Genomic DNA, 439,419 nt, shown 5'->3' with positions numbered 1-439,419 from the left:
TGGCTGTCTGCCACCCACTTAGCTCCATGCCCCAAACACCAGGGAAATAGAAATCATCTTAAAAATGTATATTGTTGCTTCATGCCAAGAGTTTTCAAGTCAGCCTGAGAAAGAGATGTACAGAGACAGTAGACCTAAATACAGACTTGGTGGAACTACTCCACCCAGTAAGCACTTATGAAGCACCTGCTGGATACACATGCTGCCCTTCTGAACAGAGCACCTAGAACTTTCCCTGAGTTACTTTCTATTGACAAGTTAGAACCAATTGTTTATGAAGTAGAAATGAGGGAAGATATAAATGATGGGGGTAACACAAAATTATTTTTATAATAAAAAGAAGTAGCTGCCAGCTGGCAGAACGAAGAGGAGGATGGGAAAATGAGTAAAATGAATCATTTTCAGGAAAAAAAAAAAAACCACCTATGACTAATGGTTGTGACATGCTTTTGTCAACTGTAATCCTGAAATTCAAGGAAACAAATGGTAATCTTGACCATCACATAGAGGCAGGAAATCAAATGTATTTTTGGTCAAATCAGACTTGGGGGAAGTCGGTTGGTCCATGTGGTTTCTCATGTAGGTGCAGCTGTGCCTGTCTGTGGCTTTCCTCACAGAGGAAGTGAGAGGCACAATGAGCTGTGTTCACACTGGACTTAAAAAGGCCTGTTCCTAGAGAAGGCAAAATCCACAGCCTGATCACAGACTGTCAATGCTGGTGCCCACCGCCCCCTCCTGCAGGGAGAGACAACTGCCCATGGCCCTGCTGAGGGAAACCCACCTGGACCACCCCTTACCCACAGGTGGCCCTGCTCTGTACCTTGTGGCCCCATCCCCTGGCCATCACGCATTGAACCGGGAGTATGCACCTGACCCTAGACCAGCCAGCCAGCCTGGCACCGGAGCTCTGCCCAGAGAGGGAAAATCTGAGTCAGCTGCATGGATTCCCAGTGAAACTCAGAACTGCTCAAACACCCAATTACCCACTAGATGAACAAATGGTTTCTCAACAAAGTGAATGTACATAGGGCAAAACTTCTTTAAAAAAGTTTTAGCAGTATGAAATGTTGCATAAAAAGGCTCTGATTTAAAATAAATGCTGATATGACATGAAGATCTATTGAGTAGGATTGCTGTGGAGGCCTTTGGTCTTTTACTGCCATGTCTTCCTCCTTGTGTTGATTGCCTATTCATAACAAATCTTAGTGGCTTAAAGCAATCGTGAACATGATTAACTCACGCAGCTTCCATGAGTCAGGAATCTGGGAGTGGCTTAGCTGGGTTGTTCTAGCTCAAGGTCTCATGAGGCTGCAGTCAAGATGTGAGCTGGAGCTGTGGTCAGCTGGAGGCTTCACTGGAGGTGGAGAACGTTATCAACAACTGTGTTCCCCAAAAAGATGCGTTGAAGTCTTAACCCCCATACATCATAATGTGATCTTATTTGGAAATAGGGTCTTTGTAGATGTGATTAATTAAGATGAGATCACACTTAAATAGGGTGGCCCCTTAATCCAATGTGACCCGTGTCCTTATAAGGAGAAGATATAGACACACAGGGAGAAGACAGCCATGTGACAACAGAGGCATAGTGGAGGGATGCATCCATGAGCCAAGGAACACCAAGGATTACTGAGAAACATCAGAAGCTAGCGGAGTCAAGGAAGGATTCTCCCCTACAGGTCTCAGGAGGAGCATGGCCCTGCTAACACCTTGATATTGGACTTTTAGCCTCCAGAACTATGAGGTAGTAAATTTCTAGGTTTTAAACCACCCATTTGGTGGTACTTTTTTATGGCAGCTCTAGAAAACTACTACCCATCAGTTTGGTGCAGCCACATGGCTGGCTGCTGGCAGGAGGCTCAGTTGCTCAACACAGGGTCCTTTCTGTAGGGCTATTTGGCTGTCCAAAGTGGCAGCTGGCTTCCCATGGAGCAAGTGATCCAAGGGAGACCAAGGTAGAAGCCACAGTGTCTATTATGACCCATGCTCAGAAGTCACACTTCTATCATTCCATACTATCTTCTTGGCTTACCCAGATCAGCCTTGCTCATTGAAGGAGGGGACAGGACACAGGCCAGGAGGTGAGGATACTGGGCACCATCTCGGAGCTGGTTACCAAACCCCTCAGTCCAAATCCTGCTTCTCTTTTTTCTCGCCTCCCTGAAGTTCATACCCTACACAACCTGCCCCCTGCCTGTGCTGAGCCCCACGCTGACCCCGCACTATGAATCCAGCTCCCTGATTCCGCCATGGCCAAATTCTCTCAATTCCCTGATATGCTGAGCACAATGTGGCCTTAGCAATGTTGTCTTTGCTAAAATGCCTCTTTTGATGGGGAAACTCCTCCATCCTTGAAGGTCCACTCCATGACAAGCACTTTGTGAATCTTCTTCCACCGAATTGACTTTTCCTGTTCCCAGAGCCCTTCCCCATCGGGCCGTAATACTTATCCAGGTCCTCTCTGCCAGGATGTGAGCTGCACGAGAGTATCTGCCCTGTAGTGAGTGACAGCTTTGTGCTGGATGTGGCACATAAATGGCTCCCTTAACTTTCTCCATGAGCCTTAAAGAAGGCTTGATATGGCCATCTTGTAGATAAGGAAAACTGACAGAGATGCTAGTGAACTGCCCATGTGCTAATTAGAGCTGGTGCTGGAATCTGCATCTTCTTCACCGTGACTATGGAGATGCCATCTGAGAACACAGTCCATGTGCTACTAATCTTTGTGTCTATGGCTCCTGGCACCCCTCTGTGGTTTTTAAAATCTGGGCTCAATACATGGTTGCTGAATGAATGAGTGAATGAATGAATGACTGAGCAGTCACCAAGCATGCTTATTTCATTTAGACAGGCTGAAACAACAAAAGAACAACAATTTTTTTCTCTTTTGAAAGTTTTCTAGCATTGAAGTAAAAATCTAACAAAGTTAAAAATAAAATTACCAGTAGATCAATGAGCTGCTAGAAGTCATGTATGTGTAACTCTTTCACGCATTTTTTTTTTTTTTTTTTTTGGTTTGAGCAAAAATTATCATTTATTGACTTATGTAACTAAAGAGTCTACAGAGTAGATCTCTTCAGGCATGGCTGGATTCAGGAGCTGAAACACTCTGTGAACAGCGTCTGTGTGTGTATGGGTGTACGTAGTATGTCTACGTACTTGGCATTCTTTATCAGCTTCCTTCCCAGACAGACTCCCCGTATAGTGGTAATGATAATGGCCACCACAGCCCGAGGCGTCATCTGATGCTTTAGCAACCCCTAAGGAAAGAGCTTCTCTTTTCACAAAGTCCCAGAACTGAGCCTTCCTGGCTCTGCCTTGGGCCACATGCCCAATCACTGTTCAGAGGGCCATGATATTCTTATTGGCCTGTTGGCCAGCAGCGAATCCCAGGCCCACCTGGAGAGTGAGGGATCATGGGCATGGCTCTGACAAGACACAGGAAGTGGGCAGGGCTGGATCCCCAAAGGAATGCTGAGGCAGGGTGGTGGGTGGGATATGCTTGGGCAGAAACAGTAGATGTCCACCAGGCCTGCTTCCTCTGAGCATAAATTTCTCTCTGACACTAGTTACATGCTGTTGCAGTCAGGGTCATAGCAGGAAGGAGACTGCACACCCCATTAACACAGAGGAGTAATAACAGAACAATTTACACAGGTGTGGGCAGGGGTTATAGGGAAGCCTGCAAAGGGCAGTCCAATATTCAGGGGCTAGCAATAGCAGGAGCCATTAGCCTCCCAGGCCTGAAGGTATGAAGGGCTCAAGTGGTTACAGAATCAGGGGAGGGAAGGAAGCTATATGGAGAGAGCAGCCCGGCAGGAGCTGCAGCCTTTAGAAGGGAGATCCAGGCAGACTACAGTGATCTTACACAGAAGGAGGCCAGGCAAGAAGTACCATGTCTTTTCTCTCTTCTGCTACCCTTTCATCACCTGCTGCTGCTTCCTATTGGTTGGACCCAACAGCAAGGCAGAGAACAAGAAAGAGCAGCTGGTGCTGTCTGCAGAAGTCAGTGCTACGGTCACACAACAGGATGGAGAAGGGGGGAGTGTGTAGGGAGGAAACTGCAGCACATGATGCTCCCAACACATTCTGGGAGCTTATGAACAAGTTCATTTGAGAGAGGGAGTCAGGGAAGAGACAGCCCTGTGGACAAACAGGTTTCTTAATGAGCATACCATGGTAGCCAGTCTTAACATAGCTCCCACTGATCCCTATGGACACTCTTGTGTGGTGCCTTCCCACATTGTTCCATGGTTGTTCTATGTGACCACTAGAACATGGCAGACACAATGTCCTGTTATTTTCTGAGATTAGATATCAAAGATCCTGTGGCTTCTGTCTTGGTTGCCTACCTTCCATGTTGGATCACTTGCTCGGGGGAAAGCCAGCTACCATGTCTCACGGAGCCTTATGGAAGGCCCATTTAGCAAGAAACTGAAGCCTCCTGTCGCTAGCCCCATAAGTGAGCTGTGTTACAAGTGGATCCTCCAGCCCCAGTCCAGCCTTTAGATAACTGCCACCCTGGCCAATGTCTTGACTACAACTTTCTGAGAGACTCTCAGCCAAAACAACCTAGCTACGCCACTCTCGAATTGCTAACCCTCAGAAACCTTCAGATAAATGTTTGTTGTTTCAGGGGTACCTGGGTGGCTCAGTCAGCTAAGCATCTGACTTCAGCTCAGGTCATATCTCACAGCTCGTGACTTTGAGCCTTGGGTCAGGCTCTGTGCTAACAGCTCAGAGCCTGGAGCCTGCTTCAGATTCTGTGTCTCTCTCTCTCTGCCCTTCCCCCACTCATGCTCGCTCTCGCTCTCTCTCTCTCTCTCAAAAATAAATAAACATTAAAAAGAAAGAAAATTAGGGGCACCTGGGTGGCTCAGTCGGTTGAGCATCCGACTTTGGCTCAGGTCATGATCTCAGAGTCTGTGAGTTCGAGCCCCGCATCAGGCTCTGTGCTGACAGCTCAGAGCTTGGAGCCTGCTTCAGATTCTATGTCTCCCTCTCTCTCTGCCCCTTCCCTGCTCACGTTCTGTCTCTCTCTGTCTCAAAAATAAATACCATTTTAAAAAATTAAAAAAAAAGAAAATTTAAAAAAATGTTGTTTTAAGCCTCTAAATTTGGGGGTAATTTTTTACGCAACGATAATGAATGCAGTAATCTTCCTGACAGCACCTCAATCCCCTGCCAAAATTCCAATGCATCTGATGCTCCATCTTCCAGCTGTCCTGACTACTGCCCCTTTACAGGTCTCTCTCCCACTATATATGATACAAGTGCTACTAGTAGTTATTATCTGCTGGACTAGCTCAGAAATAACCTTTCTTTTCTCATGGTTTTGAAGAGTGAAGTGCACCTGGGCAATATTCTCAAATGGAGGGAGAAAACCACAAAGAGGGGCCCACAATGAGCAGATGTTGGCTGCTTTGAAATTGGAAGCTCTAGAAGAGGCATTCTGAGAGTGGCCAGGAAAATCTTCCTGTCTTCAGAATTACTTAACCCTCCGCCCCCCTCCCCGCCCCCGCCCTGTTCCCCCAGCCTGGCATCATACAGACAGTGGTTCTCAAAGGGTGGTCCCAACCCAGCAGCACTAGCGTCACCTGGGAACTTGTTAGGAACACAAATTCTTGGGCTCTGGGGACAGGTCCCATCAATCTGTATTTAATAAGCTTTCAGGTGATCCTAATCAAGTGTGAGACCATTACTCCAGTGCTGTGCATTTTTCAAAGCATGTGTGCACACCTTAGTAATCAGCTCCCCATATCAGTTCTCTGAAAGGGGCAAGTTAAAGAAGAGAGAACTGAGGCTTGGATGGGAAGTGCCTTGCCCAAGGTTAAACCAGTATCCTAGCATCAGAGCTAGAGCCTGGAATCCCCACCCCAGGACCAAGGCATAGCTAGTTTCCAAATGACCAGTTCAGAACACTCTTCTCTCCTATCCTCATGCTAGTTTTCAACCCATTATTCCCCTTTCTGTGGGACTTTGTCACCCAAATACATTACTCTACTTTTCTTTGATCAAAGACAAATCAGTGTGGGGAAAATATGATCTATAGTTAAGGAATTGCCTTGCATCAGGTTGTGTGTAACTTTGAAAGTTCACAAAAGGCTTCATGGGAATGCAGAAATCTTATGGAAACTATCTGCAGATATTTTTTAAAATTTTTTAACGTTTATTCACTTTTGAGAAACAGAGAGAGACAGAGTGTGAGTGGGGGAGGGGAAGAGAATGAGGGAGACACAGAACCCAAACCAGGCTCCAGCACAGAGCCCGACGTGGGGCTCGAACTCACAAACTGCGAGATCATGACCCGAGCCAAAGTTGGACGCATAACCAACTGAGCCATTCAGGAGCCCCAATCTGCAGATATTTTCAGTATGATCCCTTTATTCAGTTCCAATGGAAGGAAACTGGCATGGAATGCTTTTGAAATCTTTTAATCTGGTGCTTCAACATTTTGAATAAAATATATAAGATGGTTGCTTGTTTTTATGCTTACTGGACATGCCTGTACTAAACCTTCCATGCAAGTCAGATGATTGGTTTTATCAATACTTTCAGTGTTTAAAATTTCTGATATATTACCACCTGATTTGGCAGAATGAAATTCTTGATGCTGTGCCCTTTAACTTCAAGACTTGTTTTGTAGTTTATCTTATGAGTCCCGAGTTTATTGCCATAGGGTCCTGATGTGATAACTAAAGATACTACTACACTGAAAGTAAAGACACTGCCCTTCTCATTTCCACACTCTAAATATTCCTACAGAACCTGTAAATGGTCAGCATTTACATTTTCTCTGAGTACTGGAATGTTGAAAGTGGTATCTATTGATCTCAAAGAATTGTAGGGTTCCTAAAATGATTCCTGAATAATCAAATAAAGATAAAATTATATACAGTGTGATTTTAAGATAAGATATATTTGGGGATTCTAAGTCTTTAAAAATTATCGACTCAATTATGAATATCTTGCAGCTCATAAAATCAGGTGTGAAAATTAAGTGTTAGCTGCACATAAAATACTGTGTTAGAAATTGTACAGTTTGTAAACACATAAGAAAAGACTATTACCTTTAGAGAGAGCTTACCACCTAAGGCTCATTTAAACATGGGATTTACGCATGTGCGCGCGCACACACACACACACACACACACACACACCCCAAAAGAAATCAGTAAAGCATATTGTGGTAATTTATTTTCCAAAAATGGCTGCAACATTTCCAGTGCTGCTTGTTCCTCCAAAACTTTGCCATTCCCCATCATGAGATCTATGCTCCTTCCCTTGACCCTGGGCAGGACTTCATAACTGCCTCCATGAATGTAGTGTGGCAGATGTGACACAGTGTGGCAGACATGACTTCCAAATCGAGGTCGTGAATGACTTATATGGCTCCTGTCTGGTTCTTTCTTGGGGATTTCACTCTTGGCACCTAACCACACTCCAAGGAAATGAAGGCCGCATGGGGAGATTCATGTGGAGAGAAATTGAGGTCCTCAACTCTCAGCCCCAGTTGGGTTCCCATATGACAGCAGAGCCAGCTTCTCAACCATCAGATCCCACAGCCCACAGATAACAGCCCCAGCGTGCCAAGCAGAGGTTGGCTTCCTCCACCTTGCACTGACCAAGTTGCAGATTCATAAGCAAAATGAGTGGTTATTTTAAGCCGTTACATTTTGAAGTGGTTTGTTACCTATGACAGTCAGAATGATTTAAATCAACCATAGAAGTTTGTCAAACTTCAGGTTATGCAGGCCCTGGTAGGCCATGACAGGAGTTTGAGTTTATATGGGAAGCAGTTAGAGGGTATTAAGCAGGGGAATGGCACGGTCAATTAAGTGATTCCTCTGGCTGCTGATGAGGTTTTCAGAAACCCCACTCCTTCCTGAGACAGTCACAGTTCATGACCACCCATGAGGACTCACCAAGAAGCTCTGAAAAATAGTTTAAAATTTATAATAAATTAACTAGTAATTGAAGGGAAAAAGTAATTATTTGGGATTATCCATTTTAAGTTTGATATTTTCTAATATAATCCTGCATCAGTTTTTAGAAGACTACTGAATATGTCAAAACAAACGGAGAAAAAGAACCCCTGTATTCACAGATAACAGACAGGCATTTGTTTTCAGTAAAATACACATCATCAAAGAATGGCTGCAGTCCAAATTTTTCAGCCACCATTGAAAAAAAACAAAAACAAAAACAAAAAACCAAAACCAAAAAAAAAAACAACCCAAACCTAAAAAACAAAGAAGGATGTGTCCTCTGAATCATAATGTGCTGAGTACTGGCGGGGGGGGGGGGGGGGGGGGGGGGGGGGGGGTGTGTGTGTGGAGTGAATCATCATACAGTGAGTGTGAAATGTATAAGGATAATTAGTGGGTTGATGGAATATAGAGACAAAAAGATACAATAAGAGCCACTATTTTGGCATTACAAATGAATCTGAAAAGGGTGAAGATTTTCATTGTTTTGCGACTAGTATACCAAAATTGGCTCCTACATTCCACAGGCCCTGATAACATTCTGTTTCAGACCTTTCCTAGGGACATGGACACTGTCTGTTGAATGTGTAAAATGGATGTGTCACAAAATAGATTTGTTCCTGCAAGGTAGCACAACAAAAATATAAATAAACCAAGAAATAAAATAGTATTTTTAAAGTTCTGGCTTAAGAGTGCAGAGGCAGGCCTAGCTTCCTCCTAACTTGCTGTGTGACCTGGAGCGCCTTCTCTCCCTTTTCCAAGCCTAAGGTCCCATCCGTAAAAGGGGGTTAAACTCATTGATTTCAGTTCAAACACCCTTGGAGACTCTTCCCTGTGTCCTTTCTAGGAGTAAATAAGGACATAAACAGCATCCACATATGACAGGAACTCTTGTATTTTGTAAAACAACTAAAATGAGGACTTAATTTGTAACATGAGTCATCGTTTCCCTAGGCTAGAGACTACCCACTCCTTCCAACTCATTCATTTGTTTAGTGTTTAGATTTTCATAATCAGTGTTGTGATTACTGCTAAGTAACAGAACTACCCCGAAATGTAATGACTTGAAATAACCATTTCAATTTGCTCATGGCTTTGTGTGTCAGGAATCTGGGAAGGACTCAGGTGTGTAGCAGCCAGTCTCTCTCAAGCTGGAATGGTTTAGGGCTGGCAACCCCACTTTCAAGATAGTTCCCCCACTCACATGCCTGGCACACTGATGGGGGCAGCTGGCAGGCTCTGCTGGGTCTCTCCATGTGGTCCTCCAGCGTGGTGGTCTCAAAATAGACTTCTAACAGGACATCTGTTAGAAAAGACAGGAAGGGGGAGTTTCAGTTTCTGAAGGCTGGGGCAGTGGCTCTTCTACCATATCCTATTGGTAAAGTTGCTACAGAGCCCATCTGCATTCAAGGGGAAGAAACATAGACACAACCCATTGGTGGGAAGAATGTAAAACAATCTGTGACATTCTAAATCTACCTCAAAGGAGACTGCAATATTGATAGTTTTTATTTATTATTATTGGGCATAGTGACTCAATTAATCTTTCCAATAACTCTATGAGACAGAGATCTATATTACCTGAATTTCACAGAAGAGGAAACAAAGACATTAAGGTTAAACCACAGGCTCAAGCCCACTCAGTTGTAGGAGCCAGGTTTTGAAACCAGGCAGTGTGTGCATGGTAAATCAATGAATTAACTAGGCTCTTTCTTATCACAACTTCATGTAATCATTAACATCAGTAATGAAGCATATTGCAAGCACTATGCAAGAGTATGGACTTTCTATATTTCAAATAAACACCCCTTCTCAGGTGTGGGTGGTCCCAGCTGCCTTTTTGGTATGAGTTTATGGATCCAGAAGATGGTGCCTGTGGGTGAGGGGTTGAGCAAAGGCACCTTCTGCAGGAATCTTTAGTACCCTTAATTGAAATCTATTGGCCATAGATGAATGGGTTTATTTCTAGACTCTTAATTCTATTCCACTGATCTCTAGATATGTCTGTCATTAAGCTAAAGCAAGTACCACATTGTCCTGATAACTGTAGTTTTGTTGTAAGTTTTGAAATTAGGAAGTGTGAGTCTTCTTTGTTCTTACTAAAATTGTTTTGGTATTATGAGTCCTTTGCCCTCCTGTATGAATTTTAGGGTCAGCTTGCCAGTATCTGCCAAAAAGACAATGGAATTTTCACAGGGATTGCATTCATGTGATAGATCAATTTAGGGAATGTTGCTATTCTAACATTAAGTCTTCCAATTCATGAATACAGGATGTCTTTCCATTTATTTAGGTATTCTTTACTTTCTTTCAGCGAGGTTTTATATTTTTTGGGTACAACTCTTATACCTCTTTTGTTAAATTTATTTCCAAGTATTCTTTACTTTTGTGGATGCTATTATAAATGGAATTTTCATTTCATTTTTGGATTGTTCATTGCCAAGTGTATAAAAATGCAATTGATTTTTAAAAATGTTTTATTTTTCTGAGAGGGCACGAGCAGGGGAGGGGCAGAGGTGGGGGACAGAAAATCTGAAACAGGCTCTGTGCTGACAGGGCGAGAGCAGCAAGCCTGATGTGGGGCTGAACACATGAACCACAAGATTATGACTTGAGCCAAAGTCAGACACTCAACTGACTGAGACACCCAGGTGCCCCCAAACACGACTGATTTTTGTATCCAGCAATCTTGCCAAATTTATCAGCAGTAACACTTTTTTGGTGGACTCCTTAGGACTTTCTATATACAAGATCATGTAACCTACAAATAGTTTAACTTCCTTTTCCATGTGGGTATCTTTTTTTTTTCCTAATTGCTCTGGCCTGAACCTCTAGTCCAATGTTCAATACATGTCATGAGAGTGGACATCTTGGTCTTGTTCCTGATCTTAGATGGTAAGTTTTCAGTTGTTCATCATGAAGTATGATATTGGCTGTGGGTTTTTCATAGATGCTCTTTATCAGGTAAGTTTTCCCTATTCTTCTGTTGTTACCATTGAGAAGTTGAATTTTTGTCAAATGATTTTTTCCATCAATAGAGACAATCTAGTGCCTCCTCGCCTTTATTGTATTGATAACATATTATGTACTTCATTGACTTAGTTTTGTATGTTGAAACTACCTGGCATTCCTTGGATAAATCCCACTTGGTCAAGGTGTATAATTATTTCTTATGGATTGATGGATTCTATTTGATAGTATTTTGTGTGTGATTTTTACATCTGTATTCGTAAGAGATATCCCTGGTGTACAATGCTTTCTAGATAGTGATGGGTTCAGTTTGATAGGATTTTGTTAAGGATTTTTTACATCTATCATCAGAAAGGATATCGGTCCGTGGTGTTCTTTTCTTGTGATACTTTGGTTTGATTTGGTATCAGGTTAAAATCAACCACATAGAGTGAGCTGGGAAGTGTTCCTTCCACTCCTTTAAGAAAAAAAAAGTTTTTGAAAGAAAGATTGGTAATTCTTTATATGTTTTGCAGAACTCACCACTGAAGTCTTCTGGTTCTAAGCTTCTCTTTTTGAAATATTTTGTTACTAATTCGACGTCTTTACTTGCTATGGTCTACTCAGATTTTCTGTTATCTTCCTGAAACCGTTTTGATAATTTGTCTTTCTAAAAATGTGTCCATTTTGTCTAGGTTAGCAAATGTGTTGGTATGTAATAATTTGTGTTATTTATTCTTTTATAATTCTGTTTATTTTTATGAAGTCAGTAGAATGCCCCCTCTTCATTCCTGACTTCAGTGAGTATTTTTTTCTTCTTGGTCATTCTAACCACAGATTTATCCACTGTGTTGATCTTTTCAAAGGAACAATTTTGTTTTGTTGGTTTTTCTCTAATGTGTTTTGAATCTCTACTTTATTTCGGCTATAATATATTTATTATTTCCTTTCTTCTGCTTGCTTTGGGTTTAGTCTGCACTTCTTTTTTCTAGTTTTTTTTAAGGTCAAAGATTAGGTTACAGAATTGAGACCTTTCTTTCTTTTTACTGTTTACAGCTAGATTTCCCTCTAAGCACTGCTTTCACTGCATCTCATAAGTTTTGGAATGTGGTACTTTTGTTTTCATTTATCTCAGATATTTTCTAATTTATTTCTTGACCCATTAGTTATTTAGGAGTACAGTCACTACCAGCCCTTTTGGTTGCTGTTTACATGGTTGTTTATTTTATCATCTTCTTACTTTCAACTTGTGTCACTGAATGTAAAGCGTGTCTCTTCTAGGCCGCGTATAATTGATATCTTATATTCATTCTATTAATCTCTATCTTGTAATTATAGAGTTTAATCTACTTACATTTAATATAATTACTGATAAGGTAAAATTTACATCTGCTGTTTGTTTTCTATCTGCCATATCTTTTTTATTTCTCTAGTCCTCCATTCCTGGCTTATTTTGTGTTAGATATTTTCTAGGGTACCATTTTAATTCTCATTGTCATTTCTTCTATATTTTATAGTTATTTTCTCAGTGTTTGTCCTGGGGATTACAATTAACACCTTAATTTGTATCAATCTAGTTCAGATTAATAAAACGAAATTTCAATGCTATACAAAATCTTTTCTCCTATGTAGCTCTATTTCCTGTACCTTTGTGCTGTCATAAATTACATTTTTATGCACACATGGTCCTTATCAATGTAATTTGTAATTGCAGCTTTTATTTTTTATTTATTTTTAAATATTTATTTCTGAGAGAGAGAAAGAGCACAAGCAGGGGAGGGGCGAAGAGAGAGAGGGAGACACAGAATCTGAAACAGGCTCCAGGCTCCGAGCTGTCAGCACAGAGCCCAATGTGGGGCTCGAACCCACAAACCATGAGATCATGACCTGAGCTAAAGTCAGATGCTTAACCGACTGAGCCACCCAGGCACCCCATGCAGCTGTCTTTTAAATCAGACAGGAGTAAAAAAGAGTTACAGAAATACATTTACATATTGTCCTTTAAATTTACTTTGCTGTTACCTTTACTGCTGCTCTTTATTTCTTCATGTGCATTTGAGTTATTGTCTAATGTTCTCTCGTCAGTCTGAAGGACTCCCTTTAGTATTTCTTGTAGGGCAGGTCTGCTAGTGACAAGTTCTCTCAGTTTTGGTTATTCTGAGAATGTCTTAATTTGTCCTTCATTTTTGAAGGGTAATTGTCCTGGATAAAGAATTCTTGATTGATATCATTTTTCTTTCAGCACCTTGAATAGGTCAAACCTACTACCTTCTGATCTCCACTGGACTCTGATGAGAAACTAGCTGTCAATTTTATTTAGGATTCCTTGTACATGGTGATAGTTGTTTCTTTCTGCTTTGAAGGTTCTTTTTTGTCTTTTGATAGTTTGCTTATAACGTGCGTACATTAGATCTCTTTGAATTTATTCTCTTTGGTGTTGAACTTTTTTTTTTTTTTTTTTAAAGATTTTATTTATTTAGAGTGTGTGTGTGAGCAGGGGAGGGGGAGGGGAAGAGGAAGAGGGAGAGAGAGAATCTTAAGCAGGCTCCATGCCCAGTGTAGGGCCGACATGGGGTTCAACCTCACAACCATGAGATCATGACCTGAGCTGAAATCAACAGTTGGAAGCTTAAATGACTGATCCACCCAGTCACCCTGGTGTTGAGGGTTTTTTTGTTTGTTTTGTTTTTGGTTTTGAAGTTTATTTATTTTGAGAGAGAGAGTGTGAGTGGCGAAGGGGCAGAGAGAGGGGAGAGAGATGGAGAGAATCTCAAGCAGGCTCCATGCTCAACATGGAGCCCGATGCGGGGCTGGATCCCATGAACCATGGGATCATGACCTGAGCTGAAATCAAGAGTCAGATGTTTAACTGAGTCACCCAGGCAGCCCCTGATGTTGAGCTTTTTGAATTCGTACATTAACATTTTTCAAACTTGGTCAGTTTTCAGTCATAGGTCTTCAAATATTCTTTCTGTCCCCCTTTCTCTTCTCCTTCCAGGCTTTCCCTTATGTGTATGCTGGTATGTCTGATTATGTCACACAGGTCTCTCTGTGAGCCTCTCCCACCTCCAACATACATTCCTTAGGCTGGCTACTCACAATGGACATATTTTCAAGCTCACTGATTTTTTCTTCTGCCTACTGAAATCTAACATTGAGACCCTCTATTTCAGCTATTTATTGTACTTTCCAAATCAAAGGTTTCCATTTGCTTTTTAAAATATAATTTCTAAATAATTTATTGATATCTTTATTTAGTGAGGCATTCAAAAATACTTTCATTTAATTTTTTAGACATGGCTTCCTTTAGCTCCTTGAACATAATTTAAGGTCTTTGTCTGGTAAGCCCTATGTCCTTGAAGAAGGACAGTTTCTACTGATTGTTTTTCCTGTGTATGGGCCATACATAGCTTTTGTACGTATCAAAACCTTTTGTTGAAAATTAGACATTTTAAATAATATAACACAGTTCTGGAAATCAGATTCATCTCCCTCCCCAGATTTGCTGTCATTGCTACTTGTTACAGAATTCTGAATGAATAGAATAACAAATTCTGTAAAGTCTGCATATTTTGCCATGTGTGGTCAATGAAATTTTTTACTCAGCTTAGCAGCTGGCTAATGATTAGACATTTCCTCAAACCCCCATAACAACAACAACATAAAATTTCCCAGTTTTTGCCAAGGGGCTGCGTGTGTATGTGTTAAGGTATGCCTTCCTAACAGCCTAGCAGTTGAAAACTAGCTTCCACTTGTTTGCACAGCCTCAAAATTAGCCACAGGTGAGAGCTTAGGGTGGCCTTAGGTCTTTCACAGGTGGCAACAGCCCCGTGTGTGCATATAACATTGTAGATTCCTAGAACTATGTAAGAGCTTTTCAAAGCTCCTGTGGATATCGATTCCCTCGGCTTTTCCTTTTCAACTCTTTGGTTAGTCTATTTGCTTGACTCAGCTCTTATCAATCACCTAAGGCAAGTGCAACATTAAGAGTCTTGCCTATAAATGTTTTTAACAAACACCCCTCCAATGAGAGTACTTTTTACACTGGGTCCACTCTGAGTTAGTTCAACTACAGACAGCCTTATAAATGAGGTATTCCAGGAAACCATCAGGCAGGCCAAACAATGGCATCTCTTTGGGAATGAGGCTTCAAAAGAGCTCTAGCTTTGTTTTGTTCTCTCTGGTGACTAATAGACTGCATTGGGAATGTGGACTGTTAGCCATCTGCTACTGCAGGGCTGGAATGAGGAATGGCATTAGAGCAAGTTAAAATGTCACAACGGTCACTGTTCTTACAGGTCCTTCCTCTGCCATTTTCACTGACATCAGTTAGTAAAAGCTATTTGACCACTTAGTGTCTAATCCTATTAGTTGCCTAACTGCAGGCAATTGACAGACTTCTTCCCATGCCTACACATTTATTGCTACCTAGAGGTGGACTGAGACAAATGCCTTCAACAGAATCTCCTATCCCTTGAATTCTCCTCATTCACATTTTCTCAGATTTCAGCATTTCTTACCATGAATGTCAGAACCACAAGCTACTTTTCTCTCCTGTGTGCTGGGTCCTGTCATCTTTGTGGCAGACATAAGGGCTCAAAAGCAGGTTATACAAGAAGCAGGACATGTAAAAAACTTACCTATCAACATAAAAAATGCACTTTGATTATTTCTACTAGGTCTGAGACAGTGTTACTCATAGCACCCGCTATTATTTTGGGTGCCAGAAATGAACTTCCCATTTTGGTGGTGGTGGTGGGGGGGGAGGGGGGTGGCCAACTATCACATTAGCATAGAGTTCAAGTTTGAGAGCTTAGTGCTAACCTGTCCAACCTTAAGCATTGTGCCATCTTCATTTTTAGTTGGAAGGTGAAGCAAGTTACATGCCATGGACTGGGGAAGGTTGACCCAGCAGGCATCTAAGAAACACTTTCAATCAACCCAGATCAAATGATAATCGATCCCTAGGTTGACCTATGACATGCTTTTGGGTCAGTTAGCCTCAGCAGAATCCCCTGGTTTACTTTTGTGGATTAGCTCACCCTCTCAATCTATCCTTTCCTGCTTTTATTATTTTGTTACTTCAACATTCTTCCACTTTCTCAGCAAAATCTGTGTCTCACATCAGAATTTTTGTGTAATCCCCTGGTGCACAAATGGCAAAGCATTCTTTATCCTCAAGGACCTCTCCCTCCTATCCAGTTATTCTCACAAATCCTTCTTTACAGAGTAATCACGTTCTGTCATCTTTCTTGACTGTCTCCCCAACTAAAACATGAGCTTCTTGATGGCAGTGACCTCACCAGGTTTATTATTGTATCCCTGGTACTGCTCCAGTATTTAAACAGTATTTGTCACAGTATATGTACTTAAGAAGTGTTTGCTAAAGGGCTAAATAGGCCTTAAAAGTAAAAATGTGGGGCGCCTGGGTGGCTCAGTCAGTTCAATGTCTGACTTTGGCTCAGGTCATGATCTCATGAGTTCATGAGCTCATGAGTTCGTCAGTTTGAGCCCCACGTCGGGCTCTGTCCTGACAGCTCAGAGCCTGGAGCCTGCTTCGGATTCTGTGTCTCCCTCTCTCTCTGCCCCTCCCCCATTCACACTCTGTCTCTCTCAAAAATAAACAAATATTAAAAAAAAAGTGAAAATGCAGTTTTTCTTAAAGTTTAGAGAATGGTAAAGAAAAGAAAATATTTTAAGATTAAACTACTGGCTTTTCTAATTAAGGAAATAGCACTTGAGCCTGTATTTCAGTCCTAATTTAAGAGAGAAGACCACTAAAAGTCTTAAGTGCAAGAGAGTAAAATAACCGTAAAGAAATGAGAACACAAAAAAGAAAAATGAAGTGGAGAAATGGAGACTTACACAAGTGCTGGAGAGGGTGAGATGGAGAAATGATCTAGATAGAGTGGAGCACTTTATACACTAGTTTTTGTTTTTTTTTTTTTGCCTTAAAAGTAAGTCACTTAGCCAAGCTTTACTTTCTATCTTCCATTAGACTGGGCTCTGGTTTGAAAGGGATGGTCACAGTTAAGATCCAAAAGGGGACTGGTACTACATTCTTCTGGAGTTTTAGGTAGGCAAAGAGTTGACTTCTCCACCTCTGGAAATGGGCAAATCCAACACCTAACCGATCAGTTCTGCACTGTCAAAAACTTTACAATTCAAAATAAAGTTTTGCTACCCAGTTTTATATCTGAACCACCTATACCACCAGAAGGGGGACCACAAGAAAGGAAGGATCCAGAAAACAAAAGACTACCAAGAATGCCCATGGACAAATTGCAAACAATGACAGACTGGTTGACTCATCATTTCAGGGCTAAGTGAATTGTGGGAACTGAACTCAAACTATCCCTCCCCAGTGGGCAGAGCCAAATGGCCCCATTCCACTGAGGCTGGGGTTGGCCATGTGACTTGCTCTGGCCAGTGGAGTATTAGCACATGTGACGCATGCAGAAGCATAAACTGTGTTTGTGTGATTAGGCTTGCCTTCTTGTGCTTTTGTCATCATCACTGAGAACTTCTGGACAACTTCTGCAGTCTAGTCCAAGTCCGAAGAACACAGATGGAGCAGACCCGAGCTCAACTCATGGCAAGCAGTCAAGCTCAGCCAGATCTCCAGCTTGAAGCAGTCATCCAGCCAAGCCTGTCAGCCAACCTGCAAAAGCATGAGTGAGAACGATTATTTTAAGTTGAGCAGATTTGGAGCAGCAATAGCAACTGAAACCTAAGTACGTATCATTCTCTTAGACTCATCGCAAGGGCAAATCTTGTTCCCTTTTCCTTCCCTGCAACATGCCCAGAACCTAGCAGTTTCTGTACAGAGCAGATGTTCAAAAAACATCTGTTGTGGTCACATTTATGTTTCTTCTAAAACTGGGGACGGAGGAGAATAACACTGAAAGGAACTTACATAATTGAGTTGTCAGGAATGTGGTCCAACTTGAAAATCACCGATTTCAGCAAAGACCAGAAAGCATGTTAGAGATCATTAGTTGGATAAGAGCACAGACAATGGAAATGACTGCTGGGATTTAAATTTAGGCTTCAGGAATTACTGGCCAGGCAATTCTGGGGAAAAGTCACTTCACCTCTCTGCCTCATTCCTCACCTGTTAAATGGTACTATTAATAGTACCTACCTCATAGGATAGTTCGTGGATTAAGAGATGTACTTCAGTTTCTTACAACCTCGCCTCGTACATGACAAACACTGTACAGGCATTTTGACAGCATAAGATGATTTTGAGCAAGGTTATTAAAGTCCTTTTTGCCTGCTCCTCCAGTCACCTATTTATATCTATTTGTTCTCACTTTTGTAGCTCATCTCCGTGCATGTGTATAATTAGCTCTTTTGTAGGTCTGCACGGTCTTTTTGTGCTCTGGAGTGCTAAGTGCTAACACCTATTCCATCCTCTCCCTTTCACCAGCCATTTTACAAACTACTGATTTTGCTCTTCTCACCTAGGCTAATATTTGCCCCTCTCCACCTGCCCAAAATATAGCTGTTCCTCCATGTCCAGTCTCAAGGTCATCTCTCCCAGAAAGCCTGTTTTGATCTTCCTTTTGTTCTCTGACCTCCCCTAGCAGTTCATCTCAATTATACTTTGGTCCTTTCTATTTTCAGGTATATGTCTTTCCATGATGAGATGAGAACTCCTAGAGGATACCACCACGCCTTCTAGGTTCACTTTCTGCCCATCCCCACCCTCAAGTATATATATGGCAGGCAAGCAATAAATGTTTGTTGAGTGAATATTTGAAAAACCCCATTAGGCTCATCTAAATTCTAAAACAGCTTTTGTGAGAAGTCAAGTTTTTAAAGAAGGGTAAGAACTAGTCAGAATACTAATTAGCCATTAAAAGATAAAGAAGTTTGAAAAAAAAAAGTTTGCACGTAAAAATGAAAGACACTTGATTTATTGCATTAAAAAACTTTATTTCATTTAAAAGGTCCAATATAAGCCAAATTAAACCCCAAATTGACAGCTACACTTAGAGATCTCCTGAACTAAATGGCACTGTTTGAGATGAGTGTCTTGTTAAAGGAAGTCATTTGCTATTACCACCATTTCCCCCAAAGTTGTTCTAGAGCAGAAGCTGGTTTTACTATAATACACATCAGATATTTCAGATGTCATCTTCCATGCAGAAGTTAAAAAAGCAAACAGGCTCTTCTATTCTGTATGAGGATAAAAACCACTTCAGAGCAGGGCCTGAATGCTTTTAACATACAAGGTGTAACTGTAAAGGAACTTACTGTGGCCCTGTGTTCATTCACTGAAGCTGTCCGTGTATGTACTCCAACCATACTAGTGCTGCTCAAATCCTATTTGGACCAGTAGCTTGGGATTTCCCCTCATTAGGTTCAGACCAAAGAAATGGCTGATCAGCTGGGGACAGACTATCACAAAATGCGATCACAAAGCAAGGAAACGAATTTCCTAGTGGGCAAGCAATTGAAATAACCACCTCACAAACAATTTCAGTAGTGGCATCATTTACATAAAGTGATGCAAGATCTAAGTTTGGTGTGTGTGAGGAGAAATTAAAAACAGCTTGTTACTTTATAGCTACACCTTGGATTTCATTAGATGGGTAAATCTAACAGTGTGTTTAATGAGTCCTTCTGGAAATCACTTCAGCAGGTAAGTCAAACAGCCTGTAAAAGAGAAGACATGGCAGAGGGCGTAAGATTCATCCTTCCAACGTTCTCAGCGTTCTCTTGGAGGACAGACCCGGGCACAAGGACAGAAGTTACCGGGAGGGAGGCTTCAACTCCATCTAAGGAAGACCTTTCTAACAGTTAGAGCTGCTCAACAACTGAATGGACTGCTTGGTGAGGTAGAGTCACTGGAAGTGTTCAAGGTGGAAAGATCACCCTTGTAGAAGGGACTCCTGCATTTTGTTAAGAGGTTAGACTGGATGAACCTCAGGTCTCTTTCAATTCTGAGATTCTAGAAAATTCCCTCAGGGAATTCAGAAGAGAATTCCTAAAAGGAAAGAGAAAGCACACATATGTATACTTTTAGAATCCTCTTGAGTTTTTTTTTCATTTTTTTCAAAAGGTACAATAGAAAATGTAGTCCACTGTCTTTAAAATGCCTATTCACCTTCCTACCACTAACAATTAGGAAGGGTCCATTATGACTTCTTTATATTATAAAGAAAAGATGGAGGATTACATTTATAATTTCTGTAAATATTTTAGAAAAAAAATGCTTAAAATCTAGTAGTCAATGCCCTAGAAACTTTATAGATTTTTAGGTAATATGCACAGATACAAATACATTATTCATTAAATACAACTCACATCTGTGTTTTATTATACTCTAAAATATACAGGTATCTTGATGTACTGAAAGAGTGCAAGTAAATACAGTATTCAAGCAGTCACTATTTCTATGTACATGCTCATTAATTCTTCAAAAACCCCACAAAATTATCAAATAGATCAAAATACTGTTCTGTGTTTTCACACTTTATATTCAGAAAAACCAGCTGATAATTTACAATGTCATAAAGTTTCCAGTTGCACAATACAAAAAGGATAAAATGAAATTGGGTATCATTCTGTGAAAATTTATGGAACTTCACCCAGATCTGTAACACCCCCTACATACGTGAAATCATTCTTACTGGGAAAGTGACAGTTACAGTAAAAGCAGAACCATATAAATGGTTATTTAAAAACCTAAACATCAGCCTTTCTGTTATTTGAAAGGCAGTCTTCCATTTCGGCAGGCAACTGCTTCCTTCCCCAAGTAGTAGCATGTTTAAATCTGAATAGGACCCAATACAGAAATGCCTTCCAAGAGACCTGATGATGTTAACGTATCAATAACAAGGGATTTTCTTTTGATTATTCACCAAACAGTGAAAACAAAAATCCCCCAATCCATTGTGGAGGCACAAAAGTAACATAAGAGACAAAGCTGTACCATCCAAAGTAGTGAGGTTTAAAACTCCATTTCCCAGGACCATATAGCTGCAATAGGGTGAAAATAATCTACTTTTCTGATTTCACGAAATTTTCTTCTTCTAAGAAATTCTTTACATTTTGAAACAAAAATAGTTCAATTTTAAACCTAAACCATTCAAAAGTGGGCAACAACAGCCCGACTCCAATCTATCTCATGTCAACATCACCAGTATTTTCACCCTGACTGCACTCAGTCAGCTGGTTTTTAATTCTAATATTATAAAAGTTGGAATTTTTAAATTTTTATGTAAAAGAAAAAAATGTAAAAATACATCTGCTTTCTCTCATGGTTTAATACAGTATTCGAAGGCTTTCAGATGTTTTCTTAAAAAAAAAATCAACGTTTAAAACCAAATCTCAGCTTCATTTTCAGAAATATTAAAGTTTGGTTTAGATAATGTCTCATTTCACCTATTCCAGTTTCCACAAAATGGCATTCTATTAAAAAACTTTTAAGTTACTTGGTCCTTTGGCAATTTGCTGTGCACATAATGCCTACTATACCAAACTTTTATTGCCCTTTAATTTAGTTGTAGTTTTATTGGTAAATTTTTAATCTAGTGTCCTTATCTCTTCTTTTAGAATAGTGTTGCTTGTGTAAGCAGATTAGGGTGCACAGTGTCCCAAATTATTCCTGGCACTGCAAAACCAAATTAAACAACTCCACAAAGTAACTTGACATCAAAGGGTTTTTCTCTGGTCAAGTCTATTTCAAGATTCTAGAAGTTCCTTTTGCAAAACTTGCCTTTAAAACTCTTCTTCCTAATGTATCACATTTCTCATACTTGCTCACTCTGTGATCTCTCCTTTTAGGTTGAATTTTTACGTGAATAAGAAAGTGCCTTTTTCCTGAAAAAGCACTATCTGAAGCGTTAGCGTCAGAACTCCTCACTTAGACCTCTGGCTCAGCCTCTTAGTAGGTCTCGGAATCAGAGTCATTGAGCTCGTCCACATCGGTGTATAAGTACTCCTGTTCCCCGCCAATGTTGTTGAAACTGCAATAGGAGCTAGGTTCATTCCTCATGATGGGCAAGGCTTCAAAGCTGACTGTTTTTGAGGTGTTGGTATAACGGTTAATGGCATTGAATGTCAGGGATGATAAAGGGCTACTTGATGAGACAGGCATCATGGTGGCCAAAATGAGAGCCAGGCAATCAGCCACATCCTTATTGGGAGCACAGGCCAAAGCTGGGGTATAGCCTAGAATTAAAGATAAAATTTAAATAATTAGACATCCTGAGACCCACTGCATGGATATAAGGAAATAAGCTCAAATGGCCTTCAATTTCAGACATGTTTTAAATTACCTGGTTTATAATGAACTGTTTAATTAAAACGATTTAGAAAATTTCCACTCAGTAGAAAAGAGGAAAGTCATAGAAATCTAGTATGAGAGGAGACCTTAGTTATGTTACAGAAGAGGAAAGAAACTGAGGCCCGGAGATGGTGATTGCTTCAAGATCCCAAAACTTAAACCATATCCACCTGAGTTCACAGAAGATACTGAGCTAGAATTTAAAAACAAAAACAAAAACAAAAACAAAAACAAAAACAAAAACACCTCAGACTGATAAAGCTTCCTTCAGAATGCCGGAAGAATCTTAATCATTAATTTATAGTTACTTAAGAGTTTACATGCTGAGAAACCTAAAAGTATACACATTCATGAATGAGGCACTGAGCAGGCGCCCAAAGATGGGTATTGAATGAAAGACAGTTGGCTATCGATCAACTTTTTGGTAAACTTTATTATTATTATTTTTAATGTATTTATTTTGAGAGAAAGAGAGAGAAAATCCCAAGCAGACCCTATGCTGTCAGTGTGGAGCCCTACCTAGGGCTTGAACCCATGAACTGAGATCATGACCTAAGTCAAAACCAAGAGCTGGATGCTTAGCTGACTGAGCTAACCAGGCGCCCCAAAACAGGTAAACTTTAAAAACTCCTAAGCCAAAACAAATGTTTTGCTTTCAACTGTTTCTTTCGTTAGAAGACTGACTAAGCTTAGCCTTAAGGCACGCAAAGTATCAACAAACTGAGTAAGTAAACATTTGGTACCCCGGCTGGTACAAGACCCTGAGGATGAAGTGAAAGAGAAGATGGGGAGAGCACACAATATGATGCTCAGTTTAGATCACCCCATATGGAACTTTAGCAGCAAATGTCTTAAAGTTTTAATATACAGCTTCATTTTTGTTGCACATTTGGACACAGTTTTCCCTATTACTATATACACTCATGTTTTAGCTTTCACACTCATATATGTACAAGGTGACCCTTGAACAATGTGGTGGGAAGCTAGGGGCATTGACCCCTGCGTAGTTCAAAATCTGTAACTTTTAAAAAAAATTTTGAGAGAGAGCAAGAACACGAGGGAGGGGAAGAGAGAGGGAGAGAGAGAATTCCAAGCAGGCTCTGCGCTGTCAATGCAGAGCCTGACGCGGGGCTGGGAACTCATGAACTGTGAGATCATGACCTGAGCCGAAATCAAGAGTCGGACACTTAACCAACTGAGCCACCCATGTACCCTGAAAATTTGTGTGTAACTTTTGACATCCCAAAACGTAACTCTGAATAGTCTACTGTTGACTGGAAGCCTTACCAATAACACATAACAGTTAATCAACACATATTTTGTATGTTATATGTACTATAAACTGTATTTTTATAAGAAAGTAAGCTAGAGAAAAAAGTCCTAAGAAAATACATTTATAGTACTATAAAAAAATCCATGTTATTAAATGACACGTGGTTCAAACCTATGTTGTTCAAGGGCCAGCTGTATATATTTTGTAAACTCGTATTTGTTTATTTTTATTTTTTTTTATTAAAAAAAATTTTTTTTAACATTTATTCACTTTTGAGAGAAAGAGACAGAGCACAAGTGGGGGAGGGGCAGAAAGAGAGGGAGACGCAGGATGAGAAGCAGGCTCCAGGCTCTGAGCTGTCAGCACAGAGCCCGATACGGGGCTTGAACTCACGAGCTGTGAGATCATGACCTGAGCCGAAGTCGGACGCCTAACCGACTGAGCCACCCAGGCACCCCTCGTATTTGCTTTTTAAATAGCTAAATGATTTATAAAAAAACATTCATGTAACCACCATCCAGACTAAGAAAGAATATTCTCAGCATACCAGGAGACCCCATGTTCCTTACTAATCACTACCCTTTTTCTTTTTCACAGAGGTAACCACTATCCTGATTTGGTAATAAACACCTGATGTGGTAATAAACATGGCTATGCTTTCCTTTCTAGTTGTATTCATAAACACTATAGTTTAGACTTTTTTTGAACTTAATATAAATGGAATCACACAGTATATATTAGTTTATACCTTGATTCTTTTGCTTAACATTATGTCTGTGAGATTTATCCATGGTATTGTATATAGTATATACCATTTTCACTGTTATACATTCCACTATTGTGATTATACCATGGTTTAGTTATCCATTCTAACTACCGGCAGTTGGTGGTTTCCAGATCTCCTATATATTTTTATCCATGCTGTATTAGCCTTCAGGAAAAAAAAGTTGTTTTTTCCCCTTCATAAATCTTCCCTTTGTCAAGGGCTGAAGGGAACAGCTGGTGCCCCTACAAGCTTGGCAGGAGTGACTGAAGCGTGTGCATTTTCAAATTAGAAAAAAAAAAAAATTTTTTTTTAAATACTTATTTATTTTTGAGAGAGACAGAGTGTGAGCGGGGGAGGGGCAGAGGGAGAGGGAGACACAGTATCCAAAGCAGGCTCCAGGCTCTGAGCTGTCAGCAAGGAGCCTGATGCGGGGCTTGAACCACAAACTATGAGATTATGACCTGAGTCAAAGTTGCAAGCTTAACTGACTAAGCCACCCAGGCACCCCACATGTGCATTTTAAAATTAAACCCTGTTTACTCAAAATCTGTAGGAGAGTGCTTCAATGCCCATAGTTCTTTCAAGGGCTCTGCTGAAAGTCTGAAGGTACCTATTGTATTGTAGTCAGAGCGACCCATTAGATAGGCCATGATCCCTTGGATGAGTAGGGATTGGGGGAGAAGAGCATCTCAGGAGTGTTTTATAGCTGGAATATGATGAAAACCAGGCTCCTCTCATCTGCATGGAGTTGATATGGTCAGCTAAAGACAAAAGTAAGAGAAGTAAACTGCCTGAGGACGAGGGTCTAATTTATCCCATGCAAGTATAAAACATTGCGCTTCCTCCAGAAAATCCATGGAAACATATTGCTATGACATATCAACTTTGGACCATGATTACTATTTCACATTGCAAAGTGTGTTAGAAGATACCCAGGTGGTCACAGGTGACCTTCATTATTATGTTATATTATCCCCTGTATTTCTTTATAAGGAAAAAATATATATAAAATCTTCAAAATGATCAACAAAGATTTGAATGTTAGCTATTGATTCAGAGTCTCACAATGTGGCCAAACATATACGGTTAGCATTTTAGGCTCCTCATTTTAAACTATATATAGTAGCTATATTTCCAGAAATGTAATTTACTGATAATGAAAATTTATTTTAAAGCTATGTAAGTCTGGGGTGCCTGGGTGGCTCAGTCGGTTGAGCATCCGACTTCGGCTCAGGTCATGATCTCATGCCTTGTGGGTTCGTGCCCAGGCTCTGTACTGACAGCTCAGAGCCTGGAGCCTGCTTCGGATTCTGTGTCCCTGTCTTGCTCTGCTCCTCTCCTGTTTGTGCTCTGTCTCTCTCTGTCTCTGTCTCTCTCAAGAATAAATTAACATAAAGAAAAAAAAAAAAGCTATGTAGGTCTGAATTTATAGGTGAGAGCATTCACTTCTTTGGATTTCACAACTACATACACTTACGATTCCCACATCTCTATGTCCAATCTAGATCTTTCTTTTGGGCTCCAGATCCCTATGTCCCATTATCCACTTGGGAGTCTAGCTCTAGCTCTTCCTCCTACTTTCTAATCTTAAACAACAGCACTTCCATCCACACAGCACTCGAAGGTAGGTGGTGTGAGACCTCTTCCCTCACACAGTCCCTGTGAGTCCCATCATAAGATCTCTAGAAACAGTTACATTTTTTCATCTCCAGTGCTTCTACCATAATTCTGGTCACTACCTTATCTCAACTATAAATGTTAATTTGTTTTCCCATTCTAATCTAGCAGACTAACTGCTAATTTCCTAGTGCACAGATCCTTTTTGCCACTTGATCTAAGAGACTCTGGTGTAACTCCAATAGTTAGTGTCTTCTGTTAGATTTTTAAACACGTCACTCTCTCCCTACTTTTTTTACTTGTCCTTTGGATTTTGGCTTATAAGTTGCTTTTTGGGGATGCCTTTCCTGATCCTGCAAGAGTCTAAAGATTCTCTTATGTGTTTGCAATGCATTTTAAGTTTATTCCAAATGAACCACTTCCAGGGCACTCTAACAGCCTGTTTATACTCCATTCAAGGAAGTAGACGGTCTTATTCTACATCGTTATCTTCAGAATTGAGTACAGTGCCTGGCACAATCACTCACCCAACAAATAATCACTATATCCAGGCACTCACCTCAGCACTCAGAATGTAACAACGTATGCAAATGATATAGATTCCCTGTCCCCATGGAGCTTATCTTATGTTCATTCTAGTGGGGAGACACACAGTCAACATAATAAAAAAGTAAGTCATATACAATATATTAGAAGATAAGCTCTATGGAAAAAAGGAAGAGGAAAGAATAGAGCATGTTTAACAAGGACTAAGCATGCTATGGTAGCTGTCTATAGCAGGTTGCAGTACAGATGGGGTTCAGGATAGGCTTCAATGAGAAGATAAAACTTGAGTAAAGATTTGAAACAGGTGAGGGACTTAGTCAAAGACTGAGTGGGGACAGAGTGTTCCAGGCAGAGAAAATAGCCAGAACAAAGATCACAATGCGTGTACACTCCTGGTGTGCAGAGGGGCTGGCATGGCAGAATGGAGTGAGAGAAGGAAGAGCAGGAGATGAGGTCAGAGAGATAATATGGCCACGGACTAATCATGTAGGGCCTTGTAGATCATTATAAGTGAAGACTCTCACATTAAAAGGATCCAGGCCAGGGCGGTAAGAATAGAGAGAAAAAAGTGGGCCTTTTTTGGAGGTAGATCAATAGTATATGAAGGACACTACACTAGGTGAGAGAGAGAGAGAAGTCAAGGATGACTCCAGGTTTTTGTCCTGAGCATCTATAAGGATGAGAACTGTCATCGACTAAGATCAGGTGGCTGTGGGGAGAAGGGGCTTGGCAGGGAAAAGGAGAATCAGTTAACTTCTGAGCAGGTTAGGCTTGAGCTGTTTATTAGACATCCATACAGTACTGTCAATTAGGCAGCTGGATCTGCAAATGGATCATATCTCCCCAGAGATTATGAGAGGTCTGGGCTACAGATACAAATCCAGAAATTCTCAGCATGTAGGTAGTATCCAGAACCAAATGACTGGAGGTAGATACGGAAAGGAAAAAGAACCAAGGACTGAGTCCTAGAGCCCTCCAATATTAAGAAACTGGGCACAAGAGGGAGAAACTTCACAAAAGAAATTGAGAAGGAGTAGCTAGTAACATATGACAAACCCCAAGGAAGTATGAAGTCCTGAAAGCCAAGTAAAGAAGAGTTTTAAGAAAAAAGTATATACCTGAAATTAACATTAATATTGCATGTTAGTTATGCCTCAATATAAAATAAAATAAAAAATTAAAAATTTTGGTTCCACTGAATCTGGTTATTTAATCCAACCATCAAAATACCAAATTACAAACCCTCACCTGGTTATTAATTCAAGGAACCATGTATTTGTGGATGAAGGCAGACTGGGTTCACCTAAAGAAGGATACCATAATCTCTTTTTTTTTTTTTTTAACACTTATTTATTTTTGAGAGAGTATGAGTGGGAGAGGGGCAGAGAGAGAGAGAGAGAGAGAGACAGAGAGGGAAACAGAATCCGAAGCAGACTTCAGGCTCTGACCTGTCAGCACAGAGCCCAATGCGGGGCTCAAACCCACAAACCATGAGATCAAGACCTGAGCCAAAGTCAGACACTAAACTGAGCCACCCAGGCACCCCTGTAATCTCCCTCTTACCCTGACCTAAAGTAATCTGTACCTATTTATCCATGTAACTTTGTGTGCAGTATATAAAGGGAAATATGGAGACTCTTTGGATTATTTGCCACAGACACTTGCTATGGCAGATTGCAACCTTCACATCCCCAGTTAGTCCCTTATTCCTGTCTATTTTTAATTCCCTATTAAAACCCTTATTCCTATAAAAAAAAAAAAAAAAAGAAAAGAAAAGAAAAGAAAAAGAGAAAGGCATAATCAGTTATGCCAAACTCTGATGTCACTGGTGATCTTGAGACAGTTTAGCGGTGTGGTAGGGGCAAAGGTCTGACCGGAGGGCCCATAGGAGAGAATGAAAGAGGAGAAGAAATGGGGATAGCAGAAAGCCAACACTTGAGTAATTCTGCTGCAAAGAGGAAGAGAAATATGGCAGTAGCTGCAGAAGTAAATTAAAGGAAGATTTTTTAAGATGAGGGAAATAATGTTTATATACTGATGGGAATAATCTAGGAAGACTCCTACAAAAGGTCCTTATTGCAGGACACAAAGTGAAGAATTGCTAAAGTGATAGTCTCAAGTAGGCAAAAGGGGATAGGATCTGATGAGTTAGTAGGAAGATTAACTTTAGGGCCTTGGTAAGTATTTGTTGACAGAACAAATTCTTTGAATACTAAGATGAACAAGGTGGTAACACTAAACCAAAGTTAGTGAAATTCCGAAGTTCATCTGTTAGACAGACTTTTCTTATTTTTCTTGCCCTTATTCCCTTTGCCACAAAGTACTATTCAATATTAATTTCAGCTGTTCTCTGTGACCAATAAAAAATATCCACATTTACTTTACTTCAAATATGGATCAAAAGATAAGAGCTTCTAGTAAAATACAGTTTAAGGAAAGAAAATACAGAACCTACTTACCATTTTCATCTACTGCAAGCACACTTGCTCCTTTCCCCAAAAGTTCCTGAACCACCATCGTTAGCCCATTTCGGGCAGCAACATGCAGAGGTCTAGAGGAAAAAATGTATATATGTACACACAAATAGGTACAAGGCCTTGCATGTGCATGCACGCACATTCTCCCTCTCTCCCTCCCTCCCTCCCTCTCTCTCTCTCTCTCTCTCTCTCAATCCTGGTTGTTGAGGAGCACTTTTGCGAAGTTATGATGACCCAGAGATACAAAATTGAGGCACCTAGTAATAACAGCAATAAAGATGGTAATGGGGGACAAAAAATCAGCATGCAGAGTACACTGTCAAATCTTGCCAATGTGCATAACACTGGGCCTCACCAGCAATTCACTTTTACCAATACCTCTTGTTTCCTTCTAAGACTCAATGTTTAAAAAGATTTTACTAACTAAACTGCATTCTTAAGTGGTTGTTTTGAGAAATGACGTTGGCAAATGCATATAATAGAATATACAATAAAAGTCGTAAATTGCAATAGCACAAATTCCAATAGGCTTTGAAAGTAATTTACAGGTTCCATGACTAGTTTCTAGAACCTCAAGAGATATGGCTGATATGTGAATGGGAACCAGTGTTATGAATTTTTTGTTGTTGTTTTTTGTTTTTACCAAGACTCAAAGTAGAATAGCAAACAGAAATTAGAAGAGAAACATGGGAGATGTATGTCTAAGACTTAAGCAGTCACTTGAAAGATGGCTGCTCACATTAAGAACTTGATTCTTGCTGAAATCTCTCTAGTTTACAGACACATGTAAAGCTTTTACCTCATTTACTGCTGGTGTCAAATAACATATCATTCTGGTTCATTTCCACAAAACACACAGCATAGTATTACTTTTCTTCATAAAATTATGGGTAATCAGATCAAAAAAAAAAAAATCCACAGTATTTTCCATTATAAAGTTTCAGTCCAAAAACTTTTAAAATAATAAGCCTTTTAATTGTGATGACTTTAGAAATGAATTTTGTCAATTATAAAAATGATACTCTACTTTTTAACTGCTTCTGTGACTGAGACTGATGCCAATAGTCCCATGTTAGAAAAAAATAACTATTAATCATTTTTATAATTCTAGGTCACAAGGTTTATACCAGACATGAAAATACTCACGTTTGCAAGGCTGCATTGGTTGCATTGATGAGGTTTCTATCTGTTATCTTTTCCAGTATTAACAAGGCACTAGTTTCATGACCCTAAAATTATGGCAAATAACTCTTAAAAACTTAGGTATCATTAAAGATAAATTTACAAATACAGTAAACCTCAACTCTAGTCCATACAATATGTACATCACCATATAAATGCCATGAATTTTCTTGGCTAATTATGCCTTAAATATTTGTGTGGAGTAGGCTTAGGGCAGAGGACAAGAATATTTAAGATTGGAGAGATTAAAGGAAGATAATAATTACATTTAGGCTTATACTCCAAAACTTACTTGGCCCACTGGAGACTTTCATATATTAGGGTGACTAATACAATATTTTCTTTTTTTTTCTCAAGAAATCTGATGTCAGTCATTACAGAGGTTAAAGAGGTTACAGATCATTACAGAGGTTCGATCTCTAGCTCTGTTCACTTCAGTGAAATGGAAAAATTTTAAATGCCATTGTTGATATTAACAATGAAAACATATCCTTAAAATGAGTACCTACCTTGCTGCAAGCCAAATGGAGGGCGGTGTTTTTACTGTTATCTTGTAAAGTCAGATCTGCACTAGCACTGCTAACCAGCATCTCTGGGAGGAAAATTGCATCAAATCTTATGTTTATGAATACATATCTTGGATTACTAATAAACTCACTATAGAGAAAGATACAAAGCAAAAATATCCCTCTAGTGAAAGTTTAAGGACCAGAAAAATACTGTAATATACCATGTACACACTATATGGTCACATTACTGTCTAAGGCACAGACACAACAGCAACTAACGTGACAGTTTAGTGCCCTGGATTCATATTCTCCAGTAACTCTACAAAGTAGGCCCCTATTATTTTTCTCAACTTTAAAAATTAAAAAATTGAGGCATAAGGTCATTTAATTGGCAGAGCTAGGACTCACATGCAGTCCATCTAACTCCAGAGTCAGTGTCTTAACCTCTATTCTATACTGCCTTGCCACAGTGGACTGTTCAGTCAGTAAGGGCAAATGAAAACATTGTGGCCCTAGATAAAAATGTGGGCTGAAAGCAGGTTAATAAAGGTTTAAATCTCAGGGGTGGGGAGAAAACTGGCAGATTCAATAGAATCAGAAGGTTTGAGATCCAAGTTTTCCATAAGTTAAACATACATAAGCAACATAGCATTATAATAATAAAAGCCTTAACCGCTTTCTTTACCAACTGTATTTGTCTGTCCATTTTCTGCGGCCATCATGAGAGGTGTTTTCCCAGAAGAGTCCACAGAATTGACTTGAGCATTATGGCTGAGCAGCAGCTGTAAACACTCTACGTGGTCTGTGAAGGCGGCCGCATGGAGAGGGGTTCTGTAATCAAAGAAATGGGAAGACTTCACTAAATCTGTAGGTTGTATACTCTCGAAAAAATTATTCCTGAATTTATGATAAGCAATTTTCAAGGGTTTACATATTAGGCTATAAAATCATTGCGTGGATACAAATAGGTTTAATGGAGCTTACTAATTTCTAACAGAGTAATTTGTATTTCTGATAATGTAAAAGGCCCTTAATCTAACATAACATAAAACTGTTAAAAAAATTACATCATTAAAGAAATAAAGGAAATAAATCCTGACCCAGTATTGCCACCCATTGCAACCACTGGACTTTCCTTCAGTCTTTATTCCTATTTAGAAAGCTGCTAACTTTATTAACGATAACCTCTGGGTAATAAACATACCTTTAAAAAAAGGGAAATCTTTATATTTTAAAGTTTTAGAGAGGAAGACTGGCTAAAAATCATAATAAAAATAAGAAAGTCTTTTATAATGAGAACATAGTTAAGATTTTATAATTAATACTTGCAAATATAAAAATCAGCTTTTAGTTAATAAAGGGTTCTCTACAAATTCTTCCACACTAGTAGTTAAAATTTTTTCCTTTTGCAAATCAAACTATTTCCTACACAATGGAGTTCCTACCTTCCTTTTGAATCTGTGGCGCTCACGATGCTGGCACCTAATGTATCGATTAACATTTCAGCAGCACCTTCGTTGTCATTTATCCTGTGTAAGATAGCACAGTGGTCACTCACAGCGATGGTGCACTTCGTAAATAGTTAAGAACAAATGTGATTCATCTGCCTTTACTTACACGGCACAATGCAAAGGACTGAAAGCATTTCCCTCCATTTTCTGGAAAACTTCCTGTTCTAAAAGGAGTTCTACACATGTCTCATGACCTAAATAAGTAAATGAGAATTGGATATTAAAATCCAAAAAAGATACTGAAGTGCCCACATATACACCCACACATTCCTAACACAGATAAGAAAAAACTTTACATGGATTTAAAATAACCAGAGTTCGGGGCGCCTGGGTGGCGCAGTCGGTTAAACGTCCGACTTCAGCCAGGTCACGATCTCGCGGTCTGTGAGTTCGAGCCCCGCGTCGGGCTCTGGGCTGATGGCTCAGAGCCTGGAGCCTGTTTCAGATTCTGTGTCTCCCTCTCTCTCTGCCCCTCCCCCGTTCATGCTCTGTCTCTCTCTGTCCCAAAAATAAATAAATGTTGAAAAAAAAATTAAAATAACCAGAGTTCAATGAATATGTTAAACATCACATTTCTAGGAGTTTGAAATCCAAAGCACAACCTCAAGACCTGAAATTCAGAAGCTTCTTATAATTTTATAGCAGTTTATTAACTGCTATAAGCAGTAATAAACTGACTCAACAAATGTTTGTTTTATGGGGAAAAAAATTAGTCTCTATCTTTTTCATAGTAACTAGTTCCAGTCATTTTTAAAGTCATATTTCTATAGCATAATAGAACTTTAAAATTAACATATTTATACAGCATAATTAACTTCAAAATTTAAATATTTTCTGATTTTACTAATGAGCTAATGATAAAATCTCAAATACTACAGAAGTGTCTGGAGGGAAAAGTACATGCCCCTATCCCTACCCCCAACTCCAATTCCACTTTCTAGACTGTAACTACTATTATCTTAACAGTTCCAGAAAATTTCTAGGCATATACAACTACATGCACATAAACATGCACTTCTTTTTAAAACTTTTATGTAAATTTTTAATTCTGCAACTTGTTTTTCACTTAATAAATTGTATACATCCTTCCAAAGTAGCATATAAAGAAATTGTATTCTTCAATGTTTGGAAAAACTTCCACAGTATTAAAGTCTATCATAAATGATCTAATTTCTAATTATGTATTTTGACTAGCAAGTTTGTTTTTGTTATAGTACCAACAATACTGTAAATGAAACATTCCAGTACTTAAAAAAAAAAAAAAAAAAAAAACAACGCAAGTAATTTTGTAGGACAATTTCCTAGAAATGATATTGCTGGGCTGAAGGACAAGTATATGGATTACTGCTAGATTTCAGGCTCACACTTTTTAATAGCAACTTTGAAGACAAGGAAAAACCTAAACCTCAGATTTTCTTTACCCAATTTTCAAAGCAGGGTTTTAGTTTTAAAATACCCCAACTGCTGTACTAATTGCTGCCAATGAAAGGTTGCATCCTTTTTTATTTTAAAAAAATATTTATTTTTTTTATTAAAAAATTTTTTTTAATATTTATTTATTTTTGAGAGAAAGAGACAGAGCATGAGGGGGAGAGGGACAGAGAGAGGGAGACACAGAATCCAAAGCAGGCTCCAGGCTCTGAGATGTCAGCACAGAGCCTGACACAGGGCTCAAACTCACGAACCGTGAGATCATGACCTGAGCTGAAGGCAGACGCTCAACCAACTGAGCCACCCAGGCGCCCCAAAATATTTTTTTTATTTTTAAGTAATCTCTACATCCAATGTGGGGCTCGAACTCACAACCCCAAGATCAAGAGTTGCATGCTCTACCGACTGAGCCAGTCAGGCACCCAAGATCTTCCTTTATCTTATTACTGTTTTTACCAGGAAAAGTATGTTTTAGGAAATCTGTAGTTGTTCCATCTTCTGTCAGTTCTTTTCTCTAATCCAGGGATTCCCAACTGGAGCAATTTTGCCTTTCAGGAAACATTTAATCATGTCTAGAGACATTTTTGCTCACCACAACTGAGGATGGGGTAAAGGAGTGCATACAGTGGGAAAGAGGCTACGGATGCTGCTAATCAACACCTTCAATCCACATGTTAGTCCCTCACAACAAAGAGTTATCTGGCCCACAATGCCAATAATGCTGAGGTTGAGAAGGCTTTTATTTAATTTTAATTTTATTTAATTTAAATGTTTTACTTATTTTGAGAGAGAAAGAGAGAGAGAGAGAGAGAGAGAGAGCGAGCGAGCATGGGAGGGGCAGAGAGGAGGAGACAGAGAATCCCAAGCAGGCTCTCCACTGTCAGCCCAGAGCCTGACCTGGGGCTCAAACCCATGAATCGTGAGATCATGACCTGAGTTGAAACCAAGAGTGGGACACTTAACCCACTGAGCCACCCATAGGTGTCCCTATGTTTATTTTTGAGAGTGAGAGAGGGAGCATGAGTGGGGGAGGGGCAGAGAGTGAAGAAGAGAGAGAATCCCAAGCAGCAGTGCCTGCCACTGGGGGGGGGGGGATGTGTGTTGGTGGGGGAGGGATCATAGGGGGCTCAGTATCAGGAACTGTGAGATTCTGACCTGAGTCGAAATCAAGAGTCAGATGCTTAACTGACTGAGCCACCCAGGCACCCAGAGAAGCCTTGCTTTCATTCTCTCCAAATGTCAACTCATTACCAAGAAGTAGCCATGGAAATTTGTCCATTATAGATTTAAGGGTTTCCTATTTTCCTAGATAGCAGTTCTCAAGGTGTGGGTCTGGGGAACCTTGGGGTACCACTGATAACCAGTGTTCTGAACTAGCCTGTAAAGAAATTTGCCACTCTTCTAACTAAAATTCTTTTTTGTTTTGAAAAGAGGTTATTTTTTATAAAAATGTTATTTTATATTATAAAATGTTTTTATAATGTGATTTATATTATAAATGTTTTTTATAAAATGTTATTTATATTAACATTTGATGGATTACTTTAATTAATAAATATTCTTAAATTTCTGTTCTCATTTCCAATATAGTAAATATTAATAGCTCTAACTCCCAGGTCCTGAGACTGAAAGGTTTGAGAATCACTATCTGAGCAGATTGCATACTGCAAAGACAGAGTTCTGGGCTATGGATTATCTCCAGCAATCATATCAAGGTGAAAACTCATCACTTTGTGTCCTTGTTTATGGAAGGATGAGAAAACTGGTCTCTTTATGTTTCAGAGGGATATTCTGAGGATACATAGAGCTTCACAAAAATTTATAAATTTTTAAAAGCAACAAAGGGATAATATAAATACCCTTAAGAGTGTCCTGTGACTGAATGACTACATAAACTGGAAATCTCAAACTCTAAAACTTAGCATGTATAACCAATTCTTTTGTAATACTTTGTCATCATTCCATTTTAATTTTTAGATAAAGGTTGTTTTCTGGTCTACTGGAGTGCATCCAGTTTTGTTTTCAGCTATACAATAATTACTAGCGGAAGTAAAACCATTTTATATATTCTACTCTCAGAACACCAAACTATAAAATAGGCTTTTGGCTATAAATATGGTATTAATTTTAGACTGTCTGTATGGTCTCTTATTGCATATAGCCAATACACATCTAATTCATTCCAGCTCAATTCAGAATTATCACAATTTTGCTACAGTCTGGAAATTAGACACATCTGTTATGATCCTTAAATGGCAACCAGGCATGAAGCTCATGCAAAATTTTGTCTATTTTGTCTCTTGTACACAACATGTTTAGAGTCTAAATTCAGCAGTAATACAGCAGGAACTCACTTTAGGGAAACCATGTTCTTCATAAAGATCTGATAAGAAATGTACTAGACAGCAACTCTCCAAAGGATAGTTACAGCAGTGTATTCACACTAAATACTCTGCCTGAGGACAGATAGCTTACTGTGTGATTTTTCCAATGGTTAATTCTGATATGTTTAAAAAAAAAAATCAAGCAATAAAAGTCTGCTTCAAAACACTTTCATTTCTTAAATAAAATTCACATCCATAAGGTGTATCCCTACTATATTAGATGGTTTTGGTTTTCCTCTACTTGCGAAGATGTCAAGTTACATCATAAAAACAAATCAAATTCCAATGGCAAAATACAGTATCTTTTTTGACTCTGGACTTCAGCCTGAATATTTGGCCACTTCACTCTACTCATTAAATACCAACTTTACTGAGTTAAAAGGGAAAAAGAGAATCTAAAATCCCAAAGGTTTTAATCTTCAACAAAACTGTTCTGGCTAGGGATCTGAGGCAGTAAAAATGAAACTGACTAAACTAAGCTTGTGAATTAGTAATACATTCAACTATTCAAGTTTTGATGGTACCATCAGTACCCAGAGATGATGGATGCCCAACAGCAATCACAGAACAATCCTTAAGAAGAGATCAAAACTTTCTCACAGCAAAAGATTAGAACTCTCAATTCTGGCACAAGGATTAATATGAGCATTCAAATACTGCATCTATAAAATACTTATGAAAACATTTAAACTATAATTTTGCAAGATTCAGGTTTCTCTTCTTTTACCATAACTCAATAACATTATTTGTCAAAATGGCTCCAGTAGGGGGTGCCTGGGTGGCTCAGTAGGTTAAACATCTGACTCTTGGTTTCAGCTCAGGTCATAATCTCACAGTTTGTGAGTTTGAGCCCCACATCAGGCTCTGCACTGACAGTGCAGAGCCTGCTTGGGATTCATTCATTCTCTCTCTCTCTCTCTCTCTCTCTCTCTCTCTCTCTCTCCCTCCCTCCTTCCCTCCCTCCCTATCTCCCCTGCTTGTTCTTTATCTCTCTCAAAATAAGTTAAAAACAAAACAAAAACAAACAAAAACAAAAACCTTAAAATGGCTCCAATGAAGAACCATGAAGCAGCACAGTACAGAAAGAGAGAAACCTAAACTCTCTCATAAAGTAGACAGCTGAATTTTAGAACAGATACTATACTTAACTTTTTTAAGCACGTCAACATTTATATCAAGAGGCAATTTATATTTTCTTAACATTTTGAGGGAAAGTTGTTATGATTACGAACTAGTTTTTTCTAGGTATGCTCCTCACAACTAATAGTAATCTGAATGCTGCAATGAAATTCAAAACAAATAAAAATCTTCATATCCCTGGCTAAGCCCAAAGCCCAAAATTTGACAGAACTGATGTCTGGAATGTATGTCATGTATCTTAGCATTTTATAACATGATCAAATCTGTGGCCCTACACAAGGCAAAAATCATTCTCTCTCAACACGCCTCATTACTTATTTTAGTGATATTTCATAAGCCAAACTCCATTTTGAACATTTATACCTTAAACATAGCTCTATACTTCTCTGAGTGAAGTGAGCTTACCTATAAAAGGAGTATTTGGCTGTGAGCCTCTAGGAAGCTAAAAGTATGTGTGTTCTAACTATGCAGCAAAGTTAACAATAGAAGTTTCTGAAGTTTCTACTTCTGTGATCTGCTAGAATTTTATTCCCTTAAAATGTTGAGCATACATGTTACTATTGCCATAAGGATCTTATCTCGCAATATGCTCTGAAAACATGCACAGATTTCGGTTCAGAATGTGATACAGTTTCATTTTCTCCACCTTTTTTTGCCTAACACAAGTGCACTTAGAAAGTAAAAGAACATAATCAAACTACAAGCATACTATACAAAAGACATCACACATGTTATAAAAGTATGTTAAAAATGCAAAATACCTGTTGAAGCAAAGATTTAGAAAAAATTCAGACTTAATGAAAGCTTATCTCAAAAGATCTTTGACAAACTAATGTCTTGGCTTTAGCATGACAAGGGATAGGAGTAAGCTAGAACTATATAGTAGATGATGTCTATGCTTCCTACCGATCTTACACTTTGCCTTACAAATATTCATGAATATCAGAGTGCTATATACTAGAGTTTCTTGTCTCTACTTGGTGCATTAATGGTACTTAATGTAGATTTGCATGTGTATACTTAACCATTGTAGCAAGCCCAATGAAGTGCTGTATATCCATGATTGTCTGCTATGGCTGGATTTGCATCCACAGATGCTGCTGACTGCAAAAGGGCTCCAAGAACACCAATGTGTCCACAGGCAGCTGATAAGTGTATAGGTGTCCGGCCCCTGCTATCTCGAAATAAGCACTTAGCACCATGTTGAAGTAATGCATCTACACATTCTTCATGGCCTGTAACTGCCTGAAAGAAAAATTATTTGCAGGTAGTTGAATATGTCATCTTGGGTAACATGCCAATTTTTGCTAATTAAAAACTTTTGAAGTCCGTATTTCCCATATTCTACCATCAATCAAAGCATTTATCATTTTTTGAGTAATTCAATATTTTTATTGAAATTTGCCTAAAAGTTTATCTAAAGCATTAACTTTGTCAAAATACACATATTACAAAAAACAGGAACAAAGGAACTTATAAATCAGTGAAAACAAAGTAAAAAGGTGAAAGGTTCAAAGGTGAAAAAGACAAAAATGTGTAAGAAAATAGTTGTGATGAGAAAAAGTAAAATTGACATTAATTCTACTTAGGTCTTAGGTTTTTAAAATTTTGTTCCAACATTATTGTTTCCTGGATTAAGTTGTGTTTTACAGCTGTTTAAAATTCGCACTCAAAAACTATAATACTAAAAGAAAGAGTAAAGACTATCTGGGAGAAATTTAATGAAGAAGAATAAACATAGCCTAGTTCAGTTTTAGGCAAAAGGAGATCCTAAGAAATTTTTGAAAGGCAATGGGAATATTTTTGCTTACCCCTCTATGCAATGCTGTCCTTCCCCATTTATCTTTGGCATCTACATTTGCTCCTTTGTTCAGCAGTGAGTAAACACAGTCCGTGTGCCCGTTGAGAACAGACAGCATCAGAGGTGTCCTGAGCAACAAGAGTAATAATAGGTTCAGCATTACAACTTAAGACTACTCCATGAAAAACAAACTCCTGTTTTCTAAATATGCCTTTTTGTGATACAACTTCTAAAGTATACTTAAAGTGAGAAAACTGTATTTGTTGTTACTCAGTTACATAGTATGACAGACTTTTAGGGTTACAAGTATGAAGATTAACACACATCTTGAAAATAATTTAAAAATTATTAAAACTTACTGTCCATTTCCATCTTGAATGTCGACTGCATTCTGTGGTTCTGCATTTCCTATTAGTAGCCGTAAGCACTCTGAATGACCATTTGTTGCTGTAAAGTGGTATTTTAAAATTTCAGTAATTACAATGATAAAATAGAAAATTTCTATCATAGAGCACATTTTCTGGATATAACTGTGGGATAGTTTCATTGAATTTAATAGTCTAAGAGAAAAATATATAGATACAAAGTTTTATATTGCCTCTGTTGGTGAAACTGACTACAGGTATCAATTCCTCATGGTTAATTATGGCCATAGCCATCCCTCACCATCTGCCCTGGTATTATAACGCTCGTTTTATCTGGTTTTGGTGGTGGCAATGTGGTCAAGGGAATGCCTTCAGCCAAGGGATGAAACCATGATTAGATCAAGTCCATCACAACTCTGTTCTCTGCCAATGACAGCTTCCAAGATAAGTGCTGATCCAGTTCTGACCACTGAGATGCTAAGTCTGAAGGCTTCTGGGAAATATTTTTATCCCTGATAATGACAAGTCCTCCTCCTTTTCCTGATTTCAGAGGTGATACCGTAAAGAAGCAGTAGCCATTCTGTGCCATGACTGCAAAGGCAAGAGAATAATAGAGAGTTCTGATACCACTGCTGAATCAGTCAATCCTGGAACTGACTCTACCTCTGAACATTTTATGTAAGAGGTTAAAACTTTGTCACTTATGCCACCTTTTAGTTGGGTACTATGAGAATTCCAACTGATACATATACAATAAAAGAAAAAATGATCTCTCTAAAGAATGCATTTATATGTCCAAACACATAAAATGGGCAATGGTATAAAGCAGAAATAACCAAAAGAAAATAATAAGCTTTTAAGGTAAATTAAATCCTCTGCAAAATTCAGGTCCTTCCCATAATATCATAAAATCTGAAGTTGAAAGAAATATGTAAGTCACGTAATGATGCAAAAAGGAATATCTGTCACTATTCTTCCTAATTAAAAGATGACAATATTTTTTAATGTTTATTTTTGAGAGAGCAAGCGCACGCGCGCGGGCGCTGGAGTGTAGGAGGGGAAGAGAGAAAGGGAGACAGAATCCAAAGCAGGCTCCAGGCTCTGAGCTGTCAACACAGAGCCTTACATGGGGCTCAAACTCACAGACCACGAAATCATGACCTGAGTCAAAGTCAGATGTTTAAAACAACTGAGCCATCCAAGCGCCTCGAAATGACAAATTAGTGAAAGCAAGCTAGGGGCCTAATATTCTACAGTAACTTCTAACAGCTATATTAAATTCTAATAGCGATTAAGATTTGTGGTAACAACACCACTCCACATCTGTATGCCACACTCAGCCAGCAACTCTCATAGTAATCAATAACAGCTGTCACTGAAGCATCCCACCTGGGGATATGTCGAGGAAATTGTTTGACCCACCATTTCTTTATTTTTTTTAACTGCTATTTATTTATTTATTTGAGAGAGAATAGAATAGAATAGAATAGAATAGAATAGAATAGAATAGAATAGAATAGAATCTTAAGCAAGCTCCATGCTCAGCTCAGAACCCAATTCGGAGCTCGATCCCACAACCCTGGGATCATCACCTGAGCTGAAATCAAGAGTTGGATGCTCAACCAACTGAGCCACCCAGGTGTCCCAGCCCACCGTTTCTTTAAGTGACTCACTTGCACTCAGTACACAGCAGCTACTGAGGAGTTTTTGTGTTTTCTAAGTTCAATATCTAAAATATCAAGCATAGTACCACTGGAGAAAACTGGCTCACTTTCAGAAAAAAAATAAAAGATCACAGTGTTCTCTTCATGACTTATGAGTACAGTACTCCCTAGCAATCTCCTAATTTGAAAGACATGTGTAGAACCAAAGCTTGTGTTTACTGAATAGGTTGGCACCAACAGTAAACTGCAGCTGTTTCACTGGATAGAATTTATAGACTATATGACATTGGTTAGCTACTTCTGAGGGACTGGCTAGTGTCTTGGTTCAATATTTATCTATAAAGAGTGCAAACCACTCCATAAAAGCTTTAAATCAGCTCTTCAAATGATCTGTGCTTACGGCATAATTTTTCAAGTTGCAGAATGATATATAACTTCATTCTTTTTCAGAATAAGATAACAGAAAGTGGCAGCATTTTGACTTAATTCTTACCATATAACAATACACACACATTTATAGGCATTTTATTCCACTTAAAAATTTTTTGTTTTTGAGTCCTGCTTAAATATCTAACAGTTTCTGAAAGGCTGCTCTGGAGCAACAGAGGGTGTTACCTACCTACCTAGTCTTCAAAAAGGCAAGTTTCCTAAAGGACTAGAAGTAAAGTTCAAAACCCATATTAAAATGTGGTTCTTAAAAATCACTCTACAAAAACAGACTAAGTGAAATGTATCTCATCACATAAAGAAGAAAATAGTAAGGTTTTAAGGTAAATTAAATCCTCTGCAAAATTCAGTAGTGGGGGTAAAAAAAAAATACGTGGCTAGGATTCCTTCCAGTGGACCAGTCTTATTTGTTTTATTCTTTTAAGTCTATTTATTTTGAGAGAGAGAGACAGAGAGAGAGTAAGAGAGAGGGAGAATGTGAGAGAGCACAAGCAGGGGAGGGGCAGAAAGAGAAAGAGAGAGAGAAAGAGAAAGAGAAAGAGAAAGAGAAAGAGAGAGAATCCCAAGCAGGTTCTGTGCTGTCAGTGTAAAGCCTGAGGCAGGACTTGATCTTAGGACTGTGAGATCATGACCTGAGCTGAAATCAAGAGTCAGACACTTAACCCACTGAGCCACCCAGGCACCTCCTACCCTTTTTTAAGTTAGTTTTATTTATTTATATATTTATGTATTTAGTTTTTAATTTTTTAAATGCTTTTATTTTTCAAAGAGAAAGAGAAAGAGAGAGAGAGAGAGAGAGAGAGAGAGAGAGAGAGAGAGAGAGGAGAAGGGGTAGAGAGAGGGGGACAGAGGATCTGACACAGGCTCCGCACTGTCAGTAGAGAGCCCAATGCGGGGCTCGAACTCATGAACCCTGAGATCATGATCTGAGCTCAAGTTGGACGTTTAACCTACTGAGCCACCCAGACACCCCTAGTCTTAGTTATTTAAAATGAATACTGACTTGTAGTAATTCCTGTGGAGAGTCAGGAATCTGTATCTGCTAGAGATACACAGCTACCAAGTCCTCACAATGACATGGTTACACAATTTTGCATTCTGACACATTTGCAACATCACAAAATCACACCATGGAGTAGATCTTACATAAAGTAGGTGCTCTATAACTCCTCTGTGAATGCACGTTAAATGTAGTACTCTGGTACAATAAGTCAAAATTGTCAACCGTTAAATGAAAGCACATACTAATCCAAAATAATTTCCATCAAAAAGAAGTAAAAAATATTGTATTGTTTTGTTGATAAAGTACTTCAGAAGTTAGACTATTACATAAATCCAACTTCTAAGGTAGACAATGATTTTTTAAAGCAATTATAATCTTGCTGTTGGCTTTTCCCTGAGAGAAAAATCATTCGACCTTTCAAAGTCAAGATTATTAAAATAATTACCAGGAGTATAACATACGAAAAATTGAAAAAGAAAAGAATATTAGATAGAAAGTGGTAAATAAAATCATGCGTAATATTTGACATACCTGCTGCATGTATAGGTGTTCTCTTCAAAACGTAATCTTTTACTAAAATGGAGGCTCCCTGATTAATGAGTACATCCACACATTCAACATGGCCCTTAAAGGCTGCAAGATCTAAGGGTGTTCTTCCACTACTGTTTCTCACATCAAGATCTAACAAAGACTGTACCAACACTTCCAGTGCTTGGTGGTGACCATGATAGGCCTAGGAATAAATAAAAATATAAATTAAAAAAAATACATATTTAAACTGACTTCTCAGATGTCTTTGAAAACAAAGGAAGTAAACTTGTCTTCACATTATTATTATATTTGAGATAATCCAAAACTTGCATTATTGAGAATCCAGAAAACTTAACTGTAAGTATTTCTAATAACCAAATAGTACAACGTTAGAGTATATGTTAGAGAACAGGTATACTGCAGAAAATAAATGTTCAAATGACAGGTGATTTTATCACTAGTATACAACTTTCTGATTCATAGCATTCAATGAAAGTGTAACACAGATCCAATTAAAACTTTCATCCTAAGTCTGTAATTCCAAAGCCTGTGTTCTTTTTTTCTTCTTTTAAAAGTTTTTTTTTTTTAATGTTTATTTATTTTTGAGAAAGAGACAGAGCATAAGCGGGGGAGGAGGGGCAGAGACAGAGGGAGACAGACACAGAATCCAAAGCAGGTTCCAGGCTCTGAGCTGTCAACACAGAGCCTGACGCAGGGCTCAAACTCACGAACTGTGAGATCATGACCTGAGCTGAAGTCGCACGCTTAACTGACTGAGTCACCCAGGCACCCCTCAAAGCCTGTGTTCTTAATCACAGTTCAGTGCTCCACTTAACTCCCTGATAAAATTTGACTATACTTAAATTATAGAGATGGCCAGTAACTGAAGTTAATACTTAAGTCTTCTGATTTCTCAAATTAAAGTAACTATCCTTACCTCATAACATGCTATATCTAAAAAAATAAACATTTGTTTTAGCACAAAAACAGACAGACTAAATCTGGCTTGAGTAACTGCCATGTGCCAAGTTCTGTCTTAGCTGTACAAAGAGAACACGAAAATTTTTAAAGATTTGTCAGAATGAAGTCCTCTTCTTTATCACAGTTGAGGAAGAAGCTTTCCAGGTAATTCATTTCAAAAACCAACATATCAACTGAACATCTATTACTCTCGTTGGACTAGATGCTGAGCAAGACCTAAAGCAATTAACAAGACCCAGTTCTGGCACAAAAGGAATGCTGTCTCTAGTTCACTCATATTACCACTTTGTAGCTAAAGGACTTTTACAAGTCATTTCTGACACCATTCAGACCTACAGCTTAGCAGTTTGTTATCACAGGTGAACTTTTCACTGGGAACTGAAAAATGTAAAATTGTACCATACTTGAGCTAAATCTGAAAACATCCACTTAGCCAGAAATGGGCCCCACACTGCAGCAAAGGGCTGTAAAGTTATTTCTTGCAGAAAATGTCGGAAAGTACCAGAAAGAGGTAAAGTTGCTCTGGGCCTTACTGGTCTCTTTGATGTTTCTCACTACCTACAGAGTTTCTTGACCACTTTGAAGATTAAAGTAACTGGAGATTATGGAACTCTACCGTCCTAGGATCACATCTAATCTTGTTCTGTAATAACCTGGTCAATGAGATGATGCTATTAACAGAAAGAAATGTGAGGGATACAGCATACGTATAAGACACTAGGAGTGTATAACAAGAAGAGACACAATAAGGATGACAAGAAGCCATGACGAGTTGCCAGACAGCCTCCCGTCAGGATGTCCTTGTATAGGACTGAGACAACGAATTTGTACACACAGTATGTGCAAAGATAAGAACCAAGACCAGTTTCCTTAAGCCTCAAGCTGGTGTGTTTTCACAGCACTAAGGTGTCTTGGATGGGGTGAGTTTGGAAGGGTAAAAAAGCACTTCGAGTCATTTCTGAAAACCTCCTAGGAACAGATATATAATGTGAAAGTGGTGACATAATCACAGTTCACTGAGCCTAATTTACTAAATTTTAACAAAATTGGTTCCATTTCAGCTTAAAACCACTATTTAGCATAGCCATGTTCATATTTTGCACCACTATTCATAATAGCCATGGAGTAAAAACCTAGCAACCCCCCCCCCACCCCAAAACAAAAAACCTATAGTTTCTGAGGTAATGTATTCATAAACTTGGCAAAATGCTTAGTGTGGCACCTAGTAGATGCTCAGGAAGGGACAGTGCTAGTGTAAGAATGGTGGTGATGGAGCAGGAAGAACTGCCTTGCCATCTGCTCAGACTGCATCTCTCGCCACCAACAGTAAAATGGCTGTTTTCCTCCACGCTGGCTTTGCCCTTTCACAGGACTTATTTACTGGGCACGTCTGGGAGAGTACATAGTATTTCCAAAGATCCACAGGGCAAGGAAGCAAGAAGCTGCAGCATGCCTCCCTAGTTATTTAGGAAATGGCACGAAGTACTAGTGGGGAAAAGGGCAAGAAAATTCAATGAACGTGTGTTGGTGTTACGAAATACGCAAGGAGAGTATTATAAAAAATAATAGCATATATAAGAAGAAACAATTAAATGGACCACTGAACTTGTAGTGATCCATTAACTTAAGTATACACCCTCCTTATAAGCATTTTACTATATTTAAAACCAGAAGTCTCCCAAAAAGCCGGTGACTATATCGGAGTCTCCTGACTCTTAGTCTCTTTCTCACCCCCAGCAACTGTTAATGTGCTCTGTTCCAAAAATAGACTCTTCTTGTAGCACAAAAAGAACTAGACTGGGCCCTACTTGAAATTTCCTAAAGTAATTCATTCCCATATTTGATTTAAAGAATTGTTACACTTCGCTAACCTTCTCCTCTTAGGGACTAATCATTAAGAGGAAAAATTCAGAGGTTTCTTTTTTTTATAAGTTTATTTATTTTTGAGGGGGGGGGCACAGAGAGGGAGACAGAGAATCCCAAGCAGGCTCTGCACTGTCATCATGGAGCCAGACACAGTGCTCAATCTCATGAACTGCGAGACAACGACCTGAGCCAAAACCAAGAGTGGACACTTAACTGACTGAACCACCCAGGTGCCCCAAATCCTATAGCATGAGTAACTGAAGGACCAGTGAGCACACACTTAGTGCTCCAAGATCAAAAAGTAAGCAAAAAGTTGTAGAAATACCACAGAAAATACAGTTCTGTTTAGCAAGTTAGAAGCCATTCCTTTAGGGCAGTGTTTTTTTAAATTCACATCACAGGTATATTCTCTCCCTTAGAGTAGGCCTTTGGGGGAAATCCAAAGACCACAATTTTTTTTTTTTTTTTAATAAAACAAAACATAACAAAGTGCACTCAAGAAGTCTCTGAATTTAAAAAAAATTCTTAAGTTTTAATTTCATGATCATCATACATGGACCATCATACATGGGTACTAGTTTACCCATGTAAACTAGTCAAACAAACATATATGAGGTATTTTCAGTAAACCAGCCATCAAGTTGGCTGTGAAGGTAGTACTCACAGCCAAATGTAAAGGGCTTATTGTCGCTCTATTGTCTGAATCACTCAGCATGTCTGTCCCCGAGGTTTCCATTAACTGGGAAGGAAAAGCATTTGAAATGTCAGAAATGGTACTTTTGGATATATTCTAGCAGTTATTCCTGCTCCCTCTCCCCCAAGTTTAAATCAATTTTAGAGTAAAAATTGACACTTGAACCCATTATATTTTAAAATCTTAGTCCATTATATTATGAAAAACTCCACTCAGCAACCTTACACAATAGATCATCATGCATGTGTGGCACAGAATAAGAACTCTGAGGGAGGGCTATAAACTAGCTTGAGGGAAATGCTATTTACTCACCATCAAGTAAGAACCCCCTTCCCATCCCCTGCACATATGATTTCTGTCACTATGTTTGTTCTTAGGAATGTGTCAAACAGGCTTCAGCTCTAGTGAGAGCAAAGAAATAATACTCTGAATAGTAAAGGGGATATTGATTATTACTTACAACATCTAAAGGAGTTTCGCTTGCAATCTGAAATAAAATTTAAAATAAGAATATTTAGCTTAGGAAGTATTCATATATATTAGAGATAAATGTTAACTACAGGTCTATTTATACAAGGCTTCTGTTAAATTCTATTCTTTTTTGTAAAATTTTTTTTTCAATGTTTTTTATTTATTTTTGGGACACAGAGAGACAGAGCATGAACGGGGGAGGGGCAGAGAGAGAGGGAGGCACAGAGTCGGAAACAGGCTCCAGGTTTCGAGCCATCAGCCCAGAGCCTGACGTGGGGCTCGAACTCACGGAACGCGAGATCATGACCTGGCTGAAGTCGGACGCTTAACCGACTGCACCACCCAGGCGCCCCTGTTAAATTCTATTCTGAACTTGTGCTTCCTTTGTCTCCCAAGATTGAGTCTTTTAAATAAACAAGTGTATAACAGACCACAATCTACATTCATGGGTCTAAGATATTAGTCTACAAGATACATAGTAACCTAAGAAAATACCTGTTATTTCTGATAGCACGTTTTAAGTGCTATATTGAATATGTCAACCTGCTTTTTCAATCTTTAATACTCACTCTCTTTGAGGGGAAGCGAAGTTTAATACAATTTATAAGGTAAATCTAAATAAAGAAACCTTTAACTTGAAGCATTTGTTACACACTTCAGAATCTTTTAACTTGTCTTTGATTTGGCAAAATGGGAGTGAATGGTGCATATACTCAAGGATGAGACCATAACTGAAATAAAAAGTTCCTTTGCAGTATTGTCTCCCCTACCAGGAGAGGCTGTAAAAAGAACGGGCTTTTCAGAACTCTAAATATGTGGGAAAAAAGGCCTCCTCTCACAGAAGACATGGTTACAGTTCTTTAGAAATTTCTAGAAAACATTTATTTAAAGGAAGAGAAATGCTACACCAATGTGATGTGGTAATATAAGGGAAGGACATAAGTAGCCCTCTCCAGAGATCTAATTTTCTCCTTTCTTTCCTTTTTTTTTTTTTTTAAATATGAAACTTATTGCCAAATTGGTTTCCATACAACACCCAGTGCTCATCCCAACAGGTGCCCTCCTCAATGCCCATCACCCACTTTCCCCTTCTCTCCTTTCTTTTTGAAAGGGAAAAGGGAATGCGAGATACTGAGGCAAGTATGAATTTAAGAGGTATATAGGTTCTAAAAATATTAAAAAGTGATAGAGTTTGTATCTTGATTCATTTATTCTCATTTTCATATGTTATTAGAATATAAAATCACATTAGTCCTTCCACAAGAATTCAGGGATCTTACCAGCTGAAGACATAGACGGTGACCATAAGCAGCTGAATAATGAACTGCATTGTATCCTTGCTTGTCACGGATCCCTGGATTTGCATCATTTCTTAATAAGTATTCCAGGCACCTATATATAGTAATGACACATTCAAAATTGTAAATCTTGCATTTTACCAAGGATTAAAACAGCCTGCAACTAAAAACTATTTTTTTACAATTACAATTTCTTACAATTCTTTTCTTGAGTAATGTAAAAATCATAAATATATCTACACGACATAAATTTGTCTTTAAATGACATTGACTGTAACTATCGTAAGAACACAAGCAAAATGTTCATAAGAATGAAGAAAATTCATTCAGAGTGAGTATCTCCAGAGTCTGTCAATAAGCTCAGTGTACCTGCGGGCTGTCTTTTACACAGTCACTATGTATGGCACCACCTATTCCACTCAAACAATATCTGACAGGATTAAACTTAGTGGTGGTGAACATCCAATGTTGGCAATATTACTGCTGACGTATCTGGAACACACAGTGAGTGTAAGATCTCATTAGGAAGCTGAAGAAAGGATATAAAAAAAAAATCTCAGGAAAACAAGGTCAGATTTCAATGATCTCGAATCAGAGGACTGAGAAGGGTGTTCTCAGTAGAAAGTGGTATGGTGGTAACAAGAAAGACCTTCCCATGGTAGATTTACTTCGTTTCTGTGCGATTAAAACATGAGAAAAATAATTTTAAAAGGCATCATATGGTTCATGACTTGTTACAATTTTATTACGTGTTATTGTTACTGCAGCAACAAAGAGCACTGAATTAGAAATTAAAAGATCTGTCCATAGAACTTGTTATATACTAGTGATCTTGAGCAAATCAAATAGAAATTTCAACTTTATGGTGAAATGGCCTCTGTTTATTCATTTGACAGATGGGGGGGAGGGCAGAAATCCAACTAAGGAAGCTAAACTCCATTCAGGCTCAAATTCCCAGTTCATAATTATTCATTGATAATTTGTCTAATATTGCAATACTGACTGCAATATTAACTAAATATTAATACAACTACTGGGGGACAATTTATAGTCAAATATTCCTTGTTAAAAATTGAAGTTTCCTTAAGGAGTGCACTTGTCATGATGAACAATGGGTAATGTATGGAATAGTTTAATCACTAAATTGTACACCTGAAATTAATTTAACACTGTATGTTAAATATACACACACACAAAAAAAAACTATGAAAAAATTCGAGTTTCCAAAAGCATACTGAAGTTACACAAAAACAAAACTCTAAAGCAATGTAATTGGTCTTTCAGTAACTATATCATACATACACAAAACTATCATCTATCTCTTATCTATCTATATTATCTATTATCTACCCAGGCTATTCTTTTCAATGCCAACCCTTATTTCTTCAATACTGAATTGCTTAAAATCCTTTCAGTCCCCTAGGAATTACTTGCAGAATCTATATTTATTATACTATCCTCAATGGTAGCAAATGTCTATGCTTTTAAGTGGGATTTTTATAATTATGTACAGCTAAAATTATTAGTCAAACATGGTGAACTGGGTATCACTGTGATTAAAACAAACAAACAAACTCAATCTGACTCTAAGGTAAGAAGACTGGTATTTTTTGGTGTTCATAAATTAGCTCTGAGGAGCCTGTACAAATTGTTCTAGGCAGGGCATAAACTGTATCCAGTTTTCCTAGGTATCCAACTCAGAGGTCAATGCTCACTGGAATGCATAAAAGATCTGCAGGGCTGGAGGACAGTCTCACTGCTTTGCAGGCACAAACATTTCACACAAGGGCATATCTATCTTTAATCAAGTTCTCTAGGTGAGAGAGAGAGAGAGAGAGAGAGAGAGAGAGAGCGAGAGAGCAGAAATAGTTTTCCCGAGACCTGAGTACCAGGAAGATTCTATCCGTGGAACAAACTATTTTAAGATAACTTGCTGATATATGAGTACTGAAAAAAAGATTTATTTAAGGAAGGCAAAACAAGTAGGAAAGTTCATGTTTACTTTCTGAAGTAGGAAAGCACATCTCAAGGCATTATCCATAGTGACTAGTCCAAATATACAGCATTAGTGCAGTGTTGGTGGTATAGTGGTGAGCGTAGCTGCCTTCCAAGCAGTGAATGGTTTCAAATAATTTAAGTGTTATAGATGCAGTAGGTAGTTCTTATCATATTATTTATTATTTTTTACATTCACATTATTCAGATAATTGGTCTCCTGTAACAAAACAAAGGCTAACAGTTGATTCAAAATGATAAAATTCCTTCTACTGGCATGCCTTTTAGATTTTGCTAAGCAATATAAAATTTCTTAACTACTTTGTGAGATGAGCATTACCTTTAACAACTGGAAAAATTACTGTGGCTCACGAAATCAAATCATTTGTTCCAAATCTTTTGGCTAGCATATGGCAAAGCAAGGACTAGACCTTAGGTTTTCTTTTTATCCAGTGCTCCTTTCATGCTACCGAATGCCTTAGCACAGGAATTAATGAATTAGAGTGATACTTTAACCTGGGTGCTTACAAAATACTGAACCACAAATTATGTGATCTCGAATATCTGGACTTCACATTTAATTTGCAAATAAAATGGAGGGGAGAAAGTCTAATTTTTCTTTTTCTGAAATTGTAAATTAGCACACACACTGATTTTATACAAGTCAAAAAAATTAAGATGAATATTCTCTTTAATCTCTCTTTCCCCTAACATAAGCTGTATGCAAAACCTGGAGCAATATTCATGGTGAAACAGCTAAGTAATAAACTGCTCTTACTGTTACATATTTTGTTTCCTTCATTTAATATGTTAGACAAATTAAGTATCATTCCAGTTAAGCACATAATTTAAACCAGAGTACATTTCGAACTCTTCCCCTACCACCCATGAGTCCCATGGCTGGTCAGAGCTCTTGGTAAGACCCACTCAGCCCAGGGCAGGGAATGTGGCATTGTTCCCAGAGGCCCTCCTTCCTCTATTTTCTCCCATTATGGTGTATAATAGTGTCTGTTCTTATCAAAGAAGAAAAAAGAAAAAGATATCAAGCATAGTTTAAAAAATACAGCTATTCTTTACCGGAAGATTAGAGATACTGTTCTATGCATTCAGATATCCTACACCTTATTTGGCCATTTGAGTTAGGTCAGACTATTTCCCCCATTTCACAGACAAAATGGGTAGAGAGATGTGAAGTAACTTGCCCCGAGTCTCACAACAGGTAGCAGAGCCACTATCAAACCCAATGTTGTCTTACATACATTTTCAAAATGAGTTACACAAGCCTGCTGAATATAAAGTCATGTACAAAAGCTAAATGTATTTTCTCTGTACCACAACAAAAGGAAATTTAAAGATAGGTTTATTTTGGCAATAAAAGTATTAAGTACTTGGGAAGAAATCTAAGGATTATAAAGCTTCTACACAAAGAACTGTATGATGCCATTTATATAAAGTTCAAAACAATGATATTAGAAGTCAAAATATACCATTTTTGTGAAAAATGCCAACTATCACCTTAGAAGTGGATCTCAGTGAAATATATATACTCATAAAAACATTTATATACAATTACATGAACACAGAAAAGGCTAAGGAAAGGCACATACCAAGGCTTTAACTTTGATTAGACTATGATGGACATGAAATGATCTACGTACACACACAGAAATATTCAGGTTAATAGTGGTTATCTCAGGAGAACAGGCATGAAGAGGATTTCTTCTTTATGTATAATCAGAAACCACCCCCCCCAATCTTTTCCTTCTCTTATACATACCACATGGGTATGGAGGAGATCCTTAACCATCTTGCTCAAAGACAGCCCTATTTCTCTTCAACTGGCAAAGAGAATTTTATTTATTAATATTTAGTACATTAAATTAATATTTAGTACATGTTTCTTGTGACAGCAACTATGTATTTGAGTCATGACTGTCTATAAAGAATGCAGACACTAGGACAATGGGGGTGACTAAAAGAATGAGTAGAATGAGTCAAGAAAGATTTTACATATTTTTCTAATATTTATTGAAACTGAAGACAGAGGGACATTAAGGCAGAGGAGAGTTATAAATACTTATATCGCTCTTGGATAGCAGAAAACCAATGTCAGGTATCAAAAATTCCAAAATATAAATAACTTTCCCTGGGGGTGCTGATAGGAAATTAGTAAGTCATCATCAAAAAACCAAAGCAACAGACACATATTACTGAATAATAGTAATATGAAACTATGGGATTTTGTGTTTTCTTTTAGAAAATATTTCGTACTTGCTTTGCCAGAATTATATATGAAATCATGCCAGATTCTCTTATTATTCGACCTATACCTGGGAATTAAATGAGCACAACTTAGAAAAATAAATCTTTAATGCTACTATTTAAGCCTCCAAAACAATCACTTATTGAAAGGATGCCTCTGGTATCCTAAAATGGTTACTGTGGCTTATAGCTTCCACAAAGTTCTCAGGGAACAAATCACTGAGTCAATAAATGATGGCATTAAACAGGATCTCTGGGATTCTGATTCTTTAAGGAAACAGAGGCTCTAAGAAACAGTGCTAGATTCTTTTATACCCATGATCTCAGTTTTCCCCACAATTCTAAGAAGTACGTTTCTTTCTAATCTTACAGATGAAGATTTTGCTTGGCAATTACTTGCTCAGGCTCAAAGAGGTATAATATAGAAACTCCAAGATTTAGACTGGGTCTTTTGGACCCCAAAGCTCATGTTCTTTCTATACATTAGGCTGCTTGGTGTAGACACTGAGAATTAAACGTTTAAGCAATAAATATTAGTAGCTATGGCTCTAAACCATTGATATGACATGAGAAAACTAATGACTTAATTCACTTTAGTAGTAGTACACCTCTAAAGAAAAAGTACATTGGCTTAAAATAAAACCACAAATCCTGAACAGTATGGGCTGAACACTGTTGCTCTTTTGATTTTTGTGCAAGAATTAACATTTAATGTAATTTTCTAAGGGCAGGAGAACTTTGGGTAATCTCAATGTGCATGTGTGTGTGTTTATGTGTGTGACCTCTCAGTGGAATTTATGTAGATTCTGCTGAGCAACACCCAATAACCAGTCTGTGGGAGCAGTGGTAAAGGATTATTGGTAGTGATATAGTCATTTTAGGCATAACCTATTTCAAGAAAATCTATAAATTGAATCCTGAAAGTACAAAATTTATAAGTCAGAGGATGATCTATTTTATCCAAATTTACCAAAATACTTTCTTATTTACAAAGTCTTTACCATAGATTTTCTTTCTTTGAAGAGCCACTACCTAAAAACATAGTCAAATAATTTAACTTCTCCCAAAATCTATCTGTACCTAACTATTCTGGGTATATATGAAATTGTACAAAGCGATATACTGTTGTAAACAAAAAGTACATTTTACTAGTGCTTTCAAGATTAGAGTTTTAGCTATAAACCAACATAACAAAGTGCTACTGATAGAAATGGCTTTGATATCAGTTATAAAATTTATAACAAATTAACATTTGTGAATAATACCATCAAATTATGCTTTTTATTTTGAGGGTAAAAAGCAAATAGTAAAAACCAAAGAAATAGTTCTATGTTAAATAAAACTTCCTTGACATATATTTTATAAAATCCTTCACTAAGAATCACTATTTTTTCTTAAGGTTATTTTTGCTCTTAACTGACCCAGACACATGGAGAATACCACAGACTGAAGATCACGGTCTCCAAGGAGGTTATGTTTTTCCAAGAAGGCAATATATATAAGGTACTATAAATAGTTCTGATCAACTTTAGCTGAACATTAATTATAAAAATAATTTACACATCTCTCAATCCTTTGTTCTTATTCAGTCATTCTTGGCCAATATTTAGTTAGCCTATTATCTCATTTACTTATTTAAGTAATATTTAGCAACAACTGCATGTCAGATTCTGCGTTTGGTTACTCCCTTATTGGATACCAATTTATAAGGGTCTCTTACAAATATAAAATCTCAACCTCTGACGGATACTGGTATTCCAATCTCTGCCCCATCTTCTGTTGGCATTGTCCATCTCTCTTCTCTTTCCCTTTCCCTACGATAAACTCAAGGCTGCTGCCTCTGAGAAGTCAGAGGGAAAAAACACAGAGGTGATATTAAGATGTGCTTTTGGCAGAGAGGACGACAAGAGGCCTTTATCTTTCTTCTACCAGACCAGTCAATAAAGCAGGTTGCTGAGTAGAAATAGGTAGTAAACTATGATTTAGGAATAATTATGAAACCAATTTATTTCCTGAACCAGAGACTAAAAAAAAGTACAAAAAGAAAATATAAAATTGCATAAAAAACCAACAGCCATCCACATGGAAGATGCTGGTTTATAGAAACAATCCTTCATTCTCACCACATGATACTTACTTGCCATCTGTGTCTGATGTAGCTGCATAGTGCAGGGGTGTGCATCCTCTTTCATCAAGGTCATTCACACTTGCTCCTGATCCCACAAGAGCAAACAGGCACTGGTAATTGCAGTTGGCAGCAGCATAGTGAAGTGGAGATCTTTTGTGCCCAAGTTAATATCAGAAAAATAAAAGCCAGGGACATATACCAGTAAACAAGAGCTTACTCTTACTTGACCCAGTTACAAATAATGTATTTACAGTGAGCCTGAGATTGATTTCTGCCATATACTAAGTCTTTTGGAGGGCTGGACAGAAAGCCAGTAGAAGAAAGTAAGATGGCAGAGAACCTCTTAAGAATAGGGAATAAAACAGAAACACAGTTAAATTATTTCATGGTCCCCACAGTAACAATTCTAGTCTTTTGAGTATATCACAGACACCTTCAAATTCTGCTCAAAAACTTCAAAACTTTCATTTTAACAAGGCTTTTCTTATACTAATAAAATGTTTTCCAGTACAGAGGTAGAAGAAACTTCTACTCCTGTCTCAGTAGAAGAATAAAGAGAAATATAGAAGCATTTAAAAGAAAGCCCAGTTGTAAAGTATACAGTAAAGGTGCACAGTAATAACAGGATTCTTAAGCAAAAAATGCACATTGTTCACTATTCAGAAGAGTTAGAGTACTGTTTTTAATTTCTAAAGAATGAATATTTATTTGTAGCCATTTTCATCTCAGTTACTGAAATGCAACAGAATGTTACTAAAGTTAGGAGTCCCTAGTCTTTGGATTACAACTCTATGATGATCCCATGACTTTTCACTTAAAAAAAAAAAAAAAAAAAAAAAAAGGAGGGGGAGGAGGAGGAAAAAAAAACACAAAGTGAAGGTAAATACAGTCCAGAGTCTTCATGGTATAATTTCTTCTAAAACATTTACTGAGTGAGATGACAGTAAAACATTATTTTACTTTATTGGAGATAACAATATACTGTAGTAATAGCATTTTAAGAAATACAGTTAACCCTGAATTACTTTCAAGCTTCTAAACTCAGAATATGCTTCCGAGGCCCTCTGCATCTGTAGTAAAAAACTCTTCAAGTACTACAAATTAACTAATACAAGATGGATTACAGTACAATTATAAAAGCAAATTGGCTGTAAAAATATTGCATTGCAAAGCCAAAGTGATTTTTGATTTTGCAGGTCATTAGTTCTTTCTATTAGTAAGCCTATGAGAGCAGTCTATTCCTCAAAGTAATTATGGAGTCAAGTAGTTTTTTTTCTTCTTCTGTGCATTTCTGATTCCCTACCATACATAATTCTGTTTACTTCTGTACTGGCCCATCACATGCACTGACCTACATCCACACATTTCCTTCTGACACACACTCTTTCTTGTCATGTACTTTGATATAATTCTCAAGACACACAACCTTTTTTGCACTGCCACTTTTATTTTTTAAAGTAGGCTTCATGCCCAGCACAGAGCCCCACATGGGGCTCGAACTCACAACCCTGAGATCAAGATCTGAACTGTGAGATTAAGAGTTGGATACTTAACTGGCTGAGCCACCCAGGCACCCCTCCACTTCTGTTTTTTAAACCAATGTGAACTGCCTTCCATCATTTCCTGTATGGCTTTAGCACATGCTGTATCAACTCCTACTCTAAATAACTTCGCAGGTCGTGGTGGATATAAGTACTGCTACCATAAATGCTAGTCACAAAGAGGCCTGGGGCTACACAGTGAGAATAAGGATTAGCTAAAAAGACTACAAAGAGACTGTCACTTCACAGGTGCTTTCCTACCAGTCATATGAAGGGGTATGTGTGGATGTGTTGTTATGTGTGTATGTTTACACGGGAGAACAAAAATTTCATATATATTTATAACCTATTTCCCCATAGGGGAAATGACAATGAAATGACTTATGGGGAAGGAGAAATGTATTACTGAGTTCTGGGTCTTATGAGTTTCTTGAAGGAACTCAGGCACCATGGGGGTTTACATTTTCATGGTATAAATATGGGAGGAGGAGGAATGATACCAAGATATACAGAGGTGCTCATAAGGTAGACCTGGTAGCCTGGGGCTGTGGCAGGGGCCCAAGTGGAAGACAACTGTGAGTAAAAATGAGTATTTAGAAGTTACTGACTTATTTGGGCTTCTCAATCGTGATCACAATGCAAATGATACTGAACTGTTCAGTTAACTCTCAGAAGCCAGTTAGAAGGTCAGGCTAATCATTAAGTAAATAACATTAATTACGTTCTATAGAGGAACTATATCACACCGTACCTCCCAAATTTGTCCTTTTTGTTGAAGTCTGCACCAGTATTCAGCAGAAGGTTTAGGCACTCCAAATTCCTAGATGGGAAAATACAGTTATAAGACTTAATTGTCAATAATTTTAAAATGAAATTGGTAGGTTTAAGTAAGTATCAAAGCATGCTTTCATTCAAGTGAAGGTAAAGTGAATAACATGATTTATATTTTATAAAAATTAAAACATTAAAATTCACCTTATCTAGAATTTTTAAAAGTTAGGTACACACATATTGATCAGCACGTTGATAGGAAATAACAAACGAATCACGTTTAACCTCTATTTAAAAGAAAGTTCACATTTGTAGTTTTCCTGAGAGTTTTTAGGAACCTTTAAAACAAACTTCAAACAACATGCTTTTAATGGAATGGTTTAAATTTAAGTGGTTTTTAATACCAAAATAAATGAAAATGGGCAAAAAAAAAAATTAAACCTGGTAACACAGATAACATTCCAAGATGCTTTCCTTATTTTCTCCTATACTATAATTGCTTAGATGTTTCCTTAGTTAAAATTACAGGGGAGTACATGTGTGGATATTTCTATAATTTCATTTTCAAAAACCAGAACATCAACTTACTACATTACAATAAAAACTGTGACTGCCAAGTGATCAGATACTCATGTTTTCTTTTGTCCCTCTCTGTGGAGGCAAGTAACATGGAAGCTAGGTTTTAACTGGAAGGTTCTTTGGTGACCTTGGAAGAACAAGAGGACCCAGTCATAATAGTTCACAATCCATCTCTGGAACTGAGACTGACCTAGTGGCAGGTTCAGCACACTTGTCATCTGAAACCACTGGGAATTATTAAGGAATTATTATCAGGAATAAAATTCTTATAAATGATGTTTTTGATAAACCATCATGAATTAAATGACTTATTATAGATTTAGGATCTAAACGATCAGAAACATTAGATTAGCAGCATGCTTCAGAGACCAAGAGTTTTAACTGAAGCTTGTTTATTCAAACCAACAGCTTATTTTCCCGGAGTAGTATTTAAAACTTTGTCCAAAATCTTTCAATCTCAAATTTTCTTCTTTCTATATATTAGCCCTGAGTAGAGGTAAGACATACACAAACCATCAACACTTTTTTCCCTAAAATTATGACCAAAAACCCCCAAATACTTTCCCAAAGAACACTAATATTACTCAAAACATCTCTAAATGTTTTGCTGGCTCTCATTTGAAGACATATATTCTTTTCACTTATCCAGAAATAATTTTTCTCTGATAGAAAGCAATAGTTCCTTTTACAGTTTCACTCCATCTCTCCCAATCACAATTTATGACTCAGGTGGAAGATTAAAAAAAAAGCATTTTCTACTATTCTGGACTTTTCTTCTCCCAAACCACTCTTATTACAGTTTGTTTTCTATTTTGAGGCAGCTCAGAACTAATAAAGAGAAACAAAGAGAAGAGAAAAAACTGGCACGACCAACTACCTTCTCCTTTAAAAAGTAAAAATTTTGTTAACATACCCTCCAGCTGCAGCTGCATGTAGACAGGTCCTGCCAAAATCATCTGGGGTATCTATGTCAAATCCTGTAAAAATGGATATATCTTATATAGTATCATAGATATGTTACTTCATACTAAAGTTCTAAGTCAAGAAATGTCAAGTATCATATACACCACAATCTCAAACAAAACTGAATTACAAATAGGCACAAAATTATTGAAAATAGCTTAATAATGTCTAATACTACCAAAACATGCCTCTAGAGGACTGGGAGTTTTAGGACAAGTGCTGGCATACTTGTTTAAAAGCCATAGGATACAATGCTTAGTTGGTTGAGCATCCAATACTTGATTTAGGCTCAGGTCATGATCTCATAGCTCATGATATTGAGCCTCAGGTCAGGCTCTGTGCTGACAGCGTAGAGCCTGCTTGGGATTCTCTCTCTCTCAAAATAAATAAACACTAAAAAAAAGCGCCACAGGATACAATGGAATATTCTTCAACAATAAAACAACAACAACAACAAAGTACTGACACATGTTATAATATGGATGATCCTTGAGAACATTTGGCTAAGTGAAAGAAAAGACCACATCTTGGGTGACCATTTCTATGAACTATCCAGAACAGGCAAATTTATAGAGACGGAATGTAATGATTGCTTAGGGAGAGGCAGGAGGAAATGGGGACTGACTGCTAACAGGAGGATGAGAATGTTCTAAAACCGACTCTAGTGATGGTCACACATCTCTGCGACTATACCAACAAACACTGAACTATATACTTTAAATGGGTGAAATGTATGTTCTGTGAACTATCTCTTAGTAAAGTTGTTTCTAAAAGAAGCCATAGGTGCTCTGCTATCTGTGGACTATTTCTAACACTGAGGAGAAATTTTAGACTTCTCTTTCATAGATAAATGGGTTTGTGAATACTTGTGGAAATACACAAACTTTTAAAGACTTAAAGTAGAATTAACTTAAAAAATTACTAAGAAAAAAGAAGTGTTGTCTCACACAAAATGTTGTCACTGAAACTTTCCCGTAATTCTTTCGGTAATCCTGAGTATTAACATACAAAATATGTTCAACTTCAACACTCTGAGAAACAGACTATCCTTTAAAATCAATGAAATCATATATATTCAGTAATTCTATGCATTTAATAAGGATCATAGTTTTGTAATATTTATAGAAAGCTATAGACCCTGTTTTGTTTCAAAAGGACTATGATTATGGTATTTTAACACAGTAATTAGATATGGTATAAATAATTTCACAAACCTGGGAGATATTATAGAATGGCTATCAGCTCCTAAAAAAGGAGCATGCAAATGAAGATACTCTGTTTCTAGGCATAAAGGGACAATACTACCATCCAAAGAACAGAAACTGCTCTAGAAATATTCTACAACCCATTCCTCCACTAACAGAAAGAAGGAAATCCCTGAAAGATAAAACCTTTCCCAGATCTGAAGAGAAAATTGAATGTTAAAATTAAAGAACCCAACATCTTCTAAGAGGACTTAATAAATGATTCACATCTGGACATATCTATAAGTAATTTTGGGAAAGCAGGATAAAGAGATTAAATTTTGGGGGATTTCGTGGAGACAAAAAAAAAAAAAAAAAAAAAAAAAGAGAATCAGTCTGCAATGGTTCCACTTACCAGAAGAAAGAAGTTTCCTGCAGCAATCTGAAAAACCACTTAAAGCTGCCAAATGGAGGGGGAACATTCCATGTATGCCACGCCTAAAATAAGTAGGACAGTAACCTCAATACAAGAGTAATACAGTCATTTAAATAAGTGACAAAGAAACTAGCTACAGTGAAAAGATAATGAGTCCAAACTTTTACACTTTGAAGAGCAATGTGGCAAAAGGCTAAAGGTGACTGCAGCTTATTTATTATCTAGCAATTTTCCTCCAGGAGTAGGATATTTCAGCCAGGGCATTATTGTCCTGATGAACTTTGTTGGATGTGGGGGGGTGGAGGGTGGGGTGGCGGCTATCCTGTGCGTGCAGGATGTTCAGCAGTGCCCCTGGGCTCTACCCACAGCAGATGCCAGTAACATCCTTCTACCAAATTATGACAACCAAAAATGTCTCCGGACATGGGCCTAGGGTGTGAAATTCAATCCCCCTGCCTCACTCTTATTGAGAATCATTATCACAACACAAAACGTTCAAGAATGTTCACTGTAGTGGGGCGCCTGGGTGGCGCAGTCGGTTAAGCGTCCGACTTCAGCCAGGTCACGATCTCGCGGTCCGCGAGTTCGAGCCCCGCGTCAGGCTCTGGGCTGATGGCTCAGAGCCTGGAGCCTGTTTCCGATTCTGTGTCTCCTTCTCTCTCTGCCCCTCCCCCGTTCATGCTCTGTCTCTCTCTGTCCCAAAAATAAATAAACGTTGAAAAAAAAAATTTTTTTTAAAAAGAATGTTCACTGTAGTAATTGTTGTAGCAATAAAAAATAGGAAGCAACTTATGTTAGCAAATAAGTCGAATGAATAAACTGAATTCTTTATAAATAATTACATTTTATAAAATGAATGAACTAGAGGTATTTGTAGAAATGTGAAGAAAAAGCCTGAATTTTATCTACGTGGCTAAATCAAAAAAGTTGCAAAAAGTGTACAGTGGCATCACAGTTACAGAAAGTTTACAAGGAGGTTTAAAACATGTTAATGAATATATATAAATGTAATAAAATGTAATAAAAATATAAAGGCACACAAAGGAATGATAAACATCAACTTCAGTAGGATATTTACTTTTGCAGAACATGCAAGAGAATCCATCTTTCTAACAACATCTTTTATAGAAACTTTTATAAAACAGACAAAGCGAGCTGTTCCCACCAAATGAGGGGGCAAAAGACCTACAGGTAGTAGTATTTGGATGAAAAGGAAAAGCATTCAGCATATAAACATTTTTAGGTCTTTTATTTACATTTAGATTACAAATAATTAGATCAAAACAATGAAGAGCTCTAACCAAAACTGCTTATTATTCATAATCTAGAATGAACTGGGGTAAAAAAAAAAACATAAAAATACACTATGCTGCCTTACCAAATGAAATCATACTAAACATCTATTCTAGCACATCATCAACACAAAGGGGAAAAAGCTCAAGCAATGAATACCATAGTGGGCACAAAATCCACACTTCTACTTGAAATATCTAGAAAACTACAATTCACTGCCATCTGTGTTTCCCAGTCATCACAGCTATCAACGCTGTGTTAAGTACTTACTTTGCAGTGTCAGCACCACTTGTAATAAGAGTGTTGATTAGCAGCTCATGGCCGTACCTTGCTGCTATGTGCAAAGGGGTGTTTCCATTCTTATCCTCACAGTCGATTACAGCTCCTGCAATAAATAGCATACCATCAGATAGTGGACTAATATTAAGTCGTATCTGTTATTACGTGGAAAGTAACATAAAACACTATTCAAGCATAAACTAATGAATATAGAGATCTAACTAGAGTTCATTCATAGGACATTTATTGGTCCAGGCACTGCAGTTATAGACCTTACACTTAAAACAATTTTGTAAACTAAGCATACGTTTTTGACATTTTAAAATGACAAAAGGGTTCTGGGGTCCAGTAAGTTTGGAAACCACTATATTAAAACAAAAGTAAACATATTTCTTTAGAGCAAGACGTCAGAGCTTTAATGTGCAAACTCCATGTGTCATCAAGATTGCAAGCAATGCTTCAGGAATTATTTGATCATGAAACTACTACTTTTTCTTTGCAGAACCGTAACAGCTATTATTTTGAGCACTACTAACAGTTGCTTGGAACACGGCTTGGCAAACACTAAAGTAATGTACTGAAGAGTTTTTATTTAAAGGTTTAGCTTGGCTAGTGCTACTTCAAATGCAAAAGAATATAAATTCAGAAAATAAATGAAAATCCTAAAAATAGTTCAAAACATTCAAAGGGGGAAAAAAGATACATGCAACAGAGTTTTGTTAACGTGTAATACAAACTGCGATGGAAAGGCAAAGTCTTCTATTCAGCAATGCTTCAAAAAAGCCCACACTAACTGCTGGAGAAATTACATTTATAATTCAGGGGAAACAAAATGAAAATAAATGAAAAACAAATTGTGAAAGATACATATACATGGCATTTTGTACTCTTTATTATTTGATTTTCATAAGATCTGAAATCAAATATTAAAAATATATAGACTGTTACAACAATTCCACAATACCATTCATTTTGTGGATGTTTTTACTACATGTAAGAAAAAAAACAAACAGAAATACTTTTTACCACTCTGGATAATGGTTTGTGATCTGGAGAATCTACCGTGGAGGGCAGTCATGTGCAGTGGGGTTTTCCCATCCTTGCTCTGAAATAATCAAATAAAAGAGATTTAAAATTATTATTACATCTGTCATATGTAATCCTTAGTTTTATTCTGAATGTCCTCTCACATCTTTATTTTATAAAACTATTACTCAAACATTAAGTTTAGTTCAAGCTTATGGAGGCAGAACAGTTCAAGATGTTCAAAATTAGGAACTTTTAATTAATTAATTTTTAAACATTTATTAAAAAAATTTTTTTAAATGTTTATTTGTTTTTGAGACAGAGAGAGACGGAGCATGAACAGGGGAGGGTCAGAGAGAGAGGGAGATACAGAATCCAAGGCAGGCTCCAGGCTCTGAGCTGTCAGCACAGAGCCTGAGGCAGGGCTTGAACTCACGGATGGTGAGATCATGACCTGAGCTGAAGTTGGACGCTTAACTGACTGAGCCACCCAAGTGCCCCTAAACATTTATTTTTGAGAGAGAGCATGTGCACATGAGCGAGCATGTGCAACACGGGGGAGGGACAGAGATGGGGACAGAAGATCTGAAGTGGGCTCTGCACCAACAGAGAGAGACCAACGTGGGGCTCGAACTCCTGAACCATGAAATTATGACCTGACCCAAAGTCAGATGCTCAACTGACTGAGCCATCTAGGTGCCCCAAGAATTTTTTTTTTTTAAAGTACAGATATTATAAAGCACAAATATACAAAAAACCCTCAATACCTACCATTTATAAAAAGCTATGCATGGTAAATATGGTATAATCTTAATATCTTTCCTATTTCATAGGTGGGTAAACTGAAGCACAAGGATGTTAAATGATTCAACCAAGGTCACATAATCAGTAGTGGTACAGCTAGGATGTGTTTCCCACATTTCAAAAATTCACATTGCTACAATTCTTTCATTCTAAGAAATGCTAAATCCCTCCTCAATAAAGAAAAAAATGAATATCTGAATTAACTCCACCACTATAATTCATTTAGAACACTTTATTAATTTGTTCATAATTATTGATAATAAATAGCTTTTTTCTCAAATGTCTTAAATTAATCAGATTGGCTGTGCATGTATGTATTTAATATTCAAGTTCTAAAATTCGAAAGGACTTTGTCAAAACATGCAATATGACTGTTACAAAGGAAAGAAAAATTTTGCAATTCCTAATCCCTCAGCAATACTCAGCATACCTTCTGTGTATGTATGTATGTTTATATATATATATATATTTTTTTCTTCCAAACTGAAATGTGGCAAGTGCCCAAAGTTTACAATAAAACTGTATAATGCAGATCTCCTTAAGAAATGCTCCTGTCATAATAATGGAGTGTTAGACGAACTTCATAATTACTTATATATATTTGATTCCATAATTTTATATTAATTTTTTCAAGCAAACAAGCCATCCAATTGGCAATTTATCTCAAAGAACTTTCAAACCTTTGCAGGCAGTGTGTGCACAGGAGGGAAAACAAAACAAAACAAGCAAGCAAACAAGGTAGGCTCTGGAGTCACAATGACCTGTGCTGAATCCCAGTTCTCCAGTTACCACATCAAGATTTAGGAGAAATTGCCTACCGTCTTGAGCCTTCACTTCTCGACTGACAGTGGACACAAATTACCTCTACCTCATAGGTCTGTGGTACAGAATAAATAGAATAATCTTTGTAAAACACCCATAAACATACCAGTGTCTGTTATGTTTGGTGTTTTTATCAATGTACCAGTTGTTATTCTTTCAACCAGAAAAGAACAAAACAAAAAGTACAAAAGCATTTTAATAAAGGGATTCTAGTTTGTAGTATCTTTTCAAAATGTTCCCTATATAACATATCTTGATTTTTTAAAGTTTCTTTACTTTGAGAGAGAGAGACAGAGTGCGCGAGCAGGGGAGGGACAGAGAGAGAGGGAGAGAGTGAATCCCAAGCAGGCTCCGTGCTGTCAGCACAAGCTTGATGCAGAGCTTGATCTTACAACTGGGAGGATCAGGACCTGAGCCCAAATCAAGAGTTGGATGCTTAACTAAGCCACCTAAGCACCCCAACATATCTTAATTTTGTAATGTTAATTTTTACCTATAGACAGACATGTTTTAACAAAAGAAAAAAAGTAAAAAAAAAAACAAACTAAACTGTAATATATATTTTGAGTGCATAAAATGATGAACTTTGAAATATAGCTAACATTTACATAAATAGTAAGCACTATGTTCCAGGCAGTTTTATTTTTTATTTTTATTTATTTTTAATCTTTATTTATTTTTGAGAGTGAGAGCAGGAAAGGGACAGAGAGAGAGGGAGACACAGAATCTGAAACAGGCTCCAGGCTCTGAGCTGTCAGCACAGAGCCCGATGTGGGGCTCAAACTCACAAAGCAAGAGATCATGACCTGAGCCTAAGTCCAGCACTTAACCAACTGAGCCATCCAGACGCCCCTGTTTCAGGCAGTTTTAAAATATTTCATATACATTAGTCATTTACTTCTCAAAACCCTATGAGTTACATACTACTGACCTGATTTTATAGCCCATGGGGTTAAGAAATGTAACAAGGTCTCATAGCTAGTATGCAGTCCTTTACTATATACTATAAGGCTATAGGTGGCACTGGATTAACATTTTTACTTTCTATATACTTACTGATTATAAAAAGTATTCCAAATATACTAAGAAAAAAATTCAGATTACCAACTGAAAAGTCCACCATAAGCCATGTTAGGAAGGGGGAGGGCACATTTATTTCCCTCTGAATTGGGGAGACAATGGGTAAATTTCTTTTTTAAGTCACCTTAACTAATTTGAGAATCAAATTAGGAGTTTTAAACAAAAAATAAAGATCTACCAACATTCTAAGAGTTGGTTGCACAGGTGACCATAAACAGCAACAATAATAAGTAAGCCACACATACTACTTCCTAGATTTAAGTTTTAAATAAAGTATTTGGGTATTTTATCTGACCAATATTTATTCTTAAGAATAAGGTTAAGTGGGAAGATACACATTTCAGTGATACAACCAACACAGTAGGGCTCATGTAAAGCAAGGTAAAAAAAAAAAAACAGACCTATATTGCTTTTTAAACTCCATTCACTTTATCTCTATGCAGTACTTTGAAAGACAGCCGATTTAAAAACTTATAAATGAATAACTGAATAATTTCAAGCCTAAATTCACATTCCAATTTCTAGTCATCCACAAGTTGATCAGGGACAGAAACACCAAAATGGAGAAAGAGATGACTTGATACAGAGAATATGAGGGCTACACCAAGTAGAACCTTTTATAATGTAAGGCAAGTGTCAAAGCCTTATTAGCTTCTTAATCAAGCAACAATTTGATAGGCACTATATTTGGCAATGATAGGAAACACAGGTGTCTGGAATGAAGATATATTCTTGAATGAATATACATTCTTATTGGTTGAAAGCATATAGCTATCAATAATTTTTATATAATTTCAGATCTGGAAGGTACCTTAGAAGTCATTAACAACATGGGAATTGTGTTCCAATGGAACTTAGCTAGAAGATAGCTGCACAATCGCATTTAAATGGGATGTCGTACATCCCTACGTAAGATTAAGGCAACTTTTATGAAATCTATTTCTTTTTATCTTTTTTAACTTTTATTTATTTATTTTGGGGGGGAGGGACAGAGAGAGGGAGAGAGGGAATCCCAAGCAGGCTCTGTGCTGTCAGTGTGCAGCCCCATGCGGGTTTGATCACATGAACCGTGAGATCATGACCTGAGCCAAAACCAAGAGTCAGATACTGAACTGACTGAGCCACCCAGGTGCCCCTATGAAATCTATTTCTAAACCAACATCATAGGTTGTTGCCTTAAAATCTACTTAACCACCACATCTCAATTGCTTTGCTAAAAAATTCCCTTGTGGTGTATAAAATCCACCATTGGTTTTTTTTCTAAATCAATAAAGAGGTAGCTTCAAATAGGACCACTGGTCTAAGCATTACACTAAGTGAGCCTCATGTAGGACTAATTCTCATTTCTATATTTCAAAAGAAAACAGAGTTAAAACAAATCACAAATAGAGTTAAAACAAGAGTCAGCTACATAGGCAATGACATATGAATCAAGTGATCTATCATCAAATTATATTCAATATTCATGTCTAAATGGCATTGTATAAATAAAAGGCCTAATTTTTACCCCTTAAAGACAGCACAACAGAAACTAAAACATGTGTCACAGCTAATGATATAGGTAAGCCATGATCCTTAATATTTCACACACAAAAGATAATTCAACTATAGTCACTTGATCATAAACAGATCTCACAGAGACTAAAAATATTTGGTTGTGGGGCGCCTGGGTGGCTCAGTCAGTTAAGCATCCGACTTAGGCTCAAGGTCATGATCTCACAGTTTGAGCCCCACTTCGGGCCCTGTGCTGACAGCCCAGAGCCTGGAACCTGCTTCGGATTCTGTGTCTCCCTCTCTCTCTGCCCCTCCCTCACTTGTGCGCAAGCACGTGTGTGCGCGCGCGCTCTCTCTCTCAAAAATAAACAAACATTAAAAAAATTAAAAAAAAATCAGTTGTGATCTTTTGAGGAATGTTAAGACCTAATCTGTATTAAAAAATATTACTAGGCTTTTGAGGAAACAATTAACAAATTTCTTTCCTTCACAAATGTTTAAATATTGTTCTGGTCCCCAATTATCCAAACAGCAGGAATTCTTCAAACCAAAACAAGGAGTTCAAATTTATTATCAAAAATTTTTAGCAATTTTTTAGATGATTAAAAAAAACTTTAGTATGTAATATGACTGAGAACTGGAAACTTGAAACATATATCAGGTATTTTAAATTTAAGCATATAGGGGGCGCCTGGGTGGCTCAGTCAGTTAAGCATCTGACTCTTGACTTGGGCTCAGGTCACGATCTCCAGGTTCATGAGTTCGAGCCCCATGTCCGGCTCTGTGCTGACAGCACGGAGCCTGCTTGGGATTCTCTCTCTCCCTCTTTCCCGGCCCCTCCCCTGCTTGCTCTCTCTCAAAAAATAGAAAAATAAACATTTAAAAAATAAAAATAAAAAAATAAACCTAAGCATATATATAACAGGAGTTCTTTATGATACCTTATATCATATCTTTTCCTTCCTTAAGTATAGTACGCATAAATTTTGTCCTGTAGCTGAGAGGGTAATTTATAGAGCAAAGACCTAATTATATATGGACTTGCTGCTATTGCAGCTGCCAGACAGGAAGTCAGTGGCATCACTAAAGGCTTATCTAAAGTTAAGAGACGTAAGAAAATGGATTCTTTTCTCTACCAGTCTGAAGGACACTGGCTCATCATACCCACAAAAGATGAAATCTTAAGAACTTAAAGTTCTGAAAAACACATTTTAAGGTTCAATGTTTTCACTAATCTGAAACAGTTCAATTTTTTTTTGTGCTTTTCTTTTCTTCATAACACAAGATATGGACTGGCAAATACTCAAATAATGAACTGATGAATTAACACAGAATCAATGAGAATATCTTGGAAAAATCAAAATGATGATTACACATTATAAAGTAGTGATGTTCAAAACTGTGGCTGCATGTGGCTTCTCATAGAATTATATACTGACAGTACATTTATCGGGGCTCCAGAATTCTCACGTATTTCAAAATTCAAATGCTCATTCCTAAAAGTAACTGTAACCAAAAAACAAAAAACCAGCTATTCCTTACATGTAACACATTGATACTGGTCTTTCAATTTTTATAAAATTGACAAAAAAAATTGAAAACAGAAATGTTGAAAGATTACTGTGAACACCCATATACATAGCACCTAAATTCTATCACTAATATTCTACTATAAGCGCATCGTCATATACCAGCGTGTCCACCCTGCCATCCACCCAATTATTTCATGTTTTTCAAAAGTCGCAGATATGTCTAAATAGGTTGGTATGCATATCATTAATTAGGGTTCAACATCAGCTTGGTGTGTTACCTCCTAAGGGAAAATTTATAAGCATTGAAGCACATAAATCTTAAATGTATTATTTCATGAGTTTTGACAAATGCTTATTTATATAATATAAAGCCTGTCAAAATATAGAATATTATCATCACCCCAGAAAGTTCTTCTATGTCCCTTTTTCATCAATCCCTCCTCACAGGGGCAACTGTTTTATTTCCACTACAGAATCTGGAACCCAATATAGATGGAATTTCATCTGTTCTAGAACTTCCTATAAATGGGAATAATATGTATAGTCTTGTGTAAGGCTTTGACTCAGCATATTTTTTTTAATGTTTATTTATTTTTGACAGAGAGAGAGAAACAGAGCATGAGCAGGGGAAGGGCAGAGAGACAGGGAGACAAGAATCCGAAGCGGGCTCCAGGCTCTGAGCTGTCAGCACAGAGTCTGATGTGGGGCTGGAACTCACAAACTGTGAGATCATGACCTGAGACGAAGTCAGACGCTCAACCAACTGAGCCACCCAGGCGCTCTGACTCAGCATAATATTTTTAAGATTCACTTGTGATCTTTTGTCTATCAGTATTTTGCTCCTTTTTATTGCTGAATGGTATTTGTTATCGATATTGTTTTAAACACCCAACTCCTAAATACTATAGTATGGATTCTGATTTTATTTCATACCTTCATATTGACATCAGCCCCATTGCCTACTAGAAGCTCTAAACACAACGCTCCATGTGTTGATGCAGCAGCAAAGTGCAAAGGAGTAAATCCTTTTTCATTCTTTTGATTTACATTAGCACCACAGTCTATAAGTTCATTCACTACAACATCTTGTCCATTATAGCAGGCTACATGAAGAGGTGTATTTCCATAGGCATTTGGTTCATTCATCTATTGGAAGAAAAAAAATCTCAATGTTATGAAGCAGTCTTGCTTCTTGCTTCAAGAATGAAGGTTATTTTAGCACTGTTGTGGTTGCAATCAAATTATTAAAGTGAGAAACAAGGATAAATACACAGATAAGGTTTATAATCATAAAGTTCTTTTAAAATAATGAATATTCACAAAAGCATTTTGGTGTGAAATAGGTTTTGTACATTCAAGGAATATAAGTTATACATACAATGTCTGCTTCATGACAAAATTCAATGATTTCGAGAGAGAGATTTTAGGAAAACGAAAACTAAACGTATTTCTAAAAGCTTTCAAAGTAAGGTACAGTTGTAAGAGTTAAATCTAAGAATCATGACAAATTAATGCAAACTGAAAATTCTGAGATATACTGAATAACATGCATATTTTCAATCTTTTCACTTGAAGTTGTTAATGAAGATTAAGATTTTAAACAATGAGTGGCATCTTTTTCTACTTCATTTTTGCAACAAAGTTGGAGTCTAGATATTTTCCAGCCTTACATGTTGACGCTGTAATAAAATGAATGTGTTCAAACGAATATGCTCAATGTTGAGAAGTAATTCTTGCAGCTCAAGTTTCTTTTTCATTTTGTTTCTAATAAAATAGGTGAATGCTTTATAGTTTTTTTTCATTTTTTTTGTTTTTTAGAGACAGAAAGCATGTGAGATAGAAAGCATGTGAGTGGGGGAGAAGGGCAGAGGGAGAGAGTAAGAATCTTAAGCAGGCTCCACACTCAGCCCAGAGCCTGATGGAGGCTTAATCCCATGACCCTGGGATCATGACTTGAGCTGAAATCAAGAGTTGGATGCTCAACCAACTGAGCCACCCAGGTGCCTCTATATGGCTTTTGTGTAAAGAACCAGACCTTTGTCCAAAGAGATATCTGGCCTTTGCCCTTGTCTTCTGGGAGGGTTAGGGTTAGGGTGGGAGCTGGCTACACTGGATCTTAGAATAGGATTGGCCACAGTCAATAGTGTAAGGGCAGGATCTGACCATGCCACATAAACCAACTGTGTCATTTGAGGAGAAGGGGGAGCTTTGGCGCTCTCTGTTATCAGTGGACTTGGAGACTGAAATCAACCATGTGGGTAATTGATCAATCAACCAATCAATCACACTTACGTAATGGAGCCCCAATAAAATCTCTGAAAACAAAGCTACGGTGAGCTTTCCCGGTTGGCAAATACCATGAGCATATTCTCATATATTGATGCTAGGAGAGTAGGGAGTCCTAACTTCATCAGGAGAGAACAATGGAAGCTTTGTGTTTAGAATACTCCTGGGCCCAGCCCTATGTGTCTGTTCCTTTGGCTGATCTTAATTTGTATCTTTTTGTGTAATAAACCATGGGTATAATAGTTTTCAGTAAATTTTTTGAATCCTAGTGAATTATCAAACCCGAAGGTAGTTCTGGGCAACACTCCAAACTTGTAGTTGGTTGGAAGTAAGCGTGGTCTTGTGTGGAGACTGTGCCCTCTAACTTTGAAGTTGGCCCCAACTTACCACAACTCTATTTTACATTTTCTTTTCTGAAATCTCTGGGAACAGAAACTGAAGGAAGTGAAAAAGGAACACTTAACTTTGGTCAAAGTACCTAGATTTCATCACCAAAAGCTAAGACACATGGAATAGATTCCCCTCAGTCTCCAGAACTTTGAGAGATTGAATCTGTTGTTTTAAGTCCCTTACTTTATGGTAAATTGTTATGGCAGCCCTGGGAAACTAATAAATTACGCAATTGGAGGCCACATGTCACTAAACAGCTCTAAGTCTGACCACTTATTTTGAAGAATGCTCTGTCACCATGGTTTACAAATGTTATTTTACTGTCAATAAAAGAAATTTTAAAAACTGCACTAGAATGGATGTGAAACAGAGCTATAGAACTGCTGAGCTGAAATAAAACTTCTATCTGTTCATACTCTACAGGACCCTACTTAACAACATTAGGATTTTTGCAACTTCTCACAATCCTGACACATTTAGTAACTATTTGCTTGCTTCAGGCAGTGTTTCATATAATCCTTAAATTGAGTCTATTCAGCTCCACAATTCTGCCTTGCATTCTTTGTCCAACCAGACTACCATTTACATTTTATTGTTTTTATAATTGATCTAAAACACCTCCCTCTGAGGCAAACCATAAGACCCTCTTAAATACTGAGAACAAACTGAGGGTTGATGGGGGAGAGGGGAAAGTGGGTGATGGGCATTGAGGAGGGCACCTGTTGGGATGAGCACTGGGTGTTGTATGGAAACCAATTTGACAATAAATTATATTCAATATTAAAAAAATAAATTTTATGTGAAACTAAAAAAAATAATAATAAAAAAAATAAAACACCTCCCTCTGGCAGAGCCTAACCCTCTCTCTCCTTCTAATTTGTTCTTTAAAAAAAAAAAAACTGTTTTCAAGAGAGAAAGAGCTTGAACAGGGGAGGGGCAGAGAGAGGCTGGGGACAGAGGATCTGAAGCAGGCTCCACAATGACAGCAACAAGCCCAACATGGGGCTTGAATTCACAAAACGTGAGATCATGACCTGACCCAAAGTCAGATGCTCAACCAACTGAGCCACCCAGGTGCTCCCTTCTAATTTGCTCTTTTTAATCTATTTTGAACAATCAGATGAGTTTGTCAAAGCTGTACCTAAAATAAATATAGTAAGAGAGGTATATAAGCACAAGTGCTTAAAGGATGGCCTGTGAAAGTGACAGGCATTCTTAGCTATCTCAATTCAGAAATCAAATACATTCTGATAAAGCAGCAACCCTCCTAACCAAACAGATTTATACAGTAAGGAACACTTATAGTTGATGGGCAAGAAGCCTTGAGTTTTCCTGCCTAGCTCTTGCCATTATTTTGTAATGTGAACTGCTACAGTCATTTAATGGGAATACTAGACTAACTACTAAGCAAGTAAGACTAACAGTAGAAACCCAGCCATTTAGGAAAAATAATCCAGGTGTGTCTGATCTGCTCATTTCCATGGCTAAAATGGAGCTACAGGGCTTGAAATATGAAGCAGAAAAACCTGCATCGTCCATTCCCCTTTGGAATGTACTTTACCTCTTAATATACTTTGACTAATCAGATATTAGTGCACGATTATTATGTAAAGAACTATAAATATCTAATTAAAAGACAAATATTATTGTATAAAATTATCTTTTAAGTTTGAAATAAATTCTGCCAACGAGGTAATCACAAACATATAAAATGCCTCCTTCATTTATACTGCTCAATCTATATACCTACATCAACTCCAAGATCCAGAAGGTACTTGACCACGCTGATCATTCCACTAGAGGCTGCTGCATGAAGAGGTGTATAAGACTTCTTATCCTTGCATGTCACTTCAGCTCCATGTGCCACAAGTAATTTCACTACTTCGATGTGACCTGAAAATGTGTTTAAGAGAAAAAAATAAAAGCAGAGGAGCATATGGAAAATATGAAATATAATCGTGGGTATCTTTTAAAAAAAGGTAAAAATGCAAATTAATAAATAATGCATAAGTCACCAGTAAATCAAGTTATAACCAGAGAAAGGATGGAAGAAAAAGAAGTATTCAGATAATTTCAATAAATCTTGACAGCGGTAAGTAATTGAAAACTATTGTATTTAGTATTTTATCCGGTGACAACCTTACAATCTATAACCCTCCGTTTGTCTAGATCTTGATTTCAAGGTTGTTTTAACACATTCGAGTTTTTTTTTTTTTAATGTTATTTACTTTTGTGTGTGTGTGTGTGCGAGAGAGAGAAAGAGAGAGAGAGAGAGCGAGCGAGCGCAAGCGGACGAGAGGCAGAGAGAGGGAGACACAGAATCCAAAGCAGGCTCCAGGCTCCAAGCTGTCAGCACAGAGCCTAATTTGGGGCTAAAACCCACGAATCATGAGATCATAACCTGAACCGAAGTCGGTCACTTAACCAACTAAGCCACCCAGGCACCCCAACACATTCAAGTTTTGAAGTTAGCTTTTTATGTCTGATATAACACATAAGTTTATGTTTCTCTGCCTTAGTGGAATCTTACACTTGAAAATCTGGGAGTGACATGGGCTTGTTTCTTTAAAATGTTACTCTTTAGAACATGTGGTTAAAGACTTCTTCTCCCCTATTACTTCCACCAGATGTCTTTAATCAACTTAGTTTGTTATTCACCTTTGTATCAATTAGGATAGGCTAGGTTATGTGTGCTGTGGTTAAAAATCAGTTCCCAAATCTCAGTGGTGTTTTATTTCTCATCATCACCATGATTGCTCGGCCAGAGGACTCTGCTCAGTCACTCAAGGACCCAGGTTCATATAGCTGACACCACCTTGCATGTGGCCAGCCAGTACCAAAAGGAGGAATAGACTTGAATCAGCAATTAACTGCTCTGGTCCAGAGGTGATGCTGCTATCAATTCACTAGTCAGAACTAGTACCAGGCCCCACCATACCATACAAGGAGGCCAGGAAGGGGGACATGTATCCAGAAAGAAGGAGAACCACTATTCTCTTTTTATATCTCCTTGGTCTTTATCAGGTTAGATTATACAGTGCTTTTTCCTCCTCCCATAATGCTTCCCATCCTTGTGCCTTTGTTCATGGGATTCCTTCATTGCATGGAATGTTCTGCTTGGATGTCTCTTTCCAAGGATTGTTACTAACCCTTGAAGGCCCACATCAGTTCCCATCTTCCCTGATCAACCCCGTTATCTCTCTTCCCTAGAAGCCTTATAAGCCAAAAGCACTACATACCTGTAAATACTATCTAATAAGTATATAATACCTTCTGATGGTTCTTAAACTTGAATCATTATTTATTTAATTGCCTCTAATTACTTTTATGTATTAGCTTCCCAAATATATATTTTCAAAGGCAAAGGTATATTCCACAGGGCTGAGAACAATGTTATAAACAAATAGGCACTCAAATATTTGTTAAATAAATTGTTCATGACACCATTTTTTTATATCCCTTCATAGGGAATGAATATGTAAAGTTAATAACTATAAAAATGAGGCTTTCAAGCATAGGCCCCTCTTCCTTGACAAAATTAGGCCAGGTTATAAGATGCACAAAGAATCAAGTAGATTTAATTGTTTATATGTAAATTACCAACTAAAGTGGATACTTTCAGCTATTTTTGCCCCATCTCAATAAGAAATCTCTACCATATTTTTAGGAAAAAAACCAAAGGAATATCTATCAAATCATTAGGTGCCAAATCAAATGTAATTATCACATAAGAGTATCACCTGGCCCAAAGATCACTCACTACACATTACCTTCTGATCTATGGCTCTAGAAAGATAGCTACTTGCATTTATTGTAACGTGTGAAAATCAGTACCTAGAAGCCTCACACATAAACATAGCTTTTCAACTGGGCAAATGCATATTATTCACTAATACACCAAAAAGAAACAAAGTTCTCTTGATGTTTAAGACTAAAAGGCTCATAATACTAACATACTAGAAAAACTGTTCAAAACCAAAACATCATTCATATAAATGGCACAGAACGTATTAATTGTGCATATAAACTAGTAGATGCCAGGAAGTATGAACTTCTCCTAACATCAATAAAACTGGAAAAGGGGCTACGCATAGGCAAATTTACAATTTTAAAACTGACAAATACTTATTTAAGCACATTTCAGAAATATGGATAAATTCCTTTAACTGAACCACTGAAAATATGAAAAAAAGGGGCCTCTCCACAGCCAGTTTGAGGGTGACTTATTTAAAAGAAAAAAGGGAATTGGGGCGCCTGGGTGGCTCAGTTGGTTAAGCGTCCGACTTCAGCCAGGTCACGATCTCGCGGTCCGTGAGTTCGAGCCCCGCATCGGGCTCTGGGCTGATGGCTCGGAGCCTGGAACCTGCTTCCGATTCTGTGTCTCCCTCTCTCTCTGCCCCTCCCCCATTCATGCTCTGTCTCTCTCTGTCTCAAAAAAATAAATAAACGTTAAAAAAAATTAAATTAAATTAAATTAAAAAAAGAAAAAAGGGAATAAAGTTCCAGAATGAAATAAATGATATTTGTTCTACCTACATTGTGGCCCTGGCCAGAACAAGTACGTGTCCTCCCTGTCAATTTATAGACTTATGCTACCAGGAAGACTAGATTTCATGTAATTTGTCTAGGTGTAGTTTTAGAAAATGGCATTCTTTGGACATGTATAGTATACATGATTTTACTTGAAAAATTCCCTGAATTTTTCTTTTGTTCATGACTGTGTAAAAATAAGGAAAATGAACTGTGATCAGAAATTTGTAAGTCTTTATGAAAAGGAAAGGAAGGAGAAAAAAATACTATTTCATATTCATTCAAATTATGCACTGCTTTAAGAAGAAATTCGGGAATGAGTTGCTAATCAAGGTAATTAATATTTATTCAGTACTTTCTATGTCAAAGTCATCATGGTAAGGTGATTTGAGGTAGAACTTGGCTGAATATTGCTAAAAGTACTGAAAGCAACAGAAAAGATGAGTGTATAAAAGGGATATCAATGGAGGTTCACAGTCAGAGTGAACATAGGGTAGGGAGGGGGATATGATGAACTCTGAACTCTTCGGGGATAGAGATATTGTTGCCAAACACTGACACATAATTCAGTAACAGCATAGGGATAAATGGTAGAGCCTAAGAGAAGAGTAAGGGGAACTTCAACCAGGGGATAGAAGTCCAGGGCAAATAAGAAGTTTGTGAGAAATAAATTATAAGAAGACTACATGTAATTTTAATGTCTCTTTCACAAATACTGACAGATTCTCTGAATATAACCCTAGTAGGGCCAAAGACCTGGACACCGGGCTTGTCTATTAGACCAGTCAATAGCTCCCTACTTTTACATGTTTAGCTCTCTTTAATCCTGAATGCTTAGAACAGCTGAACAGTTTTAGAAACTATGTGTCAACATTCTTCTTCTTCCATGCTGAAAGAGATAGGGAAAGGAGAATTATAAATCCCTGAATGTTTATACTCAAAAATTAAATGAGGCCCAAGAAACACAGAATACCTTTTTTAATCCACAACTGGCCTGAAAAGTGACATTCAGTGCACCAAAGAAAACAAAGCTATCAAAGGAGGGCTCCTGAGATATACACACCCAGCTATTCTGGGAGCTCAATTAGAGGCAACCCACAAAATCTGCTGGCCTTCAATTTCATGAAAACAACTGCTTAGTTAAGTCTTAATTCTTTGGAGGTAAGAGGCCTGATGAATTCTGCTTCATGTTTAAACCCTTTAACATAAGGTGTACCAAATCATTCAGAATAGATGCTCTAAAACTATCTGAAAGGATAAGCTACAGAAGAATATTCAGAAAAGTCCCCAAGACTTAAAATATGAAAAATATACAGGCTGTGAGGAAGGGACTTCCAGATGCTACAGGAGACGGGCTTCTGGATGTTTTACTTTCAAGTTACAGAAGAAAATTGCCCATGATATAACTAGAGGCATGAATCTCTGGTGTGAGAGAAATACCAGAAGCCCAAATGTTCAGCATCTGGCTTTCAAAACAGGGACATCTGACAAGGATATTAACCTTCAAGAACCTTCATTTTTGATCATTCCTTATACTCACACTAAAGGTCAGACTTGCAATTCACTATGGATTCTGCTGCTTTTGGTTTTTTCTACTACAGGCAAAAAATGCTGGACCTTGGGGTTATCTACACAACTGGTTTGAGCTCATTTATTTTCTTCCAGTGTCATATTTTACAATTTTATATAGTTTTAAAAATTAATAATCTTCCATCAAATCTTCCTTTGATTTTTTATTTTTATGTCAGAAACAGGAAAAGACAAAACCAAGAGCAGGGAGTCCTGAGGATAAGCTATGCCTATAAGAAGGGTGGCTAGCTAAATGTCTTTGTAATTAGGTAGTATGCATGGCAAATCAGGGAATGACTCTAGTATTACACATAAGGTGTCAATCCATATGTGATTTTTCTTAAGCCAGAGGAGCCAAAATAGCAGAAGGAGAATTATAACCTTTGGCAGGGAAGAGAAAAAATTCTGAGGCTCCATCGCTACAAAGGGAGGAAGAGTTCTTTCAGTTTTATTTTGAGAAACTTGAAAAATGAATGTCTATATCCAGCTCTTCCTCCCAGAGGTACAACCCCAGCCTTGTAGGACTTGCAAGGTTCGTGGCAGGTTGTACTTCCTCCATACTTAGAGATTTACTTCCACCTGCATGGTTTTAGCACCCACAAGCCTGTTCTTTTGTGCACTTAAAAATATCTTGAGGTAGGCTCAAGATCTGCCTGCACTCTAGCTGTCCAAGTCACCTTAAGAACCAATTAATGTTTCTGTTAGTACTCTGGTTGCCTGGTTTTGGGTAGTCTACCCCAAGACTGTTTTCCCACGAGCTCTGTCAGGTTGTGGGGTGCGATTTTGCAAATCCCAAGATTTTTCAAGAACATATACATGTCACAGCAGAAAAGCCTACACTCTAAGCCTTAGTTTCTTTCTGTGAAATTACTGTTGTAGAAATCAAACACGATGTTGCCTATTCAACCCAGTGGCCCAAAATAATAGGCTTCTTAAAGCATCTTCATAACTTCTATCTTAATATTCCCATGAAAACAAGGATGGATATAAGAATGGGCTTCTAGTAAACCACCAACTAAGATTATGCTTCCCAGACTTGTGTCTAGGATGTCTCTCCCTTTAAAAGTAAACAGAATTATTTTCAAACAGCTTTAAGAAAACTGGACCTGAAATGTCCCCCACTACCAGGCTGGGTCCACTTGGGCAGCAAATTTAGATATAGTGTAACTTCTCACTATCCTTAAAAACAGATGTTATACCAAATGCAAGAACTAAAATGTACAAATTTTCCTGAATACATAATGTCAAAAAATGAAACTTAAAACATACATACCCATATATGCTGCCCAATGAATTGCCCGTCTATCTTTCTTGTCAAAAGCATTAATATTGGCACCTCTAGACAAGAGTAGTTTGACCATCTGTAATAAGAATAAACACAGTTTCATCAAAATTCAGAAGAAGAACTGTTCATGAATATCCCTTATGATGACTACTCATCTCAATCTCTGTGGCACTGAATTTCTGTGTTGTAGACTAAACAGTGAAGACCCTTTAACATAATTCAATAAATAATAGGACAAAATATGAAAAAAAGATTTACAATGCACGTTATTGAAGTCAGGCATCAGTATCTTTTAAAGATGCCCTTTTGTGTCCTGTCCTGGTATTTTATGAACAAAGAAGTACAAATATGGGAAGTCTAAAGGTGGAATATTTAACAACAGGTTTTATTTCTTTTAATAGCCCAAAGTGCTGTTAAGATGTAAAGTGCATTCTTATCCCAGAAATGTCTTAAATTTAATTCAAACACAAACGTAGTATCTATAATACGGTTAGATCCAAAGGTCACTGGGTAGTCTACTTACCTCATGATGTAGTACCTCATAGATTTCTATTCTGTCTAACCATATTTATGATAAGTTTCCCCACAGGAAAGGGCATTCCATGTTCCAAAAAAGGGGACGTATCTTGTGACCTTAACTGCAGTGAAGGCAAGGATTCTTTATGTTGCAAAAACAGAGGAACAGTGAAAACAACACTGCAGCCACTAGCACTCAGGCATGGAATCTTGGGAATGTCACTTTATCTCTGAGTTTCTGTGTCTGCAACAAAAATGAAGGATGGGCAAGCTGGCCTCAAAGGTTTTTTTGTTACTCTGTATTCCCTTCTTTACTAAGTCTTTTATGTACACATAAACCTTACTCTTTACCATGACAATATCTAACATGAAGCAATGATTGTTGTAGAAGATAACTAAATACTGGGGTGCCTGGGTGGCTCAGTCAGCTAAGTGTCCACCTTCAGCTCACATCATGACCTCATGGTTCGTGAGTTCAAGCCCTGCGTCGGGTTCTGTGCTGACAGCTTGGAGCCTGAGCCTGCTTCATATTCTGTGTCTCCCTCTCTCTCTGCCCCTTCCCTGTTTGTGCTTACTCTCTCTCTCTCTCTCTCTCTCTCTCAAAAAAGAAAAAAAGAGAAAGAAAAGAAAAATAAATATTAATTTTCTTAAATTATTTCCTTTCATGGTCTGTTATCAAAGAATTCTTGACTAAACATTGATAATAAATGATAAGAAAATATTTTCTAATCTCTGTTTTCCTTTTTTACTATCTTTCTGGGAGCAAAATGAAACTGCTCTATCTTTCTGGATTATTTTTTCCACAATGCCAGAACATACTTTTCACATTGTGTTTAGCTGGCAGTGCTCTCCTTCATCTTCTGTTGTCCTTTGACCATGAAATTCAAGTGTATAGGGCTATATCTGATACATAAACTTCAAAATTTGAGAATGTTGTATCACAAATTTTATCATGAAAAGAAGTCGAGGGTTTGCTAAAGGCAAAATTAGACAAAAATGAGCAAGACGGATATTTCTGTTTGCTACTACCATGGATTGAGTGGCTAAAAAGGGCAAGTTCATTAATAATTAGACTGGTGAGTGGGAGGATGATGGGAGAGAGAATCACTGTCTAACTGAACACTACCTACCTCACCATGTCCACTAAAAGCTGCATGATGTAATGCGGTCCTCCCCGCTCGATCAGACACGTTTACATTACTTAGAAGAGGTACCAAAGCTTCAGCACACTTTACAGCTTTATTAGCAGCAGCGATGTGTAAAGGGGTTTGCCAATTTTTGTCTCGAGCATTAACATCTGCAGAATGCTTCAAAAGTACCTGCACTGCTTCCTAAAACATATGAAGGTAAAAGTTACAAAAGACAAATGAGTTAACAGTTTTAGAAATTATATATATATATAATATATACATATATTATATATATTAAGGAATCATATATATAATTTATATACTACATATATAAATTATATATATTAAGGAATTAAAATTTCCTAAGGAAATAAAAAGTCTGGCAGAACCTGCTATAAATGAGTCGGATTTATTCAAGAAAATAAAATATTCTGAACTAAAGGCAGTACTACTCAGAGCCATTATAAAATGCAATGAGATAAAACATTGCCCTTTTCTGTTGTCCAATTAAAGGCATACCAACATTAAAATGTGCAAGAAATACTAACAAATATTCTTTAAAAACATTCATCAGTTCTCGTTTTTCTAGATGGCAAGATACAATTAATATATACTTTAAATAGTTTTAAAGAGAATTATTACTTTGACAATAAATACATAAAAATTTAAAACATATTGTCTCCCAAATTAATATACACGTTGTATTTTATAAAAGGAGAAATCACTAGGATCTGGAGAGAAACAGACCAACAGGTAAATAAAGAAACAGATGCTGTGATGCTAACTGGTGAGAAAGTTAACAGGCAATTTAAGAGCTTAGTATCCAAAGGGATTTGTCTTCCAGAAACACAAGGAAAACTTCACAACACATCTATAAATTGGCCTCATGGCTAGATACTAAGGAATCCAGTATGCAATCTACAGTAAGCAATATAGTTAGAACTAAACTTAGCAAGAAGTTTTTCCTTGTAGTAATAATCCTATCTTTGGCAGATGAATGACGAACTATGTATGAAATAAAAAGGCCCAGAACAGAAATCATCTCAGTTCATTTACCAGGTATAACTATTTAAGTCTAGTAATAATGACCCTTGGTTTTCTTAAAAAAAAAAACAAAGTACATGAAAAGTGTTCGAAAGCGTCAAATAACTGTAAGTAGCGAGGAAGACTAAACAAAATACTATCATCTCTGATTCACACATAGCTTTCAAGGCCTTTCAAATAAAAAGTAATCAGAACTGTCTGAAATATGGGAAACAGCATAAATACTTATTAACAGGGCTGACAAAGGCTAGAGAGAGGCCCAGTAACCTATCAATCTGCTAAGGAAGTCAGCCAGTCATATACATGTATATGTGCGTATATATATGTATAGGCCTACTCTAGACCCCACAATTCCACTCGTTATCTGCCCAACAGAAATTTAAAAAGACCCATCCAAGAATGTCTACAGTAGTTTTATTCATAACAGCCACAAACCAGAAATGCAAACAGCCATTAACAGGAAAATGGATAAACTATTGTACATCCATATAATGAAATACTCTTCAGCAATAAAAGGAATGAACATTCAATTCACGTAATATGGAAGACTCTCAAAAATATTAAGTTGGGGGCCCTGGTTGACTCAGTCGGTTAAGTGTCTCTTGGTTTTGGCTTAGGTCATTATCTCAACAGTTCGTGAGATCAAGCCCTGAGTTGGGCTCCGCACTGACAGCACAGAGACTGCTTGAGATTCTCTTTCTCTTTCTGCTCCCCTGCTCTCAAAAAACAAACACCCAAAACCAAAAGACAACCAACAACAACAAAACTTAAAAAAGTATTAAGCTGAACAAAAGAAGTCAAGATACAAGAGTACATACTGTATGGTTCCATTTTTATAAAGCTCTAGAATAAGCAAAATTATTCTATGGTGGAAGAAATCAGAACAGTGGTTGCCTCGGGGACAGGCAAGACTGACTAGAAAGGGACATGAGGTAACTTGCCGGAATGATGGAAATCTTCCATATCTTGATTGGGAAAAAAGGTTACATGAGTGGATACGTGTGTCCAAACCCAAGACTACACGCGTTCATTTACTGTAAATTATACTTCAATGAAAAAAAGGACTATAAAGAAAAGGATACAGACAGGAAGTGGTACAAACACACCATCAGAATTCTCCAACTCAAGAAGGGTATATTGTGATTTGGAGGATAAAACTAACATTATCCTGGGAAATGTTAGTAGATATGTTGATGGATGTACTAGAAAATAATTAAAAACAAAATGAAGAATTTATAATTGGATTAAGTTAGGCAAACAGTGGGAATAAGTGCCAGGCTTCCCTTATTCATTCCCACTCTGGAATTCACAGTGTATACTTCTGAAAAGTATGGAGAATATTTATGTTCCATTAGCAAGAAACAGAAAAATCAAAACTATTTTTTTGTTTTGCTGAAAAGAAAGAATAAATCCAGTTAATGGTAGGTGAGGGTGGGTAAGACGGCACCTAAGAAACACTATAAACATAGTTACCAAGATCCTAGAATCAAGACAGACCAAAGTTTGAACAAGGGGTTCACTGCTATGGACCAAATTGTGTTCCCCCACAATTCATATGTTGAAGCCCTAACACCTCCCAGTGTGACTATATTTGGAGACAGTGTCTTTGGGAGGTAATTGAAGTTAAATGAGATCATAAGGGAGGCAACCTGACCTGATCTGATACTTTAGAAGAAGAGGAAGTGAGAAAGATCCCCCCCGCCCCTTTCTCTTTACCATGTGAAGATACAGTAAGAAGTAGCAGTTTGCAAAGCCCAGAAGATAGCCCTCATTAGAAACTCTGCTGGACCTTGATCTGGGACTTCCAGCCTCCAGACTATGAGAAAACAAATTTCTGTTGTTTATGCCACACAGTCAATAATATTTTGTTATGGCAACCCAAGCTGACTAACGTATCCACCATTTATCATTCACAATAGGATGTCAGATCACAATAGCAGTAATCTTTGAAAATTCAGAAAAAAACAAATCTCTACAGACTGGAGGGAGACATTAAACCAAACCAAACACGTGGATTTCTAGAAATTACAATCAATAAGCCTGTTGTCAGAGCTAGTAAAACTCTAGATCATATTATCAGCACATTATAAGTATTTAGAAAATAATATAGGAATAATAAAAGGTATATACGGTTCCACTAATGATAAATATTACCATAGCAACCTTAATTCCAATTTTTCCATTATTAGAGGCTATGTATGTGTAAGAAATACTCCAGGTGTGCCTTGACTTTAAAAAATCAGCTAAGTAGGGCGCTCGGGTGGCTCAGTCGATTAAGCAACCGACTTTAGCTCAGGTCATGATCTCATGGTCCATGGGTTTGAACTCCGTGTTGGACTCTGTGCTGACAGCTCAGAGCCTGGAGCCTGCTTTAGATTCTGTCTGTCCGTCTGTCTGTCTGTCTGTCTCTCTCTCTCTCTGCTCCTTCCCTTTTCATGCTCTGTATCTCTCTCTCTCTCTCTCTCTCAAAAATAAACAAACATTAAAAAAAATTTTTTTAAGAAAAAACTCAGCTAAATATCCTATGACACAGATTTTAATAAAATTATGACATATGGGGTGATGATAAAAGGTTAAATAATTTTGTCCAAAGAGTATTTATTCATTGCTTGGGGTCCACCTAGAAGAGTTTCTACAGCACTAGCTGTCTGTGGCTCTGCCTTTTTAAAAGCAATTCTTACCATTGATTTGAAGTCAGGCATGGGAAAAAGAAGGGCTAACACATTCGCAAATAAACGTAATAGTGGGAGGGACCGCTAATATCTCATGTGATAATATAAATTTGGGGTCTTGACAGAACTAAGATGTAATTCCTAAAGTTAAAAAAGTAAATGTATATCTTCCAGAGGATTTAGCAGTGTGATGTGGCTTCTTAAAAAAAACAAGGTAAAAAAACCAAAACAAGAACACACAAAAAGCCCTAATACTCAGTAATCAATTTATTCAGAAGAATACTCAGCATTGAGAGAGCTAAATTGTATGCTCCGACTTGAAGAATGGCAGTCACAAATCACCACTGGAGATGAGATGAGTCAGCCAGCCAATACGATGAGGTATGTGGAAGCCATGCCACTGAGGGAGAGTGAGGAGTTTAGGATTTGTAACCCAAAGCAGCCTTTCCCAACCCAGGTAAAGTGCAGGAATTAAGCACTAAGGCATCCTCTTTGTGACGAATTAACTTCTCCACTATGTTCTATGATGGTGTTAGCTTCCAAAGGCCTTGGAGGATTGGCACCCTCTTTAGGGCTTTCTTCTCTGACAGTACTTCAAAAACATAAACCAAAGCTGCCTAAAATTTTGTCTTTTCCATACCCTTCTGTGGCTATATTTCCTTATTCAATGAAATTAAGTACAGCACTCTTTTGCTCTCAGGATGTAGTAGAAAAAATGAAAAGAACATGGGTGCAACTGGTATTCTTGACTAGGTTTCCTACAAAAGAATACTACTACACAGCCCAGTAATTTTTAGGCTGAAAGCATACTCAAGAAACTTATTAAGATCACTGCTTTCTAACCTACAGCTTGCCTGTAAGTTCAGGCTAAGTACATAGTTTTAAAAAATCAGCTGTTAAGTCTTTGGGCAGAACCTGCAACCTTCCTCTAATATTAATTACCTTAAGAATTTCTGGTCTGTTTTACAATCTCTACAAATATGCAAAGTGTCCCTTATGACTTAATTTGGCAAAACTCCATTAATTTTAATAATCATATTCCCAAGGGTCATACTAAAAACTGGATAGGTATGACTAACTTATTAATAGGTCCCAATGACAGTAATGTTTATCTTCCTTAACTGCCTTGTTTACAGAAACTCTTTATAAGAGGGCTAACCACAAACTTAACATTACCAAGGAATTTCAGAATTAAAAATATTTTGGTTAATGTCTTAGTTTTCATGATAATCCCCAGATCTGCCTAAGATCACAGAGCTAGAAAGTGGCAAGTGATATCTGTAGCCAGTTTCTCCAGATCCAAGTTGCACATTCCAGCAGCTACAGCACATCACAGACCCAGATGTGGTAAGATGCGCTCCAGTGCACCACCCACGGTTCTCTCCCTCCCGTTCCTCCCAACTAGGAGGCTACAGCTAACAGACTGCCGCAGTCACGTTGCAGGGTTTGAAATCCCTCCCAGCCGCTCACCCTCTACTTCTCTTCACTTGTTTAATTCTTGTTCTGGGTTCAAGATGTAGTTCATAATGAGAAATACAAAGAAAAGTGAAGAGATAAGAGTTCTTTGGACACAATGCATTTTTAAAATGCACCGAATACATTTTAGAAAGAGTAAAATGACAGAAAAAAGAGGGTCTAGGTTTTCATCCCATTTCTGCTACTCAAAAGTTGAGTGGTTTCTGGCAAATGATGAACTACAATTCCCTCAAAATATCTATCCTACAAGGATGTCATGAGGACTAGAAGTATGAAAAACATAAAAATGAATGTTCTCCAAAAATGTCAGTTATCTTGAAGAGTAAATAGTATAGGGTTACAAATAAGAAGAAGCTGTTCTTCCCCATAAGACACCTAGAATTTTTAGGTTATATATTTAGAACTGGTAAAATGTGAGATCGAGCAATGTTTTTGAAGCTAATTTCAGTGTTTAACCAAACGATACTTCAATGAATCGCTATATACTGCTGAGATTATTTCTTGATTACACTCAGCAGAACCTCTGCAGCCTGTCCAGTAGAGATAAGATTGAGGAGGATTTTATAAGATAACAAATAATTTCTCTTGTAGGACATATACAAGGAGGGTTTTCTATTCTTTGCTATTTCAGACTCTTCAAGAGACCTTAGTCACAAAAGAGAAATGGGGAACACTTAACTTGGTTTGTACAAATTCTAAAGTCAAATAACCAATCTAGGTATTTTCAGTTGCTTTTTCCTACTTGTGAAAACACAGAATTTTAATATGGGCTCACAGGCAGGCCTACTTATAATGTTTTTATATATGATGTATTTACTAAGAGAAATTTCATACCTCACTACAAGATGCAACTGCTCTGTGTAAAGGTGTCAACCATTTGCTGTCTTTGGCATTAACTCTAGCTCCTGTAACAAGAAGAAAAAAATAAATTGAAATATTTTACATAAAATATTTTAAATAAATTTCCTGAAATATTAGTTATATATAGTCCAAATTGGGTAAGTAACAACTGAAAAAGTAGTACTTCATTTTTTTATACTTTCTGCTAATAAATTACCATTAAATCACAAAACAAAATTCTCCAATAAGGTATTAGCTCTTTTTATTAAAAATAAAAGAAACATCCTTTTATATATAGACTAGAAAAGCACCTTTATACAGAGCATATTAAAGTAAAAATAAGATCCCATTTTAAATCGTGTCTTAAAAAAGTCAAATACTTAATAAGAATACTCCTATGTAAAACGCAGACCATTACAAAGTCTTCATTACATTTCTTTACTAAGAATCTATCATGGTATACAGCAATATAATATCAAAATAGTTCTTCAATGAGGATAAAAACTGCATTAGGTATTCCTGTGTAAAATGGATACAATGGCTACCGACTTAAGGAAAAAAAACTGAGAAAGAAATGAATGAACCCACATGTCTTTCTGGGTTACACCTAAAGGTTTAAATAATTACAAAAATATCAACTACGTACAGTTATTTAAAAATCATTGCTGGGGCACCTGGGTGGCTCAGTCGGTTAAGCATCAGACTTGGTTTCAGGTCATGATCTCACAGTTTGTGAGTTCGATCGAGCCCTGTGTCGGGTTCTGTGCTGACAGCTCAGAGCCTGGAGCCTGCTTCAGATTCTGTCTCCTCTCTGCCCCTCCCCTACTCACACACTGTCTCTCTTTCTCTCTCTCAAATATAAATCAACGTTAAAAAAATTACAAAAAGTCACTGGCAATGGATAAAAATTATCCTTAATAGAATATAAATACATTTAGTGAGACCAAAAAAAAAAAAAAAAAAAAAAAAAAAAGGAGGGAAAAATCTATTGGCTATATAAAACCCACTGATTTTGTACCTAAATCCCAACCAAACAGAAGCAGCAACCAAACTGTAGCATTAGTATATATCTAAGTAAAAACACACAGCCCCAGCTCTTAAAAGTGTAGAGGGACTGGCAATAGGTCCTACACTATAAACAATCCTATATTTATATCCAAGATCATTACTAGCTAGTAAGAAAGGCCTTTAGATATCTAGTCCAAACTCCTTATTTTCTAAATGATGAAACACAAGTACGGCGGATAGCTTAACATCAAAGTATAGTAGAACCAAGGCTAAATTCAGATGTCTAATGTTTACACTGTATGTTTTGAGTGTGAGGTTCCAGGGAATAATCAAGTGCAGTGACTCGAAGTTACAGCTCTAATAACTACTAGCTATGGGTTCCTAACTAGCTGTGTGATCCCTCTCAACCTGTTTCTTCATCTATAAAGCAGATCTCCTAATACCTTGTTACAAAGATTAACATGATAAACACACAATACATGTATATTAGAATAGATTTAAAAGTCTTGAATGTGAGAGAAAAATGAAATGAAATGTAAGTGTATAAAACCATCCACAAATGTAAGAAGTTGAAATTCTGAGAGTAGCTAAACTCTGAGCAGTGACAGTGAGGACACTGAAAGAATCAAGAACCAACATGAGAGCTTTTCATGATTGTTCAGTCAGGCTTTGGGCGAAAGACAGGGGCTCAGCAAAATGAAGAACAGCTACAGAGAGTAGTATAATATTCATGTAATAAACATCTGAACAACCATCTGCTAGGCTCTTGGGAGACCAAAATGGTTAAAACACAGACTGCCTGAGTACAATAAAGTCAGCATTTATTTTGTGTAAGATCATCATCAAAAATCATCATGTAGATAGTGCAAACATTTTAAATGTTTACTGGTTAGGAGGTTAGAGTCCTTAAAGACAATAAAGGGGCAATATAGAAGCTAGGCCTCTTCATTCTCCCATTTATCTGGTTGGAATTTCAATTGTTCTCCATTATCCTTGTACCTCTCTCTACAATTTTTTATTTATGTGCATAGTTGAAAGGCAAGAATTGGCCTTAAAGCCTCAAAGGTAGTGACACACTCAGAAAAGACAAGTACTATGGACAAAGGCAGAAAAGAATGAGGCCTGATTATGGACCTTCAGCAAATGGGAAGGGTCAAAAGTCTGGCTGCAGATATTAATTAACAAGGAAATAGAATGTGGCTGTCATGAAAAATGAGAAGAATCTTTATGTGCTGATAAAGATCTGAGAAATAAAAAGTGAAAAAAGCAGTGAGAACTGTTTGAATAATATTCTTTAATTTTATGTAGAAAATGGAAGAGATAAGTATCTACGGAAAAGATAAATATCTATATTCATATTTGCTTTATATGCAGAAGGAAACTCTGGAGGAACACTAAGACATTAATAACAGTGGTTGCCTATACATTTGTGTAGGTGGTGGGGTACAATGAGAACTTTGTGATAGAGGACTGGGGTAGAAAGGCAACTTCACTGTACCACATACCTTTAAATATATATTTAAGATTTTTAAAATAAAATTGAAATATGACTTACTAAAAAAAAAAAAAAAAAAAAAAAAAAAAAAAAAAAAAAAGAAATGTACTGAAGAAGGAATAAAAGGAATGGCCATAAAAAATTCCAAGAATTTGGCTTCAAGTGCTTCAAATTGGAAAGTAACTAGGAAGAAAGTAAAGATAGGTTTGTCTTTCTTTGGAACAGTTATCACATACACAGTTGAAGGACGAAAATCCAATTTTCATGGCCATTTGTCAGCCCAAAGTAAAAGACTCTGCTGGTACCATTTTTCCACTTTAAGTTATGATAATTAAGTAGTCTTTCTTTCTCTTCACTTATTTTTTTTTAATGTTTTTTTAATGTTTATTTAATGTTTCTCTTTGAGAGAGAGAGAGAGGGTGAGAGAGTGGGGGAGAGGCAGAGAGAGAGGGAGACACAGAATCTGAAGCAGGCTCTGAGTTGCCAGCACAGAGCCTGATGTGGAGTGTGAACCTACAAACTGTGAGATCATGACCTGAGCCAGTCTGACTCTTAACTGATTGAGCCACTCGGGTGCCCCATCTCTTCACATTTAATAACAAATTTTATTGTTTTTATTATTTTTTAAATGTTTATTTTTGAGAGAGAGAACGTGAGCGGGGGAGAAGCATAGAGAGGGAGACAGAATTGGAAGCAGGCTCCAGGCTCTGAGCTGTCAGCACAGATCCTGATGCGGGGCTCAAACTCATGAACTGTGAGATCATGACCTGAGAGGCAAATTCGGACACTTAATCGACTGAGCCACCCAGGTGCCCCATAATAACAAATTCAAAGTTAATTTATCAAAAAACATGAGTGACTGTAACAATCCACTGATAGTTTACTGAGGATACAAAATACTACTACTTGTTATTAATGTAACAGGCAACTTGATTAAAAAATCTGGCTTGTTTTTTGTAGATTCTAAAGATAGTTATCTGAAGGAAGATGAGCACCATCGAATTTTAGACATCTGATCATATCTTTTTCAGAAGACACTCATCTTTTGTTTAAACCATATGTTTCTTCTAATAGCATTAATCAAATGTTTTAATTCCTTGGAAATTAAAAGTCAAGTATAAGAGAAATGGTTGAACTACTTCTAAGGACACCAACAGAACAAATATCTCGCCTGCCCACATCCATTAATTAGTATGCGCTTTACATATTAACAGGCAAATACGGCATAGCAATGCACATTATAAGAGCAGCAGTGGGTATAAAATGAAAATGGAGTAACAGCAACAAGCATGGCGGCACACTTCAGATGACCAGGCTCCCAAAAATCATCTTAGGAGAATTGTGAAGGTAACCAGACTTCTGTTCTACACAGACGGCTCCAAAATTAACTATATATTCATAAACACAAACTACAAAGTCATTCCACTAATGGAAAATATATTTCTAGAGTAAAGTTTACTAGTCTAATAGCTGAAAACCAGTCACAATGGCTAACAATGAAGATGGAGACAGAGGAAAAAAGATCATATCAACTTAAAACATAAAACAGCCTTCAAAGAGAGAAAATCAAAATGTAACAGCTCTAGTGACTACACCACATACTCTATACGTGGCAGAGTATAATATTTGTGGTTTCTAACTCACCAAGAAAGAATTAATTCCTTTACTATTTCCTAATCATCAAAACAGAAGAGAATATATAACAGCAGCTCCATCCCTAGTGTTGAAGTTAGGTTACTGGGAGGCCCCTGGGTAAGAGGAAGAACTGCTGAGAAATTGAAGAAAATTAAGATAGGAATTTAAGAATGGTATTACTGACTGACTACTGCAAACCAACATTTACAGAAAATCTCTCAGTGCAAGAAGCACATTTCATTAAATCCAAGACAGTTATGTCCAATAGTATACCAAATACTTTCTTTACGAGACTCCCCCCACCGCCACAAATCCACATATAAGGGAAATCTATGAGCCTTCCCTTAAGATAATAAATAAGCAGCCAGCACATATGCCATGTCAAATATCTGAATTTGGATCCATCTTCCCAGAGTAGAAGTGTGATTAGATTTCTGCAATATTAAAAGCAAAAAAGAAAACAAGCAAACAAAAAACAACTGCAAGGTAACCAAAACAGACTGTATCCATTTGATACCAGAGTTAATGATTATATAGAAAAATTCAGATAACCAGCTTCTCTTTTCATTTCACAGTCTTTTCATTTAATAATTCATATATATAAAAATGTACTCTGACAGTTTATAAAAGAAAAAAAATTAAGGTAAGATTTCCAAGATTAAGCAAATGCCTAGTTCATTTGAAGATAAACAAGAAAATAATTTTTTAAAAATCTGATTTACTTACATCAGTCTATTCTGGGCTCTAGACAACAGTGTAGCTGAAGAGAGGTCTGGACTCATGAAGAGACAGTCAGGGGTTAGTGGAAGGAGCCGGGGAGCAGGAACTGTGATCTAATAATGGCTCTGTAACCAGCAGGCTGTGTGACCTGGGGGGCTGTTCCCCACAACCCAGACCTTCACGTTGTTAATCATAATCCCTGACTCCTATGCCTTGCTGTGTACATGGAGGGTGGGGTAGAGGGCGAGGGAGGATAGGGCCCAGGTTGAAACAACAGAGGCAGCTCCTGTTTCCACAAAGTGGGTTCCACAGGTCAGGAACTCAGATCAGGAGCATCCCACTTGACTCTAGGTCTCAACTCATCTGTTTTTTTCCCCTAATCAGTCAACAAAATGTGCCAATTCTCTGAGCTTTGAAAACTCAGTTATTAGTAAAACAAGGGTTTTGCTAAGTGATCTGTATGATCCATTTCTAGTTACAACATTCTATTCTATTTTGAAACAGGTACCCAGAATGAATTATTTCACACTTATTAAATACCTTGCCCTACCTTAACATTAGGTAGATGAGGTAGCATCTTCATAAACTATACCAGGGTGTCTTCAAATTACAGCCCACAGATTGCCAACCACCTACTGGGTAAATAAAGTTCTACTGCAATACAGCTACACCTATTACAATGTTAACTATGTGGCTTTCACATTAGAGGAGTAGAATTAAAAGTAGTTGCCAGGTGTCTGTCTGGCCCTTTACATAAAAAGTCTATTGACCTCTGAGCTAGGCTAAGTACTTGATAGTAGATATTATTAAAGTTATTTCTATTGTCAAGGTGTTTATAATCATTATAAGTACTCCCACTAATAATATTCTCAAGCTTCTCCTTACAGAGAATAATTCTCTTTGCTACTCCTAAGCTTCAGAGGAGACTGTCCAAATCCAGTGAGCTGGACCAGGAGCCAAACACTTTCATTACTCTTCTCAAACTGGAAATAATGCTTTCCTTTGGCTGCCTACCATAAGCAGTGGTAAAAGCTTCAGATTCTGTTTTCAGGTTGGGAGTGGAATAAGTAAAAAACAATTACATTTCCACTTTTCCACCTGCAATGCTAAAAAACAAACAAACAAACAAACAAACAATCCAAAAGCTGCTGAACTGTATCATTTATGATGGTATTATGGACACCAGATACCGTGGTTGAACTGTGTCCCCTCCACCCTTCCCAAATTCATATGGTGAAGTCCTAAACCCAGCACCTCAGAATGAAAACTTATTTGAAAACAGGGTCTCTACAGAGATAAGTTAAAATGAGGTTATTAAGGTGGGCCCTAATCTGAGTGGTATCCTTTCAAGCAGAAGAAACGTGGACTCAGATATGTACAGACAGAAGACACAAAAAGAAATGGTCATCTACAAGCTATGGAGAGAGGCCTAGAACAGATCCTTCCCTCACAGCCTCATAATAAGTGATGCCACCAAAACCTTGATCTCAGACTTTTAACCTCTAGAATTATGAAAAAATAAATTTCTGCTGTTTAAGTCACTCAACTTGTGGTACTTTTTTATAGCAGCCCTAGCAAACTAATATACCAGCAATGAAGGTTTTCAAGGGCCACATACTTTATGTCTAATTCCTAATACCAAAAACGTAATATTCGTATTTCCTTATTAAGGACTATATTTTCTATAACAGACTAACCAAATGAATTTTTGACTTACCCAACACAGTCATTTACCAGTTAATCACACACTAGAAACAGTCTGAGGTACTGCTAAACCTATAATTTTAAATACAAGCATTAAATGAATAGCCGTCATAAAAGTATATATAGTTTGTAGCCCAGAAAATTTAGTCCTTAAAACAGAAGTTCTTCACTAAAAGTAATTATCTACACAAATTTTGCTAAGTCAGTGGGCAGAGTGGAGGGGGCAGAGTGAAGAGGGGAGCAAGACTACAGCAGAGTAACTTTTGGCCAGTTATTAAATCTAAATACCTTAGTTTCCCTCTCTATAATAATAATACCTTCACAGAGTTAAGAGTGAAAAAGTAAATTTAGAATAGTACTTGAAAGGTAGTAAGAGCACAAAGTTTCCTCTTACTATTTTACCTCAAAAAATAATAACTGTGAAGTTAATTCCACTAGACTCCAGTGTTACTATAGGTTCTACAGAAGGATTTACTTGTTTGATTACACATAACACGTCAAGAATGATACCCCTCATCCAAAAATCTTGGAGGTGCATCATGTATAAATGTATGATTTCCAATGAAGTTAGTTCTGGACTGCAGGCTAAAGAGAGTCCGTAGTTTTGCTCTTAACAAAAAACCTAACCAAAATATAAAAGAGAATATGAGGAAATAACATCCTTAATACAACAAGAAAACAGTTGCACTTGCAAACCAAACTATGAAAATTTCCACCAAATACAGTGAAATCTATACCAAAATGAGGAAGGATACCAAATGAAGCTTCTTTGGATTTGGGGAAGGCCACGGAGTCTTCTAAAAGAATGTGTTTGTGTGTATGTGCATCTGTCCTTTTTTCCCTGCTGTGTCCCAGAACCTCTTTCTAACAATCTTTTAGATGATCTACAGCAGTATGTGGGTAATTCACAGAACTCTAACTTCACAATACAGAAGAACAAAGTGGGGCAGTTCTAAAAGAGGGACCAACCAGGCATCTTTACTATTTTTGACCCAAATGAAGATGGAGGGTAAGAGCCAAACACCAGCAGATGACTACCTAAGGACCTGTGATCTAAGGAGGTAATGACATGAAGTACGCAAAGAACTGAAGGAAGCTCCTCTGCTAGACTGAGAAAACCCATTTAGCGTGAGAGCTACTGGAACAAACCTAACTGATGCTCACTTTTTGCCCCTGCCTACTCTATTTGTTAGCAAATAGCTGTTCCAGAGAGAAGAATATTCTTCAAAGATACGTAAAGATGCAGCATGGGACACTAGGGAAAATATATATGGGAACAGAATACACTGAGCAAACAGTCAATAGGTATATCTGAAAGAAATTATCCCAGGAAAGCAGAGGATGAATCTATAAACTACTCTATACACAACCTCAGAGAAAGTAAGCTCTGAAGAGAGACCTTAAAGAGTTCCAAGACAGAGGAAAAACAATGCAAAGGGATGAGAGCTGGCAGAGATCAAGAAAGAAAGAAGGAAAATAAGACAATCATAGATAAAAGCCTAGAAATTACAGAAGGTAAAATAAACATGATTTAAAACACAGCCAGGAATCTGAACCACAGTCCAAAAACCTACATCAGACCAGGTCACTTCCCTCAAAAACTCTCCTTTGCTTTTCCACGTCACTTTAAGGGCCAAACCAAGTCTTTGCCAAAGCCTATAAGGCCACACATGATCTGGAACCTTGCTACCTCCTCCACTTCTTTTCCTGTTTTTTGCACTTGCCTCCAAACATGCCACCACCTCAGGGTGTCTGGTCTTGTTCTCTCCATTTCCTCTAAATATCTGCATGGTGTACAAGGTTTGCTTCCTCATCTCCTTCATTTATCTGCTCAAATGTCATATAACACTGAATCTTTTCCTAATAACCTAATATAAAACAGGAACTGATCCCCACCCAATATACTATTGCTTTAATCTTCTCATAGCAATTATCACTTACAAGACAAGCTATAGGTATTAACTTCTTACTCCTCCATCAAAACAAACTCCATGAAGGCTGGGACTTCCATCTATTTTATTTACTGCTCTACCCACAGCACCTAGAATAGTGCTTGATACACAGACACGCTCATTAAATATTTGATGCATGAATGAAGGACAATAACCTAAAACTAAAAGGAAAAGATAAAATTACAATCAGAGAAAAGCTCATAGAAAAACATACAGTAGAAAAAATTTACTGACAGAAAAACACAGAAATAAAATATTCAAAGATTCAGTGGACAATAAACATGAAATAAAAATCTAAGTTTTAGGGGCATCTGAGTGGCTCCGTCAGTTAGTCTTGATTTTGGCTCAGGTCATGATCTCACGGTTCGTGAGTTTCAGCCCTGCATTGGGCTCTGCACTGACACTGCAGAGCCTGCTTGGGATTCTGTTTCCCTCTCTGCCCCCACCCCCCTGCTCATTCTCTATCACTCTATCAAAATAAGTAAAAATAAACTTTAAAAAAAAATCTAAATTTCAGAGCTAGAAGTGCATACTGACATTTCCCAGCAAAAATAATCAACAGATTTAGCCTGTGTAAGTTAGTACTGGATTTTAAGGATAAAGAATTGAATCCTACAGGCATCCAGGCAAAAGAGAAGTGACCATAATGGTGGAGGTGGTATTGGGGGCAAGGGGGGTGGGGGGGTGAGGGTGGGGGAGGGGGGGAGAGTGGGGAGATGGAAATGGTCAGCAGAGAAGAGCCTGATCCAAGACTTGCATTTAATGCTAGAAGATACTGAAGTACGGTCTATAAAGTTGAGAGTAGAAAGCATGAATCAAGAATTTTATAAGTAGCCAATCTACCTTTCAGTTAAATAAAAAAGGCAACAGTCCCAAATAAATAAGAATAAATACATAAGAACAGTCCCAAATAAATAAATAAATAAGAATGAGCTCTTATTGAAAATTAAAAAAAAAAAAAAAAAAAAAAGAAATAACAGCAACAACAAAAAAACACCCAGCCCCCAACAACTTGATGATGTCTATACAACCAAGAGATACACAAAAAGAAAAAAAACCTGGGGCTAGAGAAGCAATGGATAAGGACTGGGGGTGCGTGTGAAAACAGTGGGAATTCTGATTACAAAATAGAACGTAAAGTCGTAATTCTTGACAATGAAAAGACAAGAGTGAAACAAATTAGAGAACACGGTTTCCTACTTCCCACCATAGGAAGTCAGAAAACAATCAAAATCCAAACACGAACACGGAAGGACAGGACTATAGGCTGATGTCAACCTTTTTATCTTATTCATTTTTCATTTCAGAGAAATATGTAGCAACAAATAACCTTGTTATCAACACCAAAGTAGTTTTTATAATATAAAATTAATGCATTTACTTTATTGTGTTTTTATTGAAGCATATCATGACTTTGGTATAATGCAAGAGCTAAATGGGGATTGTTTCACATTAATTTTCTTAAGATTATTATTTTTTTTATTTAAATTCAATTTAGTTAACATACACTGTAGTCCTGGCTTCAGGTAGAACCCAGTGATTCATCTCTTACATATGATACCCAGTGCTCATCCCAAAAAGTACCTCTTTAATGCCCATCCCCCCATCATTATGACTATAAAATGTCACTAATTATTGTTATTTTTCATTTTTTAATGTTTGAGAGAGAAAGAGCGCGCGCACGCACACATGAGTGGGGGTGGGGGAGAGAGAGAGGGAGACACAGAATCCAAAGCAGACTCCAGGCTCTGAGCTGTCAGCACATAGCCCGATGTGGGGCTTGAACTCAAAGACCCGAGATCATGACCGGAACCAAAGTCAGACACTTGACTGACTGAGCCACCCAGGCGCCCCAAAATGTCACTAATTATTAATATGAAAGGCAGGAGCAATCTGCCCTGAACTTTCTATGTTAACAGTTTTCACCGCTAACATGAACAGATAAGCCTACTTTTGTTGCCTACTTTCTCCTCTCCATGTATTCCATTCTCTTCTTTGTTTAGAGACTCGATAAGGTCAAACACCTAGTTTCAATTCTAATTTCCTAAGTAAACTTATTAAAAGTTCATTCAATATGATTATAAAGTTGTTTGATGGACACAGAATTTGAAATCGAGGGTATGGAAATCAGAGTCTATCTAACCTGGGCCTCAACAACCACAGCTTTCACACCAAATTTAAGTAGAACTTTTTTTTTTTTTTTTTTTTTTTTTTTTTTTTTTTTTTTTTAAAATTTTTTTTTTTCAACGTTTATTTATTTTTGGGACAGAGAGAGACAGAGCATGAACAGGGGAGGGGCAGAGAGAGAGGGAGACACAGAATCGGAAACAGGCTCCAGGCTCTGAGCTATCAGCCCAGAGCCTGACGCGGGGCTCGAACTCACGGACCGCAAGATCGTGACCTGGCTGAAGTCGGATGCTTAACCGACTGCGCCACCCAGGCGCCCCTAAGTAGAACTTTTAAAGCACCACTACACAAACTTAAAGTCTACTTTTGCAGATTTAAAGTATACTATTTGGAGACTACTGTATTGAGTGATATTTATATTTTTCCTCACAGTTTTATTGCGATATAACTGACTTATTGACAATAAATTTCATATTAAAAAAAGATGTAATTGACTTATATAACAATGTATTAGTTTAAAATATACATGATTTGAAACGTATATTGTGAAAAAATTACAATAAGTTAACATCCATCACCTCAAATAGTTAAAAAAAATTTTTTTTGATGATCTACTCTCCTATAACTTTCAAATATACATTATTGTTTACTATAGTCAACATGCTATAAATTACATCCCCAGAACTTACTTATAACTAGTAGTTCCTACCTTTTGACTGCCTATACTCATTTCCCCCAACCTGGCAACCATCAATTTCTTCTGTTTCAATGAGTTCAGTTTTTTTCAGATTCCACATATAAGTGAGAATATGCATTACTTCTCTTTCTCTAACTTATTTCATTTAGCATAATGTTCTCAAGGTCCATCCATCTTGTTGGATCATTGACAAGTTATCTTTTTTATGGCTGAACAATATTCCAGTGTACACATACACACGATTTCTTTATCCATCCATTGACAGACATGTAGGCTGTTTCCATGTCTTGCTTATTGAGAATAATGCTGCCATTAACACGTGAGTGCAGATATCTCTTCTAGATAGTGATTTCATTTCCTTTGGGTATACACTCAGAAATGGAATTGTTGGATCCTATGGTAGGTAGTTCCATTCTTAATGTTTTGAGGAACCTTCATACTGTTTTCCACGGTAGCTCTACCAATTTACACTCCTACCAACAGTACACAAGGCTTTCCTTTTCTTTACATTCTTGCCAAAACTTTTCACCTCATCTTTTTCATAAAAACCATTCGAATGAGTGTGAGATGATATGTCATTGTGGTTTTGCTTTGCATTTCCCTGATGAATAGTGATGATGAGCATCTTTTCATGTATCTGTCAGCCATATGTAGGTCTCTTTTGGAAAAATGTCTTTCCAGTTCCTTTGCCCAAAATTTAATCAGATTGTTCTGCTATTGATTTGTGTGAATTTTCTATATTTTGGATATCAATCCCTTATGAGATACATAATTTTAAATATTTTCTCCCATTCTGTACATTGCCTTTTCATTTTGTTGGTTTCCTTTGCTGTACTGAATGAAACCTTTTAGTTCACTGTAGTCCCTGCTTGTTATTTCTGCTTTTGGTGTCAAATCCAAAAAAATCACTGCCAAGACTGAGGTCAAAGAACTTACCCCCTACAATTTCTTCTAGGAATTTTATGGTTTCACGTCTTTAACCCATTCTTAGTTGATTTTTGTATATGGTAGGAGACAGTGGTAAGGTTTCATTCTCTGCATGTGACTGTTCAGTGTTCCCAACACCATTTATTGAAAAAACTGCCCTTAACCCATTGCATATTTTTGGCTTTGTCATAAATTATCATATACACATGGATTGAGTTCTGGGCTTTCTTTTTGCTCCACTGATCTATGAGTCTACTTTTATGCCAATACCATACTAGTTTGGTTACTACAGCTTTGTATATAGTTTGAAATCAGAAAATGTGATGCCCTTAGCTTTGTTTTTCTTTTCCAAGACTGTTTGGGTTATTCGGGGTCTTTGTGGTTCCATACAAATTTCAGTACTGTTTTTCCTACTCCTGTTACAATGCCATTGGAATTTTGATAAAGACTGCAAGCATTAAAGCTGTAGATTGCTTTGGGTAGTATAGAGATTTAACAATATTAATTCTTGTAATTCATGAGCATGGAATATCTTTCCATTTATTTTTATCTTCTTCAATTTCTTTCATCAATTACTTATTTGTTTTCAGTATACAAATCTTTTACCTCCTTGATTAAATTTATTCCTACCTATCTTACTCATTTTGATGCACTTTATATCTTTTTGATGGGACTGTTTTCTTAATTTCTCTTTCTGATAGTACATTATCAATCTATAGAAAGAAACACAATGATTTATGTATACTAATTTTGTATCTGGAAACTTTACTGAATTTATTAGTTCTAACAGTTTTTTGGTGAACTGTACAGTTTTCTATATATAATGTCATGTAATCTACAAATAGAGATAGTTTCACTTATTTATTTTCAATTTGGATGTCTTTAATCTCTTTTTCTTGCCTATTTGCTCTGCCTGGGATTTCCAGGATTATGTTGAATCAAAGTGAAGAGAGTGGGTACCTTCATCTTGTTCCTGATTTTAGAGGAAAAATGTTCAGCTTTTCACTGTTGAGTATGATAGTAGTTGTGGGTTTGTCATATATGACCTTCATTAGATTGAACACTATGTTGAGTGTTTTTATCATGAATGGATGATGAATTCTGTCAAATGTTTTTACTGCACTGAGATGATCATGTAATTTTTATCCTTCATTTTGTTAATGTGGTGCTTCTCAATGATTTGCAGATGTTGAACCATTCTTACATTCCTGCAGTAAACCCCACTTGAAAATGGTGTATGATCCTTTTAATGTACTATTGAATTTGATTTACTGATATTGTGTTGAGGATTTCTGCATCTGTGTTCATCAGGAATACTGGCCTATAATTTTCACTTCTCGTAGTATCCTTGTCTGGTTTTGTTATCAGGACAATGCTTGCCTCATAAAAAAAGAAGTCTGGAAGTGTTCCTTCTTCCTTAAAATTTGGTAGAATTTACCAGTGAAGCCATCTGTCTTGACTTTTCTTTGTTAGGAGGTTCTTGACTACAGACTCAATCTCCTTACTAGTAATTGGTCTGTTCAGATTTCCTATTTCTTCATGATGCAATCTTGGTAGGTTGTATGTTTGTACAAATTTATCCATTTTTTCTTGGCTGTCCAATTTGTTGGTATATAACTATTCATTGTCGCTTACGATCCTTCATATATATATATTTTTTAATGTTTATTTTTGAGAGACAGAGTGTGAGCAGGGGAGGGGCAGACAGAGAAGGAGACACAGAATTGGAAGCAGGCTCCAGGCTCCCAGCTGTCAGCACATAGCCTAATGCGGGGCTCAAACTCATGAACCCCAAGATCATGACCTGAGCCGAAGACGGATGCTTAACTGACTGAGTCACCCAGGTGCTCCTGATCCTTTGTTTCTGTGGGATCAGTTGGCATGATTCCTCCTTCTGATCTTATTTAACTTGAGTAACTCTCCTTTCTTCTCGATAAGTCTCATTAACAGTTTGCCTATCTTTTGGGGGGAAAAAAGTTCTTAATTTCATTAATTTTTCTATTGTTTTTAGATTTTCATTTATTTCTACTTTGATCTTTGTTATTTCCTTCCTTCTGGTAACTTCGGGCTTACTTTCTTCTTTCTCTTGTTCTTTGAGGTGAAAAGCCAAGCTGTTTGAGTTCTTTTGCTTTTCTTAATGCAGGCAATTACTGCTATGAACTTTCCTCTTAGAATTGCTTTTGCTACACCTCGTAAGTTTTGGTATATTTTCATTTTCAATTGTCTCAAGATATTTTTTGCTCTTCTATTTCTTTTTTTCACCCATTGGTTGTTCAGTAACATGGCACACCCCTTCTGTATAGTTTTAAAGCCCCCCCCCCACCTTTTTTTGATTCTAGAATTGAGTAAGAATACTCTGTGTACAGTCTATTTTGTTTCAACCTTTGTCTTTCTTGGTTGTGGAAATAAACTCTTGTTTGTATTTCCCCAATAGACAAGTCACTCCTCCAGTTAATCATTTCAGAATGTGAGTGGATTACACAATGGGGAGAGGAGAATTTTTAGGAGATTATATCTAAAAGTCACAAAAAAGGTAATTCCTGATATCAGGAATTTATTTATTTATTTGGCAGGACCAAAATAAAGTTGAGGAAAGAAAAGAAGGAGTGCTTAAAAAATAATAACCCAGGGACTCCTGTGTGGCTCAGTCAGTTAAGTGTCCAACATGGTCTCAGCTCAAGTCATGATCTCACAGTTTGTGACTTCGAGCCCGCATGAGGCTTCTGCACGGACAGTACAGAGCCTGCTTGGGATTTTTCTCTCTTTCCCTCCCCCACTCTCTCTTTCACTCTCAAAATAAATAAATAAACTTAAAAAAATAATAGCCCAAATTTTAATTATCTATGATGTACCAGGAACTTTTTCTAGGTATCTTAATAACATCATCTCATTTGCTTCAAACCTATAAAATTTATATTAGAAATATAAATGATTTATATTTAAAATGTAAATTTTAAAATATATATAAAAATATTAAATCTAAAAATAAATATAAATTTATAAATTCCTTCAGAAGAGGAAGTTAAAGCTGAGAGATTAAATAACCTCCCAAAGTTCACAAAGGTGCTAAGAGGTAGGACTAAGATTTGCACCTAAATCTATCTGGCCACAGAATCTATGCTCTTTATACTATCTGCTGTGCTTCTCCTGGCAACACAGAGCCTGGTAAATTTACTTTTTTTTCATTTGTAAGTAGAAAATGGAGGTTCTGGTTTAGTAGAAACTTAGCCTTGGAATCATTCCAACTCATTTTATTCCAGATCCAAGTAAATTTTTATTTATTTTTCTTAGAGCCTACATGGTTGTCTGAAGAGAAGCAAAGTCTAAGGAAGAGCTTGAGTTGCATCCATAGGAAACAAATCATTTGTCTTCTTTCCTTTTCCACTTACCCTGCACCCCCACATTCCTACCTCATTCCCACCTCTCCCATTCTCACTTCCACGAAAGACCTTGGAAACTGAGACCAAAATGTGAAGAGCCTAAACTTATATTGCTATAACCACACATTCACTCAACAAGTATCCAAAACTATTGTAGGTATTGGGAATAAATATGTTAGAAAACAAAGCTGACTAAATCCATCCTTGCCTTGGAGTTTGTATTCTAGTAAGGAGGGAATGATAGGAAACAAGCAGCAAAATTTTAAAAGAATATCAGATAATAAGTACTAGGAAAAAAGATAACACAAAGGAGAGGGAAAGGATGGTGGCGGTGGTGGCAGTGATCAGGCATCACTTCCCCGAGGGGGTAACATCTGAACAAGGACATAAAAAAAGGTAAGATCACGTGGCTATTTGAGAAAAGACCGTTTGAGGTTAAAGAAGGAGCAGTTCAAAGACCCAGAATGGAAGGCCAGTGGCATTAGAGCAGAATGTGCAAAAGGGAGAGTAGTAGAAACTGAAGGCAAAGGAAATTTGGAGCCAGGAAATAATACAGTTTGAGGTTAATGTAAAAATGTAATTTTTTATCCTGAGAACTATAAATACAACTATATGAACTATTACCCATGAAACTGATAAAACATAGTATTAAAAGTATTTTTCAAAGACAAGCTGAAATAGTTTTTAATAAATGTATGGTGGTTAATTTTATACATTATTTCTATTCAAATTATTCAAAAGAAATTAAGCATCCTCTCAAATGTTTATTATTTTGAAGCTGATATCTGATATTATCATATCATAAGGCTCATCTGACTATATAATACAGAGACAAGGAAGTCAACCTTCTATAGGTAGCTAAAAATCCTTGGTGCATTCACTTTAAAAGCCAGGGATTAAGTCAAACTTTGAGCATTTGAAAAGTTTGTCCTAGGTTAAAAATTAAAAATGGGAAAAAAGAACCCTCCATGTTAAGTCATAACATCTTTGCATTAAAATGTGAAGTAAATAAACAGAATTCTGTGTTAAAATTAGAAACCTAGCAGTATAGTTCTTATCCAAAGTCCTAGACATTAAATTAGCAGGAATTGTACTGTTTGTAGCATACCTATTTCTTAACAAAAAAAGAAACTGTTTCTTGGAAAATGTTTGTAAAGAAAATTCCATATATAAACCTATATCCATCAATTCATATTATTATAGTAGAAACCTTAATTAAGAGGAAATATGATTTTTCTCTTGTACCTCCTCCGTTCTTATCTCTAGTAAATTTAAGCTAGAAACTAGGGAGCTAGCATTCACAGAGGAACAGACATCTTCAAGGAAGTGCATCTGTGATGAAGTTACTCATAAAGAAACTAATAAAAGAATATCATCTGGGAAGCACTGAGTAATGTGTTTGTTGTACACCTGAAACTAATATAACATTGTAGGTTAATTATACTTCAATAAAAAAAGAATATTAGCTGGGTCAATATTTAATTATATTTAATTCTATATAAGCATACAATTTGTTATAAAACCCAGATTTTAAAACTTTCATAAACTTATAAAATGGCAAAAGTCTATTTAGGCTATTGAATTGGGATCTTCATTCAAAAATTCTCTCAGTGGTCTTACTCCCCAAAATTAAATGAATGATACTATTTCTCCAATTGCATTGTGTATATATCGCAATTTGACAACACAAGCACAATTCAAGCACGTGCATCCTTTTCCAACAAATATAATTTATAATAACTTGGCTACAACAAAAATATATCTGAACTCTGAGCTCTGTTTGACGACAGACCGTCTGATCTGTACAATAAAGTACAAGTTCCTAAAATGTATTTTACCGGCCCTCAAAAAGAGTTAGATAGAAGCTACTGACAGATAGACACCTGGCTGCCATCACTTTCAAAATACATCAAATTACTACCACTTCTCAATATCTCCACTACGGCACTTGGTCTGAGCCACATCACCTTCCCCTTGAAGAACTGCAATTGTCTCCCAGTTACTCTATGGTGAATCAGGCCTACTATGAATAGTCGATGTACTGCCTGAGCTTATATACTGCTCATCTCACCCCATAATTCTCACCTACCTTTTTATTTTTCTATAGCAGTTATCATCTTCTAACATGCTATAACATTTATTTACTTGTATTTATAGCCTGTTTTTCCTTATTAGAGTATACACTCCAGAAGGGCAGTAATCTTTGTTTTGCTCTCTGATGTACTCTACGCACTACAGTAGGACCTAGCACGTGACAGAAGGTCAGCTGTAGAATGAACAAGCAAGTTTCAGCTTAGGAAACAAATATAAGGCAATAGTCAACTAGGTTTGATAAACATTAATTATGACAAAAATATGCATCATGTGCTCTTATTATATAGAGCTTTACATACCAGATAAAATAAGCAGTTCAATGATTTCTGCATCTCCAAGATAGGCAGCAGCATGCAGTGGAGTTCTCTTTTCATTGTCCTGTGAGAAGAAGGAAATGTGGAACTTAAGTTTTAATATAAACTTGATTTCAGTGTACTTTAAATGAAGAAGAACCATGAACTACCAACTTACAAGTTCCACAACCCTAGTCTAAGTCAGCAAGTCCCATTAACAAAATATTTCCTTGCTAGGAGAAGAAAGACCTGAAAAAATATTTTGGCCTTAAATATAAAGTACAGCAAAAATAAAACCCAAGGTGAACAGAGCAATAGCTTCTTAGGCTTTCTTTGAATAAAGATGCCTATATGCTGCTGATATACGAACGCAAATTTCTTTTACTTCATCCTATTCCTCCTCAATACATTTCCACAATTTTACATAGTTTGGAATTGTTAACCTAACTAAATAAAACAAACCCTAACAAACCAAAAGTTTTGCCTATCAAAATGTTTCCACAGGTACCCCAGAATATTTCTCTGGGGATTTGAAGTTATCCCTTAAAACAGTCGTAAGGTTTTTCTTAAAATTCCTGCCAATTTTGTTTGTGGCTCTAAAATATATTCCTATCTTTGTAAACATAAAAAAAATACAGTTTTCCATTTTGCACAGCAAAAAAAATAAAGCATCAACAAAAACAAACAGGCAATCTACTGAATGGGAAATGATACTTGTAACTGATCTATCCTATAAGGGGTTAATATCCAAACTATATCAAGAATCTGTATGACTCAACACCAAAACAAACAAACAAACAAACAATCCAATTAAAAAATAGGCAGAGAACCTGAATAGACATTTTTCCAAAGAAGACATGCAGATGCCCACCATACACTTGGAAAGTTGTTCAACATCACTAATCATCAGGGAAATGTAAATTAAAACCACAATGAGATATCACCTGTCAGAATCACCAAAATCAAAAAGACAAGAAATAACAAGTATTGGCAAGGATATGGAGAAAAGGCAACACTTGTGCACTGATAGTGGGAATGCAAATTAATGCAGCCACTGTGGAAAACAGTAAGAAAGTTCCTCAAAAAATTAAAAATAGAATTACCATATGATCCAGCAATTCCACTATTGGATATTTACCTCCAAAAAAGAAAAACACTAATTCCAAAAAATATATGCATCCCTATGTTTACTGCAGCATTACATACAACCATGGAAGCAACACAAGTGTCTATCCATAGATACATGGATAAAGATGTGGCATATATACACAATGGACTACTACTCAGCCATAAAAAAAAAAAAAAGAATAAAATCTTACCACTTGCAATAATGCTAAGTGAAGTAAGTCAGGCAAAGAAAGACAAATATCATATGAATTTATGTGGAATTTATGAAACTGAACAAATGAACCAAGAAAAAAAAGAGACAAAAAAAAAAAAAACCAACATACACACACTCTAACATACACACACTCTAACATACAGAGAACAAACTGGTGGTTGCCAAAGAGGAGATGAGTTGGGGGATGGGTGGAACAGATAAAGGGGACTCAGAGTACACTTATCTTGATAAGCACTGAGAAATGTATAAAACTACTGAACCATTACATTTTACACCTGAAACTAATGTAACAGTGTATTTAATTATACTGTCATTAAAAAATACATAGTCTTCCAAATCTTCCTTCAAGAAGAGAAGCTACAACTAATGCAAGGCGTCATGTACCTCCCCTGCTCAAACACCAATGATCTCCAGTTTCAGAAGCAAGATTGTGGGGTAAAGTGACATTCAGGGATTTTTAATTCATGTTTACACCTCATCTAAAGTTACAAGGGTATTGCTGACTTGGTTGCATCTAAGAAAGCTATTTACATAGAGTTATTTTGAAATTTACACCCAAATTTTTGGATACAGCTTTGTGATAGACTGTTAGTTGTTTTCCATTATTTATTTTCCCTTTTGTCCATGCGAATAAAGTCGTAGCTGGTTATTTACCCATGCAGTAACAGAATATACTCCTAGTCTGCCTTTAGGTTTTGTTACTTAGTGTGGACCAGTATGGTATGTAAGGTGGAAGTAAAGACACAACTTTCAGGTCATCTTTAAAAAAAAAATTTTTTTTTTTTAACGTTTATTTATTTTTGAGACAGAGAGAGACAGAGCATGAACGGGGGAGGGTCAGAGAGAGAGGGAGACACAGAATCTGAAACAGGCTCCAGACTCTGAGCCGTCAGCATGGAGCCCGACGTGGGGCTCGAACTCACGGACTGCGAGATCGTGACCTGAGCCGAAGTTGGACGCTTAACCGACTGAGCCACCCAGGCGCCCCAGGTCATCTTTAATTTAGCAGACAACCACCTTAGAGAAGGACTAATACTTTCCCACTTCCCACAGGCTGGAAGGCAGATGTGAAACTGAGCCAGCTTTGATTCTACAGAGGTTAGGCCAATATACTAGAAGACTATCAAGCAATTAGATGTTGAATGATCTTCTATAGAACAGAGTTGCTCTACAAACCTGGACCACTAACTCTTATACTATTAGGAGAAATAAATTTCCTATTTATTTATCTATTTATTTGAGAGAGCACATGCATGTGGGGGAGAGGGGCAGAGGGAGAAAGAGAATCTTAAGCAGGCTCCATGCTCAGCGCCGAGCCCAACGCAGGGCTTGATCCTACAAACGCTGGGATTGTGACCTGAGCTGCAATCATGAATTGGGAGGTTCGACCAACTGAACCGCCCAGCTGCCCCAATAAATTTCTCACTTAAAGAGGTTTGGTGTCTCTTACCGTATTAGAATATGATAGCTTTCAAAATTTAAGAAAAAGAAAAAGTTTACTTCACAATGCAATAATTTTCTAGTTTGGCAATACCCCAAATACTTTAAGAAAGAATAGTTGGACAATTGAGAATAAATTAGGAAAAAAGTTGCTAGTCAAAAGAGAGATGAAAATAATAATAGGCAGTCCAAAAAAGGTTTAACAGTAGCATATAAAAAGGTATTATAAAAATGTGTGTATTTATCACTTGCTCTTCATTGGCTTTTTCATATAACTTTAATACATTTGTGATACTGCTTTTTATCATTTAGGTATTAACAGATGCTTCAGTAATGGGAGGTTGGTACAGTGGCTATTAAAATTGTTTAGTGATAAGAGCTCATGTCTCTCTAACCACAATTAATTTCCACAAGATCATGTTTTTTATTCCAGTATATACCCCACCAAACAGAATTCTTTGCACAGAAATCACTGAATAGTTGTTGATAACCAACATTAGAGCCACTAAAATCTCAGACTTTATTCAAAGCTGAGTCCTAATTTAGTCATTTTAATAAAAGGATCCTTGGTTTAAGGCTTTTCAGTATTAATCATTAACACAGCAAACTTTCCTAGAGTGTTTAAATATGATCAGACTTACTCAAATTGAGAAACATATCTATTGCAAAGGATAAACCACACACACAGCACACACACAAAGTGAGTCATTTATGTGTGAGAGATGTCTGGAATTCTATGACTCAATGCATTGAATACTATTCATGTATTTTATGACTCATGAACATAGTTTTCCTCTCTACAAATCAAACTAAAGGAAAAAAGGAACACACTGGATAATTTTAAAAGAAATAAATCTACCTATATTTTACTTTACGATAGTTAAGTATTGATAATTACACAATATTTAAGATTTCCCTCTAGCAAAATTTACTAATATGAAAAAATGACTATCCCCTTGTACACGCTAATTCTAGTTCAGGGAATTTTTAGATAAAGATATTCCTATGTATATGCAAACAAAATGATTAAGTATATTTATTGATTATTGTAGGAAGCAAAATGCTGGAAACAATTTAAATGCCCACCAACAGGCGAATGGCGATCTAAAATGAAATACAAGAAGCTCTTAACCAACCTTCATTTAACTGACTCACATGATTAATCGATACTCTGTTTTCCTGTGTAAAACTAATGAGGACTCTGGCACACGGTGTATTTTGACTATTAGGCTACCACTTTTATTCCCACCACTGGGTGTCTATTTATCAAGGATAAGATGTGTTTGTTACCACAAATGTTCGTCCAAATTGCAATCATAACTATGTAATTTAAGTATTATTTAGGCTGATAAAATAGGGGTGGGAAAAGCAAATTGTTTTTATGATCACTAGACTGAATATCACATAAAGACTCAATAAAGGTAAGCTATCAAAAAAAGTGCTACTGAACTGGGTGTGGCTGAGAAATGAATCACTAAGGCAAATAGTCAACAAATGGGCAGTTTTGCCCTAAGTTTGATTATTTTTTTAATGTTTATTTATTTTGAGAAAAAGAGACAGAGAGAGAGAGAGAGAGAGAGAGAGAGAGAGAACGAACAAGCAGGGGAGGAATAGAGAGAGGGAGAGAGAGAATCCCAACCAGGTTCCATGCTGTCAGCGCGGAGCGTAACCTAGGGCTCAATCCCACAAAGAGTGAGATCATGACCTGAGTCAAACTCCAGAGTCAGAAGCTTAACTGACTGAGCCAACCAGGCTCCAAGTTTGATTCTTAAGTGTCTAAATTCTCACACCACTTAAAGAAACCCAAAATGGGTTACAGATAATGCACTGGGGGCAGGGTCTATACAAGGAAGATAACAATGAACAGCAGAATCCACATTGTCAACAAAAAAGCCTCAGCTCAATTAAAAAAAAAAAAAAAAAGATGGCTGTCAAGTAAACATTACAATAAAAAGCCCAAAGATCACTTTTTATAGTTCCCTCTGTCAAACTTATTAACTACCAGTTATAAAAGCTATCAGATGAGAGAACTTCTAGTTGTACATTCATAAAGTGAAATACCATGTAAGGGTTCTACATCCAGTTTCATTGTGTAGGTTTTTTTCCCTCCACACATCTAAGCAAAGCCCCAATACAGAATGGTGTTACCATTCAACTCAGACTAGGGGAGAGCATCAGATCCCATAGGCTAAAGGTTCAGTCTTACAAGACCTCCCCCTGCACTTGAAATGCCAATAGCAAGTCCAGGTTGTGTACCTGTACTTCTTCTAACCAAATGGCTATTAATCAAAGGTTCCCCTGACACCCTCCATGCTACAGTGCTCACAGGGTTCAGTAAACCAGTTTTTCTCACTAGACTGCCAGTTCATTACAAGGACATTAGAAGGTACGAATCAACAGCCAGATGGAAAAGAAACAGAGTGAGATGCTGAACGAAGAACTTTAATCCTGGTAGTGTTTCAGGTCCAGCACAGTGGCAGGTGTAAGGGTTTCTGGTCAACCAACCTGGAAGTTCTCCAAACCCCCTCCTTTGGGACTTTTATGGAGATTTCCTTAGTAGACATGACTGATAAACATCAACACCTGCTGGCAACTAAGCTTAATCCACTCCCCAGAGGCAGTGGTACTGGGAGAAAGGGGGACTGAGAGTCCCCACCCTCTAATCACAAGGTTGGCTCCACTGGCAAGGAGCCCTCATTCTAAGCTTTCCAAAAGTCACTTCATTTACATAAAAAAGACATCTTTCATTGCTCTCTCACAGGAAATTCCAAGGGTTTTTAGGAGCTCACTGACAGAAATGGGAACAGAGACCAAATATATACGTTTTATTATAAATCCTAATATCACACCATGCCCCCAATTTAAAAAAAACAAGCAGACCTCAATGTTCCTTATCAATGGAAAAGTCTTTAAAGCACAGTGTTAAATGAAAAAATGCAGGCTTAGAACAATTGTATGATAAAAGGTTCTACATCCACTTTGGCTTGATTATGCATAAAATATCTTTGGAAGGATACTCAAGAAACTAATAGAGTGATTACCTCTGGGTGAACAGGAATTGGCGGACTAGGGTTTAAAGTGTGAGAAAGAGTTTTCACTATTTGTAGCCTTTGGTATTGTTTGGAGTTATTACCATGTACATGTTTCAAAACGTAAAAAAGGAAAAAATTAAAAATAACATTTATACCAACTGAAAAGCTATTTATTAAAAATCCTAAAAATATTTTAATATCCCAGGCATTTTCACAAGTACCAGGTACACATTACAAAAACAATGTTTCTCAGATATGAAGTCAGTTTTTTAAGAAACCACTGCATCTCAATGTAGTATTCTTAAAATAATCCCAACTAGAATTATTGAATATATACACTAGACTCAAACAACAAATATTAACTTTGATCACATAGATTTGATCACATATTTTGAAGTACACTTTTCTTACAGTTCTTATGTAAATACTCAGAAAAAATATTTTGTGCACATGATTAGGGCAACCAAAACTTAACTGCCCACACTCCCCAAATAAGAACAAACAAAAAATAGCTATAACTCTTACAAACAATAATCCTGAAAGAAGATGGCCTACAATAGATGGGTTAAGAAGATCAGGGGTTGCTAACAATTTGGGGTTAGGCCAATATGCTGAGCTGGTACATACAAAAGAGAGATATGCAAGTGATCGGAACGTGAAGGAGTTCTTCACAGCGATGCAACAGTTCTGTATCTTAAACATGTTGGTAGTTATACAAATCTACACATGTGACAAAATGTCATATGATTATTCATAAAGACAATGCCAAATAAATGAATGCAAAATAAATAAATGAATGCAAAAAAACTGGTGAAATCCAAGAGAAGTCTATTCTGTAATTAGTTGTATTGTACCAATATCAGTTTCCTGGTTTTAATAACGCACAGTATGATGTCACCACATTTGAAGAATCTGGTTGATGGAAAGAAAGGATCTCTCTGTACCACTTCTGCAATTTCTGATGTATCTATAATTTCTTTAAAGTTTTTAAAAAGTATTCAGAAAAATCCTATTATATTTTGGTTTATATGTTGTGTTATAGTGAGCTCCAAAAGGAGTCTATAAAACATAGGCAAGCAAGATTGGACAACCTAGGGAATGAGGCTGTGAGAAAGAAAGGAATCCATGGTAGATCCCAAGCACAGGTCAGGAAAAGGATTGTATCTAAGGGGAAGTATCTTAAGTAAAATCTGGGAACTAAAACTGTACTTGTACATTCTCAATATTTTGTGTAGGAGCTTTTAATATAAAGCAGATTTCAGGATCAGGTTGGAATGAGAGGAAACATATAGGGTAGGAAAACCAAAAAGTGAAAAGTCAGAAATGCTAAAGTGAAAGTGAAACAGAACATTTGTACAAGAAATACTTAGAGACTGTGAGAATTTATCCACTTACATGGATTCAACCACGACTTTCATAGCAAGGACTCAATTCTGTAATTCTGCCCTTGTCCAGTAACTGAAAGTGTTTATATATATTAGCTGTAACCTCTTAAGAATAATAATCCTAAAAATCTCAACAATCAACACTTATCTAGTGCTTACTTTCTGCTAGGACTGCCCCAAGCACTTTACCCTGCAGGGTTAAGGAACCAATGTATTTCCTTATTCTACAGATAGAGAAATCAAGGCACAGGAAGGTTTAAGGAACTTACTCAAGATCATGTGGCAGTGGCAGAATCAACATTCAAACACAGGCAGTTGCGCTCCTAACTTCTTACACAGCCTCTATTTGTAATGTTCCATTATGCACGGGAGCTTTAAGCACCATGGTCTGCTTAAAACTAATAATTCTTCAAAACAATCTGTGGCCTGACTTCACTTTTCTTACCAAATTTTAATCAAAATTTTCTTAGTAATTTTTTTCCCTTTCTCTTTTATCTGTACTATCAGACTGAAACTCCCATGTATAGTAGTCAGCTATTAACTTCCAATGCTGTTTGTGGTCCACAGAGTTCAGCTGAACTTACCTAGGACTTTATCAGATCCAATCTTGTCTTACCCTTTCATAAATAAGTTATAAGGCCTGGCTGTTCTCAAAACTGCACACAAGGAACCTCAGCCTTGGGATATGGTTCTGTAGGGTGCTGGTGGATATCTGTAGCTGCTTCAAATAAAACTCTAGCTTACTCTGGTACATAAGTGGTACTTTGTATACTTATAGCTGTTTGGAACAATCCTTAAATTGTGTTTTATTTACTTTTTTAGTTTTTAAAATTTCATTTTAGGGAGAGACAGAGTACAATCAGGGAGAGGGAGAGGGAGAGGGAGAGGGAGAGGGAGAGGGAGGGAGAGAGGGAGAGGGAGGGAGGGAGGGAGAGAGGGAGAGAGGGAGAGAGGGAGAGAGGGAGAGAGAGAGAATCTTAAGCAGGTTCCACACTCAGTGTGGAGCCTGATGCAGGGCTCAATCCCATGACCTGGGCTGAAATCAGAGTCAGATGCTCAACCGACCAAGCCACCCAGGTGCCCTGATTATGTTTTATTTTTAAATTCACTACTATCCTCCAACTTTATCCTCTCATCCTCAAATCACGTTAGAGATCCAACCAGTTTACCTGCTAACAGATCAAACCTGGAAGGCAATTTCACATTCATTAGCTACCCTGCTCAATCCCTGTAGTGACTGTGACCACCACCAATCATCTCCACTCTACCTCTATAACCTGATATTCAAAAGCCACTAACCTATAGCTGGAACCACAATAGTTAATTTCTATTAACAGAATGAGTAATGGCACATTGTCATCTTTCACCTTTGTTCCCTTTGCCCAGAATGTCTTTCCCCTACCCAAATCCCTTCCAGTCTTCACAGCCCAAGTTCTATCTCCTTTACCAAGGCTTCAAGACCATGTGAGTACACTCAAATCACTCTGTGTTCCCTATTATGACATTGTCATCTGTACCACACAGCTGACATTTTGGTTATTGTTCAATTTTGGGTTTATGTCATGGCTTCATTATTAATAAATATCTAGAGAAAATAAGTTGTCTAATTTTATGCCCATATAGCACTTGACTCAAAGTTATATACCTCATAGGCACTAGAGAGGTTTAAATAAATTAAAATATTAATGAAGAAAATTTGCCATGAATCATGATATTCTAATGTATTATAGGTTGTAGAAGATTTCTATAATTGACTTTGGGGTCCTAGAACAAAGCACATTCTAGAACTGCCTCTAAGAGATGGCTATCCAAATTCCTGGGTACAGACAACTCTTCATAAATGAATTAAAACCCAGTTCTAAGACGTATGCTATCGCTCTTTCCCAAGAAATATTATGAAAACCTCTATGGAAACTTAAAGTTTCAGATTATGACATGAAAAATCATTAGCATTTAGCAGACTAATATAACTTGAAATAAAAAGTGTTTCAACTAAGTACATTATTGTCTTGTTCTCTAATTGCCCTTAATAGTTACTATTTATTTAATACAGGTATTAGATATTACTGGGTGCAAGTGACAGAAATCTAAATTAAACTAGTTTAGGCAAAATGGACTTATTAAAAAGAGTGAAATGCCTCATGGAATTGGGTATCAAACAAACAAAATTTAGGTAAGGAAGGGGCATGGCTAGACCATAAGAACTAAAATCAAGCACTTTACACATTCAGGACCACTTTTTGTCTCTGTTTTTCCATGTATCGGCTTTTTTTCCCCCCTTCACCAACAACACTTTTCCTCATAGTTAAAAAAAAACAAAAACAAAAACAAAACAACAAAAAAAACCAAACATCCATACAGGTCCTGAGATTTACTCTTAGAACTTCAGTAGTCCAAAGAGAAGTCTTTTAATTCCAAATCCTAAAATAGTATTCTGATTGACTCTATTTTGGTTAGATCCTACTCATGTATCAATCAAGTGAGGATAGGTAAAGAAGTTATATTTTATGTACAAAATACAATATCAACATACTGATCACAGTAACTATGTGGAATGGGGAGAGTTTCTCAGAAAATGAGGGCAACCCTACAGATCTTTATTTTGTGGTAGGCATTGCATAAAGCACTTGAAACAGCTGTTTTATTTTGCAAACTTACTGTACAGTTTAACATATTATTTTTAAAGATGAGGAAACTACCTCCAAACTCATGCTTTTCATTAAAATGTTCTATTGACAATTATAATTAACAACTACAACTAAATGTAAGCAGTCCATTCAATCCCTATCTATTCGAAGCTGGACCAGTTGTGGCTTCTCTTGAGAGTCTTTGAAAGCAGCAAAACTGCTCCAAGTAAACTGCTCAGCAATTTGGGCTGGAGGTGGAGTTTCCCCACACCTTAAGCTGGAGGCAGAGTTTCCCCACACCTTAAGGAAGCTGAAATCTAGCTTATTACTTTTAGACACAGGACAGAACTATCACTAACTTATAAATGATGCGTTTCTCTATTCCTTTTCTATAGTCACACAGAAAGGAAAAGGAATAGCTAAGGAACAATCAGGTAATAAAGAATACTACCTTTCTTTTCATCCCTTTAGAAAAGCTGTATTAGCTAGATTGAGATCAGGATTGTATATATTTAAATACTAGAGACGCTGCATAGGTATGTATGTCTAAACTCCTAAATTTCTGAAAATTTAGCAATAATAATTCTACCAGACAATTTACCAATGAACAATGTAATATAATCAGCTATGTTTTAAGTAATATAAATGAATCAGTTAATTCTTCTGGTTAAACTAAAAAACAAAAACATTTCATCTCAAATAACATATCTTACACATGGCAAGGGATTCTTCATAAATCCTAATCTCTTCACTACAACAAAGGTAATCCAATCTTTAAGAAACCCAGAACAATACAATGGATGCTTAATAAATATTTCCTAGCTTGAATTTATCAAACTCATGGTCAAAACTCCTAAGACAGATAAAAATTAAAGTCAAACAGAAGCACAATTCAAAATGTAAAGTAACTGCAAGAGTTTAGTTTTTGACAGTAACAATCACTTTGGATGATAGTAGACAAGGAGATTTTACATGACCCCTCAGTTATTTTACAAAGAACACTGTAATCAACATACTCTAGGGAAGCTAGGGAAGGGGAGTAAGAGATAAGGTAGGAGAAAGAGAGGCAGGAAAAGGGAGAAAATTATTCTCTTAGTTCAATTCTGTATTAATGGGATTTTTAAAGCAGCACTATCAGGACACAAAATTAATGTTTACAATTAGTGCTTTAATTGTATTCTACGTAGCTTTCCAAGTACAGAAAAACACTAACTAAAAATGGTTTAAGGGGCATCTGGGTGGCTCAGACAGTTAAGTGTCCAACTCTTGATTTTGGCTTAGGTCATGATCTCACAGATCTCACAGCACAGACCTGCTTGGGATTCTCTCTCCCTGTCTCTATGCCCCTCCCCAGCTCACACTCTTTCTCTCTCAAAAAAAAATAAGCATTTTTAAAAAATGGTTTAAATATAAGATTTACTCTTATACAGGATAGGGGCAAAACTGGTTGATTTAGCAACTCAAAGACATCATCCAGGTGTAAGAAATTCTACCTTTCTACTTTGCCAACCACAACCACATAACCAATGTATAGGCTCATCCAAGCTAGTTCACCCCAAACAACAGCCAGTAGCAGGGGAAAAAAAGCCATCTCTTCCTCTCTTGTGCTCTTATTTTTTATATTAAAAAAATGTTTTTTTAGTTAACATAATTGTTGGGGCACCTGGGTGGCTCAGTCAGTTAAGCAACCAACTTCGGCTCAGGTCACAATCCACAGTTTGTGAGTTCGAGCCTCGCATCAGGCTCTGTGCTGACAGCTCAGAGCCTGGAGCCTGCTTCAGATTCTGTGTCTCCTCTCTCTGTCCCTCCCGCCTCTCCCCCCCCACCCCCGCCAAATAAATAAACATTAAAGAAATGTTTAAATAAACATGAAAAAAACTATATAAAAAAGAGACAATTGGGGGCGCCTGGGTGGCGCAGTCGGTTAAGCGTCCGACTTCGGCCAGGTCATGATCTCGCGGTCCGTGAGTTCAAGCCCCGCGTCAGGCTCTGGGCTGATGGCTCGGAGCCTGGAGCCTGTTTCCGATTCTGTGTCTCCCTCTCTCTCTGCCCCTCCCCCGTTCATGCTCTGTCTCTCTCTGTCCCAAAAATAAATAAACGCTGAAAAAAAAAATTAAAAAAAAAGAGACAATTGTTTTAGATTCACAGCAAAATGAAGGGAAAGTACAGAGATTTCCAATATACTCCCTACTTCCAGGCGTGCACAGCACCCACCATTATCAACGGCCCCTAATAGAGTGATACATTTGTTACAATGTACAGTGTAGGTGATGGACCTACACTGACACATCATAATCATCCAAAGTTTACCTTGGGTTTCACTCTTGATGATGTAAATTCTATGGGTTTGGACAAATGCATGATGACACTTATCTATCATTATATTATCAGAGTATTTTCACTGCCCTAAAAATCCTCTGTGTTCTACCTGTTCATCTCCATCCCCCACCACCGCTTCATGTTTATACTATCTCCATAACTTGATACTCTGCTGTTAGGTGCATACACATTAAAGTTTGTTATTTCTTCCTGAAGAAATGACACTTTTATTATTATTTAACACCCTTCTTTATCCCTGATAACTTTCCTTGCTCTGAAGTCTATTCTGTCTCAAGTATATATAGCTACTCCTGCCTTCTTTTGATAAGTGCTAGTGTATTTTTCATCATCCATTTACTTTTAATCTATAGATTTCTTTTTATTTAAAGTAGGTTTCTCAAAAACAACATATAATTGGGTCTTGTTTTACGATCCACTAATGACAATCTCTGTCTTTTAACTGGTATACTCAGAGCATTAGTGATACAGATGGATTATTATCTACTATTATTTGCTACATTTTTGTTTGTTTCCCTCATTTTTTGTTCCTGTTTTTATCCTTCACTCTTTTTCTGCATTTTGTGGTTTTAACTGAGCCTGTAGTATGACTCCATTTTCTTTTCTCAGAATATTGGTTATACTTGAAAAATAATTTTTTAATGGTTCCCCTAGAGTTTACAGTAGAAATTCACAACTAATCCAAATCTATTTTCAAATATCACAATACCACTTAATAGTAATACCACTTAATGTCTTATTAATAACAAATTAATCCTAATTCTCCTTCCTGTCCCTTGTATCATTGCTGTCATCCATTTCACTTACAAAGAAGTATAAACAATGAAAAAAATATATATGTACGTATACACACACACACGTTGTATATACGTAGGACATATATATACACATATATAAGCACACATAATACAATGTTACTTTAAACAAGCTTATACATTAGATTAAAAATAAGAAAACTATTTTCATTTTACTTTGACATACTCAATTCTCTTCCTTATGTAAATCTGAGTTTTTGATCTGTATTATTTTCCTTCCATGTAAGAACTTCATTTAACATTTCTTACAAGGCAGGTCTACCAGTAACAAACTTCTTTAATTTTTATTTGCTTAAGAAAATCTTTATTCTCCTTTACCTTTTTATTTCACTTATGTATTCATTCATTCACTCATTCATTTATGAGAGAGAGCTAGTGAGCACAGGGGGAGGGGCAGAGAGAGAGCGAGACATAGAATCCCAAGCAGGCCCCACGCTGTCAGTGCAGAGCCCGACACAGGGCTCAAACCCACAAACCATGAGATCATGACCTGAGCTAAAATCAAGAGTCAGATGCTTAACTGACTGAGCCACCCAGGCACCATTCTCCTTTACCTTTTTAAATATTTCACTCCACTCTCTTCTTGCTTGTATGGTTTCTGAGAAGTTGAATATAAGTCTTATCTTTGTTCTTTTATAGGTACGGTATTTTTTCTCTATCGTTTTCTACAATTTGCAAAATGATACACCTAGCTGTTGTTTGTTGTTGTAGCTGTGTTATTTATATTTATATTGCTTAGTGTTCTCTGAACTTCCTGGATATGTAGCTTAGAGTCTTTAGTTTGGGAAAATTCTCAGTCATGATTGTTTCAAATGTTTATTCTGCTCCTTTTTCTTCCTTTGCCTTTTGGGATTCCTATTACAAGTTGGTTACACCTTTTGTAGTTGTCTCACAGATACTCTGTTATTTTAAGTCTTTATTTTCTTTGCTTTCTCAGTTTATGAGGATTCTATTGTTAGGTCTTCTAGCTCAGAGATTTTTCTTCAGTTATGTCCAGTCCATTTAAGAAGTTCAACAAAAACTTTTTCTTTTTTTATCTTTTACTGTTTTTGATCTCTAGCATTTCCTTTTGGTTCTTTCTTAGGATTTCCATCTCTCTTCAAACTGTGCTTTTTGCCTTTTATATATCTTCTAATTTTTTCTTGATAACCAGACATGATGTACTGGGTAAAAGGAACCACTGTAAATAGGCCTTTCATAATTAATGTGTTGTGAGGTGTGAGGGGAGGGGAAATGTCCTATGATTAGGTTTTTTATTTAGTGAGCTTATACCTCTGGTCTGTGAACTTCACAAGTGTTTCCCAGCCACCCTCCCCCGCCTCCAGGTGGGACAGAATGGCTAGAGGGGGCTGGAGTTGGGTATTTCCTTTCCTCCAGAGTCAGTCAGCCTCTGGTTAACTAGTCTCCCCCAGAGGGCAGGCCTTGTTAAGAACAGAGTGCTCTGGGGGCACCTGCATGGCTCAGTCAGTTGAGCATCCGACTTCAGCTCAGGTCATGATCTCACAGTTTAAGAGTTCAAGCCCCACATCAGGCTTGCTGCTATCAGCGCAGAGCCCACTTCAGATACTCTGTCCCTCTTTCTTTACCCCTCCCTGGTTTGCACTCTTTCAAAAATAAATAAAACATTAAAAAATAAAAAAGGACGGAGTGCTCTATCATATTTCAAAATGCTCCCCACCCCCCCACCCCGGGCCCCTGCTAGAAGCATGAGGGGTTTTCTCTGATATTTACTGTGAGAACCTCATTCGGCTCCTGGAGGTAAACCTTACAATACTGTGGTGGCCTGTGACTGGATTCCCTGGTGTTTTCAACTCTCAGAATTATCCACACTGAACCTTCAGCAATCTGTCAATTAAAGTTCAGTTTTTCCTTCCCAGCACTGATTCCTGAGCAGTTGCTACTCACGAGTCTGCTCTTCAAGCCTCAGCTTTCTATGTTCGTTTGTGTCTATCCGATCTTAGGGGCAGTGGTTTGCCCTGGGTCACAAGAAGGGCTGTTATGGACCCAAGAAGAGCTGTTAAATTTTCAGTCTGTTCAGCTTTGTACTTGTTAGAACAGAGTGGCGACTTCCAAGTTTCTTACATATGGAACTAGAAACCAGAAGTGTCCTTTATGTCTATTTTTAATCAGTGAGGAAACTGCCCCAAAGGCATCCATGTAACTTTCTCTCACTTCTCATTGTCCAGTCTTGTGTCACCTGCTATGCCTACATCAACCACTTGATTATGACACCCTGGAGGTAGGAAGGGGATCATTTTCCAGTGACATGGGGGATCAGATGCCCAAACAAAATCAGAGCTCTGCGCATTAGAGGAAAATGGGAAACAAATGGGCACTAACAAAATAGTCAAAGTTTCTGCCACTTTGTGATTTTTATATAGCCTTTGATGTGTGTAAGAAAAGTAGAACAAGAAAGACACCTAGAGAAAATATTCAAATCAATATTGTTACCACTCACTGAAAAGGGTAACAGAAGAGAAAAGGAACCATTAACTTGATTCTTAACTAAATCTGCTGAAATATCCTCCCGTTCCCCCCAAATTGTTGCGAAATAACCCAGACTTAAGTGATATAATTTAGAAAGCAAATATAATAGTTTAATGAGTTGTCATAGTAATATATTAGGGATAGAAATAGCCTTAGAGAACAAGTTCAATCACCTCATTTTACAAATGAGAAGAACAGGGCTCAGAGAGGCTAAACTACTGAAAGACAGACTAGAGTCTAGTTTGCCTGATTTTACAGATCAAGGTCCTTCTTGCTGTTTACATTCTGGACTCTTCACTTCCTTGGAGTTTAAATAAGTTAACAGCAACAGTGATGTAAGCAATCAGTCATTTTTCATGTGCATGTGTTTATCTCTAAATATCTGAACATATGTTAGATTCTGGAAAATAATGTATTTTTAAAAATCATACCAGTAACAAGGGATTCCTCATCCTTACATAACTGTAGAAGTATGGTCCCACTCTAGAAAATTTTTCCACAATATGGCAATCTTAATATTCTTTTCTACAGCTCTCTATTTGGGTTAGTTACAAGTAGGTGATACTTACAAAGTCTGGGAAAAAGAGTGAGAGATTTTCATTTCTTAGAAAAGAATCAGAACACAGGTGAACCTACCATAAGACAAATCATTTTAGCATAAAAATACCACATTCTTGTCTACAAGACTATACATGCAACTGAAAGATTTATATATTTAAACCAATTACTAACACTTTCAGTTTATGGCTAGTAAACAAGTAAGATACATCTAACAAATAGCTTCACTATTCACACTTCTTGATCAAACTTTTTTTTTTTGATCAAACTATTTAAAAAACTAAATTAGTGCCTTGGAGTGACAGGACATTTCACTCCATTAATAAACAAATACCTGAATGAGGCTACCCAAACATGCCCTCACTCAACTTTAAGTATTAATCTACAGCAGTGGTAACATTTTATACAGTAACAACTTGAAGAAAAATAAATCTAGACTGTCACAAATATATGCACATACACTGTCTATAACCATGATATTTAACTGTTAAATTAAGCATATATTCCAACTTAATAAAGGTAATCTGAATATGCAACACTCATAAATTATACATTTCATAACCTTAAAACTTAATTTAGAGTAGAACTTTAAAATCATGTAAGTTTCAGATTCTACAGCTACTATCAAAGCGGGGGGGAATCTTGAACTTGAAATATACCAGTTATTTATTTCTTTTTTTTTAACTTTTTTTTTATATTATGAAATTTATTGTCAAATTGGTTTCCATACAACACACAGTGCTCATCCCAACAGGTGCCCTCCTCAATACCCATCACCCACCCTCCCCTCCCTCCCACCCCCCATAAACCCTCAGTTTGTTCTCAGTTTTTAGGAGTCTCTTATGTTTTGGCTCCTTCCCTCTCTAACCATTTTTTTTTCTTCCCCTCCCTCATGGTCTTCTGTTAAGTTTCTCAGGATCCACATAGGAGTGAAAACATATGGAGTCTGTCCTTCTCTGTATGACTTATTTCACTTAGCGTTAACACTCTCCAGTTCCATCCATGTTGCTACAAAAGGCCATATTTCATTCTTTCCCATTGCCATGTAGTATTCCATTGTGTACAGAAACCACCATTTCTTTATCCATTCATCAGCTGATGGACATTTAGGCTCTTTCCATAATTTAGCTATTGTTGAGAGTGCTGCAAACTTTTTTTTTTTAATTTATTTTTCAATATATGAAATTTATTGTCAAATTGGTTTCCATACAACACCCAGTGCTCATCCCAAAAGGTGCCCTCCTCAATACCCATCACCCACTCTCCCCTCCCTCCCACCCCCCATCAACCCTCAGTTTGTTCTCACTTTTTAAGAGTCTCTTATGCTTTGGCTCTCTCCCACTCTAACCTCTTTTTTTTTTTTTTCCTTCCCCTCCCCCATGGGTTTCTGTTAAGTTTCTCAGGATCCACATAAAAGTGAAAACATATGGTATCTGTCTTTCTCTGTATGGCTTATTTCACTTAGCATCACACTCTCCAGTTCCATCCATGTTGCTACAAAGGGCCATATTTCGTTCTTTCTCATTGCCATGTAGTACTCCATTGTGTATATAAACCACAATTTCTTTATCCATTCATCAGTTGATGGACATTTAGGCTCTTTCCATAATTTGGCTATTGTTAAAAGTGCTGCTATAAACATTGGGGTACAAGTGCCCCTATGCATGAGTACTCCTGGATCCCTTGGATAAATTCCTAGCAGTGCTATTGCTGGGTCATAGGGTAGGTCTATTTTTATTTTTCTGAGGAACCTCCATACTGTTTTCCAGAGTGGCTGCACCAATTTGCATTCCCACCAACAGTGTAAGAGGGTTCCCGTTTCTCCACATCCTCTCCAGCATCTATAGTCTCCTGATTTGTTCATTTTGGCGACTCTGACTGGCGTGAGAAATATACCAGTTATTTAATGGTGAAAGAGTAAATGTTTTCCTTCTAAGATCAAAAACAAGGCAAGGATGTCTACTCTCATCATTCCTATTCATTCTCATACTGGAAGTCCTAAGTCAGTAAGAATAAAAAGAAGCAAAAGGCATATAGATTGGGAAAGAAAACATAAAACTGTCTCTATTTATAAATGACATATTGTTCATGGAGAAAATCCCAAGAAAATTTATTGTAAAAAATCCAAAAATGAGTTTAGAAAAGTTGCTGAATGCAAGGTCAATATACAACAAGCAAATGTATTTCCACATACTAGCAATTAACTGGAAATTAAAAATGTTAAATACTTTACATTTACAATACAAAAGAATGAAAGAAAGAAGGAAAGAAAGAAAAGCCAGAAAAATGCTTGGGTATAAATCTAATAAAAACTTGCAGGATCCGTATATGTTCACTGTAAGATACTCATTAAAGACTTACAGAAAACCTACATAGAGATAACATGTTCATGAATTAGAAGACTCATTATTGCTAAGATGTCAATTTGATCTATGGATTCAATGTAATCTTGCTCAAAATCTCAGCAGGATTCCTTTTAGATATTAATGATCTAAAATTTACATGGAAAGGCAAAGACACTAGAACAGCCAGAGCAATTTTGAGTGAAAAGAACATAGTTGGGGGGTGGGGGTCTTACACAGTGTGATTTCAAGAATTTCTATGAAGGGGCGCCTGGGTGGCTCAGCTGGTTAAGCGTACAACTTCGGCTAAGGTCATGTTCTTGTGGTTCAGTTCTTGAGTTCAAGCCCCACATCAGGTTCTGTACTGACAGCTCAGAGCCTGGAGCCTGCTTTGGATTCTATCTCCCTCTCTCTCTGCCTCTCCCCCATTCACACTCTGTCTTGCTCTCTCTCAAAAATAAAAATAAACAATTTTAAAAAAAGCTCAAAAGCATTAACCATAAAGGAAAATACTGAAAAATTTGACTACATTAAATTAAGACCTCATGTTCAATGACACAAGAGTGAAAAGTCAAGCTGGACTGGGAGAAGACATCTGCAACATACACAGTTCACAAAAGGTTCATATTCTGCATACATAAAGAAATGTAAATTAATAAGCAAAGAAAGAGAACTCAGAAGAAAAATGGGCAAGAGATTTAATAGGCATTTGATAAAAGAGGCTATGTGAATGTCTAATAAACATAAAAAGGTATTTGACATTGTCATCAAAAAAACCTCAAACTTTGTACAAATAATGAGACACACTAACTACTACCTAACAAATAGAATGGCTACAAAACAAAAAGGATGTAGTCCCAAAATGTGGAGCAAAAAGAAATCTCATACAATTTTCATGGGAGTATAAATTGCTTAATACAGCATTCTCATTTAAGCTGAATGAACGTATGCAGAGCCTATATATCAGAAATTCTGAGTGGGCATATATATCCTAGAGAAACGCATGCTCATGTGCAACAGAGGCACGTTTCTGAATAGGTGCATTATTCATAGTAGGCAAAAAGCTGGAAACAACTATCTATCAACAGCAGAATATGGATAAACTGTGGTGCATGCATTCAGCGGAATATTATGAATAATCTTAGGTTCATATAACACGGGTAAAGTTTTGAAATAAGATAGTGCCATGCAGAAGAACCCCGATCCAAAAGAATATATGTTGCAAGATTCATTTAACTTAAAAATATGCAAAAGTAAATTGTATTGTTTGGAGAGGAAAGATTAAATGGCAAAATTATAAAAGAAAACAGAGAGAGACTATTATACAAGTCATAGTAATGCCTATATTGCAGGATGGGAATAAATACTTCTGATCATAAAGTGGGCACCAAGACAGCTTTTGTAGCAATAGCAACATTGTCTTTCTTGATCTGGGTAGAGGTTACATTTAATAATTCATTATAGTCTACATTTGTTTTACGTATTTTTGAGTATTAAAAGATTTTTAAAAGATTTTTTAAAAGATTAAAAGAAAGAAAAAACACTGGACATGAGTGTTCAATCACTTGTCTAAAATATCAATTAAAATACAACTGAACTAAAAGGAAAAGCATATAAAAACCTGGCAGAAGACACAGGACCTAATATGGTATTTCAGCTTAAGAACAACAGTAGCTTTCTTTGTTGGTTGGGCAAGTTTTGTTCTCTTGAACTAATGTTCAAAATGAAAACGAAAAAAAGTCACCTGAAAATTGAAAAAGAAAACTACTCACCCCTTGCACCCATGCCCTTCCCCCAACCACCAATTTGGGTCTACAAAGGAATTAAGAGTAAAAACAGAAATTATGTTGACAGAAATTTGTGTAAGGCAATCTTAAAAAACCCAAACAAAAAAATTAATGTAATCTAGCTTCTATGTAAACAAAACCCAAAACCCTCACTGTACACATTTATCTTCCAAACTAACGATAAAAACTTGACATAAAGCATTTTATAAATCATATTTTTCTCATATGCAGAGATAAATGTATTCTAAAATAACTTTATTATTAATTTATTGAGCTTGCACAAGAGAACATGATTTAAATCACTGTGGTAAGTAATATTCAAATCATTAGTTCTGTATAAAAACTACCAAAGAAAATAATGGTACATTATTAGTTTAAAATATTTATGTTGTTTACCTGTTTTACACAACAAGTAATTATAATAAGATAAGGAAAAACGTATCTCAAGATGTGTCACTGTAATTTTATGGAAAATGTTTATTCATTTAGTAATTAATCTATTATTAATTAAATCACTCACTTTCATCCTAGGTAATTTAAGATTATGTAATTAAAATATGTTTTCTTTGTGACTACATGATTTGGGTGGGATGGGACAAGTTGTTTCCTTTCCCAAATCTGACTCTGGCTATTACAGGTACTTTGTTGCTGTTTTCTTGTCAAACATTTATTTATTTATTCCATGAAACACTCAAAGTTTAGGTCAGTGGGAAACAATTTTAATCAAAGAATTGTACAATTTCTTCCCACATATTTTGATTTGTAATAGGAAATGACATTGCAACCCATTTTACTAAAATATTACAAAATATTTACAAGAAAATATTAAAATAGGTCAAACACAAAAGGCAAGATGGGGTAAAATAAACTTTTTTCAGAAATCTCTACTCCAGTGCCAATAGCACACAAGAAGAGAATCAAAACAAATAAGTAACAAAGATCCCCTGACCATGTTGCCAAAGAACTGGAGAAGGGAAACAAACGGGATGAAAATGGTGGTAAGAAGGGAATAGATGTTAACAGCCTGGCTTCAATAACCAATCTATTCTGAATGAAATAACTCTCTCCTATATGCAATAAATTCTGAACAAGGCTAAATTTTAGGATATTTCTTGAAATGAAATTTAAAAATACCCTGGCAGCTCTTTCACTAAGTTTAATAGGAGCCTCTTTCCCCATGAACCACTCATGCGAATAGAAACCCATTCTGGCATTAAAAGCTATCACAGCAGGGGCGCCTGGGTGGCTCAGGGGGTTGAGCATCCGACTTCAGCTCAGGTCATGATCTCAGGGTCTGTGGGTTCGAGCCCCGCGTTGGGCTCTGTGCTGACAGCTCAGAGCCTGAAGCCTGTTTGGGATTCTGTGTCTCCCTCACTCTCTGCCCCTCCCCCACTTGTGCTCTGTCTCTCAAAAATAAACATTTTAAAAAATTTTTTAAAAAAAGCTGTCACAGTAGCCCTTCCATTTCTTTCATGAAAGCTTCATAAACATCATCCTTAGTTTGCCCTGAAATGGGAACAGATGGACCAGATTTGGGGGCTGCTTTGGCAAGAGGGACAGCAGAATCATCCTCTGACTTTCTCTGGGGAGCAGCAGCGGTCCCTTTGTTCTCTTAATGTACCCTCATTGCAGTAGGCACAAATCAAGTAATCTCCGCCTAGGGATTGGTGATCCGTGGCTTGGCACTGATGGATGCTGTGGCTTTCTTCTCAATGGTGGCTGCGCTTGTATCATCCGCCTTGGGTTGCTGAATCAAGTTGGGTGGAGCACTTAAAACCCCCGGGTTCAGCAAGGGAGCTGGTGGGAAAAGCCCAGGTGGGGCAGGTCCAAGTACAGGCACCAAAGGTGAGCACATCATGCCAGGACGGGGTGGAGGAATACTTGGAGGTGCAGGGAGAGGTAGCCTTGGTGGGGGTCCCTGAAGAGGAGGGCCAGGAGGCAGACCTGGAAGTGGACCTGAGGGAGGGCCAGGGGGCCAGCCTGGTGGTGGGCCTGGGGGTAAAAGTCGAGGTAAAGGCCCTTGGAGCCCTGGCATTCCAGATGGTCTCAGGAACGGAGGAGCTCCTGGAAGTGGTCCAGAAGGAAGGCCAAGCAGGTGGTCCAGGTGACTGTAAAGGTGGAGCAGGTGGTGGTCCAAAAGGAGGTGGTCCTGACATGGGAGGTGCTTGTATCTGAGAAGGAGGAACAGACTGTGTGGGAGCTTGCTACTATGAAGAGGCGGGAAATATGCCATCAGAAAGAGAGATTCCTCTTTATGCTGTTTTTGTGACTGCTTTTCCGCTTCAGAATCATCAGAATCGCCTTCATCATCATCCTCTGAAATTTCTTCTACTGCTCGTCCCTCCTCTGGGACTTCCTGACCTGCCATTTGAAGCATCATGGCTTGAAGAGGAGTCAGCTCCTTCATGTTCTTTTTCTTCCTTGATTTTCCAGGCATATGTGCAAATCTTACACTCAGACCTGACTTTTTTTCTTCATTGTTGTCTCTTTCATTATCATCACAGTGCACAAATTCAGCCCCTTCACTTTCTCCATCTGACCCATCAGTGTCGCTGTCATCAGTACTGTCATCATGCTTATCTTGATCCATGTCCTCAGAATACCATCATCTTCACTGGTGCTGGAAACATCATCATCATGACCCCGTTGAGCAAGTTCAGGACTATATAAAATGTCTTCATCCCACCTATGAGGGGGAAAGATCTAGAGCAAAGCCTACTTTACAGCCATACATTTGCAAGACTTGAGGAGGTGGTGGACCAGGGGGAGGACCAGGAGGTTTTCTGCCAGGGGGCAAATGTGGAACACCATGTCCAAGAAGAGGAAGTATAGAAACTACCTGCGTTGAAGGTCATAGGCGAGGACTTTTTAAGGATGGAGCGTGGCTGGGCACCAGGAAGTGGAATGTCCTGGATCAGAATGTTGGAAGGAGCATGTGGCATATCTGGCAAGGGAATGCTCTCCACTTCCACATGCTGAGCATTCTTGACAGCATCAAAATATTAGCTAGGTTGAGCTCTCTTCTGTTCATACTCTACTTCTAGCTTTCTCAATTCTTTGTAAATATCCATATTCTCTTCCACAGAGTTGTAGAATACGTTAAAAGTTTTCACGCAGCTTTTTACGCTTATCTTCAGCACCTTCTCATTCAACTGTTTGCTGCACTGGGTTAAGCTCCATTTCATCCAATTTCTCCATGTCCCGAATAATCTGTTTGGGATCCTTCATCCTTAAAACTGCAGCCCGTACCATCATGCACCATTTTTTGTTCTTCTTTAATTCTCTCTTCTGGGCTTCTTTTTGATTATTACAGGTACCTTGGTTTATGCACAATTACCAATATATCAGCTATTTAGATTTGTTCATATGTGGCACTGCTCTGGCAACATGAAGAGTGAACCCCATGTTATCAAAAAGTATACACTTGGCTTATGAGGCAGCTTTTAACAATGACTGGCAGCTTCCAGCATCTCCTCTTCACCTATGAAGTTCCCATCATTTCCTGTGCTGCTTCTGTGCTGTGTGTTCAGCAATTGTGCAAACTTTACTTTTATTTAATGATGATGATTGGGACGTTAATACAATAATATGAAAGCTGCTTTCTAGTTGGTCAGGGAAACTAACACTAAGAACTTTATTAAATGCCTTCCCTAGAACCAACTTCTATTCCTAAGCATTGGGGGCAAGATGGGATTTAGTCCCCTTGACAAAGAACTCGGTAGAATATCCCATCTCACTGTCTCTTTAAAGTCAATGCTCTGACAGATCATCAAGAGAATACTGCAAATGATAAAGTTATTACAGAAGAGTGCCTTTGTCCACATGCATTTCAAGCACACATTTTTTCCTTTCCTCCCTCCTTCTCTCTTCTTTCCTTCCTTTCTTCACTCCCTCCCTCCCTCCCTCCCTTTCTTTCCTTCCTTGCTTGACTCACCCTTCCTATGTCAAAGTGATTTGAATTGTCTAAATAAGTACTGAAGGAGTTGTAAGGCAAAACGACCATGGAAAGAAGCCAGTTTAACTCACTTTGCACTTGGGCAACTAATAGCTGACTGTTCCTACCCACCAAAACCCAAAAACATTCCATACACAAACACAAGCAAGAATACCCACACACAACACAGCCAAACACCTTTAGATCATAAGCTTGTCAAAGTCAGGGACTATGTCTTATTTTTATTCATTCCCTTCTGACACTTTTTAAATGGCTATTATTCACCATAGACTGGGTATAAATACAGGGAATAATTCAAACCAGGTCCCTATATCCAGAGAGTTAAAGGTACTGAACAAGACACAAGTCAGTTAACATGAGTGCTACAAACAAGAAGTTCAGAGTGCTGTGGATATCTATTAGGCTGCCATAATACATCCTGGAAGACCAAGAAAGGTGTTCCAGAAAAAGAGATATATAAGTCTTAATACTGGTTCTCCATTGCTACATAACAAATTACCACAAACTTAGGAGCTTAAGACAGCAGTTATTTATTAATTCACAGTTCTGTAGGGCAGAAGTCCAGGCATGGTATGCTGGGTTCTCTGCTCAGGGATGCTCTTAGAGCTGAAATCAAGGTGTCAGTGAGCAATGTTCTCACCAGGAGACCTAAGGAAGAATCCACCTCTAGGTTCATTTAGGTAAAAATTGAGTTCACTGTGGTTGTTGGACTGAGGTTCCAGTTTTCTCCCTGTCAGCCAGAAGATGCCCTCTGTCTGTTCCTATAGACTGCCAATCCTTACCATGAGGCTCCCCTCCATGTTCAAAGTCAGCAACACAGAACCTGCCTCACATCAAATCCCTTTACTGTCTTTGTTTCTGACTCTAGATACACATTTAATTTTTTTTTAATATTTATTTTTGAAAGAGACAGAGTGTGAGCGGCAGAAGGGAGAGGCAGAGAGAGAAAGGGAGACCTAGAATCCAAAGCAGGCTCCAGGCTCTGAGCTGTCAGCATAGAACCCGATGCAGGACTTGAACCCATGAACTGCGAGATCATGACGTGGGCCAAAGTCAGCTGCTTAACCGACTGAGCCACCCAGGCGCCCCTAGGTCCACATTTAAAGGGTTCATGTAATTAGGTCAGGTCTACTCAGCTAATCTCACCTTCCTAGTCAACTGTGCCAAACGTTATAAAGTAATCACAAGAGTGCTATCCTATCATATTTACAGTACAGAAAATTATACAGGATATGTACATGGAGGGGGAGTAAGATTCTTGTGGGCCATCTTAGGAATTCTGCCTACTATCAGGGGTAACCTAAAGAACAAAGAGAAAATGAAGATGAAGCAAAGATTAAATTGGAGACAACATGGGCACAAGCGATATCCTGAGTCAGGAAAGAGCAGGGAAGAATAGGGGGAAAAAGTATGTATGACTGGACTTGTCTCCCCAGTACCCAGCACAGTAACTGGTACATAATTTTTCAAGGGAATGGACCAACATACCAAGTTATACCAAATTAAGCTAGCAGGTATTTACTAAGACTTTACATACTTAATAGCTATAGGACAAAAGCTAAGAAACTTATTGTAATGTGAAACCACTAGGCAGAATTGAGGGGTGACAAACCAGTGGAGACAACATGGACAGAAAACAAACTGGACATTAAGAAAACTAGGCTCTTATGCTATCTCTGCTAAATATAAGTGACCAAATCAAATAAACTCCAAGACTTTAGTTTTGTCTCATCTTTAATAGAGATGATATAACCACTTAATTTCTAAGATCCCTTTCCAGTGCTACCTATCCTACAAAATGGAAGGCATGGTTCTTGCCCTCAAGCATATTCTATTTAGGAAGTTTAGAATGTAAGTATTAATTCATGTTGTAACCCACACATTGCTCTATCAGTAGTAATATTAAAAAGACAATAGGAAGAATCCTATTTTAAACACTGAATTTATCCTCTTCTATAAATTTAGCAGTAAACAGATATTCCTATGCTAAGATTTACTTGTTCTTCCCAGTAAAAAAAATAAAACACCAAAATTACATATCTTTATTTTATTATTTTTTTTAGGTAGGCTCCATGCCCAACGTGAGGCTTCAACTCACAACCATGAGATCAAGAGTCACATGCTCTACCAAGTGAGCCAGCCAGGTGCTCCCAAAATTACATATCAATACCAGGTCCTATTAAAATAAGGCAAAGTAAGGTAATGCCACAGTTTGGGGAGAATAGGGACTAGAATTCTCAGGACAGAGTAACAAAGAGAGGACGGTACAGCTAGAAAATGCCAGAGATCTTCAGATTATGCACGTGTATACTCAACTAAGTACTGAGCAGCACAAGTGTATAAAAATACTACCCAAGTCTGGTGAAAAGAAGCATCTAAAGCAATTAAAGTAGTGCTTCTCAACCGTTTTCTTCTTATGATCCTAATCCAGGAGGTTTTTGATACTTTATTTTTCCTAACTGCCCTCATGAAATTTTACTACTACTGTGTATCTATCTAATTTCTACAGTTTAATCCTTTGGAAGGCCATAATCATTGTAATATGCAAGATTCTCTCTCTCTCTCTCTCTCTCTCTCTCTCTCTCTCTCTCTCACACACACACACACACACACACAGCAAAAAAATATATTTTGCCAAGTTGGAGGTGATAGCATCACCAGCGAGGATACATGGATTTTGAAGGAATAGTGCCTGGATTGCATACAGGGAAGTAATCTGTTCCCGCCAACCAGGGTGAAAAACTTGTGTTTCCTGGAGCACTGGAGAGAGTACTCAAAAAGAAACTTACCTCAGCAGTACTGGATATTTAACATATTTTGAATTAAATACCATTTATAGTAAGAACAAAATTTATAAAATATAAATTTAACAAAGTATGTAAAAAGGCCATCCACAGTGAAATTACAAAATCTGCTGAGAGAAATTAAAAATGACCTAAATAAATGGAGAGATGGGTGAGAAGACTCAATATTGTTAAGATGTTAATTTTTGCCAACTTCACCTACAGATCAACATAATCCAATTTTCTCCCCAGAGACTGACAAGCTGATTCTAAAATATATATAAAAACACTAAGTACTCACACAATTTTGAAAAAGAAAAAAGTTGATGATTTCAAGACTTATTATAAAATGCTACCATATCACAAGAGTATGGCACTGGCATTAACAACTGACTTAATAAATACACAAAGACAATTCAGTGAAATAGTCTTGTTTTTCCACAAGTATCTAAGAACTGAATATATCTACATATTAAAAAAGTGAACTTTGGCATAGACCTTGCATAATATGCAAATATTAACTCAAAATAGTCTGTAGATCTAAATGTAAAATACAAAACTTCTGGGAGATACAAAGAAAATCTACGTGATGCGGAGATAGAGATCTTTTTAGATACAACACCAAAACCACAATCCATAACAGAATAAATTGATAAACTGGACAACAACAAAATTTAAAACTTCTGCTCTTCAAATACATTCTTAAGAGAATGAAAACACAACCACAGATTGAGTACTTGTATCCAGAACATACAAAGAACTCTCAAAACTCGAGAGCAAGAAAACAATCCAATTAAGGGGGAAAAAAAAAAACAAAGAAACTAGCAAAAACATCTGAAAGACACTTCACCAAAAAGGATATACAGATTGCCAAGAGGCACATGAAAAGATGTTCAATATCACTAGTCATCACAGAAATGTAAATTAAAACTACAATGAGATACACTGTGGGATGGATACACATCTATTAGAATTTTTAAGATTAGAAAAGACTGACCTTACCAAATATTGGTGAGAATGTGGAAAAACTGGCATTCTCATGTCTTGGTGGTGGGAATGTATAATGATACAACCAATTTGGAAACAGCTGGCAATTTCTTAAAAAGTTAAACATATAGATACCTACCATATGGTCTGACCTTTCCACCACTAGACATTTACCCAAGAGAAAGGAAAGCCTATATTCATACAAAGACTTGTACAGAAAGGTTCATCATAGCTTTATTCGTAATAGATGAAAATGGGAAACAACTCAAATGTCCATCGATAGTTAAGTGTATAAACAAATTGTGTTTATAGTTATAATGGAATACTACTCAGCAACAGAAAAGAACTGTTAATACCATGCCACAACATGTGAGATTCAAAATAATTATGCTGAGTGAAAAAATGCCAGACAAAAGGAAGACATATTGTATAATCTCATTTATATAAAGCTCTAGAAAATACAAATTAATCTGTAGTGATACAAAGCAAATCAGAGGTTATGGAGAGGCAAATGGAATCTTCTGGAAGTGATGGAAGCATTAGCTACCTTGATTATGGTGAAGGTTTCATAGGTATATGCATATGTCAAAATTTATGAAACAGTGTAATTTAAATATATGTAATTCATTGTATATCAATTATACCTCACTAAAACCTAAAAAAAAAAAAAAAAAAAAAAAAAGGCTGAGGTACTAGCTGAGACTAACAGACCAATTTAGCTCTGTCTAAAATTTTGGACAGAATTTATGCCATTTTTGTTTTACTACCTAACATATTACTTATATACAGTTATAAGTATAAAAACTCATCAGCATTATTTCAGACTATGCAAGTAAAAGTACCTGATCTCTATTAAAAATATCACAGTTGGGGTACCTGGGTAGCTCAATCAGTTAAGTGTCCGACTCTTGGTTTCAGCTCAGGTCATGATTTCACAGTTCCTGAGTTCAAGCCCCGCGCTGGGCTCTGTACTGACAGTGCGGAGCCTGCTTGGGATTCCCTCTCTCCCTCTCTTTCTGCTCCTTTCTGAGCATGTGTGCACACACTCTCTCTCCCTCTCTCAAAATAAATAAACTTAAAAAAAAACATATCACTGTTTACCCAACATCTATTTATTTATACATGTCCAGTAAAATTGCTTCAAAGAACTAAGAGGACATTTAGTCTATTTGGAAAGATGATAATTTAATAATTTATAATAAATATAAACATTCCAAAAATTTTGCATGTCCACTGAAGCAGAATTTTTGTTTTCTTGGTGAAAAGATCTCAATTTATTTCCAATTAGCAAGATTTAAAATAATCCAAATGCTCTCTAAAAGGGGACTAGTTAAATAAATTACATTATAAACAATGGAAAATGATGTGGCTATAAAGAAAAATGAGAAGTTCTCATTACTAATATGGACTAATATACTATATTCCCAATATATATTCCCCAAATACACTGGAGATGAAAAATGAAAGATGCAGAATGTGTATATGCTAAATAAAAAACAATACATGAATGGAATATAAAAATAAGTCACCATCAGTCTCTAGCTGCAAAAACAGCTAGTTTCATTAGATAATACCTTCTTTGTTTCAGAATCTTCCAAAGCCATTTATAGTCACAATGACAGGATGTAAACTCATTTAAGATCTTGGGGGAAAACTGACCATTGGTAAAGAAAATTTAAAAATCTGAGGCTAGATGCTAGAAGCACTGGCAAGAATAGAGGAGAGGTGCCATCTCTAGGCACCTAGAAACTATAGAGGAATTCTCTCCTGGGTGTTAACTGAGTTGGTTCCTTGCTCTTCTTCACTCCCCCCCTCACTACTCGATGTTCCATGGAAGCCAGCTAGAAGTTGGGTGGGTACACTTGAGAAGGGGTTGAAGGGTTGGTCACAGGTTCCATTACTAATTACTGTAAGTAGCTAAAAAAGACCATGTGCACATGTACAATTTTAGGGCAGAGAGTGCACATGACCTCAAGTAACAGAGTGAAGAGGTTTTAAGAACTTAGAACACCAACAGTGTGGTATACTGACAGCCAGCAGAAGTGACATGTGGCCACAAGAAAGACTGGTTAAAGATTAGAGCATTTCTTGTTAATTTCCAGAAAAGACTAGAGAACACAGTGACGGATGGGGGTGGGTAGAATTCAGGCAACCTGTGTAAACTTAGGGTTTACTACTTTGTGTTAACTGCCAACAATATTATTATAATAATAACGAAAACTAATGATCTGTTTGTATGATGTGTATATATAGATTTGCTGAGCACTTCATCTGACAAAGTAAAATCAACATCATTTCAATGATCCCAGAAAGTACTTTTGAAAGCTTAAAGATGTTAATAATTTGGAAGGCTATTTTGGCAAATCAATCCCAAAATACTTTGAATGACAAAGCTAAATTCAGAAGCTAATAAAATATCCAAGATAGCATTTTCAAAAATACTAAGTTATATGGTAGATATAGGGAAGATCTACTTATTGACTAGCTCTTAAATCAACTCTTTTGTGTTTAAAAAGGGTCACTCATAATCTAAGCATTCCTGTTTTGAATACTGAGAACAGCATTGGCTAAATTATAATTACCTCTAGTTTGGTATTATCTTGAATGACATTTTTATCCAGCCAAACATTAAGACATCAGGGAGGCTTATGTAGTCACTCATTTGCAATGCTAACATTAACAGCACTTGGTATCATGAAAATTAGGAATCCACTTGAATTACAGTTTAAAAGATAGGAGTCCATAGAATCAACCTAACTTTTGGGGGGAAAATCCACTTCTGAACCATTACTGTTTTATGGCACTATTTGACAAAAGAAAAAAACTATTTCTCTCTCTCCAATTTACTTTATTTTCCCAGTTACTATCAAGTCTGACATGGGTTCAAATTCCTGTTCCTGCTATACTTACTGGTCCTGGAGATATTTAACCTTTCTGAATTGTAGTTTTGTTATCTATTAGTGGAATGGAAATGCTAACCTACCAACATTACAAGATTGTTGTATGAACTGAATCATAACATAAAAAGCTTTAGGCATATCACTGTCTCTGAAATAAAATTCTATAATTAACACCAATTTCTATCACTCTGGACACAGGAAAACAATTTCTTTGTGTAGAAATAATTTTCTGACAAAGTCAGACCTTTCCTCTGAAATATGTTATTGATATTTTAGACTAAATTATTTGGACTCTACAATAGGGCATTAAGTTTTACTAAATCCTCGGGAAAGGAAATAATAATAATTATTATTTTGGCTACATATATTTAGAAATACAAACGAAACCTTCTGGGCAAAAGCAGGAGGTCATTCAAGGTCATTCAGAATTTTTAGACCATCTTAAAAAATTTTTTTTAAATGTTTATCTGATTTAATTTTGAGAGGCGTGCAGGGGAGGGGGCAGAGAGAGGCTCCAAAGCAGGTTCTGTGCTAACAGACAGCCTGATGTGGAGCTCAAATTCATGAATGTAAGATCATGACCTGAGTTCTGAGCCCAAGTTGGATGCTTAACCCCTTAATCTACTGAGCCACCCAGGCACACCTTAGAGCATCTTAAATTTGGAGTGGCAAACACCCTGAAAGCCATTATTGTAATCCACACATTTTATAACAAAAGAGAGCCTCAAAGAACTTAAATGGATTTGCTCAAGTAGTATATATAGGCAATAAGGTAAGAAAACAGGAGTACTTAGGTCTAATAATTTAAATTCCAATTGTTCTTTACACTATATATACATACCACTCTGCTTTCATAAATTTTTGACAGTATCACCTTTTTGATTAACAGTGTTTCTTCCATAACCAGGTAACTTATTTTTCTAAAAGTTTGCTACTTCAACTGCTTCTAGGCAATCAAAAATCTTCTATTAGGTTACTACCCAAACAACTATTTCCCCTTTATGCCTTCCTATGAAAATGCAAATTTTCTCCACATATGGAATCCTAATATAACCAGGGATGATAAGCCTCTATTCTTGTCCCAGGGGATGAACCAGGTGAAAAACAATGACTAATCTAAGCAAAACGCTAATCCCATTCTACCTTTGCTGGTGGATTGGTTTAGAGTAAGCCAGTAACCAATCCAATCTCAGGGGGAGTTTGGAGGGGATTTGGAAAAAGATAGTTTTGCTTGATTAAAAATACAAAGAAAAAGGAAACTTACAGGGAGAGTCCCCTTTCCATTTCTTTGGCTGTGTGTCATAAGCACAAAATGCATCAGTCATCTCTACTAGGAGAAGAAAGCTGAAAGCCTCACAGAGCCACTCACCCAGAGCTCTGACGGTACGATCTTAACCAACCAAACTGCCTTGCTCTAGAGTAAATTATTATAAAAGCAATAAACCTGTATTTAGTTAAGCACTCAATTACTTGTGGCCCAAAGCCTCCAAATATGAAACTCCAACATTTTTAAAAATTTATTTGAGAGAGAGAGAGAGAGAGAGAAGAGAGCGCACACGCATGAGCAGGGGAGAAGCAGGGAGAGAGAATCCCAAGCAGGCTCTACCCTGCTAGTGCAGAGTCCGATACAGGACCCAAACTCAGGAACCGTTAGATCATGACCTGAGCCAAAATCAAGAGCTGGACGTTTAAGCAACTGAGCCACCAGAACTCCAGCATTTTCTAGTGAAATCATCTTACCTAAGCCTCTACAACAGAAGACTTCCTTCTCAACCAAATAATACACATGTATTTTAAATTAAGAGTTTTGTTAAAAATCAATTTAGGTATGTTACTAAGAAAAATGCTATTTGGTGATTCACAGTATCCAAAACTTCAGGACATGACTGAAGAAACTAAAATAAATCTAAAAAAATACAATGTTCATTTAACAGTACAGAAACAAATCTGAATTTGTATACCCATTCTAAAAACTGATAAAAACAACTTCAAAAACTGTAAGTTTCAAAGAGATGTTATTCTCAATTACTTATTTAAATAAAATTATTTTTAAAAAAACACCACTGTCACACTGACATAAAACTTATACATACTTTATTACCTATCAACAATCACAGATTTAACTCAGATCACAGATTTAACAAATTGTAAAATTATGACAATACTCTCAACTAAGAGTCACATGAGAAAAGACGTAAAAGCAGCTGTAGAATAACTTGTCAAAAACCCATGAATCACTGAAGACTACTGAAGTCACCCACCCTCAAGAAAAGCCTACTGATTTGGAGTACTAACCTTTTAGTTCTGCCCTAAGTCACAGTAAGGGCACCAGCTAGGAGATGTTAAAAAATGGTGGTTATTATGGAAAGAGCCTAAATGTCCATCAACTCATGAATGGATAAAGAAATTGTGGTTTATATACACAATGGAGTACTACGTGGCAATGAGAAAGAACGAAATATGGCCCTTTGTAGCAACGTGGATGGAACTGGAGAGTGTGATGCTAAGTGAAATAAGCCATACAGAGAAAGACAGACACCATATGGTTTCACTCTCATGTGGATCCTAAGAAACTTAACAGAAACCCATGGGGGAGGGGAAGGGAAAAAAAAAAAAAAGAGGTTAGAGTGGGACAGAACCAAAGCATAAGAGACTCTGAAAAACTGAGAACAAACTGAGGGTTGATGGGGGGTGGGAGGGAGGGGAGGGTGGGTGATGGGTATTGAGGAGGGCACCTTTTGGGATGAGCACTGGGTGTTGTATGGAAACCAATTTGACAATAAATTTCATATATTGAAAAAAAAAAAGAAGTGGTGGTTAAAAGCAAGTAAAGAAAGGAATCTATAAGTAGAGGCTAAAAATCATAAATGTTTGGAGGTGACACACTAATGACACATACACAATAGTTTCCAAGGACATCACAGTAGAATAAACTTATGCTCAAGATGATTCTGAGTAATTTTTAAAAATTTAAAATAATTTGATCAATACAGCAGAAAACAGTGTTGGCTATGAGACTTCATAATGACAGGGAAATTAATCATGGTAAGTAGCATTATAGTCCAAACTTTCTCACCAAGATAAGATTTGTTAGTACTATTAAGAAAACTAGCAAACAAACCCAAAAAACTAGAGTTCAACAGAACAGAAAGCCATTTTTTTCCTTTTCATTAACTCTATACCCCTGTAACTATTTTCTGTCCTAAGAAAAAAATAGACTCTTCAGAACACCCCAATTAGGTAAAGTAACAAGGCACTCCATTTAAAATAAATAAATATATCCTGAATTAGGTGCATGTTTCCAATAAATATAAATTTAAAGGCAATTCATTTAGGAAGGTTTAAAAAAAATGTAGTAATAGCATTTTGATCACTCTAATGTTAGAATGAACCATTTAGCTAAAGATTAAATTTATTTGGATAATCCAACTTTTAAAAGATTAATACTTTTTATATCTACTTAACATTATCACAGTAGTACTGTATGAAAGAATGAAAGAAAGATGAGAGCTTGAGATGACCTTGCAGGCTTTTGCAGAACTACCAATCATTTTAGGTCATCTGTTTTGGTGTTGCTATGGCAACTTTATGAATCATGACCCCCTCACCACAATAATTCAGAGGACTGAATTATGTATGAAGAATGTACTGTCAACATGTTTCCCGTAAAAATATACACATTAATGAATTAGATCTTACTACAGTAAATTATATATCTTTAGCCTCAATTCAGTAAATTAAAGAAACTACTGGCCACTAGAGAAACAGAAAATTATCCATATGCCCAATCTGTATAAAACTGTCTCTCATGTCAATCCTGAATGTCAAATCCACTACGTCTTTCAGTTTGGAGACTTTTCAAACAATATGTCTTTCTTTACTGAGAGGCTCAAACAGATGAGTCTCTGTATAATGCTTACCATACTTATTTACAGAAAACAAATTCGATCTCATAATCAAATCAGATATATTATAAACTTAATAGAAATGTCTTTTAGAGTTCACAAAAAAGAACCCTCATCTAAAATGCATACAAGTATTTAACAGTCAAATGTCACGATGTCTACAACTTACTTTCAAATGGATTCAGCAAAAGAAAAAACCGTATGTGTCTATATATAAAATATGTGTAAATATGAGAGGGAAAGCAAATGTGGCAAAATGTTCTCACTGCTGGATCTACGTGGAGTGTATGTGGGTATTCAGAATATTGTTTCCACTTTTCTGTAAAATATTCCCAAGTAAAAAGCTGTGGAAACAAAGGACCCTTACTGGTTCCTAGTCCTCTTGTGTTAGTTTTTACCCTGAATATACACCCAGTCCCCTTCTTTTGAGGCAATTACTTCAAGACCCTCTGCCCTCATTTAAAACAACTGTTATAGAACTGTTACGTCTTTTTTAACAAAATCATAATTCTAGAAAAGAGTTTTTATAAGTAGATTTAAAGGCCAGTATCAGTGAATTAATTGTTTTACCTGAAAGTTAACATCTTCTTTCTTAAATATTAGTGCTCGAACTTCATCAGGATCTCCATTAAATATAGCTTGCACCAGTGATGGCTAAAATACAAGAGAGTAATGAAAATATTAATCTCACTGCATGGATAATTCTAAAGATATTTCCACATAATTTTTAAACCTAAAATTTTTCTTCTCTTTAGCAACAATAATCAATTTGTTTTTGACATTAACCAATACTTTTATTGAGTCAAATTGTATGAAAGTACAGGATTCCTCCTTGAATAAAAAAAGGCCTAAGTAAAAAAAAAAAATCAATTCAGTATGGCCAAAATTAGGTAGTACAATAAACACAATCAAACCTGAGTAGAAGCCTTTTGTTTATATACATGGTAAAAACAAAGTCTCTTCCAAATACAAGTGTGACATCTCAACATCTACTTGTGGGACATAAGTTGTCAAACAAGCCATTGCCAGGCCACAATGATGCCCATGAAGGCAGGCCTTTTTGAAAAGTTCTGTTTGGGGCATTCAGTAACTTCCATGGGTTAGCATTACTTCTTATACAGATTTAAATCCGAAGAAAGAAAATCTGGCAATTGATGAAAATCACTACTATTCAAAGACCAAAAAATAGCATATACCTGAATAACACAAAGAGGCAAACACGTGCATGTCTAAATATAACAATTTCTTAATCAACAACAGTCTCTTTGATAAGGTATCATATTATACTAGTCAAACAAACCAATTGACAACAGCATTAAAAATAAGGTTAAGGAAGTCTGATTCTTTTTCATATAAAAGTGCTGCATGTAAATACATAAAATTCATTACAGAAAAGGTTGTGCCTCGGTGTTGCTAGCAGTAGTAAACCTTTCCTAAAACATACAGTTCCTCATTCTCATTACATCATTTTTTAAAACCACAAAATGAAAACAGAAACGTGGTTGCCAGAACTACAATTCTCAAATTATTTTTTAAAAAGTCTTTGTAAGAGAGTAATACATAGTAAGGAAAGTCTGAGAATGTTAGCTAAACGTCTGAAGAAGTAAAAACCAAAACTGTGTCCATTTTATACACAAGTAATACTGCATCATATTTACATACCTATACTGCTTTTATTTGGGTTTTTAATAAAACTAGTGGAAGCCACCTTATGTTTATTCTTAAAAGATAAAATTTACCCCATTAGTTCAGTAGAAGATAATAAACATAAACTCTCATATCTTACCAATACACTTCCAGAAGGTGGTGGTGAATGTAGGGATTTATTTTCCTGTGGCAATTTAGAAATGAATGCAGGAGATTCATCTTCTACCTCCTCCAAAACAACAATACACACTCGACTCATTCGCTCTTTTAAAACACTAAATTCCAAGCTATGTGATAAAAGTCACAGTTGGAAGAGCACAAATAGTTTTTCCTCCTCTTCTGTACAACGCTTAGGATCATTCTCTGAACAGCGCAGCTGGTTTTTTAAAGTTAGTAAGTACTATCAGAAAAACTGAAGTTTAAAATTATGACTACATAACATAACTTCCTAAAAACAACAAAATTCTGTTATTTTCTGTTGGGTTACTGTAATACTTAAAAGAAATTTCATATCAACATGTCACTAACTAAAACGGAGTCCAGTACAAGCTCATCTAAAAATATTTTTCCCTTACCAAAATAATCATATTGCTCTCTGTCTCACAGAAATTTACTTGCATAAAAAGATTATTGTTTGGGGTGACAACCCCACACAATACAGAATGAAATGAGAAACAACTACTGTGACAGAGAGGATTATAGCTATACCCACTCTTGCCTGCAAGGTCATATAGTTACCAGTAGCTGACTTGCTTATAATTGGAAAAAAAAAAAAAATCTCACTATTCTGTTTCCACTTCTAATTTGTCTTCATTTCTTCAGCTTCTGGTTTAAAGCAGATACTATCCAGAGGAAAAAAAAAATATCTAGAGCTCAGCATAAATTCTTAAAATGAAGCTCAGAGGTTGACAATTCTTTCTGTGTTTGGGAAAGAAAAAAAACAACAACACTCTGCATTAATAGCAAAGCTGCAGTACATTTACATGCGATGAGTCAGACCCCAAGAGACAATAGGACTCTTGGTGCTAGAATACAGCTTGATTAATCCAGATATCCCATATAAAGAAGAAACACAGATAGCTTTATTCCCATCGATAGCATAAGCAAGGCAGAGCGTTCATTCTTTCTCCATCAGGCAGTTGTCTGTGGCTGCTCCAGCAAAAGGGCACAGCACCAGGCAGAAATAGTGTTAGCAGAGGATCCTAACGGAACAGGCAGGCTGCGAAGGAATTAGAAGGCATTTGAGCTCAAATTACTGCTTCAGGCTTTTCATTTAAAAAAAGAGAGAGAAAAGCCCAGTAGTTTATCATTCCAGTGTTTCCTTTGATCTCCACATGAATACAGCTTCCATTAAATAGTCTTCATTCACAGGAAAAAACAGCAGACTGTGCATCTTCTTTGAGCCAACTACTTTATTCAATCATCTGCTCTGTGCCAATATAGTTTCCTTCCACTGTGAAAACCGCTACAGTTATCCTTTTCAGTAGATTTCAGATGCTTTCCTGTTCCCCAGATGATCTTGCAAAACGGCCACTGATACCTCCAAATAGGTAGGTCCTTAAAAAATATCTACAGAACCTCAGGATCGGCCCCACAGAAGCATTCCAACTGAGCAACAGTCTGAATAGCAAAGACTGCAGAACCGCAGGATGAAATGCCTAGTAATGCTCACATGTTACACTTACCAGAGATCTGAGCTACTGCTCGGGGATGTAACTTCCTCTAGCAGGAGAAAAAAATAGTGCATTTGGACAGCCTTCACAATTAGAAGGTTCATGCCAGTTCTGTGACTAATCCAGATCAAACTGAAAAATTCTATAACTGAAAAATGAGTGCGCTTTTAACATTTTCCACTAAAAGCCACAAGGAAATCTGGTGTACTGCCTCTGCTGACTAACACTGGTTTTAGCAAGTAAACAATTCCAAACAGCTTAAGTGCTTTCGTATGTTACAATATAGCAAATGTTTAACCCTATAAATGACAACTGCAATAAGAATGTCTGCAGTGGACCCATAAAAGAGATGGAGAAATATTTTATGATAACAGAAAAACACAAATCTAAGATTTTATTTTTTTAGCAAGATCATTTTTAATATACCAGATGCATTTATTTTCAAAAATGCAAAAAAGTTTAAGCAAAGAAATTTAAGATTTACAATTTCTGTTGTTGAATTTAATCAATCATGTCATATTTTAAAGGAAAAAACCAAAAATTTCATAATGTAAAAATCCTAGCTCTAAGCTTCTGTGGATCATCTGAATTTCACTGAAGAAATTAAATAATTCCACCTTCCCATCTGGAAATGGAATAAAGCCTTAAATCCGTTAAATAGCGGCATAAAACTATTGTTTAATGCCCTAAGTATTCATTTTCTCTATGTCAAAAAGGCACGAGGTAACATAAAAAAGTCAGATGTTCCTTCCTCTATAAAATTAATTTCCCCAAAGCTACAAGGAAGTGTCAAAAACAACCAATCTATTGTAAGCTTTCCCTTCTTTCTCTATTTATTAAGCATGCGAGTTATTTTCTAACAGAAAAATTACAAATACTATGGTTTCCCTTCAATTTTTGTTCTTTCTCCTATCAACTAGCATTTTTTTTTTTAAATTAAGGAACATAGGGGCGCCTGGGTGGCGCAGTCGGTTGAGCGTCCGACTTCAGCCAGGTCACGATCTCACGGTCCGTGAGTTCGAGCCCCACGTCGGGCTCTGGGCTGATGGCTCAGAGCCTGGAGCCTGTTTCCGATTCTGTGTCTCCCTCTCTCTCTGCCCCTCCCCCGTTCATGCTCTGTCTCTCTCTGTCCCCAAAATAAATAAACGTTGAAAAAAAAAAATTTTTTTTTAAATAAATTAAGGAACATAATAGCTATTTTTGAACATTTACGATGTGCTAATAAGTGTACATTTTCATTTAAAACTCACAATAACCTTGCTATGTTTCCATATAATAGAGGGAAAAAACTGACTCAAAAATTAAGTATTTTATCCAGTCATACAAATTACTAAACTTGTGTCTAATTCCAAACACATGCTCTTTCTAATCTAGTCTGCTTCCACTGAGTGTACGCACTTGTGCACACACCCCCACCCCACTACTCTCTCAAGATCTTCGCAACCTATACTAGATTGTCAAAGTAATCTTAAAAAACAGGTAACCTATAATGGCTATGAAAAGTTAAGGTAAGAAAGAATATACTATTTATTGTCATAATACTCCTAAACAAGTTATTTTTAAATGGGTATTTCAGGGCTAGTGTTACCTCATGTGTTTAAGCTAATTTACTTACCAAAACACAAAAAGAAAAAAAAATCCACATGATATGGATAATATAAGAAATGCCAGAATTTAAGAACAAAAACCATTAAATATCAATCTATTAAAGAACCTGTAATCCTAACATAATTGTACCAAGATACTGAAATATGCTAACAATTTGCAGAGTTGTATTTTAAAGTAAGCAAAATGGTTTTAAGCCAAATTAAAGACATGCAAATATTTTTGCATACAAAATGATGTTAACTATCTCCACATGACTAACTCAAAAATATCATCTTGATATATGAAATATGTAAAAATTAAATCACTGTGGTGACAATATCCTATATTCTGTCTTCAGGGGTTTTTTGCACCCCAAACAAAATCTCTTCTTATACAGACAATTTTAACTCGTTCCAAAGTATTCAATGTGTAAGTTCAGCTACTTAGACTTAAGCAGGTACATCCTCTTTCTTGTTCTAGGTCAACTTCCGTACTTAGGTCTTTCCCAGCCAGAGAACAAGCTCTTCGAAGGCAGAGACTATGTTTACACACATACATACACACACACACACACACACACACACACACACACACACACACACACACACAGTTTCCTTCTACTTTCTCCCACTTGTAAACAATTTCAATGAAATTAATTCTATTATGTCACAAGACTCTGGAATAGAGTGGTAAAATTATAAAGACAACAGGGGATTCATGTGTATATATTAAGAGTGTGTGTATATATATATACACTTACTTTAATCCAAAAACACAAGAGGCATTAAGGTGTAGAAGTTGAGCACCTTAAAATGCAGAAGTTGACAGGATATAAACCAATGATACAGGATGACAGCTAAAATTAAGGCCTCAGGAGGTCAGCCTACCTGGAATTCAAATTCTGATTCCATTATTTATTAGTTGTGTCCTTGGGCAAGCTACTTAAATGCCCTGGGCCTAAATGTCTTTGCACTTATAAAATAAGAATAATAATCTTCAGAGATTTTTACCTAGGAGAAATACAATAATAGCACAGTGATTGAGAATGTAGGCTTTGTAGCCAAACTGCCTGTGTTCTAATCCAGTTTCTGCACTAACAAACCTAACCGTGACCTTGAGCAAGTTACTTAATCTCGGTCTCACTTCAACATCTAATAAAGAACATTAACAGAATCTACTTTGTAGTGTTATTCAGAGTGAAGTTTAAAATAAAATGTAGATAATCTTATTATTATGGATATTTAGGGGAGTAGAATGATTTTCCAAGTGAAGGTAGTGAGGAGAGGACTACTGTCGATTTCTCCCCCTACTGGTGAGATGATTCAGACTAATGTCTAGAGATCTCATTCAGTTGCTAAGTACACTCCCCTCACCCTACCCTTTCCAGGCTTCTGGAGAGACTGCTAGAAGCTTGTCGTAACACTGGAATAACCAAACAAGAATTAAGTAAGCATTACGGAGGGGAGGAAGGAGTAAACTTAGGCAAGAAGTAGGATTATGGGTTTTGCCATTCTTGAACATTCACTGTACTTTACAGTCTAAGGAAAGAGAACTGGCCCATGAGGTGCCTAGCTGGCTCAGTCAGTATAGCACAAGACTCTTGATTTCACAGTGGTGAGTTCAAGTCCCACGTTGCGCATGGAGCCTACTTAAAAAAAAATGTAAAAAAAAAAAAAAAATTCATTAGGGCGCCTGGGTGGCTCAGTCGGTTAAGTGTCCGACTTAGGCTCAAGTCATGATCTCACAGTTCGTGAGTTCGAGCCCCGCATGGGGCTCTGTATTGACAGCTCTGAGCCTGGAGCCTGCTTCTGGTTCTGTCTCTCCCTCTCTCTCTGCCCCTCCCCCACTCGTGCGCTCTGTCTCTTGAAAATGAATAAATGTTCGGGGCGCCTGGGTGGCGCAGTCGGTTAAGCGTCCGACTTCAGCCAGGTCACAATCTCGCGGTCCGTGAGTTCGAGCCCCGCGTCGGGCTCTGGGCTGACGGCTCGGAGCCTGGAGCCTGTTTCCGATTCTGTGTCTCCCTCTCTCTCTGCCCCTCCCCCGTTCATGCTCTCTCTCTCTCTCTCTCTCTCTCTCTCTCTCTCTCTGTCCCAAAAATAAATAAATTAAAATAAATAAATAAATAAATAAATAAATAAAAAAGAAAATGAATAAATGTTAAAAAAAAAAAATTCCTGGCCCATGATATCCAATATAATCAAAGGAAGATGAAAAAACTGAGATAATTGCTGCACTATTTTTTATTATTTAAGTTAACAGCACCATATAGCACTGTTTTAAATCTTCTACTGAATGAGACAGACCCCTAATACAAGGAATTCACATCTTAAAGGAAAAAAAAAACAGGTAAGTAACTATTTAAAACATTAGGAATGTACAAAGTATTTATGATAAAAAATTACTGACAAAGATAGTGCAAACTTAAGTTCAACAATTTTTTTTTCAATTGAACAATGGTAAGGGGATGTGGTTTTTATCTTGAGGCATTTACTTTTTAAGCCATATTAAGTTTTTAATAAGCCAATAAATTACAATTCTGACAACTTCATAATCCTTCCATTCTTTACACTAAAATGTATCCTATCAACAGCTTACTCCTACTCTTCACAGAATCACATAATGGAAAACTGGTTTAAACCTTTGTTTAACAATAAAATATTTTAACATCGCAAAAGATTTTTTTTTTGGTTCCTAATTTTGTTACACCAAAAGTTTTTCGGACACATGAGATTTTTTCTTTCTGCATACAGATTCAATCCAAAGTTATCTTATCTCTTGAAAATCTGTGACCTCCATATTGATTATCATCGAATAGGAATTTTACTCAGGGTGGATAGAGCAGAGCAGGCTAGTGTCTTAGTATTGAAAAATAAAAAGCTTCTGGTGAGAGATGGTAAGAAATGGATTTAAACCATGTTTCAGAAACATTTCTCATAGTTCAAGAATCCTGAACAATCTTCTTAAGCTAGGCCTCATCTGTCCATATATTTTAGAAAAATCCTATGAACAGATTTTAAAAGAAAATGGGGGAGAAGGAGGGGGGAAAAAATCTTAAATAGCTCTTGTTAGGTTATTGGTTAGCTTCCTCAGTATTAGTACAGCCACTGAAAAAATGACATTACATATTCAAAAAACGATGAATTCAAGATCCTTATAATACATGCAAATTAACTCTCTGCATGTAATATATTTACAAACTAGACCACTTTTTAAATGTTTACCCAACCATACTTCCAAAATGGCTGACAACCAATGTTATCCAATGATCTCAAGTGGTTTGACCCCACTGGTATATTATAATGGTATAATGAATTGTTACCCCTTCCATTAATACTATCATATACTGCATATTGTTAACATATATTAATGTTACCTATTATTACTCTGATGTGTTCTACTACGACCTATCTATATTCTGCATCCATTCTTCCCATATTCCATTTGCCCAGAAGACTTAATTTTTAGGTAAGTACAGGGTCTCCTAGAACAATGTCTATACTTCTCAGCCTCCCTTATGGCTAGAAGCCACAAGACAAAGTTGTGACCAGCATTTTAAGTAGAGGTGTTGTGTGGCTTCCAGAAAACTGCCTATTCCTACAAGGACAAATGGTATATCCACCCTGCTTCCTGGAACATGGATGACTCACCACCATCTTAAACCAAATAAGGACCAGAGTCTAGGGTGATGGAACAGTATATTAGAGGGGATCTGGGTCCCTGAGGACTTTGTAGGACAGAACTGCCATAAAAGCCCTAGACTGCCCACTTCCCAACTCTTAATGTTACAAAGAGAAGTTCCACCTTGTATAAGTCTTTGTGATTTTTGAGTCTCTTTACTCAGAGCTGAAACTAACACTAAGTGGTAATCTTCCTCTTCCTCCAATCATCAATCAATGATCCATACTCCAGTACAGTATAGCTACTTAAATTTTCAAAAATTAAAATGGATTATAAACATTAACTGCAACAAACTGAAATAGAAATAACTAACCAGAAAACAGCTCAAAAAACAAATCCACTATATTAATCCGTGGAGGGAGAAGGAAACATATTTATCACAAATATTTTCATTGAATCCTCAATCACGTCTTGTGGATACTATTATCCAATTTATATACGGAAAGTAGAGGCTCAGTAACATCCAGTCAGACAATGACTCATCCATTCATCTGTATTTATTCATCATCTACTATGTGTCAGGCTTTCTGCTAGGCTAAGGAAACAAAATTATGAATAAACAGTCAGTCCTTATTCTAATGGAGCTTACATACAAATAAATATTATATACTGCAAACTGCAATAAACTGTAGAAAGAAAAAATTTCTTGGAAAAAAACTAGGTCCACATGGCTGCAGTAAGCAACTATGAGTAACTATGAGGAGCAGATGTAGTTGGGAGAAACAGTTAAACTCAGATCATACAGAACTTTGTAAGCCAAGTTATAAAGTCTGTATTTCCTAAGTGATTGAAAAGTCATTAGAAATTTTTAAGCTAGGCAGTCATGATGATTTGCTTTAAAAAGATTATGTGGCTTCAGTGTAGAGAACAAATTTGAGGAGAAGAAGGAAGCCAAAGGACTAGTTGAAATAATCCAGGAGACTGTTGAAATAATCCAAAGAGTGGGTAATCTGAACTAGGATGCTGGGCATGTAAATGCAGAGACTGAGATATATTTTAGAAATAGGATTTATAGGACATACTAATAGACCGGATTTAGGGGTGAGGGAGAAGATGGTAACCACAAACAACTCCTAGGTGTTTTATGCAAGCAACTAGTGCTTGCAAGACTTTAAGCAATCTAGGCCTTCTTCAGTTTCCAAAGGTATTAAAATGAGTAATAAGACTTGTTCTATCATATCTAAGGACCCTTCAAGCTCTAAGTCGGTTCCAATCTTAATCCAAAATATGTATCTTAACATCTACTCTCATGATTTGAAAACAAAGTGTTAACAATCCTGAACCTGTCTAAATTCAAAGAGGAGTATAAAAAAGTTCCTAAAGGATGGTAAGATTGGGTTCCATATTACCCAAGATTCAGTACATTGAAATAATCTAAAAAATGTTTGGCAAAAATACCTTAATCTAAAACATTCAAAATTACAATAGCAACTAATTCAACAAATATTTCCTATTAACATTTCCACTCTACTATACACACACCAAGAGATTATGAAATGCCATATATCATCTCCACATTCAAAGACCTTATGCAACCTAATGACTTTTTGGCTATGACACCAAAAGCACAGGCAACAAAGGCAAACAGAAACAAAAGGGACTACATCAAACTAAAAAGCTTCTGCACAGCAAAGGAAACTATCAACAACATAAAAAGACAATCAAGGGAATGGGAGAAAATATCTTATCTGTAACCATATATATCCAATAATAAATTAATATTCAAACTATATAAAGAACGCATACAACTCAATAGCAAAAATATATAAATAACCTTATTTTTTTAAATGGGCAAAAAACCTAAATAAATATTTTTCTAAAGAAGGCCATACAAATGGCCACAGGTACATGAAAGGGCACTCTTGTGTTGATAAGGATGTGGAGAAAAGGGAACCCTTGCACACTGCTGGTTGAATGTAAATTGGTACAACCACCATCAAAAACAGTATGGCACTTCCTCAAAAAGTTAAATATAAAACTACTATCAGATCCTGCAACCTCACTTCTGGGTATACATCCAAAAAAAATGAAACCAGTATCTCAAAGAGACATCTACCCTCCCATGTTCATTGCAACATTATTCACAAAGACAAGATATGGAAACAACCTAAGTGTCTGTCAAAGGATGAATGGATAAAAAAAAAAAAAATGTGTATGTATACACAATGGAGTATTATTCAGCCATAAAAATCAAAGAAATTCTGCCATTTCCTACAACATGGATGAACACAGAGGACATTTATGCTAATAAAATAAGCATAAATAAGCCAGACACAAAAAAACAAATACTGTATGATTCCTCTTACTTGAACTCCTAGAAACAGAGTCGAATGGTGGCTGCCAGGGGCTTGAAGGTAGAGATGGGGAAACTCTGGTCAAAGAGTACAAACTTTCAGTTTTAAGAATAGTAACTTTGGGAGATCTATACATACAGCTACAGTTAGCGATACTGTACTGTATACTTCAAATCTACTGAGAGTATATCTTGTGTTCTTACCACAAAAGAAACAAAAAAGGTAACTATGAGAGGTGACGGATGTATTAATAAACATACTTTTAGCTTGATAGTAGTAACCATTTCACAATGGATATGTATTTCAAATGATCACATTGTACACCTTAAGTAATACAATTTTTACTTGTCAATTATACCTCAGTAAAGTGGGGGGGGGGGACCTTATATAGCCTAAATGAGGTACACAAGAAAAATTAACCAGTACAAGAACACAAGTGATAGTAAAAAGTAGTGTAAAAAGTAGTATATACAGAGACCTAAATATGAAGTATAAGAAAAACCTGCTACTAATTAAGTCATTGGTAAGAGTATAGCATATTAACAATTGTAATTGGTACATAAAGATATCTTCTAATTGTCCATTCTCTTAAAAAAATGATGGTTTTTATGAAACTGTTCATAAACTTCATTGTTGCTACTTTTTCCTGATTTATTGGAAGGGTGCTTTCTCAAACCAACAGTCAACTAGCTAGAATATCTAACCAAAACCTCCTCTTGACGATTACATTTCTAAGAAAATCGTTCAAACCATTTTATTTGTTATTTTATTTAACATTAATACTATTTACAGGGGCTTCTGGGTGGCCCAGTCAGTTAAGCACTGGCTCTTGATTTCAGCTCAGGTCATGATCTCACGGTTGGGGAGATCAAGCCCTGCAATAGGCTCTGTGCTGACAGCTGACAGCACAGACTCTCTGCCTAGGATTCTCTCTCCCTCTCTCTCTGCCCCTCCCCACTAGTGTGCACATTCTCTCTCTCTCTCCCTCCCAATAAATAAATAAATAAATAAACATTAAAAAAAAACTATTTACAATTCCAGACTAATAGTTTAGTTACTCAAAGAGTAGACAAGTGCCAAACAGAAATAAAAAATAAGCCACATACTTTAAAATTTTCTAGTAAATATGTTTTAAAATGGTGAAAGTTAATAATAGCAGTATTTTATGTAATTAAATAGATCCCAAATATTATCATTTCAGCTTGTAATCAATATAGTTATTGGATATTTTACATTTTTTATCACCTTCAAAATTTGTTGCATATTTTATACTTAAAGCATATCTCAATGTGAACATTAAATTTTCATTGGAAATAATAGATCTGTATTTAGAGATCAAAAAATTTACAGTTGAGAATGTAAATACATGTGCCTGAGTTGTTACAATCATATATATATTTTTTAACATTTACTCATTTTTTGAGAGACAGAGCATGAGTGGGGAAAGGGCAGAGAAAGAGAGAGACACAGAATCTGAAGCAGGCTCCAGGCTCTGAGCCGTCAGCCACCCAGGCACCCCACAAACATATTTTTTAAGTTCCAGTAACTAAATCATGTATTCTTAAAATTTAGATTAAACTAAATCAAGAATTCAGTTCCTCAGTTACATTAGCCAGCCATATCTGCCTAGTGACTATCGTATTACACAACACTGGTTTAGACCTATAAAGACTAACTTTTTAAAAGTTTAACTGTTCTAGACAGAAACCTAAAATATGCTACCTACATCACTGTCTTACAGAAAAGAACATCGATTTTTATGATGGCTAGGAGTCAATAATATGAACATACACTGTTATTGTTAGACTGCTTCATAGTAAAATAATCACAACAGCCTTAGTTGACGATTCCTAAATATTTCTGTCATAACTTGAATGGTTCACTAGTTCTCTTTCTTTTCCCCTTTGTTTCTTCCCTAAAAACACATACATCTCTCTAATTTTTCACAGTATTAGCCCTGGCTTGAAGGCAACAACATTATTTTCATATGAAACAAAGTACATGAACTTCTTAGGTCCCATTTTCTTCAGTATTCAAAGGTCTCTTCACATACACTAGGGTTCCATACAGAATTCATAAGTTGAAGTTAACAAAAGTTGACTAGCTATCTGTCAGCACATTACTTCATTTCTTTAGGCACCTTTGTTTTGCTGTTGAAGCAAATGAAATTGATCAAGTTGTTTTCAGTTCTGGCATTTTATAACTTTATGTCCCTTTTCTGATAAGAATAGGTTGATTCATGAAAGGAAGGTACCAAAAGTAGTGGTAGTGACCATGGATTAGATTTCTTCAATAAAATTGGCTCTGAGAAAAGAATAAGTTGGGTAATATTTAACCCAAAAAGGTCTAAGGGGAAAAAAGGCAAAGATCAAGGTAAACACGTAGAAGGCTAAAGAACTTGATTTTCAAAAAAGAACTAACCAATCAAAAGATATGGTATGACTGAATGGATTTTAAAAAACCAAGATCCAGGGCTCCTGGGTGGCTCAAGTTGGTTAAGTGTCCGACTCTTTAATTTCGGCTCAGGTCATGATCTCACAGTTTGTGAGTTTGAGCCCTGTATCAGGCTCTGTGCTGCCAGCTTGGGATTCTGTCTCCCTCTTCCTCTCTTCCTCTTTCTCTCTCTCTCTCTCTCCCTCCCTCCCTCTCCCCCTCCCCATAAATAAATAAACATTAAAAAAAAAGATCCAACTCTATGTGGTCTACAAGAGACTAACTTTAGATTTAAGGGCACATGTAGGCTGAAAGTGAAGGGATGGAAAAGGTATTCCATGTAAATGGTAACAAAAAAAAGAACAGTGTGGCTAAACTTCATCAGACAAAATAGACTCTAAGTCAAAAAGTGTCAAATGGGACAAAGGACTCTATATAATGACAAAACTAGGAAGAGAAATACACACACCAACATTAGAGCATCTAAATAGATTTAGCAAACACTGACAGAACTAAAGGGAAAACTTGACAGCAATATAATAATAGTAGCAGACTTCAATATCCCATTTTCAATAATGGATAGAACATATGACAGGTAATCAACAAGAAAATAGTTGGCTTGAACACTATAGACCAAATGGGCTTAACAGAACATTCCACCCAACAGTAGCAGAATACACATTGTTCTCAAGCACACAAAGAACATTCTCCAGGATAAGTTGACATCTTAGGTCACAAAACAAATTTCAACAATTTTAAGAAGAAATCATACCAAATATCTTTTCTGACCAAAACAGAATGAAACTAACAATCCATAGCAAAAGGAATACTGGAAAAATAATGTGTGGAAATTAAATAACACACTCTTGAAAAACCAACAGATCAAAGAAGAAATCAAAAGGCAAGTTAGAAATATCTCAGTATCTAGAGACAAAAACAGAAACACAACATACCAAAACTTATGCGATGTAAAAAAAGCAGTACTAAGAGGGAAGTTTATTTTGATAAACACCTATATTAAAAAAGAAAGACCTCAATGTCAGGCACAGGGTTGGCACTAAACTTAGGTCTCTGGAATTTTATTCCAGATTTCTGGGGTCATTTCATTCACCCATACTTTCATTCATTTCTTCATTCAATAAACACTTATTGAACAACTATTACACACAAAATAAAGATAACATTATAGTTAAAAGTGCCAACTTTGAAACCATATTGCATAAGTTATCATTCAGATGATACTTTGCAGGAAAAGAAAAAAGTCAAACAATGGGAAGTAGAAAGAGCAAAAAGTAAGCCTCTCCTTTTCTACCAATATTTTTTAGCTGTGTGAACTTTATTAAGTCATATAGCCTCTTTGTATCTGTTTCCCCAAATTTAAGTGAGAATAATGATGGAGCCTCATAAGATTGTTGAGAACACATGAAAGGGGCTTAAAACATCTTGTACTATAAAAATGGTAGCTACTAAAAAAAAAAGAAAAGAAAGACCTCAAATAACCTAACTTTACACCTGAAGGAGCTAGAAAAAGCAGCAGCTAAACCCAAAGTTAGCAGAAGGAAGAAAACAATGATTAGAGCAGAACTAAATGAAATAAGGGGGAAAAAGCTGGATTGGTTATTTGAAAATATTAAATTGTCAAAACTTTAGCTAGACTAGGAAAAACAGAGAACTCAAATGAAACCAAAAGTGAAAAAGGAGATGAGACATTATAACTGATGCCACAGGAAAGGGGGGAAGGGGCAGAGGGGTGGGTGGGAAGGATAAGGGATTACTATGAACAATTATAATGCCAAGAAATTGAGTAACCTAAAATAAATGGATGAATTCCTAGAAACATACAACCTACCAAAGACTGAATCATGAATAGAAAAAGACTGAATCAGTAATCAAACACCTCCAACAATGAAAAGCTCAGGACCAAATGGCATTACTGGTGAATTATACCAAATATTTAAATAATTAATGCCAATCCTTCTCAAACTCTTCCAAAAAAATTGAAAAGGAACACTTCTGAACTCATTTTATGGGCCAGAATCACCCCGATACCAAACCAGACAAAGACACTACAAAAAAAGAAAATTATAAGCGAAAACAGAATTCCTGACAAACACAGATACAAAAAGTGTCAACGAAACACTAGCAAACCAAATTCAACATTATATTAAAAACATCATACGCCATGACAAAGTGGGACTTATGCCTGACATGAAATCATGGTTCATCATACAAAAATGAGTTAACACACGGTATTAACAGAATGAAGGATTAAAAAAATGACACAATCACCTCAGCAGATACAGAAAAAAACATTTGAAAAAATTCAACACCTTTTCATGATAAAAACTTGCAACACACTAGGAATAGAAGGAAAGTACCTTAACATAATACAGACCATATATGAAAAGTCCACAAATTCAGTGGTGAAAAACTGAAAGCTTTTCCTCTAAGATCAGAAACATGGCAAAGATGCGCTCTCTCATTACTTCTATTTAACATAGTACTGAATTTTCTAGCCAGACCAATTAGGCAAGAAAAAGAAATAAATGGCATCCAAATCAGAAAAAAAGAAGTATTCTGTGTGCAGAAGACATAAACTTTGTACAAAACCCTTTAGATTGCACACAAAAAAACCTTAGAATTAATTAATTCAGTAAACGTGCAGGATACAAATATTAACCAAATCAGTTGCATTTCTATACACTAAGAATAAACTATCTGAAAAGGAAATTAAGAAAATAGTCTCATTTACAATAGCATCATAAACAATAAGATAATTGGTAATAAACTTAACTAGAAAAGTAAAAGACTTGTACATTAAAAAATTACAAAACATGGATGAAAAAATTAAAATGACATAAACAAAAAGATATCCTGTGTTCATAGATTAGAAGACAGTATCGTCAAAAAAGAAAAGATTAAAAACGGGGAATAACTAAAAAACAAACAAACAAAAAGAATAACTGGGGAAGGAAGATCTCACAGATGCAGAAAAAAGGGGGTTGTAGTATGGAGGTGGAAAATTACCTTGAGTTATGAAGAGAAGATCTTTGTCTTCTGAAGCAAGAAGGAAGGGTTGATGTAGGTAAGTGGAAGTGAAAGTATAAAGTTGAAAAGGAGTAAGTGTGAATGTTTAGCAGCTGAAAGTAATGGGTCATGAGGTCTAGGCTGGATAATAATAAAAATACAGAAGTGCAGGTAGTTTCAGTACAAGAAACAAATTGTGGGATGTGCTTAGTGGAATATATGGTTAGAGCCAAGTGGAGAGTATCGCTGGTGTGGAAGTTGGTACATTGGGAAGTATGATATTCAAAATGTCATCTACAAAGAAATGAAATCATGTAGATAACTGATATAACTCTGACCCAGATGCAGAACTGTGGAGTGAGATTTGACAGACAATAGCAACAAAAAACAGGAGTCACCTAGCCACATGGCATGTGCTTCAAAAGATTTTTTATAGATAGGTAGACTTGTAACATTCAACAGCTATAGTGGACGACTGGAAGAATGCTGACGCCGCTTCCCTCTCTCCTACATACACACACAGACACACACACACTCACACACACATTCCCAAGATATACTGGCTATGAGCAGAGGAACAATAATACTTGAGCAGACCTCTGGAGAAGAATGTACTTATGAAAACACACTTTCAATGAAGACAGGAAATGGAATGGACTTCCTGAAAAGAGTAGAGATTCAAGAGTTATACATGAGATGTTAAGGTCTAAATCAATATTTAAATGACTGTTTTTAGATTTGAGTCCTCATGGCTCGTGAGTTGAGCCCCACATCGGGCACTGTGCTGACAGCTCAGAGCCTGGAGCCTGCTTCAGATTCTCCCACTTGCTCCGCCCCTCCCCCACTCGTGCTGTCTCTCCCCCCCTCCCAAAAATAAACATTAAAAAAATTTTAGATTTGAGTCTTAAAAGAAATAATTATTTCCTTCAAAAAGTATGCAAGCAAAAAATTTAACAAGACGAATATAACAATTTAGGTTGTTTTCTAGAGTACACTCAGTATGCCAAAAGTAACAGAGAAAGGGGAGGAAACCATTCTGTTGTCAAGTATGTAGTACTGTATTTAAGCAACATTTTTAAAAGTTAGATTATTTTCTTCATAATTTTGATTACCTCGAGAAGTAGTTTGAAATTAAGCAAAAGTATTTATCAGACTGAAGGCTAGAATGAACTAGTTATTTAAGCTGTGTTACTGCTAAACACCTTATTTGATCTCTTATTAGTATAATTTTTTTGGCTGGGATGTATGTTAACTAGCAGAATCTCTGGCATATGACTTATGTCCCACCAGGCCCAGGATAAGCACATTCTCTGAAATATAATTTTATGTTATTATTTACATAATTATTTCTCAGCAACTGCATCAAAGACAACTTATGTCCAATATTGCAAATTAGCAGAGTGTACGATTTTTAAACAGGCTGAATTTCTGCCCTCCTTTAAAAAAAAACTAAGGAGAGGTTATTTGCAATTCATTCTGGTTTCTACAATGTGGTGACACTGGGATAAATAATATCCCTTTAAAAACTGGAGAAACTTTTCAATTTAAGAATAAGTTGCTATGGTTACCCAATGTTTACGTTTATAACCAATAATTACGTGAGACGTCCAAGGGATTCCCACAAAGTGCAGTAAAATCAGTAAGTAAAGTGTATGCCAGTTATTTCACACACAAACTGGGACCACATACACCACTTCCCTTTCAAAGCAGCTATCATTTGGGAAATACTAAAGAAAATGATTCACATCTTTCTAAACTGTAGAAGGGTGGAGACAAAAATACTAAAACTTGTAACTATTTTAAAGTCCAAGTGATGACTCAGAAAAGAACACTTTTCATATTCTTCAGCTCCCTTTACTAAAAAGTGCTATCTAAAATTTTATAAAATAGCTTCTATTGTTAAAAGAAGGAAAGGGTGTTTCTAATGTGTATCAGGCATGGAATTTTTTTGGATAAATAAGACATGCCGTTGATAAACCTGCAAAAAGCCATGCTTATAACTTGATGTTACTTCAGAGTAAGACAGCATCCAATTCCTTTAGATGTAGTCAATTTTGAACTTCTTAAATGGAAAGAAAGGGCCCCTATCAGAATTGATAATTAGCTCAACTCTTGACTAACTGGGTAATTAAATCTGCATCAGTTACTGCAGTACAGAAATGTTTTTGCCTGTTTTGTTCATAGTCTGAACATTCAGTAGTTGAGAATACCCATGAAGTTTTTGACCTGAATATAATTCTAATGTGATCTTAAAATTAATGAGACTCATCATTACATCTCTGTTTTTTAATGTTTATTTTAATTTTTGAGTGAAAGAGGAGAGAGAGAGAATCCCAAGAAGGCTCTGTACTGCCAGCACAGAGCCTGATGTGGGGCTCAAACTCACAAACTGCGAAATCATGACCTGAGCTGAAGTTGGACAGATTCAACCAACCAAGTCACCCTGGCGCTGCTCATCATTATATCTTAATGGGCCTTCCACAAAGTGTCTACTTTTCTGTATAGCAGACTTCCAAAAATTTTGTTCTTTAACATTAGGGCTACCCTAAACTAAACTAAAACAGCATGTTATAGTCAACTGGTTTAAACAATAAAGAAACTTACCATAAACAACAAGAAGTGAAATTATGGTGGTTCTAAGGTAACTGACTGACATCTGGCTGAGTCTTCTCGGTCAGACTCAGTACGGCCCTCAGGATAATTCCCTTCATAGTCACAGATACCCTGCCATACTTCAAGGCCATCATATCAGACACATATTGTTGCCCAGCAGAAAGGGAAGTTTCCTGCTGTGTCTCTCGTTTTAGGTGCAAGGAAGACTTTCCTAGAAGCTACCTAACCTGACTTTTCCTGACATGTGACCAGTCTTGGTTCTTATGTTCTTTCCTAAACAAATCACTACTAGGTAGAGGAGGATTAGCTTTACACTATTAAGGACTTTTCCAAGTCATGTACAAGAGGAGTAACCAACCAAACAAAACTGGGGCCCTGCAAGGAAGGAAGTGGGTGATGGCTGGTGAATGGACAACAAATAGTATGCTTTGTATTACACTGAAAAACTGAATCTTGACATTTTATTTCAATAGTTTACTTTACTAGGGGTGCCTGGATGGCTCCCCTTGATTTCTTGATTTCAGCTTGGGTCATGATCTCATGGTTCATGAGATCAGGCCCTCAATCGAATTCTCTCTCTCCCTCTCTCTCTCCAAATAAATAAATAAACTTTAAGAAAACAGTTTATTTTCTCATTCTTGTTAATGAATCACAACACACTAGTGCTAGATAATACTGAGGGCTATAGAGATTTATTTTTAAAAGGGGAAAAAAACAGTCACAAGTAATTTATCTTAAAGCAGACTAAAGGCAATCACTTTATAAATGCCATTAACAAGAGTATATTTTAGTGTATGAAATATTAAAATTACACTTTAATTTTGACCCATTAACATTAAAGTTTTATCTCAAAAAAAGTTTCTCATTAATCTCATTTTCCTCCTCTAGGAAAGGTCAGGCTAATTCCTAGACATAGGTCAAACTACATCTAGAGAAATGAGACAAGAACACATTTAAAGCCAGGATGATGGTGGATCTAAAAACCGTATCATAAGTGTCAATGAAGCTGAAGGTATTTTGTCTGAAAAGGAGTCAGGGAGAATATGATAGTGTTAAAATATCTGAAGTGCTATCACTGTGAAGAGATACCAAATGTGCACAGGTCTAGAGATAAGAACTAGATCAATGAATAATAATAACAAGCAGCAAGATTAGATTTGGTTCAATATAAGATAGTACTTTTACCTAGCATTATTTTATGTGAAGATGGAACAAGGCTGGCTGAACATATGAGGCTGGGATGAACATCCCAGGTAATGTGAATACCTATGACAGTTCTAGGTACTTTATGTGTACTCAGTTGTAACATGTCTGTCAAGTAATTTCTACTTCCAATTTCACAGATAAAACTCTGAGGTGGAAAAGTAAAACACTGGAAATTACATGGCTAACAAGTAGAGAAAAATGGACTCTAACCCAGGACCATTTGTTTCCAAAGCCTAGCTCCTACAAATCACACATCTAAGAGACATTAAATTAGCAGTTGTTAAGGAAGCAAACAGGTTCTGAGTTGGTGAGAACCAAAATGCATCTGATTTGAAGTCCCTGATTTCAAAATTAAAATGCCAGAAATGAAAAGTATTACTCCCTTCCATTTGATTCAGCAGTTCCTAGTTTAAGAATGCTCTCACATCTATTCCTACATTGCTTCCTCACAGCTATGCTCTAAGGTAAGCAAGCTAGGGAGACACTATTTCTTGGCCTTCTACCTGAGAGAGAAAGAGAACAGCAAGGATGAGTTCCTTCAACTTTCTTCTGGTTTACTTTCAAAGATATTTGTACCTTCGATTTTCCTCTCTGATCTTTCAGTTACTCGTGGCCATTTATTAAACACTTCTTACATGCCAGATACCATACCTTAATGACTTTGCAGTCATTGGGAAGGAGCTTATACTCACAGAAGAAAAAGTATTCAAAGCCACTTGTTTCACCCTTGTTTTACCCTACTGCAATCTGACTTCCATACTCACCATTCAAGTGAAATTGCTCTAAGGTCACCAGTGGTAACTTACTACAAAATCTGCATTTTTCTCAACTAGTCTATAATACTGGATACCAATGATCTTTATTAAAACTATCTTCCAGGGGCACCTGGGCGGCTCAGGGGTTAAGCATCTGACTCTTGGTTTCTGCTCCGGTCATGATTTCATAGTTCGGGAGTTTGAGCCCTATGTCAGGCTCTCTGCTGTCAGCACAGAGCCTGCTTCGGACCCTCTGTCTCCCTCTCTCTCTACCCCTCCCCTGCTCTCTCTCTCATTCTCTCAAAAATTAATAAGTAAACATTAAAAAAAAACTCTCTTGCATAAAATTTTCACCTCTATTTCTAAACCTTCTTTTTCGGCCCCTTCCACTTGACTTTTCTTCCACCATCCATATTTAAATACTGGCTTTTCTTTCAGCCGACTTTTCTTACCCCTGTCTAATAACCTCCTCTTGGACAATCTCATCTATAATATCAGCCATCATATTTGATACTTTCAAGTCTTTATTTCCAATCCTAACCTCCAGACACAACTTCCACTCTCCATATTCTAGATTATCTCAGACTCAGCATGTCAAAAATCAACTTACCATCTCTAGTCCACTCCCCCAAAGTGTTCTTTTCCTAACCTTCCCAGATTGGTTAATAGTAATGGCATCACCGTATATATACAGTAGCCCAGAACACAAAGAATTATCTAGAAGCCTACTCTCACTTCATCTCCCACTTCTTTTTCTTTTTTTCAATGTTTATTATTTTTGAGAAAGAGAGAGAGAGAGACAGACAGACAGAGTGCGAGCAGGGGAGGAACAGAGAGGGAGACACAGAATCCAAAGCAGGCTCCAGGTTCTGAGCTCTCAGCACAGAGCCCGACGCAGGGCTTGAACTCACAAACCATGAGATCATGGCCTGAGCTGAAGTCGGACGCTCAACTGACTAAGCCACCCAGGCGCCCCCTTCATCTCCCACTTCTAATTGGTCACCCACTCCTAGGCATTTTACCTAAAATCCTCCTGAACTTTCTTCACAGTGATCTATTTCAGACCCACTAAAGTCCTCAACCTGAGTTATGAAAACCACTTTTTTTTAAATTTATTTTGATAGAACAGAGAGCGAGTGGGGGGGGGGGGGGGGAGAGAGAGAGACAGAGAGACAGAGGATCCAAAGCAGGTTCTGCACTGACAGCAGAGAACCCAACGCAGAGCTCAAACCCACGAACTGCAGGATCATGACCTGAGCAGAAGTCAGACACTCAACCAACTGAGCACCCAGGTGCCCCGGAAAACCTCTTAACTGGTCTCTCAATTCCTGGTTCTCCTTTCTCCACTTCTATCCATCCTTATAGTAAACATAGATTCTTTCATAAGAATGCTTTCCTTTTGGGAGTTCATCTGGTCCAAAGATATACAAGAGACCCAGGAATGGCCAGAAGACCACTTACTCCTAGTCACATGCTAATTCAGGGATGAACATATGATCAAAGCCAGATAGGGTCTTTCTTAGAACTTGCTTTCCTGCCAAGGCTGTCAGGAAAGATACTCTCTTTTCTTTTATAATTATAACTAAGGACAATGTAAGCTAAACTGCCTGTAGGAGAGAAAAAAAGACAAAATGTTAAAGGGGTGGGTGGTGATGGGGAATCTACTGTCACCAAGTCCTGGATCTGGCCAGTAAATTTCCTTTTGCATATAAATCATTTTGAGTTGGGATTTTTGTCGTAACCAAGAGTCTTGATTAATTATTCTCTTTATCACCAGTTACTTTCTAAATCATAGTTAAAATATTATTTGCCTTTTATTTAGTCACTAAGTTTTATTAAAATACACTAAAGACATCCACCACTTATCTTGTCTTTAAGTTTCACATATATAAATGTACTTGGTGCAATTCAAATATACCATGTCGTTTCCTGTAGCTGTGCCTCAGAATATGCTGTTCCCCCTGCTTAGAATGTTCCCTTCCTACCTGCTTACATAGAAGGGTTGCATTACAATAAGGCTGGAAAATCAGACAGGGGCTAAATCATGAAGGGCCTTGGATGCCACATTAAAGTATATACATTTTAACCTGAATACTGGGGAAACCACCAAAAAAGTTTAAGTCAAAAAGTGACATAATCAGATTATATCTTGAAGCCTCACTGTGCAGTATACAGTATACAGTATATACACAGTGCATATACACAGTGCAGTATACAGTATAAATATTTAGGCCATACAGTATAAATGATGGCCTAAAAATGAGGTGGTATTAAAGACAGAAAACAACAGCAGGCTGCTGTTATTGTCCAACCTAGGGACTACAAGGGATGACGAAAGGAGTAAACTGGGACTTGGGACTTTTCTGGGAAAAAAGTTTGCCAACTCTTGTCAATAGCATTGATAAGTCTTTCAAATTTTTTAAGCTAGCATTTCTTACAATAGTGTAAATACAAGGAAAAGGGAGGCCTACAAAACTTTGCATGAAAGATTTTACTCAAGTATCATTTATAACAAAACAATAAAATTAATTTTATGTTGAATAAAACGATTTAAAACACAGTATATATCATACAATAAAATTGAATGATATTTAGTAACAAAATTTTAAAGAATTTCTAAAAATATGGGACAAACAATACTCATAAAAGTATTAAGTGAAACAATATATAAAATATATTCTAATTATGCTAAATAATGATCAGAAGATTTTTAAGTAACAACAGATTAATTAAACTCAGTGGCAGGATTATGGGTACTCTGTTCTTTCCTTCCTGTGTGCATATAATTATTTTTTTCTGATTCTTATCATGATTCTTTCATGATTCTTATTTGCTACACCCGATCACTACTTTAGAGGTAAGAAAAATAACTTCTACAAGGGTTAAATGACAAAAGTTCACATTCCAAAAAGTAACAGAGGTTAGGACCAAAATTTGAAGAGTGCCTAAGTGAAGAGTGACTGTTCAGAAGCAAACTTCCCAAGCCAGAGCCATTTAACAGCTCCATACCCATAGCTCCAGGGACTAGAACCACTTAGCACTGAATGCAGAGCAGAGCTACAGAGACCTGAAACTTGCTGGGCTAGAACTGCCTCTCAATTCATACCTCAAAAGCTATCAAATATCTAGTGAAGAGCAGAATGCAAAGGGTAATTTAAGATGCCTGTTTTCATAATTTTGTTCTCATATAAATAATCCTTTAAAGAAGAGAAAAGGAAATAATAACAGACTGAATTGGAGAATGAAGGCCTAAGCAAAAGGTGTTTAGAGACACTGATGCTCTAGACTCTGTACTTACTTTGCTCTTTAAAACATAAGTAAATGCTTTATTACATAAGATTATTATTCCCTTGAACTGGGATCTCTTACAACCTTGTTACAATCCCAAGTAAACTCTACAATCCTACATCAACTCAAATTGCTCAAGCAGGATAACTAAAAGTCACTTGGCTACCAACAAAAGAGAATTTCAATGTGTTATTTGTGAAATAAAAGACTTTAATGGATGGCTACTAGATAGAGAAAATGATCATCAAAAACAATTTTAAAAGCCTGAGCTATCTGTATGTATTTTCTAACATTACAAATCAGGAAATGGTGTTTTATTTAGGTGCCATTTAAATTATAGTATCATCTAAAAAAACCAAAACATCTAAAATGTTTCTAAGGTAGTGGACTGAAGACTGTATTAGAAAATATGGTCAGGCTGGGGTGCCTGGGTGGCTCAGTTGGTTGAACGTCCGACTTCGGCTCAGGTCATGATCTCCCGGTTCGTGAGTTCAAGCCCCGCGACGGGCTCTGTGCAGACAGCTTGGAGCCTGGAGCCTGCTTCGGATTCTGTGTCTCCCCCTCTCTCTCTGCCCCTCCCCAGCTTGCACTCTGTCTCTCCCTCTCTCAAAAATAAATAAACATTAAATAAATTTTAAAAAAAAAGAAAGAAAGAAAATATGCTCAGGCATAGCTCTTAACCATTTCATACATACTGAGTTATCTTTTTAAAAATAATTACTATATATATATATCACAAATAATGGTTATGCTGAACTAGTTTGCCTATGTGAAGAACTGTATCACTATCAAAATTTAATTTCATTGTTCTTTATGATGCATTTTAAAATAATATGTAAATTTAGACAGTCTGCAGAAACCAACGCAAAACCACCATCTAGTGGTAAAAGATGAAAATTACAATTTACACAATGATCATATAGCAAAAGTAGTTGAATTTGTGACTGCATGATCTCTAACACACATTATCAGGAAATAAAAAATGAGCCATATGATATTGATGATGTCTGCTATTTGTTGCCATTTTTCTAATCAAATTTTACCCTTACTATCTTGACACTTTTTCCTTTTTCTGTCTTGCCTACCCATTACTCAAATCCTTGATTGAATTAGGATAGGAGTACTTCAAGGCTCAAAGCTTTTATTGAGCTAATAGTTAGAAAATGATTTATAGACAACAGAAATAAGGTGTGTGAGGGGATGTGTTTCCAATGGAATTCTAGCCAGCAAAAGCCATCCAGGTAACAACAAATGAGAGGCATCCTGTGTGTGTTGTGTGTTGTGGTGTGTGTGTGTGTGTGTGTGTGTGTGTGTGTGTGTGTGTGTGTGTGTTTAAGTGATAATTTAGTAGATAATTCTGAAAGGCCAAGTAAAGAGTCACAGCTGGTTAGTTCAAACAGAATTCAAAATTTCAAGAGAATATGAATCTTTAATGTCATCAAAATTATTCCAATTTGAGGAACACAAACTAACGTTTTCCCAATACTCTTTCCCCTCCTACCAGAATACAAATGGACAAAATCTTTCAGCTTTCAACATAATAGCGTTCTATTCACTTCCTCTTTTTTAAAAAACAAAGAAAATTTTAACAAAGAACAAATTGTAACAAAAACCCGGAAAGGGTGATTTGTTTTGTCATAAAACAACTTTGCATTGAGTCTACTTAATATCTAATGGTACTACCATTTAGGAGCAAAAATATTTAACAGAAAGTACAGCAAGGTGAAACTTGATAATAGTAAAGAATCCACTTACTGGGCCATTGGTTTTTCCTTTCTACACAACTTTTCGGTATGTTTGAATTTCAAATAAGAAGCCTAACAAACAATGCCAATGATACCAAACCAGTTTCTACTGTCTTCACAAGCACCTCAAGTCTAACACTCCTAGGTTTTGTGAGATTTTTAAACTATTTTCACTAAAAACATGAGAGTCACTCACATAACTGCTTCCCCAGTGATTAATGAATGGCTGACGTTTACAGAGTGCACCACAAACATGTAACATGTAAGAGAATGAGCTATGAGCAAAGGGATGCATACAACTTGACAAGAATGAAACATCTAGTAATTTACTCGTTTAAAAAAAGAAACTAACTACAATACCATTATTTTCAGCTATTTCATATTTCTCTTCTTCAAACTACAACACCGAGATCTTAAATCAGATTTTTAAGCCCCTCCACTGAAAATCTATTCAAATTAAGTTATAAATAAGTTTTCCAGGAATACAGGGACCACCACACTTCTAAACAAAATGTCTACAACAAAGGATTTATGTAGACAAGCTATGCTTAATTTATGATGAGGCATAAATACCAACAAACTAACACATTAAGAGAGCTGCCTATATTACTGCAGAGAGACTACTGGAAAATAACCTACCATAATAGGAATTCCCATACTATTTTCCTCTGGTGGAAGCAGTAGTTGTATTGCTTCAATTCCAATCTCAGGCCTGTGGCAGAAAACAGATATCAAAAGCAAGAATATGCTGACCCTAGAAATGAAGGGCTATGTTATAAAAATAACTAGCACCTTAACAAAACATTGAATTATTAGATAATATTCAAAACCTACTAACTCAGAAGTTTTACCCTTCTGTCAAGAAAGAAAATTATTAAACTATCCAACAAGGCAGTTTTTGTAAAGGTTTCATTTATATATGAACCAATTAGAAGAGACTCAAAAAGTGGGCTGAGTCAAAATTGCCTGCAAGAAGACATTTTCATCATTCAAAAAGAAAAACCCAAAACTATTCAAATATATTCACTATAATAAATGAATATATAATAAGTGCTTCCATGGGGATGTTTTAATCTAAGAAACTGTCTATGAATATAAAATATTCAATCTATATAATTTCTGAACATTTAAAAACATGTTCATTTTAGAAATACATAAATTTAAGAAATCACAATATTATCTCCCGAAGGTAAATGTACTTTTTAAAAAACTGTGAGAATACACTGTTTAGTAACTTGCTTCTCCCCATTGCTCTCCATTTAACCACATGGACCTTCATCCATCTCGTTAAATATGCCTCTATTACACTTTCAATAACTATATAACATTAAATTAAAAAGTATTTAACCAATTTCCTAAGACTGAACATTTGGGTTGCTTCTGTTTCTTTACACTCTTATATAACAATTTTTCCAGGATATCTTAATAGCCATTTTTAGTGAAATGGCTTATCTTCAAATAAAATTAGGCCTAAAATATTCTGGAACCATCTTTCTCAGATACGATAACCTAGAAAGAACAAAGGTCAGAATTAAATTCCCTGCATAAAAATAATGTCAAATTTATTTCTTATTAGGTTTGAGTTACCAGTTTTTATCATCTTTGTCATAGTGATTTCTGCTTTGCTCTAATGCCTTATAGAAACCATTCTATCTACTCTGGCTAGAAAAAGGTTAGCTACAGTTCTTTTTTTTTTTTTTTTCCCATTTTTTAATGTTTGTTTATATTTGAGAGAGAGAGAAAGAGAGAGCATGAGCGGGGGGAGGGGCAGAGAGATGGAGACAGAATCTGAAGCAGGTTCCAGGCTCTAAGTTGTCAGCACAGAGCCCAAAGCAAGGCTTGAACTCACGAACCGTGAGATCATGACCTGAGCCAAGGTCAAACACTGAACCAAATGAGCCACCCAGGTGCCCCTAACTACATTTCTAAACATATTAAAATTTGTTTTTTCTTCCGTTGTCAAAACTCTTTCTGGAACAAATTAACCCTGCCAAAACAATATTAAAAGGGGCATTACCTTTAGTAGGTCTTTTATAGTGTTAATATAACAGACATAGTAATATTATTAATTTGCCATTTGGTGGCAGTAAATACAGAGAAAAGTAAATTTCCTGTGTACTGCTACTGTATTATTACTAACACAAAGGTAGTCTTCTCTGAGTCATGTATTTTAAAGAAGAGTTTCAACTTTACAAAAAGGTGCTTTATAGGTTTTAAAACTTGTATTTTAATCTTGTTAATAGTCAAGTTAAAAACAATACCAAGAGCAAATTCCAGATTATTTGAAAATAGTCTTCTGTTACTATAGATTTATAAATAAAATTTAATTGCCTCAAAAACTATGCAACTCTCTTGATGCTTATCAAGCAACATGTGATTATAACTTTCATTCCTATTAACTAAAATCAACAAATTTCATGTAAAGATACATTCTCTTACTCTAATCAATACTAAATCAATAATCATTGGTTAATAACTACTTATGTGCTAAGTACAAGGAATGTAACAGTAAACAAGAGTAGTTTCTGACTTCATGAAGTTTACGCAAAGTCTCCCATATATTCTTTTTTCCAGACTTATAGAGTAGTAAAAGACCAGCTTGAAAGCCTAAGTATTATACAAATATATATAACACAAAAATATTAGTTTCCCTCCATATATAATTTACTATAAAAATTTACACCAAAAACTGGAGTATTTATATTTTTATATTATGTTATAATATAAAACAGTTTTCTATTTTTCTATTATGATTTCCCTAATGCCTTTTTTTTGTATTTTTTTAAAGCCTGTCTTTTTTAAAATATTAAGTTATTCCAAAAGGAAATCTACAAAATACCAAGTAACTGAAATAACGGTCACATTAAACTGAACAATGTATGTATTTTTTCACATAAAATTATCACACACAAAATTATGTCAAGCTTCTCAGTAACTTATAGAAATCACTGCCAAAGTGTCTTATAGTCCAAGACACTGAGAAGTATGAACCTAAGATCACAAGTATATTCAAAATGAGAGTAAATCTGCACATATATTGACAGATATATGTGTCTACATTTGAATATTGTAAAGACACTGTCTTCCACAGAGAAAGTATCTCCTTCAAGGGCAGGGGTTATATCCCATTTACATCAGTATATTCAGTTCTGGGCTTTGCTTATAAGCATACAACAGTGATGAACAATTCCTTATGCACTAACATTTCTCACACTGATAACTAGACCTTGTTAGCATAAGAGAATTTTCATCTTCTTTTCTTGTTTTACTGTTTGGGTCCCAACTAGACATAAGATTTTACAGGTTAAATATTAGAAATGGTAATTTCATTTGGTCTAACCTAATACCCATTATTTACAATGTAAGTTCTTTGAGGGGAGGCACCATTTCTTATTCTGCCCCAAAATGCTCATCTTCTATTAAGAAAAAAAGATAGGGGCGCCTGGGTGGCGCAGTCGGTTAAGCGTCCGACTTCAGCCAGGTCACGATCTCGCGGTCCGTGAGTTTGAGCCCTGCGTCGGGCTCTGGGCTGATGGCTCGGAGCCTGGAGCCTGTTCCCGATTCTGTGTCTCCCTCTCTCTCTGCCCCTCCCCCGTTCATGCTCTGTCTCTCTCTGTCCCAAAAATAAATAAACGTTAAAAAAAAAAAAAAAGAAAGAAAAAAAGACAAGTAAAAAGTAAACAGTAAAGCAGTGCAATAAGTGCTCTGACAGAAGTTCGTGGGGGGGGGGGGGCATGGACATACATACATATGGTGCACTAGTCAATGAAAGAGATCAGGAAAACTGGAAGCCATCTGGAAAAAAATTAATAGCATTCTTCTCCTAAATGGTCATTATACTGAAATGTATGTGTTAAAAGAACTATAAAAATGCTAGGAAATGGACTGATTTCTCCCTGAGGGGAAAAAACAAGACAGGGATGCCTGCTCTCATCAATCCTATTCAGTATCATATTGGAAGCCCTAGAACTGCAATAGGGCTAAAAGAAGAAATAAAAGGCATACAATTTAGAAACAAAGAAAACTACCTGTATTAGCGCATATGATTATCTATGTGGGAAATGCCATGGAATCTCTGAAAAAGTTTCCATATCTAGTAAGTTCAGCCAAGTCATGGAATACAATTATATTTATACATACTACCAATGAAGTGGAAATCAAAATTTTAAAAGCAGTAGCATTTATAAAAGCACCCCAAAAACTGACATGTTTAAGTTTATGAATTTAAAAAATATATGCAGAATCTGTATGCTAAAAACTATAAAATATTGAAGGAAATCAAAGACCTAAATAAATGAAGAGATACCACATTCATGGGTTCAAAGACTCAATACTGTTAAGATGTCAATTTTTCCATATTTAATCTACAGATTCAACACAATCCCAATCAAAGTATACTAGTGGTATTTGTAAAAATGAATAAATGGATTCAAAAATTTATATGGAAACGCAAAATTTACAGAGAAGAGCCAAAACAATATTTAAAGAGAAGAATAAAGTTTGAGGATTCACACTACTAGAAAGCTATAGTAACCAAGACAATGTGATATTGCAAGATAGATATATAGATCTGATAAAATGGAACAAAAGAGTCCAGAAATAGATGCACACATACATGGTCAAGTGATTTTTTTTTTTTGGGTGGGGGGACAGAGAGAGACAGAGCATGAATGGGGGAGGGGCAGAGAGAGAGGGAGACACAGAATCGGAAACAGGCTCCAGGCTCCGAGCCATCAGCCCAGAGCCTGACGCGGGGCTCGAACTCACGGACCGCGAGATCGTGACCTGGCTGAAGTCGGACGCTTAACCGACTGCGCCACCCAGGCGCCCCGCTCAAGTGATTTTTGACAACGGCACAAAAGCAATTCAACAGAGAAAAAATAATCTTCCCCACAAATGGTCTGGAACAACCAAAAAAGACATTGGCAAGGAAAAAACAAAACAACAAAGGATTTATATCCAAAATAAATAACTCATATAACTCATTAATAGAAAAGCCCATGGGCGCCAGGTGGCTCAATTGGTTGAGCGGATGACTTTGGCTCAGGTCATGATCTTGCAGTCTGTGAGTTCAAGCCCCACATCAGGCTCTGTGCTGACAACTCAGAGCCTGGAGCCTGCTTCGGATTCTGTTTCTCCCTCTCTCTGCCCTTCCCCTGCTTGTACCCTGTCTCTCTCTCTCTCTCTCAAAAATAAATAAACATTTTTAAAAAAATAGAAAAGCCCAATTTTTTAAATGGGCAAAGATGTAAACAGTTTGGCATTTCACAAAAGGCGATATACAGACATTAAACACTAGCAGAATTCGAATTAAAGCACAATGAGATACTATTACGCACCTAGTAGAATGACTTAAAAAAAAAAAACTGACTTGGGGCGCCTGCATTGCTCAATCAGTTGAGCATCTGACTCTTGACTTTGGCTCAGGTCATGATCCCAGGGTAGTGGGATTGAGCCCTTGCAGTCTCTCAAAACAAAACAAAACACACAAAAAAACAAAACCTGACAATCCAGAATGCTGCAGAAGAGGCAGAGCAATTATAATTCTCATACATTAGTGTTGGGAATGCAAAATGGTACAGCCACTTTGGAAAATGACTGGACAGTTCCTTAAAGTTACACATAATTCGGTAACCTATTCCTAGATATACATTAACACATAATGTGTGTGTCCTAGATATACATTAACACATAACCTATTCCTAGATAATACATTAACACATAATTCGGTAACCTATTCCTAGATATAAAACCAATAAAATAAAAATTTATGCTCACAAAAATCTTATACACGAACACTATATTGGCTTTATTCATAACCTCCAAAACCTTGAAATAACCCAAATATTCCTCAACTAGAGAGTAGGTAAATAAACTGTGGTAAATCCATGTAACAGAAAACAACCTGTCATAGAAAAAGAAGCAGTCAATAACTGAACACACCAACAACATGTATGCTAAATGAAAGGCTACATAATTAATCAATTTCTTTTTTTTTTTTTAATTTTTTTTTTTCAATTTTTATTTATTTTTGGGACAGAGAGAGACAGAGCATGAACGGGGGAGGGGCAGAGAGAGAGGGAGACACAGAATCGGAAACAGGCTCCAGGCTCCGAGCCATCAGCCCAGAGCCCGACGCGGGGCTCGAACTCCCGGACCGCGAGATCGTGACCTGGCTGAAGTCGGACGCCCAACCGACTGCACCACCCAGGCGCCCCAATTAATCAATTTCTTATGGCATTTCACAATAAGTAAAACCTTAAGGACAGAGAAAAGTAGTTGCCAAGAGCTGGGGACCTTAGGAGGCGATGAATACAAAAGGACACAACTGAATTTTTAGGGATGATGGAAATGTTTTATATCTCAATTTCAGTAGTCATTAGATGCATTTGTAAGATATCACAAAACTGTACACCAAAAAGTAAATTTTACTACAGCTAAATTACATCTTAATAAAAAAGAGAAAAGCTATAAAAGAAAAAAGCACACAATAGTTTTATTAAAATAACCTAATAGGGGGGCGCCTGGGTGGCGCAGTCGGTTAAGTGTCCGACTTCAGCCAGGTCACGATCTCGCGGTCCGTGAGTTCGAGCCCCGCGTCAGGCTCTGGGCTGATGGCTCAGAGCCTGGAGCCTGTTTCCGATTCTGTGTCTCCCTCTCTCTCTGCTCCTCCCCCGTTCATGCTCTGTCTCTCTGTCCCAAAAATAAATAAACGTTGGAAAAAAAAAAAAAATTTAAAATAACCTAATAGGAATGGGGCACCTGGGTGGCTCAGTCTGCCAAGTGGCTGACTTCGGCTCAGGTCATGATCTCATGGCCTGTGAGTTTGAGCCCCACATTAGACTGTGCCAACAGCTTAGAGCCTGGAGCCTGCTTCAGATTCTGTGTCTCCCTGTCTCTCTCTCTGCCCCTCCCCTGCCCCCACTCTGTCTCTGTCTCTCAAAGATAAATAAACATTTAAAAAAAATTTTTTTAAATAATAGGGAAGACACAAAAATTTAGAAAGCCACAAAAAATTCATAGATTTAACCATTTAAAAACATTAAAAAGGAAAAACCATTCCACTAAAAACTAGGTAAAGAATAGAAACAATTCATAGAAAAGGAAACACAAATGTGCAAACATACAAAGATGTTCAATTTCATAACAGAAATTCACATTAAAGCTACATGAATAAACCACTGTTCATATCTCAAACTGGCAAAGATCAAGAAGTCTGAAACTATTCAGGTTCTAGTTTGATTGGATATCAAACTGTGAATGCATATTCTACTCATATGTCCTGGAAATGTATTTCTGTATTTTTAAGGGAAAAAACAGCAAGTTGCATTAGAATCTATACAGTCGAGAAAAAGACCTATACATTTGTTTTTATTTGCATATAAAAACATAAAGGATACCAAGGAAAATATAGATACTCATTTGGAATGGGTTGCACAAGTTTTATTTGTGGGACTCAAAGTGGGAGAAAGACTTCTCAAATATAGCTTTCCTTGGTTTTGGTTATTAAATCATGTGAAAGTGGGAAAAGAAAGGGGGAGGAGGAAGAGGAATTTATCTTATAGTTGATGTATCTGCACACAAAGTAATATATGTAAGTGTTAAATAATAAAAAATTTGTCTGGCCTTTGTCCTGGGTACCTGAGAGCTTCTAAAACCTAGTAATTAATTTCCTGAGTGATACAAGTGTCTTTGTTATTCATGGTGAGCCCCTAGACCATATCAGGGTTTATGCTTAATGAGGTAACTCATGGTAGGCCCTAGATTGTTCCATACTGGGCTGGCCATGCTGAAAAGAACAATCATGTGATAAGAGGGCTTGGACTGTGAGCCATGTCATAATAACCTGACCAGCTGACCTCATGGAACAGGGCTAAAAATTGAGTTTAATCATATAACGAATGATTCAATCTATCATACCTATAAAGTGAATCCTCCATAAAAAATCTTGACACTGAAGCTCAAGTGAGTATCCATATACTAAGAGGGTGACATGTCCAGAAGACATAGAGACTTATGACTTTGGGACCCTCTCAGACCTCCTCTTATGCATCTCTTTTGCTGATTCAGATCTCTATAAGAAAATTGTAATTGTAAGTATAGCACTTTCCTGAGTTCTGGGAATCATTCTAGCAAATTATTGAACATGAGGGGATGATGGGAAACCCCAAATTTACAGCCAGTTGGTCAGAAGCCATGGGTGGCCTGGGAACCCTGGAGCTATATATAGTGTCTTAAGTGTCCTGTGGAGGACCTTAACCTACGAAATCTGCACAACTGCACTGTAGTAGGTGGGTATTCATTGCAGCATTGTTTGCATTAGCAAAAGATTAGAGACAACCTAGATGTCAACAGGGAACAAGATATAGGACCATAAAATACTAAGCAGCCAGAGGAATGTATAAACTCCTTAAGTACAGATGGGGAATGAACTCAAGATACTGGAAGTAGAGTGAACAATCAAGATGCACAACAGTGTATCTAGTATACTATCTGTTGTGTAAAAGGTGGGGAGTAAGAGAGATACTTGCTTATACAGTCATAAAATCTACAGGAAAAAAGAAGAAAATAATATTGACCTATATTAAGGAAATACAGCTATATAGTAAGGGAAGTAAGGGAAGAAGAAACAGAAACTTTAAACAGACTTGGAACAGACAAAGAGATTGTTTCAGTATTCAAAACTTTCCAACAAAGAAAAGCCCAGGACTAGAAGGCTTCATTGACGGAAGCTTACCAAACATTTAAAGGAAAGTTAACGTGGATCCTTCTCAAAACAGAAAGGGAGAGAACAGATGCACACTTTCTTCAACACACAGTGCTCAAACAAATGGATATCCACATTTTTTGAGGCCAACATTACTAGAACACCGAACCTAGAAAAAGACATCACAAGGAAAAACAAACTACTGACCAATATTCCTTACGAATACAGATGAAAAATCCTCAACAAAGTATTAGCAAACAAAATCCAGCAGCATATTAAGAGCTCTAAACCATGACCAAGTGGGATTTATCCCAAGAATGCAAGCATGGTAAATACTAAAAAGAAAATTAATATAATATAATATAATATAATATAATATAATATAATATAATATAATATACCAAATTAATAGATGAAGGGAAAAAGCCACACAATAATCTCAAATGACCCAGAGAAAAAGTATTTGACAAAATCCAACATGCTTTCATGATAAAAGCACTCCATAAACTAGAAGAGAAATTCCCTGACATGATAAAGGGTGCTTATGAAAAACCCACAGTTAACATCATAGTTAATATTGAAAGACTCAAAGCTTTTCTCCTAAGATCAGGAACAAGACAAAACACCCACTTATGCCACCTATATTCAACACTGTGCTGGAAATTCTATCAAGATTAACTGAGCAAGAAGAAGCTAATAAAAGGCATCCAAATTGAAAAGGAAGAAGTAGGGGCACCTGGGTGGCTCAATCGGTTAAGCATCTGACTTCAGCTCAGGTCATGATGTCACATTTCGTGAGTCTGAACCCGGCCTCAGTGAGCTCGAGCCCCACATTGGGTGAGCACAAGCCCTGCTTCTCTCTCTCTCTCTCTCTCTCTGCCTCTCCCTCACTTGCACCCACTCTTTCTCTCTCTCTCTCTAAAAAAAAAATCTATTAAAAAAAAGGAAGAAGTAAAACTATCTCTTATTTGCCAATGATATGATCTTATATACAGAAGATCCTAAGGAATCTCCGAAAAAAAAACCTGTCAAAACTGATGAACAAATTCAGCAAAGTTACAGAATATAAGATCAAGTCACAAAATCAGATTTTCTATGCACTAGCAATGAACAATCCAAAATTAAAAACATTATTCCACTGGGGTGCCTGAGTGGCTCAGTTGTTTAAGCATCTGACTTCGGCTCAGGTCATGATCTCTCGGGCTCGTGAGTTTGAGCCCCATGTTGGGCTCTGTGCTGACAGCTCAGAGCCTAGAGCCTGTTTCGGATTCTGTGTCTCCCTCTCTTTGCCTCTCCCCCACTCACACTCTGTCTCTGTCTCTCAAAAATTAATAAACATTAAAAAAAACACCCCACATTATTCCATCAACAATAGCATCAAACAAACAAACAAAACCCACAAAATACTCTGGAATAAATTTAACCAAGGAGGTGCAAGACTTGTACACAGAAAACTATAAAACAGTGTAGAAAGAGGGGCACCTGGGTGGCTCAGCTAGTTAAGCGTCCAACTCTTGGTTTTGGCTCAGGTCATGGTCTCATGATTTCATGAGTTTAAGCCCTGCACTGGGCTCTGTGCTGACAGCATGGAACCTGCTTAGGATTCTCTCTCCCTCTCTCTCTGCCCCTCCCCCACTCACACTGTCTGTATCTCCCTCAAAATAAATAAACTTAAAAAAATCCATGAACCTGTGTTCGTGGATTAGAAGACTTAATATTGTTAAAATGGAAATATTCCCCTAAGTGATCTATAGATTCAATGCCATTACTATCAAAATCACAACAGCCTTTTTTTTGCAGAAATGGAAAAACTGATCATAAAATTCATACAGAAATACAAGGGACTCAGAATAGTCCAAACATTCTTGGAAAACAAGAACACAGAAAGCTCACACTTCATGATTTCAAATGTTATTACAAAACTACAGTAATCACAACATTGTGGTACTAACATAAGGACAGACCTAATACATAGGTCAACAGAACATAACTGAGAGGATGAAAATAAACCCTTACATTTATGGTCAATTAGTTTGGATTAAGGGTGCGAAGACTGTTCAATGGGAAAGAATAGCTTCTTCAAAAATCAGTGCGGAGACAACTGGACATCCACATGCAAAAGAATGAAATTGGAGCTTCACCTTATAACATTCAAAAAAGATCAAAGACCTAAATGTAAAAGCTAACACTATAAAACTCTTAGAAGAAATTTTAGAGTAAATCTTCACCACCTCGGATCTGGCGAGGGTTTCTTAGATATCACACCAAACTGACAAACTGAACTTTACCAAAATTAAAACTTTTGTGCAAAGGACACTATTTAAAAAAGTGGAAAGATGTCCTGAAAGAATGAAAAACTATTTACAAATTATGTATCTGAAAGAGTCTAGTATCCAGAATGCATAACGTATTCACACAACTCAATTTTTGCAAAAAGACTAAACAATGATTTTAATAAGTCATATTCATATATGTAAAGCATCTAGCATAATGAACTGTGCTAAATGAAAAAAGTTTAGAAAGCTACATATACCCTCTGTTTAGAATTACATATTATTCATTCCAACAGTTAGAGTTGTTATTATGTGCTAGGTGCTGCCAACAAAGAACTAGCACAGCACTGTTCTAAAGGATTTATAGTTTAGTAAAGGAGACAAACACATACCCAATGTGTTTATGATAGAAGGATATACAATGACAACTAAAAAAGCCCATGCCTACAAAGGGGCACAAAGAAAATGTTCATAAATAATTAATAAAACATGTGATATAATCATAGAGAAAGCACAACTATCCTAATACAGTAGAGTAAGATGACCTAAGTATATTCATGTGCATGCATATTGCTGGGTATCACTTCTGCCAGGATGACTTCAAGGTTTTTAAACAACAAAGAGTTTACCAAATAAAGGTAAAATGGCATTTGTAATAGGAGAGAGCAGGATGCAAAGTTAAGATGCAAAACAATGGAAGTGACACACTATGGGTGGAAATATAAATTGATACAACCTCAGCAGAGGGTAGCTGACAATAGTTAGCAAAACTATGAATGTAAATCCCATTAAAAAAGATCTCCAAAACATATCAGTTGAGGGGAAAAATATACAACAATCAAGCCACCTTGTATGTTAAAAGGGGGAAGAAAATAGGAACATATTTGTATATGCTTGCTTGGCTTGTGTACTGTGGAATCTGCATCATCAATACCCTATTCTATAGTCTCCTCTGCATCACAGGGCAGAAGTTTGGAACTACACTGGAACTACATTTCCCAGAACCCTTCTCCCCCTCCACATGCCGCTACCCCACCCCCTCACCCCGCAAACATTCAAGGATGGAATCTGCCAATAAGGAACACTCATGCAAGATTTAATGAAGAGAAGGTAAAGCTATTATTCTCTGATGTCAACTGTGAGAAAAATGCATGGGGAGACAATAGGAGTAAGGTTTGAGGTAGCTGCTGCATGAGAATCTGCTTTTTCCAGACTCAGTATTGTATAAGGTCAATTTTCCAAATTAAATCTGTAATTTCAATGGAATACTAGTTAAGCTCAAGATTTTTCATGGGGATTTGAAATTTTTAAAAATGTTTATAGAAAAACAAAGGGTAAGGAAAAGTCAATTTTGAAAGAAAAAAAAATTGAACCTCACACCATATACAAAAATAAAATTCTAGGTGGATCAGAAAACTAAGTGAGTAATGAAACTGCAAATTTTAAGAAGAAACTGAATACTTTTAGAACCTTGATGGGTTCCTTACATAAGAAAGGAAAAAAAGAACATAAAATACTGGTAAGTATGATTATACCACAATTAAAAAGCCCTGAACAAGACCCCATAAACAAAGTGAAGACTAGAAATCTACTGAGATGTTTACTTGGCAAAACCAACAAAATTCAAAATTCATAATGAACACGAACACACACACACACACACACACACACACACACACACACACACAACTACACTGTGAGAAAACAAACGGGTGATTCACACAAAAACTTCCAATTGGTCAAAACACATGAAAACATATTCAATCTCACCAGGAACCTGGGATACAAATTAAAACAAGATATTACTTCACACCCATCAAACTGTAAAAACCAAAGTCAAACCAAAACAACTATTAACAAGTTTGAGAGTAAAGAGGCAATATAATTGGTATAACCACTTGGGAGAAAATAAAAATCACATAGTAAAGGTGAATATGTATGTATGCTGTGACCCAGGAAGTCTACTGCCCCACACGGACCTCAGAGAAACTGTGATACACACACAAGGAGACACACCAGCACATCTACTCCAACACTCTTTCTAGTAGCTCAAAACTGCAAACTACCTAACTGCAGTATTAAGGAATTAAAATGTTTACTTGTATGAGATATATAGTGATTATAACAAATGTATCAACACAGTTAAATTCTTAAAAGAGAGTTGCAAAAGATACATATACCATTTAAAAGTTTAGAAAACACAAAAATGATAGCATATATTGTTTATAAATATGAAATACGGTATAAATGTTAAAAAAAAAAACCTTCAAGCCGATTACCCAGGGAAAAATGGGAATGGGGCTCCAGCTGTAGATGTAACTATTTCATTCTTATAGAAACACAAACGAAATGTGTTTATTCCTGGTGATATTTAGATTTCTATCGCATTTTATTTTATCCTGTGTGTCTGAAAATTTCAAATCAAAAAATATAATCTAATTTTGAAATCTAACTTAAAAATCATCAAGAAAGATCATTCTTACAGATTGATGAAACCAGGAGCTGGTTTGTTGAAAAGACCAACAAAATTGATAAACCATAACCTACATACATCAGAAAAAAAAAAAAGAGAGAGAGAGAGAGAGAAAGAAGGTGCAAGAGAGGACTCAAATAAACCAAATCAGAAATGAAACAACTGACACCACAGAAATACAAAGGATTATAAGGGATTATGAAAAATTACATGCCAACAAACCTAGAAGAAATGGATAAATTCCTAGAAACATATAACCTCCCAAAACTGAATCAGAAAGGCAATTTGAAAATTACCAGCAATGAAATTGAATCATTAATCAAAAAACTCTTAAACAAAAGTCTAGGACCAGATGAATTATACCAATTAGTTAAAGAGTCATACTTACATCAAACTTTTCCAAAAATAGAAGAGGAAGAAAAAATTAAAAAAAAAAAAAAAAAAAAAAAAGAGGTTAGAGTGGGAGAGAGCCAAAGCATAAGAGACTCTTAAAAACTGAGAACAAACTGAGGGTTGATGGGGGTGGGAGGGAGAGGAGGGTGAGTGGTGGGTATTGAGGAGGGCTTCTTTTGGGATGAGCACTGGGTGTTGTATGGAAACCAATTTGACAATAAATTTCATATATTGAAAAAAAATAAAAAATAAAATAAAGTTCTTTTGACAGGGGACCTCTGGAATAAGTTTAAAAGCCTTCTTAAAAAAGGCTGCCAGAGAGCCAGTAAAAGATAGTCTATTAGTGTCAACCTAATATTCCAATAAAAGATTCAAAAACTTTCAAAAAAAAAAAATAGAAGAGGAAGAAAAGATTCCAAACTCCTTATATGAGGCCAGCATTACCCTGATACCAAAACCAGATAAAGACTACCAAAAAAAGGAACTACAGGCCAACATCCCTGATGAACACAGATGCAATACCATCAATAAAATATTAGTAAACGGAGTCCCACAATACATTAAACAAATTACTCACCACAATCAAACAGAATTTATTCCTGGGATACAAGGGTAGTTCAACATTTGCAAATCAACGTGATACATCACATCAACAAGAGAAAGGATAAAAACTATACAATCATTTCTACAGATGCAGAAAAAGCATTTGACAAAGTACAACATCCATTCGTGATAAAAACTCTCAACAAAGTAGGTTTAGAGGGAACATACCTCAACATAATAAAGGCCATCTATGAAAAACCCACAGCTAACATAATCCTCAACAGTGAAAGAGCTTTTCCCCTAAGGTCAGGAACAAGACAAGGATGTCCACTCTCAGCACCTGTATTCACACAGTACTGGAAGTCCTAGCCACAGCAATCAGACAACAACAACAACAACAACAACAACAACAACAACAACAAAGGCAATCAAATTGGTAAGGAATAAGTAAAACTGCCACTATTTGCAAATGACATGATACTATATACAGAAAACCTTAAAGGCTTCACCAAAAAATTACTGGAATGGATAAAATGAATTCAGTAAAGTCACAGGATACAAAATCAATACACAGAAATCTGTTGCATTCTATACACTATCAATGAAGTAGCAGAAAGAGAAATTAAGAAAAACAATCCCATTTACATCTGCACCAAAAATAATAAAATACCTAGAAATGTACTTAACCAAGGAGGTTACTCTTGGAGTAAGAGTACTCTTGGAGGTAATACTCTTCAGAGTATACTCTGAAAACTATAGAACAATGATGAAAGAAAATTAAGGCAACACAAACAAAGGGAAAGATATTTCATGTTCATGAACTGGAAAAACAAATACTGTTAAAATGTCCATACTACCCAAAGCAATCTACAGATTTAATGCAATTCCTATCAAAATAACAACAGCAGTTTTCACAGAACTAGAACAAATAATCCTAAAATTTGTATGGAACAAAAGAACCCAAATAGCCAAAGCAATCTTGAAAAAGAAGAACAAAATTATAGGTATCACAATCCCAGACTTCGAGACATACCATAAAGCTGCAGTATTCAAAACACTATGTATGGTACTGGCACAAAAAAGAGACACATAGATCAATGGAACCAAATAAAGAACCCAGAAATAAACCCATGAATAAACCCAATTCATCTTCAACAAAGGAGACAAGAATATGCAAAGGGAAAAAGTCTCTTCAACAAATGGTGTTGGGAAAACTGGACAGCTACATGCAAGAAGAATGAAACCACACCACTTTCTTATGCCATACACAAAAATAAACTCAAAATGGATTAAAACCCTAAAAATGAGACTTGAAACCATAAAAATCCTAGAAGACAGCACAGACAGTCACACTGGTGGTAGCAACATTTTTCTAGATATGTCTCCGGAGGCAAGGGAAACAAAAGCAAAAATAAACTATTGGGAGTACATCAAAATGCACAGTGAAGGCAATAATCAATAAAACTAAAAGGCAACCCACTAAATGGGAGAAATATTTGCAAATGTCAGATGTGGTAAAGGGTTGGTGTCCAAAATATATAAAAAACTTACACAACACCAAAAAAAACCCCCAAATAATATAATTTAAAAATGAGCAGAAGGCATGAACAGATTATCTCTCCAAAGAAAACATACAGATGGCCAACAGACACATGAAAGGATGCTCAACATCACCCATCATCAGGGAAATGGAAATCAAAATCGCAATGAGATATCACCTCACACCTGTCAGAACAGCGAAAATCAAAAACACAAGAAACAACATGTTGGCAAGGATGTGAAGAAAAAGAAACCTTCGTGCACTGTTGATGGGAATGCAAACTAGTGCAGCCACTGTGGAAAACAGTATGGAGGTTCCTCAAAAAAGTAAAAATATAACTATCCTATGATCCAGTGTTTGCACTACAGGGTATTTAACACAAAAACATTAATTCAAAGGGATACATATACACACCTATGTTTGTTGCAGCATTATTTACAAATAGTCAAACTATGGACACAGCCCAAGTGTCCACTAATTGATGAATGGATAAAGATATGGTAATATATACATAAGAGAATGTTAATTCAGCCATAAAAAAGAACGAACTGTTGCCATTTGCAACAACATGGATGGATATAGAGAGTATAGTGCTAAGTGAAATACATCAGTCAGAGAAAGACAAATACCATACGATTTCATTCATGTGGAATTTAAGAAACAAAGCAAACGAACAAAGAAAAAACTTAAATAGGGTCAAGACTGGAAAAGGATAGATTGGTCAGAGAACTACTACATCAATCCAAGTAAGATAAGACCATGAACATGGAAGGAGAGAAATCTATAATACATATACATAGGAATTAGGACCCACACAGTTATGAAAGACTGGTATGCTTATGAGTTATTTTCTTTAGGATCTCCTATGTTGTTGAAATGTTTGTGCATATCCATTAAACCACAGTAAAAAAAAAAAATAGTCCTCCGATATGAGCTTGGTTTTTAGTCTTTCTTCTAATTCAAGTTCAATTACACCACCTTCTAGTTAGGGAACTTAGGCTGCCTTTCTACAAAATTCTATAGTTAAAATCAAAGCCTGAGGAGCCTCTATCCAGAAGCTCTGCATTTCTATTACTAAATCTGATTCACCTATTATCTTATCTGTATTACTAATACAATGTACAAAAGACACATCCTTGTCAACCTGCACCAAACTTGTCACTTTCACTATTTGTGTATCACACAAAAGCTGGCAGCTTATAAACAAACTCTAAAATTCATCATCTCTAATCATCAACTGAAAATAATTCCACTGACATGGGCTGCAACAGTCATTAACATTGGATCCAAACACAATTTATAGGCAAAAACATAGCAAATTCCAAAAAGACATGTAAGAACACTTAAGATAATGAGTTAACCCTACTGAACAACAATGTTCTGATACATATAATTTGAATCTGAGAGTATCCTTTCATCAAAACTAAGATTTCAGATGATTTCATCTAATATATGTGTGTATGCCTTCACCTTCCCACCTTCCCACACATTCATGAGAATGTATAGACAGATGACAACCAAAACAAACCCCGCTCTGATTAAGAAAAAGAATGCAGGCTCAGAGGTCCACCAGGTCACCACTCCAATTCCAATCACAAAGCACTTCAGTGAGACCCTAGGACACAGAGAAACACCATATGAAATGTACTGCTCTCAGAAAATTAACAAAAATATGCTAAGCCTCAGCACCCATTGTATATATATAGGTATAGTTTTTTTGTTGTTTGTTTGAATATTAAGGTAATGCAAGTTTTAGAACTGAGTACTAGTTTCTTTCAGGGTTGTCTGCTTATCCGTGTAAACTGCCTAAGAGAGACTTAAAAAAAAAAAAAAAAAAGGAAGGAAGAAATAAAACAATGTCCTTTCCTTACCCTCTACTCTACTTAATGCTTATAGAGAGCTGCTTTTCAGTTTGTAATACCAAGGTCATCAACCTTCAGAAACTCCACACATATCTATTCATTTCATTTGGGAAAAGAAAAAAGTTTGTTCCTATTAATTTTGAAATAGAGAAAAATTCTTATCTTTTGAGAATCATTCATTTTTTAAGGCAAAGATGTAGGTCTTACAACTTTGGCTGTCTGGCTGATAACAGCATTTTGTATAGAAGTGTGATAGAGATACTCTTTCTGGGTATCACTGAGCATAATCCAGTTAGCTATTACTATTGACTATCATCATTTTCATGTTTCTTTTCTTTTTAGTCCTTTATAGAACCATTTTCCTCTTGTTCCTGCTCCTAACCTTTGCCCTGCCTTTGTCTTTTGTTAGATTAAGTCAGATGCAACTAACTCTGATCTTTGGCTTACATACATGAACAACTGCGCAGCTATTCTCTAGTAGTTAGATGAAATGGTCAAATTTTAGACTTAGAACAGATCTGGGATTAGCCCTGTGACCTTGGTAAAGTCATTTAATCTCTTTTGAGCCTGAATCCCCATAACTGCAATAAGAATACCACTTACGTCAAATTCAGGGGCGCCTGGGTGGCGCAGTCGGTTAAGCGTCCGACTTCAGCCAGGTCACGATCTCGCGGTCCGTGAGTTCGAGCCCCGCGTCGGGCTCTGGGCTGATGGCTCAGAGCCTGGAGCCTGTTTCCGATTCTGTGTCTCCCTCTCTCTCTGCCCCTCCCCCGTTCATGCTCTGTCTCTCTCTATCCCAAAAATAAATAAATGTTGAAAAAAAAAATTTAAAAAAAAAATTCATATAAAGTACTCACTACACTTTAAGTACTTAATAAACATATCCCTATCATTTTCCTTCTCTATCATTTTCTTTCCCTATCATTTTCTTTCTTTCCTCCACCAATCCCCAGAGTAGCTGCTATATCTCTGGTCTTTAAGAACCTATGGAAGGGCAGACTTTGGAAGGAAGAAAAAAAAAAAAAAATCCTTCTAGATCATATCAAGATGTCTCAGGTAGCAGTAGCCAAGAAGGGGACAGAAAAGAGGTAGGAAGAGGAGGCCAGGGCTCCAAACACTATTCAACCAGAAGAGCTCTGCCTGTCCTAAGATTTCAGTATACCACAGGCTGCATTTGGTTAAATGGATCCAGTGGCTTTTAACAAATTAATTCTGAAAAATCACCACTGCTGACAACTCCACTTTTCCCCAACATACACACACACACACACACAAAGAAACCCTGCATGTTCAAGAGCCGCTGAAATGACAGTCTTCTTCAGTGGTTAATTTCTTCCCTATCAGAGAGTTTCCCCAGCACATAGCCCCCACAGCCACCTCTCATCTGTCAAAAGTAACCAGGACTGTTCAAGGCCCTAATCAATTCTTTCCGCTACTGCAAAAAGGGAAATTTTTTGAATGCTACTAGGGAGGTCTCAAATAGGAGAAGGGTGGAATAACTAATCATGGCAAGGAAAGGATTGCAGATGGGCATCAGGAACAACTGGAACCACACATTCACGCAGCCAAGACATTTGTCAGACAATAGGTATCATTTTCTCTCAATGCAGTCCAGCTTCCTTCAAAGAGTGGCAAATATGGACAGCTCTCAAGTACAGCATCTTTCTGCATCTATCACCACAGAAGGATGATTCTCTTCCCTGGTTTTAGTTAAAAACTCCCAGGGAATTCTGACTGGCCTATGGGAAGGGAAGTGGGGGGTGACCAAGTAATAGAAAACTCTGGGCAGTCCCATTAGAACTATGTGGTGAGGTACAGAAAGATGGAGAGATGGAATCCAAAAGTAAGGTGGTACTGTTACCCAAGGTACCAATAAGGTAGGTATGCAAAACAATGTATCTATTGTAGTGGGATGGTAGAAAAAGCAGTCTTGGGAATCAAAGAGATCTTGGTTAAAATCCTTACTTGATCCACTAGTCAGCAATAAACCTGGGCAAGTAACAATCTCTGAAATCAGTTTCCTCATCTATGAGACTAAAGTAAGATTTAGAAAAAAAATTCACAAAATTCCTAGTATAGTTCCAGTATACAGTAGGTATAAAGATGTGTTTTACTAGTTCACTAATTCATTAAATCTCACTTTTAATTTTTTTTAACGTTTATTTATTTTTGAGACAGAGAGAGACAGAGCATGAACGGGGGAGGGGCAGAGAGAGAGGAAGACACAGAATCGGAAGCAGGCTCCAGGCTCTGAGCCATCAGCCCAGAGCCCGACGCGGGGCTTGAACCCACGAACCGTGAGATCGTGACCTGAGCCAAAGTTGGACGTTTAACCAACTAAGCCACCCAGGCGCCCCTAAATCTCACTTTTAGTAATAATTACCTAAATGTTTGCACACTCATTGTATTAAAGTGTTTATGAAAGTTCTTGGTATATTGACAGGTATTCTTCATTTAGCATCACAGAAATTCAGGGGAATCAATCTGATGTTTGATTATCTCCAGGAAGAAGTATTGTAGGCCACCTCTAAATCAGGATAATTCTTCTTTACAGTGAACTGAAATCACTTCCTACAGTTTTCACCCACTAGTTCTTAGTCTGACATATGATAAATTCATTCCTGCTTCTACACAGCACACCTCCAAATATATGAGGAAGTCATGATGCCTCCCATTCTCCTGTCTAGGATAATTTTCCCAGCTATACATTCCTATTTGCCTTATTCATTTCATATACTCAATTTCAAGTGTACCTCCCCTCTGAACATGCATCTATAGCCAGAAATGTGATAATTCAGGTGTGGAATAGTCAGAATTGAGGCCTCCTTGTCATTTCCCTTGCACCAATGACTACGCTTCTTTCTGTCACATGTGTTGATAAGCCAGTAAGATGTACCTCACCACATCCCACCTTCCATCAACAATATGTTATTGGAATTAATTTTTGGATGGAAACACAGGATCTTACACTTCTCCCTATTCAATTTCTCTTTGATTCAGCTGATCACATCAGCCTATCAAAAATCAATCTTCTTAGCTTAATATGTCATCATATATCTTTATTCGTCTTAGTTGATATTGATATTAGTAATATCATTGATATATCTTAGTTGATATTGATATTAGCAATATTTCTGGGTCTCTTCCTTCCAAGTTATAGCAGAATTACACCCAAGTTGGATGTGGTCATATAACTTGCTATGATCAATTAAATATGAGTTGAAGTGATATGACAGAAGACTTTGAGGGTTGATAAGTAATTCATCAGGTTCCCTTTATCCTACCACAAATACAAGTTGATGTTCCACAAGTTAAAAACTCCAGACCAGGTTTCTGAATGAGGACAACACAAAGTAGAGTACTCTGCTGACCTGAGAATGGACATGTTATACAAGCAATAAATAAATCTCTAATTTTGGGGGCACTGGGTGGCTCAGTGGGTTTAAGTGTCCAATTCTTAATTTCGGCTTAAGTCATGATCTCATGGTTCATGGGACTGAGCCCCGTATCGGGCTCTGCGCTGATGGCACAGAGCCTGCTTAGGATTCTCTGTCTCCCTCTCTCTCTGCCCCTGGCCCCCAACTCTCTCTCTCTCTCTCTCTCAAAAATAAATAAACAAAAGGGGCGCCTGGGTGGCTCAGTCGGTTAAGCGGCGACTTCGGCTCAGGTCATGATCTCGCGGTCCTTGAGTTCAAGCCCCGTGTCGGGCTCTGTGCTGACAGCTCAGAGCCTGGAGCCTGTTTCAGATTCTGTGTCTCCCTCTCTCTGACCCTTCCCTGTTCATGCTCTGTCTCTCCCTGTCTCAAAAATAAATAAAACGTTAAAAAAATAAAAAAATAAAAAAATAAATAAACAAACAAACAAACATAAAAAAATAAATCTCTTATTTTTAAGCTACTGAGATTTAGGCATTATTACTACAGCAAAATCTAGCCCACCCTGGCTAATTCATTATCCCTCCCATATCTGTGCTATCAGCAAATTTGAGGAATATGCCTTAAATCTCTCGCATTCCATTTAAGATAGCAAGCTTCATACACAAAGAGTTAGGCTCAATGAATTTAGGCTAATTCTTAATGATTAGTGCTTCACCTGTCCTGAAAACAAGTAACTCTTTAAATAATTTATTCTAGAATCTCACTTGAGAGCCACATCAAGGTTTATAATCTTCTTACCCCTTTTGAAAAATGTAGTAACCTTTCCTTGTCTCTAGTTTTCAGGCACTTCCTTTCTTAACCACACAAGACCTGAAAACATTAGAGAATTCATTTTCAAATTCTTACCATCCAAGAATATAATTAATTGTATCAAGAACAAATAATTGCTATTTTTAATCATCTCCCTGGGTTTCATTTCCCTCATTCTATTACCTCTCACTATTTTGCTTTAACCCAAAGACTGAACTTGATGCATATGGCCAATCAGAGCAATCTTTTCCTTCCAATGTAATATTCATGTCTTTCCACACTAGGCTGTTTTCACTCTCCTGTTCTAGTCACTCATTGCTTAAAATCTACTCAACTCTTACCTAGTACCTACTATATATTATGCAACTACTTGGTCTGGGACATGATCTCTACCCTCAAGGAACTTACAGTTAAAAATGTCAACCAAACACTAGAAAAGTGTGTAAGAATCATAATATGAGGTGTCTTGAATACCCTACTTAAGTAGCATAATATAGTGCCTAGGAACATAAAGTTTGAAATCAGACAATCCTGCATTTAGGCCCAGGTCTCAGCTTCCTCATCTATAAATCTGGGATAATTAACAGCAAGGCCTATTTAAAGAATTCAATCAGGGGCGCCTGGGTGGCTCAGTCAGTTAAGCATCCAACTTTGGCTCAGGTCATGATCTTGCAGTCTGTGAGTTCGAGCCCTGCATCAGGCTCTGTGCTGACAGCTTGGAGCCTGGAGCCTGCTTCGGATTCTGTGTCTCCCTCTCTCTCTGACCCTCCCCCACTCACACTCTGTCTCTCTCTCTCTCTCAAAAATAAATAAACATTAAAAAAAAATTTAAGGAATTAAATCAGACAACACATGTAAGGGACTTAGCTGTTATTTAATGCTAATATTATCCCGAAGATAATGGCTAGTAAATGAAAAACTGACACACTGATACGACTAATCATATTCATATGTTAGAAATATTATGCTCTGGATTCAGTAGCCAGAATAAATTAAAGGATGAGTCTAAAGTCCAGAAAGATAGTTACAGGCTATTGCAGTAATCAATGGTTCAGATAGACAGAATAAGAGAAAAATTAGTAAAAAGGTTTTAGTCCTGGCTCTGATAATTAACACTACAATCTTGTGTAAAGCTAACATTGTCTCTAGGCCTCAGTTCTCTCATCTAAGATTTTACCTACATGATTAAAGTTCATTTCCAGTGTACAATGTGCTTTTAATGACCTTACATTTTATATATCTATAATGTCAGTTTTAGGCATCTCTTACACAAATATCTTTAACAACAAAAAGTCCAAAGAACAATTAGATGCTAATTAGATACTAATTAGTTACCTTTAAAAGCAAGCAGAAAACACAAAAAATGTGCAAAAAGTCAGGGACTGGAAGATTAACTGCCTATGTGATTAGGCTTTCTGAGATAGCAAAACAAAAACAAAACAAACCCCGTTTTAAATCTATAATCTATTTTCTTTGCAATGTAGGCAGTCTTTATCACTCTGTAAATAAAACCCCCAAGCTTTCCAATGGAACAAAACAGAAAACTTTCAAGATATATTTTCCATAGTAGGTCTTTGGATAAAAAGGTTTCTAAATCAACTAATATCATATCCCATTTAATTTCTCCATCAGTTAAAAGTAATACACACGAAAAAAGAAAAGGCATCCAAACTGGAAAGGAAGAAGTAGTAAAATTAGCCCTGTTCACAGACAACATGACTTTACAAATAGAAAAACCCGATTACACACACACCCTATATATATTAGAACTAGTAAGTGAATGCAGCAAGGTTGCAGGATGCAATATCAACATACAAAAATTAGTTGTCTTTTAATACAATAACAACAACCCAAAAAGGAAATTAAGAAAATAATTCCATTTACAACAGCATCAAAAAGAATGAAATACTTGGGAATAAATTTAACCAAGGAGGCAAAAGATCTGTACACTGAAAACTACTTTAACACTGCTGAAAGAAATTAAAGACAACACAAATAAATAGAAACATAATCTGTGTTCATGAATTGGAAGACTTAATTTTGTTAAAATTTACATAGAGAAATCTACAGATTCAATATAATTCAAAATAATATATTGAATATAATCCCTATCAAAATCCCAACAATGTTTTTTATAGATTAAAAAAAAAAAAATCCATCCTAGGGCGCCTGGGTGGTTCAGTCAGTGAAGTGTCTGACTCTTGATTTCAGCTCAGGTCACAATCTTAAGGTTCCTGGGTTCCAGCCCTGTGTCAGGCTCTGCAGTTGACAGTGTGGAGCCTACTTGGGATTTCTCTCTCCCTCTCTCTCTGCCTCTTTCAAAAATAAAATAAATAAGTCCATAAATCTTTAAAAGAAAAATCCATCCTAGACTCCATATGGAATCTCAAGGGACTCTGAATAGCTAGAACAATCTCAAAAAAAAATTTTTTTAGAAGTTTCACATGTCCTGATTTCATAACTTTTTACAAAAGCCACAGTAATCAAAACAGTGTGGAACCGGCCATTAAGACAGGCATGCAGACCAAAAGAACAGAGCCCGGAAATAAACCTTCCCATACATATATGATCAAATGATTCTAACAAGGGTGCCAAGACCATTCAGTGAAGGAAAGGACAGTCTTTTCAACAAGTGGTGTTGGGAAAACTGCATAACCATAAACAAAAGAATGAAGTTGGACCCTTACCTCACACCATATACAAAATTTAATTCAAAATGGATCAAAGACTTATACACAAGAGCTAAAATTATGAAAAAATCCTTAGAAGAAAACAGGGGAAAAACTTCATGACAATGGATTTGGCTATGACAAAAGCACAGGTAACAAAAGAAAAAATAAACTGAACTTAATCAAAATTTAATATTTTGTGCAGGAAATAGTAAAATTTTCACTAGCAATGGAGTGAAAAAGAAACCTACTGAAAGACAGAACATATCTGCAAATCATGTATCTGATAAGAAGTTAATATCCAGAATATATAAAGAACTCCGACAGTTCAAAAACAGTAACAGCCCAATTAAATAATGGGCAAATGGCAATAAGCACATGAAAAGATGCTCAATATCACTAGTAGGGAAATGCAAATGAAAACCACAAAATACCACTTCATACACATTAGAATGGAAATTACAGGAAAAAAGAAAAAAGAAAATAACAAATGTTGCCAAGGATGCAGAGAAAGTGAAACTCTCATGCATTGTTGGTGAGAATGTAAAATGGTACAGCCATTAATGCACAGATTACAGTACGGTATTTCCTCAAAAATTAAACACAGAATTACCATGCGATCCAACAATTATAGTTTTACAGATATACCCAAAAGAACTGAAAGCAGGAACTGAAACATATTGATATGTACTAGGTCATTATTCACCAAAAGCCAAAAGGACACTTAGGAAATAACCCAAGTGTCCACAGATGGATTAAACAGACACACAAAATGTGGCACATACATACGCTGAAATATTATTCAGCCTTAAAAAGTAAAGCTATTTTGGGGTGCCTGAGTGGTTCAGTGGGTTAAGCGTCCAACTTTGGCTCAGGTCATGATCTCACGGTTCGTAAGTTCGAGCTGCATCTTGGGCTCTGTGCTGACAGCTCAGAGCCTGGAGCCTGCTTTGGATTCTGTGTCTCCCTCTCTCTCTGGCTCTCCCCCACTCTCTCTCTCTCACTCTCTCAAAAATAAACATTTTTTTTAAAAAAAGTAAAGATATTTTGACATATTCCACAACATGGATAAACCTTGAAGACATTAAGTAAAATAAGTCAATCACAAAAGGATAGGGCATTTTTTTTCCTTCTGCAATTATCATTTTATTTTCATTGAGCAATAGAGTCACATCTTTTTAAATAATCAGAACTGTATTAAAAGAGCATAAATTGAGTGGCAACTGCATGGCTTGGTCGGTTAAGGATCCGACTAGTGATTTCCGCTCAGGTCATGATCCTGCAGTTTGTGAGATCAAGCCCTACATTGGGCTCCACACTGCCAACACTTGGGATTCTCTCTCCTTCTCTGTCTGCCCACCCCCTGCTTGTGTTTGCTCTCTCTCTCAAAATATATAACCCACACACATACAAAAGGGCAAAAATTGAGAAAGCTCATTCCCACCACTGCCCTCCCACCTTCCTGCCTCTATAATCACTTTTCTTGGTTTCCTGTTGTACCCTTCCAGTGTTCTTATTTATGCAGATACAAGGACGGGGGATTTTCTGACAAACCTCATTTTGTTCAGGGGTTGGGGGATAAAGTGAATGAAAAGTTAACATTCAATGTGTATGGAGTTTCATTTTGTGAAGATTAAAAAGTTGCGGAGGTGCTAGATGGTAATGACGGCTGCACAATGTGAATGTATTTAATGTCAATGAATTGTACACCTTAAAATGGTTTAAATGATAAATTTTATATATGTATATTTTACCACAATAAAAAATATAAATAATGTTTTGTTTTTACATAAATAAATAATTTATAGTTTAGGATAATATGTATTTTTGTTTGATTAATTTTAGAATAAGAATTTTTTTTAACACCTGAGGGAAGAAAATAGTATTGATGGATTCTATTGCACACACACAAAATTTATAAAGACCTGTGCCTCTAAAAATCTCTTGTCACTGTTCAGTTAGAATAAAAAATATAAATCTAAAATGAGAAAGTAGAGAGTATAAAAGAAAAAAAAACATGAAATTTATAACAGTACCTCCTTAAATGTTTCCAAAAAGTACACCAGTAATTAGAAAAAAATCCATTCCCCCCCCCTTTTTTTTTTATTTCAAGAGAAACAGAGACAGTGCAAGTGTGGGGAAGCAGAGAGAGAATCCCACGTAGGCTCCGTACTACCAGCACAGAGCCTGATGCAGGCTCAAACTAACAAAACTGTGAGATCATGACCTGAGCCAAAATTAAGTCAGATGCTTAACCAACTGAGCCACCCAGGTGCTTCAGAAAAAAAAAATCTTTGTTCCAAGGTGAAACGTGGGGGGGTTTTGTTTGTTTGTTTGTTTCTGTTTTGCTTTTTTGAGAGAGAGAGAGAGAGACAGCGAGTGCGCTGTAGGGTAGGGGCAGAGGGAGACGGTGCAGGGGGGAGAGAATCTCAAGCAGAGCCTAATGTGGAGCTTGATCCTGTGACCAACCATATTATGAACTGAGCCAAAATCAAGAGTTGGACACAACCGACTGAGCCAACCAGGAGCCCCCAAGGCAAGATTTTTTTAAAAAACAGAATTTCCTCACATTTAACTAGTGAAAAACATCCAAGTATACAAATATCGATGTTAGTATTATTTCTACTAGGACTTGAGAAAAAAACAAATTATGATCTTTTCCTAATACTCTAGTTCTTAATCCCTGCTAAGAAATGATTAGGGGTCATAAACCCACGATGAACTAAATAAAAGTACTACATATAAAAAAGTATATACTTTTTTTATATTTTATATACCTTATAATTAATACTTTATATTAATACTTTATTATACTTTATAATAATAAACTTATTAAGTTTATTAATATCTGGGGGGTGGGAACCACTGCCTATAAGTTTTTAACTTGACCCTGACAAATTTTCCTTCCTGATTTCTTCTGAATCTTCTACAGCTTTGCACACCACACTGCACTTATTCACGGACTTCACAGATATTTCTCAAAGTCTTACCTAAACAAGCCAAACTAACCCTCTACAAAGGTTTAACCAGACCAGGATTTTAAATCAAAGTATTCCTGATTAATGTACAGATTAAAAAAAAAAAAATCCATGGAAAGTCTCTTTTCTTCTAAATTACTTTCAGTAAGGTTCTCCCAAATGTTGCCTGAAATAAATTCCATAGTAACCCACCAACAATTCACTCAACCCACAGAGCTTATTTTCAGTGTTTACAGAAACAGATGACCTATTATTTCTTTATGGTTAGATAAAGCTATAGTGCATGTCGATAATTAAAATTATTCTATCATAACCCCTTTTCATGAGCATGCAATCTCTTATATGTAAAGTGCTTGCTCAATCTTATCCTGTTTCTCTGAGACTCTCATACAATGCTTTTTCTATAATCATTTGCCTAGAAACTTCTAGAAAATAATTTATTTACCATTTCCTGCAATTCTTTTTGTCATTCTTCCAGATAGAATTCTCCACTCATCTGATCTAGAAATAATACTTTTCTAGCCATATGAAATCAGAATGTAACCATGATAAATTCTATGTATTTTGCACATTAAAAATATAATCAGGTAAAAGTAAAAAGCCAGAACTTTCTGCCAAAGCCCAAGGAATTTAAACCTGCTAGCCTGTGGTAGCCTAACCCCACAAGAGACACAAACTTAGGTTCGACAATATCTATGGGATGAATCTCAGGAAGTCATGTGTTCAAAAAATTTTGGCCTCAACACTCCTTCACACTTTTAAATTACTGATGAACCTAAAGAGTTTTGTCTGTGAAAGCTATTTATGTTGATGTCTCCTATACTCAAAATTAAAACTGAGAAATTGTTTAAATATTTATTTGAATTCACTTAATACATTACAAATCAATACAAATAACTGTATGAAAGTAAGTTTTAAAAATCAGTAGGAAGAGTGGCACTGTTTTACATTTTTACAAATCACTTTAATGTCTAGCTTCATAGAAAATAGCTGTAGTCTCATATATGCTCTGTGTTCAATCCATGATAAATTATCCTGATTCAAGTAATATGAAGAAAATCTGTACTCATAACTACACAGAAAATGTTAGCATATTTTAAAAGCCTTTTCAGATAATTATGGGTATCTTCCTTTGATTTTACATCAAAACTTGTCAAGTAGGATCTATTAAAGGCTAGTTGCAATGTGAAATATAAAACTATTATCCACAAACTTTTCATACTTTTCACATGAAATCCATACACTCTGAATGTATCTTTGACCCATGAGTGTTTTTATAACATCACAAATCAGTCCATAAGAAAATACTAGTTCATGGAGTTATTCAGGTCTTCCAACCCTTGACACATTTCATTATCTACAATATCAAAAAGTTACCCTTATTAAAATCATTACTAACATTATCAGAAGTCTTTTAAGTACTGTGAAGCTGCTAAACTCAAGGTGAACAATACAGATTCTCTCAACATCTGATTTCTTTCTGGAAAACTCAAATTTTATTAATAGTAACAAATATTGACAACTGCTTTCCTCGAAATGACGTCTCCTTTGTTCCTTTTCAAGAAAATATTTGCCAAATATCCAACTCTGAATAACCAGTCTGTCAATTCCTCTTTCAAGTAAAAAGGGATTTATTTCATAGAAAATGCCTAGTTCAGCTGGCAAGTCCATCCCCAAAGTGCTTTTCCTGTGCAGTACATACCCATTTTACCATACAGATGTTCAAGATTCAAGCATAATAAAATTAAATTATACTTAAAAACATTCTTAAGGGAAATGGGCGGTTTTTGTTTTGTTTTGGTAAACTCTGAGTGCATGACAGTAAAGGATACAGACGACTAGACAGAATGGTGCCACTGGTGAGATTCCTAAAACAGATATCAGCAGTTTTACTCACCATGACTTTTGTACCATTAGTTCAAATGTTAACAAAGTAAAAGGGGCACATGATATTTTACTGTTACTATGAGAACAGTTTTGATCTCAGGGACTCCCAGAGGTCCACGAAGCACACTTTGAGAACCACAGATTTATATGTACCAACAGGTCTCTAAGATATAAGATCTAGGTATAAACTACTGATCAATAACAGAACATCCTAAACTAGCCCCCTAAGAATCACTCGGATAGCTGTTTCCAAAGAAAGAAAAAAACAGCAGGCCCAAAGTGTGCAGTAAAGGCTTCACCTTGCAAAAAAAGATTTGGCCTTTCCCCAGCTTCTAGAAGGTAACCTCTAAGCCCTTGGAATGTCCTGTTTGGCAAAAGTGTCTCTGTTTACCTGGAGAACATGGGCCACAACAAATAGTCTAATAATGTGATTTATGGTGAAGGATTTAGGCCATGCAGTATCAGCCTGACCTCTTAAGGGACTGAAGACTATGTGACTGACCCCCAGTAAAAAGCCTGGACCCTAAGGCTCAGACAGGGTGGCAACACTCCTAATTGCTAATACTCCATGTAGGTTGTCATACATTGTTGCTGGGGGAAATAAGCACTGCCCACATGACTCCACTGGGAGAGAACAACTAGAAGATCATATCTGGAATTCACCTAGACTCTGGTCTGTGTGCCTTTACCCATTCCTGGTTTTAATCTATATCCTTTCACTGTAATAAATCATAACCATGAATATAAAAGCTTTGCTGAGTTCTTGGAGTCCTCCTAGCAAATTACTGAAGCTGATAGTGGTCTTAGGGACCTCCCAAACTAGCACAAGGTTAGTTACAATCAAACTCCTAAGTATATAAAAGTCAAGCCCACACCTATAGATTTTTCTACACAAGATACTCAGTTTTGCCCAGGGCCAAAACCTGGTGTGTATGTGTGGATGTACGCACATGCAAGCTCCACGGGCTCCCTAACTGCCAAACTCCAAGGTAACTACCAATGTTTTCTCCAAGCAGCCTGTTTAAAGAACAGCTTCTCAACCTCTGCAACGTTGACATTTCAGAACAAACGATTCATTGTTAGGACTGGATGTCCTGTTCATTGTTGGACATTTAGCAGTACCCTGACCTCTATCCAATATATGCCAGTATTATCCTTTCCCCCTGCCCAGTTATATCAAAAATGTCTCTAGTCATTGTATAATACACCTACCCCTCCTACTGGGAATCACTTTTTTAAAGGAAAATCATCTAGGAAGAGTGTCCTTGCCGTTTTTTAATGTTTATTTATTTTGAAAGAGAGCGTGCTCGCACATGCACACACAAGCAGGGGAAGGGCAGAGAGAGAGGGAGAGAGAGAATCCCAAGCAGGCTCTGTGCTGACATGGCAGAGCCTGAGGCAGGGCTTGATCTCACAAACCATGAGATCATGACCTGCACCAAAACCAAAAGTCAGATGCTTAACTGACTGAGCCACCCAAGTGCCCCTTCTTTTCGTGCTTTTAAAAAAAGGAATAAATTTCATTTTAGCTCTATCTTCTCATCCTCCTCTAAACTTGTTTGATGATGGAAAGCAACTGTCCATTCTGAGTCTTACCTGCAAACAATACTTGGAAAACAGTTCTAAATTAAACTCTTCCTTCTAGGGAACTCAGTCACAGGTTTCCAATTTCAAGAGTGAAGGATGCCTCTAACAGTGATCTTTTAGTAAAGGTACATATAAATCTTCTGTACTTCATATACATTACTGCACATAAGAGAACGAAGATACAGGCAGTGTTTCTCAACCTTAGGAATGCACTTCAAAATAAGTGGAGATGCTTGTCTTTAAAAATATAGGTACCAGCATCCCATTCCAGATACACCTAATCAGAATCCATTATTAATCCAGCAATTATTTGAGTGTCCACCATATATGCAAAGCATTACTATTAGGTAATGGGGATATGACAATAAATAACAGACAGATATGGTTCTTACTCTCTACAAGCTTGCATTCCAATATAGAGAGAGACAGACCATAAACATGTAAACAAATAAACAGAATTATTTCAGAAAGTGCTACAGAGAAATAAAACAGTATAATGGGACCAATTTCCTGCATCCCCACCAATATTAGTCAAGATATTATCGAAGTATTGAATGTGATAGGTAAAAATGTTATTTTTGCATGCTAGTATTTAAGAAAGCCTGTGACATAATTATATGGCTAAACTCCTTGCTATGTGATTGGTGCTGGGCAAAACTGTGGCCCTTATTCTTTGGGAAATTATAAGCTCAAGACTAAACAGATAAGTTTCCTTGTAGTTTCAATTCTAACTTCCATCAGTTAAATGAAAACAGTATATTCGACTCTTGAAAAATATAGTTTATTGACTTTATGAGTAAGGAGAAAAAGAGCTCCTGCATTCCTAAAACCTACTGCAGGCAATAAGTGAGAGTAGTCCAGAAACAAGGTCGTCTCCTGCACAAGTTATTCAAAGGTGAAAACAAATTGACAAGTTGACAATCACAAGGATAGTTTAGAATAGAATCTGAGAAGACTGGAGAAGGGGATTTATTTTTCCTTTCATTTTATACTTCTGGAAAGAACTGGTAGCAAAAACCTAGAATGAATAAACTTTCTGCTCTTTAATTTTTCCTAACAAGTACTATATAAAACATATAGTGTGTGTGTGTGTGTGCACCAAATAAAAAAAAGATCAAACACTTCCCTGTCATAGAAAAACTACTAAAAAGATACAGCTTAGGTATACCCAGCTTTAAGAATAAAAAGAGAGAGAAGAAAAAAAAAAGGTCAGATCCCACAAGATGTTTCTATGTTTCAATATACACTCCATTCCATATACACAAAAGGTAAGCAATCTGTTCATCCTGTAACAATGGTTCTCAAACTGTTGTTTCACAAACTTCACAGACTGCTCCCATGGTCCCTACTCTACAAACTATATTACTCTGTCACAAATCCATAAATATTTTATGACTGCAAGGAAGTAGCTACTTGGATATAAACAGCATTTAATTGCTCAAAAGAACAAAGAAGGAATTCCAGAGAAAAAGGCAGATTTACTTTCCTCTTACAGCCCACGGTTTGTCACTGCCATCTCTAAACAAGCATTCAGAATCCAGTCTTTGCAAAGTCCTTTCCTCAAGGCTCAAGTATGACGTAAGAATTCTACATAAAATCTTCCAATAGTTGCTCCCCACAGCTATAAGGTTCAAGTTCCATAGCTTAGAACATAAGATACTCCAGGAATTGACCCCTACATACTTCCCCCCTCCAGCCTCATCTCCTGCCAACCTTTCTCAATCCTCACTCAACTAATACCAGTGTGTAAGATAAGGCATATGAGTCTCCAACTGAAAAGATGGGAGAGGGGCTCACTAATACTTACATGTATTCTTTGAAAGATATAGATGTAAGCCAAATACTAAAGGAAGTTATTCAGGATGAAAGGAAGTGATAACAGATAGTAATTCAGAATCCATATGAAAAATAAACTCTGGCACAGATGATTACAAGTAAAGGAAAAATGGCTATAAATACATTAAAAATAAATGTTTTACTATATTGATTTAAAAAGTAACTGTATAAAACAATTATAAAATTGTATTATTAGGCTTATAACATATAAAGATGTAGCATCTCTGACAATAATAACACAAAAAGGAAAAAGGGAATGAAGCTACACTGGAGGAAGGAAATGACGACGCCAGAAGGTAACTCAAATCCACAAGAAGAAACAGAGATCAGAAATGGTAAACACAATGTGTAAAATACATTTACAAAAGATTATAAATATTTTACTCTTTTCTTCTCTTCTTTAAAAGACATACATTGTTGGGGCACCTGGGTGGCTCAGTTAAGTGTCCAACTTTGGCTCAGGTTATGATCTCACAGCTCCTGAGCCCAAGCCCCACGTCAGGTTCTATGGTGACAGCTCAGAGCCTGGAGCTTGCCTCCAATCGTGTCTCCTTCTCTCTCTGCTCCTCCCCCACACACATTCTGTCTCTCAAAAATAAACATTAAAAAAAACCTTGAAAGACATACATTGTTAAAAAATAATAAAAACATAAAAGACATATATTGTTTAAAGCAATAATCAAAACACTGTATTGTCTACTTTATTACATAAGTGAACTTATTATATACTGAGCATCATTAGTATTAATCTGAAGTAGACTGTGATAAATTCTAAGGTATGCTGTAATCCCTAAAACAAACGCTAGGAAAGGTATAAAATCATTATTGCACTATATGCTAACCTGGATGTAAATTATGAGTATTTTTAAAAAAAGGATTGGGAAAAAAAAAGGAAAGTATAATTTTAAAAAGTTATAAAATTTAAATGCTAAAAAGAAAACACAAAGGTGATAAAAGAGAAACAAAAAAAATACATGAGGTATACAAAAACCGAAAAGCAAAATGGGAGATGCAAACCCAACTATTTCAAAAATAATATGAAACAGGAAAGGATTAAAGAGTTCATTAAAAAGACATATCTGTTACATGGATAAAAAAGCAATACCCAAATATATGCCATCTACAAGATACATTTTAGATTCAAAGGCACAAATATATTAAAAGGATGGAAAAAGATATAACATGCAAACAATAACATCAGAACTGGAGTAGCTCAAAAAATATCTGACAAAATAGACTTCAGTGAAAAAAAAAAAAAAGTTGCTTGAGACAAAGAGGGCTATTTTTTTTCCAAAGAGGGTTATTTTATAATATTAAAAGCATCAATTTAACAGGAAGATAGAGTAAATGTAAACATATTCACCTAACAAAATAACCCAAAATAAGGTAAGCAAAAAATGAAAGAAATGAAGGAAGAAATAGGCAATTAAACAAGAGAACAAGTAAACAGGAAATCAGGAAGAATACTGAATTTAAACAACACTATTGACCAACTTGACCTTACCAACATATGTGGAAGGCTCTACCCAGCAACAGCAGAATTCACATTCTTCTCAAGCATGCACAGAACATTCTTTTTGATACATCATATGCTAGGTCCATAAAACAAATCTCAAATTTAAAAAATTGAAATGAAAATCAAAACCACAGGGGCGCCTGGGTGACGCAGTCGGTTAAGCGTCCAACTTCAGCCAGGTCACGATCTCGCGGTCCGTGAGTTCGAGCCCCGCGTCAGGCTCTGGGCTGATGGCTCGGAGCCTGGAGCCTGTTTCCGATTCTGTGTCTCCCTCTCTCTCTGCCCCTCCCCCATTCATGCTCTGTCTCTCTCTGTCCCAAAAATAAATTAAAAAAAAAACGTTGAAAAAAAAAATTTAAAAAAAAACCACAATGAGGTATCTCATACCAGTCAGAAAAGGCCAGTATCAAAAAGACAAGAGGGGCACCTGGGTGGCTCAGTCAGTTAAGCTTCTGACTTCAACTCAGGTCATGATCTCACGGTTCACAGGTTTGAGCCCCGCATCAGGCTCTCTGGGGCCAGTGTGGAGGCCCTTAGGATCCTCTGTCCCCCTCTCACTTTACCCGTCCCCCCCCCACTTGCTCTTGCGAGCCCATGCGTACAGGCTCTCTCTCTCACCCACACCCACACTCAAAAATAAACAAACATTATAAAAAAAAAAAAGATGATAAGAAATAACCAGTATGGGCAAGGATGTGGGGAAAAGGGAACTCTTGCACACTACTGATAGAAATGTAAATTGGTGCACCCACTGTGGAAAAGAGGATGGAAGTTCCTCAAAAAATTTAAACAGAAATACCATAGGATCCAGTAATTCCATTACTGGGTATTTACCCCCCTCAAAATGAAAACACTAACCTGAAAAGACATATGCACCCCTGTTTTTATTGCTGCATTATTTACAGTAACCAAGATATGGAAGTAACCTAGGATAAAGAAGATGTGGCATTTTTACAAAATGGAATATTACTCAGCCATAAAAAGAGTAAGATCTTGTCATTTGTGACAACATGGATGGATCTAGAGTGTGTTATACAAGGTGAAATAAGTCAAAGACAAATACTATATGATTTCATTGTATGTGGAATCTCAAAGAAACAGAAACAAGAAACAGACTCATGAATACAGAGAACAAAGTGATGGATGCCAAAGGGAAAGGGAATGGGGGATGGGCACAATAGGTAAAGAGGACTGAGAAGTACAGACTTCCAGTTATAAAAGAAGTCAGTCACAGAAATAAAAAAATGCAGCATAGGGAAAATAGTCAATAACACTGTAATAATGTTGTATAGTGAAAGATGGTGACCACACTTAACACGGTGAGCACTGAGTTACGTATAGAATTTTTATTTATTTTTTTAAATTTTTTTAATGTTTATTTATTTTTGGGCCAGAGAAAGACAGAGCATGAATGGGGGAGGGTCAGAGAGAGAGGGAGACACAGAATCTGAAACAGGCTCTGGACTCTGAGCTTTCAGCACAGAGCCCGACGTGGGGCTCGAACTCACGGACCGCAAGATCATGACCTGAGCCAAAGTTGGACGCTTAACCAACTGAGCCACTCAGGCACACCGTATAGAATTTTTAAGTCACAATGTTGTATACCTGAAATTAATAGAATACTATATGTCAACTATACTTCAATAATAAAAATTTTTTTAGAAAGTATATAACTTATCTTACTCATTATTCTGGTATGGATTATAATTCAAATAATGATGTTGGATTTCTTAGTTAAATAAATTTTTATAAAAGTGTGGGAAAAATGATATGAAGAATACAAAAAATATTCCTCAATCACAATGGAATTAGGAAAAAAAAGAGAGAGAGAAACTTGGGAAATCCATAAATGTCTGGATATTAAATGAGACTTTTTTTTATTTTTTTTTTTAACGTTTATTTATTTTTGAGACAGAGAGAGACACAGCATGTACGGGGGAGGGTCAGAGAGAGAGGAAGACACAGAATCCGAAACAGGCTCCAGGCTCTGAGCTGTCAGCACAGAGCCCGACGCGAGGCTCAAACTCAAGTACCACGAGATCATGACCTGAGCCAAAGTCGGACGCTCAACCGACTGAGCCTCCCAGGCACCCCTAAATGAGACACTTCTAAATAACCTACAGGTCAAAGACAAACATCTCAAGATTCTAAGCTAAATGAAAACAAAAACAAAACAGGGGCGCCTGGGTGGCTCAGTCAGGTAAGCATCCGACTTCAGCTGAGGTCATGATCATACAGCTCGGCTTGTGAGTTCAAGCCCAGTCAGGTCTGTGTTGACAGCTCAGAGCCTGAAGCCTGCTTCAGACTCTCTGTCTCCCCCTTTCTTCCACTTGTGCTCTCTCTCTCTCTCAAAAATAAACATTAAAAAAATTTTAATAAAAAAAAAATATATCAAAACTCCTAGGAAGTTTACAGCTCCATCTTAAGAAATTAGAAAAAAAGCAAACCAAACCCAAAACAAGCAGAAGGAAAGAAACTGTAAATATTAGAAGGAAAATCAATACCATAGAAAAGATAAAAATCAAAACCCAAAATTGGTTCTTTGAAAAGACCAACAAAATTAACAAACCTTTAGCTAGGCTGACCAGTTAAAGAATGGAGACAAATAACTAAAGTCAGACATGAAAAGGGGTACAAAACTATCAACCTCAGGTAAATTAAAAAGTTTATAAAGTAATACTACGAACAACTTTATGCCAAATTAGATAAAATGAGCAAGTTCCCTAAAAAAACACAAATTACCTAAACTTAAAAATAAAAAATCTGAATAGACCTACAAGACTGAATTAGTAACTTAAAAGCTTATCACAAAGAAAAGTTCTTGCCTACACAACTTCATGACTGAATTATGTCAAATATTTAAATTAAAAATTATACTAGTCCTTCACAAACTCTTCTAAAAAAAAGTTCCTAAATCTTTGGAATTTCCAGTGCTGTGAGCTATAAGTCTTTTGTTATGTTAAGTGACTTTTGGAAACCACCTCAAGATAACCAACCAAGGTGATCAGAGGGTTGTAACTTTCAGTCCACTCGCATCCCTACCCCTACCCCTGACTTCTAGGGAGGAGAGAGGGGCTGGAAATTCAATCATCAATGATTTAGTCAACTGTGCCCATGTAACAAAGCCTCCATTAAAAGCCACAAGGATGGGGTTCAGAGAGCTTCTAGGTTGGTGAACACATTAAGATTGGGGGAGAGCACAGAGAGCACAGAGGCTCCATGCCCCATCCCACACACCTTGCCCTATGCATCTCTTCCATTTGGCTGTTCCTTAGTTATATCCTTTTGTAATAAACCAGTAATCTAGCTAGTAAAATGTTTCTTTGAGTTCTGTGAGCCACTCTAACAAATTACTTGGGAACTTACAATTTATAGTCAGTCAGAAGCACAGGTGATAGATAACCTGGATTTGCAACTGGCATCAGTAGGGGAAGGGGGGGGGGGGCGTCTTGTGGGACTAAGTCCTTAACCTATGGAACCTGATGCTTTCTCCAGGTCACCAGTGTCAAAATTGAGTTGAACTGTAGGACACCCATCTGGTGTCATTAGTGTGACAAGTGTGGTAATAGTATGAGAATAAGAGAACAACACTAGGAGAAGAACTGATGTTTTCCAAAACAGGTATTTTTTTGGGTGATGGAAATGTTCTAAAACTGGATTGTGGTGCTGAGTGCAAACTCTTTAAAGTTACTAAAAGAACTGTGCTCTTAAAACAGATGAATTTTATAGTATGTAAATTATACCTTAAAAATTGTTTTTAAAAAAGGAACCACTGGTCTAACCAATTGCCAGGTCCTTGAATCCAACTTGAAAGGTTGATCAGCCACACAGGATCCTTACTATAGACAACAGAACAGAAAATGACTGAATTATAGCTGGAGAGAACTGAATTGGGTAAAAAGGAAGATTTTCCAACAGGGTGCTTAGGGACACAGGAATGTGGAACCAATGACAATTATACAAAATCAGCACATTTTACAATCAATGTGGTTCAGAGAGAAGACTACCTGAAGGGTGGGTCAGATTTGTCTCCAGGAATAATAATAAAAGGATACTCTTTCTAAAATATTACATGTAATTAACCTTAACAAAGGACAATGAAAAGGAAAATGTTTTCACTATTCTAATCAAAAAATTTCAACTCAAATGACCTTGACTTACTGCTTTACAATGAAGTAAGCAATATTTTAAAAGTTATATTATAACATATGGCATACTCAAACATAAGTAACACTTGTTAAGGCCGAATTCTGCAAGAGGTATTGCTTACCTGGTTTTGCACAATCTGAGTATTAGAATCTTGATTAACAGGTAGTGTCCATCCAGACACCAATATATAACAATGTGTGAGAGCATGGAGAGAAAGTTAAAAAATATGAAAAAATAAGAAATAATACATTTAAATCGCAGATGAGAATATGATTAGGATTACAGCAGAAAAAAATGCTCTGAGAAAGAAAAACGTATATTCATTTCTCTCAGCCAAAATAAGAAAAAGAAGATAGAGGGAAAAAGCAAAGTGCAGAAATAAAGCATGTGCAATAAGGAAGGAGATCCATAAGAAAGCTTCCATGGGTAAAGAGACTTCTCTTAGTAAATCAGGAGACACAACTACGTGTTAAAATGGAGAAGTTAGAAATGAAGATTAATGGACACAGAAAAGAAATGATAAGGATTAAGCAGCTTTGAAGGTGCAAATGAAGTTAGGTATCAGCAAACTGGAGTGTATTCAACTTGGGTTCCTTACTTTCCTCACCAATTTTAGTGGTCCCAAAGCTAAAATAAGAGAATATATATTGTAGAAGTAATTGATTAGTTGACTGAGAAAGTCAAGGGAATACAGGAATTTAAGTTGTTTGGTAAAGTGATCATTAATTGAGCTACTACATACTACATGCTTTATCAACATACCCACAATCCTCACAATTAAATGAAGATATCGCCATGCCATTTTACTTCTTTCAGAAAGTAGAAACAACCCAATACAGCAATAAAAAGAAATGAACTCCTGATACATGCTACAGTATGAATGAACTTGAAAACCTTATAAGTGAAAGAAGCCAATCATAACAGATTACATATTTTATGACTCTATTTATATCAAGTGTCCAGAATAAGCAAATGCATATAAACAGAAAGGAGATTAGTGGTTGCCTAAGACTAAGGGAAGGGCAGGGCAGGGGGAAGGGAGTAGGTGGGAATTTAGGAGGAATGGGGTGACTGCTGGGTATGGGGCTTCTTTCTGAGGCAACAAAAATGTTAAAAAATTAAGACTACAGTGATGGTTGCACAACCCTGTGAATTTACTTAAAAAAAAAAAGAAAGAAAGAAAAAACAACAACACTGCTCTGTATATTTTAAATGGGTGTATTTTGTGGTATGTCAATTATATCTCGAAAAAGATGTTAAAACAACCAACCAACCAAACTCAGGCTCAGATTTAGCTTCTTTGCCCAAGGTCATCACACAGTAAGACAAAGGTAGAGCTGCCCAGATCACTCAAGCCAAAGTCATCTTCAGTACAATAGTAGCTACCATTTAGCAAATACTAACTATGTATTAGAGTTTTTATACACTCTCATCTTAATTCATTAACTCTGTGAGACAGACACTATCATCTCCCTTTTTAGGTGAGAAAGCTCAAATTCAAGTGAAATAACTGGCCCAAGGTCACAGAGGTGATAAATTAATGAGCCAGAATTAAAAACATGTATTCTACCATTTCAGACATTCAATTAAGATTATCATCAGTGTTTGCCGTATCCATGCATGATGACATCCACTATTATTTACTTAACATTTTTCTTAAAGTCATTTGCTTCCCTTGCCTGACACAGCTGCAGGGAAGAATGGAGCTACAAGGTAAAAGAGTGACACTGGGGCTAAAGACAGGAGTATAAAACCTAGAGGACAGACATAAGACTGACATGATAACAGCATTAAGGGAAGGAACTGCAGGGAAAGTTCCCACTGAGAAACAAGGCTTGCTGAGGAAAGGATCCAGCCTGAGAAGGGTGTGGGAGGGGGAAAAATGGACAAGTTGTAAAAGGCAGAAAACAGATGAAGAGGAAGAGACTGTAAGTTTGTAGTTGAGGTTCAAGAGGCTGGGTCAAAAAAGATTAAAAGAAAGAAGGTAGAGGTGGAAAAACAGAAATGAAAGCAGCAAGATGGTTAGGAATGGGGTGATAGTTGAAGGGAGGAGGGAAGAGTGTTGAAGAGGACAAAATGAAACCTACCGAACAGTTACCACAAAAGGCTGCAATGGAGTGAGCTGGGAGATTTCCGAATAGGCAAGAGGAAAGTGAGAACGAAGCAGGATACCAGGAAATACTCATGAATCTGGATTGGAACCAAGGAAGCATCAGTCAACATCTGGTAATCAAAGTAGACAGGTCACCCACAATAAATCTCAAGTAAAAGTTGTCCCATGCTTCAGAAAACACTACCCTAACCAGTACTGCTCAAACCAGGAGGTCAAAGCTTCTCATTAGGCCAGTTTGTGGCCAAAGCAAACCCAGGGGACTAGGTAAAGCAGGTTCCAATACAGCAAAGCTCAGGTTCACTAGGGTGAGGAAGTAAGAGAACCAACAACAAAAGAAGCTGCTGTAGTCAGAGAAAAGAAATTCCATGTTCAAAACTGTGGTTCCAAGATGCTGAAGAAACTACAAGGTGAGCTGGTAAAAAAGTTCATTTGACTTCATAATGGAATCTTATAGTCTAATAGAAGTCTTAAAAAGTAGAAATTGTTGGTAAGGAAAAGAAAATACAAATAGGTTGTTTAGTGACATTTTAAAAGCAGTAATTCAATAGCCAAAACAAAGGAGTTTCTAAAGCCAATAATGCACCAGGACATCCAAAATAATCCATGTGTTACTGACCATCTATAATAGTTGAACAGCCAGTATGTCCAAACTTAAGGTGATATATACAATTTCAGCTTTATGGTAAAAGATAAACTGAAGGATAATTTGTTTTATTAACAGACTCTATATTTAAAGTAATTTACCCTAAGTTTCATTAAAATAGAAAAGTTGCTCTCTTAAAAAAAATTTTTAATGTTTATTTATTTTGAGAGAGAGTGTGTGTGTGTGAATAGGGAGAGGCAGAGAGAGAGGGAGAGACAGAGAATCCCAGGCAGGCTCCACACTTTCAGCGCAGAGCCCGATGTGGGGTTCGAACCCAAGAACCATGAGATCATGACCTGAGCCAAAATCAAGAGTCAGACGCTGAACTGACTGAGCCACCCAGGCGCCTTGAAAAGTTGCTCACTATTAAATGAGTGGATGAACCATTATTTAACATGTATACAATGTTCCAGAACATTTCTATAGTACATCTATACTGTATTCACTTACACCTCTTGATGTTTCTAAATTGGGAAATACTCCTACCAGGTTCCTTCTCCCTGTCCCTGCTACAGTATCAAATGAGAAGGTCTGAAAGGTTATAGCCCTTTGGCTTCATCTATTGAAGTCCTTTGATTTCAGACATCTTCTCTGTATGAATCATTCAAGCTCTGACATGCTAGTTGTTAACTACCTGCCTATACCCTGGATTAGGCTACTTATTGGATCTACATGATAAATACTACATACGCTATTCTGATCTATTCATCTGATTTCAACTCCACTGCTCACTCCTGATGCTGCAGTTTGCTTTTACATCCCTTAAAAACCAGGTGTTTTCAACCCTCAAGTTCAACTCCTTTTCTTCAGGATGTGGTCGTTGCTTGCCTAGCTGTTTTTAGTTCTCCCAGAGACACTCTTCTCACCCTTGGCATGACCCAGTGTAACACTTTGGAACTACACACTGCCTAGCATGTAAGCTTTCAAAAACTGGAGGAAGTCTCTCACCATTCAGAGAACTAGTCAATATAGAAGGCTCTTGTTTACCTGTTTACACACACATACACACACACACACACACACACACACACACACACACACACACACAATCTTTCAAAGTCCTGTTTGAATTATCTTACTTTTTCCTAATTTACACTAATAAGAATACAACACTAATAGTAAGTAGGTCCTTTCTGACTTTCACCATTTCTAATCAGAAAGTTCCCTCAAAAAGAAAAGACAACATATAGTATTTCTTTAAGAACAAGACAAAGCAAAAAACAACAACAAAACAAACAACTTTAGTTAACTCCAGGAAAAGTTTAACAATATAATCTGCATCAAGACTAAGATTTGCAGTTCTCTAAATAAAGTATTCTATTCTTTCCTGGTGGTAGAGATTAAGAAAATATATATACACATGGGGTGCCTGGATGGCTCAGTCTAAGGTTAAGCATCTGGCTCTTGGTCGCAGCTCAGGTCAGGATCTCACAGTTTCATGGGTTCAAGCCCCGAGTCAGGCTCTGCACTGGCAGTGTGGAGGCTTCTTGGGATTCTCTCTCTCCCTCTTTCTTTCCCTGCCCCTACCATATTCAGCTGTCTCTCTCTCAAACTAAATAAAAAGAAAGAAAGAGGGGCGCCTGGGTGGCTTGGTCGGTTAAGCGTCCGACTTCGGCTCAGGTCATGATCTCACGGTCCGTGGGTTCAAGCCCCGCATCGGGCTCTGTGCTGACAGCTTGGATGGAGCCTGGAGCCTGTTTCAGATTCTGTGTCTCCCTCTCTCTGTGACCCTCCCCCATTCATGCTCTGTCTCTCTCTGTCTCAAAAATAAATAAACGTTAAAAAAAAAATTAAAAAAAAAAAGAAAGAAAGAAAGAAAAGAAAAGGGCACCTGGGTGGGTGGCTCACTCAGTTAAGCATCTGACTTTGGCTCAGGTCATGATCTCGCAATTCAGTTCAAGCCCTGCATGGACTCTGTGCTGACCACTCAGAACCTGGAGCTTGCTTCAGATTCTGTGTCTCCCTCTCTCTGCCCCTCCCCTCCTCACACTCTATCTCTCTTTCTCTCAAAAATTGACAAACATTAAAGAAAATTGAAAAAAAAGTAAAGAAAAAATATACACTCAAATAAAATACCCACATGTAACACAAATCTACCAAAATTGACTTGTATTATTTGTTCCTCTAAAAGGATATTTTATATAGGCTATGTATGGCTCTTATCTACCAACAAGAAGAGAGAACAAGATTACAAAAGGAACATGGGTAAACAAAATCCCATTAAAATAACTTTGAGGACCCCCAACTCCACAACTGGGTTCAATCTGCCGTTTCTCCCTTGATGCTCTCAAAGCACACGTAAGGTAATTGCCCTTATCTAATTCCATCTTATCCCATACTAGAAGACAGAGACCATCTTTTATACACAGCTGTATCCCTAGTATCAAGGGCCAGCAGATAGCAGGCATACAAATGTTTGTTAGATAATAAAATAATCAGGATGTTAATTATAATCATTTCCATGAAAATTTTTACAAAGAAAACACAATATTAATGTATAAGGTCTGGAAGTCAATAGCTGAAGACTAACTTACCATATAAATGAGTTTTAAAATGCAAAACAGTATAAACCAAGGGCAATGGATCCCAAAACACAATTTGTGGTTAATAAGCTAAGGAGGTATACTGACTAAAGTAACAATGGATGTTATAATAGATAAATCCCAAAGTGTGACATAATAGCTTATTTTTATTTCATGCTTACATGAAGTCCAAAAATCCATGTTAATGATCAGCTGTGGGCATGAGGAGGCTGGAGATGACCCAGGCTGACAGAAGTTCAGCATCCTTGGACCCATCAATTCCAAAGTTGCTTTGGCAGACAACACCCAGCCAGCAGGAGAGAGGAGAAGAGAGAAGAGAGGATTGTTCAAGAAAGGTTTGTATTTGCCAGGTCTGAAGAAACACTCAACACTTCTGCTTAATTTCCTATGGCCATATCTCAATCATATGGCCATTCCAAATGCAAGAGGGGCTGTAAAATATAAGTTAGCTGGGATCCAAGAGAAAAGGAAACAAGCTTGGTGAAGAGCAAACCACTCTTTTTACCTTAAGAGGTTTTACAATATAGATTCTGGGACATTACCCCAGGTGATTCTTATTCAGTATGTCTAGTAGGACACTAAAATCCTGTATTAAACCTGGCCAACTGATTTTGATGTATGCCCAACTTAGGAATTACTGGCTTAGGAAGTAAACAAATTGGGGCAAATAGGAAAAATATTTCCTTGGAAAGTTTACAACAATGTGCTGGATAAAAAGAAACCTGAAAAGTGATGAAAAAATCAAGACTTTGTGCCTAAGAGAACAACACAGGTACAACTTGGGAAATTCCTCCCTCCTCTGGCCTGTGATCAGTCTCTCAAGGCTCTCTTCCTAACTCTGGTAGCTTCTTCTCAGGCTTCCTTTCCTCCACGCATTCCATGTTCTCCATTATACTCTCCTAGGCCATGAACTTTTCCCATTAAGTGATCTCATTCACCTCTATTACTACTGAAAACACTTTTCTCTGAGCCCAGCCTCACATTTAACTGCCTCCTATAACAACTTTTCCAATTAACTGTTCTACTAGGACCTAAACGTATATAAAACTGAATTCATCTCACCCTCAAGCCAACTCCTCTTCTTGCATACCCTACCCACGTAGGCTCCCTAGTCAAAACCCTATGAATCAGACAAATTGGACTTCATAATTAAAAGCTTTTGTGCTTCAAAGAATACTAACAAGCAAGCAGAAAGACAGCCTACAGAATGGGAGAAATTTTTTGCAAATCATATATCTGATAAGGGACTTGTATCTAAAATATTTAAAGAACTCCAACTCAACAATAAAAAGACAAATAGCCCAATTTAAAAAACTGGGCAAAGGCTATGATGAAAAGATGCTCAACATTATCAGCCATCAGGGAAATGCAAATCAAAACCACAAGGAGATACCACTTTATACACACTAGAATGACTAAACAATGAAAGAAGATAAACAATAATAAGCATTATTGAGGATATGGAGAAACTGGAACCCTCATGCACTGCTGGTGGGAATGTAAAATGGTGCAGCCACTCTTGGAAAATGGTCTGGCAGTTCCTTATAAGGCTATAGAGTTCCCATATGACCCAACTAGTCCATTCTAAGCACCAAGAGAAATGAAAACTTTTGTACACATAAAAACATTTGTACACAAATGTTCTCGCGGTATCATTCATACTAGCCAAAAAGTGAGAATAATCCAAGTGCCTATTAACTACTGAATGGATAGGTAAAACGTGGTATGATACAATGTAATATTATATTATTCAGCAATAAAAATACTGACGCATGCTACAATACAGATCAGCCTTACAAACATGCTAACTAAAATAGGTAAATATATAGAGACAGAAAATAGACAGACTAGCAGTTGTCTATGGCTACGAAGGATGGGGGGTTGAGGGAATGATAGTTTAGGGATAAGAGGTTTCTTTTCAGTATGACTAGAAATGATCTAAAATTGATTGAGGTGATGCTTATACAGCTCTGTGAATATACTAAAAATCACCGAACTGTACAACTTAAATTGGTGTGAATTATATTGCAGTAAAGCTGTTTAAAAAAGAAAAGGCTATCAAACTTTTTAATCCAGAAAATGATGCAAGAGAAAAGGCTGCCTCTCCAGACTAATTTATACTTCCTATTATAAGATACAAAGCTGGGGGGGGGGGGGGGAAGGCTGGTACCTTAGGTAACAAGAAATAAAGTTAAATGTAGTAATAAACTATAATAATTCTCATTCTAGGCTTCTGAACAAGTAAATATTTCATAAGCAACTGCTTTCTGATTTTCATTTTTAAATATTTTAACTGTCACATGCTGTATGTTTTAATATTATCTGTGTTCTTAAATCCTTAAGAGTAGAAAAGATATACCTTTAAGTTTATAATAAATAAATTTAAATAAACCATCACAATTAAGAATTTGAACTTAAATTTACTAGGCAAAGTGAACTTTTCACTAAAGTTGTGGGAGTAGTAGTTCTACCCAGACTTTGCCTTGCATGCCAATCAGTATACACAGAGAAGAATTCTTCATTCTTTTCAATTTTAATGTTAATTTTTGTTTTTAAAGAGAGAGTGAGCATGCACACAAGTGGGGGGAGGGGTTGAGGGAAAGAGAGAGAGAATCCCAAGCAAGCTCCATGCTCAGCCTGACAAGGGGCTCAATCACCCAACCCTGGGATCATGACTTTAGCCAAAATCAAGAGTTGTATACTCAACCGACTGAGCCACCCAGGTGCACCCAGAAGAACCCTTTTTTAAAAAATCAGTATCATATAAGGAAGGTGGATGAATCACTTAACTAAGAACTGGGACCAAGGAGTAGGAGTAGAAATTAAACTTGAAGTACTTGAGTACCTTTAACCATTGTATACCAACATACCGTTACATTTTAAAACATTACTGGTTAAAGTAACTGGAGATTTCATTAATGTTTGCTTTAAATGAGAAGCACTGTATAACTATATGATTCAGTATCACTGTGTGTGTTTGATGTGAACTGTCCACAGAATACAATCTCCAGAACAAAAAGACTTTACCCTAATGTATTCTTCCCAGGCACAAAACTGTCTCCATGAGCGTCTCACTTCAACCCAGGTTGAGTGTATTCACTGAATACAAATGTTACATTAGACTAGAAAAATAAAAAGGAAATAAGATACAATACTGGAAAGAAAACCTAATACAACCCAAATTTAACCACTTAGATTATCTGCTCTTTTTTACTACCATAATCAACATTAATTGCATTTTCATATTTAATTTACCCTAGTGGAACTATGCAACAAAAACTGTCAGGTGTCATATAAATATAAGACACTCTTAATTGTATACTTAAGTGAGTCATTAATATAGCTATGAGGATCCTTTAAAGATATACTCATTCCCATTCAAACTTCTGTTTATTACTTAATGTGCTTGGCTTGCACTAAAATGTTTTACATATGTTCTGAATGATAGCAGTAGCCACCTAACTGGTCTTGGGTGTTCCTGTTTGTCTTCTGTAATCCACTCTTCTAAAACCCATAACATAGTGGCTATTTAACTTGTGGGTGTTGTGGACTCCTCACAGGTTCTAATAAAAGTTATGACACCTCTTAAGTACATATATGCATGTTCCTCCAGAAGCCCTTCACAGACCTTAGATTAAGAAAGCCCACCTATGGGGCGCCTGGGTGGCGCAGTCGGTTGGGCGTCCGACTTCAGCCAGGTCGCGATCTCGCGGTCCGTGAGTTCGAGCCCCACGTCAGGCTCTGGGCTGATGGCTCGGAGCCTGGAGCCTGTTTCCGATTCTGTGTCTCCCTCTCTCTCTGCCCCTCCCCCATTCATGCTCTGTCTCTCTCTGTCCCAAAAATAAATAAAAAACTTTGAAAAAAAAATTAAAAAAAAAAAAAAAAAAAGAAAGCCTACCTATTAGAACTTCCCTCAACTACCAATCAAGTCCAAACTTCTTAATCTTGTATTCAAAGTACTTCACAATGTAGTCACTGTTAGTTTAGCTGATCTATCTCCCATCCTTTCCAACTATCCACACCAATCAGATCTATCTCCTCAGTACCCCAGCACAGACAGATATACTGTATTCTTTTTTTGGCCTGCCTTCATAGTTCTCTTGTTGCTTTCCTTCACAAGTATTTGCTTTCAACAAATCCTTCCTGTGAACCTCAAATACCTCCCTTGCCATAAAAGTTTCCTTCCACCTACAACCAGATCACCTGATCCTTTCTGAATTCTGAAACATGTTATCTACATCTTTTATGTTCTACAACTTTACATGTTCTATTACTATACAAGGCATCAAAAACCCAGTAAACACAAGACACACTTACTTTTTAACTGTTAGATACGTTTCCAAATAACATGCTCCATATGCTTTCTTCAACCTCTATAAACCCTTTCAGGTGAAGTGTTTCAGATACTGTGCATTTATGTATCATTTCTCCTTTTCTAGCCAATAAGACTTTTAAGGGCAGAGATGGTGGCTACTGTACCTTTGTGTGCCCCAAAGTCTCCAACACAATGCAAGGGAACACTCAATAGAGAATACTTGGATATATAAGCACTCAGTGTTTTTCATGCATTTCACATATTCTGTACCCCTAATTATAAGATTTTTTTTTTAGGATCATCTTTTTTTTCTACTGAAAGGTCAAAAAATGCTCTACCCTAAGTAGATACTTGATCAAGTGAGAGCATACTAACTATCCAAAACAGCAGTCAAATTATTCTCACCCATTCAATATCTATTTATTGATATATGCTAACCCTGCTCAAAAAAAAAACAAAAACCCTTCAACATATCAAGAATCCTTACCTAATGACCATTAACCCAAAAGAGAACATAAAGATGGCTCCTACACAAAAATAATCCAAATATAAAAACTATTATCCTTTAGTGCTACTGCAAAGTCTAACTCCAGTTTTAAAACAAATTCAAAAAATAGAAACAAACATCCCAGATTATATATGTGCCCACTACAAGAAGCAATAAAACAACATAAAAGTATAGAAATTTTTTTTTTTTAAATTTTTTTTTTTCAACGTTTTTTATTTATTTTTGGGACAGAGAGAGACAGAGCATGAACGGGGGAGGGGCAGAGAGAGAGGGAGACACAGAATCGGAAACAGGCTCCAGGCTCCGAGCCATCAGCCCAGAGCCTGACGCGGGGCTCGAACTCACGGACCGCGAGATGGTGACCTGGCTGAAGTCGGACGCTTAACCGACTGCGCCACCCAGGCGCCCCAAAAGTATAGAAATTTTTAAAAGAAACTCTTTAATATGATACAAATTTTATGAACTGATTCATACCACATGAATGGATGAACCTTAAAGATATTATACTAAGTAAAAGAAGTCAGACATAAAAAGTCACATGGTGTATAATTTCATTTATATGAATATCCAGAATAGGCAACTTCATAAAGACAGAAAGTAGTAAATCAGCACTCCCCAGGGGCTAGAGGTAAGGGAAAATGGGGAGTAACTGCTAATGGCTACACAATTTTGCAACTATACTAAAATCTACTGAATTGCACACTTTTCTGGGGGTGTTACTTATTGAATGTTTTTTTTTAAATTGAAGTACAGCTGACACACAATGTTACACTGGTTTCAGATATACAGCATAGCAACTCAACAACTCTATTCATTATGCTATGATCGTCACAAGTGCAGCTACCATTACAATGATGGTACTGTGATATGATACTATTATATACTACTGACTGTATTTCTTACGCTGTATGAAAATCCCTGTAGTTTATGCATTCTGTAACTGGAAGCTTGTAGCTCCTACTTCCTTCATCCCCTTTAGCCCATCCCCCACTCCATTCCCCTCAGGCAACCACCTATTACTTATGGGACTGTTTCAGATTTCTGTTTGCTTGGTTGTTTCAAATTTCACATGTAAGTGAAATTCATATGGTATTTGTCTTTTGCCTACTTATTTTACTTACCATAATACCCTCGAGGTATACCCATGTTGCTGCAAATGGCAAGATCTTGTTCTTTTATTATGGCTGACTAATATTCCTCTGTGTGTGTGTGGGGGGGGGTGTTTGAGGAGCCTCTATACAGTTTCCCACAGTAGCTACACCGATTTACGTTCCCAGCACACCTTTTTCTCCACATCCTCACCAACACTTGTTTCTTTTCTTTTTGATTCTAGCCATTTTGACAGGTGTTAGGTGATATCTCACTGTTTTTTTAAATTTGTATTTCCCTGATGATGAGTGATGTGGAGTATCTTTGCTTGTATCTGTTGGCCATCTGTATTTCTTTGGAAAAATGTCTACCTAGGTCCTCTGTCCATGTTTTAATCAGATTATGATTTTTCCCCAATGCTGAATTGTGTAAATTCTCCATATATTTTAGATATTAACCCCTTATTAGATATATCATTTGAAAATATCTTCTCCCATTCAGTAGGTTGCCTTTTCTGTTTTTTTGTTTGTTTTGTTTGTTGTTGTTGTTTGTCTTTTACCCATTGTATATTCTTGCCACCTCTGTCATATGGTAATTGACCAAATAAGCAAGTGTTTATTTCTGGGCTCTCTATTCTGTTCCATTGATCTATGTATCTACTTTTGTGACAGTATCATACTGTTTTGGTTATTACAGCTGTGCAGTGCATCTTGAATCTGGGATTGTGATACTTCCAGCCTTTTTTTTCCCCCTCAAAATTGCTTTGGTTGAAATGTACACTTTAAAGGATGACTTTTATGGTATATGCATTACATCTTATTTTTTTAAGTTTATGACCATTCTAACTACTTTATCTGAAAGAAAAGTGCTCTTTTAAATAAGAATCTTATTTTGTAGTTTGTTTTCTCAAGCTAAGCTAAACTCATGATTACAAACTGGTCCCCTACCAGCCTATTTGTAAAACTACAGCTTTAACTTTTTAATCAGTGGTAACTACCAACTTACCTACCAATACTTATAGAGAGATTTTTTTTCATAAGTATCGGATCTCTAACTTCCTAAAGAAAATTGGTATTTTAAAAATAGTAGGCACACCTGCACAGTAACAATGTCCTGGAGCTAATAAGCAGCAGCTAATATACCTGCTCCTATCTGCCATGATCGCCATCACTCCCTACTATCTTCTAGGTGCTAAAGCCAGGGCCAGTTACCATTTAGCTTCTCAATTGTGAGTTTGTTACCCTACACAGTCTGAACAAAGACAGTCTTCTCTCTCTTATGAGGGCAGACTATGAATCATTTCTGATAAATTAAAATGTAATTGCTGATAAATTAAAATGTAATTATGTAATTGGCCAAAAGGTACAAATTTCCAGCTATAAAGAAGTTCTAGGGATCTAAAGTACAGCAAGCAACTACAATTAACAATACTGCATTATATATATGTGCATGCATGCATACACACACACACACACACACACACACACACACACACAAACTTCAAAGCTGTGAAGAAAGTAGACCTTATCTACACACACACACAAAGTAATTGTGGGAGGGGACGGAAGTGTTAACTAACCTTATTATGTATTCCTTTTGCATTATATGTATGTATCAAAACATCACACTGTACACCTTTAACTTACATGTTATATGTCAATATTTCAATAAAGCTGAAAAATATATTTTTTAATTTAAATATAATCATATGATTACATTTTTGCTAACTGCAAAGATAAAAATCTGGATAGTGATACCTGTTGAATAAAATCCTACAATTGTAAGAGATTCACGCTGTATAAACACTTTAATGTGAAAAAAATCGAGGGGACAGTTCATGTTTCTAGTCCTCAAAGAGAAAACAATTTTCGCCTCATTTACAATTAAAAATTATTTTCATCTACTAACAAAGAATAATGCACTTGTCCAAGTTCTTGTCCAAATATCCTAAAGTTCACAGGTGACATTTCACATATTATCACTACAGTGAGTATTAACAGATACTATATAAAACCAGAGTAGCATCCCAATTGCTTCATAATTGCAATTCATGAATGCAATGGTACAATCAGATTTGGTGTCCAACTGAAAACTCAATCCTGTTCTTACCCCCATATTAGGTATTGCCATGGAAAGGGGGAAAGCTGTCTTATCCAGATTTACCAGACATGAAAAACAAACTGCTTTATTTAATCACTGATTTTATATTTAAACCATCTAGAACCCACCTGATGCTTATGCACACAAAGAACAACTCCTATCCATTAATAGGTTCTACTTATAATAGTTGTATTTGCAGAGCTAGAACAAAATACAAGGTAAATATGGCAATAGAAAAAAAGTAGGTTGAACTATTTCCTATCCCAAATGTAAATGAGGACGGAGTTAAATGCTAGGTTAAGTATCTTCCAGCTTTAAAATTATGTGTACTTATCTACAGTCAGCTCCTTTTCCCCAAATAAAATAATTCATCTACCTGAACTGTTTTTCATGTAGGTTAAAATTATATTTGTATTCCATTTCATTTTTACTCTCATTTCTAATAGCCAATAAAATATCAACATACAAGATGACTTATAAAAGCGGCTATTCCCTTTGAAATAGGCAAATCAAACTCATTTCTCAAAGTCTTCCAAAAGAGAGACCAGATGAGTCAATTACTTTGTAGTTTAGAGGTAAACCTCAACGTTCTTCCCGTCTGAGCTATGTCACTTCATTAACTTGTCCAAGTAGCCTTAAGTTTACAGGTGACATTTTACATATCATCACCACCACTGAGTATTAACAGATACTATATAAAACTAGAGAAGCATCACAATTATTTCGTAATTCCAATTCCTAAATACACAAATGCAAAGGTGCAAGTAGACTTTATGTCAATCTGAAAACATAATCTTGTTTCTGTTTAAACCTGATGGTGAATAAAATGAGATAATCTCCTAAAAGTTCACCAAATTCCTAATGCACGCTATGATCCAAATCGCAGAAGTAACGTTTTCAAAAAGGAGGACTAGAAACAAAATAAAAATCAATCATTACTTCAACTATAACCTAGGGAAGCACAAAGTGCCATTAGATTGGTAAAGATTAGAGAATCTAGATCTTGAATTTTACACCTTTAAGAGTATATCATGACTTGATTATACAGGAATTAGTTATGTTTTACCTGCTATTCTTCAACAGTGCTATCCCATAGAACTTTCTGATGATATAAATGTTCTGTATCTGTGCTGTCCAATACCACAGTCAATAACCACATGTGGCTACCAAGCACTTGAAATGTGGCTGCCAAGACTAAGAGTAATGAACTTTTTATTTTATTTTATTTTATTTTAACTAATTAAAACTTATGTTGCCACAAGTAGGCTAGTAGCTATCATAATGGACAATGCTGTTCTATCACTTGAAATACAATGTATAAACTTCACTCAACAGGAGAGTTTTTCAAAGTATCATTCCTGACGATGCTAACTAACACCAGCTAAAACCTTCCTGATACCCAATGATACACGCGTTAAGCCAACGGCCTAAAAAGAAAACAAAATTCATTTATGAAATGAGAATTCATCATACCAAGATTCAGAATTTAAGGCACAGTATTCACTAAGAGATGACATTAAAAAAGACATCTCAAGTTTTTCCTCATTGTTTCTGAAAAAGGGGTACTCACTTTAAGAACAGTTTCCCAATATATGTAAGTTACTTTCCCTTCAAATCTGCCCAGTACCTTCTGTTCAAAAAAAAAAAAAAAACAAATGGCAAAAATAAATTCTCAGCACTATTACGTCTACTGCCTCTCGGTAAATTTCATACGTTAATTTCCCTCTTCTTAAAGAGACACAAATGTTTGGAAGCCTCTGCACCGCCTGAAAGCCTTCTTACCCTTATTTCCATATTTTCAGGTGTACAAATCATTCTGATATAGTTGCCATTTCGTTCCTAGACACAATTTTTTTCTTCAGTGCGAAAAAGTCACTACTCTTTTCGGCACTTCAGGTATTCTTCGACCAGCTCTTCGTAAGTCAAGAAAAGTAACCAAAATGGTGCACAAAACGTCAAAAGAAAACAAGTCTAGGAACTTGCAGGTTGAATAGCTAGTCCCGAAGCAGAATCAACCGACTTTAACCCGGAGAGAGCGTGCCTCAAACTATCCGGCGAAGCAAACAGGCGAGCAAGGTCGTGACCTAAGGTCACGGCCGCCAGCACCGCTCCCGCCCGGCAGCGGAAAGCCACCTGTTAGGCCCGAGCCTCACCTGGCAGGAGAGAGGAGGTGCACACCCGGCAGCGCGCCGGGCGCGGGCGCCTAGGCGGCCAGCGCGGGACCCGCCCCTCACGCGGCGGCAACCGGAGACCGCGGCGAGCCCCCCAGCCGCACGTGGGCTTCACCCGGCCGGTGCTTCGCTGACAGGCGGGTCACCCGCGGTCCCCGGCCCGGCCTCAGCGCGCTAGTCCCCGGGGCGGCACCCCGCCTCCCTCGCGCCCACCCCGCCGAGCGGGCGCCCGGGCGGCCCACACAGCTGGCCCGCCGCCCTCCCTCCCTTCCTTCCTCTCCGGTCGGCGCGATCCCGCCCCGCCGCCCCTCACCTACCTGGTCACGGAGTTTGAGGAACGCCATGGCGGTCGCCTCCGCCGCCGCCCCGGCCCACCGCTTCCGCCCCCGTAGCTTCGGTCGCTGCCCGGAGCCAGCGGGTCCGCGGCTGGCTGCGCTGAGGAGTCCGCGGGCAGGGGGCGGTGCCGCCTCCCGGGCCGCCCGCCGCCGCTACCGAGAGGTAAGGAGCCCGGTCGGTCCCGCCTCCTCCTGAGTACTCCCCCGCCCTCTTCTTTCCTTTCTTTCTCTTTCTCTCAGCTGCCTCCACACGCTGCCGCAGCCACAGCCGCCCACCGCCGCAGCCGCCGCCTCCTCACGCCCCCTTCCCGAAATACCCTGGCAGCCCCCGCGGCCGCGCCGCTCCAGCCCGCGGCAGCGGCGGCATCCAAACTCCACTCCACAATATTACCACCACCGCCCGCCGCGATTGGCGGCTGCGCGGGGGAGAGGCCAGAGTAAGCCGAGCGCCCATTGGCCACGCCACCGCGCCCGTTCGTGCCCCCCCCTCCCACCTCCTGGAGAGGGAGGGGGCGGAGAGAAGGAAGCTACGAGGGGTGGGCTGCGAGCTACTGCGCGCGGGGCGGGGGAGGTGGGAGGGGAGCGGCGCCAAGCCGGGGGAGGGGTGGCCAGGTACTCCTGGGCGCGCGCCCCGGGCGCGGTGGGCGGAGCCCTGGCTAGAGGTGGCGCGGGGGTGGGGGGGGAGTATCTGGAAGCGGGGTAACGGCCCTGGGCTCGCACGTGGAGGTGGAGTGCGGACGCTCCCCAAAGCTAGAGGACGCTGAAGGAACTGGGTGAGGGGCCGGAAGGGGCGCGAGAGGTGGGCACCTGGGGGCTGCTGCCTTCCTGCGACGGGAGAGAGGCGAACCGGACGCACGCGTGGAGGGAGAGTGAGAATGCGCCCCTGCGCTGGGGGAGGAAGAAGGAGTCACACGAGTGGGGGGAGAGGCGTTCACCAGGAGGCTGCTGCCCTCTCGGGGACTGTGGGCAAGGCCAGAAGGAGGGGGCTGCAGGGGAGCGTAAACTCCCCGGGTCTCGCGCGTCGAAGGAGAAGGAGTGTTCTTCCCCAGCACACGCCCCTCCGGACTTGGACTGGGCACGGCAGGGAGTGAGAGGTGACTCTTGGGGGCTGCCGCCCTCCCAGGGGCAGCACGGAGCCGGAGGGAGGGGGGAGGGGAAGGGGAGCGATGCTGCACTCGGGGCGGAACAGCGGCATCTTTGCACGCCAAACAGGTTGTGGACGCTGGCTGGAGTCTTTCTCTGCCTGTAGTCCCAATCCGAAGCAAAGCTGTGGTTCTCCAAAATCCTCCTGCCCGGCTTGCATTTTTTTTTTTTTTTCCTTTTCTTCTCTCGCATCTGAAGGGTTTTGCCTCCCACTCGAGAGAAATCAATTGAAAAAATAAATAAATAAAAGATGTGCTGGATTTCCAATAAATAGCATCCTTGGATGGAGAAGAAGAGAAATGATTCCCTCACCCTGCCACACACACACCCCCACGCCACCCCACAGTTCTGAAACGGCTTTTCTTTCTAAGGCAGCAGCACACTGTTGCCATTCCAGGCTTGTGTGGGAGAAGGCTGTTGTGCGCCTGTGTCTGTCCGCCTGGGCGGCTCCAGCCCCTGGTTAATAAAAGGTACAGATGGTTAGAGCACAAATGTGTGACGTCAGGCTCGGTTTAAAAAAGTCCTCTTTTCCGACATCAATTGTGTCTCTTGGGACGGACTGTATTTAGAGGATCGATTTGAGTCTAGTGGCAGTCAGGAGAAAAGGGGACCTATGCCAGGACTGTCAGCTTATAATAATGCTGTGCTTAAAACAAAAAGCTTATCTTTAGCCCCATAGAAAATGAAAATATCAGAGTGCAAAATGAAGAACACTGCTGATTAATAGTATGACCCTTCCAATATTCTATGACATATCAATGCCTTGATTCCATAGAAACAATTTCTTATCTAAAATTAACAATCCTCATCATAAATTATATTTTCTGTTTGAAATGGAAAGATTCTCCTAAGAGGTAGCAATCATGCTGAGGCTAAACAGGAAGCTAAACTATTCTCGCTTTGTATTATTTTCAGTATCTCACTCCCCTATACTTCAATAACTTCAGCAGATATTATTTGTCATTCAGCCACTCCTTGTCAGTTCAGTGAGTGTGAATGAGTTAGGTTGTGAAAGCATTTGAATTTTCCAAAACAAAAGTGTGATGATATTACTAGACTACTTTGTGATTACAAGTCACCTTTGTAAATAATTACCCACAGGCTATACCCAACATAGTTCTTAGTCAAGGGGTGTAAGAATTTACCCTCATTCCTACGTGAACCTGTTAAGCACTGTGGATGTCTAGCCAGGAATTAATATGTCCCCTTCTCCCCAACTTCCCTCTCAATAATATCTTCCCCAGGTTAAAGTTCTAAAATTTAAAAGCACAACGGGAACTTGATTCACAACACGGCAAAGATTAACTTTTGGGAGAACACAAGTGCATTTGAGAGTATGAATTTAAGTTGTGGACAGAGTGCATTTTAATAGGTTTTACAGTTGAGCTAATGAAACTTTTCAGAAGTTACCTGAAAATCCTAATGAAAAATAATTAGTGAAAATATTTTATAATGTGTCATCTTTGACAGTCTTGCAAATGGTAAGCTCTGAGCTCTTCTGGTAGAGAATGCTTAATATCTAGCTCAGTTTCCACCCTTCTTTGTCCTAAACAACATGTAACTTGAGTCTTAATTTCACAATTTGTAAAAATTAATCTTAACATTACCTGGCCTGTTCATCTCACACAATCAAATAACATAATGATAGGAAACGCTGTGGGAACTCTGTAGGACCATTCAAATATAATGTTATTACAACTACATTTCCAAAGCTGGAGAGAGGATAACAATCATTCTGGAAAGTAAGAAAAAATTGATATGATTGAACAATACAATGAAGTAAGATTTGTGTTCAGATTCTGATAAAATTTTTCAAATCTTTATGATAAGGTTATTCCTCCCTATTATAAAACATTCAAATATTAAAGGAATCTATAGTATTGAAAAATCCCATATCATCAAAGCTAATGAAGCCAGGAACTTGAATGGTCAGCAATCTCTCCTACCCATTCCCTCACCCCCACCCCCACACACACTTCTTAAAATGTCATTTTCATTCTCTTTTACTACAGCCAGCAGCTCTATTCACATTTTAAGTACTCCATAGTCAAAAAGGAAATGTCAAATTTAAAGTTTCAAGGAATGACTAATCAGTTGGGCTAGACTCATGTGACCAGGCCTCAGTCCAAAGGAGCAAGGTCTTAGAACTGCAAACAGCTTCCATTCAGAATTCATGTCTAAAATGGTAGAAGGAAAGGTGTCATACAGATGTGACCACCAGGGAAACTGCTTTGATTTAGGCAGTCACAGTAAATTTTATGTAGTGTGCTGCTATGTCTGGGGAACTTGTCAGCACCTTAAATGAGTCACTTCATTTACATTTTTTAGTAACCTCAGTTATCTCTTTGTGTTGGGAAATGGGCCCAGAGATGTTGTGAGCCCATAGTTACCTAACTAACGTCAGGGTCTGGATGCATGAGAGCTTTGAAAGCCAGAAGAGCAATTAATGTGGTAGGAAATTTTGAACCAGATGACCCTTATATAAATGATTTTTATATAGAGACTGAAATACATGGAAAATGCATATAATAAGCTGCCAGAGCAGCCAAGATAAGTTCAGAGACCTGAAGGTTAGATATAGGAGAGCCAGTATACATCTTAAAGAGTTTCTGGAGGAGAGAAAATAGAGTATGAAGGAGAGGCAATATCCAAAGAGATGATTGTGAGAATTTTTCAGACCTGAAGAAACCATGGGTTACCAAATCAAAAGAAAATGCTGCGGCTCAAGCAGAATAAATTTTTGAAACTAAGACCTGTATCAGGAGTGAAATTACAGAATACCAAATGCAATAAAGAAAATGTTAAAAGGTACCATTTTGACAGGAATGAGCTGTCAGCAGATTTATAAGCAGCAATAGGTGACAGAAGGAAAATATCTTCAAAGTACTGACAGTCCATAACAAAAACTAGTATTCTATACCTAGCTAAACTATCTTTCAAAAGGAAGAACAAAATAAACACATTTTCAAATTTAGTACTCACAGATGCTCATTGAAGGACATACTAAAGAATTTGCTCCAATAAGAAAAGCTGAACCCAAAAGGAGTAAGTATGGGATAAGGAAGAATAAACAAATAAATTAACAAATATATTGGTTAATCTAAATCAGGATTATTTTTTTATATTCCAGTATTTTGGAATTTTAAAACCAGGTGAAATTAAAATATTAGCCCTTAAAAATATCATAGATGATGGCAGAAAGGGAGTTCTGAATTAAAGACTCAATTTCTTTTACTCAGGAGTGAAATATGCCTTAACTTCAGACTTTCACAAGTTATTATATTGGTTAAAATCCTTTGTTGCAAACAACAGACTTCAAGCAAGAATTTCTTAAATTGACATTCAGCAGCTCCAGGGTCATTGGGTAAGAAGAAAAAAGAAAAGCTTGGGTTAAGGTTCTAGAAAAAAATTGCCCTAAACCATGCAGCAGAACTTTCATGGTAAAGAAACTGCTGCTATTCCCATCAAACACTAAATGCCATGAACTCAACTTTTCTTCCCCTGTTCCTGCTATCAACATCAGGACTTTGCAATGACTGCCGCCTTTATAAGCTTGATGTTTTCATCTTTACCTACACCAGGAAAATGAAAGCTGTGTGCAGAGCTTGTATCCTCACATTCCTCACATTTCCACAGGTGCTTCCGGCTAGCACAGCATATGTCATAGGCCTGCATCCTGGTTGCAAGGGAGGCAAGAAATCAGAGTTCTGAATTTTATATTGGGAAGATGAGATTTATAACCAGGGAATTATCCTAAATATAGAAATGTTATTTAAAAGATTATGGCGGGGCACCTGGGTGGCTCAGTCAGTTGAGCATCTAACTCTTGATTTTGGCTCAGGTCATGATCCCAGAGTCCTGGGATCAAGGCCCCCATTGGGTTCCACACTAAGTGTGGACCCTGCTTAAGATTCTCTCCCTGTCTCCTTCTGCCCCTCTCTCCTGCTAGTGCTCTCTCTCTCTCTCTCTCTTTCTAAAAAAATAAATTAAAAATAAAAGATTATGGCAGCCTTGAATATGACAGTCTATTACTGATATATATAGATAGATATAGATATAGATATATATTAAACATTTAAAGGTATTCACCAAAATTAGAGAAGTAGAATGTCTAACTTCCAAATCTATAGAGGAAAAAAATGACCTACAGAAAACTTAGTTACTGGATTAGCAGGCAAAAAAGAAGAGAAAGAAAAGCAAAGGATAAATAGGAAACAAGATTCTAGAGAGAAATCAAAGTGGTATTAATAAATATAAATGGTTTGTATTATTAAAAAATGACACAAAAAACACATTTAGACAGGGTTTTTAAGGGAAGAAACACAGCCATGTGCCATTTGCAACGATATAGTTAGAACATATTACCAAACATTTGGAGAAAGGCAATTTTTTTTTTAAAAAACTACCAAGAAAATACTAACCAAAAAATTGTTCATCTAATAATATTAATATCCAACATAAGAATTTAAAACAAAGATTGATAAAGAGTGACATGTAGTAATTATAGAAGGAACTATCCACCAGGACAACCTACAGTCATGATACAATGATGAACTAATGCGCACTTAATCACATAGAGCAAAGTTTGCTAGAACTACATAGAGAAATTGATAAATGCAAAAACTAATAAACAAGCAGATAAAAGATTAGAATACCATGGGATCAATAAACTTGATATCATGTGAGATTATAGATATGTACACACACATACACACCCATAATCAGTAGTAAAATATAGTCCATACCATTCCTCCAGACATTTAATCCAGCCATTTTATAGGTAAATTTTATAAAACGTGCAAGAGAAAATGCCTCTCCTTTGTTTTACTTCACAAAATAGGAAGCTAAAAACCAAGTGCATAACCAAGACTTCTGATGTACCAAGTGCTTTTCAGATCCCTTGTCTTCCAAACACCCTCTGACATATCCAGTATTGTGTTCTTGTTTTTGAGAGAGAGAGCATGAGCAGGGGAGAGGGGCAAAGGGAGAGAGAATCTTAAGTGGGCTCCATGCTCAGCAAAGATCCAGATAAGAGGCTTGATCCTATGACCCTGGGATCATGACCTGAGCCAAAATCAAGGGTCAGAAGCTCAACCAACTGAGCACCCAGATACACTTGTCAAAAACATACCCAGTTTTTGACAAGTGTAATTGTTTCAACAAGGCCATGCAGAACCATTTCATTTGGTCAAAAGCTCTTCCAAGGAGATCTCTGCTTAACTGCTTCAAATATCTTCGCTGGTGATAGCTGCTCTGTTTGAAACACAGAAAACGCATATAATAGACTACATAGGATAAAGATAAACAAATGTGTGCAGAGTATGATATAAACTATGTAAACAAAAACAAAAAAAGCAAAAATCTGAATAGGGAAAATTTTAAGCCTGCAAAAAAAATATACCCCAATATTAAATAAAGTTATGTTTAAATAACAGAAGTAGGAGTCATTTCTTCTATTTTTTGCACTCTGCATATTTTGTTCAGCAAGAAACTGTTTAAGTAGTTTCCAAATATATTAATGCTTCATGGTTCCATTACTTCACTGGAATAAAAAACACATGAGACATACAGAAAACAACTGTCAAAATTGCAAAAGAAATTCTGACTATAGCAATAAGTACATAAATATGATTGGACTAAACATGCTGCTCAAAAGGCAGCTACTATCAAACATAATAAAACAGCAAGACCCGACTCTATGTCACAGGCCTACAAGAGACACACCTGAGTTTAAAGGTATTATATTGAAAGTAAAGGATGGAAAAGATAGACCATACAAACAGTAACCATAGGAGGCCTAGAGAGACTATATTAATATCAGGCATATTGAAAGACAAGAAATATTATTGGAGACGTTTCTGATAAATGATCAACACATCTAGAAGATATAATAGTTATATATACATCAAAGAACCATCTCCCAAAATGTATGACACAAAAACTGGCAAAAGTGAAAGGAGAAATAGATAATAATAGAGATTTCAATATCCCACTTTCAATAGTAGAACAACTATAGAAGACTTTAACAACACTATCAACCAACTTGTCTTAACTAATATTTATAAAATACTCCGTCCAAAAGCTGCAAAATGCACATTTCTTTTCACGTGCATATGGAACATTCTCCAGGCTAGACCATATACTATAGCCTAAAACAAGTCCCAATAAAATAAAGAAGACAAATTATACAAAGTGTGCCCTCTGGCCACAATGGAATTAGAGATCTATACAGAAAGACATCTGAGAAAACACTAAATAGTTGGAAATTAAGCAACACACTTCTGAATAACCAACGAGTCAAAGAAGAATCACAAGGAAAATTAATCAAAATTCATGGCATGTATCTAAAGCAGTGCTTAGAGAGAAATGTGTAACTTTAGATGCCTATATAGGAAAAAAGTTCTTACATCCAGATGGCAAACAGACACATGAAAAGATGCTCAACATCACTCATCATCAGGGAAATACAAATCAAAACCATAGTGAGATACCACCTCACACCAGTCAGAATAGCTAAAATTAACAACTCAGGAAACAATAGATGTTGGCAAGGATATGGAGAAAGGGGAAACATTTTGCACTGTTGGTGGGAATGCAAACTGGTGCAGCCATTCTGGAAAACAGTATGGAGATTCCTCAAAAAATTAAAAATACAACTACCCTATGACCCAGCAATTGCACTACTAGGAATTTATCCAAAGGATACAAAAATGCTGATTCAAAGGGGCACATGTACCCCAATGTTTATAGTGGTGCTATCAGCAATAGCCTAATTGTGGAAAGAGCCTAAGTGCCCATCCCATGATGAGTGAATAAAGAAGATGTGGTATATATATGTACATATATATACATATACATATGTATACATATATACAAGAAATGTATATATATGTATATATATAAACACATACATACAATGGAATACTACGCAGTGATGAAAAAGTGAAATATTGCCATTTGCAACAATGTGGATGGAACTGGAGGATATTATGCTAAGTGAAATAAGTCAGAAGGATATCATGATTTCACTCATATGTGGAATTTGAGAAACTCAACAGATGAACATAGGGGAAGAGAAGGAAAAAGAAGATAAAAACAGAGAGGGAGGCAAACCATAAGAGACTCTTAAGTACAGAAAACAAACAGGGTTGCTGGGAGGTGGGGGAGTGGGTTAAATGGCCAACGGGCATTAAGAAGAGCACTTTTCAGGAGAAGCACTGGGTATCATACGTAAGAGATGAATCACTAGGTTCTACTCCTGAAGCCCAAGACTACACTGTATGTTAACTAACTTGAAAATTAAATAAAAGAAAAAAAAGTCTTAAAAACCTAAGATTCTGCATTAAACTAGAAAACAAAGAGCAAGCTAAACACAAAGCAAGTAGAAGGAATTAAGTAATTATTATAGCAGAAAAACAACAGAGAAAATTTTTTAAAGCTGATTCTTTGAAAAAATCAATAAAATTGACAAACCCTTAACTAGACTGACCAAGAAGCTAAGAGAAAAGGCACCAATTACTAAAGTTATAAAAGATAGAAAGATATTGCTACCAACTCTGCAGAAATTAAAAGGATTATAAGGGAATATTATCAACAGCTAAATGTCAATAAATTAAACAACTTAGATAAAATGGAAAAATTTCTATGAGTACACAAATAACCAAGACTGACTCAAGAAGAAACAAAATATCTGCATAAACCTTTAACAAGTAAAGATATTGCATTAGTAATTTAAAATCTCACAAACAAAAGCCAGGCCCAGATGGTGTCACTGGTGAATTCAATCAAACGTTTTAAAGAAGAAATAAGAATGGGGTGCCTGGGTGGCTTAGTTGGTTAAGCATCCAACTTTGGCTCAGGTCATGATCTCATGGTCCGTGAATTTGAGCCCCGCGTCAGGCTCTGTGTGGACAGCTCAGAGCCTGGAGCCTGCTTCCGATTCTGGTGTCTCCCTCTCTCTCTCTGCCCCTCCCTTGCTCATGCTGTGTCTCTCTCTCAAAAATAAGTAAACATTAAAAAAAAAATGTTTAAAGAAGAAATAAGACCAACCCTTCACAAATTCTTTGAGAAAACAAAGAGAATACTCCCCAATGTATTTTATGAGGCCAGTACTATCCTGAAACCAAAGCCAGTCAAAGACATCACAAGAGGAAAAGACTGCAGACCAATATCCCTTATGAACAAAGATGCAAAAATCCTTAACAAAATATTACCAAATAAAGTTCAGCAACATGAAAAAAAAAGAATAATATATCATGGCCAAGTTGGATTTATTCCAGGAATGCAAAGTTAGTTTAACATCCGACAATCAAGTAATGTGCTATATTAATGTAATAAAGGACAAAAAACTCATAATCTTCTCATTAGAGCAGGAAGAGTTAGCAAAGGAGATTGAGTGGGATAAGAAAAACCAGAAACCAAGAATGTATTTCAAGAAAGAAAGAGTAGTCAACTGGTTGATTGCTGCTAAATCCAATAAAAAGAGAAATTGGATTTTTTAGGGCCATTGGATTAAACCATATGGAGGTTGCTGACAACTTTAGGAAGGGTTTCAGAAAAAATGGTATAATTAAAAACCTGACTGGAATGAATTAGAAGAGAATGAAAAGTGAAGAGGTGGAAAAAAGGAATAAAGACAACTTTTTAAAGGAGTCTCATTCTAAAAGGCTGTAGAGAAATGGAGCAGTAGTTGCAGGGAAACGAGAAGCCTAAGGGAAGCTGTTTTTGTCTTTTAAGGTGGTAGATATTACATCCCATGTATAGGCTGAGGTGTGATACAGATGAAAGGGAAAAATTGACTATGCAAAAGAAAGAGCAGTTACCTGTAGAACAAAGTCCTTGAAAAGGCAAGAGGAAATGAGATGTCATTCAGAAGTAGAAAGTATCAAGAACTCTGCAATGTATGAGATTTCATCCACCTTGCATGCTAACAGCCTGTCATAATTTCATGGGTGCTGGCAAAAAACAAAAAACAAACAAACAAACAAACAAAAAAAACAAAAACATGAGACCCCTGGGTCAGAGACAAAGGATTTTATCTCTCACAGTAAAAGCCGTAGCCAGAGATCAGAATTTTATTATATCAATTTCCTGAGCCTCAGTTCCCACAGAGCAATGTGAAGAGGGCCAGGAGATGCCTGTACATGCAGTGGGTTGCATTACAAGTAAGGAAATCTGAGCTTAGTGAACCTGAATCTTTTACACTGGGAAGTAAACATGCCTGTCCTTTGCTCCAGAGAGAGACATTATTTTTATTATAGTGGACAGTAAGTATTCCTGCTTTTTGCTCCAAAGGAAGATACTATCTCTGTCTTCCCAGGCTATTCACTCTACAAATATCCTTGATAAGATAGCCTGAATCAAAACAAATATGAGAGACACATGGAGAACTATCTCTCAACAGAGAGTTTAGCCTTATTAGAATGGACACTTCATTCATTTTAGGACATGGAGGTTGAGGAAGTGGGGAAGATAAGATTATTGGAAAAGATGCTGGTACCTCTCTTTTGCTTAATTTTATTTTTTCTCCCAGTATATCAGTGGGTGAGAATATCAGGTAAGAGTGAGTATTGGGCATTGAGAGTGTGGGATTTTTTTTAAATTTTTTTAATGTTTATTTATTTTTCAGAGAGAGAGACAGAGCAAGAGTCAGGGAGGGGCAGAGAGAGAGAGAGAATCTGAGCCGTCAGCACAGAGCCCCACGCAGGGCTCAAACTCGGAACTGGGAGATCATGACCTGAACGGAAGTGGGATGTTTAACCAACTGAGCCACCCAGGTGCCCTGAGAGTGTGGGATTTAAATTAAAAAAGTCTAGAAGAACGAGAGTGGGTTGACTAAGGAAATGAGGGATTACTGGGCATTGTTGAGGGCCCTCCTCTAATTTATAATCATAAGTTTAAACAGTCAGCACAAGTTGTGACTGTTTTAACAAGGTTTTTTCCACTGCTTAGGTGTAGGGACAAGATAGGTAGAGAGTTGGCTTTAACCAGGATTGGCATTTTTCCAGGCAAGTGATAAAGAAAGTGGCAATGGAGTTGTGGATGTACACAAAGGACTGATTGCAGTGAATGACCAGGGATTCTAGGCTGGATGAAGAAGAGAGTGAGGAGAGGGAGGGACAGTTGAAACACTGATGGGGCCAAAGGATTAGAGCTCCTGATGGGGTTGCAGAAGGGTTGGAGTCAGGCTATTATAATAAGTGAACTGGAAGACAAGAGGCAGTAGTCAAACAATGGAATGCTTAAAAATCAAGATTTAGAATTACAGTACATAACCATGAGAATGGATGGCTGAGGTGGGTGGAGAAAAATCTCATTGGAGGTGAAGAGTTCAGTAAACTAAGTAGTCAGAGTGTCATATAGTTCATTTATGAGCTTATTGAAGTCACCAAGAAAAACGAGTCACGTGGAAAGAAAGATAGTGAACCAGTTGCTAAAATTTTCAATGAATGAGGGGAAGTAGCTGGAAAGTTACAGCTGATTATGACAGGGAGGGATGGCAACTACTCTTTTTTTAATGTGTTTTAATTTATTTTTGAGAGAAAGCGAGAGTGGGGGAGGGGCAGCGAGAGAGGGGGCCGAGGATCAAAACCAGGCTTTGCACTGACAGCAGTGAGCCTGATGCAGGGCTTGAACTTATGAACCGAACTGTGAGACCATGACCTGAGCCAAAGTCAGACACTTAACCAACTGAGCCACCCAGGTGCCCCTTTTTTTTAAATAGATATTTATATATATAACCAAGGAAGCACTGTGGGAGAGACAAATTATCACTATCTCCAAGAATTGTGTGAACTAACTTGAAGATAATACAGACACCCAGGAAAAGCTAAACAACAGCAAACATTGCAGTAGGGGAGGACAAAAAACACTGGTCTAAGGGTCAGAAGATATGAATTCTAGTTCCAGTCATGCTAGTAATTAGCCATGAGCTTAGGTAAGATACATCACTTACCCTCACCAGGCTTCAGTTTCCACATTTGGATATGGATTAGATGATTCCCAGGATACCTGAGGGCCTATCATTCCATAATTCTATGATCTAAAATAATGCATATTTCACAAGGAAGTCAGGAAGAATAAGCACTATTATCCAGATGTTACAGAAAGAGGAAATTGAACCATGAAGGACTATATAATTTGCCCAGCATAAGACTGTTAAGTCAGGTTCATTGTCGTTTGTGTTAGATCTTACAGCGTGCAGAGTAGATCCCCTAATCTGTGTTTGTTTCCCTTCACTTAACACAAAGTTGTGTTTGTCTTTCCATTATCTCTATTTGGTTCTAGCTAGGTCATGATTGCATATGTCAAAGAACAAAGAAAGTACTATCAGAAACCATAGCTGGAGCACCAATGTTTAACACAGCCCTGAAAGAACACATTTTTTACAGGAAGCAAAGAGGTGTGTTGCCCTCTAGGAAATGCATACCACTGTGGAGAAATTAGGCTGGCGTGCATTTCCCTGGTGGCAAATGTAATGAAGGGGTCCAATAATTCTTGACATCAGCATAATGTTGGGGTGGGATTGGAAGTCAAGATTTAGAAGGATATGATTGGAATAAAGGGTATATGAACAGTTTTTCTTCTATAACAAATTCTTCCTTTATAACTAAAATGTTACTTCTGTAATTTTTAATATATGCAAGCACATTCAGTCATACAGTTAACAAATATTCATTGAGATCCAACTATATGCTAAGCACCATCATAAAAGCTGGAAATATTATGGAGAGTAAGACAGCTACAGACCCTTTCCTATCTCCCTTTGCCAATGTATACTGAATAGAGTGGGAGATGGACCTAAATAGGAAGATGATTAAGATATCTTTCAGAGTATGATCAATGCTATGGAGAATATAACAATAATATATCCCTTACCATGTAACAATATATTCCTTACCATGTTCTGCATTCTCTCCATTTAAAATGTTAAGTATCACAAGAGCTAGAACTTTATTATATTATTCATCATTGTGCCCTCTGTGCCTTGATTAGTGAATTTTAACTGTGGGCTTCTTTAAATACGGTTGTCAGGAGAGGTATCTCTAAGGAGGTGCCATCTGAACGGAGACCTAAAAAATGAAGAGTTTGCAGTCATGCAAAGAAGAGGGGCAGAGAAAGAGCAATGTAGAGTTCCCAAGAAAGCCACAACTTCAGCATGTTTTGGAAACAAAGAAGCCATTGTGGCTGGAGAGCTGCAAGGGTGGTAAAGTGTAACATAAGGTGAGGCTGAAGCAAGAGTCAGGGCTAGAATAATATTGGGCCTTGTAAGCCAAGGCTAGGAGGTTGAATTTTAATTAAATTGCTATGGTAAGCCATTGGAGGTTTTTAATGAGGGATATTATATGACCTTACTTTTATTTTTTAAAAGTTTGCTCTGGCATCTATGTAGGTAATAGACTGAGGGAAGTGTGAGAGGAGGCAAGAGATGGGTTAGGTTGTGAGAGGTGATGGTGGTTTGGTGCAGGGCAAGAAGCGTTGAGTAGTTGAATTTGAGATCTATTCTGAAGGTAGAACAAACACCAGGACCAACTGATTAGTTGGAGATGGCGTGTTAGAAAAAGAGAGGGGTCAAGGAAGACTCCAGTGTTTTGGCTTAAGTAACTTGGTGCTGGTGGTGCCACTAAGTGATAGGGAAACTGGAGGAGGAGCAGGGTTTTTCCAGGGAAAATCAAGGAGTCCATTTTGGCCATGTGAATCTTATTAGACTTCCAAATGAGTATGTAGATTATAAATGGTTGATATGTGAATATGGCAAGATGTCAGAGCTGAAGATGTCCTTTTGTGAGTCATTGGCATTTCGATACTATGTAAAGCCATGTAGCTGAGTGAGATCACCAAGGGAGAACATGTAGATATGACAGCCAAGGACAAGGCCTTGAACATCTGTCATAGAACTCCCAATTTTGGCCTTTGAATAATAGGATATTTTATGTAGAACTGCATTTTAAAACCCCATTTGGGGGGCACCTGGGGAGCCCTGGGGGGCTCAGTCGTTTATGTGATCGACTTTTGCTTTTAGCTCAGGTCATGATTTCACAGTTCATGAGTTCAAGCCCCACATCAGGCTCTGTATTGACAGTGTGGAGCCTGCTTAGGATTCTCTCTCTCTCTCTTAAAATAAATAAACTTAAAAAAAAATCCATTTTGCCTTTCCCTTTCTCTCAACAAGTAGTAGGAGGCCATCTTGGAGGGAAGCCATCTTGGTGAGAACCTTTAATCACACAACAACCCCTGGGACTTGCCAATATGTCATCAGAGACACAGAAGAAGCCTCTGGTCCCTACAATACCTCTCTCCCATAATGCAGTGTTCCCTGACTTCCCCAGGCCACAATGATCCCTCCTTTCTTCTATTTTCCTTTGAACCTCTCCTTTCCTCAGATTTGTACCTCTGCAGTCAGTCCTGTTAGTGTTGTAGCTATTAACGCAGAGCAGGTACTCTGTGTTTGTGTCCCTCCACTTGTACAAAATGGTATTTGCCTTTCCATCATCTCTATTTGGTTCTAGGTAGGTCATGATTACTTATCATCCCCACTTTCAACTGTACATTGTAATTTCCTCAAGGGCAGGATATTCTCTTACATATCTTTCTATCCCTTACCATGTTCTACATTTCCCCATTTAGAAAGTAAGTACTACAAGAGCTAAGACCTTGTCTGTTATTTTCACCACTTTGAACTCTTTGAACCTGGAACAATGTTCTTGAATAAACAAACAGAATGGATGAATATAATAGCTGTTAGTAGATTTATGTCCTAGATAGGTGATCAGGAACCGTGCCTCAAAGCAAGACTTCTCCCTTTTCCTTGATAGATGTTATCTCCCCTTTGGGTCCCCTTGAGCTTTACCATTCCCCACACTTAACACTGCAGCATAAAAAGGTGTTTCACTTCTCACCACCTTTATGGACTCTTTCCAGATTCTGCTGATGCTGAAGGAGATAAGAATAGGGCATGTGTTTTTGGTCTATATAATGCATATGCAGTGGTGATCTGTGGTAGATTGCCTGAAAGATGGCCATTAACAATAGTTTTCATCTCTATGTACGCATGTTATTCTTCCCACCAGAAGATAGGGTTTATTTTCCTTCCCTGTGACTCTGGATGGCCATGAGACTTGCTTTGGCCTGTGGAATGCAGAAGTAACAGTCGTATGAATCCAGGCCTACTCCTTAAGAGGACTTGCAGTTTCCTGTTTTACTGTCATGCTTAAGAAACTTGGAATTCTGGATAACTTGAGACCACATGGAGAGAGAGAAGCCCAGGCAGTGTCCAGCCATTCCAGCCATACAGCTGAGGCGTGAAAGGTGTGAATAAAGTCACATGGATTCTGTAGCTTCAGCCAGGCTGTCCCAGTGAACCGAATGGAGCAGAGAGAAACCATCCCTGGGGAGCCCCACCCACACTGCACAGTGAGGAGAAATAATAAATGGTGTTATTTTAAGCGACTACTTGTGGGGGGTATTTGTTATATTGCAATAGATAATTAAAATAGGATCTGTTCCAGGATCCATTTTATAACAAAACTTCTGGAAACACATTGCATTTAAAAGCAGAACTTCTGGAGGCGCCTGGGTGGCTCAGTCAGTTAGGCATCCAACTTCAGCTCAGGTCATGATCTCACGGATTGTGGGTTTGAGCCCTGTGTCAGGCTCTGAGCTGTCAGCACAGAGCCTGGAGCCTGCTTTGGATTCTGTGTCTCCCTCTCTCTCTCTGCCCTTCCCCTATACTCTGTGTGTGTGTGTGTGTGTGTGTGTGTGTGTGTGTGTGTGTCAAAAATAAATAAACTTTAAAAAAATAAATTAAATTAAATTAAAAAGCAGAGCTTCTGCAATTTCTAGCAAAATTACAAATGCAATTATCCTTTGTCTCAGCAGTTTCCCTTCTAGGAATCTATTCCAGAAATACCCAGGCAAAAATACAATGAGAGGTATTGGCTATTCATTGCAGCACCATGTGTAGTAGCAACAAACTTCAAACAGTTCACTTGTCTATCAGTAGAGGACTGGTTGAATAAGCTATGTAACATATGATGGAGTAATATGCAGCTATAAAAAAGAAATGCAGTATTCCTCTGTAAACTGTGGTGGAGTGATCACCAGGATATAACATTGAGTGAAAAAAAGCAAGGCAGAGAAAGTGTGTATGGTATGCTACATTTTTACTATTGTTTTTTAATGCAAGTATAAAATATAAAAATCTCAAAAGAAATTATTACCTATAGAGGGACAGAATGAATAGGGGTAAATGGTACAACAGAAATATAATATGCAAACTCCAGACTGTGGGAAACCTTATAGAACAACCAACCCAGTTACTTCAGCAAATAATTTTCTTTTTTTAAACCCAAAGGGGGGTCCATGGGTGGCTCAGTCAGTTAAGCATCTGACTCTTGATTTCAGCTCAGGTCATGATCTTACGGTTTGTGAGTTGGAGCCCTGTGTCGGGCTCTGCGCTGGCAGCATGAAGCCTATTTGGGATTCTGTTTCCCTCTCTCTTTGCCCCTCCCCAGCTTGCTCTCTATCTCTCTCTCAGAATAAAATAATAATAATAATAATAATAATAATAATAATAATAATAATAAACCCAAAAGGGAAAGAATGAGAACCCAACAATTAAAAAGAGGGACTTGGAGCGCCTGGGTGGCTCAGTCAGTTGGGCATCCATTTGTGGCTCAGGTCATGATCTTGTGGTTCCAGGGTTGGAGCCTCTCATCAGGTTCTGTGCTGACAGCTTGGAGCCTGGAGCCTGCTTCAGATTCTGTCTCTCTCTCTCTCTCTCTCAGAAATAACTAAACATTAAAAAAAATTTTTTTTAAAAAGGAGGGATTTAACTGCATGTCAACCAATGCAATTTATAAACCAATTGTATTCTGAATACACCAATACAACTTGAATACAAGTTGTTTAGATAAACAAACTGAAAAGGTTTATGAGACAATGGGAAAATTGAAACACTGGTTAAAATATTTGATGATTTTGGGGCGCCTGGGTGGCTCAGTCGGTTGAGCGTCTGACTTCAGCTCAGGTCATCTCACTGTTCGTGAGTTCAAGCCCCGCGTCAGGCTCTGTGCTGACAGCTCGGAGCCTGGAGACTGCTTCTGATTCTGTGTCTCCCTCTCTCAGTCCCTCTCCCCCTCACACTCTGTCTCTGTCTCCCAAAAATAAATTAATCCCAAAAATAAACATTAAAAAAATTTTTTTTAAATATTTGATGATGTTAAGGATTTATTAAGTGTGATAATGACAGTGTGGTTATATTCTTTTTTTTTTTTTAAGTTTATTTACTTATTTTGAGAGAGACAGAGACAGCACAAGCCAGGGAGGGGCAGAGAGATAGGGAGAGAGAAACCCAAGCAGGCTCTGTGCTGTCACCTTAGAGCCCGATGTGGGGCTCAAACTCATGAAATGTGAGATCATGACCTGAGCTGAAACCGAGGGTCCAACGCTCAACCTGAGCCACCCAGGCACCCCAGTGTAGTTATATTCTTAAAATAATCTTCAAATATTAGAGATACACACTGAAACTTTTTATGTATGAACTGATATACACTGGGGGTTGCTTCATAAGAAATACATGTATTACTGAAGTGAGTGAAGTTATAGATTAAACAAGATTTGCCAAGAGTTGATCATTATTGAAGCAAGATTATTGGTTCATGAAGGTTCATCGTATTGTCCTCTTTACCTTTATATATATTTGAAATTTTCCAAAGTAAAAAATTAAAAAAAAAAAAGAAGGGTCTCTGAGACCAGTGGGTTTATTTTTATTTTTTAAAAACATTTCTGGGGTGCCTGGGTGGCGCAGTCGGTTAAGCGTCCGACTTCAGCCAGGTCACGATCTCGCGGTCCGTGAGTTCGAGCCCCGCGTCGGGCTCTGGGCTGATGGCTCAGAGCCTGGAGCCTGTTTCCGATTCTGTGTCTCCCTCTCTCTCTGCCCCTCCCCCGTTCATGCTCTGTCTCTCTCTGTCCCAAAAATAAATAAACGTTGAAAAAAAAATTTAAAAAAAAAATTTCTTCATTTTTGAGAGACAGACCATGAGCAGAGGGAAGGACATAGAGAGGTAGACACAGAATCTGAAGCAGGCTCCAGTCTCTGAGCTGTCAGAGCCCAACGTGGGGCTCGAGCCCACCAACCACAAGATCATGACCTGAGCTGAGGTCACAGGCTTAGCCGACTGAGTCACCCAAGCGCCCCTGAGACCCAGTGTTTTAAGGGCACCGAAAACATTTTCTTCATAATAACATGCCTTACAAGTCTATCACTCCAAGTAACAGCATCTATGTCAAATGGAAGTTGTGTCTGTAAAACCATGATAGGTGTTTAGAACTGTGTGATTGACACCATGTAAGTGATATTAAAGTTATAATGAGTTCTCAGGAGGTCCAAGTGTGTCTGTTGTTTTTTGGTTGTTGTTTTTTTTCTTAACAATTTCTTGTGTCATTGTTATCTCTGATACTTGGGAAAGTTTTAACTAACATGTGAATAGTCCCCTTCTTGTTTTCCAAACATGTATCATTCATTCACTCAATCATTCAATACTCTTTGGCCAAGAGAGTTCTATGAGAGGTCCTGGTGTTAGGGAGAGGGTGCTGCTAGCCAAAAGAAGTCTCCAGCCCTACTGCACATGACTGTCAACATGCATGCCCAGATGCTTACAACATCAGAGAACAATAGAGGGCTGTAGAAGAGGTCTATGAAAGACAGAGGCCCCGTTGCTCTGCCTCTAGCAGGAGACTGGGGGAGAAATCTTGGAAGAGGAGGTGTTCGAGCATGCTAAGGTGCTGGTTCAGGGGAAAGAATAACAACAGAACTGGGTTTGACTTATTTTGGAGGAAAGATATAACCTGATGCTTTTCACTTCCCCCAATTCTTTCACTTTCAGATACCCAAAGCCTCTCATCTCCTTCCTGCACTGAAATGAAAGGTAAATATCAGTGGTTCTCAAAGTGTGGTTCCTGGACCACAGCACTGCCATCCCCTGGGAACTTTTAGCAATGCAGATGCTCAAGCCCCACCTCAGACCTACTGAAGCTGAAACTCTGGAGCTGGACCAGTGATTTAACAAACCCTCCAGGTGAGGCTGATGTTCACTCAAGTATGAAAACCACTGGTTTAGGGAAAACCAGTAATGGTGCCATAAATGCAGTTTAAAGAAGAAAAAGGAGCCTGTTCTTTTCTCCAAGTTAAAAAAATTATGGTTATAGGAGAAACTTTGAAAGAATCCAAGGTAGAAAAATGGTTCAGCTTTGCTGAGGGCCCAACAGAACTGTGGTTGTGGAGAGACCAGTGTTCCACAAAAAGAACCACAAATACCAGGCTGGGCAGCTGCTGCCTACCACCCAGCAGTAAGACTAGAGAGAGCTAAGGCTTGGAGGGACCAGGCCCCCAGTCTCCTCTGAGATACCAGTCCTTGGCCAGAGATACTCCAATAGCTAAATGTAGAGATTATTCTCTAAAGATGAGGGTATGTACACAAGGTATAGAGGTAATAAAACTGGTCGAATCCTTGTAAAAAGGTGTTAATTTCTCTTCACTTTTTCATATGGCTACTAGAAAATTTAAAATAACCTACATAGTTCACATTTATGGCTTGCATTATATTTCTGTTGGTCAGCACTGGTCTATAATGTGTATATAAAATGGAGGATAGATAGGAGACAAAATGTGACCATTTTTTCTCCAGCTCTGAGCAGGAGAGTGAGTGTCCAGAACCACGAACCATCATTTCTTATTTATGTGTCCTTTGTGTTTATACTGTGAAGATGCCTCGGTGATACTAACCATGCAAATCTTGCAGCAAACATCTTTTATATCCTTGTTCGCAAAGCAGTTTTTCGATTCTAGAAAACAGACTCTCCTATCAGGAATCCAGCATGCATTCATTGGTTAAAAACTGGAACATATAACAATATGTACCAACAATAGCCACTCCCACTTTCCCCATTTTGACTGCTTCAGACATAGTTAATTAACCAGGACATTTTTTCCTACTGACCCCAGACACAGCGTCAATGTCCTTATCAACAGAATGCCATGGACGAGCTTGTAGCTACTGAGAGCTGCTGCCGTGATGCAAAACTAGGTCTGCCTGACTCCAAAGTTCCTTCATTATGCCACTCAAGTTCCCATTTAATAACAGGTGCACATTCGCAGTTTCATTTCTAAATCAAGTCAATAAACTGTCTTTCTGATTTATATATCAGTTTCGTATGAATTTGGTTGGTGCGAGTCCATCCCTGAGATATCAAATATGTTTTCATATGCTGCCAGACTTGGATGGCTGACCTTACCAAGAGGCAGCCTCTAGATTAGGAATGGCCTGTCCAGAGCAGATACCCTTACTCTCCTCTCCCTTAACTGTGACAGACATTGCTAATCAATTGCGATGCTTTCTTCTGTTGAGCCTAGACATTGTCTGAAAGTCCTTTTTATTTATTTATTTATTTATTTATTTATTTATTTATTTATTTATTTTAACGTTTATTTATTTTTGAGACAGAGAGAGACAGAGCATGAATGGGGGAGGGTCAGAGAGAGGGAGACACAGAATCTGAAACAGGCTCCAGGCTCTGAGCTGTCAGCACAGAGCTCGACGCGGGGCTCGAACTCATGGACCGCAAGATCATTACCTGAGCCGAATTCGGCCGCTTAACCAACCGAGCCACCCAGGCGCCCCTGAAAGTCCTTTTTAACACAGTAATCCAGGAAGGTACTGTCACTTGACCCATAAGATTCTCTTGATTGCTAGCCTGGATGGATAATGACTTCACAAAACAAATTTCCTTTGTGCCCAACTGGCTTTCCTCAGGTAAAAACTTGACTTCTTTTCTTTTTCCCAGAAGGGTAGATAGGTTCTAAAACCAAAACAATGCCTTGTGGTGCACCGAAGGGGGTCCTGGGGAAGAACAATGGCATTTTAGGAAGTCAGTACTCAATAGGATGGGAGAATTCATATAACAACATGCTTTTTTGCTTGTCCAGAGGCAGACTCCCAAGGTTTGTGGACAGTTCTCTTCAAGTGCTACTACTATAACTGATTTAGAACTCACCAGGAAGTTTTCATATGGAATTTACAACAATAATAGTAATAATACTTCCTATATCATGATTATTTGGATTGCAAATAATACATAAGTTTCTACAGTGAGAATGTTGACACTGCAGCTATTCAAGAAACATAGGTACGCAGCCAGAAGGCAAATTTATCATCAGTGAGTGGTGTGGCAAAAAGGAGGATGTCTCAGGGGAAGTGACATGGACAAAATTTTCATATTAAAAAAACTCTAAAGTTACACTGTAAGTGTAAAGGATGAAATGTTAGAAGCTGCTCTAAACTTAGAATGACATGACAATTTGCCAGGGCAGAGAAAAGATGCTCTGAAGGTAAGCACTGTTCAAACGACTCAAATTTTTCAAAGAAATAGAACATTTAATCAATGTTTCCAATGTTTTAAGTAACATTGTATCAAATAAATGTAACTTTTACCATTTTTAAAGCATCTCCATATGTTTATAAATGAAAGTAAGAGTTTTTAGTATTTTAGAAAAAACTTTCATGCAACAGTTGTGATTTTTCCTGTTAATTATTAAGATTGCTTGGTATAGCTTCAGCTTTCAGGGTCATTTTTTTGCTGCATTCCTGCACTATCCTGCAAAGTGAGGACTGAATGTGTATGGGTAAAACAAGAAGAAATTCAAAATGATAGGATTATACTAATGCTTTGGCAGTGTAAGTCTTTTAAAGTGTAATTGGAGTTTGAAAAAAAAAGGTGCAATAATATTGTAGACACATATGCCAATGCAAACCAATAATTCACATAGATATTTCAAAGGTGTGTGATACATTTGAGACAGAGATTATCTGGATATTCATTTGCTGGGGTGGGGGAAGAATATAAGAAGAAAAGGCTGGAGAGCAGGTGTGAATCACTCTATAATGTCTCATCCTCAGAAAACACGGCAGCCACTGTCAAACTATCTTAACATTTGCTTCCTTAAAGAATATGTCTGTGCCAATTAGAAAGCCATTGGCTGCAGGTACATCAGGACTTCAGCTCCTCTTGCTGGGCATTTCTCTCGGCTCTCCTTTAACTTGCATATTGGCTCTATTTCAGGCGGGCAGCAAATGGTGACAGCTGTACCAGGCATCACATCCAAATGCCACGTCATCCAGAGGCAGCAGATAGGGGCTGTCTCTCCTACAGTCTACTTCTCAGAGGTAAAGAAAAGCACTCCAGCCTATTGGTCAATACTGGACCCCTGGCCACTGTATCAGTCAGGGTTCAGGATGGAAAACTAAAGCCACTCGATGCATCCTGGATCTAACAGACCTAACGTAGAATCTCCCACAACTCCTGGGAGAGCCAGGGGAGCAGAGTTTAGAAACTCTATCCTTAAAGATCAGAGGACCTGACCCTGAACAACTTTAGCCTCAAACACCTAAGTGTGTAATTCCTTACATTTGTGCCAGGAAGCTGCGGGGACTTTCTCATCTGCCCACCCATGCAGCTATAACTATCTCTAGAGGAATAACACCGTCCTCTTTGCAAATCCTGACCCGAGGTCCTCTTGCGAGCAATGAGCTGAAACAGGGCAGAGATGGTCATTCTGGACAGCACGGGTCCTTGACTTGGAAGCGAATGGTGGTACCATTCTGGCAGTCCAGTACACCCACCCCTGAAGTAGCTCCAGCGAGGGGAATGGGTCACTGGGATTGGCTGAGGCCCGTGAGGATTTCCCTTTGATCCTGGGGGGAGGGCGAAGTCACTCTCAACCCTGTCACTTGGGGGAGGGTGGAAATCTAGCCACCCCTCCCAACTCAGTGGGATTTCCTTGACTAGCAAGGAAAATGGGGAAAAGCTGTTGGTTCGACAACCAGCAGCGCCTGCTCCATGCTGAGTCACACCATAATCGTAATTTTCTCTGCAAATAAACGTATTCGTTACCAAAGTAGCCCGCTATATATTTTAAGGAAATATGCTATACAACATTCGCCATGCATACCTATTATTACCCACAAGGTGCAATCTCCTGCAGGCAGTTCAAATTCCAGGCTAAATTGTAAAATTATAGTCAGCTGATTGATAATGCATAGTGTTATTGCATTCGGTAAAAAGTTAAAGTTGCTTTTAGAAAAATTCCTCCATTAGCTCTTCTCCTTCAAACAACTGGCTAGATTTATTTGTATGCTGCTCCTTTATATGCCTTACCAGCACCCTGAGCATATCCTAGACTTAATGAACTTATTTGCAGGGCTCAAATTTACAAGATCGGCCATCCCCCCTTCCTGCTGCCTGTCTTCCTAATCCCCATTTGGCTGTCGCTTTACATCCCAGTTAATGCCATTCCAGTCTCCTCAGAGACTGTGGGACCAGTTTTCTCCTGGGAAAAGGGAAGCTGATGGCTCTGAATCCATTTGGGGGCTGAGGAAAGCAGGCAAATGTCAAGGATGCTAATTTCTGATCTTCTCACCAGGGTTGTATACAGTAAATCCTTTTTATAAGAAAGCCCTGAAGATGAGCCTTTGGGATGGGGGGGGGAGGGAAGTGCACGGAGGGATGTATCAGGAAAGTTATGTATGTGCAGGTGCCAGGGAGTGGCTTCTGTTCTAGAAGGGCCCCACAGCTCAGCGTTTCCTCCCACATGCCTCCTCGAATATGCAAGCTGCATATGTATTTATAACTCTGCAGTAAAAAAGTGAACTTTATTAGCAGAGATAACTGTCATAATTCAAGGAACTGTACTCTGCAGAGCAACCAGAGACTACAAGCATCAGGATTATATATGTTCAGTCAAATCATGTGCAAATGCAGGGGAATTATAAGTCACTAAATGGGCATAAACCAGGAAGCAGGAAGGGCTAGAATTGGCTGTCCCTATAGGGGACTCTGGGGGTCCAGAGAACCTGTCAGAAAGCTTCTTCTAGGGGGTTGTTATATCCTGGAGGTTAGTGACTTTATCATGCATTTTTGCATCTACCCATTCTAGTGGCGGGCCTCAATAAATGTTTGTGGACTGAATGAGTGAATGAAATGTTCACCCTGGCGATGTGCAACAGCCCCTGAATTGTTCTGTGTGTGTGTGTACATCTCCTCCCCTTCCTAGTCAAACATTTATTCTAAATCAGTGGAGCCACAGCTGTGCAACTGAAGAGCTGCACTCGCAATCACTATTAACCAAGTGAGGCTCTGAGCCAGTGGTTCTCAGCCTTGGCTGCACACTAGAACCGCTTGGAGGATGTGTGAAGAGCCCAGTGCTCAGGTCTAACCTCAGATCAGTTAAAATCAGAATCTCTAGAGCTGAGGCCGAGGCATCAGAATCCCAAGACTGAGAACCACTGCTCTAACTAAGGGCAGCATGGAAACAGCTCTGGCTCAGGAATTAGGAGACCTAGAATCTATTCCTCATCACAAAAAAAAATGCCAGTGCCACTTTCACGGAGGCCCAAAGTGCAGATAGAAAAGAAATAATTCTGATGCAACTTAGGAATTTGTTTTTGTACTCATCTGGAATTTGAGGAGGGGAGGGTGTGTCACATGTCTTGGAATACATAACACTTCAAACAAAGTGATGCCATGCTGTGAAATGAGATGGGAAGCTAGTGGATGTCCCCGCCCCGCCCTGGCTAGTGACCCCTCTCCAGCCTTCCCGCAAGATCTGGGGCTCTCCGCATGCTTCCCAGGAACCCCAGAATCCTCTCTGGTGGCCTCGTCTGGTTCTTGGGAAAGGCCGTGGGGAGGTAGGTAACTGTTGTTTGGGTTTGTAGACTCCTTGGGGGAAGGGCGGCTGAGCTGGCACGAGGGGTAGGGGAGCTGTGACTCAGGGGAAATTCTAAGTTGCTACAAGCTGCAGAAGTGTGTGTGTCCGTGGGAGGTGAGAAAGGCAAACAGAGGGCTGAAAACCGTGCCAGGAACCTGCCTAGAGGATAATCAAGACTTGACTATAAATAACTGATGAACCGATGAACGCGTTAGTGAAGTTATTTTGTAAAGTAGCATAAAGGCAAAATGAGTGCTTCCCTTGAACAAATCCTCACGGTGTTTTCAGAAGGCCAAGTGAAAATGCAGGACCCCTGTCTGGTGGTGTGCCTCTGCATAAACCTTTTTTTTTTTTTTTTTTTTCCAGATAACTGAAAGCTCACCTCACAGATGCCACAAAAACCCAAACATTTTAATCGTGTAAGGGAAATATTTCTAAAATAGATTATATTCTCCCCAGAAATGGTGAACAGAGCATATAGTCATATAGTGGCTTTTGGTGGTCCGGGAAGCAGAGCCCAGATTTCCTTTTGAACCACCCTTCTCACACACCCTCAGTCTGGGCTCCAGGAGAAGAGCATGAGACCCAGGCTGAAGGCCATCAGGGTGTCTTGTTTCTCCTGGCTACAGGTCAGGGTCTCTAGTGCATGGGCTTTGCGACAACTATTCCCTTTGCTTTGAGCCCTTTCTGGCTCTCACGCACTCAGATATGTTTTGAATAGATACAATTACTGCAAGTCTGGCCCCCATATAAGCAGAGAATACAGAAACAAATTTATTATTTCTTTTAGTATCCTTCAAATTCACTTTGGAGTTTGAATATTTTCAAAAGATTTGTAAAACTGTGGCTATTCCACGACCTGAAAACACACTGTGGAAAAAGAGCTCAGGAAAGTAATCTAAAATAATCCACACCAAGTTTCCATCTCATTTCTTGAAATATTTTGTGCACAGTCCTATCCTACCTTGGTACCCTAGACATGGCAATATTGACATACCCACAGTGGCACAATAAAAAGAAACCAACAACCAAAAACTAAAAAACATCATACCATTTATCCCGCAAACAGCTTTCATGAGACTCACATCATTATACACCTTTAAGAAAAAAACCTGTGTATTGTGGAAAATTTTATACAAAACCCTGTGTACCTGACTCAGTTGTGAAACTCCCCCAGGCCTAATGGTTTAGAATCGTGGGTGAAATTAAGCTCACTAATGGATCAAGTTCCTGTACTTGGTTCGTTGCTGAGCTAGTGAAGGGAGGTGGGATGCTGTCAGAAGCCACCACATCAAGATGTGACAAGGAGAGAGGAAACAGCCAAATCGCTCCCAGCTGTAGAGACGTTAAGTGTGGGGAAGACAGCCCTGTAAGCCTCACTAGGCCCTGTTCTGAGGGCCTCATTATTATTCCCCAGAGTGACAACTGAGGTTCACACTTGGTGTTATTAAGAAAAGTCTACAATTACGGCCACATGGCTTTTTTCCAAGGCAGGGACATGTGCAGTACACTTCAGAAAGCTTGACATCAACGAATGGTTAGGTGTGGACACTTAAAGTAGCAAATTTGAATTACCTGGGAAGATCCTTTGTGCGGATTCCTCAATTCCAACTAATGGGATGGAAAGATTTTAAAGACAGAGGAGAGCAAGCATTCAGTTCCAGTTGTGTTATTAACTAGCTATGTGGTCTGGGAGATCAGTTTCCTTATCTTTAAACTACACTGCCTGGTATGGTGGCCACTTGCTATATATGGCTATTTAAATTTAAATTAAAAGTAAATAAGATTAACAATTCGGTTCCCCACACACATTTCAAGTACTTGACAGCTCACATGTGGTGAGTGGCTATCACATCTGAGCGTGCAGATACAGAACATGTCCGCCATCCACAGAAGCTCTACTGGTCTCGCCTGATCTAGATCCTAAGGAGAAAATATGTTTCATCTCTTATGCCACTGCCTGTTGATTGATAATAGTAATAGAAAAGATCTCTGACTTTTCTGCTCAGGCTGTGAGCCATCCCTGCCCTTTCTGAGAACTGCTCGCCATTCCACAGGAGCGGGCACTACATAGCCATTTTGAACGCTGTCCCTACCTTTTAGATGAGGGCTGACGGGGTCAGGGGTAGTCACCTGATCTAAGCACAGTCAGTCAGAGCTTCTCCCTTGGGAATCTGATGCTGAGATTCAGATACAGTCGCTGTAGGAGGCTATAATTGGAATAAGAAAACATGGGTGCTAAGAGTGACCACATGACCTCAAGCAGATTGGAGATGAAGAGAAAGCCTGACTGCAGAGAAAAAAAGTGAAAAAAAGCAGGCAAAAACATGCAGAGGTAAGGGACAGAGGTCTGATGGCTTTCTGGTTCCTGGTTCCTGAGGCCTAGCTGCATACTTGTGCTGGACTTCTTTAGGACACCCTTGTATGTTTCTGTGAATCTCCTCCTTATTTGCTCAAGGTGGCTCAAGTTGGTTTCTATTACTTGTAACTAAAGAGCCTTATCTAAAGCAGTAGTCATTTCTGGGAATGGAGAACTCAGAAGCCCTATTCAGACTCAGCAGAGGAATGTAGTGATGAATTGATGATGTCTGCCACGGGCACCAGTTGGGAAGTTGAGGCATCCATGCTAAATATTTGCCATTCCTGATTAGTCAGTCTCTGGATTGATCTTCAGTTCTCAAATTCCTTTTGTTTCTCTGGTGATTCTTAAGGTTTTCTTTTTCTGATAATGCTTGATGAATAACTTGTTTTTGTTTCATTCCCTAACATTTACTATTTACTGTTTTCATTGGTGAAATAAAGTATAATGACACTTTAAGACCTCAGAGAGGTAATAAATTGGAGGTATTAAACATCAAAGTCTTCAAATTTTACATAAAACGTGAGCTCTAAATTCAACAAGCTTTCAGCAAAATGTGACTTTTAGTAATGCCGGCCAAATTCCCTGAAGCTGGTATCCTACAGATGTTGTTTAAAAATTACCATAAGGCTAAACTAAAAATCTAAATGATGTCAAATTTATCAAGGTAGTCAAGTACAGTTAATTTAAAGTAACTCCTTCTTATCTGAGGAAATTTAACCAAGATTTGCTTTTTAATTATTATAATGTGTATTGTTTGATCCAGTGAGCTGTAGCTTTTTCCCATGTGACAGTTTTGATTGAATATATGAAAACCAAGGCAGGAAATTAAGTGAAAAAAAAAAAAGACTATTAGGTGTGGGACCAGAGGCAACAGCTGTAAGAATGCAGAGATAGGGCTATGTAACTAGCCAGGGCAAGCCCAAGATCGCACCCGTGGTCTAGAGATACTGGTTGAAAATGTGTTGTCAAAATGCACACAGATATGAGAGGTCAGAAAGCAAGACAATAGATCAAAATCATTTAGGGTCTGCACAAGAAAGACCTTGCTTGCTTGCTTAAGACAAGGTTGGTATGAATGGAAGAATTAGAAATATAGCAATTCTTTCTCTTACATGGCAAGGCTTTTACCAAGAAGCCTCCAATTAAACATCCTTCCTCTATAACCATTGTGGTGGACAGACCCTAGTATGGCCCCATTATTATGTCCTCTATCATGTCCTCCCTTTGAGTGTGGGTAGGACTAGGAACTCACCCTAGAACATGGCAAGGGTGTCACTTTCATGATTATGTTGTTATATATCACTCATGATTATGTTATTATATACATATATAGCTCTATCTTGCTAGCATAGACTAGAGAGACTTCATTATGCCTTGAAGGAGTAAGCTGCCTTGTCACAAGAGGGCCTATGGAGGGGCCCACCTGGCAAGAAACTTTGGGTGGCCCATATTTGCTGACAGCAAGAAAACAGGCCCTAGTCCTACAATTACAAGGAGATCAATTCTGCCAACAGCCTGAAGGAGCTTGGAATCAGATCCTTCCCTAGTCAAGCCTCTGATGAGACCACAGCCTCTGTCAATACCTAGATGGCAGCCTTATGAGACTCTGAGCTTAGCTGTGCTTGGACTTCTGACCTACAGAGACTGTGAGAAAAAAATGTATGTTATTTTGAGCTTCCAAGTTTTGGGTGATTTGTTATCCAGTGATAAAAAAAAAAAATAATACACTTATTTTGACCACGGCCTATCACTGTAGTTTTCAAGGCTTTCTTTTAGCTGTGGAGACCTCTGGTTAAGCAAAATCATCCTTGGAAACCCAATACATACCCAATAAAAGTAGAACTGCTTCATTTTTAGCCAGGTAGAGGGCATGGAGCCCTTACCAGCTGGGCTCTCCTGGATTTATAGTGACCCAAAAGGAAACTCTGTAAGAACAGTCTGAAAACCAGAAGGTGAATGGAGGAGAGCACATAAGGTTGCTGACCCAGCTACACTCTTCAGGCTGCAGGGAAGAGATGTACGCAGGTGACCTTCCAAGATGGAGTACAGTGGAGGCTGTTGATGCACTACCCAGAATCCTTAAATTTCTTTACTATGTCTGGTCACTCCTCCCCTGGCTTCAGCGTGCTTTTGCCTTCAATAGTCTGTACATGTAACTGTTTGTTAGAACTCTCTTTGGGCTGCTAGAGCTGCTTTGCCTAGGATCACAAGTAGGAGGTACCCAGGAGTTTAGGTGTCCTGCTGAGTCCTTTGACAAAGGACTGATTGGTGGGGGGCTTTGAAAACCAGCCTCCCTCACCTGGAGTTGAGACAACCTCTGAAGTATAATTTATACTCCAGAATTTGCCATCTGGGTGAAGCTTAAGCTGCCCTCTGCAGACTGCTGAAATCATTCCCGGTTTTCCCCGTTTCCCTGTCCTGTCCTCCACTTCCTACCAGCTTTTCGGCAATAATTGCTTTGCACATTAATCCTCATATCAATGTCTGTTTCTGGGGAACCCCACTTGAGACATGGGAGTTTCCTGAGAGGATATATGAGCAACTGTTTTATCTTAACATCTCTGGGGCTCAGTGTCTCTAAGTCCCTTTTTGGTCACATTTCAGTCTGGACTCCAGTACCCTGCCTGGTCCTTGCATTTAATTCTTATTATACATGTAATTAGTACATATTCTTATTATGTACATAATTAAACATTTTTCAAAGCCATAGTTTAAATACTAATAACATTTTATTTAACAAAGTAAATAAAATATTATTTTAACATGTAACCAATATTAAAAATATTAATGAGGGGTGCCTGGGTGGCTCAGTCGGTCAGGCATCCTACTCTTGATTTTGGCTCAGGTCATGACCTCGGTTCGTGAGATCAAGCCCTACATTGGGCTCTGAGCTAACAGCTCAGAGCCTGCTTGGGATTCTCTCTCTCTGTCTCCCCCCCCCCCCGCCCCTCCCCAACTCTCTCAAAAATAAATAAATAAACATTTTTTAATTAAAAAATAAATAAAAATATTAATGGTATCTTTTATGTTATCTTTTAATACTAGATCTCTAGAATCTGGTGTACCTTTTTAATACATACAGCACCTCTCAATTTGGATGCTAAATTTTCATTGGAAAAATCCTTGAACTGTATTTGGATTTCATAAGATTTGCAACCTGAAATTTATCCAAAAGATCCCGGTGTGCTATTTCGAAGGGGCACATGCACCCCAATGCTTATAGCAGCACTATCAACAACAGCCAAAGTATGGAAAGAGCCCAAATGTCTATCAACAAATTAATGGATAAATTATATATGTATGTGTATATATATACATATATATATATACACATACATATATATAATGGAGCATTACTCGGCAATCAAAAATAATGAAATCTTGACATTTGCAACCATGTGGATGGAACTAGAGGGCATTATCCTAAGCAAAATTAGTCAGAGAAAGACAAATGTCATGTGACTTCCCTCATATGTGGAATTTAAAATACAAAACAGATGAACATAAGGGAAGGGAAGCAAAAATAATATAAAAACAGGGAGGGTGGCAAGATATAAGAGACTCTTAAATACAGAGAACAAATTGAGGGTCGCTGGAGGGGAGGTGGGTGAGGGGATGGGCTAGATGGGCAAGGGGCATTAGGGAGGATGCTTGTTGGGATGAGCACTGGATGTTATATGTGGGAGATGAATCACTGGATTCTACTGAAATCATTATTGCACTCTATGCTAATTAACTTGGATGTAAATTTTTTTAAAAAAGATTTGCAACCTGCAAAGATGTAGATTTACACACCCAAGTTGTTACAAATATGCTTAATAGTTTCCTAATGACTGAATTGAGTACCAATTTTTTATTTTTTTATTTAAAAATTTTTTTTAATGTTTATTTTTATTTTTGACAGAGAGAGAGAGAGAGAGACAGAGCATGAGCGAGGGAGGGGCAGAGAGAGAGGGAGACACAGAATCCAAAGCAGGCTCCAGGCTCTGAGCTGCCAGCACAGAGCCTGACGCGGGGCTTGAACTCAGAGACCACGAGATCATGACCTGAGCCGAAGTCGGAAGCTCAACCGACTGAGCCACCCCGGCACCCCGAATACCAATTTTTTAATTAAAATAAAGTGAAATTAACTATTCGGCTTTTTAATTGCATGAGCCACATTTCAAATGTTCAGCAGTCACCTGTAGCTAGTGGCTACCATTTTGGACAACACGGCCCTAGATTCTCATCCCTCTCAGAGTTGGCTCTGGGGCCTCCAGGGGCTGATGGGAGTGGGGGGGGAGATGCCAGTATAAGTCATGTCAGGCTGGTGTCGAGATGGTGTCTGCTGAGCCCTCAGGATCCTGAACACAGAAACCTTGTTCTGCCACTCAATCCCAAAGCACTGTTTTCGGCCAGTTTTCCTGGAACCAGAGCCTGAGAAAGAGTTTCAGGTGCACACAGTTTATTGAGGGATGCCCTAGAAGGAAACTTGTAAAGGAGTAAAGGAAGCAGAGAAATGAGCTGGTCAAGGATGTGGTCTCAGGTAAATTCTAGCCTTGGTCTGATCTGTGGGAACTCTGCAATGTGAACTGCACTACAGAGTTCTCTCACCTGGAGACAAAGGTGCTGGCTTTTATACCCCTATATCCTTCAGTCATTGGTTCCTTGGGATGAGAGTGAGGATGACATATATCCTAATTTTCTAGGTGAGGTGGCTCATTCAGTAGCAATTGTCCAAAGAAGGTCACAGGTGGGAGCTTCAGGCCCTAGCACTTGCAGCAGCTGGGTGACGTGCGTACTAGCTAGTGAAGGAGATTTGGACAGGATACCGATAGCCCATAGCCACCTAAGCACAGAAGGCCAGGCCAGGACCTGACAATACTTTCTGGCAATTTGGCCTCAAGCCCCAGCATGTTATCATAGTGAGCAGGGCTGGACCCTGGGGGCCACAGGGGCTCCCTTGCATAGAGAATTGAGGTCTAGAATCGTAACAAGTCAGGCATTCTCATTGGCTCTTTCTTTCTGGGTCAACATTGAATCTCAGCTTTCTGCATCACACTTTTGAGATGGCAAAGAAAAGTGGGAAAAAGGAAAAGCAAAGAAACTGAATCCCCAAAAGGAGATACAAACCCTGTGGCCCAGTATGAAGGCTTGTTCTTCATTCATTCCTCTAAGGAATACTTACTTAGTGACTCTGCTGGGCCAGGCACCGTGTGAGGTTGTAAAGGCAAATTCCAAGGAGCGGTTCCAAGGCCATTTTGAGCAATGGCAGCGTGACTAAAATACGTGCTGTTGTAGAGTTTTTGGTGTCCAAAGGCAGCGATGGGCCAAGAGAGGTGGGGCTTGGGGAGAGCAAGGATAAGTCTAGGACAGTCTAGGTCAGCAGGGAGTGCTGAAAAGTATAGCAACAGGCCCCAGCGAGTCTGCCAGGGACTCCAAGGAAAGAGTTGAGGTCAGTCTGGGGCACTGGCCAAGTGGCAGGGTCTGAGTAAGCAAGTTAAGGTCAGCTTTCAGAAGCCCAGGCCAAGAAGAAGGGCTCAGGCAGATGGAGGCCGGGCACAGAGGCAGTGCAGGGTGCCGGGTAAAGAAGAGGATAAAAATGTATTTAGCACTTAGTTCTTGCCAGCCACTTTGAACATATTTAATCCTCACAATAACCTTGCAAGATAAGTATGAGGCTCAGAAAGATTAAAACAGTGCTTCTCAAACTTTAATGAGCCTACGAATCACCTGAGGATCATGTTAAAATGCAGATTCTGATTCAACAGGGCTGAGGTGGGGCCTAAGATTGTAGACTTCTAACGAGCTCCTGGTGATGCTGATACTGCTGGTCCACAGACCATACTCTGAGTCTGGAGATGTTAAAACCCTTACCACAAAGTCAATGCTTTCATTATCATGAAGGGAAAGGCAGATCACGAGAGGCAGGAAAACAAAAGTAGTCTGGTTTGAGAGTCTAATTTCCCAAAAACACAGTCATGGCTCCGGGCCCTGGGCCCTGGCCTGTGGCTGTCTTCCCGGCTGGGCGTGGGCAGGGAGGTGTCCTGCCCTGAGGAGGGGAGTGGTCCACTCTGGATGCCTGGGGAGGTGGGGGAACTCCTCTAGGTGTTTTCCTGGGGGGACTCACTCATTTCAATGCATCTGATCCTGTGTGTTTTAGTCATTGTTCATATGTGGCTTAATGATCAGTGAATTTGGAAAATATATTGTGGTAATAATTCCTTTTCAGGAGGTGCATTTAAATGGGTAGGCTTAGAAATGAAACCAAATCCATTTCTCAGAAGTTTTCTTAACCTTTTCTTTCTTTCTTTCTTTCTTTCTTTCTTTCTTTCTTTCTTTCTTTCTTTCCTTCTTTCTTTCATGATTTGTTCTTTACCTGAGACCTTCTCAGGGGTCTTATTATTAAATTCCTTCTCCATCTCATTATGGATAATGGCATGAAGACTTACTGAAACATGTCTTTAGGGCCCCCGCTAGTTTTTCAATTGTGGTAATTATTATTACATTTTTTTTTTAAACAGGCCTTGTATTCATAAGATGCTTAGAGCTTCTAGAATGCTTTCATTGACATTTTCTTCATTTTGATCTCCTTGTAATGCAGGAGGTCTGTGTTACTTCTCCAGTTGATCGAGGAGGAAATGGAGGCACAGAAAGGTGAAGTGAACTGCCTAGGGTCGCGTGGCTACGTAAGCGGTGGAGATAGTAACAATTTTGAGCACTGGCTGGTGTCAGGCGCTGTGCTAAGAGCTGTATATGTAGTAGGTCATTTAGTCCCTGCCCCAAACCCATTATTATCCCTCATTTTACAAATGAGAACACAGAGGCCCAGAGGGATTACCTATTTATTCAAGGTCGCACAGGTACCAAGGGGTAGAGCCAAGGTCTGAACTGAAGCAGAGGTGCATCTACGTTCTATGCTAGAAAGGGAATGTTGCAATGTTTGCAAAAACAAAAGCAAAAGCATATATGAGGGTTTCTCCAGCTCTGTCCTAGAGTAATGGTGTCCTGGCTGGCCACAGTGAAGACCATAGGAGGCTTGGATTATCATTCTCTTATAGAAGGAAGGGCTTTGCCAGGCTCCCCAAATGGGTGGATGGTAAATAAGTCCTCTTAGAAGCATCTGTTGGGCCCAGCCAGCACTATGTCTGAGAGTATCTGACATTTATACTTTGGTGCAGGGCCAGCTCCCAAACACTCCCACCCCAGTCTGCCCCTTACTTCTTCTGACTCACCTTGCTCAGCCCATGTGCATGCCTGGGCACCTGAATCAGAGTCTCAGCTGAAATCAACTTCACCCAGATGGTACAACCAAGGAGACTTTCAGGAGGGATCTGCTTACAAAGGTGTGTTCAGGTCAAGGGAACAAACAGGATGTTGAGGCACCCAGAGACTGGCGGGAAGATGTTACCACCCTTTTAGGCTTGGAATGAGAAAGGGGCAAAAAGGCTGTCTTACCAGAGCTCGTGTGAGCTGGAGCCATTGAGGAGCTGTGGCTGTGGAGAGGTGCAGCCAAGGCCACAAATACGGTGCAGAGCTGAATCCTCTCTCCTCCCACTTTCCAGTCTCTGGCCAGTGCCTCTCATTGCTGAGTCCAATCAGTAGCCACCTGACGAGGGAGCCCAGCTGATGCAGTCCCCTGGGATCAGTTTCCCTGAGCGCAGAGCAGGGCAGAGGAAGGGGGAGAGTGCATGCAGGAGAGCAGGGCCAGGCAGAGAATAGCCAGCACATGACCACATCAGTTGTTTACCTCACAACCCAGACACTAGGCAGACCCCCTACCTCCTCCCCACTGCAGTCCCACATGTTGGGCTGAACCTCCCTATCGTGCATCATTTACTCCCTTGGCTCTGAGTTTTCTGACCCCAAGTTCTTTTTCCAAAGAGGCTCCCCTGCTATGAGGAAAATGGAAGACTGGCCAACAGGAGCGTCCTGATGTGCTTGAGAGTGGATTTGCTGGATGTGTAAGCTGGTTTTCAGGAATTTGAATTGCTCTGGTGTGAAACTGAGTATATGCCATGGCTGGCTGACGGAGAACAAGAACTTACAGACTGAGAGAGGCAGTGGTGAGCCAGAAGTTACATCACGGTGCCTGGAGCATCATGGCCCCATAAAGAACAACAGTCTGTGAGGTCCACACCTTCAACATTTGAATGTTGAAGAAGGCTCTGAGTTTATGTAAAGCCTTTGACGTTGTGAGAACAGACTTAGAAGCCAGATTGCTTGCATCCAAATCTGGACACCACCACTTACTGGGTAAGTTACTTCACTTCTCTGACCCGCATTTTTCTCCTCTATAAAATAAAAGTAATAAAAGCACCTACCTTGTTATCTGTTGCCGTATAACAGATCATCCCCACAGTTACTGGCTTAAAGTCACAGGAGTCTGTCAGGAATCTGCAATTTGGGCAGAGCTTGTCTCCGCTCCATGCCACGTCTGGGCCCCCAGCTGGAGTGACTCAAATGGCTGGGGCTGGATCTGCTGAGGGCTGGCTGGGCATTTCATTCTCCCTTTGCACAGAGCCAAGACTCTCTATGAGATTTCTCATGTGGTACTTCCAGCTCGTGGCCTCAGGAGAGACGAGCATCTTACATGCATTTCAAGGCACTAGGAGCAGGTAATCTGGAAGAATAAAGTAGAGGTTTGGAGGCCATTTTGCTTTAATCCAGCAGTCACACAGTCTACTAACACCAAATTCTATTTGTCATACAGGCCAGCTCTAATGCGTTTGGGAGGGGACTCCGTAAGGGCATCCTCACTGAGTGGGGAGCAGTGTGGAAGCTGGGTAATAAGAGTTCGTACGTCTGTGTAGACTGAGTGTGCGAGAGGGCTGTTCTGGGGCCTCCAAGGGACTTGTCAGGAGCCATAGGTTATTGTGGTTGACTAACTCTTAGGCTTCCATTTTGCAGAGTGAAGTATTATATCTGAGAAGATCTGAAGTGCTCGGGGCAGTAAACAGGGCTTTGGAGGCTGTCTGGGGAAGGAAGCAGGGAGCAGCAAAGGAGCTGACTAGAAGAGGATTTGGAAGGGAACCAAGATACCCCTTAGGAATTGAAGAAGTCTTGTGGTGTGTGAGGTCAATCCTCTCTCCATTCTCTCCAACAAAACCTTCAGTAAATTGTCTCTTCTGTGAGTGCATTGTGGATCTGTCTTGAGGGGCACATCAAATGGTGAGTTCTGTTTCCAGGAGGTTCAGGGTGAGAGCAGGTGCTGCCCAAGGGAGCCTGGTTACACTGGGAACACTAAAGAAAGGAAAAACTAAGCAAATAACTGAGTGAATACGTGAACCCTGGAGCTCCCGTGATCCTCCAGTAAATCATAATCTCTGGCAAGGCCTATAATCTCTTCAGTCCAGTCCCTAGCCAAATTCTGGAACTGGTTAGCCTACCTACTCCATTTCCCATTTCCTTCCATCCCCACTTCCCTTCTGCTCTCTTTTGCTTCACATTGTGGGTTTTGGGATTGAAGTGATTTCTGTAGCATGAACTCTTAGTTTATTCATTCCTCATTCCACATTCTGATTCATTCTACATTCTGATGTGTGTTGAATGCTGTGTGAGGCCTGGCACCACGTGCAATGGAGAATTCTAAGAAAAGATGGAATTCATGGTCAGCAAGAGAGAAAAGACTGGGCTATTCTAAACGGCAGGAGGAAGCAGCTGCCCCAGAAGAGGCAAGAATAAAATCCTGTAATTATTCACAGTGAGGGAAGCAGGTTCAGTGGAGACAGTGAAGGATAGAGGGCCAAGAAAGGCTTTGCACACACGATGGCATCTAAGCCAAGCTTTAAATTAAGGGTGACATTTAGACATGAAGAAATAAGAATTTCAAGGGTAGAGATTGGGTGAGGGGATAATTTCTGACATGCTCACTCTGCCTTCCACACCAAAGTGCTGCTGACCTGTGTCCAGGCCCCTCTGGCTCCTTCCTCAGTGCTCTCTTGGCCCAGAAGGGAGCTTCACGGACATGCTAATAAAAAGAAACCAGCCCCTGTCTTCTCCACCCACTCCTCAAGAACCCAAGGTTCCTTTTCATCTGTGACCTTCTGGAGCCGGTTCTCTACCCTGGTCACCCAATCAGAGAAGGGAAGAGCTAGTGTCGAAAAGAGCAGTGGGATAGTACACCAGAAGCCTGGGATGTGAGGAGGGAAACTGAGGCCCAGAGAAAGAACTTTGATGCTGTATTCCCTTAACAGTGCTCAATGAGTAAATGAATTCATGTCTATGTCTATTTTTTGCTCCATGCCTTTGACTCCTCAAGGGCATGAGATGAGTCTCACCCATCTTGGTGTCCCCAGCACAGAGCCTAGCCCATTGTAGGTGTTCAATATATGGTAACTGAACTAGCATTCTAGGGCTAGGGCAGTGGTGCTCAATGTATGGTCCCAGACCCATAGTGTCAGCATCAGCTGGGGACTTGTTGGAAATGTAAATTCTTGGGGCCTCATCCTAGACCTACTGAATCAGAAGCCCTGGAGGCGGAGTCCAGTAATCTGGTTAACAAGCCCTCCGGGAGATTCTGATTAAAGTTTAAGAATGATTGTTATAGAATATTTGAGCTTAGAAGACTTGCTCTGACTTTGGGACATCAAGAACTCAGATGCTTTTTCTCTGTAACAGACACTTATTTATACTATTCTATTGCCACCCACCATCTTTGCAAAAAAAAAAAAAAAGGAAAGAAAGAAAAAAACAGGAAAAAGAAAAGAAATACCACAAAGATATCACCAATGACCAGGAAGAAATAAATCAGTAATGGCAGGTTGTTATCCTTCCTGAAAAAACAGAAACTTTGCCTGTAAAAAAATACATTCAATGATTTCAAAACAGACTTTTTATAGCATAGGAAGAGAGCAAAGAAAAATGTCAAAAAAAATTGAGCTGTGGTTTTATGTGAAAGTGCCACTCCTTTCAGACAAAACCACCTGCTCATCTTCCTTGTCAATCTCCTTTGTCATCCCAGATAATTCCGAGGAGCTGCCACCAGCTGATTCCTTCTGGAGTGAAGGATCCTGTAAAATTCATTATTTTCTTGATCATTGACAATGTTCTAGTACTTATGGGATGGGCAGAATTGACGGGATCCTCTTTCCAGCATATGCTTGTACCTGGCAGATAAGAACAACAAGGATGATTTACATATGCCCATAGAATATCAATTCCCAAGTAATCTTGGTCCTCACTGCGTGGTCAGTACTCTGCTGGCTTTGTATGGAATGGTTTTTTTCCTATCCTCATGGAACCCACAATCTAACAGGATGGTTTGATAAATGCACACAGAATGAATGACAGCCTTTAGATTAAGGCTTTTGAGTTAACAAAGTGTTCTCACAGATACAGTTTCTTTTTTTTTTTAACATTTTTAAAAAATGTTTTATTATTTATTTTCCAGAGTGAGAGAGACAGAGCACAAGCAAAGGAGGGGCAGAGAGAGAGGGAGACACAGAATCCGAAGCAGGCTCCAGGCTCTGAGCTGTCAGCACAGAGCCCAATGCAGGGCTTGAACTTGTGAACCTCGAGATCATGACCTGAGCCAAAGTTGGCCACTTAGCCACCTGAGCCACTCAGGCACCCCTCACATTTGATCCTTACAACAGATCCTGGAAGTATCACACAGTGGCTATAGCAAGGTAAGTTCCAAACTTGGAGCTACAAAATGAGCTTGAGATAAATGAGAAGGGAATCTTCCTGACTTAATAATCACTCATTGGGTGGCTAAATAGTGGGTGGCTGTATTCTCAGGGAGGCAAGAGAAGATTGTAATTGTATCTAAGAGAGCATGGATCCAACCAGTTATATAAGCCATGATCTGAAAAAAACAAAAGCTTCTAGATTGTATTTTTTTAACTGACTCCCACTAAACAGACTAGCTAGGTTAGCTGATGTGCTGTTTTCTCTGTAAGACATTCTGATGAATGCCCACATCTCACTAAAAACTTCTGGCTGGAAGTCCAGTCTGATGTATGTCTCCTAATAACATTATAGACTTTCCTAGACTCAGTTGGGGTTGTTCCCAAACCTGTTTTATGCCAGTTGTGCCTTTTGTAATTATATACTTAAATAAAAAACTATGTTAATCTGTGAAATAATGAGTGCAAAAAAAAAAAATGATGAGTTCTTGTACCGATGAAAATTAAGTTAGGTGCTGTGAAAAACTTGGCCAAGGTGCTTTTCATTAAAGTTGCCATTGAATGATATGTAAATGAGACAACTTTGGGTTGAAATTGTAAAAATCTAGAAGTATTCTGCTCTCAGAGTGCTTCATAGGGACCTTTATGTTCTTCCTCCACTTTAAAGAAACCTAAAAGGAAATTGTAGATGACTCCTTGTAGGTGGGCTTTATGCAAGGGAAATGAGGTAAATTTTAAAGAATCGGTCTTAGTCCTAGATCAAAAGATTGACATACAAAGGTGCATTTAAATTTTGGAATAAAATGTTGAATGCATTCTTTTTTTATAATTCCCTCATTTTTTTTCCAGTGAACTTTTCCCCTATTTACTTAAAAAAGTATTCTGCTAACACACTACACTTATCAATTTTATTACATAGGAGGGCTTGAACTGAACTATGTCTGCATGGAGCGCAACCAAAGAAGAGTCAAGTGTGCAAAAGAATAACAAGTCAATGGTGTTCTCCAGGGCTGTCCATTAGAGAGCATAGACTCAGGTAATTGCCCCTTGGAGCTCTTTCCCGTAGTTCCCCTTGGAGGGAATTATTGGATGAATTCATTATGGATTGATGGCACTGGCCATTTGGATTGTTGAACACACCCCATATTCTGATTTGCTCTTCACCAAGGAATCCTCTGTCTACAATCTGAGCATCCATGTACATCTCCTCCCGGAAGAGAATGTGTTGATTAGAGAAGGCTTGAGTCCTGCTTCCTAAAGTTGTTAATTTTTTTCATCATAAATTAATGAATTATTAACATAGTGTTTAATTTATGGGAGACAACACCTACTGTCTCTTCCGATGCTTCTAGTGAAAACATACCTTGAGGACGATGGAAGTTTTCCAACGGTATTAATATATCTGCCAATATTTAAATGTTGGCAACAGCAATACCACCATGTGATCCAAATGAAATTATCATTTTATAATCCATGTGTTAGAATCTATGATGCAGAAAGATACCTTTTTTTTTCTTTTTTAGTTTTGACACCTAACTTAGGGTCTGGGTCTCTGGATCAGCAAATGAGTTTATTTGCTATGGATTGAGGACCTACTGTGCACAATTCACTGTCCCACATGAATCATATACATTCAAATAATCCTAATAATCTAGCAAGTAAGTTTTACTGTATTCATTTTATAGATGAAGAAACTCAGAAAAGTCACTTAACCAACCCCAAGCATGCACAGCTAGGAAGAGCTGATATGAAAGGTCAGTTTTCTCTTGCTTCAACATTCTTTTTCATGTCACAATATGACATTATTAAATTAATCAATATTCCCTTTTCCATAATTAAAATTCTTGCATCACTCTAACTATATATATATATATATATATATATATATATATATATATATTTGTTTCATTTGGTAAACAATAACCACAAGTTAAGAATTCCAAATGCTCCACATTATCAGCAGACAGTCTGAAAGAAGACAGGGTCAGCCATATGACCAAATAAATGGGGCAGCATTGATGGGCTCCATGCTTGCACAGCCCCCTGAAATGCAAAGGTGCTAACATCAGGTAACACAGCATGCAGCTGCTCTGAGGAGAGTTAAACACTTTTTCTGTGATACTTCAATAGCCAACACAATGAAAAAGTATTGATTGTTAGCTCTTTATCATGTGCCAGGTACTGTGCCAAGCATTTGAAATGCATTTAATCTTACAGCAAACCTAAGAAGATATCGAGGTGTGAAGTGTGAGCGAACTTACCTGAGGTCATGTAACTAGTAAGTTGAGGAGACCAGATTCAAATTCAGATTTAGCCCGGCTCCAAAGTCCATGCCCTTAACCACCTTGAGAGTCAAACTCCCAGTTAGAGCAACCGTTTCTTGAGTGACTATTTTGTGCCTGGCATGAAGCTAAGCATTTCATATATGTAAACGCGTTAATGTATATAATTGTATTTTATTAGGTAAGTGCAGGGAGTTCTATAGCACTTGGTACATCCCTGGTTATAACTGGTTCTTTATTGGTTAGAATAGGGTGATGGTGATACAAGGATTTGCACTTAACTCATGTTTTGTGTGACGTACCAAGTTTTAGAGACATGATGTGATATAAGGCAGAGATGTAGGGGTACCTGGGTGGCTCACTCAGTTGAGCGTCTGACTTTGGCTCAGGTCATGATCTCATGTTTTGTGAGTTTGAGCCCCGCTTCAGGCTCACCACTGTCAGCACAGAACCCTCCTGGGACCCTGCCTCCCCCTTTCTTTCTGCCCCTTCCCTGCTCACGCTCTCTCTCTCAAAAATAAATAAACATATTTTTATTTTTATTTTTATTTAAAAAAATGTTTTTTAACCTTTATTTATTTTTGAGACAGAGAGAGACAGAACATGAATGGGGGAGGGTCAGAGAGAGGGAGACACGGAATCTGAAACAGGCTCCAGGCTCTGAGCTGTCAGCACAGAGCCCGACATGGGGCTCGAACTCACAGACTGCACAATCACGACCTGAGCTGAAGTCAGACGCTTAACCAACTGAGCCACCCAGGTGCCTCAACAAACATATTTTTAAAAAGGCAAAGGTGTAGTCTTGGTAGCAAGACTATTCTGTTACATCTTGACTTTTCCACTTTCTTGTCTAGTGGCCTTCCATAAACTATGTTATAAATTGTGTACAGCCTCAGTTTCCTCATCTGTAATAATGAAGATGATAGTATTTGCTCTGCAGAGTTCTTGTGGAAATAAAAAATGGTATTTGTAAGGACTTGGAACAATATAAGAACTCAACAAAACAAGATTTTAAGTGTATGAAGACATTGCCTGGCTCATCAGGAGCATTTGAGAAATGGTAACCATTATGATTGACACCTATATTATAATTATTTGCTGGTTTTCTTCCCCCCTCAGCTGATCGGTTGATTCATTCAATAAATAGTTATTCAGCATCCACACTATGCAGGCACAGAACTAGGTTGGACATAAAAAAGTGTGATCTTGATATACATGGCTTTTGCCTTCAAGAGGTTTACATTCCAGTGGGGAAAATAGAAAAATAAGCAAATGTATTAGTGCATAAAATTGTGATAATTGCTGTAAGGAAACCCGTGATGTGCTGGGAGACAGAAGGTGGGTAGAGTAAGGGGGCGGTCTGAGAAATCTCCCTTGAGGAGGTGACATTTAAACTGAGATTCGAAGTATGGGAAGAGCAGGACAAGTTTTCCAGGAAGGAGGACCGACAGGACTGAGGACTGGAGAAGTGGCCTATGTGGCTGGAAAATGAGGCCACTGGGAAAGAAAGAGGGATCAGGGACAGGCAGAGACTAGACTCTGTGGAGTTGTGCAGGTTGTGGTGAAGGGATTGGATTTTATTCGGTGGAAAGCCATTGGTGGGTATTAACAGGTGAGTGTCATGACTGAAATGGTATTTTGACAAGATCATTTCGGACACGTGGAGAACAGAGGGAGCAGGGCAGGAATACAGCAAGGCAACCAGTCAGGGAAGGCTATTTGTAGGGGTCTAGGTGAGGAAGGATGATGACTTCGGGTAGGGTGTGCCAGCAGAGGTGGCGAGAAGGTCACAGCTTTTAGATATTATGTTGAAATTGTGTACAACTCAAGAGCAGGGACAGACCCAGATTTAATTTGGGATCACATAGGTAGTGAGATGCTTACACTGTGGGTGCTCAACAAGTGTTTATGAAATAGGATAATAGAAATTAGATATTCTATAATAAGACTGACTATGGTATCATAGAAGATTCCAGTATAACATAAATTTTAAGGGAATGGGCTCTGGAGTTGGGCAGACTTCTCCACTTACTGGTTGTGTAACTCTGAGCTATATTTCTTCATCTGTAAAACGGAGCTATTCATGTGTCTTCATGATGAAGACACATCATGTACTTAAAATGCTGTTCTTCATCTTAATAATCTTCCCTCATTAAAATAAGCAAATTAACAAATGGGATAGTACCTCTTCTACTTTTAAGCAAATGTCACTGGACTATGGAAACCTCTACCAACCCTGGTCATTATCCGGATACAAACATCAAGTCATTTCCTCATATCCATCACTGTCTTCTCCTCAGCTTCTTTTTCTTTATTTTTTAATTTTTTAAATTAACTTGTTTAAATTTTATTTTTTAAATTAATTTATTTTTTAATTTTAACGTTTTAATTATTTATTTTTTATCACATTTTTTATTTGTTATCAACCATGGAAGACCCATATATGAGTTATCTACTGCTGTGTAATAGATTAACTCAAAACGTAGTGGCTTAAAACAACAAACATTTATTATCTCAATAGTTTCTGGGGCTGAGAAATTAGGAAGCAGCTTTGCTAAGTGGTTCTGACTCAAGGTCTGTCATGAAGTTGCAGTCAAGATTTTGCTGGGACTGTAGTCATCTCAAGGCTTGACTGGGGCTGGATGATCTGTTGCCAAGATGGTTCCCTCAGTTCCTCACCACATGGACCTCTCCCTAGGACTACCTGAGTGTCCACACAGCATATCACTTGGTTTCCTCCACTATGAATAATTCAAAAGAGGGCAAAAACGAAGCCATACACCTTGAATCCTGATCTTGGAAGTCACATAAATATCACTTCCAGCACAATCTATTAGTTAGTAGGAGTAAGCCATTAAGTCTAGCCCACACTTGAGGGAAGGGATTTAGGCTGCACTTTTTGAGAAGAGGAATGTTAAAGAATTTGTGGACAGGGGCACCTAGGTGACTCAGTTGGTTGAGCGTCTGACTCTTGATTTTGGTTCAGGCCATGATCCCAGGGTTGTGGGATCGAGCCCTACACTGGGCTCCGTGCTGAGCGTGAAGCCTGCTTGAGATTCTCTCTCTCTCTCTCTCTCTCTCTCTCTCTCTCTCTCTCTCTCTCTCCCTCTCTTTCTCAAATAAATAAAATGATAAAAATTTTAAAAAAGAATTTGTGGACATATTTTAATATCACCACAATCCATAAGATGCCTTAAATTTAAATCTTGATGAAATTTTCAAACACTCTCAGATCTGGCTTGAGCTGATCATTGGCCAAAGAGCCCACCTCTCCTTTTAATATCCTTCCTTCTGATACAGACACATATTTTTTCATGACTTAATTCCTCTTTTCTTTTAATTAATTTTGTTGGCATAAAACAGGCAGTATATGCTACATGGCCTGCCCCCTCCCTGAATATCCTCAGATAATTTTATAATAAATTATAAAAATAAATTTATTTTTTAAGGAATGTAGCCACTGTTGACACTAAAGAAAGTAAATTATGAACACTCTAAGGTATCATGGTAATGATAAGTACAGTTTACTGAGGGGTTTACTCTGGGCCAGGCATTTTATTAAACAATGTGTGTGTCATATCCTGTGTGAGATCTTCACGCCAATGCTGTGAGGTAGATGCAGTTACCAGATAGCCCCCCAAATCCTCAGCCAAATGAGGGTAATGGTATGACTTCCCCACACTGATTGAAGCACAATTGGAAAGAAGCTAAAGAGAGATTTTTTAAATTGAAACCAACGGAACAGAGCAGATTCCAGAACTTGCCCCATGCATGGTTAGGAATGTTTTATACCAATAATGGAGCTGGCACTACAGATTGGGGAGAAAAGTATGGAACATGCAATATACTTACAGGAAAATTTTTTTGGGTTTGGTTCCTCCCTCACACAGAACACAATAGTGAATTCGAGGTAAACCAAAGAGTTGCATGTGAAAAGGAAAATTTCAAAGCTTTTAGAAGAAAATAGAGGAGAATACCTGTTTGATCTCCATACAGGAAACAGTTTTCTAAACAAAGAAAAATAGGCAAGGAGAGTGTTGTCAAACTTGGCCCTGTGAAAATTAAGAACTTGTGATTATCAAAAGAGGGCAGAACAATGTGAAATACAAGATATAATCTGGGAAAAGAAATTCACAAAACATAACTGACAAGGAATTCTATCCAGAAAAAAACGTACGTTGTGTAACATATATATATAAGACATGTTTTATAACACACGTTTAATACACACATATTTTAAAAATCAATGAAAAAGCAAAAACTCTATTAAAAAATATGCAAGAGGCACAGAAAGGTATTTAATAGAAAAGAAACCATGAATGTCCAATAAAAGGGAAACATGTTCAATCATTTATAATTAGGGAAATACAAATTAAAGAATGAGGTAACATTTTATAGCCCCCAAATTGATAAAACATTTTAAAAACATGTTGGTGAAGCCATGGGTTAACATGAAGTCTTATACACTGCTGGTGGGAGTATAAATTATTCCAACCACTTTTAGAAATAATATGGCATTATTGGGGCGACTGGGTGGCTCAGCTGGTTGAACGTCTGACTTCGGCTCAGGTCATGATCTCGCGGTTTGTGGGTTGAAACCCCACGTTGGGCTCTGTGCTGACAGCTCAGAACCTGGAGCCTGCTTTGGATTCTGTGTCTCCCTCTCTCTCTGCCCCTCCCCCACCCATGCTCTGATCTCTCTCTCACAAACATGAAAAAAAATTAAAAAAAGAAATAAGTTGGCATTATCTAGTACACATACTAGAACATACACATAAAGTGTTCTGTAACCCAGAAATTCCTAGGAATGTGTGGATCCCTCCTCCTACTAACTCATACACGTGTGCAACTGACGTAGGTTCAACTATGTCCACAGCAGCACTTCTATTGTAGTGAAAACAATAAAATACTATTTAAATGGCTATCAATAGGAAAATGGATCATCTTTGCCATACTTGTACAATGAATACCTTGCTGCAATGAAAATTAATGACCTTTAGCTACGTACACAAGATGGATGCTTTTTTCAAACAAAATGTCAAGTGAAAAAAAATCACGTTGCACAAGAATATATGGACTATGATAACATACAAAGTGCAAAAACAGGCAAAACTGAACCATATAGTGTTAAGACATGTGTGAAAATCTATTTTTAAAAAAGTGATGGGATGATATACACACAGCTTAGAGCAGTGCTTACTTTTGGGAAAAGGGAAGTCAGGAAAAAGACACGAAGGTGGGGCACAGAGGGGACTTGGGACTGATAATGTTCTCTTTCTTGAACAGAGTGGTAGAACCATGAAAGTTCATATTTAAAAAAAATTTTAAGTATATTTATTTATTTTGAGAGAGAGAAAGAGCACACAAGTGAGGGAGGGGCAGAGAGAGAGAGAATCCCAAGTAGGCTCTGCATTGTCAGTGTAGAGCCCAACATGGGGCTCAAACTCATGAACTGTGAGGTCATGACCTGAGCCAAAGTTAAGAGCCAGACACTTAACTGACTGAGCCACCCAGGTGCCCCAGTTTATACTATTATTACTAATACTTTATACATTTTTGTAAGTATTAAATAAGGAAGAAAAACGGAGATCAGAAATGAGAAGATGACTGGAATGGATGGCTATGTATTAAACAACTCAAGGAAGTGATGGTATCGTTTGGAGATACCAATCTGTATTCTCTTTTATCTTCTCTATCAACCTTCCCTATTCCTCCCACCTCCCCACTTCCAAAAAAAGAAAACAAACAAACAAAACCATATAAATAACCCATAATTTGAATACAGTTATTTTAAAATTAAAATAAAAAACTAACCAGTAAAAAACCAAGATACCAAAGATAATCCTCCTAAAAGCTGAGAAGACTGTTCTGCCATGACATTAATTCCTCCCAGTCAGGTGCACCCTTTATGATATGAGCAGGAGGTGGTGATAATCTGGTGGAATGCTATTATACAGAGAGCCCCTTGGAATCAGGGTCTCAGAGAGCTGTTTCTAACCTTAAACATCAATGCTTTTGTCCTGAATAATCTAGAATGCCTGACTACGTAGGCTGCAATCTGTCCATGTATGCATGTATCCATCCATCCTTCATCTGTCCTCCAGTATTGAGTTGCTCCTTCATGCCTGGGCTAAGGAGCTGCTGGAGAGGATGTGAACAGGAGTTAGAGGTAATCGCACTGCGGGATGACAGTGTGAGGTTGGAATCAGGTCTTGGGCAGACTTGGAGGCACGAGGTCACAAGGGGGTTGCTCTGCTTGCCTGAGAGGGCTTCATAGCAGACAAGATGACTCTGTGTGTTGATATGCCCTGATGCGCCTTGAAGATCAGAGGAAAAGCTTTCAGACATGTGGTCTTCAAACTTTTTGTTTGTTTTGCTATGAACTTGTTAGAGAAAATATGAAAAACTATGTATAGTTCATAATTTTCATTTACATTTTGTTATGAGTTTAAGTAGTTGTAAAGAGTGCAAGTGTCTGCTTATTATGAATACCAACATTTTATTATTTTTTATTTTTTTAAGTTTATTTAGTTATTTTGAAAGAGAGATTGAGTGTGAGTGGTGGAGAGAGAGGGAGAAAGAGAATCCCAAGTAGGTTCCCCACTGTCAGCTTGGAGCCTGACGTGGGACTTGGTCCCATGAACTGTGAGATCATGACCTGAGCCAAAATCAACAGTTGGATGCTCGACCAGCTAAGCTACCCAGGCACCCCTAAATGCTGATATTTTAAAACAAACCTTTTGCACAGTTCAAAAACTGTTTCCAATGGAATCTATATTCTACAGTAATTTGATATATAATCATGTGATAAAAATACACAAGGGCAAACTCTTCATAAAGTATTGACATTTAAAACAAGACTTTTATATGATTTTTAAAAATGCTTCCAATGGAACCTGTATACCATGGTGATTTGACATCAGCATCATTTTAGAAATAGAAGAACAGGTTCTTAAACGTTGCATCATTCTTTCTTCTCTTTGATTCCTATTTCCCTTCTTTTACCTCATAAAACTTTATCCTTATGAAACATAATTTGTGTCATCTTTTTCTATAACAAAATAATATATATAAACTCAGAGCCTATAAGTCTCTAAGTGTTAACACATTTCTTCTGGGTTGAGTCATACAGTCATCACTGGTATACAAATTATGAAAACAACATAAATGTGTTTGGGTAATTATTATTTTTAAACAAAATGTTTATTGGAAACAGATCTTTTCATAAGATAGATATTTTCTTTATTTACATTGCTCTGCTTTTTAAAACAAATTAAATAATATTTCCATGTTGACTATTAATAAAATTGCCAAAATGGAATAGGTTTCAGCATCAGTACTCATTCTATTTTTTCATTTTTTATTTTTATGTTTTTTAATTAAAAAAAAATTTATTTATATTAGAGAGAGACAGACGGAGAGCGAGTGGGGGAGGGGCAGAGAGAGAGGAGGAGACAGAATCCAAAACAGGCCGTAGGCTCTGAGCTGTCAGCCCAGAGCCTGTTGTGGGCTTGAACTCACGAGATGTGAGATCATGACCTGAGCAAAAGTCGGACAGTCAACTGACTGAGCCACCCAGGCACCCCAATTTTTTTTGTTGTTTTTTAGAAGATGTAAATGCTGAGATATTTTGTTCATATTTAAGCAGTGGGATTGGAAGTTTTGTTATAGAAATGTCATTTCAGTTCTTTGAATTTTTTTGAGTTAAATGTTCAAAATCACTTCGTGGTTTTTTCCTCAAAATTTATGATTATTATTATTATTATTATTATTTTTAAGCGTTTATTTATTTTTGAGACAGAGACAGAGACAGAGCATGAACGGGGGAGGAGCAGAGAGAGAGGGAGACACAGAATCAGAAGCAGGCTCCAGGCTCTGAGCCATCAGCCCAGAGCGCCACACGGGGCTCGAACTCACGAATCGCGAGATCGCGAGATCGTGACCTGAGCTGAAGTCGGCGCTTAACCGACTGAGCCACCCAGGCGCCCCAAAATTTATTTTTTTATTAATGTATTTATTTTGAGAGAGAGAGAGCGGGTGTGTGTGTGTGTGTCTGCTCCCGTGCACAAGTGGGGGAGGGACAGAGAGAGAGAGAGAGAGAGAGAGAATTCCAAGCAGACTCCCTGCGGGCTGTCAGTGCAGAGCCTGATCCGGGGCTCAAACTCACAAACCTTGAGATCATGACCTGAGCTGAAAGGAAGAGTCGGACACTTAATCCATGGAGCCACCCAGGCGCCCCCCAAGATTATTTTAAAAGAACACTCAGTGGATAATTGACATCTCCTTCAACTTTGTTGCAAGCAATGAATCAATACTCTTTGACTTGTGAAAATGTTTGTAACCATTTATTAGAGTGAGTCAGTTTCTCATCATAACATCGATGTTTCACATTGTTGCTTTACCAGGGAACCTGGTGGGTTTTGCACCCGAGGCAATGTATTCCCTAAGATGTAAGATGCAAGGAGGAGGGCCTTTGCTCTGTAAGGTGGAAAGAAGTCCATTTCACAAGAGGAACGTACAACTGTGACCTCATTTTTTCTTAGGTAGATTTGAGAAAAGAGGAAAAACGGGCTTTGAGGATCTGAAAATTGACTCCCGTAAGAACTCAAGACTCACATGGAAAGTTGTCCAGATTCTTGCTATTGTAGTGTGGTCTGTGGACAGGCAGCATCGGCATCACCTGGGAGCTGGGTAGAAATGCAGACTCTTGGGCCTACTCCAGACCTACGGAATCAGAATCTGCATTTGATGGAATCTCAGGGTGATTTGCAAGCACATTCAAGTCTGAGAAACACTGAGCTGGACCACCGCCACTCCCCTCCCGGAAGAACGTGGCTTCGTAGCCTGGAATCTGTCTGTGTTCTCCGCGTGGGCTCCTTCCTAGGGTAGGCTATCATTTAAATACCTCTTCAGCGTCTGCTGCTAATGCTCCTGGCTTCCGTTCTCTACGAAGTCTGCTGGTTGGGTTTCTAGCAGCCTATGGGACTGGCTGAGCTGGGCTTTCTGATTACAAATAATTTGAAAAGCTGCTTATGTAAGACTAGATGGCCCCTAAGGGACCCTTGGTAAGTGTTGGTTGATAGCTCTTACTTCCTTCTCGCTAATGGTCAGATTTGGGTAGGTCTGTTTTCCTCCCTGAGTTTCATTCCAGCCTGTGATTTTGAATCACTTGATGTTAAGATTGGCAAGACCCGCCTGTGTCACGGAGAGGTTTCCTCCCATCATCCCTGTGAACACTGTCATTAGGGGAGCTGCAAATAGAATAGCTTTTTTTTCTTTTTTTTTTCTTTTTCTTTTTTTTTTTTTTTTTTTTTACGGAAAATAAAAGCCCATTCAAATCGAGGGTCAAAAGCTACTGGCTCTAACAAGAAGAAAATGGCTGTGGTTGTATTTTTGAAATGTTTTCGCCTTTCTCTGTATTTTTTGCTGGGTTGACAGTTGTGCTATCTGAGCTTGGCCTAGCCCTCCGCCCTCCCTCCTGGCCCCACATTCACTCTCCATGTGTGTGGGATTCCAGATCTCTAAACAAGGGGACCTGGCACCAAAGCTTCCCTCTTGGGCACAAACACCCAAGTGGCAGTGGTGTTTGGGAGCAGAAGAACGTGGGAAGGAGCATTTCCCCGACATCGTTCTCACTTTGCCTCCACAGCAGAAAAGCCCACAGTGTGCTGCACAGAGCAAGGACTGCCCAGAGTTCAAAATCTGCTCCATCACTCATTAGCTGGGGGATGCAGACAAGTTACCTAAGCTCTGTGAACTTCTATGTCTCTATCTCTAAGATGGCCAGCAGCTCGAAGGGCCACAAGAGAATTAAATGAGGCTTAGCACATAAGTAGCTGAATGGATGTATATAACAGATTTTCCTCCTCCTTCCAAAACAAATGGACAGTGCTTCTTAAAAATCATTGCTTCATAAAATCATGGGATTCTAGCCCAGGGCAAGTTCTTAAAAATCATCTCATTCACTCGTGAAGATACTGGCAGAAAAATAATCTGCACCGACGAGCCAAATTTCAGATTTTACAATAGCACTTATATGCCAATAATACTTTAAGATGATGGTGGCCAAGAAGAGACACATTTCTCTACTGCTGATCAACCACAGATCAATGTTATAGGTTATGAGAGCTAAGTCAGAACATGCATAGACAAGAGAGATCACACAGTAGAGCAGAAGCACAGCACTGAGAGTCCTCAAATGCATTTTTTTTCCTGCCTTGCACAGCATTTTGTATAGTGAAATTATATACCCTTATTGGCAGTTTCCAAAGTGTGGTCCCTTAGCAGCAGCAGCAGCAGCAGCAGCAGCAGCAGCAGCAGCTGGGAAATTGTTAGAAATGCGAATACTCCAGCTCCGGCCCAGGCTTACTGAATCAAAAATCCTGGGGCACCTGGGTGGCGCAGTCGGTTAAGCGTCCGACTTCAGCCAGGTCACGATCTCGCGGTCCGTGAGTTCGAGCCCCGCGTCGGGCTCTGGGCTGATGGCTCAGAGCCTGGAGCCTGTTTCCGATTCTGTGTCTCCCTCTCTCTCTGCCCCTCGCCCGTTCATGCTCTGTCTCTCTCTGTCCCAAAAATAAATAAACGTTGAAAAAAATTTTTTTTCAAAAATCCTGGGGGTGGGACCAGCAGTGTTTTAGCTGAGCTTACATGTGATTCCCATGCACACTAGAGGTCAGGTATTACTGGTTTACATTATGACAGCTTACAACCATCTTTTCCAATGCAAAGTAAAATGATATCATAAATGTCTTAGCATTTTAATTTCCTCACCTCCTTGACATATACTGTGAAAATTCCAGATATTACTGTCTGCTGATTCTTGCAGAGATATGCATGAACACAGTCACCAGATATAACTTTCTCCACTGTCCTGGGTGGGATTTATTTAATCATGAAGTAATAATAAGGAGAATGATCTTTTTTAAAAAAATTTTTTTAACATTTATTCATTTTTGAGAGCCAGAGAGAGAGAGAGAGAGAGAGAGCATGAGTAGGGGAGGAGAGGAGAGAGAGGGAGACATAGAATCTGAAGCAGGCTCCAGGCTCTGAACTGTCAGCACAGAGCCCGACACGGGGCTCGAACTCACAGACTGTGTGTGATCGTGACCTGAGCCGAAGTCGGACACTTAACCGACTGAGCCACGCGCCCCTTTAAGGAGAATGATCTTGAAAACCAAGCAAATGAATCTTATCTCACTTCTGTTCTCTAGAAATACCTTTCTTCTAGAGTTACAATATATTTCTAAGTTTATTACAAATTATACAGACCACAGGTTTTCATTTCCACACTTTAGCAATTCCATCTAAAGACGCAATTGCAATGAAGCCCTGTGTTGTCTGGAACATGGCAACGTCTGTGATGATTTTATGGTGTCCCACAGGCAGAGGCTCTGGGCCCCTCTGAGGGGTGTCATCGCTCAGTCCCACCTTCTGCTTCCTCTGATTTACTGCTTCATGGTTAAAAGTCAAGGAGAAAGTCAGATGTTAAAAGCCTGTACCACATTCTGCCTCTCATTCATATTCCCTTATCATTGGCTATTTATGAGTCTGCCACAATCCCCCAGATTAGGGATCCTTCAAGGGCAACTGTCATCTGTTTAATTCCCCTTCTACAAGGTAGGCATGAAATAGACATTCATGAACATAAGTGAAACAGAAGCCCAGCGAGGCCGAGAGGCTTACTGAAGGCTGTGGGTGCCCACGGCTGCTCCTTATTGCTCCCTTTGTTGCACCATTTCTGTTTATTGTGTGGGTTTTATTACTTACTTTATTTCCATGTGGAATTCTCTAGAGACTTTGTAAATGATTGACTGCATTCATCCCCAAAACTGCGGATACCGGGCTTTGTAAATATAGTGGAAGACAGGAGATCCGCAGCTAAAAGCTTCCTAATGAGGACAACTCGAACATGTTATTTTCAACATTCAACTCCCAAGTTTGAATAATTCATGAAAAAAAAATCTGTTGAACTAGAAGTGACTGGGCTATTTTAATGAAAGTAGAGACTTGAAATGTTTCAGAGCTGGAGATTATGTGAGGGAAGTGCAGGCAGGGAGAAGTGACCAGCCCAGCACAGGGTGAGCTCAGGTCTTCTCTGACCAGGACTCCCATTGTCCAAGGTCACACCAGCCACGGTGGTGGTCAAGCCCAAACCAGAACCAAGACTTTGAGATGCACATGCTCAGCTGTCTCCACTGAGACACACAGCTGGCCACAGACACCAAAGGGGGTCCGGCCCAAGGTCCTTCTCTCTTGCATTGCAGGGCCACAGAAGACACAGCAGATTGTATTTCCTTTTTGGTCTTCAGTGTAGCTCAGTTGATCTCAGCTGGCTGTACTTTAGAACCCCTTGGGGAGCGTTTACAAAATCTGGATGCCCAGAACCCACCCCAAACCAATTAACTAAGTCTCTTGGGGTGGGACCCATGCCTCTCAGTCTTTTTAAATCTCCCTAGGCGATCTCAACCTGCAGCCGAGTTTGAGAAACATCAAGTCTAGCCCGTCTCAGTCTTGTTTCTCCTATTCCCTTAAATGCCAGCAGATCTCTCTTGTTACTTCTGTTTTCTTTTGCTAATCCTCAGGTTTTAACGCTGTAATCACACAGTTTACGTTATGGGTGCCGCCATTCCAAGCCATTTAAGACATCTGCAAAAACCTAGCCCGGTAGTCTCCTCCTTATCTACTTGTCTCTGTGTTGGCTTGGTTTCTGTGTCCCTCCTCCTGGCCTCCACAAGGTCACTCCGCCAGGGCCTCACTCTCCCTCCAGGAGCTGCCATTTGTAGCCTTTCTCTGCACCTCCCCTCAACACCTCCTCCTTCTGAGCTTCTGCGGATGGCAGCTGGGGGGCTGGACTAGAGGGACTGGAGGCCCCCCGCTGGATGAATCTTCAGGGAGGGCTGCCCCTGTGGTGATTGGTCCCAGAGGGAACAATTCTTGCAACAGCTCTTCTCTTCTTGCTGGCTAAGTGTGTGGGTGTGCAGCAGGCATTTGCTAGGGAACGTCGGCAAAAAATAAAACTTTTCAAGCTTCAATTCTGCAGACAGATTGAGAGGCCCCCCAACAGTTCAGAATTGCCGAATCTGGCTCCATCCACCCACTTAAGCCCCAGGAAGTGGTAGGTCGAGTTAGATGTGTTTGGATTTTGTTAACAGTGGCCTAACTTATGGGAGTTTAAATCAGAAGGGTGATACTTTAAGATAAACCAGTAACAGGTAATTATTGGACACTCACTGCATGTAGGGCACTGTGCTAGACATTGATAAAACCATGTGGGAGGTCACCACTGATAAAGGTGCTTTATGAACAATGGAAGGGAAGGAACAGAGGTTTGGGGCAGGCTGTGGTCAGTCTGAAGTTCAAGAAGAGCAGAGGGCTAAAATTCAGTCCCAAGGCAAGGATAAGAAGGAAATAAAAAGCCATAAAAGGGGGAGGAGGCGGGGTGAGTAACACTGTGTGTTTAACTTCCTAGGATTTAAAGTCCTGGAATTATTTGCCTAGCCCATGCTCAACAACCATACTGCGGTCTCCATATTGTTTTAATCTCGCCATTTTGACCCTCAGGACATTCAGACCCCTCAGAGAGCTTAGCAAACAGTATCTCAAGATAGCTGCAGCTTCTGTCTCAATCTGTCTCCCCTGTGTGTGTCTCTTTTTGTCATTTTCTGACTCCTACACTTTATCTCCCTTGCTATGTCTTAGATACATAGCATTTTTTCATGGATAAGTAAAGAAATAAATCTAAGCTCTCAGCCTATTACCAAGTAATAATGAATATTCCTGATGGAAATAACCACCACAAAATAAGAGTCACAACAGCTAAAACTACATACCAGGAAAAAAATGGCCTGAAGAATCCAACCTTGACCAAAATGTAGACACCCAAATCTGACTGGGGAAAAAATTGGATTTAGTGGAAATAATGGCCACAAAATGAAAGGCAGATGTTATAATTGGGAAAATTTGACACAGATGAAAACCTGAATCAGATTTCATTATAACATTTAAACAGAAAAACAATTAATGCTGATGAAAATAAGTCCCATAAACTATAATAAAAGTGGTAAAACTGGAAATGAATTGTGCTTAGGGAATCAATGAATTTTATTACTTAATGACATTTGTTCTGGGAACCTTCATGCACAGCTGGTGGGAACATAAATTGGTGTAGCCACTATGGAAAAAAATGTGAGGTCCCTCAAAAAATGAAAAATAGAAATACCACATGATCCTGTAATTTTACTTCTCAATATTCACCTGAAGAAAACAAAAAAACTAATTCAGAAAGACACATGCACCCCTATGTTTATTGCAGCATTATTTACAATAGCCAAGATAGAGAAACAAGCCCTATGAATGAATAAAGATGTCATGTATACATATATGCAATGGAATATTACTCAGACATAAAAAAAGAGAAGAAATCTTGCCCTTTGTGACAACCTGGATGGACCTAGAGGATATTATGCTGAGTGAAATAAGTGAGACAGAGAAAGACAAATACCATATGATTACACTTATATGTGGAATTTAAAAAACAAAACAAGTGAACAAACAAAAAATCAGAAACAGACTCATAAATAGAGAGACCAAACTGGTAGTTGCCAGCAAAGGAAGAGGTTGGAGAGTAGGTCAAGGAGATTAAGGAGATTAAGAGGCACATATTTATAAAATAAATAAGTCACAAGAATGAAAAGTACAGCATAGGGAATATAGTCAATAATATTGTAATAACATTGTATGGTGACCGATGATAACTGCACTTACTATGGTGAGCACTGCATAATGTATCTAATTGTCAATCACTATGTCGTACATGTGAAACGAATATGATATTGTATGCCAACTATACTTCAGTAAAGAAAACACTTATTCTAGGGACACCTGGGTGGCTCTGTCTAAGCCTCAGACCCTTGATTTTGGCTCAGGTCATGATCTTGCGGTTGTGAGATCAAGTCCCAAATTGATCTCCAAGCTGGGCATGGAGCCTGCTTAAGATTCCCTTTCCCCAACTCGCTCTGCCCCTCCCCTGCTTGGTCATTCTCTCTATTTTTCAAAAACAAACAAACAAAACACTTATTGTAGAAATTACTTTCTTGATAGAAATCTATCAATGTTGGCATAATTTTGATTAAAACATTTATGGCCAAACTTCCATTGGGGTAACATTACAGTCAAAAATTATCATGACTCCACAGAGGCTGCCTCCTGAAGAGGCAGCTGGGTGGAAGCTAAATCACAACTCCAGGGTAAAGACCTGGGATTCTGTATTTCTAAAACAATATGCTCCCTTTTGAATCTTAATTTAAACAATTTAAAAATGTTTTGGGGGGGGCGCCTGGGTGGCGCAGTCGGTTAAGCGTCCGACTTCAGCCAGGTCACGATCTCGCGGTCTGGGAGTTCGAGCCCCGCGTCGGGCTCTGGGCTGATGGCTCAGAGCCTGGAGCCTGTTTCCGATTCTGTGTCTCCCTCTCTCTCTGCCCCTCCCCCGTTCATGCTCTGTCTCTCTCTGTCCCAAAAATAAATAAACGTTGAAAAAAAAAATTAAAAAAAAAAAAAAATGTTTTGGGGGCAGCTCACCTGGGTGGCTCAGTCGGTTAAGCGTCTGACTTCGGCCCAGGTCATGATCTTGCAGTCCGTGAGTTCAAGCCCCGCGTCGGGCTCTGTGCTGATAGCTCAGGGCCTGGAGCCGGCTTTGGATTCTGTGTCTCCCTCTCTCTCTGCCCCTCCCGCACTCATGCTCTGTCTCACTCTCTCTCTCTCAAAAAAAAAAAACTTAAAAAAAAATTAAAATGTTTTTGGGGCAACTAGGAAAGTTTAAGCAAGGACAGGATATTAGATAATATTAAGCAATTATTATTATTTTTTAGGTATAATAATGATGTTACAATCATGTTTTTGAGAAGTCCTATTATGGACTGAATTGTGTTCCCCCAAAATTTAAATGTTGAAGCCCTACCCCCCAAAGGGACTATATTTGGAGACAGGGCCTTTAAAGAAATAAATAAGATTAAATGAGATCATAAGGGTGGAGCTCTAATCCAGTAGGCCTGGTGTCCTTATAAGAAGAGGAAGAGATACCATGAGTGCATGGGCACAGAGAAAAGGCCATGTGGGGTTATAGAGAGAAGGTGGCCATCTGTAAGCCAAGAAGAGAGGCCTCAGGAGAAACCAAACCTGCTGACGCCTTGATCTTGGACTTATAGATTCCAGAACTGTTAGAAAATAAATTTCTGTTGTTTAAGTCACTGAATCTATGGTATTTTGTTATGGCAGGTCTAGCAAACTGAGACTAGTCTTTACATAGTAGAGATACCTACTGAATTATTTATAGGTAGAACAATATGATGTCTGAGATTTGCTGTAAAATACTCTGGGGAAAAATGCTTCTTCGGAAATAAAAATTTAGAGTAATAGATGAAACAAGACTGGCTAAGAATTGACAATTATTGGAGCTGGGTAACAGGTACACAGAGGTTCATTACACTATTCTCTTCTATTGTAGAGCGCTTTTGAAAATATCCAAATAAGTTGAAAAAATTGACAGTGACAATTGTAAGGTGATTTTGATACATATCTAAAGTAGGTAATTACTGAGAAAGGGTTTTCCAAAATCTGGTGTTCTAACCCGGGCTGAAATAAATGTGTTATTAACATATACTTATAAATAAGAATTTAACTGAATTCAATAAGGTGGTAGGGAAAGGAATCAAAATGCCAAACACAAGCACGGGATCTGCGGGCAAGGGACAGCAGGCAGGGAAGAAGGAATCAGTATTTACCAAGCGCCTAATGTGTACAAGATGCTTTGTAAACATTATCTTTGGATGCTCACACAGGTCTACGAAGTAGACTTTTTAAAGTTTTAATTTTTTAAAAAAGTTTTAATATGAAGAAACTATGGCCCAGAGAATGTGAATGAATTCCCAAGACCCCACACTAGGAAATGGCTGAGCTGGGATTTTATTCCCACCTGACTTCCTCCAAAGCTTGCATTCTTTCCCCTACCCATCACCTCCTCTCTAGATATTACCAAATGCCAAGCCACAAAGGGCAGAGAAATTTTGAGGAGAAGGGGATCATAGAGGGATGGGGCCAATAGGGACTGACAAAGGACCGTAAAGGGCTTGAGCTTGGATGGAAGTCCTGGAGGTACAGCAAAGGACAGGAGAGCATCTGAGGAGTGGGGAGGGATGGCAAGACGCCAATGCAGAAACTTGGTGGCAGATAGAGAATGAGATGCCACCGAGGGCTCTTGGCTCCTGGGGAGACGTGGTGAGGGCAGGATTGGGTTATGGGCAGTGAAATTGAAAGAAGAGGTGTCCCAGGACTTGGACCTGGATACAGTTGGTTAAAATAACAGATTTCAAATCTAGGTGGGAAAATGATGCCTCCATCAACAGATGAGGAAAGCCAGGAGGAACTTCTTTCAGGTGGGGAGGGGAGAAAGAAAGAAATACAGGTTAAACGTGTAGAATTGGAGATGATAGTGGAACATCCTAATGGAGAAGCCCAGATGGCATTTGGGTTGACAGAATTTTAGATTTGAAAAATCATCTGGTCTACCCCTTCATTCAAGACTATGAATCCAAGAAGTAACCAGTGAGTGAGTCCTCAAGTCTAGCTTACACTATGATATAAAATGTGATAGTCATTTTATTCTTGTCTGCTTACCACGTTCCAGGCACTGTTCTAGGCATTGGAGATGCCTAGCGGTAGATAGATTGCCTGAATTATTATAAAGGCCTTTTCATTGGTCTTCTTGCTTCCACCCTGGCATCTCCTTCATTTTCTCTCAGCCAGTAGCCATTATAGTTTCTTTGTTACACATATAGTCTATGTACATGGACTAAAAATGTAAACGGAACCCACTAGACTGTGCTGTGGAATGTACACCCCATAGGGCTATATGTGGCAGCCCCAGGAAAGGGATCCTGTTAAAAGACAGATCACATTACCCCTCTGCACAAAATGCTCTAGAAACTCTTCTCTACTCCCCAAACAGGTAAGCCATACACTAGCCTCAGAACCTTGGTGCTGGTGCTTCCCTCTACCTAGAGAAAGCTCTTCTGCCAGATATCCATCCAGATCTCCTTCGAGGCTTTACTCAAATGTCACCATTTCCTTGAGGCCTTCCTTGGCCACCTGTTTTAAATTGCAACTATTTCCATCTTCCTCCGCTACATTCCTATTCTCCTATACCTGGCTGTCGCTCATGCTCATGCTCATGCTCCTGCTTTTTTTTTTTTTTTTTTTTTTTTGCCTACTTGTTTTTTTCTAACACACTATTTATGTTAACTTTAAGTTGTCTGTCCACCTTCATTGGAATAGAAGCTAGACAGTGGCAGGGCCTTTTGTCCATTTGTTCACTGTTCAAATCCCAAGAATTCATAACGGTGCCTGGCACGTAGGAAGTGCTCAACGAATGAATGAATTCATCGTTTCATGACTGAAGTACGCATGACAGCGTAACTGATTGAATAAAGACATAGGCTGAGTGCTGAGGGATGACAATGCGGTGCCAATTCAAGCTACCTGAGAATGTCAGTGTAAGTTTCACAGAAGAGGTGACACTTGATCTGGGACTTGAAAGAGAGGGAGGTGGGTCGAGGCAGGTGTGGTAGGTGGAATAATGGCCCCCAAAGATAACCAGGTCCTTTTTCCTGGAGTCTGCGAACATTACCTTTATATGACAGAAGAGACCTGCAGGTGTGATTAAGTATCTCGAGGTGGGAGAGATTGTCCGATATTATCCCGGTGGACCCCCAAATGCAATCACAAATACCCTTATAAGAGGGCGACAAAGGTAGGTGTAATAGCAGCAGAAGTGAAGGTGACAATGAAGCAAGATACTTACTTTGCTGCTGGCTTTGAAGACGAAGGAAGGAACTTGGAGCCAAGGAATGCGAAGAATGTAGTTCTAGAGGCTGGAAAAGACAGTTGGATTCTTCCCCAGAGCTTTCAGGGAGCATGGCTCTGCTGACACCTTCATTTCGACTTGGGTGAACTGAAGTTTGGACTTTGGACCTCCAGGACTGTGAGGAAATAAATATGTGTTGTTTGAAGGCACATGGTTTGTGGTAATTTGTTACAGCAGCCATAGGAAGCTAATATAGCAGGTAAGGGGATCCTAGAAAGAGCGAGTCGTATGTACAAATCATGAAAGTGGCAGCACATTGAAGAATCCCCTGAGAAGCCGAATGGATCTGTGTTCAGCAATAGGGAATGGAGAAAGATGGGGCTGGGCAGGTAGCGGGGGCTAGATTGCGAAAGGCCTTGCACGTCAGGTCAAGGAGTTGAGTGTGTTCCACTGGCATACACTGTGCTCTGTTGCCCAGATCCCCTTTCAGGACCGGTGGGCTTAAGCTTCATGGAGTACTGCTAGCAGATGGCCCCGTGTCTCAGTTCTCTTGCACTCTTTCCTGAAGGCAGCCGCCTTGCCTGAACTCACGCAGCTTCCTGGAGCAGCCTACATCTGATGACTGGTCTACATAGGAGTAGAAAGAGGCTGCCCATCTTACCCCACTTCAGGAAAACTCTGAAGGGCGGTCCCAGTATCGAAAGTCCCCCTTGGGATTAGTTGCAGCTCTGCTGTGATGACTTCTCCGTGTGCCCAGTCCTGCCTCCTTTCCTCCTGGCCACAGGTGTTCATGTGAAGAGCTCTGCTGAGTAAGCATCGGACCTGCTGGTCTCTGTCTCGTCCTGCTTCCCTGGGAACTCAGCCTGCCAATGTGAGCTAACAAGTCTTTAAGCAAGAGAGCGAAAAGTAAGACTGCCATGGGTGGTGGTGGTGGTAACTCAGATCAGTGTGAGGATGGGCTAGGTTGTGGAGAGATTGGAGGACGGATCAGTTAGGAAAATGGGGCAAAACTACAAGTGAGAGAAAATAAAGTCCCCTAGACAAGGGTAGAGGCAAAAGGAACTCTATGTGTGGTCACCCGCTTTTCCATAAACAACCTCATGGAGAGAAGGTCATCATTCTCAGCGAAGCCTGGTTCACTGCATGGACTAAAAAGAAGTCCTTCCTCACGATGGCCCAATCATTGCATTTTGTCCGTCATTTCTAGTCTGGTTTTGTAGAGCAGTCAACTTCCTTCCTTTTTTCTTTCTTTCTTTCTTTCTTTCTTTCTTTCTTTCTTTCTTTCTTTCTCTTTTGTTTTAATGTTTATTTATTTTTGAGAGACAGAGGGCGAGTGTGGGAGGGGCAGAGAGAGAGGGAGACACAGAATCCGAAGCAGGGTCCAGGCTCTGAGCTGTCAGCACAGAGCCCAACGCGGGGCTCCAACTCATGAACCGCAAGATCACGACCTGAGCTGAGGTCGGCGCTTGACTGACTGAGCCACCACCCAGGTGCCCCTAGAACAGTCAACTTTCTTACCAAAAATATGTTCTCTGTTTCTCTGGTGAAAAATCCACTTAGGGAAATAGCAGATTTGAGCAACCATTCTTCTTAGAACAAGAAGCCTACCAAATGGTGAAGCCTCCACTAGGAAGTGTTCTTTCAACTTTTTCTTGAATACCTCCAGTATCAGGGAGCTCATCTTTTTGCAAGACAATGTATTCTCACTCTTAGCAGAATCCTTATATCAAATCTGACAGTGCCCATAGCTTTTCACTTTGTTAGTTCTAAGTGAGGCATGATCATCAGCATGGAACTAAGTTTAGTAGCCCTGGTTTTAGAGTCAGACAGAACTGGGCTTAAATCCAGAGTGTGTTCCCAACAGTGTCCTCAGTCCACTTATCTCACCTAGTTTGCTCAATGTAAAATGGGGATAAAAATAGAATATACTTACTGAGGTTGTTGTTTAAAAGAAATGTTTAGGGGCACCTGTTGGCTATGACTTTTGATTTCAGCTCAGGTCATGACCTCACGGCTCATGGGCCCAAGCCCCATGGCTCATGGGTTCCTTGCTGACAGCATGGAACCTGCTTGTGATCCTCTCTCTGTCCCTCCCCCACTTGTTCTCTCTTTCTCAAAATAAATAAATTAAAAAAAAAAAGTATGCTTAAAGCATGATAATTGGCACATGGTAAATGCTTAATAAATGGTAAAAAAAATTACTATGGATGTGAGATGTCAATTTAATACATCTCCTTCTAAGTATTGCATTATGATATATGCCCCCTTCAGAGGAGAGAGAGAAAGAAAGAGAGATAGGGTGTGTGTGTGTGCCATCTCTCCATTGAATTGTGAGTGGATATGCACCTGGCCTTCTTGAATTCGATGTATGTTAAGCACAGATATTGTGTGTAGACTCTCATTCAGGACATGCAGAGGATATAATCAAGGTGTCTCTCAAGTTTGTTTGTTTGTTTGTTTGTTTTCCTACTTAGAAGAAGAAAGGATTGGGGCGCCTGGGTGGCGCAGTCGGTTAGGCGTCCGACTTCAGCCAGGTCACGATCTCGCGGTCCGGGAGTTCGAGCCCCGCGTCAGGCTCTGGGCTGATGGCTCAGAGCCTGGAGCCTGTTTCCGATTCTGTGTCTCCCTCTCTCTCTGCCCCTCCCCCATTCATGCTCTGTCTCTCTCTGTCCCAAAAATAAATAAACGTTAAAAAAAAAATTAAAAAAAAAAAAAAAGAAGAAGAAAGGATTTGCTTTCCATTTACCAAACAGCAGGCCTGCATAATAAGAAAGGATTGATTTTCTCAGCATTCCATTAGCTCTGGGTCTTTAAAGAGAGCATAATGCACTCCAGTGGGGAGATGAATTGCATCATCCGGGAGCTGGAAAGAGACCTGGAGAGGAATCAGGCTGGAATCTTAGCATTCAAAGGGAATAATCCTACTCTCCTCCACATTCACCATATATGTTTTTTTTTAATTCCCTAAAGTCTGGCAGTTTATACCCACATTTCCGATCCAGACACATGTTTCATAACCAGCTCAGCTGCCGACCCAGTTAAATAATAATGAGTGATTTTTATAAATCTAAACTTTCTCTCATAAGAATCCAGCGGAAGAGGCTGCAGGGTGGTGGTTGGGAGAGAAGTCATCAGTGGTGATGTTGAAACCTCTTTGATTGATGGCGCTAAACACTAGCTGTCTGCAAACCATCAAACCACTGGTGGGAGAAAAAGAATTCAGTGAATCCACTGGTTGTTTTGTCCACCTGCAATCCACACAAGTAAAAGATAGAAATTCAAAGAAGAAAATGTTGCTTTCTCAGAGAATTCAGTGATCTTTTTTTCCCCCGTTGAAGAAAGGTCGCCTACTGGAGGTTGTTATAGGAAATATAGAACAACCAGGGGCTGAGACACTCAGTTGGTTAAGCGTCCAACTCTTGATTTCTGCGCAGGTCATGATCTCAGAGTCGTGAGATCAAGCCACAAATCGGGCTCTGTGCTGGGCATGGGGCCTGCTTGGTATTCTTTCTCTCTTTTCCTCTCTGCCCCTCCCCTCCCAAAATAAATAAATAAACATCTAAAAATATATATATTTACCTGGGTGGCTCAGTCGGTTGAGTGTTCGACTTCCGCTCTGGTCATGCCGTTCCCGGGTTCGAGCCCCGTGTTCGACTCTGTGCTGTCAGCTCAGAGCCTGGAGCCTGTTTCAGATTCTGTGTCTCCCTCTCTCTCTGCCCCTCCCCTGCTCATGCTCTGTCTCTCTCTCTCTCAAAAATGAACGAACATTTAAAAAAAAATTTTTTTTAAAAGATTCTCTCTCTCTCTCTCTCTCTCTCTCTGCCCCCCCCCCATGGGTGCATGCATGCACTTTCTCTCTCTCTCTCTCTCTCTCTCTCTCAAATAAAAAAATAATAATAAAAGAACATTGCCAATGGTAAGATGGCAAAGGTTTAACAGACTGGGGGGAGGGGTCCCTGATTTGTAGAAAGCACTTGTGTCTGTGGTGGAAACACTCTCACCGTAGTCCGTTTCTGTTTCAAGCTACCAACATGATACCACCGAATGCGATGTTGGGAAGAAGAATCCAGTAGCACCGCATTTTATAGTGTTTCCACCATTCGGATACAATAGAAGTGGTAAACTCAAGAGCACAGAGAATAGTAAAATGTAGTGAAATAATTGGGAAGTGGAGATTTTATTACCTTTGCATTTAATGTATTTATTTGGGTATAAGTTTGCATAATGTAGTTTTTAATTATGGCTGTTTTTAATAGCCAGCTATCAGAATTCCTGACAATATAACAGTGCATGTGAGCCAAGAGAAGAGGCTCCAACTGAACCCTGACTCTTGTGGCACTTGAAGACAACTCATTTTCCTTAGATATTGGGGATGGGAGGCATATAAACCTCTCTCCAGTCCTGTCCCCATCCCTGACCATTTTCTCACTCATTCATCTTTTGTTTAGTCAATAACCATTTATGGAGCATACACAGGGCACAGGAAATAGTGAAATGACCAAGAGGAGAGCTCAAGATAGAGAATGGAGCTGACTACAGGGGAGAGTAATAACACACGTGACAGAGATAGAAATGGGCAAGCTGACAGTGAGGAAGGAAGGGTGGCCTCTTGGACTGAGATCCAGGGAGGGCTACTGGCCACTCAGCCTTCAGGTTGCCTCACTAAAAGTTTGACCTCCGAGCTCTTTTTGATGCAGTAGATCTTTCCCCCTACAGATACACTGTCTTCCCTCATCTTCCAGGATATCACCCTCTTCTTACCTTGTTAGCTGCTCCTGCTCGGTCCGTTGCTGGCTGCTCTTTACCTCCACAACCTTCTGATGTTGCAGTGCCCCAGATCCCAGTCCTTGGACCTCTTCTCTTTCTTACCTCCCTCATCCAATGGTAAGTTTTCCAGCGTCATGGCTGTAGCTTACCCACCTGCAGTGCTGACCCTTCCTCTGAACTCCAGACTCATTTCTCCACTTGCCCATTTGACAACCCTACTGGACAGCTAGTAGATATCTCACTCTTAACATGCCGAACACCTGACCTTCTGTCCTTTGCAATTTCCTTCTCTTTTATCTTCCCATCCCAGGAAATGGCAACTCCATCCTTCTAGCTATTCAGGAGCTCAAATCTATAGGACATTCTTGCCTCCTCTTTTTCTCTAACAGCTCAAATCCAATCTATCGGCAAAGATGATGGATTCTGTCTTCAAAATATCCAAACGGCAACCTTGTCCCACCACTTTCACGACCTTCACTGCGGACCAAACCATCACTATCTCTCACCTGAATGTTTCAATACCCTTCTAATGGGCCTCCCTGCTTCCACTTTGTTCACACCCCTTCCTTCCTTCACCTCTATCACTTCTCAACATAGAAGCCAGAGTGGTCCTGTTGAAAAGAAAAGTTTGATCATTTCATTACAGTGCCTGACATATGGCAAACTTTCTACTATTGTTGCATTTAAATTCACAGACAATTTATTCTACTCAGTGATACCATGATTTCTAATACCTGATTTTGTTAGTTCTCAAAGATGAATAACTTGGGCTTAAACGGGATACCCAGGATTACACAGGCAACTGAGTGGGTCTTTAGTCTGAGAGATGCTGGCCTGCAGTACAAACAATGCCTTCAGAAGAGCAATTTTATTTTATGTTTTAAGTTTATTCATCCATTTTGATAGAAAGAGAGAGAGAGAGATTGAACACACAGGAGGGGCAGAGAGAGAAGGAGAGAGAGAATCCCAAACAAGCTTCGCACTGTCAGCGTAGAGCCCGATGTGGGGCTGGACTTCATGAACCATGTGGGGCCGAGTCTAAATCAAGAGTTGACTGACCCACCCAGGCGCCCCTCCCTATGTTTAATTTTTAAAAATTGAGATGCTATTTACTTACAGTGAGATTGACCACTTTTAGCGTGTACAGTTCTATGAGTTTTGACTAATGTATGCAATCAGGGAACCACCACCACAAATTGATTCATAGAGTTAACATTTTCTCGAGTGAAATAGGGATTTCTGGGTATACCCGTGTTACTAAAAAGCCTATAGTCTAGAATATTTTTGAATAAATGCAGAATTCTTGCTCTCAAATCTCTGACAAACACTGATGAAAATGGTAAAATCACTCTACCTTTTGGAGGATCCTCTGTGTCTCAATCACAAAGAGGAGTGATTTGTAAATTAGCAAAGTCATTGTTTGGTCAAATGGTTCTATTGAAAATAATTTTACCAGTACTCAGAAATAGTTTGTGGCTTTCCTTCTTAAGAATAATAAATATCTCAGGGGCGCCTGGGTGGCTCAGTCGGTTAAGCATCCGACTTCAGCTCAGGTCACGATCTCACGGTCCGTGAGTTTGAGCCCCGCGTCGGGCTCTGGGCTGATGGCTCAGAGCCTGAAGCCTGCTTCCGATTCTGTGTCTCCCTCTCTCTCTGCCCCTCCCCCGTTCATGCTCTATCTCTCTCTGTCTCAAAAATAAATAAACGTTAAAAAAAATTAAAAAAAAGAATAATAAATATTTCCCTTGTTTATATATATTTTTTAATTTTTTAAATGTTCATTTATTAAAATTTTTTTTTACATTTATTTATTTTTGAGAGACAGAGAGAGACAGAGCATGAGCAGGAAGGGGCAGAGAGAGAAGGAGACACAGAATCTGAAGCAGGCTCCAGGCTCCAAGCTGTTAGCACAGAGCGCGATGTGGGGCTTGAACTCACGAGTAGTGAGATCATGACCTGCGTGGAAGTCAGACACTTAACCAACTGAGCCACACAAGTGCCCCACCCTTGTATATATATTGCTTTGCATTTTTCCCACTGAGAGTGCAAAAGTCCACCCGTTGGAATACTATGATTGCCTTGTGGTAGGTGAGGTCTTGCACTGTGGGATGGAATCAGTGCAGTCTTAATGCAGGCCAAGGTGCTACCTGCTTGTTTGATTTTCATTTTTTCTTAAACAAGGTAGTTCTTTATGGATGCAGATAATGTACTGAATTAACAATAACAATGGGAAAGGACACAAACAATGATGTTCCACACCACGGCTTAAACAAAACCTGCCCTTTCTTAACTAATCTGGATTTTTATTTGGACAGTTATTATTATTATTGTTTTTATTATGCAATGGTTCTCAACCTTGGCTGCATATAATAATCACAGAGGAGCTTTAAAAACAAATAAACAGGGGCACCTGGGTGGCTCAGTTGGTTAATCATCTGACTTCAGCTCAGGTCATGATCTCATGGTTTGTGAGTTCAAGCCCTGCGTCGGGCTCTGTGCTGACAGCTTGGAACCTGGAGCCTGCTTTGGATTCTGTGTCTCCCTCTCTCTCTGCTCCTCCCCCACTAATGCTCTGTCTGTCTGTCTGTCTCTCCCTCTCTCTCAAAAATGAATAAACGTTAAAAAAAATTAAAAAAAAAACAAATAAACAAATATGATGCAGGGCCCATCTCAGAACAAGGCTGAAATTAAAATCTGAGTGGCACCTGGGAATCAGAAACAGTTAAGGCTCCCTGGGGATATTCTATTATGCCACCTCGATTGAGAGCCAGAACTGCTACTCTAGCTGGGCACAAAACTTCCTGCGTGGTTTTGAAGGTCTTCCCTCCGAAGGTTGGCCAGAGCTGGGGGTAGCCTACTGGAGGGGGAAGATTCCAGAGCAGAGGTTAAAGGACCTGTATTAGTTCCAGCTAGCAGAGTAAACTGGACCTCTTTGGGCATTTGTTTCAGGACCAAGAGAAGGCGAAGTGAGTGAGGTGCCTCGAGTGCAAAATTTAAGGAGACACTGGATCCTTACTGCACTTGATCCTGAGAATACATGCCTCTTTAAATTTTGCACCCCCAGTACCTTATTTGCCTTACTCTATTCCCTCATCTGCTGGGTTTCTCATCTGTAAACTGATGAGGCAGGCTTGACTACTATCTTTCCCAGTGCTAATATTTTATGTCCCAAACATAAACCTTAGGCCAAGCTAGAAGAAAATGAAAACTTGTGTAATAATCTGGTTTAGTTCAGTCAGTAGCCAAAGCGGAATAATTCAGACCAAAGGTACTCTCTTCTTCTGCAACAGGAGGGCAGATTTTCTTTGTTCTGGTCTTCAGGAAGGTTGTATGAACATTCCTCAGTGCATATTCCTTAATGCTATCAACGGTCCTCAGACCTCTGCTTCTAGCACTTGTCTTTGACTTTTAGCCCAGGCCATCTACAAATTGCTATGCGTTTGCTTGTGCAACCTAAAAAGTGTCAAAATATGTGTGTTAGTTGGGAAGGACTGAGTTAAGTGTATCCCTGGCTGTGCCCCCTAGGGGTAATATGTATTTTATTTTAAAACTGAAATAACTTGAAAGGAAGGCTTGGGGAGGGGGGGGCAGGGAGCATGTGAAGTTAGCTCCTCCTGACAAGTGAGAGACAATTGTTAAATTTTCAGGAATTGGGTGATACGGCCATCATTAAAAATTAACTTATAAGAACTTACAATTAAATAAATTCTATTTAAAAATGGAGGTAAAAAATATTCCAAATTCATCATGTACTAATTATTTGACTACATTTTACTACTATCACATTCTTGAGGTTGCTTAGGTCTATTGTACAGAAATTTTTTTTTCAACGTTTATTTATTTTTGGGACAGAGAGAGACAGAGCATGAACGGGGGGGGGGGGGGCAGAGAGAGAGGGAGACACAGAATCGGAAACAGGCTCCAGGCTCTGAGCCATCAGCCCAGAGCCTGACGCGGGGCTCGAACCCACGGACCGCGAGATCGTGACCTGGCTGAAGTCGGACGCTTAACCGACTGCGGCACCCAGGCGCCCCTGTACAGAAATATTAAATAATGGAGTATTGCTGAGCACCTCTCCCCAGCTGCACTCGGTGATATCACGCGGTAGCTGGGTATCAGCTGCAATAGGCGTCTTTATACCATGGAAATTGGCAAGTTGTGCAAATCACGGCTTTGTCACTTGGAGATTCAGTTGTTATACATTTGCCAGCACGCCACTGGCTTGGGTTAACTAATGAGTTGAAAAGTATGGTCCTTGGGATGTCCTATTGCCCCTTATAAAGCAGCTACATGTTAGTGGGGAGAGCTGGGCACTGACTAGTTCTGTTAGTACTTTTGAGAATACCGTCTCTGTCCTGCAATTTGCCCCCATCTCTGAAGCAGGCAAAAGTGCAGTGCTTGCCCCTGTCATCCCATAAGTTCACTGTGAAAAGAAAAACTTATTTTAACTGTCTAAAATAGTTCTGTGGTTTATGATTTGTGGTTTCATGAATGGGCTCTAAAAAAGCGAATGCCTCATGCAAACACAAGAGATCGTTACAGAGGATCACACAGTCTCAAGAGAACAGTCAACGGATACGAAGGCATATTTCTGTATTTAATTTAGTGTTTGGTTGGATGTGAGGAGCGATAGAATAATGTTCCAATGCCCATCTTTGGAATCTGTGCCCTTTTGGGGGAACTTGATGCACCGGAGCAGTTTTTAAGACGGCACATTTCAGTTACGCTGGGACACTTGAGTGGCTAAATTAACTCATGGCTCAAACTAAGTGCTATTAATAACTCAGAATTTTATGTTAAGATTATTCACTTGTAGGCATCTTTTTTTCACAGAAAAATACGTGTGAACAAAACGTAAAAGGATTAATTTAGCATCATATCCCGTGATTTCAATGTGGGGCGAAGTGGTAAGTTGTCACTGTATTTCCTTTGCCAATACTCACACTTGATCTGCAGCTGTGAACTGAGTTCGGGCCAGAGATGGACAATGTCACCCTCACTCTTGCCCCACTATGACCATTAGACATGATCTTGAGTTGTCTGAACCCAGCTCTGGACTATAGAGCCTTGGGGAAGTATAAGTTTATGGCAAGGAGTCTGAATCCATTTCAAACCTCAAAGCTTTTTTTTTGTCTTTTCTGTAAAATAATGACTATTTTTCAAATTCATCCAGATTCTGTTCCTATGAGCCAAACACAGTTTCATTTCAAGGCTTTACTGAATCCATAGAGTCTTTGGGTCATCAGGGCTTCCCTATGGTTAAATGGGTTGTCCCCTGGCCCAAAGTGCCTTGTATGAGGGGGCTCATACAAGGGTTGAAAACGAACCCCAATTCCTTTCCATGAGCCATTTGTCCTACTTTGGGGCTGAGTCATCCCCAGGTGGCACCATATTTTAACTGATCCATCTAGAAAGACTTCTTTCATCTCAATTTCATAAATGCATGTAAACACCAGCAGGGGCTCTCTGGGCATTATATATGTTCTCTGCCAATAGATAGATATTAATAAACAACTACCAGAATACAGGTGTCCAAGTGTTTTTCCCTCAGAAAAAGAAATCTTTATGCCCCAAAAGGTTGGAAAATCCCGTGTGAGATCTTCAATCTGTTTGCACCCACATTTCTAATTCTTCTGTCAGTTCTCTCTGTGTGTGTGTGTGTGTGTGTGTGTGTGTGTGTGTGTGTGAGTGTATGTGTGTGTATGAACGCAGTTGGAAGTTCTCCCCTCAAACAGAGACCAGATTAACTGGAATTTTTTAGTCTCCATTCTTCCCCAGACTCTGGTGAAGATTCTATGAATATCATGGCTGTCATGGACCCATCCACACTCTACCAGCTAAGTTTTGCTGCACAAGATGCCCCAAAACTTATGTTAAAACAATAAACATTTATGATTTCTCATGATTCTATGGGTCAGCTAGATCAGCTCAGTTGGGGCTGGATGACCTAGCATGGCCTTACTTATATGTCTGGAGGTTGGCTCCATGACAGCTGGGGCACTGGGGAAACTTGACCATGTATCTTTTGTCATTCAGCAGGCTAGCTTGGGTTTATTCATTTAGCTGTGAGTTTCCCAAGAACACAAGAGAGTTAGCCCTGATGCACAAGCACTTTGACAGCCTCTGCTCGCACCCTGTTTGCTCAAGTCCCATCAGCAAAGCAAGTAGCAAGTTCAGCTCAGAGTCTGAGTAGGAGGACACGGCCAACTGGCATTGATAGAAATTGTGGGCACGTTTACAAATTACTGTGCTCACTGATTTTAAAGACATTAAGGAACAAAATTCTACTTCCAGTTTCTACCAGAAAAAAAAGAACTGTTTCTTGCCTTGCCTAACATTATAGCTATGTAATTTTAAAGTTTCCAATAGCTACATTACAAGAAGCAAAAAGAAACAGATAAAATGAATTTCCATAATGTATTTTATTTAACCCAATATATCCAACATTATCATTTCAGCATATAATCAATATAAAGAATTACGAGATATTTTTCTTTTTACTTTTTCATACTCAATTTTCCAAATCTGGTGTACATTTCATACTAAGAGTACGTCTGAATTTGGACCAGCTGCATTTCAAGTGCAATAGCTACACAGGGCTTATGTCTACCTCACTAGACAGCACAACTTTAGAACATGGGCTTCATGTCTTTATTTACATGAGAAAACCGAGGCTCAGGGAGGATAAGTAGTTTTCCTAAGGTCACGTGGCTGGCAAGTGGTTGACCCGGGATTCAATCCTAGGTTAGCTGGACACCAAAGGCTTTACTCTTTCTACTGTACCACATTGGCTGCTTCAACAGGCAGGATTTTGGGGGGGGGGGGTGGGGTGGGGGGAGGAAGCACTGGATCACAGCCTTGCTTTTGAGATGTAAACCATTTCCCTTTTCCTTAGCCCATGGGGTCTAAATCTATCTCTGACTTCCAAGCCTTCCACAGTTTAGCCTTTAGTGGTTCATTCCCACTGTTCTCCATTCATGCCAGTCTCCCTTCCCACCCTGCACACATATTATATTAACTTGGACATAGTTTACTCCTGCACTACCTACCCTTCCGGTGTCAGTTCACCAACTCTTTGAAAGAAGATGGGCTCTTCTTTCTTTCCTGGTGGTGCTATATCTCCAGAAAGGTTGCGAAGGTCCCAGGAATATGAGGTATGTTAATGATTTCTCTTTATCTTCACATCACGCATTTTGTACTGTTCTTTCTTGGTAGTGGGAGCTTAATAAGTCAGTGACCCATCTGAGCTGGCATCAGAGGAAGGATCAGGGTGCTCAAAAGAAGGGCCTTGGATGATGGCCTCCAAGGCACCCTCTTTCTGTGAAAGGTAAGGAAGGCAGCTGGCTGACCACGTGACTATGCAGCAGGCACGGGGCAGCCTGGTACGTCAGAGGCCCTCAATAGATGTTTTGTTGGAAGAATGGATCGACTGTTCTTCTAAGTCAATTTGAGACCAAAAGCAGGGTTGGATTGACAGACTTCTCGCCACACCCACAAAACCGATAAACATAGTAATTTGCAAATATTATATAAATGCTGAGTGTAAATTTGGTAGCAGAATAAAAATGGATATTAATGACTGACAGTTAAAAACTGCTCAGTCTCTGATTGACCTTTTCCAACACTCTATTTTTCTATCTGAACAGAGTATATTTTCCAACATCTTTTATGTTCCTCTGGTGAAAAAAAACCCAGCGATTAAAGAATATTTCACTTTTGATCGTTCCTTTCAAACATTTTCCTGTTCTGTTTGAAGAAAGCATATTTTTCACCTTTTTTTTCCCCCCAACTCTGGTGAAACGTTGGAGCAGTTTTGGTTCTTGAGTTGTTTTTTTTTCCCCCACATAATTAAGCTGATTAGTATCCCATATGGAGTGGAAACAATTGGCTTCACGTATGCTGGTGGATGGTTACCCACAGAGCGGTCACTGTTTACATGCTTCCCATTTCCTTGTTAGATAAAGATCTGGCAGACTTGAACTCTGTGAACATTACAGCCTCTGGTTATCAGACATGCCTGTATCCTGTTTAGTGGTATGAGATGAGATAGGTATTCTATAATTTTGTACAGAAGGAACTTTGAAGATGCTTACCCAGCATCCATTTCCTTTCGCCTGTTTCTGGCGGCCCCCTGATTTGTTCAGGGAGTTTTGTTTGGGTCCATGCAGCCCTGAGGTTTAGGGAAGTTGACTCCACCTCCAGTTGCAGTGTGGGCTTGATTGGTCTGAATAATCTTCCCTCCTTGCCGCAGAAAAAGTCTAGGAATCCAGACCTTAGACAGTTAGTGTGTGACATTCCTCAGGCCAAAGGGATTGGTTCAGGGGTGGGCATCTGACCAAATTCTCGCCAATGAGATGATGCAATGGAAGGTTTGGCAGGAGTTTCAGAGTAAGAGGTCTCACTTTTTTTTTTCCATTTTAGAACATGAAATTAATTGAACACTGTGTCATCATTAAAAGTACTATTTTCAAGAGATTTATAATGATGTGGAAAATTATTATGACATAATATTAAATAAAAAGGATTCAAAATTGCTAACACTCTAGAATCTTAACAATTGCAAAAACCCGTTAGAAGAAAAATGCTAAAGGAGTGGTTTTCTGAGTGACTGAGTTACGATTTTCAATCTGTTTGTCTCTATTTTTCAAGTTTTTTACAGTGCACATGTGACATCTATTGTCTAGGGTAAAGAGTGTTTAAGAGGTCTCACTCTTAACAGCCGTGTTACTGAGTGGAGTGGTCCCTCTTCTTTGGACATTGTTATGGCCAGACTGCAAAGCCAGGAGATGCTACTGTCACCTTGCCGTCAGCCTGACTATGCTGCGAACCCACAAAAGAGGGAGGGACCAAGCAGATGATAGAGAGGCAGTTTGGAGGCTGATGGAACCACACTTGATGGCTATTGTACATCTTTACTCTTTTAGTTGCATGAGTCAGTAAATCCCCTTTAAGGTATGAACCAGTTGAAATGGAGTTTCTGTTACTTTTAGCCAAAGGCATCACTACTGATATAGACAATTTTACCAAAGAAATGTGAATCAAAAAATGAGAAGTCAGCTTAACATAAATGTGTGGATGCATATAGGAAACACAATACAAAGCAGGCCTGGGTGGAGTATAGTGTCCCCCCTACCCCCACCCCCACTTCTATCTTCCAAATGAAGAAATGAGTTCATAGAGTTTCGACAAAGCTTTGAAGGGACAGAGCCAGAGTTCCTGCTAGGCTTATAAACCCTAGATATTAACAAAAAGCTGTACTTTGACAAATTCCTTCAGAGAAGCCCTATGGGCAACTTGATACCAGACCCTACCTTCACCTGATCTTAACAGCCAAGCCCAAAGCCTCCTACTTTTTTGTTCATAAAATATTTGAACAGAAAACAGTTCGGAGTATATCCTGGTTTTCGACCCAAGGTTCTTCCTTGATAACCTTGCCGTTTTTCTTCGAGTGATTTGTTTTTTCTTTCTGAAAAAATGCTTAAGAAGATAAGTCCTTCACTTACCTAGACACGAGCATGGCACCCTGATAAAAATAGTGTAGTCAGATTCTGTCTGAACCTCACTTTCTACCCCCAAGCAATTTGTCAAGATATTTTCCTAAATATAGAGATTTCTCCTGCCAAGAATTCTGCCTGGCAGTTGTCAGGCAATGAAATTGCAATCTCCTGATTACCAATGAATGAACGAATAAATGGTCCTTCCACCAAGAGATGACATCATACTGTATAGATTTACTGCTACTCTTTTTTTTTTTTAAGTTTATTTATCTTGAGGGGTGGGAGGTGGAGAGAGAGAGAGAATCCCAAGCAGGGTTTGCACTAACAGTGCCCCGACTTGGGGCTCAATCCCACTAACTGTGAGATCATGACCTGAACTGACACCAAGAGTCATGCTTAATCGACTGAACACCCCCCCCCCCCTGCCCACCCAGGTGCCCCTACCCTATTGCTACTCTTTTGAAGAATCTATTACAGTCCTGGTCTAGAGTGCTACTACCTTTATCTTTTAAAAGGGCTCTGAACTCTCTGAGGTTCAACGCTAGGATGAAATATTTTTAAAACTTTCCCCAATATTTGACAATGGATATTATGTCATTATTTACCTTGCAACTATTATTTTGGCACATTGTAAAGCACCGGTAATATGGCCATTTCAGAGTTACACTTGTCTAGTTACTTAACCCTGAAGTTCCTTTTTAAAGGGAATGGTGTGGACAAATGGGTGCATGAAGCATATTTCAGGGAACAGTGAACTGACCAGTATGACTGGAGCAGAGAATAATGGGGAAGTGTTTTCAAATGTAATGTAGAAAATCTTAAAACCCAAACTAAAAAGTTTTCTCCCATGGGTGTATGTTTCTAGATGTGGGAGGAATGAGGACTGCAGGCTTTAAGAAGGTGAATGTGATTGCAGGGTGCGTGACTCTGAGGCTGGGGCCTATTTCAGATGACATGAAGGGGCCCATGTGCCACTGGAACAGCATGACGCGGGAGTGGCAAAAAGAGTGGGAACCATGAACCAGAGTAGAAGATGTTAGGAAGACAGAGAATTGACTTCGCTTGGGGACCAACTGGGTAAGGAAGTCCAGACAGAGAGGTGCATCAAAAGTGATCCTAAGTTTTGGGGCGCCTGGGTGGCGCAGTTGGTTAAGCGTCCGACTTCAGCCAGGTCACGATCTCGCGGTCCGTGAGTTCGAGCCCCGCGTCGGGCTCTGGGCTGATGGCTCAGAGCCTGGAGCCTGCTTCCGATTCTGTGTCTCCCTCTCTCTCTGCCCCTCCCCCGTTCATGCTCTGTCTCTCTCTGTCCCAAAAATAAATAAACGTTGAAAAAAAAATTTAAAAAAAAAAAAGTGATCCTAAGTTTCAAAGCCTCCATAATGGGTGGATGAAATTACCACTGGAAATGTCAGGAAATGCAGAAAAGAGAGGCAGTATTAGGAGATAAGAAAAAGGAATCTGTTCCCCAAACGACTGAGTTTGGGATGATAGTAGGACAAGAGGTAGTGCTGCCCATTAGGCAGTTGGAAAGATGTAACTAGAGCTGGTCAGGGCTGGAAGTAAGATCTGGGAGCTGTTGCCTCCTCAATTCCTCTTTTCTTCTGAGTAGAATCCCACCTGTGTTTGGGTTGCAATGGCTCAGACAGGGAGGATAAATCATGACTGGCCAAGGTCCAAACATGATAACTTATTTCCCTTTGGTTGGTCAAGGGGTGAACATGTGATCCAATTCTGGCCAATGGCCAAGGGACTTCTGGAAGGATTTTCTTCCTGATAAAACAGACCTCCATGAGGAGAAGGCCATTTGGCTTTCATTTCTTTCCTTCCTGCTTGCGACCCTGTCAGGAGAGAATGGGATTGTTGGAGAGATGTGGCTTGACGTGTTGAGAGATATGGCTGACACATATGTCACAGTGATGGTGACAAAGCGGAAAGAGAGTAAGAACCTTTGGTCAGTCACTGGTGTCCTTGTTGATCTGCTGAACCAAGTCTGGAATTGCCTACCTCCAGACTTCTTGTTACACACAAGTTTATTAAATGTCTTTGTTACTTATGTTGTTGTTAGTTGGTATTTTATTACTTTCCCCTGAACATATCTTAACTAAAACAGATGTAATTACTAATGCCTGTGAGAACTGACATAATCTGAGAGGGAGGGAGTAAGAGAAAGACAGAACCTGGAGATATACCCATATTAGGAGATGGGAGCTTTTCACTAATCAAACCTTAAGATTTTTAATAAAAAAGGTACATAGGAAATTTGTTTTTAATTATGAAAACATACCACACACAAACATACACTCCTACAATCTCCTTCCTCCAACCACACATTCCAGAGAGCATATGTTCCAAATGAAAGGTCAAAAAGGAGATGGGTTTCAGTTTGGAGCTATAGGAGGGCAATTATTTCTCTAATGTGGTTTGCTTCCTGTTGCTAAAACTGAGTCCCTTCAAATGAGATTGTTTGCTAAGTGAGGCGTCTCCTTCCTCTTCCACCCTTGGATGAATTAGGGAGCAAGAGGAATCAGTCAAGTTTCCTCACTGTGATGGGCCGAGGAGCTCTGTGTATTCCCTGTGGATAGTGGCCTGCCACTGGAGAGGCCACAGGCTGGAGCAAGGAGCTGACTCATAGGGTAAGGAGAAAATGGCCTGGATCTTTCACAGAGGTAAGCAGTGTCCAATTGCACTGGGGGGAGGAGGGAGAGGTTATGACAAAGAAAGCCGTATCTATTCCACTGAGCAATTAATGCCATTATTTTTCTTCAAAAAGCATTTTCTCTTAAGCCATCGAGGATAATTTAGCCTCCATCTTGACAGAATGTACTAATGACTGCTAATGGATACATTCTTTTAATAAATGAAGAGGCACAAGAAAATTGTCTGATATTAAACAGAGTCCCACATGTCTTATCGGAGTCTATAATGGCCCTATCAAGTGACCTAAATGAAAGAAATGTGACTCTTCAGGGGTTAAAGAAGTCTATTTTTTCTTAGTGCAATATAAATTCGCTGCTAGGGAGAACAGTAATTCATTGGTCTATCCTAAGAAATGTTTAAAAGGGGGGCCATATCTCAAGTTAAATGATGCATTTCCTATTGGTAGCGAAGAAAATATGAAATAGAACCTCTGTGCAGTGTGGATATATATAAATAGCCTCTTATCTGGCAATAGAGCCCAAAACTCTTTTGGGTCTTTGATCCTTGGAATTTTTAGCCCAGAAGTTGAAGAGCCTGGTAATTTGTTATTAATTTTGTCCAATTTTTTTCAATACCTTCCAGGGTGCTTTTTGTTGGTTGGTATGATTTGGTAATTTTAAACTCTATTCTTGGAAATGTTTCTCCAGATTCAAGTAATTCCTAGTACTCTACCTTCAGTGGGACACTTCTAAAAATGAATAAAGAATTCCAACAAATCAATAAGAAAAAGACAAACAACCCAAAAGAAAAATGGATAAAAGAAATGAACCAGAAAATCAAAGAAGAAGAAATGGCCAATAATGATATGAAAAGATGAATGATCTGTATTATAGTCTTTTGCAACTTGCTGTTTGCAATACAACACTATGACTCTAAGCTTTTCATCCACCCGTGGTATTGTGTGTGGCAATATTCATTTTCACTAGTGTGACAGTATTTCATTGGGTGAGTACTCCACAATTCTATTCTCCCCAAAATACATGTAGCGTGAATCTATATTTATAATGCTCAAAAACAGCTACAAATCATATATTATATTGCAAAACAATACTTGATAGAACTATTTTTTTTTTAAAGCCAAGTAATGATAAAGACAAATTTCAAGATAATGTTTCCTTGGGGAAGGGGGAGATTGACATTGGGGATGGGATGAGAGAATGTATCTGTTATCTATTGCTGCATAAGGAACCATACTGAAGCTTAGTGGCTTAAAACAAAAATCAATTATTTCTCATGATTCTCTGGGTCAAGACTTCCCACAGGGTTCTTCCACACAGAACCATCTGGCCCTCTCGTGCAACTGCATTCAGCGGGACTGGGCTGGATGGTCAAGATGGCCACCCTCAAGGCTGCTATGCCGTGGACCTTTTCTACTTGATTTCTCTCACCATGTGGTGTCTCATCCTCCAGGGCCTCTTTTTCCATGTGGCCTTTCCCTCCAGCAGGGTAGACTGGATGTTCTTTACAAGGAGAAAACACCCACACAGTACTTGTGTAATTAAAACTTAATTACAATTAAAATATATTACCTAATGGAGGAGTGCTCTGTGGCCAGATTGTTTTTGGAAATGCTGCATACAGCATCCCCTGTTAGAGCTTCATAATGCAAAAAATAAAAAAAATTAAAAAAAATAAAACTTGCTAAAGGCTTTGAGAAGTCTCCCAAGGAGCAAAGAAGAAAAGACCTGCTTTGGTGAAAGGAGCTGGTAAGAGAAGGCAGAAGCGCTCCACCTTCTCTGTCCTCAGGGATATAGGAAGGGAGTACTGAGGTAGAGAAAGCTCGAAGGCTGGGGCTCATCATCTGAACTCTGCTACTCCTGCTCCTTCAAAGCGCAGTGTAACTGAGGGAGGCTCTGACAGCCTCACACGTGAGGCCAGAAGTGGCCTGGAGGCCAGAGAGTCAACAGTGCTGCTCCTGGAATTAGGTCACCTAGGTCCCAGTCCCTCCCCGCTGCCCTGCCCTGCTCTTGAATTAGCTCATTTTCCTGACTCCTATCTCTAATTTGCTTTAACCCCTCTGACCTGCTTTTAATGTTTATTTATTTTTGAGAGAGAGAGAGAGAGAGAGGGACAGAGCACGAGCAGGGGAGGGGCAGAGAGAGAGAGAGAGAGAGGGAGACACAGAATCCGAAGCAGACTCCAGGCTCCGAGCGGTCAGCAAAGAGCCTAACGCAGGGCTCGAACTCACGAAATGTGAGATCATGACCTGAGCCGAAGCCGGATGTTCACCGACTGAGCCACCCAGGCATTCCACCTCTGACCTGCTTTGATCAGTTATCCTCTTTGTATTTGTGGATCTTCAGTTTGTCTCTTCTGCCTGGTGGCCTTAAGCTCGTAGGACTTGCTTCTCTCTCTTCCTTTCCTTTTATTTAATGTGAAAGTTAATCCATAACAATTTTAACAAACTCAAATAATACCCCCAAGACAAAAGCCTCCCCTTGTCTGTTCCTGTCCCACTATTCTACTGTCAACTAAGTTTCCTTCCAGAGGAGTCTCTGTTTATGTAAACACACATATGCATCCATGTGTGTGTATTTGAACAAAATGGTATGAATATGTTAATATACTTCCATGATCTCCCTTTCCACTTACTATTATAACGTGTACATATAGTCTTTGCAAGTTGGTGCATAAATACTGATATAATAGCTGTCGTACTCCAAAGTGCATAGGTTCCTTTACTGATTTAGCTGTTACCCTCTTGATCAACATTTATGTTGCTCCTTTTTTTCTGCCATTGTAACCAGTGTGGCAGTGATCACCCTTGTATGTGAATTTTAGCATATTCAAGCGAACGTATGAGGAACTCCAGAAAAGACAGTGCTGGCTGGATCTTAGGGCATGCCTGGCCTTCCTTGTCTCATTGCCCTTTTGACCCTGATGTCCTAGAGACCTCTGCTGTCACCCACCTGTGTGCCTGGACCACTCTACAGCTCACCCATTCCAGGACCTGTCTTCCCTGCCCTTCCTTGGGGAGCTAATCCCTTATCACCTGCTCTCTGGAGCTCTGCCCTGGCTGCCTAAGTTGATCTCATCGGTTGACAACTATGCCTCGGTTACTGCACTTGCCACGTTGTGTTACCATGATTTTTCTACTTGTCTAATTTCCCCACTAGACCAGAAATTTCCAAACGCATCATCAGTGTCTGACACAGGGCTTGGCACTCACTAAACGAACGCATGAATTCATTAGTCAATTTAACTGAGCTCACACTGTGTGGCAAACAGCTATGAACAAATCCAAACTCCCTGTTCTTGAGTGGAGACGTGATAAAGAAATAATTGTAAATAATTGGTCAGCTGACAATAAGTGCTGTAAAGAAAGGTAAGGAAGAGTCTGGCGCTAGAGAAGGCTATGATTCACGGGTGGATGACATTTGAGCAGAGACCTAAATGAGGTGAAGGACTGAGGCTGCTGATTGTCTGGGAAGAACATTCTAGCAGTGGATGTATGAGTCACCGAATGGAGGCCAGGTAGGGGATTCCTCACTCCCTGGTATGGCAGGAGGATACCCCGAAGGCCGAAAGGATCAAAACAAAGTTAACTCAATTATGGAACCTAACATGAATGTCCCAGCTTGGGTTCCCAGGAAGGAGCCTCTGAGATGATTAGTATATGGGAGGTTTATGAGGGAGAAAGGAAGGAGCCTGGGGGGAAAGAAAGCAAGACTGGACAGAGGGAAAAGCTGAGCTACGATGCTTTTCTCAGAGACGGTGTCCATCAACTCTTGGGGGTTCTGAAGCCAGACGGCCCTTCAGAGTGGTTCCTAATTGGGCTGGACCTTTTTGCCTCGCCTCAGTCATTAGGTATCAGCCGCCACAGGAAGGGGTACAACCTTGGGCACAGTGGTGCTTTTAGCCATCACTGTCCCCAAAGAGGGTCACAACCGAAGGGCTGTCTCCCAGCAGCACTCCCAGCAGCTGAGGGGGTGAGTCCTTGGTTTCTGCAGGCCGTGCTGGGTGGGGCAGCACAGTGCTCATCACAGGTGAGACAGGTGGGCTTTGGAAAGAAGAAAAGTTGGGGCGCCTGGGTGGCTCAGTCGGCCGAGTGTCCGACTTTGGCTCAGGTCATGATCTCGCGGTCTGTGAGTTCAAGCCCTGCGTTGGGCGCTGTGCGGACAGCTCAGAGCCTGGAGCCTGCTTTGGATTCTGTGTCTCCTTCTCTCTCTGCCTCTCCCCTACTCATGCTCTCTCTCTCTCTCTCTCTCTCTCTCTCTCTCTGTCAAAAATAAACATTTAAAAAATTTAAAAAAAAAAGATTCTCTCTCCTCTCTGCCCCAACCCCCCCCCCCCCACTTTCTATAAAAAATAAAAATAAACCAAAAAAAGAAGAAAAGTTGATTTCCTGGGCCTGTTTGCTTGCAGGGTCCTTTCCCTTCCCCAGCTCTGCTCAAGGGTGTTGACACCTGCAGGCTGCATTTCTCAAGCGTCCTTTGGAGCCTCTCAAGCTCCCTGTTAGCTGTTTCTGGCCAGGCCAGTAGGAGCTATGGATCAGACATTATAAGGAAGAGGAAGGGGGAGGGCAGGTGTTTCTTTTCTCCCTTTCTGCCCTGGGCAGGTTCTCCATTGGCAGCCTTGTCTCCCGGCTCTACCTCTCCTGTTCAGGCCCAGTGTGTTTCCTGCCTCCACCAGGGAACCTGAGCCCCTGGGCTCCAGTGGAAGTACGGTGGCAAACACAAAATGCTCAAATCTCCTTCAAGGAAGGACTTGCTGCCCAATGGCAGGGCACGCAGCCAGCCTCCAGCTGTCAGCTACCGCAGGGTCAGCCTTGCTGGAGGTCGTGCCTTTCCAAACCACCCACATCTGGTGACCGAGGAAGTGCGGTATTAAATGCCTCACCGTGTTGGCTTGATGCGGGATGCTCTGGTGAGCAACCCTCCAGACTTGGCTGAGGTTTAGTTCAGGCTGCACCCCACCGCACCTTCTTCCCCTGACATCCTGCTGCTGCTTCTCCCCCTTCCCAGGGGTTGACCCTTAGTAAGTGTCTTACACCCCAAACTATGCTTAAGTCTGCTTTTGGAGAACCCAGCCTCCAATACCACTTCTTTCCCTCCGTCCTTCCTGCCTTGAAGCCTACTGGCTTCCTGTGGTGCTAATCTCTGGGTGGCTGTTTGGATACTTAGATTTTTCCACTGCCTGTGTAACCAATTCACTGCATTACACCCTGATCTGCTTAGATACAAACTGAATTCAGTTTTTCTGGTTAGACTCTGCCTGTTATACTGGGTTTCGCATACAAATTTAAGTTTATACTCTGGCCTCCTCTTTTAAGCAATTCAAAGGGCCCCCTAACTTAAACACAAATATTTAAAAATACAGTCCTTTCCTTGGCCTCGCGGCCATTTGTCAGTTGGAGACTTGTGACATTGGACCCTTTGAAAGAAACGACAGAGCCAATCGTGGAGGTGTAGCATAAGCAGGCGAAACCAGCCAGCAGCAGGTGGACCATAACCCCACACGGTACCCAGACCTGGTGGCCCAGTGCTGCTCCTCCCAGCCACCTGTTCTCAGCTGTCACCTGTGGCTCCAGCTGTGTTTGGACATACAGATCTCCCTCAGCTTGTGAGGGGATTGTGTCCTCATAACCCATCATAAGTTGAAAATACTGTAAATTGAAAATGTAGGGGTGCCTGGTTGGCTCAGTCAGTTAAGCCTCTGACTCTTGATCTCGGCTCAGGTCATGATCTAACAGTTGATGAGTTGGAGCCCCACATCCGGCACTGCACTGACAGTGGGAGCCTGCTTGGGATTCGGTCTCTCCTTCTCTCTGCCCCTCCCCTACTTGTGTGCGTGTGAGTGCACCACCCTCCTCTCTCAAAGTAAATAAAACTTAAAAAAAAAAAAAGAAAATGCATCTCATATACCTAACCTCATAGCTTAGCCTAGCCTAATTTGAACATGCTCCGAATGCTTAATTAGCCTATAGGCGGGCAAAATCATCTAACACAAAGCCCATTTGATATTAAAGTGTTGAGTAACCCATGTAATTTATTGAACACTGTACAGAGAGTGAAAAACAGAATGGTTGAAGTAGAGCGATTGTTTACCCTTGTGATCACATGACTGCCTGAGCCCAGACTCATGAGAGAGGATCAGACTCCATAGCACTAGCCCAGAGAAGACCAAAATTCAAAATTCGAAGTGCTGTTTCTATGGTGGTTTTGCACCACCGTGAAGTCGAAAAATCCAAGTCGATCCATTCTAAGTCAGGGATCATCTGTATGGCACAAGCGATCCCTGAGCTGGGTGGACTCTGGCTTCTTTATACTAACGTCTCTCCTCCTCTGCGACTGTCACTGTGTCTGGCTCTGAGGTCGGCTGGTGTCTGTGGTCCCCACTTCCTGGCTCTCTCCGAAAGGCCAGGCTGGAACGAGTGTGAGGCCAGCAGGAGCCTAGGGCACACAACTTCCAGAAGAGTCCCTGGTGGGGTTTTGCCCCTGCAGGGTGGGCAGCTTTCTTTGAAGCGGTAAGATGGGAAGCTGGAGCCGAGCCTGGTCAGAGGCCAGGAGTAGGGGCGGGGGAACCCCTGTAACAGCCAGAGTATAATTGGGACACAGAAATTGCATCGGTTTGTTTCTATAAGAGGATTCATAGACAAGGTTGTGAATAAGGTAACTGGAAAAGCAAGAACCCTAACGTATCGTGGAAGTGGCAACTGTGGGAAGCAGCCACCGCTCCTCAGGCTGGGGTACTCGAGGAAGAGATTGACATTATTAAAACTTAGGAACTCAGAGGACGTCCTGGGGGCTGGGACCCCACCCTCCGAGAAGTGAGTGCGACGCAGCGCCTGCTAGCGTCTCACAGGGCCCTGTGACGTTGGATGTACAGTTTTGAAGACATTGGGCTGCTGCCACAGGACCTGCTACAGCTCGGGCGATGCTTACAGGAACAGGAAGTAGAGGGGAAGCAGCATTGAGAGTACAAGTCCTTCAGCCTGGCAAGCGCCCTCTAACGCCCCCTATTGGCAGAACCTGGCAAGGAGCTGCTGACAAAGCAGGAAATCGGTTTGCGGGGCTCCAGGCCCACGGCGCCAAGCGGAGTCCAGAATGGTAGGTTTGAAGTCAAGAGACAAGAGCTTTGACTAACTAGCCCACCTCCCCGAAGAGTTAATTAATATCCAAGGAGTCGCAGAAAGAAGTGGCCTGTGACCTGGTCAGCACAGACTGACCCAAGAACACAAATCAAAGAGAGAAGAAAGATAGCAATTTGGGGCCCAGCCAGTGACTGGAGATTCAGTTTGCAAACAGGAAACAGCAGGTCTGAGTTATAACACCAAGACTTCAAGATTGTTCAGTGACAGGGGGGAGCACTGCTAGAGCTACAAGAACTTGGCAATGCTGATGCAGTAAACCACCAGTTTCCATGTCTTTCTTTCTGCCCCGTCCCTACCCACTACACACACACACACACACACACACACACACACACACCCCACATGGTGTGGATGCCTCATTTGTTGCTGTGTCTGCATCATACAATAGTTACACCTTCAGCCACCTCTCTCAATGACATACCTCCCTACCACGTAAGTACAGTCTTTTTTTTCCCCCTAAAGTTCTAGGCCCAGCGTGAGGCTTGAACTCATGACCCCAAGATCAAGAGTTGCATACTTTTCCGACTGAGCCACGCAAGAAACCCTGTAAGTCCTGTCTTGAATAAGTGACTGTAGTAGTTACCTGTGGCTACCTAATAAATAACCCCCAATTTTTAGCAGGGTAAAACAACCAACATTTATTATTGCTAAGTTAATAATAATAATTATTATTATCTCGCAGTTTCTGTGGGGCAGTTTGCCTGCAGTTTGGAGCTCCTCATGAGGTTGCAACCTCAACCTCGTTGCAGGTGTCCATCAGGGCTGCCTGCATCTCAAAGCTCAGCTCGGGGAAGCTGAGCCCACGCGCGCGTGGCTGTTGGCAAGTCTCAGGTTCTTGCTGGCTGTTGGCCAGAGGCCTGCCTCAGTTCCTTGCCATGTGTGCCTCTCCAGAGGGCAGCTGACAACGTGACAGCTGGCTTTTCCTAGAGCAAGCAAGCCAGAGAGCCAGAGAGCATGAGAGAAGGCGAGGAGGACAGAAGTCACAGGCGTTTTTCTGATCTCAGAAGTGACATTCATCCCTTTCGTTGTATTCTGTGTGTTGGGAGTGAGTCAGGTCCAGGCCACGCCGGAGGGGAAGGGAGGACGCGAAGGCCCGAGTCCTGGGACATAGGGAATTGTCGGAGCCACTTCAGAGGCTGCCCGCGCAGTTGCTTTTCTCACCATGACCCAGGCCCCGTTTGCACTAAAGTCTCAAGAGTAGCGGGTATCCGTTCAGTGTGAGTAACTAACTGTACAGGTGCGGTTGAATACATGTTGAGTCTCCAGTTCTAATCAAATTATACTTTACAACAAAGTTAGCGGAAGGCATGTATAATGATACCCATAAGCATTATGGCACCAGTTAGGCATCCATGGTAGACGGCACACCAAAATGACTGCAATTAGTATTACTTCTACACAGCCAAATCCATTTAACTTTGCTGATGTGTTTAGGTCGTTGGTGTCTTTCATCAGCCTCTGTGTTGATAATTTTCCCCGGTACCACCTACCACTTAATTATCACCTCACATGCAAACTCTGACACTCACATAAACTAAATAACAGACATCCTAGATCTTACCATACAAGAGCTGGATGTTGGTCTCAGCCTCTTTCTTCCCAGAATGTTCCCTTTCTCCCTGCTCCCCAAACGTAAACTCCTGAGCAGCAACAAGCTTCGTTAGCAACAACTGGATCCACAGGCTGTGAACTGAATTTCTCAGGGGAGAAGTGCTGACGTTGCAGAGAGCCTGGCGAGAACAGCTCAAACCCTCCAACATTTCTACCTGAATTAAGGCAGTTCGCTTCCAGCTCTCCCCTCACCAGCGGCATGTTGCTTAGGTAACTTCAGCTGGCAACAAAGTCTTTAAACGTTTGACAACCTCAAAAGAGAAACCATGCAAATTGAGGCAAGAGAATACACTGGTATTGAATGAGCTTCAGTTACTTGGGACCTATTGTCAGATCCTTTCGTGTATTGATGGGGAAGAAGGAGGGCCAGAAGAGGAGGAAAGGGGAAAGAAAATACTACGGGGGAGGATCTGGTGGGCTGCAGATCTACAAGGTAGGATTGCCATATAAAATAGAGGACAGCTTGGTAAATTAGAATTTCAGATTAGAGAAAAACCAAATAAATAATTTTTAGTGTAAGTCTATCCCAAGTATTACATGGGACGGTCTTATACATTAACATTTTATTTTTCATTTCCTTTTAATCTGAAATTCTAATTTAACTGAGCATCCTCCATTTTTATTTGCTAAATCTGGTCAATCTCTCACATTCCCCTTTTGTCCCAGAACTTGTCATCATCTCTGAGGGTCGTGTTGCTGTGGGGCTAACGGGACTTCATGCCCTTTCCAGTGGCCGTGATCCTGGTATTAATACTGCCCTCTCCTGCTGTTCCCTGCCTCTTGTCCCCAGTCCCCCAGGCCCAAAGCCACTGTGCTACCAGCCCCAGGCAGCCCCGCAGGCAGGTGATGCCACACACTCATCTGAGGTCCTTCCGCCCCTCTCTCTCTCGAGGGACCAATAGCACTCGGCCCCCTCCCCTCCAAGTCTCATGATGTGAGTGTGTGTAAACCCAGCACAGCGGATTTTAAGATGACAAGGGATCTCTGGCTATCGGTCTAAATGTGGGCAAAACATTTATTGCTGAGTAGTCCAGGTTAAAAGGAATTTCATTTGCCCCTCGGTGAATAGCCTGGGAGGGGGAGCCGGAAATCTACTCTGTAGGGCTTCTTCCAAAATTGCCCTTTTAGGTTGCACAGCCCCACGGCGCCTATTTTAGTGGCCAAGGTTTTTGATGAACAAAGCAGAAGGAACTACAAGAAATATTCACGTTTTCATTGTGGAAGAGGAAAACAAAATTCGGGTCTCTAAGGTTTTCTAAGAAACTGGGAAAAAATAAGTTCCATTCGATGCTAATCTCTCTCTCCAGTTTGCTGTCTGTCCTCTCTGACTGCAGTATGGGTGAAACCGTGGCCTGCTGCTGAGAGAAAGCTATTCTCTTTGCCAGTTGTCCAAACAGTGGAAATTTCCTGGATTCTTTGCTGCAGTTTTTCAAAATTAATGGACATATGCTGACTTTTTAAAAGCTAGCTGTTACTAGGAGCAAAAAGAAGTACAAGGGAAAAATGCTTACCTTCAGGCTCTCTAATGCAGGTAAAAAGGTCTTCCTAAAGAAATGAACAACAATGACAAAAATGCTCACACTGCTCTTCGTAAATCTGGATCCTGTTCTTACCCGGCAGGTTACTAGGTCCCAGGTGGGATGCTAAGGCAGGGAGGAGAGAAGGAACAAGGTAACATCTCATCATCAGAACCGGAGTCCAACGTTGTGCCAACCGTTTCCTGCTGTCTGGCCAACCTCATCTTCCACCTCTTCCTCCTTGCCCTCCTCTGCTCCAGCACCCTTTAGCAATTCCTCATTGTTCTCTGACTTCTCAAGCTGTTTTTCCCCTCTGTGTCCATACCCTCTGTCCCTTCTGTCCACCCTGCCCATTCTGTTTCTAGTTTGTTGACATTCAACTTGGGAAATGCCTCCTCCGGGCAACCCCTGACCGTGAGCCTCCCAGGTTGTGTTAGGTGTCCCACCAGGGTGTTCCTCCGCCCAGCTCCTTCACTGCATGAATCACAGCCTACGATACCTGTTGGTTTTGGTCTCAGTCTCCTCCATGATGTCTGAGCACCTTGAGGTCAGAGACTGTATTGTGTTCATCTTTATACACTCATGTCTAGCACAGCGCCTGTTCCGCATCGGGCTGGCAGGTGCTCAATGGAGGGGTGGATGGACAATGATCTTAAAATACTTGACAATGAGTCCCAGTGTTGGCGGGAGCTTCTCAAGTCAGTCATGCCCACCTGGACATTGTGACAATCGTAATGAGGGCCTGGGCACAATTCAAGATTTCTAAAGGCCCATTGGATGTAACGCGCTTACCCAGGTTAAGAACCTCCCCCCTCCCCTGACTAAAATGTCCACTTGCATTGTTTCTGGCTAGAATTCTTCAGTCTTCTCTGATGCCCCAGGTTTTTCATGAGGAATGGAAGACAAAATGGGCTGTTAGTACCTCTTGTCCTTTAAAAAATTATCACAATTTCTTTCTTTCTTTCTTTCTTTCTTTCTTTCTTTCTTTCTTCTTATGTGGGAAAAAGTAAGTAAAATCAGCAGCTAACTTGCATATGATAAAAAATAAAACTTTTGGTGATGTAAAGGTGAGATGCCAACTTTATGTCGTGGTTCATTCATTGATTCCTTCACATTTACTGAGCACCTACTACATGCTGGGCACCGTGTTAGGGGCTCCAGACAGAGCAGCGAACAAGAGATCCTGTTCTCTTGGAGCTTACTTTCGTTGGATGAGAAAGAGATGATAAACCAATAAACACTCAAAATATCTGGTAATAGTAAGTGCTATTCAGAGAATAAAATCAGAAGGATGGATCAGACTGGGTGGCAGGGAAGGCCGTTGCCAGGAGGTTATGTTTAAGCTGACATCTAACAACAAAAATATGAGAATAAAGAGCAACTTCAGAGGAGGAAATCATGCAAACAGCCTCCAAGGCAGGAATGGATGATGCGGCATTGCTATGGTTTTTGTGTGCTTACCTATTTACCCTCTGTCTCCTCCACTGAGCTGTGGCCTCCTTGACAGGAAGGGCTATGTCTATTCTATTTACTAACATATGCCCGGCATAGTGCCTGCCTGGCACACAGGACATTCTTAATATATATTATTGAATAATGAGTGAACCACTGCCCACCATTCTCTTTGCTTAAGGTCAGGGAGGTTCCTGCAGGTGTGGGCCACCGGGCCCCAGATTGGTAGAACAGAGCAAAGCAGAAGCTGGTTTCCTTGTAGTGTGTGGCAGTGAGAGAGGCCTCAGGGACTCAAGGACAGGGTGAGGTGAGCAGCACATCTCAGCCACTGCTTTCAAGGTTTCCTGTTCGGTCTGCTTATTTGCTGTGCTTCTGGGAATCTGAGATCAGACTTGGCTGATTTCATTCTTATCACTCAGCTGCACAATAATTTCTGGGCAAAAGGAAGCTTCTAATTAAGAGTTCAAATCCCCCAGAAGCCATATGCCAAGGCACATATGTGGAAAAATCCCCAGCTGCCTTCTTTACCATAAGGATAATAGCAGCTAACTGGCAGGCTGATCTGGGCCAGCCAGGCCTTTCACCCAAACAAAACAACAGCGGCCACAACAGCCACAAAAATCCTGCTGCAGCTACTGGTTCTAGGGACTGGAGTCACTCAGAAGCCTTTCTCCTACCAGCTGCAGCAGGATTTGCTGGTCCTTTTGTTAGGACCTGGGATATGTAAGGTCTTTGAAGATTCTGGACCTGTTTCACTCTATATCAAGTATCCTACATTCGATAACATGTAATTAGATAAAATGCATTTTGTTCTTGCTCTAAAACATTTGAGAGGGTTTTGTTGCAGTTAGCTAATGCTGTGTAACAAATCACCTCAAAACTTAGTGGCTTAAAACAACAACATGTCGTCTTTCAGTGGTGGTTTTCCTCCAAATGGAGTTAGCTGGAACTGTCTGAAGGCTGGACCAGGAGCTCAGCTGAGACTGAAATGTCTGGAATGCCTGGGCATCTGGAGTCAGATGGAGCTTGACTGGGAGTTCAGTTGGGGCTGTCATCTGGGGGCCTTGGTTCTTCTCCATGTGGGCCTCTCCACGTGGCTACTTGGACTGCCTCATAGCATGGTGGCTGAGTTCCAAGAAGGACTGTTCCAAGAGTAAGCATTCCAAGAGGGAGGAAACAGAAGCTGCCAGACAAATTAAAGTCTAGTCTTGAAACTGGCTTAGCATTGCTTTCTCTACATTTCTTTTTCTTTCTTTCTTTCTTTCTTTCTTTCTTTCTTTCTTTCTTTCTTCTTTCTTTCTTTCTTTTTTTTCTCAAAGGACTGGCAGGCCAAGCCCACAGTTTCTGTGGGAGGGAATTACACAAGGGCATAAATATGGGGAGATATGTTCATCTGGGCCACCACAATGACAGTTTACCATGATTCTTAAAATAATTATTATTGTGGGGGCACCTGGGTGGCTCAGTCAGCTGAGCATCTGACTCGATCTCATGATCTCATGGTTGGCGAGTTCAAGCCCTGCATCGGGCTCTCTGCCATGAGCACAGAGCCCACCACAGATCCTCTGTCCTTTGCCTCTTTCCCTCCCCTGCTCGCTCATGCTCTCTCTCTCAAAAATAATAAACCGTAAAAAACTTTTACATTATGTATATTTTATCATAATAAAAATTATTTTGAGTTTTTGTTTTATATTTTTAGTATCTATTGTATTTACAACTGTGTAAGAGTTGGTTGAGCTGCAGTTAACTATTTATTTGCTATTCAGTGTGGTCCATGGACTAGAAGCAGTGGTATCACCTAGGAGCTTGTTAGAAATGCAGAGTCTCAGGCCCCATCCCAGACCTACTGAATCTGAATCTGAGTTCAAGCAAGATCCCCAGAGGTTTTGTATGCTCATTAGTGTTTGAGAAATACTGAATTACTTTACATAAGTGTTATGTTTTGTAGACAATTATGTATTGATTTTGATCATATAATTTTCTGGTTTGCCTTTTGGAGTCATTACACATGTTTTTAAGCCCTCCAAATTTTTCATAGGGTTGAAAGATGCCCCCAGGCCCTGGCCACCATGCCTAGGGTGCCTAGGGGATGAACCTAGACAACTTTGTATGCCCTGTATTCCTTTTCTCATCCCTGACTTTCCCCCCTGTACTTAAGTTCTTCAGGTCATCTACCTGGTTTTCTTTGAGCCATGATTAGGATGACTTCCTAGGCTCTCAGAACCACAGTCCATGATCAAGGGACCTCGGTCCTTAAAGCAGCCCCAGGCCTCTAGGATACCACATCCCAGGCAAAGTTCAGCTGGCTAGGGAGGCAAAATCAACTGTGTCTACTCCAAATTACTAAACGAGCAGGTAACCTTAAAGCTTCCTCCTAAGAAGGTAACTTCAACCTGGCACCATTTAAAAAAAGAAAAAAAAAAAAACTATTTACTGAAGTGCAATATATGTGCAGAAAAGTACACACACACATTTACAATTCAATACATTTTCATACACTAACCACTAACCGCTCTCTTATAACCAACCTACAGGTCAGGGATAGAACATGACCAGCATCCAGGAAACCCTTCTAGTTCCTACTGCCCGCCCCCCTTGCCCCAAATTAACCACTTTTTGGACGAATAGCATAGATTAATTTTCACCAATTTTTGTTCTCGCTGTAAGCAGAATGACACAGGATACTCTCTTTTGTGTCTATCTCAATTTTGCGTTTCTGAAATTCATCCATATTGTTGTTTGTAGCTGCAGTCTGTATTCTCACTGCTGTATGGTGTTCCATTGTGTGAATTCACCCAGTTTTAAAAGCCATTATATTGTTGATGGGCATTTGCGCAGTTTCTAGTTTGAGGCTATTATGATAGTGCAAGTGGGCACATTTCAGCACTTTTTGAGGAAGCGCTCAGTGCATTTCTGGGGGAACTACCCAGGAGTGGGACTGCCAGTTCACGGGTGTGTCCATGCTTAGATTTAGTGACACTGCCAGGCAGCTTTCTAAACTGCTAGCCCTGTTCTTACTCTAAAAAGGAATGCCCTGCCCCCATTCCATCCCTTCTTGCAAATGTGACAAATCTCAAACACAAGGTTATTTTTCAAACGCGAAACTTACAAATTTCTACCAAAACGTTGGTGCTAACATTTCAAAATAAATAAATGCATCCATGAAATCCTCAGCAGTAGCAGAATGAGAAAGCAAAGAATCGGATGACAGCTATGATACCGAGATGCTAAGACGTTTTTTCTTTGTTGCTGAGAGGGCTGGGAACCTTTTTGCAAAAGCTGCTGCCAATCAGGCTTGCCGATCTTTGCAGGGCTAATTAACAGCACTTGGGCAAGCAAGGGGGGGCGGGTGCCCGCACAGGGAAGTGAATTGAGCCATCCCAGGGCTTATGACTAATTATGAACACAAAGAGCACTTAAAGACTGTGATTTAAAAAAAAAAAAAAAAACAAAAAAAAACAAGACAAAAAAAAATCTCTTCAAATTCTAATGCCAGCCAGCTTGTGATGACAGGGCTTGGGGGCAGGGGTGCCAGGAAAAATCTCCTACGGTGGACTAAACCATACAGCACAGCCCAGAAGTCGTGCAGCCATCCTCCCAAGCAAGCACGGTGAAAGGGCTTCCTTTGTGTCACGCAGGAGCCAGGGGTGTGTGTCAATTCCACTTCCAGGGGGCATCCTGGCCCTACCATGTCAAACCTGTTATTCCTTGTTCTCACTAGGCTCCGAGGAGCAGACTGGGGTAACCCAGGCCCCTGTGGGGGTGAATGGGGTGGAGTTGTATGTGCAAGCTTTGATCCCCATTAGCTACAAACAGCTAATAATCCATAAGGGATGCAAATCAGGCCCCAATTAATAGCACTTAACTATTAATAGCATCTCCTGGAGCAGTGCAAAAGGAAGGTGTGAATATTTGCTGGGGAGGAAAGCAACCCCATGCCCTTCACTGCAGAAGCTTGTCTGATCAGGGGAAATCCCTGGGCTTGCTGGGAGGGAAGAAGGAAGCCCAGACCGAAAGCCTGCTTTGGTGCCCTCAGGGCATCTGGAAGAGCATCCACACAGTTCTGGCGTGTTCAGTGATTCGAGGTGAGGCCCAGGAATCAGCCATGACCACATTTCCTTGCTTCCCCTTCCCTTGGGGGAGCTGCCTGGCCAACTCTATCCAGTTCTGAAGATACAACCACAGGCCTCCCACCAGTCTCTGAGAAGAGACCAGAACAACTGAAGATCCCCAAAAATTGGGGGAAGGGAGCTAGGCTGGGAGGAGGGGCAAAAGAGAAGGAACTATTTACTTAAAAGGGTGGTGGGAAGCTGTTTGCACCAATAGCCTTGCACACTCTAGAGCAGGGGGTCTTAATTTTATCTGATCCATGGATCCTTTTGGCAATCTAGTGAAGCCTTTGGACCCCCTGCTGAAGAAAAATTGACATGCATAGAATATAACATAGTACAACTATGTTATTAAAGGACAGCTATCAAAATATCTGAAACACAATATGTGTTTCTTTGTTAACATGCAGTCAAGATCCAACAGCAGGACCACTGACCACAATGGTTTCAAAGTGATGATGAGCTTTAGCAATAAGTTATCTACAATAACTGTAAAATAGCATAAAAATATCTTTGATTTTGCTTGGTAACAGTCACAGGTGCTGCTAACATTCCTATGATAGGGTACCTACCCCCAGAATTGAAGGAAATGTTAAATTTCAATTACAGATTAGTGAAAATAAAATGTTACCTTTTTCCTACCCAAAGTACAAACTTTCTGAATCCTATCCATAGACTTCCCCGGTTAAGAACCTCAAGGTCACAATAAACAATAAGTGTTGGTGAGGATGTGGAGAAAAAGGAACCCTCACGCACTGTTGGTGGGTATGCAAATTGGTGCAGCCACTGTGGAAAACAGTATGGAGGTTCATCAAAAAAAATTTTTTTTTAATTTTTTTTAATGTTTATTTATTTTTGAGACAGAGAGAGACAGAGCATGAACGGGGGAGGGGCAGAGAGAGAGGGAGACACAGAATCGGAAGCAGGCTCCAGGCTCTGAGCCATCAGCCCAGAGCCCGACGCGGGGCTTGAACTCACGGACAGCGAGATCGTGACCTGAGCTGAAGACGGATGCTTAACCGACTGCACCACCCAGGAGCCCCTCATCAAAATTTTTAAACAGAACTACCCTGGGATCCATTAATTTCACTACTGGGTATTTACCCAAAGAATACAAAAACACGAATTGGGATAGATACATGCAACCCTGTGTTTATTGCAGCATTATTTACAATAGCCAAATTCTGGAGGCAGCCCAAGGGTCCATCAACAGATGAATGGATAAAGAAGATGTGGCATATACATACCATGGAGTATTACTCAGCCATAAAAGAATGAAATCTTGCCGTTGGCAACAATATGGATGGATCTAGAGGTATAATTCTAAGTGAAATACATCAGTCAAAGAAAGACAAGTACCATATGATCTCACTCCTATGTGGAATTTAAGAAACTAAATAAATGAACAAAGACACAAAGAGACAAACCAAAAAGCCAACTTAGCTATAGAGAGTAAACTGATGGTTACCAGAGGGGAGGTGGGTGGGGGCATGGCTAAAATAGGTGAAGGGGATTAAGAATACCCTTATCATGATGAGCACTGAGTAATGTACAGAATTGTTGAATCACTATATTGTACAGCTGAAACTAACATAATAGTGTATATTAACTATACTGGAATTAAAATTTTTAAAAATGAAAAAGAACCTCAATATCATAAACTGAATTTAAAATGATATATTCAAGTTATTAATGCATGTTCCCCTCGCTTAAAAAGGCTTAGCAACATTTTAAAATGATTCTTAGGAGAAAATGATTTTTATGGGCACTGGCATTAAAAAGATACTAGTTTCTTTAAATTTAGCAAGTGGGTTGAGATGCAAAGATTCGTTCATTCATCCGTTTATGGACCGAAGACTTACTGAGCCCTGATGCACCACGTTAGGGATGAAGCCATCCACAGAGATTGTATCCAGTTTAGCTGGTGGCAGAGAGCTAGCTGTCCACCAAAGGTTTGTTCTCTCCATCTAGAGCAGTGTTCTAAGGAAGTTGCTGCCAAGCCAGAGACCATGTTCCTTGTATCTTATCAGGTGGGAGTGACACGGCGAGTTTGCGTCAACAGAATACGAATGGAAGTGATACATGTCTCTTCCAGGTCAAGACTTTGAAGAAGTGAGCGAGTCTTCCTCTGTCTCCCGGTTGAGTATTGAAGAAGACCCTTTGGACCCCAAAATGACTGCACAGTACAGGACACTCCCATCGCCCTTCCACAATCAGCAAGACGCAGGATTAAATGATAAGCTTCTATTGTGCTAAGCCATTGAGATTTGGGGGTTTGCCTGTTACAACAGCTAGCGTGTTACTTTGCTACAACAAGCATGACTTAGGAATAGCATTCCTGGGGACCCCTATCTCCCTACTCACCATGGACGGTATGGTATTGCAGAGTAGCTCACTCAACTCTATTCTGACCCCTTTGTAGTAGGCAAATCCAAGTATTTCCTTACATCCCAGATATCACTTCTGGTTCAGATTTCACAGGAGACGCGAGTTTCGCCAAGCCCTTCTGTGGGATTTGGGAAGCAGAACGGAACACAACGTAGCAGAACTTGTGTTCCTACAGTTTCTGCTCTTTCTTCTGGCAAAGACGATTGTGAAGCTGCAAGCATGGACAACTCATCTACAGTGGCTTAAACACGCGGGGGCTTGTTCTCACTCAAGAAGAAGTTTGGAGGTAGGCAGTCACTGGGTTGGTTCCTGAGTTCAGCAGTATCAGGAGCAGCATTTGTCTAATTCTTTCAGACTTTTCCCTCATGGTTACAAGGCTATTGTGTCAGCTCCAGCCATCACATCTCCGTTGAAAGCAGGACAAAAACAAAGTAGTAAAGGGGAACAACATCACCATTATTGGCCTCTTTTTATCGAAGGCAAAGGCCTTCCCAAAAGCCCTCACAACAGACTTATTCGCAGGTGTCACTGTCCAAAATTGGACACCTCGCCTCCTGAACAAAATTTGAGTTCTGTTGGCAGGGAAGAAGACAAGAAGCTACAGGGTACCCAAAACCTGTAGAATTAATGATCTCTGCCCTCAAGGAGTTAATGATGCTTTGCAGAGACAGAACACACGCAGAGATGTTTCAGTAATAATGAGAATTAAGAAAAGAGATACGGCAATAATAACATAAGTGACAGAAGAGATATTTTGGAGGAGACCCAGACCTGAGGGTTCTGACTCGGTCTACCCTCATTTTAAGGAGGGCTGGCATGAGGGACTTGTGTGTCTCAGCTGAGCTCCATGGTGGCCTCTTACCTGCTGCCCTGCATCGTTTGACGTTACCTCCCAGAGCAGACAAGTGTTCTGAACATCAGTTCAGACCAAGTGGCCTCTGCGGGGTTGATGGGCAGGGAGTGGTGAACTTGACCTGGCCCTGGACGGATAAAAAGGGCACTGCAAGGATTGAAGAAAGGGTCCCAAACACAAGTCCAGCATTTATTTTGTAAGAAGCGTGTTTCCCTGGATGCTGGAAACAATAAAAATGGCCACCTACCTGTGATCAGCCCACACCCCTTTGACCGAGACAGAATACCGAGCTCTAAATTTGCCTTCAGGAGGGCACCTGGGTAGCTCAGTCGGTTCAGCATCCGGCTCTTGATTTCGGCTCAGGTCGCAATCTCACGGTTGGTGAGTTCCAGCCCTGCATCAGTCTCTGTGCTGACAGTGTGGAGCCTGGTTGAGAGTCTCTTCTTCTCCCCCTCTCTCTGTTCCTCTCCTGCTTGTGCAAACAACAACTTTAGATTTGCACTTGGTTTTTGGCACCAGGTTTATTAACGCTGATGATCCTCATCCTACCTGGAGGCCCCCAGACCGTTCAGGTAATGAATTTGCCTTTATGGCAGCAGCACTCCTGCTAATGAGAAATGAGTGTTCTCCACAAATTTTAATTTTAATTTGGTGGCTCTTGTGATATTGGTCCTGGATCATTTGCTGCTCACTCTCAACTTTAACTTTTCCCAATAACATGGTTCACCAACCCACTGGGATGCTGGTTTGGACAAGAGGAAAAATCTACAGAAGTGTCTCTACCATGTCCTTAGGGCCTCCATTGTGCCGCAGGCGAAATTTCAACTACCAATAGCTGCAACTCCTGCCTGAGGGCTTTCTTTGAAACTGTGGGAGGCCTTCCTGTCTACCCACACGGTAGGCCAGACGCATCAGGAGATTAATGCTACCTCTCCTCCAACGTAGCTCTCAGCCAGGATTAATAGGATTTAATGTGCCTAAATGCCTTGACTCCTCCATTCTTCTGAGCGATAACTCCGAGGTCTGTGTTTTGTCTGTTTCCTGGAGTTCCTCCATAGGATGGGGCTCCAGTTGCCCAGAGTGGCCGCCACGCTGCTCAGACACTGTTGACTGGAGATTCCCCTTTCCTGATTCACTTTCCCATGCTGCACACCCCTGGTTTCCCCCATGCAGGCTCATCTACCAAGTGAGGAATGTCAATGTTATCGATTGACTCTGAAGAAAGAAAAGCCCAGGCAACCCCAGGAAGAACAGGAGGAAGGAACACTGCTATTTCCAAGTGGTAATGATAATGGAAAGAGGGTTTCAGCCCAGGGGGCTGCCCAGAGAGACTCTGCCAGAGGGAGAAGTGCCAAAGGACCGATGGGCAGCAAGCTATGAACAGTAACAAGAATGATTTATTCTCACTTATTTTGCACTTAGACGCATCACTGAATTTAATCCTGCCAACGACTCTCTGAGACGGCTGTTATCCTCTCCATTTCATAGGTGAGGAGAGTAGGATTCAGAGATGTTAAGAAGTTGCCTAAGGTCACTGAGCAAGGAAATGGAACAGTAAAAATTCAAACCGAGTCAATTTCCTTTCCGTGCCTTAACCATTATACCGTACTTCAACTTGTTGTGGGTTGAATGGTCTCCCTCTACTAATTCATATGTCGAAGTCCTCACCCCCAGTACCTTAGAATGTGACCTTATTTGGAATAGGTTCATGGAAGGCATAATTAGTGATGATGAGGTCACACTGGAGTGGGCTCCTAATCCAACATGACTGGTGTCCTTGTACAAAGGGGAACTTCGGACTCAGATGTACACTCATGGAAACACCAGGAGGACATGAAGCGGTGATGCGTCTACAAGCCAAGTAACGCCAAAGATGGCCAGCAAACCACAGAAGCTGGGGTAGCATGGGCCAGATTCTTCCTCATAGCCCCGGAAGGAATCAACCCGTCTGGTCTTGGACTATGAGAAAATCATTTCTGTTATTTAAGACGCCCAGTTTGTGAGCTGACTATATCAAAAAGACAGAGTCTCTCTGCATGGGGGAAAGAATCTGAGCAATCTTCCTGTCTTAATTTGGACCCCCCTGGGGGTGTCTGGGTGGCTCGATTGGTTAAGCGTCTGAATTTGGTTCAGATCTTGCGGTTCATGAGTTTGAGCCTTGGCTTGGGCTCTGTGCTGACAGCTCAGAGCCTGGAGCCTGCTTCAGACTGTTTCCCTCTCTCTCTGCCCCTTGCCCACTCATACTCTGTCTCTCTCTCTCTCAAAAATAAATAAACATTAAAACAAAAAAAACAAAAAAAAAACACCCTTCTTAATTTGGACTGCCCTGAAGCTGACTCCAAGAAAAGGATATGAGGAACATTAGTTGATCTGGGCAGCTCAAGGAGCACCATTACTTATTAGTGTTCATAGCTTGTTGCCCATCAGCCCATTGGCACTTCTGTCTCTGTCAGACTCTCTCTGGGCTCTGTCAGTTCCCTGGGCTGAAACCCTCTTTCCGTTATCGACAAAACTTGGAAATAGCAGTGTGTCTTCCTCTTGTTCTTTTACAGAATCAATTGATAACACGGACATTCCTCACTTGATATATATACACCAGTGTGGGGGAAACTGGTGCAGACCCAGATAGGAGATATGGCCTTTCACCTCACTACCCGAGTTTCTGAATTTTCTCCAATATATCTTTGCTGGGAAAAAAAAAAATCAGGTTTTTTTTTGCTGGTTTCTCCTTCAGCTGAAAGCCTGGCCCATGCCCAAGGATCAACCCCTCCTTCTGTTCTGACTTCAAATATGGAACGGCTGGGGCTCCTATCTGGGAGCACAGTTCAACAAAGTTTCACACACATGATTTTGTTTAATCCTTGGCGATATTGGACAACGTACTCTAGATGAGAGACAATAGGTCTCCACACTGGAAACATACCCTGGGGTTTGGGGTCTTTTAGCAAATGTTTTGATGTTCACCTGAACCGTTGGAGTTGGCATTTGCCTCTGTGTGGCGAGGTCCTACTGGGCCATATGCATTTGTTTCCTCTCTGGACACACTTCAGACAGATCCCATGAGCTGGAAAAGGAGACTGTTGGGACTTTGTTAAATTAACATTTGGTAAGGGAAGCAGAGGGTCTGGGATGGTGAGCTGTGATTCAACAACAGACCACAGGAGAAACTGAAATAGGTTTATCACTCACAGGTCCTGGAGGAAGTACACAGCATGCCTCCAGGGGCCACAGGGAGGTCAAGGCAGGGTGCAGACAAAGAGAGCAACAGGCCCTGGGCACATGCCTTTACTAGGGTTCATGGGTGAAGTGCTTTGGGGTTCTGAGGCTGAGACCAGCTCGGTCAATTCAAACAAAAAAGAGAAGAATTTTGGTAAGGTCCATGGGGGTCTTATCGAAGGCACACACGGTGTGGCGGGGGGAAGGCCCTGGGAGGTGAGGGAGACTGTTTATCACAAGGGCTGTTGGGAGAGTCGTATCAGGAACTTACACTTGCTCATGACTCTGTGGGCTATTATCTAGGGCCCGTGCTTGCATGAGTGGACTACTACCCGTTGGACACCCTTGCAGGCTGCTTGACCAAACAAAATGGATGCGAGGCTGTAATATCATGGAGAAGCCTAGCTAAATGCTCCACAGAGACCAAGTCAGAAAGACAGCAAGGACACTTGTTGACATCAAATAACTTTATTGGATGAACTCCTCCGTCATGCGTTTTTCTTCTCCAAAGGGTATATCCAGTGGTTTTCTTGTAGCAGAGGTGCTGTGGGGAGGAACGTGATGCACACGTATTAGTGAACTATTACCACGACAGTGCTGTGTCACAAATCATCCCAAAGTTCAGTGGCATGAGACAATCTTTTAGTCTATGCCTACTGTTCCATGGGTTGGCTACAACTTAGCTGGGTCAGCATTCTGTTCCAGGCTCCAGTCTGCAGGTTGGGTTCACCTCAGCTCCACAGGGGCCCAGGCCAAAGGGACAGCAACTACCCAGAGTGTATTTTTGTCACAGTGGATCCAAGGGCGCAAGAGAATGGCTCAGCCATGCAAACACATTTCAAGACTCCGTTCATGCACATGGTCTAGCCCAGGCAAGAGTGAGTATACTCACCCTCCGTGAATTTATAGCGAGATTGTGGATAACTCTATTACGAGTGACAAATGTGGGCTAACAATTCACTGGTATTTCACGTACCCTGGGATAATATGGACATGTATCTCTTCAAATGAATTTTTGTTCCTACTTGGGCATACTCCAGTGGCCAAAGTGTGTATGTCATTGGCAACAGAGGAGGTGGGGAGAAGGCACGGGTAGGGGCGAGTTAGAATGGCACCGTTGCGTTTTCAGGATACTGTGCCCAGAACTCTGGCGAGGTGTGTGGCTGTTATATGATTACATTACTACCACTTGAACATTATGAAAGTAAATTAAAGAAAGATGGTTACTTGCAGACTTGGATTTGTGGCCTGAGGTTTGTTCCCATCTGCCTTAAATTTTCACAAAACGGGTGTCACAATTCACAGTCTGTTTTATCAACAACAAAAAAAATCTATTGTGACCATTTTCTAACGTCCTTGGTCTGGTTTTATGATATGTTTTATCAAATGGATGTGTCATAATTTATCCTGTCTCTTCATGTGGTACCTATGCTTTCTTTCTAACTTTGTATGATTGTAAACAACGCTGTGGTAAGTGTCTTCCATATTACGCTGTGTTGGATGCTTTTGCTGCACAGTCATTATTCCTGCATTCATCGTATCTTCTTGTTTGCACGTTCTCTTTATCCCAATTGAGCATATCCAATAAAATGTATTATTTTGCACTGCATTATCTATCAATCTATCTATCATCTATCTATCTATTAAAGAAGTGCTCCTCAAATTCTTTCCTAAAAAAGGCAAAACACAGATTAATTAATTAATTAACAGAACAGCCATATTTTTGAAACAGAAATCAGGATGTTTAGTGAGACAAATAGTAGTACTCAAGGGACACAGCTCCTCAGATGTTCTAGTGGACCCATGGGGTGTAGATGCTTAATCACAGAAAGCTCAAAGACCCATTGCTACCCATCTGTAAAATAGGGATAAAAATAATACCGTCTGTATAGGATGGTTGGTAGGATTAGATGAACTAAATTATGTACAGTTCTAAATGCACTGTTTTGCTACTTGTAAGGGCTCCATAAATATTATTATTATTATTGCCATTGATGACAGTTCAAAAATAGTCATTTTTTCATAGCAGCAAACAGGAAGCCATATGGTAAACTAACTCATCAGAGGACACTGCTGGTCAGCACAGAATTACCTGGAAAGCTAGCCATTCAGGGCTTTAAAAGGCTTATAAGAGTGATATGGACCTAGAGATAGCAGGGCATTTGGGCATCAGGATCCCAGTGGAACCATGGATCTGAAATGATTTCTCACCATGGCTTACCTCTGCTTTTCTCTACTGTCTTCTTTTCTTTTCTCTCATGTAATGACTGGTTTTGTCTCCTACTTAATCTACACCGAGGAACATGGCCACCAACTGGACCACATTTTTGCATGTGGCAGATTCAGCATTCTGGAGAGAGACCCGTCCCTTTTCCAAAGCACAAAGTCAAAATTTCCTAGGAGATAAGATTGATTAGCTTTAATCAGGCTGGATGCCTATCCCTGAATCCATCATCTGTAGCTAGAGGAGCAAGATAATATTGCACAAACTGGTTGCTCCCATGGAAACCATGTGGCTTGATTCTTAGAAAATGGGAAGGAAGGTTCTAAGAAGTAGGGAGAGTGTAGGACAAAATAATAGAAGTGCAGTATGGCTGGTCCTCTCTGCCATCTCTTGTGGCCATTGAGATAGAAGATGAAGCAGTCGTCCCTGGATACTCATCCAGCTTGACCATCACTTTGCCCAGCTTGGGGACATGACTTCCTCTTAGCTCTCTCTGTTCCTCTTTACCTGTCCTCACTTTCCAGCCTGTAGGCAAAGGAAACCTTGCCGAGTGCTCCAAGTAAAAGGTGCTATCACATTTTACAAAGCCCTTAAGACCATCATTTGGAACACTCTGGTTCTTCGTCATCCTGAGAGCAAGCCCATCGGTGCTTGGTGGAGGTGTCTGAAGAAGGATTGTTAAGCACCAGCTCACAGGGATGGTGAGGTGTATTTTAAAACCCAAACTGCTGTCAGAGAGCATATGGCTTTTGTTATTTCAATATTAGCAGCTTACTCCCCGTGGGTTTTGTCACATGAATTTCAGAAGGATGGAGTGTTTTCCCGATTGACGCTTGAGAAATGTTCTTTGTGCCACTGTCACAAATATTTCCAGTTCTTGCTGGGCAAGAAGATGGCTGAGCCGCTGGAGACAGTCTATCCGTGTCACTTGACACAGCATGTGAGGTCAGGCAGGGGTGAGCGTCCTTGTCTTGACACAAAGCGGGAGCATTATCTGCTCTGTGGGGAAGCCCATCGCGCTCAGCCTGCTTGGGAGGGAGACTGACACATGTGGGTCATTCCACAGAGCCCTTTCTCCTTCACAGAGCAAAGTGGGCCTGACACTTCCCAGAGAAGATAACCCAGAGAGCACTCAGACGAAGGAGGGGCAAACATTACCAGTGCTTTCTGGAAAGCCCTTTCTTTATGGATTCATGGCAGTCATTTTTTTTTTTTTCTCACCTCAGCTAATTTATTTCTATTTTTTTGGTTCTTAATAGAAGAAAGAAAGGAAGTTGTCATTATTTGAATTCCCACTGTATGCTGGGATCAGTTCTGTGCTGGAGGTGGTTTGAATAGGTTGACGAGAACCAGTTGTTCAGTTTCCAGGCAATTTGCAAGACGACTGTTAAACATAGCCATTATTAAACATTAAGTTACATTAACTCATCATTTGGTAAGTTATATTTAAAAAGGAAATAAATGCTCAAAGCTCATCCTTTCTATTTTGCTGCATTTTCCTGTTACTTATGCCCTTGAGGTTATTTATGTCTATTATATCTGTATGCTGGAAATACTGTATCATAGCTTGCTACTGTGCATCTATTTGCCATGCTGGTGGCTTGAAATTGGCCATGGCAGCCTCAGAAATCAACAAATGCTACAAATCAGGACTTGATTTATTGTTTTGTTGATTGCCCAGACTTAAGAAAGTAACAGGTAAGGGGCACCTGGGTGGCTCAGGTCATGATCTCACGTTCCTAAGGTTGAGCCTCACTCACATCGGGCTTGCTGCTGTTGGCCTGTCAGCACAGAGCTCACTTTGGATCTTCTGTCCCCCTCTCTCCCTCCCTCCCCCGCCTTGCTGTCTCCCCCAAACAAATGTTTAAAAAAAACCGAGAAAACGACAGATAACTGTTAATAACACATATTACATTAAAAAATGTGTCATGTCTATAAGTATTATGGTATGAATAGTATAAAAACCTAAGAAAATACTCTTCCGATATTTGAAACGATTACCTGATTCGGCAAAGTGGCTCGTGTCATCAACTATCCAGTGAAGTTCTGACATGCGTTCTTATCTCACTTTTATCTTCCTCATTCATGAAAACAAAATAGCAACCAATATTCATATCAGTTGCAACCATAGTTTGGTTATGGATTCAAAGTTTCAGCAAAAATCAGTGAAAACATTTTACGAGAATTAACTGACTAATGTAATCTACAATAATAAGTATTGTAGATTTTATTATTATTTGTAAATTGGGTACTATATGTCTTTTCTATTAACACACTTACAATAACTTTATATGTATAAAAATATTTTGCGGGGGGCGCCTGGGTGTCTTAGTTGGTTAAGTTGAGATTTCCGCTCAGGTCATGATCTCACTTTTTGTGAGTTTGAGCCCTGCGTAGGGCTCTGTGCTGACAGCTCGGAGCCTGGAGCCTGCTTTGAATTCTGTGTCTCCCTCTCTCTCTGCCCTTCCTCTGCTCTGTCTCTCTTTATTTCTCTCAAAACAAAAATAATAAAAAAAAATATTTTGGGGAGGAGCCGGTTGTAGTTATTAGCTGTTATTTTCTCTGCTATGTGTACACTTATCTCTTTGTCTCACACTCCAAGACTTGGTACAGAAGCTAATCTAACCCTCCTTTGGGGTACTTAGTTACAGCTCTTGTTCATAGTACATCAGGGTTCTGTACAAGTCCCTCTACTTTCTACAGTGAACACAATTAAGTCTAGGGATTTTGAATTATTTAGCTCTGAATCTGTAAAGCTGAGCTCAGTGCTTGGTACATAGGAGGTACCCAAAAGGTGTTGGTTGATTGAAAGAAACAGTGAGAGTCTTGGGGCTGAGGAAAAAGAGAAAAGGAGTCCAGATATACAGAAAAGGGACAACAGAAAATACAATAGACCACCTTTTAAAAGTCATGTTCCCTTAGGGTTCCTAAACCTCTGTAGAAACTGCAGCAAGTTTTGATTGACCAAACCACAACCGAGAAGAACCTCTGATGAAGTGGATTTATTTGGGGATGATCATGTGTTTAGAGGAATAAGACGAGTCACAGGGTCATCAGCTCACTCCAAGTATTTGATGTGGGTCTTGGATGAATTCAGCTCTGGGGCTAAATCCTTCCAGACAGTTTCCTTTATAGCATTCATTGTACTCCCTTGAATGTGGCAGGCATGGGATTATCTGTGAGTCACGTGTAAAGGGAAGTGACGTTAGAACATCGAAAGCCCAGGAGAACTTATTATTCCTCTTAGCCCACATGTCCTGCTGCATATTTGGCTGCAAGTTCCTCCCCCAGCTCTTTTGGAAGGAAGCTGGGTGCCAGTGCTCCTAGATGAGAGGTATTTTCAGTCTTTAAAACTCAGCCATTATCGACTGGCTGGCTGAATTTCCTGTTCAAAGAGTGCACAAGCACTCAGTGCCCCAAAATACACATCAAGCGAGGATCAGATTTCTCTGGACCGGCCAGCCACTCCTCTAAGATGAGCAGTTGCCAGCACACTTGAAAGGAAACAGTCTCCCTTTCTCTCTCACTACCTCCATTCCATTTGTCATAATCCCCAGAAAAGATCAGCCGGGACCAGTTCAGCCTCTAGCCGTAGTCTAGAGCAGAGTTGGTACGTCAAATAGAACAAGAAAAACCATTTACATTCCTCTCATTCTTTCCCCCGTGTTTTATATGCCATGTACTCAACATAGCCCCAACTCAGGGCATGGATCCTCATCTCTCCCTTGGATTATTGCAGTAGACTCCCTCTGTCCTTGTTCCCTGCAAGTTTATTCTCAGTTCAGAGGTCAGAGGGATCCTGTGGAAAAGGCACAGCAGCATATGTCATTTCTTTGCCAGTGATGGCCCCCACTTCAATCAGAGGTAAAGCCACACTTTATAATGGCCAAAGGCTCTACATGATTGACACTTATCCCACCCACTACCCTCTCTCTCTCCCACCCTCATTCTTCACCCTCATTTCTCACCAGGCACAATAATATTCTTGTTCCTTGAACTCACCAGGCATATTCCCATCTTTGCCCTCCTTGTTGCCTCTGCAACAAGGGCGTTCTGCTAGATACCCGGGTGGCCATTCCCTCTCCTCCTTCAAGTCTTTGTGCAAAAGTCATCTCTTTAATGAGGCTTACCTCAATGGGTGTGGTACGGTTTGGTACTGAAACCTGTGCCCCTCCTCCTGTAACGCTATTCCACCTCACCACATTCTACTTTCCCAATGGAACTTATCACTTTCTGTTATACCATATAATTTACATATTTATTGTATTTATTGTCTGTCTCTCCTCAGTTGAGTGTAAGCTCCAAGAAGACAGTGGTTTTTATCTTTTTTGGCCTATTTTGTATGCCAATGTATCCCAAATGCCTAGAACAGTGCCTGGAGCATAGTAGGAGCTCAATAAACTCCTCGGAGAAGTTCCAGGGAGTTCTCTGCAGAGCTGAGTAGACAGATGCCCTTGGGATATGCTGCATTTACTTGTTCATCAAGGTCAAGAAAACTATATAAAAATACTAAAAAGAGGTTTTTTTGGGCTAAGTTCATTTTATTGAAAACGTTCTTTTATTTGGATGATTTTATGTACATATGTCATATTTGCAGAATAAGCCTCAAGCAAGGCCTTTTTGTTGTCAGTGGCGGGGATGGTGGTGGAGGTGGGGAGAAGGAGGTGTGGTTGAGGAGGAGGAATATAGAAACATTAGCTTAATCATGTGAGATGCTCTAATAATAAAGCCAGTGTCTCCTTTATGACAGAGAGCCTTGGAAAACCAAATAGAAAATGAGTTTCCTTTAAAGAGACAGACTTACTGAGTCAGTGTCTCCGAATTCTCTCTCCACTGCTTCTCACTTGGACTGCTGATGGGTTCATTTCTGTGCTATCTAAAGGGGTAAGAGTCATCAAAACTATGGTTTCTGGTAAGCCTGCTGTCACTGGACACTGTAGTAACCTGTTGTGGTTATGTACTGCTGCACAATAGACTATCCTAAGACTTTGTTGGTGCAAACAGCAACCATTGACTTTTGTTCACAATTCTGTGTGTCAGGAATTCAGGCAGGGATGAGCTGGGTGGTCCTTCTGCTCCAGGGGATGCCAGCTGGGACCATCCATCTGGCAGAGCTCAGCATCAAGTTTGGCCTTGTGCACATCTCTAGTGCATTTGTGTTCTTCCAAATGGCTTCTTTTTCTCCAGAGGCTTGGTTCCCTCACAGCATAGTGATCTTGGGGGTTAATCCTGGAAGCTACACCACACTGGCAGGTCTGTCATATTCTGTTGGCCAAACCAACAGGTCACAGAGTTTGTCTATATTTGAGGGGGGGAGACTCCCTCTTGGGAAGAGTGGCAAAGGTTTTGTGGCCGTATTCAACCTATCACATACAGCTGTGCTTCATATCACTTCTGTGCTTCATGTAAGAGGTGCTTATGGAACTTTAAACATATGAGCATCCAAAATATGTGGCTCCATTATTTATGGATGTCCTCATCTCAGTCAACCACTCACTTTAGGAATTTCTCTGCCTCCAACTCTGTCCCTAAGTGCTATTACTGCTTGAAACCAGTCTGTCTTGCCACTGAATTTGCTCCTCAAATTCCAGATTGCCATCATTATGGATCCCGACCTCACAACCAAATCATCTCCTGTCCCCATTTTTTCTGCTTCTTCCAGGAATCTGAGGTCCTGGGAAATCTTTCCAAATGTTATATTTGTTGTAAATCATAAAAAGGAGAAAATAGAGCTACCCCGACTCTGATTTTTGACATCGAAATTCAGTTCCTCATACCAAATTGTTGGATCTTCTAAGGCATAAATTGGGTGAGGTGAGCAGCAATCCGCTGTAAGATGGAAATGGCACACCTGGAATTGAGCCCAAGCAAGACAAGAGGGCATGAGTAAACTGCATGGACAGTTTGCTTACCTGTCACCCACCATTCTTGCATTTGCACCCCTCCGTCAGCTTATCAGCTCATCTTTATAGCCACATGAGGGATCCTATAAGACCAGTTGATGGAAGAGGAAAAACCTTGACTTGGCTTACATTTGTATTGGTTCAGTACGTGGATAAAAGCTGAATATGAAGCTTCTGTATCACAACCACGCTCAGCATTGGCACTGAAAGAAAGTGGAAAGGGAAAAGCTTGTTGATGGGTCCAGCTGTAGGTAGTGCACCTGCTATCCACTTTGTGTGGAAATACAAGTTGCCCAAGATAAGAATATTTATGGACTCATGGGAAATGTTCAAAGAGTTGATGTACTGTCTAGAGGTCTAGAAAGACAATGACTGGAAGATTTGGAACAAAAAATTCTGGGGTAGAAGCAAGTAGACAATCTCTGGGAGTGAGCATCAAGTGTGAAGATTTTTGTAGGACATGTTAGTATCCACTATAAAGCATCCACCACAAAACAGGAACTGAACATCCAGGTAGACAAAATGCCCAACCAAAGTTGACATCAGCCAGACTTCATCATTAGCTTTCCCCAGATATGGCATGATAAATTATCAAATGGACCCATGAGTGGACTGGCCATGGTACAGACATAGAGGTTCCACATGGACCTAATTACATGGAATCACACTTTTAAAAACTGATACAGCTATTGCCCCCTCTAAAAGTCTGACTTGCCAGCAACAGAGACCAATGCTGAGTCCCTGATATGGCACTTCTCCTCCAGAAGACCAACTGATCACTCTATTTGTTCTCACAGCAAGAGACACCTATTCTGAGTGTGGGTCTGCAGCACCATAATTATGCAGCACCATAATCCAATGGCATCATTTTTTTTTTTACTCAGAGTCATTGATGTTGTGTTTTCCACACAATATTATCCTCTATGCCATCAAGAGCTTTGGTGGTAAAGCATTTCTTAAAATGAATCCACAAAAAATCCAAAAGCCAATGGTGCAGGGTGCTTTGTAAGCCACATTTTCAATCAGGTAGAGCCAGCATGTTGTGGTGAAAGCTATGATGTGCCACTCAGATTCTCCTTTAGCAAGGAAACTCCTGTTCCCTCAGCTGCTGGGATTGTTGCCGGCAGACGGCTCTCACTTGTCAGTCCTCTTTCAGGATTGCCTTATTTGAAAAAAGTCCACCTTGCCCAAGATGTGCCCCCTAAAAGTGGCCAACACAGAGACATAAAGGTCTGGCCCCTTGCCCCAACCTGGAACTACTGTAAAGGGTCAGCCAGCTTCAGAGCTCCCCATGAGTTTGGCTGAGTCCTTTGTTGTGACTACATCACAGCTCAGTTTCTTTCTCCACCCAATCTGCTTCTTCCATAGGTGTCAATTCCAGGGGTATTCCCTAATAAGACTTCTGCATGGTTATCTTCATATCAGATCCTACTTCCTGGGGAACCCAATCTGAAACCCCAACTTTTGGGCTCTGTTTTGGGAGTGTTTTATTGACTGCTTCTCTCATCCCTCCCTACAACCATTGTATTTCTAAGGGTAATGAATGTTTCCCTATTACTTTGGGATTTTTCTCCAAGTTGTTGATACCCATTTATTCTGCAAGTTTTGAAACTGGTACTTTTGATCTTCACACATAAATAGACACCCATGACTATGTCATGACTACAAACTGGCCAAATGAGGGCAACTATATGGGGTCATTGATTGTAACTCACATCCCCATCCCAGAGATATTAAAATATGAAGAAAATTTGCATCTCTTGAGGTTGCCTTTCCCATTCTGTGGGGTTTCTTTTGGGTTTAAAAGGCTCAGATGACCTTATGGTTTTGAAGATGTGTGAGACAACGCTGGTATCTACTGCACAATCTTGTCCCATTTGGTATTTGGTGGTAGCCTCCTTCCTTAGTGGCCAAAGGACAAAGTTAGTCTGTTTTCTTGGCTGGACCTGTGCCCAGGGTTCCTGGGAGCCTTGGGTCTTACCTCAGTTCTGGCAAATGTCCTGAGGTATGTCTGTGATTTTGGAGCCTAAGCCTTCTCCCCACTAACGCAGGTAACTGCACCCCTTGCCCAGGTAAACTCTCCTGCCAGCTTTCTCAGCAGTCATCAGAGAGCCACTGGAGTCCTCTCTTTGTCTAGATCAGCCCTACCACCATTTTCTACTCCAAGGTGGTCACACTGTGTTGGCATAGAACACTTGGAGAGGGTCCCTTCTTCTAGGGCTGCAGGGGAGAAACAGGGCTTTCTTCAGAGCCTCAAACCCAAATCCTCCCTCCTCTCTTTCAGGATTTCAACACTGGGCAAGGGCAGGACCACAGCCACCACTCGGAAATACTCACGTGCATCCAACTTTCCTATGCCTCTCCAACCCTCTTCCTTATGCACTTATCCCCTCAAGTATAGAAAATTAGTTTTCTATTATTTCTGCCATCTTCTCGAGTCTAGGGTTGATAGTACAAATCTCTATAGTTAGTGAGTCCTCCAAAATTGGAGGATATTTAGGCTCTAGTTTCTAGAATTCTGAGCAAAGTAACTTTCTTCCTTCCTTTCTTCCCTCTTCCTCCTGTTCTTCCTTGTCTTCCTCCATCTTCTTCTTCTAAAATCTCAACAAAGCCTGGCTCTTTCAATAAAAAAAGCACTTTGTCTTCTGTGACTTAAAAACCGCATTCAGGGGTGCCTGGGTGGCTCAGTGGGTTAAGCATCCAACTTCAGCTCAGATCATGATCTCACACTCCATGAATTTGAGCCCGGCGTCGGGCTCTGTGCTGACAGCTCAGAGCCTGGAGCCTGCTTCGGATTCTGTGTCTCCCTCTCTCTTTGCCCCTCCCCTGCTCATGTTCTGTCTCTCTTTGTCTCAAAAATAAATAAAAACATTAAAAAAAATTAAAAACCGCATTCAGTGATTCAGTTGACTGACTCGAATCAGGTCGTATCAAAATATTTTTCCAACTACAGATATATGTCACCCTTTGTTCCCTGCAGAGAATCTATCCTCTGTTTGTAGCCCATGCAATATTTGTGAAATGTGATCGGCGATTATGCCACAAGAAAAAATTTAACATATTTGGTGAAGAAGAAATAATTCAGGCCACAATCTTGGACTACAATGCAGAGCAACTCAGAAAGGAAAACAACAAAATAAACCCCACATATTCCTACATAACCTTTGGATTAAAGAGAAATCAAAAGTACAATTAGAGATTGTTTAGAAAGCAGTGATAACAAGGACATTACATAAGCAAGAAGGCCAAGGCTGTGCACGGAGAACCACTAGGCGCTTTAACAGCTTTTATAATTAAACAAGAAAAACATAAAAAATAAACCGTTCAACCAGAAGTTAAAAGGAGAGCCAAGAAAATATGACTAAGAAAAGTAAGAAGGGATCGATGAAGATTAAAACAGAGATGAGTGGTCAGAAAAGAGAAAATCAGTAAGTTTGCTAAGTACAGTTGACGTTTGAATAACACGGGAGTTAGGGTAGGGCCACCAAACCCGGCACAGAGAAAACCCACGTACCACTTTTGACTCTCCCCTGAAACTTCACCACTAATCGTCGGCTGCTGATCAAATGCCTTTGTGATAACATAGCCGATTAACACGTATTTGGCATGTTATATTTATCATATGCTGCATTCTTACAATAAAGTTAGCTAGAACAAAGAAGCTCTGGAAGGAAGAGAAAGAAAAATACATTTACAGTACTATACCGTAAAAAAATCTATGTAGCAGTGGACTCGCACAGCTCACACCCATGCTGTTCAAGGGTCAGTTGTTAATCAAAGAGATGTTTCTTTAAAACATGAGAAGAAAAGAGAAACCTTCTGCAAAGCTAATCAAGAAAAAGGACAGGAAAAAACAAACACTGTAGAATAAGGGAAGGACTATAACCACAGATAAAGGAGAGACATACAGGCTTTATCGTATGGATTATTATGTTGACCTTTGTACTACGAGTTGTGAGATGTGGGTAAATGAACGCTTTCTAATAAAACACAAATGAGCAAAATTTATTAAGGATGAAGAAAACATTAATATATCCATGATCCTCATAGAAAAATCTGAGACATTGTTGGTGGGGGGATAAATTGGTATAGCCCTTTGGAAGTGTAACTTGGTAGAATCTACTAAATTAAAACAAAATCTAATCTGTGATTTCTCAATATCCCTTATGGCGGTGTCCTAAAAAAAATTCTCATAGAGGCACAAGGATGTCTATAAGAATGTATATTGTAGCATTTTTTTTGTATTACCAAAAAAGAGAAACAACCTAAATATTCATCAGTACGGGAATGACTAAATCACACTGTTATTTCCACACTAAGGAATATGAAGCAGCTAACTAAAAAAGAATGTGTTACTCTATATGTGCTGAAACAGAAAAATCTTTGACACATTAAGTAAAAAATACACAACAAAACAAAACTTGTGGGCTCAATTATATTATAGAATGATCCCATTAATATTTAAAAATAGAACTATGTATTTATGTATCTATACATGTGTTTGTAAATTAATGTAAAAAAAGCTTTTTCTATAGAAGATAACTTGAGCAATCAGGATAGGGTCAATGGAGATAGTAATGGGGCCAAAGAATGGACCTTTGATCTTTTCTGTATAGCTCTGTATTGTTTAACATTTTTACAAGGAGGATATGATCAAATATTACATGAGTAACTAAAGTAATAAAAGAATCATATACAAATGTTTTATAATAATTCATCTCATTGATAGCCAAAAGAGAAAAACTACCTTCTACTTATTTCTTGAAAAAATAGTAAATAGGGAAAAATTTTAAATGAAAAAGTCAATAATATCTTTCTGAAACTGATTGTTATCAATATACTTAACAATGAAAGGCTAATGTACTGCTTAACAAAGTCAAGAATAAGATTTGGGAGGCCAATAACATGGTTATCATTCAACATTTTCAAAATTTTGGTCAACCCAATTCAATAGGAAAAAAAAAAGAACCCATTAATCTTAGTTAAAAAGAGAAAAAAGTGAATGTCAATGTTGCTAAGAAGGAATATGAAAGTATCACTATATACAGGTGTGATAATATACATGCAAATCCAAGAGGCTCAAGAATATAAAATCATTTTTATTGTCCAAGTGCTTCCTGTCTGTCAGGGTCCCCGTGAAGTGCTTTACCTATATTATGTCATTTAATCCTTACAAGAACATTACAAGACACATTTATTATTGTTTCCATTGTATGGATAAGGAAATGAAGTTCTAGAAGATAAAGTAGGTGGTGAGTGGTGAGTGCTAGAGCTGGGATTCCAACCTGAACAAGCTGATTCTGGAGCCTGCTTGAGATTCTGAGCACTGATTCTGGAGACCTGCTACATACTGTTTAAAAGCTAAAGATATTTTCTGATAAAAATTCTGCTTATATAGGGGTGCCTGGGTGGCTAGGTCAGTTAAGCGTCTGATTCTTGGTTTTGGCTCTGGTCATGATCTCAAAGTTCATGAGCTTGCGCCTCACATCGGGGTCTCTGCTGAAAGCAGGGAGACTGCTTGAGATTCCCTCTCTCTCTCCCTCTCTCTGCCCCTCCCCCACTCCTCTCTGTCTCTTTCTCTCTCTCTTTCTCAAAATAAATAAATAAACTTTAAAAAAGAGCCCTGCTTATATAATAAATATATAAAAAACAATAGTTTTTATATATAATATCAGTGGTTTTTACATAATATCAATAACCAATTTGGAAATATTAGGGAAAAAGCCATTCTATTAGCCATGGCAACTAGAATCATGTATTACCAAGTAGCACACTTAAAAAGGCCCAACAGTAAAAAAAACTTTAAAACTTTATTGAGATGTAAAGAGAAGACAAGAGTAAATGGAGAGACATGCCCATTGATAGCTTAGAAGTCAATATTGAAAAGATGCTGATTACTCCCAAACCAACCGGTAAATATAGTGTGAATTCAGATTATTAACATTTAAAATTAATGTAAAACAGACATTAACATTTTTGTTAGAACTTGACCAAATTATTCTTTTTAAAAAATATTTAATTTCAAAAGCTCCTTATATAAAAAAATCAGACATCTAGCATATAAATGTTTCCTTCAGAAGTAAATACAATTTATAGTTGGAACATACACAAACACACACATGATGCACACAGGTATACACGCACACGCACAGATAAACACAAACAGGGCTCTGCTCTTTTAGCATAACAAGGTCAGAATGGTGGGCGGGACAGTTTTATAAGGGATCATGAGAGCATATTATCAAATTTTCAGGAGTTTTGTGAGCTGGTTGATAAGCAGAGCCATTATTAAATATAAAATTATATAAACCTATACTTAAATTATTTTTAAAACAAAAGTCATGCATACTTAAATATACTCATCACTTCCTATTTTACCACATTTTGCTACTATGTAAGCTTTTTTTTTTTTTGAGAGAGAGAGTGGGTGCAAGTGAGCGAAGGGCAGAGAGAGAGAAAGAGGGAGAGAGAAAGAGAGAGGAGTGGGGCTCGCCAGGGGCTCGTGCTCACCCCACGCGAGACTGGAACTCATGGACCATGAGGTCATGACCTGAGCTGAAATCAGATGCTTAACTGACTGAGCCACCCAGGCGCCCTAATATGTAAGCTCTTGGGGTCATTTACATCTCTGTAGCTGAATGATGGACACGTTATCTAATGGTTTGCTGCTTTGCATCTCTTCCCAACTCTGCGATCAGGGACAGCATGTTGGTAGCTTGCAACTGACCATGGTGAGAATGTTTATCCCCGGAAGTTGGCAAATACTACAAATCAGGGTCTTTTCTTCTTTTCAGACTTCTGGTTGTTACACATTTTACAGCATACCACTGAGTTAAAATTATGTTAGGCAAGAGTGTTATATATTTCATCTGTAGGCCCAGTGAGGGCTTTTTGTTTTATAGATATGTGTACGTATGAATTTTTTTTTAACAAAAAGAAGAAAAAAGCAAGTTACAACTCCATACCTAGAAGAAGAAAAAAATGAAGATGAGAAATACAGCTGGTCTCATAATCAATATGAGGCGAGGTAAAAAGGGTTTCCCCTTGGCAAAGTACTTAAAAGAATTATCAAAGGTAAGCATGTTTTGAATCTTTCTTTTATAAATGGACAAGGTTTTAAATCTGCTGACCTTTTCCATGACGAAAGTGGTGTCAGGAAAATGTACCTACAAGATATTTGGAAAAAAATAAATACACTTGTCTCTTGGAGGCAAAGGTTATGTTGTAACAAAGTGTGAGAGAGTAATAGCTTTTGAAAATAAACTCCTGCCTTTAGTTTATACTGAAAATGGAGAGTGGAAAATTTTCCAGGGTTATGTGGTTTTACGGCTGAAAATTATTTAAGTGGGACATCTATAAAAGCTCATTTATCAACTTACTTTAAAAACTTGGGGCGCTGAGTGGTGCAATCATTAGGTATCTGATTCTTGATTTCAGCTCAGGTCATGATCTCACGGTTTGTGAGTTCAAGCCCCACAATGGGCTCTGTGCTGACCGCAGGGAGCCTGCTTGGGATTCTCTCTTTCCCTCTCTCTTTGCCCCTCCCCTGCTTGTGCTCTCTCTCTCCCTCACTCTCAAAATAAATAAACCTTAAAAAAATTAAAGAAATAAAAACTTGGAAACAGGGTATTCTAACGTTATATACAAATCTTTTAAAGTAAATGAATTTGTGGGGTTCCTGAATGGCTCAGTTGTTTGAGTGTCCAACATCAGCTCAGGTCATTATCTCACGATTGGTGAGTCTGAGCCCCGAGTCAGGCTTTGTGCTGACAGCTCAGAGCCTGGAGCCTGCTTTGGATTCCGTGTCTTCCTTTCTCTCTACCCCTCCCCTGCTCACAATCTGTCTCTATCTCAAAAATAAATAAACATTAAAAAAATTATTTAAATAAACGAATTTGTTAACAGTGTGAAAAGGTAAAACCCTCCAATTATTTTGCAAGAACAACGGATTGGCTTCAGGAAAAATGGAAACTGTCAGCTAAATTTCAACAAATACCTTTGCATAATTGGTGGATGAGACAGGAAGATGAATATCACTATTTTTTAGGGCATAGTCCATAAAGCACTTTTTGCATCTATGCATGTTTTTGGTATCTATGCATGTTGGTGAAGCTCCTTTTCAATTATTTCAAAACCAAGTACTGGAATAATATGAATTTAGAACTAGAAATTTGAATGGCTACGTTACATGGTTTTATAAACCGAGATTATAAAAAAAAATCAAGCAAGTTTTATCTTTGCACAAACACATTTTTAGAGAGCACAGTAATAGCTTGTACCCTAATAATTAAAATAAAAATGTTTTTCAAAGGTAGTTTATTAGGTATTTATATCTTCTTTTTAAAATTCCAAAGGGTGGTGCTCAGACAAGTAACATCATCCCCTGGGGCTCTCTGGCCCTGCCCCCTGGCCCCTTTTTGAGTTAAATGGAGGAATCACCTACATGCATGAGTTTGGGCATAAGTAGGATCCAGGGATGACAAAGCTATTTTCGTCCTAGATAGGCAGGTGGGGGGTTGGGAGTAGTCTGCTCTTCATGTTGAAGATTTTGAAGACCAGATTAATTCTTGACATTTTGGACTAAGTTTGCGTTAAAATAGACCTTCTGGGAGTAAATTGGGTCCCTCCTTGTTGTAAATCTCAACTCCACTTTTATAATAGCAATAAATGGTAAATGTGTTTAATACCATTAGCTAATATAACATATACTACATATCAGGCATTGTGTTAAATTTTCCCCATGAATTAGCTCATTGAATCCTTCTCCACAATCTTACGAGTTAGGCCTGCTATTTTCCTCAGTTTGCAGATGAAGGTGCTGAGGTACAGAGAGGTTATTTGTTCAATGTCATGCCGTGAATAACTAGCAAGTTCAGGATTTGAACCTAGTCAGTTTGGCTCTAGACCTCATACTCTTAATCATCACACTGCATTGCTTAGGTATTAAATTGTTTAAATAAATACCCATTTGTTAGAGATGCATAGTCAAATATTATTTTTTAAGTTTTTATTTATTTGTTTTTGAGAGAGTACAAGTGGGGGATGGGGGGAGAGAAAGAGAGAGAGAGACACACACACACACACAGAGAGAGAGAGAGAGAGAGAGAGAGAGAATCCCAAACAGGCTCCACACTGTCATTGCAGAATCTGATGCGGGGCTTCAATCCACAAACTGCAAGATCATGACCTGAGTTCAAGTTGGATGCTTAACCAACCAAAGCCACACGGGCGCCCCGTACTCAAATATTTTAATTGATGGTGCAAATGACGGAAAAAGTTTGGAGACCTCTAGCCTAGGGGTTTTAAGCTCAAATGCTGGCATGACATAAAAAGCTTTTCCTCATTTGGCCCCCAGTCAATCCCTCTGACCTACCTCTTGCTCTTCTCCCTTGCAACCTGTGGTCTGAATTCCACCATCTTGAACTAGATCCTGGCAGCTCCCTGAAGTCCTAATGCCTCCTCCCATTTCCCACTCCTATTTGGTCTTTGGAACTCTGCTCAGGCACTGCTTTTCCTTTCCTAGGTATCTACTCTTTTACCCACAAGGCCAGCCCAGGTGTCTTTTGCACACTCCTAGCATTTTCTGCATACTTCCCCCATGACTCTTTTGTAATCATCGATTCACTTGTTTGTCTACTGCCTCTGGCGGCAGTGCCTAACTTGTTGACTTTTGTATGTTTAGCACCTAGTGCAGAGCCCGGCACATAGTAGGTGCTGTTTGCATGAATGATTGATGAAAGAGAAGGCAACCACTGCCCTAGGAGTTGCTCTACGACCTGTTATTTGTGTAACGGCCACCAGAGGGGGGCAGACGAACAAGGTCCAGAGGACAGCACTCATCTAGAGGAATTCGAGCTGAGAATTTAAAGAATTATTCTGGGGCTGGAAGGAAAGTTCAGTGGTCACATAGGAATGTCTCTGTTTTAGGCAAGAATAAACAAACCCTTCCAGATAAGCGCAGTGATAGAGCTTGTGTTTTATGTTAATGTTTTGGAAACTAGACCGTTTTTAAACTAGAAACCTTGGATTCTGGTTCCAGCTCTAATATTTATTTGGCTTGTTGGATCTCAGACGAGACCCTTGGATTTTGGAGCTTTGGTTTCTGAGTCTGAAAAATGGGAAATGTACTCATTTTTCCTGCCTCCGAGGGCTGTTCGGAGATCCACAGGTAATAATGCACACAAACACCCTAAAAATGACAAGGCAGCATGTAAGGTATAACTGGCGTCCAGGGACTAGATAAAAATAAGTCCAACTCCTCTTTTTCAAAATTAGTTTTTTGAAATGTGGGTTGAAAGCCAAGACACCCTTCTTGGTCAATCAGCACAGACTTGCCTGCGGAGCACAGACAGGTTGAGATTTCAAGCTGCGGATTGTTCAGAGCTTCCCATTAACTTAGCTCCCACTTGACCATCTTGGCCATACAGCCAGGGGTCAGTTAGCCCATCTGCATCTAGCACCATCCATCCCTGGATAATTCATACATCTCACCATACCTGTACATTTTAAAAAATTTATTTTAAGAGAGAGAGAGAGTGAGTGGAGGTAGGGGCAGAGAGAAGAGAGACTCCCAAGCAGGCACTCGATCTCAAGAACCATGACCTGAGCTGAAATCAAGAGTCAGATGCTTAACTGACTGAGCCACCCAAGTGCCCCTAAAATTTTTTTTTAATGTTTATTTATTTTTGAGAGAGAAAGAGAGAGACAGAGCATGAACGGTGGAGGGTCAGAGAGAAAGGGAGACACAGAATCCGAAACAGGCTCCAGGCTCTGAGCTGTCAGCACAGAGCCCAACATGGGGCTCAAACTCACAAACTGTGAGATCATGACCTAAGCTGAAGTCAGACGCTCAATCGACTGAGATACCCAGGTGCCCCTCACACCGAACTTTTTTTAATCAACAATTTTTTAAAGTTTATTTATTTATTCTGAGAGAGAGAGAGAGACAGAGAGAGAGAATCCCAAGCAGGCTCTGCACGGGCAGCTCAGAGCCCAATGCAAGGCTCGAACTCAGGAACTGTGAGATCATGACCTGAGCGAAAACCAAGAGCCAGATGCTTAATAAATAGACTGAGCCACCCAGGAGCCTCTAGTCAACAAACATATTTAAATACATTTAGGAGAGAGTTGCATCGTGTGCATACTGAATCCATGCAATTAGAGGAGATGGGCTCAGCAAACTCACAAACAGCAAAACAAAAATTAAACCCATAACCATTTAATAACCTTAGAGATTTGACTACTATTCCTCTCAATGAAGAGATGCTGGGCATGATTGGTAGATGTGACTACTTCCCCTCAGTGGGTCTCTGATCTTAACAAATGCCTATCAAAATAAGTGTATCTCTGTGTTTGCAAGTAATTTAAAGGATTTTAAAGGGACATTTTTATAGGGCAATAGTTTCATCCTATATTTTATCTTTAGGCCTTAACTCACCTTGGAAGATGTGTCATGTGGAAGTCTGTGAAATTTTTTGGCACAAAATGGGTAGCCTGTGTGGAAACCACCGATCTAACCCAGAAAAACCTAAGACCCCCAGTGTGTCCCTAGAGATCGGGGTGGAACTCAGGCCTCTGACTTAAAGACAAATGTTCTTTCCACCCACAACTGCACATCAGTGAAACTTGCATTCTGAAGGACTCCCTGCACCCAGGCCATGGGGAGTCTGGGAGCTCCTAAGCTGTGCCTGTATTCAGGGCTACTCTCTCAATGCAGGCAGTGCACCCCCATACACCTTTTACCCACAAATCTTTCTTTTTCAGGGTTCTACCTTCCTGTGTGAATAGTACCCCCTGGAATTTTATGGCATGGCAACACTTCCTGGTCATAACCTCCATTCTCTTTCTTGTGTAGCACTTATGTTGGAGTCAGGATGTGAGCTGGAAGAGATCTCAAGTCAGTTTTGAGCCTTAATCTGGGCAATCAGAGGCATGTGGCAAATCTCAGTGTCTGAGCAGCTTTCAGAAGGTCACTGGGATCTGATTTCTTGCTTCCCTTCCTTCCTCAGAAATGTTAAGGCCAGATGCATCCTATGACCCAGCAGAACCTCACCCTCTGAGCCAGCTTTTGAGCTTCCTTTTCCTCTTGGGTGAGGCCATACTTCCTTGACACTTCTGGCCCCTATTCCTTGAAAAGCAGAGGACAAACATGGGGGGAAGGAGATTAGTCCCCTGACTTGGAGCACAGAGTGCCGGGGGAGCAGTTGACAGCAGCTGGCAGGGCTAGCAGTATGAACAGGCAGGCCTGTGTGGGCGCCAGGACCTCTTGCTCCCTCACCCACTCACCCTCGAAACTAAGCTCTGCTCACAGTGCCACTTTCCTTCTCTCCAGCAGGTGAAAAGACCTCTTCGATGAGGGGGAAATTCAATACTGGGCTTCTAGAAGAGCAGATTCTCCAGATTCAAAGGAGGCTATGGGAATTAAGATTATCAAGTCTCCAAAGGCTTACTGACCATCTTGAAGGCCCGAAGAAGATGATATCCAAGATGGTAGAAGGTTCCTCTGGTTCCCATGGCTGGGTGGCCTGAGCTTCTGTAGGCAGAATTTAGTTAGATCCGAGGAACACTTGCCAACTCTGAGAGTTGGTAGACACCAGACCAGGCTGTGAAAGAAGACAGTAGAATCTACTCTGGAGGTCTTTAAAAATAGGATGACTTCTCTATACTTTGGAATGGTCTGGAATAACAGCCTGTGAAAACACTGAACACATAACAACCGCAAAGCTATTTACACCAAACCCTTGATTTTAAGCTGTTTTAGATTTGTTATAAGTCCCCACATTCTTCAATTGCTCACACAATATTAAACACATATTGAAGATGCTTTGCAACAAACCCAAACACTAGAGCTCCAATGTGGAGGATGGGAATCAATATCTGGCAGGGAATCTCTGAGAGATAACTTGTATGGAAAATTACATGCACCACAGAAATGGAGGTTCAAAATTCACCTCTTAAGGACTGACAGGATTTTCTCCATTAAGTAACCTCCCACCTCCATTAATTATATATGGGAGTTTGTAATCTCTGCATGCTTTTCCCAGTCTCCCTCCTCACTTCTGACCTCCTTTCTCATCCAGTTCCCAAGGCTTCCAGAAGATTCTCTTGATGGGTCCTTAATCCCTTATTGCTGCTTCCACTGGAAACATGGAGGCAGGAGAGTGGGATGAGAGAGTCAGCCTGGGGACGCCATCAGGGGAACCCTGATCCTGAGACCCCCTTTGCTGCATACCCTGAGTCATACCCTGAGATCCTCGTCCTCTATACTAAAGTAAGGACATGGGATCTGACAAGGACAAGTGTATTGATGGGAAAATGGGATGTACTTGAGATTGGTTCTTTCCCAGGGAATTGGGAATCCTAGTCACAGATCACATACTAAGCCTTAACTCAAAAATCAAGTACATGTCAGTTTACTTCTGTAGATCTTGTTCGTGTGGCAAAGACTTCACGTAGAGATGCGTGTATAGATGAGGCCATGTCAGTCAAGGCTTGGGAACACCGAAAAGTGTGAGTGTAACGAGGTTCAGCAATGCTTGGCATACGACCTTTGATAGCATCCCCATCCCCCAAGGATATTAAAAGGTACTCTGACCCTTCTACCCCGCGGGAAGTACAAGAACATAGCTCAGTGAACAAGTAGACATTGTGTAATGTTTGATGTACATTTTGCTCAAACATCTCTTGAATTATATTTGTTCTGTTTGAGAAACAATATCATTTTTTTCAGGTATTTTTTCAGGCATTCAAAAGCTTTTGGCCTTAGAAGGTTTTCCTCTAAGATCAGTGGTTAAAATGTTCAGGACATCGAATGCTTGCTTAGAGGACAAAACTCAGAAAGATATGCATATAGCTTAGGCATATCATCTGCAAACCCAAACATATTTACAAGTGTTACCTTAGAATGCATGTTTGCGGTGGTGGGAAGGCAGATGGTGAGCTGTTGAGGGAAGGAAGATCCTCAAAAGTTTCCAATGAGCAGAAATTACTTGACTCGTTTTGATTGTCCTTGAGTATGAATGGAAAGTATCCAGTATTCTTTTTTTTTTTGTAATTACCTAACTTGTTTATTCCTCAAATTACACAAGCAATAAAAGTCACTCTTGGTATACAGTTCTATGAATTTTGACAATTGTAACCATCACCACTGTCAAAATAGGGAACAGTTCAATAATCACAACTACTCACTCATGCTACCACCTTTATAATTTAAATTTCCAATACCCTTTTTTATTTCATTTTTTATTTTTTAAAATTTACATCCAAATTAGTAGGCATATGGTGCAACAATGATTTCAGGAGTAGATTCCTTAGTGCTCCTTACCCATTTGGCCCATCCCCCCTCCCACAACCCCTCCAGCAACCCTCAGTTTGTTCTCCATATTTATGAGTCTCTTATGTTTTGTACCCGTCCCAATTTTTATATTATTTTTGTTTCCCTTCTCTTATGTTCATGTGTTTTGTCTCTTAAAGTCCTCATGAGTGAAGCCATATGATTTTTGCCTTTCTCTGACTAATTTCACTTAGCATAATACCCTCCAGTTCCATTCACGTAGTTGCAAGTGGCACGATTTCATTCTTTTTGATTGCCGAGTAATACTCCATTGTATATATATACCACATCTTCTTTATCCATTCATCCATTGAGGGACATTTGGGCTCTTTCCACACTTTGGCTATTGTTGATAGGGCTGCTATAAACATGGGGGTGCATGTGTCCTTTCGAAACAGCACACCTGTATCCTGTGGATAAATGCCTAGTAGTGCAATTGCTGGGTCGTAGGGTAGTTCTATTTTTAGTTTTTTGAGGAAACTCCATACTGTTTTCCAGAGTGGCTGCACCAGCTTGCATTCCCACCAACAATGCAAAAGAGATCCTCATTCTCCATATCCTCGCCAACATCTGTTGTTGTCTGAGTTGTTAATATTAGCCATTCTGACAGGTAAGGTGGTATCTCATTGTGGTTTTGATTTGTATTTCTTGGATGGTGAGTTTTGTTGAGCATTTTCTCATGTGTCGGTTGGCCATGTGGATGTCTTCCTTGGAGAAGTGTCTATTCATGTCTTTTGCCCATTTCTTCACTGGATTATTTGGTTTTTGGGTGTTGAGTTTGATAAGTTCTTTGTAGATTTTGGATACTAACCCTTTATCTGATATGTCATTTGCAAATATCTTCTCCCATTCTGTCGGTTGCCTTTTAGTTTTGCTGACTGTTTCCTTAGCTGTGCAGAAGCTTTTTATTTTGATGAGGTCCCAGTAGTTCATTTTTGCTTTTGTTTCCCTTGCCTCTGGAGACATGTTGAGTAAGAAGTTGCTGCGGCCAAGATCAAAGAGGTTTTTGCCTGCTTTCTCCTCGAGGATTGTGATGGATTCTTGTCTTACATTGAGGTCTTTCATCCATTTTGAGTTTATTATTGTATATGGTGTAAGAAAGTGGTCCAGGTTCATTCTTCTGCATGTCACTGTCCAGTTTTCCCAGCACCACTTGCTGAAGAGACTGTCTTTATTCCATTGGATATTCTTTCCTGCTTTGTCCAAGATTAGTTGGCCATACGTTTGTGGGTCCATTTCTGGGTTCTCTATTCTGTTCCATTGATCTGAGTGTCTGTTCTTGTGCCAGTACCGTACTGTCTTGATGATTACAGCTTTGTAGTATAGCTTGAAGTCTGGGATTGTGATGCCTCCTGCTTTGGTTTTCTTTTTCAAGATTGCTTTGGCTATTCAGGGTCTTTTCTGGTTCCATACAAATTTTAAGATTATTTGTTCTAGCTCTGTGAAGAATGCTGGTGTTATTTTGATAGGGACTGTATTGAATATGTAGATTGCTTTGGGTAGTATTGACAGTTTAACAATATTTGTTCTTCCTATCCAGGAGCATGGAATCTTTTTCCATTTTTTTGTGTCTTCTTCAATTTCTTTCATAAGGTTTCTATAGTTTTCAGTGTATAGATTTTTCACCTCTTTTGGTTGGATTTATTCCTAGGTATGTTATGGTTTTTTTGTGCAACTGTAAATGGGATAAATTCCTTGATTTCTCTTTCTGTCGCTTCATTGTTGGTATATAGGAATGCAACTGATTTCTGTGCATTGATTTTATATCCTGCAACTTTGCTGAATTCATGAATCAATTCTAGCAGTTTTTTGGTGGAATCTTTTGGGTTTTCCATATAGAGTATCATGTCATCTGCAAAGAGTGAAAGTTTGACCTCCTCCTGGCTGATTTGGATGCCTTTTATTTCTTTGTGTTGTCTTATTGCAGAGGCTAAGACTTTCAATACTATGTTGAATAACAGTGGTGAGAGTGGACATCCCTGTCTTGTTCCTGACCTTAGGGGGAAAGCTCTCAGTTTTTCCCCATTGAGGATGATATTAGCATTGGGCCTTTAAAATATGGTTTTTATGATCTTGAGGTATGCTCTTCCTATCCCTACTTTCTTGAGGGTTTTTATCAAGAAAAGATGCTGTATTTTGTCAAATGCTTTCTCTGCATCTATTGAGAGGATCATATGGTTCTTGTCCTTTTATTGATGTGATGAATCACGTTAATTGTTTTGCAGATACTGAACCAGCCCTGCATCCCAGGTATAAATCCCACTTGGTTGTGGTGAATAATATCTTTAATGTATTGTTGGAGCCGGTTGACTAATATCTAGTTGAGGATTTTTGCATCCATGTTCATTAGGGAAATTGGTCTATAGTTCTCCTTTTTAGTGGGGTCTTTGTCTGGTTTTGGAATCAAGGTAATGCTGGCTTCATAGAAAGAGTATGGAAGTTTTCCTTCCATTTCTATTTTTTGAAACACCTTCAAGAGAATAGGTGTTAACTCTTCCTTAAATGTTTGGTAGAATTCCCCTGGAAACCATCGGCCCTGGACTCTTGTTTTTTGGCAGATTTTTGATTACTAATTCGATTTCCTTCCTGGTTATGGGTCTGTTCAAATTTTCTATTTCTTCCTGTTTCAGTTTTGGTAGTGTATATGTTTCTAGGAATTTGTCCATATCTTCCAGATTGCCCTTTTTATTGGCATATAGTTGTTCATAATATTCTCTTGTTATTTTTTTTTTATTTCTGCCGTGTTGGTTGTGATCTCTCCTCTTTCATTCTTGATTTAATTTATTTGGGTCCTTTCATTTTTCTTTTTGATCAAACTGGCTAGTGGTTTATCAATTTTAATTCTTTCAAAGAACTGGCTTTGGGTTTCATTGATCTGTTTTTTGGTTTCGATAGCATTAATTTCTGCTCTAATCTTTATTATTTCCTGTCTTCTGCTGGTTTGGGGTTTTATTTGCTGTTCTTTTTCCAGCTCCTTAAGGTGTCAGGTTAGGTTGTGTATCTGAGATCTTTCTTCCTTCTTTAGGAAGGCCTGGATTGCTATATACTTTCCTCTTATGACTGCCTTTGCTGCATTCCAGAGGTTTTGGGTTGTGGTGTTATCATTTTCATTGACTTCCATATACTTTTTAATTTCCTCTTTAACTGCTTGGTTAGCCCATTCGTTCTTTCGTAGGATGTTCTTCAGTCTCCAAGTATTTGTTATCTTTCCAAATTTTTTCTTGTGGCTGATTTCGAGTTTCATAGCGTTGTGGTCTGAAAATATGCATGGTATGATCTCAATCTTTTTGTACTTACTTGAGGCTGATTTGTGCCCCAGTATATGGTCTATTCTGGAGAACATTCCATGTGCACTGGAGAAGAATGTATATTCTGCTGCTTTAGGATGAAATGTTCTGAATATATCTGTTAAGTCCATCTGGTCCAGTGTGTCATTCCAAGCCATTGTTTCCTTGTGGATTTTTTGATTAGATTATCTGTCCGTTGTTGTGAGTGGGGTGTTGAAGTCTTCTACTATTACGGTATTACTATCGATGTGTTTCTGTATGTTTGTGATTAATTGATTTATATATTTGGGTGCTCACACATTTGGCACCTAAATGTTTACAATTGTTAGGTCTTCTTGGTGGATAGACCCCTTGATTATGATATAATGCCCTTCTGCATCTCTTGATACAGTATTTTAAAGTCTAGATTGTCTGATATAAGTATGGTTACTCTGGCTTTCTTTTGTCAACAATTAGCATGATAGATCATTCTCCATTTCCTTTCAATCTGAAGGTGTCTTTAGGTCTAAAGTGGGTCTCTTATAAACAGCACATATATGGATCTTGTTTTCTTATCCATTCTGTTACCCTATGTCTTTTGACTGGAGCATTTAGTCCATTGACTTTAGAGTGGGTACTGAAAGATATGAATTTATTGCCATTATGTTGCTTGTAGAGTTGGAGTTTCTGATGTACTCTGGTCCTTTCTACCCTTTGTTGCTTTTGGTCTTTATTGTTTCGTCTTTTCTCCCCTCAGAGAGTCCCCCTTAAAATTTCTTGCAGGGCTGGTTTAGTGGTCATGAAATCCTTTCATTTTTGTTTGTTTGGGAAACTTTTAATCTCTCTTTCTGTTTTGAATGACAGCCTTGATGGATAAAGAATCTTGGCTGCATATTTTTCTGATTCAGCACACTGAATATATCCTGCCACTCCTTTCTGGCCTGCCAAGCTTCTGTGGATAGGTCTGCTGCAAACCTGATCTGTCTTCCCTTGTAGGTTAGGGACTTTTTTTTTCCTTGCTGGTTTCATGATTCTCTCCTTGCCTAAGTATTTTGTGAATTTGACTATGATATGCCTTGTTGATGGTCGGTTTTTGTTGAATCTAATGGGGGTCCTCTGTGCTTCCTGGATTTTGATGTCTGTCTTTCCCCGGGTTAGGAAAGTTTTCTGCTATGATTTGGTCACATAACCCTTCTACCCCTATTTCTCTCTCTTCCTCTTCTGGGACCCCTATGATTCTGATGTTGTCCCTTTTTAATGAGTCACTGATTTCTCTAATTCTTAAATCTTGGTCTTTTGCCTTAATCTCTCTCTTTTTTTCTGCTTCATTATTCTCTAGAAGTTTGTTGTCTATACCGCTGATTCTCTGTTCTGCCCCATCCATCCTTACTGCCACTGCATCCATCCGATATTGCAGCTTAGTTTTGGCATTTTTAATTTCATTCTGGCTATTTTTTACTTCTTTTATCTCTGCAGAAAGGAATTCTAATCTATTTTCAACTCCAGCTAGTATTCTTATTATCGTGATTCTAAATTCTGGTTCAGACATCTTGCTTGTATCTGTGTTGGTTAAATCCCTGGCTGTCGTTTCTCCGTGATTCCTTTTGGGGTGAGTTCTTTGTTTTGTCATTTTGAAGGGAGAAAAAGAATTAACGAGGTAAAAAAATTAAAATAAAACAATTAAAATTAAAAAAAATTAAAATTAAAAAATTAAACACACACACACAAAAACTGAATAAATGATGCTAGATTCTAGGCGTGTTTTGGTCTGGGTGTTGAAAGTGGTTTGACAGATTAGAGAAAAAAAATGGGGGGGGAGGGAAATCGTTTGAGAATTTGAAAAAATGAATACACTGAAGTAGACTAAAATGAGATGATGGGAGTAAGATAGAATTTTAAAAAATATACACAAAAGTCAAGAATAAAGTAGAAAAAAATTAAAGAAAATTAATAAAAATTAAAAATAAATTTGAATATTTTCTTTTTCTGTATTCAAGGAAAAGAAAAGAAATGAAAAAGAGAAAAAAGATTAAAAAAATAAAGAAAAAAAAGGAAATCATTTGAGCATTTGAAAAAGTGAATACACTGTAGTAGACTAAAATTAAATGATGGAAATAAATAGAATTTGAAAAAATTTACATAAAAGCAAAATATATGGTAAAAAAATTAAAGAGAAATATTTTAATAGAAATTGAAAGTAAAAATGAAGCTTTTCTCTTTCTGCATTCAAGAAAAAGAAAAGAAATGAAAAAGAGACAAAAAGAAAGAAAAAAGGGAAATCGTTTGAAAATTTGAAAAGGTGAATACACTGAAGTAGACTAAAATAAAATGATGGAAGTAAAATAGAATTTGAAAAAAATCACACAAAAGTAAAAAATATAGTAATAAAAATTAAAGAAAAATATTTTTAATAAAAATCGAAAATAAAAATGAGTTTTTTCTCTTTCTGTATTCAAGAAAAAGAAGTGTAAAAGAGAAAAACAAGAAAGAAGGAAAATTGAATAGATGGACTTGCTAACAGATTGAAGTAGGACTGAAATTACTTCGTTTTCCCCTAGAAGTCAGTCTATGTAGCGCTTTATAGTCCATAAACTAAGCCGGCGGTGAGACTTGTTCTTGAAGAGCCAGGTTGGCCCAGTTGGGTGGGGCTCAGTGTAATGGCTCCGTTCTCCACTAGATGGCGCTGCTAGCCTACCCGGGTGGATTGTTGCAGAGCTCGTAGGTGCGTATCCGCATGCGCGGGAACGGTTAAAATGGCGCCACCCAACTACCCAGTCTGTTCTCCCAGATCAGCAATCGCGCACTGGTCCTCTGTTTTCAGCTCTCATCCACTCCCCACTTTTTCACTCTCCGTAACCAAGCCCCAGGCAGTACCTCTCTCCTGAGTTTTGTCTCAGATGCGGCTGTTTTCTCCGGCCCCTTACTTCCGAAGGACTGTGGCTTTTACCCGTTCCGCCCCTCTGCGGGAGGGTCTCACCGAGCAGTGGCCGAATGAGTAAGGGCCGAATGTCGGCCGCACCCAGGAACGCTTGCTGGGCCCTGCTGCTGCCGGTGCCCCGAGACTGCGGCCAGGTGCCAGCCCGCCCCAGGAAAAGTTCGCGAGACATTGTAGCAGCAGCGTTTCAGGGATTATGGAAAATCACAACACACATCTGGCACTAGGCTTCACCCTTAAGGACCTTGTTCCAGCACCAGCGAATGTGGCCGCCTTCTGGGGTCTGCTGGAACCAGGTGGCTTCAACAGTCTCTACCAAATGGCCTTCCAGCAGTGGAACCACTTTTCCCCGTGTGGCCCGAGGACCTCCTGGACCCCACTCTGTCCCTGGGGATTCACCTTTCCCACCAGAGCACCGCCAGGTATGGAACTGCAGAGTTGCAGCCTTTGCGCTCCCCTTGTTTACAGTCTTAATGGAATTTAAACCTTCTCCTTTCTCCCTTTTTGGTTTAGTCCCTGCGGCTGTTTCCAATTTTCTACTTTCTCTCCACCTGCTTTTGGGGAGGAGTGCTTTTCCCGTATTCTCCCCCCAGTCTCTGACCTCTCTCTGCTCACAAAAGCACCTTCCCGCGGCTTCTTGCTCCCCAAGTTCACCTCTCCATGCCGCGTACCTGCTGAATTCTGTGGTTCAGGTTGTGCAGATTGTTGTGTTAATCCTCCAGTCAGTTTTCTAGGTGTGTAGGATGGTTTAGTGTTGGTCTGACTGTATTTCATGGATGCGAGACACACAAAAAACTTCCATGCCGTTCCGCCATCTTGGCTCCTCCCCGAAAGTATCCAGTATTCTGTCTGGATTAATTCTATCCAGTAATTAAAAGGGTGCAAAATGTCCTTAGCTTTGCTTTTATTCAGTAATAGTTTCTGTTCTATTTTTAGGGAACTTAAATATTCATCAATACAGGTGGGTTCTATGGCTTTGTCTATCTTGCTGTAGGCATAAAGGGTCTCTCTACCATGAAGTGTTTCAGGACCTTGTCCTGTTGTGTGAGGCTCCTTCAATTTGTGAGGAATAAAGATTCAGCTGAACAAATATTTATTGAGCACCAGCTGTGTCTGATAGTGTGCTAGGCTCTGGGGACTCTAGCAGTGAATAAGACACATAAGGTTCTTGCCTGCATGGAGCTTCCACTCAAGTGAGGATTGACAGTACAAAAATACAAGTGCTATGAAGAAAAGAATCTGGGGATGTGATAGAGAGGGAGAAGGGAGAAGGGGGTGAGGCTACGTCAGATTGCATGGGCCAAGAAGACTTTTTTGAAGAAGTGGCATGGTAGCCAAGACTTGAGAGCTCTAGGGGAGCCAGCTGGGAGAAGGGCTGGGGCAGAATCTTTCAGGCATAGGGATCATTTGGTACAAAGCTCATATGTGACAACTCTGGCACCTTTAAGGAATACAAAGGCCAATGTGGCTGGAGTATAGGGAGTAAAGGTGAGGGCTGGGCGATGAGGTCAGACTTAAAGAAAACTAATGTGTTCACCCTTCAACCCGACTGTTGCTCTGAGTCCCAAGAATTTTGTTCCCCAAAACTGAGAATCCACTTCTTTCTGCCACATTGACTCCATCAGAACCTCATGACTCAGCTGTTGTTGTTGTTGTTGTTGTTGTTGTTGTTTGCCTCTGCTTCTCTCTCTCTTTCATCTTTTCAGCTTTCTGCTTCACCATTCCTCTCTCAATTCATTTTGCATTACAATTTCCAAAGGGTGAGGAACTGGGCATCCTTGTAACTGTTTATGCCTTACCAGTAAGAAGTGATCCTATTGGACAGAGTTTCAGCTAGGCCTTCTCATTGGCTGCTGGTCTCCCCTGGGTCTAGCTTCTCTACTCTGGGATCCTGAGTCCATTAGTTGTCGCCAGGGTCTCATGACCCAGAGCTTGGCAACTTGTTTTGAAGGAAGTGACAATGACTACTTTCCTCAGGTTCAGGTTGTGTGCTGGGCCAGAATTACAAAGACTGAATTAAAGACCATTTTTACAGGAAGGATATTTATAACCACCTCCCAGGCAACAAGCCTGTGAGGGTGCTTGTTCTCTGTAAAGGGTTTAGTGCATAGCTACTCACACTATCCTTCCCCAGGGACCACTGAGTCTGACCGTTACCATCCAAGTCTAAGCGCTTCAAAGTTAGCTGTCCACAAAGCCTCTTTGAAATGTCTTTCCTCTTCTTCTGGCCAGAGATGCCACAGCTCTATCTCCCATCTCATATGCTCTCATGAAATATTCCCTTGCCATTTCTCCAATAAGTGGTAGTTTATTTCACCTCCCCTTGAATCTGGGCTAGCTGTGTGACTGGCTTTAACCAACAGAACATAGAAGTACTCTATGTAAGAGAATAGCCACTTCTATCTTCATTCACCTATTGGAATATCCCTTCTTGGAACTCAGCTGCCTCACCATGAGGAAGTCCAGTTAGCCACGTGAAGGGCGCAAGTGGAGGAGAACTGAGGTCTCCAGCAGATAGTCCCAGCTGAACTCCCGGCTGACAGCCAGCACCAACTTGCAGTCATATGAGTGAAACCTTTGAGGACCTTCCAACCATCCCAATACCCCAGGCAACACCAGCAAGACATATAAACACCTGGTCAATCCACAGAATTGTGGGAGATAATAAAATGTTTTGTTCTAAGTCCTTATGTCCTGGGGTGGTTTTGTACAGTAATAGTTAACCCAAACAGCCTCTAAATTTCCACAGCATTCAGAACCCTGGTCTAAGGGAGTTGTGAGGGGACAGCAAATGGGTTATATCCAGTTGCATTACACTTGGCTTCAGAATCAGGTATGGTGAGCTTAGACCTGAGAAAATGGAAAGCAAAATTTTAATTTTACTTGCTTATTGCTTCTCTTTGGAGAATCATTGGAAAATTCTTTTATATTCTAGTGACAAACAGCCCAGGCCACTCTTACTTGGGACTCTGTCCTGCTGGTGGTGACAATTTAGGGAGAGACTGCAGGTACAGCCAGGAAAGGAAGGAAGATGGCAAGAGAGTGCTGAGTGTGATGGGGAATACTGAGTCTTACATTTTGATCCAAAAGTTCAGAATTTGATACTGACATCTTTCATGGAATCGGGGAAGCTTACATGGATGGATATGATTTTATTTTTTCAGATGCGAATTCTTCAAATGATGAAATGAGAAACTTCTTGTTCTCTTTCCTCTTCTCTCCCTCTCTCATTCTCATTCTCTCTCTCTCTCTCTCTCTCTCTCTCTCTCTCTCTCTCTGAGACTCTCTCTTTTTTAAGAAGAAACCACAAAGATATCTAACCTTTTACTGAGCTCTGGCCTGAAATTCAGATATTTGGTCTTTACCCAAAGTCAATATTTTGGGAAAAGTTTGAACTAAGCCATTTATGCACTCCTGGGTTTCAAGCATGAAAAATCCCCATAGTTTTCCACTTAAAAAAAAAAAAAAGCCTGAAAACTATGTACTGAAAAGCTATCAAACGTTGTAGGCTGTAAACTTCAAACTTGGCAAGATGAAATGACCACCAAACAAGGAAATTCAAGTCAAGTGCAAAAAATTAGCCAAAGCTTGTAATGTGTTAAAGGCACACAGACCAAAGCATGTGCAGAGCATCGTGGGGTGAAACTCTACAACTGACCTGTCACTGAGTAGGGGCCTCTCAACAGGGCCACTTGCTCTCCTGATAATTGCAGTGGTCTCAGAACTAGTCTCCTTGATTTATGTCTGTCTTTTTAAATCACAAATCTGATCGGGTCATTTTCCTGTTTACAAACTTTTGGTGACTCCCCACTGCCCCAGGATAAATCAACACTTCTCAAGACGCCTTAAGAGATGGCAGGCCTGAGCCTGCTTCCCTCTGCGGCTACAGCTCTGGCCACACCCGAACTCACACCCTTTTCCTCAGCCATGTGGACCTCCGTGGTGTTCCAAGAACGTTTGCTGGTGTCCAACATGAGTCCTTGTACATACCGTTCCTTCTGCTGGAACGGCACCCCATCCCCAACTCATTTGTCCACCAAAAATCAGCTCAGATGTCACCTCTTCCAGGAAGTACGGGGGATGCCTCTTCTGGATTCATGAAGCATTTGGGAGTTTGTCATGCAGTGTGATAATCATTAGTTTACACATTTATATCCCCCATCAAACTGTGAACTCCCTAAGGGCAGTTACCATGCTATATTTGACTTCTTAGTCCCTAAAACCTGCATAGTGCCCAACTTATAATAGATGCTCATAAATCATTGTGGATAAAAATAAATAAATAGCCTTAAACCCCATCTACATTTTTGCATCATGGGAGAGAGCCAGAGAACTGTAGGGTAGCAGGACTTTGAGAATGAGGTCTGTAGCACTGAGACTCGGAGATCTGAAGAGAATTATACACCCATGTCATAATTTTGCCTACAATTAATAATTCCCTATAAAATTGCTTCCACACCCACTGCAACTTAACCTGGCGATATTCTTGTTTTCAGAATTATTGCCACGAGGACCCTGTCACAGAGGTTTGGAATTTACTCATTTAATTAGCAAAGATAATTTGAATTCCAAGTGTGCCAGGCCTTGCGCAAATTTAAACGTGAAGACAACATGACTTGTTTCCTTCAAGGAGTTTGTAGTGTGGTGGAGAACTGGCAAAGGGATTTGGTTTTGATTTGATGCTGTTGTTGTTAAGACTTCTGCAAGTAAAAGGTTCTTTCAGGGGAAGTCTGCCCCAATTACAGGGAGGTCAGCTGACCAATGTTAATTCTGCTCCAAAAAAAAAAAAAAGTGTTTATTTTTTTTCCAGATAAATAAATAAAGAAAGCTCACCCCAGAGAATAAATATGGATGATACTCCCCACCATGGGAACAAAACATTTTTTTTTAACAAATGACACATTAACAATAAGAAGATACAAGATGCAGACATGTAGAAGCAAGGAAATTCAAGCTTGTGCCGTTGACATACCTGAGTCACAAAGATGAAACAGACTTTTCTCCCTGGAGGCACAATCTATCCCTAGAATTCTTGAGAATCATGGTTCAAATTTTATATGTTGGAGATGAAGTGTCCTTGGGTGGGATGCTTAGAAAGGAAGCAGAAGATGGTAAGACCCTAGAATGGGGCCTCTGTCTCCTAGGTCAGGCTTCAAGTACACCTAACCATGTTTGAGGCATGCAGTTGATGCTGTGAAGGATACCAATATGTAGATGACATCAATCAATGAACCAAAGCCTGTGGATCACAGGAATTTACAATGGATATTGTGGCGCAGAATTTGACCTAGAGGTATTGGGAGGAGAGCAGAGAAACAAGCCTAAAGTTCTCCTCTGAATGCTGTCCATTTAGTCAACGTCCAAATTGGAAATATCAACTCACTTCTGCTTGTCTTTCTGAAAGTTAAACTTCTGCGATCTAGAAATGTATTTAAAGGAGAACCTAAGAATAATTGTTTGCTTTTAAATAATAATAAAGTTGTTAAGTATTATACATTATTGGCTCCGGTTTGTCCCCCTCTCTTTGTCTACACCACCTGCCATCTATATTTGCCATGCATATTTGTACTTCCCTGACCTTGACTTGCATTTGGGCCAATGGAATGTGCATAGAAATGATGGTCTGACAGATTAGAGCCTAGTTCTAAAGGAGCAGTGTTGGATTCTGTTTCTCTTGTACCTCTTCCATTTCCATGAGAAGAGTTTATACTCAGTAGTTGCTGCCTCCTAGTAACACTGAATACACATGGAACAGAATGCACCCCAAATCAGTGAAGATTGAAGCCTGGCTGAATCTTCAGTTGAAGCAAAGCCACCCAGCCGATGCCAGCCTTGATCAGCAGACCTACAGATACACAAGCCTCAGATACACAAGCAAGAATTAATAATTGGTTAAAACACTATTTGGGTTAATTTGTTATGCAGCAATAACTGACTAAAACAAATAACAATATTAGCTCAACTTGCCCATAATTTGCCCAAGGTCACACAGCCAGTGCCCAATGAAGATGGAATTCAAATTCTGGGCTCTTAATCGCCACCTTATATAACCTTGGGAAATGAACCTAGTTAGTATTCTGATGAGTTCTTCCCAGGCAAAGATTTTTACCCTGGAATGGAGAAGAGATGAGAAAATACATTGGTTTCTTTTTCAGATGGTTTTCAGGGAAGAGGAGAGCTATAATCATACCAGGATCATGTATTCATGGACCTCAGTCAGAGGCTCTCTGTTCTCAGAGAGAAGGACAAATATATTTTTTAAAAAATAGAAAAGTAAACAAAAGAAGAATTCAGATTAAAGAATGGCAGGTCATAAAAAAATAAGGATGGATGAAAGACTGCCTAACATTACTGCTGTTGTATTAGGATTTGCCTCTTGGTTACTAGCTTTGTGATCTCCAGGACTCAGTTTTCTCATCTGAAAAATAAGGATAATAAAAGCAACTACTTCATAGGGCTGTTGAAAGGATTGAATGAGTATATATAATGAATATACACAAATGCCTAGGAGAGTGTCTGGCACACAGTAAGTAGTATGTATATGTTAACTGAGCGGTGCCTCCAAAATGGAACATCATACTTAACATCTGCCTGGTGTTTATGACTGCACCCCTCTGATGGTTTTGTATTATGTTAATCTAGCTACCATAACCACATCTCCCAGAATTCCTTTCCTTATGCAGTCTGGGCGAGAATTGTCATATGAAAAATTCACATCAGATTTGGCAGCTGGAAGTGAAGCCGCAGTCACCACGATCTGAAGGTCAGGGTAGGGCACAAGGTGCTGCTGTAACTCATCATTGATCTGCAGGCTGACTCAGCTGGTGCAGGGCAGCAGTGGCCCTGCCACCTCCCCTACTCCCTCTGGACCTCCTCCTGAAGCTTCTCCCAGTCCTGGCTGGGTATGTGCGCGGCTCCATGATGAAGGGTCCCAGCTTCCATGTAGTTGATGTTGAGGTGATGGGAGACAGATATGGCTTTCAGCTGGTTCTCATGGATTTCAGATTGTCCTTGCAGATTACTGTTTGTTCCCATAGTTTATAGTTATCCTTGCCCTTGCTCTCCTCCACTTCCTGTCCCACCTTCCTTCCTTCCAAACTATCAGACCTGCCAATCTACAATGACTTTAGGACTGACTCCCACCAAATGCAGATGTAACAGCTCTACACAGACATTTTCACCAAATTCCACCATTACTCAAGGTCTAATCCCTATTTCAAATCTGTGTTTTTCTGTATTCCTCATGAAGGTTCTGCTTTCCTGATTTAACCTTGGCTGATATACCTCCAACCTCCAGTTAACTTATGAGTTGGGAGGGAAGACCTTCGCATCACTGAAAAGTCATGGTTCTTTTTAAAAATTTCCCATTTGGGGCGCCTGGGTGGCGCAGTCGGTTAAGCGTCCGGCTTCAGCCAGGTCACGATCTCGCGGTCCGTGAGTTCGAGCCCCGCGTCAGGCTCTGGGCTGATGGCTCGGAGCCTGGAGCCTGCTTCCGATTCTGTGTCTCCCTCTCTCTCTGCCCCTCCCCCGTTCATGCTCTGTCTCTCTCTGTCCCAAAAATAAATAAATGTTGAAAAAAAAAATTTAAAAAAAAAAAATAAAAATTTCCCATTTACCATAACTCTAGGCATTTGGGCTCTCAACCACACCTCCCCTTCACCCATCACCTTCCCAGAACTTCTCTGTAGGAAGAGCAAGAGTGAATGAGTATTAGCTGCTGAAATCCTCACAGAAAAAACATTCAACTCCTGGCTTCAGAGCACTGATGGGTGGAGTTAACCACAGATTTGTCATCAGATTTCAAAATCAAAGCAGTAGGATTTCCCTAAAAATAAAAGGAAAAAAAAAGAATTCTATCCACCTCAGTATTGCTATTTTCACAATTTCCCAGAACGAGTTGTACAGAGTAATACAAATGCTATGAAGATAGGTCCAAATGAAATACAGAATTCATAATAAGAGGATGTTGTTACTCAGAAACAAGCCAGCCCAATATGCTTTGGGATAGTATTGCAGCAATGAAAACAAGCTCAATGTTCGTGTCAAATAAACAATCGTACTCATGGCCCTGGAAGTTTAGGAAGTGACTCATCTTGAGGAATGGGCACCGAGTAAAGGCAACCGTTTGGAGGCTGACACAAACATTCTTTTTTTTTTTTTTTTAATTAAAAAAAAATTTTTTTTTTAATGTTTATTTATTTTTGAGACAGAGACAGAGCATGAACGGGGGAGGGGCAGATAGAGAGGGAGACACAGAATCGGAAGCAGGCTCCAGGCTCCGAGCCATCAGCCCAGAGCCCGACGCGGGGCTCGAACTCAGGGACCGCAAGATCGTGACCTGAGCTGAAGTCAGATGCCCAACTGACTGAGCCACCCAGGCGCCCCACAAACATTCTTTTTTATTGTGACTTTCCCACTGGGAGATGCTGTTCCAGCCACATGTACTGACATCTCTGCTTCTACCACATACACCATTTACCTCTTCTGCCCCATGATGCCTGTGTTTTCTATCCTCAACCTTCCCCTGTCCTTAAAAGAAGCCATTCTCTAAAGCCAATGGATTTCCTGGTAGATGGAGAGAAAATAATTCAGAAGCCTCTCCTTGCATAAAGGGCCCATTGTTAAGGACTTTTGATCTGAGATGTATTGGCTGAGCCCAGTGAACAACAATAGAGTAGGGTGCAGTTCCAAACCCAGTTGACCAGCAAAAGAAGAAAGGAGCTGAACGGGAGTTTAGAGACTCTGGCTGGGGGCAGACGCAAGGTCAAAGTCAATGGAGGGTGGTTCCTGAACACAGGAAGTGATGACTAGGTCAGGGTCACGGCAAGGCCAGGGATGGAGGCCTGGGGGAGAGTTCTGGCAGGAAAGGTTGAAGGGCCCTGATTCTGAAGCTTCAGCTGCAGCTGGGGCAGGTCAGAGGGGGCATCTCCAGAAGAGCTCTGCTGATTATACTGTTGTCCTTTTTGCCTTCATCTGAGTGTGTTTCATGACCAGGACCAGGAAGTTCTGCTATGGCCATAGAAGGATGGCCACTCAGGTAGCAGTATTGGAGGCATGCCATCCAGAGAATCACATGTCCTTTTGCATCAGGACACATGAGCAACAGTGTTCACAGAGGCATTATCCATAAGTGTTTCCCACCTGAAATATCCAAACTACCTCAACTACAGAAGGGATCAAGAAATGGTGGTATGTTTATAAACCAACTGTGACTGATTCACACAGTGGGATACTGTATTCATTTCTTGGGGCTACCATAACAAGATATCACAAACTGGGTTGCTTAAAATCACAGAAACTTATCTTTTCACAATTCAGGAGGCTAGGAGTCCCAAGGCATGATGTCTGCAGGGCTGGTTCCTTCTGAAGGCTCTGAGGGAGAATTTATTCTATGTCTCTCCCATGGTGGTTGCCAGCAACCCTTGGCGTTCCTTGGCTTGTAGCTTCATGGCCCTGATCTCTGCCCCTGTTTTCACATTGTGTTCTCCTCTCTGTTTTGCTCTGTGTTTTCAAATGGCCTTCTTATAAAGATACCGATCATTGGATTCAGGGTCCGCTCTAATCCACTATGACCTCATCTTAACTCATTACATCTGCAAAAACAAAAACAAAAACAAAAAAAAACCAAACCACCCTATTTCCAAAAAAGGCCACATTCTGAGGTTCTGGGTGGACATGAATTTTGGGGAGACAGTATTCGACCCAGTACAAGTACTATACAACAATAAACATGGGTAGGCTACAGCTACATGTGACAATATGGATGAGATTCTCAAACATTATTTAGTGAAAGAAGCTACACACAAAGGGGAAGGTACCGTTACATCACACTGTTAAGTTCAACGTTAGGAAAAACAGACTGTAGCATGTAGGGGTGTATACTGCAGTGACGATACTATTAAGAAAAGCAAGTAAATGATTCCCATAAAAGTTAGGTCTGTGGTTACCTTTAAGAAGGAGACAGATGTGAAAGGGGGTTTCTGGCATGTTGGAATGTTTTATTTCTTGAAATAGCTGATGATTCAAGAGTGTTCATTTTAAATCTTTCATTAAGCCATTTTATTTTCTGTATGCATGTTATTTTTCACAATAAAAGAAGGGGTGGTTAAAAACCTATAGTTCCAAGTTTTGCCAATAACTGTTGGGTGTTGGGTAAGTTTCCTCTCTGGACCTCAGTTGCCTTATCTATAAAATGAGGAGGTTGGACAGGATGATCTCTGAGGGCCCTCTCAGGCCTACCATTCTGGGTTTATTACTCATTTGATTCTCCAAGCTTCTCCGTGAGGAGGGGAGGACATCCAGCATTATGTTCACAAAGAAGCCACTGAGAGAGGCTCTGTGGCATCACAGTTAGACCTGGATTTTAGTCTCACCTCTGCCCTTTCTCTAAGATACCAGGGACAGAGTACTTCAGCTTTGTGGGCCTCAGTTTCCTCAGCTACAAATGGGTATAATTGAAGACTCTTCCTCACAGGGTTGATAAGAAGACAACAAAGGATGATGTGTATAAATGATCTGGCTCAGTGCCTGGAGTCCAGAAAGTCCCTGGTAACTGGTAACTAGCTAACCTGGGAAAAGCCAAACAAGTTAGATCAATTCAACAAACTGTTCTTAAATACCTATTGTGTGGCTGAGAGTGTCTATATAACATGATCTCCTTTAATACTCACTGCAGTTCTTCAAGACTATTTGTGGAACTGGTAGGTTGTGACTTCTTGGGGGCTAATGGTGGGGCTGAGAGAGAGGCAATGAGGAGTATGATCCAAGCAGTTCTCTAGAAAGATTTCCCTGGCAGCTGTGGGTCAGAAGAGAAGGAATAGAGAGAAGGTAGGTGGGGAGAACTGTCACTCAAGGAGGGCCCTGATGGGGAAGGCCAGGGCAGGGAGAGTCATACCCTCACTACTGTGGTCAGGTCTCATTACACATTTGCTGAGAGAACAGGTGTGTGTGAGTGAGTGTGAGACCTTGTGGATGTAAGGTGGGGAGGCCAAGGGCCTGAAGGAGCCAGTGATGACTCAGGGGCTTCCAGATCAGTCCGCCATGGGGGGTGTTGGGGACAATTCAAGAGGAGCAGTGGGTGTGGGTGAGGTGAGACGGGATGTGTGACATTAGTGTGACACTGAATGGGGAGCCTGGCAGGCTGGAGCAAGGGTGGTGCTCCCAGCCAGGTCTAGAGTAGGCATGGAGAACTTGAACTCAAGTCCTCTGCTTCATGGCCCAGGATGGGTCCCACTTCACTCCCCCTCGTCTTCCTGGAATCTTTACTAATTGGGAGTAGGGGTGGCTTTGTAAACTAGAGGCAACCCTTTTCCCCTTGTTTCTGTCTGGCCTTGCACTACTCACCAGTGGCCATTGCTGGTTCTTGGGCGGTGATGCCTCTGGTTTATGGCTGCCGGAGGACTATCTTTACGAATAGGTCACCTAAATGGCAGAACAGCAAACACCTCAGTGCTTCAAACCCTACCACAAGTAATTATATCCTTTACATGAAGCATTCCTCTCCTCATGGACTTTTTAAAAATACAAATGCCCTGGACCTCATCGACAGCACAATTCCAGTGACAGCAGTGAGAGGGACCAGTAACATGTGCTCAGAAAGGACAGGCTATCTATGGGCAAAAAAGATACATTTCACACACTTTAATTTCCGGAGACTTTTCTGACTCAACGTGCATCTTCTGCCACTTCTCACACACTTGGCTGGAGGAAAATGCCTTATGTACCCAACATAGTGAGGCTCTTTACAAACATTAACCCATGCAAACATCAGAATACCCCATGTTACAGATGAGAAAACTGCATTTCTGAGGGGCTATTTGCTCATCCAACCAGTGGGAGGCAGCAGAACATGTTGGGAGACCATTCAGCCATGGTGGGTTTGAATCCCTGCTCTCTGCTTATCAACTGGGTGACCTTGGGGGAGCTAATCAACTTCCTCCTGCTGTTTCCTCATCCTCTTAGGGTGGGAGTGAAGACTAAATGGGAAAATGCACATGAAGGGATCAGCGTAAACATGAGCTGTGCTCTCAACCACGGTAGGCAGTGGGTAGACCCTATGGGTTCCAAGAAAATGGAGTGTTCCAGCTGAGCCCACACTGAGATTCGAGTCTGGCTATTTGTGGAACTGGTAGATTGTGACTTCTTGGGGATCTGTCTCCAGGTCAACATCCACAAAGGTTTTTGTTCTTTGGCTGAAAAAGGGAGAGGGATGAGTTTCTTTGGAAGGGGTTGGGAGAGGGGCTTCGAGATGGACCAGAGGCAGGCTGCGTTGCTGTCTGTCCCCCTCCTCCATCCCAGACACACACAGCCGTGGGTGGTAGGGCCTGGACAGGAACCAGCCCCACAGCTCCACAAGCCTATGGAGGGAAAGATGCATGAGAGAGCAACATCTTACTCCCTCCCCTTAGCCCCCTGCTGACCCAGCAGCCTCCAAGTAGCAGGACAGTGTCCAGAGCCAAGATGCTCACATTCAGATGATTGAGTGACCCTCCCGACCCCAGCCCCACCCTGGTGTGAAAGAAAAGACCCATTGGTACAATTAATAGCTAGCTATTCAGTGGCAAAACAACCATCCCATTGAGCAAGGAGGCTGATTTTCTGCCACTAAACACTGGGAATACTTCAAGGCACATTCTAGCCAATCCTGACTAGATTCTGGGCCTGCAGGTCTGGCTTGGTTTTCTTGTCCCCATTTATTTCATTCTATGTGTGTGGAGGGGATCTTTTCCATATCTAGAGAGGATATCAGACTGGACTGGCTCAAGGAATCTATTTTAAATATCATCCAGCATGGCTGGAAGGAAACTGATGAGCCCCGGAATAGAAAAATTGAAGCCTAGCCCCTGATAGAGACTTTGGGGTGGAAGACAGGACTCATGTGGTTGGCTGGCCCCCCAGTGGCAGTCTTCATATTTCCCAGGCATATCATTTTTATTTAGACGTCCAGAAATTTTTAAAGCACTCTTTCAAGACTGCATTCAAATATTTGGGGAGGTCTGTGGGAAGCCGCTTTTGTGTGTTCTCTTGGGATACAGCTGTAGAGGGTGCTGATAATTCCCCCTGAAGAAATGGCCCCTTGCTCCTCTGTCTGGGCATGCAGCCAGTCTGGAGCCTACTAACCCTCTGGTGTCTTCGTTATATGACAAAATAAAATCCCCTATCATTTAAGATGTAGCCCAAGGTGGGGATTTCTGTTCCTTTGAGCCAACAACAACCCAGCTGATATACTCACTACCCTGGACTGAAAAGGCTATCCCCAGCTCTGGCAAGGGTGTATTTTTCCATCCTCCTTGGTGTGAAATTCTGGGGTTTGTTTGGTGTCACTTTGGAACTTGGTGAAACAACACGCAGAGGGAAGATTAATGGAAAAAATCTGCTTCCAACTGCCAGGGAAAGATTTTTCCCTTTTCAGCATGAAAACAAAGAGGAGTGTCAGCTGAGTGGTCTGGAGAGAAGAGGAAGTTAATGTTCCCTGTGTTACCGCACATCGTCTCTGCTCTGCCCTTTTTACTGAGTCCCTCTCCTGGGCAGGACTGTACTTTTTTTCTCGAAGGGCTTCTCATCTGACAGCCTAAAATAGATCAAATGTGTCTGCAAGTGACCCCTGTCCAGTGTGTACTCTGTGGGGGCCCTGGATAGGTTACTTTCCTGACATAGACCTCCTCGATCTGTAGGACAACCCCCACAACTAACCCCACTTTACAGACAAGGAAATTGCAGCTCAGAGCATTAATTAACTTCTTCAAGGTCACATAGCAACTAACTGATGGAACTAGAATCCAAATCCAGGCCTACTTGCCATGGATTCTTTCTACAATGCCGCATGCACCAGATCCTGGTCCGGTGCCTGGCACCTACAATATCACCTACAATGCTCAGATGTATAAGAGAATGAAGGAAGGACAGAGCCAATGAATGAAGGCCAGATGACCTGGGTTGACCTTATCCTACTATCTCTACTTCTCATGAGACCTACTCCTCAGAATGCCTCAGTTTTCTCACTGGCAGAATTGACACGGAAGTGATTGTTTCTGCCTACAAATTTGGTTGGTGATCTATGGCAGGCCTGTGAGGAAACAAGGAGGGCTTATAAGCCAGGACAGTGAAACACGTAGATGTATCATGTTACACGTGAAATCTACCATCTCTGAACCTGCAGAGAAGAGCAACCCCTTGACCTTGGCATTTTTCTAAAGATTAAACAAGATGTAGTTTGTGAAGCTGCTGCACATGACATTATTCACTCACTACTTTGTTTCTGGCTTATTTTAAAGATTTTAATTTGGGGAGTCTCATGCCCGGGGAAGGCGAAGAGATCCAGCATATGGACATTTTGCTTGGATATTTATTTGCCTGGGAGTTGGTCCACACCGTTTATTTGATTCTTAAAATGGGTTCATGATCCAAAAATGTTTAAGAACCCAATGCAATCCCATTTGATTTTTGACCTGTGGTTAGAAAACACTGAGCTAAGAATATATTGTGTTCACATGTTCTTGGAATCATGTTATTCAAATAAACAGAACAGGAGGAATCTTAGCCTTTTAGAAGTTCACAATTCAAATATGAACAAACTTGTAAGTGGGTGCATGACAGAATTGTGTGTGTGACCGGAAAGGATGCGATGGCTGAGTCAGGTATATATGCGGATCTCAGAAACAATCTGGAGAGAGTAGAGGAAAAAATTGTGACATATTCACTAGCTATATAAAAGCAATCAATATTCATTTTTTATTCTATTTCAACTTTTATTTCGAGAGTATATCTAATAGCCAAGTATTTAGTGCACACTTACTATGTGCCAGGTGGTAAGTTGTTTCTTCTAAATGCTTGACCCTATTTAATCCTTACAGCCATGTCATGGAGTAGATACAAATACTATCTCTGTTTTACATATGAGGAAACTGTGATTCAGAGAGGTCAGAAGACTTGTTTCAGGTTACACAGCTAGGAAATGGCCATTCTCAAAGTCATGAGTTATCCCGGGACTTATCTTTGAAAATGTCTTCATTCCTTTGGCATCTTTTTCAGCCCAGGGTAGTAAGTACATCATTTGGGTTGCTTTTGGCTAAAAGGAACAGACATCCCCATCTTGGACTATATCCCAAATGATAGTGGGATTTTATTTTGTCATATAACAAAGACACTAGAGTGTTAGCAGGCTCCAGACTGGCTCCATGCCTCTGTGATTCTTTCAGACTTGCCCACCTCTCTGACCCATGAACAAGGGTGAGCAAGATATCTGCGGAAGTTTTTGGTTGTTGGACCCAGACTTAGCAATGTCAAGGGGAAGAGTCGGGGATGGTCTCTTCTTGGGTCTTGTTCTTAGGAACAAAGAGATATTCCTCAGAAGAGCCCAGAAAAATTCCCCTTGTGTCTCTTTGGCCAGGGCAAAGACACAGGCCCAATCTTAAACCAATAACTGCCAAAGGGGATGGGATTACCATGATGGGCTTACTATCCATATGGGGGTGAAATGGATATTGGGGAGTCAACTCTACAGAGTAGGATTTTTGAATCAAAAAATTTTGGGTGTAAAAAATTGGGGGTATACTCCTTGGTCTTTCCTGAGTTGTGCCTTGGTTTCTTCAGTTGTGTGACAGGTTTACCTCACAGCCTGTTCTAAGGATTGAGTGAGATGGTATTTGTTACCTCAAGGTACCAAGGTACCTAGGCAATAATAATTTGGTAGGACAGCTGTAGGAGATGCCTCATTCTACCCTTGCACTAAGGTGGGCATATGATCCAGGATAAGGATTTTTTTTTAATCTGAATCTTCAGTAGGCAGAAAAAAAAACCCTGAAAATTGTTGGAGCTAATTCATCCTGAGACAGGCAGACTGAAGTCAGATTTTAGTTCCTTCTTCAGAGCCCCGAGGGCTGCCCTGGGTATTATCCTCTCTTGGCTCTGTGGTCTTCCCAATGCCCTTTTGTCTTAGGTTGGGGTCCTTAGAAACAGAGCCCGAGGTGGGGCCTCTTGGCATATGGGTTATTGATGCCCTCAGGAGAAATCTGGAAGGAAGTGAGGGAAGCAGGATTAAGCAGAGAAAGAGCTAGGATGCCATCTCAGCAGGGATCTAGCCTCAGCCTAGTGGCTGTTGGTGTGAATTGCACTCTGGAGCAAATTTTGCCTTGAGACCAAGTGGTTGGCCTTCTCTGACCCCCAAATTAGTCAGTCATTGGCCCTGGGCTGCTGGGAGTCGGAGGGTAATCTGCCAGGTGAGGAGACGTGCGTTGGCACAGGCCAGATGTCCGGTGAACAGGCCAGCTATGCACTGTCTGTAGCCAACAGTGGTTGCTGGGTGAGTATGACAAAATTACAGAGGATCTGAGTGGAACACTGATGGCATATACTACATCTCTCAAGGTCTCTCTTTTGGGCTTAAATTAGCCAGAATTAGTTCTCGTTGCCTGTGATCAAAATGCCCCGAGTAAGGAATCCTGTAAAGAGCTTGGTAGCTATTACTATGCTACTGGTACTATCCTTATTATCATTATTAGACACTATCTCCAAGTCTACTCAAAAGGTACAAGGCTTCTGAAGAGTCAAGAATGAAGAAGACCTTGCTATAATCTTATGTAATCAATTCCATATCAAACTCTTTAAAAGAAAAATCATAGAGAGGGTATGAAACCTTGGAGTTGGTTTGTCAACATTCCAATGGAAGATGGAGGTGAGGAGAGAAGGTGGGGAAGATTCACTCCCACGTGACCTCTCTTAGGCCCTCTCCCATGACTAATATAATTCAATGTTAGAATCTATTCTTTTTTTTTAATGTTTATTTATTCTTGAGAGAGAGACAGGGAGAGAGAGAGAGAGAGAGAGAGAGAGAGAGAGAGAGAGAGAGAGAGAAAATGAGTGGGGAAGGGGCAGAGTGAGAAAGGGACACAGAATCTGAAGCAGGCTCCAGGCTCCGAGCTGTCAGCACAGAGCCTGATGCACCATGAGATCATACCTGAGCTGAAGTCGGTCGCTTAACCGACTGAGCCACCAGGAGCCCCTAGAATCTACTCTTTTAAGCAGAGCGTTGATCTGTTTGGATTCTCAGAGTTACCCTTTGGACCCCATGTCCAAAAGATAGGAATTGGGATATAAGTATTATTTTATTTGATGCATCAAGTACATCATCTATTCGGCAAATATGTTATTTGCAATTTTCAGAACCAGACATTGCTTTTTTCCCTGTCTGCACGAGTATACCCTTTTCTTTCATTCAAAAACACCCCACATGCCAGGCTCTCTGCTAAGCAAATTGAAGAAGCACAGTTGAATAACTGTGATTCAGTCTTTGATGAACCCACAGACTGGAAAAGAAAATGTGAACATAAATACGCATATCTCAGAGGAGAAGGCAGCACACGTATGACCTAAGAGGGATACAGACAAAAAGCCTCCAGGGTTCCTGGGGTATGTGGAGGACGTCCAGCGAGGGGCTTAGTGAGGGCATCAAGCAGTGGCTACCTGGTACTGTGCCTTAACAGATGGGCAGTCAGAGAGGAGTCATTCGTGGTAGAGAGAACAGCGCGAGCAAAGCCATCAAGGTGGGAAATCATGTGTGTGTTTGGGGAGCATCACGGAGCCTGGTTCAGCAACTCGCCCTCTGAATATAAACGTGAGAGGAGCCTGTTCAGCTATTGCTGGTCTAGCTGAGAGATACCCATGGCCACTTGCCTACTATCTGCCATGATGGGGGACAAGCAAAGTTCTGCGCAGAGGACAGGCAGAGAAGGACACTGGTGTATAAGATCTAAGGGCAGTAAGAGGGTGGAAGGGTCTTTAGGGTCTTTCCTGAGGAGGTAATGAATTTGATCTGTGACACAAGGGCACAGTGAGGGGCAGCTTTTTTCAGGAGAAAAACCCACGGCAAAGCTGAGAACTGGAGAAGAGGCTGGGTTCTGGAGACAAGGAGCACAGTCTGGTGTCCTGATAAAGTGTGCCTGGGCCATCCATGGGACATCATACCCCCAGGCCTGAGGTCTAGGATAGGAGTGGAGCTACAGAACAGTATTTTAATCTACTGAGTTAATGAAAACTCTGTGGTACTGAGACTCACCAGAACTGTTCCTTCCTCAGCCAACCCAGCCAACCCACCCCCCTTACCTCAGGGTAAGTACTCAGGGAGTACCCCATGGGCTTTTCTGTTTTCCATTGCTCAAACTGCAAACTTTACTGAGAGCTCCGGCAAGCTACTTAGTCTCTCTGCATCTTAGCTCGCACTTGTAACACAGAATGATTAACGAGATTTGCTTCATGGAATTGTGGGGATGAAGCGAGCTCACACATAGAAGGGGCTTAGCACAGCACATGTTGATCTATCTATTTATATATCAACTCCACATTCAAGTGGGGCAGCTGGGAGCCAGTTTGTCAAGAACAGACAGTCAGAGGGATGAGGTGCATCTCCCAGGAAGGGATGTCCTGGGAGCCGCAGGAAGCAGCCGGCACCTGGCACTGGAGAGCCAAGGTCCCTCCCCCTCCAGAGTCACTTCGTCTGCACCATTGACATCACGCAGCAACTCGCATCGTGAATCCAGGGATGGGGATTAATATGTGCACAGGGCAGAGAAAAAATATTGGTGTCTCGTCCTTTCTCAACACTATCACATCCAGCTGCTCTTCAACCATGTGAGAAAATGGAGCAGCTTTCTTGAAAGATTTTCTGGCAGAAAACATTCTCTTTTTAGAGGAGGCATGATCAAAGGATACTGTGGAACCGTGGGAAGTGGAAGAGCTTGGGTATCAAAGCAGCCAGGTTTCCAGATGATACCCTTAGGGCTGTTGGTACCAGCCGAGACGGTAAAGAAGGGCTGTCAGAGGAGTTTTGTCCATTTGTGCAGCTGCAGAGAGGCGCGTACCCACGTGACTGATGGAAGGCGAGAGGGAGCAAGAAGGGGGTGCCCAGCGATGCCGGAAGACGAGCGTCTTATCGACCACGGTTGACAGGATTGCTCGCAGCCTCGGAGCCCAGAATCACAGAAACGCATGAGCCTCGTTTTCCTGGGGGCTGGACACTGACCTACTTCTTATGGTCCATTCTCCTCCTGAGATATTTTCTCACTCTTGAACTGACATATTCTTTTCCAGAGCCCTCCAGGTAATGGGGCACAGGACACAAATGCTCACCAAAGAAAAGACATCTTTACTTCCTGTGTGGTCAGTAATCACTCTTTGTTATTCTAAGGAATTGGTGTTTGAATGCCATCCTCTCAAAGGAGAGGCACAGAGCCAGGGAGGCCATACCTCCAGGTATGCAGAGTCCTACTTTGCCCCAGCATCATTGTCCCAGCATCATTATTAACAACGTCCCCGCCCTTTCACTCTCACAGGTGCCCTAGTTTGAGCCCCAAAGTCACAGGATCACCTCTCTTAGCTCGGTTTCACTCAGAAGCAGATGCTGAGCTGAGGATTCAGGTGCCAGTCATTCACTTGGGAAATGGGAAATGCAGGGAACTTGCTGCTGGGGACTCGAGAAGTAAGACGGGAAAAAGAACCCAGCTACGGACGAGTGCACTTGCACAGTGCCACAGTGGAGGAAACGCTGCGCAAATGCTGCAAAATCCATCCGTCAGAATTGCCCTCCCCCCGCGGAGGCAAGGCAAGAGAGGTGGGGGGTTCATGCACAAACTCGAACTCGTATGTCCAAGGGCTGCTTCTGGGGGCTGTTAATTCCCTACAACTTCCGGGTTTCCTCACCGGCAGAGCGGCCTCCTGTGATTCTGTGAGGAAAGATCTCTCAGGCACAGAGATGCAGATTCCACACTGGAAGGTCAGCAGGAGCCCACTGGAAAACTGAGGGAATGTGGGTGGGCACTGACAGCATACATCACCTTACCCATAACTTTTCTCCATCATTCGCTACCATTCTGCCATATCCAAGTTCATTCACCAATAACTTCCTGCTCCTCAAATTCAAACAGACATCTCACCAACCTTCTTACCGGCTTCACTGGCTCTCTCTATCTCTCTCTCTCTTTTTTTTAACCACAGTTCAATCTCTCCGTCTTTAAACTCTTTGCTTCCCTGGCTTTTGTGACTCTGCTTTCTCTTGATTCTTTGATGCTTTAATTGTATGGACTAATTGTGACTAATCATTTATCCAAGACTCTCTCTCCTCTTCTTTCCCTTTTCTACATCTATGACTCTACACAGTTCCCAAATGAATAATATTCTCTTAAATTCATGAACCACTTTAATCTGCACATATTCCCTTTATCTTTGGAGTCTTTTTGACTCCGAGTGTAGCACCCTTTTCGCTAGAGTTGCATCAGCGTTAGCTTCTCTCTGGAGACCCACTCCCACACCCTGTTGCCTGCTCAGTGTCTCCATGGACATGTCCTGCTCTAGTCTCAAAATCAGCATGCTCAGTGCTTGGTATCTCACTCTTTCTTTATGCTTATCCTCAGCCCTAGAACAACGGGCTTCTTCACTGTCCCCAAAGAAGTCTTGTGCCTCCACACTTTCCATGTAGGCCCGTTTAATACCTTCTGCCTAAGAGAGGGCGGCTTCCCCTCCTCTCTCCACCTATTGCGTTAGGCAAGACTATGTGTGCAAGTGACATGAGCTCCACTTGACCCCCATTGGAGAAAGGAGAGAGTGATTAGCTCAATGCGACCATAAGCTGCAGGGAAGGCAGGGGTGTGCTGAGGTGGAGGCTACTGGAACCACATTCCTGATGCCACCAGTAGTCTCTTGTCCTATCTCTCATCTCAGCTTCCTTTTCTCAGCCCAATCTCCTCCACAAAGCAGGACCCATGGCCACCACTGGTCTCATACAAGCAAGAATGGTTCCTTCTTTTAGTTCCAGTTCTTTTTTTCCCCCTAAAAATTCTAATTGGCTAGAATGAGTCCCATGCCCACTAACAGCCAAGGTGTAGGATGCTATCACTGGCAACCTCATCCTGAATCAATCCCAAATGACTGGAATAGGGGAAGGAATGACCTCCCAAATAAAGGGGGGCATGTTCTCAGAAGAATAAGGGAGGGGTGCTGAGCAGATAAGACAGTTTTTATTACATAATTCTACCCTTTTCTGAAATCCCAATTCCTCCACCCCTCCAGCCTTTCTGAGATTCTAGCCCTATATCCTCTTTCCCTCTTCTGGATGGCCATCACACTTCCTGAGTATGCTGCGTATTTCTCATTTCACACCTATTGTCTTACCTTGTCTTTGCTTTCCTGAAGAGGAATTTCTACTACAACATTTTGTTTTTTACCTGTTCACCTACTTATTATTTTGGGGTTATTGTTGGATTGTGGAACTGTGTTTTAGTTTACTTTTTACCCTGTAAGACACCCAATCATGAGACGTTACCCAGACTGGGCTCAAAAACAGTTTGTTTGACTTGGTTCTCTGTGGGCGGTCATCCATGTTGAACCCATATCAACCTGGGAGGTCTTGTGGAGAAAAAGTCTTATGCTGAGAGTCAGGGGGCCTGGCTTCTGATTCTCACGTGAGCCATGAGATGTTGGCCAAATCACAGCTCACTTTATTTCATGGATTTTCTGTCAGTGAAATGGTGACAATAAAACATGCCCTAACTCTTAGGATTGTTGCGAGAACACACTGGGAACAATAAAAAAGGAAAGTGCTCTATATAAATGCGAGTTGTTTGTTCACCCTAATGATTCAAAGAGAAAACCCTGATGTTACTGATAAGATATTATTTTCAGGTACATTTTTTCTACCAAATTTGCATTTACACAATTGTTTCTTCCCCTAGACCACTCCACTCCATCTGCTGGAAACATGAACCAGTGGTTAAGCCAACCATTTAATTAACTTGTAAAAGTTTTGTGGAACTTTAAAGAAAATCTAATAGTAAGCTTTGGTTTCCGAAACTTCTAATGGGAAAACTCGTTTCCTTGGACCTCTTTGGGATCAAAGTTCCAAACTGGCAAATTATGACTTTACTGCCAGGTGGGTGTTGTTTTTCGTTTTTTGTTTTTGTTTTCTGTTTTGTTTTGTTTTGTTTTTGGTCCTTTTGACAAAAGTTTAAATAAGTACATTTTGTAGTGAAGTATTAATGTAAATGTCTTTTTAAACATCAACCTTTTCTTTCTCCTATTGCTAAAAAGTCCAGGTTCTAATTCTCTTCTCTTCATCAAGCTGCAGATAAGCAATTCAAATTTGCTTACCTTCTTGGTATGTACCAGACACAGTGGAGGGCACTGTGGCTCCCCAGGGCCCAATCCTTGCCCTCAAGGAGCATCAGCCAAATGGGGAAGCCAGATAGTAAGCAACTCTATAATTATCTACAGCTATGTATGTCTCAATTCTCTAAACTAGGGGGCTACGTTCTGTAACAGACACCTCCAATATTCAGTGTCTTCGCCTAGTAAAAGTTTATTTTTCGCTCACACAAAGTCTGATGGGCATGTTCCTAGTCAAGTGGGTCTCTTCCACGTGGTGACATAGGGATACAGCCTCACTCAATCCTGTGAAGTCATCATCTTCAACTTTTGGCCTCCAAGGTCACCATGAAAGGGGATGATCATGTAGGCAAGGCACACTAATACATCAATCACACTGGTCCATCTTGTCACATGGTCCGACTTAGATGCTAGGCATCTGCTTTCCAGCCATAACTGCACTATGCAAGAGGAGTACCTATCTTTGGTAGATAGTGAGCTGCCTTTGCCACATGTAGGTACTGTTTTGACAGTTGACAGAATTGAGGAGTTAAGGTACTTAACCAAGTTCACACTGCCTGTATGTGGAGAAACCAGAGCTGAACCCAGGTTTGTTTGATCCAAAGCCCATGGTGTCACTACTCTCTTATACTAGCTTCCTCGCCATGACCATGTGACAGGCTCTAGGCCATGGTCAGGCTCTTTTTGCATGGTCTGCCCATTGGACCCATTTTTCTTGCTGTGGGCCAGTCTGGAAAGCTGATCTTGCTGCTGCCCCTCTTTCTGGCCTGATTTTCCTGATGATTCTTGGCTGCCACTGGAGGTCTGGCTAGTCTGCCATAACCCCCTCCTTCCCAGATGCATTCGTGGCACTGAGTAAAGTTTCCATCTTTGCGAGACAGAAAATAAACAGGATTAAAGCTTTCATAACTAATATTTGGAGAGGATAACAGCCAGTTTGCATACAGAACTTAAAGCGTGTTTGGATATAATATAGTTGATTATTTTATGATTCCCCTTCCCACAGGCTAGTAAATGGTTAGTGTTCAAGAACAGACAGGGCTCTAGGAGTTGGCATATAGGAAACCACTTTGAGTTTGAATAATGGAATCAATTCATTTTGTGAGCAAGAACAGGCAATAGGACACAAGCAACAGGACACACTGTGTAGCAGACTCCCCACCTTTGAGGTTCAGATGGGCAAAAGCCGAGAGCTGTGTTCGCATTCATTTGGTCTGAGTCAGATGTCTGTGAGAAATGTCAGCCCCATCCAACAAAACCCTGATTACCCTGAGCTCCAGTTGCTATGGCCGTGTAACAAATTACCCTCAAACTTAGAAGCTTAAATAATCACTTATTATGCTCATAGATTCATGGGGTATGTATTTGAATAGGGCACAGCAAGGATAGCTTAAATTTGTTTCTCAGTTTCTGGGGCCTCAGTTGGAAGACTCAGGGGCTGAGGGTTAGGACCATCTAAAAGCTCATTCACTCGAGCGTGTCTGGTGGTTGATTATGGCTCTTGGCTGGGGGTCTTAGTTCCTCTTCCCATGGGCCTCTCCATTCAGTCTCTCTATGGGGGCCAGTTTGGGCTTCCTCACAGGAGGGTGGCTGGTTCCCAGAGGAGATCATCCTGAGGGAGAGGGAGTGTCAAGCAAAAGCTATGTTGTCTTTTTCCACCTATCCTCAGAAGTCATGTAGCATTGCTTCTGTCACATGTTATTCATTCAGGCAGTCACAAAGTCCTGTCAAATTCAAGGTGGGGTGGGGGAGACTCTGCCTCTTGGTGGGGAGTGGCAAAGTTCTAGAAGAATGAATGGGACTGGAGACATTGCTGTGGCCATTTTTGGAAAAGCTGATCTGCCATGGCTTGCTTTTATTCTGATCAATAAATCTGACTTAGACGTTAGTTATCATATATTTGGTGCCCATGTACCAAGTACGTTGTATTCATTCAATCAAAGCCTGACCCCAACTCTGCAGAGTAGATCATGTTATCCTCTTTACTGATCAGGAAACTGAGGCCTTAAGAGGTTAACTAACTTACCCAAAGACACAGAGCTAGCTAATGATACAGTCAAGTTGCAAGGCCAAGCCTGGCAGACTCCAAATCCCATACTCTTTCCCACAGATCCTATATGATTCCCGATGGGGATGAGTCACTCCTTTAATCAAAGGAAAGTTTGGCAGGGGAAGGCCAGAGTGGCGGAGACAGGGTAAAGGGAAGTTCAGACGCTTTGGATTAATGGTAATTTCCATGAAGGTGTTTGTTCTAATAGTCTCCACCTTCCAGAATCCACACATCCTCTGAGCCCATCAAGTCAACCCGATGTAATTTAACTCTTCCTGGTTTCCAAACAGCTGCGGTACGTTTACTGCGATTCTCCAGCATGCGTAAAATCTTTTTTTAAAATTTTTTTTCTAACGTTTATTTATTTTTGGGACAGAGAGAGACAGAGCATGAACGGGGGAGGGTCAGAGAGAGAGGGACACACAGAATCCGAAACAGGCTTCAGGCTCTGAGCTGTCAGCACAGAGCCTGACGCGGGGCTCGAACTCACGGACCGTGAGATCATGACCTGAGCTGGAGTCGAACGTTTAACCGACTGAGCCACCCAGGTGCCCCCAGCATGTGTAAAATCTTATACAAAGACCAGAAGATGGCATAATGTCAGTGAAATCCACCCTCCTCCTGGTGGGCTGAGGAGAAATCCTGGAGGACTTTACTAGGACAACTCTTCCAAAGCAAGATGTTTTTGAGAATGTGTGCTGGAAATATTTGTATCTTTATTAGGGGGATGATTCCATGGGTGTGTGTGTTTGTAAAAGTCATTGGCCAGCTCTCTCAAAAGGTGTGTATTTTACTGATATATAAACTATACCTCAGCCACAATATCAACATGGCTGCAAAATAATGATAATTATGCCAGGATAACAGGCATAAGTGAGCTCTGACCTGAGCAAATTGAGACAAATGGTCATCCTCATCATTACCAGTTCCTGAGACGGTCTCATAATCAAGCTGTTGTGCGTGCTCAGAAGTGATTGACTTTCAGGGGCACCTGAATGGCTCAGTTAAGCGTCTGACTTTGGCTCAGGTCATGATCTCACAGTTTATGGGTTTGAGCCCCACATCAGGCTCTCTGCTGTCAGCACGGAGCCCGATTCACATCTTCTGTTCCCCTCTCTCTGCCCCTCCCCCTGCCTCTCCCAGAAATAAATAAACATTTAAAAAAAGAAGAAGTGATCGATTTTCCGAGCCCAGATCCTGTCACGTTGCATCTTTGGATCCTCTTTCATAGTAAACGCACACGCTCACACAACCTGCACTCACACACGCTCACATTCATAACACAATTTATATTCGTGCATGTGCACACTCACGCTTTTGCTTACACAAACTTATGTTTACACACTCACACACCTAACACACACTCACACAACTTCAAGGCACACATTCACGCCCACACTCAATGTGCATTCACTCACATTCACATAAGCTGCACTTACAAACAAATACACTGCTGTTTACGCCCACTCAACACACACACACACACACACACACACACACACACACATTCCCACTTATACACTCACATTTACATTCAGTTACACTTACCCTCACACATGCTTATGCATTCACATCCCCACTCACACACATGCTTATACTCCTGTGACTTACACCCCCACATGCACCTCCAGCCCCCCAGACACATTCAGACACTTACACACACATACTTTATCTCCATTCTCTGAGGAGGACTTTGCTGGAATTAGAATGGAACCCGTTAGAACTTTTTCCCCTTAATTTTACTGCATGGGCTGTTTGGGGAGCTTATCATTGTTGTATTATTTTTCCTGTGCTTATTTGTGTTGTTCTTCAAAAGATCCTCTGGGCTTTTTGTTGCAAAATAAAAAGTTTGAAGTTATAGTACACACCTGAATATTACACACAAGGTTTGCAAAAACACAATAGAGATTCTTGTGAAGGCTGATAATTTAAAAAACATTTTTTTTAATGTTTATTTATTTTTGAGATAGAGACAGAGCATGAAGAGGGGAGGGGCAGAGAGAGAGGGAGACACAGAATCTGAAACAGGCTCCAGGCTCTGAGCTGTCAGCACAGAGCCCGATGCGGGGCTCGAACTCATGGACTGTGAGATCATGACCAGAGCCAAAGTCGGACGCTTAACCGACCAAGCCACCCAGGCGCCCCCAGGCTGATAATTTTAAAAACAAACAAAAAACCTGTAATCAATCAAAAACTCCAGTATTTATAATTTGATACCCTTTCAGTGCATATACCTTGTATGTTTTACCCGGGGCGTCTAAAGTTGGTGATTTTGATATCAGGGACTGAGAATTTTCTAAACTTAAAGCTCCTCAAGCTTTGGCCTAACAAGCCAGTCCCCGGCAGCTGGAGGCCTTAGAGACCAAGGTCTGTCTGGGACCTTTTGTGTCACTAAATGTGCTCCTAGTGGTGGCCGCCCTAATGGTACCTTGGTTGATTACAGGGTTCCGGGCTGAATTCCTGGGGCCCAACTGAGCTGGGCAGTGTGTGTCTGGAGCCTAGGGAGCTTGCACAGACATGGGCATGAAATAGGTAAGTAACAAGCCAGGAAAATAAAGGCCTCAGAGAGCTGAGGCTGGGGTTTGGCTGGCGGGGGGGGGGGGGAGAGGGGGGGTGCTGTTGACAGTGCACCAGCAGAGTTGGTGATGATTCAGGACAGGCCTTTTCAGTCTGTTTACGTCTCTTGCCACCCAATAAACAAGGAAGGCTTTAAGATCTCCTCGTCCTCTTGCAAGGCAGGCAGAGAGGACACAGGGGAGAGAGGCAGGTGTTCAGCTGCTCAGGCAGCACAAGGCATTCCCAGTAAACCAGGAGCAGGCATTTCACAACTCACTCGGGAAAAGAGGGCAAACTCCCTTAATGTCGCAAGAGCAAAGGCAGAGCTAAAGCTACGAATACAGGTGATGAAGCTCTGTGCCTTCAGGTTGGAACCATGAGCAATCGGAAGCTGGAGAGAGTAGGAATCTCAGTGTAAAAGCTAAACTATCCAGGGCACTTTTGTTCAAGAAAGCATCCTTCCTACTGCCTGAAATGTGGAAGACATGACACACAAAGGGGGATCAGTGAGGATTGCAGAACCAGGTGATAAAAGAAGGGGAAAGATAGGATCAGGACGCAGACGTTCTTGCCCACTCCCCAGTGAGGATTCCTTTGACTCATAGTCAGGAGAGATTGGAAATTCATACCACAATCACACAGTAAATCAATTGCCTCTGATTTACATTTTTCTTTCCCCGGTCTCTCTTTCTGACTTTCTTTTTATCACTTGCGCTAGGATGAATATGTGTCATTGGGCCCTAAAGAGAAACCCTCGGGCCTCCTTCGCTCGCTAGGAATATCAGAAAGACCAGAGTTTGTATCTAACCACCTTCTAAGCTTGCCTATCTGGGAGCTGCTTGCTGATCTCATCCTGCCATTTCCTTTCATGACAGATTGTCCTATGAGAGTGGAATCGGAGCTGTTTTTGGAGTCTGTTTGCCTCGTAAATGGTTGGGTTAAGACTGATAGACTCAGCCACCCCTTAAGAAGGAAAAACATCCTTTATTCTCTGTCAGAAGGGCTCCCCAAGCCTTAAAGGGTCTGAGCTCCCAAAGGCCAGCTGTGTTTTTCCACTCACATATACTGCTCATTACCAGGGTATAAGTAGATCCAAAGAGCCATGGCCTCAAAAGGACAAAACTACCATTTCCTTCTGTTTCCCCTTTTAGGGTCAAAGCCAGTTCATGAATTCTCTCTCAACTATATTTTTGGGTTTGGGGCCAATGGGCCTAGGCCAAGATCCCTTTTTCTAAATTCAAAGATTTGAATTTTGTGGGACGGAGCACTGGTGAAGGTGGGGGGGGGGGGTGGGTCTCTCTCTCTCTCTTTCTCTCAAAAATAAGTAAACATTTTTCAAAAAGGTGTTTTTTCCATTATAGGGGTGTCCCCGGCTTACATGCTCGTAGCAAAGAGTGGCCCAGAAGACTTGCTCAATTGTGACGTGACAGCTTCTTTTTCTGAGGAAGACGGGGAGAAAACCCTGGTGGGCAGCCCCACCATCCGTTCTTAGTAAACCGCAAAGTTTAGTTAACTCGATTTTTAGTTACTACAATAAAATACATGTAGTTTCCACTTCATCTCCTGGATTCAGACGTCCCTTGTCAGACCTACACTTGTCCCAAGAAAGTCCCTAATAAGTGAACCTCTTTAGATATCAAAGATAGGAGGCCTGAGAAGGATGAGCCTAATGGATAATTGTGCAGTGAGGAGTCTGGTGCCCTGGTTGGAAAACAGTCTCTTCCCCAAGTCCCCTCCACCCTTGGCTGAACCTGCACAAAGGCTAGCTTTCCTGTGGTGACTTCCATTCACTGATTGCCTCTATGTATCAGGCACCATACGAGGTGTTCCACATGAGTTATTTCAATGTTATTCTTAACAATAATGGCGTAAGGACCGCAGTTTTATCCCGATTGTAAAGATGAGGACGCTGAAGCTCAGAGAGGAATGGTAACTCACCTGAGGTCACACAGCTAAGAAGTAGGCAAGTCCCTACACATACAGCTGTGCCTGTCTCATTTTTTAGTTCACTCAAACACAGAATGAAACACCCAACAAGGATGTTTTCAACTCAGTCAGGTACTTGGAACAATAACATATTTTTTCTGCCAAAAGCCTGGCATGCCAGCAGAGTCTCCTTGTCAAAGACAGAAAGATAAGAAAGATAAGGAGCTAACGTTAGTGTGGATTTTCAGTGTCCAGTTAAATCCAACAGTGATTTTCTGACTCTCTCTCTCTCTCTCTCTCTCTCTCTCTCTATATATATATATATATATATATATTTTTTTTTTTTTTCCTGTGACTGGAAATCAAGTCATTCAGGAGTTGTTCCCAGTGGAAAGATCTTATTCCTTTGGATCCAGGAGTGTCCCTTCAAAATAACATAAAGGACAGGCTGGTTTGGAAAAAGTCTATGTTTTCCTATTAATTCCTATTGTAAAACAAATATCTAAGAGCTTTCTATTAGCAACGTGTATAGTTAAAAGAGCTTCCATCTTGGGGCCCTGGGTGGCTCAGTCAGTTAAATGTCTGACTCTTGATTTTGTCTCAGGTCATGATCCCAGGGTCAAGAGATCAAGCCCTGCATTGAGCTTTGCACTGAGCACGGAGGCTGCTCTCTCTTCTTCTCTTTTTGTCCCTCCCCTGTTCGTACTCTTTCTCTCAAAAATAAGTAAATAAACATTAAAAAAAAAAAGAGCTTCTGTCTCGTAGCAAAGCCACAGGTTTTCCCGGGGAGCTAAGGAAAGGAGGTGTCTGCCAAGACTGATGCTTTGAAACAAGGTCACCCTGAAGCAAGGGCTGATGGGTAAGGGAGGCAGACATGGGAGGGTCTTGGGAAGCTGGGAAACATGGGGCTGCTTCTACTCCCAGCTTGGCAGCCATTCAGATCTGGGCCATGCATCAAGAGAGGGGAACAGAGAAGGCCATAGCACCTTCGAAGTGAAATCAAATATTAGACGGCTGACCCTGAGGGAAAGCTGAAGAAAGTCAGAAAGCTGACTGTATAGAGGGAGTGAGGGAGGGAGGAAGAGAAACAGTGGGTAAGGGGACGCAATAAGGAAAATTGCTCCTGCGGATGCACCCATGGGAGCCGAAGGCTGTGCTGCCGTGACTCCTCCGAGATGTGTAGTGCAGGCCACCAGGCTGGGAGAGAAACCACACCCAGAGACCAAGGCGTTGCCCCATACCACTTACTTCTTGATACTATGAACAGGTTGTAGCTATTATTTCTTTTTGGCAAGTGCCCGGGTTATCTGTGTCAATCCTGCAGGGCCAAACCGAAGCTTGCATCTGGGCATTTTGTGGTGCCGTGTTTGAGGAGGGGGGAATGGAGAGGGAGGTGCAGGGAAGTGGGGGGGATCAGATTTGAGAGCTGAGGCCCCTGAAGCCAATGGGTCACTAGGAACAGGAGCCTGAAAGCTTTCTGCAGGGCCTCCTTGGCTGTCTGGCCTAGACTTGGTCTCTCTTTGTTCCTCTCCAAGGAGAGGAAGGAGATGGAGGGAACAGAAGTACAGGGGCCTGTCAGGAGGGTGGCATGGGCCCTAGGAAGGGTGGGAAGGCCCTGAGGGGTAGCGAAGGAGACCAGAGATAGGGCTGTTTCCTTAGCAACTACTTTGCTGTAGCAACATGCAGAACAGTCTCCCTGCCTTTCTATTTCCCTGAAGAGCTTGATAAGCCTTATCCAGTATGTCAGGGGAAAGCTGCGCTAATGATTTTGTTTTGCCAAAGATTTCACGCAGTGACTCCCCTGGAGCTGGGAAGGAAAGGGCAGGTTGGACCCGGTTTGATAATGGGCACCTGGGACAGCGGAATAAAGGTAACCGTGAGTATGGGAGAGGAAGATATATATGGAGTGCATTTCACGAGCCACCAGAAAAAGGAGAAGGCTTGTATCCTCAGGTCATTTTGTTGCCAATTTTTCATAGTTTGCTACATTCAGAAAAGTACTCAAACCTGTTGAATCTTCATCCATGCATCAGTCCTGGAATGATTTCTTCATTTATGGATTCATTCAAATTATTGACGAAGTACCTCTTATGTGCTGGTAATTTACTAACTGCTGTGGATATTGTTAATCATAAAACCCAACATCTATTAAGTACTTTATTTTCCCCCATTCTACAGACAGGGAAACTGAGGAACAGAGTTGTTATGGAAGATGACAGTGAATGTGGTCGATCTGCTCCTGGCCTCAGGGAGCTCGTGTTCCAGTAGGAGAGATAGACATCGAACAAATAATTACACAATTATTTGATTATAACTGTGGTGAATGTTAAAGAGGAGTTAGGAGTTTGTCACAGTCTGGGGAAAAGATACAAAAAGAGACTGGGGCATGGCTTCAAAGAGCCTAGAGACAAGGTCAGGACTAGAAAGAGGCAAGAAAGGCACTGAGGGCTGGAAGTTAAAGGTCACACTCACAGGTGCCCCGGTATCTCTCCTTCTCCATGCTAGTCTTGGCCTTGCCCCCAGATAAGGTGTGGGAGATAAGGGATGCTTTTTTGAGAGCTACTTGGGGTAAGTGTCTGGATTCGAGGTTGTCCACGAAGTTAGGGAGAAGGAATAACTTTAGGGCGACAACTTTGAGAAGGTGAGAGGGAGGTGTTGCCTTTAGACGGGAGCAGGGATACTTCATCCATCTTAGCAGGAGGGAGAGTAGAGGTTTGGGGTCAGTCACAGGTGGATTGACAGATTTGGTAGTAGGAAGGTGGGAGAGTTTCTGACTGATTTCTATTTGTTCATCAAAATACCAGACAAGATACTCATCTGGAAATAAAGCCAGAGGAGGGGATGTGGGCAGTTTGAGGACAGAAAAGAAAGTCCATGAGGGTCGTGTTCAAGAATGGCAGGGCATCTGTTGGCAGGTGGGACAAGCTATCCAGATAAGGCCCACATAAGGTTACAGTCACCGTGAATTTAATGTGAGACCCGTTGGCACAGTTGTGCATTTTCCTTCAGCGGGAGCTGCTACTCAGAGGTCTGGAGTGGGTGGAGGGTGAATTCAACCTGAGCTGGGATTAACCGGGTGAGCTGGGACTTAACCAGGTGAGCATGTGGCAGGGAGAGAGGATAAGGGAGTCGGGGGAGGTTGCCAGGCAGTGAGTGGAAAGACGGATCACAGAATGTAATTTGGAGAAACAGGAGGGTAGACTCTTGAGGGGGTAACGGATAAAGAAACCATCACTTCTGGACTGAAAGTCTCCATGGAGAAGCAGGGTTGGTAGGTTAGAATGGCTTGTCTGAGTAAGTGAGCAGGAAGGTTTCTGAGGTGGTGCTTTTGTCAGTGGTGATGAGGTCAGAATGACTATGGACAAGGGTGACTGGGGGCAGGGCATTAGAGGAAAATATAAATGGAGGTGAGAAATGAAGACGAGTCATCCACTTATGTATTTGAAGTTGTGGTTACAGAGCCTGAGTGGAGAGAAAGATAGGGGGCCAGGTACTGGAAAATTCCATGATTAAGGGATGATCCTTAGGGATTATGAGATTACAGGGCTGGAGAGAGGTTGGGAAGATCTAATTTGGAAGCATGAGCTTCAGAGGAACCTGGGTTTTGCAGGTAGTGTTATGCCCAGAATTTGTGATCCCCAAAGACCACCAGGGAGCCGAGTCCGATGCAAAAGCAAAGAGCCTTTATTAGAGCTAGCTCGAGTTCAATCCCCTACCTGCACCGACGCAGCGGTGAGATGCCAGAGAGAGAGAGAGTGTGGGTTTCAAAAGCACAAAGGTTTTATAGGGATCATGGCCTTAGCCGATTGGCTGGGGAAGGGTTGTGGCCTTAGCCGATTGGCTGGGGAAAGGTCAGAGTCCCATCAGGAAGGTTGCCAGGCATGGTTTGATCCGGAAGTTTGAACGGGTGAGTGGGAAGTTACTCAAGGGGAGGAGGCGTGGTCTGAGGTTTGAGCGGGAACTTCTTTCTGCGGCCATGTCCGGGACATAGTCACTCAAGATGGAGGATACAGAACAAGATGGAGTCGGCCGGCCTAGGTCTGCTCTTTCAGTAGAAGAATGGAAAATGGCTTGGAAGTGGTAACTATGGAGCAAAGGAGGATAATTGTGAGAGAACAAACCAGCCTCCACTCAGTAGGGCTCAGGGGGAGGTGGTGTCTTCAGGACAGACCCAGTTTCCAGAGTTAGGACAAGACGTGAAGGGAAGGCTCAGAGAAGATGGCAAAGCTCTAGAAGATTTTAGCAATGCCGGAATGTGAGACCAGAAGGGCCCAATGGAAGTGTCTGAGGGAGAGCAGTGTCAAAGATTGGGGTGGGCCAGTGCATGCTCAGAGCAGTGGTGGGGAGAGTGGTCCGGGGGTAACAGCTGCTCTGGGAGACTGAGACATCTGATGGTCTGTAAAATGGAGACAAACTTTCTGGAGGTCAGGAAGCAAGCATGCTAATAGCTATGCCAGTAATAATTTATGTATTTTAAAAAGTGGTTTCTTTTTATAATCCTTTGATTACAAATGATGGTAGAAAGCGTTGTATCTTGAACTCACCTTGGGTTATGGTTTTCTTGAAATTGCTCAACTGTGCCCTTTTTGTGGATTTCACCAAATGACAAAGTTTCTTGGCCTCTGTCCCTCCAAGACTCGCACCATCAGGATGAGCATAGGGAATAGGTAGGGAGCATTGAGTTTGCAGCTCTTTGTGGAAGTTACCTCATCCAGGGCATGACTCTCTTTCAAAACCCACCAAAGATGTCAGCCTAGATCTTTAGGCCATGTTGCTAAGGAGAAGTAGCATTCCAGGGTGTGGAAGTTCCAGGAGAATGAGCTGGTGGAAGTGATCTGACCAGAGTAGTCACAGCCATGCTCCAACATTCTCCACCCCTCCCCAAGGTCACTTTTCCAAAACAATTTTTTTTTTTAACAGGAAGAGGAGGAAACTGTGGAGGAATTTTGCATTCAGGATCTCAGGCAAATTTTCATTATTTTCTGATTCTTCCCCCTTATCTCTACAATTGACACATTTATCTTAGGGACAGGGAGTCTTTTATTTTGGGAGTTCTGTCCTATAGTAAAGGCTCTATATTGGAAGTACAAGTGGAAGAGATCTTGTAGGACCCAAGGTGAGTTTTTCCAGGGCAGCAGCTAGTATGCTAAGGCAGGCAGCTTGGTGTGGGACCATGAACCGTTGCCAACTTACTAGTGTAAAGATCATACATGGGAAAGAAAATAGATAAAGTCGTAGAAACTCCAAATGCATGAATATATAAGAATCCGATAGGGGCGCCTGGGTGGCTTGGTCAGTTAAGCATCCGACTTCGGCTCAGGTCATGATCTCACAGTCTGTGAGTTCGAGACCCGCGTCGGGCTCTGTGCTGACAGCTCAGAGTCTGGAGCCTGTTTCAGATTCTGTGTCTCCCTCTCTCTCTGCCCCTCCCCTCTTCATGCTCTGTCTCTCTCTGTCTGAAAAATAAATAAACATTAAAAAAAAAAAAAAGAATCCGATACAATGGGCCCAGAAGGAGCACCCAGGCCCAGCCTAACACCCTCAGAGCCTTCCACCATCAGCTATTTGTTGAATATCCACAGGAAAGAAAATGCAGAGATGAGTATAGTATGCAAGATCCTTGATTGAGTGTCTTGAAGAGACATTCGCAGAGTTCACCGGGTTTTATGGTGTCGTTAATCAGAGTGATCCCAGTGAGTGATTATGCCTGGCGCTCATGAGTATATATACATGTGCTCACATGCGCATGCACGCACACACACACACACACACACACACACACACACTTGTCAAAACACTAGAGGCAAATCCTGCCAAATTTGTGACTCATTTAGCTTGAGCTCCTGGTCTAATCATAGCTTGGTTTTGTGATGACATTGCAAACAGGGAGCTAAAATAAGATCAAGCACAGGTCTGATCATCTATAATTTTAATAACAGCAAACTTTGAGTTTGCACACTTGGAGTTTACGTGCCTGTGGAAGGAGGAGAGAGAATAGAAGAGGGAACTAGTTTTAACAAATCTCTGACTAGCCTTTAGCACCTTACAGTTGACAGAAGTCTTCCATCCAGATTCTCCTTTTGATCCTCACTGCATCCCTACAAGGTAGATAAATCCCATGTCCTCTTTCTGGAGGAAGAAACTGAGGTGCTAAGAGTTTGAATCTCTGCAGATCCAGGGGAAGGTCTGATGTCTTCAAGTTCATTCACTTCCTCCCTCTTCACCCTCAGTAATGAAAAAGTCAAGTACAATTAATTCTTTAAAGGCAGCGACCCAACCTTCTACCTTGGAAAATTTCCTTGAAAGGGTGTTGCACAAATCAATAAATTTTGCCTAACCTGTTTACACAAATGCCATTGCCAGCTGTTAGAGATTCTCATTTGTTGTTGGGAACATGCAGACGACAGGCTGTGGACCAGACCTGAATGCTCAGCGGACCCTACAAGATACTTTATCTTCTAGAACATGCTAAGAAGGGGTTAATTGCTAAATGTTCAAAGAAATTTAAGCCAGCTGAAACAGCTACTAAATCAGCCGTAAAACGAAATGGCTGTTTTTGCCAACTGTGCCCTGACTTGATGAACTTGATGTGCCTTTCCCCAGAGCAGCCGGTCCATTTGGAATGATCCCCAATTCTTGGGGGGAGAATGTGGTGTGTCGGTGCCTTGCTACAGCATGTGCATCACTAAGGGCATGTCTCCAGTGCTCTCGGCTGTCCATTTGGCTTCCTGAGACAGTTCAACCCTTCAGCTGCACAGACATCGCCATGGGCCATCCTGGGAACCGACCCATCTTGGATAAAGACAAGTCTTGCTGTGGGTTGGAAGTAATTTAAATTAAAAGCTGCCCTGTGGGGGAAACCCTGTGAGTCCTCCCCAGATAGAAAGGCATCTTTTAAATTTGTGACCTCTTTCTCGGTGACTGGCTCCCCCCCCCCCTTTTTTTTCTTGCTTGTCTTGTTCCATCCTTGCCCTAGGGGTAGGCCACCACCACTTCTGCATTCCAGCCATGGAAAGGGGGAAGGGAGAAGAGTCACGGGGAAGGGCTAGACAGTTAAGGTGGGGCTTGGGGGAGCCGGGGTACAGAAGGGGACCTGAAGCTGTAGCCCATCACCTTGACGGAAGAAGCCCAGCAGAGGCGAAGGAAGGGGGGCTGGGTGGCGCTCAGATGTATGGTTTATGCCGACAATGGGCGGCAGGCAGCCAGACTCTGCCGGAGCTCTCCCGGTGCTCCGTCAGGAAGCTGCAACACCCTGGCAGCCATAGACAAAATGAGCAAGACTGTGTTCCAATAAAACTTTAATTGCAAAAACAGACAGCTATCCCACAGGCTGTAGTTTGTTGACTGACCCCTGTTCTAGAAGAACATTTACGATGAGAGATGTAGCAGCTGTTTTTGAAAAACAGAATCTGCTGCAGTCCATCCCCTGCCCAGAAGGAAACATAATTCCTTCATATCATATTAATGTCATGGGTCTTGGAAAATTCCTCTGAGTAGGACAGAGATCAGGCTGGCTCACAGGACCTTGGGAAAGTTGAATGGCTTTTTGACACTTTAGCACACCAAGGAGACCTCCCAGTCCAGCTGAAATCTTATCTAAGTCTATAAAACTGTTCTGTTCCCCGCTCCCTTCCCGTAGCCATGGCAGCACACATCCTAGGCCATTATCAGGAGAGACAGAAGGAGCCTGTGCTACCTTTGCTCCCAGTTTGGTGACCTTCATCTTTGGGGTCTCCGGAGTCCGCTCTTCCTCCCTGGGGCCCCAGGCATCCTGTCCCCTCCACCTGCCAGCCAAGAGCCCTGGATCTGGAGCTGGCCACCAATATCTTGCCACCAACAGGATCGCTTGCATCCTCCCCCAAGTGCAGGACCAGACAAATACCAAAGGTCAAGGTGAAATATTTGAAGACTAAACAGCAATGTGGACCTTCACCAGCTTGTTGGGGAACGCCAGGCTCCAGTCTCTCATCAATTTTGTCTAACCTAGACACAAAAGGGGTCAGAGAGTGGCCAACACAGCAGCCCCCAGGACTCTGGGGGCAGCCCTGGCTGCGTTGCTCTGGCTCCTGGTTGCCACCCCGTGCTCCCCCTTAGGGCTTCTCACACAGCCATCTTCTGGAGCCGAACACTCCGCTCCGATCCACTGCCTCAGTTAAGCCAAGAAAGGAAATGTCGTAGTTTCCTCCCTCGCCATCTGTCTCAAATGCTGCTTTCGTTCTGTTTTCTATATTCTCCTTCTCCCACCCTTCCTCCCTCTTTTGCCCCAGCACTTACACACGCACACATTCCCTCTTTTCACACATCTCTCACCCAGAACGAGTAGAATCAGAGGCCCGAAGCCCGCAGCTAAACCCGCATTAACACACAGGAACTGATGATTTTTTTTTTTAAATCTCCGATGTTGAGTTGTTTTACTGCTGAGCACAGACAACAAACAGCAATTGCCACTCCCTATAAACTTGGGAGTTTGTCTACTTTCCTGTGGTTTTTCTGAGCCTTTTCCTCTCCTACAGAAGTTTCTGTGACAAACCGACTTCTTTATTTGACTAAATATGTTTTTCTCCTACATCCGATTATCCTGGAAAATATATGCAGAGTGGAAAAGACCATGCAGTTCCCTCCCATCTAGGTCTGTGTGTGAGTGGGTCCAGGAAGAATGAAGACAAAACTGTGATTTCCTTTTATGTGGGCTCTTGGCACAGGGACTTACAGGTATGGGACCTGGATCTTGGACACAGATCTATTACAAGTCAGACACCTATGGATGTCTGGTAACAACCCGTGGTAACAACCACCATGCCTCTTGGGGGACCCCCACTTCCCCTCAGTCGATTCCACTCCCAGATGGCAAAGATTTATTGAAGCATTTTGGCTCAGGCCTGGCGAGCCGGCACTGATGATGGACTGGCAGGACGAGACGCCTCTCTTCCAGCAGATGGATGGGACCTGGCGTGATACAGAAGTTCAGATTGGTGACTCCTCCACTCTGTGCTCTCCGGGGACACTGTTGCCTGGAGCAGTCAGAGGCGCACACCTGTTGGGGGAACCAAAATGTTTAATTACTGGGGCATCTCTGGCAGCAGCTAATCACGGTGATACTCTGTCACGCTGGCTTGAGGAAGGTCCCAAAGGCTGTTGGCCAGGCATCAACCCTTTAGATAATGTGTTAATCTGGGTTCTCCTGAGAAACAGATATATACCAGATCTCTCTCTGTCTCTCTCTCTATCATCTCTGTCTGTCTCTGTCTCTATTATCTATCATCTATCTATCTAATCTATCTATCTACCTCTATCTATCTTCTTCCAATATAGAAGGAATTGACTTATATGATTATAGAGACTGAGAGGTCCCAAGAGCAGCAGTCAGCAGGCTAGAGACCCAGGAGACCCAGTGGTGTTAGTTCCAGCCTGAGTCTGAATCCAAAGGCAGGAGAAGACCAATGTCCCAGCTTGAAACAGTCAGAGAGAAGTCCCTCTTGCCCAGACTTTTTGTTTTATTCAGGTCTTCAGTTGTTTGGGTGAGGGCCACCCACGTTAAGGAGGGCAATCTGCTATCCTCGACCCACTGATTCAAATGTTAAGCTCATATAGAAATACCCTCACAGACAGACACACCCATGATAATGTTTACCCAAATATCCGGGCACCCCATGGCCCAGTAAAGGTGACATAAAGGTAACCATCCCAGTCGCTGAACTGAGGGAGTATCTTAGGGGAAATCTGGGATTTCCTGGATGGTGGTGGGCACTTGGGAGCTGGAGATAGTGATGACTTACCAGCTGGTTCGGAAGGATTTTGATATTTTAACAGATGCTTTGACCGTATTGTGTTTCAACTAATAACAGGGCTGCCTGAACATGCTTGTGTGCATCAGGCCAGGTCAGTGGTTATGAATTTTCCTGCCCACTACGTAGCAATTCCCAGAACATCTTGGAAGCTCCAATACATGACTTAGGCTTAGTTAATTTAAGCCATCCATAGCTGAAAGGAGACATGTAAAAAGCAAATATGGCAGAGGATTGATTTGGGCAGCAGTGGTCGGAATTGCCCATTTCCCTGGGCTCAGTGATGGCATCTAGTGGCAGAGGTGACAGCTGTGCTGAGTGTCTACCATGGGGCAGGTGTGGTTCTAACTATTCTCACACCTGTCATGTCCTTGGGCCCTGCAGTCAAACTGAAGCCTGAATCCTCACTATGGTTTGGTCTTGGGCAAGTTCCTTAATGTCTATAAGCCTCAGCTCTGTGCTGTGAAAAACTGCCGTAGTGATTGATGATGCCTACTTCATGGAGAGTCATCGGCAGAAATGAGAATTCGGGCCAGAAAAAAAGTTCAGTCTGGGCCCTTCTGGGAGGTCATCAGAATATCCCACCAGACTTGCCAGAGCTCCAGTCTGACACTAATTATGTCGTCTGAGTCCAGGAACAGGGAACTCAGGAGAGTGGACACCAATCTGTGAATATTGGGAAGGTGTTATCTTTGATAATGAAGGGTTATTCTGGAACTTATTTCAACTTCCTTTGAGTTTGGCTCGTATGAAACTCCGTTCCTAGCCCATGGTCATCTCTGGGTGTTCTAACAAAATTGAACTTCTGATGCTTCGAAGTTTAGAAACAATGGAGCAAGATGCCCTCCAGAACATGTGGCTCATTTCCTGAAACCAGCTTGAGGGGTCAGCTCCCGCTGGAAGGTGTCTGCCTCCCTTTACCTCCTCTTCCTCTTCCTCCTCTCTTCTCTCTTGCTACATCTCACCCCTTCTTTCTTCTTCATCTTCTTTATCCTCCCTTTTTCCTTTCAGTTCTATCTTATCACTGTAAGCATTTATTGTCTCTTGTTCCTCTTCTTCTATTCACCTTCTCTTTCCTCCTACTTTTTCTCTCTCCCCCTCCTTTTCTGTCTCTTGCTGTTTTTGTCTCCCCACACACATGCACACAAACACCAGTTGCTAATTATCATCTGCACCTTCTGCTTTCAATAAACCAGAAGATGAAGGCAAAGACAAACTGAAGAAAAATTGTGTATAGATGCTATTCACTTTACAAATACTGAAGATTACTTCATACTTTTTTTCCAAGAGGACTTTGAGAAATAAAAGGCACGAGATATGATTATCTTTAAAAATTTTTGTTTTAATGTTTATTTATTTTAGAGAAAGAGAGACAGAGTGTGAGCAGGGGAGGGGCAGAGAGAGATGGAGACACAGAATCCGAAGCAGGATCCAGGCTCCGAGCTGTCAGCACAGAGCCCGACGTGGGGCTCGAACCCACGAACCATGAAATCATGACCTGAGCCGAAGTTGGATGCTTATTCAACTGAGCCACCCAGGCACCCCGCGATATGATTATCTTGATGATTGTTAGCGTTTGTAATCATGGCTCACCTCACTTTGGCACACCCTGACATTTCACTAGAATCTCCATACATCACCAACACCACCCTGGACCCCCAAATTAAAACCATTCCTTAATGAGAGTTCAAGAAGGGAGACAATGGACAGAATTTCAGGTCACTAAGCCATGGAGATGTGTGTAGAAGGTACACAGCTATTTATAGCCCCTGTTTTACCCCCTGAGGGACTTTTCGGGGGGGGGCTCTTTGGAGTATAATAGTCATTGGTGCATTCTACCATGGCAAACTTTGCAAGGAGTTCGGTGAGCCTGGAGAGTTCTGTGTGATGGAGGGGAGCCCCAAGCAGCCGTAGAAACAACAACTTCCATTTTTACAACACTGTTAGATCTCAAAACATGTTCATCTAATGACCTTGGAAGGTCTGCCTCTGCAGGGGCAGATGGGGAAACTGAGGCTCAGAGGGGTTAAGTTTTTCAGCCAAGGCCATTTAGGACACTGATAAGGGATGAAACACAAACCTACTTCTTCAAATTCCAAATATTCTTTTTTTTTTTAACATTTTATTTTTAAGCAAACCCAACGTGGGGTTCAAACCCATAGCCCTGAGATCAAGAGATGCATGTTCTACCAACCGAGCCAGCCAGGTGCCCCACCCCCACCCCCGGTGCTAAATATCCTTTTAATACTTCTTCAAGTATGTTACTTGAGATTAGCCCAAATGTATATCCCAAGCAGTGGAAGTCACATTTCTTCAGCTATACAAGCGCAATTTGATGACAGTTATTAACCCCATCTCCAGCAGCTGAGGCCCTCTGATTCCTCTGTAGAGAACATAGAAACACTAAGGTGTCAGAGAGTAAGGACTCAGTGACTGTCTCGTATAGGCCTGAGGAATGAGAACTGAGTCTCAAGCACAGTGCTGTGTGGTCACTCATCAGACCTCCCTCCCAGGCTGAGTGAAATAGCTCTCATTCTCCTCTTGCTCTGATTGTAAATTTGCCAATCTTGGGACAAACTTAGCTCCTCAGGCAGGAGTATTGAGAAAGTGGAAACCCTCATTATGAGCTAGAAACTATCCAATCCCTGACCTGGGGAGCTTCTCCTTGCTGGAAATGCATGGGTTTGGTTTATATCACTGTCTTTCTGCATCTGGTTAATTCGAGAACACTGACACAGTTGGGCTTCTAAAATTCAGCGAGGCTGAAGACCACTCACTGACCAGTGGCAAGATGGAATAGACTGGTACATCCTGGGGGCCTGCCAGCGGTCAGCAGGCAGGCCTGCAGGCAGCCTGGCTTTACCACACCCTTTTGCGACAGCGTTTATAACTGCAACAATCTGGAAGCATTAGAAATGCTAGGGACGAAGCAAACTGTGGTAGAGATGGGCTGAGTTGTTCACGGGAGACCCCCAGAGAGGAGAAGATGAAGGAGGTGCTATGTAGACAGGACCTTTGACTGTTATGACAACTGTGAAGCAGCATGAAAGGTGTCTGACATGGTGCTAAATAGAAAAAAAAATCAGAGCCTGAAATGATAATGGCACATAATTAAACACCGCTAAAAATGTATGAAGGCATCAGGATCAAGACTGAAAGAATGGAGGTGAGCAAACAAAAATGGTTATTATATTCTGAGTGAAAATGTTTGAAATATTTTAAATGTTTCATTAGCCAGTTTTTACTGTGCTAATGCTACCTGACAAATAGCCCCAGAACTTCTGATGGCTTATAACAACATATTTATGTCTTGCCAATTGGTTTGCTGAGTGATTGTGGGCCAGATGTAGATCAGCTTGGCTAGGCTGGACTCCAGACTTTAGCTTTGGTTCGGCTTAGTTTCATTTTGAAACTCTGACTAAAGTCACCTTGGTGACCCAGGGCATGACATTCTCATTGCAGAGATCACATGATCAAGAGGAACATGTGAAAACATGTGATGCCTCTTAAGATATTGTCTCGGAACGGGCAAGTGTCACTCCTGCCCACATTCCATTTGCCAAAGCAAGTCATATATGACCAAGCCCAAAATAAGTGGGATGAAGAGGTGGATTCCATTTGGTGAAGCTCTTGAATTGTGTCCACTAAAGTCCCAATGGACTTAACCCCTAGCACCTCATAATGTGACCTCATTTGGAAACAGGGTCTTTACAGAGATATTCGAGTTCAAATAAAGTCATTAAGGTGGGGCTTCATCCCATAAGGAAAGGGGAGCAAAAATAATATAAAAACAGGGAGGGGGACAAAACAGAAGAGACTCATAAATATGGAGAACAAACTGAGGGTTACTGGAGGGGTTGTGGGAGGAGAGACGGGCTAAGTGGGTAAGGGGCACCAAGGAATCTACTCGTGAAATCATTGTGCACTATATGCTAACTCATTTGGATGTGAATTTAAAAAATAAATAAGGTGGGCCTTCATCTAAAGTGACTGGTGTCCTTATAAAAAGGGGAAATTTGGATAGTGAGACACAGGCCGAGAGAGGACAATGTGAAGACATGGATAGAAGATATTTGCAAGTCAAGAAGATCTTCCTTTCACGGCCCTCAGGAAGAACCAACCCTGTTAACACCTTGATCATGGACTTCTAGCTTCCAGAAATGTGAGAAAATAAATTTCTGTTGTTTAAGATTTTTATTTTAAATTTAAAAAATTCTGTTGTTTGCTCTGGCAGATTAATACAGAAGCCATGGCAAGAGAAGGAAGGGAAGGAGAATTAAGGACACATAATGCAATTTGTGACAATGTTATTACAATAACAATTTAAAAATTTTAAATGTAACGTAGTGAAGAGCACACTTAAAGTCCTTTGCTTGGGCGCCTGGGCGGCTCAGTTGGTTAAGTGTCTGAGTCTTGATTTTGGCTCAGGTCATGATCTCTCAGTTTGTGGGATCGAGCCCTGTGTTGGGCTCTGCACTGACAGCATTGAGCCTGCTTGAGGTTCTCTCTCTCCCTCTCTCTCTGCCCCTTCCCTGCTTGTGCTCACTCTCTCTTTCTCTCTCAACGAATAAATAAACTTAAAAAAAAAAGTCTTTTGGGGCTCCTGGGTGGCTCAGTCGGTTAGGCGTCTGACTTCTGCTCAGGTCATGATCTTGCGGCTTGTGGGTTCAAGCCCTACATCGGGCTCTGTGCTGACAGCTCAGAGCCTGAAGCCTACATCAGATACTGTGTCTCCCTCTCTCTGTCCCTCCCCCACTTGTGCTCTCTCTCTCTCTGTCAAAAATAAATAAACAGTAAAGAAAAAAAGAAATTCCTCTTCTCATTATCAATAAGTCTATAACAATAGCACAACAACAATGAAACACTTAAAATGTAAGCATTACCACATGCCGGGAATTATCCTAGGCTCCATAAATATGTAAACTTATTTGATCCTCAAAACAAATTAATATCTCTAAGTAGAAACTACTATTACCTTCAACTTAAACATAAGGGAACTGTGGCCCAGAGAGGTTAGGCCACTTGCCTAAACTCACACATCATAGTGGTAGAGTCGGGATATAGCCCAAGAGAGTTCTGTTTCCAGAGCCTGAGCCCCTAACCACTTCACTATATAGCAAAACTACATTTTTCCCTTTGGTGCTACTCAGTATATTTGAATGATCTGTCCGTATCAGGCAGGCAAATTTTATTTCTTATCACGGCCCACAGTCTTACATGATCTAGCCCCTATGCAGTTCATTGGCCTTCTTTCCTTTACCCCAGCCATACCGACATTCTTTTGGTTCTGAACATGCCAAGTTGGTCCCTGCCCTCAAGCCTTTAAGCGCTGTTCTTTTTGCCTGGAATACCACCCCCAGATCTTTGCCTGGAGGCGCCTCCTTGTTATTTAAATCTGAGCTTAGAAGTGACATTCCCCAGGGAGCTCTCTGCCACCTTAGCCCCTCTTCCTCTCACCACATTGTTTCCTTTGTGTTCACAGTCCCTATCAATAGCTGGAATTATCGTTAAAAATCTTACCAAAAATCCTGTTCATTATCTATCTCCTTCTCTCTAGAATGTAAACCCTATGAAAGAAGGGGTTTCATCTATCTTACTCATGACATATTCTTAGTAGTTAGAGTGGTTCATGGAACAGAATATGTGCTCATTAAATATTTGTTGTAAATGAATAAAGCTCCCACTTGGCCATGACGTTGAGTGGAAGCACTCACCCTCAGAACTCTTGTCTTCTGAACGGCACAAGGAGATCTGGAGATGCATAATCCACATGAGACAGAATGATTCCACTGAAGCCAAATTGCATTTCCAAGCAAACACAGTCTTTAAGTCTTAGTCATTGCGGTTGGAGGCAAGTGAAGTCATCCATTCCACCCCACAAAAGGTCAGAGATGCATATGAAAACGGTCATATTAGATGCATGAAGACTGGATATTGAGAGTCGAGTTTCCATAGATTTGGCTTCACAATAATTACTGTATTGGATGAAGCTGGGTCGATCTGAGTCTGTCTAGAGAAGGTGCTGCTTCAGTTGTCTGGGCCTGGGTTAGCTTTGGACAGTTGAGCCATCTGGAGAGGGTTAGGGCTCAGCGCCCAGGGTCTGATCTCCTCTTGGCTGCGACACCTCATTGCTCAGCCGCTTCTTCATGGGCTGGATGTCTGTTCTCTTGAAGGTGTGTGGGAGGACCGGGACTCTGAGTTGTTTCTAGTTTCTCATGAAGCCATCCAGGGGACTGAGGTGGGGGTATAAATCACCAAGCTTCTGAGAGTGTAGCTCTAACCACAGTCCTAAGGGCCTGGGCTGACTACAAGACATCTCAGCCTGAATCCTGAAACTGTGTTGGCTGATGATCCAGCCGTCAGCAACCCCATCTCACCCCCCAGCCTGATGTGAGACGCTGCTTCTCTTCCGCACAGGCAGAGCGTTCAATGGGCGAGTGGAGACTAGAATGGCCACAAAATTAGTTAGACCCGGCCTCTGTTTTGGAGTGACTTTGCAGTGACTTGTTAGATGAGAAAGTCACTAGTGAGTTAGTCACTAGTGGTTCACATTATCTTTTCTTAAAGAACTCAAGACTCTTAGCAGAATTGGATAAATGTTGATCTTGATGAGATGTTAGAGATTAATAATTTGAAGACTACTTAACTTTCTGAAGAGAATAGAGCCATCTACTTTTGAAGATGGCCAGGATGAGGGGAAGGGAAGGGAAGAGTTCTGGGCCCCACATCTCTGTCATTATGGAGGCCTGCCTCCCAGGAGAAGAGGCTTGGGGATCAGCAACTCATCCCCCAGGCTGAAGAAACCCACTCAAGATAGCTTCAGTTCAAAAAAGGAAAATTTAAATAAGGAGCAAGTTTATCATTCTCCAAGGAAGTCTACTGACATTAGTAGACATTCATCTCGTGGTTTCTATGCTCATTAAAATTTTTTTAATTTTATTTTTAATTTTTTATAATTTACATCCAAATTAGTAGGCATATGGTGCAACAATGATTTCAGGCGGAGATTCCTTAGTGCCTCTTACACATTTAGCACATCCCCCCTCCCACAACCCCTCCAGTAACCCTCTATTTGTTCTCCATATTTCAGAGTCTCTTCTGTTTTGTCCCCCTCCCTGTTTTTATATTATTTTTGTTTCACTTCCCTTATGTTCATCTGTTTTGTCTCTTAAAGTCCTCATGTGAGTGAAGTTATATGATTTTTGTCTTTCTCTGACTGACTGATTTCACTTAGCATAATACCCTCCAGTTCCATTCATGTGGTTGCAAACGGCAAGATTTCATTCTTTCTGATTGCCGAGTAATACTCCATTGTATATATATACCACATTTTCCTTATCCATTCATCCATCGATGGACATTTAGGCTCTTTCCATACTTTGGCTATTGTTGATTGTGCTGCTATAAACATTGGGGTGCATGTGTCCCTTCGAAACAGCACACCTGTATCCCTCAGATAAATACCTAGTGGTGCAATTGCTGGGTCGTAGGGTAGTTCTATTTTTAGTTTTTTGAGGAACCTCCATACTATTTTCCAGAGTGGCTGCACCAGCTTGCATTCCCAATGTTAAAAATTTTTATTGAGGTATATGTATATACAGAAAAGTACACATATCTCAAACGTACAGCTTGATCTTTTTGTTTTCAAACTAATCACACCTATGGAACCAGCACCAGATGAAGAAACAGAATTATTGCCTGTATCTCTGCACACCTTCTCACTCTCCTTTCCACTCACCTCCCACAGGCAACAGCTCTCCTGACCTCTAACATCTAGATAAATTAAGGGCCACCATGAGGTTGACGCTGAGTGCTTCAAAGTCGTCTCAAGATAAATGCGTTTTGCCTCCTCCTAGTTTTATTGCTTTTTCTTGTATTTACTATTAGACCTCCCTATGATAAATAATATAACTGAATTAGAATCTCACTCACTGCTCAAGTTCTGCTGACTTAACAAATCTATGCCTTTCTGCTGCTACTAATAACAGTTAAGACTTCCAAAGTGTTACCACATGCCAAGCATGTTCTGATTACTTTACATAAGTTGACTCATTTAATCTTCATGACAGCCTGTCATGAAGTGTTTTTATTATCATCCGCATTTTAAAGGCATGAACTTCAAATGTGTCCTTATTGTTGCTGCCCATCACATGGTTACTAAATCACACAGTGATTCCACATCTTTTCCTTCCTTCTCAAACCTCCAATTCTGCCCCCTCCATCCTCACTCTTAGCTGAGGACTCTGTTCATCACAATTAAAGAAGAGCTTCTGTGAACTCCCACCTCTATACTTACCTACCCACCAGCCACCATCTGATTTCCCACCCAATACTATAGATGGATTATCTGTGCTCCTCTAGGAAGAACGATCTTGTTTGTATAGGAATTCCCAACCATTTTCCTATACTCAAAGACCTTACCCCAACCATTTGTCTCTTCTCTATATCATAATTTTTCACTATCTTGCAGATCATTCCTATTTGTACAAATATGCTGTTATTTTCCCATCAAAAAATACCTGCTTTTGATTACATTTTATTTGCTTCCCTGTGCAGAAAAATCGGAAAGATTTTTCTAAACTCACAGTATCTAATTCCTCTCTAACCACTCTCTCTTAAACCACTCCAGGCAGGATTTTGCCCCTACCACTAAATTAAAACTGTGCTTATCAAGGACAGAAATGAATGTGTTGCTAGATATAATTCCTGATTCTCAGTCTTTTTTCTTGACCCATCAGTAGCTCTGGGCACAGCTGATAATTCCCTCTTCCTTGGTGCCCTTCCTACGCTTGGATTCCAGGCTGCCACACTCTTCTGGTTTTCTTCCTGTCTCTTTGTTTGCTTCTTTTCATGCTCCTTTGCTGGCTTTGTCACTTCTTTCTAACCTTTTAACACGAGAGTCCTTAGGGATCCATCTTTGACCCTTTCCTCTGTCTGCATTCACTCTTTTGATGACCTCATCCAGTCTCATGGCTTTAAACATCAACTCTATGCCAGTGACTCACAAATTTATATACCCAGCCCAGATGTCTCTCCTAAACTTCAGAGACATACACACAGATGCCTTCTCCACATCCACACCTGAGCGAGTAATAGACATCTTAGACTTAACATGTATGAAACTGACTGTCCAAGGCTGTGGCAGCAATATATGGTCACAGTTGTCCTCTGACCAAGAGGAGGTAGCATGGAAGCAGTGCTGCTGACACATTGAGAATGACAGAGTAGAAGATGAAAGAGTCAGTGTCCTTGAAAACACTGTTGGACCATTCTGTGTGAGGTCATAACTTAATTTTTGAGTTGGCTTTTCTGTTGCTTGTGGTCAAAATCAGTCCAATTAATTACATATCCCAAGCTGGAGGGCAATTTAATGGAGATCCCAATATTTCTTTTTCTCAATATTTCTTTTTCCTGATTGTCTTCCTCAGTCTGTTCCCCAACAAGAGACCAGAGACAATGCAAATACTTTAATGAGAGGAACATTTAAACAATTACATAGGAGGCAACCTGAGATTTCCCAGCGACACTTCTTTCTTCTTGAGAGAAGATAGCCTTTGCTTATTTCCTTCACTAACAAAATGTTGGCAGTTAATGTGATGAGTTCATTTCAAAAGTATGGCTAGTGTATTGGGTGTGTAATGAGGCTGGTGTAATCCTGGAGTGGGAGCTCCACATATGAATAAGGATTTATTCTAAACTCAATTTTCAAATATTCCCAGCTCTAGTGAGTGGGGCAAGTGAGTGGGGCAAATTATAAGTACCAAATTTAGGACTTAAGTTCTAAGGATGGGGGCTTGTGATATAATTCAGGAAGATAGTATAGCCATTAGCTTTAGAAAAAGGACATTGCTAAGGGACTAAATATGAAAAATACAAGACAGCAGCAACGGTATAACTTTTCTGGAAGCAGTTTGGTGATGTGTATCAAAGTCCTTAACAATGTTCATATCTTTTAACTCAGTAATTTCACTTTATTGGAATCTAGAACAAGGAAATAATCCTAATGAAGAGTAATGACATCATATCCATTCCCAATCTTCTTTGGGTCCATTTCTTTTGGATGCTCAGCTGGAACTGTTCTCAAGTAATTTGATAGCACTTGCCATAAGAGAAGCTGAAGACAGAAGATGAGAGGTCCTTAGAAAATCAAGAGGAAAAAAAAAGAAAGTCAACAGAAAGAATATGCATCTCTCATTTGAGTCTACATTCTGTTGCTTTGGGAAAAAATTATTGCTTGCTGTGGTGAAATATGCTTTCCGTTAGGTAAATCACTGGCGGCTGGCTGGAGCTCCCATTGCTGGAAAGGCTGAATGGGATCGTGCTCACAATTCTATTCCACAAGGCCGCAAGACAAGAACCTTCCCAATCACACTTTAGAGTCTGTGACTCTTGAGCATAGCCAATCTCTATTAACATCTGGCAAAATATGAGGCTCTAGGGTTTCAAAGACACAAGAAGAGACTGGGGGCTGGGAGATGAAGTATGGGTGTGTATGAGAGAGAGGACACCCTTGTTCTCTAAGCAGTCTTCTCAGGCATGCTACTTCATGGCTCCTGAGGCTTTGAATTGTCTTCTGTGTACTTTCCTCACAGCTTAACTGGAATATTTATGTGTCCAGAGAGGTTCCTACCTCACCCTCTCAGCTGTCTCTCAATTTCCTGGGGATGCGTGTGAAGTTCTTATCACTTACTGCTGGTGTGTACAAAATATTAAAGCTTCTCAAACTTTTCAGGAGATTTGGAGTGTTAGGGTGTCTTCCTCAATGTCACTTTCTATCTCCTGTCTGGGCTCCCCACTGGTAAAATAACATAGCATTAGAGGTTCTGTATTGACTTGGGTGACTGTTGAATTAAAGAGAGACAGGGGGATACATCTGGGAGATCCAGGAACTTTGGTTCTGGTGGTACAAGGAATTAGAAAAGGACTCTTAACTCTAGTGAGGAAAGAGGAACTCCTAACTTATCAGAAAAGGCATCTTTTCCCACTAGTTGCCAGAGGAGGTCTATAGAAGACACTGGACATCTGTGCATTGGACAGAGCTTCCAAACCAGCCCACTCACCCTCCTTGGCAGCATTCTCCAGACTCCCCCATGCGGTAATGCAGTAGACATGAGGGTCACCACAAAGCTATGCTAGCCCAGACTATAGCCTCCCGCTCAAAAATCTCGGGTTTCTGCTGGGAATTGGAAAATTACTAAGTGATAGGATTCCTCTTTCCCTGCCATGGCCAGCTTCTTCATCCACCGCAGAACCCACAACTTGGTATACATACAACAGGATCTTCTCCCTAGGAAGTTCCGCCCCACAAATTTAACTCACATATGTTCTCTGCAAGATTGTCAGTGAGTCAAAAAAATAAAAAAATGGATTTAAAGAAAAGTATGGAGAGTTGCAGTAAATTGCCTCCAGAATTTGGAGACAAAGTCAGGAAAAGAGAAAACTCTCAGATAGGAACTAGTATGATTTAATATAAGTGGAGGAATGTGGCCTCTTCAGAAGACTTCAGAAAGTTGTAGGGTGCAGCCTCATCATTTATAGACTTTCAGAGTTTGGAAGGAATAGTATGTGAGAGTGCCTGAGCCATACTGAGCACATTGTAGGTCATCGACAAGTGCTAGCATTTTTTCAGTCGCTTCTAGTCCAAGATGCAGCTGAAGTGTAAATCATTTTGGACCTCTCTGCTAAATCATCTTTTCTTATATGAACATACATATACTTCTCTGTAATTTCCTTTTTAAAAACATGTTTATTTATTTATTTTTGAGAGAGAGAGAGAGAGCATGTGCATGAGCTGGGAAGTGGCAAGAGAGAGGGAACGAGAGGATTCCAGGCAGGCTCCATGCTCAGCACAGAGCCCGATAAGGGGCTCGATCTCAGGACCATGATGAGGTCATGACTTGAGCTGAAATCAAGAGTCAGACACTTACCCAACTCAGCCACCCGGGTGCCCCTCTCTGTAGTTTCCTTTTATTATCTTATATCTATTCCTGGGGGCTTTACAGAATAAATTTTATCTCTTCTCACCATGACATACTTTAATTTTTTTTTTTTTTTTGAGAGAGAGAGAGAGAGAGAGAGAGAGAGAGAGAGCGAGCACAAGCAGGGGAGGGGCAGAGAGAGGGAGACAGAATCCAAAGCAGGCTCCAGGCTCTGAGCCATCAGCACAGAGCCTGACATGGGGCTCAAATTCACATACCGTGAGATCGTGACCTGAGCCAATGTCAGACACTCAACCAACCGAGCAATCCAGGCGCCCCCACCATGACATACTTTAAAACATCTGAAGGCAGCCATTTTGTTTCCCAAATATTCTCTTCAATGTAAAAGTCCCCAAGTCCTTACCTATTCTGCTTATGACCTACTTCTGAGGCCTTCATCACCAGTTCACTCCCTCTGAATATACTTGTGTTTGTCTTTGTTCTTCCTAAAAGGGTGACCATGAACTGGATGCTATACTGTAAGAGGAATGTTAAATAGCACAGAACAAAACAGGACTATCACATTTCTCATTGTTATTTGTACAGCCTGTATCAAATTTGTTTCATTTTCTGGCTTGTTTCAGAAACTATGTCACTATGATACCTCATACTATCTTACTATCCATGAAAATCTTCAAAGATTTTTAGCTATTTCCCCCATCTATTGGTAGGGATTACTAATTGTTCACCAAAAGCTATTTTCCTCTTCTTCCATTGTAGTTGCATACCTGGCTACTCAGCTAGAGATTACATTTCCCAACCTCCTTTGCAGTTAGGGGTGGTCATGTAACTATATTCTTGCCAGCTGAATATAAATGACAATGATGCACTCAACTTCCAAGTTTTGGCCTTTAAGTATTGCCTTTGTGCTTCTCCATGCATTTTTCCCCTTCCCAAAGATGATTCCTGACCAGGCCCGTACCCAGGCTCCAAACATGCAGATCAGGATCATACACTAAGGGTTGGTAGAATTGCAAGATTAAGGACCTGAGGCCCTCAATGATCAGTGGAGCAGAAAACTGACCAATCAGGACCTTTAACATTGGGATTTGTATTAGTCAGCTGCTGGCATAACAATGTTGCCTAACAAACAACCTTAAGAGATCAGTGGCTTACAATAAAATAAAGGAGACAGGATCTTAAAAGCATGACAACCAAAACTCATTTCTTTGGCAGGGTCTGTGGATAAGAGGCATTTTCAGAGAAAGAATGGGGCTAGATGCACCCCAATCACCTTGAGTTTCTGGAGCTGCAAAGTCATAGACCAGATATTAGATTATGCATCCTTACCTAAGTACTGACAATGGGGGAGACTCCAACCTGCACAGAAACCCTGCTCTTTTGGGGGTAGATTGCTACATTGGTGGCCTCCAATGAACCATGCCTCTTGGTGTTTATTATACCCTTGTGTACTCCCCTCCCACACTGACTCTGCACTTAACCAGAGACTTGGTTTGGTCATTGAGACATTAGCAAAGTGATGCAACAGAGGCGTGATAAATGAATTCACATTGGAGTTTGTCCTCTTGAAATGCTCCTTCTTGAAAGTCAACTGCCATGCTATAAAGACGTTTGGGCTGAATTACCCAATGGTGAGAGGTCCTGGAGGATGAGAGTCCATCTTGGAAGTCTCAGATCCAGCCAAGCTCCCAGCTGAATATAGCCCATGAGTGACCTCAGCTATACCATGTGGAACAGAAGAGTAACTCAGCTGATACCAGTCGTCCACAGAGTCATGAAAAATTATGAATTGCTGTTGTTTTAAGTCAGTTTTGGGAGCAGTTTATAAAGCTACAAAGGATAACTGAAAATGTCTCCTCTTTAAAATTTTCTTGGCTACAAAACTCATTGGGAAATGCAGATGTCTGGTCTGAGACCTTTGGAGAACATTTTCTGGCACTGGAAGTGTAGCCAAAGGGCCCTGGAAGTGGAATCTGGAAATGTCTCTGTTCTCCTGAAAATTAAAAATATTTTACTCACAAATCCTGAAAAGAAAAAGAAATCTTTAAACCATGAGATATAAGAATGTTCTGCTAACTAGCCAGATAAGACCAAGTTCTCACTCAGTGCTCCTCATTCCTCTCTCACATATCTATTTTCTTCCTCAATAAATACATAATTTAAGGGAAGGCTATAGATTTTTTTTTTTTTGGTCCTCCTGAGACACCAAGAGAGACAACTGCCTTCAAATGCCTCCTGTTCTATTGCCCAGTCTCTTGTGAGGTGGCTCAGTGTGTGATGGGCTGTATGTCCCTAAAGACCGAAGAGGAAGTCTTCCTGGTTAATGCTAGAGAAAGTTACCCAGAGAGATAAAAATCACCATCTTCTGAGCTCCTTAGAAGTAGGACTGGATATGACATCTCAGGAATATTTTGGGTTTGTCCTTGGCTGAAGGTATATGACTCCCTACTATCCCCAATTGCTTATAGATTCTATGACACTAAATGAGGATGTGTGGTTCCAAGTATTGTTAAATGTACCAAGAGGTTTACATTCCAAAGCACCAAGACCGGCATTTACAATCTCTTCTTTTTAAGCATGTGTACTGAGCAAGCTCTGAACTTTGCCCAGAAGCAAGTTTTCATTTATTCATTAAACAAATATTTTTATTGGGTAGCTACCCTGTCTGGATAGTCAGCAGGGATCAATTCAGTGGCCTAGCAGATACCTTGTTTGAGGCTGTGTCACACATTCTCCCCTTTGGAAGAGCCAACCAAACACACTTTTTTTTCCCTTTTTCTTTTTCTTTCTTTTCTTTCTCTCTCTTTCTTTCTTTCTTTCTTTCTTCCTTCCTTTTTTAGACTTTCTTTTGGAACCAGTCCAATGAGGCTTCTCTCCCTCCTCAAGCCAAGGGTGAGCCCATGATCTAAGCCAGGCCAGTTAAGTGTTTTCACTCTGGATTTTATTTTATTTTATTTTATTTTATTTTATTTTATTTTATTTTATATATTTTTAAAATTTTTTAACGTTTATTTATTTTTGAGACAGAGAGAGACAGAGCATGAACAGGGGAGGAGCAGAGAGAGAGGGAGACACAGAATCTGAAACAGGCTCCAGGCTCTGAGCTGTCAGCACAGAGCCCGACACGGGGCTCGAACTCACAGACCGTGAGATCATGACCTGAGCCAAAGTCGGACGCCTAACCGACCAAGCCACCCAGGCGCCCCGGATTTTAAATCAAAACAGATTATTAAAGAAACTGAAAATAAGTTGGCGTTTAGGGATCTCACACCCCAATCAGGCCATTTTTACCAGAATATTTCCTGCCATTTTAGCTTCCTGCTTTTTAGAGCTGCCTTGTTCCTGCTTGTTTCCAAGACCTGTTCTCTGGTCTGACTACTAACTCCAGACTTCCTTCCAACAAATTCTCTTTTTCTTAGATTAGCCAGATTGATTTCTGTTACTTTCATCCAAGACACCCTGATGGATACAAAAATGAGTGAAACAGACATAATCTCAGCTTTCAGAGCCTAACAATTGGGTCAGAAGCATGCACTAAACAAACGAAAAATACATATTACAAAGAGCTGTGAAATAAATGGAAGAGAACAGAATAGAAGAATGACCTGATTAAGACTGTGGGCTGCCAGGGGCGCCTGGGTGGTGCAGTCGGTTAAGCGTCCGACTTCAGCCAGGTCACGATCTCGCGGTCTGTGAGTTCCAGCCCCGCGTCAGGCTCTGGGCTGATGGCTCAGAGGCTGCCTGGAGCCTGTTTCCGATTCTGTGTCTCCCTCTCTCTCTGCCCCTCCCCGGTTCATGCTCTGTCTCTCTCTGTCCCAAAAATAAATAAACGTTGAAAAAAAATTAAAAAAAAAAAGATTGTGGGCTGCTGAAGGCCACAGTGAGATCTTAAGGGTGAGCAGGCTGAGAGAGAGAGCAGCGAGAAAGGGCTTTTCCAGCAGAGGACAGGAGACAAACAAAGGCCCTGAGGCAGAGAGAAGTTTCTTGCATTCGGAGAAGGATTGGCTGGCATCCTCAAGAAGGGTCCAAGCTGAGGCTAGAACAATGGGCTCAGGCTGAGCATACACAGTCTTAGAGTTCTAGAGAAAACTTAAACTTTGTTTCAAGACAATAGGAAGAGACTCTCAGAACATTTTAAGCGTGAGTGAGATGATGTGGTTAGATTTTTTAAACAATCCCCCTGGCTGCTGTATAGTTGGCTTACAGGACAAGACCCAGGGAATTGCTGAGTGGTCTGGGAGGGCGATGAGGCCACTTCGGCTAGATGGTAACGAGGGAGATGAAGGGAAGCAAAGTCCTAGTAGGATTTACAGGTGCTTTGTGTGCAGAACCTCCTGCTCCAGGGCGTGACTGCCTGTGGACAAGGACGTAGTCCTGCTCATTTCTAACATCCCCTGCAGTACCTATACGCTTTGTGCTTCTGCAGAATTTCACAATTTACAAAGTGCTTCTTTGTCCAACTCTCCTTTCATCCTTGTGGCAACCCTGAAGGGGTTACAGAGAATAAAGTAACAAAGGCCTGGAAGGAGAGGTTAAGTGATCCAGGCACACAGTTGAGGGCAACCAAGCCACTCAGAACCTACCCCTCCCCACGACACCCCATTGCACCAGCTCAGTGTCTAACCTATAAACTGTAGAATCCGCAGGAATGTTTGCAGATCTGGAAATAAACTGAGATGTTCTCACTGCCCTTTGGTGGTCCACCTGAACCTGGGTGCTGTGAGATGGTCTTAGAACTTTGTCAGCATCCGTCTCCACTGTCAGGCTTTGCCCAGCCCACGCTGAGCACTTTTTGGCCAAGTCATACATTCCTATCCCCTTTTATCTCATTCTGCCTGGATTCGTGGAATCTTTTCTATCATCCTTCCCTAGAATGCCTACTTCCCTTTGCCTAGATTAGTGTCTAAACTGGCAGGCAGCATTGGCATCACTTGAAAACTTGTTAGAAATGTAAACTCTCAGGCCCCACCTCAGACCTATTGAATTAGAAACTATGGGGGTGGCCCAGCCATCTGTGCTCTAATAGGCCTTCCAGCTGATTTTGATGCATGCCAAAGTTTGAGAACCACTGGTTCTCTTTCCAGGAGCAGCCCCTGAAGCTGCAGACAGCTGAGATCAGCGAAGGATGTGTTTTCTATAAACCCTAGTCAGGGGCTGAAGTCACTGATGGATCTTACCCAAGCTGTGGGCCTATGTGGCTGAAAGGTGGTGACAGCTCCAAGCTGAAGAAGCTAGTGAAACTCTGAGGGGTCTCTTGCTTCCGTGGGCCGCACCAGATCCCAAGGAGGAGGGCTGGAGGAGGGTAAAAGGGAACCATTGTCTATCCTTCCTGCCTTTGTCCTTAGCACTCATGCCTCCTTTGCCCACCATTCATGGAGCCTCCATAAGGTGCCTGGGACTGTGATGGATTCAGGGAGTACAGATGAGAGCTTTCTTGGGAACAGGGATCAGTCAGGTGGATAAATGACTACAGGTGACACCGGGAAGTACTCTAGCAGGGGGGGTGTGCATTAGTCACCTCAGGCTGTCATACCTGAGACACAGACAGGGGGTCTGTGTCATACCTGAGACACAGACAGGGGGCTTAAACTTAAAAGAAATTTCTTTTCTTTTAAATTCTTTAAAATGTTTATTTATTTTTGAGAGAGAGAGAGAGAGAGAGAGAGCAAGTAGGGGACGGGCAGAGAGAGAGGGAGACACAGGATCTGAAGCAGGCTCCAGGCTCCGAGCTGTCAGCACAGAGCCTGACACGGGGCTTTTGAACCCACGAACCACAAGATGATCGTGACCTGAGCCAAAGTCGGACGCTTAACCGACTGAGCCACCCAGGCGCCCGGACATTTATTTTCTCACAGTTCTGGAGGCTGGAAGTCTGACATGGAGGTGTCAGCAGTCAGGCTTGGTTTCTCCCAAGGCCTCTCCCCTCGGCTTGCAGAGGGCTGCTCACTGCCTGTGTCCTCTTCACATAGAGTTTGTCCGGGCATGAGCATGCCTGGTGCCTCTTTGTGTTCTGATCTCTCTTATGAGGACACCTGTCAGATTGGGTTCGGGCCTTGACTGTCTGACTCACTGCTTCAAAGTCCCCATCTCCAAATCCAGTCACATTCTGAGGTACTAGGGGTTGGGGCTTCAACATATGAATTCATGGGGGATAGCCGTTGGCAGGGTGTGACCAGTATTCTCCTCAGTGGAGTAGGACACAACTGCATGAGGGGGTCAGAGAAGGTTTCCCAGAGAAGGTGATATTTAGGCTTCGTTCTGAAATATGTTCCCAAGTGAACAGGGAGCTGGAAGCGAATTCTGGACAGAGCAAAGATACTCTGCAAAGACAGGGAAGCGGGGCCAACCTGGTGAGCTTGGAGGAAGGAAGAATTTCAATGTAGCTACAGTGTGTGGCCCATGAGGCTGCACCTTGCTGCTCAGGTCAGGGGAGGCGCAGTCTGGAGTCCTCAGTAGCTTTGACCATTGCCTCAGCTGTGTTCCTTGGTGACAGGTGGCAGAGACGGACTTGGCAAAAATGGTCTTTGGGCAAAATGGTCTTTAAAGGAGGACATCAGGGAGCTCAGAAAATTGCTGGGAAGGCTGAAGAGCTTCGCACAGAAATGGCACTCCCGGGGACCACGTACCAGGGTTGTGGGACTACCCTGGCGGGATGATCTCATTGGAACAAACAAGCTCTGGCCGTTTTCCCTGCCCCTGAGACTCTCCACTCAAGATTCAAGATCCGGTTAAAGAGACTGATACCACCGAGTGTTGGTGACCGTGTGGAGCGACTAGAATTCTCTTACACGGCTGACGGGCACGTGAACCGGTACCAAAACTTCGGACAGCGGGCAGTGTCTACTAAAGATGAACGTACTTATGTGCCCCTTGACTCAGCAGTTCTGTACTTTCAGATGGAGGCGCTGGTGGTGACGCTTGGAGGAATCAGACTGTATCGAGTCCTCGCACAATTTACTTGCCTTTCCTTCAGCCTCGTCTCCTCTCGGAGCTCTTTCATGTAATCAGGAGGCATGCCACGAAATACAGTGTGTTTGTTTGTTTGTGTTTCTCTATTGTTATGAGCCACCTCTTGTCTCGTGGTCTGTTGTCCCCGGGGCATATCACGCAAGTCACTAGACTCCACGTGCTGACAGTTTTCACTGGCACAGTGGGTAGGCTCATTGTAGAAACAGAATAATTATAAATGGGTCACATGAACCAAAACCTGGCAGCAGCATCTGAGGGGTTCTCTGTATACTGCTGTGCCTCTGGCAGGAGCTGAAGACCGCAGAGCTGGTCCTTGTATCTAGCAGGAGCTGAGCACATGTAATAAAATGGTAGTTTTGAGTGGAACGGACTCCCCTTTGATTTGCTTGGGGCAGACTCCGTGTGACTCCTCTTCCTGGTCTGATTCCAGGCTGGATAGCTCAACCACGGCTTCGCTCAGCTGAAAAATAATGTAGACTTGCCTCTGCTGACGTCTTGGCCAATTTTTCCAGTCTTTGAACTACCATCTTGGACAGTTTTCCTGTACGCGTTGTTCACGGGACTTCTCCCTTATGGTCATTGTTGGAGTGGCTGGACAGAGCAACATGCCCACCATTGGCTTAGACCAAAGACAGTTGTCTTTTGTTACTTGTGGTAGTTATGTTCTATATAGTCATCGGGACCACTGAATCAGTGAATACTGAAACGTTGTTCTTAGGGGAAAACACACACACACACACCCATCTCACATAGATTATAATTCCCAAATCCTAAACACAATTTTTCTTGGTAGATTCTATTTTCTTAATTTACAAAAGAGAGAACGAGGTTCAGAAGTGTGAAGTGACTTGCCCTAGGCTGCCTCGCTAACAGGTACCAGAGTTGGGATTCAAGCCCATTCATCCAGCCCCAGAGACAGCTTCTTGAACTACATTGTGCTGCCTCCACCCCCTCCGTCCTCTGGACACCTCTGTGTGAGAGCCAGAACAGGAGGGCAGAGTGCTGCCTCGACCCACCTCAGTCGGATCTGTGCGTATTGGGTCACTCAAAATTTCTGGTTCTCTGCACACGTCAGCATATGACAATGAAAACACTGCAAGTGTTTAGTTTGGGGGTTACAAATAAATTTTAGCGAGTAAGTGCTATTTGCAAATGTGGAATCCGTGACTAACGAGGATCAACTGTATACATTGTTCATATTCTTCATGAGAACTTAAATCTTCCACCCCTCTTTCTATCCCTGTCCCCTCTCCCCACAGTAAGCTATGTCCTCAAGACTCCAAACATTTCAATAGTCATTGATGTTTATTAATGATTTTCCAAAAATGTCTATCTATGGAAGCTAAAGCTAGCCTTAAAGAGACAGATGGACATATGCAGTTATATTTGACCTCGATGGGCCCAGCCAGCACCATCCCTCCTGGCTTTGTGAAGGTATGGCAGACCATGGGAATGTCTGTGGGCCATATTTACTTGGTCTTCAGAATAAATGGGGAAAATGAGGTACCAATTTCAGGCAGGGGAATTAGACTGCTTAGAAACATGTAGAACTGAATGAGGGTGATCTGCCTGAAATGGACAGACTGTTCTGCTAAGGCAGAATAAATATTGTGGGATGTGAAGAAACAAAAGAATATCTAAGTACTTGTATCTTGATAAATTGTGCAATAATTCTTATACCATTATCCCCAGCCCTGCTGTTCTATTTCAACATCTCTTTACAACGGAATAGTAATTTTTCCATTTTATAAGGATGAAAAAATGTCTTTTTTCACCAGAGTGTCTTTTTGGACCTAGTCAGAAGTCACACACCATCATATCCTCAATACTATTGGCTAATAGGTTGGCCCCATCCAGCGTGGGAGGGGACTACACAAAACCATGAAAAGTGGAAAGTGGGAATTGTGGAGGGGCTCTGGAGACTGGCCACCACAACTGTTACACTAAGTCACCCTGTGCTCAACGACTGCCATGGGTTCCTTACTGCCTGGCTGTGTGGCACCAAATCAGAACCTGACTGAACCCCTTTTCATCAACCCCAGTTCTCTAGACCCCACTTCAGAAGCTCTGGGTCATGTAAGGTTTTCAGCCTGCTGCTCCCCCCATGTGACATCCCACCTCTGCCTATTTGTTCCCACCAGCTTGAAGCATCCTTTCTACCCATCTTCCCTAAGCCAAGACTGTCTTCCTGTGGCTAGAGCTCTAAACGGAGTAGGGACATGTGCAAGGCTTCTGGGAGAGAACTGATCCTACAGGAGGAGGGGGCCGGGCTTCTAGACAATATGAACCTTAGAGATCTAAGGGCAGAGACCACTCAGAGCCAGTGGGGAGGATGGGGGGAAGGAGGCTGCTGTCATTCAGACTTGCCCTCAGCCAAGTCCCTTGGGAGTTTCTATCTGAGTCCTGAAGGAGACTGAGAAGCTGGGAGCAAGGAAACACTCCCAAGACTTCTCTCACCACTCATGCTATGAGGCACAAGGGTAAAAGCCACAGGGAGTTGGTCCTCATGCAGCAAAGTTTGAGGCATCAGAGTCATCAGAAAGGAATGCCCAGGGGCACCTGGGTGGCTTCATTGGCTGAGCATCTGACTCTTGATTTTGGCTCAGCTCATGACCTTGCAGTTCATGAGTTGGGGCCCCACATCAGGCTCTGTGCTGACCAGCATGGAACCTGCTTGGGATTCTCTCTCTCCCTCTCTCTCTCTCTGCCCCTCCCCTGCTCATTCTCTCTCTTTCAAAATAAATAAATAAACTGAATGAGAGAAAGAAAGAAAGAAAGAAAGAAAGAAAGAAAGAAAGAAAGAAAAAAAGAAAGAAAGAAAGGCCCAACCTAGTGTGCATACCCTGGAAGGATTTTCTTGGGCACTGTGGGCACTACCAAACAGAGTCAGAGCAGGACCAGGGAACATGGCGGCTGTCCCAGGGGGGTCAAGAGCACTTCTAAGAGCACATCCAAGACATCCTCTGTGGGTTCCCAGAAGTGATTGCCCTACCGGGGGCCGGATGTCCTGAGAGAGAGAGAGACTTGGACAAACGTGGGGTTTCGTCATTAATGTGACTCTGCTGGTACTCCCCAGAGGAGCCCAGGCTCTGACTTTTCCTGCTGAGGCTGAGTACAAGCTCCTTCCTTTGTAGTGCTTTGGGAGGTTTGAGAAGAACAAGTGAATTGTGAATGCAGGAATCCCCTGTCCAGTCAATTTCAGTAAACAAAGAAACTCATCTCCTGCAACCTCCCAGGACAAAACCCTTTGGGGGGGGGGGCGGTCCCTGTGCTGATGACTGGGAGGAAGCAATGTTTGCAACCCCAAAACAGTTTTTTCTGAAAGGTGGGGGTAAAAACAAAGTTGGGAGACCAACTATTCCTTAACCTCTGCAAGCAAAGGAGAAAAATAGGAGGTGTGGCATTTCCTTCTATCACTGAGGATGGAATCGGCATCTTCATTTATCATCCATGGTAATAACTAGAAGTAACCACGACTGAGCTGGGTCACGAAGAGTCCTTGACTGCCAAGAGATTTCCATCTAGTAGGGAAGACTCTCAAAGCAGTGTTTGCTGAGTGAGATCCAAAGTCGGGGTGGTGGGGGTGATGGGGAAGGAGGTGCTGGGGCCTCAGACAGGTGCACAGATATCGGTGGCAGAGGTCCCAAGAGGGAGACATCTCGGCAGGCTGGATCCACGGGCCCTCGAGGGAGGAGGTCTGGGGGCACGTCTGGCAAGTGGGATTTAAAAGGGGCGGAGGGGTTGACTGGGTGGCTCACTCCGTTAAGCCTCCAACTTCGGCTCAGGTCATGATCTTGCAGTTCGTGAGTTCGAGCCCTGCATCAAGCTCTGTGCTGACAGCTCAGAGCCTGCTTCAGATCCTTGGTCTCCCTCTCTGTCTGTCACTCCCCCACCCGTGCTCTGTCTCTCTCAAAAATAAATAAACACTTTTTTAAAAGGGCTGGAGGGGTGTGGAAAGGAGGAAGGGGAAAGGCATTGACCTCATGGGTAAGGGCACAGAAGTGTCCCTTTCAGCCCAAACCCAGTTGGTAACATCTCTGCCGGTACCTGAGAGATATTCAGTCAATGCCTTTCTTTTGCTGTGAAGGTGCAATTACGGGGCCCAGCTCAGAGTGAAATCCGCGTCTCATACATCGCCCCTCCTCATTGTTTCCGTGAACTCATCTGCACACCAATCAATGACAATTATGGCCACTCACGAATTTTAACTGTCAGACTGGAATGGCAAATACAATAGATCTCCACGGTGGCAACTAAATATCGATTTTCTTCGTCAGACGTCTCATCACTTAGAGTCAGGAAGCTGCAGATGTGAAGTTTGCTCCGGCAGACCTACCAGTACATGCCAGGAATGGGTCGGAAACTCTCCTGGAGACGGTTGTTCTTCATATGTCGTGGAACAAAGTGGCGGCCGTGCAGCAACTGCAGACTTACTTGGTGGGAGGCAGATGCAGACGGACTGGACGGCGGGGGACCGGGCGGGGGGGTTGGGATGGCAGCAAGGCCCAGGGCATTGGGACATGACGTCCACGTTTACCAGGCCCTGATTTTCTAGTGGGAGCAAGACCAGGTTGCTACGACCTTACGTGTAGGATCTATTTGGTGTCATATCATGTCTCGTCCTTACTGTTCCTCACCAGGCCCAGGTGTGCTGGGTCTTCTCGAAACACAGCAAGGTTTAGGGCAAGCCACCTGTGTATACCCATTAAGGACAAAGCGGTCCCACCCATCTTTGCCGAGGGGACGGTGGAGAAGGAATGTGGTTATAGGTACATGGAGTACATGTGAGGGTTTCCCCACCATTGGTGCCTGGGGACTTCATTTTCCTTTACTTCAGTGTTTCCCTGAGTGAATACGGAGTCATGGTGACTGAGGCCAGGGTGGCCACATCAATCCACTGAGTCTGGGTTTCCGGTGTCCCCACCGGAGAGTTTTCTCATTGAGGGTCCTGAGATCCAAAGGACAAGCATCATTGGTCTGAAATGTCTCTGCGTACTATCAACATTAGGGTGGGGGTGGCAGGAGGGCTCAGCACATGAGTTAAAACAAACGTGGGAGTGAGAAGAAGGAACCACCCACCAGCCCACCTCCCACCTGGCTTGGCCTCATTCCATCTCCCAGAGGCCAAAGACACCTGACTGAGATGGTTCTGATGCTAGATCGTTCTGCCTCTTTCCAGCAGCCTGGAGTTCTAAGTGGAGGTGATTGGTCCTGAATGAAATAATTCTGAAGGACACAATTTAGACACTTAAAAAATTATAACAAATAGTTATAAACAAACAGTGTTGTTTCTCTAGCTGCAATAGGAATTTTCTTTCCTACATTGTTTTTCTGTTACATTAAACCTACATTCCCTTTTCTAGTCATTTAAAAGTCAGTGTGGGGGGAGGCGCCTGGGTGGCTCAGTCGGTTAAGCGTCCGACTTCAGCTCAGGTCATGATCTCAGGGTCCCTTGAGTTCGAGCCCCGCATCGGGCTCTGTGCTGACAGCTCAGAGCCTGGAGCCTGTTTTGGATTCTGTGTCTCCCTCTGTCTGACCCTCCCCCGTTCATGCTCTGTCTCTCTCTGTCTCAAAAATAAATAAACATTAAAAAAAAAATTATAAAAAAAAAAGTCAGTGGGATCTCTCATGCTCCTGGCTTCTGGTCAGGTTTTGCTAAGGAGGACCGCTGGGAGGAGATGGGAGTGAGTGGGAGGGCCAGAGGGGTGTTTATTCTTCTGGGTCCCTCCTTGCAGAGTCTCTATGGGCTGACTGTCCCTCGACAGGAGTTCACAGCTTCTGCAGGAAGCCCTCGTCACTCAGCATGTTCTTCCTCTGGACTCTGCTATGTCCATCTTTACCAGTCCCTGAGCAACATTCTCCCTCCTGGAACCTTCAGCCCTAGAGGTGGTGCCAGTGTCCTGTGGTTACTAGCCTCAACATCCTGCATGACGCCTTGGACTTTCCCTACACACTTTGAAAACAGGATCTTTATCAACTCTCGTCATATCAAGAAAAAAAAAGTTAGCGAGGTTCCTGAAAGACTTAACTATGAACAGTAGAAAGCTGCCTTCCATTATCACTCAAAGTAAAAATGGTTGAATTCATATTTCAAGGGCAAAGATGACTATTTTTCTCTTTATATGATCAATAGCCAGCACCGAAGCAAACCGGCCAGGAACCAAACCACCAAATATTTTATCCCATTTTCTGACACTGGCTACAGATTCACAACTAATCAGGTTAAGGGAAAAATACAGGGAAATGTTTGTCCAGGCTTAGCAAGAGTCAGGAGCACATGCTGTGTACTCTGGAGAGCACATGGCTTGCATTGGTGACAGGCGACTCGAAGGTCTGCTTCATTTCAACAACCTTTCAGTTGTTGAAAATCATGTCAAGTGTAGATTATAAAAAAAAAAAAAAAAGACCACATCCTACATGGCCTGGCCTGATCTGGCCATGCTTTGCTCTCTTAACTTCAGACCATCAGCCCTTCTTTCAGTTTTTCACACAAGCCAATCTTCCTGCCGAGGCTGTTGACACATGCTGCCCCTCTTCCTGCCACGCTTCTGTCTCACTGTCCGCTTGGATAGCAGGTGTTCATCCCTCAAGGTCTCAGCAAACGTTAATTCCTTTAAGAGTTCTATTGGACTCATCAGTTGGGAAGTGTTGGACTACAAGGGAGAGCAAACTCAGCTTCTCCAGCTAAAACAAACAGGTTTTTTTTTTTCTTACTTAAGAAGAGGTCAGACATACATAGTTCAGGGCTGACACAGCAGCTTGTTAATGTTGCTAGAACCAGGCTCTTCCTGTCCTTCCATTCCTCTACTCTTAGAATACTTGGCTTGCTGCCTCATGGTCACAAGATGACTGCCATACCTCCAGGCATCACTCAAATAGTTTAGTCTGAAAGAAGGAAGGACAAAGAGCAAAGGCCATTTAATCTAAGTCTGTCCATCTTTTATCCGAAAAGCAAAAATTTTCTAACAAGGCCTAGCCAACAGACTTTGACTTTCTTATCATTGGCCAGAAATGACTTTCATTTCATTGGTAAATGACCTCCCTACAATCTGTCACTGGTCAAAGGAGATGACAGGTCACTGACTGCTTAGAACCATTTCAATCACCAACTGGGCTTGGGGAAGGGCCTATACATCTGAGATAAAAGGGTTTCCAAACACTTAATCAGTCACATTAGTGACAAATGTTACCTATCCAACCTGACCACCTAACATAAAGCAGTTGTTACACTCTTAAGATGCTTCCTGCATTATATGTTCACTTATGTGTTGCATGTATGATACCTAATTTCACCACCAGACTTAAAAACCACAGGAAGGGAGATACTATGCTTGCTTTGTCCATCACTCAGCACCTTGCATAACACCTGGCATGTGGCCGGCTCTACAGACATATTTATTGAATGAATTTCAACTTTTTTATGTTTTATTTATTTATTTTTTTTTTGAGAGAGACAGAACAAGCAGGGGAGGGGCAGAGAGGGGGACAGAGGATCTAAAGCGGGCTCGGTGCTGACAGCAGCGAGCCCGAAGGAGAGCTCCAACCCACAAACCGCGAGATCATGACCTGAGCCGAAGTCAGACGCCCCACGGACGGAGCCACCCAGGCGCCCCTATTGAATTTCATTATTGAACGAAGGCGGTCATTCATTCAACACACAAATACCTCCCGTGGTGGAAAACAGGATCCTTCTCTCCCTTGGCAGTACATGATGTCTCTTTTCAGAGAATTCCTCTGAATGTTCTGACTCCTGTGTCTTCCACCCCACATAGAAAACTAGTGTAATCCCTCTTCCCCATGGCAACCCTTCACATACTCCAAGGTGCCTATCTTATGAGGTCTGCAAAATCTTTTTCTTCTAAGCACAGCCTGTAGCAGGGTACCGAGTGAGCTCGCCCATGGTCTCAGACTTAGATCCTCCTGACATCAAAGCAGCCAAACGAGAGAGAAGCGAGGAGTTCAATTTGCTTGTATACAAGTTTCTTTCCCTGAGACAATCATAACACTTTGTCTCTTTCGCCTTCATTTGGACTGGTTATAGTGGACCAGCTCTCACTTGGGGGTTTTCTTCAGAGCATCCATGTTTTAGCATCATTTCCCCCACCTCTTGTGAACAAAGTAATAGCCAAATTCTATCGTGCTTAAAAATGTTGATGCCAAGGATGGGTTTATGGAAGTGTATCTGAATAAAAAGAACTTTTCTTAATTGGTGATTTGGGGTAGCTAATGTCATAATGGTGATCCCACTTCAGTAAGATGGTGGCTCTCCTTCTTCATGAGTGGTGTATTAGTCATCAACCATTGTAATGTGCTACATAACAAGCTGCCCCCAAATTGGCTTTAATGCCCGTGAGTTGACCAAGATAGCTCTATTTCAAGCTGAAGATCAAATTCACATCTGCCCCTCATGTCTCATTCTGGACCTGATATGAAGGGACAGCAGTGACCTGGGGCATGATCTCTCGTGGTGGAGATCAGAATCTCCTGGAGAAGCAGGCAGAAACATTATGTCCCTTAAACATAAGCTTGTAATGAGAAAATTTTTACTTGCACTCACATTTCATTGGCCAAAATCAAGTCACATGGCCAAGCTCCACATCAACGTGTGTGTAAGTAACTCCCTTCAAGGAGTTGGAGTAAAGGCAGTGAATATTTGTTATAAAGTGATCTGATCTACCACAGGTAGTCGGGGGAGTCCTAGGCTGGAGGGCATCAGCCTGGGCAGGGTCCTGGAGACTAGGGTTCCATCAAGTAGTGGTGGGACACCAGGGAGCCTGGGAGTGGATGGATCCAGAGAAGGAAGCAAACCTTGTTTAAGGGAGGGTACAGAGAGTCGGAGCCAGAGAATTCAAAACCGGTAAAGTCCAAAAGGTCAATGGTATATCCCAGAAGAGTAGGAACCTGGATTCAGGAATCCTGAATCCAGGAATGAGCCTGGGAAGCCTGCAGCATCTTGGAAGGCACATGCTGCCTGGTGTAAGCGTACATAAACCTGTTGGGAGGTTGTAAAAAATACTCCCAAGATTTTTCCCCATCCCTCCCTCCATTTGTCCTTTACTTCACGTTTATTCTTCTTTCTCCTCTTTTTGCACTTCTGCCTGGGACCCACTCTTTCTCCCTCTTACCTAACCCTGCTTTCAGACCACCCTTCTCCTTTCGGCCATGTTACTTCTCCCAGGCCTTGGTGATCTTGGGCATGTTTTGGACATGCTGATCACTTGTGTTGCGTGAATGAAGCTACGTGGCTGCAGGCTTTGTGACTCTATCCTGACTTGGAAGTTGGGGATGGACAGTCCCTCAAACTAACCTGCTTGCAGAGGCCTCTTGAGGCCCTGATATCAGTTAGAGCAGGACTGACACCTCAGTTGTTTGGAGGCTTATCGATTCTACTGCTGCATGACAGATGCATCACTCCAAAGCTCAGCGCCTTAAAACAATAAGTATATATTATTTCTCATGAGCCTGTAGGTCAGCTTGGTGTCAGGGATGGGTAGTTCAGCCTGGTGGTTCTGCTGTTCTCAACGTGTCTCGCTCATGTGCAGCCAGCTGGTGGTAAACTGACCTAGGATGAAACTGTTGGACGTGGCCCTGCTCCACATGTCTCTCTTTCCCCTCCTGGACTAGTGGGAAGACTCAAGCATACCCTTCTTTTTTTTTTAATGTTTATCTATTTTTGAGAGACAGAGACAGAGCGGAGAGGGAGAGGGGCAGAGAGAGAGGGAGACACAGAATCCGAAGCAGTCTCCAGGCTCTGAGCTGTCAGCACAGAGCCCGATGTGGGGCTTGAACTCACAGGACTGCAAGATCATGACCTGAGCTGAAGGGGGACACTTAACCGACTGAGCCACCCAGGTGGCCCCACCCAGGTGGTACTTCTTAAGACAGTTGACTGAATGCAAGAGAACAAGAAGAAACACTTTTTTTTTTTTAATTTTTATTTTTTGCTAGTTTATTTTTTCGAGCTAGAGAGCACGAGTTGGAGACGGGCAGAGAGAGGGAAAGAGAAAATCCCAAGCAGGCTCCACACTGTTAGCACAGAGCCTGATGCAGGGCTCGAACTCACAAACTGTGAGATCATGACCCGAGCTCAAATCAAGAGTCGGTTGCTTAACCAAATGAGTCACCTAGGAGCCCCCAAGAAGAAGCGCTTTTAAGGCCTCTTCAGGACTAGGCCCAGGATTGGTATAGTGCCTACAGTTTGGAGGTCACCAAGACTACCTTCAGGTTCACCAGAAGGGGTCACAGAACCAAACAATGCTGTTACACTCATGGTTACAATTTGCTACAGCAAAAGGATACAGATTAACTCAGCCCTGGCTCAAAGGTCAGAGTCTAAGAGACTCCAAGCTGCAAGCTGCCAGCTGACCTCTCCAGTGGAGTTCTACACAGACAGTACGTATTTCTCCCAGCAACAATGGGTGACAACATATGTGGCATATTGCCGAGCTCACCCAAGCCTTGGTGCCCAGGGTTCTTACTGGAGGTTGGTCACTTGGCTTGGCTGACTGCAGTGTGACTGACCTTAGTTTCCAGTCCTTCCAGAGATCAAGCTAATACCATGTAGCCCCCATCATTAATAACACTGTTAGCATGACTATCTGGCCTGGCCCAAGGCCTCTCTCCTATGAGGCAGGCTATTCGGAGGACTTCGAGGTTACCTCCTGGGAACCAGGTGCCGCCCAGGGCCAAAATTTCCTTTGGAATGTTCAGGATTTGGACCATCGTACTTGCTGAGTTAATCCTTTATTGCATGCGACCTCTTCTGTCTCATGCTATTGGTCAAAGCAAGCACGACTGGCCCAGAGTCCCAGTGGGAGGGCAGCCCAGTTTCACAGCAAAGGGCAGGGATGCAGGGAGAAGTGGAGAAGCAGGGCCAGCACAGGGCCAGCCGTGGAAGCCCATCATGGTCTCATCATTCCCAGGATGCAGCACATGTGCTCATGTGCTTCCTATGTGCTGTTCTCTACTTTCCTGCAACTCCCCAACTACACGGAAAGTTTCAGCTCAAGTTGTAAGATTTCCCTCCGCCCTGAAATCATCCCTGACCATCCCCAGCAGGGGCCTCCTTTTGAACTGATGATCAAGCTAAGGAATTATGGTTCTGGTGCCCAGTGCTCTGAGATGGGGAAGTGGCCTCTTTGCTGCTCTCTTTCTGCTTCTTCTTCTGTCCCCTTCTCCTGATCATCCCTGAACTCAGTTTCACCCAGGACAGTAGTTTACCCAGCCCTAGACTTGCTTCTGAGCCTCCCTGGACCAGCCATCTGCTTATGTTCCTGACAGACCTGCTCTCTGCCAGGAGTGGAAAGTGCAGATCAGTTCTTCTGATGGCTGTTTCTAATCCCCAGTCGTCACATTACCCACTTGGTTCTTCTCCTCCCACATGTTGAAGCTATTTCCACCACAGCACTGAATTAGTTAGAGCCCTTTACGTTCCATGCCCCATTGCTCAGGCTTGTAAAATGCTTTATGAGCAAATATATTGCCTTCTCCTTGACGCCGAAGGTGCGGAAGTGGGTTTGCCGTAAACAGGGTCTGACTCTGAGCAACTCCCGAGCCAGTCTCGAAGCCAAGCCAAGCCACCTGGTTATTTTATCCAACCCTGAAGATGTCAAATGGCTCTTTGCAAATATCACCTCCCCTTCCCTGAAGCCTGCTTTAATTTCATTACGGGAAATGATTTCTCTCCAGTCTGAGATCTCATGAACGTCTTCAAACACATTCTTCCTGGTATTATTTCCTTTTCCACAAATGCCTCATCTCCTCTTCCATGTTGTGGGTAATCAAAGGCTAGGAACCACCTCTCCATGTAATCCAAGGTCTAGTTCACAGCTGGTTCCCTGTAGATGTTTGATGAATGACTATTTGTTGATAGCTGGTCGATGGCCCTAAATAGCCCCTGTCCCAAAACTGGCAGGAAGAAGAGGTCAGGTGAGCTCTGTGTCCAACCCAACCCTGCAGGTCTGGAGCCAATGAGTGAGTGGGGACAACAGGCCACCGAAAAGGCTGAGGTAGGGACCTGACAATGCCATGCAGGTGGCCAGTTGGGAAACAGGGAAACCAGGCTACAGGCTCCCTAAGGGTGGGAGTTTGTTTTACTCACCTTTATATCCCTGGGGCTTAGCAAAACACCGTGCACTCAGAAATCCCGAGACTAAACAAAGCCACCCTTGAGGAGGAAGCCCAAGCCAGAGGAGCAGGAAATACAAGGCACCAAAATTAGAGATGGAACTGAAGTGAGGGGGTTCTTCAAAATGACTTAAGAACCCTGAAGTGGGGGTGAGAGAGTGGGTGCAGAGTGAAGCTGGTAGGTTGTATTTTCTTCCGCTTCCTCCAGGGCTGGGGGACCCATGAGTGCAGGCTCCATCTGGCCCCCAGAAACACCTGGAGCCACCTCACCCACCCTGGTGCCATGGTTGCAGAGCCACCTCCAGGGGCCAGGTGAGGTGTGGGAGAAGCTTCTAGAAGCTTCTAGAGAAGCTCCAAAGCAGCACTGCACAAACTTTAACATGTGCATGGGTCACTGTGGATTTTGTGAAAGTGCAGCTTCTGGTCTGGTAGGTCTGGGGGGGGGGTTGCTGAGAGCCCACACTTCTCACAGGCTCCCTGGTGATGCTGCTCTTGTAGCTCCGAGGTCTGTATCTGAGCATCAGGGGCCAGACTAGCACTGGTTCCCCATGCTGGCTGTGTGTTGTCATCGCCTCCTGGAACTTTAAAAACATCCACACTGGGTCACCTGGGTGGCTTAGTCAGTTAAGCGTCCGCCTCTTGATTTCAGCTCAGGTCACGATCTCACAGTTTCGTCAGTTGGAGCCTCTCATTGGGCTTTGTGCTGGCAGCGTGGAGCCTGCCTGGGATTCTCTCTCCCTTTCTCTCTGCCCCTCTCCCACTCCTGCCGCCTCTCTCTCTCTCTCTCTCTCCTCTGAAAATAAAGAAATAAACTTAAAAAAATATCAGTACTTATTGCAATGGTGGGAAGACCTGCCATGAGGTCGGTTGTTCTCCAAACTGAGAAGCTGGTCTGGCAGCACCAGGAGCGCCTGGGAACTTATGAAAAACGCAAAGGCTCGGGCCCCATCCCAGGCCTCTGGAATCAGACACTCCAAGGGTAGGGCCCAGCAATCTGGGTTTTAACAAGCCCTCGAGGTGCACGCTGAAGTTTGTGAACCACTACATGTATTACCTCCTAATGTGATGTGGTGGAAGGTACAGAACATCCCCAAGAACCACCTATGTGAGGTTTTTGCTGGATGTATTGGAGCTGAATCTTAGCACAAGGAAACTGCGATTCTTCTCAGGCTTGGCCATGCTATGTGCTTGTGTGGAAGAATACACTTTTTTCTAAAGGGAGGCATGCTGCAACATTTAGGGGCAAAGTAGCAAAGTCAGTAGCTTACTTTTGAATGGTTTGGCTACACGAAGTGTGTGTGTGATGGCGTGGGGACGGCGAGATGTTAATAGCTGGTGAATCTAGTTAAGAAGTTTAAAGGAGTCAAATTCTTCTTCCGCATTTTGTGTATTTGGGGAATTAAAAAATACAAATGAGGAAGTATTAACCGTTTTGGGCTGTCGCTCTAGTGTTTCCTGATTCATTTAGTTTGGGGTAAAACCTGAATATGTTGTAAAATCTCCCTGTGGTGATTCAAATGTGTACCCAGCATTGAGAACCTTGACTTTATAGTAGCTTTTCTTAGACTATGTCATGAAACTACCTGGGCTGCTGGTTTAAAATGCAAATCCTGAGCCTAATAAATCTACCAGGTCTCTTGGGCACAGCCTCAGGCAAGCACCAAGAGGATTCTGACGCTAACATTTGAGAATGTTTGTCTGAAACATTCTGTCAGAATATTAGGTCACCCCAATCCAGATTGCTAAGGACCCAGGAGGTAAACTGAACAAGTGAAGCAGGCTGGGTGTGAGGCAATAGGGAACGGTGGGGACTAACGCAAACAGAAGAATGTATTAAAGCTTCCAGATGGCTGAGAAGAGTGTGTTGTCGGTGGTGTTCAGAGTTACCCGATCTTTCTTTCTTTCTTCTTTCTTTCTTTCTTCCTTCCTTTCTTTCTTTCCTAAGAGGCACCAGAAATCTAGGTTTTAATCTCTCAATTTACATTGGTGACTGACCCCCAAAATATATTCAAACACCTTGCAATCTAAACAAAACATGTCTGAGGGTAGTGCTCAGTCTCCCGACCACGCATTTGCAACCACTGACACGGACTTAGCTCATAGCACGTACTCTGAGGGCCGTGAGTCAAGGATTCTCCAGCTCAGCAGAGAAAACCACAGCTTGCATTCTCCATCATGTTGCCATGTGTCCGATCCATGGCTTCCTCTGCAGGAATCCTCCCAAATATCCAGTCCAGAGTTCCTCTATTGTTCCCTAAGGGTATGATGTGTCCACACTCTCCTTTCTGGGGGATTAGCTGAGTCCAAGAGGAACATTTAGCAAAGGTGAGCTTCTGTTTGAGAGTTCAAGGGCTCAGCCTACCATGTCCCTCAACCAGCAGCACAGGGGTGTTCTAGGACACCACTTTTCTTTTTAAAAATTTTTTTGAGTATAGTTGACACAGAAGGTTACATTAGTTTCAGGGGTATGACATTGATTTGATAAGTTTATACATTCTGCTATGCTCACCACAATTGTAGCTATCATCCATCACTACACAACACTGTCCCAATACCATCGAGTGTGTTCCTTATGCTGTGCCTTTTATTCTCATAACTTATTCATTCCATAACTGGAAGCCTGTATCTCCCTCTCGCCTTCACCCATATTGTTTATCTCCCCATCCCCCTCCCCTCCAGCAACCATCCATTTATTCTCTGCATTTATAGGTCCGATTCTGCTTCTTGTTTGTTTGTTTAGCCATTTGTTTTCTTGAACCACAGTGACTCTTCCTCACTGGAACCATTACAGAACAAACCATTGGAAAGTTGCTGAGCCTGACCCTGGAGTTGGAAGGAGAACTTGAGTGGATAACACTTTCATTCCAAAGGTTTTTCCCTTTTTCTGCAGCTCCCAATCCAACGACCACATCAGCTGTCCATAGACCTCAGGATACCAGGCTCTGGTCCCAGCACTGCACTACCCTGTCTTGTGAGCTCAGGCAAGTCCCATCTCTCTCTCCATACCACCAGCTCCTCCTCCGTGAAAGAAGATTATCATCACTGGTTTTTAAAATTTTTTTTCAAATTTATTTGTTTATTTTGAGAAAGGAGAGTGTGAGTCGGGGAGGGACAGAGAGAGAAGGAGAGAGAGAATCCCAAGCAGGCTCTGTGCTTTCAGCATGGAGCCTACACGGGGCTCGTTCTCACGAGAACTGTGAGATCATGACCTGAGCCAAAACCAACAGTCAGATGCTTCACCCACTGAGCCACCCACGTGCTCCATCACTGTTTTTTTTAGTAGCAGAACTCATTTATGAAATTCTGATGAAAGTGTACAACAAAACCCAAATATAAAACAAAAGCAATAGAGAGTTCGGTTCTTCCAAGGTTGATCGGGACATGTCAAGGCTTGCCAATCGCCTCATAGAGCCATAAGGTTCCGGGGAACAGAGTTTTGAAACTGCAAGGTTTGCTTATTTTCAAGCAATTTTTCCAATCTGGAGCTTGCTTACTTTTCAAATTTGGAAATGCTATGTGAAAGATGTTCAGAAGTCATTTCCTCTAAATCTCCCACTGGTTCATATATTAACAACGACTTTAGGAAAAGCCACTTCTCCCAGGCGTTCAGTGAAGCCCACAGTTACACAGAACTATGCTAGATGCTATAAACGAGACTGGCTATGGCCTCCAATTCCCAGGTATTAGGACTGTAAATCCTGGCAGGCAAAAGAGGAGAGGGATTTTGGACAGATTCTAATTCTGTATTTTTTGACCTATTCTAACCCCTGACCTCTTTCTGATAAACATAAAAACCTCACAGACTGAGACGTTAGGTGTCATCCCCACCCTGATTCGTGAAAACTTTTGTCTTGCTTTGCTTTCTGTAAATTATATTATGACAACAATAGGTATTGTTTTTTCACGTTCCAGGTAATAATTACATAATATAATAACTGTATTATTAAGTATATTATCAATCTTGCTTTTTCCAAAACAGACAAGCCATACCAAAGAATGTAATATATGCCCTCTACCCTTCACCTCTCCCCACTCATTGAGAATAACTGACCCAATTTATTCTTCCTCATTTATGCTTATAGCCTTGGTTCCCTTCTAAAACGTGAAGATATAATATGGGGAGTGAAGTGGGAGTGAGGAGATTGGTGGGGATTTGGGTGAAATGAGATTAGCCTTGAGTTGTTAATTATTGAAACCAGGCAATTGGTATATGGAAATCCTTTAAATGTTGTCTCCACTTCCATATGTTTTGAAATTTTCCATAATAAAAAGGTTATATAAAGAAAATATTACCTACCTGTGCGTTGAAATGGAGTATTTTACCCCATTGCAACCCTAGAAGCACTTTGAACAGCACCCTCACTTGTGCAGCCGTGTCTGACATTGGTTCCAATGCTGTCTCCACTCCCTGACTCTACCCATTTTGTCATAGCAGAATCTCACAATACGCCCCGTGAGGACAGACGAGGAATTGCAGCAGTCCAAATCCCAGATTGGAAGAAGCCTCAGACTCTGGGTATTTATTCCTTCACCCACCTCTTGCCAGCTGCAGGTGAAGCTGGTCTTAGCCACTGAAAGCCCTCTGTAGCCCTGACTGCAAAGGGTTAAATTTCTGCCCCTGAAATGACTGGGTTTCCCTTTGGTCGGTGTTGCCTTTCAGGCTCATGCCTTCAGGATGACTCAGTAGACCAATGCGACCATGAGTTTTTGGTTCCTGAATATATGTAACTGACTCAGATTACCAAAAATTGAGAACTGACTACATTAGGCTTCTCCATCCAGGTTGAAACAGCTCACCTGTATCCCGAATGGTGGGGAAAAGGCTTCCGTGGCACTGGATGCCTCAGAGGTTAGGCAGTGCAGTCTTGGGGTGGGGGTGGGGGGCGGAAATTGGAGGCTGCTACTAACTAAAGAATCTGTGGGACTCAAATACAGAGGGGAGGGGGCAGGGCACCAAAAGGACTGACACCTGAATAATCCATCTGTAGCAAAATGGCTTCCAACTAATTAAACATAGAAAAACCTCTTTTAGAGAAGATAATCCTATTGGATCAACTTGCAAGATTTTTCCAGCCAGCTTCTGCCTCTTGGAGCTTCAATTAAAAGCTGTTTAGCAGATGGCAGTTTCTGAGTCACAAAGTTAGACTCTCTGGCAACCATGTGTGCTTTTGGTTTCCCAGGGGATCCTGGCCACATATGGCCCTAGAAGAGGTGCGACATCTCTTTCTTGGCACAACAGAGAGCTCCTCCCCCACCTCAACACACAGCTGACAGGGATTTCAATATAACCATCAAGGGTGATTAGCAGGAGGGATTTTCCAGATAATTCAGAAATTTGTACAACCCTTTCTTTTTATAGAACGGAGAAACTGAGGCTCAGGGGAGTCCTGCAATCTATCTAAAGTCACCCAGGAATGGATAAACAGGGTCAGGACCGGCCTCGTTCTTGATTACTAGAGAGACAACTTTTCTGTTTCTTTTGGGGACCTAATTCATTGCCGATCCTTTCCTTAAACCCACAGGCTCCTAAAGGATATTTTACCAGCCATCTGACAAATTGGCTGGGAGAGGGGCTTGAAAAGTTTACTTTGTCCACCTCTTACTTCCCTACGGGACAAAACCTCTGAAGTGGAACCCCATTGCCCTCCTTTTCAGAGCTTTCCATTCATGTTGAAGTCACAGCTTCCTTGGGTTCTGTCAAAGAGAAACAGCCAAACCACTAGCTAAAGGCAGTAAGACATACTTTATTCAGTACTACTGCAGTAGGGGAGAGGCCTCCGCCCGGCTTCGCTGAGATGAAGGGCAGGCGGCTTTTTAAGCGCTGGGGTGTGCCAAAGGAAAAGCACTTTGAAGAGTTGGGGTCAGGGCAGGATAACTCATGTGCCGAAAACTGGGTGACAGGGCCCTACCTTTCTTGATGATTACATTTCAAAGCGATGGCTCTCGGGCCCTTGAGAAAAACGTTCCTAGCTTGTGGAAGATGCAGCACAAAAAGAGAAAAGATTTACAACTGCAAGTTTTTGAAAGTAAATGCTTCTAAGAAAAGGGAGGCCAGGAGCCTATAGTCAGGTTTTAGAACAAACAGTAAATTCTTTTGGCAGCATTGAGCTTTCTCAAGCAGGAATTTAAGTAGACTAGGGCCATCATTCTAGGAATGCGCCCTTGAGCTGTTAGAAACGATGCTAGTGTTGTGCGAGCCTCTTAGTGTAGAGGGCAGACAAATAATTTGTGTTGGGTGTTTGCGGTTTTCACAGGCCAAGGTTGAGGCCCAGTCAAGAAGAGGGCTCAGAGGAACAGACTCAGGTCTGGTCAAAGACAGAGACTTTGTCAGGGCTGACGAGACTTGCAGTGCTCTGCCAGTCAGAAAGTTGATTCAGAGAGTTCCCCGTATTTGTGACCATAGTTTAAACCTATTTCTTCCTGTTCTTTACCAGAGCTACAAGTTGGTTCATGATCTGTTTTGGAATGGTTCTTCATATATTTACAATCAATCTTTTCCAAACTGGATTTTAAGTTGTTTGAAGACACGGCGTGTGTATTACTTTTTTAAAATATTTATTTATTTGTTTTGGTGGAGGGGAATGGGGCAGAGAGAGAGGGAGAGAGAATCCCAAGCAGGCCCCGCAGTGTCAGCAAAGAGCCAAATGCAGGGCTCAAACTCACAAACTGTGAGATCATGACCTGAGCCGAAATCAAGAGTCAGATGCTTAACTGACTGAGCCACCCAGGTGCCCCAACATTTTTAAAAAACCTTCCATTGCACCCTGTAAGTGATTGAACTGATAATCATTCATTGACCCACCTGGAAGATTACAGTCCATTTTCAACAATGTTAACCAACATTCCAGGGTCCAGATCCTGTTTCTATAGCCATCTCTGTGACTTTTTTTTTTTTTTCTGAACCCTCTTCCAACATGGGAGGCCAAAGTGAGGCTCATCCATTCTCTTTCAAAAAGTCCCCAAGAATTTAACTCCTCAAACTCTTCCAGAGCACCAGCTTAAGGCCAAACACTGTCCTGGAAGCTGGGGAGGAAGAGATCAGTGGGTCAGGGTTTCTGTCAGTGGACTAGTGGGGAGACTGATAAGTAAATCAACCAATGATCCCAATACTTGGTGAGCAGCTCAGTGTAGAGGTGTGTGCACAAAAGAAGGTCCCTTCAGGGGACACCTGGGTGGCTCAGTCGGTTGAGCGTCTGACTTCGGCTCAGATCATGATCTCGTGGTTTGTGAGTTCGAGCCTCACGTCGGGCTCTGTGCTGACAGCTCAAAGCCTGGATCTTGCTCCGGATTCTGTGTCCCCCTCTCTCTCTCTGCCCCACCCCGCTTGTGCTCTGTCTCTGTCTTTCAAAAATGAATAAACATATAAAAAAATTAAAAAAAAATAAGTTCCCTTCAGTTTGTATGGAAAATGGTTAGGGAAAGTCTCCCAGAAGAAACACCATCTGCTTGGGTTAGGCCTCCTCCAAGGAGAGCCTGAAAGGAGAAATCTTGGACAAGTGATTTATTTATTTATTATTTTTTTAATTTTATTTTTAGAGTGTGGGATTTTTAAAAAAATTTTTAATGTTTATTTTTGAGAGAGAGAAAGAGATAGAGACAGAGCACGAGTGGGAGAGGGGCAGAGAGAAAAGGAGACAGAGAGTCCAAAGCAGGCTGCAGGCTCTGAGCTGTCAGCACGGCCAGTGGCTGATGGTGGACTCGAACCCACGAACCACGAGATCATGACCTGAGCTGAAGTCGGACACCGAACCAACTGAGCCGCCCAGGAGCCCCATTGGACAAGTGATTTATTGAAGGAGATCAGAAAAATTCTGTGAAGAAATGAGGGAAGCATGACAGAGCAGGGGGAGCAGGTAGGCAGAGATGTGATTTCAGCGGTGGAGTCTAGCCTTAGTTTGATCCCAAGGGTGTATCTGGAAGGTAGTGTCAATTGCACCAGAGTTGCCCTTCATGGAGTCGAAGAGGCCAGACTTCTGTACTCCTTATCCGTCAGTCGTGGGCTATAGGCTGCTCCCCAGGAGGAGGGTGCCTAACATCCTGCATAATTCTGGGAGAAGGAGCTCCTGCTGGCTGCGGGTGAATCTGTGGGAAAGGATGTAGCTTTCAGCAGCTGGGATGAGTGTACCTGCCCGACTAACAGGGATCTTGGTGCGGTGCGGGCAGCCTCCACTACAACACCTGAACTGACCCCTGAAAGAGGAGAGCACTCAAAGTTAACTATAGGGAATATACGGGATGGGCAATGATAGGGCATTTCAGGGCAAACTTACAGAGGGAAGAGAGAACACAATGAGTCTAGAAAGGACAGAGGTTTGGTGGCTGTCTTAGCTCAGGCTGCTATAACAAAATAGCCACAAACTGAGGGGCTTGTAAAAAACAGACATCTATTTCTCACAGTTCTGGAGGTCAGAAGTCAGAGATCAGTCCAGTATGGTCAGGTTCTTGTGAGACCCCTCTTCCGGGGTTGTAGACTACTGTTTTCTTGTTGTAGCCCCACGTGGAAGAAAGAGGGCAAGAGAGCCCTCTTGCCTACTACTTGTAGTAGTAATTACACTACTATTCACATTCCAAACCCCCCCCACCCCCACCCCTCCGCTTCTGCCATCACACTGGGGGTTAGGATTTCAACATACAAATTGGGTCAGGGGCACAAACATTCAGCCCATTGAACCATAAATGGAACACTGGATTTAAAAAGCAGGGAGCGTACGGGAGGCTGGGTGGCTTCGTCGTTTAAGCCTTCGACTTTGGCTCAGGTCATGATCTTCTGGTTCGTGAGTTCAAGCTCCGCATCAGGCTCTGCACTGATAGTGCAGAACATGCTTGGGGTTCTCTCTTCCTCTCTCTCTGCCCCTCATGCAGTTTCTCTCTCTCTAAAAGTAAATAGATTAGAACTTAAAAAGATAGGAGTGCCTGGGTGGCTCCATCGGCTAAGTGGACGACTTCGGCTCAGGTCATGATCTCATGGTTCATGAGTTCAAATCCCACGTCAGGCTCTATGCTAACAGCTCAGAGCCTGGAACCTGCTTCAGATTCTGTCTCCCTCTCTCTTTGCTCCTCCCCTCCTTGTGCTCTGTCTGTCTCCCTCTCAAAAATAAATAAACATTTTTTAAAAACTTAAAAAAATGAAAATGAATAAAAAATAAAAAGAAGGGCGTGTGTGCAAACACCAGCCAATAAGAGTGGGCAAGAACCCCTTCCCCATCTTCAGAATTTAATGTCTACTTTTCTCCCGCTTCCAAGGAGACTGGAGATACAGACACTGGGGAAACTGAGCGGAGGATGGAAGAGGTGTAGACAGAAGGATTACCAGTGTTAAGTTATGTGACATTTGAGTGGCTCCAGTTCACAAGGTTGTCTGTTCCTCCCCCAGTAGTAGGAGATGCTCATCAACTCTTCTGAGGCCCAGTTCTTTGAAGAGGCATTTAATTTGTTCACCTGCAGTCAACACCCGAGAAGCCCAAAGACCGTCATTCATACTCTGTGATTGTTTGCACGGCCCGTCACTCTCATCTGAGGCAGTTAGCTGGTTCTGGCCCTGAATCCATCTTCCTCTCGCCAAGCTCATTCATCAGGACCTTGAGTTCTGCCCGGTGTTCACAGATTGATAAATTGGTGTTTTGTTCTGTTTTGCTCCTTTCTTGAGAAGTTATTTCCCTTTGAAAAGTTTCCACCCATGAGAGACGATACTTGTTTTGGTATGTGATTACAGCTAAATCTTGTATAAATGCATTGATGAAATTGCTTGAACCAAGAATCTACCCTGAACCTAACTCTTAAAGGTGTCAAAAGATTATAAAAGGCTTTTGTTGAGATAGTGTACACCCAGACATGATTGGATGGTTGGCAAATGCAAACTTACAAAATGGCAGCCAGCTCCACAGATGTTTTATGTGAGCAATATTCCTTCCTCGCTTTTCTAATAACCAAAATAATTTTTTGGATCCTCAGGAACTGGTCTGATTTTCATTTCCACTTCACTGGCACTCCCGTGTACTTTCCGGGTTTTTGTATTCATCTATTCATTCCATAAATCCATAAAGCAAATCGTTTAAAAAATACTTATATATCACAATTGGGACAGTTTTAAGAAATGAAAACACAGTGATGTTCTGATTGTCTATTGCGGCATAACAAATCATCCCAAAGCTTAGCCTTAAAACAATGACGATGGACTGCATCATCTTGGCCCTAGTTCGCATTGGCTGGGGTGGCTCCAAAGCTGGGAACTGGAATCATCTGAAGGAAAATGCACTCAACTGTCTGAAAGTTCATGACGGCTATCTGCTGGGACCTCAGCAGGGGCTATCAGATGGAACGCATACGCATGGCCTCTCCATGTGGCCTGGGCTTTCCTGAAATATGGTGGCTGAGTTTCTAGGGTGTGTGAGAGAGAGCAGAATAGAAGCCATATCATATCACGCACCACTTACCCAAGCGGTTACAAAAGCTCATCCATTTTCAAGAGGAATGGATATAGACTTCTTGACGGGAAGAGTGTCAAAGGATCTTCAGGCATATTTTAGAATCAATATAGCTAAGATGACCATATAATTCACTGTCCAATGCAAGACATTTTGAGAGCAAAAGCAGGTGCTATTCAAGCATGAATAAAACTGTCCTTGGTAAACCAAGACAGGTCACCTCTACTACAATGCTCTCACCAGGCTCTCATAAATCCCTTTGCTTCTAACATTCACTGTGTCATTTTAAAACATACTCTTTACTAATTGAAATTTGTGTTTTAAAATCTATTTTTTGATAATTTCTTGTTTCTAAATCACAACTATTACCTTCAGGTTGCTTGTTCATGATGAATCTGGAGCTTGATGGTTACAAATCTTGTCCCACTATATCCTTCCTGCTAATTGGGACAGCTTCTGGCGCTGTGGATAGAAGTGCTTGGAATGCCTTCTCTCTCAGATGAGAGAAACCCAAGCAGTGGAAGAATTTGCTTCAAGAAATGCTTTTTTAAAAACCTCATTTTTTGGCTAAGTGGTAAAAAAACACAGTGATGACTCATCAGTTGAAATCAGATCCTTCATCCCAAAAAAGTGTTTTTATAAGAAGTGGGTGTTTTTTTTTTTCTTTCCCCAAAGGCAGTCTGCATAATATTTGGTGCTTCTCTTTTCTGAGTCATACATTCCATCTCAGTGGAAAGTGACAGTTTCAGACTTGAGCCAATAACATTTTATTTTCAGAGCTGTGCACGACGCCCCCTTATCCGGGGATCTGCTTTTGCCTTCATCCCTGAGAGGAGTTCAGGCACGGACCATTCCACACCGACAGTCTCCCTTTCCCCCCTTCCCTTGGCCAGTTAATAACCTGTTTTTCTAAAGACCCTGGAGCAGAATAAATGCCTAGAGAGAGCATTCAGAAACAGCACCTAGTTGTAAATAAGCATGGCAAGTTTATTGTCTTTCTAGAGGCAACCACAGTCAAACACCGTCAATCTCTGTCTCACAATCCTGGGTCTCCACGCAGGAGCCTTTATTCACAACCTCCCCCCCCCCACCCCGAAAACATTTTCTTTCTGTTGTTTCTTTCTTGTGACTCTGCAACTCTGTGTCGTTACTGAAAGAAAGTGATGTGATTCATTTCTGATCCATGAAAGCAAACATCCCATCCTGTTCAGTTTGTCTTCTTGGAAGCCTCCACAAATACCTCCTTGCTAGAAAACAAAAATGTAAAACTTGTATCCATTTCTGTTCCAGAATGAAAGACACAGGAAACTTATGAGTCTGGAGCTAAGGCCTGAGCTTCACAAATTAAGAAGGTATTTAAGAGAGCTTCAATGAGAACATTAAGACTAGGAAACCCGAGGGGAAAGAGTTAAAAGAACCAGCAGGGATTGGGAACAGCAGCATCCAACAGCTGCCTGGGTGGCAAGTGGGACTGGACTTAGGGTGACCGACTGTCCCAGTTTACCTGGACTGAGGGGGTTCCTGGGATGTGGGACTTTCAGTTTTTTTAATCCAGGAAGTTCTGGGAATACCGGGACAAGTTTGCCACCCTGACTGGAGCTCTCTTTCCTAATCAGAAGCTACCCCCACTGTTGTGCCGCAATGAGCCAGGTTCTGCTCTGGAAAGGTAGGAAGGGGCAACGATGATCCCAGGCCAGGAACTGGAAGGGAAAGAACAAAGCCAGAGGCAGAGACTGACATTTAGACTTCCAGGTTCAGTGTGCTAAGTAAGGGATGTTTGGGATAAGAAAGGGGCAGTGGTGGGGCGCCTGGGTGGCTCAGTCAGTTGAGCATCCGACTCTAGATTTTGACTCGGATCGTGGTCTCATGGTTTGTGAGTCTGAGCCCTGCATTGGGCTCCATACTGCCAGTGGGATTCTCTCTCTCTTCCTCCCTCTGCCCCTCCCCAGTGCTCTCTCTCTCTCTGTGTGTGTCTCTCTGTCTCTCTCTCTGTCTCTCTGTCTCTCTCAAAGTAAATAAACAAACTTAAAAAATTAAACAACACAAAAAAGGTGCAGTGATGAGAGTGAACAATCCTGTTAATGGCTCAAAAGCACCGGGCAGAACTCCACCCTGTAAGGAGAGGATCACTCAATTAGGTAAAATGAACAGATTCCACCTGAGCTTTTAAACTCCCTTCCACGCAGCCTTCCAAGAGTCCTTGTGAGTTAGGGGTAGGCTGGGGCTCTAGCCAAATCCCAGGGCTCCGCTCTTGTTCCTCCCACATGCTGTGGACCCTCCCTCTCCATCCATCCCCAGAGGTTGTGCATTCGTTATTCAAAGCTCCCTTTCTTGTGCTCACAGGCCCTCTGCACCCCACACGGCTGGAAGCCAGGAGCGTAACCCAGCTGGGCCCCCCTGCACTGAAGAAACTGGAGAGGCAGTTAATATCATCAATAATATGGAGTCTCCTCCTTGGTCACTTCTCTCTTCAAGAAAAACAATATCAAAAAGTCAGAAATAAAGCAAAGTAGATACATGACCCCTAGCGTCAAGCCTACCTTGGGGTCCTTCGACTTTCTAGTCAAACTTTGTTTGCCTTGCTATTTAGTCTTGAGTCAATATTTTATGACTCTCCAAGGTTAGCTATTAATTTGTTGAAAATCATTAAGGTACAAATGGTTTTTATCCAATAGTGATACAAACGATTGTTTTCCCGTAGAGAGAAAAGTGGCATCTGTTTGATAGAAACTATAATTCTAACGGTTATGGTTTTATTGCCTTGAAAAAAATAACTAGTTTGTTTCTAACTTAGTGAACTTATTCCATATTTTTTCTTGTACTTCCATATATACGTTATCTTGTACATCTTATACACCTGGTTCCTTATTAACGAGTTAAGATAAAACTGTGAGGGGCACCTGGGTGGCTCAGTCAGTTGGGCATCTGACTTCAACTTAGGTCATGATCTCGTGGTTCATGGGTTTGGGCCATGCATTGGGCTCTGTGCTGGCAGCTCAGAGCCTGGAGCCTGATTTGGATTCTCTGTCTCCTTCTCTCTCTGCCCCTCCCCCACTTGTGCTCTGTCTCTCTCTCTCTCTCTCTCTCAAAAATAGATAAACATTGGGGCGCCTGGGTGGCGCAGTCGGTTAAGCGTCCGACTTCAGCCAGGTCACGATCTCGCGGTCCGTGAGTTCGAGCCCCGCGTCAGGCTCTGGGCTGATGGCTCGGAACCTGGAGCCTGTTTCCGATTCTGTGTCTCCCTCTCTCTCTGCCCCTCCCCCGTTCATGCTCTGTCTCACTCTGTCCCAAAAATAAATAAAAAACGTTGAAAAAAAATAGATAAACATTTTTAAAAAACATTATGTAGGTATTTATCCAAGGGACACAGGTATGCTGTTTCTAAGGGACACGTGCACCCCCATGTTTATAGCAGCACTATCAACAGTAGCCAAAGTATGGAAAGAGCCCAAATGTCCATCGCTGGATGAATGGATAAAGAAGATGTTGTGTATGTATGTATATATATATATATATATATACACACACACACACACACACACACAATGATGTATTACTCAGCAATGAAAAAGAATGAAATCTTGCCATTTGCAACTATGTGGATGGAACTGGAGGGTATTATGCTAAGCGAAATTAGAGAAAGACAAATATCACATGACTTCACTCATATGAGGACTTTAGGAGACAAAACATATGAACATAAGGGAAGGGAAGCAAAAATAATATAAAAATAGGGAGGGGGACAAAACGTAAGAGACTCTTGAATATGAAGAACAAACAAAGGGTTGCTGGAGGGATGGTGGGAGGGGGGGATGGGCTAAATGGGTAAGGGGTACTAAGCAATCTACTGAAATCATGGTTGCACTATATGCTAACTAATTTGGATGTAAATTAAAAAAAATAAAATTAAAAAAAAGAACATGCATAGCAATGAATTTCTTTGAGAAAGTGCTACCAAAATTACAAGCTGACAGGCTAATCAGGGTGGCTTAAAGCACAAGTTCTATTTTCTGTTTTCATCTTTTTTTTTTTTTTTTTTTAGCATGTCTTGTTTTAAGCAATATGGTTCTTAGGTAATTTGACTGAAAGGCTTTCCTTTCCAACATAAAACTAGAAGAGGAAATTCAAATTAAAAATTATTTCCTTTCTTTGAAAAAGAAAAAAAAGCATCACCATATCACTTGGACACAGCAATTCCACTTCTAGAAGTTTATCCTAATAAAATATGTGCCAAAACGTAAAATAAATAAATAAATAAATAAATAAATACAAACACATAAAAAAACATTATGTACTCATAATGTATTTTTATGGGAATTATGGTTTTTTTTAAAGCATTTTAATAATTATGCCCTGGGAAGTTATCCCCACAGCACCTCTATTTTTGGTTCTCCTTGGACCCACAAAAATACAGTCTTAAGTCATGAGTCCTCTTCATCTTTCTGTTCTTCAATCACTAATGACACCCTGGGCCTCCCTCAGGGTTGCGGTAAGGGGCACCTTCAGGTTAAAAAAAAATTTTTTTTTAAAGGAATTATTCAGTTGCAGAGTTATAGATAATAGGAAAATCAGGATGCTAAGATGTCCAGCAATGGAAAATAAAAAATTGTGATACATCAACATTAAATATTATGCAGCTATTAAGTATAATCATTGTCAAGACTATTGCAGCAACATGGAAAATGCTGAGGTGAGCTTGTGAGAAGACAGTATTTAAGATAGGAACTGGAAGTTAAGACAAACATGAAAATATCTGTGAGGAGGTGCTCGTAGGAAGATTTCTCATCCCCCACCCCCCAAATTTTATGTAAGATGTTTTTTGTCCTTTCAATGAAAAAAAAAATCTTTTTTAAGAAAATTTAAAACCCAAGCAACCAGGACATCATTATTATGTGATATTATTGATGTCATTAACACCAACATGGTCATAAAACTATCATTAGGAGATTTCACTGAATAACTCTCCTGAAATCTCCCCAAACTTGCCCATTCTACCACTCTTTCACCTCTGAATGCTTAGGAGCTCTAAGGTCACTTTCAACTCAATCATGCTGTGTGACCAGAACTGGTCACACAGCATGATTGAGTTGAAAGTGACCTTAGAGGCAAAGCTCTAAGGAAAGGCAAAGCTCTAAGAATCAGAGCTTGGTGGGTAGGAATCGGGAGAGGTGAGCTTCCAAAGGTTTATGAAAACAAATGAGACCTCAACTCTCAGCCTCACGGACAGGGATGTTAGCAGCTCCGCCCACAGACTCTCAGGTCCCCTTTGGGGGCAGTCATGTTCCAGCCCCATATCTACACTTACGGCACTGTTCTTGGTGCCCAAAACTCTACCCAACTCACCCAAATTCAATTTTAGGTCAGAGCTGCTGAACATGCACCCTCTAGACCCCAAACTGGGACCCAGGACCAATATCCCTTTTGCCCACCCTGCCTTCCCACAGCTTGGAACATCTATGCCTGGCCACGGAGAGCCCTTCCTGACCATAGATGTGGCATCTGGTTGTCCTTCTGAGGACAGACCTTTCCCTCCCCACCCTCTTGGAGAAAACCACAAAAACAAGACAGGAGCCAGCTGTGTTCCAAGGGGAATATTTTCACCCTACTCCCACTTCATTAAGCTCTTTGGCCCAGGACACAGGCAATGGGACATTTATGAGGCTTCCCAGAGGTACCCATGCAACAGGCCCAACTACCTGCCAGCTCCGACCTCACTTGAAGTTGCTTTTGGTTCTCCGGCAGCTGATGTTTTAAAGCTGGCTCATCTTCTAAGTGCATGTATTTACAAACAGACTGTACTGATGTTCCTTAAAAAACTCCCTCCTTCTGAGTCCTTGACTCAGTCTGTGTTCATTGAGTCAGAGTCATATTTTGTTTGATATGTTGGTGCAATCTTAGCTGTTTTTCAAGCACAGATCCCAAGCATCAGCTTCTGATGGGCAGGGACATAGTTTACATTTCTTGATAGCCCAGGAGTGAACACAGAGCCCTACAAAGAATAAATATCTCTTGGAAAATTGGAAACCACTCAAATGTTCATCAATAGGGAATGGATAAACCGATTATGGTTTCTTTATACAACAAAATGTTATTCAGCTATAGAAAGATGCACTGACACATGAAACAACATGGACAAATCTCAAAAGCATGACATTGAGCAAAAGAAACACACACAAAAGAGCATATATGGTATGATTCCATTTCCATGAAACTCTGGAACCAGCAATGCTACTCTGTGATAGAGGTCTATTATAGACTGAATGTTTGTGTGTCCCCCCCACCCCAAATTCCTGTGTTGAAGCCTTAATTCCCAGTGTGGCTATATTTGGAGATGGGGCCTCTAAGAAAGCAATCAAGGTTAAATGAGGCTGTAATGGAGAGGCCCTGATCCAATTAGATTAGTGTCTTTCTTTTTGTTTTAAATGTTTATTTATTTTTGAGAGAGACAGAGTGTTAGCGGGGAAAGAGCAGAGAGAGAGGGAGACACAGAATCTGAAACAGGCTCCAGGCTCTGAGCTGTCAGCACAGAGCCTGACATGGAGCCAGAATCCACAGACCACGAGATCATGACCTGAGCTGAAGTCGGATGCCCAACCAACTGAGCCACCCAGGCGCCCCAAGATTAGTGTCTTTTTAAGAAGGGAAACCACAGTGCTCACATACATACAAAGAACAGGTCATGTGAGGACACAGTGGGAAGGTGGCAATCTACAAACCAAGAAGAGGGCTGTCACCAGAAACTGAATTGGCCAGAACCTTGATCTTGGACTTTGAGGCTCCAGAACTGTGAGAAAATTAATTTCTGTTGTTTAAGCCACCCAGTCTATTGTATTTTATTATGGCAGCCCTATGACAAGATGAAAATACTGGTTACCTCTGGGGAAGTTGGTATTGACTGCAAAGGACACAAGGGAATTTTCTAGGGTGAAGGAAATGTACATCTTGATAGGGTGGTGGTCACATGGATACTTACATATGTATATGCAAAAAAGCATCGAGCTATACACTTAAGATATGTGTATTTTACTACATGTAGATTGTAACTCAATAAAGAAATGAAAAAAAAAATTGGTAAGAACGGTTATCCCTTCACTATAACTCACACCCTCTAACTGATCAACTTGGGATATAGGTTTATCAAACACCCACTATGGCAGATTCTTGCAGTAACCACAGATATAATGACAGAGAGTGGGAAAAGGGAGCTTGGGCCCTAGATCTCAGGGAGTATTTTCAACTCCAAAAGCAATATCTGGAAGTCCTCAAGTCACAGACACTGTGGCAAGTTGTACCAAATGCTAACAGCTCATTAAGAGACTTTTGACACTCTGGAAGTCACATTAATTCCTTCATGCTTCTACTGAGGCAGCTGTTGTCTGCTCCCTTCAAGAACCAGGCAGACCCCTGATCTGTTCATCTGCTGGAAAATACCACCAGGAAAAACAAAAGAGAAATGGGAAAGCTGGTGTAGAAAGTCTTGGTGAGATATTAAACTGTGAAATTCAGACCTTAAACACTCCCTCTACTCAAGCAAAAGAATCTGCAAAAGTATTTACGCCCACATTTCAGCAGTTGACTTTTCTGTAGAGTACAGTATTAATGGAGTTGTTAGCAACTTGGGGCAAAAATGAGAAATTCTTCCCTAGGTGTTCCCACTCCTTTCTTTCCAGAACTTTGGCCATGCCAGTGAAACGCAGTGAGATACCACTGAAGAAGCATTGTAAACGAGGGGCAAGATTGACATATTGCCTCTCAGGGAGAAATGTGCCATTTCCTTTCCAGGCTCTCTGCAATTACAAAAAAAAAAAAAAGTTGTTTTCGTAAAGTCACTGACATTCTAGAAAATGTGTTCCACCGCTTGTCCCTTCTATGTTCTTAAGAGAACATCGTTGGTTGATCACAGCACTGTTAATCATGGAGTCCAGTTTCAGAGGTAGAGACGTGCTTGAGCCAAATGGTGCTGGCTCATGACAGCCAGTTGTTAAATGTTAGGAATCTTGCTAGCTGGTTGCTAAACATGCTCATTATTAAAAATTAAATTATATAAATTTATACTTACATGAACATTAAAAAAAAGGTAATGGGGTGCTCAAAATTCATCACTTCCTAATTATTTGACTACATTTTATTATTATTATCTATGTACCTAAGTTTACTTACATATATGGTGTCTGGAAACACTACACAATGATGTGCTGTAAAACAGTCTCAGGAACCGGCCCTGAGGTAAAATCTCTGCCATTTTATTGTCAGTCTTGTCCATAATGGCGCCCCTGGCGAAAGCCGCAGAAGGCAATTTGTTGGGGTAGAATGAAAGTGGAAGGGTTGCCTTTGGGCTGGGGTGGCAGGCAGGGTGGGCTAAATAATTTGCAGGACCCAGTGTAAAATGAAAATATGGGGTGGTTTGCTCAAAAATTATTAAAGATTTCAAAAGGCAACAGCAGAACATTAAACTAAGCATGGGCCCTTGTGATCACAGCGCCCCTTGTGAATGCCCACAAAACCAACTCTGGTAGCAGGTCACCGTTTGCCTGTGGGAATCTTGTATTATCTGAGTGTTTGTAACGCAGGGGCTGCCCACTTGATTTTCAAGGACAAAGTTTCCAGGCAAAAGTCTTGAAAGCCCATGCCCTAACTTTGGAGGAGAGCCATGGTCCTGGAGGGGCCAATAGAATAGATCTCAGGGTTTGAGGAGGTTCCACTTCCCTGAAGCCCCAAAGGTTCCAGAGCCCTGGGCCCCTACTGGAATCTGGAGTGGACACAGAGATGTCCCGGGGAGATAGGGACAGAGGTGAAGGTGGAGAACCTTGCCCTTGGCAGTCCCTCTAGAAAGGAGGTCACAGCTGAGCAGATAAACACCCACAGGAAGACCCAGCCCTGCTCTGCCTCAGAACAAGTCCCAAGTGTCTCAGGTCTGACTCTTCCTCTTTGGCCAAGTCACCCCTTTCTACTCTCTGATGCTGCCTTGAGAAGAAGCCAAACCAACAGAATGACCAACTTATCCCTGGGATTTCCTAGTTTTAGCAATGAAAGCCCCATGGCTTGGGAAACTTAGAACTGAGATGGTTGGTCACTCTGCAAACCAATGTCACAGCAGGAGGCCCCATTCTGAAAAGGCTTAAGTCCTTCCTGTGGGCAGACGTCTTCCAAGACTAACTGGCTAAGTTCCAATAATTTGATGCAACAGATCAACTCCTGGTTTACTATCTCCAGGTACATTTTCCCTCATTGTTCACCAGGATCTTCCATCATTCACAGCCAGATATAGCAAGGGCATCCTACTAACTATGGCTATGATCGATGATTGGTAGCAGCTACCCTGGGTTTTTCCCACCTGAAACAACCCCACCCACGCCCTGGGCAGTGGTCCTCATCTCTGGATACACGTGAGAATCCCCTGGGGGACTGGGTTTCAATGTTGTTCAAAGCTCCCAGTCATTCTGATGCACAGCCAGAGTTAAGATTCACTGCCCTAAGGACCTGAAACACTGGGCACTCGAATGTCTCTATGTCCAAAATACAGTTTTCTGAGGAAAACCTTGCTTCTATCCATGGTCCACTCCAGCCCACCTCCCTGTGAGTGTGGAGTGGATCTCCACAGGCATAAGTCCCAGTGTGAACCATAACAATTTTTTTCAAACCAAAGATAATATAACCCTTATATTACATTTTCTTGATTGTCAAAACATTTGATACTACTCGTAACTGACCAACATGCACATTTTTTTCTCTAGGTACGTGCCGTTTAAAGATTAAAACCCTGAAAAAAAAATAATAAAGATTAAAATCCTGGATCCCAGGTTTCATAGACAATGACCAGGGGAATCTATTGATTATACGGTTGGAATGTTCTTATTCTATGAATATTGTGATTCTGATGACTAGTCGTATTTCCTTCTTTACATTGACTGCTAGGAAGATCAGAGTGGCTCACTTTTAGCAATTGCATAGACTTCATGATCTACGCTTCATATGCTAATTTTACTTCTGGTGTCATCTTACTCCCTAAGCTGACTTTCCCTTTGACCCAGCGTCCTTAGCTATTTATTCTGTTCAATAAAATTGAATGTACACACAAGCTGCCACAAACACTTTCAGAAGAAAGTCCTAAAATACAAACAAATAAAATGCAGATGGTAATTGCTATTTTTAGGAAGAAGCAGAGCATAAAAATGTTGTACAGACTCTACAAAGCAGTTCATGCTGATTCTTGTGATGCAAAGCTTCCAATTTTTAATCCAAAGCTACCTTTTCAGGATGCATGCTTTCCCCCACAACTCATACAGAAAAAGGACTGATGTCCAAATACCCAATCCAAGAAATGTCCTTTGGCCTTTCTCTGACATTGTCTTCTGGTCTCTCCAAGAGGCCCAGTAAGGAGCAGAGGATTGCCTTCAAAGCACACTTATCTTCCCCAATCAAGGACACAATTATGTAGATTGGTTACAAGCTCAACTATGCACTTTGTGAGAGTGATTTCACTGCTGGGTTGGAGAGCTACCACAGTCAGTTCTTCTAATTAATTTATTTGATTTATTTACAGAGTTGTGAGAGAGTCTTAAAATCAATATGCAAATATAATTTAAAATGCAGACCAATATTTTGAGCCAAGAGCATGGGCATTTTTAATGGGAATGCAGGGTAGTTTTATGCCTGAAGCTATGGCTTTTTGTGGCTGGTGACTTGGTTCTCCATGGGGTTGTATTTGCAGATGCTAGGAATTTGGTTTCCAAGAACTCTTTTGTTCGGAAAGCAGGGACGCTGTGTGGGTTAAGATTTATTCACTTTCCTCCAGCTGCATGACAATTCAGAGGTTCTATATAAATGGCTCAAGTAAAATCTCCATTTTATAATGCATGTCCAGTTTCCATCAGAGAACGTTAGCAGTGAGAATTCTCTGGGAACATCTCATCCTTTCCTTCTGTGAATATATGGAAGCATTTCTAGGACTACATAGACAATGAGTTGCAGAATTTGGACTGGGATCCAATGTCCACCACACTTGTGAGCAACCCCAGATGAGGTGCATAAACTTCAATTCTAGCCTCTAAGACAATCTCTCAGAAATTTCCTCCAGACTTACCTCCAACTTACTCAGTATACTCACAATGTCCTTATTTAAGAATTGCAGGGCGCCTGGGTGGCTCAGTCGGTTAAGCGTCCGACTTCAACTCAGGTCATGATCTCGCGGTCCGTGAGTTCAAGCCCCGTGTCGGGCTCTGGGCTGATGGCTCAGAGCCTAGAGCCTGCTTCGGATTCTGTGTCTCCCTCTCTCTCTGCCCCTCCCCCGTTCATGCTCTGTCTCTCTCTGTCTCAAAAATAAATAAACATTAAAAAATTAAAAAAAATAAAAAAAGAATTGCAGAATTACCTGGGGGGTGTGGGGGGGGGGGTCTATGCCCCAAACTGTCTAGATACATAGCCTTCTGAACATGAGTCCTACTGGAAGGCTCCAGCAGGCCATGAGAGTTCTCTGTTCAGGGAACCAGCCCTGCCTCCTCTCTAAAGTCAGGGAGGGCCTACATTTCTGCCTGCTCCACTCTTGCTGATTGGCAAACCGCTGTTGTCAAGAGTCATCTCCAGCCTATACACTTTCTCTCAAGGATCATCTCATGTGTGTAAAGAGATCACAAAAGATTTTCAAAAGCCTCCTTTAGAGACAGTCCCACTCTTGTGAATTGGGACACTGTGCAAAGGACATCCAAGGAGCAAATCCCAGTTCCCCATCTTCGGGACCATTGACCTCTTTATCTTCCTATACCTGAATGTCCTATAGCACCCGCCCTTCCCCTTCCAGGTGCTGCCCAGTGTAAGGAGAGTTGGATGCTGAACCAGAAGCATCCAGCATCTGGATCATGTCAGACCTTTGCATATCAGACTATATGTATTTTCTAGTCTTTCCTAGGGACTAAGATTGGGTTGCTCACAAATTCATCTCCTCTCTATCCTTTTGGATTTTACACTGTCAATGTTCACAGATTAGCTATTTCCAATGCCTTCCCATCTCAAATGGCAGATAAAAGTGGAAGAACTCAGGTTCAGCCAAACTGTGGAGAAATCACGAGCTGTGGACATGTGACCCATTGTTTGGGTGTCCAAGATTGTAGTAACGCTGGCTAGGGTTTATTTCACACATCTACCCTGCTGTGTCCAGCTCTGATCCGGTCTACGGAAGGGAGGCAGAAGCTTTAAAAAATGAAGATAAACAATGAGGTCACAGGCCAGAACAGCCAAGTCCTCCTGGACTCAGCCACAAAACAAAACAAAACAAAACACAGAAAAAAACAAAACCACAACAGTCTTTAGATCACTATGAGTCAAAGAATCATGTCTGCTGGGTCAACTAGGCTGGGACTCACCAATTGGGAGAGTAATGGCTAAGAGTAATGGCTTAGAATTGAAGAATATATATGTATTTCCTGGTG

The 439,419-nt window shown here is 40.2% G+C and overlaps 2 protein-coding genes and 3 long non-coding RNA genes across 16 annotated transcripts; 3 read left to right on the top strand and 2 right to left on the bottom strand.

Moving 5' to 3' along the window:
- Positions 1-10,616: 10,616 nt before the first annotated feature.
- Positions 10,617-18,843, top strand: LOC125175583 (uncharacterized). The gene is made up of 3 exons (XR_007155885.1): positions 10,617-10,883; positions 17,424-17,671; positions 18,567-18,843. It is a non-coding gene; the product is annotated as an uncharacterized LOC125175583 (long non-coding RNA).
- A 14-nt stretch (positions 18,844-18,857) lies between these two features.
- ANKRD28 (ankyrin repeat domain 28) lies at positions 18,858-219,580 on the bottom strand. Of its 10 annotated transcripts, XM_047876241.1 has the most exons (30): positions 219,180-219,580; positions 208,841-208,948; positions 165,420-165,492; positions 139,405-139,488; positions 104,159-104,237; positions 86,115-86,185; positions 80,089-80,289; positions 78,431-78,518; positions 72,809-72,951; positions 69,316-69,528; positions 62,651-62,729; positions 61,616-61,730; positions 60,032-60,114; positions 58,383-58,446; positions 56,871-56,939; positions 54,588-54,728; positions 48,176-48,287; positions 46,885-46,911; positions 46,395-46,469; positions 42,884-43,085; positions 39,233-39,320; positions 38,884-39,001; positions 38,098-38,317; positions 32,224-32,311; positions 32,052-32,135; positions 31,292-31,437; positions 30,607-30,689; positions 30,062-30,144; positions 28,898-28,989; positions 18,858-22,121 (listed from the first exon to the last, which is right to left on the bottom strand). In XM_047876241.1, coding segments are annotated over exons 2-30 (3,210 nt in total). In that variant the 5' UTR covers positions 208,843-208,948; positions 219,180-219,580; the 3' UTR covers positions 18,858-21,834. The 10 variants fall into 10 exon arrangements, with proteins under 10 accessions (XP_047732197.1, XP_047732199.1, XP_047732205.1 ...); XM_047876243.1 differs by lacking the exon at positions 208,841-208,948; XM_047876244.1 differs by lacking the exons at positions 165,420-165,492; positions 208,841-208,948; positions 219,180-219,580 and adding exons at positions 24,886-25,036; positions 140,621-142,128 and having other exon boundaries at positions 21,991-22,121.
- Positions 125,756-127,711, bottom strand: LOC125175580 (WW domain-binding protein 11-like). The gene has a single exon (XM_047876265.1). The coding sequence runs from the start codon at positions 126,892-126,894 to the stop codon at positions 125,962-125,964; it is 933 nt and encodes a 310-aa protein (XP_047732221.1). The 5' UTR covers positions 126,895-127,711; the 3' UTR covers positions 125,756-125,961.
- On the top strand, positions 219,228-257,896 carry LOC125175584 (uncharacterized). Of its 2 annotated transcripts, XR_007155887.1 has the most exons (7): positions 219,228-219,360; positions 238,226-238,417; positions 241,458-241,561; positions 253,047-253,099; positions 254,327-254,698; positions 255,353-255,613; positions 257,835-257,896. It is a non-coding gene; the product is annotated as an uncharacterized LOC125175584 (long non-coding RNA). The 2 variants fall into 2 exon arrangements; XR_007155886.1 differs by lacking the exon at positions 253,047-253,099.
- A 33-nt stretch (positions 257,897-257,929) lies between these two features.
- On the top strand, positions 257,930-297,657 carry LOC125175582 (uncharacterized). 2 transcript variants are annotated; one of them, XR_007155883.1, is made up of 6 exons: positions 257,930-258,072; positions 258,992-259,108; positions 259,758-259,826; positions 288,811-288,884; positions 291,193-291,304; positions 295,986-297,657. It is a non-coding gene; the product is annotated as an uncharacterized LOC125175582 (long non-coding RNA). The 2 variants fall into 2 exon arrangements; XR_007155884.1 differs by lacking the exon at positions 259,758-259,826.
- The last annotated feature ends 141,762 nt before the right edge of the window (positions 297,658-439,419 follow it).

This window comes from Prionailurus viverrinus, chromosome C2 (genome assembly GCF_022837055.1).
Source record: "Prionailurus viverrinus isolate Anna chromosome C2, UM_Priviv_1.0, whole genome shotgun sequence".
In the NCBI taxonomy this organism is placed as follows: domain Eukaryota; kingdom Metazoa; phylum Chordata; class Mammalia; order Carnivora; family Felidae; genus Prionailurus; species Prionailurus viverrinus.
The sequence above is the reverse complement of the archived record's forward strand: the minus strand, read 5'-3'. Positions and strand labels throughout refer to the sequence as shown.

What these genes read in the sequence shown, in the direction of transcription:
- LOC125175580 (XM_047876265.1), bottom strand. Translation starts at nt 126,894, where the DNA reads ATGGATCAAGATAAGCATGATGACAGTACTGATGACAGCGACACTGAT.
- ANKRD28 (XM_047876239.1), bottom strand. Translation starts at nt 140,740, where the DNA reads ATGAGTCGAGTGTGTATTGTTGTTTTGGAGGAGGTAGAAGATGAATCT. An exon ending in CACCTTCTGGAAGTGTATTG is followed by an intron (nt 139,489 to 140,620) that starts GTAAGATATGAG and finishes CTTGTATTTTAG; the next exon opens with CCATCACTGGTGCAAGCTAT. An exon ending in GGACAGCATTGCATAGAGGG is followed by an intron (nt 38,318 to 38,883) that starts GTAAGCAAAAAT and finishes TTTTTCTTTCAG; the next exon opens with GCAGTTACAGGCCATGAAGA.